At 42.9% G+C, this 504,912-nt stretch overlaps 5 protein-coding genes and 1 non-coding gene across 23 annotated transcripts in view; 3 read left to right on the top strand and 3 right to left on the bottom strand.

Annotated features, from left to right (window-relative positions):
- LOC115152367 (neuronal cell adhesion molecule) overlaps positions 1 to 29,751 on the top strand; it is a 117,423-nt gene extending 87,672 nt beyond the window's left edge. For 2 of the 12 annotated variants that reach the window (XM_029697163.1, XM_029697162.1), the window contains exons 3-32: positions 3,040 to 3,218; positions 3,839 to 3,856; positions 4,438 to 4,543; positions 4,776 to 4,969; positions 6,478 to 6,600; positions 6,911 to 7,081; positions 8,974 to 9,030; positions 11,258 to 11,369; positions 12,179 to 12,363; positions 12,782 to 12,913; positions 13,113 to 13,256; positions 13,393 to 13,504; positions 13,700 to 13,866; positions 14,737 to 14,884; positions 15,120 to 15,244; positions 15,506 to 15,535; positions 16,117 to 16,218; positions 16,666 to 16,863; positions 16,990 to 17,060; positions 17,182 to 17,407; positions 17,768 to 17,883; positions 17,973 to 18,177; positions 18,375 to 18,497; positions 19,034 to 19,210; positions 20,755 to 20,817; positions 21,218 to 21,346; positions 22,187 to 22,345; positions 23,334 to 23,465; positions 23,600 to 23,678; positions 27,133 to 29,751. In XM_029697163.1, coding sequence (XP_029553023.1) covers positions 3,134 to 3,218; positions 3,839 to 3,856; positions 4,438 to 4,543; positions 4,776 to 4,969; positions 6,478 to 6,600; positions 6,911 to 7,081; positions 8,974 to 9,030; positions 11,258 to 11,369; positions 12,179 to 12,363; positions 12,782 to 12,913; positions 13,113 to 13,256; positions 13,393 to 13,504; positions 13,700 to 13,866; positions 14,737 to 14,884; positions 15,120 to 15,244; positions 15,506 to 15,535; positions 16,117 to 16,218; positions 16,666 to 16,863; positions 16,990 to 17,060; positions 17,182 to 17,407; positions 17,768 to 17,883; positions 17,973 to 18,177; positions 18,375 to 18,497; positions 19,034 to 19,210; positions 20,755 to 20,817; positions 21,218 to 21,346; positions 22,187 to 22,345; positions 23,334 to 23,465; positions 23,600 to 23,678; positions 27,133 to 27,379 — 3,936 coding nt within the window. In that variant the 5' untranslated portion in view covers positions 3,040 to 3,133 and the 3' untranslated portion in view covers positions 27,380 to 29,751. The remainder of the gene's footprint in view (positions 1 to 3,039; positions 3,219 to 3,838; positions 3,857 to 4,437; positions 4,544 to 4,775; positions 4,970 to 6,477; positions 6,601 to 6,910; positions 7,082 to 8,973; positions 9,031 to 11,257; positions 11,370 to 12,178; positions 12,364 to 12,781; positions 12,914 to 13,112; positions 13,257 to 13,392; positions 13,505 to 13,699; positions 13,867 to 14,736; positions 14,885 to 15,119; positions 15,245 to 15,505; positions 15,536 to 16,116; positions 16,219 to 16,665; positions 16,864 to 16,989; positions 17,061 to 17,181; positions 17,408 to 17,767; positions 17,884 to 17,972; positions 18,178 to 18,374; positions 18,498 to 19,033; positions 19,211 to 20,754; positions 20,818 to 21,217; positions 21,347 to 22,186; positions 22,346 to 23,333; positions 23,466 to 23,599; positions 23,679 to 27,132) is intronic. The other 10 variants (XM_029697164.1, XM_029697165.1, XM_029697167.1 and 7 more) reach the window with 10 other exon arrangements.
- Positions 29,752 to 40,908: 11,157 nt separating this feature from the next.
- LOC115152366 (contactin-1a) lies at positions 40,909 to 166,929 on the top strand. Of its 3 annotated transcripts, none has more exons than XM_029697159.1 (25): positions 40,909 to 40,928; positions 110,513 to 110,650; positions 119,942 to 119,980; positions 128,061 to 128,187; positions 128,434 to 128,609; positions 129,248 to 129,343; positions 130,587 to 130,690; positions 130,989 to 131,091; positions 132,246 to 132,345; positions 132,553 to 132,734; positions 133,057 to 133,181; positions 134,267 to 134,384; positions 134,743 to 134,893; positions 135,841 to 135,968; positions 138,551 to 138,723; positions 142,729 to 142,852; positions 150,707 to 150,868; positions 154,901 to 155,050; positions 157,379 to 157,449; positions 158,331 to 158,565; positions 159,489 to 159,592; positions 159,842 to 160,031; positions 160,299 to 160,411; positions 164,212 to 164,368; positions 166,436 to 166,929. In XM_029697159.1, the coding sequence occupies exons 2-25, from the start codon at positions 110,593 to 110,595 to the stop codon at positions 166,558 to 166,560; spliced, it is 3,111 nt and encodes a 1,036-aa protein (XP_029553019.1). In that variant the 5' UTR covers positions 40,909 to 40,928; positions 110,513 to 110,592; the 3' UTR covers positions 166,561 to 166,929. The 3 variants fall into 3 exon arrangements, with proteins under 3 accessions (XP_029553019.1, XP_029553018.1, XP_029553021.1); XM_029697158.1 differs by lacking the exon at positions 40,909 to 40,928 and adding an exon at positions 109,187 to 109,261; XM_029697161.1 differs by lacking the exon at positions 40,909 to 40,928 and adding an exon at positions 109,187 to 109,261 and having other exon boundaries at positions 165,727 to 166,534.
- A 9,329-nt stretch (positions 166,930 to 176,258) lies between these two features.
- On the top strand, positions 176,259 to 392,089 carry LOC115152363 (PDZ domain-containing RING finger protein 4). Of its 3 annotated transcripts, XM_029697155.1 has the most exons (9): positions 176,259 to 177,209; positions 177,424 to 177,531; positions 329,855 to 330,123; positions 335,138 to 335,219; positions 359,274 to 359,372; positions 376,628 to 376,690; positions 378,912 to 379,013; positions 387,658 to 387,780; positions 388,793 to 392,089. In XM_029697155.1, exons 1-9 carry the CDS (start codon positions 176,856 to 176,858, stop codon positions 390,356 to 390,358), a joined length of 2,766 nt encoding a protein of 921 aa, XP_029553015.1. In that variant the 5' UTR covers positions 176,259 to 176,855; the 3' UTR covers positions 390,359 to 392,089. The 3 variants fall into 3 exon arrangements, with proteins under 3 accessions (XP_029553015.1, XP_029553016.1, XP_029553017.1); XM_029697156.1 differs by lacking the exons at positions 176,259 to 177,209; positions 177,424 to 177,531 and adding an exon at positions 279,815 to 280,118; XM_029697157.1 differs by lacking the exons at positions 176,259 to 177,209; positions 177,424 to 177,531 and adding an exon at positions 320,310 to 320,430.
- Positions 392,090 to 417,487: 25,398 nt separating this feature from the next.
- trnaa-ugc (transfer RNA alanine (anticodon UGC)) lies at positions 417,488 to 417,562 on the bottom strand. The gene has a single exon. It is a non-coding gene; the product is annotated as a tRNA-Ala (tRNA).
- A 60,300-nt stretch (positions 417,563 to 477,862) lies between these two features.
- Positions 477,863 to 493,824, bottom strand: LOC115152362 (glucoside xylosyltransferase 1). 3 transcript variants are annotated; one of them, XM_029697152.1, is made up of 8 exons: positions 493,452 to 493,823; positions 489,464 to 489,544; positions 484,877 to 485,066; positions 484,554 to 484,685; positions 484,044 to 484,295; positions 481,820 to 481,943; positions 481,365 to 481,537; positions 477,863 to 478,594 (listed from the first exon to the last, which is right to left on the bottom strand). In XM_029697152.1, the coding sequence occupies exons 1-8, from the start codon at positions 493,697 to 493,699 to the stop codon at positions 478,433 to 478,435; spliced, it is 1,362 nt and encodes a 453-aa protein (XP_029553012.1). In that variant the 5' UTR covers positions 493,700 to 493,823; the 3' UTR covers positions 477,863 to 478,432. The 3 variants fall into 3 exon arrangements, with proteins under 3 accessions (XP_029553012.1, XP_029553013.1, XP_029553014.1); XM_029697154.1 differs by lacking the exon at positions 477,863 to 478,594 and adding an exon at positions 478,943 to 479,490 and having other exon boundaries at positions 493,452 to 493,824; XM_029697153.1 differs by lacking the exon at positions 489,464 to 489,544 and having other exon boundaries at positions 493,452 to 493,822.
- A 2,327-nt stretch (positions 493,825 to 496,151) lies between these two features.
- LOC115152361 (YY1-associated factor 2) lies at positions 496,152 to 502,673 on the bottom strand. The gene is made up of 4 exons (XM_029697151.1): positions 502,516 to 502,673; positions 502,019 to 502,144; positions 501,154 to 501,306; positions 496,152 to 497,742 (listed from the first exon to the last, which is right to left on the bottom strand). Exons 1-4 carry the CDS (start codon positions 502,539 to 502,541, stop codon positions 497,499 to 497,501), a joined length of 549 nt encoding a protein of 182 aa, XP_029553011.1. The 5' UTR covers positions 502,542 to 502,673; the 3' UTR covers positions 496,152 to 497,498.
- Between the last annotated feature and the right edge of the window lie 2,239 nt (positions 502,674 to 504,912).

Below are 504,912 nucleotides of genomic sequence, written 5' to 3'. Positions count from 1 at the left end.
TTCCTTTATTGAGTAACACACCTATAAAATCCCAATTCAAATATCACAGGCTGAGATAACAGAGCAGAGCAGTTTTCTTTATTGTGCCTAGGCTGAGAAAGTAGCTGTGCCATTTTTATAGCTTTAGTGGGACACACACTGGGGCGCCTTAGGAGGAGGATGGCAAGAAGGCAGCAGGAGAAAAACAGGTCATACTCCATTTTCTGATTCACAAAAATGTCTCACTCTCTTCCTTAGAGCTGTGTGGTATTTCTACTGTTTGAGGGCAGGGTGTGCATACCAAGAGTATCTAGACTATTTCATGATTTGGGATACTGTTGCAACTGTTGAATTATGTAAGATGCAAGGATATTCTCTTTAAATAAAGCACTTCCTAATAGTGAGTGAATAACTTGCTATATTGTATTTACTTTGTCACCATGGCCTTTTTTGCCTTTACCTACCTCCATTAACTCACCTCATTTGCTCACATTGTATATAGACTTATTTTTCTACTGTATTATTGACTGTATGTTTGTTTTACTCCATGTGTAACTCTGTGTTGTTGTATGTGTCGAACTGCTTTGCTTTATCTTGGCCAGGTCGCAGTTGTAAATGAGAACTTGTTCTCAACTTGCCTACCCGGTTAAATAAAGGTGAAATAAATAAATAAATAAAAACTTTACCAAGCTTACGAAAGAGAAAGAGGCTGGTATTTAGAAGAATCCTTGATTGTCAGTCCAGGAACCTTCTCTCTCTCTTTCCTTTTTTCTTTCTTTCTCTCTCTCTTTCCTTTCTTTCTTTCTTTCTTTCCCGGGTGGATAGTGTCATAATTACATTGTTTAGCTGACTGGCAACAGCCGAACCCCTTCATACTGACACATGTGATTTTCAGCTCCATATCTTCATGTAACTTTACATTGAACTTAAAGACACAATCTGTAATTATTTTATTCAGGCAAACAGCAGCCCTGCCACTTTTTTTGCTATAAAGCTGAGGGACAGCTAATAGTTACAGCAGGACATATCGCAGATTGCCCCTTTAATATTATTCATCCCCAATCTATACTTAACAAAAATATAAACACAATATGTAAAGTGTTGGGCCCATGTTAAATGAGCTGAAATTGTCCATATTGTCACGACTTCCGCCGAAGTCGGCTCCTCTCCTTGTTCGGGCGGTGTTCGGCGGTCGACGTCACCGGCTTTCTAGCCATTGCCGCTACATTTTTCATGTATCCATTTGTTTTGTCTTATTCCCTGCACACCTGGTTTTCATTCCCCAATCACACTACATGTATTTATTCCTCTGTTCCCCCTCAAGTCTTTGTGTAAGATTGTTTGTGTGGTACATGTTTTTGTACGTACTAGGCTTGCGTGCATTTTCTCTCGTGTTATTTCACGAAGCCTGTTTGTATACATTTGATGGTTGTGATTGTTTTGCGCGTTTTACACTTTGCCTTGTTGGTTGGTGTCACGTCCTGACCCTAGTAAGATGTCATTTTCTATAGTAGAGTAGGGCAGGGCGTGACAGGGGGTGTTTTGGGTTGTTCTATGTTTTCTATTTCTATGTTTAAGTTCTAGTTTTTCTATTTCTATGTTGGGATTGTTTGGGGTTGATCTCTAATTGGAGGCAGCTGATCCTCATTGCCTCTGATTAGAGATCATATTTAAGTAGAGGTTTCACGTTTAATAAATATGTGGAACTACGAACACGCTGCATTTTGGTCCGCTCCTTCGAACAGCCGTGACAGCTGGAGGTTTTTTGGACGCAGCTGCGTCCGTCTGTATATTCTCTCCTGATGAAATAAAGTGTGCGCCTGTTCACAATTCTCTGCTAACCTGCACCTGACTTCAGCACAAGTACGCACACACCTGACACAAAAAGTTTATTTTTGTAAAATGTTATGCACAAATTTGTTTACATTCCTGGTAGTGAGAATGTATCATTTGCCAAGATGATTCATACACCTGATAGGTGGGGCATATCAAGAAGCTGATTAAACAGAATGATCATTACACAGGTGCACCTTGTGCTGGGGACGATAAAAGGCCACTCTAGAAAGTGCAGTTTTGTCACACAACACAATGCCACAAATGTCTCAAGTTTTGAGGAAGCGTGCAATTGACATACTTACTGCAGGAATGTGCACCAGAGCTATTGCCAGACTGTTGAATGTTAATTTCTCTACCATAAGCCACCTACAATTTTGTTTTAGAAAATTTGCCGGTATGTCCAACCGGCCTCACAACTGCAGACCAAGGGGAGGGGGGGTGAATTGAGACCAGCGGCTGCCGGTGTTCTGTGAGTGACTTAATTTCAGTCAGTCAGACAGACAGAAAGTGAGAAAAGAGGAGAGCAGAGAGTGCCTGTCCACTGGCAGGATGTCGTCTGAGGTTGATGGTTGATATAATCGATATGGCAGGTGCCTAATGGTACTGTCGTCATTGCAGTGACTATCTGAGCTAAATGAAGCCATATGGGCCATGTCGCTCCCAATTCCAGTGCACTACATCACAACGGCACACACACACATACACACACACACACATCTAGATCATAACGATAGCTCCCAGCCTCCCAGCCAATTCCATGTCCATCTGCATGGGAAGGGCCATCGATCCACAGTCACAGCAACAGCCATCTATATCTGTCTCTCTAGAGGGAATTGTGACTTTCTCATTCACATACTGATATAACTGTAATTCTGAAATGTGGCACAGTCTCATATTCATGATTGCTTTACAACAATTTCATTGCAATAATGTATGTTTCTGTATGTTCCCTCCCCCCTTCTATTTTTGTATCCATCCATCTCTCGCTCTCTGTATCTCTGCCTCTCTCTCTCTGTGTCTCTGTGTCTCTCATTCTGTCTCTCTCTCTCCCTCTCTGTCTCTCTCGGTGTCTCTGTCTTTCTCTGTTTCTCTCTGTCTCTGTCTCTCTCTCTCTCCCCCTCTCTGTCTCTCTCTGTGTCTCTGTCTTTCTCTGTTTCTCTCTGTCTCTCTCTCTGCAATTCTCTCTCTCCCCCTCTGCCACTCTCTCTCTCTCTCTCTCTCTAGTTGTGAATGTGCACGTGGCCGAGGCGTTCTGATTGAGGGGAGAGGTGGGACTTATCTCTGTCGGGGGGAGGACCTTTGCGTCAGGCAACCAGTCATGGAGAGAACGAGGGCGAGAGCAACAGTGTTCCTGATGCTGTTCCTGGGTAACCTCGGCAACGCTCTGGAGGTCCCACTAGACCGTAAGAACTATTAACACATCACAGTCAAGAGCATTCGTAACCTCGAAAGAGTCATCTCTTTGTAACTGTTGGCTCCCACTAGACCGTAAGAACTTAACACATCATAGTCTCTCTCTCTCTCTCTCTCTCTCTCTCGCTCTCTCTCTCTCTCTCTCTCTCCTTTGGCCTCACTCTTCCTTGCTGCTTCTCAAAGTCAAAGTTGTATTGATATGGGTACAGAGTCTGTAAGATGAGTCAGTAAGAGGTTGTGAGAATAATATTCTTTATTGATCCAAGGCTTTTGCAAATGTGGCTACTTGGTTTTCTAATGAACGCATAACTTGTTGCCTCATTACATTTGTATAACTTCGCTGAGTAAGAAGAGTAGGTTTTCTTGTCGTTTTAAGTACCTAGAGACCTATACCCACACCAAAGTCATAATGTGGAAAAATAACTACTGTATGTTGTGTGAGTAATGTTTGGAATCGTGTTGGAAGCTATGTAATGTCTGGAAAAGGTAACTAACCCTCCTTCTGTCCACCATGTTCTGAAAGGAAGTAACAGAGTGGGTTCTTTTTTCAACACTAATGTCTGGCTCTCTTTATTATCTCAAAAATGTATGCTGATTCTTGGGGGAAAAGCAAAAGTTCTGGAAGGATGTAAGTTAAGTTCCCCTGTCACCATGCCTGTGTGAATTCAGTGTGACCACAGAGACTGTGACTTGAGCACTTTGTGTTGTGAATTTGGGGATTTCTTGTATGGTTGCTATTGGTTTTGCGCTTTATCCGTGTGGATTTGAGTGGATTTGAGCATCGGTCTGACTTGCATGCAGTGCTCTTGTTGTTGTTGATTTGTTTGTTCCTTTTGTGTGGTGTGGTTTTGCTGTGTTTTCAGTAGGAAAACATCATGTCCCGTAAAACACATAAGGCATGATTCTTCATATCAGTTATTTTAAATAGTAAATCCGTCTTCTGTTCCTTTGGAGAGAAATACATTTAAAGAAAGATGATTATGAAGCAGAATATCCAGGACTGTACTTCAGTCCACTGCATGCTTTTATGTTCCCGTCATTCAACTGGTTATTTGATCTTAATGTTATGGTCAGCAATTTAGCCCGGTTCAATTTTAGTGTCGTAAGCCGGTCCAGCCCTGCTCGCTGTATGCTTGATCAATAACAGTTGAAAACTTAGTTATGCAGGGCAGGGATTGATTTGACTGTGTCCCTCTTTGCTTGCCGTAGTGCCGCAGCCACCAACCATAACCCACCAGTCTCCCAAGGATTACATCATCGACCCTCGGGAGAACATCGTCATCCACTGTGATGCCAAGGGGAAGCCGCATCCCAGGTACACACACACACACACATACGCATGTACACGTGCACACACACGCGCACGCACACACACACAAAGCCAATTGTTATACCGCTCGCACTTGTGTCAAATGGCAGAGTAGTTGGCTAAATCTCGAACAGATATATTGATTAGCCAATTTATTAGCTATATAAAATACTATGTGTTACAATGACAGTTAAAGTGATTTAGATGTTCACTAACATTGACATCAATCCACTTACAGCTTTTCGTGGACCAGGAACGGGACCCACTTTGACATTGACCAGGACCCCAAGGTCACAATGCGACCCCACTCTGGCACCCTGGTGGCGGACATCAGTGGAGAGAAGGTTGAGTCATATGAGGGGGTGTACCAGTGTACGGCCAGGAACGAACATGGGACTGCAGTATCAAACAATATCGTCATCAGACAGTCCAGTAAGCATCTCTAAGATGTGTTATCGCTTTCACCTTTTCGTTGTCATTTTCTGTCTTTCTCGCTCTTTCTGTCTCCCTCTCTCATTTTCTCTCTCCCTCTCTCTTTCTCTCACTGGGCCTCTCACCACTCTCTCTCCGATATCTCACCTCTCAGTCATCTCATATAACCTCATGTCTGTCTCACTCTATTCTCCACTGAGCTCATCTCTGACGTGTCTCTGATTTGTGACCATTCAATCTTTCTTCTCTCTTTTCTTGAAACGAATAAGATGTATTTTCCATCATCAATGCTCTCTTCATGGAAGGTAAAGGTTACATGTGGAAAGACAGCATGATAATAATTGTTACCTGGATATACCTATTTCACTTTTAGCTTGATGTGATTTAGTAGCTTGAACTCATTCCTTCCATGTAGCTAGAACTCATTCCTTCCATGTAGCTTGAACTCATTCCTTCCATGTAGCTAGAACTCATTCCTTCCATGTAGCTAGAACTCATTCCTTCCATGTAGCTAGAACTCATTCATTCCATGTAGCTAGAACTCATTCCTTCCATGTAGCTAGAACTCATTCCTTCCATGTAGCTAGAACTCATTCCTTCCATGTAGCTAGAACTCATTCCTTCCATGTAGCTTGAACTCATTCCTTCCATGTAGCTAGAACTCATTCCTTCCAAGTAGCTTGAGCTCATTCCTTCCATGTAGCTAGAACTCATTCATTCCATGTATGCTAGAACTCATTCATTCCATGTAGCTAGAACTCATTCCTTCCATGTAGCTAGAACTCATTCATTCCATGTAGCTAGAACTCATTCCTTCCATGTAGCTAGAACTCATTCCTTCCATATAGCTAGAACTCATTTCTTCCATGTAGCTAGAACTCATTTATTCCATGTAGCTAGAACTCATTCCTTCCAAGTAGCTAGAACTCATTCCTTCCATGTAGCTAGAACTCATTCATTCCATGTAGCTAGAACTCATTCCTTCCATGTAGCTAGAACTCATTCCTTCCATGTAGCTAGAACTCACTACTTCCATGTAGCTAGAACTCATTCCTTCCATGTAGCTAGAACTCATTCCTTCCATATAGCTAGAACTCATTTCTTCCATGTAGCTAGAACTCATTCATTCCATGTAGCTAGAACTCATTCCTTCCAAGTAGCTAGAACTCATTCATTCCAAGTAGATAGAACTCATTCCTTCCAAGTAGATAGAACTCATTCATTCCAAGTAGCTAGAACTCATTCCTTCCAAGTAGCTAGAACTCATTCCTTCCATGTAGCTAGAACTCATTCCTTCCATGTAGCTAGAACTCATTCATTCCATGTATGCTAGAACTCATTCCTTCCATGTAGCTAGAACTCACTACTTCCATGTCCCCTTATTCTCTAAGACCTTTTGGTGACATTCGATGACTGTAGAATCCACCTACTGGTACAGTATACCATGTTTTCCTCATGTGTATTTGGGCTATATAACTTATGAGGTGTGTTCCCCTCCACCTCTTCAGGGTCCCCCTTGTGGTCGAAGGAAAGAAACGAGCCGATCATCGTTCAGGAGGGCGTGTCTCTGGTGCTACAGTGCCGACCCCCTGCCGGCCTGCCCCCTCCCATCATCTTCTGGATGGACATCAGTAAGTTGCATGCTATTTGTTATGTCTAGGCCTGTTAGCTACGTACTGTACTTAGAGAAGGAGAAATACAAACACCCGAGTTTCTGAATGGGGAAATCTTAGATCGTCTGTACTGTTTCTTTCTGGGTTCTTGAAATTAAATAAGCTATTAACTAAAGTCTCAAAATTGTTGCTCACTGACATTCCTCCTAATTGCCACTCTTCCTCAGTCTCCCAGAGACCGACTCAGATCATTAGAATATCCCAGGCCTTAAACATGTCTCTCCCCCTTCCCTTTCGTCTTGAACCCATCTCTCCTCTCCTCCCCCAGACTTCCAGAGGCTGCCTCAGAGCAGCCGTGTGTCCCAGGCGTTGAACGGAGACCTGTACTTCTCCAACGTCCTGAAGGAGGACTCGAGGAACGACTACATCTGTTACGCCCGCTTCCCCCACACACAGACCATCCAGCAGAAACAACCCATCACCGTCACAGTGCTCAACCGTAAGTGTGTGCGTGTGCTCGTGTGTGCACGAGTGAATGCGAACATGTGCGTTCTAGCGTGTGGGTGTTAAAGTGCTTGCACGTTGAATGTGTGTGTCAGTTTTGTGTTAGGAGGGAAACTGTGTTTCCTATCTCTGATCCCAACCTCAGCGTCACCAGTAGTAGTCTAGTAGTCATTATGATGAAAAGACACATTGTAATATATCTTATAGGTTATTCTCTGCATTATGTGCAATGTAGCCCCACCACCAAGTTAACTGATTTTGTCAAGCCTCTGCTTTCGTGACTGTGCTGTGTAGTGTACACTCTCAACAACAAAAGGCCTTCTCATACAGTCTAGCATTTACCACTGACTGATTGTCATGATGCCAAATTGTCCAGACTGTACAGATTCACAGACAAGGTTTGATAACCAATATCTACATTAGAAGTCAGAAGTTTACATACACCTTAGCCAAATACATTTAAACTCGGTTTTTCACAATTGCTAACATTTAATCCTAGTAAAAATTCCCTGTCTTAGGTCAGTTAGGATCACCACTTCATTTTAAGAATGTGAAATGTCAGAATAATAGTAGAGAGAATGATTTATTTCAGCTTTTATTTCTTTCATCACATTCCCAGTGGGTCAGAAGTTTACATACACTCAATTAGTATTTGGTAGCATTGCCTTTAAATTGTTTAAGTTGGGTCCAACGTTTCGGGTAGCCTTCCACAAGCTTCCCACAATAAGTTGAGTGAATTTTGGCCCATTCCTCCTGACAGAGCTGGTGTAACTGAGTCAGGTTTGTAGGCCTCCTTGTTCGCACATGCTTTTTCAGTTCTGCCCACAAATGTTCTATAGTATTGAGGTCAGGGCTTTGTGATGGCCACTCCAATACCTTGACTTTGTTATCCTTAAGCCATTTTGCCACGACTTTGGAAGTATGCTTGGGTTCATTGTCCATTTGGAAGACCCATTTCCGACCAAGCTTTAACTTCCTGACTGATGTCTTGAGATGTTGCTTCAATATATCCACATAATTTTCCTACCTCATGATGCCATGTATTTTGTGAAGTGCACCAGTCCCTCCTGCAGCAAAGCACCCCCACAACATGATGCTGCCACCCCCGTGCTTCACGGCTGAGATGGTGTTCTTCGGCTTGCAAGCCTCACCAATTTTTGTGTCATTAGACCAGAGGACATTTCTCCAAAAAGTATGATCTTTGTCCCCATGTGCAGTTGCAAACCATAGTCCGGCTTTTTTATGGCAGTTTTGGTGCAGTGGCTTCTTCCTTGCTGAGCGGCCTTTAAAGTTATGTCGATATAGGACTCGTTTTACTGTGGGTATAGATACTTTTGTACCTGTTTCCTCCAGCATCTTCACAAGGTCCTTTGCTGTTGTTCTGGGATTGATTTGCACTTTTCGCACCAAAGTACGTTCATCTCTAGGAGACAGAACGAACGCGTCTCCTTCCTGAGCGGTATGACGGCTGCGTGGTCTCATGGTGCCATGACATCATTTTCTGGAATTTTCCAAGCTGTTTAAAGGCACAGTCAACTTAGTGTATGTAAACTTCTGACCCATTGGAAGTGAAATAATCTGTCTAAACAATTGTTGGAAAAATTAGTTGTGTCATGCACAGGGTAGATGTCCTAACCGACTTGCCAAACAAAATGTGTGGAGTGGTTGAAAAACTAGTTTTAGTGACTCCAACCTAAGTGTATGTAAACTTCTGACTTCAACTGTATACTTTTTATGTATGATCAGTATCCAGTATTTTGTTCCGTTCACACGGTTTGATTTTAGAATCAAGCATTTATGTTAATTTTGTCCAATCCCTTTCCTGCTTTTTTTATATCACTCGATTTCAACATGTGGCATGTTTGATTATTTCCTGTTGTGTTACAGTGGATGCAATCAATGAGACTGTTGCTGCTTTATACAATGAAACTGATTTTCTTAGTGGTGAGTTTTGGTACCCCCTAGTGGTCATCCTCCTCCCGTAGTAATCAACCGACTAGATACCAACCTCTAACATTACAGTAACCCCTTAACCTTTTCCCTAGTGATTTGTCCCAACGTTAGTAGGCAACCAATATTAGCAATCAAACACATAACGAGCATTAACCCTTTACCCTAGTGATACCCTTTCTCGTAGTAGTAAACCAATACTAGAACTCAAACCGCTAACATTCAACCCTTAAACGTGTCCCAACTTCTGATCCTGACTTTTCCAATGAAATAACATTTTGTGAGAGACTACATTCTTTTGTACAGCAACTATTTATTAACATGATTTCAAATGCTGAACCATTGCATGATTCCTTTGCCATCCTCGTACACAATGTGGCCAAAAGTATGTGGACAGCCCTTCAAATGACTGGATTCGGCTGTTTCAGCCACACCCGTTGCTGACAGGTGTATAAAATCGAGCACACCACCATGCAATCTCCATAGACAAACATTGACAGTAGAATGGCCCGTACTGAAATGCTCAGTGACTTTCAACATCGCACCGTCATTGGATGCCACCTTTCCGACAAGTCAGTTCGTCAAATTTCTGCCCTGCTAGAGCTGCACCAGTCAACTGTAAGTGCTGTTATTGTCAAGTGGAAACATCTAGGAGCGACAACAGCTCAGCTGCGAAGTGGTAGGCCACACAAGCTCACAGAATGGGACCACCTTGTGCTGAAGCGCGTAGCGTGTAATAATCTTCTGTCCTCGGTTGCAATTCTCATTACCGAGTTCCAAACTGCCTCTGGAAGCAACGGCAGCACAAGATCTGTTCGTCGGGAGCTTCATGAAATGGCCATGCGCAATGCTCTGGAGTCTGGAGCAGTGAAAACGCGTTCTCTGAAGGGATGAATCACACTTCACCGTCTGGTAGTCCGACGGACGAATCTGGGTTTAGCGGATGCCAGGAGAACGCTACCTGCCCCAATGCATAGTGCCAACTGTAAAGTTTGGTGGAGGAGGAATAATAGTCTGGGGTGGTTCTTCATGGTTTGGGCAAGGCCCCTTAGTTCCAGTGAAGGGAAATCTTAACGCTACAGCATACAATGACATTCTAGACGATTCTGTGCTTTCAACTTTGTGGCAACAGTTTGGGGAAGGCTGTTTCTGTTTCTTGTGGCTGAATGGAAGCAAGTCCCCACAGCAATGTTCCATCATCAAGTGGAAAGCCTTTCCAGAAGAGTGGAGACTGTTTAGCAACAAAGGTGGGACCAACTCCATATTAATGCCCATGATTTTGGAATGAGATGTTCAACGAGCAGGTGTCCACATAATTTTGGTCATGTAGTGTGTCTTGTAAATGGACAAATAACATTAAATATTTTATTCAGTAGACTACTTAAAAAAAAGAAGCTTTCTCTCTATTATAGTAATATATTGAATTAGAGCAAAGTAGATTGACAGCTTCCAAACTGTGAATGTTCTAACCACTACCAACACCACAGTTTGTTATTCTATTATTTTCACTCAGCCGACCTAATTCTTTCCTCCCAATCCACTTTTCAAACGCTCTTTCATTTCCTATCAGTTCATTTCTCATTGTTTGTAAAAGCATCACTTCCTGTGTGTCCGTCTGTCTGGTACCCTGAAGATACATGTCTTGTAGAGATGTAGTCAGTGATTTTGTCAGGAGGCTACATCAAAGCCAATCGGAGAGAGTCGATTCTCAAAGTAATGCTTGCGTGTACCTCAATTAATGTCTACATGTATCATCATTGCCACAATCACAAGCACCATTTGTTGAACTCATGAAATCATAACCACCAATAATCCTTTTAATTGTCCTCAAAGTATTTGTTATCCTTATCTTACACTACTATAAATGTTCTACAAATGTATACCGCCTATTAGTACCCCTCGACCAAAGAGCACCTTCACAGTAAGCGATGAAGGCAAGGATTCAATCCAACCCAGATTTAGCACCTGCACACAGCGATAGACTTTTCATTAAAGGCCATTTTCTTATATGCTTGCGGAGATCAGGTTCACTAAAAATCCTGCTCAAACAGGAATCACCTTTGAAAGTCAATTGCTGGGTTTGAGTGTGTGAGCCCTGACCTGGTCCTCCACAGTGGCTCAGCACTGACTGTGGTAGAAGAACCATAGAAATAGAATAGATAGAACAGTAGGAGTCTTGTTGTGACTAACTGTGTCTCTGACCCCTCCCCTGTGACTGCAGATGGCTCGGCGGAGGAGAGGAGACCCACCTTCCTGATTCCGTCTGGCTCCAGCAGCTCCAAGATGGTGCTGAGAGGACAGGTCCTGGAGTTGGAGTGTATCGCTGAGGGACTGTAAGGACACAGTGTCAACGAGAAAATGTCCATTTGTTTTACCTGTATTATGTTTTTAATATACCTCTATTATTAATGCATTATACCATTTTGCATGTGTGCTTATACACTGACTGTGCAAAACATTATGCTCTTGCCATGACATAGACTGACCTGGTGAATCCAGGTAAAAGCTATGATCCCTTATTGATGTCACTTGTTAAATCCACTTCAATCAGTGTAGATGAAAGGGAGGAGATAAGTAAAAGAAGGATCTTTAAGCCTCGAGACAGTTGAGATATGGATTGTGTATGTGTACCATTCAGAGGGTGAATGGGCAAGACAAAAGATTTATATGCCTTTGAACGGGGTATTGTTGTAGGTGCCAGGCGCACCGGTTTGTGTCAAGAACTGCAACGCTGCTGGGTTTTTCAGTTTCCCGTGTGTATCAAGAATGGTCTACCACCCAAAGGACATCCAGCCAACTTGACACAGCTGTGGGAAGCATTGGAGTCAACATGGCCCAGCATCCCTGTGGAACGCTTTCGACACCTTGTAGAAAGGGAAAGGGGGATAGCTAGTCAGTTGTACTACTGAATGCATTCAACTGAAATGTCTTCCGCATTTAACCCAACCCCGCTTAATCAGAGAGGTGCGGGGGGCTGCCTTAATTGACATCCACATCTTCGTAGAGTCCATGCCCCGACATATTGAGGCTGTTCTGAGGGCAAAAGGAGGGGAGAGAAGTTCACTGGAAACTTCTTATGTGTTCTCTATCTCTCTCTTTCTCCTCCCCCTCCCACCCACCCTCCCTCTCCTCCCCCCTCCAGACCCACTCCAGAGGTCTCATGGAGTAAGGTGAGCGGTGAGTTCCCTGCCAAGCGGACCTCCTTCCTGCACTTCCAGAAGACACTGCGTATTGTTGACGTGTCTGAGGCGGACGCCGGAGAGTACCGCTGCACCGCCCGCAACCGCCTGGCCTCCGTACACCACACCATCCGCGTCACCGTCAAAGGTTTGTCATGTGACTTAGCAGTTAGTGCCACTGACTGGCTGACACACATGTAGCCTATAGCAGAGTGGTCAGAATTCAACCCACTGCTCTTCTGACTTGCGGTCGTCCTACTTTTCCTGTCTGCTTTTCACTATGCTGTTCAATAACACCACAAAACAATGGTCAGTGATGAGCAGGGCTGAAATCGGTCGGGAACGCACGGCTGACTTGGTCTATCTGCCTTCTGGGTTTCTATGCTGTCTATCTATCTCCCATATAGATTTTTAAATGGGGTTATCTGGAGCAGGGGGTTCAGTCATTAACCGGTTGCCTGCCTTTCAATATTGTTCACTGTGCCATTGTTGCTGACCCTTTGGGATGTGAGGTAATCAATAACCCAACCATCGGCTTGCCTTGTGCTCCCCTGTTCCCCTCCCAGCGGCCCCGTACTGGATCAGTGCCCCCAGAAACCTGGTGCTGGCTCCCAGAGAGAGGGGTAATTTGATCTGCAGGGCCAGTGGTACCCCCAAACCCACCATCACCTGGGCCATGAACGGAATCCCCATAGAAAGTGAGTACTCAGTATTGATTGATTGATTGAGTGGCATTGCCTATGTCTCGTACAGTGTACTCACTGTGCACAGACACTAAAGTATATTTCCCCAAATACTTGCAGTTAAGTCACTGTATGTGCCAATGTGAGGTTTAGACAAGGTTCGTTTTCTAGGTTTATGATGAAACGTTTGACACTTGTTTTGATCCTTTGATAGATTCACCTAAGGACCCTAGTAGGAAGGTGGAGGGTGACACCATCATCTTCGAGGAAGTCCAGACTGGATCCAGTGCAGTCTATCAGTGCCATGCCTCCAATGAATATGGATATCTGCTGTCCAATGCCTTCGTCAACGTTCTCTGTGAGTCAACGCATGCTTCTGTCTCTGCATTGGATTGCATCATGAAGTGATCTACACTGCTTGAACTCAGTACTCAGCATTGTTGTCACATGGTTTATCATGAAGAATTGAAGTATAATCGTTGTTTTCTCTGTAGCTGAAACACCCAGAGTCCTGACTCCAGCTAACAAGGTCTACCAGGTGATCAGGAACAACCACGCCTTACTGGACTGTTCCTCCTTCGGCTCGCCCATCCCCAAAATAACATGGTGAGTTCATGACCCATTGAATTCTTAGAAGACTACGTCCAGATTTTCCACCCTTCTCTCAAAGTTTCCACTATTGTTAAATCCATGATGAGGAGGGGAGGGGTGGGGTGGGAGAAGGGTGGAGAATATCTGACGCAGTCAAAAGTGTTCCCAGCTTAGAAGCTCATAGCCTTTGGTTCCCCTATCCCCTGTCAGGTTTAAGGACAGCAGGTCCAGCACCCTGGACGGGGACCCCTACGTGCTGCATGAGAACGGGACTCTGGAGATACATGTGGCCCAGGCCCTCAACAGTGGGAAGTACACTTGTGTGGCCAGGAACTCTCTGGGCATCTCTGAGAACCACGTCTATCTTGAGGTCAAAGGTGAGAGCCTAGGTTCCCCCACAATACACTCTGTCTCTCTGTCTGTTTTATGCCTTTGTTATTTAGCTTTTTTGAAACAAACTTCCAAGAGTTGCTGAAAATATTTGTCATATCCTACTTACTCTACCTGACATCATTTCTGAAGGACGGTTACAATAAAGAATGCATAACAGCTGAACAAGCTTTGGTTCATCCTTTAGGGGAGAGTGGGGTAAGCTGAGCCCTGTTTTACATTCAGCATTACTTCGTCAAGGGAAATGTAGTATTCTTTCTAACATAGGTTATCTAAATATATTTTAGGATGTTGTGTTTCCCTGGAAATAATTAAAATTCATGTAAACATTTGTCCAAAAAAAGTGTTCTCTTGGTACAACTTAACCCGAGTATGGGGTAAATTGAGCCGCGGGACAGTGTAAGTTAAGACAATAATAACACAATTAATCATTTTAAGCATATTGGTTTAACTTACCCCAAAGCAAACATTTTGACTATATTAGCCCACAGTTACAAGGATGCACTTACATGCTCGGTTTAGGACCTCGTATTGAAGCTTATAGAGACCCCAACTGATGTATAGAACAATCTTGAATATCTACTTTGGTTCAAATACAAGCATAATGAAACCTGAACACAATACATTCATTTCACTTGGTGAAAATCCATTTTTTTTGGACTTAACTTGCTCACCACTTTTTCCATGTGGTTTCTTGGTTGACAGACTCCATGAAATGATGACCTCTTCCTAACTATTTTGTCAAATGATTCATTTTGGTTTATGGTTTCCGAGAAACAAGGGAGGCTCAACTTACCCCTTTGACTCAACTTACTCTGCTCTCCTTTACTGAGTTTCCTGACCCCTTCTCCCCTCAGAGCCCACGCGTATCCTGAAGCAGCCGGAGTACAAGGTGGTGCAGAGGAACAGGAACGTGGTGTTTGAGTGTAAAGTAAAACACGACCCCTCCCTCATCCCCACCATGACCTGGGTCAAAGACAACGGAGAACTACCCGACGACGAGAGGTCATTGGTCCTCAAACTCATTTTTCAACATAGAGCACCATGCAATTATATCTATGCTTCATATTATGTCTCCTCTTGTGACAGTGTTTTAGTTGATCCGTTATTCCATCAAGGCTAATCTTCCTGACTTCATACACGAAACGCACAAATCAACCCAAACAAAAGGGTTGTACCCTAACATAAGAGGACATAAGAGGAGACATTAAACTGACTGACATTGACTATGTCTTCCCAGGTTTGTGGTGGACTCTGACAGCCTGACCATAACCGACGTGACAGAGAATGATGCAGGAACTTACACCTGCATCATGGTCACTACTCTGGACCAGGACTCTGCTAGCGCTGAGCTCACTGTTGTCGGTATGTTCCCTCTCTCATACGAACAGCCTCCACATGCTATTGTGAATCCTTCCTTAAAGTACAAGTGTAACTGGGTTTTCACCTTCCTTGAAGTATCACAGCATTTCTGTTAAGAGTATGGGTTAGTGTTGTCGGGAAAAAAAGAACATTATTCTATCCTAAATGTGTAATAATACCTAGTGAGAGAGAAGGTGGTCTGTCTTATTGTACCATTAACCGCTGAACCCCTACTTCACTCCTACCTGCCCTCCTACCTGTCAGAGGCAGCTCCTACTCCAGCTGTAGTCTACGGTAAACCAGCATCACACACAAGCGGGTGCTTAAGCTATGCTTCCACGCTTGTGTGTGTGGGGGATCTGTCAGTCTGGTCTGCAAACTCAAGCATGCTCTGCTGCTCGCAGATGTGATCATCTATTCTGTTTGTTTGTAATATCACCAGCCCCTGGACTGATGGGCGGACGGAGGGACTGTCATTTTGATTTTAACCACCATGTTTTATGGCCTTTTGGATTTCGGTCTTACTGTCTGCGGTTTGCAGATTTTTTTGTTCTCCGCTATATGTCGAACGTTCATGCTGTTTTGCACGTGTTGAGTAGATACATGACCGACGTAGTACAATCCAAACGTCTAGGTTGTGAGTGTGAAGTAATTAGCGGTGCCTTTGAATGCTAAGATAATTGATCTCCCTCTCCATCCTGTCACACAGTGGGGTCCTTCCTTCATCTCCGTCCAGCTCGAGTGCGCATGCTGCTTTATCGTTATCCAAAACATTGAGTCTTGGCGTTGCCGTCGTGTCATTAAAGTGCTATTCCAATGCACTGTTCTAAACCCAGTTGATTTATCTCGTCATGTCTTGTGTGTTTCTTCTCCAGAACAACCAGACCCTCCTACTGACCTGGAGCTGACAGACCAGAAGCCCAGGAGTGTCCAGCTCACCTGGATACCCGGAGACGAACACAACAGCCCTATTTACAGTATGTGTGTGCGTGTGCGTGCGTGTCTGTGCATGACCTTAGTGACCTACTCTCAGAAGCTCTCAGAAGCTCTAAGCTGACTGTATCGTTATTATCCTGAGAGTGTACTATAGCTAGTTAAACTCAGTATGTGTTTAATGAGGTTAGCACCGCTCAGAGCACTTGCTAATTATGTTTGCACAGCACTACCCACGTCATATGTCTTTAACAATGGATTTCATGGGTTTTAAAAATGTGCAGGTTTGGGGATAGTATTTTCCAGGATGTTCTTGTTAATTATCCAGTATACGAGTGAGCTCAGAGAGATTAGGCCGATTTGCATTTGATTGTTAACTCTCCAAAGACGGGAGTTAGCAAATACATTTCAAGTACAATCTTATGGTTGGAGTGTAAAAAACATGGCTTGCGTTCTCTGCAATCGCTCACCACTTTTTCTACCCCCCCCAGTATTTTTGATCCAATACGCAGACTCTCTCCACCACCATGGCCACTGGCACAACCTGACCATGGTTCCGGGCGCTAAGACCACGGCCCACCTTAAGCTGTCTCCTTATGTCCACTACACCTTCCGAGTCCTGGCCCTCAATGACGTGGGCCTCTCCAACCCCTCATTGCCCTCCCGCATGTACAAGACCAACCCTTCAGGTACAGACTATAGGATTTACCTGCTTAATGTGGTTGATTGCATAATGTGTTGACTTACAGTATGTAGATTTGTGCATACTGTTGATTTTGGCATTTTGTTGAATTGGAATTTGTTTGTCCCATTAGCTCCTGATGAGAACCCCAGTGGAGTTGATGGCTTTGGAACGGAACACGACAACCTTGTAATCTCATGGAAGGTAAGCATCATTGTATGTGTAAGGGGGATGGTGCCTGTAGTACTCTTAGCCAAACTAATGAATTACCTCAGTATTCAGTAATTACAATGTGGTTAAAAACTTTCTCTCATCCTATCTGCAGCCAATGTCAGGCCACCAAGCCAACGGACCAGGCCTGCAGTATAAGGTGATGTGGAGACAGAAGGACGTGGACAAGGAGTGGACGTCAGTGACCGTGGCTAACGTCTCCAAGTTCATGGTCTCTGGCACGCCCACCTTCACACCCTACGAGGTCCAGGTTCAAGCCATCAACGACTACGGGATTGGACCTGAGCCGGCTGTGGTCACCGGACACTCCGGGGAGGACTGTGAGGAACACACAACTCAACTTTGCGTTTTAGGGAGACACTATGGGCCAGTTTCTTGGACACAGATTAAGCCTAGGATAGTCCTGGATTAAAAGCATGCTAAATAGATTTTTTTTTTTGCACTTGATTTTTAGTCCAGGGCTAGGCTTGATCTTGGAAAACCCACTCATTCAATATGTGTTTGCATGACTTGCCAGACTAAAAGTTGTCTAAAGAGACTACATGACTACAAGTATATCTCCCTTTTACCTGTACTGTGACTAGTTACTGTAACTAGACCAGTGGGTTTAATGAAGTCTCTCCATTGTGTCCTGCTCCCTCTAAACTGTGTTCCACTCCCTCTAACCTCTGCTTCCACAGTGCCGATGCAGGCACCAGACAATGTCCAGGTCCTAGTGTTGAACAGCAGTCTGGCTGAGGTGCACTGGGAGCCTGTCCCTCCTAAGACAGTACGGGGACGTCTTAAGGGATACAAGGTACATACACACACATACACACACACACACACACACACACAGCTCTGTATCATCCCCCATTGAAAGTATGTCATTTTGTGTCCTACCAGGTGTACTACTGGCGTGAGCGGAGCCTCCACAAACACAACCCCCACCATGTGGAGCAGCAGGTCCTGACCTTCAGTGGGAACAAGAGTCATGGCATGCTCCCAGGCCTGCAGCCCTACAGCCTCTACCTGTTCAACGTCAGGGTCTTCAACGGCAAGGGGGAGGGCCCCGCCAGCTCCAACCAGCAGTTCGAGACCCCTGAGGGAGGTAGGAGGAGCCAACATTCTGTTCTGTTCGTATAGAGGGTATCATGTCAAGGCCTATTCAGCTAAGGTTATGGGTCTGTTTTTAGGCTTTTATGCTACATACGAATTGCCATTTGCAGACAATAAACGTGCTGTTGTTTACTGTGTGTCTGTCAAACAACGCGCTGTTGTTTACTGTGTGCCTGTCATGCTCTACAGTCCCTGGGCGGCCATCTTTCCTGAGGATCACCAACCCTAACCTGGACTCTCTCACTCTGGAGTGGGGCCCTCCCTACGACCGCAACGGACGCCTCACCGGCTACACCCTGAAGTATCAGACAGGTAAGCTTACATAGCATTACTCTTCTACTTATGTTTCGGCTGTAGGAGGGTTAGGTCAGCGATCAAACAGTAGGCATCAAGAGCTCGAGGTTCTGCCAGAGCTTCGGCGGAGGGAGCACCTTTACTGGTTAGCAGTATCTTAGCCAGGGAGTACCTTTTCTATTTGTAGTTTGTAGTCCTGTCTGCTGTTCAGTATGCCCTCCTTTACATGTCTTGTTAGCACCATATGTATTCGGTATTATTGCGAGGTGTATGCACCAAGGGGTTGAGCCTGTGATAGCTAGAAACTACATCATCGAACAGAGAGAACCAACCCCACAGCTTGATGGATAATCTGATGTCACTTCCATCCACCTCTCTATCCCCCTCACCTTTCCACCCGTATTATCTTGCTACACCTCTGCCCTTGCCCCCTCTTTCACCTTTCCATCCCTCCCTCCCTCCCTCCATCCATCCATCCATCCACCTGCCCCTTCTTACTACAACTTTTCCCCCATCTTGCTACACCCCTGCCACATCCTCTTCCACCCTTCCAGTCAATATCTCCAACGAGCTGGGTCCGGTGGAGGAGCTGGCCCTGCCCGCCAACGAGACCTCCGTCACTCTCCTTAACCTCAAGTACAGCACGCGTTACAAGTTTTATTTCAATGCCAAAACAGGCCAGGGAGCAGGGCCTGTCGTTACAGAGGAAGCCGCCACTATCATGGACGAAGGTAAGTGTTAACGCGTTGATGATGGTCACAAGCAGAAAACAACCTGAGCTGTAGTCAGTTTCTATCGATGCATAGCCCATTCGAATGAGGATCACCTGTCAAGCGCTTTGAACGCTTCAAATCAACTCAGGAATGTCATCCCCCAAACATCTAGATTGTGTTTTTGTGTTTTATACTTAAGCAATAAGGCCTGGGGGGGGGGGGGGGGGTAATATGGCCAATATATCTAAGGGCTGTTGTTACGCATGACACAACGCGGAGTGCCTGGATACAGCCTTTAGCCGTGGTATATTGGCCATATACAAACCCCAAGGTTCCTTATTGCTATTATAAACTGGTCACCAACGTAATTAGAAGAGTAAAAATGTTTTGTCATACCCGTTGTATACGGCTTTCAGCCAATCAGCATTTGGGGCTCGAACCACCCAGTTTATAATTGTTTATAAAGCATGGTACTCTGTTTTGTACTGTAGGTCGTTGTTGTGGATGTTGTGGATGTACACATGATATTTCCTCAGTGTAGTAGTTGTAATAACAATAGCGTGTTCCAGTTGTACTTTGTTAAACACAGTTGGCTCATTCTCGACCCCTTGTGTACCTTCTATACTGATATTAAAGCACGTTCATTTGGACTTCTCTGAGACTCACTCACGGATACATCTAGGGACTTCAGGGGTCAGATCACCGACCTCTATGTCCACTTTCTCCCCTTTTTGTGTCCCTTTTCCCTCTCAAAGAGCTAATGCGTCAGCCCTGAGTCGATGTGGTTGTCAAAGTGCACACCCCTCATACTGATCTGAGCCTTTATTAACAGAGCATCTCTGAGAAGGAGGACCATGGACATTCCACATGGGAGATATGGGAAACTCATTGGGGGTCATAAAATGTATAGATGGGTAGGTGACACCTACAAGAGGGTGTTGACTAAAAAAGAGGGAAGAGTATAAGATTGTGAACTTTCTAAATGTATGCATTCAGCCGACGGCATCCTTGCTAATAAACACTTGAAACTTCTCTTGAGCTTTTGGTATCAATTCCTTATCGCAAAGAGGTTAAAATAGCATTTTTCTTTTTAACAAGACAAAACCACCAAAAAATGTGTCAGTCCCAATACTTTTGGAGCTCACTGTAGCTGGATAAAGACATTCAAATATGATGTGATGCATCTTTGGCTGCTGCAACACCTTTTGCCATACAAACAGACTCAAGACTCCTGAGAGTTTTGTGTTGTGTCTTATTTTCTAACTGCGTTATGGAGACTTTAGCTCTCCCCCTGCAACTGCTGATCTATGTCTATTTCTATGTCCGGCTGGTGCTGCCTGTCCCATGCATGACATTGTGCGTGTTTGAACCTTGCTCAAACTGATCCCCTCAAACATGCTGATTTTGTTTGCACTTCCGCTGCATGCCAATGGACCTGTGTAACCTCACTGCCGATCTTTGCCTGTGATTTGTGTTGTCTACCTCTGCCGGTGGTGTGTCTGTTGTGTGTCTTCGTCTGTGGTGCTGTGTGATGTTTCTTATTCCTCTCCATGTTGTTCCAGGGAACACCCAACCCTCACCTCCCGTAGCACGGTCTCCTCCGACACACCTCCTATTCCGCAAGGGTACAGCTGCTATAGACCTTGTCACATTCCTAGTCATGCTGTAGTACACCTTATTATTGCTTCTCTTCTGATTGGCGGTTCACAAGGGTTGATGTTATCATCCATTGTATTATAGAATGTGTATTACAAATGTTTAGGCTCTAGCGTTTTAATTTGATTGAAAGGCTCATAAACAACAGGTTATTGATCGACTTTAGAGTAATTGAAGCTGGAATGGAAAATCGAAGATTTGGATCTATAGACTATGTTGTGATATAGACGGATGTAAATATTGAATCGCAAGCTAACATTCTGCTATAGGTGAGTGCATAGATAGACGGCATCATCTGAAGGTGAACAGACTCCTAATTTTATTGAAGCTGAATTTAGCTTCATTGCTGTCTTCTTCTCTTGTGCTCAGTGCATCCAGCGGCTCCGGCGTTCGGGAACGTTAGCTCTTCCGTGGGAGAGGACGGAACGCTGATCAGTTGGGAATACTGGGGAGCGGAAAAAAATGTTTATGTAGAATATATAGTAGAGAACGATAACAGTAAGACATATTCCTCCATCACGTATACTTAAACATATAGGTGGCAAGAGACTCCTACTCAATGACTGACTGTTGCAGGTGTAGAAAAACTTGGCAGTTATGAGGCTGGCTGCTGTTACTTTGCCTCATGCCCAGATATGATAAAAAAACTGATTTCTGTGATTGGATAATAAAAATATCCTCCATGTGATTGGCCAGAATACAGAATATTGCCTTTAAACAGTTGGCACAAACCTATTCAATTGGTTCATAGTCAAAAGCAGCATAGACAGTCTCAAATAGTATTTCACGTTCAATGTCGATTGGACTCTAATTAGCTTTAGTTGTTTTTATTGACCAGCAGTGAGGGTAAAAGAACCACAGTGTGTGTAGTATGGCTCTCTCACACCTATACCTTGAAAATATTCTGAAAGTGAATTAACATGATGCGTCATTCCTATCAATTCAATCCCAATAATGTAGTTTCAGACGCTTTTCAGTTTCCTATTCAGAGTCACGCTGTAGTATTTAGTCTAGTAACCCAGTCGACTGAGACACATCTCACAAATGTTTGTAATCACCATACTTCATTCGTAGAACACCATGAAATAACATAATGCAAATGTACAGATGTAGTAATATCTAATATAGATACCATATGTGATGCTATATATATTACTCCACCTCTGCCTATAGCATTTCAATAGATACACAAGTAAAAACCATCTCTGCATGAACACCAATAGCCCATTCCAACGTATCAGTGTACGGCGTACGTATTAGGACATGAACACTTCTCGGCTGACTGCAATGGATGTCCTAATATGTACACCGTACATCTTTCGTCCTGCAACTCTCTAGGTGAAGAGGAGTGGCAGAAAGAGTATGTAAATGACTCTCGGGCCTATGTGCTGAAGGGCTTAAAGGAGGGCCTGTCCTATAGGGTGCGCGTGGTCGCCAAGGGTCACAACGGCCAAGCGGTGCTCCACCAATCAGAAGAGCTTTTGGTGGTGATTCCAGGTGAGGCAGCACGCGGTTGGCCGGTCGCCGCCCGGCCTCGCTTTGCCTTGCCCTGTGTTGTGTTGTAGAGATTGAGAAACGTGTGTGTATGCGGTAGCTTTGTTATTCTTCACTACTCAAGAATGACCTTGTTCGGTGCCTGTGGTATACAATCCAGCATTGTTTATTAACAGTGTATCTGTTGTTGAAGTTGTTCTTATGGAAACATACTGTAGGCATGTTCAGTAGAGATGTAGACTTGGTAGTTTCCTGACCTGCATGATGTTGTCCTGATCGCATATTTGTGTTGAAGTTAGGAACACAGTCTTGTTTCTGGAGAGACGTACAGTAAGACCATTCTCATATAGACGATGGAAACCATTCACATGATATAGAAGACTGATGTGTAACTGTCTAATAATCCACCTAATTCTCTCTCCTGCTGTGGTTAACATTTGGTTGTGTTTGTAATGTGTGTGTACTGTGTGTGTGTGTGGGGGGGGGGGGGGGGGGGGGGGGGTGCATGAGCAAGACTGAGAGGCAGAAAGAGAGAGAGAAGACGCGAATGTTGTTTGCGTCATGTACTGTAGAAGTCAAGCCGTTAACCGCCTTCAATACGCTCTGCATTCATGTGCCTGTAACTTCCACAGACGAGATGTTTAACACGACATCATTAACATACCAATTGTCTTTTGCAGTAACACTATGTAACCATTTCCAAACAATAAAATACTTACAAAGGGCTCTTTGGAAACCTATTTTCATACTATCATGTACTTATGTCTCCTCCACAACTTGTTGGTTCTTATCTCCTTTAGTAGCCGTGATTACAATAGAGGATGTCTGATAAACACTTAAGTTAAGACAACAAAACTTTGTTGTACATTAGATTTTCATTATACTCCAGTACAGGGACTAAAACGGTACTTGTATTTCCTTTCTCAATTAAAGCAACAAGCCAGTCATGAACAGTTTTCTGATATTCTCTTCCTTCCCTCTGCCCGACCAGCTATGGCAGCCCGACAGGTGGATATTGCTACTCAGGGCTGGTTCATCGGCCTGATGTGTGCCATCGCTCTCCTCATCCTCGTTCTCCTCATCATCTGCTTCATACAGAGAAACAAGGGAGGAAAATACCCAGGTGGGTACTTTTGGTTGACACATAAACACGCACGCATACACACGCGCACACACGCACACACGTTGTCAGCCTTCATATCCATCACCCATCTTGGGCCGTAGTAAACGACACATTTGATGAATCTCTTCCCCCAGTGAAAGAAAAGGAGGACGCGCACACGGACCCAGAGTTCCAGCCCATGAAAGAGGATGACTGTACTTTCGGGGAATACAGGTGAGAAACATGACTCTCCTGGAGTCTGTTGGGCTCCGATTCTACCCTGCCCCAAGCCCCCCCCCCCCCCCCTCCCAACCACCCCACCAAGCCCTTGCTCCCTCCCCAGACCTGGTTCCTGTCAGCAAGGCAGGCGCTCTGGCCTCCCCGTCCTAACAGCTGACCTCCACTTGACGCGGGACTACCACCGTTCTAACAGGGATTCTGGCATTGCAGACCTTTGGAGCTACACTGTAAAGCACAAGCCTCTTCTTATGGAAGAGGTTGGGTAAGGGACAGGGACGGGGAGGGATTCCTCTCCGCTTAGTGTATTGGTGGCTTGTGTGCCCGCCAGTCGCCAGATTGATATTGTAGTGTGTTTGACTGTGTTGCGTCATTCGATAAGCAGGATATACAGTATTATTCAGGTCTACGTTTTCGGGGTTTAGGTTTTTCGGGGACTTTTTAAAGCTTTCCCTAGAACAGTCAGGAATATTTTAGAAAAATAATTTTCAGTATTCCAAGCTGGCATGCATAGGTAGCTGCCCCACTAATTTCACATTTAGAACCAAATGAATACCTTGTAACAAATACATTGTGCATATAAATATACAGTAGCTTTTTGTATTATGGAATATACGTACATACTTAATAAATTAATATTCGGCATACATATGCATACTGTACAGTAAGTACACTCATCCCAGTTGATATAAGCTCTGACTAACTGCAGTAATCTAGTTATGCTTGCTATAGCGCCTTCTAACTGTTTTTTAGGCTGCTTGCTTTTCCAACCATGCACACAGATATTAAGAAAAATGAAGCACTTTACTTATTATGTATAGCGTTTTGGAAACATTATTTTGTACTGGTCCAGCTTTTTTCCAATTTATATGAAGTTTTTTTTCTTATATTTGATATTATTACTTTTTGTATCATGTATTTAAACATAAATATGTTCTATAATATACATTCTATCTATGCTGTAATACATAAATACACTACACCCCCAAAAGTATGTGGACACCTGCTCGTCGAACATCTCATTCCAAAATCATGGCCATTAATATGGAGTTGGTCCCCCCTTTGCTGCTATAACAGCCTCCACTCTTCTGGGAAGGCTTTCCACTAGATGTTGGAACATTGCTGCAGGGACTTACTTCCATTCAACCACAAGAGCATTAGTGAGGTCGAACACTGATGTTGGGTGATTAGGCCTGGCTCGCAGTCGGCGTTCCAATTCATCCCGAAGGGATTCGATGGGTTTGAGGTCAGGGCTCTTTGTAGGCCAGTCAAGTTCTTCCACACCGATCTCGACAAACAACTTCTGTATGGACCTCACTTTGTGCACAGGGGCATTGTCATGCTGAAACAGGAAAGGGCCTTCCCCAAGCTGTTGCCACAAAGTTGGAAGCACAGAATCATCTAGAATGTCATTGTATGCTGTAGTGTTAAGATTTCCCTTCACTGGAACTAAGGGGTCTAGCCTGAACCATTAAAAACAGCCCCAGACCATTATCCCTCCTCCACCAACATTTTATAAACCTGTCAGCAACAGGTGTGGCTGAAATAGCCTCATCCACTAATTTGAAGGGCTGTCCACATACTTTACACAGTGTATATGGAATTATGGATATATAATGTTGTGTGATGTGCATGGCGTGATGAAGATCCTATATAAAAACTCGCTGTAGGCAATAATGTCTTGAATGAAGTCACAGATATGTACAGTATGTCATCCAGTGTGACGCTATCAGCATGTTGGAGTTGAAAGGCCACGTTGGAGTGAAAGATGTTATGTCAAGTTTCAACAAGGCAAAAAGGCTATTCTTATTCTGTCCACATAACTCTTATCTAGTTTACGATCATAACATGAGAGACAATAAGCTACTAATAAGCTAAATCTGTCCGTTCAAATAGCAAGATAATAGACAAAATAACAGAGTGTATATTGTTGAAATAACAAGTATTAGACAATATCTCACAAGGCTAAATGTGTAATATAGAGTGCCTTTGTGAAAGGAAATCAAATGTTCCATCCGTGCCGTTATTCCAACCATGGAGCTTTATGTCAATAAATACTCATCTAACTCTACTAAGCTGTTCCGTTTGACTGCAGGCGTGCATCAATCCTGTGCTGTAACTGTGATGTAACTATTGACCTTGAACGCCAGTGTCGACACTTACAAGGGGGAAATGGGATGTTGAAGAAAGATACATACTGCTATGTTTGGATGGATGTGTGGGTGCTGTATGCTTAGACGCAGAAGGGAACAGTAAAACCCACATGAAAACACTGATGGGTTAGCAACCAGTGCAGGCTTGTCTCATCTGTGCTTGCTGCCTGATCACTTCCTCTGCACTCTGTTTATTGGGGCATGTAGGTCTCAGACAAGGTAATGAAGGGTACTGCAAGACTGGCATGAGAGGAGTGACCTAAGGGCTGTTATACAGTGATATCGTTCTGATAAACAGTACTTACTGCCACTTGGAGAAAAAGGCCTGCTGTAAAACCACCCCAGAGTTGCACCACTGTCCTTGTCTGTGCTATAAACTGTCATTAACTGTCATAAAGCCTACATAGTGGTGTCATAACTTATCATCATCATTGGTGTCCAATGCAGTGCTTTCAGTCGTTAATCTGTAGTAAGATTGCATCCTGATGACATTGGAGTCTTGTTAAGTCATGTTTTATTAGCTGACATAACCTGTTATGAATGGCTATAACAGGTGTAATAAAAGTGTGATAGCATTATAAAGGCTTTATGAAAGAGAGTCCACCTGCTATTCACTGTCATGAATCATCAACTGACATTGATTTGAATGTTGACTAACTAATGTTAATCCTCAAACAAAGCTTTCTTTGCAGTTTCTTCATTTGTTTGCAAAAGTGTGATTATTTGTTATTTATGCTTGGGGATGTTTGGCTGACAATTAATTAGCTTTTCATGTGATTTGTTTATTACATCTTTGGATTTTCAGTTTGTCATTGCAACTTTTGTTGGGGAGAAACGTTTATGTCTAGCAATACAGCAAATATGTATTATTTTCCACCTCATGTCATGGCTTCAGGGGAAATTTGGAATGGGTATGATTTTGCTTGTATTCCCCTGTTGCGTGATGAAAACCAACTAATCGCTCACATCATTTTTTTTTAGACTTGGGGCTAGATAAAAAAATTAAAAATGATACTGTTAACATTCACAGTCAGAAGTAGTGCCTTCTGAGTCCAAATTTCAACCCAATTCAGGATATAAACAAATATTTTCATAAGCTGTGAAATAATATATGTTTGAACTTTTCTTCTGGAATTAGACACATTTGAATCCAGGCTATCTTTCTTTCCAGCACTTGGGTAATGGTAGTAAAAGTAATTGGAAATACTTCAGTGCTCCATCTAAAAAAAAGGCCATACACTAAACTCCTTGTTTACGTCATTCTGTCATCATTTCACCTGCATGTCGTTTTCTCCTAGTGACACTGAGGACCATAAGCCGTTAAAAGGGAGCCGCACACCGTCTAACGGGACGGTGCACAGGGACAACAGTGACGACAGTTTAGTAGACTACGGCGGCGATGGTGGAGACGGCCAGTTCAACGAGGATGGGTCTTTTATTGGACAGTATAGCGGAAAGAGCTCCGCCAGGGACACTGCTGGGGGTCACGAAAGCTCTGAGGCCCCGTCCCCTGTTAATACCTCCGCTATGAACTCCTTTGTGTAGCCAGCTGGTTGATCAGTAGGTCAGCCAGGTGGAGGGGATAGGCAGCCAGGCCAGTAGGTGGTGCTGCAGTAAACTGAACTCCTTTGTAGCCAGCTGGTTAAACAGCCAGGCCCGTAGGTTTGTGTAGCCAGACATTTGGACATCCAAACCTGTAGTGGCTCTCCAGTGACTGTTCCATTCGCCATCTTCACAGGGCTGTTCCTCATGTCACCTTGTGGCTTATTGTCATCCCATGCCCCACCCATCCGCACACTACTGTCACAAACACATAGGAGACTTCTTAAGAGACACATAACAGACACGTGTGAGATTCTCTACACTAACGCAATGCTGCAGGACACTACTGGAGATTTGTACGTTATCATTTGGAAATCACTGAATTTGTGGAGGGATTGCGGAGACTGTTCCAACTGTTTTATTCTCTGTAGCCTATTGACTTAGTAGCGACACTCAGAACCAGACATCTTCCGGAAATGATGTACAAACATATATTAACACAAGTGAGTAGATTATTACATGGAAGGTATTGTCTATCTATCTTGAACTACTATGCGGCACACAGTTGAATTATTTGGGTTTGCCATATTGTTTTTCCGGTCAAAGCATTATCTTGATATTATTGTGTGTGTTAGAGGTACTTTTCCCTTCAGGGCAACCATAAGGAGGCATTAGTGTCTGTCGACATGGTGGTGAAGCGTGTTACTAAGTATATGAATATTATTCAATGTCTTTTTGCAAGACGGGGGCTGTTTGTACAGTATATACAGTTGCATTTACAGTGCAGGATTATGTCCAGTGAGCTCCTAAAAGTATTCTTCTGCCTGAATCTATAATTCCGACTCCAAGCAGGCTCAATCAAGCATGACTCAAGTTACATCAATCGCTGCATCCACGCACTCACCAGGGGATGCTGGTGTCACTTTAAATGGGAGGACAGGGTCATCGTAATGGCTCGAATTAAATTAACAGAACGGTATCAAACACCAGGAAGCCACCAGCCTCCACTGGTCCTCACATGTCACCCTTGTTTTGATCATTGCAAATGCTGAAGTGCTGCATGCTATCATGACATCATCATCATCATAACCTTTGACCTGCATGTGACCTTACTTCCTGTGGTTGCACATCACATGACCTGACAGTGACCTCATGGCGCTTCCTGTGAGACCCAAAGTGCATGTATTGACATCCAACTATTTTCTTTTGCTTTTCTTTAAAAATGTTGCATTTATTTGTGGTGCTGGGTGGCCTTCAGCATTACTGTGCCTTTTAATACAGAACTCTGATTCAGTTCAGTCTAGATTAATTCACAAAAAGACCGTTTTACCCAGAGTTCAGTGAGTGGAATGCCCATAAAGCAATAGTCATACTCTGAGGATGATGGGTTCAGCTAGGAAGGATGAAAGGATGGAGGACTCCATAAATTAAGGAATAATTCATATAGTCATCTTTTGAAAAGCTTCAAAATGCTTCTCCCTCAGATAAGCGGCTTAGGGTTGCCATATTGGACACGGTCAATGCTCGGTACATTTTTTCAAGGTTCGGGTCATCTACGAAGTGTTTGATCATGTTTTTGCGCTGTGTGTGCGTGCGTGTTGAGGGGATAATATTCATGCTAGTCACTTATACTAACTACATTTGATGGCCTTTGACGTGACAAGGATGGGATCGAGATTCTTTTTTTCTTAACTTGCATCAAGTTTTACGTTGTTGTTTTTTTTAATGAACATCATTTGTTGCATTTGTAAATATATACTCTAATTGACTGTACAGAAAACCACTGCAAGAGCAGCTTAAATGGATAGTTCACCCAAATGACAGAATTTGATCAACTATCCCTTTAAGAGCCTGAGAAGCAGAACTGTGCATGAGAAGGTTTGACTGGCTGAGAGAGCTGTGTTCAATATAGACTACTTCTATAGAATAAATATACATTTTTTTGTTTGTATTTGTTTTTTCTTTGCTGTGAACATTGTACATTATTGTAACTAACAGGACAAGAAGTTGCTCATGAGTTCACATTTGGATGGTTTTCATTTGTCAGCTATATAGTTGTTTGTTTCCCAAATGTCCCTATTTTGTACTAAATGAAACCCTGCGGTACTCTGAAAACTTTCAGATGTGATGGACTTTGAAGTGTAAGATAAGTACCCCTCGATGTACTGTATCATTCTGGTTTATGTCGGTTATATGAGCAGCGCAAGGTCTGCCAAACTCTTCCGCTTTGTGACCGCATTGAAAATGGTTTGGTGTTCTTATTCTAAAACAGTTTTTACTAACAATTTATTCCTATTTAAGTTTCTCCACGTAGTGAAATAATGAATTTCCAAGTAACTTGAAATATAATGAATGAATAAAGTATTATTATCTTCTTCGATGTCCATTCTATCTTTATTGTAGAACTTCATTCTGACTGTACTAATATTCGTCATGTTCTTAATTAAACAGCAATGCAATGGAAGCCAATGGAGCATTGCACATTCTATGATAAAACCAATCTTATGAAGGCATGATAAAGTAGGTGCTACACAATGGCTCCATAAATATTCTATTATATTACACTACGATAAAGTGTCATAGCAGCTGTATGTTTTGCTCCACAACAGACCAACTCCTTGGCAATGGGAATAAGCATCAATGAAGAGGACGATGATTTCACACCTTCACAGAACTGGGAGATAAGGTGTGTGTGTGTGTGTTGGTGAGGGGTTCATGCTGAATCTCTCGCTCTGGCTCTCTCATCACTTCTTTTCCCACTGCACTCTATGTATTGGGGGATGGAGGTCTGTGAGAGTGTGTGTGGGTGCAAAACCAGATTTTGGTATGAGACGAATGCTAAACACTTTGGGGTGCTTATTATACCTGGGATGTTTTTCGAGATGAAGGACCGCATGAGGGAACTTGGGTGAAATGAAAACACAAGTCAGTTTACAAGCCGCCTCAGGGCTAAGACACTCCCTGACAGGGACAGGAACAGGTAGGATTAGTTGCTCCAAAAACAAGCAGGTCACAGGGTAGCACAGTGTGAGACAACACCACCCTATGCTGCGAGCCAAAGGATGCAGGCAACTTATGCAATGCAGTGAAAGTATTAAGTCAACCGTAGAGTCTGAAGTATGCTGCTAGCCTCACAGCAAACTGGAGACAGTGGGAAAGGAATCGGGAGACCTAGTCAGTTGCACAACTGAATGGATTGAACCGAAATGTGTCTTCTGCACTTAACCCAACCCCTCTGAATCAGAGAGATGCGGGGGGCTGAGAGAGGAAGAGAGAGACAGGAAGAGGAGAGGAAGGGGAGAGAGAGAGGGCAAAGAGGAGGAGAGAGAGGGAGGAAGAGGGAGAGAAAGAGTCATACACAGACAGGGAGAGAGATAATGTGTGAGAATAGAGACAAGAGAGAATCCTGATGAAACAGAACAGTTCAGCCATATTTGTTGGTGTTCACTTGTTGACCCTTCCATTTCCACTATGGTCATGCACTGTATGTATGGGTGTAACTGGGAGCGAGCACACAGACCATCTGGTGTGCCATCACACACATACACACACAGTACACTGCACTGGTGTCAGGAAGCAAGAACGTCTGGTGGGGGGCTCTTGGACCAGTTCTCCATTTGGCAAGGACACTTTGCCTTCTGTTCACTTTGCCTTCTCTCTCTTTCTACTGCATGGTTAAATTCATTGGGCATAATTATTTCACGGATGCTTTCTCAGTAATTATAGCAGTTGATATAACAGCTATTCAAATCTTCCTGGATGCACAGAGAGAACTAAATGGATGCTCTCAAACGGGAAACTTTCCTCACCAGCAATTGGACCAGCAAGTATTATTTTGTAGATATAAATGAACGAAAACAATCATAGCTTTAACCCAGAAAGGTGGCTATTGTCCTCTAATCCTTATACAGTACCTTATAGATGGTAATTGCCATTTGTGGACTGCCATCTCATCATACAATACGTGGACGACAGATTTGTATTCTAGCCTTTACTGCCACCTAGTGATTAAAAGGCAATCATACGGATGAGAAAATAAACAGGATCATTACCGTCTCAATGTGAAATAAAAGAATGACCCAGTGGAGGCTGCTGAGGGGAGAACGGCTCATAATAATGTCCGGAACAGAGCAAATGGAATGGCATCAAACTCATGGAAGCCATGTTTTTTGATGTATTTGATAGCGTTCCACTGATTCCGCTCCAGTCATTACCACGAGCCCGTCCTCCCCAATTAAAGTGCCACCAACCTCCTGTGACTAGCACGGAAGTGTACATCCAAATTAAACTATTATTTGATTTGAAACATCTACACATTTTATTTCAACTTTCATTCAACAGATTTTCGTAGGATGGATAATGTTGTGTAAATAAAATCATGACATACTGAATGACTTTCTGGGAGCAGCAAAGGTAAGTGAACTGACATGAACCAATGTCAATATATTTACAATATAACAAAATAATTGGACATTATTCTACCACATGGTCATACACCACAACACAGTCCCATATGCTGTTGTTTTCTTTTTGGTCCTCGATTACATGGGCTTCCTGGTAAGAAGCTTAGTAATTCATTTTCATGGCAACATAATCATGTGTGTTTATTGGTGATCATTACCACCGAAACAGCAGCTGCCCTCTTTAAACCTACAACCCTTCCCTCCGTCCGTCTCCTTTCAGCCATCTCCCTTTCTCAATCCTCCAGCGTCGACTGCATAACCCCAACATTCCCCCTCCAACCCCCCCCCCCGTTTCCCGTCCATCTCTTCCCTATCCTAATCCTTCCTCTCTTCTACCCCAACCCCATCCCTACATCTTCATTCCCTTCCCCATCCCCTGTCCCACCCCTACCACTCCTTCCTATCCCCAACTCCCCCTCTTTTCCTCCCCCCTATCATCCCAATCCTCTGAGGACTGATCAGAGGTTCTGTGTCGACAGTATGTCTGCCATGACACCCATTAGCCATTCATTCCTGGCTGTTACAGCCTCCCCCCTGTCCATCCACCTGATTTACTGTTCCTGTTCAGATAGAAGCCTGTGGTATGCTCCATTCCTGGCTGTTACAGCCTCCCCCCTGTCCATCCACCTGATTTACTGTTCCTGTTCAGATAGAAGCCTGTGGTATGCTCCATGTCAGGCTGTTACTGCCTCCCCCCTGTCCATCCACCTGATTTACTGTTCCTGTTCAGATAGAAGCCTGTGGTATGCTCCATGTCAGGCTGTTACTGCCTCCCCCCTGTCCATCCACCTGATTTACTGTTCCTGTTCAGATAGAAGCCTGTGGTATGCTCCATGTCAGGCTGTTACTGCCTCCCCCCTGTCCATCCACCTGATTTACTGTTCCTGTTCAGATAGAAGCCTGTGGTATGCTCCATGTCAGGCTGTGGATTGCCTGCTTTTAACAGGAAGAAAAAGAGGAAGAATGAAGGGGAAAATATTTGCATAATCTGCCAATCTAAGAGGTCAATAATCTACTAAAGGAGATGTTTGATAAAATACCTGACATCTCTATTACTATTACTGACTTTTTTGTCCCCATGGGGAAATTTTGTTGCAGTGTCTTGTACACATTTAAAGTGGCGTTTAAATACAAAACAAAATTGACAATACAACTTTCATAACAGTTACATCCAATATTTTTTTTAAATATATATTAAATTTAAAAAATTTAAATAAAAAAAGACTAGCCTGCTGGCCTTACTGAGTGAATAGGAACATTAGGCCGAGATATTTAGGAGGGATATCACACCTGGCAAAAATGATTGTCTAGTTCTGTTTTTCCTGCTGAGGGGTGCCCTATACCTGCGCCCAGAGGGGAGTAGTTTTAAGTCCAGGTACAGGGGGTGGCTTGGGTCTAAAATGATTTTGTGAGCCTTACGGAGGGCCCTGACCTTAAAGATCTCATCCAGGCCTGTCTTTTTGACTCCAAGTACCTTGCTTGCTGTGGTAATAATCTTTCTCAACTTATTTCTCTGGCTGACAGTGGCATTGCCAAACCAACAAACAATACAAAATGTTAAAATATTCTCAATAAAAGAGTCAATATAGTACAGTCTACATTAAAAGATCCCAGCTTTTTGAGAAAGTACAGTCTCTGTTGGCTCTTTTTCAATGTAAGTGCTTTAATGGCATGGGAAACATATGTTAACATTGCCAAAGCAAGTGAAGAATAAATAAACATAAATATGGGTTGTATTTACAATGGTGTTTGTTCTTCACTGGTTGCCCTTTTCTTGTGGCAACAGGTCACAAATCTTGCTGCTGTGATGGCACACTGTGGTATTTCACCCAATAGATATGGGAGTTGAATAAAATTTGTTTATCTAAAAAGATATATATATTTCACCTTTATTTAACCAGGTAGGACAGTTGAGAACAAGTTCTCATTTACATCTGCGACCTGGCCAAGATAGAGCAAAGCAGTGCGACACAAACAACAGAGAATTACACATGGGATAAACAAACGTACAGTCAATAACACAATAGGAAAGTCTATGTACAGTGTGTGCAAATATAGTAAGATTAGGGAGGTAAGGCAATAAATAGGCCATAGTGGCGTAATAATTACGATTTAGCAATTAAACACTGGAGTGATAGATGTGCAGAAGATGAATGTGCAAGTAGAGATACTGGGGTGCAAAGGAGCAACAACAAAAAAATAAGAACATGAGGTAGTTGGGTGTGCTATTTACAGATGGGCTGTGTACAAGTGCAATGATCGGTAAACTGCTCTGACAGCTGACGCTTAAAGTTATTTAGGTAGACATGTCTCCAGCTTCAGTGATTTTTGCAATTCGCTCCAGTCATTGGCAGCAAAGAACTGGAAGGAAAGGCAGCCAATGCAGGAATTGGCTTTGGGGGTGACCAGTGAAATATACCTGCTGGAGCGCGTGCTACGAGTGGGTGCTCCTATGGTGACCAGTGAGCTGAGATAAGGCGGGGCTTTACCTAGCAAAGACTTATAGATGACCTGGAGCCAGTGGGTTTGGCGATGAATATGAAGCGAGGGCCAGCCAATGAGAGCATTCAGGTCGCAGTGGTGGGTAGTATATGGGGCTTTGGTGGCAAAACGGATGGCACTGTCATAGACTACAGTCGTGGCCAAAAGTTTTGAGAATGACACAAATATTAATTTTCACAGTCTGCTGCCTCAGTGTCTTTAACTATTTTTGTCAGATGTTACTATGGAATACTGAAGTATAATTACAAGCATTTCATAAGTGTCAAAGGCTTTCACTGACAATTACATGAAGTTGATGCAAAGAGTCAATATTTGCAGTGTTGACCCTTCTTTTTCAAGACCTCTGCAATCCGCCCTGGTGTGCTGTCAATTAACTTCTGGGCCACAACCTGACTGATGGCAGCTCATTCTTGCATAATCAATGCTTGGAGTTTGTCAGAATTTGTGGGGTTTTGTTTGTTCACCCACCTCTTGAGGATTGACCACAAGTTCTCAATGGGATCTGGGGAGCTTCCACTTAGTTATCACTTTTGCCTTATGGTAAGATGCTCCACAATGCTGGAAAATGCATTGTTTGTCACCAAACTGTTCCTGGATGGTTGGGAGAAGTTGCTCTCGGAGGATATGTTGGTACCATTCTTTATTCATGGCTGTGTTCTAAGGCAGAATTGTGAGTGTGCCCACTCCCTTGGCTGAGAAGCAACCCCACACATGAATGGTCTCAGGATGCTTTACAGTTGGCATGACACAGGACTGATGGTAGCGCTCACCTTGTCTTCTCCGGACAAGCTTTTTTCCGGATGCCCCAAACAATCGGAAAGGGGATTTATCAGAGAAAATGACTTTACCCCAGTCCTCAGCAGTCCAATCCCTGTACCTTTTGCGGAATATCAGTCTGTCCCTGATGTTTTTCCTGGAGAGAAGTGGCTTCTTTGCTGCCCTTCTTGACACCAAGCCATCCTCCAAAAGTCTTCACCTCACTGTGCGTGCAGATGCACTCACACCTGCCTGCTGCCATTCCTGAGCAAGCTCTGTACTGGTGGTGCCCCAATCCCGCAGCTGAATCAACTTTAGGAGACGGTCCTGGCGCTTGCTGGACTTTCTTGAGCGCCCTGAAGCCTTCTTCACAACAATTCAACCGCTCCCCTTGAAGTTCTTGATGATCCGATAAATGGTTGATTTAGGTGCAATCTTACTGGCAGCAATATCCTTGCCTGGGAAGCCCTTTTTGTGCAAAGCAATGATGACGGCACGTGTTTCCTTGCAGGTAACCATTATTAACAGAACAAAGATTCCGAGCGCCACCCTCCTTTTGAAGCTTCCAGTCTGCTTTTCGAACTCAATCAGCATGACAGAGTGATCTGCAGCCTTGTCCTCGTCAACACTCACACCTGTATTAACGAGAGAATCACTGACATGATGTCAGCGGGTCCTTTTGTGGCAGGGCTGAAATGCAGTGGAAATGTTTTTTTGGGATTCAGTTCATTTGCATAGCAAAGAGGGACTTTGCAATTAATTGCAATTCATCTGATCACTCTTCATAACATTTGGGAGTATATGCAAATTGCCATCATACAAACTGAGGCAGCAGACTTTGTGAAAATTAATATTTGTGTCATTCTCAAAACTTTTGGCCATGAGTCCAATTTGCTGAGTAGAGTGCTATTTTGTAAATGACATCGCCGAAGCCAAGGATCGGTAGGATAGTCAGTTTTACGAGGGTATGTTTGGCAGCATGAGTGAAGGATGCTTTGTTGCGAAATAGGAAGCCAATTCTAGATTTAATTTTGGATTGGAGATGCTTAATGTGAGTCTGGAAGGAGAGTTTACAGTCTAACCAGACACCTAGGTATATGTAGTTGTCCACATATTCAGTCAGAACCGTCCAGAGTAGTGATGCTAGACAGGCGGATGGGTGCGGTCAGCGATCGGTTGAAGAGCCTGCCTTTAGTTTTGCTTGCATTTAAGAGCAGTTGAAGGCCACGGAAGGAGTGTTGTATGGCATTGAAGCTTGTCTGGAGGTTTGTTAACACAGTGTCTAAAGATGGGCCAGAAGTATACAGAATGGTGTCATCTGCGTAGAAGTGGATCAGAGAATCACCAGCAGCAAGAGCGACATCATAGATGTATACAGAGAAAAGAGTCGGCCCGAGAATTGAACCCTGTGGCACCCCCATAGAGACTGCCAGAGGTCTGGATAACAGGCCCTCCGATTTGACACACTGAACTCTATCTGAGAAGTAGTTGGTGAACCAGGCGAGGCAGTCATTTGAGAAACCAAGGCTGTTGAGTCTGCCGATAAGAATGTGGTGACTGACAGAGTCGAAAGCCTTGGCCAGGTCGATGAATACGGCTGCACAGTATTGTCTCTTATTGATGGCGGTTATGATATAGTTTAGGACCTTGAGCGTGGCTGAGGTGCACCCATGACCAGCTCAAAAAACAGATTGCATAGCGGAGAAGGTACGGTGGGATTCGAAATGGTCGGTGATCTGTTTGTTAACTTGGCTTTCGAAGACTTTAGAAAAGGCAGGGTAGGATAGATATAGGACTGTAACAGTTTGGGTCTAGAGTGTCACCCCCTTTGAAGAGGGGGATGACTGCGGCAGCTTTCCAATCTTTAGGGATCTCAGACAATATGAAAGAGAGGTTGAACAGGCTAGTAATATGGGTTTCAATAATTGCAGCGGATAATTTTAGAAAGACAGGGTCCAGAATGTCTAGCCCAGCTGATTTGTAGGGTTCCAGATTTTGCCGCTCTTTCAGAACATCAGCTATCTGGATTTGGGTAAAGGAGAAATGGGGGTGGCTTGGGAAAGTTGCTGTGGGGGGTGCAGAGTTGTTGACCAGGGTAGTGGTAGCCAGGTGGAAAACATGGCCAGCCGTAGAACAATGCTTATTGAAATGCTCGATTATTGTAGATTTATCAGTGTTTACAGTGTTTCCTAGCCTCAGTGCAGTGGGCAGCTGTAAAGAGTTGCTCTTATTCTCCATGGACTTATTCTCCATAGACGAAGCCCAAAACAAACACGTGTATATATATATATATATACGTGCTTGTTTTGGGCTTCGTATATATATGAATATATATATAAATATATATATATATATATATATACACACACCTGTTTGTTTTGGGCTTCGTCCCCATCGTTTTCATGACATAAGTTTTATGGGTGGAGAAATATAAACCCCTATTATGTATTCCTGCGCCTGTCTCCTATCATTATACAGCGTGACACTAGATCATCGGCAAACAGTAGACATTTGACTTCAGATTCTAGTAGGGTGAAGCTGGGTGCTGCAGACTGTTCTAGTGCCCTCACCAATTCGTTGATATATATATGTTGAAGAGGGTGGATCTTAAGCTGCATCCCTGTCTCACCCCACGGCCCTGTGGAATGTAATGTGTGTGTTTGTTTTGCCAATTTTAACCGCACACTTGTTGTTTGTGTACATGGATTTCCTAATGCCATATGTTTTTCCCCCAACACCACTTTCAATCAATTTGTATAGCAGACTCTCATGCCAAATTGAGTCAAAAGCTTTTTTGAAATCAACAAAGCATGAGAAGGCTTTGCCTTTGTTTTGGTTTGTTTGTTTGTCAATTAGGTTGTGCAGGGTGAATACGTGGTCTGTCGTATGGTAATTTGGTAAAAAGACAATTTGACATTTGCTCAGTATATAGTTTTCACTGAGGAAATGTATGAGTCTGCTGTTAATGATAATGCAGAGGATTTTCCCAAGATTGCTGTTGACGCATATCCCATGGTAGTTATTGGGGTCAAATTTGTCTCCACTTTTGTGGATTGAGGTGATTAGTCCTTGGTTCCAAATATTGGGGAAGATGCCAGAGCTAAGGAGGATGTTAGTCTATGGATTCTTCAATTACATTGTGCTGATTTTTGACGTACTGTTCCTTCTTTTTCCGTAGTGTATTTCTGTATTGTTTTAGGCTCAAGTTTTCTGGGTCTCTATGTTTTTGGTTGGATAGATTTCTCAATTTCTTTCTTAGGTTTTTGCATTCTTCATCAAACCATTTGTAATTGATGATAATTTTTGGTTTTTGTTTGACATTTTTAGATTTGATAGGGAAGCTGAGAGGTCAAATATACTGTTTAGGTTTTCTACTGCCAAGTTTACACCTTCACTATTAAAGTGAAACGTTTTGTCCAGGAAGGGGTCCAAAAGGGATTTAATTAGTTTTTTTGGTAGATTTCCACACTACTTTCCTTCCATCTATAGATTTCTTAATATTACTCAGTTCCTTTGGCTTTGATGCCTCATGATATAGTTTTGCTTTGTTCAAGAAGACTGTGATTTTGCTGGGATCTGATAGGGGTGTCAGTGGGCTGACTGTGAACGCTCTGAGAGACTCTGGGTTGAGGTCAGTGATAAAGTAGTCTACAGTACTACTGCCAAGAGATGAGCTATAGGTGTACCTCTCTCTCTCTCTCTCCTTCTGTAGTGTGATCAAAGGTTGAGAGAGCGTCTGCTTCTGATGTGAAAAGTCTGGCCCTTTGTGTTCATATGTAAATGTGGCCTTTTCCACCACAGGCCTGAGAGACTGAGATGATAATTTTTTATGATTGCTCTGTGACATTTCCATATGGCTGACGAATGGTGAGCCAAGACACTCACATCTGTTAAGAGGCCAACTGTCTGACCCCTCAGAGTGTGTCCCCTCCTGCTGATCAACGATAGTATACCTAGAGTTTATAAAACTGAAATGGCACTACGTTAAGGGGTAATTTTACTATTTTTTGTTGTTGTTGATATCCACCGTTATTCGGCCTATTTCGCAAATAAGCCTCATAGCTATCCCACTGGCAAGCCAGTGTTTACTTCCTGGCAAAGTCTCAGCATCATGCAAAATGCTATGAAATGCCCCTTTAATGTGATGGTTTCCCCCTGCATCTCTATCTAATCGAAGGAGCTATTTCCTTGGGGGAGCTAGCTGATACAGTCAACAGAGGCTCTCACAACCCTAGGTCAGTGTACCACCAGTGTGTGTGTGTGTATGTGTGCGTGTGCGTGTGTGTGTTCACCACTGGGTGGGTGATACATAAAGTGAGAGTGCTTTTGTTCTAATAATCTGACACTAATGCCCTCTGTCTCCTCCCCTCCACCCGATATCCTTATGGCACCGTGGGGATTGTATCCCCGTCCTCACCTCCCACCAACCAGAACACACACACGAGCGCACACACGTCCCATGTGGATTTGGGTTTCAGGGATGGAGATACCTTGGGTTGAGTCCCAAAGGGGATCAGTAGAGGGTTAAATCACGACATCCCCCCTCTCCTCTTCAGACTCTTCACTCTTCTACGTCTCCCTCCCCCCTCTCTCTCTTTCTCTCACTCTCTCTGTCTCTCTCTCTGTCTCTCTTTCTCGCACTCTCTCTGTCTCTCACTCTCTCTCTCTGTCTCTGCCTCTCCACTTTCTTTACCACATATGTGACAATTACCTATTCTCTAGAAAGACAGTAGGGTGGTAGCTGTTTATGAGTCACCCTGGAGATTGATAGAAGACAATGCCATTCATATCCTACTGTATGTACACTGCCATGTTTCTCAGATGAATGACAGTTATTTGAAAGATTGACATACAAATCTTGGATTACTGGAAGCAAAATATCCTTGAGGACCTTATATTTTATTCAATGTACACAGTCCCTGGACATTTTTTGAGCATGTCATCATTGCTGATTGAAATGTTTTCACTGTAGGCCTAAGCATAAGCATTGGTACCAAAATATAATTGAGGGCCTTAAGTATCTTGTATACATTCACAGCAATGCAATGCTTGTAGACATGTTTTGAGGAGGTCATGTGGATTGGGATTTAACTTTTTAAAAATGACTAGTGACCTACTCTCTGTGAGCCTTGTTTGTCTCCGCTAATCTTGATTTGGAACAATGTGACAGTATGCATGACAACATGCGTGTCACCAAGGCCATTCACTTTACCTTTGGGCATAATGCATGATGGAGAAAATAAAAGCCTACATCTCTCTCATATCTCCAATCACGTAGACTGCTTCAGGCAATGTCGTTCTCACATTTTAAAATGTATAATGATGCCTACACACTGGGCGCACACTGGTTGAATCAACTTTATTTCCACGTAGTTTCAATAAAATTGGAATAGACGTTGGAATAGACGTGGAATAGACGTTGAATTGATGTCTGTGCCCAGTGGTATGCTATTCAATATTAAAATAGGCTACTGCATTTTCTCATTGAAGTACTGACATCATCCAGGTACAGTTCATGTTTAGGCAAAAATGAAAACGATACCATCACACTGCAGAATATGTCAAATAACACTTAGCTATGATCGATCCTCCGTTATGTGGTCAGATCTATTCTGTAATGAACACATCTTTTGGACTGGGTGGCTGCTCCGTGTCGCCCAATGAAAGTTCCGTACAGCGCCCTCTATAGCCATCCGTCCAATCGAAGAGGAAAAGGCAGAAACGTAGCTGCCTGTCAGTTTCTTCCCTGCTCCTAGTTCCTGTGCACCCGGCGATGATCCAGGCGTGAGTCGTGAATATACACGGACGGACGGATCGTTCAGCTATTGCAGGTAAGAAGATGAGCAGCTTCAGCGATTCTATGTATTTAAAAATAAATACAAAAATCCCCCATAGAAAAGCTATGTCTTTGCAGCACTGGGCAAAGCAAGGGGAATCAGTGTTGTTTACAATGATTGAGATGGGGGACGAAGTGATGGAGCCTACCGCAATGCAGAATCGTGTACAATTTAGACAAGTTTGTGCATCTTGCATTCTCGCTCTATTATTCCCGACCGCAAAAACGGAGACTATACAGATGATCTTGAATGGATGCTGTTTGCACATTGATATAAAACGTTATTCTGGGTGACTTTGGTGGCATGCGTTTTCCATGCACGGACAGACGAGACGGTGCGCTGGCTCCGTGGTCTTGAAGGGAGGAATAGTGTGATTGCATTTGATCCACATTACGGATGATTAGCTACACACCTGTGTGCGTTGTTAATGAATGACATTCATCAAACCTTAAACATATCAAATAGCCTACCGGTGTAGCTTATCTATCCCTATACGTTAGGATATGGTTATTATAGGCTAGGCAGCAGGATATCTCATGCTTCTCCTATTCTTTCCTAGTAATTGATTTAGAGACAGTCAGCGATTCACTGTAAACAGACCAATCCCTGCGTGATGAACATTTGATTTATTATGAATTATCCGCAGCAGAAAATATAGGTCGCTGGGTTCATTAGTTGGAGCCCCAACAGACGGCGACAGCATATCACAGCATCATCATCAGGAAATCACCTCAACCACTAGAATGTCAGCCAGGTTGTCAGCCAAGGTACCATGTCATGGGCGTGTCTCCTGCCTGGGTTTTCGCAGTATTTTTGCTACTGAAGACTACACTGACGGCCCGAGTCTGTACTATAATAGATGAGGTATAAACGATTCAATATGACAGATGCAATGGACATGCTGGACCGTTGGCCAAGAGCCAATTCAACCCAACGTATTCAGTTTCATAAATCTGACATGAACTGTCAGAAGGATTTCATGGGACGCTTGTCATTTTGATAGGTTTCTGAATCCTATAAACTGGACTGCTAATGCTAATGTAATGCATCTTCTGCTGTCCCGAGTCTGACCAAATTCTGACTTGGTGTATGAGGAATGATAAGGCTCCTCTGGGCTCTTGCTGCTGTATACCATAACAGACCTGTGTTGAAGTAGTATTTTTCTCTCGGATACTTCAGCTACTTGATTGAGCTTGCCTGGCACAATGGAAACAGTGTAATAGTCCCGAAAGTAAGTTAATATGATGTCAGTACATTTCTCCCTCGTTGCTTTGGAACAGTTTCAGCACAGTCAAAGCAGCCAGAGAAGCTATATGAGAAACACATTACATAACAGTCACTGGCCCTCCAAGACGTGTCTGGCTCTATCATGCATTTCAAATTTGCAGCCTCAGTGGAGTTGGAGCTGTCATTGGGTTTGGGGAGTCCTCTGTCAGTGTTTTTGTGACACAACTGAACCCAGAGATAGGTCCAGATAGGGCATCCTTTGAGAAAGGCTCACCAGCAGAAATGCCAGTAGCAAAGAAAAACATATTTCCTTCCATGTGCACCCGATCATGGGGCTCACTAAAACAACTTAGCTTTGTATGCCTGTAGTCCTATTTTCTCCACCACTTTTCTCTTTCCTTCCGAATTACATGGATGAAGCCCCCATGCAGAATCAGATTTGTGTGGCACATCACATCTATATGCATTTCGCTACACCTGCAATAACATCTGCTAAATATGTGTATGTGACCAATAACATTTGATTTGATTTATATCTGTGACATTATCATGGTGTCGGTGAACCTCTTGAGTAGAGGAGACCAAAATGCATTGGCTACACCAGTGGTTCCCAAACTTTTTATAGTCCCGTACCCCTTCAACCATTCAACCTCCGCTGTACCCCCTCTAGCACCAGGGTCAGCGTACCCCTTCAAACATTCAACCTCCAGCTGCGTACCTCCTCTAGCACCAGGGTCAGCGCACTCTCAGATGTTGTTTTCTGTCATCATTGTAAGCCTGCCACACACACACTATACAATACGTTTGTTAAACAAGAATGAGTGGCAGTTTTTGTCACAATTCTGCTCGTGGGAAGTGACAAGGAGCTCTTATAGGACCAGGGCACAAATAATAATAATAATATAATAATAATAATCAATAATTCTGCTCTTTATTTAACCATCTTACATATAAAACCTTATTTTTTTTGGAAAATTGCGAATATCTCACCACAGGTTAATGAGAAGGGTGTGCTTGAAAGGATCCACATAACTCCGCAATGTTGGGTTGTATTGGAGAGAGTCTCAGTCTTAAATCATTTTCCACACACAGTCTGTGCCTGTATTTAGTTTTCATGCTAGTGAGGGCCGAGAATCCACTCTCACATAGGTACGTGGTTGCGAAGGGCATCAGTGTCTTAACAGCGTAATCTGCCAAGGCAGGATACTCTGAGCACAGCCCAATCCAGAAATCTGGCAGTGGCTCCTGATTAAATTACATTTTCACAGAACCACTTGTTGCAATTTCGATGAGGCTCTCTTGTTCAGATATCGGTAAGTGGACTGGAGGCAGGGCATGAAAGGGATAACGAAGCCAGTTGTTTGTGTCATCCGTTTCTGGAAAGTACCTGCGTAATTGCGTACCCAACTCACTCAGGTGCTTCACTATATCTCATTTGACATTGTCCGTACACTTGAGTTCATTTGCACACAAAAAATCATACAATGATGGAAAGACCTGTGTGTTGTCCTTGTTAATTCAGACAGAAAAGAGCTCCAACTTCTTAATCATAGCCTCAATTTTGTCCCGCACATTGAATATAGTTGCGGAGAGTCCCTGTAATCCTAGATTCAGATCATTCAGGTGAGAAAAAACAATCACCCAGATAGGCCGGTCGTGTGAAAATTATGGTCAGTAAAGAAAACTTTAAGCTCGTCTCTCAATTAAAAATAACGTGTCAATACTTTGCCCCTTGATAACCAGCGCACTTCTGTATGTTGTAAAAGCGTTACATGGTCACTGCCCATATCGCTGCATAATGCAAAAAATACCCGAGAGTTCAGGGGCCTTGCTTTAACACGGTTAACCATTTTCACTGTAGTGTCCAAAACGTCTTTCAAGCTGTCAGGCATTCCCTTGGCAGCAAGAGCCTCTCGGTGGATCCTGCAGTGTACCCAAGTGGCGTCGGGAGCAACTGCTTGCACGCACGTTACCACTCCACTATGTCTCCCAGCAGCAGCTGCGTTTGGTTACATACAGAACGTTAGCGGAATTCCCGCGAGAGAGTAACGGTTAATGTGATTGGATGTTAATTATTTGACTAGGCTACCCGTATTTGACATTGTGTTGTTATTTCGCTGAAGACTAGATGGTTGAATTTTATCTTTGGCAGTGAAACGAGGCTACTCAGGCGAGAAAAAAAACTCACTCAAATGTATAGCCCCGTTGGAAGATATAAATGGACTGTTTGAAAATGTGAAGGAAAAAAAACTACAATAAATAAAAAATAAAACATTTTTTTTTTTTAAATGTATTTATTTATTTATTTTTAAATGTGAATGACATTTTTATTTGGTGTACCCCCGACGGCATGGCGCGTACCCCTGGGGATACGCATACCCCAGTTTGGGAATACCTGGGCTACACAATAGAGCTTGGCCCTGCTACAAAGTCTTGTCTATTATTCTGTCTTCTTGCCTATTAGGCATTATGCCAACCTCACAATTGCAACATCATCAAAACATGAACCATATGTGTATTTTCAGACTGCGATACTTTGAGTGTTGCTCTTTTTTTTGTTGGACTATTTCGGTTCAGAAATGTGGTCCTTTTTGTGTGATATTACTGAATTGGTACAGCTCCATAACAAATTGACTAACCCTCTTAGTCTTAAATCAGTGATTTAGAAAGCAGGGAAGTTGAATTCCTGGATGGCTGCCATTTGAGATTAAAGTCATTCCAAGGACGTTTTTGTGAGATTTGATTTGTCCCAAGATATCCCTCCCCAAATCCAAGCTTTCCAAAGACCCTAGGGAGTCAAAGCATTAGCTGGTCAGAGAACTCATATAGTCGGTTTTTGAGATTTGGGTTTGATAATGAAGGTACTCTGGGTCTGGGACTCAGAGTGACTGGCAGCCCTGGTATTTGACATCAGCAGGGGGTAGATTGTTAGGCAATGTTTATTTGGTCACGTGGAAAGCAATGTTGGCCACTCTCAAAGAAAGACATCTCCAGAATTTTAAGCCCATCTGAATGTTTTTCAAAATGAACACACTTACTCAAGAGACCAAGCATATAAGCAAACTCACACACTAGGCTTGGGTGGTATCCAGATTGTTACACCGGGATATACGGTAATACCGGCACTGAACGCAGGCGCCACTGTTTTCAAACCCCACTGATACTCTTTAATCTGAAAGTTAGCATTGTTAACAAGTACATGTAAAATCCCATAGAGAATGCTAACGAGCGCATTGCAAACATTTTGTACAGTTTGTGACCTAAACTGTATAAGTATACAAATAAATAACACCTTAATTGGGCTTGTGGTAATGGCTGGAGCAGAATAGGTGGAATGGTATCCATATTTCTATTTAGCTAGGCAAGTCAGTTAAGAACAAATTCTTATTTACAATGATGGCCTAGGAACAGGCCTTGTTCAGGGGCAGAACGACAGATTTTTACCTTGTCAGCTTGGGGATTCGATCTAGCAACCTTTTGGTTACTGGCCATACACCCTAACCACTAGGATACCTGCCGCCATGTTTGATACCATTCCATTTGCTCCATTGCAGCCATTATTATGAGCCATCCTCCCCTGCTACTCCCAGTGTGCTGCATGCAAAAAAATAATATTAGCCAGCAAGGTTCTTGATCCAGGAGGGGATTCTCTTCTAACCACTTAGCTAGATAGCTAACTAGCTACTAAATTAGCAAACTAAATGCACAACTGTGGAGCATTCAGCACATTTTAGACAGTTAAATTAATAGTTGTAAGATATCTAGCTGGCAAACATTTAGTTGTGAAGTCCGTACTGTAACTAGATCACCTGGTGCATTCTGCACAACAGTGAGTGACTCACAAGGCTCCGGTCTCTTGTCGCTGTGTGGTATTGAAAAACCATCCCAGTATACGGTATATACGGTATACCGCCCAAGCCTAACACACACACACACACACACACACACACACACACACACACACACACACACACACACACACACACACACACACACACACACACACACACACACACACACACACACACACACAGACAAACAGACCCCCACACACAGCTCTAAGCCTAAGTGCTGTAACGATGGGGCAAAAACCCTTTCCCCTTTCCTTATCCCGCTGACAAACATGTGACGCTCTTGTCTTGATGGTCTCTTCAGATTGCTCAGACATTTCACCAAACCTCCATCAATAAAGAGAGGACCACTAATGGTACCGCTAGCTGGCTAGCTTTGTGAGAGAGACATGACGTCTTCTTCTGTCTCTTCTTCTGTTTGCTCGGAGACAGACCCCTCCTCTGTTCAATCCAGAGGGGGAGAAAGGCCCTCAGTCCGTCCCTACTGCCTTCTCTGTGCTCTCTCTCTCATCTTTGTATGTGTTTAGTCCCTACTGCCATCTCTGTCAGTGCCGCAGGCCTGTCATTCTCTACGTCTGTGGGTTGTCCTTCTCGCTCATGTATCAGAAGGGTTGGTCTATTTAGTTATTTGTTCAAACCCAGAGAGAGAGAGAGAAATAAGGTCGTCAGTTAGTCCCCACTGCTATCTCTGTATGCGTATTGTCCCCACTGCCGATATGTACTGTATGGTAGTGATGTGCGGGTTGACTCATAACCCGTAGTCCCCGCGGTTATATCCGCAGGGCAGGGGGGTTTAGTATCATGAAATATTGTGTGGATGAAGGGTGGGCAGATTGAATAAAGAGAAAACAAGACCTTAAAAAAATCTATGAATGTATAATTCTTGTGCAATTTATATTTGTAGGATACATGGAAGTTTTTCTTTCATTATTTCAGGCTATCTGGCATTAGTGCGTAAGCTTATGGCCTAACTATATGTGTGCCAAATAGCCTACAAGCCAGTCTCCAAATGTTTTTGGGAATGGGCAGAAAAGTTAACGTCGATCCTCAGAGGCAAAAATGACAATATCGGCGTTTAATTCACTAAAAGAAAAGCTGTGAAATGGAGAGTTGAAACTAAAGAGAAGGGAGGGCCAGAAAAGTTATGTTTGGGAAATATTTGTTGAAGTGGTAAAAGAGGATGATAGCAGTGTTATGTGTGATGATTGTGAGGCGCTACACAAATTCGACAGCCACAAGACGGGGACTTAAAATAGGCCTATGGTACGTCAAGGGGAATGTAGCCTACTGTTCAGATTAGTTAAATGGAAACTGAAATCTGGACACTGACTGTAGGTTTATAACCTCTCACATATTGTAGCATTAATATTAACTCCTGCAGAATTAAGCATTTCATGCAGTAAAATTATACACCAAATGTAGGCTACATTTTGACTCAGGAACAGGAGTGGATAAATATGATTTCTTTCTTTCAGCATCTTGAGAGAATGTGAATGTCTGTAGAGGTGCTGTCTTTATCAGCATTATAAAGCTGATAGTATTTTAATCATATATAATATGCATCCAAGTCGAACAGAAATCTAATCAGAAACATGTTGGGTCGTTTTCACAGCTTTCTATTCAACCGGTCAAACTGTCATTTGAACATTTTGCAGAGAAAATCTTGCATTTTATCCCCGGTCCCTAAACGTCTTTGCTCCGTGAAAGAAGCATAGATGACAGAGAAAACTTGATCAATGTCAGAATGAATGTTTCAATCTAGTTATCTATCTATTACATTATTATGTTGAGCAAGGGTTTATTTAGTCTTCTATGGCAGCATATAGGCTAATGACAGAAGATAATCTGCATGTAGCCTATTTAATTACAGACAAGTTGACTAACAATTAGCCGACCAAAAAGTAAAAAATTATAAGCAGAGACATATCTAAATCCTGTGCTCGCTGTAAAAAAAAAATCTAGATTTGCAGGTTAGGGTAGAGGGCGGGCCTCTGATCTTCACTTTATCACATACAGTCAGGCGGGTTGCGGATGGGTTATTAGCAATTGCGGGTGGATGCGGGTAAACAAAACGCTGACCCACACACCACTACTGTATGTGCTACAGGCTTGTCATTCTCTCTCTGTATGGGTTCTCCTTAACCCCACTTTTCCTATCGCCACCCCCACAGGGAGGCCAAATGATGGTTTGCGGCTTTGAATTCAGATAACATTTTTGGTGGCACTTCTGTGTTGCCTAGTGCCTACCTGTGTCCAATGATTTCAGCTGCTTTAGTTTGTTGCTAGGGCTTAGAAGGGCTAGTTGTTATCTTTAAGGAATCACTTATTTTCAAGGCACTGAACTTGAAGAGGTAAATCGGTGCATTTAGTGTGTGTTTTAGTGTTTGTGTGGATGTGTGACTTCCAGCCCTGCAGCCTATAATGTGTCCACACCATCTTTATTTTCAGTATGATAGGTAACGTAGCCCTGCAGAGGAGTGGGACTATGATAGGTAACGTAGCCCTGCAGAGGAGTGGGACTATGATAGGTAACGTAGCCCTGCAGAGGAGTGGGACTATGATAGGTAACGTAGCCCTGCAGAGTGGGACTATGATAGGTAACGTAGCCCTGCAGAGTGGGACTATGATAGGTAACGTAGCCCTGCAGAGTGGGACTATGATAGGTAACATAGCCCTGCAGAGGAGTGGGACTATGATAGGTAACATAGCCCTGCAGAGGAGTGGGACTATGATAGGTAACGTAGCCCTGCAGAGAAGTGGGACTATGATAGGTAACGTAGCCCTGCAGAGGAGTGGGACTATGATAGGTAACGTAGCCCTGCAGAGTGGGACTATGATAGGTAACGTAGCCCTGCAGAGGAGTGGGACTATGATAGGTAACGTAGCCCTGCAGAGTGGGACTATGATAGGTAACATAGCCCTGCAGAGGAGTGGGACTATGATAGGTAACGTAGCCCTGCAGAGGAGTGGGACTATGATAGGTAACGCAGCCCTGCAGAGGAGTGGAACTATGATAGGTAACGCAGCCCTGCAGAGGAGTGGGACTATGATAGGTAACGCAGCCCTGCAGAGGAGTGGGACTATGATAGGTAACATAGCCCTGCAGAGGAGTGGGACTATGATAGGTAACTTAGCCCTGCAGAGGAGTGGGACTATGATAGGTAACTTAGCCCTGCAGAGGAGTGGGACTATGATAGGTAACATAGCCCTGCAGAGGAGTGGGACTATGATAGGTAACATAGCCCTGCAGAGGAGTGGGACTATGATAGGTAACGTAGCCCTGCAGAGGAGTGGGACTATGATAGGTAACGTAGCCCTGCAGAGGAGTGGGACTATGATAGGTAACGCAGTCCTGCAGAGGAGTGGGACTATGATAGGTAACGTAGCCCTGCAGAGGAGTGGGACTATGATAGGTAACGTAGCCCTGCAGAGGAGTGGGACTATGATAGGTAACGCAGCCCTGCAGAGGAGTGGAACTATGATAGGTAACGCAGCCCTGCAGAGGAGTGGGACTATGATAGGTAACGCAGCCCTGCAGAGGAGTGGGACTATGATAGGTAACATAGCCCTGCAGAGGAGTGGGACTATGATAGGTAACATAGCCCTGCAGAGGAGTGGGACTATGATAGGTAACTTAGCCCTGCAGAGGAGTGGGACTATGATAGGTAACTTAGCCCTGCAGAGGAGTGGGACTATGATAGGTAACGTAGCCCTGCAGAGGAGTGGGACTATGATAGGTAACATAGCCCTGCAGAGGAGTGGGACTATGATAGGTAACGTAGCCCTGCAGAGGAGTGGGACTATGATAGGTAACGTAGCCCTGCAGAGGAGTGGGACTATGATAGGTAACGCAGCCCTGCAGAGGAGTGGGACTATGATAGGTAACGTAGCCCTGCAGAGGAGTGGGACTATGATAGGTAACATAGCCCTGCAGAGGAGTGGGACTATGATAGGTAACGCAGCCCTGCAGAGGAGTGGGACTATGATAGGTAACGCAGCCCTGCAGAGTGGGACTATGATAGGTAACGTAGCCCTGCAGAGTGGGACTATGATAGGTAACATAGCCCTGCAGAGGAGTGGGACTATGATAGGTAACGTAGCCCTGCAGAGGAGTGGGACTATGATAGGTAACATAGCCCTGCAGAGGAGTGGGACTATGATAGGTAACGTAGCCCTGCAGAGGAGTGGGACTATGATAGGTAACGTAGCCCTGCAGAGGAGTGGGACTATGATAGGTAACGTAGCCCTGCAGAGGAGTGGGACTATGATAGGTAACGCAGCCCTGCAGAGGAGTGGGACTATGATAGGTAACGTAGCCCTGCAGAGGAGTGGGACTATGATAGGTAACATAGCCCTGCAGAGGAGTGGGACTATGATAGGTAACGCAGCCCTGCAGAGGAGTGGGACTATGATAGGTAACGCAGCCCTGCAGAGTGGGACTATGATAGGCAACGTAGCCCTGCAGAGTGGGACTATGATAGGTAACATAGCCCTGCAGAGGAGTGGGACTATGATAGGTAACGTAGCCCTGCAGAGGAGTGGGACTATGATAGGTAACATAGCCCTGCAGAGGAGTGGGACTATGATAGGTAACGTAGCCCTGCAGAGGAGTGGGACTATGATAGGTAACGTAGCCCTGCAGAGGAGTGGGACTATGATAGGTAACGTAGCCCTGCAGAGGAGTGGGATATAAAATACAACAGGAAAGGCGATCAGCTTTTTTTACGATATCAAAGTCCCATTGAAATGTATATTCTTCGTTCTCAATATCACAAGGCGGTTTGAAAGTGATATTTGTCATTTACTTGTTATAGACTGATATAGACTGACTTTATGTATAACAGTTTTTAGGTGAAATGACTTTATAAAGGAATAATGCATCACAATCAGAATGCCTGAGGAAGATTTGTTACAATGTCATGTAATTGTATGTCATGTGTCTTTTTGGCATTGAAGCTCGTAAAATGTGTGTGCGTGTGTGTGTGTGCGTTCCCCAGTCCTCATCAGTGTGATTCTGTTTGCTGATAAAGCGCTGCGACTTCCTCGGTCATATAGAGGTAGTCCCTCCAAGTTGTCTGTCTGCCAACGAGACGTCTCATTCTACATCAGATTGCCGCCTTTCATTAAGATAATGCTCCATTAGACAAAGAGGACCTTTGGGAAATTGACTCCATATCTGCCTCCATTGTCGCTTTCATAGGGTAAATAAGATGACATTGATAAATGTCAGATACGTCTGGTGCTGTATTGGCTGAACGTATTGGTACACACACACAAAAAAAAGGGTTCCAAAAGGGTTCTTCGGCTGTCCTCATAGGAGAACCCTTTTTGGTTCCATGTAGAACCCCTTTTGGTTCCATGTAGAACCCTTTTTGGTTCCAGGTAAAACTATTTTGGGTTCCATATAGAACACTTTGTGCAAAGGGTTTTACATGGAACCCAAAAGGGTTGTATCTGGAACATAAAGGGTTCTACATGGAAACAAAAGGGTTCTACCTGGAAACAAAAAAGGCTTCTTCAAAGGGTACCCCTGTTTTAGGTTCTAGTTAGTACCATTTTTTCTGAGAGTGTAGAGGGGTTGATGGTAACTGATAAATGTGTTTGTCTAGTAGGCCTATATCACTCATAGGACACATCCCCAAATGTCACCCTATTCCCTTTATAGTACACTACTTTTGACCAAGGGCCATAGGGATTTGGTCAAAAGTAGTGCACTGTTTAGGGAATAGGGGGGACATTTGGAACGCAGCCATATAGAAGTAGCGATGAAATCATGTTATAATTGATGACTCTATAGTCCATTCGAACCACCCCATTCAATACAATACAGTAAAAGAGCTTTGCTTTTCTATAACATCTTAATGCAAACATCAGATGATGATGATTGTTGGTGACTTCATACAGTATTTGGGTTTGTAACTGGCTGTTGGTTGTACAGTACTATGAGTTGGTAAAAGAGCATTGCTTTCCATAACATCTTCATGCGAACATCACCAGACTTGGACTGTTGGTTGTACAGTACTTTCTATTTGGGTTTGTAACTGGGTTAAATTTGACAGAGGATTGAACCTCTCTGATTCGTTGCTTGACTTCCTATGGAGATATTTTTAGCTTTAACAATACAAAGTACATCTTTGGGAAGTAGATCACAAAAGGTTCTGGTTCTCTCTCTCTCTCTCTCTCTCTCTCTCTCTCTCTCTCTCTCTCTCTCTCTCTCTCTCTCTCTCTCTCTCTCTCTCTCTCTCTCTCTCTCTCTCTCTCTCTCTCTCTCTCTCTCTCTCTCTCTCTCTCTCTCTCTCTCTCTCTCTCTCTCTCTCTCTCTCTCTCTCTCTCTCTCTCTCTCTCTCTCTCTCTCTCTCTCTCTCTCTCTCTCTCTATATATATATATATATATATATACTGCTCAAAAAAATAAAGGGAACACTTAAACAACACAATGTAACTCCAAGTCAATCACACTTCTGTGAAATCAAACTGTCCACTTAGGAAGCAACACTGATTGACAATAAATGTCACATGCTGTTGTGCAAATGGAATAGACAACAGGTGGAAATTATAGGCAATAAGCAAGACACCCCCAATAAAGCAGTGGTTCTGCAGGTGGAGACCACAGACCACTTCTCAGTTTCTATGCTTCCTGGCTGATGTTTTGGTCACTTTTGAATGCTGGCGGTGCTTTCACTCTAGTGGTAGCATGAGACGGTCTACAACCCACACAAGTGGCTCAGGTAGTGCAGCTCATCCAGGATGGCACATCAATGCGAGCTGTGGCAAGAAGGTTTGCTGTGTCTGTCAGCGTAGTGTCCAGAGCATGGAGGCGCTACCAGGAGACAGGCCAGTACATCAGAAGACGTGGAGGAGGTCGTAGGAGGGCAACAACCCAGCAGCAGGACCGCTACCTCCGCCTTTGTGCAAGGAGGAGCACTGCCAGAGCCCTGCAAAATGACCTCCAGCAGGCCACAAATGTGCATGTGTCTGCTCAAACGGTCAGAAACAGACTCCATGAGGGTGGTATGAGGGCCCGACGTCCACAGGTGGGGGTTGTGCTTACAGCCCAACACCGTGCAGGACGTTTGGCATTTGCCAGAGAACACCAAGATTGGCAAATTCGCCACTGGCGCCCTGTGCCCTTCACAGATGAAAGCAGGTTCACACTGAGCACGTGACAGACGTGACAGAGTCTGGAGACGCCGTGGAGAACGTTCTGCTGCCTGCAACATCCTCCAGCATGACCGGTTTGGCGGTGGGTCAGTCATGGTGTGGGGTGGCATTTCTTTGGGGGGCCGCACAGCCCTCCATGTGCTCGCCAGAGGTAGCCTGACTGCCATTAGGTACCGAGATGAGATCCTCAGACCCCTTGTGAGACCATATGCTGGTGCGGTTGGCCCTGGGTTCCTCCTAATGCAAGACAATGCTAGTCCTCATGTGGCTGGAGTGTGTCAGCAGTTCCTGCAAGAGGAAGGCATTGATGCTATGGACTGGCCGGCCCGCCCGTTCCCCAGACCTGAATCCAATTGCGCACATCTGGGACATCATGTCTCCCTCTATCCACCAACGCAGTAGCTATAAAAAGTGATTGAGTAGGCTGCATAGATTTCATGACTAGAAGCTCAAAAGACGAAAATGTCGTTTTTTTGGGGGGGGGGGGGTAAATTTAAATTTGCTATCATAAATGTTAGCAACACCTCCAGCAGGCTGTTAGCAACAGTCTCCAGACCTTAATCCCATAGAAAATCTGTGGAGGGAGCTGAAGGCTCGAGTTGCTAACAGCCTGCTGCCTGGCCTGCACCCTATTTCATTGTGGAGCTAGGGGAGTTAGAGCCCTGTCTATGTTCGTAGATAAGATGAGAGCACCCCTCCAGCTAGGATGGAGTCCGTCACTCCTCAACAGGCCAGGCTTGGTCCTGTTTGTGGGTGAGTCCCAGAAAGAGGGCCAATTATCTACAAATTCTATCTTTTGGGAGGGGCAGAAAACAGTTTTCAACCAGCGATTGAGTTGTGAGACTCTGCTGTAGAGCTCATCACTCCCCCTAACTGGGAGGGGGCCAGAGACAATTAATCGATGCCGACATCTTTCTAGCTGATTTACACGCTGAAGCTATGTTGCGCTTGGTGACCTCTGACTGTTTCATCCTAACATCGTTGGTGCCGACGTGGATAACAATATCTCTATACTCTCTACACTCGCCAGTTTTAGCTTTAGCCAGCACCGTCTTTAGATTAGCCTTAACGTCGGTAGCCCTGCCCCCTGGTAAACAGTGTATGATCGCTGGATGATTCTTTTTTAGTCTAATACTGCGAGCAATGGAGTTACATTTACATTTACATTTACGTCATTTAGCGGACGCTCTTATCCAGAGCGACTTACAGTAGTGAATGCATACATTTCATACATTTTTTTCATACATTTTTTTTTTTTTTTTTTCTGTGCTGGCCCCCCGTGGGAATCGAACCCACAACCCTGGTGTTGCAAACACCATGCTCTACCAACTGAGCTACAGGGAAGGCGTCACCAATGACTAGGGTTTTCAATTTGTCAGAGCTAATGGTGAGAGGCTTTGGCATCTCAGACCCCACAATGGGAGGAGCAGAGACCAGAGAAGTTTCGGCCTCCGACTCCGACTCGCTTAATGGGGAGTACCGGTTGAAAGTTTCTGTCGGCTGAATAAGCGACACCGGTTGAGCATTCCTACAGCGTTTCCCTCCAGAAGCCATGAGAAAGTTGTCCGGCTGCGGGGACCGTGCGAGGGGGTTTATACTAACATTACTATCTGTACTTACTGGTGGCACAGATGCTGTTTCATCCTTTCCTACACTGAAATTACCCTTGCCTAACGATTGCGTCTGAAGCTGGGCTTGCAGCACAGCTATCCTCGCCGTAAGGCGATCGTTCTCCTGTATATTATAAGTACAACGACTGCAATTAGAAGGCATCATGTTAATGTTACTTAGCTTCGGCTGTTTGAAGTCCTGACGAACCATGTCCAGATAAAACCTCCGGGGTGAAAAAGTTGAATGAAAAAAGTTGAGTGAGGGAAAAACTAAAAATATACGGTAATGAAAAAGTAAAAACCGTGAAGTAGTCAGGTAGCAAAGTAAGATCGGCAACAAAACGCACAGCAGCACGTAAACAAGTGCAAGTACAAGACAACCAAATGTTGTCACCTTCTCACCAAGCTGCTTGGCGATGGTCTTGTAGCCCATTCCAGCCTTGTGTAGGTCTACAATCTTGTCCCTGACATCCTTGGAGAGCTCTTTGGTCTTGGCCATGGTGGAGAGTTTGGAATCTGATTGATTGATTGCTTCTGTGGACAGGTGTCTTTTATACAGGTAACAAGCTGAGATTAGGAGCACTCCCTTTAAGAGTGTGCTCCTAATCTCAGCTCGTTACCTGTATAAAAGACACCTGGGAGCCAGAAATCTTTCTGATTGAGAGGGGGTCAAATACTTATTTCCCTCATTAAAATGCAAATCAATTTATAACATTTCTGACATGCGTTTTTCTGGATATTTTTGTTGTTATTCTGTCTCTCACTGTTCAAATAAACCTACCATTAAAATTATTGACTGATCCTTTCTTTGTCAGTGGGCAAACGTACAAAATCAGCAGGGGATCAAATACTTTTTCCCCCCCACTGTATGTATGTATATATATATATGTATATATATATATATATATATATATATATATATATATATATATATATATATATATATAAAAAGCGAAACATGGAAAATGAAACTTTAACTAACTTATAACTAAATAACTGTCATCTTCTCCATTACATCAGTACATCAACTACCATCATCATTACTACTACCACCACCACCATCATCATCATCATCATTAAACTGCTATCATTGCCATCACCCTACTACCCATTCCACTACTGTTTGGAATGATAATCACAACAATAATAGTAATAATAAGTAAGTTACTGTTTACTATGCACATGTTATTATCCAGTATCCTTCAGGCTATGGCAGTAAGTACATATTTGGCTGCAAGAGGAGCCATTGCTCCTTCACCCATGAGTATTTTAAGTTTTTCATCTGGGTTTAATAAGTTACATTTGGAATAAATGTAGTCATTTCTGTGGATAATGAATCTTTTGGTGAGGAATATTTCTCACAGTAAAGGAGAAAGTGCATCTCTGTCTCTACCTCCCCTGTCGTGCAGTGACCACATACACGCTCCTCTTTGGGTAGCCATGTCTTTTTATGTCTGCCGGTTTCTATTGCCAATCGGTGGTCACTCAGCCTGTACTTGGTAAGGATCTGTCTCTGCCAGGTGGTCACTCAGCCTGTACTTGGTAAGGATCTGTCTCTGCCAGGTGGTCACTCAGCCTGTACTTGGTAAGGATCTGTCTCTGCCAGGTGGTCACTCAGCCTGTACTTGGTAAGGATCTGTCTCTGCTTCGTATCTCTGACAGAGTAGAGATAATCAGCCAATTCATATTCTCTGTTTATGGCCAGATAGCAATTTAGTCGGCTTTGGGATTTTGTTTCATTTTTCCAATGTTGTAAATATGAGTCCTTTGATTGGTTCATAATTTTGTTTATTGGAAATATTTATTTTGAAGCAATGCTGGTGTCAGCTTGGTTGGTTAGGTCCAACACCAGCTGACTGAGAGGGCGCATTTCTGGGCTCAGCTCTTGGATTTGAAGTGCTTTAAATTGCAGACTTGAATTTAGATGTAGCCAACATTTTAATGATATTTTCTGTATTTTCATTACCATTGGAAAGCGGCCCAATTCTGCGCTACATGCATTAGTTGGTGTATTTCTCTTGACTTGTAGAATTTTCCAACAGAATTCTGCATGTAGGGCTTCAATTGGATGCTTGTCCCACATTTTAAAGTCCAGTTTATTGAGTGGCCCCCAAACCTCACTTCCGTAAAGAGCTATTGGTAGGATTACACTGTCAAATATTTTGTTCCAAATTCTAATTGGAATGTTGATTTTGAATAATTTCATTTTTATTGCGTACAATGCCCTGCAGGCTTTTTCATTGAGTGCATTCACACACACCAGGCTTGGCTCAACTATTTTCAATTTCCTTCTCTGACAACTTAAAAAACAATTCTGTTCTACAAATAGCTCATTATATTTTGGTCCCTATAGCCCGATGTTAAAGAGGTTATGCTCCATAACAATGATAAGAAGGAAAAGTGACTGCTCTGATAAAGTCAACAGGGTCAAGCTTTTTTTGTTGTATAATTTGTTGGTCAAGTTTAAGTCTCCTAATGTGGATGATATGGACATGTTAATTAACATCGTGCTTAAAGTGTTAAAGTGCCAGTTGACCCATGTGTATTAGCTTAGCATTTGACGGAGCAGAAAGATCACGTTACATTACACTGGCTGTGTGGGCTGTATTCTCAATGGGGAGCCTGGAACCATCTGTTTAGCTGGATATCATAGGCCTAGATTTAGTTTAATACATTGTCAAAACAGAATATATTTGGAAAATGTACATTTAGGTTATTTATATCAAAATGCACCAAATGCACAAAGAGTTACATAAATCCTGATGAGTAGTGGGACCTCAAATTGTTTCTGTTCTCATATATTGGCAGTCACAGTGTCACAAAAATGTTATAAACACAAGCAGATTATCTGTGGAATGTTGAATCCTGGTCTAAATATTATGCGGCTAACCAACCTAGGCAGAAATATGAACGGTTACTTTTCTCACACTTTTCTCACATAGGTTCTTCAGCTGATTAGTGGTTTGTGGGTTTGGCTGGATGGATGGTTAAATCCTTCTCTTTGGTATTGCCAACTCTATTCAAACACTAGTCACATCCCACTGGGCACAGACAGACATCAGTTTTTGCCCAGTGGGATACCTCATCTCTGCTGTTGAGATATGATAATTGATCCGGCCACCCACCCTACACCAGAGCCAATATCTGACATTGTTTTCGAGCTTAGAATGGCTCCTGGTGTGCGATCCTACTCTGAAAGGCTTTGTGAATACAGGCCCTGATGTGTTCCTGTAATGTTCTAGCCTATTTAGATAAACCCTAATCCCTCTTTACTAATTTGTCCTCATTATCATGTACACATGCATATTCAACAGTGCTTTCTATTCTCTTATTCGGAGATGGAACAGAGATACTTCCATTAAAATACTAAGTAATTAAATGAATAAAAAATCTGTCAGTTTAATCTAGAGATATCTGTTTTTTTGCATGGGCTGCGTCTCAATTAAATCAAATCAAAGTGTTTTTTTGTCACGTGCGCCGAATACAACAGGTGTAGACCTTACAGTGAAATGCTTACTTACAGGCCCTAACCAACAGCGCAATTAAAAAAAAGGTATTAGGTGAACAATAGATAAGTAAAGAAATAAAAAACAACAGTAAAAAGACAGTGAAAAATAACAGTAGCGAGGCTATATACAGGCACCGGTTAGTCGAGCTAATTGAGGTAGTATGCACATGTAGGTGTGGTTAAAGTGACTATGCATATATGATGAACAGAGAGTAGCAGTAGCATAAAAGAGGGGTTGGCGGGTGGCGCTACACAATGCAGATAGTCCGAGTAGCCAATGTGCGGGGGCACCAGTTAGTCGGGCTAATTGAGGTAGTATGTACATGAATGTATAGTTAAAGTGAGCATCATGATAAACAGAGAGTAGCAACAGCGTAAAAGAGGGGTTGGGGGGTCACAATACAAACAGTACGGGTAGCCATTTGATTACCTGTTCAGGAGTCTTATGGCTTAGTGGTAAAAGCTGTTGAGAAGCCTTTTGGTCCTAGACTTGGCACTCCGGTACCGCTTGCCAGTACTGCTGGGGTCTTTGCCAATTTTTAGGGCCTTCCTCTCACACCGCCTGATGTAGAGGTCCTGAATGGCAGGCAGCTTAGCCCCAGTGATGTACTGGGCTGTACGCACTACCCTCTGTAGTGCCTTGTGGTCGGAGGCCGAGCAGTTGCCGTACCAGGCAGTGATGCAACCAGTCAGGATGCTCTTGATGTTGCAGCTGTAGAACCTTTCGTGCCCTCTTCACGACTGTCTTGGTGTGTTTGGACCATTCTAGTTTGTTGGTGATGTGGACACCAAGGAACTTGAAGCTCTCAACCTGCTCCACTACAGCGCCGTCGATGAGAATGGGGGCGTGCTCGGTCCTCCTTTTCCTGTAATTCATAATCATCTCCTTAGTCTTGGTTATGTTGAGGGATAGGTTGTTATTCTGGCACCACCCGGCCAGGTCTCTGACCTCCTCCCTATAGGCTGGATTGTTGTTGTCGGTGAATAGGCCTACCACTATTGTGTCGTCTGCAAACTTAATGATGGTGTTGGAGTCATGCCTGGCCACGCAGTCGTGGGTGAACAGGGAGTACAGGAGGGGACTGAGCACGCACCCCTGAGGGGCTCCAGTGTTGAGGATCAGCGTGGCAGATGTGTTGCTACCTACCCTCACCACCTGGGGGCAGCCCGTCAGGAAGTCCAGGATCCAGTTGCAGACGGAGGTGCTTAGTCCCAGGATCTTTAGCTTAGTGATGAGCTTTGAGGGTACTATGGTGTTGAACGCTGCGCTGTAGTCAATGAATAGCATTCTCACGTAGGTGTTCCTTTTGTCTAGGTGGGAAAGGGCAGTGTGGAGTGCAGTAGAGATTGCATCATCTGTGGATCTGTTTGGGCGGTATGCAAATTGGAGTGGGTCCAGGGTTTCTGGGATAATGGTGTTGATATGAGCCATTTGCAGCCTTTCAAAGCACTTCATGGCTATGTGAGTGCTACGAGTCTGTAGTCATTTAGGCAGGTTGCCTTAGTGTTCTGGGGCACAGGGACTATGGTGGTTTGCTTGAAAAATGTTGGTATTACAGACTCAATCAGGGACATGTTCACAGTCATCCGGAACAGCTGATGCTCTCATGCATGCCTCAATGTTGCTTGCCCCGAAGCGAGCATAGAAATTATTTAGCTCGTCTGATAGGCTCGTGTCACTGGGCAGCTCACTGCTGTGCTTCCCTTTGTAGTCTGTAATAGTTTGCAAGCCCTGCCACATAAGACGAGCGTCAGCGCTTTGCCTGTTTGATGGTTCGTCGGAGGGCATAGCAGGATTTCTTATAAACTTCCGGGTTAGAGTCCCACACCTTGAAAGCGGCAGCTCTACCCTTTAGTTCAGTGTGAATGTTGCCTGTAATCCATGGCTTCTGGTTGGGGTATGTACGTACAGTCACTGTGGGGACAACATCCTCGATTGATAAAGCCAGTTACTGATGTGGTGTACTCCTCAATGCAATCGGAAGAATCCCGGAATATGTTCCAATCTGTGATAGCAAAACAGTCCTGTAGTTTAGCATCTGCTTCATCTGACCACTTTTTAATAGACTGGGTCACTGGTGCTTCCTGCTTTAATTTTTGCTTGTAAGCAGGAATCAGGAGGATAGAATTTTGGTCAGATTTACCAAATGGAGGGCGAGGTAGAGCTTTGTACGCATCTCTGTGTGTGGAGTACAGGTGATCTGGTTGCGCATTTAACATGTTGATAGAGATTAGGTAAAACTGTTTTCAGTTTCTCTGCATTAAAGTCTCCGGCCACTAGGAGCGCCGCCTCTGGGTGAGCAGTTTCCTGTTTGCTTATTTCCTTATAGAGCTGACTGACTGCGGTCTTAGTGCCAGCATCCATCTGTGGTGGTAAATAAACAGCCACGAAAAGTATAGATGAAAACTCACTTGGCAAAAAGCGTGGTCTCCAGTTTATTATAAGATACTTTACTTCAGGTGAGAAAAATCTAGAGACTTCCTTAGATTTCGTGCACCAGCTGTTGTTTACAAATATGCACAGCCTCCCCCCCCCCGTCTTACCGGAGTGTGCTGTTCTATCTAGCCGGTGCAGCGTATATCCTGCTAGCTGAATATCCGTGTCATCATTCAGCCACGATTCTGTGAAACATAAGATGTTACAGTTTTTGCTCTACACATCCTACACTTTCTCCATCATTTTTATCATCTAGCCTACCTACGTGTTTTTTGTCATTTCAGTTGTGTAAATTGTCCAAGACAAGTGTTAGGAACGAGCTGTGCCTGTACGGATAAGTGATGAATGCTCACAGGTGTGAGTGAGCGGCGAGGCAGTGGCAGATTGCAAAGCCGTGAGGCTGGACTGTACCATCTTGGCCTTGCGGGACAACTTGCATTTGTTTGAATCTTGAATCTGTGTTTGTTGAAGAGTAGGCATATTCGTAGTCTGGCCAACTAGTTTTCGTAACACCAGCCTAGGACAAAAGGCTTTATGGTAATGATATAGGTTTTTTCACCCTGCGTCTGAGTGACAGACGACAGGCCGGCCATACTGCATATTAACTAGAGCAGGGGTGTCAAATTAATTTTGCCATGATGTTGGGCGATTTGGTCTGGTTTGCTGTCGGCGTTCCAATTCATCCCAATGGTGTTCGATCGGGTGGAGGGCAGGGCTCTGTGCAGGCCAGTCAAGTTTTTCCACACCGATCTTGACAAACCATTTCTGTATGGACCTCGCTTTGTGCACATTGGCATTGTTGTGCTGAAACAGGAAAGGGCCTTCCCCAAACTGTTGCCACAAAGTTGTAAGCACAGAATCATCTAGAATATCATTGTATGCTGTAGCATTAAGATTACCCTACACTAGAACAAAGGGGCCTAGCCCGAACCATGAAAAACAGCTCCAGACCATTATTCTTCCTCATCAAACTTTACAGTTGGCACTATACATTGGGGCAGGGGGCGTTCTCCTGGCATCCGTCAAACCCAGATTTGTCTGTCAAACTGCAGGATGGTGAAGCATGTACAGCTCACCGTCCAATGGCGGTAAACTTTACAGCACTCCAGCCGACGTTTGGCATTGCGCGTGGTGATCTTAGGCTTGTGTGCAGCTGCTCGGCCATGGAAACCCATTTTATGAAGCTCCCGAAGAAAGTTATTGTGCTGATGTTGCTTCCAGAGGCAGTTTGGAACTCCGTAGTTAGTGAGTGTTGCAACCGAGGACAGACAACTTTTTACGCGCTACGAACTTCAGCGTTCAGTGGTCCCGTTCTGTGAGCTTGTATGGCCTACCACTTAGCAGATGTTGCTCCTAGACGTTTCCACTTCACAATAACAGCACTTCATTGTAAGGGGTGTCCACGTACTTTTGGTCAAGTAGTGTATGTATACAAGCTCTATTGTTGTGTGACCTCTTGCTTTTAGTAGGGGAGGGTCTGTGAGTTAGAGGCTGCAGATGGAAAGCTAATACTAAGGCCAGTTAGTAGCCAGGGAGGAAAAGGTGTGTGTGTGAGAGAGAGAGAGATAAAGACCTCCAGAATAGAGCGTGGCGGGAATACAGACTACAGAGGGACAGAGTAGTGCTCTTAGAGGAAGCTTCATTATACATTTAGAGTGTCCTGTTTTCCTTCTCTTAGATCGGACAGGTAAATCGTTTGTGGATCAATAGCTTCCCTTCCTGCTGGCTCCGGATGGAGTGAAGTGCATTTAAAACCCAGAAATCCCATTATCCCTGGCAAGGATGGGAAGCATAGCATTAACACAGCTCACTCGCATGCAGGGAGATGGGCCACAGCTAGCAAACAGACCTGGGTTCAAATGCTATTCAAAATCTTTCAGATACTGTCAACGTTTTCTTTAGGAAGGCGACACGTATACTCCCCTCTCCGGCCTATAGGTCATCAGGCTGCTGATTATCCCGCGCACCTGCACTTCATGACGCTCACCTGGACTCCATCACCTCCTTGATTATCTTCTCTAGATATGTCACTCCCCTTGGTTCTGTCCTCGGGTGTTATTGACTCTGTTTTCATGTCGGTGCGTTTGTGTTTCATGTTCATTGTTTATTTTATTTATTAAAACACTCACTCCCTGAACTTGCTTCCCGACTCTCAGCGCACTCGTTACAGCAGGCCTGGAGTGCCAGGTGGGCAGGGTTTGCACTTTTGGGACTTTTGTATTGATTCCATTGCAACAGACAAGCACATCCCCATTATTATCCCCATAATTCAATATACCTTGTTTGTTGTTCTACCATGGCAATGTGCCCCCTCCATCTCAAGCCGGCTGTATGTTATTAGATTCCCCATCTTAACACAATTACCTACATAAATATCCAGTCACATTTTTATCATGTCCATTGTTTGGAAAGGTTTGGATCGGTGTTTATACACCGTGTTATTCTGAAAACTTTCAGCATTCAATCCCGTTGTTCTTCAATGCGAAGTTGTTGTTGTGCTCAGTGGAATCGATCCGATGAAGGTCGGGATCACGTTGTGTACTACAGGCTATTATTTATTACTGTCATTTTTAATAACATAAGTCACGGCCAACACCGGGGCCGTTATTGATTAAACACTCATTTAGAATTCACTGTTGTTCCTTTAAATGAGTTCTGATGGTGATGGTGTACTGAGAATAAACAGAGAGACTGAGCGAGAGAGAGAGAGAAAAAGAAAGAGAGAGAGAAAAAGAGAGAGAGAGAGAGAGACTGAGCGAGAGAGAGAGAAAAAGAGAGAGAGAAAGCAAGTGAGGGAATGAGTGAGCGAAAGAAGACGAGGGCCAGAGCGAGAGGTAATGACTAAGGCGGAGAAGACAACAAAAACTTGAGCTCTGACTCGTTCCTTCCCTCTTTCCCTTCCAACAGTGTAACCATAAATTAAACCAGTCATCCAGCTCTTGTCCTGTGGCTGGTGTCACAGTGCTGAAGGCCTGTGCTGAAGGCCTGTGCTGTGCACTGTGCTGTGCTGCTTGCTGGCGCGTTTGTGAAATGCTTGTCTCTCTGCTGCCTGCTACTTCCTGTCCCTAGCTATGAGCCAGCACTGTGCTATGGGCCTATGCTGTACTGCATGGTGCGTTTGTGTAATGAGGTTGTCGACCTACGGGTCTGTGCTTCTGTGTTTGTGAAGCGATTGTCTTACTGCTTGCTGCTACTTGGTGTCCCAGGCCCCCAGGCCCCTTGGCAGAACCAAGTCTTTGAAAAGACCATCGATGTGGGCTGAATTAGCATTCCATGTAGGCGAGCCGCCGAAAACAGGTCGGGTTCCAGTTTCACACTACCTACCCTTAGAGTTTTCCACTGGACCCACCCAAAAGGGTCTGAGATGCCACCGCCACTCTCTTGCTGCATACGGAATGAGAAGAGACAAAAGGCTAAATAAGAGACCTTGTGTTAGCTCTCTTGACTAAATAGCACAGACATTTGTATGAATGTGGCCCCTGGCTGAAATCAGGCCAAGTCAGAACAAAACAACAACACATTAGCTGGAACAGGAATGGGCAGAAAAATACAGTCAGGTCCATAAATATTTGGACATTGACCAAGTTATTATTATTTTAGCTGTCTTCCTTAATATGTGGTCCCCCCCTTTTAAAATCGACCAGAAGTAATTGGACAATTGGCTGCTCAGCTGTTACATGGCCAGGTGGGTGTTATTCCCTCATTAGTTCATTTACAAGTAAGCAGATGAAAGGTCTAGAGTTGATTTCAAGTGTTGCATTTGCACTTGGAATCTGTTACTGTTAACTCTCAATATGAAGTCCAAAGAGCTGTCACTGCCAGTGAAGCAAGCCCTCATTAGGCTGAAAAATCAAATCAAACCCATCAGAGAGATAGCAAAAACATTAGGTGTGGCCAAATCAACTATTTGGTACATTCCTAAAAAGAAATAACACACTGGTGAGCTCAGGAACACCAAAAGGCACGGAAGACCACGGAAAAGAACTGTGGTGGATGACAGAATAATTCTTTCCCTGGTGAAGAAAAACCCCTTCACAACAGTTGGCCAGATCAAGAACATCCTCCAGGAGGTAGGTGTATCTGTGTGAAAGTCAACAGTCAAGAGAAGACTTCACCAGAGTAAATACAGAGGGTATACCACAAGATGTAAACCATTGGTAAGGCTCAAAAACATGAGGACCAGATTACAGTTTTCCAAACAACATCTTAAAAAGCCTGTACAGTTGTGAAACAACAACATGTGGTCAGATGAGACAAAGATCAACTTGTATCAGAATGAGGGGAAGAGAAGAGTATGGAGAAGGGGAGGAGCTGCTCATGATCCGAAGCATACCACCTCATCTGTGAAGCATGGTGGAGGTAGTGTTATGGTGTGGTCATGTATGGCTGCCAATGGAACTGGTTCCCTTGTATTTATTGATGATGTGACTGCTGACAAAAGCAGCAGGATGAATTATGAAGTGTTTAGGGCTATATTATCTGCTCAGATTCAGCCAAATGCTTCAAAACTCATTGGACGGTGCTTCACAGTGCAGATGGACAATGACCTGAAGCATACTGCGAAAGCAACCCAATACTTTTTACGGCAAAGAAGTGGAATGTTCTGCAATGGCCAAGTCAATCACCGGACCTGAATTTAATTGAGCATGCATTTCACTTGCTGAAGGCAAAACGGAAGGCAAAATGCCCCAAGAACAAGCAGGAACTGAAGACAGCTGCAGTAAAGGCCTGGCAGAGCATCACCAGGGAAGAAACCCAGCATCTGGTGATGTCTATGGGTTCCAGACTTCAGGCAGTCATTGACTGCAAAGGATTTGCAACCAAGTATTACAACTCACAATTTCATTTATGATCATGTTAGTTTGTCCAATTCATTTTAAGCCCCTAAAATTGGGGGGCTATGTGTAAAAATGTTTGTAATTCCTACACGGTTCATACAATAATTTTGATAAAACCCTAAAATGAAAGATGAAAGTCTACACTTATAGCAAATCTAGATTATTTCCTTTCAAATCCATTGGGTTAGCATACAGAGCCAAAATGATGCAAATTGTGTCACTGTCCAAATACTTATTGACCTGACTGTACATACTGTATCTCAACTTACTGTTGAGAGTCAGAATAGTAGAATACACAAGGTGCAATTTCGAAATTTGGTTGTGTATCAGCAGTTTTTCCTCTTGTTATGTCAGTCACTGATAGTCACTCACTTAGCTGATGTCAGCAAAAATGTTTTAGAAAACTTGCTTTAAAACTGCAACATTTTCTCTACGCCCCATGGCAAAATGTGTAGAATTGCACAAAATTAACACTTAAACAAACAAAATAAATCTCTCCTCTGTCCGATGAAAAACATGGTGTTCTCGAGGTGATGAGAGGTGTTGGGTTTGCGCCAGACATAGCATTTTCCTTGATGGCCAAAAAGCTCAATTTTCGTCTCATCTGACCAGAGTACCTTCTTCCATATGTTTGGGGAGTCTCCCACATGCCTTTTGGCGAATACCAAACATGTTTGCATATTTTTTTCTTTAAGCAATGGCTTTTTTCTGGCCACTCTTCCGTAAAGCCCAGTTCTGTGGAGTGTATAGCTTAAAGTGGTCCTTTGGACTGATTCTCCAATCTCCGCTGTGGAGCTTTGCAGCTCCTTCAGGGTTATCTTCAGTGTTATTGTTGCCTCTCTGATTAATGCCCTCCTTCCTGGTCCATGAGTTTTGGTGGGCAGCCCTCTCTTGGCAGGTTTGTTGTGGTGCCATATTCTTTCCATTTTTTTTATAATGGATTTAATGGCGCTCCGTGGGATGTTCAAAGTTTCAGATATTTTTTTAGAACACAAACCTGATCTGTACTTCTCCACAACTTTGTCCCTGACCTGTTTGGAGAGCTCCTTGGTCTTCATGGTGCTGCTTGCTTGGTGGTGCCCCTTGCTTAGTGGTGTTGCAGACTGTGAGGCCTTTCAGAACAGGTGTATATATACTGAGATCATGTGACAATTAAATAAAGTCCACCTGTTTGCAATCTAACTAATTATGTGATTTCTGAAGGTAATTGGTTGCACCAGATCTTATTTAGGGGCTTCATTGCAAAGGGGGTGAATACATATGCACGCACCACTTTTCCATTTTGTTAAAAAATAACAATAATTTGTTGACTTTCACTTCACCAATTTGGACTATTTTGTGTATGTCCATTGCATGAAATCCAAATAAAAATGTATTTAAATTAACGGTTGTAATGCAACAAAATAGGAAAAATGCCAAAGGGGCTGAATACTTTTGCAAGGCACCGTATGGCTGTTTTATGAAAATCTGGGAATATTTGGCCAAGGAAACCTTTCTGGTTGGTCTCAGTGAATGTAAAGCAGTTCGGAAGGGAGATCTTTTAAAACGGAATTGAGTGAAGTAGCAACACATATGTTAAATGACCAACTAATGAGCATGGAGGTCCTTACAAGTTTGACAAAACTTATACACTACCATTCAAAAGACATTTCCTTGTTTTCATTGAAAACATACATGAAATGAGTTGCAAAATGAATAGGAAATATAGTGAAGATGTAGACAAGTTTATAAATAATGAGTTTTAATTGACATAATAATTGTGTCCTTCAAACTTTGCTTTCGTCAAAGAATCTTCCATTTGCAGCAATTACAGCTTTGCAGACCTTTGGCATTCTAGTTGTCAATTTGTTGAGGTAATCTGAAGATATTTCACCCCATGCTTCCTGAAGCAACTCCCACAAGTTGGATTGGCTTGATGGGCACTTCTTACGTACCATACGGTCAAGCTGCTCCCACAACAGCTAAATAGGGTTGAGATCCGGTGACTGTGCTGGCCACTCCATTATAGACAGAATACCAGCTGACTGCTTCTTCCTTAAATAGTTCTTGCATAGTTTGGAGCTGTGCTTTGGGTCATTGTCCTGTTGTAGGAGGAAATTGTCTCCAATTAAGTGCCATCCAGAGGGTATGGCATGGCGTTGCAAAATGGAGTGATAGCCTTCCTTCTTCAATATCCCTTTTACCGTGTACAAATCTCCCACTTTACCACCACCAAAGCACCCCCAAACCATCACATTGCCTCCACCATGCTTGATAGATGGTATCAAGCACTCCTCCAGCATCTTTTAGTTTTTTCTGCGTCTCACAAATGTTCTTCTTTGTAATCCAAACACCTCAAACTTAGATTTGTCTGTCCATAACACTCTGTCCAGTGTCTGTGTTCTTTTGCCCATTTTAATAAAAAAAATTTATTGGCCAGTCTGAGATATGGCTTTTTCTTTGCAACTCTGCCTAGAAGGTCAGCATCCCGGAGTCGCCTCTTCACTGTTGACGTTGAGACTGGTGTTTTGTGGGTACTATTTAATGAAGCTGCCAGTTGACTTGTCAGGCGTCTGTTTCTCAATCTAGACACTCTAATGTACTTGTCCTCTTGCTCAATTATGCACCGGGGCCTCCCACTCCTCTTTCTATTCTGGTTAGAGGCAGTTTGCGCTGTTCTGTGAAGGGAGTAGTACACAGCGTTGTACAAGATCTTCAGTTTCTTGGCAATTTCTCGCATGGAATAGACTGACAAGTTTCAGAAGAAAGTCTTTGTTTCTAGCTATTTTGAGCATGTAATCGAACCCACAAATGCTGATGCTCCAGATACTCAACTAGTCTAAAGAAGGACAGTTTTACATAACATAACGTCATGATTTGTTGTCAAGGATGCTTATGAAACTACTATTTTTCATTTTCCGTGATCTGGAAAAAGTTAACAACTCAGCTGCCAGGACAAAATTCGAAACAACCCAGTTGGCTAGTTCAGTTATCTGTCAAGAAATGGGCGGGTGTAACTTGATCCTACTGCTACGATTGGATAGAGCGAGGCTGTAACTCTGCTCCCTTTCACATCTCTCTCCATCGCTCAAATAATTTGCTGGCTGCTGTTTACTACTATGTTAGCTAGCTCAATGGCAATGACATTTTCTACCAAGCCATAAATGTGCATAATATCTAACAAGGAGGGCGAGGGTAGGATTTTTTTATTTTTTTAATTACGACGATGCACATTCTGTCTGAATGACTCAAATCTGCCTACAGTTTGAGAACTGAGAACACATAAGCGCACGCTGATCTACAGCGTTCTTGGTTCATAAACATGCAGGCACGAGCCTTATTATTTAGGCATTTTAAAACCCTTCCCTCTTTCCCTATTATGGCAATCATCTAATCCAACTATCAACTGTCGATTTACAAATACGTTTGCAGCTGATCAGAGAAGCACAACAGTAAATAGCTAGCGTTACACCAAAGAGGTTTAGAAACTACCGAAAATGGTGCATGTTGAAAATGATAACCAGGTTACGTTAGCTAGCTATGTTGGCTATTTTCTCCTTTAATAATATCTTAGCACCATGTTTATCTAGACAGCTAGCTAGCGTAGGAACTAATATAGCTAGCCAGCTAACACCACAGATGAAAGGGTTAGTTATTGTAATCTTTGCTAACAGGTCACATAGCAATCTGCTTAGATAGCTAGCTTGCGTATTGCATACATGCCCAGGGCCGGCCACGTCAACACAAGCCTTATTATTGCCTTATCATTAGTGAATTAAACTAAACTAATATTTGCAACAGGAGTTCGATTTTGGTCAGTGTGTCAATTCATCCATTTCTCAATACTGTACCTTTCTGTTGGAGAATGAGCTAGCTTGCTGCTGCAGATTTTCCCAGCTATACATTCCTCGGCATTGTGCAGTGCTCGTGGCTCAGGCGGTGAGTGGCGGCTGACACAGCAGCCGTTTTTCTATGTAGAGGGACTATCAGCAAAGCTGATAAAGAAGGGCCGATAGCTGATAGACAAGAAAAGGCCAATATCGGCCCGATATATCGGCTCAAACGATTATTGGTCATTCTCTATCCCAGACCGTGAGCCACTGCAGCCCCTCATGATTAGTTGAGGTCAAAGTTGCCCATCCCTGAGCTAGAGTGATGCTTTCACATCTGGGCCAGGACTGGTCGGCTGTCTGATGTGATCTTACCCCATCATTGTGTAATGCTATAGCACACCCTCACAAATCGCTATTGATAAGACTACAGTACCTGAATGTTCCTGCCGCATCTGAGAAAAAAAGGGGGAAGAGAGAGAGAGAAATAGAGATTTGCCATATCACCATACAGTTCATCTGTGCCACCCTCATCGTTCAGACCGTTTGACTGCCGTTAATACGATGCAGTGCTTTGAACAAATTTCCTTGCTTTAGTTTTACCGACCGAAAATAACTTCTGTTAAATTCCGCTAATTCATGCTGCTATTCATACTACAGCTCGTATTAATTGAAAATGTTCTTAGCAACGAACGTTGTCTGGAGAGGAAGCAGCTAATATTACAGCCTTGCGACATCATTTCACATCTGCTTTGAGGAGCCCATTTTTTTCATGGTTTTCTTTCTTTTCTAAGATGCAACGATTGCATAACGATGAGTCAGACATAGTTCGGTTAAGTGAACTGTCATGGTGACATTGCGATGATTGTGTTTTCGATTGAGTTCAAGTGTGTGTGTTTGTGTTGGTGTTTGTGTGAGTGTGAGCGTGCGTGCGTGCGTGCGACGCGGCGCACTTCGCTCTGTCCGTCCTACTCACAGTATGGTCCTGCTGTGTGACTGTATGCAGCATGAGTGGAGCTGTGTGCGGGAGATAACAACCAGCAGGGTGGAGGGTTAAGATTCACCCGTCTCCCCCTTGTCTCCCCCTCGTCTGCCTCACCTCAATGCGAGCTCTCCTCCATTCACTGCCATTACACAGCTCTCATAGTCATTAATAACCAAGCCAGTCTGTGATACAGTTGCAGCTATGCATCACCATCCAGCACATTTTAGAGTGCTTTGGGAGGTGTCCGACACTCTGCCGTTATGCCTTCCCGTCACAAATTGTAATCGAAACAACATATTTTTCATCAATATGTATCAGTATGTAGCCTACAGTATGCACTGACTCACTGTACTGTGAGTTGCTTTGGATACAAGCGTCTGTTAGTGGAATATATTTATATTATTAATACATTATGTTTTTCAGAGCGGGGTATGATATGATGTTTCAGTAAGTTGGTCAGACACTGGATGGATTGATGTTGGTCTGTGATTCCGTGTTTTTCTTTGGTGGAGACGTGTGTGTGTGTCTGTTTTTGTGGTTGTGTTTATGCTTATGCGTGTGTGTGTGCTGGAGACTAGACCAGACTGTTGGTCTCCTCTGACATGATCTATTAATTTCCCAATGGCCCGTCTCTCTAATACCACAAAGCATCGGGACAGCATTGGGATAATCCTAATGGCAATATGGGGACCTGCACTTTTTCATATTATTGGATAGGATAGATAGAAAGAGGAAATAAGGGAGAGCGAGTGTGTTGAAACAGCAGTGGGGTGGATTCAAATCCATGCTGCAGCTGTACAGTGCATGTGTTTCAGCGGCAACGGCTTAGACAACTACACCCCTGCAGACCACAGGGACCTGGACTTTTGGCAAACAACTCATCACATGGATTCTCTTTTAATAGGTTTTGATGTGTTTGGCATCAATAGATCTTGAATGATCAAATGTTTTCCCCCAAACAGATGTGAACTAAATGATTATTTCACAGAACAGTGCACAATGTCTCTCTACCTTCTACTAATCTCTGTAACTACGATTAACAAGCCAAAACAGCATGACTTTCAGAAACTAAGCAAAATAACTTGAATAGCTACCATTCTTTGGGCACTCAACCGAAACCCCATCTATCTGTAGTGAAGCAGCATATTGTGTAACACATCCCTTACCCTACTTTAGCTTTGTTCTATTTAGCTGCAGGAATCAAGATGATGGCGATTGAACAAAGTGAGTGTGTCCCAAATGGCACCTTATTCCCTATATAGTGGACTACTTTTGACCAAAGCCCTATGGGCCCTGGTCAAAAGAAGTGCACCACAGTATACAGTGAATAGTGTGCCTTTTTGGATGCAGTCAGTGTACAACCAGCATGTTTGGTGCATTTCAGGCTGCGTAGGTTTTATTTGAGAAATGAGCCCATACTGTTAGCTGCTCCACTTGCAGGAACTAAACTGTTGGACGAATATACTGTTATATAAATTTGGAATCAGGATGTTAGAAAACTCCCACATTATAGTTTATCTTCAGTATGGTGAAAGGGAGTTATTTTTCATGTATTATAATACCTGCGCTTAAGATATATATTTCACATCAGCTTTTCAGATTTACAAGTTTCCTGTAAATCTGCCATATGATGTAGGTGATTGATTTGAGATTACTTCACCATGTATACACACTGTGTTGCTATTTAATCTATTATTATCACATTTCAGGGAAGACCCAGATGCAGAAGGTGTCAAAGTAGCAAAAGTTAATTACTAGAACAGGGGGCGGGCAAAACGACAGGTCAAGGGCAGGCAGAAGTCAGTAGTCCAGATCAGAGTTCAAAAGGTACAGAACGGCAGGCAGTCTCAGGGTCAGGGCAGGCAGAGGTCAATAATCCAGTGTGGTGGGACAAGGTACAGGACAGCAGGCAGGCTCAGGGCAGGCAGAATGGTCAAAACCGTGAAAAACTAGAAACCAGGAACTACAGACAAGACAGGCGCAAGGGGAAAACCACTGGTAGGCTTGACAAACAAAACAATCTGGCAACAGACAAACAGAGAACACAGGTATAAATACACAGGGGATAATGAGGGGAGATGGGAGACACCTGGTGGGGGGTGGAGACAATCACAAAGACAGGTGCAATAGATCAGGGTGTGACAATTATCACAGTACTTGTCTCTTCACATCTACCTTAAGACGTATTATTGCTGTGTGTGTCAGAACAGCGCTGTAGAGGGAGACAAGCAAATGAATATTTTTTTGGGAGGCATTTGTTCTAACAAGACACCTGCTTAGTATGGCGAGCCATGATGCCAACACTGTGACTGGGCCAGAAACAGCCAGCGGATGGTGACTCAGGCCTCAGAGCCCTGGGCCTAGTCAGAGCTCATTGCTCATTGCCAGTCTGGACACACACAGGTTTTAAAGAGGGAGTTGCATTGAGGCGATGTATCAGCAGTGGGAAGAATCAGCCCAAGAACAGGGCTCTGTCTCTTTTGCTTAAAGATATGCCCTCTCCTCGTCTCCTTCTGTTAATCTGCACTGATTGGGAAAGACTTGACAGTTGAAAACAATATGGTGGACACTCATCATGGAAATGTAATAGTACGGTGGCCATTTGATTAGTTGTTCAGCAGTCTTAGAAGCTGTGAAGGAGCCTTTGACTTACAATTTCAGTTTACTTCCTGTCTGAATTGCCTGTGTTGAAATGTAACTGACCCAAACCCTGATGCTGAAATGAGGAGGATTTGTGGTTCAAAGTCTCAAAGAAACAGGACAAGAAGAAGATTCTTATGGTGATGAGTCCACTTATACAGGTTGCCACTTCAGAGGGACCTGTCACGAACTCATACAGTAGTCAATACAATCACAAGGCTGCCTTTGTCTTGTTCACTCAAAGACTTGAGGAATACAGTTGCTCTTTCACCATTGTGTCCCAAAATAAAATACTGTAACAACAACCTCAGAAACAGAAATGTCTTTCCGGCCCCCCGAAAAACTAGGCCAAACAACTGAAAATCCACCAACTGGAACCTCTTAGGAGGGCTACAGAGGAGCTTGTTAGTACTGGAGATGGCCATTAGAATATCTATCACTGTTTTGGAGATGCTCATTAGAATATCTATCACTGTTTTGGAGATGCTCATTAGAATATCTATCACTGTTTTGGAGATGCTCATTAGAATATCTATCACTGTTTTGGAGATGGCCATTAGAATATCTATCACTGTTTTGGAGATGCTCATTAGAATATCTATCACTGTTTTGGAGATGCTCATTAGAATATCTATCACTGTTTTGGAGATGCTCATTAGAATATCTATCACTGTTTTGGAGATGCCCAGCCAGTGTGTGTGTGTGTGTGTGTGTGTGTGTGTGTGTGTGTGTGTGTGTGCGCGTGTGCGTGCATGCTCCCGGTCTGTCTTTGTGTGTTGTGTATTTCTTCTGTGTGCACAGGACAGGAAATCAACAACAGGATATCACAAAGTAGACAGAGAGCAAGGTTACCATCAGATCCAGACAACTGCATGTGTCAGAACCACTCTAAATAGCAGGAGGGTGAAGTCAGGCGCAGGAGACCGAGGTACGTGAAACACACGTTTAATGAGTAAGTCCACAATAGCCAAAAACAAGGCAGGGTAACAAAACTCCAAAACAACAGGAACAAAGAATCCTAGAAAGAGTCGGGACGCAGCAGAGCAAACCCTAATATCCAAAATGACAGCGGCAGAGGAAAACACAAATCCCCAACCTACTAAACGGACGACACGAAAATAATCCTGCACAAACCCCAACAAAAACAGACAGACTAAATACCCCACTAATGATCTAACACAAAACAGGTGCTGACCTAAACAGATATAACCAAATGACACAGAAACAGAGATCGGTGGCAGCTAGTAGGCCGGCGACGACGACCGCCGAGCGCCGCCCGACCGGGGAGAGGCGCCACCTTCTGTGGACGTTGTGACAGGATGAAACCAGACAGACAGGCTTAGAGCTTCTTAGGGATTATTACAGTAAACATAGTATGGCTACAAGACTATCATCAATCAATATTGTAAACTCAGTCATGCCTCTGCTGTGCATCACATTTACAGTACATGATTATAATGTAAACTTGAGTTATTGATTGATTTATTGACTGGTTTACTGTAGTCTCACACTTCACAGAGGAGTGTTCATCTTATTCAGTCTATATTATGGCTTACAGTATGTGTTTTATACCTGATGCTGAATCTGTCAAGATTCTAGGCTTTCCAATGGCTAGTGGTTTCGAGACAGCCATATCACAGAGACATCTCTATCCTCACTGTCTGAACGTGTCTTGTTGAGCTGTTTTGACTAGGCAGTGCCAGTCGCAGAGTTACATCTTCGGGTTTGCCTGCCATTGTCCAACACCTGTTATGTGTACTTGGGTGTACAGTATATTTCACATCAGTCTCCCATTCGACATGGAGTGCCTAGTAGTGGGAAGGGCCACTCTACTGCAGGGATAGAGTGGCTCTCCTCTTTAGCTGACAAGCATTTACTGCTCACACACTTAATGCACACACACACACACACACACATTCAAGTTGCTGCGTCTCCCAGCCTGACAAAGCACAAGAAACAAAGGCAATTTAGGCCTCGTTCGATGCGGGGTAGATAAGTGTTAGGCCTGGGTCGAACTGAGGAAATGTACAGATAGGATTTCAGCCATTTTGATCTACAGTCCTGTGTCTCTTCTATGGCCTGGTGCTCCGAGTGCCTTTCTCACCTGCTGGCATACTCAAGTAGATTTATTCTGATCAGATGGTTAAAATGAAGAGGAATAGGTCAGAGGAGAGATGTTGCTTTTCTTTTAAGAGATGAGGGAAAACGTTTTGCTTTAGTTTTTTTCTAGACCTATATATAGTAGTCAGTGTAGGTTACCTTCTCTTCAGTTCTCTCTCCCTGAGTTTGTGTGTGTGTGTGTGTGTGTGTGTCCATGCCTGTGTGTGTGTGTCTCCCAGATCTGTTATTATAATGTGGAGCAGTAGAAGGAACAAACGGGACCTGGGTCCAGGCTCTGACCTTGTTTGCTAATTAAGTGTCAAACCTATTTTTCCACTCGAAAAAAACGCTCATATCTTAGAGATCGCCAGAAGGCCCTTAGAGCCGCTCGTTACACAATCCTCTCAGCCTGACTGTGTGTGTGTGTGTGTGTGTATTCTTATCATCGGGCTAATTATATATGACCATATGAATGTTATTCCACAGACACCAATCCTCTAAACACGTTAGCTATTACATATCACAGTGCACTGCACACACAGGCTCTCAATGTTGTTTTAGTTTGTCTTTAGCCATATTTCCAGTTGTCCCGTTGCATTTATTGGTCAGCTTTACATTATTCACTGAGCATGAACATTGCCCTATTTAACAACCACTTCCCATGCTTCCCAGGACTGCATTTAACCATACACAACGAGGCCTAGTGTTTTTCTAACACCTCTTCTCCTGTACACCCTAGAAAAGGTATCACGGTGAAAAAAACCTGAACAGACCATTCTTTCCTATGATTTTATGGTACATTGACCAAGCTTTTACTTAAGCCGTTGTGCTTATTTCTGTGAGTTTCCCCCCAGAAATGGAGCACTATTGTTATGGGTAGGCTTTGACACAGATCAGTCAGTCTAATGACAACCCTGACCTTTATTTGGGGACCTCAGTCAAAGGAGAGACAGACAGACCACCACACACTGTTGATGTCCTCTGTAATGACCTCAGAGTAGCACATACAGGATATGACACAGACAACAGAGAGTTCAGGGCCAGTGGGAAGGAAACCAATGATGTAGTATACTGTATGTCCTCCGTTGCAGCTCTCCAGCTCTACCACGGGGGCCCAGTACGGGAAGAAAAAAAAATGTATGAAATGTATGCATTCACTACTGTAAGTCGCTCTGGATAAGAGCGTCTGCTAAATGACTAAAATGTAAATGTAAAATGTACCAGGGTAACCGGGCTTAGTAGAGGGATATCATCCTGGCCACACAGTCGGAAGTGTCTGTGTGAAGCACTCTGGGGTGTGTGTGTGTGTGTGTGTGTGTGTGTGTGTGTGTGTGTGTGTGTGTGTGTGTGTGTGTGTGTGTGAGGTAGGACGGCTGGTTCAATGTGTGTGTGTAGTGTCTGGTGAGGTGGGATGAGATGATAGAGGGCTAGTGGAGGGTAGGGAGCTGACTGGATGCCTCTCTCTGTGTCCGTGTGTGTCTGTTTTGTGTATGTTTGTGCTGCAGTACAACACCAGCCTGCAGGCTTGTGGCCTGTGCTCTGCAGAAGTGGTCTCATTATCAGATGCTCACAGTGGACCCGACCGGTCTGTCTCAAAACTGCAGTGCCTGTCACGACTTCCGCCGAAGTCGGCTCCTCTCCTTGTTCGGGCGGCGTTCGGCGATCGACGTCACTGGCTTTCTAGCCATCGCCGCTCCATTTTTCATGTATCCATTTGTTTTGTCTTATTCCCTGCACACCTGGTTTTCATTCCCCAATCAATCTACATGTATTTATTCCTCTGTTCCCCATCATGTCTTTGTAAAAGATTGTTTGTGTGTTACGTGTTGTACGCACTAGGCTATGCGTTTATTATTTTCCGTGTGTTTTCACAAAGCTTGTTTGTATTGCTATACATTCATGTTGTGTGACATTTGTGTGCGCTATACACTTTGCATTGCTGGCTGGAGGAGGTTTTTGACGCAGCTGCGTTCATCTGTATTTCTCTCCTGCCGTAATAAAGTGTGAGCCTGTTCACAATTCTCTGCTCTCCTGCACCTGACTTCACCACCAGTACGCACATGCCTGACAGAATCTTTCACCCACCATGGAGTCAGCAGGAGCAGGTACCCCTGCCAGAGGAGTCGAGGAGCGCGTCCAGGAACACTCGGCAATGCTACTTCATCTCGGTGCCATGATGGATCACGTTGTCCAGACCATGGACCGCTGGGAGAGACAGGAAGTGGCAGGGGTTCCTTTTACAACTGGACCTATACCTGGCCAGCTCCCTCAGGAAGGGAGAGAGTATCCGCCCTCGTCTCATGTCTCTCGGGGAGAGCTCTGGAGTGAGCAAACGCCGTGTGGGGAGAGGAAGACGCGGCGTAGGACCACTTCGAGGAGTTCACCTGCCGCTTCCGTGGAACGACTCTTCCATTTGAGGCAGGGGACGGGGAGCGCACAGGATTTCGCGCTGGAGTTCCGGACCTTGGCCGCCGGAGCAGGATGGAACGACAGGGCCCTCATCGACCACTATCGATGCAGCCTGCGTGAGGACGTCCGACAGGAGTTGGCCTGCAGGGATGCCACCACCACCTTTGACCAACTGGTGGATCTGTCCATCCGGTTGGATAACCTGCTGGTCATCCGTGGACGTCCTGAGAGGGCTCTGTCGGTTCCATCTCCCAGCACTCCCGCTCCGGTGCCCATGGAGTTGGGAGGGGCTGCGCGTAGGGAGGCTGGAGGAGGGGCCTTCCCGTGCACCATCTGTGGCCGCAGAGCCGGGTTGGTCTCTCTGGGAGTCGAGGTAGCAGGCAGGGCAATCTGGCATCACCCCAGGTGAGTCTGCACCACTCTCATCCAGAGTCCTCTGTTGTCCACCTGTTTGTACCTGTTTGTTTCCCTGATTTCTCCCCGCATTCCCAGCATAAGGCGCTCGTCGATTCAGGCGCAGCTGGGAATTTTATCGACAGAGCGTTAGCTCTTAGTTTAGGGATCCCCATTATTCCTGTAGATAAACCTTTCCCGGTTCACGCTCTGGATAGTCGACCATTAGGGTCCGGGCTAATCAGGGAAGCCACCATCTCCATGGCCATGGAGACGCAGGGGGGTCACGAGGAGAGAATCAGTCTCTTTCCATTGACTCTCCTGCGTTTCCTGTGGTACTAGGCCTTCCCTGGTTGGCTCGTCATAACCCCACCATTTCCTGGCAACAGGGGGCTCTTACGGGGTGGTCGCGAGAGTGCTCGGGGAGGTGTGTAGGGGTTTCCGTTGGTGCAACCACAGAGGAAAGTCCAGACCAGGTCTCCACCGTGCGCATTCCCCCAGAATAGGCCGATTTGGCTCTCGCCTTCTGTAAAAAGAAGGCGACTCAATTACCACCCCATCGACTGGTGGATTGTGCGATAAATCTCCTGGTAGACGCTGCACTTCCCAGGAGTCACGTGTATCCCCTGTCGCAAGCGGAGACGGTGGCTATGGAGACATATGTCTCCGAATCCCTGCGTCAGGGGTACATTCGGTCCTCGACTTCACCCGCCTCCTCGAGTTTATTTTTTGTGAAGAAGAAGGATGGAGGTCTGCACCTGTGCATTGACTATAGAGGTCTCAATCAAATCACGGTGAGGTACAGTTACCTACTTATCGCCACGGCGATTGAGTCAATGCACGGGGCGTGCTTCTTCACTAAACTGGATCTCAGGAGTGCGTACAATCTGGTGCGTATCCGGGAGGGAGACGAGTGGAAGACGGAGTTTAGTACCACCTCAGGGCATTATGAGTACCTCGTCATGCCGTACGGGTTGATGAATGCTCCATCAGTCTTCGTAGACGAGATTTTTAGGGACCTGCAGGGGCAGGGTGTAGTGGTGTATATCAATGACATTCTGATATACTCCGCTACACGCGCTGAGCATGTGTCCTTGGTGCGCAAGGTACTTGGACGACTATTGGAGCATGACCTGTACGTCAAGGCTGAGAAATGCCTGTTCTTTCAGCAGGCCGTCTCCTTCCTAGGGTATCGCATTTCCACATCAGGGGTGGAGATGGAGAGTGACCGCATAGCAGCCGTGTCTAATTGGCCGACTCCCACCATGGTAAAGGAGGTGCAGCGATTTATAGGGTTTGCCCATTACTACCAGAGATTTATCCGGGGTTTTGGCCAGGTGGCTGCTCCCATTACCTCACTGCTGAAGGGGGGTCCTGTACGTCTGCAGTGGTCGGTTGAGGCGGACAGGGCTTTTGGGCACCTAAGAGCTCTGTTTACCTCGGCTCCCGTGCTGGCCCATCCGGATCCCTCTTTGGCATTCATAGGTGGACGCGTCCGAGACTGGGATCGGAGCCGTGCTCTCTCAGCGCTTGGGAACGCCACCGAAGCTCCGCCCCTGTGCTTTCTTCTCGAAGAAGCTCAGTCCGGCGGAGCGGAACTATGATGTGGGGGACCGGGAGCTGTTGGCTGTGGTTAAGGCTTCGAAGGCGTGGCGACATTGGCTTGAGGGGGCTAAACACCCTTTCCTCATCTGGACTGATCACCGCAACCTGGAGTACATCCGGGCATCTAGGAGACTGAATCCTTGTCAGGCAAGGTGGGCCATGCTCTTTACCCGTTTTGTGTTTACCCTGTCCTACAGACCAGGTTCCCAGAATGTGAAGGCAGATGCACTGTCCCGGCTGTATGACACAGAGGAGCGGCCCATGGATCAGACTCCCATTCTCTCGGCCTCCTGCCTGGTATCGCCGGTCGTGTGGGAGCTGGACGCGGACATTGAGCAGGCGTTGCGTACAGAGTCCAGTGTCCCTTCGGGCGTCGGTACGTTCCGTCTGCTGTCCGTGACCAGTTGATCTAGTGGGCCCACACATCCGGGGATCGGTCGGACGGTGCTTCTGTCTGACTGGGAAGTTCTGGTGGCCCACCTTGGCTCGGGACGTGAGGGTTTATGTTTCCTCCTGCTCGGTGTGCGCCCAGTGTAAGGCTCCTAGACACCTGCCCAGAGGTAAGCTCCATCCCTTACCTGTTCCACAACGGCCATGGTCACACCTGTCGGTAGATTTTCTAACGGATCTTCCTCCCTCACAGGGAAACACCACGATCCTGGTCGTTTTTGATCGTTTCTCTAAGTCCTGTCGTCTCCTCCCTCAGCCCGGTCTCCCTATGGCCCTACAAACTGCGGAGGCCCTGTTTACACACGTCTTCTGGCACTACGGGGTGCCTGAGGATATAGTGTCTGATCGAGGTCCCCGTTTCACTTCGAGAGTCTGGACGGCGTTCATGGAACAGTTGGGGGTCTCGATCAGCCTCACCTCGGGTTTCCACCCTGAGAGTAATGGGCAGGTGGCGAGAGTGAACCAGGATGTGGGCAGGTTTCTCCTGGGGGAGTGGGTGGCATTTGTACCCTGGGCAGAGATGGCGCAGGACTCGCTCCGCCACTCCTCCACTAACCTCTCTCCCTTTCAGTGTGTATTGGGGTACCAGCCGGTTCTGGCACCGTGGCATCAGAGTCAGACCGAGGCTCCTGCTGTGGACGATTGGTTCAGACGCGCGGAGGAGACCTGAGAAGCCGCCCATGGTCACCTCCAGCAGGCCGCGCTGCGCCAAAAGACCAGCGCGGACCGTTAACGCAGTGAGACCCCGGTGTTCGCACCGGGGGACATGGCCTGGCTCTCGACCCGAAACCTGCCCTTCCGCCTGCCCTGCCGGAAGCTGGGCCCTAGGTTTGTGGGGCCATTCAAATTCCTGAGGAGAGTGAACGAGGTATGTTACAGGTTACAGCTTCCCCCCGATTACCATATTAACCCCTCGTTCCATGTGTCTCTCCTCAGGCCGGTGGTGGCTGGTCCACTCCAGGAGTCTGAGGTGCGGGAGGTTACTCCACCCCCTCTGGACATCGAGGGGGCCCCAGCTTACTCCGTCCGTTCCATCCTGGATTCGAGGCGTCGGGCGAGGGGCCTTCAGTACTTCGTGGAGTGGGAGGGGTACGTTCCGGAGGAGAGGTGCTGGGTTCCGGTGGCTGATGTATTGGACCCTGAACTGCTGCGTGAGTTCCACCATCGCCGGCCGGATCGCCCTGCGCCTCGTCCTCCAGGTCGTCCCCGAAGTCGGCTCCTCTCCTTGTTCGGGCGGCGTTCGGCAGTCGACGTCACTGGCTTTCTAGCCATCACCGCTCCATTTTTCATGTATCCATTTGTTTTGTCTTGCTGCCTGCACACCTGGTTTTCATTCCCCAATCAATCTACATGTATTTATTCCTCTGTTCCCCATCATGTCTTTGTGAAAGATTGTTTGTGTGTTACGTGTTGCACGCACTAGGCTATGCATTTATTTTTTCCCGTGGGTTTTCACAAAGCTTGTTTGTTTTGCTCTACATTCATATTGTGTGACATTTGTGCGCGCTATACACTTTGCATTGTTGGCTGGAGGTTTTTGACGCAGCTGCGTTCATCTGTATTTCTCTCCTGACGTAATAAAGTGTGCGCCTGTTCACAATCCTCTGCTCTCCTGCACCTGACTTCACCACCAGTACGCACACGCCTGACAGTGCTGCTCCGGAGAAGGGATGTGTCCGTAGGGGGTGTGTGTATGTGTCAGGGTTGTGCTCAATTCAGAATTGAATTGAATATGCCTCATAAATTCCAATTCAATTATTGAATTTGATACAGAATAGGATACAGAATTGCAATTGGAATTTGAATTAAAAGAAATATAATTGAATTTAGTCAAATTCAATTAAATTCAAATGCCTCTTCTATTCCATATTAAGTGTAGTCTATACAAATATACGTATTGTACATAAAACATCCCTTACCGAAGAAAAACTAGCTTCTGGCAGTTTTCCGCATATATTTTCACATGTAAATGAGTTTTAAATTATTCAGCTTATGATAATAAATCTAGACTGGGGACTTCATAATTAAAATACAGTTGTCTACTAGTTGTATTTTATTCCTTACTCGAGTGTATACGGCTTGGGTGGAAGAAAAGCAACATACATTTTGAGTTATTGAGTTCATATTATTTTTCCAAAATGAATTATTGTTAACTTACATCTCAAAGCCATGCATGCAAGAATTCTTGACCTGGTGCACACACATTTCTCTGTCCTCAGTGTGATTAAAGGCCTCAATCTGTATTTTTTGCCTTGTAACTGATTGCTTCCAGAATCAGAGAAGGAACACTATCAAGATGAGCTAGCTACTACTTTAAAGCAATGAGGATCTAATTGTTGCAAATAATGAATGTATGGGCTACATTTATGATGATAATAATACATGCATTTACTGACCTTATCAAGCTTGAAGATGATACACTAATTTATCACTCAAAAAAAGTGTTATGAGTGAGTGCACAAATAAAGTCTCTTCCAACACCACAGGTAAATATTGTTGCCACAGGTTTGCCGCAGATTCACCACTAGTGGCGAACATTTGCAAACTTCTGGCAACATTTTCTATTTAGTTTGCAGCAAATTTGCCACAACTTTGTCCTTATAATACATGTATATAAAATATTGATTATTTTTTATTTATTTTCAGGACAAACTCTTAAAATGAATGGTAAAAAAACCCAACTGTTATTATATTTCACGAATCACTTAAATTTGGTTTAATATGGGTAAAATACTACATTTCCCAAAATGCATTAGTTTAACCCTCAAGTTGACCCTAAAGCCTTCAAAACAAAGCCAAAGGTATGAAATGGGTGGTGGAAATATAATTGGCTATTCTAAGTACAAGGTTAAAAGAGTACATGAACATTGTTTCCAGAGAAAAGTTATATATTCTTTGATATCTGGAAGTATGATCAGTCAAGATTCAATTAAACTCTCATGTTCTATGGAATTTCTTTGAATTGCACTGCATTTAATGTATTTTTTTGTTTGTAGCCTCACCGATTTCGTGGTATCCAATTGGTAGTTACAGTCTTGTCTCATCACTGCAACTCCCGTACGGACTCGGAAGAGGCGAAGGTCGAGAGCCATGGGTCCTCCGAAACACAACCCAACCAAGCCGCACTGCTTCTTGACACAATGCCCACTTAACCCGGAAGCCAGCGGGACCAACGTGTCGGAGGAAACACCGTACACCTGGCGACCATGTCAGTGTGCACTGCGCCCGGCCCGCCACAGGAGTCACTAGTGCGCGATGGGACAAGGACATCCCTCCCCTAACCCGGACGGCGCTGGGCCAGTTGTGCGCCGCCCCATGGGTCTCCCGGTCGTGGCCGGCTGCGACAGAGCCTGAACTCGAACCTAGAATCTCTAGTGGAACAACTAGCACTGCGATGCAGTGCCTTAGACCACTGCGCCACACTGCATTAAATTCTACTTCCTGTCACTCAAATAAAAAAAATCTACATCCTGTGGGGTGTGGTCAACTCAATTTGGATTTCAACTCAGGAGTTGAATGGGAGTCAATTCCAAAATTCTGAATTGAGCACAACTCTGGTGTGTCGGTCTATGTTTCTCTGTAGTGGCAGTGTGTGTGTGTGTGTGTGTGTGTGTGTGTGTGTGTGTGTGTGTGTGTGTGTGTGTGTGTGTAACGAGGGGGGATAGCACACAGTCTGTCTCAGTGTTTTCTTCCGTCCCTCCCTCTGTGTGTGTGTATTTATGTAAGATAATTTTTACATTATGTTTGCTCTTGAGCTATTGATTCCACACTTAAATTATTTGGGGAATGCCTCATTAAATATGTATATGTTAGTGTTTTGTCTTATTTTTTTGTCTGTTTTATTAAAATTGTCATATGTATGAATAAGTATTATTCATGTACAATTAAGTAAATGCATCGTCTTATGTGCCCAGTAGCCCAGTATACCCTAGTTTGCTTTAGGGGGTGCATCCTTGTTCATTATCATATGTAGGTTATGTGTAAGTCTGCCTTACAGTGTATATGCACTCAGTGCATAGAATACAGAGCCATAGAGGGGTGATGTATTTTCAATCCAGGTTTAAAATGTCACCTGTAGAGAGCATTTTTGCACCTCCTGAGGGTCTAAAGGCGCTGCCACAGTATCACCATATGGGTTACATCCAAATTGGCACCCTATTCGCTATTGAGTGCACTACTTTTGAGCAAGGGCCCAAAGTAGTGCACTTCGGTGGTCTAGCGGGTTTGAATCCGGCCCAATGCTATTTCAGCACACTCTCCTCTACAAAATGATGGAGTTGATTGTGGACTTCAGGAGACAGCTTCAAGTTCCTCGGCGTACATGTCACTGACAATTTGAAATGACAGTGTGGCACCAGACAGTGTGGCACCTCAACCTCAGGAGGCTGAAGAAATGAAGACCCTCACAAACTTTTACAGATGCACCATTGAGAGCATCCTGTTGGCTGTATCACCGCCTGGTAGGGCAACTGCACCGTCCGCAACCGCAGGGCTCTCCAGAGGGTGGTGCAGTCTGCCGCATTGCATCACTGCATCCGGTGTCACAGGAAGGCCCCAAAAATTATCAAGGACCTCAGCCACGGCGTGTTCCCCCCGCTACCATCCAGAAGGCGAGGTCAGTACAGGTGAGCCAAAGCTGGGACCGAGAGACAGCTTCTATCTCTTCTATCAGTTTCAACTGTTCTGCCTGCGGCTATGGAACCCTGACCTGCTCACCGGACGTGCTACCTGTCCCAGACCTGCTGCTTTCCACTCTCTAGAGACAGCAGGAGCGGTAGAGATACTCTCAATCATTGGCTATGAAAAGCCAACTGACATTTACTCCTGAGTTGCTGACTTGTTGCACCCTCGACAACTGTGATTATTATTATTTGACCATGCTGGTCATTTATGAACATTTGAACATCTTGGCCATGTTCTGTTATAATCTCCACCCGGCACAGCCAGAAGAGGACTGGCCACCCCTCATACCCTGGCTCCTCTAGGTTTCTTCCTAGGTTCTGGCCTTTCTAGGGAGTTTTTCCTAGCCACCGTGCTTCTATACCTGCATTGCTTGCTGTTTGGGGTTTTAGGCTGGGTTTCTGTACAGCACTTTGAGATATCAGCTGATGTAAGAAGGGCTATATAAATACATTTGATTTGATTTGATATCTCGAGGCCATCAGACTGTTAAATAGCCACCAGTAGCTGGCCTCCGCCCTGTTATTCAACCCTGCACCTTAGAGGCAGCTTCCTATGTACACAGACATAGAACACTGGTCACTTTAATAATGTTTACATACCGTTTTACCCACTTCATACAGTATGTACAGTATATACTGTATTCTAGTCACGGCCAATCCTATTTAACTATTGCTGTACATATACTGTTCTTCAGATATACTACATATCTACATACTGGCCATAATGTCTATACATCCCATCATATACAGTATATATATCTATACGATGGCCTTGTTAAATACTTGTTTCTAATTGGCTTGAAGGGCATTCTAGAGTGTGTATTATTCCCCTATAACGCACGGTATATCAGCACGGTAGAATTCAATGGCTTTAGTTCATTCTTACATGTTCTATACTCCAGACTCCGATATTGCTCGCCCTAATATTTCTTTCTATATTTCTTCATTCCAATCTTTTACTTCTTTAGATTTGTGTGTATTGTTGTGTATTGTTAGATATTACTGCACTGTTGGAGCTAGGAACACAAGCATTTTGCTACACCCGCTAAATATGTGTATGCGACCAATACAATTTGATTTGATATATTTCACCTCTGTAAACATACAACAAGCAGTGCACTATATATGGAATAGGGTGCCATTTGGGACTCAGACATTATGTGTCGTACTGTAGTGACCTTTTATAATGAGTTTGTATGCGTGAATAAAGTGCTGTTATTTGATTAGCCATGTATGAATAGCAGCAGGCAGGGAAATGGTTCTCACTTGTGTCCCTTGGGATAGGCACATTTTCTATTCTCTTTCTGCTCCTTGAGAAATTCATGAGAAAGCGCCCACGTGTAAAAGAGGGATAGGGCACTTGTTTGGTTCCTACAGTAGGTCACATTAATGTTCACTCGAAGGACAAACTTAAATCCAAATCAACAAAAATGTACTGTGAATATTATTACCCATTCACTGTTGATGGTAATGATAAGCCTTTGAGGTACGACCCTGAATATGTTAATCTGGATTTCAGAGGTTTCCTTCTGTATAATAGTTCAGGTTTATTTTGTTTTTTTAATATTATTCAGAATATTATGAATGGGTGTTTCTTCTCTCCTTCCATGCAGAAACTAATCCAATTATAACCTCTAGCTTTAGAGTACTTTTTTAATAATGCACAGACAGCACTTTGGTAGAAGGGTTGACAGTCTCTGTTTGCACGCCGCCTTCTTTCACTGAAACCAGATGAACCCTGGTTCAACCTCTGAGATCGACATGGAGAAGATTCCTCTACGATTTGGCAGATTTAGCCCATCCTGGTGGGTTCTGTGTTGGTTAGGATGGATTTGGCTTAGCCCTGTACCATAATAACCACATTGTTGTTTACTGAGTGTTGTTGTTACTCTCTGGGAGTGCTACAATGCCTGTATACTGATGGGGTCATGGGGTATACGGCTAGGGTTGGCTGTGGTAGTATTGTTGTACTTGTATGCTAGCAGACAAACTGCACTCTTAAAAAGAAAGCGCTATCTCGAACCATATAGGGTTCTTGGGCTGTCCCAATAAGAGAATCCTGTGGAGATCCCTTTTTGGTTATCCAATGGGGACAGCCGAAGTAGCCTTTTGGATCCCTTTTTTCTAAGGGTGTTACGCAAAAAGAGACTAATACATATTTTGAATTGACATTGGTGTAGCTGGCGCCAGACTCTCATCAACTAAGCCACACAGGGCTGATGTACACGTATGGCACCAGACCGACTGTTTAGGAAGCAGAAGAGGCAGCTTTGAGCCCTACTGATCCCAGTGGTCAAATCTTGACAATCATGAGTAATTTTCCTGCTTTTGGCTTAGGCTCAATTCAAGCCTCTCTTGTCTGAGAGCTGAGGCCCAGCGTTTTATTATTAACAGCAACACAATTATCCAGGTTTCAATAAAAATTAACTACCTGTATACACTCTGATTAATTGACCTGATTGTCTTAAATACATAGATGTGGCAGGTAGCCTAGTGGTTAGAGTATTGGGCCAGTAACTGAAAGGTTGCCAGATCAAATCCCCGAGCTGACAAGGTAAAGAGCTGTCATTCTGCCCCTGAACAAGGCAGTTAACCCACTGTTCCTAGGCTGTCCTTGTAAATAAGAATTTGTTCTTAACTGATAAGCCTAGTTAAATAAAAAAAACTATTTTTTAAAATAGAGTCGATGTCCGTTCCCCCGTGGAAATACAATTAGACAAATACAAAAATCACCCTAAAAAATCTGCATCTGGGGTGGAAGGTGTCTGAGCTACAGCGATGTTTGTCAAACCATGGGACATCCCGAAAATCTGTCTCTAACCAGAATAGAAAGAGTGGGAGGCCCTGGTGCACAACTGAGCAAGAGGACAAGTACATTAGAGTGTCTAGTTTGAGAAACAGATGCCTCACAAGTCCTCAACTGGCAGCTTCATTAAATAGTACCCGCAAAACACCAGTCTCAACGTCAACAGTGAAGAGGCAATTCCGGGATGCTGGCCTTCTAGGTAGAGTTGCAAAGAAAAAGCCATCAACCCGGGGTTGCCTCTTCACTGTTGACGTTGAGACTGGTGTTTTGCGGGTACTTTTTGATGAAGCTGCCAGTTGAGGACTTGTGAGGCATCTGTTTCTCAAACTAGACACTAATGTACTTGTCCTCTTGCTCAGTTGTGCACCAGGGCCTCCCACTCCTCTTTCTATTCTGGTTAGAGCCAATTTGCACTGTTCTGTGAAGGGAGTAGTACACAGCGTTGTACGGGATCTTCAGTTTCTTGGCAATTTCTCGCATGGAATAGCCTTCATTTCTCAAAACAAGAATAGACTGACGAGTTTCAGAAGAAAGTTCTTTGTTTCTGGCCATTTTGAGCATGTAATCTAACCCACAAATGCTGATGCTCCAGATACTCAACTAGTCTAAAGAAGGACAGTTTTATTGCTTCTTTAATCAGAACAACAGTTTTCAGCTGTGCTAACATAATTGCAAAAGGGTTTTCTAATGATCAATTTGCCTTTCAAAATGATGACCTTGGATTAGCTAACACAACGTGCCATTGGAACACAGGAGTGATGGTTACTGATAATGGGCCTCTGTACGCCTATGTAAATACCCCATTAAATATCTGCCGTTTCCAGCTACAATAGTCATTTACAACATTAACAATGTCTACACAGTATTTCTGATCAATTTGATGTCATTTAAATTGGACAAAAAAGTAGCTTTTCTTTCAAAAACAAGGACATTTCTTAGTGACCCCAAACTTTTATATATGTATATATATATATATATATATATATGGATACATAATAATAATCCTGATCTTTCTTGTATTTCTCAGATATAGGACAGACACTTTAAAACACTATAAAACACTTTAAAACTTGGGCTAATAGTAAGGCCAAATATATCAAAAATGTTATCAAATTTTATTTTTATATATATTATTTTATACCTAAAGGGGTCCTAAAATTCAAAATCAAATTGCTCTATGATCCTTGCTATGACCATCTTAAAACAATTCCATATGTTAGCTTAGTAGAACCCCCCCCACTTCCCCCAGCTTAGACTCTTAAGGATTAATGGATGGAGGCAAGTGTTTGGGGCAATGTGGTTCCTGACCTGATAGTAACTTGACTTTATAGTTATATTTAGATATCCCCAGTATGCTTCCCCTTCACGTACAGACACACACACGCACATACACACTCCGCCAACCCCAAGTGGTAACAGTCAAGTCAGTTCAATCTGGTTGGATTTGGTTAGTCTACTTTAGAAAGAGAGATTGAAGAGGAAATGTCCAGTAGTCTTACCAAGAACCTCCAGGTGAGACACATAAGAGTGTAGAATGTTAGGCTCAGCATTTTCTGGGCATCTAAAATGAGGCTAAGGCAGCTTCCATACAAAATATACTGTCAATGTTATACGTCTACTGTAGCTGTATACATGACTACGTAACCTGATGTTTGATCAACTCTTGTGGTCAGATGAGTGGGGTTGATAGAGAACGTCGGACTCTTGGTTTCCCATTCAGTGTTTTCTCATGATCCTCTTGTATTCCTATCAGTGTGTGTGTGTGTGTGTGCGTGTGTGTGCGTGTGTGTTTGTGTGTGCGTGTATGTTTGTGCATGTGCGTGCCCCTGTGTGTGCATTTGTGTGTGGACTACAGCGAGGAAATGTGTTCAGTGGAAAGACTATAGTGCTGAGTCAGAAGACTGGAGTCAATCACATAGAGGAGAACAACCTCAGAGCTGTGTATGTGCATGCGTGGGTGTGTGTGTGCATGTGTGGGTGTGTGTGTGCGTGCATGTGGGGGTGTGTGTGCGTGCATGCCTGGGTGTGTGTTTGTGCGTGTGTGGGTGTGCGTGCGTGCGTGCGTGTGTGTGTGCGCGCAACATAAACTGCACACAACACAAACCCTATGCTCAGCTATTATGGTACTACAGTGTGTAATGGCCACTAATGGGAACCTGGCTAAATAACATGAGTGTTCACTATGTAGTCTCAGGGAACGCCCTTGACTCTCTTCTTGACCTCATTAGCTTTTCAAGTATGATATTTGGTGGACTAGAGATATTAGATATTAGTTGGTGGCTTTGACTGATGCACTTTTACTGAGTTGCATTTTCCTGTTCCCAAGAGAGACCAGTGAGATAACTGGTTACTTATTATTTTTTTGGGGGGGTAGATGACTAATGACAATACTGTGGTTAATTGACATACTTATACAATGCAACATGAATAACAAGCAATGATGTTTCTCTTCTCTCTCCAAACCATTGCAGGATAGTCTGTGTCACTGCGGTTCCTTCCTGACATTTTTGAAGGTTTCTGGAATGAGCTTAGATCAATTAAGGTTCCATTTCCTCTTCTCACTGTTTTGGCATGGTCGACAGGGCATAAATTGGCCAGTTAAGATGGATGATACGTCTGTGTGTGTGTGTGTGTGTTTGTGTGTGTGTGTGTGTGTGTGTGGTTGTTCAGTTAAAATGGATGCATATGGGACACACAGACAGAGAGAAACAACATGGTTTTCTGCATGATTACGCCGACCATGAAATCCTATAAATCCAATCAATCCCAAATCCCGCTTGTGTCTCTCTGGTCGCTCTTCCTATGTCTGTGTGTGCATGTGGCGTCTCAGAACACACGGCGAGTTCTTATCTTTAGACTGATTGCACTATTTATCACCATGGCAGAGTAATCTGGTAAGGTGTTACATCAAAAAAAAAAAATATATATATTCATTGCAAGGAGTAATGCATTCAGTACTGTAGTAATGCATTCAGTACTGTAGTAATGCATTCAGTACTGTAGTAATGCTAGTCTCGCTTGCCAGACTCATGGCACTCCAGACAAGGCGGCTACGTCGAAGAGACAAACCCCGTCCAATATCTACGTATCTATTGTCTTAACAAATCCTCGCCGCTCTTGCCCAGCACGTTGTCGTAAATGGTGACTGGATTATGTCCCCACTGGAGATCAAAGGCTACATCTAATTAGCTTGTTATTCCGGGCTACACCATCGTGTGTTCTATTTCACTTAAAGTCTATCTTCATCTAATATTTGTGAAATTAGAAACTTAATGGAGCTCATTCATGAATGAATAATCGAGCCAGCTTCACAGTTTCGTTTCCACCTTAAGTATCTTGCCGCTGAGAGTTGTAAGAGCAACTCAGAATAGGAAGTTCCACTTGGGGCACACTCTCCCGAAAGATAACTGGTATGGGATGAAGGGAATACTTTACCACTGAAGAAAACATGGCACCCCTGAATATGTTTGACAGACTATGTAGGTATTGAATTAGAACAACCCAGGGAGAAAGGCTTAATGGCAGTGCTTTAGTGACATACCCATATTCGTTCAATCATCTTTCACATCCTCATGTTTCAAATCACATTTTACTTGTCACCTACACATGTTTAGCAGATGTTATTGCGGGTGTTGCAAAATGCTTCAGTGTGGTAAGGATGTTCACAAGTTGCTGAGTCTTGTTCTTCCTGGGCAAAACAAGTTTTTTTTTTTATCATTCAAGTCTTACAACTCTTGGATTTATACTTGTACTCACATATCACCTTCAGTCAAAACAATGTCCCCGTGGGCTTGTGTCACAGCGAGCATGATGATGATGATGAGGAGGAGAAGGAGGAGGAAGAGGAGGAGGCAGAGGACAAATCGAAAAAGGTGCTTCTGCACTTGAGGTGCTGTCTCTCAAAGTCTCATGGTCTGGCCCCCAGCCAGGGGTATGACTATAGAGAGAGAATGTGTATATCTGTCTGAGAGTGAGGGAGACAGGAGGAGGGCTTAAGAGATTAGACCTTCCCATGTCCCCTGTCCCCTGTCCGCTGTGTGTGTATCTGCGTGCGTGTATGTGTGTGTGTGTGTGTGTGTATGTGTGTGTGTGTGTGCGTCTGCCTCTCCATCTGTGTGTGTGTGTGTGTGTAGCGACAACCCCTCGGCGAATCTACTCTCTGCGCTGCGGGGAGGCGCCTTCAATGGCAGCGTATTTGCATCGCTACCGTCCCGCTCCTCTCCGCCAGGGAATTAGGCTTTACTCCTCCGCCTCTCCAACTGAGAGCTTCTCTCCTCTGCTTGCCTCCATCCATCCACTGCTGCGCTCATTTGTGAGACAGACAATGGAGAGAAGGATTTATAGGACAGTTGGCAGGAAAGGCCCGTTTGAGAGGATGGTAGCGACACGGGCTGCTAAGTAGGTTCGTTTTCTCACAAACAAGCAAGAAACCACATGCTGTATGCACACACACGAACAAGCACGCTCACATATGAACGCACGCACACACACACACACACACACACACGACACAGTCCTCCTTCAAAAAGGAAAGAGGTGGCAACAGCAGATGGTTTTCCACTCTATTTTGTATCCTGGTTATTTTCAGGTTCAGGATAATGACTCAATATGATATTAAAGGTTATGGATATGGATATTCATCGCACCAATGAATGTCACCCCTCTGAAGGACTAAACATAATTAAGCAGAATGCTCGTGGCTTATTTTATTATTCTGTTAAAGCGTTTTCTCTGTGGTTGAGGCGAAGTTAATCTGTGGCCTAATGTTGAATTGATTCCCTTTAATCCAATAATGTAATGAATGGGGCTAGGCACTTGGAAGCCTCGACATAGATTCATCTGTTTATGGTTTGTCTCGGTTTAGCCGGCTAATGTAAATGGCATTGACGCCTCTCTGGGATTCATTGCACTGTAGTGTTCAATATCTTCATAGCATACTGAAGACCCCTCTTGGAAATATTACGTTCTTTCTATTCTAGACATGCATGATGCATTAAACTCCATTTTTGTAGTTTTGAAGTTCCTATTTCTTTACACTTTTTGTATTAGTCTTCGACATAACTCTTCCTGATCTCGGTCTGGGACTATGCACCTAAAGTATATCTGTCTGGAAGCACCGATCCAACTGTTGATGTGTCACTCTTAACTACTGATTACAGTTATTTGTGTTGGATGAACCCATAGTTACTAGTGAGTGTAGGGGTTAAGATGTCTATTGTGTTTTGGGCCTGATGCTTGTCACTGCTATCCTATACTGTTCTATGAAGACCTCTTAGCTGCTATCTTCTCAGACCGGATGTGTCATATAGTAATTGAGCTGTGTGTCTTTTTCCTCTGAGAGTTCAGTCCTCCTTTTGACATTTTACCTTAAGCTCATTAATCATGTTTGGGTTTATAATGGCAATCTTTCCATACCCCGATTCAATACCTCGATACAACACCTCAATACACATGGGTTACTGATCTGGAGTGTTTGTTTAGAAAATAGTACAGAGGAGTGCGTTTATGTGTTTGTGTGTGGGCGCATGCGTGTGTGCGTCCATGTGTGTTTGCGTCCGTGTGTGTGCACATGTGGGTACATGTGTGTGACTACTGGATTGAAAGTTCATCCCAGTTCACATTACAATTATCAGTGATTAGTCCTGTGGAAAAATGTACCGCACAGCCATTTACCCCCTGTCCGACATTAATAGACATGACTATGGAGTTACTTGTGAGTGGGAAGAGTAAGAACCAAGAGAAAGGTCAAGTGAATAAAGAAACATTCTATTGTTATTTACAATAACATTTACTCCAAAAATGGCACAGTACATTATTTGACACTAATTTCAATTGGGCACAAAATAATCTGAAACACAACCAAAACAAACAGCAAATGCATCCAACAAGTTTGTAGAGTCACAAGCTTGATTTAATCATTGGTTGCTAGGAATATGGGACCAAATATTAAACTTAAGGGAATTTGTCCCAATACTATTGGGTTCCCTAAAATGGGGGGACTATTTATAAAAAGTGCTGTAATTTCTAAACGGTTCACCCGATTTGGATTAAAAAAAAATACTCGCAAATAAAGCTGACAGTCTGCACTTTAACCTCAGTCATTGTTTCATTTCAGTACAGAGCCAAAACAACAAAACATTTGTCACTGTCCCAAGACATTTGGAGCTCACTGTATGTAAACAGTAGAGAATGTTCAAGTGAATAAAGAGCTGTGTCTCCATGGTGATGAGACAGTTAATACCATATACGAGATGAATCATGAATGGACCGTATATAGGTTTAAATTATTACCTCACTCCAGTCCAGTAACATCTTTAGCAGTGAAAAAATATATTATCATATACCAGAACTTGAAAGGCTTGATATCTGTCATTCGTGGAATAATAGAAAAAGCCTTAGTAATCTGATTAAAGATACATGTAAACACATGATATTGTAACGGGCGTCAAAAGCAGGGGACCAAAGCGCAGCGTGGATAGTGCTCATCTTCGTATTTTAATGGAAAAATGGAACACTTTGCAAATAAACAAAACGACGCCAAACAGTTCTGTCAGGAACAATGCTAAACAGAAATGAACTACCCACAAAACCCCAAAGGAAAACAGGCTGCCTAAGTATGACTCCTAATCAGCGACAACGATGTACAGCTGTCCCTGATTGAGAGCTATACCAGGCCAAAACAAAGAAATACAAAAGCATAGAAAAAAGGACATAGAATGCCCACCCAAATCACAACCTGACCAACCCTAGATAGAGACATAAAAAGGCTCTCTCAGGTCAGGGCGTGACAGTACCCCCACCCCAAAGGTGCGGACTCCGGCCGCAAAACCTGAACCTATAGGGGAGGGTCTGGGTGGGCATTTCTCCGTGGTGGCAGCTCAGGTGCGGGACGTAGACCCCGCTCCGCCGCCCCCGGACTGAGGGCCCTCGTGGCTGCGGGCCCCGGGCTGGGCGCCCTCGTGGCTGCGGGCCCCGGGCTGGGCGCCCTCGTGGCTGCGGGCCCCGGGCTGGGCGCCCTCGTGGCTGCGGGCCCCGGGCTGGCGGGCGACTCTGGCTGCGCCGGGCTGGCAGGACTTGCAGTAGGCCTGGCTCTGGGCGCAGGCACAGGACCCACCAGGCTGGGGAGACATTCAGGAGGCCTGGCTCTGGGAGCAGGCACAGGACTCACCAGGCTAGGGAGACCTACTGGAGGTCTGGTCCGTGGAGGAGGCATAGGATAGACCGGGCCGTGGGGGAGCACTGGAGGCTCCGGGCTGCCGGCCGTCTCCGCGGGCTCCGGGCTGCCGGCCGTCTCCGCGGGCTCCGGGCTGCCGGCCGTCTCCGCGGGCTCCGGGCTGCCGGCCGTCTCCGCGGGCTCCGGGCTGCCGGCCGTCTCTGCGGGCTCCGGGCTGTAATCTGTCGCCAGAAGCTCAGGATGGGGAACTGTCGCCGGAAGCTCAGGACGGGGAACTGTCGCCGGAAGCTCATGACGGGGAACTGTCGCCGGAAGCTCAGGACGGGGAACTGTCGCCGGAAGCTCAGGACGGGGGACTGTCGCCGGAAGCTCTGGACGGGGGACTGGCTTTGGAGACACCAGACTAGTAACCCACACCTTCAGGCTAGTGCGGGGAGCAGAAACAGGATGTACTGGAGAGAGAGTGCGAGAGGCAGGCACCTAAAAAGCACGGGTAGTTGACTCAGGCCTCACCCCTGGTCCAGCCAAACTACCCGTGTGCCCCCCCCCAAAAAAAATTGGGGGCTGCCTCTCGTTTTTCCCGGGTAGGCTTCGGTATCTATCGATCACCTGGCCCCAAGTCCAGTCTCTCCTCCCGAGCCACTCCTGATGGGAACAGGTGACCATTTCCTCCCGGGCACGCTGCTTGATCCAGTTGTGGTGGGTAGTTCTGTAACGGGCGTCAAAAGCAGGGGACCAAAGCGCAGCGCGGATAGTGCTCATCTTTGTATTTTAATGGAAAAATTGAACACTTTGCAAATAAACAAAACAACGCCAAACAGTTCTGTCAGGAACAATGCTAAACAGAAATTAACTACCCACAAAACCCCAATGGAAAACAGGCTGCCAAAGTATGACTCCCAATCAGCGACAACGATGTACAGCTGTCCCTGATTGAGAGCCATACCAGGCCAAAACAAAGAAATACAAAAGCATAGAAAAAAGGACATAGAATGCCCACCCAAATCACACCCTGACCAACCCTAGATAGAGACATAAAAAGACTCTCTCAGGTCAGGGCGTGACAGATATTCTAAACTTCAAGTCATGTCTTCACTGATAGATGGAGTATCTGATTTTCTCAATCTATTTCGAAATAGCATTGCTTAGTATTGCCCTTAGAGGAGTCTACATAATAGAACGGAAACTCCAACACACTGGTATTCTTGACGCTTCCATAAAGAGGAGTCTACAGCCATGACTTAGGGCGAAGCTACGGTAGTGCTGACTGTAGAGCATGCATAGGGCTATGGGATTTATGTATAGCCTAGACTAGCATTAAGCTTGAATGCTTGGCATGCATTGAAGGAATGGTTGTGCTGGTGTTACTGATATACAGGTCAGCAGGTGTGTGTAGCCTGTGTGACCCTAAAGGCATTAGGTTGACTGGGAGAGCAGGATAAATAGCTTACATTACATTAGCGTGACAAGTGGAGACTGAAGAGAGTGAGTGACACAGAGAACGAAGCATGACTGGGCTGTCTACGATGGGATTACGTCACGATACTACGCCTTCTGTTTGGGGCATTATTTTCAGTAGCCTAGTCAGTGGGATGTCTACCATACTGTGCCACAGGCTAGACCTAATAGTAGCCTAGTCAGTGAGATGTGTACCATACTGTGCCACAGGCTAGACCTAATAGTAGCCTAGTCAGTGAGATGTGTACCATACTGTGCTACAGGCTAGACCTAATAGTAGCCTAGTCAGTGAGATGTGTACCATACTGTGCCACAGGCTAGACCTAATAGTGGTCTAGTCAGTGAGATGTGTACCATACTGTGCCACAGGCTAGACCTAATAGTAGCCTAGTCAGTGGGATGTCTACCATACTGTGCCACAGGCTAGACCTAATAGTAGCCTAGTCAGTGAGATGTGTACCATACTGTGCCACAGGCTAGACCTAATAGTAGCCTAGTCTGTGGGATGTCTACCATACTGTGCCACAGGCTAGACCTAATAGTAGCCTAGTCAGTGAGATGTGTACCATACTGTGCCACAGGCTAGACCTAATAGTAGCCTAGTCAGTGAGATGTGTACCATACTGTGCTACAGGCTAGACCTAATAGTAGCCTAGTCAGTGAGATGTGTACCATACTGTGCCACAGGCTAGACCTAATAGTAGCCTAGTCAGTGAGATGTGTACCATACTGTGCCACAGGCTAGATCTAATAGTAGCCTAGTCAGTGGGATGTGTACCATACTGTGCCACAGGCTAGACCTAATAGTAGCCTAGTCAGTGAGATGTGTACCATACTGTGCCACAGGCTAGACCTAATAGTAGCCTAGTCAGTGAGATGTGTACCATACTGTGCCACAGGCTAGACCTAATAGTAGCCTAGTCAGTGAGATGTGTACCATACTGTGCCACAGGCTAGATCTAATAGTAGCCTAGTCAGTGGGATGTGTACCATACTGTGCCACAGGCTAGACCTAATAGTAGCCTAGTCAGTGAGATGTGTACCATACTGTGCCACAGGCTAGACCTAATAGTAGCCTAGTCAGTGAGATGTGTACCATACTGTGCCACAGGCTAGACCTAATAGTAGCCTAGTCAGTGAGATGTGTACCATACTGTGCCACAGGCTAGACCTAATAGTAGCCTAGTTTGTGAGATGTGTACCATACTGTGCCTTAGGCTAGTAATAGCCTACACTTGGTTTTATAAAGCAGCTGTTATGATTGTGCCAATGAAATCAATAATCAATCCAGTTCTTGACATTTTGTGTTTTAGGTTTATTACTTTATCTAGCATCATATTTCTTTGTCTTATCTGTCCCCTTACCAAACTATCACTGGTGCTACTGCAAAGTATTTTTGCAGGGATTGCTACTAGCGTTAGCGCAATGACATGCTAGCTGTTCCCATAGACTTCCATTTATTGAGCCAACGTCTATCCATTTAAAAGCGCGTCTCGGCAGAAATATTTATTTAAGTATAATTACATTATTTGTTGCGGTGGTGGCAATCATTTATTCAAATTAATATAGGGTAAACACCGGAGATGCTTCCCTATGCTACAGGATGGGAAGCAGTGTCGGGAAACAAGGGAAGCAATTTAAAGCCTCTAAGCAGTTATGTGGTTGAGGTCAGAAGTTACCTTCACCCCTACTGTAGCAAGGTTGAATTGGAGTGATGTAGATTATGGAGGCCACATTTTTATCAGCTGTTGCTCATTTTATATTCACAAGTCAATTATTTTTGATAATTAATTCATAGGGGAAGGCTATGATATGCAACACTGTACAGCACTGCTGTAGTACTTTCTCTGACACATTTTCAAATGTGGATAGTTGAATAGCAGTGATTCCACATAAACATACTTTGGCAGATGGTGTACACTACAGTAGGTACCTATTAGACAAAAAAATGGTTGAATAAACATTATTTCCACATCGACTTTTAACCTAAATCCAGTGATATATTGATTTATTTTTTATTTTTTAAATGTTGAATTCTACTGACTACTCAACCAAATGGAAATCCACACTAGTGGGTAAACACTGTGGGGAATGATTGACAGACCCTTCCGATCAAAAGAATTGAAGCATAAAGCTCTTACACCCAGACTACTGGTTTGTAAAACTCTGCAGCCTCACAACCATAGTGTTAGTATGCACAGCTTGACATCGTTTCCCTCCTTGCAATTCAGTCCAATCGATATACTGTATGTCTCCTTTCCTTTTTTCTCGTTATATATTTTCTGCAGCATTTGGACAAAATGTTCTCAGAATGACCACACAATAATGTTGCATATACTGGCCATTCTCAACTTCCTCTCATGTGTGAGGACCAACATACATTCTTGACAAACATGTACAATAGCGGTAGCAAGGGGACCACATTGAATACCCCACGTTTGTGGTCAGTTCATAAACCAAAAATGTCTCGCTATAAACTTTGACCCCAGTGGTCACCTACTCCCTTTCTGATTGAGACCCATCCTGTTTTAACCTCTTCTTGGTATCCTCTATCACAGGATTACTTTAAATTTGTCCTTGATCTCTCTCTCTCTCTCTCTCTCTCTCCCTCTCTCTCTCTCTCTCTCTCTCCTCCCTCTCTCTCTCTCTCTCTCTCTCACTCTCTCCCTCTCTCTCCTCTCCTCTCTCTCTCTCCCTCTCTCCTCTCTCTCTCTCTCTCTCTCTCTCTCTCTCTCTCTCTCCCTCTCTCTCTCTCTCTCTCTCTCTCTCTCTCTCTCTCCCTCTCTCTCTCTCTCTCTCTCTCTCTCTCTCTCTCTCTCTCTCTCTCTCTCTCATAGGGAAGAACATCTTGTTTGTGCAGTTTACCACTCATATATCCCCCCCCACCCTCCCACTCCTTGGCTCTGACTAGGCTGATGAGGGCTGATGTCCTCATAACCCATAAACTCTCCACCTCCCACCCTCTATTATGTGGCTTAGAGTAGACCAAGTGGAGTAAAAAAAGGGGGGGGGGGGTCGCTCTGCACCAACGGATGCCCGGGGGGTGGGGGGGTCAATGGTGGGGGTGGGGAGTCTTGTTAAACCATAGCTAATGTTATTGGTTACTGGGGTGTGAAAGTAAAAAAAATCTAAGAAGATTGAAATCCAGTTTTATGCTGCATAAGGATCCTTAAGTAATCTCAGGATTTCACGCCAGAAAGTCAAGATGACAAACCCAGCACGAAAATCGGACCACATGCAGTAATGTCGTGTCTGTGCCCGTGCGTGAGTCTGGTGGCAATGTTCAATGTGTGATTTATAGAGGATGAGAAATGGCCTTGAGGCCTGGCTGTCGCATCCCTGGCCCTCTGGCTGGTGATTTAGTGTGATAAGTGAGTTTCCTTCATCAGGTGCATTCAGGCTGGTACAATAGAGGAAATTGGAGCCTGAAGAGACCATATTACTACTGATTATTAGATTCACTACCCAGTCTGCTGCTCTTCTGCTGCTCCTCTGCTGACTCTTTGATTCTAGCGCGTACTGTGATACATACCCCAGGACACCTATCGTAGATAAAGAAAGCCAGGCGCTGGCACTCAGGTGTCTGCTTAAATCTGGAAATGAATTTGAGGGACCAACAACTATCCAGGCTGTAATAGGTCTATGTGAAATATATATTTGATAGATCTATTCTAGAATCTGCCTCTGCATATCCTCTCCTAGGTGCACTTTTTAAATTCATTCATGATTCATCACTTAATAATGCTATAAAAATGAGGATCCTGTTTGCGGTGTATGAGAGTCTCTGGGTTGTTGTGGGCCTGGAATGAATGATCAAACTGTATTCATGAACTGTCTCAGAGTAGGAGTGAAACGGATCCTAGATCAACAATCCTACTTTCTGTCTATTATTACAGGCCTAGGTCCCCAACAACAATGGCGTTCCGGACTAAAATTAGAGTTTGCATAGTTTTTATCCACGGTCACAAAAGGCCCCTGCAAAACACACAATTGCTCCCTTTCAAATGTGTTGCTAGGATACGAGCGCAGCGGAGACGATATTCCTCCGTGTTTTTCGTTTCTCCAGCTGCAAAGCTCAGACATTATGTTATGTTATGTGTGTGTTGGAACCAGTTCAGGGAACAGAACAGAAAAACGGAAGATTTTTTTTTTCTTGATGTGATCTATACTGTTCCGGAACAAAACTGTTATTTTACAAGCATGGCAAACAGTTCAGAGGGTTAAAAAGGAACAGAAAGGAACTGTATAAACCTTTACGTTTTTGTTGTTGGTTCGAACCAGTTCAGAAAATGTGTTTTGTTGGTCAGAACAGTGTAACGAAAAAAAAAAGAAGATGATTCTGCTCAGAACGAAACAATTAATTTTGGTTCCAACCCTTGCCGAAGATACTCTGACATTTCATACTAATAGGTCATTAACTCGTTAGCAATCCGGCATGGCTTGGATATAAATCGATTGTCTGATTAATTGTTGTTGTTGTTGATTTATGCTATTATTAGTCGATTTTCAAGTGTCAGCATTTCAAGTGCCCGTTTGGTACTGATAAAGTAGTCCTCTGAAAAGTGTCTATTTGATGCCTAGAAATCAGTATCTAATTCAACATTATTGATAACAATACAAATGCTTTTATTATCTGATGAACCAGCATGCAATCCATCGTTTTTAACCCCCTGGTCATGAATCCTGCCTAGTGCCTAGGGATGAGCATCATTACCTGAGCATGTCTGTCGCTATGGCAAACATCTCCAGGGAAACCAGGAAGATGCCGCTGCGCTGTTCTATTCTGCTGTTCCGCTGTCTGTAAGTAGCGCATTCTAGAGTGTTGCTGAAACAGCTGTTGCTTGTCATATTGTGTTTCCTTGGCGATGGGTTGATCATGTCACAGTACGCTCCAGGTAGTCTCTGACTCTGGGGGGCACATAGTGACTGAGTGTTCAGCGATGGCCCACTCAGCTAAAACAGCACTTAGGGAGGGTGGTTGCTAGTGACAACCATGGACCTGTCAATCATGGTGTTGTCGACCTGTTAGGGAAGACAGGGAGCTGGTCTCCTGCTGTGGTACCTAGAAGGCTGACATGATCAGTACTGTTGTTCAGGGCCAATGACATGAATAATGGAAAGGATACTAGTACTGTATGTACCCGAGTTGTCTTACTGGGCATGACTAGTGCTGTTCAATTGTAGGATATGACATGTAGTCAATTGATTCACTCATATGATCCCCAGCCCTTTGCCCCCGAGCCTCAATTTGTCGGGGCATAGACTCTACAAGGTGTCAAAAGTGTTCCACCGGGACGCTGGCCCATGTTGACTCTAATGATTCAGTTGTGTCAAGTAGGCTGGATGTCCTTTGGGTGGTGGACCATTTTTGATGCGCACAGGAAACTGTTGAGCTTGAAAAACCCAGCTTGCCCATTGACCCTCTGAATGGCACACATATACAATCCATGTCTCAATTGTTGCAAGGCTTAAAAATCCTTCTCCTCCCCTTCATCAATGTTATGACCATATTATAACAGGTTATGACAAGTTATGTCTGCTGTTATGACATTTTATGACATGGTTATGACCTTGTCATAATGTGTTATGGTGCTGGGTGTCAAGTAAAGTGTTACCATATGTGACTCACCACCTGGATTCGGTCTTATGTAGAAACATTTGAATTTCTGTTTTTTACATAGCTTAACGTAGATACTCAGAGCTACAAAATGGTATATAATACACTACATTTGAGGAAACAATGGGAAAGTAATTCTGATTTGAATGTTGATCAACTTGTAAACTCACTTTTGAGAACCCGTCTTTCAATGTTTTGGTACTGTCGTGGAAAATGGTCTTAAAAGTAACACTCTTTACAAGAACTTGTAAATTCAATATAGACTTTAATACAAAGTAACAAAGCCGAGCTGGTCCGCGGAACAACTGACTTTCCCCAGCCCCAGCTCTGCTTTTATCCACATACAATACATAGGTCCATCCTTTATGTAAATGAAGAAAAACCCTTTGTGCTTTCTGCCACCATTATCTTTCAATCCTATGGATAACGCCCACATCTGATGATAACGCCCATATCTGCTCTTATTTCTAACATAATGGTGGCCAAACTTTCCTCACGTGAACATAAAATTAATGCATGCATCACATGCATGCTCTCGGTTGTCTGTCCCATCTTCCTTTCACGTGTGTTTCTCTCTAAGTGCACCAGGTCCATATGTACTTAACTAGTTACCTATTTTCCTGTACTTTTCCAAGTGTACCCTAGGCCGTGTATGTTTAACATAGGTTCATTCACCTGACTGCACTTTGTCATGGCTCTGTAGTTAGGCCGCCTGGCCCTTACATGATCCCCAACGTCCTTGTTACCTTTACTTAAGGTTAGATATTAATCTTCTCTTCTCCTAGTTAATGTATCTATGTCTTTCCTTCATTCAGCACGTCTTTCTTTCTCCCACAGTACTACTATTGGAGATCCCTTCTTTGTCTACACCTATTCAGCATTGTTCACACCCTCTTAAGCCTTCGCCCCACCCATCTCCAGCTACTTCCAGACATCTAAGAGAAATAGAACAGCTCACTGAACATTACTAGCCCTATTGCTCTGTGGTTTCGCTTTCAGAGCGCACACTGGACGCTCTGGCCAATAAGTAGGGTTGTTCTGAAAGCTCTGACCTCACAACTACAGTCAAGCACCCAAGCTAACTGGCTAACATTGGCTAGCTAACGCTGCTTCCAGACACATAATGAGGGAACACCCCACTCTGACCATTTTACTCGGCCTAGCAGAGCTGGTTAGTCTTTTTTAATGTTATCCAGACCGTTGCGTTGGTGACTAACTGTGCTGTTGGCAACAATTGAATTACTCCTTGTTGCTGAACGTCACCGAACATACTCAACGGGTGTCGAGTGTTCAATAATGCATCGGTTATTCTGCCCTCTGGCACACTAAGATGAGAGTCTTTTCTTAAGAAATATAGCTAGATAGCTAGCTAGGTAAACAATGAATCCCAACGCATGACGTAACGTTAGTTAGCGAGCCAGCCAGCTAACGTTAGCTAGCTAGCTAACAGTACACTTTAACTTGAAATGAAAATACTTTGTCAAAATTAGAGTAGCGTTTTGTTAAGACATGTAACGTTAACTAGCTAAACAATGGACCATAATCACAACTCATGACGTTACTACCCTGCATGAATCTGCTGGTAGCTAACCGACTAGGTTCTATGACTATAACTAGTCAAGCAAATGTGTCTGAGATACGAAGAATAAGATCCTACACATAACGTTAGCTAGTGACACAGCCAGCTAATACCCAGCCAGTTAGCTAGGTAACAGCACACTTGAAATGAAACCACTTTCTGTCAAAAATTAGAAACGTCTAATATCTGAAAATCTTACCAGTATACATCATGGTTGGACGCGTCTCCTGTCTGATGCCATGCATGGTTGCCTTAGTTTGACAATGTAATCCAGACGGGTGTTTTCTCAATCTCCTTTAGCTATCCTACTCGAATTCCACTGATTTCAAAACTCGGTCCTCCAGAAAGTGGAGAGCATACACATAACGTTAGCTAGCGAGCCAACCATCTAACGTTAGCTAGCTAACAGTACATTTTAACTTGACATTAGGTTTATGCCGTTTTACCCCCCCAAAAAATTAAACAGCATTTGACACGTTTACCTAAACATACTGACCAGCTCCAATAGACAGACACGTTCTATATGGTAGACCAATCCAAACTAATCTACAGTGGCTTGCGAAAGTATTCACCCTCCTTGGCATTTTTCCTATTTTGTTGCCTTACAAACTGGAATTAAAATAGATTTTTTGGGGAGTTTGTATTTATTGTGAAACAAACAATAGAGCCACCTTTTGTAGCAATTACAGCTGCAAGTCTCTTGGGGTATGTCTCTATAAGCTTGGCACATCTAGCCACTGGGATTTTTTTCCCATTCTTCAAGGAAAAACCGCTCCAGCTCCTTCAAGTTGGATGGGATCCGCTGGTGTACAGCAATCTTTCAGTCATACCACAGATTCTCAATTGGAATGAGGTCTAGGTTTTGACTAGGCCATTCCAAGATATTTAAATGTTTCCCCTTAAACCACTTGAGTGTTGCTTTAGCAGTATGCTTAGGGTCATTTTTTATTTGATTTTTATTTCACCTTTATTTAACCAGGTAGGCCAGTTGAGAACAAGTTCTCATTTACAACTGCGACCTGGCCAAGATAAAGCAAAGAACTGTGACAAAAACAACAACACAGAGTTACACATAAACAAACATACAGTCAATAACACAAATTGTCATTGTCATTGTCCTGTTGGAAGGTGAATCTCCGTTCCAGTCTCAATCTCTGGAAAACTGGAACAGGTTTCTCTCAAGAATTTCTCTGTATTTAGTGCCATCCATCATTCCTTCAATTGTGACCAGTTTCCCCGTCCCTGCCAATGAAAAACATCCCCACAGCAAGCTGCTACCACCACCACGCTTCACTGTGGGGATGGTGTTCTCGGGTCGTTGAGAGGTGTTGGGTTTGCGCCAGACATAGCATTTTCCTTGATGGCCAAAAAGCTAGATTTTAGTCTCATCTGACCAGAGGACCTTCTTCCGTATGTTTGGGGAGTCTTCCACATGCCTTTTAGCGAACACCAAACGTGTTTGCCTATTTTCTTGTTTAAGCAATGGCTTTTTTTCTGGCCACTCTGTAAAGCCTAGCGTTGTGGAGCTTTGCAGCTCCTTCAGGGTTATCTTTGGTCTCTTTGTTGCCTCTCTGATTAATGCCCTCCTTGCCTGGTCCGTGAGTTTTGGTGGGCGGCCCTCTTTTGGCAGGTTTGTTGTGGTGCCATTTTCTTTCCATTTTTTTAATAGTGGATTTAATGGTGCTCCGTGGGATGTTCAAAGATTCTGATATTTTTTTATAACCCAACCTTGATCTGTACTTCTCCACAACTTTGTCCTTGACCTGTTTGGAGAGCTCCTTGGTCTTCATGGTGCCTCTTGCTTGGTGGTGCCCTGTGCTTAGTGGTGTTGCAGACTCTGGGGCCTTTCGGAACAGGTGTATACAGTTGAAGTCGAAAGTGTACATACACCTTAGCCAAATACATTTAAACTCAGTTTTTCCACAATTCCTGATATTTACTCCTAGTAAAGATTATCTGTCTTAGGTCAGTTAGGATCACCACTTTATTTTAAGAATGTGAAATGTCAGAATAATAGTAGAGAGAATGATTTATTTCAGCTTTTATTTCTTTCATCACGTTCCCAGGTGGTCAGAAGTTTATACACTCAATTAGTATTTGGTAGCATTGCCTTTACATTGTTTCACTTGGGTCAAACATTATGGGAAGCCTTCCACAAGCTTCCCACAATAAGTTGGGTAAATTTTGGCCCATTCCTCCTGACAGAGCTGGTGTAACTGAGTCAGGTTTATAAGCCTCCTTGCTCGCACACACTTTTTCAGTTCTGCCCACAACTTTTCTATAGGTTTTAGGTCAGTGCTTTGTGATGGCCACTCCAATACCTTGACTTTGTTGTCCTTAAGCCATTTTGCCATGACTTTGGAAGTATGCTTGGGGTCATTGTCCATTTGGAAGACCCATTTGCGACCAAGCTTTAACTTCCTGACCGATGTCTTGAGATGCTGCTTCAATATATCCACATCATTTTCCACCGTCATGATGCCATCTATTTTGTGAAGTGCACCAGTCCCTCCTGCAGCAAAGCACCCCTACAACATGCTGCCACCCCGTGCTTCATGGTTGGGATGGTGTTCTTCGGCTTGCAAGCCTCCCCCTTTTTCCTCCATACATAACGATGGTCACTATGGCCAAACAGTTCTATTTATGTTTCATCAGACCAGAGGACATTTCTCCAAAAAGTACAATCTTTGTCCCCATGTGCAGTTGCAAACCGTAGTCTGGCTTTTTTATGGCGGTTTTGGAGCAGTGGCTTCTTCCTTGCTGAGCGGCTTTTCAGGTTATGTCGACATAGGACTCGTTTTACTGTGGATATAGATACTTTTGTACCTGTTTCCTCCAGCATCTTCACAAGGTCTTTTGCTGTTGTTCTGGGACTGATTTGCACTTTTCGCACCAAAATACATTCATCTCTTGGAGACAAAACGCTTCTCCTTCCTGAGCGGTATGACGGCTGCGTGGTCCCATGGTGTTTATACTTGCATACTATTGTTTGTACAGATGAACGTGGTACCTTCAGGCATTTGGAAGTTGCTTCCCATGATGTCAAGCAAAGAGGCACTGAGTTTGAAGGTAGGCCTTGAAATACATCCACAGGTACACCTCCAATTGACTCAAATGATGCCAATTAGCATATCAGAAGCATATCAGAAGCCATGACATCATTTTCTGAAATTTTCCAAGCTGTTTAAAGGCACAGTCAACTTAGTGTTTGTAAACTTCTGACCCACTGGAATTGGGATACAGTGAATTATAAGTGAAATAATCTGTCTGTAAACAATTATTGGAAAAATGACTTGTGTCATGCACAAAGTAGATGTCCTAACCGACTGGCCAAAACTATAGCTTGTTAACAAGAAATGTGTGGAGTGGTTGAAGACGAGTTTTAATGATTCCAACCTTAGTGTATGTGATCTTCCGACTTCAACTGTATATACTGTGATCATGTGACACTTAGATTGCACACAGGTGGACTTTATTTAACTAATTATGTGACTTCTGAATGTAATTGGTTGCACCAGATCTTATTTAGGGGCTTCATAGCAAAGGGGGTGAATACAAATGCACACACCACTTTTCCATTTTTTTATTTTTTATTTTTTGAAATAAGTAGTTTTTTTCATTTTACTTGGCCAATTTGGACTATTTTGTGTATGTCCATTATATGAAATCCAAATAAAAATCCATTTAAATTACAGTTTGTAATGCAACAAGGGGGAGGCATACTTTTGCAAGGCACTGTATCGGCATGTCCAGCCCACTCATTTCCTCAGACAATCATGGTTAGCGGGAAGGTTGCTCGCTTTTTCTGTGGGAAAACCAACTAGGCTCATGATTTAACCCTTTCACGCGTGAGTTCCAAATATCTCTAACGGTCGCCCCAGCGTGAGTTTTTTTATGCACGTGATGTTCGAACGTTCTCTCCATTCCAGGATGTGATTGATACGTAACAGTGCATTTAATCCGCGCTGTCCTCAAACCAAAGCACGCAGACTGTTTTTATTTATAGGCTGTTTTCAAACTTCAATTTCAAATGATTTTCTAACAAGTTTTTATTTTCTAAGAACAGTTTGAATTTAGGTGTGTTCCGCCTCCTCATTCATTCACATAAAAATTGTCATTTTTTCTTTTGCGGACAATTAAATTTTTGGGACATTTCTGACCCGGACAAAATTCCCCAAGCACTTTCCAATTGTTTGTGCAGTTCACGTCTGCAGACATTTGCTAATCTCCCGTCAGAACAGGATCTGCACACGTGTTCACATTTTCCATCTGTTGCCCTCATTGTTTTCGTTACTAGTAATAACTTTGGAAATGTGTGCGTTTCTATCAAAGTAAATGCAGTATTACGTTGTAATTGTAGCGTACTGTATGTATGGAGCATAATAGATTTGTGTATATTCTTTATAACCGCGGACACGTGAGGTAACGTTACTCATTTTATAACCTTTATGTTATATTCAATCGTGCTTAGGTAGCTAGCTACATTCTTCTATTAGCTCTGTAAAACAATGCTAGTTGCGTCGGAGAAGTATTAGCTTGTGTTGTATTTTGAAGCTACCCTGGCCTTATGACTCCCTAGTGGCGCAGCGGTCAATGGCACTACACCTCAGAGCTACATCTCATCACTACAGACACCGTGGTTCAAATCCAGGCTGTATCACAACTGGCTGTGATTGGGAGTCCCATAGGGCAGCGCACAAAAGCGTTGTCCGAGTTTGGCCGGTGTAGGCCATCATAGGTAAATAATAATTTGTTGTTAAATGACTTGCCTAGTTAAATAAAATAAAACATATGACCATAGTTTGTTTATTTGGTCTATTCAGCATAGCTCTGTTCTGCCCTGCCTTGCCCCCTTGTGGAGCTCAAAAGTTAGTTTCTTACTGTTATAACTCAAATCTGTGATTTTGTCAATGCAATAAACTATTTTTATAGCAGTGTTTATTATGTTATTTGTAATATTGTTTTATTGCTATATCCTTATATTGTATTTTAATTAATAATTCCTCTTTATTCTGTACTTTCAGAAACCACAAACAGTATTTGCCAATATCATAACTGGAACTGGACATCTTTCCAGCTGAAGATTGAGGACAGCTTTTGTATGCTAACGTACACTCCTTAACAGTTTTACTGGATGAAAACACAGCAAGAAAACACATAGGCCAATATGTAATAGTCGTCTATTTTATTGAAGTATTGGTAGTTGGTTCAACAACAATTTGTTTTACTAGAGGACAAAAAAATTGAATATGCATAACCCATATTTAATATTCATGCAGTGACTGAATAACAACTGCATTTCCACCCCCACCTCTAAAGGCATAGTATCATGGCAGGTCACCTGTCAGGTCAGTCAGTCACTTATTGCTGCAGATGTGCTCAATAATGCTACAGCTTAGCTCACTAGCTACATACATAAACAACAACACTGAATGGCTCAGAGTGAGAGGGGACGTGATTGACTGCCGGCATGCGTCACTTGTATCAATAAATCACCATCAGAAAATGTTTTGTGTGGTAATTATTTGTGTATTTACTGTTTTATTCACATGTTTTCAATTCTAGGTGACAAATCATGCATTCCGATTCTTGCATAGATTGTAATGGGCACATATTATGTGTGTAAAATACTTATTTGAAGGTTATACTGATTATGAGCTAAATAATTCCAGCTATGTGTATGGAGCCATGTTTGTTGACATACAATGCATTCTTTGTTTCACGTAATCGTCTGACCAAAGATGTTATAACAAAATGAGGTGAGTAAGAGTTCACTCATTTTTTGAGGACTTCTGGAAATGAATGGTGGGATGTGAACGACGGTAGACACACCCCTTCAAGGTGCATACTATAAACAGACCGAACTCATGTTGTCTGTTATTATCTTCGGTTTCTGTAAGGAAAAAAATGCATGGCTGCGCGCTGAAACTAATCGTCGGATTACTTTCGATTTCTAGAAAGTGTTTTACTCAATTATTTTGATCAACGGTGAGCAAACCCGTGATGGGATTAATTGTACATAGTAATTGCTATTAGCTAATTCATAGTGTAGTTTATGTCAGCCGAGAGTTAGAAAATATGACCGAGAGTTAGAAAATATCACCGCTTGTGTTGCGTCAATCTTTCCTCAGCTCTAGGACAAATGTAGCCTACATTTTTCCGGTTAGGATGATTGTGTTATGCTATAGATACTTCTGTGAATATCTGAACATTGCATCCAAAAATAAACTGCTCACATTCTGGACATAACTTTGTAAGGACTGTGTTTGTGTAAATAGTTTCTGAAAAAGTGTGGCCAGCTGCGCGCTGAAACTAATTGTCGGATTACTTTCAATAATTGTACATAGTAATTGCTATTAGCTAATTCATGGTATAGTTTACGTAAGGACTGTTTGTGTAAATAGTTTCTGAAAAAAGTGTGGCCAGCTCAAATGTTGATTGTTGCGTCATTCGAAACTGGCCGTTCTAAATGAGCGTGAACACGGGGTGTGATCATACGCTTCAGGGACCACTGTAGAACGATCACACCCCGTGTGATGGTACGTGTGAAAGGGTTAACAATTTTATTCGTATGTACAGATGGCATATAATATTTGATATTAAGACACATGAAAGGTCACATGTTTGAGAAGGCATTTCTGCCAAAAAACGCATTTTCATTAAAGAAAAATTGTTAAGTTCAAACAGCTCTCATGTGAAGTCGTGACTTGCAACATACTCCTAGTTTCCTGAATCGGGTCACATATTTGCTCTTATCTTGAAATGTATTCGATTCACTGAAATAGCTTCTTCGCCTGATGCCAAAAAGGGCAAGAGTATTAATCTAATTGCACAGTAATATTCCTTTAAACTGTTCCTTCATGGCCATGCTCAGTAGTTTTATTTTCACTTCCCCCTGATTGGCCAATGAGAATTTCACACTGCTGGGTTAAGCTGCTTAATCAGAGCAATGTCACTGCAAGTTTGAACTGTTCAGCTCTCATGACATTTACCAAAAAATGATTGCCATCAGAATATCCATTATATTTAGGGGTTTAAGATGCCCATAAAAAAATGGCTGCCAAAGTTTATTAATACCTTCTGGTCCAAACTGCTGTTGGTTAATCCTTGATTTAATGAGGTGTCTTTGAAGAAAGTAATGGGCTACGTGATGCAATGTTACTGTCTTATTTTAGTGGTGCAATGTGTTGTTCCATTATTCTGCAATTTTCATCTCTCCACTCTCTGTCTCTCTTGCAGGAAAAGCAGCCTGTCCTGCTAATGTTTCATAATCAGCAGTGGTTCTAAGCATCACCTCGGGAGGTTCTACACAGAGCAACATGCTGCACCTCACTGTGCTCCTCCTCCTCCTCCTGTCCCTCACTCTCCCCTCCACTGGTGAGTTTCATATGGTAATCACACTCTAGGGATTTTCACACTACTGAGCCGTACTTGAGCCGAGCCAAACCAAGCGGTACTGCGCTGGCCTAGTTATGCAGTCACCGTAGTTGCTGGAACTTTACTGAAATTAAAAATATCAGCGCTAGCTAGGACAGTTTAGTTCGGGCCGGCACAGTAGTGTGAAGAAGGGCAACAGTCTCACCTTCAGTTTAACTGCAGGAGAAATAGAATGTGTCTGTCCATTGAATTGCTACTTTTTGGGATGCAGCCAAGGTCAAGCAGCTATCCACTGTATGTGCAGGCAGGGCTGAAAATGACCTGTCTGTGTTGTGTAACCCCAGACAAACCCTTTAGGAGTTTAGATTTCAATTCAGCTGAAGCAAAGAATGTGTTGTTTGGACTCTGGCGTTCTCACTACTTCCCAACACATATCCTTCAAACAGATCGGGATGGTGGAGATTACATTTGTTCATAGGAAGAGGTGTGTGAGTCATGCTTCGACTTCACCCGAAGGCAATGACAACAGGGTGTGTTTGTGTGTGTGTGTGCATGGCCCAGCGCATCGCACCACCACCCCATCACATTGTGCTGTATGCCTGCCTGATCCGGCCTCTTCTGAAACACAACAACAGACCAGCATGCATAAATGGGTCATCCCTATGGCCAAGGGACATCGCTTTGACATAGCCATTGAGAGCTTAATGTAATGCCGTTGTTGTAGTTACGTAAACTACGACATAGTCAAGACCGTGGAGAACGAAGTCAGCAGAGGGCTACTGTCTGTTTGGGTAGAGGTCTGATAATCGTTGTTGACCGTAGAAGTAGTCACTGGAAGGGACAAAGTCCATCACAGAACATTGATTTGCATAGGAATGTCCGTTCTAGTAATTCTATTTCTTTGCTGTTGACCAGCTGATTCTCCACCCTACTAAGGCTCTTATTGGACAATGTATGTCACTGTATGTCTCATGTCATGTTACATGATGTGACATCAAACTCAAGCCTGAAATATCTTTGCACAGTGAAACTGCAGCATCATTCTACAGTGTGCAGATTTCTATATTTCTTTCATCACATCAAACCCAAGCTGACCATGTTGAAGATGGGAGAGAAATCTCTCATCTCAGTGTGATTGTTTGAATGGCCCTAGTCTGTAGCCTTCAGTACACATCTGCTGTCAATGCCCAATCACTGTGATTGTCACATATTCTATAATGCACCAGAGACAGAAATGTATGGAGCAGTGTAAAGTCAAATCTCACTGCAAGCATAATTCGGTAAGCTTGCAATGTATAGCAATGTCACCTTTAACCCCTTGCTTCATACAGAAGGGGAGATACAGTAGATAGAAAGCCAGTGACCGTATGTACCGTATATAGATTGGGTGGTGAGAAGTTTAACTTGCTGCAATTTTAACCTTGCTGTTTTCTCTCAACAGTGATGGATAAATATGCTGAATAGAAGGAAACTCCAGCACACTGTTGATCTTAATATTTTTTATTTAACCTTTATTTAAACAGGCAAGTCAAATAAGAACAAATTCTTATTTCCAATGACGGCCTGGGAAGAGGCAAAAGGCCTCATTTGGGGACGGGGATAAAACATATTTTTTAAACTATGTAAAACAAAACAGACAACAGAGACAGAAGACACTGGCAACAGCAAACAAACAACAGCAAACAAACAGTGGATGTGTGTGTGTGTGTGTGTGTGTGTGTGTGTGTGTGTGTGTGTGTGTGCAGGAATGTGTGTGGTGTGTATAAAGTTAAACAACAAGCTTCCTTATATAAAGCAATGCAAACTAGTGACATCGGGTGAAAACTAGAAAAGGCTACAGTACAAGTCAAAAGTTTGGACACACTTACTCATTCAAGGATTTTTCTTTATTTTTATTATTTTCTACATTGTGGAATAATAGTGAAGACATCAAAACTATGAAATAACACATATGGAATCATGTAGTAACCAAAAAAGTGTTAAACAAATCAAAATATATTTTTTAGATTCTTTAAAGTAGCCACCCTTTGCCTTGATGACAGCTTTGCACACTCTTGGCATTATCTCAATTCTGTCAATCTATTTGTCCTTTGAACTCCTCCAGGGACACCAGGTCCTGGGGTTTTATGTTGGCTTTGAGGGAATTCCAAGACCAGGGGGCTGAGTAATGAAAGGACCTTTTTCTATGATCGGTAAAACTTTTTGGGACTGTTGGCATGAAACAAGATTGAGATCTGAGCTTGAATGTGTTTTCATTTTGAGGTAGAAAGGAGGATAGATAAAATTGAACATTTTCCTAAAATGGCCTTATAATGAAGAATGTGTCACTCTTCGAGCCTGCGGGTTGCTAGTGATGTCCACTCGACAGCACTGTAGAGATCACAATGGTGAGTTAGACGTCTCTGATTGGTGACAAAACAAAGGGCTGCATGATACACAGAGTAAAGAGCCGTCAGTGTAAAGCTTGAGGCTTGTGCATAAATAGTATTACCATAGTCCAACACAGAGAGAAAAGTACAACGAATCAACTATTTTCTGGCGGCAAAAGTAAACAAGCTTTGTGCCGGTAATAAAACCCAACACGCAGCTTGAGTTTCCTGACAAGGTTAAAATCAAATTGTATTTGTCACATGCGCCGAATACAGTGAAATGCTTTAAGAAGTTTTAAGAAAAAATAAGAAAAAGAAGTGTTAATTAAAAAATGGATTCTCTACATGGGTGGTGAAGCTCAACTTCTCATACACCCAAACTCCCAAATATTTTTACATTTTTACTTGCTCTATAGAATGTCCTTCCAAAGTAGTAATTCTATGTTTTTTAGGGTGTTTATTATTGGAAAATACAGTGCATTTTGTTTTAGAGGAATTCAGAGCAAACTTCAAATCATACCGATTCTATAGACATTTAAAGCTGTTTGAGCTTTTTCAGAAGCCAAAGTTAAACTGCTGACACTTGAATAGAGAACAGTGTCATCCACATAAAAATTTGCATGAGCTGTCTCAATATGTCTCCCAATGTTGTTGATATAGATAATAAACAGCAGGGGACCTAAAATGTATCCTTGAGGCACACCCAAACACAACTCTATAGTGTCCGACTTACAACCATCTGCCTTTGACAGGTAGTTCTCAAACCACTCCAGAGCTTGACAAGTAATCCCAATACACTTCCATTTCTGCACCAAGACAGTATGGTTGACAGTGTCAAATGCTTTTGACAAGTCTATGAATACAGATACACAATGCAGCTTATTATCCAGGGCACAGTGAATATCATTCAAAAACCTAAAAGTTGCTGTGACAGTGCTGTGGCTAGACTTGAAACCTGATTGAATACCACTCAAAATACTATTTTCCTGGAGGTAGACCTTAAACTGCTTATTGACTAAGGACTCCAATACCTTTGCCAGAACAGACAATTTAGATATGGGCCGATAGTTATTCAGTAGAGCGGGACCACCTCCTTTCAAAAGAGATAGCACAAATGCTGATTTACACAACTTGGGGATTTCATTACATTCTATGGTGAGGTTAAAGATGCATGTTAAAGGGGGAGCAATGATGTCTGCAGCTAATTTTAGTTGGCGGGGGTCTAGATCATCAGGGCCAGGGGATTTTTTTTGTTACATGAATTGCTTTCAGGGCTCTATGCACCTCTGAGACAGAATGGGGTGAGAATTTCACAGCGGGCTCATGTTAACCTTTAACCCTATCAACTAATCCATCCGCATAAAGAAAATCTGCCTGCATAAATTACCACCTGTGAGTCAACCAGCAGTTGTTTAGGGAGCTGTGCTTCTTTTTTACATTTAACATTTACATTTAAGTCATTTAGCAGACGCTCTTATCCAGAGCGACTTACACTCTAAACCTTTCACTACTTGCCAAATTTGGAAGGATTATTCTGATTATCAGCAGGAGATTTGAGATAGTGGTCTGCTTTCAGGTCATAGCCACACCCTGATTCTAAAGGCATTTAAAAGCCAACCAATCATCAGCTGAATCAGACCTTCTTGCTTTAGTTCATCTGAGAACCAAGGGTTGTCTCTGCACTTAATTCTGCATTATTTGAATGGACATGCTTGTTGCGTACTTCCTGGAATGCTTTATGGAAGTAAGAAAAAGCTAACTCAACATCAGGGATGAATTCAACTCTATTCCAGGCAATATTCAAAACATCATGTAAAACACCCTGAGTATCAAACTGCTTCCAGTTTCTTTTCATCATGATACATGGAGGTAGTTTAGGAATTTTACCATCCCTTACACAGGCATCAGCACAGGGATCACTTATATCAGTTATACCAGCAGCCTTAAAATGATGTGGAGTGTTGGTTGAAATAAGAGCAATCAAAGAGGATTTCAGAGGACACTTTGCATTCAATCTTGTTACATTGCTAACAATCTGAGTAAGATTATAGGTAATACATAGATTCTTGAGTTGATCAGAGCTGGATGTCAGCCAGTCTACGTTCAGGTCACCCATAAGCACAAATTCAGATTTGACATTGTAACCATCTGTCATGGTCGTCGTATGAAGGAGCGGACCAAAGCGCAGCGTGTGTATCGTTCCACATCTTTATTTATCTGTGAAACTATGCAATACATACAATAAATTAATAAACAAAAACAACAAAACGTGACGAAGAGGTGCACCATACACTAGCTCAAAATAATCTCCCACAAAACCTAGTGGGAAAAACAACAACTTAAATTTGATCCCCAATTAGAGACAACGATAACCAGCTGCCTCTAATTGGGAATCATACAAAAACCCCAACATAGAAAAAATAAACTAGAACCAACATAGAAATACATCAACTAGACAAAACCCCCAACATAGAAAAAAGAAACTAGAACCAACATTGAAATAAATAAACTAGACAAAACCCCCTGTCACGCCCTGACCTACTCTACCATAGAAAATAAAAGCTTTCTATGGTCAGGACGTGACACCATCAATGCCAATGTCTTTGTCAGCGCTATATTTTCTGAGGCAGGTTTCAGAAAACATAAATACATCTGGGTCTGCGGTTTTTATCCAAATATTCACAAAATCAAGTATTGCAACAAGACTTCTTACATTTATGTGCCATTCTGACTTTTTAATTTCGATTCACAAACAGTACTAGAACCATAGTCCAGAGCAGTGGTTCCCAAAATTGTATAATCCTGTAACCCTTCAAACATTCAACCTCCAGCTGCGTACCCCCTCTTGCACCACGGTCAGCGCACTCTCAAATGTTGTTTTTTTGCCATCATTGTCAGCCTGCCACACACACACTATACGATACATTTATTAAACATAAGAATGAGTGTGAGTTTTTGTCACAACTCGGCTCATGGGAAGTGACAAAGAGCTCTTATAGGACCAAATAATAATATAATAATAATCAATTATTCTGCTCTTTATTTAACCATCTTACATATCAAACTTTATTAGTTCATCAAAAATTGTGAATAACTCACCACAGGCTAATGAGAAGGGTGTGCTTGAAAGGATGCACATAACTGCAATGTTGGGTTTTATTGGAGAGAGTCTCAGTCTTAAATAATTTTCCACACACAGTCTGTGCCTGTATTTAGTTTTCATGCAAGTGAGGGCCGAGAATCCACTCTCACATAGGTACGTGGTTGCAAATCCAGTTGTTTGTGTCATCCGTTTCGGCAAAGTACCTGCGTAATTTCGCACCCAGCTCACCCAGGTGCTTCGCTATATCACATAAGACATTGTCCCTAAGCTTGAGTTCATTTCATAGCCTCAATTTTGTCCCGCACATTGATTATAGTTGCGGAGAGTCCCTGTAATCCTAGATTCAGATCATTCAGGCGAGAAAAAACATCACCCAGATAGGCCAGTTGTGTGAAAAACTCATCATAATGCAAGCGATCAGACAAGTGAAAATTATGGTGAGTAAAGAAAACTTTAAGCTCGTCTCTGAATTAAAAAAAAACATGTCAATACTTTGCCCCTTGATAACCAGCGCATCTCTGTATGTTGTAAAAGTGGTACATGGTCGCTGCCCATATCATTGCATAATGCATAAAATACTCAAGAGTTCAGGGGCCTTATTTTAACAAAGTTAACAATTTCCACTGTAGTGTCCAAAACATCTTTCAAGCTGTCACGCATTCCCTTGGCAGCAAGAGCCTCTCGATGGATCCTGCAGTGTACCCAAGTGGCGTTGGGAGCAACTGCTTGCATGCGTTACCACTCCACTATGTCTCCATGTCATGGCTTTTGCGCCATCAGTACACATCTTGACCACCAAAGTCCATTTGATGTCACAAAGCTGTCCAGTAATTTAAAAATATCCTCTCATGTTGTCCTGGTTTCCAGAAGAGGATGTCTTCCTTAATTGACCCCCCATAAACGTAACGGACATATACCAGGAGCTGTGCCAGGCCCGCCACGTCTGTTGGCTCATCCAGCTGTAACGCATATAATTCCTTGGCTTGTATGTGAAGCAGTAATTGTTTCAAAACATCTCCTGCCATGTCACTGATGTTTTGTTTCATGAAGACATTGTCTATATAGTTTTTTTGGCCTTTTCCCCCAGCAATGTCCCAGCCATATCCGCGGCAGCAGGAAGAATTAAGTCCTCCACAATAGTATGGGACTTGCCTGTCCTAGCCACTCGGTAGCTCACCATATAAGACACTTCTAGCCCCTTCTTATTAATGGTATCGGTTGCTTTTATACATGTCTTACTACTCGAAAATCATCTTTATTCTCGCTAAAAAAAGTCCTGTGGCTTATTTTTAAAATTGTCATGTTTCGTTTCTAAATGTCTGCGCAAGAGAGTTACGGTTAATGTGATTGGATGTTAATTATTTGACTAGGCTACCTGTATATGACATTGTGTTGTTATTTCATTGCATTGGCAGTGAAACGAGGCTACTCAGGCGAGAAAAAAACCTCACCCAAATGTATAGCCCCGTTGGAAGATATAAATGTACTGTTTGAAAATGTAAAGATAGTTTTAAATGTGAATCACATTTTTATTTGGCGTACCCCTGATGGCATTGCGCGTACCCCTGGGGAATACCTTGTCCAGAGGAACCAGAGTCTTTAACACAACATACACTATGTATACAAAAGTATGTGGACACCCCTTCAAATTGGTGGATTTGGCTATTTCAGCCACAACCGTTGCTGACACGGGTGTAAAATCGAGTGCCCAGCCATGCAATCTCCATAGACAAACATTAACAGTAGAATGGCCTTACTGAAGAGCTCAGTGATTTTCAATGCGGCTCAGCCGCGAAGTGGTAGGCCACACAAGCTCACAGACCGCCGAGGGCTGTTTTTCGGGAGCTTCATAAAATGGGTTTCCATGGCCGAGAAGCCGTACAAGACTAAGATCATCATGCGCAATGCCAAGCATCGGCTGGAGCTGTGTAAAGCTCGCCGCCATTGGATTCTGGAGTGGTGGAAACGCGTTCTCTGGAGTGATGAATCACCCCTCATCATCTTGCAGTCTGACGGACGAATCTGGGTTTGGCAGATGCCAGAAGAACGCTACCTGCCTGAATGCATAGTGCCAACTGTAAAGTTTGGCGGAGGAGGGATAATGGTCTTAGGCTGTTTTTAATGATTCGGGTTAGGCCCCTTAGTTCCAGTGAAGGGAAATCTTAACGTTACAACTTACAATGGCATTCTAGATGATTCTGTGCTTCCAACTTTGTGGCAACAGTTTGGGGAAGGCCCTTTCCTGTTTCAGCATGACAATGCCCCTGTGCACAAAGCGAGGTCCATACAGCAATGGTTTGAGATCGGTGTGGAAGAACTTGACTGGCCTGCACAGAGCCCTGACCTCAATGCCAACAAATACCTTTGGGATTAATTGGAACGCCAACTTTGAGCCAGGCCTAATCGCCTAACGTCAGTGCCCGACCTCATTAATGCTCTTGTGGCTGAATGGAAGCAAGTTCCCGCAGCAATGTTCCAACATATAGTGGAAAGCCTTCCCAAAAGAGTGGAGGCTGTTATAGCAACAAAGGGGGACAATAGCAACTGCAACATGTTCATTTACATCCTATCAATCAACATAACAAATAACCATAGAAACTTTTCTTAAGACTCAGATCTACAATATTATGCCTTAGAGTTTGCATACTAATCACAAATATGAATAAGCTACAATAGAATAAGCTACAATAAGATAACAATAAAGTTCAAGTAATACAAATCTAAATGCATACGAGTTCCAGAGTAAAAGTCCACAGGCTAAAGATAAAATTTGGATCAGCGATACCTGTGTGTGCAGGGTAGCCTAGTGGTTAGAGTGTTGAACTAGTAACCAAAAGGTCACAAGTTCAAAACTGCTGAGCTGACAAGGTACAAATCTGTTGTTCTGCTGCTGAACAAGGAAGTTAACCCACTGTTCCTAGGCCGTCATTGAAAATATGAATTTGTTCTAAACTGACTTGCCTAGTTAAATAAAGGTAAAAGAAATGCTTATAGGGGGCACAGGGGCTCAGATTTGTCCTATTTAATAAATATATACACTATACACAGTAAATATATTTTTTGTTGTTTCTCTTTAATACTACTAGTTACCAAGCAATTTTACAAAGTAGGCTTTAGGTTCCCAAGCTCCCAGCCTCATAACTAGCTACCAAGGAGCCATTTTAGGCTATTAATCAAGTTAGAGTAGCTATCTTAGCTAGCATGCCTACTGGCAAGGTTGGTAGACTTTAGAAAAGCAAGAAATAACTAAATGTATTGAATAATACTCACATTCCTTTCAATTGTTTACCCCGATTTTAGCAGCGATGCAAAAAGAAACACCAGTCAGGACGATACAGACAGCAGGAAAAAGTTGTTTCAGGTGTTTGAAAAATGCAAAATTGACCACCCATCCGCATGTACTTTGTGCCCCCTCAGATTTTTGGAAACATGTGTGCGGGTGTAATGTATGTGTGCGCATGTAAGTGTGTGCTGGAGCGGTGACCGAAGCTCGGGTGAGAATGGGCAAGTGGTGGGGGTACTTGTGCCAGGTTGGGTAGTCGGGAGCGGACCGAAAGGTGGGGGCCAAGCAGTGCAGCAAGCCATGGGAGTAGCTTGGGAATCACACCCGCTTGGGGAAGCTTGTGTCGGGAGGCTGGGTAGGAGAGGAGGCTTTTAACCAGACAGGTGCATGGTGGAGGAGCTTTCAGCAATGGCACTGGAGAGATTGTTATTCGTTTGCTTTCTCCAATATGCAAAAAGATGGAGGATCTGTAATGGATTTTCTAAATGAACATGCTGACCTGCCTTGTCTCCCCGTCTCTCTTGACTCTCTTCCAGATACATCTGTCTTCGGAGGGGAACCTGGTTTCTACGGAGGTAAGACTTGTTCTGGATAATCTGTTGTGTGTGGATAAAGTGGTGTGTGTGTGTGTGTGTGTGTGTGTTATCAGTTTGGAATAATGAGGAAATGTTGCAATGTCACCAAATCCAAGCAGAATCCAGAAACACACACAGCAATATGCAGATTGCTCAGTAAGTAGCCTACTTAAAAATCTGACAAGAGTTACTAGAAACCATGTTTGGAGGGGATCCCCCCCCCCCGCCCCCCCGCTGGTTATTAGCATGTGTACAGTGAGCATGACACACCAGACCCCAATTCATTTAGTGAATCTATGAGTGAACTAATACATATCTACATCAACAATTCATGTGAAAGACAGAACTGGAAGCACTTCAGACGTATCACCTCAGACGACACCTCAGACGTTATATGTGGCAGACTTCCGTCTCACCAGACAGACTGACAGCTTAGTTTCTCCTCAGCTGCATCCATTAAGTAATAACTATCACAAGGTTGTGATCTCTTGTGGACAGATGCGCTGTGTGGCTCAATAGGCTCTAATTACCTACCTGTGAATCAGTGGTGTCCAAAGTTTTTTTGCGGGGGGCAAGTTCTGCAAGTTCTGAGCAAGGTCTACCAAAGAAATCTAGCTAATATACTGTAGCTAATCTCATGCTATTTTACACATTTTGACATGACGCTGAGAGAAAATGTTGCTGTTTCAAGCAAATGTTCTGCAATTCTACTCATATTACCATGGGGCAGAGAAAAAAATGTACGGTGTTATAGCTAATCCAATGCTATTCTACACATTTGTCAATGAGGCTGAGAGAATTCCCAATTTTTAAAGGTAATTTCTTGCAATTGTACATATATTGCCGTGGGGCAGAGAGGAAAATGTGCAGCTACTGTATACAGCTAATTTCATTCCATTCAACATGTTTTGCAATGAGACAGAAACAAACACTAATTACTATCTCACAATTTTAACCATAACTGTTTATTAACGTGTAAAAATGTTATTGATGGTTAAAGTAATTGGCCCATTGTCAAATGCATCATTAAAAGTATTATTTGAAGTGAACCCGTTTTTGCCATATCAGACTGCAGAGCTCTTTATTGCAGAGTTGCGTGAATGAGGTGGTAAGTTTTCAATCGGCTGACACCTATCACGTGATTTGTGCAGGCTGAAATATGGTAGTTGGGATGGCATCGTGAACTTTTACGTTTGTAACGAGCGTCGTAACAAGCATTCATTGTTACACCTCTGTAATTACAGACTGCAATTACCACCAGTAACATCTTGCTATTACAGTGTAACTATGAATTATTACGATTAATTACAATACTTGTTACGGTGTAATTACATATGTAATTACACTGTAATAAGGCCCCCTTCAAATTAAGTGTTACCTTGTTTTCTCCATGCTGAACGTAACCGAAGAAAACGTACTGAAACAGGAAAACTCATTTTCATGTCCCATTGCAAAACGTGCTTACCCTACTGAAAATGGCCTTAAGGCCTTGAGGCCCTATGGAAAGTCCTTCATGATTCATTGAGGGCCTCCAAAGGCATCACAGGCAAGCTGCTCTCAAAGAGCATTTTGTTAGACACTTAACCCAAGTCCAGGAAGATGGAGAGTCGGAGAAAATTCTGATTGATCTTTGCTGTCCTTTTTATGGCCTGCAGTTGACTCGTTTGTCTGTTTTTAGACCTTTTGACTGTTTCCGGACGTTTTTAGACCGCTCTATTCCATTCGAAGACATGCCACAGCTTTACACTTCCCTCGTCCACTCAGATGGGGATGGTTTATTTCAGCAAAAGTTCATCACTGCAAGTTTGGCTGTACGGCATCGATATTAGCAAGGCGTCAGTTGTCAGGCAACTCCAAGTCCGAGGCCGTGGCCAAAACACTTTCCATCGCATTGATATTTGACCTGCAGTTGACTTGTACTTCTTTGGGACGTTATTAGACAGCTCTTTTCCATTTTAAAACACACCATTACCTGTGTGTCCCTCGTCCACTAGATTAGAACACAGCTATGTTTGTTCCAGCAAACTTAAATCATTGACAGTTTGTTTGGTCACTTCTGCAGCCAATAAGACATGAGAGTGTAGCTGGCAGGTGTTAAAAGAGGGACAGAACAAACTTTTGTAAGCGCTAACTAGGTTATTAGCATGACATATGCTTCCTACTGCATCTATCTTCAATGACTTGGAAAGACTTGTGTCCCTGCTTAATCTTAGTATTCTGTGCTCTGACAAACTAGTACACAAACCATCACTCCAGGATCTTCCAATGTATTTTTTTTATTTTTTATACTTGTAGCAAAAAATACAATGGAAGTATGTCTGTCTCATATAATGTAGCCCACAAACAATGGAAGTATGTCAAGGCCATTGGGCCTCAATACTCCCTAGTCCCCAGTTCTGGCCTCGCATCGACCCACAGGGTGGTGGTGGTTGAAACACTTTAGAACGTTATCGGCCTGTCAGCGTGAGTTAACAAACTGGCACTGACCGAGAGCGCGTCCAAAATGGCACCCTCTTCCCTATATAGTGCACTACTTTTGACCAGGGCCCTGTAAAGGTTATAGGGTGCCATTTGGGACTCTGCCTGGAAGTTCCCCTCTCATCGTTGTTGGCTGGTAAAGGACAGAGCCTAATGAAACGTTGTCTGGGGGTCAAGGTTAACGTTTACCGTGTCCATTCTGGGGATCCTTCCGCTGTCAGCAGATGATGATGATGATGCATGTGATGATCTGGTTAAATATCCTGACATTACGACGAGGATGAGGACCTTTAGGAAATGGTTTATTTGTCTGGCATTATGTTGCCATGGGAGCAGCGACGGGACTTGTAATAATACGGTTATCTAGATGTATTATGCTATTATAGATGGAATGCGGGATGTTTTTGAACGTCCGAGAGTTCATCAGGTTCATCAATTTGTAATTGAGAAAATGAAAGTTAATTAAGCAGAGGTTGGCCACGAAGAAAGAGCATCTTACATTATTGTAATGTATTATAGATTTTCTGTAACAATAATACAAATAAAAAAACATTATTATTTTTATTTTCTTCCTTTATGGAGAAAATAAAATGGGTGAATAACTAGAATTGACAGATTATGTGGAAATATGTTGGTTTCACGGCTTCCGTTTGGATAAAACGCATAGATAATAATACAGATCTTTATAGAAACAACACAAATGATTAACTGTTGAGCTGTAGGAAGCATTTCCATTAACTCTAGTCACGTTTGTTGTGCATTTGGAAAACGTAACACACACTAAGGTGACTCCTTGTCACAGAAACATGGGAGGCCTCCTGATTATCTACAGACAAGGTCAGGGACCTGCAATGGTTAATTTACTGTGTGCTGTCATAGTGTACAGGATATGCATAGATGGCACTATTTATATATTCCCCTCACCCACCACCATATTCCCCTCACTAACCAACCAGTGACAGTCAGTGAAGGGTAAATTGAAATGATTTTGTTAGAGGAGAACATATTGTGACAATGCACGCAGGGTGCGTTTTTATTCTCTCCTAGACATTATCTCTCTCTCTCACTCTTACTCTCTCTCTCTCGCTCGCTCTCTCTCTCACTCTCTCTCGCTCTTACTCTCTCTCGCTCGCTCTCACTCTCTCTCGCTCTTACTCTCTCACTCTCTCTCGCTCTTACTCTCTCTCTCTCGCTCGCTCGCTCTCACTCTCTCTCGCTCTTACTCTCTCTCGCTCGCTCGCTCTCTCTCTCACTCTCTCTCGCTCTTACTCTCTCTCTCTCTCGCTCGCTCTCTCTTGATCTCTCTCGCTCGCTCGCTCTCTCTCTCTCACTCTTACTCTCTCACTCTCTCTCGCTCTTACTCTCTCGCTCTCTCGCTCGCTCTCTCTCGATCTCTCTCTCTTGTCACAGCCTCTCCCGTTCTCTCTCTCTCATGGATGATAAGTGGCGTATCGACCGTGGGCGATCAAATTGGGTATGCTTTTGTGGATGTCACAGCAGGTGTGCAAGAATAAAGGACCAGTCTGCCTTCTTTGTAAGTGCGTCTGCGAATGTAGCAGCAGAGATGTGCAAGATTAAGGCCCCTGCATCTATGTAAACCCGAGGACATATTTATGTTATCTGCACTCTGTGTGGCGCTGTGCGAATGCATGCATAGCACGCTGCACGATCTAGGGCCTACAGTAGACAGGTTTCCATTGACCCAGGTTTAATCGACAGAAATCATTACGAAATGTGTGATGGAAACAGCAGATATAGGATAAATGTAATAAAGATCGACTAAATGTGTATCCGTTCGACAGAGGTGCATTTTTATTGTGTCTGACTGTCTTTATTGTGACAAATGATGATGCAAATTGTGTTTTTCGAATAAATGATTGCCAAATCATTTTTGAAGGTACGCGGGGTATGCGATGGTATCACTTAGGCATAACTATAATGCTCCACTCAACATTGTTATAATTATACATGCCTACTCCTTGAAAAATCTAAAACAACATTTGCAGGACAAGGATTGTCCTGACTTTCAAGAATGCCTGAATTGCTTCACCTTGCTTTTCTGGTCGAAAATTATTTCATATCTACAGTGCAAATTTTACTATGGCACGGACCGTGGCGATACATTGGCACATGTGGAATTATTAGAATATGGCAAATAGTATTCAATTATTGTATTCTATCCATGTTGGCGTTCGCAGCCTAACTGAGACATGAAGCAGATAGGTGGAAAGGCATACAGGCTGTCACCAATTTACTAATGCCCAATTTGCCTAAATGGAAACACTTCAACCACTCTCTCTCTCTCCCTCTCTCTGTACACATGCACCATACAGTAACGACCATGCGCATCTCTAGTACTGAATAGTATTCATATTAACGTATTCTTTGGGATGCAGTGACACCCAATGCGCTCTACAATAACACTTTCACAGTGAGGATTTGGCTAGCAACAAAGCTCTAGCCATGTTTCACTCACAGACCTGGCATGGTGAACACACCCACAGAATGCTGCAGTGGAGATGCCTTCGGGATACAGCACATATGTTCGCTGTCCCACTTGGACAACAACCAATTTCTTCATGTAATCAAACAAACACACAAACAAACAAATAGACTCCCAGATAAACAACTTTCTAGGAGTTAACTAGTGGAGCTTGGTGCTCGACTAGTTATGTCTGTATTATTTATTAATTACATTTACAAATAATATCATCGTATGCCTAAATGTGTGCAACACTATATAGCTCACATATCCATCGTAAAACAAAATCATTATCGAGTTTCCCTACAGGCTGGGAGACAATTGTGTGAGATACAAGGCATCGTGCACTGTCACAGTTCTCCACATTATTATAATGCTTAAATAAGTATCCAAATTCCTGCTGGCGAAAATGTTGCCTAATATATACCTAACTGATGAATAATAGATGTGTCATTTCATTAGAGGCTCTGATGCCAGGAAGGAAAGTAAGAATGAAAGGAGGAAAAGAAAAGCTTCAGACGAGACCAGGATCCTGGATCAGGAGAGAGCAGGTTTGTGTTGGTATTGTTCCAGTATAGGCCAGACAGTGTTGTTGAATCGAGTCCTGTTGTCTGGTAATAGTCCAGAGGATGGCTCTTCCCTTCACAGCCCAGGAGAGAATAGGGTGGGTGTGTGTGTGTGTGTGTGTGTGTGTGTGTCAGTGTGTTTGTCCATTGACTGCTGAGGACATGATTGCATACCCCAAAAAGCTTTACACCTCTTTAACGGAGTCACCCAGCCATTGCTACCACAGCCAAGTCATGCCAGAAGATGAGACAGAGAGGGGGATTAATACAGGGAGAGAGAATGTGTCTGAGACACTGAGAGACACACAGAACGAGAGGAGAGAGAGAAAGACAGAGGACAATATGGAAGTCTTTCGAGAGGGACTGTGAGAGGGAGAGAGAGGTGTACAAGAAGTAGGGAACAGAGAGATGACAGAGAGAAACAGTCCGTGTTTGAGCCAGGGAAAGAGAGAGCGAGAAAGAAAGAAAGAGGCCATTGATGTTTTTTTCGTTGAGAGAGCGATAGAGGCAGAGCAGCGAGACGGTCGAGGAAGAGAGAGAGGCATCAAGAAGCAATGAGAACTAGTGAGAGAGGAGAGAAAAATTCATGTGAGAGGGAAAGGGAGAGAGCATTAATACAGATGTGAGAGCATCAAGGTCCCTGGTATCTGCAGGCTGTGGGCTTTATGGGGTCTGTTTAACACTCCTCTCTACCATCTGTCACTTCACATGGTACAGTCAAGAAGTGGTGAACACACACACACACACACACACACACGACTTTACGATGACTAGCATTCCTTTCACTGGGCCAGACAGGCCTCTGTGTCCATTTCAGCTCTCTTCCATACGCTCACTGCTCTTCTCCTTTTCTCCTCTCTTCTTCCCTGAACACTGTTTCTCACTTAACGTGCCTTCGTGCCCTACTTATGGCACAGCATATGTAATTCTCTCTCTTTCTCTCAAGCAGCAGTCATTCCAAATGGTTGGAACTAGGCCATCAAGCTATGACGGTGTCAAGCACTTACACATTGTCCTTGTGTTGGAGTGTGTGAGCTTCATTCCTGTCCATTGCTATTGCTTTCGTACATTCTCTGAAGTATCTGATAAAATCATATTTTCTGAAGTCCAAGTTTCAACCTCTCTCTCGTTCTCATTCTCTGTCTCTCTCTCTTTCTCTCCCTCGCTCTCCCTCATTGTCTCTCTCTCTATATCTCTCTCACTGAGAATGAAGACTATAGTAGCAAATAAGGCACCTCAGGGGTTTGTGGTATATGGCCAATATACCGTTGTTATGCACGAAGCAACTCGGAGTGCCTAGATCCAGCCCTTAGCAGTGGTATATTGACCATATACCACAACCCCCTGGTGCCTTATTGCTATTATAAACTGGTTATCAACGTAATTAGAGCAGTAAACAAGTCGTTTTTTTTTTGTCATATTCGTGGTCTACTGTCTGATATACCACAGCTTTCAGCCAATCAGTATTCAGCGCTCAAAGACATACGTCTTTTTTCTGTCAGGATATTGTGAGAATATGAACCCTTTGTCCTGGGTGGCAGTTCGCGTGTAATTCTTAGATTTTCTAGGGGAATGAATCTTCACTGAATCTTTAGAGGCATTGCTTGCCTATGTAGGCAGATGAGATAAGTGCAGGATGTGTGTGTGTGTGTGTGTGTGTGTGTGTGTGTGTGTGCAGTGACAGTGACAGTGGCATAGAGGTGACAGATGTGCTCAGAGAGCGAGATCACACACACACACCTGAATGGACAGTCACGATCTGAGAGAATAATCAGCATCTCAGGAACATTTTGCCTCATTGGTTATTCATTGTCTTGTCTTGCATTGTGTTTCTCTTATTCATGGGAGCTCTGTGATGCGTGTGTTTTTTAATGACTAATTGGATCTAATTATCCAAGTGTGTGTGTGTGTGTGTGTGTGCGCGTGCGTGCAGGCATGCGTGGCGCGTATGTTTAGATTGTGTGTGTGCTCGCGCACGCACGAGATCTCGTTATCAATGTGTGCCGACACCGGTTTAAAGGCAGGTCGAATGACGCAAGGCATTTCCATCAAAGAGATCTCTGTGTTTAGCCCGCTAACTGCTTGTCTTGTCATCTCTGAGGATGATGGGTGGCATCTGAAAGGGTTTTGGGTTAAATGTTCATTTCCCATTTAAGATTTGGTATTAGCTTCCGACAATAATTGAACCAATGGGAGATGGCTCTGCGTATAGTAGGTTAGCCACCTGACGTCAGAAGATACTACAGTACTAAGAAATACCATGGGTACAGTAGGAGCCAGGTTGCTGGGAATGGAAAGACTTTACACCATGTTGTTCAAGCACTGCAAGAATGCAGTTAATCAATAACCAATGTTTTCTCCGTGAAAGAAAATCAACTCAAAATTCACATCACTTACTCACACGTCTTATCCCGAGACCCGTGTCTCAGTCGTTAGGCACTAAGCGAAAGAAACGGAACTGAAACAGACAGGTGGACAGGATTGTTCCTATCTGACCTACTAGTTCCTGATTCATTCAACCTATTTGTCTGTATGTGTGTCTCTTTCCTCTCAGACGATGCTACAGGTTACGGGCCAGTGTTTGAGGATCAGCCGGTCGAAACCATCTACCCCGAGGAGTCGCCCGAGGCCAAAATCACCATGAGCTGTCGAGCACGAGCCAACCCACCTGCCACATACCAGTAACATATGCTCTGCTCTCCTCTCTGCTCACCCCCTTAAATACCACACGCTGTGTGTGCTGTATGTCCCCCCCATCTCTCTGTCTCTCCCCAGCATGATGTCCTGCACAGGGCCAAGTCTGGAGGTCCTAATACATGGCTTTAAAGGACTTTAAAACATCCAGGCCTCATTCGCCGTGCAATTCTTCAAATGTGGAAAAATGCATTGTGATATATGTTTAAAATGAACTTGATCTTCTTCTACAGGTGGAGGTTGAACAGCCAGAACATAGACCTGGATGGTGACAACCATTACACCCTGGTCGGGGGCGACCTGGTCATCTCTAACCCCATCAAGAACAAACACGTTGGGAACTACTCCTGTGTGGCCACCAACGACTACGGCACCGTGGTCAGCCGAGAGGCTGGCGTCCAGTTTGGATGTGAGTGGATGGGACACCGGGGCGTGATCTGATCCACCGTTAGTTTTTTGCGTAACACATTATCATAGGCAGGAAGGACGGAGGGACGTTTTATGAACAGGGGCTACACTTTCATGCCTATATTAGTAGAGCTGTGATAGGGACTCGGGAGGGAGGCAGCAGCGCCACATTATAACAACTTTGGAAATGACATTTGAATGGTCAAACTTCATAGACTGTGGCACGAGACGGAATCACTTCTGCAGACTCAATAGTTAGTTCCCTCCCTTTGAAATAGGACAGTTGCAAATTATAAGCCTGCTAGCTAAAGTAATGCAGGTTCTGGTTTTAAAATGGTTTTGAGCTAGGAGGTTACAGGGTTTAAGAGTATTGGAGGAAAAGTGTTATTACGTAAATGAGGTGAGGGAGGCATTACAGTGGATTCTCCAGGCTTGTTAATGAATCTGAACACTCTGTCTTCCTCTTCTCTCGCCTCCTCCCCCATCACTCTCTCTCCCTCTTTCCCCCCCTCTCTCTCGCTCTCTCTCTCTCTCTCTCTCTTGCTTGCCCCCCTTTCTCTCTCTTTCTCTCTGTCTCACACTCACTCACTCACTCACTCACTCACTCACTCACTCACTCACTCACACTCTCTCCTCCAGACCTGGACTTCTTCTCGTCTGAGGAAAGAGAGGCGGTGCACGTGAAGGAGGGCCAGGGGGCAGTCCTGCTCTGCGCTCCTCCTCCACACTACCCACGTAAGTGCTAGCTAGGCTAACAGCTGCAGCTAATTCTCTGATGCTAGGCTATTTCTCCAGCTAAAACTAATACTACACACAGATTTTGTCTTAAGACGTGTCTTCAAAATGTATCGTAAAATGTCTTAAGATGTCTTGAAAAGATATATATATATATATATCTTGATTAAATTGTCTCAAGACATCTTGACTTAATGTCTCAAGATGTGTCGAGACATCTTAAGACAAAGTGTGATGGCTGGGGATGAATGCTATGGTGCTAGGTTAGCACTATGGTGCTAGTTTAACACTATGGTGCTAGGTTAACACTATGGTGCTAGGTTAACGCTATGGTGCTAGGTTAACTCTATGGTGCTAGGTTAACTCTATGGTCTGTAGCATTGCACGAATTACATGTGTCTCTATTCCAGTATTAAATCCAACAGTATGCTATGACTCAGATAGTCAAAACAGTGAAAATCAATGAAAGTGTGCCCCCTGCTGGTGACTGGCAGTACTCCTTCATGAGGCTGCTTCTGTTCTGACATATTGTAGGCTATATCCTCACGCTGTAGCCCTGAGCTTAGTTTTACACTTATAGTCTCAGTGTAGGGATGTGTGAGGCAAAATAAGCTGTTTTGAATGCTTTTTTAAATGTAATTTCATACAGTAGCTTTGTATTCTTCATCAAAGGTACTTTACACTAATCTGTTCAGGTTTTCCTCTCCGAGTCGGGCGTGTGTCTTGGCCCAATTTTGGTCTCCTTTATTTGTATATTTCTTAATTATTCATCTTCGTTAAACAAACCTATTTGGTATCAACCGGGAGCTCCACTAGAATTCTGTACAGCAGACATGCATAGTCATTGTTATGCAAATTATACAACAAAACCATTCTGTGAAATGATGGTAACGTACATATATTTCAGCTGCTGCCGCGGCTACTTAATTACAGTTCCTCAGTGATACTTGTCCTTTTCAACTCTTTTCATAGCGTCATGATGAACAGTTTGATATTAAAGCATCAAATGCTTCCGTTGTTCGCTTTCATTTTAAAGTACCGTTTGGGTCAGCATGATAGTGTGGTTTGGGTCAGCATGATAGTGTGGTTTGAAAATAGTATAAGAAGAAAAGAGCCAACTCCTCAGCCTTTCTCCTGGCTCGGCTCCATCCTGGCACTCCGCCGCTCCCCCATCTCCTCTGTCTTTGACTGACAGATTCAGGCTTGATCGCCAGGTTGAGGGTTGTGTGTCTTTTCTCCATAGACGAGCTGTCATTCCGCTGGATTCTGAATGAGTTCCCTATCTTCATCACGCTGGATAAACGTCGCTTTGTCTCCCAGACTACAGGGAACCTCTACATCTCTAAGGTGGATTTCAGAATGTGTCTTCGACTGTCTGCAATGACACCCTATCATTTCACCCTACCGTAGTTTTTTTTACACCCTATCTGGTCTAAGGTAGTGCACTATCATGGGAATAGGTTGCCATTTCTGACACAGCGTTTGAACTTTATTGAGCGATGCTCACAGTTTATATAAACTGAAGAAAGGCTGAATTTACAGCATAAAGATGTTCACATAAAAACACGCAGGTACAAACATGGGTTACATAATACAGGACATAAGATCAAATATGTTTACCTGAATTGTTTACGTCTCTCACCAGGTGGATTCATCAGACAGTGGCAACTACTCCTGCTTCGTCTCCAGTGCGTCCATCGCCAAGAGCGTCTTCAGCAAGTTCATCCCCCTCGTCCCCCTGGCTGAACGTTAGTTCCTGTTTTTCAGTTCCTGTCTTAACTGTCCTATATGTTGAGGTAGGAATCTATTCAGCAAAGATTCCTGTCCCATCGTATCTAATAGTATGCACGCACCATGACCTATAATAAAGCTGTCGTTACTGGACTATTTCAGTAATCACACAATTGCCCACTTTTTTGTTTGGTAGATATGAATCTGTTCAGTGAAGATGGGCAGCATACAGTATGTGAGATCATTATCAAGGTGTTGGATATCACACGATTGCCTACTATTTGTAGTTTGCTTAGGGCAGTAGAGTTGGTCCAGCTTGTGACCAGCGAACCACATATGAACATTGATAAAGAGAGGTCGGTAGCAGGCGAGAACCCAGACAGTCACCATCTCTGGAGTTGGAGTTTGAGATCACAGTTGAAGTGTTGAGAGAGAGCCTCGTGCTTGTGTTGTTTATGAACGTGGGAAAGGCTTGAGGAGAGAAATAATTGAGATAAAGATGAAGAGAAGGCCTCACTTTCCTCAAGAGTTCATAAATGATTACTTGTTTGTGATGTACTCTCAGTTGGTCCTCCTTGTTTGTTTGCTGAGTAATGCTAACGTTACCTAGTACCTACCTAGCAGATTTAAAAACACAAACTAGCATGTTCTTAGCCTGGTCCCAGATACGTTTGTACTCTCTTGGCAACACCTACGGTCATGTCATATTTGGCGATTACATGCATGACGATTACCCAAGGAGTTGTCCATAGCACAAACATAATAGGGAGCAAGCTAGCATGTCATGTTCTAGTTGAAAAGGTTGTAGGGGAGAACAGTAGTTTACCCGGCAACACTTCATGCTTTGTCATGCATATGTTTTATTATGACTACGTTACTACAACACGACACGGGCCTCTGGCTGTGTCATGGCCCATATTTAGCACTGTATTGGACACTCATCCTGAAGGGCAGACTGAGCTGGAAAAAGTGTGTGTGTGTGTGCTACAGCATAACTAGCGTATCCTACCTGACACAACCGTTTACAAGAAAGCGCCTCCAACTGTACACAGAGTTAAGTAACGTAACATCTTGTTGCTGGTCTAAGTTGTTCTGCCTCCTAGGGGGCGTTATGAATAAACAGGTGACTCACATCCAGTTTGTTTCTATTTCCTGTTTCTCCACCAACCAGGTCCAATCAGGAAATACCCCGCTGACATCAAAGTCAAGTTCCCAGACACTTACGCACTGGTGGGACAGAATGTCACAATAGAATGCTTCGCCCTGGGGAAGTAAGTATGGATAAAGCCAGTGCATTGCTTCAAGTACATATATTAGAGAATCACTTATACTAGCTATCCTAGCTCAGACTTAGAGTATGAAATAGTTTATTGTAATACAGCTGTACGTATAGATTCTAATGACAAGGCTATGGGATTATAGGTCTAAGCTCCTCTCCTCGCCGTTGTTCTCACTTCCTCATCCCTCACTCTCCACAGTCCCATCCCTCAGATCCGCTGGAAGAAGACGAACGGAGAGCTGCCGTCCAATCACGACGTCAGCATGGCGGGGGCCCACCTCCACCTGTACAATGTGCAGTATGAGGACGAGGGGACGTACGAGTGTGAGGCCCTCAACTCCAAAGGAAAGGACTGGCACAGGGCACGCGTCTTTGTAGAAGGTAGGGCTACTAATACGGTATATATTCTCCACCTTGGTAGTTGCAACTCATTAACTTGCAAATTGTTATGATTTAACACCTTTCCGGGCCTCATTTGAGTTGTGCAGGTAGCCTGGTGATTAAGAGCAGTGGTCCAATAACCAAAAGGTTGCTGGTTTGAATCCCTGAGCTAACTAGGTGAACGATCTGTTGATATGCTACTGTAAATTGCTCTGGATAAATGTACAATTTTCACATAGATCATGCACTGATGTTGAGCGTTGATCTCAAGTTAGGATTTGGGCCTCACACTGCCTGTTTTCAACATCTCACTCTGTTTCAGCATTCCCGGAGTGGACGGAGTCCATCAACAGTACAGAGAAGGACATCAGTAGTGACTACACCATGTCCTGTGTGGCTAGCGGCAAGCCCAAACCCCACGTGCAATGGCTCAAGAACAGCTATGCCGTAAGAGAACTTTCACATGCCCTTTTCACACTGCTGAGCCGAGCCGAACAGAGCCAAGCAGAGCTGTGCTGAGCTGGTCTGGTTAATCACCCACCATAGTTGCTGGTACCGTAATGGCAAATACCATATGAAGACAAAAAAATCTGAGCCAGCACGGTGTGGTTGGGGTTGGCAATGTGAATCAGGCAATAGTGCTAGGGCGGCGCACAATTGGCCCAGCGTCGTCCGGGTTTGGCCGAGGTAGGCCGTTATTGTAAATAAGAATTTGTTGACTTGCCTAGTTAAATAAAGGTTAAATAAAATAAAAAAAACGTATATACTTTTAAATAATGCTCCGTTAGCTATGGTGGATGCATAACAAGGGCAGTCAAGATTCAGGAGAAGGTACCTCTTGTTGTTTCTGAGAGGGTGCCAGCGTGGAGAGGAGGGGAAAGGAGAGGAGAGGAGAGGAGAAGGGAGAATAGGAATGAGGAAAGAGAGGCAAGTTGAGGGGTCTTGTGTAGCTCAGTTGGTAGAGTATGGCGCTTGCAACGCCAGGGTTGTTGGTTCGATTCCCACAGGGGACCAGTACAGAAATGTATTTAATCCCTACTGTAAGTTGCTTTGGATAAGAGTGTCTGCTAAAATGCAATGAGGAGAGGAAAAAGTTCTTGTTTCTGAGGGTGCCAGCCCAAAGAGGTTACATATCTAACTGTCACAAACACCAACCCCTGTCAGGAGGGAAGGCAAGAGGGCGGATTCAGATGCCACTGTGATACTTCATTATGTATTAATGATGGTTTCATTAAGTCAAATAAAGCCATTTTAATGCTAAAGGGATGCTATTTAATTCAACACTGCATCAATTGGTACACGTTATTCCTAGATTTCAGAAGCGTTTTGATGTTTCAACGTCAACATGGAGGTTTCACAAAAGTGAAATCTAGATGTCAGTAAATCGTCACTGTTATTTACTGTGGTGAAATCTCAATGTTGATATTGAAACATCCAAATGCTTTATTGTAAAATTACATTTTTGGATACCATGCAATATTGAAATGCTGAAGGATATAACTGTGACATATTTATTTATTCATTTTCTGCAGTACGATAAGCGTGATTTGAGGTTCAGTGGTCTGACGTTTAAGGACTCTGGGATGTACCAGTGTATAGCAGAGAATCGCCATGGAGTCATCTATGCTAACGCAGAGCTGCGAGTGATTGGTGAGTCAAAAGCTCAGATTCATTGTAATTGGCTCAGTCCAGAGATTAAAGGTCACCGCACTAGCTGACTAATTTGGACGAAATTAAAACATGAAGTTGCCTTGTCAGTTTTCATCGAGGCTACGTTACACATATAAACAAATAACATAGTCCAATAAAGCGACAGCATGCCCTTTTCAGCGGTGACTTGATCCAAAACACGTCCTAATTATGGTAATGTGGCATGAACAGAAGTGAATTGCTAACACACATGCTTCTCTCTCAGATTTTTTTCAATACTTTTTTTTAAACAGAAACATTTTAATGAATAAACCCTAGTGTAATGACTAAAATCTGTTTTCTCTGCGACCCTATGCAGCGTGTGCCCCTACGTTTGAGCACAACCCTGTGAAGTGGAGGATTCTGGGAGCTAAGAACGGCAGAGTGGTCATAGAGTGTAAACCTAAAGCAGCTCCCAAACCCTCGTTCTCCTGGAGCAAGGGCACTGAACTGCTCTTCAACTCTACCAGGTCAGCGTCTGGGTTGGGTCTGGTTAGGTCTGGGGTCGTACCTCATCTAAATGGTCATGATTATCAATCAAATTAGTTTTGCTTTTTGAGTCTCCTCAAAATTAGCCTTGTCTGACTGTGCTATAGTGTAGTGAACTTTTCTATTATTCTTTGGCATGCCATACTAGGGACGACCAGGCTACCTCACAATGTCTAGTCTTACTGTATGTATAGATATTTTGTATTACTCATTTCAAAAAGATCCTGAGTGTTAGGTTTGCACATTTAACAGGGTATGGGGATGCTTCTGTTTGTCATTGAGTACTGTGCTGTAGTCTGCGTTCCGCCACTGACTGACATTAAGCTTGCTCTAAAGCTCATCAGACAGGACAGAGAGAGCCTGCCTGTGTAAGATCCTGCCCTCCGCCCCTCTGCTCCTCAACCACTAAACAAGGCTAATCTGCCTTCACAAAGACCCACCACTCACCACAGGGGGTCGGACACTGGGGCTTCCTGTGCCTTAATCACTCTGAAACAAACTACCCAAATCACCATGGCCAAATAATCTCTGTCCCCTTCAAACTACCCAAATCGCCATAGCTGAATAATCTCTGTCTCTCTCAAACTACCCAAATCACTATAGCTGACTAATCTCTGTCTCTCTAAAACTACCCAAATCACTCTCAACCATCTACCACTAACTCACTATGGAGGAGTTATTTAATAACAGAGATGTCCAACATGACTGCCTGCCTACCATGTAGGTTCTGGAGGGTTTTTCCTGTCCATGTGAATGAGTGCTGAATAGAATGTTGCCTTACAGGATTTGCTCTTGTCATATGTGTATTGCCCTTGCCTATGTATTTTGTACACTCTGCGGATTTTGTAATCATCAGTATCAGATCTCTTGCAATGAAGTAGCTGTATCTGTGTTTTTGTAACACTCACATGTCGTGTGTTATCATCAGGGTGTTAATCTGGGAGGATGGTAGTCTGGAAATTCTGAACGTGACCGAAGCAGACGAGGGGCGTTACACCTGCTTTGCTGAGAACAATCGGGGCAAGGCCAACAGCACAGGCTCCCTCTCCATCACAGGCAAGCTACACACACACAATGCGCGCACGCACGCACACACACGCACACACACACACGAGCCTTGCACAATGGCAGTAGGTAGCACATGGGATATTATAGCGCGCATTTGTTTTGTAAGATGTTCCAATTACAAGCATGTACAGTATGTTGTGAGCTTCTGCTAACTGTACGGCTTGTCAATTATTATTGCTGAGTACATGTTATGGGAATTACACTGAACAAATATAGAAACGCAACATTGTCGGTCCCACGTTTCATGACCTCAAATAAAAGATCCTAGAGATGTTCCACATGCACAAAAAGCTCTTAAATGTTGTGCACAAATTTGTTTACATCCCTTAGAGTCAGCATTTCTCCTTTGACAAAATGATCCATCCACCTGACAGGTGTGGCATCAAGAAGCTGATTAAACAGCATGATCATTACACAGGTGCACTTTGTGCCGGAGACAATAAAAGGCCACTCTAAAATGTGCGGTTTTGTCACACAACACAATGTCACAGATGCTCAAGTTTTGAGGGAGTGGTGAATTGGCATGCTGACTGCATGAATGTCCACCAGAGCTGTTACCAGAGAATTTAATGTTAATTTCTCTACCATAAGACACCTCAAACGTTGTTTTAGAGAATTTGGCAGTATGTCCAACTGGCCTCACAACCGCAGACCACATGTATGGCATTGTGAGGGCGAGCGGATTGCTGATGTCAACGTTGTGAACAGAGTACCCCATGGTGACAGTGGGGTTATGGTACGGGCAGGCATAAGCTACGGACAACGAGCACAATTGCATTTTATCGATGGCAATTTGAATTCACAAAAATACTGTGATGAGATCATGAGGCCCATTGTGAGGCCCACTTTTTTTTTTAAGATATCTGTGACCAACAGATGCATCTGTATTCCCAGTCATGTGAAATCCATAGATTAGGGCCTAATGAATTTATTTCAATTGACTGATTTCCTCATATGAACTGTAACTCAGTAAAATCTTTGAAATTGTTGCATGTAGCGTTTATATTTTTGTTCAGTATATTAGCATAAGGAATAAGCTGTCCACCCACTCTGCCCAGAGTGGAAGAAAATACGCTTTGGTGATGAAATTTCACTTCCTTATATTATATAATACATTTTACCAATATAAATATGATTCTTCCTGTTCTGAATCATTCAGTGGGTTCTTTCTCTAAAATATAATTAACATTATATCTAAAAAGTCAGATTTCGTAACCTAATACATCCCATAATAAGCAACGAGCTCTGTTGACAAGAGCGGTGGCGCTTCTCACAGCGACTTTTGAGGATTTTCCATGATGTGGTGGTCACCTGCGAAGTTGTTTCCGCGGGTCGCAAAAAGCTCAAATAATGGGACACGAGCTGAATTCAACGTGAAAGGCTTTGAAAAGAAAAAGCTTGCGGTACGCTCAGCGCTCCGTTGACATTTCACAGAGATACGCTTGTTTTTCGGGGAGAGATCTCTGAAAAATAACAGGAATTTCGCATTAACGTGAAAAGCGTAGACTAATGTGAAAATACTACGTGTCTCAAAATCGATATCTATCTTACCTCTATTGTTTTAGAAATATGACGTGTTCAACGGTGAGCCTGTCAGTTTGCCTTAATTCTCACACAGCATACAGCTGACGCATTACTACTTTCCAGATTTTTGACCATTTTTTTTCCGCTGACCTCCATTGACTTAGTCACCCTAATCTTGGCCATCCTACGAGGGTAAAAAAGTCAATAATTTTAGAATGGATTATGATAGAGACATGAGGTTTGGATCATTGGTTTTCTTGGAGGAGTATCTACACAATTAGCATTTCCCATTGGTCAAAATATGCGTTTTTGATTGGAACCCCAATAAGGAATAACTCACAACATGGGAAATGCTACATGCTGACCACATCGAACCGTGTTGCATGCGCGAGCATTGCAAATAAATGTACACATTCATGTTATTCATCCAAACTGCTCGCGCGCATCAATGAGAACTTGGTTCTATTTTTGACGCTTGATGCGCTGCCAGTCCCGCCTCTCCCATCTCCTCATTGGTTGTTAGGAGCATATACCCACATGGGTGATTGAATCCCGCTAGCGGGACAACTTCCGGTAAAACTGGAGGACGCGCAATTCAAATAAATAATCATAAAAATTATAGATATTAAACATTTATGTACATACAAGTGTCTTATATCTGTTAAAAGCTTAAATTCTTGTTAATCTAACGGCACTGTCCGATTTACAGTAGGCTTTACAGCGAAAGATGTAGACCTGAAGGGCACTTACTGTGATCATATCTTACCCTTCACTGTCCTCTACTGGTCAGAGATGCTCACTACCACTTAACTCCATCCAGTTCACATCAATACATTTTTACAGTGTTAGACAAATTGCACATATTTCCCTAAGGCTTAAATATTAAACTAAAGTGGATTTTGGCGGATAATTGTACTGTAGAGTACATCCATTGCTGATCTTTCCACATTGTAGTCAGCACATTGTGGTCAGCACATTGTAGTCAGCGAAGCTCAGCACAATACTGCAAAGTTGACTACTTACCTCTTTAATTTGATTTTCCCCAGAGGCCACTAAGATCACGTTGGCTCCTTCCAACGCAGACGTGAAGGTGGGGGAGAGTACCCACATGCAGTGTGCCGCGTCACATGACTCCACGCTGGACATCACATTCGTCTGGACCCTGGACGCCCACGCCATCGACTTCGACCGGGAGGGATCCCACTATGAACGCAACCTGGTAAGAGAGTAGAAAGGCGGTGCCAGAAAACATAGGGTTGACAGTTCAAATCCCGGGTATGGTTGAAATATTAAGTTAGTATTACTCTGGTGTAGCTCTGTAGTACTCTGCTATAAGTCGTATCTCTGTAACACTGTATTACCACTGTACCTCTGTACTGTAATACCCATTTAGCATCAGTTACTAAAAGACCCATGGACAGCTGGTGGCAACAGCTGGTGGCATGTATCAGTTGAACTGCAGTTTCCTTATCAATGATGTGAGCCACTCTCTGCCCGTGCAGCCTTAGCAGTAAGCAGCAGCTAGCGTTCCTCATCTGTCATTCCACAGGATGTAGTATCTCCATATAACGATTGATGACCTTGCATAGCTGTGTACACGGCTTATTTTCCCTCTCATAAAATTACAGCATGCTCCAGTTGAATTTATTTATGTAGCATCAGAATAGTGTGACTCGCCTGGATAAAGGGTCAATGACATAAGTAGTGCTTCTTTGACCTTGGTTTGCTTCGTGCTGTGAGAGTGCAGTTCACATAACAAACTGTGAATGGCTACTGTAGATATTCTGCAGGCTTCTGTGTTCAAATATTCTGTCTATTCAATGTTCCCGTTGAGAATACTAAAGAAGCACCATGTTATATTCGGCAAACAAGGCAGAAGGGTGATAGCCCTCTGGTACAGCTCCCTGTAGTTCTCCTGATTGGATGTTCAGATCTCTGTATCCCACCTAGTTTCTTCCAAAGCCTATGTAGTGACGTGAGTCTGGCAAGCGGGACTCTATCCCTCAGGATTTGGAAAGTTGTTGTCACGTCCTGACCAATATAAGTTGTTCTTTTCTATGGTAGAGTGGTCAGGGCGTGACAGGGGGTGTTTTTGTGTTCGTTCTATGTTTTCTATTTCTATGTTTGAGTTTCTAGTTTATCTATTTCTATGTTGAGTTTTATTGGGTTGACCTTCAATTGGAGGCAGCTGGTCCTCGTTGCCTCTAATTGGAGGTCATATTTAGTAGGGGTGTTTTTTCCTGTTGTTTTTGTGGGTAGTTGTTTTCTGTTTTGTTCCTTGTACCTGACAGAACTGTTGACGGTCGTTTTGTTGTTAGTGTTTCATTAAAGTATAATATGAGCACTTCACACGCTGCGCCTTGGTCCCCTTTGTACGACCAACGTTACAGTTGTAGCCTTGTGTCACGGGTGTCGTAGAGTTTAGACCAAGACGCAGCGGGAAAATGTATACTCATCTTTTATTTAAGGACATAGAAGGAAAACCAAAATAAACAAGTATACAAAAAAAGCATGACGACAAAGAACAGGCCGGTAAGGCACAAAGCTATACACAGCAACAATCTCCCACAAAATCCCATGACAAAACACATACCTATTTATAGGACCTTCAATCAGAGGCAACGATAGACAGCTGCCTCCAACTGAAGTCACCAACACCAATTAACTAAACATAGAAATACAAACGACTAGACTGAACATAGAACTAAACTAACATAGAACAATAACCAAAACCCTGGACTAATAAATCAAATACCCCTCTACATAAACAACCACCCCGAACCATATAAACCAAATACCCCCTCTACATGAACACATACACAAACACACCCTGAACCACATAAAACAAATACCCCCTGCCACGTCCTGACCAAACTATAAGAACAAATAACCCCTTTTACTGGTCAGGACGTGACACCTTGTTACAATAGATACTATGTTAATGGATAATTGGAAGACGGGAAGGGGATTTTTTTTTTTGCCTAGCTGGAGCTCACGAGACATTTTACAACAGCCATAATATTTTCAAAAGATGGCCCACATGGTCAAATAAAACCCAGAATAATATGCCTGTATCGTGCTACAGAAATAAAACCCAGAATCCAATCAAATACAATTTTATTTGTCACATGTGCCAAATACAACAGGTGTAGACCTTAACGTGAAATGCTTACTTACATGCCCTTAACCAACAATGCAGTTCAAGAAATATAATTGATAAAATGTTTATTAAATAAACTAACGTTAAAAAAATCAAATCAATCAAAAAGTAACACAACAAATGTACATAACAATAACAAGGGGGGGTGGTTCAATGTAGATAGTCCGGGTGGCCATTTGATTAGTTGTTCAGCAGTCTTATGGCTTGGGGGTAGGAGCATTGTTGGCTTGTTAAGGAGTCTTATGGCTTGTTAAGGAGCATTTTGGTCCTAGACTTGGCGCTTGCCGTGCTGCAGCAGAGAGAACAGTCTATGACTTGGGTGACTGGAGTCTTTTACATTTTTTTGGGCCTTTCTCTGACACAGGTAGTATATAGTTCCTGGATGTCAGGAAGCTTGGCCCCAGTGATGTCCTGGGCCGTACGCACTACCCTCTGTAGCGCCTTACGGTCAGATGCTGAGCAGTTGCCATACCAGGCGGTGATGCAACCGGTCAGCATGCTCTCGATGGTGCAGCTGTAGAACTTTTCGAGGATCTGGGGACCCATGCCAAATCTTTTCAGTCTCCTGAGGGGGAAAAGGTGTTCTTGTGCCCTCTTCACATCTGTCTTGGTGTATTTGGACCATGATAGTTTGTTGGTGATGTGGACACCAACGAACTTGAAACTCTCGACCTGCTCCACTTCAGTGGTGTTCGGCCCTCCTTTTCCTGTAGTCCACGATCTGCTCGTTTGTCTTGCTCACATTGAGAGAGAGGTTGTTGTCCTGGCACCACACTGGCAGGTCTCTGACCTCCTCCCTATGGGCTGTCTCATCGTTGTCGGTGATCAGGCCTACCGCTGTTGTGTCGTCAGCAAACTTAATAATGGTGTTGGAGTCGTGCTTGGCCACGCAGTCGTGGGTGAACAGGGAGTACAGGAGGTGACTAAGCACGCACCCCTGAGGGGCCCCAGTGTTGAGGATCAGCGTGGCAGATGGGTTGTTGACTACTGTCACCACCTGGGGGCGAGAGATGGAGTGAAGTGTTTGGTTTTGGTTCCCACTCTGTTTTTGTTAGTGTCCTATGATTAAACAATGTAGACAGACGGACTGAGGGGGACAAACAGTATCTGTCTGTTCCCCAAACGTCACATCTCAGCCAGTGCCCCGTCACCGTGAATAAATTACTACACAATGAATTACTGTGGTTGGGCCCGTCAGGAAGTCCAGTATCCAGTTGCGGAGGGAGGTGTTTAGTCCCAGGGCCCTTAGCTTAGTGATGAGCTTTGTGGGCACTATGGTGTTGAACGCTGAGCTGTATTACTCTGGACGAATAATATACCTGTATTGTGATATATAAATAGAACCCAGAATAATATACCTATATTGTGATACATAAATAGAACCCAGAATAGTGTACCTGTATTGTGATATATAAATAGAACCAAGAATAATATACCTGTATTGTGATACATAAATAGAACCCAGAATAATATTCCTGTATTGTGATATATAAATACAATCCAGAATAATATTCCTGTATTGTGATATATAAATACAATCCAGAATAATATACCTGTATTGTGATACATAAATACAATCCAGAATAATATACCTGTATTGTGATACATAAATAGAACCCAGAATAATTTACCTGTATTGTGATATATAAATAGAACCCAGAATAATTTACCTGTATTGTGATATATAAATACAATCCAGAATAATATAACTGTATTGTGATACATAAATACAATCCAGAATAATGTACCTGTATTGTGATACATAAATAGAACCCAGAATAATATACCTGTTTTGTGATATATAAATAGAACCCAGAATAATATACCTGTATTGTGATACATAAATAGAACCCAGAATAATATACCTGTATTGTGATATATAAATACAACCCAGAATAATATACCTGTATTGTGATACATAAATAGTGTAGCTAAGTGTCTGTTCTAACTGAAATGACTAGAACTAAGAGGTTGTGTGTCTGCACAGAATGAAATAGACAATTATGTTACACTATTACTGGTATTACACTGCATCTCTGGATGTGTCCTGTTGTCCCTGTTCAGAATGGCGGTTCCAGTGGAGAGCTGCTCATTAAGAACACCCAGCTGAAGCACTCTGGACGTTACACCTGCACCGCCCAGACCCCTGTGGACAACGTCACCGCATCCGCCAATCTGGTGGTCAGAGGTACGTCACACATGCACGCACGCATGCACACACACACACACACACGAACACACACACACACACACATACACACACACACACATACACACACACACACACACGAACACACACACACACACACACGAACACACACACACGAACACACGCACACACACACACACACACACACGAACACGCACACACACACACGAACACACACACACACAGCACTAGAGTTGACAAGGTGGGAGGTAGGTAAGTGGGGTGCTAGACAGAGAGTGGTAGATGATTGACGCAACATTTTCCCACTCTCTGTGGAACCTGTAATTTGTCTCCATATCTGCTCTGTATATTAGTTCATTAAACAGATCTATTTTCTACAAGGTAAGAGGAGCTGCCCTCTGAAAACAAAGTAAATGACGAATTGAATGACAAGCTACAATAGCTGGCTTAAATAGCCCCTATAAACTAAACTCTTAACACAGAGGGGGTGTCATAAGTTTGCCTACAAAATGTGTATGTGTGCCTGCATACAGTACTTGCGTGAGTGGTTGTAAATCTAGCCAGAGTTAGGAGACCATGGCTGTTTTATGGGCTGATTTGTCAACTCTGTGGCTCTTTCAGAGCAGTGGAAAAACCACTGTAGGAGGATATGCCTTTTGTCTTGGAGCCTGGCCAACAACTGGAGAGGAGGCACATGTCATAGAGTCTCACACCATGGCATTTATAAACACACTAGTTTAATTATCTGTGCTACCCCGCCTCATCTGTCACGTCCTGACCATAGAAAGCTTTTTCTATGGTAGAGTAGGTCAGGGTGTGACTGGGGGGTTAGTCTAGTTTATTATTTCTATGTGGGGTCCTAGGTTTGTTTTTCTATGTTGGTGATTGTGTATGATTCCCAATTAGAGGCAGCTGGTAATCGTTGTCTCTAATTGGGGATCATACTTAAGTAGCATGTTTTCCACCTGTGGGTTATGGGATATTGTGTTTATGTGTAGTTGCATTGTCGTCACGTTTCGTTTATTCTTTATTGTTTTTGTATTTTGGTAAGTTTCACTTTCTTATAAAGATGTGGGACGCTACTCACGCTGCGCCTTGGTCCGTTTCTACAAACGTACGTGACAGCATCTGAGAATGTTCCAGCCACCAAGGTCCTAGGCTTGTGGTTACAGTTAGATCTTCGATGGGACATGCATGTCAACGCATCGTCCAAAAAAGTCTGAGGAGGTTTGGCAGTCCAAGACCTGAAAACTGTCTATGAGACATACATATATACATCCTGTGGTGGAGTATGCTGTTGCCGTGTGGCATTTCAACCTCACTGAGAAACAGAACCAGGCCTTAGAAAGAGTCCAGAGCTGGGCCGTCAAGATCATTCTAGGTTCTGGCTACACAACGTACTCAGCGGCCTGCCAAAACTTACAGATGAAACCATTGCAGCAGACGAGTGGAGCTGTGCCTGAAATTTGCTCTCAAGCTGCAAAGTTTGAGAGCGATACAGAAACACTACAGAAAAAGCCAAATATCATCATTAGTTAGGCTTTTAAACTGACACTAGATGGGGTAGATAATCACATTGAAATGTTTCTGCTTCTTATCATGTTTATGCTCTTCATATCTTATGTAAGCTGCACTGCAATTCCGTTTCCTTTACTGTAAACTGACAGAGTGCACCGTTGTGACACATACAGCATTTATGTATTTGTGTGAATAAAACCTATCTATCCGGAAAGGAAAGGTCAGGCCTTTTATGTGGCCTCCTCAAAGAGCTTGGTAAAGGAATGCTCCAGTGTTTGGGTTCTTTGGTATTCAAACAACTGAATCTCCTAAAGTATTTCCAAGGCATGACTTCTGCAATGCTGTATGCCCTAAAACAACCTTTCTCTCGGTGGACAAAGGGGCTCTTTAGAACGGACTAAGAACTTTAGCAGAGGAGCGATCCGGTGTGTGATGATTCTCATCGTGCTCTGGTGGGGATGCTATAGAGCAGGCGCTGACAGATGGGAAGGTGGTGTTTCCAGAATGCAGTGAAATAAAAACAAGGCAGAGACCCTGGCCTGCAGGCATGACCAATGGAGTGCCAAGAGGAAGGAGATGAAAGATGACCATGTATCAACTCTGACAATGAGGAAGTAGATCTATAGAAGGATTTTACCGGGGAAATATCCCACAGCAGCTGTATCTTATTATTATAGCTCTATGTGTCATGTGCAGCATCTGGATACATCTACATATCACAACAATGTATAATTGTTGTGGTTCAATGGGGGATTAAAAAACATGAGCTGGCGCACACCCAGAAAAAATGGTTTGTGTGGAGGTGCTGATTAACGGCGAATAAACTATAAACTATCAAAATAAAGAAAGTTCAATGGGGGAAAAACATTTAAAAAAGCAGCGCCTTTGAATTCTCTAATAGACTTTCCCCCATATGACATTCATTAAAAAAAAAAATCCTAGCTCTGAAGCGTATCATCCTGCACAGACCCTGGCCTACATTGGGACATGGATTCAGAGCTTGCTCTATTCACCAGTCCGCTTCCACACAACAATACAACAAACCTGAAAATTGACTTATTTGTGTAGAAGATGTTACTTATTACCTTCCTGTGAAATAACTCGGTCTACTTCAGAGTGGAGACAGAAGCTTAGCACACACACACACACACACACACACACGCACACACACTTGTACAATCCCCTATATGAATTAACGTCCTATATGATTTGCTCAAAATGTGTTTTGAGAACATTATACTGCCATCCACTTGGTATAAGTCTATAGTGAATCCCATTCCCAAATCTTAAATAAATGACCCGAGAATGCCACTGAACTATAGAGACATAAGTTTATTAAGTACGGTTTATAAATCAACAATAGACTAATTACATTTTTGGAGGACCAAAACATTCTGGTGGAAGAACAAAATGGTTTTCGTAAATCCAGAGCCTGTATAGATCATATCTTCTCGGTCTGTACAATAATTAGAAATAGATTACATGAAGAGAAGCCTACTTTTGCATGTTTCATTGATTTCCAGAAAGCTTTTGATTTTGTAAATAGGGATCTTTATCCTATAGTTTGTTAAAGACTGGGGTGGATGGGAAATGTTATCAAGCAATCCAGTCTCTTTACAAGGTACCAATTGCTTGTGAGCATGTTAATGAATATCGTACAGATTGGTTTCCCACACCCTCGGGTAGTAGTTGAAAAACTAGTTTTAATGACTCCAACCTAAGTGTATGTAAACTTCCGACTTCAACTGTATGTGTATATATGCAGTGTGTACAGTTGAAGTCGGAAGTTTACATACACTTAGGTTGGAATCATTAAAACCCGTGTTTCAACCACTCCACAAATTTCTTGTTAACAAACTATAGTTTTGGCAAGTCGGTTAAGACATCTACTTTGTGCATGACACAAGTAATTTTTCCAACAATTGTTTACAGACTGATTATTTCCCTTGTAATTCACTGTATCACAATTCCAGTGGGTCAGAAGTTTACATACACTAAGTTGACTGCCTTTAAACAGCTTGGAAAATTTAAGAAAATGATGTCATGGCTTTAGAAGCTTCTGATAGGCTAATTGACATAATTTGTGTCAACTGGAGGTGTACCTGTGGATTTATTTCAAGGCCCACCTTCAAACTCAGTGTCTCTTTGCTTGACATCATGGGAAAATCAAAACAAATCAGCCAAAACCTCAGAAATAAAATTGTAGACCTCCACAAGTCTGGTTCATCCTTGGGAGCAATTTCCAAATGCCTGAAGGTACCACATTCATCTGTACAAACAATAGGACGCAAGTGTAAACACCATGGGACCACTCAGCCGTCATACCGCTCAGGAAAGAGACGCGTTCTGTCTCCTAGAGATGAACGTACTTTGGTGCGAATAGTGTAAATCAATCCCAGAACAACAGCAAAGGACCTTGTGAAGATGCTGGAGGAAACAGGTACAAAAGTATCTATATCCACAGTAAAACGAGACCTATATCGACATAACCTGAAGAGCCGCTCAGCAAGGAAGAAGCCACTGCTCCAAAACCGCCATAAAAAAGCCAGACTACAGTTTGCAACTGCACATGGGGACAAAGATCGTACTTTTTGGAGAAATGTCCTCTGGTCTGATAAAACAAAAAGTGAACTGTTTGGCCATAATGCCCATCGTCATGTTTGGAGGAAAAAGGGAGAGGCTTGCAAGCCGAGAACACCATCCCAACCATGAAGCACGGGGGTGGCAGCATCATGTTGTGGGGGTGCTTTGCACCAGGAGGGACTGGTGCACTTCACAAAATAGATGGCGACATGAAGTATGAAAATTATGTGGATATATTGAAGCAACATCTCAAGACATCAGTCAGGAAGTTAAAGCTTAGTCGGAAATGGGTCTTCCAAATGGACAATTTTTATTTAATTAGGCAAGTCAGTTAAGAACAAATTCTTATTTTCAATGACAGCCTAGGAACAGTGGGTTAACTGCCTTGTTCAGGGGCAAAATAACAGATTTTTACCTTGTTAGCTCGGGGATTCAATCTTGCAACCTTTCGGTTACTAGTCCAGTGCTCTAACCACTAGGCTACCTGCCAACCCCAAGTGTTCTTCCAAAGTTGTGGCAAAATGGCTTAAGGACAACAAAGTCAAGGTATTGGAGTGGCCATCACAAAGCCCTGACCTTAATCCTATAGAAAATGTGTGGGCCTGAACTAAAAAAACGTGTGCGAGCAAGGAGGCCTACAAACCTGACTCAGTTACACCAGCTCTGTCAGGAGGAATGGTCCAAAATTCTCCCAACTTATTGTGGGAAGCTTGTGGAAGGCTACCCGAAACGTTTTACCCAAGTTAAACAATTTAAAGGCAATGCTACCAAATACTAATTGAGTGTATGTAAACTTCTGACCCACTGGGAATGTGATGAAAGAAAAATATGCTGAAATAAATCATTCTCTCTACTATTATTCTGACATTTCACATTCTTAAAATATTGTGGTGATCCTAACTGACTTAAGGCTTGTCTTCCCTGTGGCTCAGTTGGTAGATCATGGTGTTTGCAACGCCAGGGTTGTGGGTTTGATTCCCACAGGGGGCCAGTACAAAAAAAACAACAACAAAAATATGCATGAAATGAAATGTATGCACTCACTACTGTAAGTCGCTCTGGATAAGAGCGTCTGCTAAATGACTAAAATGTAAATGTGACAGGGAATTTTTACTAGGATTAAATGTCAGGAATTGTGAAAAACTGAGTTTAGATGTATTTGGCTAAGGTGTATGTAAACTTTCGACTTCAACCATATGTATGTAGATTATTTTACTGCTCTAGGGATGTAATTATTGTTTGGATGACCTTATTTACTATTATGTATTGATTTATATTTTATATATATATATATATTTATATTTATATAAATAAATAAATATTATATAAAAAAATTCACTCTTTATGTGATGCACAATGCAGAGAATGCCAAAAGAAGAATTATAATTTAATTACCATAGTGAATTATTGTAATGTTTGTTTATGTGTCAATTAATCCCATAAGGGATGGGTTGCCAAATGGCGATTTGACACGAAAATAAAATGTAATTAATTAATTAATTAATTGATTCATTCTACACACACACATCTCTCCCTCTCGCTGTCACTCTACAGTCCAACCGCCTTAGTTCTCTGGGTGGATTCTGTGACAGACACGAAGGTCCTGCTTGATTTTTGCGGCTGTCTGAGGCTGAGGCTGTGGGTGTGTGAGAGACAGAGAGACTCACCCCAACAGTCTGGGTTTTCTATTAGAGTCTTCTTCTCTCTCCTCCTCCAGGAAGACAGAACTAGAAAAACAGTGGATTAAAAAACTCTAGGCTCTCGGTCCATAGGCTCAGTTAATGAATGTCAATGGCCCTAAGCAAGGTATTCATCCTCAAGGCTAAAACTGATGTTAGTGGAATCGCCTGTTTTGATGTTAATTCATAATAGGCGTTGCAGTATAAGTACAACGTAGACTTAACAGGCAAGGAATCTTGCCAAGTCTGTACACCCATGAACAGGAGGGGAAAAGCAAAAGTTTCTTTTGTTTTACATTATACCTTACTATTCAGTATGGGCACATTTTCAGTACAGTGAGGGAAAAAGTATTTGATCCCTGCTGACTTTGTACGTTTGCCCACTGACAAAGAAATGATCAGTCTATAATTTTAATGGTAGATTAATTTGAACAGTGAGAGACAGAATAACAACAAAAAAATCCAGAAAAACACATATCAAAAATGTTATAAAATTATTTGCATTTTAATGAGGGAAATAAGTATTTGACCCCTCTGCAAAACATGACTTAGTACTTGGTGGCAAAACCCTTGTTGGCAATCACAGAGGTCAGACGTTTCTTGTAGTTGGCCACCAGGTTTGCACACATCTCAGGAGGGATTTTGTCCCACTCCTCTTTGCAGATCTTCTCCAAGTCATTAAGGTTTCGAGGCTGACGTTTGCCAACTCAAACCTTCAGCTCCCTCCACAGATTTTCTATGGGATTAAGGTCTGGAGACTGGCTAGGCCTGTCCAGGACCTTAATGTGGTTCTTCTTGAGCCACTCCTTTGTTGCCTTGGCCGTGTGTTTTGGGTCATTGTCATGCTGGAATACCCATCCACGACCCATTTTCAATGCCCTGACTGAGGGAAGGAGGTTCTCACCCAAGATTTGACGGTACATGGCCCTGTTCATCGTCCCTTTGATGCGGTGAAGTTGTCCTGTCCCCTTAGCAGAAAAATACCCCCAAAGCATCATTTTTCACCTCCATGTTTGACGGTGGGGATGGTGTTCTTGGGGTCATAGGCAGCATTCCTCCTCCTCCAAACACGTTGAGTTGATGCCAAAGAGCTCCATTTTGGTGTCATCTGACCACAATACTTTCACCCAGTTGTCCTCTGAATGATTCAGATGTTCATTGGCAAACTTCAGACGGGCATGTATATGTGCTTTCTTGAGCAGGGGGACCTTGCGGGCGCTGCAGGATTTCAGTCCTTCACGGCGTCGTGTGTTACCAATTGTTTCCTTGGTGACTATGGTCCCAGCTGCCTTGAGATCATTGACAAGAACCTCCCGTGTAGTTCTGGGCTGATTCCTCACCGTTCTCATGATCATTGCAACTCCACGAGGTGAGATCTTGCATGGAGCCCCAGGCCGAGGGAGATTGACAGTTCTTTTGTGTTTCTTCCATTTGCGAATAATCGCACCAACTGTTGTCACCTTCTCACCAAGCTGCTTGGCGATGGTCTTGTAGCCCATTCCAGCCTTGTATAGGTCTACAATCTTGTCCCTGATATCCTTGGAGAGCTCTTTGGTCTTGGCCATGTTGGAGAGTTTGGAATCTGATTGATTGATTGCTTCTGTGGACAGGTGTCTTTTATACAGGTAACAAACTGAGATTAGGAGCACTCCCTTTAAGCGTGTGCTCCTAATCTCAGCTCGTTACCTGTATAAAAGACACCTGGGAGACAGAAATCTTTCTGATTGAGAGGGGGTGAAATACTTATTTCCCTCATTATAATGCAAATCAATTGATAACATTTTTGACATGCGTTTTTCTGGATTTTTTTGTTGTTATTCTGTCTCTCACTGTTCAAATTAACCTACCATTAAAATGATAGACTGATCATTTCTTTGTCAGTGGGCAAACGTACAAAATCAGCAGGGGATCAAATACTTTTTTCCCTCACTGTATGTGTGCCTGATACTATGACATTCTTTGTTCTGACCTAGTATTTTCTGTAATAATAACCAATGATTATCTCTGTTTCTCCACCCAACTGCATGCTCCACCCCCTTCCCCCACTCACCCTCCCTCCCTCTCCCCCCTCTCTTCCTCTCCTTCTCTCCAGGTCCACCTGGGTCTCCAGGTGGGGTGCGTGTGGAGGAGATCAGGGATAAGAGTGTGCATCTGATCTGGAGCCGAGGTACAGACAACCACAGCCCCATCTCTAAATACACTATCCAGTGCCGGGACTCGTTCTCTCAGGAGGACTGGAGAGACGCCACCACATGTAAGTCAAATAAATAAAGGACATACAGTACCAGTCAAAAGTTTGGACCTACTCATTCCAGGGTTTTTCTTTATTTTTATTATTTTTTACATTGTAGAATAATAGTGAAGACATCAAAACTATGAAATAACACATATGGAATCATGTAGTAACCAAAAAAGTGTTAAACAAATATATATTTTTGATTCTTCAAAGTAGCCACATTTTACCTTGATGACAGCGCTGCATACTCTTGGCATTTTCTCAACCAGCTTCATGAGGTAGTCACCTGGAATGCATTTTAATTAACAGGTGTGCCTTGTTAAAAGTTCATTTGTGGAATTTCTTTCCTTCTTAATGCGTTTGAGCCAATCAGTTGTGTTGTGACATGGTAGGGGTGGTATACAGAAGATAGCCCTATTTGGTAAAAGACCAAGTCCATATTATGGCAAGAACAGCTCAAATAAGCAGAGAGAAACGGCAGTCAATCATTACTTCAAGACATGAAGGCCAGTCAATGCGGAAAATGTCAAGAACTTTGAAAGTTTCTTCAAGTGCAGTGGCAAAAACTATCAAGCGCTATGATGAAACTGGCTCTCATGAGGACCGACACAGGAAAGGAAGACCCAGAATTACCTCTGCTGCAGAGGATAAGTTCATTAGAATTAACTACGCCTCAGATTGCAGCCCAAATATATGCTTCACAGAGTTCAAGTAATCATTACTTCATTACTCCAGACACATCTCAACATCAACTGTTTAGAGGAGACTGCGTGAATCAGGCCTTCATGGCCGAGTTGCTGCAAAGAAACCACTACTAAAGGACACCAATAATAAGAACAGACTTGCTTGGGCCAAGAAACACGAGCAATGGACAATAGACCGGTGGAAATCTGTCCTTTGGTCTGATGGGTTAAAAAATTTGACATTTTTGGTTCCAACTGCCATGTCTTTGTGAGATGCAGAGTAGGCGAACAGATGATCTCCGCTTGTGTGGTTCCCACCGTGAAGCATGGAGGAGGGGGTGTGATGATGTGGGGGTGCTTTGCTGGTGACGGTGTCTGTCATTTATTTAGAATTCAAGGCACACTTAACCAGCATGGCTACCACAACATTCTGCAACGATAGGCCATCCCATCTGGTTTGTGCTTAGTGGGACTATCATTTGTTTTTCAACAGGACAATGACCCAACACACCTCCAGGCTGTGTTAGGGCTATTTGACCAAGAAGGAGAGTGATGGAGTGCTGCATCAAATGACCTGGCCTCCACAATCACCCGACCTCAACCCAATTGAGATAGTTTGGGATGAGTTGGACTGCAGAGTGAAGGAAAAACAGCCAACAAGTGTTCAACGTATGTGGGAACTCCTTCCAGACTGTAGGGGAAAGCATTCCAGGTGAAGCTGGTTGAGAGAATGCCAAGAGTTTGCAAAGCTGTCATCAAGGCAAAGGGTGGCTACTTTGAAGAATCTCAAATATAAAATATATTTTGATTTGTTTAATTATGGTTACTGAATGAATCCATATGTGTTATTTCATAGTTTTGATGTCTTAACTATTATTCTACAAAGTAGAAAATAGCAAAAATAAAGAAAAACCCTTGAATGTTTAGGTTTGTCCAAACTTTTGACTGGTACTGTACATCAAACTGTAGACTGGTCAAATAAGTACCCTAAATGCATAGGTCTGGTCTTGCAGTTTGTGCTGCCGCTTTCAGAACCCATACTAGTGTCTCCTCTCCAACCTTTTCTGTCTCTCTCCTACTGTCTATCGGTCCAATAAAATACTTTTTTTTTTGTTGCTCCATGAACACCAAAATCTGGTCAAATAAACTAACACTGAAGCGTAGACTGCTGTGGTGCCACTCTGACTGGCTAAGTGCCAGATACATACAGTGCTTTCGGGAAAGTATTCAGACCCCTTCACTTTTTCCACATTTTGTTACATTACAGCCTTCTAAATTGGATTAAATAAATTAAAAATCAATCTACACCCAATGCCCCATAATGACATAGCAAAAACTGTTTTTTAGAAGCGCCAGATACATAGCTATACATGGCAGGGGCGAAAATCTGATATCAACTTTGGAGGGGACAATTACATGAAATTTTCTCAAGAGCAATTCATGAGGGGGACACCAAAAGTAGTGCTGTAACACATAGCCTACATTGTAATATGGTAAATGTATATTGAGGAACCAAAGAAATAAGGTGTTTGCCGTACTCCTAACTACCGGTGCCCAAAACTACACAACTAATCACAACAGCAATACCATTGCCTTTAACAAATCTTAGTTCAGTCACCAGTTTAAGTTGAGAGTGGGGGTATCCATGGCATTTTCCAATTATGTTCCTATTTTACAAGTCAAAAAAATTGAGAACCTTTCATAATGTTGCCAAACAAAGACTCAACAAACTTACCTGAGACTCCCTGTCTCTGCCAGTCTGTCCCTGCATATCTGCCCCCAACTCTGCTGTCTGTGTGCCATCTGTTGCCTGCTCTGCCTAATGACATCATTGTGAAACATTTCCATTAGAATTTCATTTCTTTCTTATGAACATTTTATCAACTAGTCTTTGAGATATTAGGCTACTAGGGTTCTTACTATGCGTTTTGGTGTATTGAAAAATACTCTGATGTCCGTCTTTTATTTTTCTGCCATTTTTCTAGCTGGCTGGCTGGCTGGCTACACACACAGTGTGTAGGTTATTTACAGTAGGAGATGGGCTTCTATCATCTTCAATCATTCTATTTGGGCTTCGATCTAAAAGGTAGCTAGCAAATGTGAAACGGATTAAAATGACAAGAGTTGACAGCTGTATGAGTTCACCATTTACACAACATATGCTGCAACCTTTTGTAATTTTAATAGTTTGTTTCATATTGGCTGGCTTCCAACAATAGCTGAATTTGCAAAGCTAGCGAGCACCAATTCAGTTTCAGTGGTGTTTGCTATAATCTTTGCTACCCGGGTTAAATAAAGGTGAAATAAAATAAATAAATAAAAGTTCCCTTGCGACAATTTAGCTTTTGCAACGAGACCATTAAATATATTTAAGACAATGGTAGAAGAGAGTGTAGTTCTGTTCAGTTTGGATTTCAGTTTATCGCTAACCTTATCACAGGGACTTTGAAGCACTAACTTACATCATCTGCATGCTGATCTTGGAATAAATTGACGATAGATTCCATCTTTGACGACGCCACATAAATGGAATAGGTACTAGCTAGCTTAATAGTTAATATTTGCGCGCTAGCTCTGCATATTCAGCTAGTGTGTGTGCGCGATTGACTGGATTAACCTCACGTCAGTTACGTGCATTGAGTGCCTTTCAGACAGTAGATACGACCTCTCTGTTACCTAGCAAGCTAAGGAACTGGCAGTGGATCAAACCATTGTGAGGCAAAGGGTGGGGGGGTCTCAATCTTTTGAAACTTAAAAACGCGCTATTAAGTGTCTATAATCAGCACAAATGCTTTCATTGCGTATTATTAATATTATTTAAATTACATAGTTATGTTTCAGTGATATATTGGGGGGGACAAATCATATTTTTCCCAGGATGGGGGGGTCGTGTCCCCCCCGTCCCCCCCGGGATTTCCGCCCCTGATACATGGTGGAGCTCTTAAAGAAGCAAAACCTGCAGAGACCAAAACCACAAATGTTCTGAATGTATGGAATGTGTCCTCACAGGCACCATTTCATAAGTCCTAGGTCAGCATTTATATAAAATGCAAAATAAGATGAGCTAAACTCTTACAATGTTCTGTAAATGAGTACTTTGGTCAGTAGTCCAAGTGCTGGCAGCATTTATACACACTATGTTATGATTGTTTATCTGATACTTCTCTGAGGTGAAACTATGTGTTTCTATGTATCTCTGTCTTAGGATGCTTTTCAGTCATTCAGTTTTTATTGTTATTCTTTAGTTTTTTCTCCTCTTATGTTTGTTGTTTAGTAAATATTTAAGTTTTTCTTTGTTTTTTTCTGCTATGTGAACATTTCCATGTCTGAAATGTCCTGTGTAAATAAAGCTTGATTTGATTTGTAGCCCCTCCGGATGTGGAAGGCAATGCAGAGACAGCCACGGTGGTGGACTTGTTTCCCTGGACAGAGTATGAGTTCAGGGTGATAGCCACCAACACCCTGGGGACAGGAGACCCCAGCAGCCCCTCTCCCAAAGTCACCACGCTGGAAGCAGGTAAGTAGAACGGAGCTGGCACGGAACCGCCATCGCATCATGAGTAACCTTGCCTTAGATATGAAAACTTGTCTTGGCTACCAGAGCTAACGTCTAGGCCAGTAGTCACCAACCTTTCCTGAGCCAAGATCACTTTCTGAGTCCAAAAGCAAGCCAAGATCTACCATTCCAATTTTTTTTAACATGACAACAACAAAAAAGTAAGCCTATGCAACATTAACCTATTAAAAACAGTTATGTTTGTGCAGTAGGCTATAGGCCCAATACATTATGACTACATGTTGGCTATGCTTGAATTGCCCTGCCAGTGTTGTTCTTCTCAGACCATTTAAAAATTATATTTAAAAATGTTGGGTATATGGTTCTGGTAATTGTATTACTTGTGAGGCACAGCTCAGTGAGCATAATGATTTTCTAGAATTGATTTTACTGGACTGATGGCCTGCATCTGATGGTCAGTTTAGGCCGGTAGCCCTTTCCTGCAGTCAAATGACCGAGTGGCCTCATGGGCGGAATGTTATTCATATTTTTCATAATCAATAAACATGATTATTTTTTAAATGCTGAAAATCCGGGGGTTCTATGTCAAAAATCTTTGTTATATTTCAGTTTTCTGTGATGTCTATAAAGTGTAATACTGAATACATTTCAACTCTATATCTGACATGGTAAGTCCATAACCATGTGTGTCAGGTGAATACTTATGTTTCAAAGTAGATTTGTTTAAGACTACCAAGAAACACTCTGTGTGACCCTGATTTAGCCCACTGCAGTAAAAGGTTAAAAGTGTTGGGCCAGTAATGAAAGGTTGCTTGTTTAAATCCCAGAGCTGGCAAAGTGGAAAAATCGTTCGTTCTGCCCTTGAGCAAGGCAGTTAACCCCCAACAACAACTGAACTGGACGCTGATGACATCGATTAAGGCAGCTCTTAGGCAGCTCTTAAATGCGGAAGACACATTACATTTGAATGCATTCATTTGTGCAACTGACTAGGTATCCCCTTTCCCCAGTCTGAGGAGAGGGAGGTAGAGAGAGGCTGCCTCTCACCCGACTCACCGTCCCTCTGCTCGCTCTCTGCTGAGAAAAGGGGACACAGTCTTCCAGCTGATGGCGAAACTCAAGTCGCACTGCATTATTTCTGCCTCATGCACCAGTTCATGTTGTTACTCCTATGACCAGAAAAAGTTAAATATTCCTTGATATTAAAGAAGACACAAACCGCTAATAATACAGTAGCAACGCAAGCTTATTGAAACACATTGCTATACTCATTCATTACTGCTGCAGTGCTGGTTGTAGCGTGTGTGAAAGTAGGGAGAGCACGCAGTTTATGGCTTATAAAAGTGTTGAGCAAAGTGTTGACAGTGCTGAATAACAACTTAAACAAACTTACTTATAAAAACAGCAGCTCTTTGCTGTATTCATTGAGTAATTTTTTTAAAAGTTTTGAAATCTCACAGTATCAACTTTGCTATGCACGCAAGGCTTCTTTTTACAGCCCATGGTTCGAGGAAACTGTGCAGACACGGTGATCTGAGCTATCTGATTGGCCAGCGGTAGACCTATAGGTTCACTTGATTTGCTCTCTAGGACTGCCGGGTCGGGTATGCAGAGTTCTACCTTCAGACACATGAAATGGTTCAAAATCTGAACTCTTTGCCTTCCTGGCTCCAGAGCTTCTGAATCAACTGTACCTACTGCCAAGTGTGATAAATAAATCAAATATATATTTTTTAACATAAATGTTTGGTGATCGACTACGAATGCCTTGGAGATCCACCAGTCGATCACTATCAACCGGTTGGTGACCACTGGCCTAGGCTTTAGCTCAGCAGGAGATCTGGAGATCTGGTTTTGAACTGGAGATCTGGTTTTGAACCCCAGTCGGCCATATAAGCTAATTTAAGTTCAACATTGGAAAAAGTAGGCCTAGTGGAACCTTTCTACACACATGAGATAGGACTGAGCTTTAAGCAGAGCAGGGAAGAGCCGCAGCTTTCCACCCCCACAGTGTGGCATCGGTCCCATATGAACATTAAGGTGTTGCACTTGGCAGCATTAGTGACAGTGATATGGTATTTGCAAAGCCAATGCTGCGTCAGTACTGGTGCCAATGGAAGGGTACAGTATGTGTTGTTTGGCATTGTACTGTGTGGACAATGGCCCATATTCACAAAGTGTCTCAGAGTAGCAGTGCTGATCTAGGATCTAGTTTGACCTTTTAGATCATAATGAATATGATTAAATGGACAGGCTGGATCCTACTCTGATGTGCTTTGTGAATACTGGCCTGTGAATGTGAACTCAGATCTTGGCGTTTGCTTTTAGTTCCTGTGGTGGCTCCCTCAGACATCGGCGGCGGTGGCGGAACCAGCAGGGAGCTGACCATAACTTGGACGGTAGGTCTAGCCAATACTTTTTCCGGTCTCTGCCAGGGTGAACTATGACCACAAACTCAACTTCCCTCTTAAATCTGATCTGACAGCAGCCAGGAGCAAGCCAATGGAGTCAAGCATTAGCAGAAGTTTTGCACATGCAAAATACATTTCGTTTTTGCCTTTTTTCCCTCCTCTTTGCAAGGCAGTGCAACACAGCTATGAAAGTACGGTGGCTATATTCATGGAGGAAGAGGAAAGAAAACACATCACACCACAGCACATTCATAACAGTACGGTTTGACGGATAAAGACTGGTATCCAGAAGTGCTTTTGTATCGGTCTCTCACTCGTTTACACTCACAACACGATCGCCAGCAAATCTATCAGTGATAGATATCAAGCATTAGCTAGCCTCCGTTTCTCTGCTGCCCCCTTTGACAAATTCCTATTGCCCTCCTGGGCAAATTGCCTTTTCTTGCCAGAAGCCTGGCAGCATCAATCCTACAGCAGTTGGTCGATGCGATGAGGCTTGTGTTTTAAAGGTTAACTGTGTGTGTTTAGAGGTTAGCGGTGTCTGATGCATGTACGTCACGCAGCACATATGGTCTGATGGTGCCTGAGCCAAGCTAGGAGATGAGGCATGGGGAGAGGGTGTTGGTCTAATAATAAGACTGTCATAACTGTGGAATAAACACTCTGTCAGAAACACAGTGGTCATGTTAACTAGAATAGTATTATATATTATATAAACATGCTTTAGAGTGATGATAACCCCTTATTTTGGGTCTGGCCATTGCCTTGTCACTCAGCCTAACACTGTCTGCAAGGATGTCTTTCTTGCTGTGGATATTTCTGTTATTCTTAGTCTTTCAACTCTTATTTCCTATTCCGTCTACCTCCAGCCGGTGCAGCCGCAGTACTACTACGGACGTAACTTTGGCTACATCGTCGCCTTTAAGCCCCGGGATGGCTACGAGTGGAGGAAGGTGACCGTGGCAGACCCCGAGGCCAAACACTACGTCCACAAAGACTCATCCATCCTCGCCTCCACAGAGTTTGAGGTCAAAGTCAAGGCCTTCAACAGCAAAGGGGAAGGACCCTATAGTCTCATGGCTGTCATCTACTCTGCACAGGACGGTAAGCACAGATCTAGGATCATCTTACGCCCAACCGCAAGCAGAGGTGGGAAAACAGAAAAACTGACCCCGGATTATTGTACTCTGTCAGCAGCATAGAGAGAGCGGGGCTCTTCAGAACGCCACGCCTTCGTATCAACAGTTTCAATCTGTCAGTGTCAATTATTTATCAGCACGGTGACTTTTTAATGGAGTGGGATATACTTAATAACTAATCCCAAAGATGAATGTGAAGAATGGTACCCTTAGAATGTGAACCCTCCCTACCCTCCATCTCTCCCTACCTCTCTCCCTCCCTCCTTTCCCCGCCCTCATCAGAGTAGGATTACCGTGATCTTTGTGGTATGAACCAGAAAGCTGATTATTCGCCCCAAGGATGCCAAGCATTTAGCCCACTTATTAACTTCAGCTGACAGACAATCAAGATAGCCACTACGGAGAGATGCTCAGTTGCCGTGGTAACGCTGGTTGGGAGTGTAAAAGAGGGGAGAAGCGTTCAGTTAAGCCTGATGACGTGTAACGCTGAAGGTTTCTTGGTGCGGCGCCCTGCGTGAGATTTAAACATCAAAAGAAGGACAGCGCTCTGTCTTGGAGCGAATACTCTGAGAGTGTGCCATGGGTAGTAACTCAGAGGGAAGTGTTTGTTGGAGAGTAGAAAGAATGTGATGAGAGAGAGATTTCTGTCACTGAGCTTGTTCTAGGTAATGATTAGTGCCTGTTAACAGATGCCTCCTTACCAAGACTGAGGGAGGTCTGCATGAACAGGTCAGACTTGGTGCCAACATGAAGTTGTAAAGTGAAAGAAAAACTATATTCATAGAAAATTGATAGTTACTGTAGGTGGGTATATGGAGGAAATACTTTTACAGGGTCTCTCTCTCTGTCTTATAGTGTCTTAAATGATATATCTGTGTGTGCCACCAGTGCCATCTAAAGCCCCTACTAGTGTGGGGGCCAGGGCGCTGTCCGCCACTGAGGCCATCGTGTGGTGGCTTCCTGTCACCCAGCACACTGTAGAAGGCTACCAGGTCAGTACTGTGTCTGTGTCTATGAGGAGTAACATGACTGTTTATCAGATAGAAGTAGAAGCGACTTGTCTGCACCAACCCAGAGTCCTCCAAACAATGGACTAACCCTGAGTACCTTATTGTATTTGAACCAGTACAATCAACTAATAGTCATTACCATATTATTTTTTACCAGGAAGTATTTAGGCCCTAGAATATTATATTCAGTATATTGAGTCTCTGTGACCGTCTCCTTCTTCTCCTGTCCAGGTGCGGTACTGGAGGAAGGCGGAGGACAGTGAGACGTCCAGTCAGAGGGTAGTGGTGTCCAGCAGAGAGAACCAGACCAGGCTGGATAATATGAGGCCAGACTCCCACTACCTCATAGAGGTCAAGGCCTACAATGCAGCTGGATACGGACCCCCCAGCCAACACTTACAGATCTACACCAAGAAAGCCCGTGCGTATTTTTATCTCAGGGCTGGTTTCCTGGAAATAAAGGAAGACTACACTTAGACTAAAACATTTTTCAATGGAGTTTCTCTATTGAAAGTGTGTTAGTGGTGGACTAGGCTTAATCTGTGTCTGGGAGAATGGTCCTCAGCTAAATAATCGTCAGCATATTCTGAGTTATGTACCGGGGTGCAAAAGTGTGATCTCACTGATTCTGTTTGATTGTCACATGATCCTTACACTGTAGAACAATTTTTCTTCTGTTTTTCGCCAGCCCCAAGCCGGCCTCCTAAAATAATTAGTAAAAAGCTGAAAGGCACATCAGTGAATATCGCCTGGGAACATGTTGAACCCTTGGCCAACGAGTCAACAATAGATGGCTACAAGGTGGGTACAGTTTTACAAATGCATGGAAGCTTGTATTGTAGTAAAAATAAAAATAAAGGCCTGTACTTCAGATCAACACATGAACAATAGTCTCTATCCAGCATCTGTCACATACGCACATGAGACGTAACAGATTTCTTAAAGCTACAGCTTTCAAAACTCAACCAAGCTAGAAGGTCCACATTACTCGACACAACATACAGTTTACTCAAGTGCCTTTCTCATACACTGCAAAAAGTGAAATCTAAGCAAGCCTAAATATCTTATATTGACTGATACTTCACTTTTTACCAAGCTAAATTATCTAACATCATTGGCAGATAATTTTGCTTATTTTAACCTAAAAAAAGGCTTATTACAAGAAAGGGAACCTAAGTCTCCCACCCAGAAGATCTTAACACATACTATGCTCGCTTCGAAGCAAACAATACTGAGCCATCCAGGAAGACTCTCGCTGCTCCGGACGACCAGGTGCTTTCGCTCTCCGAGGCTGACTTAAGGAAAACTCAAAGGAGTGAATACTCACAAAGCTGCCAGCCCAGATGGCATCCCTGGCCGCATCCTCAGAGTGTGTTCTGACCAGCTGGCAGGCGTCTTCTCGGACAAATTCAACCTGTCCCAGGCTGTAGTGCCCACCTGCTTCAAGGACACCACCATCATCCCAGTGCCCAAGAAAAACAAGGTGTCATGCCCAAATCCACGGTAGATGCCAATTCCATCACTATTCACATGGCTGTAACACATCTAGGCAAGAGGAACACCTATGTGAGCATACTGATCATTGACTACAGTTTAGCATTCAACACTATTGTTCCCTCCAAGCTTGACCCTCTGCAACATAAAGTTTGCTGACGAAACCACGGTGGTAGGCCTCATAGCCAACCATGAAGAGTCGGCCTATAGAGAGGAGGTAAGTGGAATTGTGGTGCCAGGCCCACAACCTCTCCCTCAATGTCAGCAAAACAAAGGAGTTAATTGTTGACTTCAGGAAGCAGAGGAGGGAACATTCCCCGATCCACATCAACGGGACTGGAGTAGAGAGAGGGAGACGTTTTAAGTTCCTTGGCGTCCACATCACCGAGGACTTGACATGGACCAACAACACCACCATTCTTGTCAAGAGGGCGCAACAGTGTCTCTACTTCCTAAGGCTGTCAAATGAAGGTTGAAATTTGGCATGCCACCCCAGGTCCTCTCCTAATACTACCAGCTGCACCATTGAGAGCGTCCTGACCAGTTGCATCACGACCTGGTACGGGGAATTGCTCCATCCACGACCGAAAGGCCCTCCAACGGGTGAAGACGGTCCAGTACAACACCGGGACCGTGTTCCCACCCATCCAGGACATCTAGTCGAAACAGTATGGAAGGCCGGCAGCATCCTTACTGTCGAGCGGACGGTATTGGAGTATGAGGTCTGATGCCAACAGGCTCAGAGACCAACAGGCTCTATCTACAAGCGAGAGAGCTGGCAGAGAGCTGGCCCCTCTAGACTAGCCACCTGCACTGACCTGCACTGACTCTCTGTACCTTAGCACACATGCACTCATTCATTCATACACTCACATAGATATACAGTGGCAAGAAAAAGTATGTGAATCCTTGGTAATTACCTGGATTTCTTCATACAGTTGTCATCAAATTGGATCTGATCTTGATCCAAGTCACAACAATGGACAAACACAGTGTGCTAAAACTAATAACACACAACTTGTTGTATTTTTCTTGTCTATATTGAATACATAATTTAACCATTCACAGTGTAGGTTGGAACAAGTATGTGAACCCCTAGGCTAATGACTTCTCCAAAAGCTAATTGGAGTCAGGAGTCAGCTAACCTGGAGTCCAATCAATGAGACGAGATTGGAGATGTTGGTTAGAGATGCCCTGCCCTATAAAAAACGATCACAAAATTTGAGTTTGCTATTCACAAGAAGCATTGCCTGATGTGAACCATGCCTCGAACAAAAGAGATCTCAGAAAACCTAAGATTAAGAATTGTTGACTTGCATAAAGTTGGAAAGGGTTACAAATGTATCTCTAAAAGCCTTGATATTCATCAGTCCACGGTAAGACAAATTGTCTAAAAATTGAGAAAGTTCAGCACTGTTGCTACTCTCCCTTGGAGTGGCCGTCCTGCAAAGATGACTGCAAGAGCACAGCACAGAATGCTCAATGAGGTTAAGAAGGCTTCCCTGTGGCTCAGTTGGGTTTGATTCCCACAACCCTGGCGTACAAAAAAAAAAAGAAATGTATGCATTCACTACTGTAAGTCGCTCTGGATAAGAGCGTCTGCTAAATGACTAAAATGTAAAATGTAAGAATCCTGGAGTATCAGGTAAAGACTTATGGAAATCTCTGGAACATGCTAACATCTCTTTTGACAAATCTACAATACGTAAAACACTAAAGAAGAATGGTGTTCATGGGAGGACACCACGGAAGAAGCCACTGCTGTCCAAAAAAAACATTGCTGCACGTGTGAAGTTCGCAAAAGAGCACCTGGATGTTCCACAGCGCTACTGGCAAAATATTCTGTGGACAGATGAAACTAAAGTTGAGTTGTTTGGAAGGAACACACAACACTATGTGTGGAGAAAAAAGACACAGCACACAAACATCAAAACCTCATCCCAACTGTAAAGTATGGTGGAGGGAGCGTCATGGTTTGGGACTGCTCTGCTGCCTCAGGGCCTGGACAGCTTGCTATCATCGACAGAAAAATGAATTCCCAAGTTCATCAAGACATTTTGCAGGAGAATGTAAGGCTATCTGTCCTCCAATTGAAGCTCAACAGAAGTTGGGTGATGCAACAGGACAACGACCCAAAACACAGAAGTAAATCAACAACAGAATGGCTTCAACAGAAGAAAATGTGCCTTCTGGGGTGGCCCAGTCAGAGTTCTGACCTCAAGCCGATTGAGATGCTGTGGCATGACCTCAAGAGAACGGTTCACACCAGACATCCCAAGAATATTGCTGAACTGAAACAGTTTTGTAAAGAGGAATGGTCCAAAATTCCTCATGACCGTTGTGCAGGTCTGATCCGCAACTACAGAAAATGTTTGGTTGAGGTTATTGCTGCCAAAGGAGGGTCAACCAGTTATTAAACCCAAGGGTTCACATACTTTTTCCACCCTGCACTGTGAATGTTTAAGGTGTGTTCAATAAAAAGACATAAACCTATAATTGTTAGTGTGTTATTAGTTTAAGCAGACTGTGTTTGTCTATTGTTGTGACTTAGATGAAGATCAGATCAAATGTTATGACCAATTTATGCAGAAATCCAGGTAAATCAAAGGTTTCACATACTTTTTCTTGCCACTGTACACTCATAAACACACACACGCACACACACACACATACACACGCACACACACACTGATGCTACACACATCACAACTACTGCTACAAGATTGCTAAATACTTCACAATTTAAAACGCCCACCAATCCCCCTTCCCCAAAACACATTTAAATATTGGACTATAAATTGTGCCTTCCTGTATTAGACTAAAATGTTTATTCTATTCTACTGAGCCATTTACTTTATGTTCATATTCTTATCTTTTATTATTTATTATTGTTGTTGCATTGTCGAGAAGGAACCTGCAAGTAAGCATTTTGTTGGACAGTGTATACCATGTGTATTCCATACATAAAAGACAATTCATGGAATTATCAGTCAATATAAGATATTTAGGCTAGCTTATATTTCACTTTTTGCGGTGTAGTCACAGCTCCTTGCATATATGAACTGATCTGATATTCTCTCTGTGTCTGTGTGTTGGTCTCCATACAGGTCCTGTACAGGCAGGCCAGCAAATCCACTGGGATGCTGTTTACCACTGGGAAGCGGTATATAGACCTGCCCATGCACAAAGATGGGGACTACATAGTGGAGGTCAGGGCTTACAGCGAGGGAGGGGACGGGGCTGTGGCCCAAGTACGCATCTCAGGTAAAACATCAATCAAATATCAACATAATACATTTACAAAAATGTATGAAGACCCTTTTAGAGGCAGAAATTAAGATGACACAAAATGGAGGCTGATTGTGAGGAGGTGCTATAGATTAAGTAACAAACCGCCAACATAATAACACTTGAGTGAAGCACTGTAATCCATCTGAGGTTGAATCCCATATTTGGTGCGGTGGGGAGATATCACCATCTTATCCAAGGCAGCTGGCCCTCCATTTGTCAAACCCCCTACATTATAATCCCCCCGGAGCTCTGATTCCCAGGAGTCTGTGAAATCAAGCTGTCAGGTGGGCCTGGCCTCCATGATAACAGCTACCCAGGAGGGGGTTTCCCTCTTCCTCTTCTCACAAGACCCCCTCTACCCCTTGATCCATCTACCCCGCCATTCCTCCACCAGACTCTCAGCCAACCCTCCATTCTCCACCCCATCCACTCAGCCAGTCATTCAGTCAGCCAGTCATTCAGTCAGTCGGCCAGGCAGTCTGAAGTCAGTGGGCCATCACCAGGCTTTTGTGATGGACTTTAGACTAAAGCCTTTCCAACCATCTTATTCCTCTATAATAATATACACTATGAAAATGTCAGTGACAGCTCCTGTCCATGGGCCCCCTGGTTGACTGTGACAAATGACTCTGGCTTTCGGTGGCCATCTTTAAAACTGAAATAATCCTGCCCAGGAATCAGCTGTAGGCTACACAATGCACCCATCTGTACATACATTTGGAATTGTGATCAGCTCACCAATGGCTTCTCTACTGGAGTGAGCCCTCATGAATGTAGCATGTGTGGATTGAACAGAGGTGAACTCTCTATGACAATAAATGTTGTGTCAGCCAGCCATAACCGTCAGCCAGTAATTTACAGTACATGTCATCGATCTCCAAATTGGATGTGGCACTCACATTTTGCCACTGAAAAAAAAAACCTGACTCTGTCTTGCCATACAAATTCTAAATCCAATCTTTGGCTTATTGAGAACATGTCACACCATATTACACAGGTGGTAGGGAGAGGGGCCTCTCAGAGTGGTACACAGCATGATATCATAAATCCATGAAGGATGAAGAAAGTGGTCTAAACTTTGTCGCCAATTAACAACATAGGAGCATAAATTGCAGTGTGCACTCTTTTTACCATTTGCTAAACATATGATTTGATATCCACTACCTGCTCAAACACATTGGATGTGCGTATGTAATATTTTCCTATCATGAAACCATACACAGGATCCCTAACAGAACAGACCAAATATACACGGCTTGGTTGATAGGTTAGAACGTTACCCAAAATGTAATTGAAACGTCACCATTGTGCCTCGGTCTGTCTCCCTCCAGGCGGAGGAGTCATGGCTGCCAAGTCCCTCAACTTGGCCTCCCTGCTCCTGGTGGCTCTGCTCTGCCTGATGGGCCTCTGAATGTAGCGCCATCTTTATCTGTCTTCACGGGTCCAGCCCTGTGAAGGAGACTCTGTGAAGTTGACGCCTATCTATGACAACTTTGGTTTCCACAACCTTTGGTTTCACCCTGCAGGCCAAAAACCGGTGTTCCCCGTCTCGAGGAATAAGGCTCTGTTTGTGGAAAAAGACACAATACAACATTTGGACAAAGAAGATATCTGGGATCTCTCTTATTTTAAACCTACATTATCTTTGAAGGAGGAGCGTCTAAGGATGTCTTTCAACTTTTTCAATATGCCTTATATGTAAACGGTTACACTTATCTTTCACAATGCCATGACTTGCTCTTGACTGGGTGAGGTGTTAGTGCATAGGCACTGCACAACGATGGCAGGTAACTGTTTAAAAAAATATTGTGATACAGGCCTTTCTTGTTCATTCAAGAAGGTACAGTAGCTTCAAAGTGTGTGTTTCATTTGATGTATGGCATTATGGACAATTGTTACAACATAGCATTCCATATATACTGTATATATAAACTTAGCAGGTATTTTAGTTGTGAAGGATAAGTGTATGAGTTTATGAAAATGTCTTTATGTGTTTTAATTGCATTTCAGTGGCTTTTTCTTTCCCTTTTTCTTTTCCAGATGAATTACACCATCCCCTTACAGAGATACAGTCAAATCAAATCTCTACTCATGGTCCCCGACATCCTAAGATTTCTTATCAAACATCATCAGACAAAAGAGCAATTCATGTAATACTAATATAATATATGCAAGGAATATGGTTTTGCTGTTTAATAAGTACATATAGCCAGTACATATACTTTACTATTAACGCTGTAACTTCTTTGTTCAGAGAAACATTGATTTTATCTCCCAAAAACATGCTTATTTACAACTCATAACATTCTCTAAAATGAGTAGACCAGTTTACAAGTGTTTGCATGTAGACATTGTTATCAGAAAGAGTTCCCTGACAAAACAAGATCAACTTCTCAGCCAGAGTGATGCGAGCATTTTTAGCACATGTATATCTGTGTATGTAAAAGTTGAATGTATTGATAAACTGTGGGAACAAGAAATTAGCTTGAAAACATATCAGACGTGCAGTCCATAAAAATGATGCTGATTCATGATTTCGACTGGCTGAGAAAAGCTGCCTGTCTGTCTCTCTCGTCCCGACTCCCGACACGTTCATTACTATTGGACAGCTGGAGATCGAATTTGAATATTGAAACAATGTTGCAAATATCTGAGAGACAGACAGCAAGGTTTATAGAAATCTCCGCTGTTGAAAACTAAATGTTAGTCTTAAAGAAATGTGAGATAATGTCTAGATGCTTTTTATAGTGGAGATCAAGTTTATAAATTGTGACCGACCGGCTTAAATCGGTCTCATGCTGCAAAATTTGAAATTGTGTTTTGTACATTGGATAAAAGTGGAGACTCAGAGCTACAAAATGGTATATCATACACTGCATTTTGAAGAACAATGGGAAAGTAATTCTGCTTTGAAAGTTGATAAACTTGTAAACTCACTTTTGAGAAAATGGCCTTTGAATGTTTTGGTACCTACTGGAGAGCTCTCCTTTGTCTACACCCATTCAGCATTGTTCACACCCTCTTAAAATGGGTGGGGCTAAACAATGAACCATAATCCCAATCCATAGAGCACTAGCAATACAAAACTATTGTCATAGCTAGCTAAAGTTATCCAAATAGATTCAGTGTTAGCTAGTTAGCTTGCTAACATTAGGCTATAACTAGCAATGCGAAATGGCATTCTGATATAACATTAAAGTTACTACACACAGATCATAATCATAAACGTAACATAATATTAGCTAGCGAGCCTACCATCTAATGTCAGCTAGCTAGCTAACAGTCAGTTTTAACTTGCAATGAAAACAACTTTCTGACAAAATTAGAAACGTATAATATCTGAAACTATAGCTAGACTCTAACCCGTATACACGGATGAATACTTCATGGAAGACTCCAAACCCTTTCATTAAATAAGACATCCTGTGTTGTTTCCATTTTGTTTGGTACAGCTTGCTTGGTTCTATGTTGTGTCAAGTCACTCTGGTTCACACTGACCATGTGCAATGCCATAGGAATCATACGTTTTTGCTTCCACTCAAACTCTGACCATTTTACACGCCCTAGCAGAGCTGGTTAGGCTGTTTTCATGTTATGCAGAGCGTTGGTGACTAACTGTGCTCCAGGCATCAATTTAATTACGTTTTTTTACCAACATTTACTGACACCAGCCATATTCAACCGGCGTTATTCTGCACTCTGGCACACTCAGACAAGAGTGCTCTGAAACAGTTGTTGCAGTGACATTCTATTGAAATGGATACTTGCATAGTGGAGTCTTTTTGTTAAGTTTTACTACACAATAAATAAAATAAAAAAGCAGCGTTAGATATGATTACCTAGACATAATGACCAGCTCAAATTGACAGAAGCGTGCTATATGGCAGACCAATCCAAACTCATCTCTTGGCATGTCCAGCCCACTCATTATCTCAGCCAATCATGACTAGCGGGAAGGTTGCTGTCTTTTTAACCAACTGTTCGTAATTTAACAATTTTATTAAATATAGAGCCTTGCAAAAGTATTCATCCCCCTTGGCGTTTTCCTATTTTGCTGCATTACAACCTGTAATTTAAATGGATTTTTATTTGGATTTCATGTAATGGACGTACACAAAATAGTCCAAATTGGTGAAGTGAAATGAAAAAAATTACTTGTTTCAAAGAACTATAAAAAATAAAAAATGGAAAAGTGGTGCATGCATATGTATTCACCCCCTTTGCTATGAAGCCCCTAAATAAGATCTGGTGCAAACAATTACCTTCAGAAGTCACATAATTAGTTAAATAAAGTCCACCTGTGTGCAATCTAAGTGTCACATAATCTGTCACATGATCTCTGTATATATACACCTGTTCTGAAAGGCCCCAGAGTCTGCAACACCAAGTGGCACCATGAAGACCAAGGAGCTCTCCAAACAGGTCAGGGACAAAGTTGTGGAGAAGTACAGATAAGGGTTGAGTTATAAAAAAATATCCGAAACTTTGAACAGCCCACGGAGCACCATTAAATCCATTATTACATTTTTTTAAGAATATGGCACCACAACAAACCTGCCAAGACTCACAGACCAGGCAAGGAGGGCATTAATCTTAGAGGCAATAAAGAGACCAAAGGTAACCCTGAAGGAGCTGCAAAGCTCCACAGCTGAGATTGGAGTATCTGTCTATAGGGCCACTTTAAGCCGTACACTCCACAGAGCTGGGCTTTATGGAAGAGTGGCCAAAAAACATTGCTTATTTTTTTTCTTTAACCAACACGTTTGGTGTTCGCCAAAAGGCATGTGGGAGACTCCCCAAACATATGGAAGAAGGTACTCTGGTCAGATCAGACTAAAATTTAGCTTTTTGGCCATCAAGGAAAATGCTATGTCTGGCGCAAACCCAACACCTCTCATCAACCCGAGAACACCATCCCCACAGTGAAGCATGGTGGTGGCAGCATCATGCTATGGGGAAGTTTTTCATCGGCAGGGACTGGGAAACTGGTCAGAATTGAAGGAATGATGGATTGTGCTAAAAACAGGTAAATTCTTGAGGGAAACTTGTTTCAGTCTTCCAGAGATTTGAGACTGGAATGGAGGTTCACCTTCCAGCACGACAATGACCCTAAGCATACTGCTAAAGCAACACTCGAGTGGTTTAAGGGGAAACATTTAAATGACTTGGAATGGCCTAGTCAAAGCCCAGACCTCAATTCAATTGAGAATCTGTGCTATGACTTAAAGATTGCTGTACACCAGTGGAACCCATCCAACTTGAAGGAGCTGGAGCAGTTTTGCCTTGAAGAATGGGCAAAAATCCCAGTGGCTAGATGTGCCAAGCTTATAGAGACATACCCCAAGAGACTTGCAGCTGTAATTGCTGCAAAAGGTGGCTCTACAAAGTATTGACTTTGGGGGGGGTGAATAATTATGCATGCTCAAGTTTTCTGTTTTTTTTACTTATTTCTTGTTTGTTTCACAATAAAACACATTTTGTATCTTCAAAGTGGTAGGCATGTTGTGTAAATCAAATGATACAAGCCCCCCAAAAATCCATTTTAATTCGAGATTGTATGGCAACACAACAGGAAAAATGCCAGGGGGGTGAATACTTTGGCAAGCCACTGTATTTACAGATGGCATACAAGTTTGTTATTAAGGCACATGAAAGTTCACATGTTCGAGAAGGCATTTCTGCCAATGAACGCATTTTGATAAGTAAAAAAGTTTAAGTTCAAACAGCTCTCCTGTGAAGTAGTGACCCGCGACATACGCCTAGTTGCCTGACTAGGCTGATAAAACAGTGGATTGCGCAGTCAGATGGAACAGAGTAAATAGGCATTTTAACATCATAGATTTAGCTGGTGGTAACTTATTGAATAGACACCGGCTGAAATGCGGTTTTAACCAATCAGCATTCAGGATTAGACCCACCGGTTGTATAACATGACATAAACAATGTGTGACAGTGGTGTATTTGGTTTGCTTGTCAGGACATCTAACTCTCCTGTGACCGTCGCTTTGCCATAACATGTGTCCAGTGTTGTAAGCATGTACACTTGGAGGAACCATATAACTAAACTGAGTTTGGAATCATATAAATAGAATTATAGAATGGGTATTTTCCCTTCTAAGGATTCTATTTATATGGTTTGAATATCCCATGAAAGAGTACATTGAGCACAAAAAGGCTTTGTTTTGACTGTATCAGACCTTAGTGGTAGACTACATGCTGGTGCTTTGTAAAGAATGTTTCGCATTTTCTTTCGTCTTTTTAATGTCTCATATATTTCGTTTTTTTTAATGTTTCAGCCCTTTTTCATCAATGTTTCAAGTGTGAGTGTCACTGTCAACAGTGATGCAGTGACTCTCACTCAGTTCAGTAAGTAACCGTGTAATGTCTGTTTGAATGTTGAATGGCTATTTAAATGGTATTATGCGTAACACAACCTGCCTAGCTCCTATAACAGTTATACTAGTATTGTGTGTCATGGTCCATAAACTGGTGCAACTAAAGATAAACAACACAAACTTTCAATATCCATATCATAGTCCTCCAAAGCTCATACATTGGTCCTACTATGTTTGCAACGTTCATTTGTCTTTTTATTAACAACATGAGAGTTACATGTTATCAGAGATATATAGAGTATGCATTATCAATTGGTGTTGTTGTTCATCATTATGACTCGCCACTGGTTAAACAGTAGAGATGTTATTACTGTTATTTCCCGCAAGCAGTATAAAAATGCAGATTTTTTTTAAAATTCTCCCTGAATACATGTTCGGTGTGATGCTAGCCATGCTTTTACTAGCTCTGGTCCAGGGTGTTCAAGTGGCTTGCTAAGCAAGGCTCAAGCAGCGCCATGGACCAGAGCTATGCTTCTGCATACATTGTGACTCTATCAACAAAACACCTACCAAAGTGCTTTTCCCGTTTTCCCCTCATGCGACAAGTCATTGAAAGAGTTGCCAAATGCATGAATGCCTTGAACTTTGATATTTGGAAGGAAAGTTGCTATTACTACATCTTAACATGCATGACATTGGAAAGTAATTATAGGCCTATATGGTAAAGAAGCTCCATCCATACATTGCAATGACTCAACTCATCATACATACAGGCAACTTCCTATCAGCTTCATATGAACTCAACATGCCTTTGTGGCAAATAATAATAAACATTCATTCCATTATGAGTGACATCCCTTTATGTCAGAGACTGTGTGTTATGTGTACATACTGCACATTCTATAGATAAGCCTAACATGTGCATTAGCTGCCTCATCAAGCCAGTCATCTCAAGGGGAAGGTCTATGGAGGGCAGGATTGCAAATGTTTTGAAACTTTCCCAAAATTCCCAGCTTTTCCAGAAATCCCAAATGGAGGATTCCCAAAATTCCCAAGTTTTCCAGGAAATCCAGTTGGAGGATTCACCTGGGAATTTGGGAAAAACTTCTGGATTTTTTTCATCCTAATTGGGGGTTAAGGTCTTACAGAAAAAACCTAAACTGACTAAAAGAATCTCACTCATTCAAGTTCAGTAGGCCCTACTGGTCAGTCCTGCGGTCGGTCTCATGCATTACTGTAAGATGTGTTGGGCTTTGACGACATCCCCGTTCTTGATACAGCAGCAGTGTTTGGCTGTATGTTCAGTGCTGTATTCATACTGTACTGAATCTGAATCGCACATGTTGAGAGGGCTGAAACTGGACTCTCCAATTGGCTGGACATAAAAGGAACAATAAAAGTTTAGTTAACCATTCATTTAAGGTGACTTGTCTCTTTTATATATTGTCTTGAATGTCCATAGGCCGACCGAAGTACAGAATGTACAGTGAATAAATGAAGAAAAGACAAAACTCTATGTACACAAAACCAAAAAGTATCAGCTGAATAAACACAAGATCCTTGAAGAGCTAAATGAAATTCCAGAAAGCGGTGTTGTGCATTAATTAGGCCTATAGCAGCTGTTCCACAGCCTAAAACCACCTGGACTCCGGGGTAGTAAGTAGTTGGAAAGTTGCTAATTTGCTAAAGTTGTCCGTGATCAGATTTGAACACGCAACCTTTGGGTTGCTAGACGTTCAAGTTATACACACATCCATACACCCTGAACAAACACCCTCCTTTTGTTTTTGACTTAAGTAACCTTCTGTCTTGTGTAACCGTATCAAACATAACATATACTAATTTGATTGTCCCGGATTTACATGTATTATGTTACGTCTAGTCTATGAGACCAGGCTGCTAAAAAAGACTCCATTAGATTGAACTTGCCTTTTTTTTCTCCTCTGGACAATATAATTTGGTCCAATAACAGGGGTAAATTATACTCAAACCTCGCAACAGTTAAGTATCTCAAATATAAACATTGCATTGTGAACAGGAAGAATTTGTATGTATTTCCAGTAAATATGTAGGCCATGAGTATTAATATTTACCAATACAAAGACAATAATAAACGTATTTGAATGTTAGGCAAAGTGGACTTCCCCAATGGTGTCACAACAGTCAATAACAATGTGCACCTCTGGACGAGGATGACCTTTGGCAGAGCGCAGGAAAACAGCTGATCAGAACCTAGGTTGAAGATATGTTTCCTAATTCCTACTGAGTTGTAGAATGTGTTAGAAAAAAAGCTTTTTTGAAAAACAATTTCATTCCTAAATCTCCTAGTGGGGCCTTTACCACTGAGGGCTAGAGGTGGTTGACTCTAGAACTGCTGATGTACGGACTTTGCACCGAACGTTGGAATGCATTCGATTTTTAGCAATCATAAAGCTCTCTCTGCTCAAAGCAGTTCTTCCTCAGTAACATAGCCGTGGTAGACCTTTTTACCGGGGTTTTAGCTTTTTCAAATTTGTATTTAGGATATTGTCATGGAAAAGTAGGCCTATACGGTCTAATTGTGAGAACATGTAATTCCCGTGTTTCCTCTATATCAGTGGTCACCAACCTTTTCTGAGTCAAGATCACTTTCTGAGTCTGAATGCAAGCAGAGATTTACCGCTTTTAAACGTGACATAACGTAAGCCTGTGCAACATTAGCCAATTAAAAACAGTACTGTAGCAATGAGGTTTGTGCAGTAGGCTATAGGCCCAATACATTATGACTACATGTTGGCTATACTTGAATTGCCCTGCCAATGTTGTTCTTCTCAGACCATTTAGAAATTATATTTACAACGTTTTGGTATATGATTACCACAGTTAATATATCATGCGTTGTATGACTTTTGAGGTACAGCTGACTGAGCATAATATACAGCTCTGGAAAAAATTAAGAGACCACTGCAAAATGATCAGTTTCTCTGGTTTTACTATTTATAGGTATGTGTTTGGGTAAAATGAATATTTTTGTTTTATTCTATGAACTACTGACAACATTTCTCCCAACTTCCAAATAAAAATATTGTCATTTCAGCATTTATTTGCAGAAAATGACAACTTGTCAAAATATCAAAAAAGATGCAGTGTTGTCAGACCTCGAATAATGCAAAGAAAATACGTTCATATTCATTTTTAAACAAAACAATACTAATGTTTTAACTTAGGAAGAGTTCAGAAATCAATATTTGGTGGAATATCCCTGATTTTAAATCACAGCTTTCATGCGTCTTGGCATGCTCTCCACCAGTCTTTCACATTGATGTTGGGTGTCTTTATGCCACTCCTGGCGCAAAAATTCAAGCAGCTTGACTTTGTTTGATGGCTTGTGACCGTCCATCTTCCTCTTGATCACATTCCAGAGGTTTTCAATGGGGTTCAGGTCTGGAGATTGGGCTGGTCATGACAGGGTCTTGATCTGGTGGTCCTCCATCCACACCTTGATTGACCTGGCTGTGTGGCATGGAGCATTGTCCTACTGGAAAAACCAATCCTCAGAGTTGGGGAACATTGGCAGAGCACAAGGAAGCAAGTTTTCTTCCAGGACAACCTTGTACGTGGCTTGATTCATGTGTCCTTCACAAAGACATATCTGCCCAATTCAAGCCTTGCTGAAGCAACCCACGATCATCACTGATCCTCCACCAAATTTCACAGTGGGTGCGAGACACTGTGGCTTGTAGGCCTCTCCTTTAAGTTCCTTAGTGTCCAAATCACCAACAAACTATCATGGTCCAAACACGCCAAGACAGTCATGAAGAGGGCACGACAATGCCTATTCCCCCTGAGGAGACTGGAAAGATTTGGCATGGGTCCTCAGATCCTCAAAAAGCTATACAGCTGCACCATCGAGATCATCCTGACTGGTTGCATCACTGCCTGGTATGGCAACTTACCCCAAATTACCCCAAGTTACCTTATCATCTTCACTGCTAGGCATTCGTCCTCTCCAATGATTGACTATTTCTGTGATAACATCTCAGGTGAAAAATATCCCTTTTCATTGCCAGAGAGTAGAGCTGATTAGAGATCAGAGATAGTGTTACAACTCTGTTCTCCATTATAGATAACACCAGCTCTCTCAGGATACTATTTATTTTATGCCAGAACCAGAAACAGTCTGAGTTTTGTTTTCCAGTTTGTATCCAACAATGATTTCAGATAACAAAGTCAAAACTATGTATTTCCCCTTTGTTTGTGGGGATTAAGGTCACAGCCTATTTATCAGTTAGATTTAGATTAAAATTGAGATAAGGGAATCCATCCACACTTCCTGCTAATCAAAAGGGCTTCAATAGTTACTTCTACACACATGAACGTACAGAGGAAGATTATGGGAAAAAGAGGGAGATAACATTTCGCTGAATGTGTCTCACATCAATTGGCTTATCAGCCAGAACATATGGCTTCTCTGTGATAGGTGATAGGCCTCGTCCCAGGTGGTTTTGTTGTTTCGTTGTTCTTGTTGACATCATTTGTTGCTACATCGCCTAAGGTCCTAAGGGAAATCAACTTGTCAGATTTATAGATACCGCCTACTGAGTTTAATCTGTAAATTCCATCTGAAAGAATCAGAGTTCAAAAAGTATACCCACTGGGCAGACACTGGCTGAACCAATGTGGGATAGCAATTTAATTGACATCTGTCCCCAGTGGGTTTTTACTTCAATTGTGATGTAAAACAAACCTTGATTGTCTCACTAGAAAATTCATCTGTCTTGGTTTGATTTATTGACAAGGAGGATTTGTTAATGACTTTTTAAAAATGATTATTATTAATGAGGAGGACTATTCAGTTTTTCCTCACGGAACAGCTCGGTCTGGAATCAACATACTGTTTATGAAGTGTGACGTGGCACTAGACAGAGTAATACTGGAGGCTGTGTTTCACCAAGACTGTTGTCAGCAGTAAACACTATTAGTATGTCAGAGACATATGGCCTAGACGAGTGTATGTGTTCCTTCCAGCTAGGTGCAAACATCCCAGGGCTGAGAACTATTGGCTTTGTAAATCTACACCTGCCAGGCACCCGCGCTCTCTCTCTCTTAACCATGTCATACAACACACAGCCCGAGTGATGTCACTTTATTCTTGTGTACTCCATACCAGACACAGAGCCCTGAAACATGATGCTTTCTCTCTGAGAGGTGCCTGTACTCTGTCATGCTGGGTTAGACAGTTAGATGGTTGATGGACACTGGGCTGTAGGACACGGGATCAGGCTCACGTAGTGATCTCTACAAAGATATTATGTTACAGAGATTAGGCTGTAGAGAAGGAGTTCCCAAATTACCCGTTTTTGTGATGGTTAGTCATCATAGAGCATGCTACATTGCAGCCTATTTTGTAGAGCATGGAAAATAAATTCGAATACATAATTTATTCTTATTTTGAAAAAAAATGCATGATGTGAAAATGGAGGGAAAGGGTTTTGTTGCAGAAATCCAATAGTCTGAAAATCAATGACATCGTTGTATCATGTTATCTGAAGGCTTGAGTGACCTCTGGTGGTTCTATTGAAAACAATTCATGGAAATTACTGTGATGTCCTCTCTTTAAAATGTATTCAGTACTATTAGCATACCGCCAATGTTTTTGTTACTATTATGGATAGGGAACTTACCCATGACGCATATTTTCTTTCTCTCTCATCATATTGGGAATAGACAAGGGCGAGTAGACTAGTTAGTCTACAACTCCAGCAACAAGTGGGGGGTAAAAAGTTATCCAGTTCATTTACTGTTAGTAAGGGACGTCGACTTCGATGGGACGTAGGCACGGCAAACGTTGACACCGCATTTTCACCTGAAGCGCAACGTTTCTATTGCCTAGGCTGTTTTACATTGGGATTTTGATTTTACGCACAGTCTGTATAGCAACCGTCTGCAAATTCATCAGTTAATTCTACACCTGGTCAAACTTGTGCTAACTTTTTTATATTGCCACTGCAGAGAGGCTGTATATGATACTGATCAACCGGACTCTGGACCAGCGAGGAAGATAAATCTTGATGTGCGGCGCCAACTGACCAATTTGTGCAAGGACGGAGAAAGAAAGTAGCGGAGAGGTTTTGAAACCAAGCAAGATGGATAATGATTTGTGTATGGTAAAAGACGACTCCAACTTTGACCACAGCGACGTGGGTGTCTGTAAGAAAGGATGCAGACTTCTCTTGCAGACAGACATCGTCCAGGGAGACCATTGCTGTTTAGATGCGCTTCGTATGCTGAACGATGCGCTCCAGGAACGGAGTGTTACCTTGGAGCATGAAGCCCGGATGCAGCGGCTCAGGTGGGTCAGGAGAGAGCAGTCCCTACTGGCCCAGGTGTCATCCCTCCAAAGCGAAGCGCAGCTGAGTGCTCTGAGGTACCAGCGAAAGTTGCACCAATTCATGCTGAACATCAACAACATAGCCAAACAGGTTATTGGACATTACAAGGTGAGAACTTGTATCATATTAAACCCAACACCAAGTATTGCTTTCGATGTGATACAATTACATAATGTCAAGATAGGTATGCCTGCTGTATTTGAGATGGACACATTAGATGGCATCTATAACACTATATTCCATTATCCAGCAACACACACTATTAGGCAATAGCCTTTTTCTTTTTCTTTACTGCTCTTTTTTGTAATGATAATGTATACAGAGTGACTCAGGAGCTTCTGGAGTCTGCCTGTCCCAGCTATCTGAACAAGGTCCAACTGATGCACTGGACGGACTACAGGACCAGGAGGAGCATGGCCTGGTACCAGAGGTAAGCCACTGCAACATTCTAACTCTACTGATGATTACATCTTCTGTCATTTGACCTGAATGGCAAAACGTGGGCTTTTCCAGAGCACGTCATTTACTCATCGGGACTGAGGGGATTCAGTCAGTATTGATCATCAGACCTATTATATGTAGCATACTAACATTGCTTTGGCTTGCCCATGTCAGACAACCCTTTGTTCCAAAATTGACTTGCAGGGGGTCCCCCCCTACCTAAGTTGGAGAATTTGGATTTTTTTTCAAACACCTGAAACAGCTTTTTCCTTCCATCTAAATCCATAATCATTATGCCTAATTATATGTAGAAAATATGTATATTTCACTGCATATCTAATATACCTTTTGAGCTGTCTGTATCCTCTTGACTAGCGGTGAAATAAACTAAATATGGTTCTCTGCATCTCTGCTAAAATCTGGGTAACAGATTGAAAGGAATGGGTCTTATTTAGTTATTTCTTGCTTTTCTAAAGTCGACCAACCTTGCCAGCAGGCATGCCAGCTAAAGTATTTAGACAAGCTAGCTACTCTAACTTGACGTTTTTTTGTTGTTGTATTTGTGCTGATGCCAGCAATGGTTTGGATCCCTTTCAGATGGTTAAGCATTGCACTTGTACTACCATTACTGTATCTCATTTCCACCTTACAAAATGTTCATTTCGCCACCTTCTCATTTCATTTCTCAAAGTATTGCCATACAGGACTTCGCTGCTGTTGCTTGCCTTTCCCTGACATTTTTGCAACTGTTAATGATGATGATGTAGTGGTGGAGAGTCAACTCCAAAATATTTGATTCCTCGATTCCTTGCACACCGACTCCTGGTGTCGACTCCCATTTCTGAGCGTCAAGAGTCGATTCCTAAGATTCAGTATTTTTGTAACGTAGGAGATTGATTAGTTGCCGTAATTCTTACAACACAAAAACTTGGATCTTTCATAGCGAGGGACAGAGAGAGAGGGCAGGGGCACAGTGTAGGCAGGTCGGCTAGGCAGACAGTCAGAACAGTGCACTAGGCCTATCTATTGGGAATCAAAAGCTGTACCTCGGCCTGCCGAGTGGCACATGTGCCCGGGAGACCCATGAGGCGGTCAGCGTCATCTGGGTTAGGGGAGGGTTTGGCCGGCATGTCCTTGTCCCATCGCGCTTTAGCGACTCCTGTGGCAGGGCGGGCGCATGCACGCTGACACAGTCGCCAGTTGTATGGTGTTTCTTCTGACACATTGGTGCGGCTGGCTTCCGGGTTAAACAAGCAGTGTGTCAAGAAGCAGTGCGGCTTGGTAGGGTCGTGTTTCGGAGGACGCATGGCTCTCGACCTTTGCCTGTCCTGAGTCCGTACGGGAGTTGCAGCGATAGGACAAGACTGTAACTACCAATTGGGGAGAAAGAAGGTGTAAAATGTATAAAAGCCAAACATTTATTCTGTATCTCGCAGTAGAATGCTGTATCTCGCAATTTATTGGCTTGCAATGTCTCGCAACTTCAGTAAAGCAGGGCCTATCATCAATGAATAGGCTAGGATATTCTACACGCAACAGACCGAAGACTGAACTGAGACTGAACCGAAGACTAATTGTTATAAAACGGCTAGAAATGTAGCTCACTGTTTCAGTGTTGTTGTCAACGGGAAGAGATCGGTAGGTACTCCGTTAGCTTTTTCAAGTGGAAAGGGCCCATAGTTTAGAGTGTTGCTGACACTGTAATGGCATTCTGGAGAGGTGCCATTCACTAAAACAAAGTGAAACCTAAGGCACAATCAGGCCTTTTCACCTGGCTGTGAGTGATTCTACTGGAGATGTAGCTGGTCGCACTTCTCATTGATACCTTAGCCTGGAGTGAGGAAGGGAGAGAGGGAGAGAGAGAGGTTTGGAAGGAGGTAGAGAGTGGAGGGAGAGAGAAGAGGGAAGTATGGATGGAGGTAGGGTAGGGTAGGAGGAAGAGAGTGTTAGAGACTAAAGGAAGAAGAGAGAGACTGAAGGAGGGAGAGAGAGAGAGAGAGAGGGAGGGAGAGGGAGAGAAGGCCATTCTGATTAGGCCCAGAGCACAAAGATGACCGAAATAGTTGTGCTGTGACAAGAGAAAATATAGATTTATCACCTGCACTTTTGTGTCAGCTGATTTGATTTCCGTTTTTTTGGGGAGGAAGCGAGACTTGAGTCCAAACAAAAGATGATTGCTGATAAACAATAGGATTGTGGGTAGGATTTGTCTCCCCACAGCAAACTCAATGTCGTCTGCTATGTTTGTTTCTCCCTTGTTTCTCCTCAATCTCATCCAGTTAGTCTGCTGAGAGACATACAGTATCAGATCATCTTCACCTCTGTGTGTTGTGAGACACTGGTGTTTCATTGGTCACGTCCATTGGGGATGGACACTTCGATTGGCTGTCTTTCTGATGTCTATTCGGACCCTGGTTGCTTATCTAGACAGCTTAACTGTGTTGTCTGTCAGTTCCTTGCAGTCTGCTTCTGACAGACTATAGGTCGGCATTTAGGGGTGTTTTCTGTACCTGACATGCTCGGTTGCGGTGGTCAGTCGTCCAGAGTGAGCACGGTGTAACTGTTTACTCTAGCTCCTGGCCGTATTTCCTACTTCCTGTATCATTTGACTAATGCGCACAACTGACTTTTAGTGGAGCAGCTAAAACAAACTTCTTCATGGCTTTATTTAGATTGTAGTACTGCAGGGAAGGCCAAGATAATGGTGTTTTTATAGCTCTGTAGACCTGTATAAATACCTATATGTGAGATGTGGTTGGTTCATCAAGTCTTTTTTGTTTAAGAGATACCAAAAAGTATGCCTCAAGTATGTCTCAGTAGTTGATTATTCAGGTTGTGGTGTCTTTTAACATGCTGCTTTTGTGGGTTAACTGAAATCTTTCATCTGTTCAGTTTTTTCTTATAATTTAGGTTTATTGGAGCAATTAAATTCTTAATATTTCTTTCATAGTTAGATTGGCTAACCTTCTGTTATTCTAAAGCTTCGACGCTTGTGGCCTTCTCATTAAAATAAGTAGAGATTGAGATGATTTCTGGATATGGCTAAGGAGCTGGACCTCACCACCGAGGTCCTGAGAGGGTACTTGCTACACACACACACACACACACACACACACACACACACACACACACACACACACACACGGAGAGAGAGACACACACAGACACACACACACCGCCAGAAACACGCACTGTTGTGTTTGGCGATGTGTGTGTTGACTCTGTATCCAGTCTCCCTCCTCCGCGGAGCATAGTGTGTGTATGTGTGTGCGTGCGTGTGTTGACTCTTCTCGGCGGTGCAGTAGATCTAGAGGTGTGTTGTTTTAGGCAGAGGATGTGAACCAGGAAGCTGTTCCCCTAAAAGCCACCGGGGTCGTGAAGAGAGTTGTGCTGGGTAAAACTCTGGCTTTTTTGAAAGGCTCTTTAAAGCAGTTGTTGCTCTTTAAAGAGTTGTTAGTTAGTTTGAGCTGTGGATGGTTGGAGTATAGCTTATGTCCTGATCTTAGGTGAATCACACTAGTTGACCCCTAAGAACTATACTTTAAATCCACTTTGATGTACAATAAACTTTGCTGGTTCATCAACATGTGAGCATGTTTGTGTGCACATCTGTGTTGATTGTGTCTGTGATAGTGAACCTCAAAGCGCAACAGATTTGCTCTCAGACGAGTGACCCAGATTTCAGGTACTCTGAGGCCCGAGCGCCCTCCGCCCAATGACGGGAGCAATACACCATTATACCACTCACTCAAACAGCACGGGAGACCTCGGCGCTCTTCACACCGTAATGAGTGCAGCCTGGAGCCTGCCTCTCCACTGAACCTGGGTGGCGTAGAATAGATCAGAGCTCAACACCCATGGCTGCAGCATCTGGTAAAGAAGTCCAATAAACAGTTTAAAGCCATAACATATTGTAAGAAAGTAAAAAGAACCCAGGCTGTTGATGAGATGAACAGGTTGAGAAAATGCATTTTAAGAGACTTTTTTATAGGGCCAGGGAGACATTTTTTTTTTTTTTTTTACAGAAACACACACAGCTGTGTCCGATGATTTTACCCCTCTGTCACGAAAGGCTCTACCGCATAGAAGGGCTCTCGTGAGACTGAGTATTTAGCTCTCTGTATCTTTATGATGAGTAGATCGCTTTGTAAGTGACTTGATTCACCCACAAAATGGCGGCTGTGGTTGACTGTTTAAAAGCCCCAGACCCCCACCCTTCAAGTCTCACAGCTGGGGGCGGGGGGGGGTCTGTTAGTCATTGACCTGGTGGGTCTCTTACCGTCACAGAAACCTACACACGCTTACGTTATCCCGTGGCTTAATCTCCAGCTGTTACAGGACGATTAGGAAAGTCCTGATTCAGGACACATGCACGCACACAGCTGGCTGCTTATCATCAAGGCTCTGTACGCAGTGTGACATGAGTATGTAATCAGGGGCCGTATCCACATAAGGGTCTCAGAGTAGAACATTGGTCATAAGTGATAAGAATAGAGGCATTCTACTCTTACTCTTGTGGGTAAAAATAAAAGCAATGAAGCATGAAGCCTCTTTAGTCATATGAGCCCAACCTAGTAGACAGATATTTAGGAGACCTCCTGAGCTGTTCTAACCAGTTAAAAGTTACCAGCAGGTGTGTTGATTATAGAAAAAGGCAGCGAGTCAGTGGTATGCTTTGGAGTTGAAAGAATATTTGAATATTTCTATATAATGTAGACCTACAGTACGTGCTCCACTATCTCTTGTGCTTTTGCCAATGATTTCACACGAGGCATATTTTTCTTTCAATTATTTCATTAACCTACATCATGTCATTTCAAACTATCCCTAAATTGGGCATGCCTATAAGCTGGCAGCATCTTGGACCTATGTGTTTGATGATTAATGATAGACCTTTCAAACTTTTTATGGAACAATAATTGTAAGTAACTTGATGCCTACTGTGCCAAAAGCGAGTTATTGAACGGGAATGACAAGTTTGTTGATATAACAGTGATATTATCAAAATTACCATTCATTCTGTAATAGCCTATGCCTATTACATTATTCAAAATATCAGAATTTGTTCAAAAAGGCCAACATATTAGGCAAGAATTAAGAGTAGGGAAAGTGATCGTGTCATGCAAAAATTCTATCACAATTTTACCATTGCAACATTTTGATGTACAGTCACATTCACTGTGGTTTTCTGAAGCTCTTTAGACTTCACAGCTGGCAAAGCCTCATCGCGATTGGTTATTCCCCATCATTTGCAACAATGTCAATGAGCGTCATCACTAGCTTTACTTTGCGGTACCTCAAACTGCCTTAAGACAGGTTTTAACAGGATCCCTAGGACCTTTTCTGAGATGCTTTGTGGATATGAGCCTTAGGGCTAGATGTGGCCAGGTCTGCCTGCTGGGGAGTTTTGCCTGTGGGACAATTCTCTCCCGCAAACTAAGCCCTCCTGACCAGTGTCAGAACTGTTGAATTACATGAAATTTGGCAAAGTACCATCAAAAGAAATGTCTCCTTTGTACTGTATCATCATTTAGTTCAGCTCCAATCAGCAGCACCCAGTCTCAGACAGCCTCTCTGTTCAGACGGAGGATTAAATCCTAATAAGTGAGGGAAAAGGAAGCCGTTAGATGCAGAGCGACAGGTGTACAGTTAAAGCCTGTACAGTATAGTAAAGTACAGTACATTATGGATATGTTGAAGGGAGAGATAAGCCAAGGTAATATGCCAGGTGCACTGGGTATTAGTTCATCAAGCTTGACGTTGGGCACTGCACTGTACTCTTGCCAAGGGGAAAGCCAGAGGGAGAAAAAACAAGGGATCAAAAACAATACCCGCTTTCTACTTCATGTTGAAGGGTAGATAACCCTCCTCAAAAACCTCTTCAACACATCTGCTGAATTAAAAGACATGGAAACAACATCACACTTTGTTTTCATAGGCTTTCAGTTACCCTGGCACGGTATCAGAGGAAAAACTTAGAGAAAGGCTATCAGACTTCATCCAAGTCTGAGCAAGAGGGTTTTGAAGATGTCAGAACCTCTTGCGAGGCACACAGGTTAGGTTACTCTGTGTTTACTTTGAAGTGAAAGAGACTCCTCCTTATCTGTCTGACAAAGTGTTTCCTCGTCAGCTGCTTCAGTTCTCTCTCTTCGGGAAGTTTCATGCGACCCCGTCGAGAAAGACATGCGGTTTCAAACACACTCATCCCGCTCAAACAGACAGCTTCACAGACGTCTGCCTTGCCTTGCCTGAATTCCATAAATCCCTCCTAATGAATGTGCATAGCCCTATTATTTGTCCTTTGAAAGAATCCTTCTAGTCTTCTAGTCAAATCCCATTGTGAAGAGGAGAAAGACGTGAGTATGAACAATAACAGTGGGGGGGGGGATCTTATATGGGAGGTTTGACAGATCTTCATCGATGGTAAAATGCGTGCGGTTGCCTGTGCGTGAGTGTGGGCGATTCCTCAATCACAACTCACTACTGACAGCTCTGTGTTGTCTGGCCTTGTAGGAGGAAATGAACAGTGACAAGCTTTGTGTGTGTTCTTATTGGAATTTTATTAAACAGAATAGAGCTGCTTAATTTCATCCCCCCCCTCTTTAGTTTGACTGCAATAGAGAGGGGACAGGAGGTGTGATGGGTTTGATTTTAAATGAGGTACATTTGGTAGAGTCTGAGGGGATGGTTGAGATTCTAAATATTCACTCTGAGGAACCATGAGGTTACATCGTCTCATAGATAAACGCCATTGTCTTTTTGATCATAATTGTTGCAACACTCCTGTAAAGACAGGAGGAAGGAGGAAGACTACCTTTCACTGGCTATCAACCAGCTCCAAGTAGCTGATTAGTTGTCCGGGATTGGAAGAGACATTCATCAAGAAAATGCAATTGTCTTTTCAAATGTAACCTGTGGATCTCTTCTGGTAAAGTGTGTCCATCAGAGGAATTAGTATGATTGGTCCATCATGTGTGCATTTGTGTGTGTGCTAACATGCACAGTCAGTGTAGGCTATCCCACTGGGCACAGATGTCAATTCAACGTCTGTTCCACGTCGGTTCAATGTCATTTCATGGAAACAACGTTGATTCAACCAGTGTGCGCCCAGTAGGATGTGTTTGTCTGTATTTATTTTGTTATTCTGCATGTGCGGGCCTGAGTGTGTTTTCTCTCTGGACTGTCAGTGTTTCTCTACTCCATTTCTCCCTAATTGACCTCCACCATGTTTGTGTGCGTGTGTTTGTGTGTGTATGTGTGTGTGTGTATGTATTTGTGTGTGTATGTATTTGTGTATGTATGTATTTGTATGTGTATGTATTTGTGTGTGTATGTATTTGTGTGTGTATGTGTGTGTGTATGTATTTGTGTGTGTATGTTTGTGTGTATGTGTGTGTGTGTGTGTGTGTATGTGTGCTGAGTCATCATAGTGAGGTCAAAGCCTCTCTGTTGGTACCAGCCCTCTGCCAACAGACAGCTAGGCCAAACTCTGATTGGATCAGATAAGATAATAGCCAATCAGATCCAATCTATTTTATTGCGTCAATGCTGCCTCCAGCATTGAGATTATATTGTTCATTTAAGTGTGTGTAATGTGGTTCCTATTATATGTCATTTGTTTAGGTAATTGTTGTACCTGGAGCCAAGCCACTCTGTATGAATCTGTTTTGAATGCGGTAGGTAAGTGGGGTGGTAGGGTGACTACAGTCTTTCTCCAGCAGATGGCAGAATACACATTCTGTGTAGGGGAAAAACCCCAGTCAATGGAAGGTACAGGTGTTGGCAAATTTGGTATTGTGAGGCTGGCGATTGTAGAGAGGGAGACAGATAGCATTCTAGGATTTGAGTTGATATTGTGGATTGAATTGTTCTGGGACTGTCTGCAGATTTTACAGCTGGTAAATTTTTTCCATGTATATGTTTATTACTGGTTCAGCTCAAATATAAACTGATTGCATTCTATATGGCAGCACATGGAATGGTCTCTACTCTTTGCCAAACAGCTTAGGGTCTAGATATTGTGTGTTACGGTGTATGTGTTTTTTTTCTGTGTATGTCAATAGAATATATACAGGACTATTTAAAAATAGTGTATCTCCCCAAGGCTTCAAAGCCCATGTGAAGTGTACTGCTCAGCTTCCCTTCCCCTCTCATCTCCCGTCTTGAGTCATCTCAGCTGTGCTCTCGGTTCTATGCACTTCCAAGAGAGCCTCCGACTTACATAAAACTCTCTCAAAGATCACAGAACCATGCTACAAACCTGTCATGTTATAGTCTACACAGAAAGTGGCCAGTGATGTTCCCGAGCTGGGATTGGCTCGGTTCCCCCAAAATAACTGTTGCACAATGTTTGTTTTAAACAACATAGATTTTTCATTATAAACTGTATTGAACCAGTTGATTCCTAGTGGTGTAACTGCAATACAAGCTACCCCCTTACACTTTGAACAATTGGGAAAACGTCAAGACCCATTCCAGCCATTGTTTCCCCTTATTTGTTAGGCAGCAGTTGATTAAAGTTCCAATTGACTAGCACATTCCATGGCATTTCAGCAAGCCATGACACCCACTATCTCAGATTGTTCAGAAACTGTTTCCGTAGTTAGAAACGTATAGGATTGGCATTCCTGAAACATTATTTTGTTGAAATTTAAGTTTAAGTTTTAAGCTAATTGATTGCAACCAAATTGGCCATTTTAATTTATAGGATTCAGATAATATTCAGTAAATATAGTACCCAACACCCTATTTGGACCACATTTCTTCCTACTAATGAGAAAGACATGAGGAATCCCAACGGACACCCACGGATCCTCCACACCCCATGCCAATCCCACCCCAACAACGAGTATACAGTATCAGTTCTCTATGTTTGACAAGTAGTGGGAAGCTGCGGCTTGGAGTATTGCTTCTCAATACTATGTAATGTATTCCCTGTGAATCTGGATAGGTTTTTGTTCCCCTGTTCAGAGAAATCAGTAACTTTCATTATTTACCATAAAGTAGTGTGAAAGTACCAGGTTTTGACCACTATATGCCGCTGTTTCTACTATACCAACACACTCTTTTATCCATTTAGCTGCTTTCTTGTGTTTATTAAATAGATCACAACATTTCCTTTGCAACTTTGGGTAGAAAACCAATAGATTTGGCTCATAATGAAAATAAATTGTGTGGTCATCCTCACAATTCAAGCCAGTCTTCCATTAAACTAAATCAGTTGGTCCTTCTTTCATGCTTAATCAGTGTCCAGGAAACAGCTCCTTTGTGTGTGGTTTATTCCCTTAAAAAAGTTCTGGATTAGTTACTGTTAGACCATTCCTGGTGAACAAGCAAACTATTAGGCTACAGCACATCACAGCACATCAAAATCCCAAACTCACACTGTATACATTTAGCAATTTTATTGGATTGTGTTGGGTTTAATGATAATATCACTAATCACAATACATATAGAGCTGTTTCCTGATAATTTTATTGAAAAACATAAGACTGACATGCAATTCATTATTTAATTAGGGTTGTCAAAACATTTTAGTCGCTAGCCCATTTATCTATCAAAGTTTTGGACGTGTCGTGTAGGAAAGGTCTTCTGAGCACTTCGACTTCCCACCAAGGTAGAAATTGCATAGAAATGTATGTACTATTTAAGGAGAGTTGGGTTGAAGCATTACGTTGCTAAGAGAAGGATAAATGGAATTGCTTTTATGGAGGACTGGATTGAACTGAGGATGACCACACAATTTAATTTCATAATGAGCCAAATCTAAGGAAATGCTAAGTAAAATTGCTAAGGAAATGTTGTGATCTGTTTAATAAACACAAGAGATCAGCGAAATGAATAAAAAAGTGACAGTATAGCAATAACAGCGCCATTTAGTGGTCAAAGGTCGGTACTTTCACACTACTTTATCATAAATAATGCAGGCAACTTCAATTTCAAATTTCTCTGAACAGGGGGGAAAAATATCACCAGATTCACAGGGAATACATTATATAGTATGGAGAAGCAATACTCCAAGCCACACCTTCATCCTACTTGTCAAACATAGAGAACTGATACTGTGTACACTCACAGTTTATTAGGTACACCCATCTAGTACTGGGTCAGACCCCCACTTGCCTCCAGAACAGCCAGACTTCTTCGGGGCATTCTACAAGGTGGCAGAAACGTTCCACAGGGATGTTGGTCCATGCTGACACGATGGCATCCCGCAGTTGCTGCAGATTGGACGGTGGTACATTCATGATGTGAACAGCCTGTTCCATCTCATCCCAAAGATGCTCTATTAGGTTAAGGTCTGGGGACTGTGCAGGCCCTCAAGTAAACTAAACTCGCTGTCATGTTCCAGTTCCAGTTTTTACACTCCTCATTTGTCCAGTGTTGGTGATCGCATGCCCACTGGAGCCACTTCTTCTTGTTTTTAGCTGATAAAAGTGGAACCTGGTGTGGTTGTCCGCTGCAATAGCCCATCATCGATCAACAAGTTGTGCGTTCCCAGATGCCGTCCTGCACACTGCTGTTCTCCTGTGCCGTTATTTGTCTGTTTGTGGCCCGCCTGTTTGCTTGCACGATTCTTGCCATTCTCCTGCGACCTCTCTCATCAATGTTAGTTAGCGGTGTGCGCCAGTAGCGTTTCAAACGGTGACGTCATTCGCTCTGAGACCTTGAAGTCGTTGTTTCCCTTGCTCTGCAAGGGTCACAGCTTTTGTGGAGCGATAGGTAATGAAGCTTCATGTGTGACTGTTATTGATGTGTTCATAGGGTCCCTGGTTGAAGCCCATGTTAGTGCAAGGAGAGGGACGGATGAAACACTGTTACCATGACCAAGTTTACATGTGCACAGTATTCCGAATAGTTGCTTATATTCCACTTAAGGTATTATTCTGGATAAGCTGTTTACATGAGGCCTTTGATATTCTGCTCACGAGTGTCCATGAATAAACAGAATAGTAACTGAAATATGGACAGTGACTGTAGGCCTATAGCCGCTCACATGTAGAGTAATATAATATTAACTCCTGCAGAATTATGCATTTCTTGCAGCAAAATTATACAACAAATTTAAATTTTCTCTCGGGAACAGAAGTGGACAAATATGATTTATTTCTTTCAGCATCTTATCTTTGACACTGTTATGCAAGCAGACAGTATTTCAACCACATAAAATATGCACCCAAGATGAACTGAAGTCTTATCAGAAATGTGTTTCATCCTTTTCACAGCTTTTCATTTCCTTAATACCGATCAAACTGATGACATTTGGACATTTTGCACAGGAATAATCTTTCCACTGTTTTGGACTTATTGCGTTTTCTCCCCGGTCCCTAAACAAAAAACAGACAACTTTACCGGTGTTAACTAGATTACTAATGCGTTCATAAACTATCGATGTAATACACTATTCTGGTGAGCTTTTTTTTTCTAGGCCAGGGTAACAAGTTACTACTGTACGAGAGGAGAGAAGCTGCATGTATCTAACTATAGTTGACAAACAAATGGCTTACCAAATGTTGGAAATCCTAAGCAAAAACGTATCTAAATTAGGGGTTAAAGTAACCTAAGCCAGTAGAGCTAGGCTATACGGTCCAGTACGGTGTATCAGCAAAATAAACTATTATGGAATTATTATGGTGGATGGAACTGCGCAGGTATATAGCCTACTTTTTTAAGTTGTTTGTTTGACAATCGGATGAAAACATGATCACGCGACACCCATGAAAGGCGAAACTGAGCCCTGCACAGACTGCGAAAAAACCCCAACAGTAAACGGGATAAGGTGTTGACATGCCACAGTATCGCATCTAAGATCAGTATATCCCACGCATTTTATCCGGGTTTCTCATAAATAGGATACAAACGGTTTCGGTTTATTTTAAACAGGATATGATCTTTATATGTGTCAACTCAAAAACAGAATATTTGAGTATCACGAAAAATAACGGGATATTGGTGTGGATGTAAACAACATTGATGCTGTTGAACCGGATAACTCAGTTGGGCTCTGCCCAGCTGCTGGGTTGCTGTGGAGAAGGAGGAGGTCAAAGGTTAGGTTAGTGTGACCAGTGTGAAATGGCTAGCTACTTACTGGTGTACGTAAATAGCGTTTCAATCGCTGTCTTCACTTGTTCTGAGACCTTGAAGTAGTTGTTTCCCTTGTTCTGCAAGGACCATGGCTTTTGTTGTGCGATAGATAACGATGCTCCTTGGGAGGCAGTTGTTGATGTGTTCAGAGCATCGCTGGTTCAAGCCCAGGTTGTGGCAAGGAGAGAGACCGAAGCGAGACTGTTACATTTACTGGTTGTTGGGGTGGGATTGGCATGGGTTGTGGGAGGTCCGTGGATGGCTTTAGATTTTTTATTGGGGGGGGGGGATTCCTCATGTCTTACTCATTGGTAGGAAGTTTGGTCCAAATCAGATGTTGGGTACTATAGTTATTGAATATTATCTGAATCCTATAAATTAAAATGGCTTATTTGGGTGCAATCGATTAGCTTAGTTTCTCAGAGATGAAATTATATTTTCATAAAATTATGTTTCAGGAATGCTAATCGTATCTGTTGCTAACTACAGAAGCAATTTCAGAACGATCTGAGATGGTGATTGTCGAAATTCTCTTTATTGTGATTTTTGAGGTGGAACGACCCACTAGTTAGTTTTTTCCGGTTCAGACCTAATGAATCCCAGGGATTTGTCCATGATTGTCTTCCCTCATCACTCAGTGGCCATTGAGTGCTGTTGTGCTGCTGAATCAATATCCCTGGACTATCAAGGGTTGAACACTCATATTACTGATGAGAGTGATTTGCCTGTGTGTGTGTGTGTGGGGGGGGGGGGGGGGGGGGTTGTGTCTGTTTGTGTGTGTGCATGTAAGTGTGTGTTCCTATGCTCCGAAGTGTGAGGAATCAGTGGTTTTGTTCTGAGAATGTGTTGGCTTTCCCTCTAAAAGTTTTCCTCTTAACAAATTACAGAAATTATCGCAGCCCAGAGGAGAAGGGCATAAAATCAATGTTTAATACCGATCTGCGGGCGATCACGTTGAAGAAGTCTCCTGCTGCCGTGCGGAGCTTTAGCATTCATTGTTTGGCTCTCTGTAATTGGCACCGCTTATAGATAGATACATTACAGATGGAAAAGAAAATAAGCATTTCTTTCTTTTTTTTGCCCATTATATTTCTCTCCTTTGTTTAATCCATCTATAACAATGTTTTCTGCTGCACTAGTTGTTCAAATGGAGTCCCCTAGACAAGTGGCGATGGGTGTCAGTTGGGAGAATTGGTCCTTCTGTCTTGTTCACATTCAGCATAATTCAGAGGGAACCGATTATTTGCTATTCCCTTTGTCTTGCTCCAGTTTATTCTAACAGTATGTTGAGGAGGGCCTGTAATTAGTTTTATTTCCTAGACTGTTCTAGCATTTGATTTCTCTCTCTCACAGCTTTTTTCTCTCTTTCTATCCCTCACTCTCTTGCATTTTAAAGCCCTTTAATGCCCATCCTTCCTTCTGCTCTCCTTTTTAGTACCATTATCATCAACGTCATCATCAAATCAAATAACATTTTATTTGTCACACGCTTCGTAGACAACCGGTGTAGACAGTGAAATGCTTCCTTATGGGTCCTTCTCCAGCAATTCAGAGTTAAAGATAAGATTATTTTTTTAAACATAGAAATAATGACACGAGGAATAAATACACAGTGAATAATGAATACAAATAAAGAGTAAAAATAACATGGCTATATACTGGAAGTACGAGTACCGAGTCGATGTGCAGGGATACAAGGTAATTGAGGTAGATATGTACTGTGCATATACTGTAGGTAGGGGAAAAGTGACTAGGCTACAGGATAGATAATACACAGTATCAGCAGGGTGTGGGGTGAGTGTAAAAGTGTGTGTGTGTCTGTGTGTGTGTGTGTGTGTCATTGTAAGTATGTGTGAGTGTGTGGGTAGAGTCCAGTATGTGTGTCAGTGCAAGATAGTTAGTGCAAGAAAGGGTCAATGCAGGTAGTCCAGGTAGCCATTTGATTAGCTATTTAGCAGTCTTGTTTAGAAGTTTTATGGCTTGGGGGTAGAAGCTGTTCAGTAGAAGTGCAGTAGCAGAGAGAATAGTCTGTAACTTGGGTGGATGGAGTCGAATAATTTTTTGGGGGGCTTCCTCTGACACCGCCTGGTATAGAGGTCCTGGATGGCATGGAGCTCGGCCCCAGTGATGTACTGGGCCCCGGATGCACTACCCTCTGTAGTACCTTGCGTTTGGATGCCAAGCAGTTGCCATATCAAGCGGTGATGCAGCCAGTCAAGATGCTCTCGATGATGAAGCTCTAGAACTTTTTGAGGATTTTGAGGGCCCATGCCAAATCTTTTCAGCCTCCTGAGGGGGAAGAGGTGTTGTCATGCCCTCTTCACAACTGTGTTGGTGTGTTTGAACAATGACAGATCCTTAGTGATGTGGGCACCGAGGAACTTGAAGCTCTCGACCCGCTCCACTACAGCCTTGTTGATGTGAATAGGGGCGTCCTCGGCCCTCCGTTTCCCGTAGTCCATGATCAGCTCCTTTGTCTTACTGACGTTGAGGGAGAGGTTGTTGTCCTGGCAGGTCTCCTCCCTATGGGCTGTCTCATCGTTGTCGGTGATCAGGCCTACCAGCGTTGTGTCGTCGGCAAACTTAATGATGGTGTTGGAGTCGTGTGCGGCCATGCAGTCATGGGTGAACAGGAAGTACAGGAGGGGACTAAGCACGCACCCCCGAGGGGCCCCTGTGTTGAGGGTCAGCATGGCGGATGTGTTGTTGCCTACCCTCACCAACTGGGGTGGCATATCAGGAAGTCCAGGATCAAGTTGCAGAGGGAGGTGTTCAGTCCCAGGGACCTTAGCTTAGTGATGAGCTTCGAGTTCACTATGGTGTTGAACACTGAGCTGTAGTCAATGAACAGCATTCTCACGTAGGTGTTCCTTTTGTCGAAGTGGTAAAGGGCAGTTTGGAGTGCGATTGAGATCACATCATCTGTGGAAATGGAGTGGGTCCAGGGTGTCTGGGATGTTGGTGTTGATGTGAGCCATGACCAGCCTTTCAAAGAATTTCATAGCTACAGATGTGAGTGCTGTGGTATTACAGACTGGATCAGTGAGAGGTTGAAAATGTCAGTGAAGACACTTGCCAGCTGGTCAGCGTATGCTCTGACTATGCGTCCTGGTAATATGTCTGGCCCTGCGGCCTTGTGAATGTTAACCTGTTTAAAGGTCTTACTCATGATCACACAGTCCCCATGGAACAGCTGGTGTTCTCACGCGTGGTTCAGTGTTGCTTGCCTCGAGGTGAACATAGAAGGCATTTAGCTTGTCTGTTAGGCTCGTGTCACTGGGCAGCTCGTGGCTGGGTTTCCCTTTGTAATCTGTGATAGTTTGCAAGCCCTGCTACATCCGATGAGCATCAGAGCTGGTGTAGCAGGATTCAAGTTTAGTCCTGTATTTATGCTTTGCCTGTTTGATGGTACGTCAGAGGGCATAACGGGATTTCTTAGAAGCGTCCAGGTGAGTGTCCCACTCCTTGAAAGCGGCAGCTCTAAATCGAATGAGATTTTATTTGTCACATGCCCCGAATACAACTGGTGTAGACTTTACCATGAAATGCTTGCTTACGAGCCCTTCCCAACAATGCAGAGTTTAAAAATAAAATAGTAACACAAGAGGAATAAAATAAAATAAGCAAGAAGGAAGCAATATACAGGGAGTACCAGTACCTAAGCCTGCTACGGTGACCGTATTACCACCACACTGGCGGTCAAGAGTCATGACCGCAGTCAAATTCCACACAAAACACTGCAAGTTCTTTTTAAAGATCCTTACTGTCATTTTATTTTTTGTAATTTGAAATAGATTTCTAAGTCTTTTTGTAAATGATTGTAAAGCCCAATATGGATTGGGCTTTACAAAAAAAAGGTCTGAAGATTCAATATTGTTCAATATTGTTGGGGTCGAAGCATTTCGGCAACGTTTGATTCCCTGGATGACCAACATCATTTAGTCACAGTAACTAGGCTTCTCCAAGGTCTGATGCTGCTGCTGGTCATTAGTAGCCTACCAAACTTGCTAACTGCCTGCTACTCAGCACTCTATTGTCCCTCTAATCACTCTGACATCAATGCAAATATAATGGAAAATAATAATCAAACACTTCATGAACGCCCATGAGCTGATGTTGGGCAACATTTCTATAGGCTATGCTAATGCATGAGAAAAGGGTTTTAAAACGTTTCTATAGGCTAGGCCTACTATATTTATTTCTCAACTTTCCGAATATTAAGCAATTTGCTTTGTTTTACAACAGGAGTATAGCCTACCTGTCTGGCATGAAAATGAACCACGGGAAAAGCGGCCTCCGTACGCTATTTAAGTGCATAGATTACATGTTTACATTACAGGTTCCGAGACAGATGCATGATAATGGTCCTTTCTAAATCAAAACAAATTTGACACATATATTATTTAGATTAAATCAAGACTAGTCTGGTGGGTGACAATATTAGGGTATCACTTGTGAATGATATATTATCACTTGTGAATGATGCCCAGTTGTGTGCAGTAAGGCAAGAAACAGCGCATTTTTTCTTTTTGCGACTGTTTCAAATCATAGTTGCACACCTTATGTAGCCTAGCCCATAGGCCTATATGTTTTGATAAGGTTTGTATCACAACTAAAGTGGCCAAATAAAAGCACGTTAATCTGCTTTACAACCGGTGTAGAGCCTAACTGGCATACATAGGCGGTACGAGAGTTTAAAGCTTGGAGAAGATCATTTTCACCAAAAACATGCACCTTTCTAAGAAAGTATTACATGCAAGAATGTGTTTTCCCACACATTCACACTCATAGCCTACTGCCCTGTGCACATTTCTGCGCTGATAATGTGAAGAAATAGCCTAATAGTTGATCAACATTTTGAGCATCAGCCTCATTGCTTTAAAAAATATATGTTTTATACCAGTGGGATCTATCGCATCCCACAACTGTCCCAGACTATTTTGGGAATATTTAAAATAGGTCAACTTTTGCAATATGGGGGATTGACATAGGCTAGTGATTCTGCCGGCTTATCTTGTTGGCTGGCGAAAGTAAATGTGGATATCTTCTAACATCTTCAATATGTGCCTCAGAATTTGATAAGAAGGACCCGATCACGTGACGGGCATTGGCTAATAAGAATTAAGATAGCAATGAGAGAGCCATGTGACTGAGAGGTGCTTCGTAAGTATGCAGCTGGTAGAATTATAATTATTATATTCAGCCCAAGTGCACAGTGGCCACTGGTCGCAAAAATCATTGATTCTTTTAGAGGGCATTACGGCCACACAAGGGGGATGCTGCCGGGAAATTTGAGGCATTATCAAGTGCTTGTCCAATTGTGCATGAGAGACTGATGAAGTGGGTGCAGGCTGCGCAAGAAACAAAGCAGAGCTCATGCCTTTCATGCAACTTTAAAAAAAATTATCATTGGAGTCTCATCATGCAGCCTTAGAATGTATTAAAAACCTAAACATATAGCTCAACGTTTGTATCACAACTAAAGTTTAATAAATACCTAAATTAAGCATATAGGAGGACTTGTTTCTCTGTTAACTGCTCAACACAGAATAGCTGCATGTGCGCACTCCTTCAGAAATCATTTGTAGAAAATATCCTTTCTATTTTATTCAATGTTCAATTGTATTCTTCATACTATAAAATAATATAAAATGAAGCAAATCTTGTCTGCTAAATGAACTAGTGTAGCCCACAGCCATATGGCATAGCCAGATCAGGGCCTAACATAAGGACAACTCAGAGTATGCTATTATGTTCTTCTGAAATAGACTACATTTTCTTCATATCGTGTTTCTTAAGACCTGTCTAAAATAAATAATGGATTTATTGTGATGGTGTAGGCTATATTACATGGATTTATTAGACTTTTTAAAATATTGGTTTTCCAAAGGTCTGCATCAGTGGCTTGTAGGCTATGCGTGGAGGCCAGGAGATGCTAAATGTGTTTATGTTAATTAACGGTCAATTACCGTGAGACCGGCAGTTATTTGCTTGGCAGTCACCGGCTGACAAAATTGAATGACTGCCACAGCCCTAAGTACCAGATCAATGTGCAGAGGTACAAGGTATTAGAGGTTGATATGTACATGAAGGCAGGGTAAAGTGATTAGGCGTCAGGATAAATAATAATAACAGTAAAATTGAAGAACAGTCTTTAGTTCAGTGCGGATGTTGCCTGTATTCCATGGCTTCTGGTTGGGATATGTACATATGGTCACAGTGGGGACGACGTCATCGGTGCACTTATTAATCAAGCGGGTGAGTGATGTGGTAAACTCCTCAATGCCATCGGAACATATTCCAGTCTGTGCTGGCGAAACAGTCCTGTAGCTTAGCATCTGCTTCATCGGACCACTGGGCATGTCACTGGTACTTTCTGTTTGAGTTTTTCCTTGTAAGCAGGAATCAGGAGGATAGAGTTATGGTTCGATTTGCCGAATGGAGGGCGAGGGAGAGCTTTCTATGTGTCTCTGTGTGTGGAGTAAAGATCCTCTAGAGTTTTTTTCCCTCTAGTTGAAAAGGTGACATGCTGGTAGAAATGAGCTAAAACAGATTTCAGTTTTCCTGCATTAAAATCACCGGCCACTAGGAGCACTGCCTCAGAATGAGCATTTTCTTTTTGGTTTATTGCCCTATATAGCTCGGTTTGGGGTGGTAAATAGACGTCTATGAAAAATATTGATGAAAACTCTCTTGGTAAACAGTATGGTCTACAGCAGGGGTGGGCAATTCCAGTCCTTGAGGGCTTGATTGGTGTCAAAGTTTTGCCCCAGCCCCAGCTAACACACCTGACTCCAATAATCACCTAATCATGATCTTCAGTTCAGAGTGCAATTTGATTAATCAGCTGTGTTTGCTAGGGATAGAGAAAAAGTGTGACACCAGTCAGGCCCTTGAGGACTGGAGTTGCCCACCCCTGGTTTACAGCTTATCATGAGGTATTCTAACTCAGACGAGCAGAAGCTTGAGCAGTGGCCTGTATTCATGGGTGCCAAGGGAAACCAGCCCCCCCCCCCAGAAAACCCCCCAGAAAAACTCCCCCCATAAAATAAAGTTTATTTCATCTCTCTTTCTTTCATAATTTTCCTTAAATTCGTAAGATGCTGAATGTATCTCACCGGAGAAAGTATCTGAGTATCTATAGCATCGAATGCCATTGAAGAAAGCGAGCATTTGGCCTCCCTTGATAAAAAAATACAAATAATAATAGCCAGTCGTTGAATGTAACTAAGTGAGTTCAACTGTGAATGGCCCTGGCGCATCCAACAAAAGTGTCAAGGGAAGCCAGTTTGTATTTAGCTTCACACCAATCACATCACATCAAAAGCAAAACGTAATTTACAGAAAAACTTGAATTGTTGCATCTCATTGTATTGTTGTCCTCCAGTGGCTAGCTAGCTCGATAGAAAAAAATGTGCCCTTTCCTAAATTAGTCATGGATGGAGATTGGTTTTACCTAATTCTCTGTACTGGCCAATGATTATAACGGTGATTCAGATCGAACCATACACACACAGAGAGAGAGAGAAATCAGAATCATGGACAGCCACATCGTATTTAGCTTACGTTGGTTGGACTTAATTGTTTGTGGTATCTTTTAGTTGTCACTGTATTAAACTAAGCAGAGGTGATTTGATTATATTGAAATGTAAAACGAAACGGTGCTGAAATAGTGGAGGCTGTTTTCTTTGCGATTTGCGGTATTTCTCTTTGGTTCGAAATCAATAGTTGTTTAGTAGTCTAAAAACTTTGACTTGCTTGACCATGCTGTAGGCATGTTACTGTTTGTTACATGCAATATGCTTTGTGGACTTCACCGGACAGAGGTTGTTTTTGGGATGAAACAAAGGTGTGGTTGAATTTATTCTGCCACTGTCTACTTATTGTCTTGGCCTTAGGCCTATATATCATGGTCGCAAGTCATATACAGGTAATAGGAGCAAACAACGCAATTATCACAACACATAGTTTGTAATATGTTTTTTTTCTGACTTGGCCGCTACTGACCATATTATCGGAGAGCGCGCACCAGCTGCTGTTTTACGAGTTTACGAGACGCTGCCGTTCTGTCCTGCCGATGCGTAGAAAACCATGATGAAAAATCATCATCTGTAGCATGTGTACACAGAGAAACACCATAAATTCAATCTGTTTGCACTCTGCATAATGGAGCCGCATTAGAATGAGGGAATGAATAGTCAATCTAATGAATAATACAGGGCTCTCTCTCTCTCAGTTTGTATATGGGTGTTTGTGTGCTATGTAGGCTACTGTATGTGGATGCCAACGTGGATAATAACGCCTCCTCTCTCTATCATTGTTTGAGCCCCACAAGGAGAACCGAAGAGCCCGGTGCATTAGCCGCAGCGGCCAGGTGATAAATCAGTTGTCTCCGTCAGGGGGGGGGCTTGGCGCTACAGCTCCCCCCGGAGGTCTACCAGCACTGTGCCATACGTCAGGGGGCCAGGGTGGCAGGGCACATTGAGTGCAACCCCGAACACTGCCTGCTCTCCTGGGTTCCCTTTTAATTGCCACAAATGGGCGCAGATAACAAGTGCCATTATTTGTCTCTGGTGGGTCGGCGGTATGCAGCGGCCTCCTGTTGTTTTTTTGCCATGCAGAGATGTCAGGGTTCCCAAACGTAATTGGAGGTTCTATCAGGATTTTATGACTGTTTACTCTAGTGACGAATAGTAAGGCTGGGAAATAATGTCCTCATATTGGTGTGTGTGTGTGTGCGTGCGTGCGTGTGTGCGTGCGTATATTAAAGTCTATACAGGGCTCATCTGTAAAAAAAAAGACCTTGGTCTCAGCGTGACTTCCTGTCAAAGTAAAGGTCATAAATAAATATAAGTTTGCGTGTGTGTGTGTGCGTGTGTTCATGCGTGTGTGTGTGATGTGTATGAGTGTGATATTCTCATATGGAGCTTGCCTTTGCCATACAGACAGGTGGGGGGCTCAGGGCTCAGATACACCAAGTACTTAGCACCACTGAACAGAGTGCCAGCCTTAATTTGCACAAGGATTGTGCACCGATTGCAACAGCGGCAGGGCCCTAAAACACAGCGCGCTGAACGATAAATCGTCAGACGGACATTCTGTGCGATGTGTGCGAGCCTTAACTATCAGATACTCTACCACCAGCCATGCTGTTTACACTTCATTTATGCAGGAGGGCCGAAGCCTGCGGCTAAAGTGTTATCTGTTTGCTGGCCTAGGGCTCTATTCAATCTGCGCTGCAGAAAATTCCGCTTTACAGTGGCAATGTTCCCGCTTTAGCGGAGACTGCATTCACGGTAAACACTGCTTATGTCGCCTCAATCGGAAATTACCTTTACATTTCTATTGCCTAATCTGTAACGCTTCAGTTTTACATATTGAATAGAGTCCCTAGGGTACTTAGCACCTCTGAACAGAGTGCCGGAAGTAATTTGCGCGCTGAGTACGCACCGGCTTTACATGTAGAATCAAGTTTAAATGTTGGCAGTCAGATATCTACAGCTTTGCTGAACGATCGGCAGAACGATTTGTGCAAACCTTAACTATCAGATACTGTACCACCAGCCATGCTGTTTACACTTGATTTATGCGCCGAGGGCCAAAGCCTGGGGCTAGGGTGTTATTTGATCCCCATCTTCACACACTCAGATAGAGGACAATAGACTGGAGACTCACCCCTGCCACTGATGTGATGGATTGATACTGTCTTGGACAATTGCAGTCAATTGCAGTATTTTTGAAATGCATGTCCATACGTTGACGCCAGAGCCTGATGGGTAGAGGGCTTGTTTGGCCCTGAGGAGTGGAGGATGAGAGGAGGAGTCTGGGAGAGGTGGAGGAGGGGGTTGTTTGGAAGAGGAGGGAAGGAATGAACGGAGGAACACCTCTCTCAACCTGTACCTCCATCTTATCTTCAAACAGGCCGCCGTGTCGTCTGATTCTCTCCCGTGCACTGTGCGGTCCTTTCTTCTCATCTCTTAGAAGATCCAACTATCGATAAAATCCAATGGAACACTTAGGCCTTTCCATCAATGATTCAGTGTATATCTTTGTTTCTCTGTAGACTATCTAGATGTTTTTCAGCGTTTCTGTTGACCATGTCTGCTGTTTATGTAACTAAATTACATCCGCTTAATTGGGTTATGTTCATCCTATGAGAAGCTGTGTTATAAATGGGTGATATCCTTTCCATAATGGGGTGCTGTTTAATAACTTGCCTATAGCTTTCTATCTATTATCTGTAATAAGTGTAGCGTTCTCATTGCAATTGCACGTTCAAGAGCCTGCTGGGTAGAACTGCTCCACATGGAGGGAAATGTGCCCCACTTACTGAGCATTACACACACACACACACACACACACACACACACACACACACACACACACACACACACACACACACACACACACACACACACACACACACACACGTGCCATAAAGCGGGGAGAGTACAGACTGTTTGTGTGCCGCGCCATAACGTCAAGCAAATAATTTTTTTTCATTCACGCTCTGAATGTTCCTCATCCACTATGGAAGGAGACAATGAACGGTGAACAGGGCGGCTCTGATCTCTTCGTCCTCTCATCCTCAGCCCTGGCTGTGTAGGAGGAGAGGCGCTCTATCGCTTCTCGCAGCTTCTTTTAGGCTTCCTTCACTTTTGTCTCCTGCTTTTCCCTCCCTTTTGTGATGTTTCTCTCTCTTTTCTTTCTGTCATCTCCTCAGTGGTGAGCATTCACCAAAACATTCCCGCCGACCGCCAACCCTCCTCGGCTCCCATCCTCCTCTTCAGCAGCAGGGTACTGTTTGGGTTTCATGTTGTCACAGTGTAAATCATTCATTATTCATAACAATACATATACGCATGAGGCCTGAGACACACACACACACGGCTGGTAGGTGACAGGAGGTGACAGTCATGGACGTCCAAGGGTTGCCTGGATGTGTTGTCACAGGAGGCCCTCTGGTGTCATCAGGGGAACAACAGAGTGACAGCCCAGGGCTCTACAGGTACACGTCTGGCAGCGGAGGGGGAGGGGGACGGAGAGGGTGTGTGTGTGTGTGAGACTGTATGTCACAGTCTGCCTGTCTGTGGTCACACACAGCGCTGAGGCAGCACTGCACCTTTTCATATGTCTACTGCACTCATCATGTCACACCCAGGTCCCTGTTGCCCCACACAGTCACCACTCCTGATTAATCATTAAAGATAAGCATGTGGATAAGAGACCCATGTACAATTCAACATAACAGTGTTGCACAACACAATACCTGAAGGGGAAGCTCATTTCAACCTAACCTTCCTTGTCGGTCTGCCACGTGTGGCTTAAACAGCCATTGTGTTTCTTCATTGATACCTTTGTCTCTGTGTTCTCTGCCAGACAAAGAACCGCATAGTAAGTGTGACAGTGGCATATATTCCCTGGCATTTTGGGAACGTTTCATATGCACTGTAGACCGACTGCTGTTATCCTTGTGTATCGCTGACGGTCAGTCCTATAGGGGATCTCTGCTTGAGCCTCTGGGGCTATGAATGTAAAGTATGTGTTGTTCCCAAACGGCAGAAAGCAGTTCATACTGTACAGCATTACGGAACATTCTCTTTGGGATGAATTGATATGGCGTTCGTCTTACTAGCTTTCTTTTTTCTTTCTTTTAATTTCTCCAAGAACAAAATTGTAATTTTTTTTCTAACCTGAAGTCTTGCAATGGATTGTTTCTGTAGAAATACATTGGCAATCTGACACACATTTTGATTTGACATATCGCTTTTAGCTCTTAGCGGGGCAAAGGGCCTCGATGCTTGATTTTGAATATACTGTAGTGTTTGCATCATCCGGTCGTAGCATGCCGTTACCGTGGCAGTAATTGAAGGAGCGTTATCGTCAATGCAGTCAATGTGTTGAGGACCATTAGCAGGTCACCTGTTATGACATCATACCGCATTGTAAATGTCTTGTGCAGTTCCATCATGAGGCCATAAACATGCCGGCCCAGTCAGCAAAACTTCCGCCATTAAGATACGCTTAAATGTAATTATTTATTGATAGCTGTTTATGATTTATATGCGTGGTTGCACTCGTGAGGATTTTATTTCACAGCCTAGGTCTGGTGTGTGAGATTGGAGGTCCATGCAGGTTAACAGTCATCCAAAGAGTATTGTTGAAGAGACTGTAGGAAATGAGCGACTGGCTGTGGTGGAGTGTTGGGGGAAGGGTGAGGTTCGTTCAGAGGACGGAATATAAAGATGGAGGGTGTGTGAGAGACCAGTCTTACCGACCTTCTAGGTCAACATAGAGCTGATCACCAACTAATTAATACTATTGTAATGAATATGAAGTCAATACCAAGTATATCGATGGGTAACAAATGAAAGCAAAACACATCAATTCTCCAATCAATATCTTGTAGTTCAAATGCTATTAAGCTTGTTTTATATTCATCTTTCGAATCATTTCATGAAATATTTGCTTGTAGAACTAGATTTGGATTTCAGGATAACGCACATCTGGTCAGAATAGCTGCTCTCACAATTAAGGGATGATTTCATTGGCAGAGTAGTATTATATGGACCATTTTACATGATGGAGATTTGATGGAGCGCCCGTGAAATTCTCCTGCTTGACATTTGCTACGGACCCAGGATGATAAAGCCGTTGAACCGACACATTTTATGAAATGCATTTTTTGCTCACTTAACGTTTTATTAGACTACACAAAGTAAAGCCACTGATTGGCTCGCGTGGCACGTCCATGGCTGCATCCCAAATGGCACCTTCCCAGCTAACAATTCTAGGGAGAGAGAATGTTTTTGTGTCGTTACCCGTAATGTTCCCCTATTGTTTGAGGGTCCAGTTTTCCATTAGCTCGGGGAACATTCTATCTATGTTAGCAAAAATATTCGGAGAACCTTTTTGTTTTGGCATTAGAGTTAGGGGAACATGCACTTTGAAGTAAATTTCAGTTCTGTTAAAAGTACATTCAAGACAGTATCATTAAAATAGGTTAACATGCCCCACCTACTACACTGAATGAACTTAAATGGCTGAAATAAGTCAATCAAGACAATAATGAGAATAGTAAGATTAACTGATAAATGACACAGACTTGGTGCCAAGAAGAATGGTGAACCAAGAGGTCGTGAGTTCAAATCCCAGGTGAGGACTGTTGAATAATAAGTAGTGTAATCATCGACAACAAAGTGTGTCAAATATGTACGTTGAAAACACTATGTTAAAAGCATCGTGTGTGACTATTCCCAACCTTGCCAACAGACAAAGAACAGATCAGTGGTTCACTAATCTGGGCCTTGATTGGCTCGGCAACAGTGACAAGGCGTGATGTGTAATGAAAAATTACATTTTTGGGGAAAACATTCCTTTGGGACAATCAGGCGACATCATGACAACTGATGCACAGAAATGTTCGTGTAACGTTCCCATGAAACTTGTCTAGAACATTGATATCTCATATTCAGAGAGCATGGCAACCGTGTTCTATGTTCGGTGGGACGTTGATGGAATATTCTCCTAAATGAATGGTCTCTTGTAAACATTCCTTGCACATCACAGGAACATTCCTATGAAAAATGTAGTTAATGACCTAACGAGATTATTAAGGGAACGTTCTCTAAATTTGTGGGATGTTGCACTACTTTTTACCAGAGCCCTATGTTTAAAAAATATATATATTTATTTAACCAGGTAGGCTAGGTAGGCTAGTTGAGAACAAGTTCTCATTTACAACTGCAACCTGGCCAAGATAAAGTAAAGCAGTTCGGCACATACAACAACACAGAGTTACACATGGAATAAACAAACATACAGTCAATAATACAGTAGAAAAAGTCTATATACAGTGTGTGCAAACGAGGTAAGATAAGGGAGGAAAGGCAATAAATAGGCCATGGTGGCGAAGTAATTACAATATACCAATTAAACACTGGAGTGATAGATGTGCAGAAGATGAATGTGAAAGTAGGGATACTGGGGTGCAAAGGAGCAAGATAAATAAATAAATACAGTATGAGGATGAGGTGGTTGGATGGGCAATTTACAGATGGGCTATGTACAGGTGCAGTGATCTGTGAGCTGCTCTGACAGCTGGTGTTTAAAGCTAGTGAGGGAGATATGAGTCTCCAGCTTCAGTGATTTTTGCAGTTTGTTTCTGTCATTGGCAGCAGAAAACTGGAAGGAAAGGCGGCCAAAGGAAGAATTGGCTTTGTGTCACGTCCTGACCAGTAATAGGGGTTATTTGTTATTGTAGTTTGGTCAGGACGTGGCAGGGGGTATTTGTTTTATATGGTTTGGGGGTTATGTGTATGTAGAGGGGTATTGTATTTATGTGTTCCGGGGTTTTTGGTATATGTTCTGGTGTTGGTGTTCTAGGTTTTTCTAGTTTGTGTATTTTTTTTGTTGGCCTGGTGTGGCTCTCAATCAGGAACAGCTGTACATCGTTGTTCCTGATTGAGAGTCATATTTAGGGAGCTTGTTTTCACCTGTCTGATTGTGGGTAGTTGTTTTTGCATTGCTGATAGTCTAGCCTGCAAAACTGTTTACTGTCGTGTTTCTCTGTTTTCTTGTTTTTCCGTGTTCACGTTTATAATAAATATAATGATGAGCACGCAACCCGCTGCGCCTTGGTCTAATCACTACGACAGCCGTGACACTTTGGGGGTGACCAGTGAGATATACCTGCTGGAGCGCGTACTACGGGTGGGTGCTGCTATGGTGACCAGTGAGCTGAGATAAGGCGGGGCTTTACCTAGCAAAGACTTATAGATGACCTGGAGCCAGTGGGTTTGGCGACGAGAATGAAGCGAGGGCCAGCCAACGAGAGCGTACAGGTCGCAGTGGTGGGTAGTATATGCAGCTTTGGTGACAAAATGGATGGCACTGAGATAGACTGCATCCAATTTGTTGAGTAGAGTGTAGGATAGGATAAAGTAATCCTTCTAACCCCCCCCCCCTAAAAGATTTAGATGCACTATTGTAAAGTGGTTGTTCCACTGGATATCATAAGGTGAATGCACCAATTTGTAAGTCGCTCTGGATAAGAGCGTCTGCTAAATGACTTAAATGTAAATGTTGTAAATGACATCACCGAAGTCGAGGATGGGTAGGATGGTCAGTTTTACGAGTGTATGTTTGGCAGCATGAGTGAAGGATGATTTGTTGCGAAATAGGAAGCCGATTCTAGATTTAATTTTGGATTGGAGATGCTTAATGTGAGTCTGGAATAGAGGTCAACCAATTAATCGGAATGGCCGATTAATTAGGACCGATTTCAAGCTTTCATAACAATCGGTAATCGGTATTTTTGGCCACCGATTTGCCTATTTATATATATATATATATATATATATATATATATATATATATATATATTTTACACCTTTATTTAACTAGGCAAGTCAGATTAAGAACACATTCTTATTTTCAATGACGGCCTAGGAACGGGGGTTAACTGCCTTGTTCAGGGGGGATTCGGGGATTAGTTTTTGTAACCTTCTGGTTACTAGTCCAACGCTCTAACCACCCGGCTTACATTGCACTCCACGAGGAGCCTGCATGGCAGGCTGACTACCTGTTACGCGAGGGCAGCAAGAAGCCAAGGTAAGTTGCTAGCTAGCATTAAACTTATCTTATAAAAAACGATCAATCTTAACATAATCACTAGTTAACTACACATGGTTGATGATATTACTAGTTTATCTAACGTGTCCTGCATTGCATATAATCGATGCGGTGCCTGTTAATTTATCATTGAAACATAGCCTACTTCGCCAAACGGGTGTTGATTTAACAAGCACATTTGCGAAAAAAGCACTGTCATTGCACCAATGTACCTAACCATAAACATCAATGCCTTTCTTTAAAATCAATAAACAAGTATATATTTTTATACCTGCATATTTTGTTAATATTGCCTGCTAACATGAAATTGTGTCACATCTCTAGCGTTCATTGCACGCAGAGTCAGGGTATATGCAACAGTTTGGGCCGCCTGGCTCGTTGCGAACTAATTTGCCAGAATTTGACGTAATTATGACATAACATTGAAGGTTGGGCAATGTAACAGGAATATTTAGACTTAGGGATGCCACCCGTTAGATAAAATACGGAACGGTTCCGTATTTCACTGACAGGAAAAACGTTTTGTTTTCGAGATGATAGTTTCCGGATTCGACCATATTAATGACCTAAGGCTCGTATTTCTGTGTGTTATTATTGTAATGAAACAGGCAGGGAGCAGGTCTCGAACCCTCGACCTTCAAGCCTGAAGTCCGGCGCGCTATCGACTGTGCCGCAAAAGCATGCTCAAACGGCAGAGTCGATATCCGCGCTTATAAACCCAGGGTCGTTACACTACTCCCTCCTTTCAAAAAGCGCATCCACGCGCTAGCTTGCGACTCTACGTCTTACAGGAACGCGCTCACCGGCCAAGCACACGCACTGTCGTGGATGCAAGGTCCGATCACTTCCGACACCAATGTAATGAAACAGGCAGGGAGCAGGTCTCGAACCCTCGACCTTCAAGCCCGAGGTCCGGCGCGCTATCAACTGTGCCGCAAAAGCATGCTCAAACGGCAGAGTCGATATCCACGCTTATAAACCCAGGGTCGTTACATTATGTTATAATTAAGTCTATGATTTGATAGAGCAGTCTGACTGAGCGATGGTAGGCAGCAGCAGGCTCGTAAGCATTCATTCAAAACAGCACTTTCATGCGTCTTGCCAGCAGCCCTTCGCAATGCATTGCGCTGTTTATGACTTCAAGCCTATCAACTCCCAAGATGAGGCTGGTGTAACCGATGTGAAATGGCTAGCTAGTTAGTCGGGTGCGCGCTAATAGCGTTTCAAACGTCACTCGCTCTGAGACTTGGAGTGGTTGTTCCCCTTGCTCTGCATGGGTAACGCTGCTTCGAGGGTGGCTGTTGTCGATGTGTTCCTGGTTCAAGCCCAGGTAGGAGCGAGGAGAGGGACGGAAGCTGTACTGTTACACTGGCAATACTAAAGTGCCTATAAGAACATCCAATAGTCAAAGGTAAATTAAATACAAATCGTATAGAGAGAAATAGTCCTATAATTCCTATAATAACTACAACCTAAAACTTCTTACCTGGGAATATTGAAGACTCATGTTAAAAGGAACCACCAGCTTTCATATGTTCTCATGTTCTGAGCAAGGAAATTAAACAAACGTTAGCTTTTTTACATGGCACATATTGCACTTTTACTTTCTTCTCCAACACTTTGTTTTTGCATTATTTAAACCAAATTGAACGTTTCATTATTTATTTGAGGCTAAATTGATTTTATTGATGTATTATATTAAGTTAAAGTAAGTGTTCATTCAGTATTGTTGTAATTGTCATTATTACAAATACATTTTTTGTTAAAAATTGCCCGATTAATCGGTATCGGGATTTTGGTCCTCCAATAATCGGTATCGGCGTTGAAAAATCATAATCGGTCGACCTCTAGTCTGGAAGGAGAGTTTACAGTCTAGCCAGACACCTAGGTATTTGTAGTTGTCCACATATTCTAAGTCAGAACCGTCCAGAGTAGTCCTGGACGGGCGGGTGGGTGCGGGCAGCGATCGGTTGAAGAGCATGCATTTAGTTTGTGCCCTGCACTCTAAGAAAGAATTGTTCCAAAAGGGTTCTGTGGCTGTCCCCATTGGAGAAGACCCCTTTTTGGTTCCATGTAGAACCCTCTGTGGAAAGGGAACCCAAATGGGAACCTGGAACCAAAAGGTTTTACCTGGAACCAAAAGGGTTTCTTCATAGGGTTCTCCTACTTTATGCAGACAGCTGAAGAACCATTTTTGGTTATTCTTTTCTAAGACTGTGAGACTACTTTTGACCATACTGTATGCACTATAAGATATTGTTTGTGTATGCGTGTGTGCGACCGACAGGATTTGAACCTGGGTCTCCTGTGTGCCAGAAGTGTGTGTTATTTATCCCGGGAAACCAAAGCCTATGCCAATGCAAGTCTTCAATCGCTAAACTGCCAGATTATTCTTAACGAAACAGTTACCAACGATTTCACCTGACAATGAATCAATGCTCAGTGTTGCGGTAGAGAGCTTGGAGAAGTATTTATCGACTAATGTGAACATTTTAGAAAGGGGACAAAACCACAAATTTAGACAAAATACACACTTGTCTTTACGCATAGCCAGGCAACGGATTTAGAAAAGAAAGTAGACGAGAAAGTGCTTCAAACTCTGGCTGTAAGGCTTTTCACACTGTGTCAGATTTTTATGTCAACATCAATTGTATTGCAATGCTACGAAACTGGTACAATTTTTACGAACGGAAAAAATCTAACTTGGTGTGCAAGAGACTTTAAGAGGGGCCATTTAGTATGAAGAGAAATTCATCAGACAGGCTGGATTTTAGTTCATCACTTCCCGGGTGGCATCTCAATCTCAGCTCCAGCAGTGGACATACCCTCCTGGCAAAGGGAGGAGGTTGTCTGGCTTTGGAAGCTTCCTACTTGGACATGGAGGTGGGTAGATGAGACCGGGGCCTGGGAGAGGACTAGAGGTGTGGAGACCTGCTGGATCTTAGAGTTTGGGGAGGGATATGGACTCCATTTGAAGCAAATGGAGGAGATAGAATAACAAATACCCAAATCCTCTTCAGGGAGATATGATTATTGTTATTATATTTAATATTTAAGGCAAAAGGCAGACAGCCTTGCGTATTGCTACTGTAATTCCAGCAGGGAACAAAATGTGTTTACTACTACTAAAAAAGCCCTTATAGGTCTCAAAATAACAACTGAGAAATGACACACACACACAGGCTCTGACACTATACATGTTACTCCTCCTCCTCCCCCTAACACAGTGAGTCATTGCAGTCGTCAATAGTAGCAAGGAGACGAACTCTATCTTTTGTCACTTTTGGCCTACTGTCGACAGCTTGCTGCTATTACCAAGGTTAAATAAGCAATCGAATCAATCAAAACCCCATTTATCAGCAAGCGAAAGGGAGAGAAAAAAACCAATCTCCTCCTATTTGCAGACCTGTCATTTTTCACACGCTCCCCCTAACATACAGTAGCTATCATATCTTAACACAAACAATTTCTTATCTGACATCAAGAATAAATATATCTAGCAGAGACCTGGGGGGGGGGGGATCAGGAGGGGAGGGAGGGGGGGTGAGATAATTATAGGGGGATAGAGGGATACAGAGGTTTGGTCTGCCTAGTCCTAGGCAGATAAAGGAAGAGAGGTGGTGGTTAGACACAAGGCATCCGTCAGACACAGAGGTGGCAGAGAGTGAGGAACACACGCGCACACACACGTCAGCCCCTTCCCCTCGACCCTTCAGGGTGACGGATGGCTATGTCATTGACATGAAGATGTGAGGTGCTGTCATCACCAGCGGCCCCCGGATATCTCTGAGGGGACAGGAACTGATCAAAATTAATGGGTTTAGGTTGGGTTGGAAGGATAGGAAGTGGCACATGGGCAGTCGTTCCACCTTGATAGGCCAAGTATTCAGTCATAAGTGTGAGTCGAAATTCGGTTCTTTTATCGTCCCAAACATGAAATTGCTTTGCGGCATACAAAGAGCCTATAAGGGCACAGGGCGAGATCCAGATGCAGACACGAGAGGCAGATGGTTCAAGTCTCTGATATTTATTAGTATCCAAGGGCCAGGCAAGAGAATGGTCGTGGACAGGCAAAAAGATCATAACAAGGACAGAGTCCAGGATGTACAGTAGCAGGCAGGCTCGAGGTCAGGGCTGGAAGTATGGTCAGGCAGGCGGGTTCAGAGTCAGGGCAGGCAAGGGCCAAAACCGGGAGGACTAGCAAAAGAGAGATAAGAAAAAGTAGGCGCACGGGAAAAACACGCTGGTTGACGTGACAAGACAAGACGAACTGGCACAGCGAGACAGGAAACACAGGGATAAATACACCGGGGAAAATAAGCGACACCTGGAGGGGGTGGAGACAATCACAAGGACAGGTGAAACAGATCAGGGCGTGACAGAGCCAAGTATTCAGTCATAAGTGTGAGTCGAAGTTTGGTTCTTTTATCGTCCCAAACATGAAATTGGTTTGCGGCATACAAAGAGCACAGGAGAAAGCTAGCTACATTCCAGAGTAGCTCCCCGGCACATACAGTTGGAAGTTTACATAAAGTTTACATAAGTTGGAAGTTTACATACACTTAGGTTGGAGTCATTAAAACCACTTCACAAATGTCTTGTTAACAAACTATAGTTTTGCCAAGTCGGTTAGGACATCTACTTTGTGCATAACACACGTAATTTTTCCAACAAATGTTTACAGACAGATTATTTCACTTATAATTCACTGTATCACAATTCCAGTAGGTCAGAAGTTTACATACACTAAGTTGACTGTGCCTTTAAACATCTTGGAAAATTACAGAAAATGATGTCATCGCTTTAGAAGCTTCTGATATGCTAATTGACATCGTTTGAGTCAATTGGAGGTGTACCTGTGGATTTATTTCAAGGCCTACCTTCAAACTCAGTGCCTCTTTGCTTGACATCATGGGAAAATCAAAAGAAATCAGCCAAGACCTCAGAAAAAATATGTAGACCTCCACAAGTCTGGTTCATCCTTGGGAGCAATTTTCAAATGCCTGAAGGTACCACGTTCATCTGTACAAACAATAGTACGCAAGCAAAAACGACATGGGACCACGCAGCCGTCATACCGCTCAGGAAGGAGACGCGTTCTGTCTCCTAGTGACGAACGTACTTTGGTGCGAAAAGTGCAAATCAATCCCATAACAACAGCAAAGGACCTTGTGAAGATGCTGGAGGAAACAGGTACAAAAGTATCTATATCCATAGTAAAACGAATCCTATATTGACATAACCTGAAAGGCCGCTCAGCAAGGAAGAAGCCACTACTCCAAAACCACCATAAAAAAGCCAGACTATGGTTTACAACTGCACATGGGGACAAAGATCATACTTTTTGGAGAAATGTCCTCTGGTCCGATGAACAAAAATAAGAACTGTTTGGCCATAATGACCATTGTTATGTTTGGAGGAAAAAGGGGGAGGCTTGCAAGACAAAGAACACCATTCTAACTGTGAAGCACGGGGGTGGCAGCATCATGTTGTTGGGGTGCTTTGCTGCAGGAGGGACTGGTGCACTTCACAAAATAGATGGCTTCATGAGGAAGGAAAATTGCGTTTATATATTGAAGCAACATCTCAAGACATCAGTCAGGAAGTTAAAGCTTGGTTGCCAATGGGTCTTCCAAATGGACAATGACCCCAAGCATTCTTTCAAATTTGTGGCAAAACGACTTAAGAACAACAAAGTTAAGGTATTGGAGTGGCCATCACAAAGCCCTGACCTCAATCCTATTGAAAATTTGTGGGCAGAACTGAAAAAGCGTGTACGAGCAAGGAGGCCTACAAACCTGACTCAGTTACACCAGCTCTGTCAGGAGGAATGGGCCAAAATTCACCCACTTATTGTGGGAAGCTTGTAGAAGGCTACCCAAAACATTTGACCCAAGTTAAACAATTTAAAGGCAACGCTACCAAATACTAATTGAGTGTATGTAAACTTCTGACCCACTGGGAATGTGATGAAAGAAAAAGATGCTGAAATAAATCATTCTCTCTACTATTATTCTGACATTTCACATTCTTAAAATAAAGTGGTGATCCTAATTGACCTAAAACAGGTCATTTTTACGAGGATTAAATGTCAGGAATTGTGAAAAACTGAGTTTAAATGTATTTGGCTAAGGTGTATGTAAACTTCCGACTTCAACTGTATGTAACTATCCCACTGTAAATGTGTTGGAGCGCCTTGCTTGTATATATGTTTTTGCTACATTTACTCCATTTGTATTATTCTTAACTTACACCTGCTCTTATTATGCAATTTCACATTGTTGAGAGGGGATCCTGCCAGTAAGCATTTCATTGTACTGTGTACGATGTGTTGCCTGTACATATAAACTTGACTTGACTAGACTTTACGTCGTCATACCAACATACTGTCACCCAATCAGGAGGTCTCATTTGCAAAACCCCTATAAGTACTAGACTCCATCCACTCCACCCTCCACTCATGAATTCAATGGTTCGTACATTAGCGGTTTAGCGCAAGGTTATTCATCATCGTGCAGTTTTTTTTACGACCTCCTCTCTGTCTTCACTCATTTGTCTGGGAAATTAAAGAATGGAAAATAACGCAGTCGTGTGTTATTATTCTTTTTAATTATGCTATAGGGCGTCAGCGCCTGCCCATTTACCATCTGTAACACGGAGGGGTCTCAAATGGCACCCTTTTCCCTATAAAGTATATACAGTACCCTATTCTCTATGTTCCTTGGTCAAAAGTAGTGCACTTTATAGGGAATAAGGTACCATTTGAGACACACAGAATGTGTCTCATTAGGTTACTGTGCCGGGTTTCTTGTGCCGTAAGTCTAGATAGAGAGAGCTGCAGTAGGAACGCCTCACATGGCATAGTCTTAATGCACTGCCTAATTTAGATGGATGTGGTTTAATGACTTGCGTACGTCGGATAGCTCTAAACTTGGGGCACAGGGCAGTAATGATATGCAGAATTTAGAAAGAGAGAGGAGACCGTACCGCACTAATAAGGGTGCTATGTCCAAAGGTCACATTTAAAGCCCATATTTGTATTTCATGTGATTTCTGTAGCTGAGTCACTGACTATTCTCCTCTCTCTGTTAATGGGGGAATGGAGGTAATTGTGAGCGCTAATGGAGGTTCACTCTCCTGCTAGCTAGTTAGTGGTCCAGCGCACTTAATGGGCCAACAGGAAAGGAAATGAGGGTGTACTTAGCTGAGAAGGTGTAGAGCCTCAGTAGAGACACTGTTACTAGAAATCATTGGTTTTAAAGCCACAATCTGTATTTTCTTTCACACTTTTTTTTGCAATAAAGTTGAGGAAAGGGGCTGTAATTATTGCAGATTGTACCTAAGAGTTGCGTTTACACCCCCCAGCCCAACAAATGTTATATATGACGAAATCCATACTGCTGTTTGGAATTATGATCATGCCTATGTGTTTCCTGTCATGCAGCCCGTGCAGTCCTTACACTCTGAATATTTTGAGCACATCATGGGCTTTACGGATTGATTGAATTCATCCCCTCTGGTTGGATTGGCCTATTCTTGTTGATGCTATCTCCCCAAGTCCCCGCTAGTTAACGATGCACTAACATTAGGCACATGCTGCCGACCTGCTCCAGCTTCCTATTTGCTCTCTCCATCTCTCCCACTCTGTCCATCACTTTCACTCTCTCTCTTCTCTCTCTCTCTCTCTCTCTTCTCTCTCTCTCTCTCTCGTTATCTCTCGTTCTCTCATTCTCTCTCTCTCTCTCTCTCGTTATCTCTTGTTCTCTCATTCTCTCTCTCTCTCTCTCTCCTGTTCTGTTTTTCTCTCTCTCGCTATTCCTCTCTCTCCATCTCTATCTATCTATCTATCTATCTATCTATCTATCTATCTATCTATCTATCTATCTATCTATCTATCTATCTATCTATCTATCTATCTATCTATCTATCATCATCTATCATCTATCTATCAATGTATATATATATCTATCTTTCTTCCTCTCTCTCTCTCACTTCCTTGCTCTATCTCTCTCTCTTTCTTCTTCTCTCTCTTCCCTCTACAATTCCCGATGGACAATATCTCTACAGCAGGCTCTACTCAGACATCTACTATAAAATAGGATTAATTTAAATAGACAACCTTACAACCACCTGCAGAAAAATGGCGGCCCCCAAAACATACTCGCTACCTCAATACCTGCCTGTACAGTATGTGCTCTGACAGATTGGCCAGAGAGCATGTATGTCATTGGGCCTCAAGTACCACAAGAGATATAAGTGTGTCACATTTGCCGATCGTTAAGATCCCCGGGTCCAGGAAATAGCCCTCAGTCAGGCATTTATCTCAGGCTGCAGACCCACTGTACACCCTTCGCCATGGAAAGTCTTTGTTCGCCTCTCGGTGCTGCTGATGGAATCAATCCATTCATCCATTCCTTTTCCTTCCATGTCGTCTGGAATCAATGGAGAGATAAGAAAGAATGGTTCTGCCATCCCTCTCCGTTCTCCAACCTCATCGTCCTCCATCTTGGAATAACCATCAAGAGAAAGTCTGGGTCAAAAACAGCACCCTATTCCCTTTTGTAGAAGTGACTATATAATAATGAATCGGTGCCATTTGGGACATTGACAGAGAGAAGAAAGAGAAATCACCAGGCATCACTTTGCCGTGTTAGTGGACACATTATCTTTAAATAAAACAGTTCCCCTACTCAGTCTACTCATTAAAGGACCACTTGTCAAACTCGTACCACTTCATTTCCGGACCCATCAAATCATCTCCTCCTCTACCACTCTTCTAAACCTGTCTCCAATTAACTCTGATGTCAGTACTCAGGGTCTCATCCTGCTGCCTGACTGAGGTGAGCGTGATTATGCCATTATACTGCATTCCGCCATACATCCGCTGCCTGAAAAGGACAACAAGGTCTTATATATTCATTTACCCAGCACCTAACTGGTATTAGATGTGCGTGTGACAACTGCAATTCATTAACATACAGTAACTGACATGAGACTTATGGTATTTTGAGATGCGATGCTGTTATGTCTACGTCCTCTGGGAAATAACACTTCTCCTCTGCCATGGAAATGTCATTGGCTTATTTATGTGGATGCAGAGAAGGTCTGACATAGGTCTGACACAAATTCCCTAGGAATAGTTCCGGTGGTTTTGAAGCGAAGGCAAATGGAAGTCTCGTCATCTTATAGAATATCTGCTGTTGACCTGACATGACCTCCCTGAGGTTGTGACCCGCACGACAAACCTTCTGGGTCACAACTTCTTGCGGGTCACAATGCATCGTGCAAGTAACACGGCAACGTGGTGTGATACTAAAGGCCAGCATGAGTGGGAGAATCACATCACATCAAATCAAATCAAATCAAGTGGGAGTGGGAGAATCAATGTATCCGGATATGCAATGCGTTCAGGCCCATGAGATGTAACCCAGACGCGCATGTATTGTCGACGCGTACGCACACACACACGCGCGCACACAGTAATGTGGCCTAAATGATATATTTTCTCTATGCAGATAGGTGGCAGTATACCATATCCACTGTCCACCTATTCCAGTCCCCTATCTCCTCTGAGTGGGTGGGTTGGATCAGAGGCTGCATTATCATTAGATGGGGATTTGATTGCGGTGGGTTGTCATAGAGGAGACCTATCTGGGAGATAACAGGAGCGCGTGCGCAGTGTATGTGTGTGTGTGTGTGTATGTGTGCGCGTGTGATGTCGGTCTGTGGGTGGTGTGGGTGGATGGGTTGGGAAGGTCAGGCGATATGGAGTTGATTGCTTTGGATTGGTTGCCATGGTATGTTGGAAAGGACTCTGCATGGAGACCACATGTGGTAATATGCAGTTTGTTTTCCTCATGCTATGGTACTGTATATGGATGTATGAATGGATGGTTGGTTTGGAGCTCAAGGTGTGAGTTAGATTAGGATGCACTGGGTTGCCATGATATGCTACAGTATGTATGGCACTCCAGTCCTGATGTGATGGCAGTGTTATGTTTTCCTATTTTGAATTGGTCATTTCGCTTTGCCAATATTGGATGTTGGAGTAGTACTATAGAGTTAAATTCACTTATTTTCCTGATGATCAGGCTCTCTTGCTCTTTGCCTTCCTCAGTCTCTAAAATTCTTCCCATATTGCTCCTCTCTTTCTCTCCCCACTCTCTCTCACCCCCTATCTATCTCTCTCGCCTATATCTATCTATCTCTCTCTCATCTATATATCTATCTATCTATCTCTCTCTCACCTATATATCTATCTATCTATCTCTCTCTCACCTATATATCTATCTATCTATCTCTCTCTCACCTATATATCTATCTATCTATCTATCTCACCTATATATCTATCTATCTCTCTCACCTATATATCTATCTCTCTCTCTCACCTATATATCTATCTCTCTCTCACCTATATCTCTCTCTCTCTCACCTATATCTATCTCTCTCTCTCTCTCACCTATATCTCTCTCATCTATCTATCTATCTATCTATCTATCTATCTCTCTCACCTATATATATATCTATCTGACTCTCTCACCTATATATCTATCTATCTATCTCTCTCACCTATATATCTATCTCTCTCTCACCTATCTATCTATCTATCTATCTATCTATCTATCTATCTATCTATCTATCTATCTATCTATCTATCTATCTATCTATCTATCTATCTCTCTCACCTATATATCTATCTATCTATCTCTCTCACCTATATATCTATCTCTCTCTCACCTATCTATCTATCTATCTATCTATCTATCTATCTATCTATCTATCTATCTATCTATCTATCTATCTATCTATCTATCTCTCTCACCTATATATCTATCTATCTATCTCTCTCACCTATATATCTATCTATCTATCTCTCTCACCTATATATCTATCTATCTCTCTCTCTATCTCTCACCTATATATCTATCTCTCTCTCTCTCTCTCACCTATATCTCTCTCACCTATCTCTCTCTCTCTCACACCTATATATCTATCTCTCTTCCTATATCAGTTCAATTTCAGGGTCTTTATTGGCATAGGAACCATATGTTTACATTGCTATAGCAAGTGAAATAGATGATACACAAAAGTAAAATTAACAATAAACATTTACAGTGAACATTACACTCTCAAAAGTTCCAAAATAATATGACGTCTATAAATAGTGTTGTAATGATGTGCAAATGGTTATATTTCTCCCTCCCTCTCTGTGTTTACCTGTGGAGAACTTTCTCTCTGATTGTATCCCCTCCCGTTGGATGAGTGGGTTGATTACCCTGCCGTATCCCCTTCCACCCACTGTCTCCTGGGAAGAGGGTCAGAGGGGTTGGCAGAAAGAGAGAACGAGAGAGAAATGGAGAAACAGTGAGAGATAGAGAGAGAGAGGATCAGAAGGGTTGGCACTGAGACATCCCCTCTCTCCGTGTCACTGTGGCCCTTAATCAGACAGGAGCAGGATCACACTGTGGCTGGGTCTCCCTCCTCCTTGTCCAGGATAGCTAACCGCACGGACCCCACTCTCACTCATTACTGCAGAACCACCCAGGATAGGAATCAAATGGGTTAGTGCAGGGAGGAGGGAGAGGGAGAGTGAGAGAAGGAGAGAGAGGGAGACAGACAAACACAGAGGGAAAGAGAAAAACAAGAAGAGGCGTCAAGACCAAGGATGCGCGACAGAGAAAGACCGTGAGAGACTGAGGGAAACTGAGAGAATTGGAGAAAAATAGAAAGGCAGATGGTAGAATGAAAATGTGAGAGTAAGGCTAGGAAAAATCTGAATATTTCATACATCTTTTGAATAATATCACATTGTATTGATGTCCACTGTGAGAGTACGTACAGGCAACACACAATCGAAATTCAGCTGATTGCACTTCCCATCTCCACCAACGTCCCTGCCCCCGCTGGCATATGATAATTAAGTGATATCCCAGACAGATATATTACTGATGACATCAAACGCTGGGGCTTCATTTCCCCCATGTACAGTATGCATGAGCGGTGTCCGTTTGATTTCCTCTCTCTCTCTCCCTCTCTCTCTCTTTCTTTCTTTCTCTCTCTTTCTCTCTCTGATTTCCTTCCTCCTTTCCTCTCCCGACTGACTGACAAATAATCCTATCACAGTGGTTAGCCATAAAGCCCTTTATTAGCCAGCGGTGGGAGTAGCAGATAGCATTAGCATAAAAACAGGGCATCTTCATATCTCTCCTTGCAGTTAATTGATGTTAAACAGAGGTGATGTTGCTGCTAGACAGGGCCACAGAATTAAATAGATGAATTAATGAATCAATATATATGTATCTCTATAGACAGGGGGCTGGGCTGGGCTGTTGAGAGGGTGGAGTGGTCTTTGTTAATCTAGATTCTAGAACACCTTCAAGCTTCGTAGCTTTTCCTGCAGCCAAAGGACAAATCGCCCTCTAGTGGCTTCATGGGTGGAATGTTATTTTTCATAATTTCTTAATTAATAAACATTATTTCAAGGAACTGGCTGAAGATCCGATGTTTCTATGTCAAACAGTTTTGTTATATTTCAGTCTTCTGTGATGTATATTAAGTGTAATATTGAGATGCAATCAAAAAATGTAATACATTTCAACTCTATATCTGACATGGTACAGGTGTGTTCTTTTATTAAGTCCATAACCATGTGTGTGAGGTGTATCCTTTTGTTTCAAAGTAGATGTGTTTACGACTAGCAGTCAATTACAGACAGAGATGGTCTGGGTGGTAGGGCTACTAACCCAGTGCCATGGATCTGAGCATACAGTACAACCTGCCCTTTTTATGGATGGAAATAATGTAAGCTACTGTATACACTCTCTGCTTGGGAATAGGATACTTTGTATTCTGTCTGCTGTTGGGTGTCTGTTCCGCAATGCGTCAGCTCTCTGTACTTTTACTCACATCTTAAAGACTCTTTCAATGTTTGTTCTATGGCTTCGCCAACTGACTGGGGTCAAAGCCCACTTATTCAGGTATGGCTTTCCTAGTTTAGTGTATCCACACACGCAGCTCATTCAGGGTTGTTGATGCGTGTTTGATGTACATAATATGGTTGATAAACCACAAGAGGCATGTTTTATCACTGTGGAGGAGATCTGCAGGTCAGCAGGCTTATGTGTAAATAGACCTAATGGTGCACAAAATCAACATAAAGCAGGGACTATGCAGTATGCAGTATGCAGAATGCATGGTTCATCCTATAGATAGCTGTTAATGGATGTTTAAAGGGCTTTGTGAATGAGATACATGCAGTAAATCAGGTGATATAATCAGTCAGGGACATTGCCATGGTCTGTTTTGAAATTCTAAATATCCCTCATGTCACCCCAGCTGTCACACACGCACACACACACACACACACACACACACACACACACACACACACACACACACACACACACACACACACACACACACACACACACAGGTGTTTGTTTTACAATTCTTGTGTGGCCCAAACAATTGATTCCCATTCAAGATCCTATTTTCCCTAACCCCTAAGCCTAAAATAGCCTTTTTCCTTGTGGGGACCAGCAAAATGTCCCCACAATTTTCCTTGTTTTACTATCCTTGTGAGGACTTCTGGTCCCCACAAGAATAGCACAACCAAACACACACACACACACCGGGCCAGGCTATCAGTGGTGACCTTCCCATAGTCCTATAGCAGCTCCAGGAAGATGTGATACATGGACGAGAACTTTCTGTAAAAAGAAAAGCCATATTGATTCATGAACCAATAAATACAGACACAAGCGTTTTCTGCTCACCTCCGCCTTCCCCCATCCTCTCCTCTCTCCTTCCTTCTCTATGGAGGTGTTCCTGTTTTGTATTTTTGTTCCTCCCCCCTCCACTGTGTAAAATCTTGCAGCGCCAACAAAGTCAATGTCCTTATCAGTGTACCGGTCCCGGTGCCAGGTTTGATGGGAGAAACAAAGGGGGTCAGCGGGAAGGTGGGGGAGGGAAGGAGGGAGGGAGGTAGGAAATAGGGAGGAAGTGAGGTAGCGTGAGTAGGAAGCGAGCAGAGAGAGAGAAAGATAGAGAAATAGGTAGCGGGGTAGCAAGAATAGAGAAGGTAGCAGGGTAGCGAGAATAAAGAGAGAGCAGAGAGAGAGAGCAGCTGTGAATGATCTGAGAGACAAGGCCAGAAGGACCTTCTACGCCATGAAAAGGAACATAAAATTCGACATACCAATTAGGATCAGGCAGAAAATACTTGAGTCAGTTATGGAACCCTTTATGGTTGTGATGTCTGGGGTCCGCTCACCAACCAAGAATTCACAAAATGGCACAAACAGTAAATTGAGACTGCATACAGAATTCCGCAAAAAAGAATCCTCCAAATAATGCATGCAAAGCAGAATTAGACCGATACTCGTTAGTTATCAAAATCCAGAAAAGAGATGTTAAATTCTACAACCACCTAAAAGGAAACGATTCCCAAACCTTCCATAACAAAGCCATCACCTACAGAGAGATGAACCTGGAGAAGAGTCCCCTAAGCAAGCTGGTACTGGGGCTCTGTTCACAAACACAAACAGACCCCACAGAGCCCCAGGACAGCAACACAATTAGACCCGACCATATCATGAGAAAACAAAAAGATATTTACTTGACACATTGGAAAGAATTAACAAAAAAACAGAGCAAACTAGAATGCTATTGGCCCTGAATAGAGAGTAGACAGTGGCAGAATACCTGACCAATGTGACTGACCCAAACTTAAGGAAAGCTTTGATTATGTACAGACTCAGTGAGCATAGCCTTGCTATTGAGAGAGGCGCCGTAGACATTAAATCTGTGTCTCAAGAGAAGACCGGCTATGTGCACACTGCCCACAAAATGAGGTTGAAACTGAGTCGCTCTTCCGTGCCTCATGCCAAATGTATGACCATATCAGAGACACATATTACACAGACCCACAAAGAATTTGAAAAACAAAATCCAATTTTGATAAACTCACATATCTATTGGGTGAAATACCCCAGTGTGCCATCACAGCAGCAAGATGTGTGACCTGTTACCACAAGAAAAGGTCAACCAGTGAAGAACAAACACCATTGTAAATGCAACCCATATTTATGTTTATTTATTTTCTCTTTTGTACTTTAACTATTTGCACATCATTACAACACTGCACATAGCCATAATAGGACATGTGAAATGTCTCTATTCCTTTGGAACCTGAGTGAGTATAATGTTTACTGTTCATTTTCTATTGTTCTCTTCACTTTTGTTCTAATTCACTTGCTTTGGCAATGCAAACATGTTTCCCATGCCAATAAAGCCCTTTGAATTGAATTGAAAGAGAGTAGAGAGGGAAAGGGAGAGACAGAGAGGAGAGAGTGAGAGAGAGAGAGAGAGAGCGGGAGGCAGGGTAGGCAGGGGGTGAAAGCGCCCAACCCGGTTCCTTATCAACACATTAAACCATCAGCCGCCCGCTGCCAATCAGGCACCCGTAAAGTCAATGGCCCTAGCCTTGTGCTCTGGAGATAACCAGGCGACCTGCTAAAGGCCCCCTACCACACACACACACACACACAGCACACTCAAGGTATGTAAGTATCAAATACAACCATCCTGGAATGTAGTTATTTTCTCCTTGTGCCGTTTTTGAAGCTCCGCCTGCTTCCTTGTAAGAGATTGGAGAGAGGAGAACGAGAGGAGATATGGGGTTGATAATAACCTTGACACTATGACTATAGTGTAGGCTGTAGTGCTTAATATTGGTTTTGCTTGGTTCCCTGTGCTGTGTTGTTTATCCTTACTGTGCGGAGATCCCTTGAGAGGGTAAGCGTCCTTTTCGAGATAGTAGCCAGCTAGCACAAAAATAATGCCTCTACAGTTCTGTATAATAGGCTCAAATTTGAACTCTTTGCTATGCATCTTCATGAGCAAGAACATTTTGTGCCCAAATGACCCAATACCCATACTTACTGTATAATACCTCCAGCTAGTGGAGCCTTCAGCAAAAAGCAGTGTGAGAGCACAAAAAAATAATAATAAACCCACAAATTGTTCCTGTTTATTATGAGAACCCAGAATCTAAACCAACTCTGACTACTAGCATCCAGTTCTTCTCTAAATTGCCTGGCAGGCAGAGTAGGTGAGAGATTTAATACAACTTTGGCCCCTGGATATAAGATATTAATTTCTAGCATTGCTATTTCCCATCGTAATGGAATAAGCCCTCCACATGTCATACATCAGAATTGACATGTCATGGTGGCCTTTGAACCTCCACTAACAGGCTAGGATATGTGTTATGTATAGTACCTGTCACATTGATTATCAGGGGGTACTGGAGCGTGTGTGCTTGTGTGTGTGTATGTGTGTGTGGGTGTGTGTGTGTCACCCAATGCTCCTTGACAGTTTAAATAAGGGGCCTCCCTTCTGTCATGATCACAGTGCTGTAGTGTCCTTATGCTGCCCCCCCCCCCCCCCCGTTACATTGGCACCCCAACACACACACACACACACACACACACACACACACACACACACACACACACACACACACACACACACACACACAACACAGGTCTTCTGTACTGTATACAAGGTGGATAGGAGGAGGTGAAACGTGTGTCTTAAGTGTGTGCTCCACCAACCTTGATGTGTCCATGTGCTTCAGAACTCATTCTGGAACATAAGTGTGATAGACCTGACGTGTACTACAGTGTATTCTTCCTATTGATTTACCTGACGTTTATCTGGATGGCGAGGGTTTAAGAAAAGTGTATGTGTGTGTGTGTAAAGCATTGATCTTTTTGTCGTAATAAGAGGAGATAGAACATGTTGTTGTAGGTCACCTGTTTAGCTCTCACTGACTGCAGCTGATGTGATGAATTATACAACGGGTGGGTCTAATCCTGAATGCTGATTGGTTAAAACCGCATTCCAGCCGGTGTCTATTCCACAAGTTACCTCCGGCTAAATATATGACGTTAAAATGTCTATTTACTCTGTTCCATCTGACTGCACAATCCACTGTCTCATCAGCCCAGCCAGGCAATTTATAAACTTGATTTCCACTATAAGGATCATCTAGACATTATCTCACATTTCTTTTAGACTAACATTTAGTTTTCAACAGTGGAGATTTGTATAAACCTTGCTGACTGTTAAAATTCGATCTTCAGCTGTCCCATAATAATGAACGTGTCGGGAGTCTGGACGAGACAGACAGGCTGGCAGCGATTCTCCACCAGCCGAAATCATTAATCAGCTGGCATCCTTTTTATAGATATATACTGTACAAAGAATGTCCATTGAAAAAAGGTAAAATGAAACAAAGTGCAGCTAGTTTGCAGTTTTTCCAGCTTCAGTTTGAAGTGATTGTGTTAGCGGTGTTGTTGGCTAGTGCCTCTGAACAACAGTGCCCTGACGAGAGGGAACATTTTCTATGCCAGGCGAAATTGCGTATCATTAGCTCATTGTTACGGATGTATCCAAATAAATGTCATTAGTAAACAGCTTAAACAAATGCAAATGCAGCTACTTTGCTGTTATTCTGGCTGTACTTTTTGACATGACTGTAAGTGCCAATATATCCTCCAAACATCAGCTTCAAGGGCATTATCACTTACATTTTAGATTTTTTTTATTTAACCTTTATATAACTAGGCAAGTCAGTTAAGAACAAATTCTTATTTACAATGACGGCCTACCGGAGAACAGTGGGTTAACTGCCTTGTTCAGGGGCAGAACAACAGATTTTTACCATGTCAGCTCAGGGATTCAATCCAGCAACCTTTTGGTTACTGGCCCAACAGTCTAACCACTAGGCTACCTGCCGCCCCAAATGTATGCTGTGTTGAAAATGTTTGCTGAAATGGTCTTCTCTTTACACTGATGTCGTTTTAGACTGGTGATACTTTCTATAACAAATCATTACACTTTAAAACAATGGTCACCAACCGGCATTCCTAGTAAAGCGCCAGACATTTCTATAAAAAGACAACGATAAAGCCTTGCGTTCCTAATTTTTGTATTAGTTTCAGGCTGTTGGCGGTAGTTGCATCTGATTCAGCTTCCCTGCACGCTGGGTAGGTGAAGTGTTCCCATTTTGAACCATTTCTTGTGTCTGAAGATACAAACTCTGCCTTCCCGATGGGCCTGGAGAGCAAATGAAGTGCACTATAGGCTTACCGCTAGCCAATCGGATGGTTCAGATTACCGTGTCTGCAGTACGGTAGCAGGCGTAAAAGAAAGCTATAGCAACGTTGATACTGTGAGATTAAAACGTTTAAAACCATGACTAGAGAGAGACTGTCAACCAATACAGCAAAGAGCTGCTGTTTTTATGAGTGAGTTCATGTTTAAGTTCTTACTCTGCTCTGTCAACACTTTGTATTCAACACTTTTATAAGCCATAAAATGTGCTTTTTCCTACTTCCACTCAGCGCTACAACAAGCACTGCAACAGTAATGAATGATTAGGAAAATGTATCTATAGGCTTGCGTTGTTGTTATTATTAGCAGCTTGGGTCTTTTTTAATATAGAGGAATATTTCACTTTCTCTGTTCAAAGGAGTAACAACATGAATTTGTGAATGAGAAGAAATAATGAGGTGCAACTCGAGTTTCTCCATCATCTGGAAGACTGTGTCCCTTCCCTTTTTTATTGAAATGTATGATCACTCAGCTAATACAACAACTGATCTATTACCGGTGTGATCATATAGGCTACCTCAAATGGTCCGAACAACAATACATTGGCAGGGAAATTCAAGTAAAGACACAATGCATTGATAAGGTATTGGGCCTATAGCCTACTGCACAAACCTCATTGCTACAGAACTGTTTTTAATAGGTTAATGTTGCATAAGCTTACATTTTTTTAAGTCTGAGCGGTAGATCTCGGTTTGCATTTTGACTCAGATGGTGGTCTTGACTCAGAAAAGGTTGGTGACCACTGCTTTAAACATAGACTTAGAGCTGATAAAATTCAAGTCAAAATGTAAATCTTGTTCTTCAATGATATCACTTGACATTATCTCTAACTAGGTCCCTGTCACATTCCATGATTTTGGTTCTACTTTCAGGGCTTAAAAAGCTACTGGCCCTAAAAAACAACTTCTCATTTAGAAAACAGCCTATGGGGCATCGATATGAGTCAGAAACATTTATTCTTCTGTCAAATTTGACTACAAAGTATAAGTAGGATAATTTTAGTCATGAAGTCAGTTTCATCCAAAACAGAGTTTTGTGAGACTCGTGATCGTGACTGCATCACAAGGTAAATTAAGTTTGAGTTTGTTTTAATCCTGCCCACATGCCCACAGCTGGCGGCACACAAGTAACCATCAATTCGGAGTGCAGCTGCACGCGACCCGGTCATAATGCCCATGGTCAATTTCGACTTTGGATATCCCTATGGGGATAGTTTAGGACCGTCTGTAAATTACACAATGTACATGGGACAATATGTTAAAATTGCAATAGCTCAAAAAAAGCTTAAAAAACCTCAAACCATCTATAACTTGTAGAAATGAATATACAAATATTAAAAGCATTTAATGAGAAAACCAAAAGGTTTGCAACATGAAAATATTGTCTCATTTATATTGTGTAATACTTTATTGACGATGATAGGCTATCCAAAGTCAAAGCAATTTTGTCACGGTCGCACACCAGCCAGCTGAAGCTAATTGGTGAAATAATTGGGCTAACTCTTCCCACCTGCGAACACACACAAGAGACACCCACATCAAACCACACCGCAAAACCAACTCACGTTTGAATTCAGTAATGGCTGCTAGCATTTCTTAATGAACCAAATCTAAAATGAGGACAAATCAGAAAGTTCAGCCAGCCTTTAACTGAGAAACAGCAACAGGAAGTGAAGGAAAGGAAGGCAGCACCAGTGTATCAAATCACATTTTGCCTGCGTGTGAGAAATGAGATGTGCTATCTTTTTCAATCACATTTCAGCATAAAGGGATCTCTAATCTGTCCTCCCTCGCCACCCAAAAGCAGATAATGAATTTGCTTATCCTTTAAGATACTGACGTGACCTGTTTCCTTCCAATAGAAAAACATCCCATTTCTTTTCTTTGTGTCCTTCCCACACAATAATCTTGTCTGTAATTGATGCATTTATTCTGTTTTTGTTGAAACTCCCACTGTTTATGTTGAAAGTTGAAGGTAGTGTTTGTGTACCAAATGGCACCCTTATTCCCTATGTAGTGCACTACTTTTGACTGGTCAAAGGCAGTGCACTATATAGGAAATAGGGTGCCATTTGGGATGCAATCAGTATTATCGGGAGATGACATGAGATGATGAAGGGCCCTGTTCAGATGAGTGAGTTCAGCTGTATTCACAGCCTGCCAGGGTGGGCCGAGTCCTGTGTGTGTGTGTGTGTGTGTGTGTGTGTGTGTGTGTGTGTGTGTGTGTGTGTGTGTGTGTGTGTGTGCGTGTGTGAGGCTGAACCCAGCCTTATTCCCATTAGGTCTCATTGAACAGTTAGCTCCATGATGGATGGTGTATTAATGCATTGTGTGAGCCCCTTTTCTTTTGTCACTTTGCATTACCCAAATTAGGCTTTACAAATATCCCCATCCACCCACCCACCCACTAGTCATTTACCACTGGGCCAATAGGTGGTTAGGCAGATACGCCTGGCTAAAAGCATTTATTTGAGGGTGTGTAGTCGTGTGTGTGTATGTGTGTGTGTGTGTGTGTGTGTGTGTGTGTGTGTTGCTGGAGGTTAGAATAGGGGGTTTATTCACAGGAAGCTACATGACATCACTGCTACTGGACTTTGTCATCAGCTTTCCTTAATGACAAATTGGCTTACCATTACCCTTCCTTTCTCTCTCTCTCTCTTTCTCTCTCTTTCTTATTGTTCTTTTCTGATTTCCATAAGACCTGTATTAATTTGAAGGTCTGTTGAATCAATGTATCTAATGATTCCTTCTGTGGCACATCTGGAGTGTGTGGGTGTTAGTCTGCCTAACCCTGGGTCTGGGTGTGTAGGCACACACACACACACACGCACACACACACACACACACACACACACACACACACTAGGTCACCGTCATTAGACCTTCACAGGCATCTGCTGCTGGCGGAGAAGTGATGTGATCCTTCACCTTCTACATGACAGGCGCCCATTTAGCAGTACATTTATGCCACCCATGCCCTTTATCAGTGCGTGCTGGGAATGGGAGGGAGATGGAGAGAGGGTGTCTCGCGGCCTCCTTCCTTTGATTTGTGTCACTGCTTTTTACTCACCCAGACATGTTAATGACACGTTGTGCTTTTCAAATGACCTGATGGATGGCAGAATGATGCAGATCGTATGTGTATATTGCATTACATTAGAATACATTTGGCTAAGGTTCCCTGCTCTATCAACAATGAGCAACAATGAGCCAGCTGAATATTCTAGATTAATCCAATACCCAGTTGATGCTGATATCTGACTGCAGTTAATCCTCTCAGATCGTCCTTCTGGTTTATTGTATGCTCCTGGGCCTCTCCTTCTAATGGAAGGTGTCCCATTGCTGGTAGTTGGTGGTTAGAGGTAATGTCACGGTCGTCGTAAGGAGTGGACCAAAATGCAGCGGGTATATTAATCATCTTCTTTACTTTATTAACCTGTTGGGGATAGGGGGCTGTATTTGCATGGCCGGATAAAAAACGTACCCTATTTAATCTGGTCACTACTCCTGCCCAGTAACTAGAATATGCATATAATAGTTTGATTTGGATAGAAAACACCCTAAAGTTTCTAAAACTGTTTGAATGGTGTCTGTGAGTATAACAGAACTCATTTGGCAGGCCAAAACCTGAGAAGATTCCAAACAGGAAGCGCTCTCTCTGACCATTTCATGGCCTTCTTGATCATCTCTAACCAAAACAGGGGATCTCTGGCATAACGTGACATTTTCTAACACTCCCATAGGCTCTCAGAAGGCGCCAGAACGATGAATGGTGGCTTTGCAGGCCATGGCTGAAAAACATTAGCGCATTTGGATAGTGGTCGATCTGAGGACAATGAGACTGGAGGCGCGTGCACGAGCCGACACCATGTTTACTTTCTCTCTCTTTGAACGAAAACAACGACTCCCGGTCGGAATATTATCGCTTTTTTCCGAGAAAAATCGCATACAAATTGATTTTAAACAGCGTTTGACATGCTTCGAAGTACGGTAATGGAATATTTTGAATTTTTTTGTCACGAAACACGTCGGGCGCGTCACCCTTCTTTACCCTTCGGATAGTGTCTTGAACGCATGAACAAAACGCCGCTATTTTGATATAACTATGGATTATTTTGAACCAAACCAACATTTGTTATTGAAGTAGAAGTCCTGGGAGTGCATTCTGACGAAGAACAGCAAAGGTAATCCAATTTTTCTTATAGTAAATCTTAGTTTGGTGAGTGACACACTTGGTGGGTGTCAAAATAGCTAGCCAGTGATGCCGGGCTATCTACTCAGAATATTGCAAAATGTGCTTTCACCGAAAAGCTATTTTAAAACCGGACATAGCGATTGCATAAAGGAGTTCTGTATCTATAAATCTTAAAATAATTAATGTTTTTTGTAAACATTTATCGTGAGTAATTTTGTAAATTCACCGGAAGTTTGCGGTGGGAATGCTAGTCACATGCTAATGTAAAAAGCTGGTTTTTGATATAAATATGAACTTGATTGAACAAAACATGCATGTATTGTGTAACATAATGTCCTAGGTGTGTCATCTGATGAAGATCATCAAAGGTTAGTGCTGCATTTAGCTGTGGTTTTGGTTTTTGTGACATTATATGCTAGCTTTAAAAATTGGTGTCTGATTATTTCTGGCTGGGTACTCTGCTGACATAATCTAATGTTTTGCTTTCGTTGTAAAGCCTTTTTGAAATCGGACAGTGTGGTTAGATTAACGAGAGTCTTGTCTTTAAAATGGTGTAAAATAGTCATATGTTTGAGAAATTGAAGTAATAGCATTTCTAAGGTACTTGAAAATCGCGCCACGGGATTCCACTGGCTGTTGAGTAGGTGGGCAAGCGTCCCACTGGCCCAGAGAGGTTAAAGAGTCACTTAAAGACACAAACAAAGACACTTAAACAAAACAAATGACGAAAACAGTCCAGTAAGGTGCACAGACTATACTAGGAACAACCACCCACAAACACAAGTGAAAAACGAACACACTTAAATATGGCCTCCAATTAGAGACAATGACAACCAGCTGCCTCTAATTGGAGGTCATTGACAAAACTAACATAGAAATAGAAAAGCTAGATAAACACATAGAAATAGAAAATATAGAACATAAACCCAAACCCCAAAACACACACGGACACACACACCCCAAAACACACACAAAACACACACGGACGGAGAACTGTCGCCGGAAGCTCTGGACGGGGAACTGTCGCCGGAAGCTCTGGACGGGGAACTGTTGCCTGAAGCTCTGGACGGGGAACTGTTGCCGGAAGCTCTGGACGGGGAACTGTCGCCGGAAGGTCTGGACTGGGACTGCGCACTGAAGGCCTGATGCGTGGGGCTGGCTTAGGAGGCGCCAGACTAGTAACCCGCACCACAGGGCTAGTGCGAGGAGCAGGAACAGGACGTACTGGACTGGGCAGGCGCACTAGAGGCCTGATGCGTGGGGCTGGCTTTGGAGGCGCCAGACTAGTGACACACACCTCAGGGCTAGTGCGAGGAGCAGGAACAGGACGTACTGGACTGGGCAGGCGCACTAGAGGTCTGATGCGTAGGGCTGGCTTTGGAGGCGCCAGAACAGTAACACGCACCACAGGGCTAGTGCGAGGAGCAGAAACAGGATACACTGGGTCTTGAAGACGCACTGGGGGTCTGGAGCGCACAGCCTGCACAACCCATCCTGGCTGAGTTGTCACTGTAGCCCTGCACGGGCGGAGTGCTGGCACAGGGCGAACTGGGCTGTGCTGAGGAATGATGGCTGCCGTGCGTAGAGCAGGCGCAGGGTAGCCTGGGCCTAGGAGACGCACTGGTGGCCAGATATGCTGAGCAGGCATACTCCTTCTTGGCTGGATGCCCACTCTAGCACGGCACTTGCGGGGGGCTGGTATCGACCGCACCGGACTGTGCGTGCGGATGGGCGAGACCGTGCGCACTTCCGCATAGCACGGTGCTCTCCACGCCAAACCGCTCCCCATAATAAGCATGAGGAGTTGGCTCAGGTCTATTGCCTGACTTACCCCAACTCCCCGTGTGCCCCCCCAATTCTTTGGGGGGGGGGGGGCTGTCTCCTCACTTCCTGAAATGGAGAATATAATGCCTCATACCTCCGTCGTTCTGCCTTTGCTGCCTCCAATTCCTCCTTCGGTCGCCGGTACTCCCCAGCCTGCCTCCAGGATCCCTTTCCATCTAATATTTCCTCCCATGTCCACGACTCCAAGTAGCTCTCCTGCTGCTCCTTCCTCCGCTGCTTGGTCCTTCTTTGGTGGGTGGTTCTGTCACGGTCGTTGTAAGGAGTGGACCAAAATGCAGCGGGTATATTAATCATCTTCTTTACTTTATTAAAGAGAAGACACTTAACTTCACTAGGGTAGGGGGCAGTATTTTCACGGCCAGATGAAAAACGTACCCAAATTAAACGGCCTACTACTCGGGCCCAGGATCTGGAATATGCATAGTATTAGTAGATTTGGATAGAAAACACTCTGAAGTTTCTAAAACTGTTTGAATGATGTCTGTGAGTATAACAGAACTCATATGGCAGTCAAAATCCTGAGAAAAATCTAAGCAGGAAGTGAGAATTCTGGTGCTTGTAGTCCTTTCAAGTCATTGCCAATCGAACACACGGTGAGTTTGGGTTCATTTTGCACTTCCTAAGGCTTCCACTAGATGTCAACAGTCTTTAGAAAGTTGTTTGAAGCGTCTACGATGAACAGAGACCGAATGAGAAGCCTGGGAAATTTGTCACCCAGAGAATGACATCACTTCTTGGCGCGCATTCATGAGGATGGATCCTCCCGGTCCAAAACCTTTTTCAAGACACAGGAACCTTCCGGTTGAAATATTACTGAATTTTCACATTCTGAAGGCCCTAAAGATTGATGTTTTACAACGTTTGACATGTTTGAACAAACGTAAATACAACTTTTTTTAAACTTTTCGTCGTGACATCGTCCGCGCGCTTTCTACATTTGAAGTAGCTTACTGAACGCGCGAACAACAAGGAGTTATTTGGACATAAATTATGGACTTTATCGAACAAAACAACATTTGTTGTGGACCTGGGATTCCTGGAAGTGCCTTCTGATGAAGATCATCAAAGGTAAGGGAATATTTCTAATGCAAATTATGATTTTAGATGACTCCAAGATGGCGTCTATCTGTATAGCCTAGTGTATTTTTCTGAGCTCAGTACTCAGATTATTGCAAAGAGTGCTTTCCTCATGAAGCTTTTTTGAAATCTTTCATAGCGTTTGCATAAAGGAGATGTTCATCTATAATTCTTTGATACAGTTTAATTTTGTATCAACGTTTATGACAAGTATTTTTGTAAATTGTGGCGCTGATTCACCGGCAGTATTTGAGGGAAAATATTTTCTGAACGTCACGCGCCGATGTAAAATGCTGTTTTTAGATATAAATATGAACTTTATCGAACAAAAAAATACATGTATTGTATAACATAATGTCCTAGGAGTGTCATCTGATGAAGATTGTCAAAGGTTAATGCTTCATTTAGCTGTGTTTTGGGTATTTGTGATGCATGCTAGTTGCTTAGAAAATGGCTGTGTGGTTATTGTGTCGATGTACTCTCCTAACATAATCTAATGTTTTGCTTTCGCTGTAAAGCCTTTTGGAAATCGGACAACGTGGTTCGATTCAGGAGAAGTGTATCTATAAAATGGTGTAAAATAGTCCTATGTTTGAGAACTTTGAATTATGACATTTTGTGGTTTTAAATTTGACGCTCTGATTTCTCACTGGCTGTTGAATAGGGTGCCACATACCCGAGAGAGGTTAAACAAAACAAACGACGAAAACAGTCCAGTAAGGTGCACAGACTATACTAGGAACAACCACCCACAAACACAAGTGAAAAACGAACACACTTAAATATGGCCTCCAATTAGAGACAACGACAACCAGCTGCTTCTAATTGGAGGTCATTGGCAAAACTAACATAGAAATAGAAAAGCTAGATAAACACATAGAAATAGAAAATATAGAACATAAACCAAAAACCCCGAAACACACAAAACAAACATCCCCTGCCACGCCCTGACCAAAATACAATAACAAATAACCCCTTTTACTGGTCAGGACGTGACAGGTAAGAAGTGAGAGATCAGAGAGGCTGTCACCCCAGAAATGTGGGGGAATGTCCTCACAGAGGTTAGGGGTCAGAGGTCAGTGCCTGGAGGGTTTCTGATCCATCATAAGACCTCTGGATTTGTTCCACCTGGGTTATCCAGCCACTCAGAAAATGAAAGGATGCATATAGGACAGATGACCAGATGACATCCAGTTATCCATATAGAGAGAGACCGTTGTCCGCTGTTTTATTGTGTTTCTTTGGAAATGTCTGCGTTTCATCATCATTCAGCGATGGGCTGTAATGATGGGACAGAATTGCGGAGAAGATTGCATTATGTGAACAAAAACTATAGATCATTGCAGCTGGGTGGTGAAAAGTATCTGTGGATCCTTAGAGAGGATACTAGCTGACCTCTAACCTCTCCAGATGACCCTTGGCAGGCTGTTACCATAATGATACACACCATTTACCTACAACCCATCCACACAAGCATAAAAAAAAGAATGATTCAATGATTGGTAATGTCAACTGTCTCGCGTCAGGATTTAAGTGTGAAATTCTTCACCAGACGAGGAGTGAAATGAGTTCAACACACACGCACGCACACACACACACACACACCTGCTGACGAGACATCTTTACCTGCTATCTGTGGGGCGTAAAGTGGGGATTCAGAACAGATAGAGGACGTGACCATCGCTGCAACCCAAAGCTACCATTACCTGACACCCAGATAAATGAAGCTATCTGAGGGTATTATCAGAGCCAGCTGTGAGGGCTGGAGTACTGTATGCATTATACATGGGATGGGACAGTGTCAGGGAGGTGAGGGAAGCTCACGCTCACTACGCACTTGCACTCACTCACTCACTCACTCACTCACTCACACTCTCACACACACACACACACACACACACACACACACACATCTAAACACATTTATGAGTAAACAACAGTTAGGGTTTGTTTATAGTCTGTTTGACAGGTGTTCATTTTCAGCTTCTATGTATTAAGCACAAATTATCCTTTGTATGTTAATGCATTATGCATTGTTCTTCATAGTTAACTGTAGTGTTTTAATATGTTCATATAAAAGCTTTGCTCATATGAAAGCCTTTTCCTATTGTAACATAATGTTTATTTCACTATGAAACAGAACACATTTCAGAGGTGCTGCTGTTTTAGTCTGCCAGTTATTATAACAGCGTTTCTAGAACGTGTTAGAAATTGACACATTCTGCTCTTCAACTCCCCAGTCTGAGTGGCTCACTTTGAGAGCTCTCAACCTACAGTCCTGTTATAAACTATGGCGTGGAAACCTTGCAAGAGTGATATTCAAATCAGAACCTCTCTGAATGTTGTGTTTAAATTAAGACTAGAGTTATTGAGAGACATTGTAACTCTCTCACTTAAGGTGCTAGCCATTCAAATTCATGTAGATAGTGGCCAGGTTATCAGATAATGTATACGTTTATTCATGATTATGAACAGTCACTCCTCACAGGTTTATTAATGAGAGAGTATTAATTTGCTATTGCAATAGCGCGCCATCCACTTTAGATTCTGTACTTCACAGGTATTGTCACGTCTACCCCTGCTCCACCTCTCTGGCGCTCGTTGTCGCCAGTTTATTCATTATTACGCACACCTGCCACCATCGTTACGCGCACCTGTGCTTCACGAGACTCACCTGGACTCCATCACCTTCCTGATGACCTCCCCTATATCTGTCACTCCCTTTGGTTCTTTACCCAGGCGTTATTGTTTCTGTTTATACCTTTCGTGTCTGTTACTCTACTAGTGGTTCTTGTTTTGTTCCATGTTCGTTTATTTATTAAATTCACTCCCTGTACTTGGTTCCCGATTATTAGCGTACACGTTATAGGTATGTACTATATGCACTGATTGATTGAAATCAGTGAGTGTACCAGTAATAATACATACATTGATACCAGTAGTGAGAAATATTGTCACGTTCTGACCAGTAAAAGGGGTTATTTGTTATTGTAGTTTGGTCAGGATGTGGCAGGGGTGTGTTTGTTTTGTGTTGTCGGGTTTTTTGGGGTATTGTTCTATGTTTTGTATTTCTATGTTCATATTTCTAGTATGTGTATTTCTATGTTAGTTTTGGGAACGACCTCCAATTAGAAGCAGCTGGTTGTTGTTGCTTCTAATTGGAGGCCATATTTATATGGGTTTATTTTCTCTTGTGTTTGTGGGTGATTGTTCCATGTATAGTCAAGGATACCTTAACGCACGACAGTCCTGTTTCTTGTTTTGTTTTCAGTGTTCACGTATGAATAAAAATATAAGTATGGACACTTACCACGCTGCGTATTGGTCCGATATTTCTTACTCTTCACCAGAAGACGAAACGTACGACAAATATCTTATCATTGATGTTTTGCATTAAAGGCACTAGTAGTGTGCCTAATATAATTGTTCAATTCAGCAATATTTATCACACTTGCGGTACTCAAGCATGTTGGTAACTAATTACATTTTCGGTTTGAAGTATAGCCTATTATATTTAATAGTTTTCCGTCAAATGTCTCTACCTCTATTTTAGCCTTTACATGGTCCTTTGTTCCTTGAAACATGTGGGTTAACAGGCTTTAAATAAGGCCATTGACCAGCAATAAAACCTTGAAATGCCTCAAAAAACAAGATGGATGGCAATCCAATGGCAATGTATTTATTTGAGACTTTTACATGCCTCAATGGGTGGAGTGGCTGGCAATTGATAGACTATTGTACGAATGAAGTCTCTCAGAATTGCCCCACCAAAATACATAGTTTCATTCAATAAATCCAATCAGTCCATTCAAGTTTTAAAGAAAGCAGTGCAGCAAACTGAAGAAAAAATCTCCTTTAGAGTAAAATGTCAGCTGAAAGGTGGGAACGACAGGAGAAAAGGAAGTTTGTCTATGAGTACTGCATGTGCCATTTGAGTCGTTTACGTCTGTGTGTCTCTGGCTGGGGTCATGTGACATGCACACAGGCACGCACACAGTGGAACCGGGTTAAGCGTCACTAGCCTGATGGGGTCATGTGTAGTTTAAGGTAACCCTGTGGAGAGTGTTCCCTATGGAATGTTCTGCCCACTTCCCTGTGTCAATTAGCTGTTATTAACAGTCCAACGACCTGACCAATCAGGATAAGGAACCAATGAGGGATGCTTGGCGTTAACGTCCCTCGTGGTTCCTCACGGCAAGACCTCCATCCTCTCTAGTCACATGCACAGAAATATAATTGCCCAACATGGAACATTGACTTGAATGCGGATGTCCACTCTAGAAATGATGTCTCTATGGTCACACATGAGGCAATCTGCTGCATGATTCTTCTTCAACAAATACTTGGAGAGGATGTCTTTATGTAAAGATGCTGAAGATATTTTGATTGTTGAGAAGATCGTGTGGTTAATTCAAATCCCCATAGTGAAGATTGAACCACACAGCACATTTGGACCACGGGGCATATCCTTTGTTTCTGGAATTGTTCACTCACTCCCACCTCTTATGGCCATCCCAAAGAGACAGTAGTCATGCAATACATTTGCAGTTACTGCATGGTAAATGTATAATAAGAGCTATTGCTTTTCAGTGACGGGGGGGGGGGTCACCAATATCAAGCCCACGTCGAGACGTCATCAATAGTAAAAAAAAAAGGCCCTTCAAACCACCTACACGTACCCACCTTATGACCCGGACATCTTTATTGAGTCTACAATTATTATTTACAGTGACAATACACAGCTACACAGCGCTGGCTTTAAACAGTATCGATCGGGGGCGTGACAGAAAGGGCCTAGAAAATGACCGTCAAGAGAGGACCCAATCACTGGTAGAAGAAAGAAAAATGGTTCTGGCTTGCGTCCCAAATGGCACCCTATTCCCTACATAGTGCACTACTTTCGACCAGGGCCCATGAGTATAAGGTGCCATTTGGGACACAACCTCAGAATGGGCAGACAACTGTAATCATCTATATTAATCCCTCATAGCTGTGGCTGTTCCCAGAGAAAAAACACATCTGTCCATGTTGACTTATGGATCTCATAACACCACCACCGCCAGTATAGCAGGAGCTGGTAGAAGCTAGGAGCATTGAGCATGGTTGTAAAAGATCAACCAGGAGGAGCCAGTCTGGTAGGGTTGCATCTCAAATGGCACCCCATTCCCTATATGGTGCGCTACTCTTGACCAGGGCCCATAGGGGTCTGGTCATGGTCCCTGGTCAAAAGTAGTGCATTATACAGGGAATAGGGTGCCATTTGGGACTCAGGCTAGGTCGTGACCAAGGCAGTGCATCAAGAAGGATGGGACCTAGGGAGGGAGTGTGAAACCTCTCAACGATTCTCAATCCCCTAATGCGCTCGGGAAATCCAATTTCACATGGACGTAATTGAAATGTACTGTATTTTGGCACCACAATGACGAGTCGGCATAATTTATCGACCTCTCTGTCCCTCACACCTTTGCGGTCTCGTTCTTAACTTGTGTTAATAAATGAATATTTGGGGAAAAAGGGTGTTTTATGTCTTGCCATGAAATCAGTTGTTGAATATGCATTCGAGCTATGGATATTTTAATCACTGTTCACATGGTATGTCTAGTATTTTTCATGCAAAAACCTTTGGAGTATGATACAAATGAGTTTCAATTTCAATGAAAGGAATGACTTTCTATTTTAAGGATGGAATCAGCATTGGGGGAAACAGCGCAACTGTCCGCCCCTGCACCTTTGTTTCTTGTTTTTGTTTTGTGGATGAAACTGAGGTGGGGTGCGTCGAGCAGTGTGTAAAAAATGAATTGCAGTTGTAACATCCCAAACGAACGTGTCAGTTTCACCATTTTGGATTCCAGCTTTAATTACATCCAACATTTGTGGTTTATGTATTTTTGCCAATTGATATGATATGAATGTTTGGGATATTAGTGCCTTCAGAAATAATTAATACCCCTTGACCTATTCCATGTTTTGTTGTCTTACAGCCTGAATTCAAAATGGATTTTTAAAAAAATGCTCACCCATCTAAACACAATACCCCATAATGACAAAGTGAAAACATGTTTTTAGAAGTATTCACACCCCTGAGTCAATACTTTGAGGAAGCGCCTTTGTCTCTAAGAGCTTTCTACACCTGGATTGTGCAACATTTGTTCATTATTATTTTCAAAATTCTTAAAGCTCTGTCAAATTGTTTGTTGATCATTGCTAGATAACCATATTCAGGTCTTGTTGGTAAGCAACTCCTGTGTACATTTGGCCAATAGGATATTGTCCTGCTGAAATTGAATTAATCTCCCAATATCTTGTAGGAGGCAGACTGATTCAGGCTTTCCTATAGGATTTTGCCTGTGCTTAACTCCATTCCGTACGTTTTTTATCCTGAAAAACTCCCCAGTCCTTAACGACTACAAGCATACCCATAACATGATGCAGCAGCTTGAAAATATGGAGAGTGGTAATGTGTTGTATTGGATTTGCCCCAAACATAACACTTTGCATTCAGGACAAAAAGTGAATTGCTTTGCCACATTTTTTGCAGTACTACTTTGGTGGATTTTTGCCAACAGGATGCATGTTTTAGAATATTTTTATTCTGTACAGTCTTACTTCGTTTCACTCTGTCAATTCGGTTAGTATTGTGGAGTAACTACAATGTTTTTGATCCATCCTAAGTTTTCTATCACAGCCATTAAACTCTGTAATTGTTTTAAAATCACCATTAGGCTCATGGTGAAATCCCTGATCGGTTTCCTTGCTCTCCAGCAACTGAGTTAGGAAGGAAGCCTGTGTCTTTGTAGTCAATGGGTGTATTGATACGCCATCCAAAGTGTAATTAATAACTTCACCATGCTCAAAGGGATATTCAACATAGATCTACATAGATCATCTGTTGAGCTAAATCTCCATGGATCATAAGTTAAATGTAAAGGCAGCCGTAGGATCACCATTCACTCATTTCAACCGTATACATGCTATAGGAGCATACAGTGCATTCGGAAAGTATTCAGACCTTTTCCACATTTTGTTACGTTACTGCCTTATTCTAAAATGGATTAAATACATTTTTATCCTCATCAATCTACACACAATACCCCATAATTACAAAGCGAAAACAGGTTTTTAGAATTTTTTGTAGAAAACAGAAATACCATTTTATATAAGTATTCGGATCCTTTGCTATGAGAATCGAAATTGAGCTCATGTGCATCCTGTTTCCATTGATCGTCCTTGAGATGTTTCTACAATTTGATTGGAGTCCACCTGTGGTAAATTCAATTGATTGGACATGGTTTGGAAAGGCACACACCTGTGTATATGAGGTCCCACAGTTGACAGTGCATGCCAGAGCAAAAACCAAGCCATGAGGTCGAAGGAATTGTCCGTAGAGCTCAGAGACAGGATTGTGTCGAGGCACAAATCTGGGGAAGGGTACCAAAACATGTATGTAGGATTGAAGGTCCCCAAGAACACAGGGCCTCCATCATTCTTAAATGGAAGAAGTTTGGAACCACCAATATTCTTCCGAGAGCTGGCCGCTTGGCCAAACTGAGCAATCGGGGGAGAAGTGCCTTGGTCAGGGAGGTGACCAAGAATGCAATGGTCGCTCTGACAGAGCTCCAGAGTTCCTCTGTGGAGACGGGAGAAACTTCCATAAGGACAACCATCTCAGCAGCACTCCACCTGTAACGCGTGTCGTGTGTGGAGGACCAAGACTCAACAGGGAAGTGTATACTCATCTTCTCTTTTTAATATATAAGAAGGAGAAACAAAATAAACACGTATACAATTAACAGAAACGACACTAACAGTTCTGTCAGGTGACAAGCACAAAACAGAATACAACTACCCACAATCCACAATACAAACACACCCCTAATTATAGGACCTTCAATCAGAGGCAACGATAGACAGCTGCCTCCAACTGAAGGCCCCAACACCAATTAACTAAACATAGAAATACAAATGACTAGACAGAACATAGAAATAAACTAACATAGAACAATAACCAAAACCCTGGACTAATAAATCAAATACCCCTCTCTACATGGACACATACACACAACCACAATGAACCACATAAAACAAATACCCCCTGCCACGTCCTGACCAAACTAAAGACTAACAAATAACACCTTTACAGGTCAGAACGTGACACCACCAATCAGGCCTTTATGGTAGAGTGGCCAGCCACTCCTCAGTAAAAGGTACACGACAGCCCGCTTGGAGTTTGCCAAAAGGCACCTAAAGGATTCAGACCATGAGACACCAGATTCTCTGGTCTGATGAAACCAAGATTGAACTCTTTGGGCTGAAAGCCAAGCATCACATCTGGAGGAAACCTGGCACCATCCCTACAGTGAAGCATGGTGGTGGCAGCATCATGCTGTGGGGAATTTTTTCAGCGACAGGGACTGGGAGACTAGTCAGGATCGGAGCAAAGTATAGAGAGATCCTTGATGAAAACCTGCTCCAGAGCGCTCAGGACCTCAGCCTGGAGCGAAGGTTCACCTTCCAACAGGACAACGACCCCAAGCAAACAGCCAAAACAATGCAGGACAAGTCTCTGAATGTCCTTGAGTGGCCCGGCCAGAGCCCGGATTTGAACCCGATCAAACATCTCTAGAGAGACCTGAAAGTAGCTGTGCAGCGATGATCCCCATCCAACCTGACAGAGCTTGAGATGATCTGCAGAGAAGAATGGGAGAAACTCCCCAAATACAGCTTGTAGATCATACCCAAGAAGACTTGATGCTGTAATCGCTGCCGAAGGTGCTTCAACAAAGTACAGAGTAAAGGGTCTGAAAATTTATGTAAATGTAATATTTCCGTTTTTAGTTTTTATATACATTTGCGGAATTTTCTAAAAACCTGTTTTTGCTTTGACATTATGGAGTATTGTGTGTAGATTGATCATGGAAAAAAACAATTTAATCCATTTTACCTTTATTGAACTAGGCAAGTCAGTTAAGAACACATTTTTATTTTCAATGGCGGCCTAGGAACAGTGGGTTAACTGCCTTGTTCAGGGGCAGAACAACAGATTTTTTTACCTTGTCGGCTCGGGGATTCGATCTTACTGGTCCAACGCTCTAACCACTAGGCTACCTGCTGCCCCAGAATAAGGCTGTAACGTAATACAATTTTGAAAATGTCAAGGGGTCTGAATACTTGTATAAATGCACTGCATTTTCTCCCCAATCCCCTCACTACAGCCCACTGACACAGTTCAGATTTACAACTGCAAAAAATAATATGGATTTTGGGAAACTAGTGCTCCATGACAGCCCTGGTTTGATTCCATTTGTAACAGGGAGGAACAGTACAGTACATTACTGCAACACTTCTTTCTGAATCCTACTAGATTAACGAGTCAATGAAACATATTCCAAGAGCATGGTCGTTAAACTGTGATCAATCAAATTAGAGGTTGAGAGGCTTCAACAGGGTTATTATATATTCTAATACGGCCATTTCCACCGCATAATTGGACAGCTTAGTTAAGAAATATAACACAACGAAAACCACTTATAAAACCACTTGATGTGTGTGTGCGTGTGCTTGTGTTTGTGTGTTCGTGAAGAAATTTGCCTGTGATGTGTGTGAAGGCAGACCTTGTTTATTAAAAAATTGTTGAGCTTTATTCCAGCACTCGAACCTCATCGATGTTTTCACATTTTAACATTTGTATGTCTGATCTATTCGCATCCTTGTGATTAATTAGTGCTAAGCATGCGCTTATCAAGTATTACAACATTAGCTCTCCTTCTTCCTCAAACAAATGGAGAACCATCAACCCAGCGCATGTTTATTGAGGGAAGAGGAACAGGACAGTCTGACAGGCTGGTCCACGATGATGCTTAATCCTTAGGGTATGAAGGACCCAATGTGGTTGGTGCTGTATTTACTCAGGCAGTGAGCTGGCCATCCCTGTCTTTGATGACTTAACCTGAGGGTATAAAGGACCAGAGGAGGTGGTGCTGTTTTTACTCAGGCAGTGAGCTGGCCACCTATGTTGCTTGCTCTCAGTGTCCTCAAGACAGAGGGGAGCAGGGACTATCATTAACCTGACGATGAGGCCATTCTATTGTGTGTGATATGATGGTATGTTGCCTTGCTTTATTGGGTGGGGTGAGGTTACTCTCCTGGGCTGGGCATTTGATGTGTAAGGACAATAGCTTGCTTTGGTGTGTTTTTGTGTGTGTGTGTGCCTCTGGATATCCAGAGAGTGGGTAGGTGAGTGCACATAAAGGACAACAATGGCACACAGCTGACCTGGGCAGAAAATTGTTGCATTTTGTCATTTGAAAATTCCAACTTCTGAAATACTAGTTTATATAGAGTTTCAATAAAAAGGCAACTAATTTCATTGATTTTCAAACACAGGTTTCAGAAAACCAAATAATATTTTAAAGTATCTTGAATACCTCACAGGAAAAAAATCATAATATTTGAAGGGATTTGAATATATGCAAGTTATTTGAAACTAAACCAAAATAGTTATTTGATGGCTGCCAAATATTGGATGAAGAACCAAAAACTACAACAGTTAGTCGAATTAGTCTAAATATATGACCATTAGAATTATTTGGAGGGCTCTCAAATATCAAATCAAAGTTTATTTGTCACGTGCAACAGTGACAAATACAACAGTGAAATGCTTACTAACCGACAGTGCAATTTTTAAGTAAAATAATTGGTATTAGGTGAACAATAGATAAGTAAATATATATATATTTTTAAAACAGTACAAAGACAGTGAAAAAGAACAGTGGCGAGGCTTTATACAGTAGCGAGGCTATAACAGTGGCAAGGCTATATACAGTAGCGAGGCTATATACAGTAGTGAGGCTATATACAGTAGTGAGGTTATATACAGTAGCAAGGCTATAACAGTGGCGAGGCTATATACAGTAGTGAGGCTATATACAGTAGTGAGGCTATAACAGTGGCGAGGCTATATACAGTAGTGAGGCTATATACAGTAGTGAGGCTATAACAGTGGCGAGGCTATATACAGTAGCGAGGCTATATACAGTGGCGAGGCTATAACAGTGGCGAGGCTATATACAGTAGCGAGGCTATATACAGTGGCGAGACTATATACAGTAGTGAGGCTATATACAGTAGTGAGGCTATAACAGTGGCGAGGCTATATACAGTAGTGAGGCTATATACAGTAGTGAGGCTATAACAGTGGCGAGGCTATATACAGTAGCGAGGCTATATACAGTGGCGAGGCTATAACAGTGGCGAGGCTATATACAGTAGTGAGGTTATATACAGTAGCGAGGCTATAACAGTGGCGAGGCTATATACAGTAGCGAGGCTATATACAGTAGCGAGGCTATAACAGTGGCGAGGCTATATACAGTAGCGAGGCTATATACAGTATCAAATCAAATCAAATCAAATTTATTTATATAGCCCTTCGTACATCAGCTGAAATCTCAAAGTGCTGTACAGAAACCCAGCCTAAAACCCCAAACAGCAAGCAATGCATGTGAAAGAAGCACGGTGGCTGGGAAAAACTCCCTAGGAAAAACTCCTGAGAAAGGCCAAAAACCTAGGAAGAAACCTAGAGAGGAACCAGGCTATGAGGGGTGGCCAGTCCTCTTCTGGCTGTGCCGGGTGGATATTATAACAGAACATGGTCAAGATGTTAAAATGTTCGTAAATGACCAGCATGGTCAAATAATAATAATCATAGTAATTGTCGAGGGTGCAACAAGCACGTCCGGTGAACAGGTCAGGGTTCCGTAGCCGCAGGCAGAACAGTTGAAACTGGAGCAGCAGCATGGCCAGGTGGACTGGGGACAGCAAGGAGTCATCATGCCAGGTAGTCCTAGGGCTCAGGTCCTCCGAGAGAAAGAGAGAAAGAAAGAGAGAATTAGAGAGAGCATATTTACATTCACACAGGACACTGGATAAGACAAGAGAATACTCCAGATGTAACAGACTGACCCTAGCCCCCCGACACATAAACTACTGCAGCATAAATACTGGAGGCTGAGACAGGAGGGATCAGAAGACACTGTGGCCCCATCCGATGATACCCCCGGACAGGGCCAAACAGGCAGGATATAACCCCACCCACTTTGCCAAAGCACAGCCCCCACACCACTAGAGGGATATCTACAACCACCAACTTACCGTCCGAAGACAAGGCCGAGTATAGCCCACAAAGATGTCTGCCACGGCACAACCCAAGGGGGGGGCGCCAACCCAGACAGGAAGACCACGTCAGTGGCTCAACCTACTCAAGTGACGCACCCCTCCCATGGACGGCATGGAAGAACACCAGTAAGTCAGTGACTCAGCCCCTGTAAAAGGGTTAGAGGCAGAGAATCCCAGTGGGAAGAGGGGAACCGACAAGGCAGAGACAGCAAGGGCGGTTCGTTGCTCCAGCCTTTCCGTTCACCTTCACACTCCTGGGCCAGACTATACTTAATCATAGGACCTACTGAAGAGATAAGTCTTCAGTAAAGACTTAAAGGTTGAGACTGAGTCTGCGTCTCTCACATGGGTAGGCAGACCATTCCATAAAAATGGAGCTCTATAGGAGAAAGCCCTACCTCCAGCCGTTTGCTTAGAAATTCTAGGGACAATTAGGAGGCCTGCGTCTTGTGACCGTAGCGTACGTGTAGGTATGTACGGCAGGACCAAATCGGAAAGATAGGTAGGAGCAAGCCCATGTAATGCTTTGTAGGTTAGCAGTAAAACCTTGAAATCAGCCCTTGCCTTAACAGGAGGCCAGTGTAGGGAAGCTAGCACTGGAGTAATATGATCAAATTTTTTGGTTCTAGTCAGGATTCTAGCAGCCGTATTTAGCACTAACTGAAGTTTGTTTAGTGCTTTATCCGGGTAGCCGGAAAGTAGAGCATTGCAGTAGTCGAGCCTAGAAGTAACAAAAGCATGGATTAATTTTTCTGCGTCATTTTTGGACAGAAAGTTTCTGATTTTTGCAATGTTACGTAGATGGAAAAAAGCTGTCCTTGAAGCAGTCTTGATATGTTCTTCAAAAGAGAGATCAGGGTCCAGAGTAACGCCGAGGTCCTTCACAGTTTTATTTGAGACGACTGTACAACCATCCAGATTAATTGTCAGATTCAACAGAAGATCTCTTTGTTTCTTGGGACCTAGGACAAGCATCTCTGTTTTGTCCGAGTTTAAAAGTAGAAAATTTGCAGCCATCCACTTCCTTATGTCTGAAACACAGGCTTCTAGCGAGGGCAATTTTGGGGCTTCACCATGTTTCATTGAAATGTACAGCTGTGTGTCGTCCGCATAGCAGTGAAATTTAACATTATGTTTTCGAATGACATCCCCAAGAGGTAAAATATATAGTGAAAACAATAGTGGTCCTAGAACGGAACCTTGAGGAACACCGAAATTTACAATTGATTTGTCAGAGGACGAACCATTCACAGAGACAAACTGATATCTTTCCGACAGATAAGATCTAAACCAGGCCAGAACTTGTCCATGTAGACCAATTTGGGTTTCCAATCTCTCCAAAAGAATGTGGTGATCGATGGTATCAAAAGCGGCACTAAGATCTAGGAGCACGAGGACAGATGCAGAGCCTCGGTCTGACGTCATTAAAAGGTCATTTACCACCTTCACAAGTGCAGTCTCAGTGCTATGATGGGGTCTAAAACCAGACTGAAGCGTTTCGTATACATTGTTTGTCTTCAGGAAGGCAGTGAGTTGCTGCGCAACAACTTTTTCTAAAATTTTTGAGAGGAATGGAAGATTCGATATAGGCCGATAGTTTTTTATAATTTCTGGGTCAAGATTCGGCTTTTTCAAGAGAGGCTTTATTACTGCCATTTTTAGTGAGCTTGGTACACATCCGGTGGATAGAGAGCCGTTTATTATGTTCAACATAGGAGGGCCAAGCACAGGAAGCAGCTCTTTCAGTAGTTTAGTTGGAATAGGGTCCAGTATGCAGCTTGAGGGTTTGGAGGCCATGATTATTTTCATCATTGTGTCAAGAGATATAGTACTAAAACACTTTAGTATCTCCCTTGAGCCAGGGTCCTGGCAGAGTTGTGCAGACTCTGGACAATGAAGCCCTGGAGGAATACCCAGATTTAAAGATGAGTCCGTAATTTGCTTTCTAATGATCATGATCTTTTCCTCAAAAAAGTTCATAAATTTATTACTGCTGAAGTGAAAGCCATCCTCCATTTGCGAATGCTGCTTTTTAGTTAGCTTTGCGACAGTGTCAAAAAGAAATTTCGGATTGTTCTTATTTTCCTCAATTAAGTTGGAAAAATAGGATGATCGTGCAGCAGTGAGGGCTCTTCGATACTGCACGGTACTGTCTTTCCAAGCTAGTCGGAAGACTTCCAGTTTAGTGTGGCGCCATTTCCGTTCCAATTTTCTGGAAGCTTGCTTCAGAGCTCGTGTATTTTCTGTATACCAGGGAGCTAGTTTCTTATGACAGATGTTTTTAATTTTTAGGGGTGCAACTGCATCTAGGGTATTGCGCAAGGTTGAATTGAGTTCCTCGGTTAGGTGGTTAACTGATTCTTGTCCTCTGACGTCCTTGGGTAGGCAGAGGGAGTCTGGAAGGGCATCAAGGAATCTTTGGGTTGTCTGAGAATTTATAGCACGACTTTTAATCTTCCTTGGTTGGGGTCTGAGCAGATTATTTGTTGCAATTGTAAACGCAATAAAATGGTGGTCCGATAATCCAGGATTATGAGGAAAAACATTAAGATCCACAACATTTATTCCATGGGACAAAACTAGGTCCAGAGTATGACTGTGGCAGTGAGTAGGTCCAGAGACATGTTGGACAAAACCCACTGAGTCGATGATGGCTCCGAAAGCCTTTTGGAGTGGGTCTGTGGACTTTTCCATGTGAATGTTAAAGTCACCAAAAATTAGAATATTATCTGCTATGACTACAAGATCCGATAGGAATTCAGGGAACTCAGTAAGGAACACTGCATATGGCCCAGGAGGCCTGTAAACAGTAGCTATAAAAAGTGATTGAGTAGGCTGCATAGATTTCATGACTAGAAGCTCAAAAGACGAAAACGTCATTGTTTTTTTTTTTGTAAATTGAAATTTGCTATCGTAAATGTTAGCAACACCTCCGCCTTTGCCGGATGCACGGGGGGTTTGGTCACTAGTGTAACCAGGGGGTGAGGCCTCATTTAACACAGTAAATTCATCAGGCTTAAGCCATGTTTCAGTCAGGCCAATCACATCAAGATTATGATCAGTGATTAGTTCATTGACTATAACTGCCTTGGAAGTGAGGGATCTAACATTAAGTAACCCAATTTTGAGATGTGAAGTATCACAATCTCTTTCAATAATGGCAGGAATGGAGGAGGTCTTTATACTAGTAAGATTACTGAAGCGAACACCGCCATTTTTAATTTTGCCCAACCAAGATCGAGGCACAGACACGGTCTCAATGGGGAAAGCTGAGCTGACTACGCTAACTGTGCTAGTGGCAGACTCCACTAAGCTGGCAGGCTGGCTAACAGCCTGCTGCCTGGCCTGCACCCTATTTCATTGTGGAGCTAGAGGAGTTAGAGCCCTGTCTATGTTCGTAGATAAGATGAGAGCACCCCTCCAGCTAGGATGGAGTCCGTCACTCCTCAGCAGGCCAGGCTTGGTCCTGTTTGTGGGTGAATCCCACAAACAGTAGCGAGGCTATATACAGTAGCGAGGCTATAACAGTGGCAAGGCTATATACAGTAGCGAGGCTATAACAGTGGCGAGGCTATATACAGTAGCGAGGCTATATACAGTAGCGAGGCTATATACAGTAGCGAGGCTATAACAGTAGCGAGGCTATATACAGTAGCGAGGCTATAACAGTGGCAAGGCTATATACAGTAGCGAGGCTATAACAGTGGCAAGCCTATATACAGTAGAGAGGCTATATACAGTAGCAAGGCTATATACAGTAGCAAGGCTATATACAGTAGCGAGGCTATAACAGTGGCAAGGCTATATACAGTAGCGAGGCTATAACAGTAGCGAGGCTATATACAGTAGCGAGGCTATAACAGTGGCGAGGCTATATACAGTAGCGAGGCTATATACAGTAGCGAGGCTATAACAGTGGCAAGGCTATATACAGTAGAGAGGCTATATACAGTAGCGAGGCTATAACAGTGGCGAGGCTATATACAGTAGCGAGGCTATATACAGTAGCGAGGCTATAACAGTGGCAAGTCTATATACAGTAGCAAGGCTATATACAGTAGCGAGGCTATATACAGTAGAGGCTATATACAGGCACTGGTTAGTCAGGCTTATTGAGGTAGTATGTAAAGTTACTATCAATATTAGCCAATAGCCAAGAATTAAATACATGAGGGGCATGGACTCGCCTCAACATAAGACTAGACCACTTTTGTAGCTTAAAATGACAAAAATATATATTTTCATAATGAGTGAGACATAAGGTAATTAACACTTGACATGAAGTTCTTATACATGTGTAGTAACTGTGATTATTACAATAGCAATATTGTTGTTACATAGGACTTTGGAAATTGCTTTATAATTGCATAATAATGGAGTTATTACATAAGTGATATAAGGAACAGTCACTATTCTTCTTGTGTACAGTAGTTACACAGTGCTATGCAATTCAAATGCAATTGCCAAAGTATTTTGGAGCAACATGCTAATGAAATGTGCCTACACAGGCACAAGAACAATTTAATGTTAAGTGTTACTGAGAATGCTAACAGTAACAAAACATAGCTATTAAGTCTCGAACGGAAACTAATATCCCAAAATATACCTTGAATAAACTACAGCCCAAGGTAGGTGGAAAATTGTGTTAGTTTGTATTTTTGAGTAAACTATCCCTTTAAATATGTCATAGTGTGTGTGTTGGAAACAAGAACATTTACCCTCAGAAGAGCTACTACCCAAATATGATTTTCCATTTCGTTTTCAGCCCACAGCAAGAAGACACCAGAGCCTGGTGGATTGTAGCTCACCACCGCCAAGACTTGGTCTGGAATGTAATTACATGCTAGCATGGCTAGTGGCTAACGTTAGCCAACTTGAGATAGCTACCGAGCTAACATACGAACTTGGTAGCACAGAGTAGATTCTCCATATGACATTGAGAAATAGTGCATTGTGGGTAGTTTAGAAGCTATCCGGAAATAAGTTAATAAATATGTAAAAACCCCAAAACATAACTCTTTTTGTAGTTATAGGTAACCAGAATGTGACTACAACTAAGTTACTAAGTCTTTGACCACACTGTGTTGTTACTTTGGTGAGTAAAAACTCATGCTTCCTATCCTTTAATCAGGGTCAACTATTTGCCATTAACTCAATTAATTATTTTAACCGTTTGACAGCCCTAAATACAATACATTAAAAACAATTACAATAGTTAGTGACATTTTCTTCGATCAGAGCTTTAAACTCAGACAGCGTGTCACAATGGGTGGCTTGTGGATTCCGAAGAGTCAGGCGCAGAAGACAGAAAGATTCCGTTAATGAATTTAATAAAAATATCCACGCGGAAAATATGCAAGGTATGGAGTGCAAGGTGTGCAAAAGTAACGCACCACCTTTAAAAGAACGTAACTAGGGACGCAGCCCAAAAGGAATAGCGTAACTCCAAACATACAGAACCACATGAACAACACACCCTGACCAACGAACAATCCCGCACAAACAACAAACCTAACTAACCTAAATACCCCTCCCCACTAACAACTAACACAAAACAGGTGCGCAACTAACCTAGGCCTAACTAACAGAACGTGAAACATAAATTGATGGCAGCTAGTAGGCGGGCGACGACGACCGCCGAGCGCCGCGATGATCTCTCCTCCAGTTTGAAAGTCTTTTGTAGTTCGTTCCAGGAACAAGGAGCATTATAGGAGAAGGATTGTTTCCCCATTTCAGTCCTTGTCCTAGGAACTGTGAAAGAGAGCCCTGACTGAGAGCGGAGGCTGTAGGATTGTGAAGTTGTTGTTAGTTGAGAGCAAAGAAATTAAAATAAAATAAAAATATATCTAAAAAAAAAAGTTGAGAGCAAAGATACAGTATGTAGGGAGGAGTCCAAGCGCTGCCTTGTACAAAAATATGTACCAATGCTTAAACCTTCTGGTGGAAAGGGAGGACCACTTCACCATGTTGTATACTGTAGTTAACAGTGATGGGTATAGTGATGTGTGTGTGCACACGTGTGTGTGTGTGTGTGTGTGTGTGTGTGTGTGTGTGTGTGTGTGTGTGTGTGTGTTGCTGCTGCGACGGTAACATCTGGCACTGATGCTGATGGTGTGGTAAACCTTTAGGCCAGTTTCAGGTGATAGATGGCACCTCTCACTACCTACCTTTCAGCAGAGGCCCAGTTAGCCAACCAGCACAGACCTGCGGTATACTCCTTTATAAAGACTACCAAAGTTTTACTGGGGATAGGGAAGGGAGAAAGGTAGGGAAGGAGGGTGGAGGGTGTGGGGGGAGTGGGAGAGCTAAAGGGAGGGAGCAGAGATGGACTCACTCACTCCCTTTTCATAAATATGAGCATGTATACTTATCCCTCATGTGTTGATATGAAGATATGACACCCCTGCTGTACTGAATGGACATTGATTTATGTGATGTTGTCAAATATAACACTGAATATGAGTATAAGACACACTTAAAGGAAAATTCCACCCAAAAACTATCTTTTGGTATTTGTTTCATTTGTCCATTGTTGACATAGTCCCAAATTGTTTAGTGTGTCAGCACTCAAGTTTTCAAGATATGTAACTTTAAAAAAATTCAGAAATCATCCCTTTATCATGAATTGTGCATCATATGATGAGTGGCGCAGCGGTCTAAGGCACTGCATCGCACTGCTAGAGGCGTCACTACGGACCCAGGTTTGATCCCAGGCTGTATCACAACCGGCCGTGATCGGGAGTCCCATAGGTCGGCGCACAACTGGCCCAGTGTCATCCGGCTTAGCGGAGGGTTTGGCCGGGTTTTTTTTTTACTTGGCTCATCGTGCTCTAGCGACTCCTCGCGGCAGGCCGGGCGTCTGCAAATCAAATCAAATGTTATTGGTCACATACACATGGTTAGCAGATGTTAATGCAAGTGTAGCGAAATGCTTGTGCTTCTAGTTCTGACAGTGCAGTAATATCTAACAATTAAGTAATCTAACAATTGTAATCTAAGTAAGTAAGATTACAAGTAATCTAACAATTCCACAACAATTACCTAATACACACAAATGTAAGTAAAGGGATGGAATAAGAATATATACATATAAATATGTCGATGAGCGATGACAGAGCGGCATAGGTAAGATGCAATAGATGGTATAGAATACAGTATATACATATAGAATACAGTAAAAACATGAGATGAGTAATGCAAGATATGTAAACATTATTAATGTGGCCAATGATTTCAACTCTGTATGTAGACAGCAGCCTCTCTGTGTCAGTGATGGCTGTTTAACAGTCTGATGGCCTTGAGATAAAATCTGTTTTTCAGTCTCTCTCAGCTTTAATGCACCTGCACTGACCTCGCATTCTGGATGATAGCGGGGTGAACAGGCAGTGGCTCGGGTGGTTGTTGTCCTTGATGATCTTTTTGGCCTTCCTGTGACATCGGGTGCTGTAGTTGTCCTGGAGGGCAGGTAGTTTGTCCCCGGTGATGTGTTGTGCAGACCTCACTACCCTCTGGAGAGCCTTGCGGTTGTGAGCGATGCAGTTGCTGTACCAGGCGGCGATACAGCCCGACAGGATGCTCTCAATTGTGCATCTGTAAAAGTTTGTGAGGGTTTTGGGTGACAAGCCAAATTTCTTCACCCTCCTGAGGTTGAAGAGGCGCTGTTGCGCCTTCTTCACCACATTGTCTGTGTGAGTGGACCAATTCAGTTTGTCCGTGATGTGTACGCTGAGGAACTTAAAACTTTCCACTGCTGTCCCATCGATGTGGATAGGGAGATGCTCCCTCTGCTGTTTCTTGAAGTCCACGATCATCTCCTTTGTTTTGTTGCCGTTGAGTGAGAGGTTGTTTTCCTGACACCACACTCCGAGTGCCCTCACCTCCTGTCTCGGCGTTGTTGGTAATCAAGCCCACTACTGTTGTCTGCAAACTTGATGATTGAGTTGGAGGCGTGCATGGCCACGCAGTCATGGGTGAACAGGGAGTACAGGAGGGGGCTGAGCATGCACCCTTGAGAGGCCCCAGTGTTGAGGATCAGCGAAGTGGAGATGTTGTTTCCTACCTTCATCACCTGGGGGTGGCCCGTCAGAAAGTCCAGGACCCAATTGCACAGAGCGGGGTTCAGACCCAGGGCCTCAAGCTTAATGATGAGCTTGGAAGGTACTATGGTGTTGAACACTGAGCTGTAGTCGATGAACAGCATTCTGGATAAGAGCGTCTGCTAAATGACTAAAATGTAATTGTAAAAATGGGTGTGTAGGAATCAGGAGCAGGAGAGCAGAGCGCGTAAGCACACGGTAAACATATACCGAATAAATAAACAAAACCCCGTGGTGCAGGCACGCACCCCTTACAAGCAAATACACAACAAATAATCCCGCACAAAGCCTAGCCTGCAGCAGGGTGTATATAAACCCATCGAAATCAACTCAACTGAACACAGGTGTGAAAAACCAGACAGACACAAACGAAAAGGAAAATGGGATCGGTGGCAGCTAGTAGGCCAGCGACGACGACCGCCGAGCACCGCCCGAACAGGGAGAGGAGCCACCTTCGGTGGAAGTCGTGACAAGGGCAGTGTGCAGTGTGAGGGCGATTGCATCGTCTGTGGACCTATTGGGGCAGTATGCAAATTAAAGTGGGTCTAGGGTGGCAGGTAAGGTGGAGACTGACCTCGCTCGTTAGGTGAATGGTGTTTCCTCCGCCACATTGGCGCGGCTCGCTTCCGGGTTAAGCGGGCGGTAAGAAGCGCGGTTTGGCGGGTCAATGTTTCGGGGGACGCATGACTCGACCTTCGCCTCCCAAGCCCGTTGGGGAGTTGCAGCGATGAGACAAGATCGAAATTGGGGAGAAAAAGGAAGAAGAAAAAAAATCTAAATAACAGCATATGGGTGAACTATAGCATCAAACAGTTGCTGCCTTTCAAATGGTGCCTATGTAGTACTGAGTGCCTTTTCCAGACACTAAATCAACAACGACGTGAATGAAGGTTCTAGATAAACAACCATCACTCATTGCCAGATGAGTTATTTTAATTTGTGTACAGAAACAAGGCTGTGTTTTAGCTGACAGTTTTAGAAGGCTGCCAACCAGCTTATCGGCTGATTGATTCTATCGCCTTCAGATTCAGAACAACACAAACAAAACAATAATCATAAATCCATCTAATGTGGATGAAAGGGCATTTCTGATGTAGTCGAAATAAAGGAGAGCCAATCTGTGGGTGGGTGGGTGACTGGCAGATGGTAGCTGGTAGCCATAGAGACAAAGGAGGAAAAGTAGTCCCTGAGTCCGAAGAATAGAACACGTTAGTTTTGTGTTTCATCTCTCAGAGAGGTCTGATGGTGGGATTTTCTGAGCTATGACTGCTGTACACACCCACCCATCCGCACGCACGCACACCCACCCACCCACACAGACACACACGCACATTTTAATGGATGAAGCAGGATACTAGGAGGCTGGAATGGGGCTTGACAGAGTGCCTTGCTAAGGGCCGTGGTCGCTCTCCCAGTACCTGATCATAATTGATGGATGACTGTGGAACCCGGCACTGACAGGCTGGTTGCCTGGCCTTTACCCTCTGCCAGCTCAACCCTTACATGTGTGAAATAGCCAATTACTGACACGCCTATTGATAGTAATAGGCCAATGAGCAAATGGCTACTGTGGGACATCGGTTGCAGAGGTTGTAGCTATATGGAGGAGGCCTAAGATAAAGTTCTGCTTGAAACAGCTGCTGCCCTACCCACACATCCCCGACCTGGCTGAATACTATTGGGGAGGAAGAGAGAGAGGGTGTGCGTCGCAAATGGCACCCTATTCCCTTTATAGCGCACTGCTTTTGACAAGAGCTTTAGAAGGCCCTGGTCAAAAGTAGTGCACTATATATAGGAAATAGGGTGCCATTTGGGATGCAGGGTCAGGGATTTCTCTTTTTCCATAACCACAATGTCTCTCCTATCCGCTCGTCCTGTATTGACTTAAAGTTTATGATCCATGATACAATCACGTTATACAGGAGCTAATTTAAAGGAATAAATTCTCCTTTTAGAGCCTGCTAAATGGATAATGGAAACAGCAGCGCTCGTAGATTCTTGGGCAAGCATTAAATAGTTATTTCTGCCAGGAATGGAGCCCGGGCCCGCCATGGAGAGCGGGAGAGTGGGTCTGCGTTCAAAATGGCACCCTGTTTACTATATATTGCATTACTTTTGACCAGAGCCCCTATGGGCCCTGATCAAAAGTAGTGCACTATGTAGGGAATAGGGTGTCATTTGGTAAATGGCTGGGAGAGCTCATGCTAGCCAGCACATAGGATATTGGCAGAACGATCTATCTTTATAAGGGACAGTAGGACTGGGAATTGCCAGGGACCTCAAGATACGATATTATCATGATACTTAGGTGCCGATACGATATGCATTGCGATTCTCACAATTCTCACGATTCTAAGTGTATTGCGATTTGATTTTCCAAACATATTGCTCACTATATGTCTGCTGCAGAGAGACGAGAGAGAACGAGAAAATGTGTTTTGATCAATCAGGGAAATACGTGCTTAAAACTTGTTTGCTAACTATTTAAAAAGAAGATGAAGAACAAGCTATAGTATGAAAAATACTGGAGTTTTGCCGCAGGTTAGCTAACACTGCCTACAGTTTATTTGATCATTTTTTTCAGAAGGGGGAATCAGAGGAGGAGAGCGAGATGGGGGAGAGAGTGAGATGAGTGAGTGAGTGAGTGAGAGAGAGAGAGAGAGAGAGAGAGAGAGAGAGGGAGAGGGGGGTAGAGTGAAATGGAGAGAGAAGGGAAAATAGGGACAAGGAGAGAGAGGCGAGAGAGAGAGAGAGAGAGATAAAGAGGGGGAGAGAGAAAGAGGAAGAGTGAGAGAGAGAGAGAGAGAGAGAGAGAGGGGTTCTAATGAGTAGGTTGTGTTGTAAAGTATGGTAGACAGGGATGAGGAATGGGGGCCACTGACTCTGCCTCTGTAATTGGACAGGTTATTTTTACACAATGCAGGCGTCCCATACTGCTCAATACAGTGAAAAAAGTACAGTATTCATACCCCTTGACTTATTCCATATTTTGTTGTGCTACAGCCTGAATTCAAAATGGATTAAATGTATTGTTTTTCTCAACCATCTACACACAATACCCCATAATGACAAAGTGAAAACAGGTTTTTAGAATTCTTTGCAAATGTATTGAAAATAAAATAACGCTTTGTATTTAGGACATAGTTATTTTCTTCAAAATGTTTGCAGTTTTACTTTAGTGCCTTATTGCAAACAGCATGCATGTTTTAGAATATTTGTATTCTGTACAGGCTTCCTTCTTTTCACTCTGTCACTTAAGTTAGTATTGTGGAGTAACTACAATGTTATTGATCTGATCCATCCTCAGTTTTCTCCTATCACAAACATTAAACTCTCTAACTAATTTAAAGTCACTATTGGCCTCATGGTGAAATCCCTGAGTGGTTTCTTTCCTCTCCAGCAACTGAGTTAGGAAGGACACCTGTATCTTTGTAGTAACTGTGTGTATTGATATACCATCCAAAGTGTAATGAACTTTTTAGGTGCCCTTCTTTGCAAGGCATTGGAAAAACTCCCTGGTTTTTGTTCTTGAATCTGTGTTTTAAATGCACTGCTCGACTGAGGGACCTTACATATATTTGCATGTGTGGGTTAGAGAGATGAAGAAGTCATTCCAAAATCAATGTTTAGCACTCTTATTAAACACAGAGTGAGTTCATGAAAAGTATTATGTGACTTGTTAAGCACATTTTTACTCCTGAATGTATTTAGGCTTGCCATAACAAAGAGGTTGAATATTTATTGACTCAAGACATTTCAGCTTTTAATTTGTAATTAATTAGTACAAATGTTTGAAAACATAATTCTCCTTTGACATTATGGGGTATTGTGTGAAGGGCAGTGATACAAAATCTCAGTTTTAATCCATTTTAAATTCAGGCTGTAACACAACAAAATGTTGAAAAAGTCAAGGGGTGTGAATACTTTCTGAAGGGACTCTCTCTCTCCCTCTCAACTCTCTTCAGCCAGCTTCCCTAATCTCATTCCGATACTATTTTAATTACATGACTGATGCAGTGAAGCTTCTTATTTGGAAAGAATACATTGATTTGGCACAGCCTGCTCTTGATGTAGCCAGAGCCAAATCATTCCTTTCTAATTTAATTTTAGGTTGGCTCTCCACTCAAATTGGTGTGTCTATTGGATGCAAAGTGTACTCGGCATAGTGTGATGATGTGCACATTGTAGGTTTGCTAATTAACATCGTTCATTTAATAAAGGGAATTCATGAAATACCAAATGAATATCAACTTTGGTCACAGATTGGACACAGATCCTTGGACACAGATTGTACACTGTATTTTTCTCACAAGTTCATTGTTTGAACTCAGCTCTTAAAAATAGGACTTCAGAAAATATTTGTGTTAAATTGTTGCTGCTTTTGCACATCGTAGTCACTCATTCTTATTAAGCCAATCATCATCTTCCAACTCAACCGAATGGTGAGTGAGTGAGTGATATCTGTGGCCGGGCAGTGTTGTATCAGTGTGTGGTCAGTCAGTGGACCTCAGACACTGTTGTGTCAGTGTGTGGTCAGTCAGTGGACCTCAGACACTGTTGTGTCAGTGTGTGGTCAGTCAGTGGACCTCAGACACTGTTGTGTCAGTGTGTGGTCAGTCAGTGGACCTCAGACACTGTTGTGTCAGTGTGTGGTCAGTCAGTGGACCTCAGACACTGTTGTGTCAGTGTGTGGTCAGTCAGTGGACCTCGGGCAGTTTTGGGATCTACTTTAGATCCATCACGCAGGGTTTTGATTGGCAGGGGAAATGGGGCATGGGATTGGACAATGTCAGTGATGTGTGGGTGTGGGGGAGGGGTTGTGCATGGTGTGTGTGTGTGTCTGTACTTGCTTGTGCGCATGTGTGTGTCCCGACCTGCCTGCATGTGTGCGCGTGCATGAGTTTGTGCATCCACAATGTTCGTGCTTGTGTGTGTGGGTGTGTGTGTGTGTTCTGCTCCGTTCATTAGACAGGGGCAGAGCTGGTAAAATGCCCGCCTGACCTTCCCCTGACCCCTCCAACACAATTACACCTAAAGGCCTCCACTTTGGTTATTGATGCCTGTCCTCACTGACAGACCACAGCGGAGCAGCTCCACCCTCACCCGGTTACCTTACTTGCATCCCAAATGGCACCCTAATCCCTATGCAGTGCACAACTTTTGACCAGGACTCATAAGGATGGAAGATGGGAGTTATATGGATTGGCGCCATGGAGAGTGATTGACTGTCAATAGTTGATTGCACCGGGTTGATTGGATTATAAATAGGTTTTAGAATAGGGTGGAGGGATAAAACTGATACAGTAACAAACTGCATGCTATTGTACTTTCTTGTCAAATTGTCCAGAAATGTGCTTTGCATCGGTCAACTCAAATAGAACAACACACTCTGGAAATGTCTGAACCTCTTTCTCACGGTCTGAAACTCAAAAATGGGAGTGTGAGTGAAATGAACACCTGCGAGTTATACTGAAGCAATTTCTCTCTCGATACCAGTGAAGGGGAGAAGGGAGAGTAATGTGCTTAAGGGGTGTCATTTAGTGAACCTTACATTTCTAGTTAGATGGTCCTTTCCTCTACCTCTACCTACATTAATTGCGTACCTGCTGTGTGTGCATGTGTGTGTGTGTGTGTGTGTGTGTGTGTGCGTGCGTGCGTGTTGGCTTGGCACGTTGAATCACCCTGCTGTGTTGCAGCAGTTGGGATGTAATCCAGAGTTAGGACTAGGACTCAGAAGTTTGTCCTAAATTGCACCCTTTTCTCTATATAGCGCACTACTTTTGACTAGTACCAATTGGGTTTTGGTCAAAAAAAGTTCACTATGTAGGGAATAGGGTGCAATTTGGAACCCAGAGATCTGGGGAAGAAAACCTGCTGCTTTTTATTATCTTCTTATATTTTTCATTTTTTCCCACAGCAGGCTGGCAATAAGCCCACGTTCAGCCTATTGATTTTTTTCCACCTCCTCTTGTAAAATGAAACCTGCAATTGTTTTTTCCTCCTCTCACTTTGGAGGTTACAGCTTTCGGCAAACTTTATATAGTGTGATTTATATAACACTTCTATTCTCCTGTAGTTCAAAGGCCACCCATCAAAAATCTGTTGTTCCGTGAAACAAAACTGCAAAATTCAACAATATTGTGTATATAATGTTATGAACATGAACACTGTCTGATTCAAAACTTGTATCAAAGTTACAATATTTAGTATTTAATTGCCAAGGAACGTTCCGACGTTGCTATCTTTCACCTTGGTTACTTTTGTTGCATGCTGCCGCACAGAACACAATAGCTAATTGTGCATCCGGTGTTTGTCCTTGCATAAGCTCAAGCAACACATGTTACTGGTCCTTCACTGATCCAGATGAACTCCGAAATGAGGAAATATTCAGTCCCGTCAGCTACGTACTGTAAAGCGCTGTTCTGGCGTCTGAGAAAAATCAATTTAGCCCGTTTCAATAATAATGAAAAAATGGCGCCGGAGGTGATGAATGCCATTTTACGGGCTCCTAACTAACTGTGCTATTTTGTGTTTTTTTTACGGATTGTTTGTAACTTTGTAATGTTGCTGCTACCGTCTCTAATGACCGAAAAGAGCTTCTGGATATAAGAATAACCATATTTTTACCACCACAAACTGATGCTGGCACTGAGACCGCATTCAACGAGCTGTATAAGTCATAAGCAAAAAAGAAAATACTCATCCCGAAGCGGCGCTCCTAGTGGCCAGAGACTTTAATTCAGGTAAATTTAAATCCGTTTTATCTCATTTCTACCAGCATGTCACATGTGCAACCAGAGGGGAAAAAAACCTCTTTACTCCACACACAGAGACAAATACCAAGCTCTCCCTTGCCCTCCATTTGGCAAATCTGACCATAATTCTATCCTCCTGATTCCTGCTTATAAGCAAAAAGTAAAGCAGGAAGTATCAGTGACTTGCTCAATATGGAAGTGGTCAGATGACGCGGATGCTACGCTACAGGACTGTTTTGCTAGCACAGACTGGAATATGTTCCCGGGATTCATCCAATGGCATTGATGAGTATACCCCTTTAGTCACCGGCTTCATTAATAAGTACATCGATGACGTCGTCCCCACAGTGACAGTACTATGCCCTCAGACGAACCATCAAACAGGCATAGCGACAATACAGCACTAAGATTGAATCCTACTACACCGGCTCTGATGCTCGTCAGATGTAGCAGGGCTTGCAAACTATTATGGACTACAAAGGGAAACCCAGCCGTGATCTTCCCAGATGGGCTAAATGTCTTTTATGCTCGCTTTGAGGCAAGAAACACGCTCTCCATAGCCGATTTGAGCAAGACCTTTAAACAGGTCAACATTCACAAGGCCGTGGGGCCAGACGGATTACCAGGATGTGTACTCAGAGCAAGTGGCAAGTGTCTTCACTGACATTTTCATCCTCTCCCTGACCGAATCTGTAATACCTACATGTTTGAAGCTGACCACCATAGTCCCTGTGCCCAAGAAAGCGAAGGTAGCCTGCCTAAATGACTACCGCCCTGTAGCACTTAAGTCGGTAGCCATGAAGTGCCTTGAAAGGCTGGTCATGGCTCACATCAAAACCATCATCCCAGAAACCCTAGACCCACTTCAATTTGCATAACGCCCCAACAGATCCACAGATGACGCAATCTCAATCGCACTCCACACTGCCCTGTCCCACCTGGACAAAAGGAACATCTATGTGAAAATGATGTTCATTGACTACAGCTCAGCGTTTAACACCAACGTACCCACAAAGCTCACCACTAAGCTAAGGACCCTGGAACTAAACACCTCCCTCTGCAACTGAATCCTGGACTTCCTGACGGGCCGCACCCAGGTGGTAAAGGTAGGCAACAACACATCTTCCACCCTGATCCTCAACATGGGGGCCCATCAGGGGTACGTGCTTATTCCCCTCCTATACTCCCTGTTCACCCACGACTGCGTGGCCAAGCATGACTCCAACACCATCATTAAATTTGCGGATGACACAACAATGGTAGGCCTGATCACCGGCAACGATGAGAGCCTTTAGGGAGGAGGTCAGAGACCTGGCAGTGTGGTGCCAGGACAACAACCTCTCCCTCAACGTGAGCAAGACAAAGGAGCTGATTGTGGATGAGAGGAAAAGGAGGGCCTAACACGCCCCATTCACATCGATGGGACTGTAGTGGAATGAGTTGAGAGTTGAGAGTTCCTTGGTGTCCACATCACCAACAAACTACCATGGTCCAAACACACCAAGACAGTTGTGAAGAGAGCAAGACAACGCCTTTTTCTCACAAAGAAGACTGAAAAGATTTGACATGGGTCCCCAGATTGTCAGAAAGTTTGAGAGCATCCTGACCGGTTCCATCACTGCCTGGTATGGCAACTGCTCGGCCTGCGACCGCAAGTTACTACAGAGGGTCGTGCGAACAGCCCAGTATATCACTGGGGCCAAGCTTCCTGCCATCCAGGGCCTGTGTCAGCGGAAGGCCCAAAAAATTGTCAAAGACTCTAGTCACACAAATCATAGACTGTTCTCTCCGCTACCAAATGGATAACGGTACCGGAGCGCCAAGTCTAGGTCCAAAAGGCTCCTTAACAGCTTCTACCCCCAAACCATAAGACTGCTGAACAATTAACCAAATGGCCACCCGGACTACATTGACACACCCCCCCCCTTTGTTTTTACACTGCTGCTACTCGCTGTTTATTATCTATGCATAGTCACTTTACCCCTACCTACATGTACAAATGACCTTGACTAACCTGTACCCCCGCACATTAACTCGAACGGTACCCCCTGTATATAGCCTCATTATTGTTATTTTATTGTGTTACTTTTTATTTTATTTGTAGTTTATTTAGTAAATATTTTCTTAACTCTATTTCTGGAACTCCATTGTTGGTTAAGGGCTTGTAATTAAGCATTTCACGGTAAGGTCTACACCTGTTGTATTCGGCGAATCATACAAATAACATTTGATTTGACTGATTTGATTTCAACAGCTTCTTTCGTTACGGTCCGGAACATGTGTAACGATTGTAACCACGATGTAACATGGCAACAAAATGTTGCTTGCGAAAATTACCTAAAATACGCTATGATTTCGAAATGAATGCGCAACTTTTACGTTTTGAACCACACAGAGTTTATTCATAAAATGATCTCCATAATGATAGAGACTTTGCAGTTTTATTTCCTGGGTCACGGAATTCCTTTTCTGGTGGGTGCATGACCACAAACACACACACTCACACTACACAAACGCCACTACAAACCCAGCAACTCTAGGCTAACAAGTGGGAGATCCCTGTTAATGGGCTATTGTCGCTGATCACTGATAGAAGATCATACTGGCTGGACGCACTGAGACACACACACACACACACGTTGTCCCTGCTTACTGATGTAGGGCTATACAGCCATTGGAAAGTACTTCCGCCATGTGATTACTAAATTGTGGCTAATTAGCTCGATGGAAGAGGTCACTGGCAATGACAAAGTCAAGGGAGACACTGAATGATGAGAGTGTCATCTGGTACCCATAAAGTACGTGCTGGGAGGAAGCCCAGAGTAGCTGGGTTTGTAGTGGCCTTTAAAGGGGCAATCTGCAATATTTACAGCTGTTCAATGGTCATTTCGATTAACAATTCCATCCTTGATTTCATAGCTCTATGAATTTGTCAGTAGTCATATACTGTACCTCCAGCCCGATCCCTCAGATGTTATGTAGCAAACAAAGTGGTGGGGTTGCCGTTTGTTTGAAAAATGTATTACGGATTGTGCCTTTATTGGAGAGCTATTAAGAGCTATTAACAAGGACCAGACACAGGCAGAAATGCGCTAACTAGGAAAAAAGTTTGTTGACTTGTGGCTTGATTGAATCATATTTTGCGGCAAATGTGCAGTGATTGGTTGAAATTGTGAGCCCTATTTAGGTACAGCGGTTATTGGTCAGTTTAATGCAATATTGCGACGATTTGACCATTTTATGTGGAAATAGTACGGTGGTTGCTCAAATTTGCAAGCCCTTGCATAATATGCGTGGAATTGTTGATTTTGCGGAATCCTGGAGGGACTGGGATGATAATATCATGAATCAGCAATATGATACAATATGATCCAAGCAGAACTGATTAGATTCATATCAGACACGGAGACATGCTCTTCTGGATCACCACTATCAAACATCTGCTCGCTGCTTATCTAGCTGAGTTTGATTTATGTTCTACTAAAGACACAGTGCAGCAGAAAAATCGGAGAACAACGCATTGTGTTGCATCTAACCGAGCATAACCAAGAAACAAGGAGGCTTAATATGTACTTGCTTACGTACAGAATTTGCCCTCTGTGTGAGGTACACGTGTTTATCTGCAAACAATGGGCTACATACAGTGTTGTATCTAACAGAGCCAGTTCAAAATAACCAATAAGGCGTATGTAGAAGATAGGAAAGTACAACGTTTAGGAGCTTGTACAGTAATGGCCTTCTCTTAGAACTCTCTGCCTTAAACAGTACTGCAAATAATGTTGTAGCCTATCTGACAGAGCCTATTCAAAAGAACCAAGAATACTCCTGTGTACTTTGTTATTTGCAGAGTTCACCCTTTGTGTGAGGATTCTTGTACAGGAACAGCCGTACTCCCCTAGCTCTGCCTGAGCCTGTCGTCGGACACGGCTGACCTCTCTACACCAGAGCCGGGCAATTAGTCGAGAAAATGGCCGACACTAAATCTGCTTCGGGGAGGGCTTGGCAGGGCCACCTCGAGGTGAGCTCCACAACAAGGAATTAAACACACAGTATTAGCTGGCAGCAGTTTTATGATGTCAGGTGAATGGCCTCCAGGGTGTGGAAGGGACAAGGGTGCTGCTGTACAGTCTGCATACCGTAAAGGGATTGTAGTGGGTTATGTCGTAGTTATGTTGTTGTCTATATGATAAACAAATGCATTTTATAACTATTTTTTAAATGACTTGTCTTGAATGTCTGTTGCAACTGAAAGATTGGTCTGGGAGATTTTCATTGTATTCATTGGCAGCCCACCACTATTTGCAGCCTTCAATTCTACAGTGCCAAACTTCCTTTCTTACTCCGTCAAATGTAGCAGAAGGCTGAGAGACAGATTGCTGACACCAGTCCATAACTTCCCAATAAAAGTAATAAAAAAAGCTTCACTTTGACACTACTGTTTGGAATATTGCCAAACTTAATATAGTAAAGCTAACTGTACGCTTGGTATTCACCACAGGTCTCTACTGTCAATGAAGTGAGTGTAGAACAGACAGTAGTAGCACACAATAGAGGCCATTGTAAAATGCCGGACTGAATAATAATAATTGAGTATTGTTGTTGGGCCAAGGCAAATAAACACAAAATCACAGCTTTACAAAATGGTGGACTGGAGAGACTATTGTGGCAGTGCACAGCACAGTGATATAAAAAGCTATGCAAATGTAGCTTGCCTGGTGCACTTTGTATACAGCCTCTATTTATGCTTTCATCATATCAGACCCAAATCAGACTTAAGGAGCTTTGTTTATTTAGTCATTTATTTTGTATATCTTCCATTAATGTATAAAAACATTGGTTTTACTATTGGTTTTACTATCAGAGCTCACTGGGTGGTTGGCTTAATGATGTGGTTTGTGAGGACACTGTGGTTTGTGAGGACAGCGTGTGGTTTGTGAGGACAGCGTGTGGTTTGTGAGGACAGCGTGTGGTTTGTGAGGACAGCGTGTGGTTTGTGAGGACAGCGTGTGGTTTGTGAGGACAACGTGTGTTTCGTGAGGACAGTGTGTGGACAGTGTATGGTTTGTGAGGACCGGGAAGCAGAGGAAGCCCTCCAGTGAGCATAACGTCGCTACAGTGGAGGAGGGGTCATTAACGCATTGCCCCTTCCCTCATAACCATTGGCTGATTTGAAAATGATTGCTCACCTTTGGTTTAATCTGCCCTGTGCTCTGAGGCACAACCCATTCTCAGAAAGCCACAGGGTGATGGGGTGGTGGGGGTGTTCATTTATCTCTTGTGTAGCAGGGGAGGGGGCAGTCTCAGCGCCACCCTCTCACAGCAAGCACAGGAAAGCAAACAGGAAATACACACAACAGTGACCTGCACTGACCCTAAACCTTAAAAAAGATGGACTGCGGGATCTCTTCGGTGTTTTATGGTTTACCCCACAGACCTAAAGGACATCCATCGAGCCGGACATACAGTAACTGTTACCTTTGGTGTTCTGCCATAGTGCTCATTGTCAGATCCTCTGTAAGGTCGCCCTTGTGTGTTCGATTCACTGCGACGTATGATTAACAAAAGGTCTGGTTGATGGTTGAGGGTATTTGACCAGACAAAATACATATAGCGGTGGACGTGTGAGGACCTATGGTGGCCTTGTTCAGGGTCACACTAGAATGGTTCCCAGGACATCTAAGTGGTGTGTGTGTGTGTGTCCATCATCTCAGTTTGTGCCCACTTAGCAGCAGTATGGTGGCTTACTGGGCTACCATTAACCACTTATATATGGTGTTGCCTAGTCGGGCCTGCGCTGTGCCTCAAGCAGAACGAACAGGGAACTCATTTTGTAGATTGGTGCTGCAGAAACTAACGCTGTGTCAACAGTGCGGTTGCCTTGGCGACAGCGGAGGGGCAAGATAACCCATTTGAGAGAAATACTTGTAGACCCAAACGCTCCATCATCTGACATACAATAATTTGGTGTGGATAATAACTGGAAAATCAATGTTGTGTGTGTGTGTGCGTTGGAGGGACAGACAGTGGCGGCGAGGGGTAGGGCGGCAGCAGCGGGGTTTTGCTTATTTGTTTCCGTGTTTGGTGTCAAGGAACACACATCAGAGGCGTGCTGGCTCTACAGCGGCGCTTGACTCTTTAACGAGCTGTGTTACACTCCACAAGGCTAGACTCACTGTGCCTGTGTGTGGATGCACTGGACCCATATGAATGTTCTAACCCTAACCCTAACCACATCCCTAACCCTAGCTTCATGTCCACATCCCGGTTTAACCCACCCTTAGACTCAACCAGAACCCTAACCATAACTCTAGCTTAATGTCCACATCCTGGTTCAACGTCAACCCTAGCCACAACCCTAACCCTAGCCCTAACCTGAGCTCCAAATCTATTTCCTCCCCACCCCCATTGTTGGATACTGTATAAAACATAAATGTGATGTAGGCCTTATACAAGCATGGCAATCATTTGCTCTCTGTAAAAAGTTGCTTTCTATGTTACTACAAAATCTTGCATTCCATTATGTTATGCAATTGGTGCATGTGAAATATTAAACAAACCTTATTCTTTGATCAAGAAAGATCAGAATCTCCAAGATAGGCATGGCTGGGATGGCTTTGCTTTCATTTTGATTATAACAGTGAGCAAACCTATTCTTTGTTTGCAATCAAATGTTCCAATGGGTTGTAAGAAATGTTTTGCTGGACATTTATTTCAAGTTGATCTGAGAACCGTGTTTGTCTTTCTTAACAACTCACCAAAGAAACACATCGATCAATTTGTTCAGAGCACAAACAATGGGAAGGAGGGAGGAGAGAAGGGATGGAGGAGTGTGTGCATTTGTGAAATTGGATACTTGGAGTCAGTATTAGCATAGTAAAGCGATGGGATCATTTCAGCCCCCTTTCTCGCTGACCCCTGTGTCAAACAGCAATGCGGTTGTTTTGTGCTCAACATCAGACAATACTCTGACCTGTGAGTCTCATTCAATAACCTGATTCCTTATTCCTTATATAGCCATCGACCTACTCATACATGCTATCCACTTTCTCTCCAGTTCCCCACCACTTGTGTGATATTCACATAAAGAGCCCTTGAAATACCACCACTTAATTAAATGCAATTAAGTGCAAATTGATCCACAGTCTGTGTACAGCACCACTCGGAAATGCTGCCTGCTGATGTTGTATTTGTTTTGCCCGTTTCGATTGAAACATTACACACCAGACTCTAGCTATCTACTCCAGTCTCTTAAATTGGAGCGCCAACAACAGTAACATCCGACACAGCGTGCTAAATCTCATCTCTCTCTCCCTCTCTCTCGCTCTCTCTTGCACCCTCTCTCTCTCTCTCTCGCTCTCTCTCTCTGTCTCTGTCTCTCTCTCTCTTTGTCACAATACAAAAGGTGTCGTAGACCTTACCGTGAAATGCTTACAAGCCCTTAACCAACAATGCAGTTCAAGAAATAGAGTTAAGAAAATAAACTAAAGTAAAAATAATAATAAATAATAATAAATATATATATATATATATACACACATACATACATACATACATACATACATACATACATACACATACATACATACATACAGGGATATCGGTACCAAGTCAATGTGCGGGGTTTCAGGTTGGTCTAGGTAGTTTGTACATGTAGGTAGGGGTAAAGTGACTATACACAGATAATAAACAGCGAGTAACAGCAGTGTAAAAACATGCATTACCAGTACACGTCCTGGTAATCCGTCTGGTCCCGCGGTCTTGTGAATGTCGACCTGTTTAAAGGTCTTGCCCACCTCGGCTATGGAGAGCGTGTTTCTTGCCTCGAAGCGAGCATAAAAGACATTTAGCCCATCTGGGGAGATCGCGGCTGGGTTTCCATTTGCTCAAATCGGCTACTGAGAGCGTGATCACACAGTCGTCTGGAACAGCTGGTGCTCACATGCATGCTTCAGTGTTTCTTGCCTCGAAGCGAATATAAAAGGCATTTAGCCGTCTGGTAGGCCCGCGTCACTGGGCAGCTCACGGCTGGGCTGCCCTTTGTAGTCCGTAATAGTTTGCAAGCCCTGCCACATCGGACAAGCGTCAGAGCCGGTGTAGTAGGATTCAATTTAAGTCCTGTAATTACTCTTTACCTGTTGGATGGTTCGTCTGAGGGCATAGAGGGATTTCTTATGAGCGTTCGGATGAGTGTCCCGCTCCTTGAAAGCGGCAGCTCTAGCCTTTAGCTCGGTGCGGATGCTGCCTGAAATCCATGGATTCTGGTTGGGATATGTACGTACTGTCACTGTGGGGATGACGTCATCGATGCACTTATTGATGAAGCCGGTGACTGAGGTGGTATACTCCTGAATGTCATTGGATGAATCCCGGAACATATTCCAGTCTATGCTAGCAAAACAGTCCTGTAGCATAGCATCCGCATCATCTGACTACTTCTGTATTGAGCGAGTCACTGGTACTTCCTGCTTTCATTTTTTGCTTCTAAGCAGGAATCAGGGGTATTGAATTATGGTCAGATTTGCCAATTGGAGGGTGAGGGAGAGCTTTGTATGCGTCTCTGTGTGTGGGGTAAAGGTGGTCTAGAGTTTCGTTTTTTCTCTGGTTGTACATGTGACATGCTGGTAGAAATGAGGTAAAACGGATTTAAGCTTTGCTCTGGATGAGCATTTTCTTGTTTGCTTATGGCCTTATACAGCTCGTTAAGTGCGGTCTCGGTGCCAGCATCGGTTTGTGGTGGTAGATAAATGGCTACGAAAAATATAGACCAGACCTTCGTAGATCTTTTCATGAGGTACTTTTCATGAGGTACTCTAACTCAGGCGAGCAATACCTCGAGTCTTCCTTAATATTAGACATCACGCACCAGCTGTTATTGACAAATAGACACACACCACCACCCCTCGTCTTACCGGACATAGTTGTTCTGTCCTGCCGATGCACGAAAAATCCAGCCAACTGTATATTATCCGTGTCATTGTTCAGCCACGATTCTGTGAAACATAAGATATTACAGTTTTTAAATGTCCCGTTGGTAGGATAGACTCGAATGGAGCTCATCCAGTTTATTCTCCGGTGATTGCACATTGGCCAATAGAACAGATGGTAGAGGCGGGTTACCCACTCGCCAACGAATTCTCACAATGCACCCCAATCTCCGCCCCCTGTACCTCCGTCTTTTCTTCACAATAATGATGGGGATTTGGGCCTGGTCTCAGAGAAACAGTATATCCTTCGCACCGGACTCCTTTAAGAAATAATCTTCATCCAGTACGAGGTGAGTAATCTCTGTTCTGATGTCCAGAAGCTATTTTCGGTCATAAGTGACGGTGGCATTATTATGTACAAAATAAGTTACAAACAATGCGAAAAAACACACAAAATAGCACAGTTGGTTAGGAGCCCGTAATACGTCAGCCATCCTCTTCAGCGCCACTCTTTAGTTTTTTTCTGCTTTTGTTTTCATATCAGGGAGACGGTGAAAATAAGATTCCTGCCCCCTGAGTATGTGGGTATCATCATAATTCCCAACTAATCTCTATGTGGTGAAAACAAGGCGAGCCGATCCATCTACACTGCTGTTATTACTACCAGCAGATCTGGACCGCTTTCCTTCTGGAGCGATGTATTTTAGGTTGGAGGTTTTTGAAGCTTATCCTCATGCTTTCGCTGATGGCTTTTTCCCACCCTGCATCATAGCAAGGAGCAGTGAAGGGAAATGAATTTGTGTGTGTGTGTGTGTGTGTGTGTGTGTGTGTGTGTGTGTGTGTACTTGTCTGGCTCAAATAGTTCGGAAGAGCACAATGGACTATTCCATCACAACAGAAATTACGGAGTACACAAAAGTGGCCTGTTTCAGCACAGATGGGGAGAGAGACACAAATTGCTACCGCTGCCAACATCTGTCTAGACCCAAGGTTTTACATTTTCAATTTATCTTGGGTTCTGTGGAGACTTGTCTTGAGGAAGTGAAGTCTGTTCACTTTTTCATTTTGAAGTCCTCAGAATCAAGGTCATATCATATCGCCATAGGGATAGGTGCTCCACAATGCATTTCAGCTGATATTAGCACCTTAAATTTATAGAGAAAGAGATAGTAGTTTTAAGTACAAATGTATATGTCAAACTTTTATTGAATTTATTCCATGGACATGTAACTTTTATGAGTCAATCTTGCTACCTCAGGCTTGGAGAGGATACATAACAGGGTTTTCAAATTGTTTCCCACCCCAAGATCAGGGAGAAATGCCCCCTCTGTTGAAATCAATCTGGAGAGCTATTGAGATGACAGACATGCAGGCCGCTACTCCTCTCGGTTCTGCTGCCTGTGAAAATGAAGCCATACAAGTTCACTACATCTCATCTCAGCTGGCTGATTGGAGTTTTGGTGGTTTGTCTTGGCATAGTCCCCTAGTAAACAATATAAAGTGATATATTTGTTTTGTTTTAACGTTGCCACGTTTCTATATTTCAACTAATGATCTGGGCCCCTATTCACAAAAGGTAGTGGCGTCTCAGAGTAGGAGTATTGATATGAGATCAGTTTTGTCTTTTAGATTCTATAATGATATGGACTGGGACAACTTGATCCTAGATCAGAATGCTTTATGAAAACTGCTTTAAGTTGTAAAATGTTCCCTAAGTTCCAACACCCATGACATCCAGCTAGAGTCTCCTTTGTTTTGTGGTCAGCTACTGTACATTGATGACATTGGGACCAGACACGTTTCTCATTGAGGTGTCTCTGGTTGTATAGGTGATATTGCCCAAAAGGCCTTATGTGGGATATTTCTGTGGTTGTCTATGTGTTTGCTACCTGTAGTGCTATAATCAACATAACACTGAATGGTCGGACCTTTTCAGTGACCTCATTCTTTTTCCGTTCGTCCTTGTACGCACGCACGCACGCACACACACACACACCCCCACTTCCATCGTCCTCTGCGCTGATTGTTCTCCAATAGATCTGCTTTGCCTTTCTCTCTTCAGGAGGAGCAAAACTCACCATCTGGACTTTATTGACTGTATTGACGGCCGCTCAGCCGGGAGCGGACAGAGGGTGTGAAATCGATTTCTGGCCTGTTGTTGTACATGTTCTTTGTCTGACTGCCTGATGCTAGTTGTCAGTGAGACATTAACCTAATGTAGCAGGCATAAAATAAACGCCTGAGCGGGGTCCCCACATCTGGTTTTCAGGGGAAAAAAGGTTGAAGATACTGTATCCCTGAAAACCAGATGTTCCTACTGTCCCCCTGAGGGTTGTGAGACCTAGCCACCTTGAGCTTCACTTACCCCCAAAGGGAGCAGAGCGGTGTGTTTACTCACGGTGTTCTCTGTATGTTTGGGGCTCTTCATGGCTCACGAGGAAATGTTGACCCATGGACAAACTGTAATCCAAAATCATGTGAAGTGGAGAAATGAGTTTTAACCAAATGATGTTGGAATTCTTGCCTGACATGTTGCCATTTACTTATATGTTGTCTTTCTATCGACACATTCTTAATGGCATGAAATAACATGACAAGATGACTGTTTAATCAGATCGTTTACTTGAATTCAAGCTGGTATCAAATCATTGTCCATCCATTGAAATAGTAGAAAGACATTATAATTCAATGCATACTATTCTGTTCAAATGCTTAATGACAGTCAGATACATATAATCAGTGGTTTAACCCTTTTTGGTTCCAGGTAGAACCCTTTCCACAGATGATTCTGCACTACCTGATACCAAAAAGGGTTCTCCTATGGAGAAAGCGGAATAACCCTTTTTTTCTAAGAGTGTACAGGGTATGAATTAGATGGCCATTATGTTGACTGCCTGAAATACAAAATTATAAATGTTAACATGCAAGGCTGTGTATCCATGAGCTATTTATATCCATGGCCACGTTCCCACATAAATTAATGATTCAAGGCTTTTTAATTATTTATTGTCATTGAGAAACATGTTTTGGTTGGCTTCCCATGCACGATCTGGACACACACTGGCTTTGAAGCACCCACCTGTGTGTGTGTGTGTGTGTGTGTGTGTGTGTGTGTGTGTGTGTGTGTGTGTGTGTGTGTGTGTGTGTGTGTGTGTGTGTGTTGGAAGGAATACCATCAGGACTGTCACAGCTGGTAGTTGGTAGGGCTGTGTTGATGATTCATTCATAAATGAGAGTGCCATTTAATTAATCCTAAATCAGACCACGGTATGCCCCAGAAGAGAGACTGGTACACTGCTGTGACATCTGAGCCACACATATTACGTCTGAGGGCTCTCTGACACACGCACAGACGCGCACACGCACACACACACACACACACATACAGGTCACATTTGCGTCACATCTGAAAGCTCCATGGGATATTCAATTCATGTAAATTGAATTCCGTTCTTCAAAGCCAATACACCAAAGAGAAATACCTTCCACACAACTGATACATCAATGTCTTGTATAATAAACATGTTTTTTTTGTCGCAAGTCACTGGAGTATAGAGCAGACACGGCTTCTCAGAGAAACAAGGGGAGGACCATCCAACTCAGTGAATTTTAGAGAAAAAGAAATATATATATAAAAAAATGAATACATTTTTGATCAAACGATACTAAATATATTCACATCACCAAATAACTGATTAAAACACACTGTTTTGTAATGAAGGCCTACAGTAGCCTCAACAGCAATCTCTAGGGTAACACCATGGTGTAGCCTGGAGGACAGCTATTTTCCGTCCTCCTCCGTGTACATTGACTTCCTTACAAAACCTAAAAGGCTCATGGTTCTCACCCCTTCCATAGACTTACACAGTAATTATGACAACTTCCAGAGGACAGCCTCTAACCTATCAGAGCTCTTGCAGCATGAACTGACATGTTGTCCACCCAAATAAAGGATCAGAGAATTAATCTAGAACTAAAAGCATAAGCTCAGCTAGCGAGCACTGCAGTGCATAAAATGTGGTGAGTAGTTGACTCAGAGAGACAATATTTCATTAGTTAATTAATTAATTTATACATTTATAAAAAATTAAGGAGAAGCAGCAGAGAGAGAGAGAGAGAGAGATTGAGCAATTTTTTTTGTATTTTGTTTTCTTAGTTTACCTTTCACATTCTTAGCTAATGCAGCTGATTTAAGCTTTCAGTTTTCTTAATTTATTGCCACCGGGGCCTGCCAGTGTAACTGCGAAACTGACAGTTGGTTCCCCAACTGGTGGCTTGCGAGGCGAATTTGGCCCGGGGTGGTTTTATTTGTCACTCCATGTTTTCTGAGCATTGTCGGACAGCTCAAACTGATTTTAATTTGGAAAATCTGTTCCCAAGTATTCCCACACATAATAAAGAAATGTATACAAATGTAAGCAAGGTTTGAAATTATGTTTTAGTCAAATATTAGAAACTCAGCAAAAAAAGAAACAGGACTCTGTTAGGATCCTGTCTTTCAAAGATAATTCGTAAAACCCAAATAACTTCACAGATCTTCATTGTAAAGGGTTTAAACACTGTTTCCCATGCTTGTTCAATTAACCATAAACAATTAATGAACATGCACCTGTGGAACGGTCGTTAAGACACTAACAGCTTACAGACAGTAGGCAATTAAGGTCACAGTTTTGAAAACTTAGAACACTAAAGAGGCCTTTCTACTGACTCTGAAAAACACCAAACAGAAGATGCCCAGGTTCCCTGCTCATCTGCGTGAACGTGCCTTAGGCATGCTGTAAGGAGGCATGAGGACTGCAAATGTGGCCAGGGCAATAAATTGCAATGTCCATACTTGTGAGACGCCTAAGACAGCGCTACAGGGATGCAGGACGGACAGCTGATCGTCCTCGCAGTGGCAGACCACGTGTAACAACACCTGCACAGGATCGGTACATCCGAACATCACACCTGCGGGACAGGTACAGGATGGCAACAACAACTGCCCGAGGTACACCAGGAATGCACAATCCCTCCATCAGTGCACTTTGCCTATGGGCACAAACCCAGCATCGCTGGACCAGACAGGATTGGCAAAAAGTGCTCTTCACTGACGAGTCGCGGTTTTGTCTCACCAGGGGTGATGGTTGGATTTGCATTTATTGTTGAAGGAATGAGCTTTACACCAAGGCCTGTACTCTGGAGCGGGATCGATTTGGAGGTGGCGGGTCCATCGTGATCTGGAGCGGTGTGTCACAGCGTCATCGGATTAGCTTGCTTTCATTGCAGGCAATCTCAACGCTGTGCATTACAGCGAAGACATCCTTCTCCCTCATGTGGTACCCTTCCTGCAGGCTCATCTTGATATGACCCTCCAGGATGACAATGCCACCAGCCATACTGCTCGTTCTGTGCGTGATTTCCTGCAAGACAGGAATGTCAGTGTTCTGCCATGGCCAGCGAAGAGCCTGGATTTCAATCCCATTGAGCACGTCTGGGACCAGTTGGATCGGAGGGTGAGGGCTAGTGCCATTCCCCCCAGAAATGTCAGGGAACTTGCAGGTGCCTTGGTGGAAGAGTGGGGTAACATCTCACAGCAAGAACTGGCAAATCTGGTGCAGTCCATGAGGAGGAGATGCACTGCAGTACTTAATGCAACTGGTGGCCACACCAGATACTGACTGTTACTTTTGATTTTGGCCCCCAGTTGTTAAGGGACACATTATTTCATTTCTGTTAGTCACATGTCTGTGGAACTTGTTCAGTTTATGTCTCAGTTGTTGAATCTTTGTGTTCATACAAATATTTACACTTGTTAAGTTTGCTGAAAATAAACGCACTTGACAGTGAGAGGACGTTTCTTTTTTTTGCTGTTTATCTGTTTGGGATTCTTGCTGTAAATTTACAGTCTACAATTGATCTGTAATTATGTTCTGGCCCCCCGACCAGCCCAAAAAATTGGCCCACGGCTCCATCTAGTTGATCTACTGCGTGATTGTATACATGGATTGGATTGTGGGTTTACTAATGCGTTCGTTCTAGTTTGTTGACTATAATGTTAATATGGTTAGCAGTTATGGTATGAAGGTTTGGCTTGGAAAGGTTATTGCGCCTGGTTACAGACAGCTGTTGTGTTGTGCACTGAATTCCACAAGCTAAAGGAAGCTGCTATGAAAGTGCGGGTGATCAGGGGTGTATTCATTCCGCCGATTCTGTTGCAAAACATTTCTTAACCTTTCTGGCGCAGGCGTTCCGCTAGCGACCCACCTCGACATCTTCCGGTGAAATTGCAGAGCGCCAAATTCAAAATAGAGAAATAGTCATAATAAACATTCATAAAGAATACAAGTGTTATACATCGGCTTAAAAGATGAACTTCTTGTTAATCCAGCCGATTATCTGAGACAGCGCCCCGCTTACAAAAGCATACAAACATTTTACAACCAAGTAAAGGAATTACAAAAGTCCGAAATAACGATACAATTAATCACTTACCTTTGAAGATCTTCATATGGTTGCAGTCACAAGAGTCCCAGCTACACAATAAATGTTTGTTTTGTTCGATAAAGTCCCTCTTTATATCCCAAAAACTCAGTTTTGTTGGCACGTTTTGTTCAGTAATCCAGTGGCTCAAAGGTGGTCAAAACATGCAGACGAATACATCCTAATAGAACCGGTAACGTTTGTCGAAACATGTCAAACGATGTTTTTAATTAATCCTCAGGTTGTCAATTGTCTAAATAATCGATAATATTTCAACTCGGACAATAGCGTATTCAATAGAAAGGAAAAACAACGAAGGGCGCGCAATCGGTCACGCACGCAAACCAGCACTGCATGATTCTACAGTCCACTTACAGAAAGGTCTCCTTCTTAATTTTTCAGAAAACAAGCCTGAAACAATTTCTAAAAACTGTTGACATCTAGTGGAAGTCATAGGAACTGCAATCTTGGTCCTAACCCATTAGATACTCTATAGGCATTCAATTGAAAATACCCTCATCATAAAAATCCCACTTCCTGGATGGATTTTCCTCAGGTTTTTGCCTGCCATATCAGGTATGTTATATTCACAGACATTATTTTAACAATTTTGGAAACTTTAGAGTGTTTTCTATCCAAATCTACTAATTATATGCATATCCTAGCTTCTGGGCCTGAGTAACAGGCACTTCTCATCCAGATGTCGAAATACTGCCCACAAGCCATAAGAAGTTAGCAAACGGAACGAAATGGGGAGGGACCGACTGGAATTTGTCCAACAGAAACTCTTGTTTTAGATGCAAAACGAATGATTACAACCCAGATCAGCTAGATGCAGGCAAGAGTGTGCAAGGCGGTATTGAAGGGCACCTTCTGTCACCTTGATAACTCCAATTTGTCTCTCGACTTGTGCACCTATGTTATAAACTTTAATTCGTATGAGTTGTATCAACCTCATGATGGGTATAAGGCAAATTTCCAGTATTGTGGATTAGCCTAAACCTATCGATGTTACATTGAGCTAAGTGAATGGAATATAAATGACCATCATCCAATATTCTGTAATAGAAATAAGTCCATGCTCATAAAATCTTCCCTAATCTTAAACAGCACCGACCGCCACTGGCATAGAGATACTTGATATTCCTCACAGTAAGTGGCATAGAGAGACAGAACCAACCGTACGACCACTGTTCCTTATGAAATCTTCTCCTGCGATCACATAACACACTACTCATGTGTGTGTGTGTGTGTGTGTGTGTGTGTGTGTGTGTGTGTGTTTGTTTTGTTGTCAAGGTTACCAAAATCTTGAAGTGTTGTTTGGAAACAAACAAACGTCTACATCTATGTTGCATCTGCATGGAGTGCTCTTAGCAAGTGTGTGTGTGTGAGTGCGTGCGGCGTGCATATGTATGTGTGCGTGCATGAGGCGCACGTACGTATGCAAGCGTATGTGCCTTGCGTAATCCTCACATGTACGTGTGGCTCTCGGATCCTCCTCCCACTGCCCTTCTGACCCTGGTAATGACATGCTTTTAACATATTTAACCTGCGTACAGTCACAGCTGTGCTAAGTGTTGAGTTTAATCAAACTGATCTTATTGATCTCTGCATGTTGGAGTAGGACATTGTCCGGAAACTCAAGAGCTTTGGCTGTTTCTGGAGCTGAGAAGAGGAGAGGGCAAAATGGAGCCTCATATTGAGTAGCTTAGTCACTGAAAAATGTCAGGACATGCGTATCAGAAACGTGAGTGTGGGCGTTTGGTGTGTGTGTGTGTTTGCCTGTCTGCCTGTGTGTGTCCTGTAAATGTGTGTGAGAGTTTACACCTCACCCTTATGCCTGAATTATACACTTGGCTGAAGGTTGTACCTCAAGGTGTAAGGTGAGGCTCAAATAGCAGTTTGTCAGAAATGGAATTGAAGAAACCTCGAAATAGAAATAGGCCCATCACAGGAAAACGAATGGCTTTCCCATGCCCATGCAGGCATGCCCTATTAACTGGGACTGGGAACACGACGAAAGACCCTTTTTTCTAGTCGGGCAGGCAAAGTGCAGCCCTGTGATAAATGACTGCTGGACAGTGGACTGAGAGAAAGGACAAGGATGGAAACCAGACGGAAATACTGTTGTAAATCACTATCATGAGTAACTGCATACTAGCTAATTACAAAATGCAGATTCTAATTGTTATTTAGACATTGTAATGAAGATACACACAATTGTATTCACGTATGCAGACGATTTCTCGTAATTTATATTGTTTTAAGCAACACAAACACATATGGGACCATTCACCCCAGGACAGAAATACACTTTTGTGAGAATGTGTTTTAGCTAATGGTTTTTACTAAATGTTAGTATAATGTGCTGAACCTATCCGTAGGCAACACTTGAAATGCCATCTAATGTAGATTCAAAGTGCCAGAATGTAAAACCCAAAGCCATTAAACTAACACTGGAGAACTTGTATCATTCTTAATGTGCTCAATGCACATAATGCGCTCTTTATGGACGTCATCCTTCACTCGACACGTCCCATTGAGAGGTGGCCCGCTGACTGGTTGACCGCAGGCAGAGGTTACTGTACCGGCCTTGGGTTCAGGGCTACTGAGAAGGACCATTAGGCTGACCGATGTGCATCTTAACCTTAACGGGTCACTGACCACAGCATCAAAAAGTGTTGGACAACCAGAACTGGTTGTTTGAAAATACGATTTTGGCCGTTTGAAGCTAAACATTTGTGTTAGTACGGTTGTTATGTCAGCACAGTCTGAATGTAATGGAATCCTTCTAAGAGAGGAGACATACCAAACGTACTGGACGATAATCAACCACGGATGTGTTTTGGGCAAGTCTGTTGATTTGAATTTTTTCCCTAAAAGACACGCTGGAACACTCTGACCATACTACAGCCGACAGCTTATTTCATGTAGGGAAAGCGCTGACCTTTGGCAGAGGTTACTGTATCGGCCTGGGTTCAGGGTTGATGAGAGAGACCATTAGGCTGACCGATGGGTATCTTATCCTTAACAGGGATGCTGACCAAAACCCCCTTTTCTTCCCAATTTCGTGATATCCAGTCTTGTCCCATCGCTGCAACTCCCGTACTGACTCGGGAGAGGCGAAGATCGAGAGCCGTGTGTGCCGCACTGCTTCTTGACACAATGCCCACTTAACCCGGAAGCCAGCCGTACCAATGTGTCGGAGGAAACACTGTTACACCTGGCGACCGTGTCGGTGTGCCCGGCCCGCCACAGGTGTCGCAAGTGCGCGATGGGACAAGAACATCCCTGCCAGCCAAACCCTCCCCTAACCCGGACGATCCTGGGACAATTGGGCGCCGCCCCATGGATCTCCCGGTCGCAGCTGGCTGGACTCGAACCAGGATGGACTCGAACCAGGATCTCCAGTGGCACAGCTAGCTCTGCGATGCAGTGCCTTAGACCACTGCACTACTCGGGATGCCCGCTAAATAAAAAAAATATGAAAATATGTAAATCATTGTTTGAATATGTTGATAATCCGTTGTATAAAAGTGATAATGGCCTCGAAGCCGGTGTTTGGAGGATATATTGGCATGGTTAGCCAGCCCTCAATTTTGTCCCGTGCCTAACAACACCGTGCCAATATGTCTTCCAAACACCGGTTTCTCGTGCATTATCGCTTAAATATCCCAGCCTCTCTTCCTCTGCATTTCACATCCTCCTTACATCTCATTGTAACAGCTAGTGTGCACCCAGTTGCCGGTCCTCTCCTCCAAACGCAATATCATTGTATCCCCCTGCTCTGCTCTGCTCTCTCTCACTCTCTGGTCTTTCTTTTTCACAACAAGCCCTTTTGATGTCAAATTGACACTTTAGTGAACAGGTTTTCATGGATTTGGTATTGCCAGGCAACTGCAAAAAGGCTGCTGCTTGCACTGTCTATCTCTCTCTCTCTCTCTCTGCCTCTCTTTCTCTCTCAGTGTCTTCAGAATGAGGAGCGGATGGTATTGCTGGATTTCTGGATTGTGTTGTGGAGTTTGTGTGTGTGTGTGTGTGTGATTTGGAGGAACAAGGGGGATGGTTGGGTAGTATAGTATTAAGCGTGTATCCTAATGGTTATGCATGGTGATACAAACACAACATGCAACAATTTCAAAGATTTGACAGAGTTACAGTTCATACAAGGAAATGTGTCAATTTAAATAAATTCAATAGACCCTAATTTATGGATTTCAAATGATTGGGAATACAGATGCATCTGTTGTTCACAGATACCTTAAAAAAAGTAGGGAGTGGATCAGAAAACCAGTCAGTATCTGGTGTGACCACCATTTACTTCATACAGTGCGACATCTCCTTCGCATAGAGTTGATCAGGCTGTTGATTGTGGCCTGTGGAATGATGCCCCACTCCTCTTCAATGACTGTGCGAAGTTGCTGGATATTGGCGAGAACTGGAACACGTTGTTGTACACGTCGATCCAGAGCATCCCAAACATGCTCAATGGGTGACATGTCTGGTGAGTATGCAGGCCATTGAAGGACTGGGACATTTTCAGATTCCAGGAATTGTGTACAGATCCTTGCGACATGGGGCCGTGCATTATCATGCTGAAACATGAGGTGATGGCGGCGGATGAATGGCACAACAATGGGACTCAGGATCTCGTCACGGTATCTTGGTGCATTCAAATTGACATCGATATAATGCACTTGTGTTCATTGTCAGTAGCTTATGCCTGCCCATACCATAACCCCACATCCACCATGGGGCACTGTGTTCACAACGTTGACATCAGCAAACCGCTCGCCCACACGACGCATTGTGTTGTGTGACAAAACTGCACATTTTAGAGTGGCTTTTTATTGTCCCCAGCACAAGGTGCACCTGTGTACTGATCATGCCGTTTAATCAGCTTCTTGATATCCCACACCTGTCAGGTAGATGGATTATCTTGGCTAAGGAGAAATGTTCACTAACAGGGATTTTTTTATTTTATTGTGCATATGGAACATTTCTGGGATTTTTTATTTCAGCTCATGAAACATGGGACCAACACCAGCTTATGAAACATGTTACATTTATATATTTTTTCAGTGTAGGTAGCTATTTGGCAAGCATATTTGGCAAGCCTCCAGACAAAATTAAAGCCCAGAAAATCGCATTAGGGAGTCCCAGGGGGTGGGATGCACGGTAGCCAACAGATGATGAGCACTACTCATCTACTCTTATAGCCACACAAACACACACGCACTCACACACACTGACGGCTCCGAGGCCCAATTTATTAACAATTACTGCTCGTTAGACGAGCTTCCTGATAGCGGCAGGGCTACCGTGGCTGATACCCGCGCTAAGGTCTTTTGTCTTGTAATTATCGCAGTTTGAGAGAAACCAGCGATTTATCCATCTTCTTCTTTAAGTCTCTCCGGCCTCCCTTACTGACAATATGTTTTGGGGGTATTTCTCCGCCGGTAGCTATACCATACTATTTATTTGCTCAAGCATCCAATTGTGATATGTATCTAAAACAATAACATCATTTGATATTATTGTCATGTATTTACCCGCTTGTATACCATATAATTGATTTGTTCAATCCGGCTGTTTCTCCATTCCTTTTTATTGCAAAACAATCAGTGCCATCTATAACTGTTTCTGAGACCTGTGATCTATCATTTAACATATATATACATACTGTAACATGCAATTTATTTTATCACACAACCTTTTAATATATGCTGTTTATTTTTCGTAAAACAATGAGTGCCATCCACAACTGTTTCAGCGGCCTATAATCTGTCATTCATTGTGACTATAATCTGTCATTTAGTGTGACTATAATCTGTCATTTAGTGTGACTGTGTTGTCAGATGGTCGTGGCTTGTGCGATTTAGGTAAATATGCTGTGTGTTTTATGATGGCTGAGAAATATCCATTACACTGTTGACTGTCTTATCTCCACATTAGGCTCTGCTAACATAGAAATACACACTATTTTCACCCACACGGTGTGTGTACAGTACATATTGATCACATAGTGTCCAGAGCTCCATGAAGTCATTAAAGTTGTTAGCATTTAATTTGGAGTTTTGACCTTTCCTTTTATTACTGGGTTGTTCAAATAGGAAGCTTGTGGTCGAGTATTACACGGGCTACTCTGTGATCAGTTCAGTCTCTCTCTCTCCTCGTCGTCATCCTCCACTCTCTGTGTTCTAAGCGGCTCTCCCCCTCTCAATCGCTCTCTCTCCCCTTCTCTCTCTCCATGTCTCTCTTTCACCCTCACTCTCTCTCTTCCTTTCTCTCTATATATCCTTCTCTCTCTCCTCCTTTCTGCCTCCCTCTCTCCTCCGCTCTCTCTCTGTTGATGAGGCTACTCTCTATGATCAGTTCGTGAGAGCTCTCCTCTCACTCTCTCTCTCTGTATAATTCAGCGGGAATGCAGTGTTGCTCAGCCTCCTCCGAGGTGCTGCTCACACAAAGGAACCTCATTGTGTAAGTGTTCTTCGATCTTAATGAGCCAACACGCTGGGCACCACGACCCTCCTACCTCACCAGATCCCTCCCCCTGACCACACCCCCTCATGAATATGAACCCAGCCTACCTCCTTATTCATGAGCAGCTATCTGTGTAGACATGTGCACCAAGGCTAAGTGAACTGATAAGGAAAAGGGGGAGTGTCTTTCTCGGTGAGCGGGAGTCACAACTCCAGCGTGTAGTGTGTGAGTGTGTGAGAGACAGAGAGAGAGACAGAGAGAGAGAGAGAGAGAGAGAGAGAGAGAAAGGCACCGGTTGATGCTGAAACCGCTACCATTACTATCACAGCTGCTCCCTCTGCTGTATCCGTTACAGTGCTTTACATTAGAGCTTGCTTCTGTTCGACCACGCTGGAGCTTTGCATATCCTTGGCTCGGTGTGTATGAGGGTGTGCGTTTGCAAAGTGTGTCAATGTGTGGTGTGTGCGAGATGCCCACTACGGAGTGACTGATGAGAACGGGTGCACCGGTCTGGAGGGTGACCCCCTGTCCGTACGGTTCCACTGCTGCTGCTGTCGCTCGGGGACGATTGGACGCCCGGCGTTGCCACGACGATTAGAATGGGCTGCAATCTGTGCACTTTACAGAAACGAGAGGAACACTATAAGCTGCTGTATGAGATCGCACAGGTGAGTGGAGGATACCGACACCGCTGAGTCTCACTGTCACGGTCGCTGCCATTCAGTCAGTGTGTTTGTGTGTACGGTGTGTGTTCTGTGATGGTGTGTGATGTGCGCTGTCTATGATGAGCAGGCCCTAGGCGTAAGCGACGTAAGCGACCGCTTAGGGCCCCTTGCTTTAAAATTGCTACATTTTCTCTATGTCCCATCGCAAGATGTGTCTATTTCAGGAAATGAACTCTAAAACTTCCCCCATCAAGATGGAGGCACATAAAATGTTTTGGGCCCCCAAAAGGCTAGGGCCAGCCCTGATGGTGTTGCTGTGTGCAAAGCATCTCTGTGTATTGAAAAGAGGCATGGAGAGCTTCCTTCGAGCTTACCTGTTAGGAGAACAGGAGATATTTTAGCTGAGACAAATAATAATATGAATAACTTTATTTGTATAGCGATTTTCAATACACGTAACAAAGTGCTTCACATCATGAAAGAGAGTGAGAGATAAATACAGAGAGAGAAGAGAGACAGACTTGTGTGTTTCCAGCTATGGAGAGCTTTGACGATGAGTTCAGCACCTCGTCATAAGAGCGCTTTAGATATGTCAGAGTGGAGTGGAATCCATTCATTCAGTCAGAGAGCAGGTAGAACAGTCAGTCGTACTAAAAGCACACTTGAAGTGTTCAGACTGTTGCGATTAAACAGTTTGGTTATATTTATTGTCCAGTCTGTTTTGGGTTGTTAACAATTTGGTGTTGTGTCACACATTGAGGGGTGAAAAGCTGTTTGTTTGGGTACATGCTATTTGGGGTTTGAACAATTTGTGACTGGCTTGTACAAAGTGAGTCGTCTGTCTTTGTGTGATCGGTAGCAGATTGTTTAGGATTTAAGGGACTGTTTGAGTCTTTTGTGTTCATGCTAGGTTGTTTGGGGTTGGGAATGTTTAGAATTGTCCTTGTGTGGGAGTGCTTTGAGCATGTTTGAGTTTATAGTCAATTGGAAAACTGAATCTCATTTGGAAGACACCTATGTGTTTTCGTTCTCTTCAAGTTGTCTCAATCTCACTGAAGTTCAGCGCCTTAGGCAATTTACACTAGTACTTTACTCTTTCAGCTTTGGTCTTCAAGAAACAATGACTTGTTTACACTTTTTAACTCAGGCATGAAGCAGAAACAAGGAAGTATGTCTCACACCAAAGAGTTGATGGTCTAACTACCCATTGGATTACTACTAAGCTTTAGTAAGCATGACTCACATACTGTAACATTTTGATTACCGGTATGTGGATCTCGATATTTAAGCAGCTTTTAATTATGTGGCTCAGTGGTAAACGTGTGGTGTTAGTCTCCCTAATCTCCCTCAAACTCCCCCCATTCTCCCCTTATTTCCCGCCCAAGTCTCCCCCCTCCAGCCCTCATCTCACGACAGGCTAATAACGGAGGAGCTCAGCCTCAACCATTGAACTCACCCCCCCCCCCCAACATGCAGTGTCTTCACACAGCCCTCATTAGCTGATTTATAAAACCTTTCTGTGCATCAATTAGATGTGAAATGTCTCTCTTTACCCTTGTGGAGATAGGAGCGGAGAGCGAGGCGAGAGAGTAGGAGGATAAGGAGGTTGGTTAGGGGGAAAGCTGTGTTAACCGCTGCATGTCGTTTCTCAGCTCGTCCTGTGCAACTGGAGTCTGTGTCATATACTCAAGTGAGGGGCGTTGTCATAGTAATTAGCGTTGTAAGAATGAATGAAGGTGATGCTTGCGTCAGATAGTTTTAAGCGTCAGACAGTTTCTGTACTAGCACAAGTAATGCAGGAGCTATTTGGTAAATAATCGTTGTCTTTAAAGCAAAACCTAGTTGAAACTTTCAGAGGAAGGGGAAGACGGAGGAGGGAGTAGAGAAGAAAGGAGAGAACGAGATGGAGAGAGAGAGAGAGGCAGAGAGAGAAAATGAAAGAAAGAAAAACAGAGGAAGATTGTTGAAAAAAATGGGATAGAGAATCATGTAAACAGCTGAAGAGACAGGAAGGTATTGAGCAAGAAGAGTGTCAGAAGGAACAGCGTGAGAAGGAATGGAGGACTAGGTTAGCTGTTGCAGTGTGTGAGCTCTGTACGCAAGCCTCCCCTGTCATAACAAACGTATCCTCCTGACCACAAAGACACACTGACACACTTCCAACCCGCTGTGTTTGTCTGTGAGAGCTCCGCTGCACGGAGGACACACTCCCCCTCTCTCTGTCTCACGCTCTCTCTTGCTCTCTCTCTGGTTGGAGTGGCAACGCTTCATCTTCACATTCACACTACCTTTCTTGCTCTCTCGCTTTCACTCCCCCCCACACACACCCTCTCTCTCACACTCTCACTCTCTCTCTCTTTCTCTCTCTCTACATGCCACACAGAGAGCTGGAATCCTTTGTTATTATGCAGAGCATCTTCCCGGCGTGAGAGAGACCAGTCTTGCAGCAGGCTGATTTCAGGAGCAGGAGTCAGTCACAGTGGTTGGTCACCCTCACACCTCCCCTCTCCTCTCTTCACATTCAGAAACAATTGTGACACTATCCCTGCTGCACTGACCCCATGAGCTGTGGGAGCTGTATTCACTCTTACCTCTCTTTCACGCTCTCTGTTTGCTGCCCCTCTCCCCCTCTCTCTCTCTCTCCAGTTGCTATCTCTCTCCCTCTCCATTCTCTGCCCTCACTCTCTCTCCTCTCAGGGCTGCAGGTGTTTGACATGAGAATGCTCCCCTCTCTCATTTGACCTGAAAAGATACTGTATCTCATTGTGTTTAGGTAAAAAATAATGTCTCATTTGGAACAAAAATGTTTTTTTATTGGTTTTGCTCAATCTAATTGGGTGGGCCTGGCTCCCCGGGATGAAACGTTTTATTTATTATCGGCTCTGAACCTGACCGAAAGGCCACATCATTTATTTTATATTTCTTGTTCGTTCTTTCTCTCGCTTTCTCTTTTATTCTCTCTCTCTTCATCCTTTCTTTCTCTCCTCCACTGTAGTTAACCTCCCAGTGATTGTCCTGTTGGTGAAGACAGTGTTTCAGTGACAAGGATGAAACACATGTGAACCCTATTGGCATGCTTAACAGCTCTTACTTTCCTTCAAATGACACAGTAGGCTACCCAAACCTCCAAAAATACATTCTTCTAGACAATAGCATAGTTTCTTCGCTCTGTGAGCTCGTATAGATTTTTGAAAATCTCATTGTGTCATGTCTGCCCGCTGCTCAGACCCACTGATGTGTGGCTTTTTAGGGCTAATTAGCAGCACCACAGATGTTGATGAGTGGAGCAGCACATGGAGCAGAGTGGAGCTCAGAGACTAATGGCTATGATGGGGTTCCAGCAGTCTGCTATAGTAGTTTACAGTAAGCTTCCATTAGCTTAGATGAAAGTGTTTTCCATTGTGCTTTCTTGTTATGGTATATCCATGATTGGAGTGTACAAACTGAATTACCTTAGGATCAAAGTAAAGCATTAGTGTAGTAGTTTGGTCTCGGGGGATTGTGATTCCAATAGCTTGAGTGAATTGAGTGTAAAGTAATGTTAATATGTCACCACTAGGCTACACTAACAGACAGCTGTCACCGTTACTGACGGAATGACCAAAGTTATGAACGCCAGAGCTGAAATGTGTCTCTACCATTATAACACCTTCTCCGAGTTGATTGTTTGTCATTTTCCAATGGCCATTTCTTCCTACTTTCCAACGAATCCATTTAGAAGAAAGCAGAGCATGATGATGAGTTCTGAAAGATGTGAGTAGATAGGAGCAGAGTCGAGGTCTGCTGCGTTTGGGAATGAAATGGAAAACAGCTTTAAGTCAATGAGGCACAACCCCTCCTGATAACTGACCCTGATACAGTATATATGAAAAAAAAGGAAAGATGTTCACTCTACCCCAAATGCTTAAGGAAATAAATTGATTGTACGAGATTGTTCTTTGCATCCAGAAATTGGATCATGAAAAATACATTATGGATATGGTGTGTCGAGATGTTTGATGAGGAGCTGCTTAAGCAATGGATTGTAATGCTGCAGTTGTCTTCTTTAGATTTCTGAATGTCGAAATGAAGAACTTTTCAACCAATGTGTTGTAATGTTTAAGCTGTCTTGGCATTTAGGCGTCTGTGGTGCTTAGCGAGCGATTGAGTGGTGTCTCTGGGTGACAGAGCTGAAATGAGGCAGATCCGGAAACCATCTGAGCCTGGGTGAAAAGGTTGATTCCAAATAGTTCTATGATGTATGGAGTACAGGTTCTCTTCTGGGAAGAGGCAGGAGCGCTACTCGAGGACCACATGTGCTGCAGCCTGTGGACCAGGGTGACATTTCCCCATGACCCTGATCTGGGGTCAGTTTTGCATTTTCCCCACAAATGGTTAAGATCCTGTACCTAGGGGAAACTTCACCTCATAGCGTCCAGTGTTGCAGGATGCTCCATCGCTGCTCTGCTGCTGCTGTACAGCACCACCTCATATCATTTGCTTCATGAATGGTTGGTGGCTCACACAATGCAGGTCAAGAAGTCAAACATAAAAATGGAGTCTGGTATTTATTAGGATCCCCAATAGCCGCTGCAAAAGCATCAGCTACTCTTCTTGGGGTCCACATAAACATGACACAATACATAATTAGTCAAGGACGGATCTACATACATTTAAAAACGGCACACATAGCCTACATATCAGTACATACACAAAATATCTAATACATAGTGTTGTGTTCAGTAATACTGTGTCGTAGCTCAGTGGAGTATTGAATACTGTTGCTTTAAGGACGTATCAAGCACGTTGTGATCAAACGGAGGTGCGAGGGTTGGATGAGTGAGTTGTGTAAGAGTTGCTAACATGTTGAGCTGAAGTAAAAGATGTTCAGTGTAACTGCACAACAAGCCTCCGTGCATTTGTAACACATAATACAGTGCAAATCACAATACAAGATATATAAAATGGCTGTGTCTCTTCACAGTCCCCTTTGTGCAGTAAGGTGTTCTTTGATCTGTTTTTATTACTAGCTTGGGGTGGCAGAGAGTTATGTAGTCATGGCTCTATTTAATTCTGTGCACTTCCCAGCCTCTGTTTTGGACCCGGGGACTGTGAAGAGACCTCTGGTTGCTTGTGTTGTGTTGTTCGGATGAGTGTCATAGCTGTGTGCCAACTGCTTGAACAGACAGTTCGGTAGCTTCAACACGTCAATATTTTTTTAAATGTAACTTTTATTTAACTAGGCAAGTCAGTTAGGAACACAATGACAGCCTAGCCCGGCCAAACCCTCCCTTAACCCGGACGACGCTGGGCCAATTGTGCGCCGCCCTATGGGACTCCCGAACACAGCTGGTTGTGATACAGCCTGGGATCGAACCAGGGTCTGTAGTGATGCCTCTAGCACTGAGATGCAGTGCCTTAGACCGCTGCGCCACTCGGAAGCCCGAATATCTCACACAAAAACCAATAGTGATGCAGTGTTATCAATGTGTCTTGTGAGGGACTATTAGATGAAGAGAACCCCCTTTAAAAAGGGGTCAGACAGTGTGGGGAAATACTGTAGTTGGTGTGTTTGTGATGGTTTTCACTGGCACTATAAGGACTCTCCGTCACCCCACCTCCCTCCCTCCCTCCCTCTATCTCAAAACTGTTAGCTACAAATGTTCTCATCCATCTTCTTGTCCCATTACATTTTTTTTTGAATGATGTCCCTCAACCATTAAAATTGATAGGAGAGAACAAAGGGGGGGAGCAGGAGAAATGTGCAGCTTGATTGATCTTGTGTCCACCAGCCAGAGATTACACTGAAATATAATCTGGCCCTCCTTTTCTTTGTTCACCCATTTACCTGAGAATAACCCAGGCCCATATTTCTATCCCGTATATCCCGTCACCAGCCTAATGCTCTAAATGCAGTTCATCCTCCTGGTTTTAATCAGAATCCTGGTCTATCATTATCCACCTCCACCATGTTTGATTGGCGACACAAATGGATGTCTCTTCACATCGGAAGGAGTCTCTCTAATTCCCCCACTCTCTCTGGTTCGAGAACTGGCAGGAAATGAGATGTAATACATATGCTGTGTTGCGGAGTTGATCTTTATCCACTTTGCAGTACCAGTATCGCAATACTCGTTAGTATCGTGGCAAGGAAATCCTGTTCTTTAGGAAAACAGCCCTAATGTTGGAAACAAACATCATTATGTTGTCATCCAGAGTCACATGTATTTATTTTCCAAGCTGTCGCACAAATATTTTACATACAGCAGGTTTGTAAAGGACCGACAAGTTTGGTCTGCTTTGCGTTTTCATTTTTGGCAATGGAAAAATATTGAGATACGTCCCGGGCTAGAGTTGAACATTTTCCCGGTATTTTACGAATGTTTCATCCCTAGAATAAGTCACTTTTCTGCCCGGTAACCCGGCATTTCCCGCCAAAACCAGAAGTGTCATTCAAAAGCGTTATAAAGCATTATAAATGTCTGGATTTGATTAGAGCTTTGATCAGCATGACAATTCAAACCCGATGCTACCTGAGCCTGATGAGACATATTAAATAAATGTTATGAGCCCTTCATTAACGACATTTAATGAACCCATCCCCCCAAAGAAACCAAATGATTTTGCCGTTATCCAATACATATCGGCTACTGCACATAACGCATGACAGAAAAACATAGAAGTTGTATTGTAGCTAGCTATATGCTCTCTCAGGTAAACAAATGAAACAAGCTCCAGTAGGCTATTTGTTTTTTAACAAAGTTACAAGTATAGGCTAGCGAATTTGATTTTAATTTTGAAATATAATAGGGTCAATTTGTATAATTAGTAGGCTGACGCATATATACCTTTCATAATATTTCTCTCTTGTTGCTTCATTCCTTCCTCGCTTTCAACAGTTAAATGAAAAACGTTTCGTTGTCCTTATCCTTGTAATGATATACTTGAATGATATAGGACTAGAATTAGATGCAGAAGGCTTTCACTTCTCTTCACGAAGATTGAATGGTTATGGGTCTGAAAAAATAACTGCTATAGCCTACCACCATCACGTGTCCGCTCTTCTTTCACACTACCTGTGAGTTCTGTTGGCTGCTGTATTGAACATTCAGCAAAAAAGAGCTTGCATCCCTCTTCGAATAGTCTATTGGTATAAGAAATGCTAAAACAATTATGTCCAGCAAGCTATTCTAGTCTAGCTTTTCCTGCATGGGACTCCAAGAGAAAGGCCAGCGGGGGGGCACAGGTGTTTGCATATTGCACAAGAGACAGAGGATATCAATGGAGTTGATGGAGAAGGAGAGAAAGACTGCGAGAGAGTGCGCTCGCGTGCACTGATTTAAAGCAATGATATTCGAATGATAGGCTACTTTAAAACTCTGCAGCTGCAATTAAAACTATTATAATCTTTACAATTAAAAAACAAGGTGACCCCCGAAAGCCAGATGGAGATGGGTAAATTAGATGCACATTCGGTCCTCATATTACTGTAGCATAGACTATGCTGCAGGAAATGTAGGCCTACCTGTCACCAGAAAACAAGTGACCATGATGAGATGATATGTCTACATGCATAGTGAACTGCGGTCCATACTGAGATGGTCTGCCTGTCCATACTGAGATGGTCTGCCTGTCCCCACCCTGAGCGTTGATTCATCATGCAGAGGCCGTAGAGAAGCCATATTTAGACATTGCATATCATTTAACAGTTCCATATCACGCAAATGCTGTTCATATAAATAATGTATTATGATTTATCGGTTTCTCTCAGATATTTATGCCGGAAAAGGGAATGGTTTTGGGCGGTAAATCCCGGTAAATCTCAGTAATCGGGTTCCCACCATTCAACCGTAGTTGCACAGTTGTTTACAAACTAGGAATATTTACCTCTCCCTGTTCCCCGTCTCAGCCTGAAGCGTGTGGTATTATTCACACAGTAGTTCTCTGGTCTCTGCTAGAGGAGAGACTACTGCAGTGGATTACATAACCAAGAGCTCACACTGAATACAGAACCACAGAGCTCATACAGCATTCCCTTTAAAGTATTTGACATATATTTCACACAGCATTTGTAAATATACAGTGAATGTTCACCGAATGCAGTGGCAGAGCCATTCGTAGGATGATAATACAAATGATACTGTAGTACAATAGCTATACTAGATACAGTAGTTGTCTATAGCAGAAACAATATGTGTTTGTTGTCTACAATAAGCATGGGACGTTGAATCAATGCCAAGTTATTTGATATCAGTGATCTCGCCATGAAGGCCTCCAGTCCCCCTCTATATCGATCACAGTTTCAGGACATTCAGAGACAACGATCAGCAATACAATGCTGTTTTTATTCAACACTTTTAGAAATCATGAATCACGCTTCTCTACTTTGACTCGCACTCTCTCCCTCCCTCTGCATGACCATCTGTCCAGTGAAATATATACACTACCACTCAAAACTTAGAAATGTCCTTGTTTTTTGAAAGAAAAAGTTTGTTGACAATTTCTTGCATGGAATAGCCTTCATTTCTCAGAACAAGAATAGACTGACGAGTTTCAGAAGAATTCTGAGCCTGTAGAACCCACAAAATGCTGATACTTCAGATACTCAACTAGTCTAAAGGCCAGTTTTATTGCTTCTTTAATCAGAACAACAGGTTTCAGCTGTGCTAACATAATTAAAATGATAAACTTGGATTAGCTAACACAACGTGCCATTGGAACACAGGAGTGATGGTTACTGATAATGGGCCTTTGTACGCCTATGTAGATATTCCATAAACAAAATCAGCCGTTTCCAGCTACAATAGTCTTTTACAACATTAACAATGTCTACACTTTATTTCTGATCAATTTTATGTTATTTTAAATGGACCCAAAAAATTCTGTTCTTTCAAAAACAAAGACATTTCTAAGTGACCCTAAACTTTTGAATGGTAGTATTATATATATATATATTTCAATTTATGCTCCGATGTGCCAAGTAATAGGCTACAACAACTGACCTATTACCAGTGTTATCATATAGCCTGAGACTCGAGTTTTGAAATGTAAGGGTCTCTACATTATTTATAGTAAGGGGTAGGTCTACATGGAGAAAATTGGACCTCTCTTATTGTATATGAAAAAAGGCAAATGTATGAAACAATATTGATTTCCAGTCAATGTAAATAGACTATCATTTTGGGGAATTTTATTGAATTGGAAATATAACTTTGCCCTGTGCTTCTCCGCCCATGCGCTATAGTTAGGCCATATAGGTTATTTGTCATTTAACTGATATCACACAATACATTATAGGTGCACTTGATCTCCCGCTCCAAGCAAAGAATTGCACTAGGCTTGCATTTTGACTCATGAAGTGATCTCGACTAAGACAAGTCTGGTGACCACTGTTCTAGCTTATATAGGCTATGGGCTATTACGTGTATTAGCATATTGTTAGGCTATCATTTAAGTTCCTTTGTTGTTGGTGTTTAATATGTAGCATGTAACCTAATGCAAACCTGACATGCTTTGATTGGCTTCCGTGACAGTGATTAACACTAGAAAAGCCTGGCCTTGTTGAACCCCCTTGAGGCTAATGACGTGTCGTTTGAAAGTCAAAGTCTAATTAATACACGTCATATAGTTGAAGTCGGAGGTTTACACCTTAGCCAAATACATTTCAACTCAGTTTTTCACAATTCCTGACATTTAATCCTAGTAATAATTCCCTGTCTTAGGTCAGTTAGGATCACCACTTTATTTTAAGAATGTGAAATGTCAGAATAATAGTAGAGAGAATGATTTATTTCAGCTTTTATTTCTTTCATCACATTCCCAGTGGGTCAGAAGTTTACATACAGTCAATTAGTATTTGGTAGCATTGCCTTTAAATTGTTTACCTCCGGTCAAACGTTTTAAGTAGCCTTCCACAAGCTTCCCACAATAACTTGGGTGAATTTTGGCCCTTTCTTCTTGACAGAGCTGGTGTAACTGAGTCAGGTTTGTAGGCCTCGGTGCTTGCACACACTTTTTCAGTTCTGCCCACAAATGTTCTATAGGATTGAGGTCAGGGCTTAGTGATGGCCACTCCAATACTTTAACTTTGTTGTCCTTAAGCCATTTTGTCACAACTTTGGAAGTATGCTTGTGGTCATTGTCCATTTGGAAGACCCATTTGCGACCAAGCTTTAACTTCCTGACTGATATCTTGAGATGTTGCTTCAATATATCCACATAATTTTCCTCACAACATGATGCTGCCACCACTGTGCTTCACAGTTGGGAGGGTGTTCTTCGGCTTTTTATTTTTATTTATTTATTTCACCTTTATTTAACCAGGTAGGCAAGTTGAGAACAAGTTCTCATTTACAAATGCGACCTGGCCAAGATAAAGCAAAGCAGTTCGACAACATACAAAAACACAGAGTTACACATGGAGTAAAACAACATACAATCAATGATGCAGTAGAAAAAAATAAGACTATATACAAGCCTCCCCCTTTTTCCTCCAAACATAACGATGGTCATCATTGCCAAACAGTTCTATTTTTGTTTCATCAGACCAGAGGACATTTCTCCAAAATGTACAATCTTTGTCCCCATGTGCAGTTGCAAACCGTAGTCTGGCTTTTTTATGGCGGTTTTGGAGCAATGGCTTCTTCCTTGCTGAGCGGCCTTTCAGGTTATCTCAATATAGGACTCGTTTTACTGTGGATATAGATATTATTGTACCCGTTTCCTCCAGCATCTTCACAGGGTCCTTTGCTGTTGTTCTGGGATTGATTTGCACTTTTCGCACCAAAGTACGTTCATCTCTAGGAGACAGAGCGCGTCTCCTTCCTGAGCGGTATGATGGCTGCGTGGTCCCATGGTGTTTATACTTGCATACTATTGTTTGTACAGATGAACGTGGTACCTTCATGCATTTGGAAATTGCTCCCAAGGATGAACCAGACTTGTGGAGGTCTAGAATTTTTGGGGGCTGATTTGGCTGATTTCTTTTGATTTTCCCATGATGTCAAGCAAAGAGGCACTGAGTTTGAAGGTAGGCCTTGAAATACATCCACAGGTACACCTCCATCCAATTGACTCAAATTATGTCAATTAGCCTATCAGTAGCTTCTAAAACCATGGCATAATTTTTGGGAATTTTCCAAGCTGTTTAAAGGCACAGTCAACTTAGTGTATGTAAACTTCTGACCCACTGGAATTGTGATACAGTGAATTATAAGTGAAATAATTTGTCTGTAAACAATTGTTGGAAAAATTACTTGTGTCATGCACAAAGTAGATGTCCTAAACGACTTACCAAAACTATAGTTTGTTAACAAGACATTTGTGGAGTGGTTGAAACTAAGTGTATATGCCCTTGGAAGAAGAAGAATTTTTTTGAATTTCTTCGGTAACATTCAAAAAGATGTATTTCAAAGAACACAATTGCATTTTTTTTATTAGGCCCTTTATCTACTTCCCCAGAGTCAGATGAACTTGTGGACCCCATTTGTATGTCTCTATCTGTGTTAGAATACTCATACTAACCACACTATGTGTGATGTAAATTGAGTATATAGTATTATTATTGGTCATAGTATGGATATAGTTAGTATGCCAAAAGTTCCCGGATGTCGTACTACATTCACCCTCATTTACTGAATGAACTGTTTCGCTGCCAGAAAAGGCTCCGCTGATAACCAGGTGTAGCAGTGGTAAGGATTCACTCCATGGTGATGTAAAGAAAGCTCTGCTGTTGGTACGGCTTTATGTAGGCCCTAACAGTTTGTGGGCACCGTTTGTCACCGTTACAGTGCAATTAATGTATCGTTTAGTGTTGTTTAGTGTTGTGTAGTGGCTTTCCTGGCATGCATCCCACCTTCCCCCCCCATCAAGAAGTACATGCTAAAATCGCCACTGAGCATGGTAGCTGTTAATAGCTCATATGTTTGTTGTCTAGGATGAGCCTCTCCCCAGTGATAATGTAACTATAGATAACATGACTGTCTTATTTTGTCCTGCAACATGGCAAGGATTTCCTCTCTCCCCACTGACGTTGGTCCTGGCAAATTTACGGGGAGATATCAAGTCAATGGGGTTTATCAGTCACTCTACTAAATCTCATTCAGGAGGCGCGGGCAGGAGAGGAGGATTTAAGAGGGAGTTGATGAATTGACCTTTTCCTTTTCTGTCGCTTTCTTATCCCAATAAGAGCGGCGTTGACCTTTTCAGCCGTATATCAAATCCCCGAACCGCCCCTTCCACCATCTTCTCAGCCCCGCTGACCGAACGCGAGGGCTCTTCAAAATGAGTTGTATCCCCTCCACTCACTCGCCCTTCTCTCTCTCTCTCTCTCATCTATCTCTATGTGCAGGTAGCTTCAGTGTGTGGGCGTGTGTTGTGACATGTTTATCCGACCTGAGCTTTGATGAGGTCCAGGCCTGCTTGGGTGTTAAATGAACTGTTACAGAGCCTCCCGTCAATGGCAAATAGACTACTGGAACAGTAGCACACCTGGTAATTTGAATGCATACAAAACACAAGACAAAACAAACAAATCTTGATTTGAAACACCTGGCACGGATGTTTGAGGAGTGATTTCAGCACTACACACTATCTGATTAATCATTCAGGTGCCTCTCAAAGTTTCTATAGAACATTTTGTTGAAGTAAATAGCAAGGAGCACGTCGCAAACACTTTAGAGCAATGTTCATTTGTCTGGAAGTATCTTGACTTTACAAGGATGTACACAGCCGAGTATGTCCAGGGATGTAGCGAGGCAGTTTGGGTTGTCATGGGAACCTGCAATGAGTGGGTCTCATGTGGCTGTAGGTTCAATACTATTCAAAACATTTTAAGCACTTTGAGATTGCTTGTTTAAGCATTTGCTTGTGCCAACCTTGAGCGCCATATGGGAGTTGTTTGCACTTTGGGGGCTATCACATTGCTTCCTTTTTTCAAGCCAAGCTCAATAATATAGCACAGATACAAATATTTGAAGACTTAAAATCTGGTGGCTATTGGCTGGTGTGGCTATTGTTCAGTGTTCCATTTCATCAGGCTCTGGTTCGTCTGTCTAATGGCCATAATGAAGGATTGTTGTTAGTGTGAGACGAGGGTCCGCTCATTTATTCTCATTCCTGGGAGAGTGTGCTGAGATGCTGTAGCAATCAGCCTCTACTCACTGCCTGTTAATTCCCAGGCACAATTACAACCTGACTGGGTAATAGATGCTGCCTAGTGTGTGTGTGTGTGTGTGTGTGTGTGTGTGTGTGTGTATCGTTAGAATCCCCCCTAGAATGTTAGAATCCCACATTAATCTTTAATCAGCAATTAACCAATCAAGGCCACATTGCCGTGGAGAGATGTATACTGCAGTAAAGTGTCCCACTCTGATGTACACAGCGAGGCTATATACTGTATCTTGATAAGGCAAGCAGAGTGTCAGGCATCAGACCCAGATTTGTCATTGAGAGAGAAGGAGGTCAATGCTGGCTGTGGATAGATAAGACAGGGGCCTCTGGCCACGCAAGGTGACAGCTGCTCTTGTCTCCTCTCAGGCCCAGGGAGGGTGTGGGGGGAACTGAGCGAGGGCCGAAGGGCCTGGACACGAGGTGTCCATTGGAGGTGATCTAGACAGGGTGGGGTCAGTGAAAATAATCCCTTAAGAGCCCTTTTTCTTTCTCGTCATCTCTCTCTTCTTCACTAGCAGACGTTTAATGGTGACCCCAGACACTGGAGTCATTAACTGGTAGTTTGGGTACCTCTTAAGGAGTTACAATCGTGTCCTTTTGCTCTCAAGAAGCAGCTCCTCTCTCTCTCTCTCTCTTTCTTTCCAAGTCCCCACGCGAGGAAGACGGTTGTTCTGAGTCAGACGACAGGCCAGGTAGTGACAGAACACTGGATCTGATATACGTGGAGCCTGGAGCTCTATGGTTCTTGCCAGGCTGACGGGTGACAGCGGGTGATGGCAGGGGGAGGGAGTGCTGGAGGGGTGGAAAGCGATTAGGTTCATTTATACCATGGCAGCGCTTAGCATGGACGGTAGCACGTTCCACGCTGATCCAATGTAACACTAGAATGAGACCAAATGGCTTCCACGATTAGAAAGCAGAGGGAGGCAGGGGGAGACAGGGTTGGGGGGGTGAGAGGAGGGCATCTGCTCCACATTCACCCAGTGCCTTATAATTAGGTGATCCCAATTGGGAGCAAAGTATCTGTTCCACTGTGATTTTCAGGATAACAATTCTGTGTGTTTGGAAACACGGAAGCAGGTGGAGGGTATGGGCACGCCCGCCCAGCGATGCTAGACAATTAGTGAACTCAATAAAACATAAGCCATATTGAGACAGAAAAGAAAGCTGTGTTTAAAAACATAAAAAGACATCAGCCTCAGTGGAAAGTCACCATGACAATTGCGAATTGTCCCAAAACAGCGGTCAGCCAACCTGTTAAAAGACTTGCTGCATCTTTTACAGTATATTGGGTTCTCTCTGTTTGTCTCAGTCATATTCCCCTGTCCTCATATAGCATCAACATGTCACCACAGAACAGAGCAGAGGTTCCCAAAACCAGGGTTGGTCGGCCCTCTGGGGGTCCGCAAGACACCCCGTAGTGGTCTGCTGGGAGGCTTTCAACTTAAATCATGGTCTCATAATCCATCATGTCCACATTCATTTTGAAGTCCTACTGGTCCAACAATAGGTAAGAGTGCAATACAGTGAACGCGAGCATTTGCCCTCCTTTGCGAATGCAGATGGGCTGGGTACTGTACTGTGTTACTGTGTTCACCCACTAACGGAGCACGGTAATGCCCTCCCAGTTAGTTAATGGATTTAGAGACCAGTCTAGCTTAAAGGGACTGAAACACCATGTTGATTTTAATCGAATGTGAAATGAGCCCACCTGTTCACCCAGCAGGTCACACAGCAGTGGTTAATATACACATGTGGTATACTGCTTTAGGGGTTCAGCAGGCAGACGCTACCCAGGGTTACTCATATTGAAGAAAATAAGTTGCGTAAGCATCTAGTTCCAAGAATCTCACCTCGAGGTTTACGCGTACTGGGGACAACGTGTTACTTTGTGTTCCATCTATAAGTATTTTTCTTTAACTTTACAATTAGCTGCAGTACCTCAGTTTCTTGGCCCTCTGCTAGCTAGACATACAAACAAGCTCTTGTAGCTAAACATAATGCCACGTACTCCCAGTCAATGGGTCTGGTGTGAGAGAGGATAGCTCAGATGCTGTGGCTGTGGGGTATAGACAGTAAGCAGTATCTATCTCTCTGCCATAAGCTGACCTATATAACATTCACCTGGAGCCATCACTGAGGTGACGCCTCAAATATTGAGTGTCAGACACAAACAAGGGGAACACATAACTCCCTTAGTTATGGGACAGGAGCTCACTTCTAAACAAAGAACAGAAAACATTGATTTCTCCAAGCAGACTGAATATATTTCAGTGTTCAGGGCCTAAAATACAAATGTCTCCCTGGAGCTGGGGGGTTTCTGGTAGACAGCTGGAAAGGCATGATGTGATGGACTGGTAGGGTCTTCCTCTCTCTTTTTATATTGTTTCCTCTCTCTCGTTCTCCCTCTCTCTCACTCCCTCTGGCTTTCCTTTTCTCTCTCTCTCTCTCTCGCTCTTTTTTTTTGTCTCTCGAAAACACACGTGCTGGTTCTTGAGGGAGCTATTTGTTTGCTCCTCTTACAGCTTTTACACAGATCTGCCAGTGCTCTGAAGTATCTCAGCCCTCAGGTGAATGGACAAGTCCAAATCTAAGCCCCCATGCCTTGCTAAAAACAGATTCTCCTATTGAATAAACACAGACTCAAACATCCACACAGACTCTAAAAACAGACTTTCTCATATTGATTCTCTCTCTCTGCGTCTCCCTCGGGCTGTACTAGATTTGTACTAGTCCCACAGCAGCCGTCGAGGAAAGCCCTTCTTCAAAATCCACACACCTCTCCCAGCACACAGCAACTGACATATAGACAGACATATATAACAATGGGGATACTCTCTAACTTGTAGCCTGGGACTAGAGGCGTCACTACAGACCCCGGTTTGATTCCAGGCTGTATCACATCTGGCCGTGATTGGGAGTCCCATAGGGCAGCACATAATTGGCCCAGCGTTGTCCGGGTTTGGCCAGGATATGCCGTTATTGTAAATACGAATGTGTTCTTAACTGACGTGCCTAGTTAAATAAAGGTTGGTTATAATAGCCTCTCTCAATCCACCTCAGTGTTGGAGAACACAAATTCAGTTGTTCTGTCATGAAACACAAACCTGCACTTGAATCTGCTCTCAATGGACATAGCTCTGCTGGACGAAGCTCCTTACGAGCCCATAGGTCGGTCCGGAGTGTGTGAGTGGCGCCTTAAACCCCCCCCTCCCTAAATGTGCCTGTGCTACCACTACCACCATGGCAGACGATCCCCCTGGTGTTTGACAGGCAGCCCCGGGCGGTGGAGGGGAACTGACATGAGTGATGACACTCAGAGTGTTCGTGATGAGCTGGGAGACACAGCAGTGACACTAATGGACTCCCACTCAGTGTTCTCCTGGCACTGCACATGCTCTCTTTCCAACACACACACACACACACACATCTGCTGGTCAGAGCATTGGAACTGACCACAGAGAGCGATTCAAATTAGAGAACAACACGAACTACTGTATGGCACATGTAAACCTAGGATTGTAGCATCTCTATCAGTATAACCAGCGAGTATAAGAGATACTTTGGATGAATACTGTATGTGGAAGCGGTATGTGGAAGAGGCATTCAACTAGGTGAAATATGAAGCATGTCAGCTAGTGTTTCTCCCTGTGTTGAGTCTACGAGGGCTATGAAGGCTGAGAAGGCTGAAAGGCATGGTTGTGTGTGAGAGGAGCTCTGGTGTGTAGGAGGAGGTGCTGGCTGGTATACTGCAGCACTATGCTGCCTGCCTGCGGGGGAGAGAACAGAACATAGCCACGAGTTAGTTACCCCCCTGAAGTAGTAACTTTTACACACACACTCCAGTTACCGCCTGAGGTGCATCACTTCTCGACTGTGAGCTCCTTCTGACAGTGATTCTACTGCTAGAGGAATGTGCGCAGTGGGCTTGTGGAATGGCTTATCTCTAGATTAGAGGACTTCAAAACGGGATACATCTTAAATATTGATATTAATAAGATGATAGTTATGTCTAAGATTGAACGATTTAACAGAAACCTGTTTAACATTTTTGACTAATATACTTTCGGTACATCCAACATAATGAATAATTTACACTACTGATGACCATTTGGCTTATATTACTCTTTTTACGCATTGTCATCTGACTGAAAGTGACATTTCTTTAAAGATTTGCAGTTCAATTAGCTCGTAGGAGGCGTCTCTCGCTCCAGGTACTAACGCTATTGGATTTTCAAATAGATTTTACAGTTAGAATAAATTAATCCTTACGCTCTATGTGTGTCGACTTGCGACTCCACTGCATTGACTTCATCTGACAAAGACGTGGAGTTTTCTAAAAACTTTTGTGGCGATCTCGTTGGCAAATTGACTTGTTAAAAACGCCCGTGGAACTGTGTCAGTGTGGCTAGAGCCCAAATAATAAACACGTGCCATATCGAGCGAGCTAGCCTCACTGAAATCCAAACAATAAACACCGCACAGCCTCAAGCGCTAGCCAACCACAAACTTCCCACTCACATCGGCTATTATTAGCTGCAATACAATATCTAGTTACCAGTGTCCTGCTAGTCTCTCCGGTCTAGACTCTATTGTGGCAAGGACGGGGACTTTAGCGGTGACTGCTAGAATGCTAATGTGAGGCTGTATTCATGAAGCTTCTTATCGCTGCCTGCCTCCCTCGGGCCTGGCCATGCGAGCCGCCGTGTGTGTGTGTCAGCCACCCCATCAACCGCCTGCTCCTTATCAGAGGAGCTCCAGGGGGTGCCCAGTGACCTGTAGAGTGACACCGAGCACGCTGACTCACCCCTGGGCCTTTGAGTCTGCCTTCCCAGATGATCCCCCTGATCCCATGGGTTTCCTCCCTCAGCAACTCTCACTCTCTCACGCTCACTCTCTCACACATATATATACACACCCACCCTCCTCCCCACCCCACACATCACTAACAGAGCCAGTGCAAAGGTGAGTGTATGCACTGAGGATGGGGATAGAGAAGGATGGAGCCTCCACAGGAAGGCCACTACTGCATCCCAAATGGCACCCTATTCCCTGTATAGTGCACTGCCTTTACCCAGGGCTCAAAAGTAGTGCACCATGTAGGGAATAGGATGCCATTTGGGACACAACCCTTATGACTTTGGTACCACTATCGACTAGAGATCAGATTGGCAGCAGGAGGCTCTGTTCTGTTGACTCTGGCCTATTTCTCAAAATGTCACAAGCGATTGTTGAAACTGATATGTTAAAAGGTAGGTGTGAGGGAAAACAGGACGCTGGCTAGTCTTGTTGTATGTAGTGATAGGGGGAAAAATGGATACAGTTGCATATTATTTTGGGACAATATTATATCAATATTTGACTCTAAGTATTGATTTGTAAAAACTGTTGGTAGCGTTAGCTAGCGCCAGTCGGCTGTACCAGCGGCAAGTTTTTGATTTTTTTATAGTGAGCCAAAATGTTTTCAGCACTTATGTCCAAACTAGTTCTCATGCTTTCTCTCGTGTCGCTCTGCAGCAGATATACACAGATGTAGGATCTTCATTTGATCACTCTTTTGTTGCTGAGGATTTTCCTGCACAGCAGGACATGCTAACTTGTAGTGTATTCAAGGTTTAAAAAAAGGCTTCCAAAGTTTGAAATTTCCACTTTAAAATGTCAAACTTAATTTGGCCTAACAAAAAATGTATCAACCCCTACAAAAAAAATGTCCATCAATTATAGTCCACATGATAATTCACGTTTCCGGTTGCTGCAGGATTATTTTCCTGCTCAAATTAAAGGTCCTACATCTGCAGTGTTTGGAACATCAAATCGCAATATCGAATAACACTACATATAGAATCAAGAGAATCGCATATCATATTGGCACCTAAGTATCATAATAGTGACGTATCATGAGGTCCCTGGCAATTCCCAGCCCTAGTTTTATGGTGGAAATATGGGATGATTTGTGTCCTGTGTATTCCCATAGGTCTTCTCTTATTTCGCTAATGGAAAAAGTCAAGAAAATAGAAGAGGAACATCCTTGGCTGGTCGCTCACCATCCACTCGCAGCATAAGAACACAAACAAAAGTAAACCTTCCCTTTGGATAAAGACCCAAAAAATAAGTTGTGTGCCATTATCTTTTGAGCTGTGCTAAAATAAACACAGCTTAGTGCACATCCATAAGGTCACGTAGTCAAATGGTTGCAAAGGTGTTTGTGGGACATATGCAATAGAATAAGCAGTGCAAGTGGCATTGTTTGTAAGTGATATATTTGCTTGAGGCTACTAGTGGCTTAACAGAACCCACTTACAGAAGTCACAACATACAGTTTAAGTCAGGAAGTTTACATACATCTTAGCTAAATACATTTAAACTCAGTTTTTCACAATTCCTGACATTTAATGCTAGTAAAAATACCCTGTCTTAGGTCAGTTAGGATCACCTCTTGATTTTAAGAAATGTCAAAATAATAGTAGAAAGAATGATTTATTTCCACTTTTATTTCTTTCATCACATTCCCAGTGGGTCAGAAGTGTACATACACTCAATCAGTATTTGGTAGCATTGCCTTTAAATTGTTTAACTTAGGTAAAATGTTTTGAGTAGCCTTCCACAAGCTTCCCACAAAAGTGAATTTTGGCCCATTTCTCCTGACAGAGCTGGGGTAACTGAGTCAGGTTTGTAGGCCTCCTTGCTCACACACGCTTTTTCAGTTCTGCCCACAAATGTTCTATAGGATTGAGGTCAGGGCTTTGTGATGGCCACTCCAATACCTTGACTTTGTTGTCCTTAAGCCATTTTGCCAGAACTTTGGAAGTATGCTTGGGGTCATTGTCCATTTGGAAGACTCCTTTGCGACCAAGCTTTATCTTCCTGACTGATGTCTTGATGTTGCTTCAATATATCCACTTCATTTTCCATCCTCATGATACCATCTATTTTGTGAAGTGCACTAGTCCCTCCTGCAACAAAGCACCCCCACAACATGGTGCTGCCATCCCTGTGCTTCACGGTTGGGATGGTGTTCTTTGGCTTGCAAGCCTCACCCTTTTTCATCCACACATAGTGATGGTCATTATGGCAAAAAAGTTATATTTTTGTTTCATCAGACCAGAGGATATTTCTCCAAAAAGTACGATCTTTGTCCCCACGTGCAGTTGCAAACCGTAGTCTGGCTTTGGAGCAGTGGCTTCTTCCTTGCTGAGCGGCCTTTCAGGTTATGTCAATATAGGACTCGTTTTACTGTGGATATAGATACTTTTGTACCTGTTTCTTCCAGCATCTTCACAAGGGCCTTTGCTGTTGTTCTGGGATTGATTTGCACTTTTCGCACCAAACTACATTCATCTCTAGGAGACAGAACGCGTCTCCTTCCTGAGCGGTATGATGGCTCCCATGGTGTTTATACTTGCGTACTATTGTTTGTACAGATGAACGTGGTACCTTCAGGCGTTTGGAAATTGCTTCCAAGGATGAACCAGACTTGTGGAGGTCTACAATTTTTTTACTGAGGTCTTGGCTGATTTCTTTTGATTTTCCCATGATCTCAAGCAAAGAGGCACTGAGTTTGAAAGTAGGCTTGAAATACATTGACATTTGTGAAGTGGTTGAAAAATGAGTTTGTGACTCCAACCTCAGTGTATGTAAAAACTTGACTTCAACTGTAGATACTAGGTAGAAATAGAATAAGGGTGAGACTTATTGTATGGCGAGTGTGAGGGTCAGTAAGCTCCATCCCCTCTCAGTGAGGTGCGAAAAATAGGTTCCGCTCTCCTCACAAACACTCTGTTTAATTGGTCTGGAAGACGTCTCCTTGAGAATATGCTAATGAATGAATGAGGGTCCTTCTGTCTTGCCAAACACAGCTAATCAACTGAGGGGGCTGTGGATGCAGACTCACAACCTCCTGGGTGTGTCCCAGTCCCATGGCTCTTTGTTTTAGATCACGTTCAAAATAGAAAGCCAAGCCAAGCTGTTGGGTCTGGTGTCATTCCATACACCCAAACATGCACATGCACACATACCCACAAAAACACACAGTCATGCACAAACAATACACTCAGGCTGGATTTATGCTGCAGTATAAAAGAACGGCGATAGCCGTTTTGAAAGGATAAGTTGGACAGGCTCATGGCCACTGCTATTGATAATGAGTCTCTACCTGAGTCAAAGGAGCAGAAAGGTGTTTCTAAAGCCCTTTGATTCATGCTCATTTGAAGAGATGGATACTAACTACAAAGCAGTCTGCTTCCAGACATGGTATCCATCTTTTCACAACCATACCATGTCATTGTCCAGGTTTTCCATATGCACCGACTTATGAGTCATCTTTAACCTCTATGGGACCGGCGGGACGAATTCGTCCCACCTACGTAACAGCCAGTTGAATCCAGTGGCGCGATTTTTAAAACGTTTGAAATACTATTACTTCAATTTCTCAAACATCTGACTATTTTACAGCTATTTAAAGACAAGACTCTCGTTAATCTAACCACACTGTCCGATTTCAAAAAGGCTTTACAACGAAAGCAAAACATTAGATTATGTCAGGAGAGTGCCCAGCCAGAAATAATCAGACACCCATTTTTCAAGCTAGCATATAATGTCACAAAAACCCAAACCACAGCTAAATGCAGCACTAACCTTTTATGATCTTCATCAGATGACACACCTAGGACATTATGTTATACAATACATGCATGTCTGTTCAATCAAGTTCATATTTATATCAAAAACCAGCTTTTTACATTAGCATGTGACGTTCAGAAAAAGCATACCCCCGCAAACTTCCGGGGAATTTACTAACAATTTGCTAAATTACTCACGATAAACGTTCACAAAAAGCATAACAATTATAGATACATTACTCCTCTATGCACTCGATATGTCCGATTTTAAAATAGCTTTTCGGATGAAGCACATTTTGCAATATTCTAAGTACATAGCCCAGCCATCACGGGCTAGCTATTTAGACACCCGGCAAGTTTAGCCTTCATCAAAATCATATTTCCTATAAGAAAAATGGTCTTACCTTTCCTGTTCTTCGTCAGAATGCACTCCCAGGACTTCTACTTCAATAACAAATGTAGGTTTGGTCCCAAATAATCCATCGTTATATCCAAACAGCGGCGTTTTGTTCGTGCGTTCTAGACACTATCAGAATGCTAAATCACGTTCGTGCGCATGGCGCAGAACGTGACAAAAAAATTCTAAATATTCCATTACCGTACTTTCGAAGCATGTCAACCACTGTTTAAAATCAATTTTTATGCAATTTATCTCGTAGAAAAGCGATAATATTCCGACCGGGAATCTGCAATGAGCTAAACAGCCGAAGGAAAATACTCCACGGGGTCGAATCACGCACGCGCCTAATTCTATTGTCCTCTGATGCGACACTTGGAAAAGGCGATAATGTGTTTCAGCCTGAGGCTGCCTCGTCATCGTTCAGGTTTTTCCCGGGTTCTGAGAGCCTATTGGAGCCCTAGGAATTGTCACGTTACAGCTAAGATCCTTACTCTTCAATAAACAGAGACAAGAAGAACGACTCCTTGTCAGACAGGCCACTTCCTGCATGAAACCTTCTCAGGTTTTTGCCTGCCATAGGAGTTCTGTTATACTCACAGACACCATTCAAACAGTTTTAGAAACTTTAGGGTGTTTTCTATCCAAACCTGAACAATAATATGCATATTCTAGCTTCTGAGTTGGTGTAGGAGGCAGTTAAAAATGGGCACATATTTTTTCCAAAATTCTCAATGCTGCCCCCTAGCCCATAGAGGTTAAATGCCCAGTGCAGTCAAAAACATATTTCCACAGAATGAGGTTTGAATAAAACTGTGGCTCTTTGCTTAGAAGCAATTTGTTTATTTTTTACCATTTTAATTTAAAACAATCACAGTAAGGTACTTAGTTGTTACCCAGAAATGATTTGATATTGAGATAGTTTAGTCATGGAAAAAGCCAGCAACCTTCCCCCTTGCTATGATTGGCTGAGATAATGAGTGGTCTGGACATGCCGAGAGATGATTTCGGATTGGTCTGCCATGAAGCACGCTTGAAATCAGTGGAATTAGAGCATGATAGCTAAGGAGATGGATAACATTCTGATTTGATTGCAAATATGCAGACAGAGTCGAATAGAGAACACAGAAGGCTCTGTATTACATCTTCAAACTAAGGGAAACCATGGCATCCATGACAAAGAGGGAGACGTGTCCATCCATGTATACAGGTAAGAGAGTCTAGCTAGCAACATTTTCAGATATTACTCATTTCTAATGTTGTCAAAAAGTCATTTTCATTTCAAGTTAAAGTGTACTGTTAGCTAGCTAACGCTGGCTAGCTAGCTAACGTTACATGTATGATCTGTGTAGTAATATTATTCGTATTTCAGAGCCATTTGCATTGCTGGTTATAGCCTAATGTTTGGTAGCTAACATTGAACCTGGTTGGTTAGCTACCTGCAGATTCATGCAGGGTAGTAATGTTATGAGTTGGGATTATGGTTCATTGCTGAGCTAACTAGTTACATGTCTTAACAAAAGACTCCACTACGCAAGTAACTATTTCAGTAGAATGTTTATGATGTCACTGCAACAATTGTCAATAGCCAGAGTGAATTTACCAGCTATGTCTATCTACTCCGATTTCAGAGCACAGAATAACTGACAAATTTACAAATGCTCAACACCCGTTGAATATGGCTGGTGTCAGTAAACATTGGCAAAAAAGCATACTTAAAAATTGTTGCCAGCAGCACAGTTGCAGTTACCAACACTCTGGATAACATAAGAACAGCCTAACCAGCTCTGCTAGGGCGAGTAAAATGGTCAGAGTGAGATTCTCTCATTTGTGTCTAGAAGTAGCGAGCAAGCTAGCCAACGTTAGCCAGTTAGCTTGGGAGCTTGGGTGCTTGACTGCTGTTGTTAGGGTCAGAACGCTCAGATCAACCCTACTTTTTGGCCAGAGCGTCCAATGTGGGCTCTGCATGCTGAGAGTGAAGCGCACTGAATTTACGAATGGCCAATCTGACAACTCTCTGAGTTTACAAACGCCCAGAGCATACTCTGGCACTCCAGATTAAATTCCCGAACATACGTGTAGTATAAGCCAGCCTTTAGTCTTGAAATCTTTAGTTGTTTAGTACATAGCCTCACATGTGAATCCTTAAAGAGAAAGCTTAAAAGGGTGTGAACGATGCTGAATGGGTGTAGACAAAGAAGAGCTCTCCAGTAGGTACCAAAACATTGAAGGGCCATTTTCCAAAAGTGAGGTTGCAAGTTTATCAACTTTCAAAGCAGAATTACTTTCCCATTGATCTTCAATTGTAGTGTATGTTATACAATTTTCTAGCTCTGAGTCTCTACTTTTATCCAATGTAAAAAACACAATTTCAAATTTTGCTACATAAGACCGAATCGAGCCGGTTTGTCACATATGTCAGAAACATTTATTCTAGTGTCAAAATTGACTACAAAGTGCAAATAGGATAATGATGGTCATAAAGTCAGTCTCATCCAATACTGAGATTTGTGAGATGATAGGAAAAACATTTATGTCACGAAATGAAGGGTACCATAACAGTTTTCCTTGGGTTGGATTTATTGCAATCCTGCCCACAGCTGGCAGCACCCATGGTCGATTTGGTTTGACATTCGATATCCCTATGGGGCTAGTTAGGGACCATCAGTACAATGTACATGGGACAATAAAAGGTCAATAAGGCCAAATTTCAATGACTTAAAAACCTCAAACCAACTATATATTGTAAACATTAATATACAAATATTGAAAGCATTTAATGAGACAACTAAAAGATTTCTAATTTATTGACAGTCCATAACTAGCCCCATAGATAGGCTATCCAATGTCAAACCAAATTTGAACTAGCTAGCTAGCACTAGCTAGCCTAGGCGACTTCAAGACACAAGACCTAGAAGGGTGAGTAACTGTAACTGTGCACTGTTTTGACATAGTGAATACACAAATGCTTGCCACGTGCGAACACACACACAAGAGACACCATCATTCAACCACGCCCCCAAGACAACTCTTGTTTGGCTTTAGTCATGAACGCTGAATTTCTTAATGACCAAGCCGAAATATCAAATCAGGAAGTTCAGCCCCCCTTTAACTAACCAGGTTCATTAGATAGATACACTCACCGTCCATTTTTTTTTTTTAGGTACACCACCCAGTTCATGAAAATAGATCGCTCCTACAGACAGTGATTCACGTGGCCATGGCTTGCTATATAAAGCAGGCAGACAGGCATCGACGCATTCAGTTACTGGGCAAAACGAGTGACCCGAGTGACTTTGAGCATGGTATGATCATCAGTGCCAGGCGCGCCAGATCCAGTATCTCAGAAATGGCCGCCCTCCTGGGATTTTTTTGCACGACAGTGTCTACGGTTTACAGAGAATGGTGTGACAAACAAAAAAACATCCAGTCAGCGACAGGCCTGTGGTCAAAAATAGCTCATTGATGAGAGGTCGAAGGAGAATGGCAAGAATTGTGCAAGCTAACAGGCGGGCCACATACAGACAAATAAAGACAAATAACAGACAAATAACAGCAGTGGGCACGAGATTACTAAACTGGACAATTGAGGAGTGGAAAAACATTGCGTGGTCAGACGAATCCCGGTTACTCTTGCGTCATGCTGATGGCAGAGTCAGGATTTGGGGTAAGCAGCATGAGTCCATGGACCCATCCTGCATTGTGTCAACGATACAGGCTAGTGGCGGTGGTGTACCTCCGTACAATCTACAGCAACTGCACTATACCATCGCGTCCACATGTACCAACGTTCCTGTGGAACATTTTCGACTTGTAGAATCCATTCCCCAGAGAATTCAGGCTGTTCTGGAGGCAAAGGGGGGGGGGGGGTCTGACCTGGTACTAAATGGGTGTACCTAATAAACTGGCCGGTGAGTATAGATACTTAGATAGGTGCTCCACTCCAATTTGTCAGGGACTGTCTGCTATTGAAAACCGTCACTTGTAGGTATAGACGATCTTCTTTGTGGCTCCTCCACTGTGATTGAATTTGAGGGGCTTTGATCTTGAGGTGCGTATGGAGCCAACATAAGCGTGAAGAGAAGCACCTGTATTACTCACTCCTATGAATGAATGATGCAATGGTAATGTCATCCATATCAACTGTGGCAAAAATAGTCTTCACACCAGAATATACTGTATACTGACCAAAAATCTAAACATGCAACAATTTCAATGGTGTTACTGAGTTACAGTTCATATAAGGAAATCAGTCAATTGAAATAAATTCAGTAGGCCCTAATCTATGGATTTCACATGACTGGGCAGGGGGCGCAGCCAGGCCCAGCCAGGCCCAGCTAATCTGAATGATTTTTTCCCACAAAAGGGCTTTATTACAGACATAAATACTCCTCAGTGTCATCAGCTGTCCGGGTTGCTGGTCTCAGACGATCCCGCAGGTGAAGAAGTTATGGTTATGAGGCCGGTTGGGTGTACTGCCAAATTCTCTAAAATTACGTTGGAGGCGGCTTATGGTAGAGAAATTAACATTCAATTCTCTGGCAACAGCTCTGGTGGACATTCCTGCAGTCAGCATGTCAATTGCACGCTCCCTCAACTTGAGACATCTGTGGCATTGTGTTGTGTGACAAAACTGCACATTTTAGTGGTCTTTTATTGTCCCCACCACAAGAAGCACCTTTGTAATGATCATGCAGATTAATCAGCTTCTTGATATGTCACACCTGTCAGGTGGATGGATTAGCAAAGGAGAAATGCTCACTAACAGGGATGTAAACAAATGTGTGCACAACATTTGAGAGAAATAAGCTTTTTGTGTATATGGAACATTTCTGGGATATTTTGCCTTTTGGTAGGCCATCATTGTAAATAAAAATGTGTTCTTAACTCACTTGCCTAGTTAAATGAAGGTAAAAAATAAAAACATTAAATATATATTTCAGCTCATGAAACAATGGACCAACACTTTACATGTTGCGTTTATATTTTTGTTCAGTATATTAATGAAGTGATATCATTAGAGGGGAGAGATATGTAAAGGTCGTGATTAGGGTTGAATGGCGGGAATCCGTTTGCCAAGATTTACAGCCCAAAACCCTTTTCCCAGGATAAATAACTAAACCGGAAAATTATAATACATTATTTACATCAACAGCATGACGTGAAATGGAACTGTTAAGTTATATGCAATGTCTAGATCTTGCTTCTCTGTAGTCTTCTCACTGCTCTCTGCATGATCAATCTTCAATGCTCATGTTGGGGACAGGCAGACCATCTCAGTATGGAGCGCAGTTCACTATGCATGTAGACATATCATCTCATCATGGTAACTTGTTTTCTGGTGACAGGTAGGCCTACATTTGCTGCAGCATAGCCTATGCTACAGTAATATGAGGACCGAATGGGCGTCTAATTTACTCCATCTGGCTTTCGGGGGTCACCTTATTCTTTTATTGTAAAGATATACACTACCGGTCAAAGGTTTTAGAACACCTACTCATTCAAGGGTTTTTCTTAATTTTTTATATTTTCTACATTGTAGAATAATAGTGAAGACATCAAAACTATGAAATAACACATTTAGATTCATGTAGTAACCAAAAAAAAAAGTGTTCAACAAATCAAAATATATTTTATATTTGAGATTCTTCAAATAGCCACCCTTTGCCTTGATGACATCTTTGCACACTCTTGGCATTCTCTCAACCAGCTATACCTGGAATGCTTTCCCAACAGTCTTGAAGGAGTTCCCACATATGCTGAGCACTTGTTGGCTGCTTTTCCTTCACTCTGCGGTCCAACTCATCCCACTCTCCTTGGTCGAACAGCCCTTACACAGCCTGGAGGTGTGTTGGGTCATTGTCCTGTTGAAAAACAAATGATAGTCCCACTAAGCGCAAACCACATTGGATTGCGTATCACTGCAGAATGCGTTGGTAGCCATGCTGGTTAAGTGTGAATTGAATTCTAAATAAATCACTTAGTGTCACCAGCAAAGCACCCCCACACCATCACACCTCCTCCTCCATGCTTCACGGTGGGAACCACACATGCGGAGATCATCCGTTCACCTACTCTGCGTCTCACAAAGACATGGCAGTTGGAACCAAAAATCTCACATTTGGACTCATTATCCCAAAGGACAGATTTCCACCTGTCTAATGTCCATTGCTCGTGTTTCTTGGCCCAAGCAAGTCTCTTCTTCTTATTGGTGTCCTTTAGTAGTGGTTACTTTGCAGCAATTCGACCATGAAGGCCTGATTCACGTAGTCTCCTCTGAACAGTTGATGTTGAGATATGTCTGTTACTTAAACTCTGTGAAGCATTTATTTGGGCTGCAATCTGAGGTGCGGTTAACTCAAATGAACGTATCCTCTGCAGCAGAGTCTGGGTCTTCCTTTCTTGTGGCGGTCCTCATGAGAACCAGTTTCATCATAGTGCTTGATGGTTTTTGCGACTGTACTTGAAGCAACTTTCAAAGTTCTTGACATTTTCCGGATTGACTGACCTTCATGTCTTAAAGTAATGATGGACTATTGTTTCTCTTTGCTTATTTGAGCTGTTCTTGCCATAATATGGACTTGGTCTTTTACCAAATAGGGCTATCTTCTGTATACCACCCCTACCTTGTCACAACACAACTGATTGGCTCAAACGCATTAAGAAGTACAGAAATTCCATTTAACAAGGTTAATTGAATGCATTCCAGTTGACGACCTCATGAAGCTGGTTCAGAGAATGCCAAGAGTGTGAAAAAATGTCATCAAGGCAAAGGGTGGCTACTTTGAAGAATCTTAAATATATTGATTTTTTTAACACTTTTTTGGTTACTACATGATTCCATATGTGTTATTTCATAGTTTTGATGTTTAACTATTATTCTACAATGTAGAAAATAGCAACAAAAAAAAGAAAAGCTTTTGAATGAGTATGTGTGTCCCAAATGTTGACTGGTACTGTCTATATATTTTAGAATGCTTGACAAAAACAATGTTGGTTGACCAACAGCCTATCTACCAAAAATTCTTTATGTAGGACTCATAAAAATGTAATGTAACATTTTGATCTAATCAAATCCAGATATAAACCTATTGATATGCTTTATATGCTTCTGAATGACACTTCCGGTTTTATCTGGAAATACTGGGTTACCCAGGAGAAAAGTGATGTATTCTCAGGATGGAACATTTGTAAAATACCGTGGAAATATTCAGCCCTAGGTGTGACCTCAAGGAGTGTCTGCTTTTTATAGTGCTGTAGATATGCAGGATCTTCATTTGATCACTTTTTTGTTACTGGAGAGCAGGAAATGCCAATTTTTTTAGTTTTAAAAAGGATTCTAAAGTTGGTAATTTCATTACACTTAGAATGAACCTGGTGACATCAGTTTGCTATTCATTTATTTGTGGCTAATTCCATTAACTGCGGATACATACAATGCCTTCAGAAAGTATTCACATCCCTTGACATTTTCCACATTTTGTTGTGTTACAGCCTGAATTTAAAATGTATTAAATTGAGATTTTGTGTGACTGGCCTACACACAATGCCCCATAATGTTAAAGTGGAATTATGTTTTTCAAAATGTTTACAAATGAATAAAAAATGTAAAGCTGAAATGTCTTGAGTCAATAAGTATTCAACCACTTTGTTATGGTAAGCCTAAATAAGTTCAGGAGTAAAACTATGCTTAACAAGTCACATAAGGTGCATTGCATCTCCGAGCCTGTGAATCATATCCAATCTTCTCTTCACTTACTTTGTTTAATTGACTGGATAACCTGAAGAGGACAGCAGTGAGATGAGGGTAGGAGGAGAAAAGAGAAGATGTGAGTGGGGAGGAGAGGAGAGAGGGATGAGTAGAGCAAAGGAAAGGAATAGGGGATTAGACTCCAGAGAAAGACAGATTTTGCCTGGCTCCATCTCCACCCTAACTCTCTTCACTATGCAGAGAACGAATAAAAGCAAAGGGAATCTGCCTGTGAAGAAGATTGATTACATTTGTGATCATTCTTCAGAGATAATGTCCCCTCTTTTTAATCGTGTTCATTGCAATGTGTTCCCCAGTCTGTGCATGTTAAAGATTATCACAGGGGACTCCATCATTGTCTCATTGTAAATGCCGTCCTAATTGTGAACAGCTCGACTATTCATTGGGAGTTGGACGCTTGATCATTGATCTTGTTCACTCCTTTGATTCCGTCGTTTGGAAGTAAAGTGGCTCTGCAACATGCTGTTTTCTTCACATCAAGTTTAAAGGGATTCATTAACTACATTTTAAAATTATAATCAGATTACCAAATACAGGTATCGGCCATCCCCGACTCACTGTTGACATTCTGGGACTCTTTCAACTCCCCATTGCATCTATTGAAAAGTGGAGGAAGATGTGTTTGGACCAGCACAGTAGTTCAGTCCCTATATCCCCCTCAGCCTTTGCTCTGGAGCAGTTGTGATTTTAGCATGTAAATCCTGTTGGGACAAATCCCCCCAACATTTTTTTTTAGATGCATGCCAGCAAAGCCACTACACAACACAACACTAAACAATACATTAATTGCACTATAACGGTGACAAACGGTGCCCACAAAACGTTAGGGCCTACATAAAGCTGTCCCAACAGCAGAGCTTTCTTTCCCCATCATGGAGTGAATCCTCACCACTGCTACACCTGGCTATCAGCGGAACCTTGTCTGGCAGCGAAACAGTTCATTCAGCCTCATTTACTGCCTTTTAAAAAACATAGCTGATATGACTGATTTGCTTAAACAAATGTGGTTTCTACTGACAATTGAGATGTGCAAACTATGGCATAAGGGGACGACCAGCGGATATGAGGCAATCCGTGATTTCGATTAAGACATTAATGAGCGAGCTAGGACGGACGTAGTCAATATAACTATTTGTTCAGCACTTTTGAAATGTACAGCGACAGAATTCAGAAGATGGGCCATTCTTACAGTACTCTCCCTGTACACCAATTCAGAACCCTGAATGACGGGTCGCCACTGCTCTGTAGTGTCTAACTTGTTATTTACACATTGAACAAGTGAGAGCCTTCATTGCGCTGGCACTCTGACACGAAATCAGACCAAGACGATTTTCCTGTCACACACTCCACTTCCTCTCCCTCCCTCCTTCAGTCATTACCTGGACCTGAATTAAGATCAGGAGATGAGTTTTGAGCTCTGGGTCACACACACATACACACAGGGTCATGCCTGGACTGCCTGTGAATGGGGTATCAGAATCCTCTAGCCACTCTCTACCATCAGTATCATGGCCTATTGTTCTCTATGGCTTGGGCAGGATTGACCAGGGCTTTTGGCTGTCCGTTGGCTATCAGTTACTGATCTTTCCTCTTGTCATGTCTATGGTGGTTGTTGACATTGGCATTGTGAGGTGGCACTAACTGCACTAACCCTTTAGACCCCAATTGAATTCTAGAATGCTGCTGTAAATTACTGCGAATTTTCAAGATATAGCTAATTTTTGCAGACATAGCTCAAAAACAAAGAACAAATGACAATTACAAGTTAACTTAGTTTTAGAGCACAACCACAAATATCCAAAATGTGACCCGAGGACAATATTCAGAAAGTATTCATTGAATGCAACAAGTATTAGATAGAGACAGATAAAGAAGATGCAAAACACAACTGTTGATACAATAAAAGATTTGTCGGACAAATTCATATTTCACACTGTCACTTTAGTGCAAAGTGGCAGAGAAAATGTAGAGCAACCAAAGGAGGTTTCTACACATCTCCCACTCCGGATGCACACCACACACCCTCTCTTGCGCCCTTCAAACTTCACCTACTTTCAAATGAGTTACAACTCGGTCCACACTCCCTGGTGCCACACTCTTGGCTCCCCTCTTCCTGCCATTGTAGATTTATCACAAAGTGAATGCACAAGCTGCATTTTGAATGCCTTCAGGGACCAGAGCCTGCAGTTTCTGGGGAGGGGCCTTTGCAGGGTCCCCTCACGCAATGTACGCATTTATGATGGAATTGTTGAGCATCCCCCAAACACATACTTCCACCATTTTCTGCCTGTGTGTCCAATATTTGAATAGCTCCCCAGCTGGTCAAGATGGCCAACCCTGCCCATTTTCTTGTTGTAATCCATTACAACCTCTGGAACAGATAAGTTCCTACCACTTTTCAAAACAACTTCAAAACCCCTGCCACTGTAACTTTAGGTCCAGGCTGTGTGGTACAAGGGTGAATGGTGGGACTTAGGGCAGACACATGCCATGGAAATGTAGGCTCCCCTCTCGGGTGTGCTCTCCCCTCTTTCTCTTCATCCTCCTCTTTCTCTGCTTCCTCTTCTCCCTCTGCTTCCTCCTCCTCTCCTTCTACATGTTCCTCTCCCTCCACTCTCCTCCTCTTCACTCTCCTCTTCCCCTCTACTCTCCTCTCATTCACTGTCCTCTTCCTCTCTCCCTCCACTTTCCTCTTGCTCCACTCCTCCCTCCTCATCTTTATCCCTCCAATCATCTCCAACTCATCTTCCTCCCTGCCTTTTGCTGCTGAGCCCTGACTCTCCACATCACTTCCTTCACTTTCCCTGACCGAGAGGAACAACAAATAGGATAAAAGGAACATAATCTCTCTCTCCCCCTTTCACACTGTCTTTCTCTTCCTTCCTCTCTTTCTTTTTCTCAACCATACACATACTCTCTTCCTAATAACAGGTTTCCATGATACATTGTGTGATACAGTTACATGCCTCCCATTCCACACACACACACACTCTCTCTCTCTCTCTCTTCCAATCAACTCTTGCTTTCTTGCCTAACAGAGTAACTACAGAGTTCACCAATGTTAGCTGATTAGTTACGAAGCTGTAACAGGTTCCAAATGAATTGCATCGGTAGAAACGGGACAAAACAAGCCACTTGTTAGCTGGCCATGTAAACAAATACCCAACTCATCATATGAGCTCCACTGCGCGGGTATCTACTACCCTAGCCTATGAATATCTGCACCTAGCAAACATGACAAACCATAACCTGAGCCCAACAGATAAACACAAATGACTCTAGTCTTCATTTCGGTGGCTAGTTAGCTTGTTGTCTTTATGGCTAGCTAGTGAAAGTGACAGCTGAGGCTGACGCTTCTTGAGCGCAGCCCAAATGTATCGCTACACACACATTTTCTGGCCTGACATAGCTAGCTAGCTATAGCAAGAAGCTTGGGCCGTTTCCCTATAAATTATATCGGTAGAAATAAGACAAAACAACCAACTAGTTTGCTGACTACATACAGCTAAACACTGCCACTATTTCTATGAGACAGAGAGCAATCATTCGAGCTCCACCGCTGATGTGCTCACCTGTACCAACCAAGTTATCATGACATGACAAGACTTGCTAATCTGTGAGCTATTCCCCAAGTTTCACCGCGTCAAACATCGACAACCCCAAACATATATCTGCTGTTTACTTATTTCACTCACCGAAACATCATCGCTTTTCAAAGTGCAAGGACTTGTGCGAATCCGTATCACCAACCAACATTGATAAAGCCTCTTCACAGTGAAACGTCGTGTCTGCTTCGGTGCTGTCCTTTTGAGTAATGAAGTTAAAACAACTTTGAAAAGTTAAGAGACAGCATACCCTGTTTCCGGCTTCTGGTTGATGACAACAGCCACCCGAATATCACAACAGGTTGTTAGCAAGTTCATTTTGCGATATTGACACAGATATTATTAATAAAAACAAGGCCGTTCACGGCCACTATAGTAATTTAAAGAAAAGCCATTGACAGCCACTATGGGTTCTAAAGGGTGTTAAAACAGCGGCCTGAAGCACAAGACAACCACAATTGCATGCTGTATGTATATCGTGACGTATAGAGATCGGTATCGTGAGAATACTTATTTTTTCAAGTTTCAGCAGGTGGACGAGGATTGGAATCAAAGTTGATGTCTCCTTTCTTCCCCGAGACGGTTTCTGACAGTTTGTGCAATAATTCAGTTGAGCAAACCCACAGTTTCGTCAGTTGTCCGGTGGCTGGTCTCAGACGATTCCGCAGGTAAAGAAGCCAGATGTGGAGGTCCTAAGCTGGCGTGGTTACGCGTTGTCTGCGGTTGTGAGGCTGGTTGGACGTACTGCCAAATTCGCCAAAGCGATGTTGGAGGCAGCTTATGGTAGAGAAATTAACATTACATTCTCTGGCAACAGGTCTGGTGGACATTCCTGCAGTCAGCATGCCAATTGCATGCTCCCTCAAAACTTGAGACATCTGAGGCTTTGTGTTGTGTGACAAAACTGCACATTTTAGAGTGACCTTTTATTGTCCCCAGCACAAGGTGCACCTGTGTAATGATCATGCTTTTTATCAGCTTCTTGATATGCCACACCTGTCAGGTGGATGGGTTATCTTGGCAAAGGATTATGTGTGTGAGAGTGTGTTTGTTAGTATTAGGTGTTTGTGTGAGTCAGTGTGCACCACCTGGTCGATGGCTAGTGATGGCTGTAATAGAAGCGGTTTTTTAGTCTCTCCGTCTTGGCACTGATGCACCGGTGCTGACTCCGTCTGCTAGATGGTTCCCGAGTAAACAGTCTGTTGCCTGGGTGACTGAGGTCCTTAATGATCTTCCTGGCTTTCCTTTGACACCGAGTGCGGTAAATGTCCTGGAGGGCAGGCAGTGTAACCCCGATGATGGGCTGACCGCACCACCCTCTGGAGAGCCATGCTGTTGAGGGCGATGTAGTTGGCGTACCAGGCGGTGATGCATCCCGATAGAATGATCTCAATAGTGCATCTGTAGAAGTTTGTAAGGGGCTTAGGGGCCATGCCGAATTTCTTCAGCCACCTAAGTTTGTAGAGGTGCTTTTGTGCCTTCACTACGGTGTCGGTGTGGCGAGATCATTTAGGGTCCTCTGTGATGTGCACGCCGAGCGTTTCAAATCAAATCAAATTGTATTTGTCACATGCGCCGAACACAACAGGTGTAGACCTTACAGTGAAGTGCTTACTTACAAGCCCTTAACCAACAATGCAGTTCTAAGAAAATACCCCCCAAAAAGTAAGAGATAAGAATAACAAATAATTAAAGAGCAGCAGTAAATAACAGTAGCGGGGCTATGTACAGGGGGTACCGGTGCAGAGTCAATGTGCGGGGGCACCGGTGTCAAGGTAATTGATGTAATATGTACATGCAGGTAGAGTTATTAAAGTGACTATGTATAGATAATAACAGAGTAGCAGCAGCGTAGAGGGGGGGAGGTGCAAATAGTCTGGGTAGCCATTTGATTAGATGTTCAGGAGTCTTATGGCTTGGGGTAGAAGCTGTTTAGAAGCCTCTTGGACCTAGACTTGGCGCTCCGGTACCGCTTGCCGTGCAGAAGCAGAGAGAACAGTCTATGACTAGGGGTGGCTGGAGTCTTTGACAGTTTTTAGGGCCTTCCTCTGACACCGCCTGGTAAAGAGGTCCTGGATGGCAGGAAGCTTGGCCCCGGTGATGTACTGGGCCGTACGCACTACCCTCTGTAGTGACTTGCGGTCCACCCTATCCACTGCAGCCCCATTGATGAGGATGTCGGGGGGCGTGCTCCTTCTTCTGTCTCCTGTAGTCCACCATCAGCTCCTTCGGTTTGGTGACGTTGAGGGAGAGGTTCTTTTCCTGGCACCACTCCACCAGGGCTCTGACCTCCTCCCTGTGGGCTGTCTCATCATTGTTGGTAATCAGGCCTACCGTTGTCCTGTCATCAGCAAACTTGATGATTGAGTTGGAGTTGTGCGTGGCCACGCAGTCATGGGTGAACAGGGAGTACAGGATGGGGCTGACCACAAAGCCTTATGGGGCCCCTGTGTTGAGGATCAGTGTGAAGGAGCTATTGCATTCCCTCACCACCAAATGAGGTGAAAAGGAGACTGGAGTGCCACTTTAAGTATTACAATATAGAGGAAAATGCTTGTCACTACTAGATAGTATTTCTCTTTACTCCGTAAGAACATGTCGAAAAGAGGCAAGTCTGAGAAATAACTGATCCTAGTCTGGTATTCCCTTTCTCCCTCCAATACACAGGAACAGTAGTGCAGTTACAGGATTAATGTCTACCTCAGCGTCAATGAGTATTAGTTCTGTTTCCTTTGTTTCCACTATGCAATCAGCAACATTTAAACCCAGCAGGAGATGCATCTCCGAGCCCGTGAATCAGATCCAATCTTCTCTGTGCTCCCTTTGTTTCATTGACTGGGTAACCTGAAGAGGAGAGCGGTGAGGTGAGGGTAGGAGGAGAAGAGAGAAGAGGTGAGTTGGGAGGAGAGAAGAGTAGGAGAGAGGGATGAGTAGAGCTAAGGAAAGGAAAAGGGGATTAGACTAGAGTGACTTTAGAGAAAGACACAGATTTTGCCTGACTCCATCTCCACCCTAACTCTCTTCACTGTGCAGAGAACGAATAAAAGCAAAGGGAATCTGCCTGTGAAGAAGATTGATTACATTTGTGATCATTCTTCAGAGATAATGTCCCCTCTTTTTAATCGTTTTCATTGCAATGTGTTCCCCAGTCTGTGCATGTTAAAGATTATCACAGGGGACTCCATCATTGTCTCATTGTAAATGCCGTCCTAATTGTGAACAGCTCGACTATTCATTGGGAGTTGGACGCTTGATCATTGATCTTGTTCACTCCTTTGATTCCGTCGTTTGGAAGTAAAGTGGCTCTGCAACATGCTGTTTTCTTCACATCAAGTTTACAGGGATTCATTAACTACATTTTAAAATTATAATCAGATTACCAAATACAGGTATCGGTCATCCCCGACTCACTGTTGACATTCTGGGACTCTTTCAACTCCCCATTGTATCTATTGAAAAGTGGAGGAAGATGCGTTTGGACCAGCACAGTAGTTCAGTTCCTATATCCTCTTATTTACTCATTGAACAAGTGAGAGTCTTCTTTGCTCTGGAACTCTGACACTAAATCAGACCAAGATGGTTTTCCTATCACACACTCCACCTCCTCTCCCTCCCTCCTTCAGTCATTGCCTGTCCCTGAATTAAGATCAGGAGATGAGTTTGGAGCGCTGGTACACACACATACACACAGGGTCATCAAGGAGAACTACCACCCGAGCCACTGCCTGTTCACCCCGCTATCATCCAGAAGGCGAGGTCAGGACAGGTGCATCAAAGCTGGGACCGAGAGACTGAAAAACAGCTTCCATCTCAAGGCCATCAGACTGTTAAACAGCCATCACTAACACGGAGAGGCTGCTGCCTACGGACTTGAAATCATAAAAAAAAGTTTTTACTTAAAAAAAAAATGCACCTTTATTTAACTAGTTAAGAACAAATTCTTATTTACAATGACGGCCTATCGGGGAACAGTGGGTTAACTGCCTTGTTCAGGGGCAGAACGACAGATTTTGACCTTCTCAGCTCGGGGATTCAAGTGGACCTTTCGGTTACTGGCCCAACACTCTAACCACTGGGCTACCTCCGACTTTAATAAATGGATCACTAGTCACTTTAATAATGCCACTTTAATAATGTTTACATATCTTGCATAACTCATCTCATATGTACAGTATATAATGTATTTTATACCATCTATTGCATCCTGCCTATGCCGCTCTGTCATTGCTCATCCATATATTTATATTTATATGTATATATTCTTATTCCATTCCTTTACTTAGATTTGTGTGGATTAGGTAGTTGTTGTGGAATTGTTAGATTACATGTTAGATATTGCTGCACTGTCGGAACTAGAAGCACAAGCATTTCGCTACACTCGCAATAACATCTGCTAACCATGTGTATGTGACCAATAACATTTGATTTGATTTGGTCATGCCTGGACTGCCTGTGAATGGGGCATCAGAACCCTCTAGCCGCTGAGCTACCATCAGTAATCATGGCCTACTGTTCTCTATGGCGTGGGCAGGATTGACCAGGGCTGTTGGCTGTCAGTCCTCAGGGCAATCTGGTCTTTACTGCTTTTTCCTCTTGTCATGTCTATCGTGGTTGTTGACATTGACATTGTAAGGGGACACTAATTGTACTATGTGTAGAAAGGGGTTAAAACAGCAGCCTGAAGCACAGGATGACCACAATTGCATACCGTGAAGAGAGATCGGTATCGTGAGAATACTTCATTTTTCAGCAGGTGGACGAGGATTGGAAACAAAGTTGATGTTCTCTCTCTCTCTCTCTCTCTCTCTCTCTCTCTCTCTCTCTCTCTCTCTCTCTCTCTCTTTCCCCCCCCTTTGGTTCTACCATAAAGACAGAGTCCCTTAGCTCTCTGCTTCACACAGCTCCCAATTACCCACCTAACAGGCAGATCAATGGGCAACTGCAGGGGTCCTGAGTGACCCGTCAAACTCCCCCCGTTTATTATGTTGAATCTTAAAACTCACGTGCCACCCTTATGACCCCCTTCCTCATTACCCCCCTTCCCCCTCCCCTGTTCCTTGATGAGTGGTGGGCTGCAGCGGCAACCATGTGACAACAACAGAGACGAGGGGATGGGATGTGTGTGTGTGTGTGTGGTGGGGCTGGCGAGGAGTCGGACGAGACGTTGTTATGAGCTGCATTGCGTTGTGGCGTCTGGCATTATGTAAATAATGCTCGTCCCATGCTAATTGCCTCCAGTGTGTTGTGATGCGCTGCTTTAAGTGCCAAGAAGGAAGGAAGTGCATGTTAATAATGTTGAGGAAGGAAGCTTTAGAATCCTACCTGGTATGGTTTCTGAATGACATGCATGCGATTGGCATCCCGTTGCGACAGCAGGTGCTCTCTGTCTGCTACCTGGCTGTATGCTGTCCAAACATTGTCTTCACTCAGTGCGTTGGAAAGGGGAGAGAGTTAATTGGGCAACAATACAGATTTGAACGGAAACATGTTGGTGCCAATTGTTAACTGTGCCTTATACTGTACAAACACAGCTCTGGGAGTATAGCCTAAATCTCCCTTCAGTGTTGGAGAGGGAAGAGAGTTTCTGGGCAGTAGCACAGAATTGAACACAAACATGTTGGTGCCATCTTTTGCTACAGCAACATAGGACAACAACAATTTACTACGCAGGCCACTCCTTTCTTTTCTAATTTCTCCTCTCTTTTCCCCTCCCTCCTCTCTTTTCTCCTCCCTCCTCTCTTCGAAGATGCGGCATGAAGAGAAGAGGTGTTCCATGACAGTACCCTCTCCTCCTAGTTTTACACAGTCAGCAAATGGGTGCCACCATTACTTCCTTACATCGTTCTACACCAAGCTGCCTGGCTGTTTTGCTGATTTGTACAACATATAGCTACAGCCATTATCGCTCATCACCAAGGAGGCTGTATAGCCATTATTTAGTAATTTAGGCAAGTGGTGTAATTCTCTGTAATTTGACATCCTCACTATCTTTTAGATTAAAACTAATTTGAAGATAGTAAGACATGGCATTGAAAGCAGAGAAGTTAACTATGCATCTCTAAATCATTTTACACTATCTACATACTGTACGTGTGTCATTAACCTTGAAAAAGCTGACTAACATACACACCCACACACACACACTCTCCACAGATGCACTGTTTGGAATCCACAGCAGTAGAAATTCATAACTCAGCCGAAATAGCATAAGTGTAATTATGCTCCTCGTATTTGCCGGTAATCTGTTAGTGATGAAGATTAAATAGTTTATTGATCTAATTTCATGCTAAAGTGGCAATAAGCTGCTGAACATGGGAGATATTATGGCTGCATCCCAATTGGCACCCCATTTCCTATATAGTGCACTACTTTTGACTAGGGCACTATGTAGGAAATAGGGTGCCATTTGGGATGCAGTCTTTGTGCTTCAGATGCACCTCAGAAGCGTTAAGCCCAAGCAACAATACAATATCCAGTTACACCTATGTGGACTATAATTGAAAAAATGTGTTCTCAATGCTTAACGATCTTTCCTATGCATGACGTACTGTTAACTCGGCTGTGTGTGCCTGCATACTGTGTGGCTACTGTATGTGTTTGATTACATGTGATTTTTCTTGGGTAGGATGCTTATCTATCCAGACCCGGAGGCTGGTGCTCTTCAGGCTCTCTGTATTACATTAACCCAGCAGAAAATGACCCCGAAGCAGCCTGCCAGAGACTAGCAGTGGGCCTCCCTCCATCACCCCCAGCCTAGAGCAGAGGAGATATAATGGTTGGTTGTTGTGGATGGTTTCTTTATAAAGATCATTGCACAATCCATTCAAATTCAAGGGGCTGTCTTTGCCCATTGTTAAATGTAACGTCTTTGAAATTGAACATAGGTCAGGGCTGGAATAGATTGCCACGCTTTGTAATAGTTATCTTTGCATAGGAATTACTGCAACGTCTTCAAATTAGATAACACAAACCACTTGCTAAAAGACATGCTCCGGAACTTTGGCGACTAGTAAGTCTTTCTTAAACCTCTTACTTTGGGTCGAATGTGTCAATGTGTTGTTCATACATCCATAATCTATGAGCAGAATTACTATTTTACCTCAATTAGCCACGAAATCACTAGTTTAAAAGTGACTGTTCACTGGAAGCTGTGCAGCGCCGTTTTCTCTACATTTTCCCCTACGTCGGGGGGAAACACAACGAGGTTCAGCCCCTCGCTATTTGAGTGAAAGCCAGCAAGATGCACACGCAGCCGAGCGAGAGAAAGAGAGAGAGCAATGAAATGGTGCACATAAGTGACGCAATTTTTGGGGACCACTTTTGACCCGTTAGCGCTACTTTCAGAACTACCAGCTAAAACGTATTCAAAAGTACCGAAGAATCTATTTAAGGCCGCCCATGGATCACAGTGCAAGTGGACAACAGAAATGGGGATTTAGGGTACGAGGGTGTTATGCAACAAAGTGAGCATCACTCTATCGGTTATAAGGCTGAGTTTAGAGAGAGAAAATAGGTGGAATTGACCAAATGTTTCACGGACATAAAACTCCAGACAGAAAGACCAAGCGAGTAGTTATTTTAATGTGAAACACAGCCCGGGAGTCACTTATGCAGTGTATTTTGTGTTGGCTGACTCCCAAATAGAACCCTATTCCCCATATAGTGCACTACTTTTGACCAGGGCCCACTATATGGGGAATAGGGTGCACTATTTAGGGAATAGGGTGCCGTTTGGGACTTACCGTGGGCGAAGGGTTAAAGGAGGGATGTTAGTTGGTTCATGTTGAGATGTTGGGGTGGATTGTCAGATTTCCCCAGTGGGCTGCTGGTCTTTTTTTACTGCAGTTCCATGTCACTGGAGCAGCAAGGATAGTGGTTAGAGTTGTAGCTTGGGGAATCGCTCATAGAGTCTCTCGCTCTCTCTCTCGCTCTCTCTCGCTCTCTCTCTCTCTCTCTCTCTCTCTCTCTCTCTCTCTCTCTCTCGCTCTCTCTCGATTATGCAGTCATAACGTCTTAACTGTAGTGAACCGCAGCTCCTGTTTTACTTATTATTGAAATGAGACATTTTGGCGTTGCGATTAGGAATCCCAGCCTTGTTCTGCGCGCACACACACACACACACACACACACACTTCTTTCTTCGCCGAGATGGGGTAGAGAGCAGGGCAGCAGTCACATTCACTTGACAATCACAGGCCACAATAGGGAATTACCTCTGAGGAAACAGGAGGGGGAATTTTATGCCACTTCTCAATTGCTCCATTTTTCACCTGCATATTATAGCTCAAAGACGGCAGTTGACAGTGCGTTTGCTATTCATTAATGAACTTGGAGCATCACACAGTAGCTGGCAGCACTGAGGCTGAGTACCCTCCCTCCTCATTGTGTTGTGAATCCTATTGTTGTCTAGCCCAGTTGGGGAAAACTGTGGCTGACGTAATGCTGTTCACACACACACCATTTTTTCTATTAGCAATGCGTGACTTCAAGCCACTGTCCTGTGGTTGCAGTAGCCATATCTATGGAGCACAGCTGTACAGACCAAGGCTCCTTATCTTCCCTCTTCATCTTCTCTGGCGGGTGGGTAAACTCCTCCGTCCTCCATCCTGTACAGCTCCAGCTTTATCTGCTGTCTCCACACAGCTGGCCTTGTCCTATCGCTCTGGGGCCGTCTCACCTGTCCCCACAGGGGGTTGATGGAACAGCCGCGTAATCAACGGCTGTAAGCGCTATGCTCCAGAGGCTGAATGACCTACATGTTACTCTCGCTCTCTCTCTCCATCTCTTTCTCTCTCTCCGTCTGTCTGGGTGCCTGCATATGCTTAATAAAGCCCACAAGGCTGCCACTCAACCTGAACCAGTACGATAGAGGAGACATTTCACAGCAGAGATATGCATCTACTGCCCTGAAGAAATTAGTCTTTTCAATTCAATACACGTAATGGTAATCCTTTACCTGCATGTCAGTGATTCAAAAGACATAAAAAGGGCATTTAAAGTCTCTATAATTACAAATAGCATGTGCTCTATCTACTGCAGAAGAAAGCAGTCTTTTAGAAATGGACCTGCTTGTGATCCGATATACAAGAGAACCTCATCTAAACTATCTTAAATTACAAATAAAAACACTTCATTAACACACCGTGTGTGGCGCTGAGGCAGTTCAACTATGTATGTGGTTTATTGTAAACCATAAAAAGCTAATAGTATATTAGAGTCTATGGCCCCGAGCTGCTATTGCCTTTCACAGAGCAGAAGTACATCAATCACTCCAGTCCCTGTCAGTAATCCATGCTAGCTGAGAGGAGCTTTACGCCTGCTGCCGTTACCCACTGACTGAAACACTCTGGCACACAGCAACACACACACACACACACACACACACACACACACACAGAGAGGCATCAGACAGGGCTGAAGTTGACATCTTGGTGGATAAAGCCCTGTCTGCTTCCCCACCTGTCTGTCAGTAGAGTCTGCTCTGTCCTCTAGAGACTTAGCCTTTGGAGGGGGGGGGGTCTGCTAAGCTAACATATGGAATTGTTTTAAGATGGTCATACCATGGAACATTTAGCTATTTGATTTTTCATTTTGGGACCCCTGTACAGTAGGTATCAAATAAATATTTGATGAAACATTGAATTTGGCCTTAGCGCTATTACCCCATACCAACACATTGAGTAAGCCATTCATACATGGCAAAACAGATAGTCCAAAAATATAAACTAAAAGGATGTATGTTTTGAAGTGTCTCTCCTATATCTGTGAGGTATAAGAATGCTCAGGAAAGCTCTGACAAACACCGCTGTAGCTCTGCCACCTTCCAGCGCAGATGCGGAAGGCCGGCATCGGCGGATGTGGTGGATTGAGATGCAGCCCATGCAGAGAAACAGAAATCTCTAGCTTAAAGAGACGGATTTTGACGGGGATTTTTTTTATTATGCTAATTCTATTTCAGAGTGGGCGCGGATATTGACTTTGTGAAGATAATGATGGGGAGTCTGTGAGACAAAACACTGAGAGTGAAGCAGAGCCGACTAAGGAGGCAAAGCATCTAGTCGAAGCCTGTACTCTTCCTCCCTTGTACCTTCATTTGAGGTTTGATTCTAGATGGCTCTATGAGGGGAGATGAGATACTTTGCCTCTTCAGCTACGTTTCATAGAACCATGGGGCGAATATCTGTTTAAACATGTAAGTCTTCAACAAATGGCAGTGATTTGGTCTAAATCTTGCTTCCCTAAATCGCACCTATAAAATTTCAACAAAGTAATTGTTTGCTTTTATGGTTGGACAGGAAGTATTTTCGGGTTTTTTTCAGCACTCTCTGTCAATAGAGAGAGTGAGAGCGAAAACAGGTTTCATCTTGCCATTTCTCTCCAGTAAGCCAGTGCATCGCGTTTGTTGTGAGAGGCGATGGTCGTCCTCTCGTGGGCTTTGAAGGAAAACGCCGTTGTGTCTCCATCGGCAAACACAACACAGATCTGGCGCGCTCCATACATTCAATTGTCCAGCCCTTCATCCCTCCGTCCCTGCATCCCACGGTGTCCCTTTTTTCTCTCCAAGTCCATTGATATTTCAAATTGCCATTGGCCTTGGAAGCATACAGTCATTGCTATGAACCAACAAAGTTGCTGTCTGTTGCTACAGCTTATAACAATAATTCATATTGACTCTTTATGAATGAATGGAGCTGTTGTGGACATGTGGCGCTTCTTGGAGCTACGGTTTGAAACTATCAACACTAGAGTTCTGCTAAATAATTTGTTGCGAACAGCTTTTGTTTACCAGTGTGTGTTTGTGAATGAATATGGATTTGCATGCTTTGTATGCACGCTGGAGAGTAGAGGTTGACACACCTAGCTATCTCAAGATGAATGCACTAACTGGAGGTCGCTCTGGAATAAGAGCATCTGCTAAGTGACTCAAATGTAAATGTAGAGATTATGATAGTTGAACTGTGATGAAATCTGTGTAATGAAATCATAAAAGGCTGTATGAATATCTAACTATAGTTTCAAATTGAATAGATGGACAGATCCACACTAACCAGGGCAGTGAGTATAAACAGGAGATACAACTTGTACACTGACACACTCCACTGCGCAAAAACTGGTTGAATCAACGTTGTTGCCACGTCATTTCAACAACAAATATTAAATGTGGTGATGTTGAATCTTAGAGGAAAACTGTGATGAAATAAATAAAAAAAAATCACCCCACTTTTAACCTAAATCCAATGTCATGGTGAAATGTTTTGTTGATTTCATGTTGAATTCACGTTAGTTGACAACTCAACCAAATGTAAATCCTAAATTAATGTCTGTGCCCAGTGGGACAAACTGAGTTAGTTAATATTCAGTTTGTTGATTGGAGATTAATTGTTCCATCTGGACCATCCTGGTGAAAATCTACTAAAGAGAAAATCCCTCCATTCTCCTCTCTGGTGTTGACGTGTGTGTGTGTGTGTGTGTGTGTGTGTGTGTGTGTGTGTGTGTGTGTGTGTGTGTGTGTGTGTGTGTGTGTGTGTGTGTGTGTGTGTGTGTGTGTGTGTGTGTGTGTGTGTGTTTCCTTTGCTTCGATAGGGCTCTGGTCAAAAGTATTGCACTATATAGGGAATAGTGTGCTATTTGGAACGCAGTCGAGAGCCCAGGCAGGACAGACTGGACCAGAGACCAAAGGGAGAGCTGGTTGGTTGGAAATGTGATCAGTTTTCTCCAGGACTGTCATATGCCATCGGCATCCTCATTTATCTGGTGCAACTCCTTTGTTTCATTCTTCAGGCTGTGTTCTGTTCCAGGATTAGTTAGCTAGGCTCCTCAGACTGATAGAGAGACAGAGCGAGAGAGAGAGACAGAGCGAGAGAGAGAGGCAGAGAGAGAGAGAGAGACAGAGAGAGAGACAGAGCGAGACAGAGAGAGAGAGAGACTTGGTTCAGACCAAAATTAGCTACTATATGGGATAGCCTAATTATTCAAAGTCCTAGTTTTTTTAGCACACTATATGAGGTCTGTAGCAGTATATAGCAACTGCTGACTGGCCACAAAGAAAAGCACATTTTGGGGGGAAGAGAGTGTAGGAGAGAGGAGGGATGGTGGGAAGGAGGAAAGCGAGTGCTACGGTCTTCTACAGTCGTCGCACTGCTCCATGGGAGCTCTATGTGTTGACCCAGTTTATCTCTCAGGTGATTAATGCATCGTCACATCACACAAAGGTCACTCCAGATACCAGAGGAACGGACCACTTTATTTATCGCCTCCGGTTGTGGCTGGAAATGCGTTGTGTGTTTGTAGGACATTCTCTGATTAGAAGACCTGATCATGGAAAGAAGGTGAAAGCTCCCTCGGATACACCTGTCCTTAGAGATGAGGGAATGCAGACATCGGAGACAGACGTATCACTGACATACTGTGGTTCTGTGCAGCTCAGTTGGTGCAGTAGGAGCATGGCCAAGGTCGTGGGTTCAGTTACCCACTATGCTGTAGTCACTTTGGAGAGAAGTGTCCGCTACGTGGCACATCAAGATAAACCGTTGGTAGTGAGCCTGAGGTGTGTTGTTGCGTGTTCTACTGACTTGTAATGCAGATGAGAAAGTTATCTTTTCAAACTTTTCCAGTTTATCGTTTCATTCCAATGTATTCCACGAACGGTCTGCCCCGCAGGCAAAATGCTACAACTGAATGCCATAATTTGATTACAACTGCAGGAGAATTGTGCTGCGTGTACCGTTTTGGGAGAGGCTATCTAAATTATAATCTCTGTTTTCTGCCTTATACCAAAATACATTCTCTGAGGTATTTCGGCATGCTTACCTTTCCAGTCCAATTACTGGGCTAAATGAACCGGTGATTTTCTCCATAGATGCCAGCTGCAGTGTAAACGTTTTTTTCACTCTGACAGAAAACAGTTTACTCTGTTTGGTAGGCCTACTGTCTGACTCTCATGACGACGCATAGAGTCAGTGATGTAGAACTACTGGATCGTCAATGTGTATAACCGAGGGCTTTACTCAAACACTTGTTTCTCAAAGTCTTCTCTTGACTGATGTCGTCAGTTTATCCTATTGTTCTTGTACGCATTGTTTATTGAGTTTGTTTTATTAGGAATCAATAAGATGTCTGTGGTTGTGGTGATCAGCTTATTAGTCATGTTGCAATGGTCTCAGCACCGCTGCGGGGTAAAGTTTCCCCTAGGTACAGATATAGGATCAGTCTTAACCCAAACCAGTGTAGTGGGGAAATGTGTAACTAACCCAAGATCAGCCTCTATGTGCAACTTTACCCTACACCCTCAGCACCATAAGAATGTTACATTTACATTTAAGTCATTTAGCAGACGCTCTTATCCAGAGCGACTTACAAATTGGTGCATTCACCTTATGATATCCAGTGGAACAACCACTTTACAATAGTGCATCTAAATCTTTTAAGGGGGGGGGGGGGGGGGGGTAGAAGGATTACTTTATCCTATCCCAGGTATTCCTTAAAGAGGTGGGGTTTCAGGTGTCTCCGGAAGGTGGTGATTGACTCCGCTGTCCTGGCGTCGTGAGGGAGCTTGTTCCACCATTGGGGTGCCAGAGCAGCGAACAGTTTGGACTGGGCTGAGCGGGAACCGTGCTTCCTCAGAGGTAGGGGGGCCAGCAGGCCAGAGGTGGATGAACGCAGTGCCCTTGTTTGGGTGTAGGGCCTGATCAGAGCCTGAAGGTATGGAGGTGCCGTTCCCCTCACAGCTCCGTAGGCAAGCACCATGGTCTTGTAGCGGATGCGAGCTTCAACTGGAAGCCTGTGGAGAGAGCGGAGGAGCGGGGTGACGTGAGAGAACTTGGGAAGGTTGAACACCAGACGGGCTGCGGCATTCTGGATGAGTTGTAGGGGTTTAATGGCACAGGCAGGGAGCCCAGCCAACAGCGAGTTGCAGTAATCCAGACGGGAGATGACAAGTGCCTGGATTAGGACCTGCGTCGCTTCCTGTGTGAGGCAGGGTCATACTCTGCGAATGTTGTAGAGCATGAACCTACAGGATCGGGTCACCGCCTTGATGTTAGTGGAGAACGACAGGGTGTTGTCCAGGATCACGCCAAGGTTCTTAGCACTCTGGGAGGAGGACACAAGGGAGTTGTCAACCGTGATGGCGAGATCATGGAATGGGCAGTCCTTCCCCGGGAGGAAGAGCAGCTCCGTCTTGCCGAGGTTAGTTGGGTATCTACTGTGTTTCTAGGAACATGACATCAAGCCTGTTCAAGTGACTCAGGGAGTGGCCATTGGGGTACCCAGGTGCTATCCCTCTCATGTCATGTTTATGTCCACTGAACGGAACCTGCTTTAACCCACAAATCTCAACAACTCCCAAAAGATCCCCCTCAATTCCCAGCAACTCTTTGGCCCTTCTTTGGACACTGTGTTAACAAACCTCCAAATGAGCTTCAATGCCATACAACACTCCTTCCGTGGCCTCCAACTGCTCTTAAACGCTAGTAAAATGAAATGCACGCTCTTCAACCGATTGTTGCCCGCACCTGCCCGCCCGACTAGCATCACTACTCTGGACGGTTCTGACTAAGAATATGTGGACAACTATAAATACCTAGGTGTCTGGCTAGACTGTAAACTCTCTTCCAGACTCATATTAAGCATCTCCAATCCAAAAGGAAATCTAGAATTGGCTTCCTATTTTGCAACAAAGCCTCCTTCACTCATGCTGCCAAACATACCCTCGTAAAACTGACTATCCTACCGATCCTTGACTTCGGCGATGTCATTTACAAAATAGCCTCCAACAATCTACTCAGCAAATTGGATGCAGTCTGTCACAGTGCCATCCGTTATGTCTCCAAATCCCCATATACTACCTACCACTACGACCTGTGTGCTCTCGTTGGCCCTCGCTACATATTTGTCGCCAAACCCACTGGCTTCAGGTCATCTATAAGTCTTTGCTAGGTAAAGCTCCGCCTTATCTCAGCTCACTGGTGCGGCAGGGTAGCTTAGTGGTTAGAGTGTTGGACTAGTAACCAGAAAGTTGCAAGATCAAATCCCTGAGCTGACTAGTTAAAAATCTGTCATTCTCACCCTGAATAAAGCAGTTAACCCACTGTTCCTAGGCGTCATTGAAAATAAGAATTTGTTCTTTACTGACTTGCCAAGTTAAATATTGGAAAGACTGGTCACCTTAGCAACACCCACCCGTAGCACGGACTCCAGCATGTATATTTCACTGGTCTTCCCCAAAGCCAACACCTCCTTTGGCCGCTTTTCCTTCCAGTTTAAGAATCAGCTTTCAGAGCAGTTTACCGATCGCTGCAGCTGTACACAGCCCATCTGTAAATATCCCATCCAACCAACTACCTACCTCATCCCCATATTAGTTTTTGTTTTTCTGCTCTTTTGCACACCAGTGTTAATTGCTAAATTGTGATTACTTCGCCACTATGGCCTATTAATTGCCTTACCTCCTTAGTTCACTTGCACACAATGTATACAGCTTTTTCTATTGTGTTATTGATGTTTGTACGTTTGTTGATCCCATGTGTAACTCTGTGTTGTTGTTTTTGTCACACTGCTTTGCTTTATCTTGGCCAGGTCGCAGTTATAAATGAGAACTTGTTCTCAACTGGCCTACCTGGTTAAATAAAGGTGAAAATAAAAATAAAATAAATAAAACTCAGAAGAAAGACCTCACATACTGCAGGCAGCCCATTAACTCATAACCACTGACATCATCCATTCCCTAACAGTTTTCCTATTTCTTTCCCCTTATTGCTTATGTGAAATATTGAAATGAGATTGGCATGACGCACATAATAATCTAATAGACATAAATCCTCTTAGACATGGCTTTACACCAATGAGTCAATGGCTTTGGTCATCTAGTAATATGTTCTAATGACAAACAACACTTCTGGTATAATACCGCCCTGCTTATAGTGAGGTATTATCTGATTAACCACATGACAAAACTGACAAGCCAACTGCCTAATGGTTCTGTGTCTGACAAATCTCTCCTGTCCTCTGTAGCTTTTGTCTTTACATGACTTCAGTAAACAGTGTTACAGTAACTTTAACTCCCCCTGTTTTTTTACACGTGAGTGGGAAGGAAAAGCCCTACATCAACAGTAGTCACAAAGTGCTTTACAATAACTGTAATCTTTCAGTATCTTTACAGTAACTTTATTTCGAACTGTATTATCTCCTGTTCTGTACAGGTGAATGGAAAGGACCTCTCCAAGGCCAGTCATGACGAGGCAGTGGAGGCGTTCCGCTCTGCTAAGGACCCCATTGTGGTGCAGGTCCTCAGGAGGAACACTGCTGGCCGCGGCAGCCATGTTAGCTCCACTCAGGAAGTGGACGTGGTGGACGTGGTGGACATGTGCACGCAGACAGACATCACCTTCGAACATATCATGGCCCTGGCCAAGCTCCGAGCCACCACTCCTCCTGTGCCTGACATCTGCCCCTTTCTGCTGTCTGACAGGTAAGATCTGATCTGGGCCTTTATTCATAAAGCGTCTCAAAGTAGGAATGGTGATCTAGGATCAGGTCTCCCGTGTCCATGTTATCTTATTCTTTATGACAAAAAAGCTCAACGGATCCTAGATCAGCTCACATATGGCCCTTCTGTGTGACAGGTAGGCTAGCTCTGATCAGAGCGACTATAAATAAATAATGTACTACTTTACTAAGAAGACTACAAACATAAATCCACCTGTGATTGGATTTTATTGTTTATTCACACAGTACAATAACATTTCAAGGCTTGAAGCTTAATATCAATGCCAAAGAGACCAACCTCTTGTTGGCTGTCAGAAAATCCAGTCTTACAACATCTATACTCGAGGTAGACCCTCACAATTTAAAGGGTTTCATGTATCAACTGGGGGTTTCCTTGAAGAAAATAAAAAGGTTTCAGTCTTTTCTCTTTCCTTTTGTTTTTCTTCATATTGTATTCATCTCTAAGGGGAGGAAAACTAAGATCAAGATAAAGTTTAGCATGAAGAATGTCTGGATTTCTTCTTTAGGGACTGAGACAGTGAAATATAAGGGGGCTTCTCTACACGAAGCTGAGAAGTTAATTGCGACTCTGTGAACGAGGGATACAGTATATTAAGTTGATAATTAATTCCAACAACATCCCATGGACAATTCATTGTCTTGGATTGAAGTATCCAATGGCTCTTAAAGGTACATTACATTAACCAAGTATCCAATGTCAGGTGGAGAGTTGGAGTTACATGTAGCGCTGTTTCGGTGACTGTATTCCTGCCGCACCGGCGGTTACAAGTCATGAAGGCAGTCAAATTCCACGTGACCATTTAGTCACGGTAACTAGGGTTCTCCAAGCTCTGATCCTGGTGATGGTCATTAGTAGCCTACCAAACTTACTAACTGCCTGCTACTCAGCTCTCTATTGTCCCTTTAATCACTCTGACATCAATGCAAATGTGATGAAAAATCTAATCAAACACTTCATGAACGCATTTCTATAGGCTATGCTAATGCATGAGAAAACAGAGTGATGGCCTCTACTAAATATATGAGGATCCCATCAGCTTTCTACAGGCTAAGCCTACTATATTTATTTCTCAACATTCCTAATATTAAGCACATTGCTCATCTTTATAACAGGACTTAGCCTAGCTGGCTGGCATGAAAAATGAATCACGGGAAAAGCATCATCCATTCGCTATTTAAGTGCATAGATTACATGTATTCTTTCCCGCTGCCCCTGCGTCGCACTGGATTTTTTTAGGGTGCATTACGGCCACAAAGGGGATGCCGCCGTGAAGACAAGATTAAATCAAAAATAGGCTGATGGGTGACAATATTAGCTTATCACTTATATATTATCGCATGAGAATGATGCCCAGCATAAGAAACATACATTTTTTTGCGACTTTTTCGAATCATAGTCGCACACTTCATGTAGACTAGCCCATAGGCCTATATGTTTTGTTAAGGTTTGTATCACAACTAAAGTGGCCAAGAACCTTTTTAAAGTGAAGCACATTAATCCGCTTTACAAGGGATTTAGAGCCTAACAGGTACACATAAGCAGTGCATGAGTTTCAAGTTTGGGGAAGATCATTTTTGCCATAAAAATGCACCTTTATAATAAAAGCATTACATGTATAATCGCATTTGTGGTCACTTTTGATAATGGTGTTTTCCCGCTAATGGACATTCCCGCTTATATCCTACTGCCATGTGTGCATTGCTGTGATTATAATGTGAAGAAATGACCTAATAGTTTATCAACATTTTAAGCTAAATGTTCTGATCTGTTGTGTCAGCCACATTGCGTAAAAAATATTTTTGGGATGCTAGTGGTTGTATTAATTTCGGATCTATTGCATCCCACAACTGTCCCAGACTATGTTTGGAATATTTATTTCTCACTCCGAATAGAATAGGTCGACTTTTGTACTATGGGGGACAGTAGATTGACATAGGCTAGTGCTTTTGCTGTTCGTTAGGCCTAATCATCTTGTTGGCTGGTGAAAAGTAATTGTGGACAGTTCTTCCAATATCTTCAGTATGCATCTTGGAATTAGATAAGGACGCACGCAGTTGGATCCCCAATGTGTCTGTCTTCACTTGTAGCCTGTGATTAAGACACGATCATGTGATGTAGAGGGCGCAGCATTCAGGGAAAAGGGCACAACAAAGGCATGGATTTTTTTAATGGTGCATTATGGCCACAAAGGGGATGCCGCCGTTAAATTTGAGGCATTATCAAGCGCTTGTAAAATTTGTGAATGAGAGACTAATGAAGTGTGTGCAGCCTAAGCAAAAAAAATAAACTGAGCTCATGCCTTTCAAGCAACTTTTTTCAAATCATCATTAGAGTCACATCATGCAGCTTGTAGAACAACAAAAGATACATTAATAACTCAAAATTAACCATACAGGAATATCTATTTCATTGTTAACCGCTCAACACAGAATAACCGCATGTGCGCACACCCTCAAATTGTTAGAAGAAAATATTTATATTTTATTCAGCTTTGTTCAATTGTATTCTTCCTAGTAGGAAACAATATAAAATAATGCCACGGAATTCTTAGAAAAACTTGTCTGCTACATGAACTAGTGTAGCCCACAGCCATATGGCATAGCCAAAACAGGACCTAACTTAAGGATAACTCTGTATGCTATTCTGTTCTTCTGAAATAGACTACATTTTCTTCAGATCATGCTTCTTTAGACCTGCCTAAAATAAATAATGGATTTATTGTGGCTATATTACACAGATTTATTTTTATATATATATATATATATTTAAATGTAGATGTTCCAAAGGTCTGCAATAGTGTGGAAGCCAGGAGATGCTAAATGTGTTTATGTTAATTAACGGTCAATAACCGTGAGACCAACAGCTTTTTGCTTGACAATTACCGGCTGACAAAATTTTGTGACCGCCACAGCCCTAGTTACATGAAGAGCTTCGTCTTTAGAGATACATTTTTTTTATACTAGTCTGTAATAAAAGACTATCACATGTTTCAGAAAGAAACATGGTCTGTGTCAAATTGAGACTAACCATGTTCCGCTATGACCAATCTACATGTGTCACTGCTGAACATCAACCCACAACATGACCAGACCCAACCCTTTAAACCTGACGAGATCCAACCCTTTGTTCCTTCATAATATAAGATATTTTCTCCATAACTCAGTAGCACCACTACCCACAGGGCCTGCTTGTAATAATTGGTGCTGCTTGGCATAGCCATTTGGTTTCATGGAAGGTTTACAAGGTGATTAAACAGAATGGGCTAATAAAACCAGGCAATACAGTGCAACATTCATTCACAGCCTAGTTATAGCCCTGGGCTAGACTCCTAAATGTAATCAATGTGACCCATAAAAGAGACATTTTCTCCTCTTCATCTGCGATCAGGTGCAGACGCCAAGATTACGGCACATTTTATAGATACAACAAATGTTTGTTTCCCTGGGTTTTGAACATGGGCAGTAAAGCTGTGTAATTGTGTTCAATGTACACACACACACACAAACAAAACACACACGGCCAACAATGTTACGATGTGCTGCAATATTGTAGTGCCAGAGGATAAAACATTTTGATGTTTACAAGGCTCATTTTGTCACCAGAAGATTGTTTTGGGACAGAATAGCACGTGTTTGTATGTACTCACAGACGTAATGAAATGTAATTTATAATGGAAATAAATTCAATATGTTCAATGTTCAACAGTGTGCAAAAGTGAATGCTTCATGTCAAAAATAGTGTGTGTGGTATTTGATAGCACTTTCCATATACACTGTACAAAATTCATGGGACTTTGTCCAAAGTTTACTCAAGGAGGGAGGGAGAGAGGGGGAGAGAGAGGGAGGGAGAGAGAGAGAGAGAGAGAGAGAGAGAGAGAGAGAGATTTTGTAAGTGTAGGATAATTTAATTGAAATGCCTGGGTATGCAACAGCACGCAACATCATCCTAGACAGCACTGTCACTTCCAGTCAGTGTATGTAAGAGAGCGATTGCGTGAGAGAGAGAAACTCCCTCTCAGTAGCAGTGCATGGATAAAATCACTGGGGAAGCCAAGCCAGGAAAAAAGCCATATTACAACCTATGTTGTGATCAATGCGTTGTTTGACCTATAACCCATTTGTTCATACGCCACCGTGATATACAATAAGGCAATATTTTATTTACCTAGGCAAGTCAGTTAAGAACAAATTCTTATTTACAATGACGGCCAAACCCGGACCAATTGTGCGCCACCCTATGAGACTCCCAACCACGGCCGGTTGTGATACAGCCTGGATTTGAACCAGGGTGTCTGTAGTGACACCTCTAGCACTGAGATGCAGTGCCTTAGACCACTGAACCACTCAGGAGCCAGACAACAGTCACGCAGTGAATAAATTCAACCACACATACATCTGTTTCGTCACAAAACCAGAGAGAAACATTTGTCTGGTGAAGTCCACAAAGCATATATTGCATAACAAACAGTTACATGACCTACGACATGGTTAAGCAAGTTAACGCTTTTGACAGTTTACTAAACAACTACTGATGTAGAACCACAGAGAGTTACAGCAAGTCAGCACAGAGAAAACAGGTGACTACCTCATGAAGTTGATTGAGACAATGCCAAGAGTGTGCAAAGCTGTCATCAAGGCAAAGGGTGGCTACTTTGAAGAATCTAAAATACAGAATATATTTGGATTTGTTTAACACTTTCTTGATTACTACATAATTCCGTATGTGTTACTATAGTTTTAATGTCTTCACTATTATTGTACAATGTTAAAAAATAAATAAATAAGAAAAACCCTTGAATGACTAGGTGTGTCTAAACGTTTGACTGGTACTGTATATATACATTATTCTGGGGAAGCCTTCCCTTGGCATCCATGAATACATGCAACTGCTCCCTCTTAACTAATTTCGTTCTCTCGTTCTCTTTCTGTGTCCTTCCTATTTCTCTCTCTCCTTCTCTCTTTTTTTTTCCTGACAGCTGTCACTCTCTCCACACCATGGAACAGGATTACTATGAGGGGACAGCTGACGGAGGGAGGACAGAGGAGTTTGAGTATGAGGTAAGACTTGATTACACCTCCCGTCATAGTTGTGAACAACGTTTGACAAACAAACCCCCCCCCCCCCCCAAACACACACACCACATCTCATAACGGGGCTTTATCAATAAGGGAAGGGCTCAGTTATAATTGACTCCACAGCCCTGTCCCTGGGGGAATGTGGTGACAGATAGATGATAGGTCACACTACACACTACAGACAGCTCAGGATATCTACAGGACCTTTTACAGCCACAGCCGCTGCCAATAATGATGTCCTATGAGGTCTTCATGAGGGAATATTTGTAATATGTCATTGGTTATAACTCACTGAAAGTGTAGCAACCTCACACCCTTAACTTTGTCCTATTTGAGGCATCTGAGAAAAAAAAGGTATCTGTCCTGTAAAATACTGAGGGCTCTATTTTTGGCTGGCGTTAAGGCGGCGCTAGTGTCAAAGGTACGGTCTTTGGCAATTTCAACTTGTAAAAGCCAGCGCTCTGATATTTTCAATTTACCTGTCTTATGCCGTCTTGTTTGCCTTGAGGTGTGAGGGGTGGAAATATTTGACGCGTGTCCTTAAAAACATGCGACAACATGCCAATTTCAAATTTCTTAGAACGATTCACCATCCATGGGTTTATGGTAGGAACGTGCATGGCTCAAATGCAATGCAATTTTGTCTGCTATTTCTGGGAGGTGTAAATATGATCTGTAAGATAGTTCCATGATGTTTATAAAATATTACATTTGTAAGCAGTGTAACGGTGAGTGGACATTCTACATTTCTCTGTATATTGAATCTTTATCCAGCTCCTTTGAAAAGTGTGGATGTCCGTAAAACCCTCCATAGTCTAAAATGCCTTGTCTGTGTTATACGTCAGCAGGAAGCAGTTATGGTGCCTGTAACTGTATTTACACACAGCCATGGTTGGGGAGTAATGGATTGCATGTAATCTGTTACATGTAAGGGATTACAAAACAAAACGGTAACTGTAATCCGTTACAATACCAGCAAAAATATTGTAATCAGATTACAGATACTTTTGAAAAACTAGATCATTACTTAGAGGATTATTTTAAAATTCCTAAAGGATGTTGCGAAAAAAATGTTTTACACTTCTGTTTTCTCAATGACATTCAAATCAGCATTGAAAAAAGGTGCAAGTTTAAATTTGTTCCACCTGAGCGAGTCTGACCACAAGTCAGAGACTACAATGATGACACACCAAATGTTTTTGATGGATCACGGGAAAAGAGCAGAAATAGGCTTTTGTAGGCTACAGTCCAAGCCATGTCTTCCAATGGTGTGACTGCTGTTGACATCCAAAGATTATCCAACTTGAATAAACGCTTGGAGGTAAGGATGACAGCAGTGGTGTAGTCTACGGCCATACGGATATCACTTATTATTGATGTGAATTTCACTGCTGCTCTCTCATCACTATTTGCACCTTACAGATTGTGGTTGTTGTGGATGGCTGTTCACAAATCTAAATGTGTATTTGAAAACAATAATGGTTGAATTCAAGAAGTTTAAGCTGCCTATCAATCATTGTTTTTTAAACCAATGGACAGCCAGTGAAAAATGCACTCTTGCAACAGCTGCATAGTGCGGATCCCAGCCTCTGGAATAAAAGTGGGGCTTTAATTGCTCAATCTAATTTTTAAAAATCCATAGGCCTAATGGACACATGCTCAAACTCGCACACTTTTGATAGACTTAAAAGGGGAAATCTGTAGTTGCTTGATCCATTTATATTTATATATATTTATATATACACTGCTCAAAAAAATAAAAGGGAACACTTAAACAACACAATGTAACTCCAAGTCAATCACACTTCTGTGAAATCAAACTGTCCACTTAGGAAGCAACACCGATTGACAATAAATTTCACATGCTGTTGTGCAAATGGAATAGACAACAGGTGGAAATTATAGGCAATTAGCAAGACACCCCCAATAAAGGAGTGGTTCTACAGGTGGGGACCACAGACCACTTCTCAGTTCCTATGCTTCCTGGCTGATGTTTTGGTCCCTTTTGAATGCTGGCGGTGCTTTCACTCTAGTGGTAGCATGAGACGGAGTCTACAACCCACACAAGTGGCTCAGGTAGTGCAGCTCATCCAGGATGGCACATCAATGCGAGCTGTGGCAAGAAGGTTTGCTGTGTCTGTCAGCGTAGTGTCCAGAGCATGGAGGCGCTACCAGGAGACAGGCCAGTACATCAGGAGACGTGGAGGAGGCCGTAGGAGGGCAACAACCCAGCAGCAGGACCGCTACCTCCGCCTTTGTGCAAGGAGGAGCAGGAGAAGAACTGCCAGAGCCCTGCAAAATGACCTCCAGCAGGCCACAAATGTGCATGTGTCTGCTCAAACGGTCAGAAACAGACTCCATGAGGGTGGTATGAGGGCCCGACGTCCTCAGGTGGGGTTGTGCTTACAGCCCAACACCGTGCAGGACGTTTGGCATTTGCCAGAGAACACCAAGATTGGCAAATTCGCCACTGGCGCCCTGAAAGCAGGTTCACACTGAGCACGTGACAGACGTGACAGAGGCTGGAGACGCCGTGGAGAACGTTCTGCTGCCTGCAACATCCTCCAGCATGACCGGTTTGGCGGTGTGTCAGTCATGGTGTGGGGTGGCATTTCTTTGGGGGGCCGCACAGCCCTCCATGTGCTCGCCAGAGGTAGCCTGACTGCCATTAGGTACCGAGATGAGATCCTCAGACCCCTTATGAGACCATATGCTGGTGCGGTTGGCCCTGGGTTCCTCCTAATGCAAGACAATGCTAGACCTCATGTGGCTGGAGTGTGTCAGCAGTTCCTGCAAGAGGAAGGCATTGATGCTATGGACTGGCCCGCCCGTTCCCCAGACCTGAATCCTATTGAGCACATCTGGGACATCATGTCTCGCTCCATCCACCAACGCCACGTTGCACCACTGACTGTCCAGGAGTTGGCGGATGCTCTAGTCCAGGTCTGGGAGGAGATCCCTCAGGAGACCATCCGCCACCTCATCAGGAGCATGCCCAGGCGTTGTAGGGAGGTCATACAGGCACGTGGAGGCCACACACACTACTGAGCCTCATTTTGACTTGTTTTAAGGACATTACATCAAAGTTGGATCAGCCTGTAGTATGGTTTTCCACTTTAATTTTGAGTGTGACTCCAAATCCAGACCTCCATGGGTTGATAAATTGGATTTCCATTGATTATTTTTGTGTGATTTTGTTGTCAGCACATTCAACTATGTAAAGAAAAAAGTATTTAATAAGATTATTTCATTCATTCAGATCTAGGATGGGATGTGTTGTTTAAGTGTTCCCTTTATTTTTTTGAGCAGTATGTATATATATATATATATATATATTTTTTCAGACCCCTTGACTTTTTCCACATTTTGTTACATTACAGCCTTATCTAAAATTGATTAAATAAAAATAATTCCTCAGCAATCTACACCCAATACCCCATAATGACAAAGCGAAAACAGGCTTTTAGAAATTTTTGTAAAAATATTCAAATATTCCCTTTGCTATGAAACACGATGCATCCTGTTTCCATTGATCATCCTTGAGAATTTCTACAACTTGATTGGTGTCCACCTGTGGTAAATTCTATTGATTGGACACGATTTGGAAAGGTACACACCTGTCTATATAAAGGTCCCACAGTTGACAGTGCATGTCAGAGCAAAAACCAAGCCATGAGGTCGAAAGAATTGCCTGTATACCTCCGAGACAGGATTATGTCAAGGCACAGATCTGGGGAAGGGTACCAAAACATTCCTTTAGTATTGAAGGTCCCCAAGAATGCAGTGGCTCCATCATTCTTAAATGGAAGAAGTTTGGAACCACCAAGACTCTTCCTAGAGCTGGCCGCCCAGCCAAACTGAGCAATCGGGGGAGAAGGGCCTTGGTCAGGGAGGTGACAAAGAACCCAATGGTCACTCTGACAGACCTCTATAGTTCATCTGTGGCGATGGGAGAACCTTACGGAAGGACAACCATCTCTGCAGCATTCCACCAATCAGGCCTTTATTTACATTTACATTTTAGTCATTTAGCAGACGCTCTTATCCAGAGCGACTTACAGTAGTGAGTGCATACATTTCATAAATTTCATTTCATGCATTTTTTTTTTTTTTTTTTTGTACTGGTAGACATGGTAGAGTGGCAGAAACCACTCCTCAGTAAAAGGCACATGACCGCCCGCTTGGAGTTTGCCAAAAGGTACCTAAAGACTCTCAGACCATGAGAAACAAGATTGTCTGGTCTGATGAAACTATTTGTCCTGAATGCCAAGCGTCATGTCTTGGGTAACCCTGGCACCATCCCTACGGAGAAGCATGATGGTGGCAGCATCATGCTGTGGTGATGTTTTCAGAGGCAGGGACTGGGAGACTAGTGAGGATCGAGGCAAAGATGAACGGAGCAAAGTACAGAGAGATTCTTGATGAAAACCTGCTCCAGATAGCTCATGACCTCAGACTGGGGGTGAAGGTTCACATTCCAACAGGACAACGATCCTTAGCACACAGCCAAGACTTCGCAGGAGTGGCTTCGGGACTAGTCCCTGAATGTCTTTGAGTGCCCCAGCTAGAGCCCGGACTTGAACCCATCGAATATCTCTGGAGAGACTTGAAAATAGCTGTGCAGCAACGCTCCCTATCCAACCTGACAGAGCTTTAGAGGATCTGCAGAGAAAAATGGGAGGAACTCCACAAATACAGGTGTGCCAAGCTTTTAGTGTCATACCCAAGAAGACTCAAGGCTGTAATTGCTGCCAAAAGGGCATCAACAAAGTACTGAAAAAAACGATTTAATCATTTTTAGAATAAGGCTGTAACGTAATTTTTTTGGGGGAAAAGTCAAGGGGTCTGAATACTTTCCGAATCCATTAATTCTTGAAGATTATAAACTGGGTGGTTCAAGCCCTGAATGCTGATTGGCTGACAGCCAAGGTATATCAGACCGTAAACCACAGGTATGACAAAACATTTATTTTTACTGCTCTAATTACATTGGTAACCAGTTTATAATAGCAACAGCAATACCACACCTCCTCAGGCCTTATTGCTTAAGTATAAGTTATAAATGCCTCATGAGCTTAGTTCAACTGTCACACTCCATGAGAACCCAAAATATAAGCTATATCTTTTTATATCATGCATGGTCAGTCCTTGCGTCCAAAGCTCTGTCTATTAATCTGAGAGTGGTTACATTTCTCCATGCCCATTCCTCAGCTTTTTACCAAAACAGAGGCGGGGTGTCTGTTTTGTTATTGTTTAATCTGTGGATCTACCCTTTAAACAGCTGCATATTATCAAGATATCGAAGTGTCACCAACAAAAAGGTAAACAGTAGGCCTATAGCAAATGCAGCATATGGCATTCATTTTTCACATGTAAATAGTACTTTTCAGCAGTGCTCAAAGCATGCCCTTCCATGAGCGCAGGATTTATTTTCAACTCGAATCAATGAGCCCAATCAGTCCTCCATGACAACAAAATCATTAAAAATCAGGTAAAACAATTTGGCTAATCTAAACTTCCATATTTCCAAGTCATATTCTTGAAGATCAAGGGGTAGTACATTTATTGGAATGACTGGAATTTGCATAGACTTTGTTTTTAATGTAAAAATATAATTTAGTCATATTATTATATGTAGTAGAAAGCGAAGCCTACATAACCAACCCATAAAGTAAAATTTAACATCCATATATGGCCAGCTATGTAAACTTTAGCATTGATTTATCCTGCAATAGATGTCGTTCAATTGGTAACATACATTTTTCGAATGCCTCTTAAAGGGAAAGTCATCTAAAAGTAACAGAATGTAATCAGATTACATTACTGAGTTTGGGAAATCCAAAATTACGTTACCGATTACAATTTTGGACAGGTAACTAGTAACTGTAACGGATTACATTTAGAAAGTAACCTACCCAACCCTGCACATAGCCTATTTAAAACAAGTTGTTGTTTTGTTTTTATTATAATTATACACTGTCTTTTTAGGCCTTATCAATAGCCTAGTGAATGTAATCTTGCTTATTGACTACGTTTGGCATGTCCATGTCCAGACTACAATTAACAGTAGGCCTAGTCCCTATATCAGTGTGAATGCTATAGCCTATGTTTAACAATGTTTTTCCATATTAAAGCAACTAGAACAATGGGAACTGTAAATATGTTAAAACAAATTGAGCAAATATGGGGCAGGCTATTTAAAGGGATACTTCAGGATTTTGGCAATGACGTTTTTAAAGGACGTTGCTAACTAGCGTCAGCGCAATTACTAACTAGCGTTAGTACAATGACTGGAAGTGTATGTTAACTGCTAGCATGCTAGTAGATACAATAGACTTCCAGTCATTGTGCTAACGCTAGTTAGCATTGGCTCGCATTGAAGCATTGAAGCAACCACATATTTAGCCAAGGAGCACATTCTGATTGGCCAGTGAGGGGCCAAGCCTCAACTCACCTACAACTTATTTATTCATCAAAACCCTGCCCTTTCCCGGTTGTGAAAATTGCTCAAATATTTTGGACTCATCCGTGAACCTATAACACTACCGCGAGCGCTAAGAATTACCACTGCGTTAGGTTTGTTCAAATAAAGCCCTGAGCGTAAAAAGCTTCTGTTTTTTTCTCCATAAATACAGCAAGGTGTCAAGTCAAACCAATCCTCCTCTTCTGTCTTTGTTTGTGCTGAACTAACCCACAGGTGCATGGGCAGATTCCTGGGTTAGTTTGACAGATGATGATTTAAGCCTATAATTTAGACACACACACAGATACACACACGCACACAGACACTGATCTAGATGCAGATGAGACAGGAGGCGATGATAAACTGGCTTCACGTCGACACTTGGCTGTCTCAATCCACCAGGCCCCCACTCCTCCTCTCATCTTCCTCCTGTACTAATATTCTTTATTCCACATCATTGAAGACCAGGTAAACTGTGCTGCCAGTCTGGCTTTGCTTTGAGTGATGTATGATGATTACATTTTCTCTTTTGTTTCATTTGATATTGTTTCGAAAGCTTCCTTCCTTCCACTCACTGAGCTCGAGTTATTTCTCACCCTTCTCCTCTAAAGTGATTTGCTCATCCACTTGTGTCGCCTCTGCTTCAGCCTTGGCATTAGAGGCAACGCAAGTATAATATATTAAGCCTCTTTTCTTTATGCCTCATTTCTATTAACAAATCCTATTATATTGTGTGTGCTTTGCAGCCTGCCTGCACCCTTTTTTATTTTATGCTTTGGGAGCAGGTATATTCCACGCTAACCCACCTTCACTTAACGCACGTCAATAGTTCACAGCTGAATGCCTCTATTTCAGAGTGAGGTTTATTCCTTCATTTATCAAAATGAGAGAGAGATTTCTGAAATTACCTCAGTCTGATGAAAAATCATAACGTGGGCACCCTGCCATTACATCACAGCGGAAATATAATACAGTTAATGAAATGTTGGCTCACCGTTTCATCAAGCAAGGCTGTTGATGATTTCCTTTAGTACAATGGCTTGAGTAGTGAGAGACAAAAAGATTCATTATTAAAAACTCTTGTGCAGTATGTCTGTCTTGTTTAGCCTCCATGTTTTCTTTACACTGTATACAATCTGTATACTGTTTATAACCCAAGATAAGGACTTAATGGGAACAGGTGATGCCTTCTCAGAGAGTGGACATCTTAAAATTGTGCTACTTTTAAAATGTAATCTAAAAAGGGATTACATTGATTTTTTCCCCACCTGCCAATCTATACAACTTACTCCACATTTTCAGAATGAAAGAAAATAATAAATTAATAACTATAGGTCTGGGTCAAATCCAATACAACACAACATCGAGGGAAACTCTCTGTATTTTCAAGTATTGTGGTTGCAGCATGATGTTAGAGGAAAACTCACCCTAGAAATCTGAAGCGGGACAATTACAAAAAATAAATACACCGGAGTGGCTTTCCTGTAGATGTTGAGTGTTCCTGAGTGGTCCAGTCTCAATCCTGACTTAAATTGGTTTGTAAATCAGAGACAAGGTTTGAATATTGACCCAGTCTGAAATACGTATATGTTTTAAGCAGGCCCCCCCATAGTCCCTGTGCCCAAGAACGCCAAGGTAACCTGTCTAAATGACTATCACCCCATAGCACTCACATCTGTAGCCACGAAATGCTCTGAAAGGCTGTTCATGGCTCACATCAACACCATCATCTCAGACACCCTGGACCCACTCCAATTCGCATACCGCCCCAACAGATCCACAAATTACGCAATCTCTGTTTCACTCCACACTGCCCTCTCACCCCTGGACAAGAGGAACACCTACATAAGAATGCTGTTCCTTGACTACAACTCAGCGTTCAACGCCATAGTAACCACAAACCTAATCACTAGGCTCAGGACCCTGGGACTGAGCACCTCCCTCTGCAACTGGATCCTAGACTTCCTGAAGAGCCGGTGGTGAGGGTAGGCAACAACACATCCACCTCGCTGACCCTCAACATGGGGGCCCCTCAGGGGTGCGTGCTTAGTACCCTCCTGTACTCCCTGTTCACCCACAACTGTATGGCCGTGCAAGACTCAAACATCATCATTAAGTTTGCTGACGACACGACGGTGGTAGGCCAGATCACCAACAACGATGAGACCGCCTATAGTGAGGAGGTCAGTGACCTGGCAGTGTGGTGAGGGGACACCAACATCTCCCTCAACGTCAGGAAGACAATGTAGCTGATCATGGACCGCCCACATCAATGGGGCTATAGTGGAGCGGGTCGAGAGCTTGAAGTTCCTTCGTGTCCACATCACTAAGGAATTAACATGGTCTACACACCAACACGGTAGTAAAGGCACGACAATATCTCTTCCCCCTCAGGAGTCTGAAAATATTTGGCATGGACCCTCATATCCTCCAAAGTTCTGATTGTATAGGTAGGCCTGATACAATATACACGGTAGACCATAGGGCCATTTCTTCACCAGATGTATTAGGCTATATCTTAAGCTTTTAGCAGGAAAGTGTTTTGCCGCGTTCCTCTCCAGTATGAGAGGAGCACTTCGTCATCTTCCCTCTCATTCTCCCTGATAGGAGAGGAGCTCTCCCCTCTCTGCTCTGCCTGTACCGGTGGCAGCCATCCACAGACAACTTTTTCAATTACTGGTAATCAAAGGCAGTGATTATTATGACAGCATCCAATGCAGCCTGACGGTGGGCGGCAGTCCCTTCTAATCACGCCATCGCAGTCATTAATTTACTGTCAGGCCATCGTCCCCCGTCCCCGCTCTGCAGCCGCTACATCGCAATCTCCCGCCTGAGAGGCTGAGAGCTCGCCCGGAAAATGGAAAAACGGAAAGGAAAAGAGGGAGAGAGAGGGAACACAGAGTGTATGTGATGGATCAGGAGAAGGGGCCCTTTGCCTTATCAAGGATTTACACACCAGTGTGTGTGTGTGGGGGGGGGGGAAACATTTGAGAAAGAAAACAGGGCTGCCAGAACACTTCTCATTCCACACACACACTCCACAATGTTTTATCCAACTTCTTCTAATCACGTCTATCTGTTTTTCCTGTTTATTTAGCCACGGGTCCTCTCCACTCTACCACCACATAGTCATTAATTATACTAAGTTGTTCCGGCTTTTTCCACTCAACGAGATGGGGAAAGACGTTAAAACATCACACACTTTCACTTGTGCCTTCGGTATCATTTGATCATTTGTGTGGTATATTTTTTGCGAGATGTCTTCGAGACAACCCCATGGATAAGGCAGATATTTGACATCAAAAACTCTTCCTATTGAACATCCATCACGTCATCTAGACATTCCCCTAGATTTTCATATACTGTTTTTCGAGGATATTTTACAGGGGGAAAAAAAGTCTATTACATATTAATTCCTCTCATTTACATTGACACCACACAGAATCTCTGTTTCCTTCGTGACTCCTTTATTGCGTCATGAAACCCTCAGTAGTCTCAGTCACTGTGTCTAACGCTTCCAATGATGATGTCAAACGATACACCATTAGTAGTAGTTATAATATCACTGGTTGACTGATATTTTTATTTTCCTTTTCATATCTCTTTAGCTGTAAATCCTTTCATCCCTTTTCCTTTCATATCCTCTTTCATTCAGTGATGGGGATTTTTAAGTTGTCATAGGTTGCATCCCAAAAGGCAATCATTTCACTATATAGTGATTTGCTTTTGCCCAGGGCCTATTGGGAATAGGGTGCTATTTGGGACACATTCATTTCAATAAGGAACAGTCAGTCAGAGATCTGAGGTGTCAGCAGGTGGAGTCTGTCAAAAGAAATGAAGACCAGAGAGCTCTGACAATAGATACTGAGTATACAAAACAAGCTAAACACCTTCTTTGCGTGCTTTGAAGGTAACACAGTGCCACCGACGTGGCCCGCTCCCAAGGACTGTGGGCTCTCCTTCTCCGTGGCAGACGTGAGTAAGACATTTAAACGTGTTAACCCTCGCAAGGCTGCCGGCCCAGACGACATCCCTAGCCGCGTCCTCAAAGCACTTGATGATGACAGAAGTGAGTGCTACGGAGCAATAGTCATTTAGTTCAAGTACCTTTGCTTTCTTGGGTACAGGAACAATTGTGGACATATTCAATCTCTCCCTATCCCAGTCTGCTGTCTCCACTTGCTTCAAGATGTCCACCATTGTTCCTGTACCCAAGAAAGCAAAGGTAGTGGAACTAAATGACTATCGCCCCGTAGCACTCACTTCTGTCATCATCAAGTGCTTTGAGAGGCTAGTTAAATCACCTCTACCTTGCCTGACACCCTAGACCCACTTCAATTTGCTTACCCCAATAGATCCACAGACGATGGAATCACCATCGCACTGCACACTGCCCTATCCCATCTAGACAAGAGGAATACTTATGTAAGAATGCTGTTCATTGACTATAGCTCAGCATCCACCACTGAGCCCCGCCCTGTGCAACTGGGTCCTGGACTTCCTGACGGGCTAACCCCAGGTGGTGAAGGTAGGAAACAACTCCTCCGCTACGTTGATCATCAACACAGGGGCCCCACAAGGGTGTGTGCTCAGCCCCCTTCTGTTCTCCCTGTACCCCCATGACTGCTTGGCCACGCATGCCTCCAACTCAATCATCAACTTTGCAGACAACACAACAGTTGTAGGCCTGATTACCAACAATGAGACAGCCTACAGAGAGGTGGTGAGGGCCCTGGCGGAGTGGTGCCAGGAAAATAACCTCTCCCTCAACGTCAACAAAACAAAGGAGCTGATCATGGAGAAGGCACGCAGCAGAGGGAGCACGACCCTATCCACATCGACGGGACCGCGGTGGAGAAGGTGAAAATCTTCACGTTCCTCCGCATAGACATCATCGACGATCTGAAATGGTCCACCCACACAGACAGTGTGATTTATTCAGGAGGCTGAATAAATATATCACCGCCTGGTACATCAACTGCACTGCTCGCAACCGAAGGTTAATAATGGAACTCTGGTCACTTTAATAATGTAGACATACCGCTTTACTCATTCCATATGTATGTACTGTATTCTATTCTACTGTATTTTAGTCAACGCCACTCCGACATTGCTCGTCCTAATATTTATATATTTCTTAACTCCATTATTTTACTTTTAGATTTGTGTGTATTGTTGTGAATTGTTAGATACTACTGCACTGTTGGAGCTAGGAACACAAACATTTCACTACACCTGCAATAACATCTGCTAAATATGTGTATGTGACCAATACATTTCCCCTAACGTTAACCCTAACCATGACCCTAACTTCAACCCTAACTAAGTCTGTGCTGGTCATGAAATTTTGGCAGCTGGTTAATGCAAAAGACTGACAGTGTCACGGTAATTGCCCACTAATTTGCATAAACATGTTTAGCATCTCCAGGCATCCACACATACTAGCCGCTGAGCCGCACCTTTGGAACATCTACAGTAGAAGTCGGAAGTTTACATACACTTAGGTTGGAGTCATTAATACTCGTTTTTCAACCACTCCACAAATTTCTTGCTAACAAACTATAGTTTTGGCAAGTCGGTTAAGACATGTACTTTGTGAATGACACAAGTAATTTTCTCAACAATTGTTTACAGACAGATTATTTCACTTATAAATCACTGTGTCCCAATTCCAGTGGGTCAGAAGTTTACATACACTAAGTTGACTGTGCCTTTAAACAGCTTGGAAAACATTTGACCCAAGTTAAACAATTTAAAGGCAATGAAACCAAATACTAATTGAGTGTATGTAAACTTATTTTAGGTAGGTTTAAAGAAACATTATGATATTAAGAAAATGGATTTCAGAAGAACAGAATATAAGTTGGCCTATTGTACGTTATCTGTCTATGCATCATACCATAGGGTGTAGGCTTAGCAGACAAGATACGCTTAAGTCCCATGCCATTATTTTATGCAACATGCAACAATTTAAACATTTTTACTGAGTTACAGTTCATATAAGGAAATCAGTCAATTGAAATACATTCATTAGGCCCTAATCTATGGATTTCAAATGACTGGGAATACAGATATGCATCTGTTGGTCACAGATACATAGGGGCGTGGATCAGGAAACCAGTCAGTATCTGGTGTGACCACCATTTGCTCATGCAGCACAACACATCTCCTTCACATAGAGTTGATCAGGCTGTTGATTGTGGCCCATGGAATGTTGTCCCACTCCTCTTCAATGGCTGTGCGAATTTGCTGTATATTGGTGGGAACTGGAACACGCTGTCGTACACGTCGATCCAGAGCATCCCAAATGGGCGACGTCTGGTGAGTATGCAGGCCATGGAAGAACTGTGGCATTTTCAGCTTCCAGGAATTGTATACAGATCCTTGCGACATGGGGCAGTGCATTATTATGCTGAAACATGAGGTGATGGCGACAGATGAATGGCATGACAATAGGCCTCAGGATCTCTTCACGATATCTCTGTGCATTCAAATTTCCATCAATAAAATGAAATTGTGTTTGTTGTCCGTAGCTTATGTCTACCCATACCATAACCCCACTGCCACCATGGGGCAATTCGTTCATAACGTTGACATCAGCAAACCACTCGCCCATACGGCACCATGCACGCTGTCTGCCATCTGCCCGGTACAGTTCATACTGGGATTCATCCATGAAGAATAGACTTCTCCAGTGTGCCAGCATTTGCCCACTGAAGTCGGTTACGACGCCGACCTGCAGTCAGGTCAAGACCCTGGTTAGGACGATGAGCACGCAGATGCACACGCTGGTCACTCTTTCTACCGTCATACTATTCTAAATGTAATCTTGTCTTTACAAAATAAAATTAGTTTTGCACACTGTATGCACTCGAATAGCGAATGGAGGCCACTTTCCGGCTGGTTCGTAGGTTATTCCGGTTATTTCACTCCACACATCAACCACTGTTTGAGGAGCATGCAGCCTCTAGCTGTGTGACAGATCAAAACTCTGTATGCCATAGGCTCTCCAACCCTGGTACTGTAGCTACCCAGTTCTTAATTTGGGAACCAAGTGAAATCTGTTCAGGAACATAGATAGTATGTTTTCACAACTAAACATATTTCATTAAACTGTTGACAGCCCCTCTCTCTGCATGCTCGAGAAAGGAATGAAAGAGAGTTGAGGAGATGGAAATGCATGGTGGTAAGATATGCTGTAGCTAAAAGGTAATGTGTCAGCCTAATAATTCAAAATCAAATACAAATGCACTATAATTGTAGGCTAACTCTGAATTTGTTTAATTTTGGAGTATACAGAAGGCTAGACCATTTAGGTCAGTTTTTCTGCCATGCATGATATGTGGTAGGCTATGTATTGTATAACGGCACAATCAATATTTTAATTCATGTTTATTTTGCGCTTGGCTCACATATATGTCACGTTGTGCGAAGGATCGGGAGACAGGCGCAGGAATGCGTAATAAGGGGTTTTATTGACCCAAATTACAGCGTGCCATGTAAAGGCACGGGGACAAAGACCAAAGAAACACGTATACAAAACACAGGGTAGAAACCCAAACAAAAGAGCGAGGAGTACCTCGAATAAATATACGGGGCGAGACCCGTAATACATACATGGGACGAGACCTGAAAACACAACGCACAATGATACACCACGGGACGAGACCCGTAATCATATATGCGCATCCCAAATGGCAAAAAAGCCAAAACAACACAGCACAGGTACTCACAGACACAACGGACATTGGAACAATAATCGACAGGCCAATAGAGAACAAAGGGCACATTTATACCAATACAATCAATGGGAAATAGGAACCAGGTGTGCGTAATTAGACAGTTCAGTGCCTAGAGGCCGGTGACGTAGACCTCCGAAACTGGTTCACGGAATGAGCAACAGTACCGGAGGGATCGGTGACAATATAGGCCTATTCGTATGCATAAGCTCTAATATGCATATGAGTGTTTTGAATGAATCAACACCTTAGAGAGCGCTGTCCATTTTCATTGTGTTTGGCTTTGAAACAACATCCACAACGACCAAGTTTTCCACTCAGTTTCAACCTGTTGTTGAACTTCTTTCTTCAAAGTGATCAATGATGACGAGTTTTTGATGGGATTTTCCATTGCATTTGCATTGATGTCAGAGTGGTTAGAGGGACAATAGAGCCCTGAGAACCAGGTCATTAGCGACATGATGATCGTTAGCGAGTTGGGTACTACTAAAGCATGTCCTGAGTGTGTAAGAGGTGATTACTGTAACTTAGCGGTCACATGGAATTTTAATGTGGTCATGACTCATGACTGCTGGTGTGGCGGTAATACATTCACAGAAAAGACCTAACCCTAACCCCTAGCCTAGCTAATTTTAGCTACCTAGCTAACTTTAGCCACAACAAATTGGAATTTGTAACACAGTATCATACATATTGCAAATTCTTAACATTTTTGTAACAGATCATACGAAATGGATGATGGACATCCATAAATTAATACATACCATATGAAATGGAGTAGGACAGATTTACATTTACTATGTTACGTTTACCCCTGAGTCCAGGTTGATTAGTGTTGCAGCATGTCTCTCTTTCTAAAACTATCACCCGAAATTGTTGCAAAACCTATTACTAGCCTGTTCAACCTCTCTTTCGTATCGTCTAAGATCCCCAAAGATTGGAAAGCTGCCGCGGTCATCCCCCTCTTCAAAGGGGGAAACACTCTAGACCCAAACTGCTACAGACCTATATCTATCCTACCCTGCCTTTCTAAGGTCTTCGAAAGCCAAGTTAACAAACAGATCACCGACCATTTCGAATCTCACCGTACCTTCTCCGCTATGCAATCTGGTTTCCGAGCTGGTCATGGGTGCACCTCAGCTACGCTCAAGATCCTAAACGATATCATAACCTCCATCGATAAGAGACAATACTGTGCAGCTGTTTTAAGAGACCTGGCCAAGGCTTTCGACTCTGTCAATCACCACATTCTTATTGGCAGACTCAACAGCCATGGTTTCTCAAATGACTGCCTAGCCTGGTTCACCAACTACTTCTCAGACAGTGTTCAGTGTGTCAAATCGGAGGGCCTGTTGTCCGTACCTCTATGCAGTCTCTATGGGGGTGCCACAGGGTTCAATTCTCGGGCGGACTCTGTATACTTCTGGCCCTTCTTTGGACACTGTGTTAACTAACCTCCAGACAAGCTTCAATGCCATACAACTCTCCTTCCGTGGCCTCCAACTGCTCTTAAATGCAAGTAAAACTAAATGCATGCTCTTCAACCGATCGCTACCAGCACCTGCCCACCCATCCAGCATCACTACTCTGGACGGTTCTGACTTAGAATATGTGGACATCTACAAATACATAGGTGTCAGGTTAGACTGTAAACTCTCCTTCCAGACTCACATTAAGCATCTCCAATCCAAAATGAAATCTAGAATCGGCTTCCTATTTCGCAACAAAGCATCCTTCACTCATGCTGCCAAACATACCCTCGTAAAACTGACTATCCTTGACTTTGGCGCTGTCATTTACAAAACAGCATCCAACACTCTACTCAGCAAATTGGATGCAGTCTATCACAGTGCCATCCGTTTTGTCACCAAAGCCCCATATAATACCCACCACTGCGACCTGTATGCTCTCGTTGGTTGGCCCTCGCTTCATATTCGTCGTCAAACCCAATGGCTCCAGGTCATCTATAAGTCTTTGCTAGGTAAAGCCCCGCCTTATCTCAGCTCACTGGTCACCATAGCAGCATCCACCCGTAGCACGCACTACAGCGGGTATATTTCACTGGTCAACCCCAAAGCCAATTCCTCATTCGGCCGCCTTTCCTTCCAGTTCTCTGCTGCCAATGACTGGAACGAACTGCAAAAATCACTGAAGCTGGAGACTCATATCTCCCTCACTAACTTTAAGCACCAGCTGTCAGAGCAGCTCACAGATCACTGCATCTGTACAAAGCCCATCTGTAAATAGCCCATCCAACTACCTCATTCCCATACTGTTATTTATTTTATTTATATTTTGCTACTTTGCACCCCAGTATCTCTGCTTGCACATTAATCTTCTGCGTCTATCACTCCAGTGTTTAATTGCTAAATTGTAATTATTTCGCCACTACGGCCTATTTATTTCCTTACCTCCCTTATCTTACTTCATTTGCACACACTGAATATAGACTTTTTTTTCTATTGTGTTATTGACTGTATGTTTGTTTATTCCATGTGTAAATCTGTGTTGTTGTTTGTGTCGCACTGCTTTGCTTTATCTTGGCCAGGTCGCAGTTGTAAATGAGAACTTGTTCTCAACTAGCCTACCTGGTTAAATAAATATTTTTTTTAAATGTCAATGGACATCGGGTCTCTTTGATGGTCTGTCACAGTGGGAAGGCTGGGGATAAAGGGGGAGGAGGAGGGGGAGAGCCTTGGGGGAGTCAGTGGCTAGAAGGGGATGGGGGCATATACAGTATGGCCAGGATGGAGCAGGGGAGGATGGAAAGGAGGCGGAGGGCTGTGATGGGAGAGGAAATGGGGTGGACGGGGGCTGTGGTAGATTAGGAAGCCTTAGGGAGAGAGTGTCTCAATGAGGGGACATACAGTATTGCTGGAGTGGAGAGGCACCAGGTGGCTGTCTGTGGCAGCTCTATTTGCTCCCACTTTCCGCTCTCTCCTCTTCCAGCCTTTGGTCTCTGATCCCCCTCTTCTCCCCTCCTCCCAAAGTGTCTGACACGTGTAACCAACCAACCTACAGATGTCACGGAGAAAATGAATCTCTCAATTTCTTTTATTTCTTCTTCCCAAACCTATTTGAGCCCCCTTTGCCCCTTTGCCCCTTTTCTACACACACACACACACGCACACACACACACGCACACACACAACCACACACATGCAAGCACACACGCACACATACACAATGTCTAGAGGAGTCTGTGGTGCGCTAATGAAGGCCTTGTGGAGAGGCCATTTCACACTCGATTCCCTTCAACACCCCTGACGTGTTATAACATTGGGACACAACCAGCTGGACTATTTGTTGTTTTTCTAGTAGTATGTGTTGTTGGTACTGTAGCCTACCCTACTGTATGTGTGTAATGTATTTTGAAAGTGATGATTGAGATGTAATTTCCTTCCGTTATCAATGTCCTGCTGTTTATGTACATTAGGTCCAGAAATAGCTGTTCATCTAAAAGTGTATGGTATACAAGGCCAATTGTGTTTTGTTTCATATGATTATATGGTATTGATATGATTGATATGGCTTTGGCCCCCTTTCATGCAAGAAGTTCCCAAAATGTTAGGTTGTTAGAACAGTCTAGTGGGAGCATTGTGGGGACGTCACAAAATACATTTTCACAAACTCTAGAACTGTCCAGTTGTGCTGACATTCAGATCATGTTTGTATCAGGGTGCACAAAGCATTCCTTTGATGTTGCAAGAATGTTGACAGAACAGCCTTTATTAGTTCTTTAACCTCTCTGGGCCAGTGGGACGCTTGCGTCCCACCTACTCAACAGCCAGTGTAATCCCGTGGCGCGATATTCAAATACCTTAGAAATGCTATTACTTCAATTTCTCAAACATATGACTATTTTACACCATTTTAAAGACAAGACTCTCGTTAATCTAACCACACTGTCCGATTTCAAAAAGGCTTTACAACGAAAGCAAAACATTAGATTATGTCAGCAGAGTACCCAGCCAGAAATAATCAGACACCCATTTTTCAAGCTAGCATATAATGTCACAAAAACCAAAACCACAGCTAAATGCAGCACTAACCTTTGATGATCTTCATCAGATGACAATCCTAGGACATTATGTTATACAATACATGCATGTTTTGTTCAATCAAGTTCATATTTATATCAAAAACCAGCTTTTTACATTAGCATGTGACTAGCATGTGACTAGCATTCCCACCGAACACTTCCGGTGAATTTACTAAATTACTCACGATAAACGTTCACAAAAAACATAATTATTTTAAGAATTATAGATACAGAACTCCTTTATGCACTCGCTATGTCCGATTTTAAAATAGCTTTTCAGTGAAAGCACATTTTGCAATATTCTGAGTAGATAGCCCGGCCATCACAGGCTAGCTATTTTGATACCCACCAAGTGTGGTACTCACCAAACTCCGATTTTTATTAGAAAAGTTTGATTACCTTTGCTGTTCTTTGTCAGAATGCACTCTCAGGACTTCTACTTCAATAACAAATGTTGGTTTGGTTCCAAATAATCCATAGTTATATCCAAATAGCGGCGTTTTGTTCGTGCGTTCAAGACACTATCCGAAGGGTAAAGAAGTGTGACGCGCCCGACGTGTTTCGTGACAAAAAATGTCTAAATATTCCATTACCGTACTTCGAAGCATGTCAAACGCTGTTTAAAATCCATTTTTATGCCATTTTTCTCGTAAAAAAGCGATAATATTCCGACCGGGAGTCGTTGTTTTTGTTCAAAGAGAGAGAAAGTAAACATGGTGTCGGCTCGTGCACGCGCCTCCAGTCTCATTGTCCTCAGATCGACCACTTACAAAATGCGCTACTGTTTTTCAGCCAGGGCCTGCAAAGCCACCATTCATTGTTCTGGCGCCTTCTGAGAGCCTATGGGAGCGTTAGAAAATGTCACGTCATGCCAGAGATCCCCTGTTTTGGTTAGAGATGATCAAGAAGGCCAAGAAAAAGTCAGAGAGAGCGCTTCCTGTTTGGAATCTTCTCAGGTTTTGGCCTGCCAAATGAGTTCTGTTATACTCACAGACACCATTCAAACAGTTTTAGAAACTTTAGGGTATTTTCTATCCAAATCAAACAATTATATGCATATTCTAGTTACTGGGCAGGAGTAGTAACCAGATTAAATCGTGCAAATACTGCCCCCTATTCCCAACAGGTTAAAGGTTCCCAGAACATTTAATTAGGTTGCCCATCAATGGAATATTATGTTAATCCTAAAACAAATATCCTATGAATGTCATAAATATCACACGCCCCCGTAAAGAAAATGAGAATTAAAAACAGGTTCAGCCCCTGGTTCGAGGGTGATCTTGTTGAGTTACTCCACCTCAAGAATTGCATTTGGCAAAAGGCTCAGCACACGCATACTCAAGCTGACTGGCTATCGTTCAGGGAAATGAGAAATAAGTGCACTCAGGCTATCCGGAAGGCCAAAGTTAGTTACTTTAAGGAGCAGTTCTCCCTCTGTGGGTCTAACCCCAAGAAGTTCTGGAGAAACAGTTAAAGACCTGGAGAATAAACCCTCCTCCTCACAGCTGCCCATGTCCCTTAATGTTGATGTGGTTGTTACTGACAAGAAGCACATGGCTGAGCTCTTTAATTACCACTTCATTAAGTCAGGATTCCTATTTGACTCAGCCATGCCTCCTTGCCCGTCCAACATTTCCTCATCTCCCACCCCTTCTAATACGATTATCCCCGATGCTTCTCCCTCTTTTTCCCCTGTACCGCAACAAAGTTTCTCCCTGCAGGCAGTCACTGAGTCTGAGGTGCTAAAGGAGCTCCTTAAACTTCACCCCAAAACACATCTAGGTCAGATGGTTTAGACCCTTTCTTCTTTAAGGTTGCTGCCCCTATCATTGCCAAGCCTGTCTCTCCTTTCTCCGGAGGTTCCCATTGCTTGGAAGGCAGCCACAGTTCATCCTATATTTAAAGGGGGAGATCAAGCTGATCCTAACTGTTATAGGCCTATTTCTATTTTGCTCTGTTTATCAAAAGTGTTGGGAAAACTTGTCAATAATCAACTGACTGGCTTTCTTGATGTCTATGGCATTCTCTCTGGTATGCAATCTGGTTTTCGCTCAGGTTATAGATGTGTCACTGCAACCTTAAAGGTCCTCAGTGATGTCACCATTGCCCTTGATTCTAAGCAATGTTGTGCTGCTATTTTTATTTACTTTGCCAAAGCTTTTGATATGGTAGACCATTCCATTCTTGTGGGCCAGCTAAGGAGTATTGATGTCTCTGATGGGTCTTTGGCCTGGTTTGCTAACTACCTCTCTCAAAGAGTGCAGTGTATAAAGTCTGAAAATCTGCTGTCACAGCCACTGCCTGTCACCAAGGGAGTACCCCAAGGCTCAATCCTAGGTTCCACGCTCTTCTCAATTTACATCAACAACATAGCTCAGGCAGTAGGAAGCTCTCTCATCCATTTATATGCAGATGGTAGTCTTATACTTAGCTGGCCCCTCCCCGGATTTTGTGTTAAATGCTCTACAACAAAGCTTTCTTAGTGTCCAACAAGCTTTCTCTACCCTTAACCTTGTTTTCAACACCTCCAAAACAAAGGTCATGTGGTTTGGTAAGAAGAATACCCCTCTTCCCACAGGTGTTATTACTACCTCTGAGGGTTTAGAGCTTGAAGTAGTCACCTCATACAAGTACTTTGGAGTATGGCTAGACGGTGCACTGTCCTTCTCTCAGCACATGGCTGCAGGCTAAAGTTAAATCTAGACTTGGTTTCCTCTATCGTAATCGCTCCTCTTTCACCCCGTCTGCCAAACTAACCCTGATTCCGATGACCATCCTACCCATGCTAGATTACGGAGACATAATTTATAGATCGGCAGGTAAGGGTGCTCTCGAGCGGTAGATGTTCTTTACCATTCGGCCATCAGATTTGCCACCAATGCTCCTTATAGGACACATCCCTGCACTCTATACTCCTCTGTAAACTGCTCATCTCTGTATACCAATCGCAAGATCCACTGGTTGATGCTTATTTATAAAACCCTCTCAGGCCTCACTCCCCCTATCTGAGATATCTACTGTAGCCCTCATCCTCCACATACAACACCCGTTCCGCCAGTCACATTCTGTTAAAGGTCCCGAAAGACCACACATCCCAGGGTCGCTCCTCTTTTCAGTTTGCTGCAGCTAGCGACTGGAACGAGCTGCAACAAACACTCAAACTGGACAGTTTCTCAATCTTTTCATTCAAAGACTCAATCATGGACACTCTTACTGACAGTTGTGGCTGCTTTGTGTGATGTTTTGTTGTCTCTACCTTCTTGACCTTGGTGCTGTTGACTGTGGCCAATAATGTTTGTACCATGTTTTGTGCTGCTACCATGTTGTGCTGCTGCCATGTTGTGTTGCTACCATGTTGTCATGTTGTGTTGCTACCATGTGTCACGTCCTGACCAGTAAAGGGGTTATTTGTTCTTATAGTTTGGTCAGGACGTGGCAGGGAGTATTTGTTTTATGTGGTTCAGGGTGTGTTTGTGTATGTGTTCATGTAGAGGGGGTATTTGGTTTATATGGTTCGGGGTGGTTGTGTATGTAGAGGGGTATTTGATTTATTAGTCCAGGGTTTTGGTTATTGTTCTATGTTAGTTTATTTCTATGTTCAGTCTGGTCGTTTGTATTTCTATGTTTAGCTATTGGTGTTGGGGCCTTCAGTTGGAGGCAGCTGTCTATCGTTGCCTCTGATTGAAGGTCCTATAAATAGGAATGTGTTTGTCATGGGATTTTGTGGGAGATTGTTTCTTGTTTAGCTGTGTGCCTGACGAGACTGTCTAGTTCGTTTGTTTTTTGTATACGTTGTTTGTGTTTTCCTTCTTCACTAATAAAAAGAAGATGAGTATACATTTTCCCGCTGCGTTTTGGTCTACACCCTACGACACCCGTGACACCAGGCTGTGTTGTCATGTGTTGCTGCCTAGCTATGTTGTTGTCTTAGGTCTCTCGTTATGTAGTGTTGTGTTGTCTCTTTTGTTGTGATGTGTGTTTTGTCCTATATTTATATTGTATTTATGAAAATGTTTTAAATCCCGTCCCCGCAGAGGCCTTTTTCCTTTTGGTAGGCCGTCATTGTAAATAAGAATTTGTTCTTAACTGACTTGCCTGGTTAAATAAAGGTTAAATAAATAAAATTAAAACAGACTTATTTGGAAATTGTGGAACATTGTAGGAATGTTCTGTGCAAACTCTTAAAGATTTCCAGAACATTTTATTACGTTTTGGGAGTCTGGGATGTTACAAGAATATTCTTGTCAACATTCTTACAACATTAAAGGAATGCCCTGTGCATCCTAACTTAAACATTGTATGAATGTCATGACAACTGAACATATTTTGTGCTTTTGGAACATATGTCTTGTAATGTGTCCACACGGTTACCACAACCTAATTACATGTTTTGGGAACCTTTAAATAACTCAGAAAGGCTGTTCTGTCAACATTCTTGCATCATCAAATGAATGTGTTGTGCAACATGATACAAACATTCTCTGAATGTCTGCACAACTAGACAGTTCTAGTGTTTTATGAACCTATCTCTTGTCATATCCCAACAATGTTCCCACAACCTAAAGAAATGTTTTAGGAACTTTTAAAGAACATAAAAAATGTTCTTCTAGCATCAGGTGAATGTTTTTTCATTGTAAGATATACATTGTATAATCATCTGCACAACTGGATAGTTCGTCTTTTGTGATGTCCCCACAATGATCCCACCATACTGTTTCGACAAACATTTGGGAACCTTTAAAGAACAGACAAAATGTGTTGTCGGAACATTCCTACAACATCAGGCAAATGTTTTATACAATCAACAGCATGACTAGACAATTTTTGTGTTATGAGAACATTTGCCGCAACCTAACAATTGTTCTGTGAACTTTCACAGAACCAATTTTGGTTTTCTGGAAACATTATTAAAAAACAAAATGTGGAAAAAAACTAAAACATTTTGTTATCAAAAACATTCTTTGAATGTTTTGGGGATGTTCTCATCCTAATGTTTGATAAAACCAGAACTTAATGGGAATATTAGCTAATGTTCTGGGAATGTTCCTGGTTTGTGGGTTGTCTCTCCATGAGGACTCTTCAGAGATGAGGAATACTTCAGTGGCGGGTCGTGCAACTATGAATATATTCACTACATTAGCATAATTATATGAGTTTATTTACCAACTAATAATCTAATATTAGGCTGTAACTGCTCGGTAAAAACACTTGAGAGCTTCTGACAGTTATCAAAGACATGACTGATCAAGCCGTTCACTGAACGTTTAGAGAACAGCTTTAATCAAACGCACTCAAACAGTTAAGACAAGCGCCTCTACCCAGCCAAAGTCAATATGCAGTTTGATAACAAGTAGGGTATGATGTATGTGGCTACAGCTTCAATAACTGCATTTTTTATACATTGATGTACTTGGCACACCTACAACTTAATTTTTATGTGGTCACTGTTGCTCTTTTGTATCTAATTATGCTATTGAATGTAATGGATTGCATTCATTAGGACTCATGGCACTTTATATTGCATCTGCATCTCTCAATATAAATCTCAATATACTTTTGAAGCCAAGGTCAAACTCTCAAAAGCAACATGTGGATGTTGATGTTGTCTCAAAGTAGACTAATATTTTTTTCCCCAAAAAAATGTGCAATCTCTCAATTTATTGCCACCGTATCTGCTCTAATGACACAACACAGGTGTCATTAGAGAACAGCCAGGAGAACAGCCAGGAGAAGCTGGTTAGTGTTGTTATCCATGTGCGGTTTGTTGACCTCCGTTCTCTGTATGCCTGCAGGAGGTGGAGCTGTGTCGACTGAACAGTCAGGAGAAGCTGGGCCTGACGTTGTGCTACAGGACAGACGAGGAGGAGGACATGGCTATCTATGTCAGTGAGGTGAGACAGCAGGAGTGGGACTGAGGGTAGCTAGGGAACTGCTGCTGTTCTTCTTCTCGTTCTTCTTCTTCTTCTCTCTCTCCATCCTTACAGTTTTCACTTTAGAAAACGTTATTATATGCGCCACACTTATTCAGAAATCGGTATTTTTGAAGCTCTCACTTCACCTACACGTCTAATGTCACAACACTCAGCAGTGTACAAATGCTTTCCTTTCCTCAGAGTTCTTGAACAAACACCAAAATAACAGCTACTATTTATAGTTGTTGATAAAAGAAAATGTAAATAACCTTGATAAAAAATGTATGCATGCATTTCCACCAGTCCTGTGTGTTTATCGGTTCTTTGAGGTTTCATGTGCATTTTATGTAAAATAGGTTAACATAATTGTACTACCATATTACTATGGACTACAATCACTGTGGATCATAGTAAATACAGTGCATTCCCGAAAGTATTCAGAACCCATTACTTTTCCACATTTTGTTACGTTACAGCCTTATTCTAAAAACTATTCAATTGTTTTTTTCCCCTCATCAATCTACACACAATACCCCATAATGACAAAGCAAAAACAGGTTTCTAGAAAAGTTTGCAAATGTATATATATATATATATATATATATACACATACATACATACATACATACATACATACATACATATATATATATATATATATATATATATATATATATATATATATATATATATATATATAAAAGACATTTACATAAGTATTCAGACCCTTTACTCAGTACTTTGTTGAAGCACCTTTGGCAGTGATTACAGCCTTGAGTCTTCTTGGGTATGACACTACAAGTTTGGCACACCTGTATTTGGGAAGTTTCTTCCATTCTTCTCTGCAGATCCTCTCAAGCTCTGTCAGGTTGGAGGGGGAGCGTTGCTGCACAGCTATCTTTAGGTCTCTCCAGAGATTTTCGATCAAGTTCAAGTCCGTGTTCTGCTTAGGCCACTCAAGTCATTCAGAGATTTGTGCTGAAGCCACTCCTGCGTTGTCTTGGCTGTGTACTTCGGGTCGTTGTCCTGTTGGAAGGTGAACCTTCGCCCCAGTCTGAGGTCCTGAGTGCTCTGGAGCAGGTTTTCATCAAGAATCTCTCTTTACTTTGCTCTGTTCATCTTTCCCTCAAACGTGACTAGTCTCCCAGTCCCTGCTGCTGAAAAACATCCCACACCGCATGATGCTGCCTCAACCATTCTTCACCATAGGGAAGATGCCAGGTTTCCTCTAGACGTGACGCTTGGCATTCAGGCCAAAGATTTCAATCTTTGTTTCAATAGACCAGAGAATCTTGTTTCTCATGGTCAGAGAGTCCTTTAGGTGCCTTTTGGCAAACTCCAAGCGGGTTGTAATGTACTGAGGAGTGGCTTCCATCTGGCCGCAACCATAAAGGCCTGATTGGTGGAGTGCTGCAAAGATGGTTGTCCTTCTGGAAGGTTCTCCCATCTCTACAGAGGACCTCTGGAGCTCTGTCAGAGTGACCATCGGGTTCTTGGTCACCTCCATGACTAAGACCCTTCTCGTCCAATTGCTCAGTTTGTCCGGGCGGCCAGCTCTAGGAAGAGTCTTGGTGGTTCCAAACTTCTCCCATTTAAAAATGGTGGAGGCCACTGTCTTCTTGGGGAACTTCGACGCTGCAGAATTTTTTCGGTAGCCTTCCCCAGATCTGTGCCTCGACACAATCCTGTCTCAGAGCTCTAAAGACAATTCCTTCGACCTCATGGCTTGGTTTTTGCTCAGACATGCACTGTCAACTGTGGGACCTTATATAGACAGGTGTGTGCCTTTCCAAATCATGTCCAATCAATTTAATTTATCACAGGTGGACTCCAATCAAGTTGTAGAAACATTTCAGGGATGATCAATGGAAACAGGATGCACCTGAGCTCAATTTTTTCTTTATTTTTTAATACATTTGCAAACATTTCTAAAAACCTGTGGTGTATGTGTTTAGATTGATGAGGGGGAAAAAGTATTTAATGCATTTTAGAATAAGGCTGTAACATAACAAATTGTGGAAAAATTCAAGTGGTATGAATACTTTCCGAATGAACTGTAAATACACTGATATAACTGTGAAAAGAATACAGCATTCTAGACTTTCAGGACTAAATCAGTTGAGACGTTAATATGATTCTTCTGTGTCTTCTTTTACAGAGCTTAGTTAATATTGAATATGTAGAGAGTCTGTAATTTAATATGATTACACAGACTAAAAATACATGAATCTTGGACTGGCACTTCATAATTTTTATATTTGCAATAATATAGATTAAACCAACTCATAATAAAAAGGCACTATAGTCTTTCTTTGAGTGTAAATCCCTGTTCTACAAATATAACTGACATGTTTTGCAAGCTGAGGTTACACTATTTGTGCCCACAGTCAAGGCTTTTTTCTCTGTTTCTCCCACTTATTGGCAGCACTTACAAACACTGTCCTCTCCTCCATTCTGTCTAACTTACACTCTCTCTCTCTCTCTCTCTCTCTCTCTCTCTCTGTCTCTCTCTCTCTCTCTCTCTCTCTCTCTCTCTCTCTCTCTCTCTCTCTCTCTCTCTCTCTCTCTCTCTCTCTCTCATTGGTTTGAAGTTAGCTCAGACCCGCAAGGTATATGCAGCTGAACATGAGTTGAATACAGATCGCTGTAGTCATTGGGCTGCTTCTCCTCTCAAGTGTTCAGTCTATAAAAAGTCAAACCAAGGAGAGCGTGCTGCATTCAGATGAGCTTCTACTGAATGTCACTCTCTATTTCAGCTGTGTTTGAGATACTGAATTGTGTTTCTGATCTCACATAAATACCAATGAACTATACAGTATCATGCATACTATTTGGCAAAGCACAACCTGTAGTGTATAAAAGGACATTTTATATCACACTTTGTGTAGTATGACATTGCTTAAAAATGGTTTGAGAATAAGCTATGAAGTGTTTATGAAGTCTTTATGAATGCTCTATAAAGCCTTTATGTTGTAGGGTCCTGCTTTAAATGGCGTGCAGCTTATAAAGGCTTCATAAAGCCTTCATAAACACTACATAAATGTGTTATGAATCAATGTAACCGAATGTCCTGCTTTATAAAAGGTTCATAAATGTGGCTTAACTGTGTGACATAACCACCAATGTCAAATCTGACATAACCCACTATGTAAAATATGACTTTTTTTTATTTAACTAGGCAAGTCAGTTAAGGACAAATTCTTATTTACAATGACGGCCTCCCATTTTTATCTTGTCAGCTCGGGAATTCGATCTAGTAACCTTTCTGTTACTGGCCCAAGGCTCTAACCATTAGGCTACCTGCCGCCCCATAAACCTGGGCTTTATAAAGGGTGGCATAAGCACCTCTTAATAAAGGCCTTATAAATCAGATTAAATGAAGGCTTCACAAAGCATTTATAACCCTGTCGTGCATCCAGGATATTGGGTTCGATTCCAGGGACCACCCAATATGTAAAAATGTATTCACGCCTGACTATAAGTCGCTTCGGATAAAATCGTTGGCAAAATTGTATATATTATATTACACTAAAACATTGCTAGGATGGCCCAACCTCTTTCCCTCCTGGGTGCATATAGTCAATATTGGACCTGACCTCAACTTCCCCCAAAATGCTGTGTTGCAGGATGACACACATTCTAAAGTTCAGTCATGCACAGCTAAAAAAACATTGGTAGAGCCTTTTAAAAATCAGTTTACATTTTTTGCCTACTGTTTTTTTTTTCTCCCAAATTCCATTTTCTTGGTTTTTGTTTTTCCAGGTTTTGGATGTCTCCATTTGTTCTGGTTTACTCCAGTTTTTTTTACACTTTTTTTAAATAGAAAACAACTAAATTGGATTTTGAGTGTTCACAACAATGTTTAAACCAAATCAGGGGATGACGTACATTTTTTGTGTAGTTGCCCTTTAATTAATTCAGTGAGCATGCACTGTACTTTTCTTTGGTTAGCGGGTTTACTGTAGTGCAAGGCACACGTGATGTGATTTGGCTGCCAATGGAATGGGTGGAGTAAAAGTCCAAGAATCCAAGATGGCGTAGCAGTCAGGCGTCTTTGTCCTCATCTTGTCGTGTCCCGTGTATATATATTTTTATATATTTTTTCTTTGCATATATTTTTTTACATTTTTCTTAACCTCAACCTCAACATACTCCCCTGCAACCCGCCTCACTCAATGTGGTATGGATCTGCTATTTTCTTTACTTTAGAACCGGAACCCCCAACATAAGCTAGCCAGCTAACTAGCTACTAGCTAGTAGTCAGCTAGCCACTGCTAGCGGTCATCAGCTAACCTTTAGCCTGGACAACTCCTGCCAGTCTGCACAGCGCGATTCAACCCAGAGCATATCGGACTTCTTCTTCTCCATATCTCCGGATTCCTACCGCAAGCTCTGAACCTTTTCACCTGGATCATCGCAGCTAGCTAGCTGCTATCCGAGTGGCTACTCCTGGCTAACGTCTCTGTCCCGAAGCAAGCACCAATTAGCCTGGAGCTAGCCTATGCTAGGCCCATCTCCCGGCAAGCTGAAGAGGTCCATCAGCAACTCCTTGGGCTACAATACCTATTTTGCTAATTGGCCTGGACCCCTTTTACTGTCGATACAGAGCCCCGCCAACTCATCACGACTGGACTACCGACGTAACTCGTAATTTCACTGTAGAGCCTCCAGCCCTCCTCAATATGCCTTAACTAACCCTTTTGTTCTACTTCCCACACGCGGTGACCTCACCTGGTTTAAATGGTGTCTCTAGAGACAATACCTCTCTCATCGTCACTCAATGCCTAGGTTTACCTCCACTGTATTCACATCCTACCATACCTTTGTCTGTACATTATTCCTTGAATCTATTCTACCGCGCCCAGAAACCTGCTCCTTTTACTCTCTGTTCCGAACGTACTAGACGACCAGTTCTTATAGCCTTTAGCTGTACCCTTATCCTAATCCTCCTATATTCCTCTGGTGATGTAGAGGTTAATCCAGGCCCTGCAGCCCCCAGCACCACTCCCATTCCCCAGGCGCTCTCATTTGTTGACTTCTGTAACTGTAAAAGCCTTGGTTTCATGCATGTTAACATTAGAAGCCTCCTCCCTAAGTTTGTTTTATTCACTGCTTTAGCAGACTCTGCCAACCCGGATGTCTTAGCCATGTCTGAATCCTGGCTTAGGAAGGCCACCAAAACCCCTGAAATTTCCATCCCTAACTATAACATTTTCCGACAAGATAGAACTGCCAAAGGGGGCGGAGTTTCAATCTGCTGCAGAGATAGCCTGCAGAGTTCTGTCTTACTATCCAGGTCTGTGCCCAAACAATTTGAGCTTCTACTTTTAAAAATCCACCTTTCCAGAAAAAAGTCTCTCACCGTTGCCGCTGGCTATAGACCACCTTCTGCCCCCAGCTGTGCCCTGGACACCATATGTGAATTGATTGCTCCCCATCTATCTTCAGAGCTCGTGCTGTTAGGTGACCTAAACCGGGACATGCTTAACACCCCGGCCATCCTACAATCTAAGCTTGATGCCCTCAATCTCACACAAATTATCAATGAACCCACCCGGTACAACCCCAAATCCGTAAACATGGGCACCCTCATAGATACCATCCTAACCAACCTGCCCTCCAAATACACCTCTGCTGTCTTCAACCAGGATCTCAGCGATCACTGCCTCATTGCCTGCATGTGTAATGGGTCTGTGGTCAAACGACCACTCCTCATCACTGTCAAACGCTCCCTAAAACACTTCAGCGAGCAGGCCTTTCTAATTGACCTGGCCCGGGTATCCTGGAAGGATATTGACCTCATTCCGTAAGTAGAGGATGCCTGGTTATTCTGTAACAGTGCTTTTCTCACCATCTTAAATAAGCATGCCCCATTCAAAAAATGTTGAACTAGGAACGGATATAGCCTTTGTTTACTCCAGACCTGACTGCCCTTGACCAGCACAAAAACATCCTGTGGCGTACTGCATTAGCATCGAATAGCCCCTGCGATATGCAACTTTTCAGGGAAGTCAGGAACCAATATACTCAGTCAGTTAGGAAAGCAAAGGCTAGCTTTTTAAAACAGAAATTTGCATCCTGTAGCACAAACTCCAAAAAGTTCTGGTACACTGTAAAGTCCATGGAGAACAAGAACACCTCCTCCCAGCTGCCCACTGCAATGAGGCTAGGAAACACTGTCACCACTGATAAATCCACGATAATTGAGAATTTCAATAAGCATTTTTCTATGGCTGGCCATGTTTTCCACCTGGCTACCTCTACCCCGGTCAACAGCCCTGCACCCCCCACAGCAACTTGCCCAAGCCTCCCCCATTTCTCCTTCACCCAAATCCAGATAGCAGATGTTCTGAAAGAGCTGCAAAATCTGGACCCCTACAAATCAGCAGTACTAGATAATCTGGACCCTCTCTTCCTAAAATTATCACCCGAAATTGTTGCAACCCCTATTAGAGATCCCCACAGATTGGAAAGCTGCCGCGGTCATCCCCCTCTTCAAAGAGGGAGACACTCTAGACCCAAACTGCTACAGACCTATATCTATCCTACCCTGCCTTTCTAAGGTCTTCGAAAGCCAAGTTAACAAACAGATCACTGACCATTTCGAATCCACGGTACATTCTCCGCTATACAATCTGGTTTCCGAGCTGGTCATGGGTGCACCTCAGCCACGCTCAAGGTCCTAAACGATATCATAACCGCCATCGATAAGAGACAATACTGTGCAGCTGTATTGATTGACCTGGGAAAATCTAAAGAAATCAGCCTTGTGAAAGTATTGTAGGGAATACTCAGTAGGGTCTGTAGAATGTGTCACGCCTGCTCCCGCTCTTCCCCCCTGATGCTCGAGGTCGACAGGCTGCCCTGCATTACGCACTCCTGCCACCATCATTTACGCACACCTGCCTTCCCTCGTCACGCGCTTCAGCGATATTGGACTCACCTGGACTCACTCAATCACCTGTTTATTACCTCCCCTATATTTGTCATTTCCCTAGCTCTGTTCCCTGCTGCTGCATTGTTTGTCATATGTCTGTGTTACCCGTGTGCTGACGCTGCTCCTGTCTTGTTCTATGTCTGTTCCCGAATAAATGTCTGACTCCCCGTACCTGCTCTCCTGTCCGGCGTTGACTATATGCAGTGGTGTAAAAAGTACTCAATTGTCATACTTGAGTAAAAGTAAAGATACCTTAACAGAAAATGACAAGTAAAAGTGAAAGTCACCCAGTAAAATACTACTTGAGTAAAAGTCTAATAGTATTTGGTTTTAAATAAACTTAAGTACCAAAAGTAAATGGAATTGCTGTCACGTCCTGACCCTAGTAAGATGTAATTTTCTATAGTAGAGTAGGTCAGGGTGTGACAGGGGGGTGTTTTGGGTTGTTCTGTTTTCTATTTCTATGTTTTAGTTCTATTTTTTCTATTTCTATGTTGGGATTGTTTGGGTTGATCTCTAATTGGAGGCAGCTGATCCTCGTCGCCTCTGATTGGATATCATATTTAAGTAGGGGTTTTTCTTCCTGGGTTTTGTGGGTAGTTGTTTTCTGTTTAGTGTATGTCACCTGATGGAACTGTTGTCGGTCGTTTTGTTGTTTTGTTAAAAAGTATATTCATAAAAGTAAATATGAGCACTCTACACGCTGCGCCTTGGTCCCCTTTATACGACCCACGTTATAATTGCTCAAATGTACTGACAGTTGAAGTCGGAAGTTTACGTGCACCTTAGCCAAATACATTTAAACTCAGTTTTCCACAATTCCTGACATTTAATCCAAGTAAAAATTCCCTGTCTTAGGTCAGTTAGGATCACCACTTTATTTTAAGAATATGAAATGTCAGAATAATAGTAGAGAGAATGATTTATTTCAGCTTTTATTTCTTTCATCACATTCCCAGTGGGTCAGAAGTTTACATACACTCAATTAGTATTTGGTAGCATTGCCTTTAAATTGTTTAACTTGGGTCAAATGTTTCGGGTAGCCTTCCACAAGCTTCCCACAATAATTTGGGTGAATTTTGGCCCATTCCTCCTGACAAAGCTGGTGTAACTGAGTCAGGTTTGTAGGCCTCCACACACGCTTTTTCAGTTCTGCCCACAAATTTTCTGTAGGATTGAGGTCAGGGCTTTGTGATGGCCACTCCAATACCTTGACTTTGTTGTGTTTAAGCCATTTTTCCAGAACTTTGGAAGTATGCTTGGGGTCATTGTCCATTTGGAAGACCCATTTGCGACCAAGCTTTAACTTCCTGACTGATGTCTTGAGATGTTGCTTCAATATATCCACATAATTTTCCTACCTTATGATGCCATCTATTTTGTGAAGTGCACCAGTCCCTCCTGCAGCAAAGCACCCCCACAACATGATGCTGCCACCCCCGTACTTCACGGTTGGGATGGTGTTCTTCGGCTTGCAAGCATCCCCCTTTTTCCTCCAAACATAACGATGGGCGTTATTACCAAAAAGTTATATTTTTGTTTCATCACACCAGAGGACATTTCTCCAAAAAGTACAATCTTTGTCCCCATGTGCAGTTGCAAACCGTAGTCTGGCTTTTTTTATGGCGGTTTTGGAGAAGTGGCTTCTTCCTTGCTGAGCGGCCTTTCAGGTTATGTCATTATATGACTCGTTTTACTGTGGATATAGATACTTTTGTACCTGTTTCCTCCAGCATCTTCACAAGGTCCTTTGTTGTTGTTCTGGGATTGATATTCACTTTTCGCACCAAAGTACGTTCATCTCTAGGAGACAGAGCGCGTCTCCTGCCTGAGCGGTATGATGGCTGCGTGGTCCCATGGTGTTTGTACTTGCGTACTATTGTTTGTACAGATGAACGTGGTACCTTCAGGCGTTGGAAATTGCTCCCAAGGATGAACCAGACTTGTGAAGGTCTACAATTTTTTTTCTGAGGTTTTGGCTGATTTCTTTTGATTTTCCCATGATGTCAAGCAAAGAGGCACTGAGTTTGAAGGTAGGCCTTGAAATACATCCACAGGTACACCTCCAATTGACTCAAATGATGTCAATTAGCCTATCAGAAGCTTCTCAAGCCATGACATAATTTTCTGGAATTTTCCAAGCTGTTTAAAGGCACAGTCAACTTAGTGTACAAGCATTTCGCTACACTTGCATTAACATCTGCTAACCATGGGTATGTGACCAATAAAATTTGATTTGATTTGTAAACTTCTGACCCACTGGAATTGTGATACAGTGAATTATAAGTGAAATAATCTGTCTGTAAACAATTATTGGAACAATTACTTGTGTCATGCACAAAGTAGATGTCCTAACCGACTTGCCAAAACTATAGTTTGTTAACAAGAAATTTGTGGAGTGGTTGAAAAACGAGTTTTAATGACTCCAACCTAAGTGTATGTAAACTTCCGACTTCAACTGTATATAGGCTTGAAATCACTGGCCACTTTAATAAATGGAACACTAGTCACTTTAATAATGTTTACATATCTTGCATTACTCATCTCATATGTAAATACTGTATCTATACTATTCCACTGTATCTTAGTCTATGCTGCTCTGACATTTCTCATCCATATATTTATATATTCTTAATTACATTCCTTTACTTAGATTTGTGTGTAATCGGTATATGTTGTGAAATTGTTAGATATTTCTTGTTAGATATTACTGCACTGTCGGAGCTAGAAACACAAGAATTTCGCTACACCCGCAATATCTGCTAAACACGTGTATGTGACCAATACGATTTTTTTATGTCATTTTTGACATTGGTGATTGTCACACAGTTGCCACATTTATGAACCCTTTATAAAGCATGACATACGGTTATAGATGCCTTGCAACAAATGTATGTAGTGCTTTTGAAGGCATTATGAAGGCTTCATGAAGCTTTTATATGTTGAAAGTCATTTACAGCGGGACCAGTTGTAGTGTGTTCATTGTGGAATCAATATTAGTTATCAGCGTCATTATAAAACACAATGACAACTGGAATTGTGTGATCACGCTCTCCGTAGCCGATGTCAGTAAGACCTTTAAACAGGTCAACATTCACAAGGCCGCAGGGCCAGACGGATTACCAGGACGTGTACTCCGATCATGCGCTGACCAACTGGCAAGTGTATTCACTGACATTTTCAACCTCTCCCTGTCTGAGTCTGTAATACCAACATGTTTGAAGCAGACCACCATGTCTCTGTGCCCAAGAACACTAAGGTAACCTGCCTAAATGACTACCCACCCGTAGCACCCACGTCTGTAGCCATGAAATGCTTTGAAAGGCTGGTAATGGCTCACATCAACACCATTATCCCAGAAACCCTAGACCCACTCCAATTTGCATACCACACCAACAGATCCACAGATGATGCAATCTCTAGTGCCATTTCACACCTGGACAAAAGGAACATCTATGTGAGAATGCTATTCATTGACTATAGCTCAGCGTTCAACACCTTAGTGCCCTCAAAGCTCATCACTAATTGAAGGACCCTGGGACTAAACACCTCCCACTGCAACTGGATCCTGGACTTCCTGATGGGCCGCCCCCAGGTGGTAAGGGTAGGTAACAACACATCCGCCACACTGATCCTCAACACGGGGGCCACTCAGGGGTGCGTGCTCAGTCCCCTCCTTTACTCCCTGTTCACTCATGACTGCACGGCCAGGCACGACTCCAACACCATCATTAAGTTTGCTGATGACACAACAGTGGTAGGCCTGATCATCGACCACCGTGTGGTGCAAGGACAACAACCTCTTTCTCAACGTGATCAAAACAAAGGAGATGATTGTGGACTACAGGATAAGGAGGACCAAGCACACCCCCATTCTCATTGACGGGGCTACAGTGGAGCAGGTTGAAAGCTTCAAGTTCCTTGGCGTCCATATCACCAACAAACTAACATGGTCCAAGCACACCAAGACAGTCGTGAAAAGGACACGACAAAACCTATTCCCCCTCAGGAGACTGAAAACGTTTGGCATGGGTCCTCAGATCCTCAAAAGGTTTTACGCTGCACCATTGAGAGCATTCTGACGGGTTGCATCACTGCTTGGTATGGTAACTGCTCGGCCTCCGACCGCAAGTTACTACAGAGGGTAGTGCGTACGGCCCAGTACATCGCCGGGGCCAAGCTTCCTGCCATCCAGGACCTCTATACCCAGCATTGTCAGAGGAAGGCCCTAAAAATTGTCAAAGACTCCAGCCACCCTATTCATAGACTGTTCTCTCTGCTACCGCACGGCAAGCGGTACCGGAGCGCCAAGTCTAGGTCCAAGAGGCTCCTAAATAGCTTCTACCCCGAAGCTATAAGACTCCTGAACAGCTGATCAAATGGCAACCCAGACTGTTTGCATAACATTTGATTTGAATTTATTTTCTTACTAGAATAATATGTGTTAGTTAAACACACTCTGAACACTATAAACCTACAGTTCTGTGTAATACACTATCACTATAGATTTGCCTATAGATTAGTTTCATTATATATTGCATCTATTACAACACCCTCAGGCAAAATACAAGCTAAACTTCCATGAGAGTTCAGGTTCTTCAAATCAAATTGTATTTGTCACATGCGCTGAATACAACAGGTGTATATACCTTATCGTGAAATGCTTACTTACAAGTTCTTAACCAACAATGCAGTTCAAGAAATAGAGTTAAGAAAATATTTACTAAATAAACTAAAGTAAAAAAATCTAAAAGTAACAAGAAAATTACATAGCAATAACGTGGCTATATACAGGGGGTCCCAGTAGCGAGTCAATGTGCGGGGGTACAGTCATTTGTAAAGTGACTATGCATAGATAATAAACAGCGAGTAGCAGCAGTGTATAAACAAATCGGGGGGGACACTTGTAAATAGTCCGGGTGGCCATTTGATTAATTGTTCAGCAGTCTTTTGGCTTGGGTTGGAAGCTGTTAAGGAGCCTTTTGGTCCTAGACTTGGCACTCCGGTAACGCTTGTGGTAGCACAGAGAATAGTCTATGACATGGGTGACTGTATATAGTATATAGGTCCTGGATGTCAGGAAGCTTTATCCCAGTGATGTAGTGGGCCATACGCACTACCCTCTGTAGCGCATTACGGTCAGATGCCGAGCAGTTGCCATACCAGGCAGTGATGCAACCAGGCAGGATGCTCTCGATGGTGCAGCTGTCAAACTTTTTGAGGATCTGGGGACCCATGACAAATCTTTTCAGTCTCCCGAGGGAGAAAAGGTGTTGTTGTGCCCTCTTCACAACCGTCTTGGTGTGTTTTAACCATGATAGTTTGTTGGTGATGTGGACACAAAGGAACTTGAAACTCAACCCATTCCACTTCAGTCCCGTCGATGTTAATGGGAGCCTGTTTGGCCCTCCTTTTCTTATAGTCCACGATCAGCTTCTTTGTCTTGCTCACATTGAGGGAGGGGTTGTTGTCCTGGCACCACACAGCCAGGTCTCTGACCTCCTCCCTATAGGCTGTCTCATTGTTGTCGGTGATCAGGCCTACCACTTTTGTGTTGTCAGCAAACTTAATGATGGTGTTGGAGTCGTGCTTGGCCATGCAGTTGTGGGTGAACAGGGAGTACAGGATGGGATTAAGCACACACCCCTGAGAGGCCTCAGTGTTGAGGATCAGCGTGGCAGATGTGTTGTTGCCTACCCTTACCACCTGGGGGCAGCCAGTCAGGAAGTCCAGGATCCAGTTGCAGTGGGAGGTGTTTAGTCCCAGGGTCCTTAGCTTAGTGATAAGCTTTGTGGGCACTATGGAATTGAACGCTGAGCTGTAGTCAATGAACAGCATTCTCACATACTTTAGGTGTTCCTTTTGTCCAGGTGGGAAAGGGCAGTGTGGAGTGCGATTGAGATTGCGTCATCTGTGGATCTGTTGGGGCGGTATGTCATTTGGAGCGTGTCTACGGTTTCCAGCATGATGGTGTTGATGTGAGCCATGACCAGCCTTTCAAAGCACTTCATGGCTACCGACATGAGTGCTACGGGGTGGTAATAATTTAGGCAGGTTACCTTTGCTTTCTTGGTCACAGGAAATATGGCAGTCTGTTTGAAACATGTTGGTATTACAGACTCAGTCAGGGAGCGGTTGTAAATATCAGTAAAAACACTTGCCCATTGGTCTGCGCATGCTTTGAGTACACGTCCTGCTAATCCGTCTGGCCCCACGGCTTTGTGAACCTTTGTTGACCTGTTTAAAGGTCTTGCTCACATCGGCTACGGAGAACGTGATCACAAAGTCGGAACAGCTGGTGCGCTCTTGCATGTTTCAGAGTTGCTTGCCTCGAAGTGAGCATAAAAGGCATTTTGCTCGTCTGGTAGGCTCGCGTCACTGGGCAGTTTGCTGCTGGGTTTCCCTTTGTAGTCCGTAATAGTTTTCAAGCCCTGTCACATCCGACGAGTGTCAGAGCCGGTGTAGTAGGATTCAATCTTTGTCCTGTATTGACCATTTGCCTGTTTGATGGTTCGTTGGAGGACACAGCAAGATTTCTTATAAGCATCCGGATTAATGTCCCGCTCCTTGAAAGCGGCAGCTCTAGGCTTTAGCTCGGTGCGGATGTTGTATGTACGTATGTTCACTGTGGGGACGACGTCGTCGATGCACTTATTAATGAAGCCGGTGACTGAGGTGGTATACTCCTCAATGCCATTGGATGAATCCCGGAACATATTCCAGTCTGTGCTAGCAAAACAGTACTTTAGTGTAGCATCCGCATCATCTGACCACTTCCATATTGAGCGATTCACTGGTACTTCCTGCTTTAGGTTTTGCTTGTAAGCAGGAATTAGGAGGATAGAGTTCTGGTCAGATTTGCCAAATGGAGGGCAAGAGAGAGCTTTGTATGCGTCTCTGTGTGTGGTGTAAAGGTGGTCTAGAGTTTTTTTACCTCTGGTTGCACAGAAATTAGCTAAAAAAAATTTTTGTTTGACTGCATTAAAGTCCCCGGCCACTAGGAGCGCCGCTTATGGATGAGTATTTTCTTGTTTACTTTTGGCCTTACACAGCTTGTTGAGTGTGGTTTTAGTGGCAGCATCGGTTTGTGGTGGTAAATAGACGGCCACGAATAATATAGACTGTGTGGCTTACAGTTTACAGCATGAGGTATTTTACCTATTCTACCTCAGGCGAGCAATACCTCGAGACTTCTTTAATATCAGACATCGCGCACCAGCAGTTATTGACAAATAGACACGCAACCCTGCCCCACGTTGTCACGCCCTGACCTGAGAGAGCCGTTTTTCTCTGTTTGGTTAGGGGGTGGGCATTCTGTGTCTATGTTGTCTTTTTCTTTGATTGGCCGAGTATGGTTTCCAATCAGAGGCAGCTGTCATTCGTTGTCTCTGATTGGGAATCATACTTAGGCAGCCCTTTTTTCCCACAGTCAGTTGTGGGATCTTGTCTTTGTGTTGCATGTGTTTGCACACCTAGCTTTTCGTTCGTTGTATTGTTTATTGGTTTTGCTGGTTCACATTTAAATAAATATGATGAACCCAACTCACACTGCGCCTTGTTCTACTCCTAACGACGAACGTCACACACGTCTTACCAGACATACCTGCTCTGTCCTGCCGATGCACGGAGAAGCCAGCCAGGCCTATATTATCCGTGTCGTTGTTTAGCCATGTCTCGGTGAAACATAAGATATTAAACATTTTTATGTCTCATTGGTAGGATAGTCTTAACCGTAGATTGTCCAGTTTGTTTTCCAATGATTGCACGTTGGCCAATTATACAGAGGGTAGTGGTGGTTGACCTACTCATCGGTGAATACTTACAAGGCACATCGCCCTCCTCCCCCTTTTTCTACGTCTTTTCTTCACGCGAATGACAGGGATTTGGGTCTTGTCTCGACAAAGCAGTATATCCTTTGTGTTGGACTCATTAAATAAAAAAATCTTTGTCCAGTTCCAGGTGAGTAATCGCTGTTCTGATGTCCAGAAGCTCTTTTCAGTCATAAGAGACGGTAGCAGCAACATTATGTACAAAACAAGTTACAAACATTGCAAAAAAAACGAAGAAAATAGCACAGTTGGTTAAGAGCCCGTGAAACGGCAGCCATCCCCTGCGGCACCATTATCATTCTGGGTATCACTCCACATGTTGTGACAGTGGATGAATCGCAAAAGTCCTTTCCTCCGTTCCTCGGGTCCTTTCTACTCCTCTCCTTAAAACATTTTCAAGAGGGACGAAAGGAGAGAAGACGTGACACGAGAAATCAAGGACAGGCCGGAGCTGAGAGCAGAGTCCCTCCCCATCCCCAGTAACCTCAGAGCAGCCCTTTTTAAGGAACGGTCCTTTGTGACACACATACACACACACACCGGACCATCATGAAGATGGAACATTCAGGCTGGCCCAGCCATCTCAGGAGATCCCGTCTGATTGGATAGAGTAAAACAAATGGCCCAGACGGCAGTAATTGATTGGCCGTTGAAAGAGTGGCCTGCCCTCTTCGCTCAGTATCATTAGTCAGGGAGAATCATGGGAAGGAAGAGGCATGGATGGGCCTTGTATGGATACTATGTCTCTCTGTGTCTGGTATGTTACATCTACCAATCACAACAGGAGGGATGGAGGGTGCAGGTTAGCCCAACAGGGAAATCAACAGATAAAGAAGCAGAGTACACACACACACACACGCACAAACACACATATTCCCTGATTGTGATACTTTATTGTACTTTCCCCAGACACATGTCCTGACAGGTTTGTAGCTCTGTTCATTTAGCTGCTTCAGCAGTAGGGTAAAGTGGCCTTGATACCTGGACTGGACAGATGCTATAACACATTCTGACACCTAAGGCCTTCCTCTGGCAGCAGGTGCTTCAAACAATCACCAGATGGGGTTGAAAGAGGTCCTTTGTCTAGAAGTGTTGTATAACAGTTGTTACTTCAAACCTACAGAGGTGTTCTAGAATTATATTGGGGACTAAATGATTATTGGATGTCATAAAAAAATTTGACATTGCTTTTATAGGTCAGTGGTCTCTGTAAAGTTGTATAGGTACACTACATGACCAAAAGTTTGTGAACACCTGCTCGTCGAAAATCTCATTCCAAAATCACGGGCATTAATATGGAGTTGGTCACCCCTTTGCTGCTATAACAGCCTCCACTCTTCTGAGAAGGCTTTCCACTAGATGTAGGAATATTGTTGCGGGGACTTGCTTCCATTCAGCCACAAGAGCATTAGTGAGGTCGGGCACTGATGTTGGGCGATTAGGCCTGGCTCGCAGTCGGCGTTCCAATTAATCTCAAAGGTGTTCAATGGGGTTGCAGTCAGGGCTCTGTGCTGGCCAGTCAAGTTCTTCCACACAGATCTCGACAAGTGATTTCTGTATGGACCTCACTTTGTGCACGGGGGCATTGTCATGCTGAAACAGGAAAGGACCTTCCCCAAGCTGTTGCCACAAAGTTGGAAGCACAGAATTGTCTAGAATGTGATTGCATGCTGAAGCGTTAAGATTTCCCTTTACTGGAACTAAGGGGCCTAGCTCGAACCATGAAAAACCGCCTCAGACCATTATTCCTCCTGCACCAAACTTTAGAGTTGGCACTATGTATTCGGACTGGTAGTGTTCTCCTGGCATCCGCCAAACTCAAATTTGTCCGTCGGACTGCCAGATGGTGAAGCGTGACGCATTGCGTATGGTGATCTTAGGTTTGTGTGCGGCTGCTCGGCCATGGAAACCCGTTTCATGAAGCTGCCGACAAACAGTTATTGTGCTGACGTTGCTTCCAGAGTCAGTTTGTAACTCGAGGATAGATTATATTTACGTGCTACGCGTTTTAGCACTCGGCGGTCCCGTTCTGTGAGCTTGTGTGGCCTACCACCTCGACGTTGCGCCGCTGTTGCTCCTAGGCGTTACCACTTCACAAGAACAGCACTTACAGTTGGCCGGGGCAGCTCTAGCAGAGCAGAAATTTGACAAACTGACTTGTTAGAAAGGTGGCATCCTATGACGGTGCCACTTTGAAAGTCCGTGAGCTTTTCAGTCAGGCCATTCTATTGCCAATGTTTGTCTATGGAGATTGCATAGCTATGTGATCGATTTTATACACCTGTCAGCAATGAGTGTGGTTGAAATTGCAGAATCCAATAATTTGAAGGGGTGTCCATATACTTTTGTATATATAGTGTATTTTCAAAAGGTTATATATTTTGTGATGTTGAGATATTTTGGCAAACTTCCAAAAGGCAATTTTGTGTTCCCTTTGAGCATTGATTCAAACAGTCTCTCCCCATCAGGTTGGGCCAAACAGCATCGCTGCAAGGGACGGACGCATCAGAGAAGGAGACCACATTTTACAGGTAGGAAACTATTTATTTCTATCTTGACCCTCAGCCCCTCTTTTCTCTCTCTCGTTTTCTCTTGCTCGCTCTCTCTCTCCTCTCTCTCTCTCTCTCTCTTGTCTCCTCTCTCTCTCTCATTTCTCATCAGAGGTGACATAAACACTTTTTTATTTCACCTCCCTCTGCCATTGTCTCCCAACACAAGAACCCATTCATTTTTAATGGCGCCATAGTAAGAGAGAAACTCACCCCCTCTGTGACGGTTAGCGGGGAGGAAATGTCCCTCTGGCTGTTTTAGTTACCGACTCAGCATCCGACTGGGCTTTTTAACAGCCGTAAGAGCAGTTTAAGGATGCACCGTGCTCCAGATATACCCCCCACCTGCTTCTGGGTAACACACTCACACAGCCACAAGAATGCACACACACACACACCAGATCTCTTCCCTTTCTACACACACGCACACGCACACCCCTGAGTTAGACTGAGAGGCTCTCCATGTTATTACCCCTCAGCTCCATCCCTGGGCCAGGGAGGGTCGGTGGACCCTGGAGGCTACTAGTACCCCCTCCAAAAGACAGTCTTCTGGTGGGGTTAGAGACACAAACAGCAGAGTCAGTGGAGCTGTATGGACCATTATGGTGTTATTGGAGAGGGAGGGGGGTTGTGAGCTTTGCTCTCTTGTAGGGTGAAGGGTGGAAAAGGGGGATGTTTTAAGGTGTAATCGAGTGCAGGATCCTAGAGAGGTTGGTGTTTTGGGAGGTAGGGATAAAGTAAGGTCATATATTTGGGGAGAGGCAGATTGAGGGCTTCGTGGAGAGAGAGGGATAGTCATGTTTTGGGAGGTTAAGGTTGTATAGGCTTATGTTTTTGAAGTCATGTTTAAAAATCCAAATCTGAGCGGTAGATCTCAGAATGGGATCTCGGCTCGGGGAAGATTGGTGATCACTGGTATTAAGTGTAAGTGTTCTGTAGAGACTGAGAGCAGTAATGGTTTTGGGAGGCAGAGGCACAAGGTTGTTACAGTAATGTGAGTGAGAGTGCTGGAGAGAGTGGAGAAATGCTTTTGAGGAGAATGGCAGTAGACGGTAATGTCTTTTAGAGAGTGGTCTGTTTTCAGTCAGAGTGAACTCTCAGAACAACAGAGTGATGTGTTTCTGAATAAGGTTTAATGAGTCCGAGAGAGAGAGCGAGAGAGGGAGAGAGAGACAGACAGACAGAACAGACAGACAGAACAGACAGAACAGACAGACAGACAGACAGACAGACAGACAGACAGACAGACAGACAGACAGACAGACAGACAGACAGACAGACAGACAGACAGACAGACAGACAGACAGACAGACAGACAGACAGACAGACAGACAGACAGACAGACAGACAGAGACAGTGCAGTCATGAGAGGAAGAAAGCGTAGGGTAAGCACAGTTTTTTTTTTTGCACGGTTTGGTGAGAGATAATGTACGGCCGGGGCTAGCTGCTTCCCTAATTGTCTGCCGCGTGGCGCCTTGTCCATGAGTGTGCACGTGTCTTTCGTGCGGTGCAGGTCATAATGCGTTGTGTGATTGTATTGAGCTACGAGGCAAAGCGAGGGGTTCGGGTTAGTGGTTGTGATCCATGCCTCCACCCCAAGCACCCCTTTACTATTATCCCATGCTGACAGGGCCATTACTCTGGTCAGAGGAAGACGGATGCCCCCCTGGCACGGCTCAGTTAATTGTGTGGGGCGTCTGTATGTATGAATGTGTGTTGCTTTCAGGAGCAGAGCATTTCTAGTGCAGACGATCGGTCCATAGACCACTGTCCCATTCACGATCAATCCAGCCAGCCTGACCTGCTATGAAATACTGATTGGACACATAGGGTGCAGATCCACAGGAAGGAGGAGACTGTCTTGTGTTGCAGTGCCTTTAGCTGTCTGCCAGCTGGGATCTTTCTACAGTGTTCGACTGAGATAAAAAAAAGAAAACAAAAAGGAAAGTGGCCCTTCCCTTTGTGTGTGTGTTCTAGCGTGTGTATGTGCGCGTGTCAGTTATAACAGGACAGTGTGTGATATACTGTATATTGTGACTCCTGCCTCCACTTCAGGTTGCAACTGCTCTCTCTCTCTCTCTCTCTCTCTCTCTCTCTCTCTCTCTCTCTCTCTCTCTCTCTCTCTCTCTCTCTCTCTCTCTCTACACGGCAGTGTCTCTCCAGTGTGTTTGTGTATGAATAACAGTGTGTGTTGTTTCCACAGATCAATGGTCAGGATGTGCAGGACAGAGAGGAGGCTGTAGCTGTGCTCTCCAGTGAAGACACAAGGAACATCGTACTGCTGGTCGCCAGGCCCGAGATACAGGTGAGCTCTCACACGTGCACGCACATACACACACACACTCACACACACACTACTGTAGGAACATCGTGCTGGTCGCCAGACCTGAGATACAGTTGAGCTTACATCCACTGATGGAGTTGAAGGGATTGTTTTCATTTTTTTTTTTACCCCAATCCTAATAGTTTACTAATCCGGAGAAATGTATTGTAAACTATTCCTTTAACGGTAAGCACAGGTCCATACTGTAGGTCCATAGGATCAATACACCAGTCATTAGAGGTCTTTTTATTCATGACATCCTGAGTTAACATACGTAACACCCAAAAACACAGCCCTAAGGCTGAAAATATACCACTTATGTTTCTTAGATGAAACATTGCAAGGCTGCTACATGTCCCTGTATAAACACCACCTCTCATCATGTGTTATTTTTATATAGTGCCGGCCGCTGTAATTGACTTCCAACAGTACGCCATAAAAACTAATGGCATGCTAATATGCAGTGAGTTCAGGCCCAAGGCCATGGCGAACGGTGTGTGTGCGTGCGCAGTGCGTGCGTAGGGCTGTGGCGGTCATGAAGTTTTTGTCAGCTGGTAACTGTCAAGTGAATAACTCCAGGTCTCACAGTAATTGACCGTTACTTAACATAAACTTGTTTAGCATCTCTGGGCTTCCACGCATAGCCTACAAGCCACTGAGGCAGGCCTTTGAAACGTCTCCATTTTAAGAAGTCGGATAATGTCACGTCCTGGCCAGTATAAGGGTTAATTGTTATTGTAGTTTGGTCAGGACGTGGCAGTGGGTATATGTTTTATGTGGTTCGGGGTGGTGTTTTGGTAGAAGGGCGTTTGATTTAGTATTTCCGGGTTTTTGGTTTATGGTCTATGTTTATGTATTTCTATGTGTAGTCTAGTGAGTGTGTTTCTATGGTTGGTTAATTGGGGTTGGGACTCTCAATTGAAGGCAGGTGTTGTCTATTTGCCTTTGATTGAGAGTCCTATATATTAGGGTGTGTTTGTCATTTGTGGGAGATTGTTCCGTGTATAGCGTCAAGCCTTACAGGACTGTTTATTGTTGGTGTGTTTCTTTTTGTATACGTGTTTTTTTTGGGTTTGCCTTCTTTCCTTATAATAAAGAAGATGAGTATACATTTCCCTGCTGGGTTTTGGTCTCATCACTACGACAACCGTGACAGATAAATGTATTTAATATAGCCTACACCATCACTAAAAATCCATTGTTTATTTGATTTGATTTCTAACACATTCTAAGGCAGCATGATGTGACTCAAAGGATGATTTGAAAAAAGTTGCATGGAAGGCATGTGCTCTGCTCTGTTTCTTACGCAGGCTGCACACGCTTCATTAGTCTGTCGTTCACAATTTGACAAGCACTTGATAATATTCTCACCCATCAGACTATTCTCAATTTAATTTGGTCTTCACATATAGCCTACTAATATACTGTATGTGTGTAATAATATTTTATTTAAAAAAACATGTTATCCGTAGCCTGCAGTCAAATAGCGAATGGAGGAAGCGCTTCCTGTGCCAGGTAGGCTACACCGGTTGTAAAGTGGATTAAAGTGCTTCATTTTTTGAATTTAGAATTAAGAATTTAACAATAACAGCATGAGAAAGCTGGGGTCCTCTTTTAAATACTGTAGTGGCCAGTCAAAACTCTGTTTTCACATGCGATTGCGCAATGACTAGGCTTGTAAGAACATATGTTTCACTAGGCTCTGCAGGCTATGGGCTCTCCAACCCTGTTCCAGGGATCCTAAGCCTATAGGCTACGTTTAGAGTGATTTGGCCACTTTAGTTGTGCTACAAACCTTATCAAAACATATAGGCCTATGGGCTAGGCTACATGATGCTTGTGACTATGATTTAAAAAAGTCGCAAAACAATGCAAACGCTGTTTTTTGCCGTAGACAGCACATGCTGGGCATCATTCATGATAAACCCATCAGACTAGTGCTTGGCATTATGGCCAAAATATCATATCACAATATACAAATTAAAAAAATACAGTGTAGTGATATTTGACGGTATTTTATGTTTTTGATTAATAAAAGTTATATATATGCTTTATGAGTAGTTCATGACCCTAGGGTGGCAACACATAAATAAGTGATTTCAATAGGGCTTTCTACATTCTGACTGTTTTATACTGTTCAATCCAACTTCAAACAAAAATAATTTTCATAATTTTATACAATTTCTGTAGTTCCGGGAATTGTGTCATCATTTCCACACTGTGCCATGCATTCATCGACCTGGCCAAGGCTTTCGACTCTGTCAATCACCGTATTCTTATTGGCAGACTCAATAGCCTTGGTTTCTCAAATGACTGCCTCGCCTGGTTCACCAACTACTTCTCAGACAGAGTTCAGTGTGTAAAATTGGAGGGCCTGTTGTGCCTGTTGTCCGGACCTCTGGCAGTCTCTATGGGGGTGCCACAGGGTTCAATTCTCGGGCCGACTCTTTTCTCTGTATATATCAACGATGTCGCTCTTGCTGCGGGTGATTCCCTGATCCACCTCTACGCAGACGACACCATTCTGTATACATCTGGCCCTTCTTTGGACACTGTGTTAACTAACCTCCAAATGAGCTTCAATGCTATACAACACTCCTTCTGTGGCCTCCAACTGCTCTTAAATGCTAGCAAAACCAAATGCATGCTTTTCAACTGTTCGCTGCCCGCACCCGCCTGCCCGACTAGCATCACTACTCTGGATGGTTCTGACCTAGAATATGTGGACAACTACAAATACCTAGGTGTCTGGCTAGACTATAAACTCTCCTTCCAGACTCATATCAAACATCTCCAATCCAAAATCAAATCTAGAATCGGCTTTCTATTTCGCAACAAAGCCTCCTTCACTCATGCCGCCAAACTTACTCTAGTAAAACTGACTATCCTACCGATCCACGACTTCGGCGATGTCATCTACAAAATAGCTTCCAATACTCTACTCAGCAAATTGGATGCAGTCTATCACAGTGCCATTGTTACCAAAGCGCCTTATACCACCCACCACTGCGACCTGCATGCTCTAGTCGGCTGGCCCTCGCTACATATTTGTCGCCAGACCCACTGGCTCCAGGTCATCTATAAGTCTATGCTAGGTAAAGCTCCACCTTATCTCAGCTCACTGGTCACGATAACAACACCCACCCGTAGCACGCGCTCCAGCAGGTATATCTCACTGGTCATCCCCAAAGCCAACACCTCCTTTGGCCACCTTTCCTTCCAGTTCTCTGCTGCCAGTGACTGGAACGAATTGCAAAAGTCGCTGAAGCTGGAGACTTACATTTCCCTCACTAACTTTAAACATCAGCTATCTGAGCAGCTAACCGATCGCTGCAGCTGTACATAGTCCATCTGTAAATAGCCCACCCAATCTACCTACCTCATCCCCATATTATTTTTATTTACTTTGCTGCTTTTTTGCACACCAGTATTTCTACTTGCACATCATCATCTGCTCATCATCATCTGCTCATCTATCACTCCAGTGTTAATCTGCAAAATTGTAATTACTTGCTACTATGGCCTATTTATTGCCTTACCTCCTCATGCCATTTGCACACACTGTATATATACTTTATTTTTCTTCTATTGTGTTATTGACTGTACACGTGTTTATTCCATGTGTAACTCTGTGTTGTTGTTTCTGTCACACTGCTTTGCTTTATCTTGGCCAGGTCGCAGTTGTAAATGAGAACCTACCTGGTTAAATAAAGGTGAAAAAAAAATACAAAAAATACTGGTCCCCTGTGGCAGTCAAACCCACAACCCTGGCATTGGAAGCACAATGCTCTACCAACTGAGCTACACAGGACTATTCTAATTTCATAGTTGTAATATAGTGGGCAGCACCTTGAATGTTTATGACAATGAATGAAAAAGCCAAGGAGGAATTATTGACAGGGTTCGAACCAAAGTGTTGATCCATGTTTCCAGGGGACCCTAATTAGATGTTACATCCCATGTTGTTTTCTTATCTCATGTATCTAGCCAGCTAGCAAAAATATTCATGTTTCACCTATTCATCTCTCATTTAAGATACCGTTGCACAAACAATATGCTTATCTAGGCCTACACCAGCACTGTTACCAGGCTATATTACAGGGGTTCCCAAACCTTTTGTCCCACAAGCGCATTTTGATATCTGAAAACCCAAACCATGTGAAAAGAATTAGGATGTAATTAACAGCCAATGTTTATCTTTTAATTTGGGTCTATGGCAGTCATTGCAAATTAGTCTAACATAATGTATCTTCTCTAACCAACACTTATGAGATGGGTGTGCTTGATGCATGTCGCGTCAGAGCTTCTCAAAGTCAGGGGGCTTGGTCATGCGCACCTCATCTCTGCGGTCACACCGTACCTTGATCGATATTTGGTTTTAATGCAGACAAGATCACTGAATCCAGCTTCACACAGATATGAGCTGGCGAAGGGTATGATGAATTTTATGGTGATTTCAAGACAACTGGGAAGTCTGAAAAATACAAGGTCAAATCATGACGTCGGTGATCTTCAGGTCAGAATGTCGGAGCTCTAGAAAGAGACATGAGTTCCCCAGTCAGATCTCATTTTTTCCCAGTTGTCTTGAACGCACTGAAGTCGGAAGTAGGAGATTTCAGAATTCCCAGTTCCGAGTTCCCAGTTGTTTTGAACAGAGCATTAATGCTCAGAGGGAGACGGCAGGGTATTCCCTTTGAGTCTAAGAATCAAAACTCCTCCGTAGTGACCCGTGAATACATTCGTTCACATGACAGCTCAATCAGCTGTTCGATTTCACTTACCGGCATGTCAACTGAGCCAGGATCACAGTCAGTAGGTCACAAAGTGCTCTTCCAAGCGTTGGAGGTGAGCAGTCATCACTGGTGTGGGACAGTTACTGATGCTGTTTTCTGTTAGAAACATGCACAGCCGAGGGATGGGGGCATGGTTGACTTTTGAAAGACTCTCCAATAACAGTTCTCTGTTATACAACGTTTTTGTATTTCCCCTGCATGCTTGAGTTCAGTTCTTTCAGTTTCCCAAATATGTCTGTTACATAGGCAAGGAGGCACATTTTCTTTTCATTACACAGAAAGTCAACCAATTCTGATTTTTTTTTACATCCATTTTACATTCAAAGTTACCTGCTGCAGTATATCTCTGTGTTCTGTGCTCAGCTCTTTTGCAGCCAGTTGGTCTCGGTGTATCATACAATGTGTCCATATGGCAGAGGGAGACACATTCATAAATAGAGTGCAGAGGCCTGCCCACCGTCCCGCTTTAGATGGAGCCCCATCGATGCAAAAGCCCACCATTCAATCTCATGGAATGGGATTTTCTTCATTATAGCCACGCAGCGCACTGAACATCCCCTGTGCCCTTTCATGCTCGGGAATCGTGAGATTGAACAATGTGTGGCTCACCACCCGGATTCGGTCTTACGTAGCAAAATTTTTTACATTGGATAAAAGTAGAGACTCAGCGCTACAAATGGTATTTCATACACTGTATTTTTTAGGAACAATGGGAAAGTAATTCTGCTTTGAAAGTTGATAAACTTGCAACCTCACTTTTGGAAAAAGTGGTATCTAGTGAAGAATCTACACCCATTCACCATTGTTCTTAAGCTTTAGCCCCACCAATCTCGTTTCGCTCTCGGAGCATTCAGAGCGCACACTTGACGCTCTGGCCGATGATTTTTTTACCTCTGGATAACATGAAAACAGCCTAACCAGCTCTGCTGGCAACAATTTCATTACGCTTTTTTGACAACGTTTACTGACACTGGCCATATTCAACAGGTGTTGTACACTTTAGCTTAAGACATGTAGCTAGCTAGGTAAACAACATGTAAGATCACACACGACATGTAACGTTAGCTAACGAGCCAGTCAGCTAACGTTAGCTAGTTAAACAACAATGAACACAGTGCCAAATCAAGTCGTTACTACCCTGCATGAATATGCTAGAAGCTAACCAACCAGGTTCAACGTTGGCTAGCTAATATTAGGCTCTAACTAGAAAAGCAAACAGCTCTGGGATAGGAATAATAACATCAGCTAGGGAGCCAGCCAGGTAACGTTAGGTAGCTAGCTAACAGTACACTTTAGCTTGAAATGATCCACTTTCCGTCAAAATTAGAAACGTGTAATATCTTAAAATGTAGCTAGCTAACGCTAGACTATCTTTCCTGTATACATCATCATCATGCATGATGGACGAGTCTCACTGTCACGAATGCCATGCCATTGTTGCCCTTAGTTTGAAGATGTAATCCGGAGACAGCTGTTTTCTCCATCTCTTTAGCTGTCATACTCTAATTCCACTGATTTAAAAACTCGTTCCTCCAGAAAGTGGAGAGCAACACGTATGCAGCTCCACTACACGATACATTTTAAAAAAGCCGCGTTCGACAGGATTACCAACACAGACTGACCAGCTCAAATAGACAGAAGCCTTCTATATGGCAAACCAATTCGAACTCCTCTCTCGGCATATCCAGCACACTCATTATCTCAGCCAATCATGGCTAGTAGGAAGGTTGTTGACTTTTTCTGTGGCTTAACCAACAAGGGTCGTAATTTAACAATTTTATTTGTATTTACAGATGGCATTCAAGTTTCTTATTAAAGGCACATGAAAGTTCACATGTTCGAGAAAAGCATTTCTGCAAAAAAAAAACATGTTGATAAAAACGTTTATTTTTCGTTCAAACAGCTCTCCTGTGAAGTCGTGACTTGTGACATACGCCTAGTTTTCTGAATCGGGTTACATATGTCCTCGTGAATAGCATCCCCCGACATGTATAGCAAACAAAAATCAGTTTCCTCTTGATTGCTATCAATAGCATAAATTCTTTGTTTAACTGACAAAGAGTATTGATGTGAGTTTCTGTGCCTCTTCCTCCCCACACATTGTTTTTACCATATCAGTTGTAGCCAGTAATATCTCTGCAATAGTGTTTGGTTTCATAGCGTAGTCTAGCCATTCACAGTATCCTAGCCATTCACTGTGGGAGTGATTGAAGTGCAACAGTAAAGTGCAGCTTTTTCCCATGGTCCAAGGGTGCTCTCTGATTGAATTTTATCTTTTAGATTAAAATTATTTTCATTTTTAAAGTTATATAAATATATATATATATATATATGCAGTTGAAGTCGGAAGATTACATACACCTTAGCCAAGCACATTTAAACTCAGTTTTTCACAATTCCTGACATTTAATCCTAGTAAAAATTCCCTGTTTTAGGTCAGTTAGGATCACCACTTTATTTTAAGAATGTGAAATGTCAGAATAATAATAGAGAGAATTATTTATTTCAGCTTTTATTACTTTCATCACATTCCCAGTGGGTCAGAAGTTTACATAGACTCAATTAGTATTTGGTACCATTGCTTTTAAATTGTTTAACTTGGGTCAAACATTTCGGGTAGCCTTCCACAAGCTTCCCATAATAGGTTGGGTGAAATTTGGCCCATTCCTCCTGACAGAGCTGGTGTAACTGAGTCAGGTTTGTAGGCCTCCTTGCTCGCACATGCTTTTTCAGTTCTGCCCACACATTTTCTGTAGGATTGAGGTCAGGGCTTTGTTATGGCCACTCCAATACCTTGACTTTGTTGTCCTTAAGCCATTTTGCCTCAACTTTGGAAATATGCTTGGTGTCATTGTCCTTCTGGAAGACCCATTTGCGACTAAGCTTTGACTTCCTGACTGATGTCTTGAGATGTTGCTTCAATATATCCCCATCATTTTCATACCTCATGATGCCATCTATTTTGTGAAGTGCACCAGTCCCTCCTGCAACAAAGCACCCCCACAACATGATGCTGCCACCCCCGTGCTTCACGGTTGGGATGGTGTTCTTCAGCTTGCAAGCCTCCCCCTTTTTCCTCCAAACATAACGATGGTCATTATGGACAAACAGTTCTATTTTTGTTTCATCAGCTTTGTGCATGTCACAAGTAATTTTTCCAACACTTGTTTACAGACAGACTATTTCACTTATAATTCAATGTATCACAATTCCAATGGGTCAGAAGTTTACATACATCAGCGGCATCAGAGCGCAGTTCTGGAAAAGCCTAGTTACCGTGACTCAACGGTCACATGGCTCGTGACTACTGGTGTGGCGATAATTCGGTCACCGTAACAGCCCTATGCGTGCGTGCGCACTTATGGGTATGAGCCACTAAGTACGGCAGATGAGCAATGAGCCATAATAGACTCTCTACCTTCCCCTTTTGGTAATTAAATACGCCTCTCATAATACATCTAAAGTCTTGGCTGTGATATGGATCCCATTTGGTTTGAGACAAGCAGACAAAGAGCTGATGAATGACATTGAGGAACCAGATCAGAGGTCAAGATCCTCTGTTCATTGAAATATATTGACTTCATCTATATGTAAGGTCAGACAGGGATACTTGATGGGGACGTTGTTAATGATCTATCAACAGTTTTATAATGCTTTCAGCTATTGCAACACAAAAACTCCATGACGTGTGTCTTATTGTGGATCTCGATTGGCCAGTTGGTTTAAGCCAGGGCTTCTCATATTCTGGTTTTAATCCTTCTCTCTCTTTTCTCTCCATCTTTATTTCACTCTCCCTTGCTCTATCCCCCCCATCTCTCCCTTTCTATCTCTAGCTAGAGGAGGCGTGGTTGGATGATGAACACAGTGAGTTCCTGGAGCAGTTGAAGATGGAGATGTTGGAGGAGCAGCAGAGAGAAGAGATGGAGCTGGAAGCACTACAGGAGGAACAGGAGCAGGTGAGACCCACAGGGACAGACCAAAGGGTTTATTCTCTCATTTTGTATACAGAGCTTTTACCTGAGGAACAGGTAAGGTCCCACAACCATAGAGTCAAACATAGGGTCAAACCAAAGAGTAGACCATGGAAACCAACAATCTCAGAGTGTATACTTAAGGCATAATGCTGCTACATGAAATGCTGCTACATGAAAAGACTGACTGTATGACGGTCATTACTGGTTATAAGAGAAAGGCTGTTGTAGCTTGAGATAATCAGTAATGTTAGGTGGAGCGGATGAGATTATACCAAACTGTGTATTGAGGTTCTTTCAAATCTGATGGCAATATCTAATAATATAGTTTGAAAGCTGTATTAATATGGAAGAGGGTGGGGAGGATTTTGAACCCCAAAGATTGGTGACCACAATTTAAAATCTTAGGTTTTGTTTTTGAGATTAGCAAATATGTAAATGTGTAGATAGGGAAGTTCAAAAGACTGCAAAGCATGGGGAAGAAACAACAATTCCCAGCGTAGCAGAGTAGTGGTACAGAACTCCACAAGAATGGAGGGAATCCCAGTGGAGAACCCAAAGCACTGACTTTTTCAAAACTATTTCAGACTTCAGAAATTTCAGAAACTGCCAAATAGTTACGAATATCATTTCCTTTGTTCTAAAATTCCCAGTTTCCACAGAGTTGTACACAAGAGACCTATGCACTTCAAGTTGTTTTTTTTACAGATATTTTTTTACAGACACAGTAGTATGTTAATTTTATCACACTGTTGGCACAGATAGTTTTCCTGCAGTCAACTCTGGACCTCGAAGTCAGTTTCACTGCTTTTTAAAATCTAATCAAGGACCAATTTAGACCTGGCACACCAGGTGTGTACAATTAATTATCAGGTAGAACAGAAAACCAGAAGGCTTCGGACCTCGTAGGCTGTAGGGTAAGAGTTGAATACTCCTGATGTAGACCGTCTTTTAGCTTTTTTTACTGAAACACTTGTGATATACATTTTTCTTTCAGCCCAGAGGAACAGAAGAGGATGACATCACTGCCACCTGTTCCTCCCTAACTCAGGACAAGGACAGTGAACTGGGGATGTCTGACCACAATGCCCTTCTAACCCACATCCAGAGACGACTGTCCCAGTGCCTGAGGGATAGACAGGACACTGGACATCATCGTCTGGATGAAGAAGAGGAGGAAGAGGAGTTGGAGGTGGAGGAGGGTGACCGCTTCCAGCAGCTCCTGGAGCTGAAGTGTCAGATCCGTAACAGCGGGGAGTACGACCTGTTCTACAGCAGACACAGCACCATCGAGTGTAGTCTGGGAGAGCCGGCTGGCGGTGTGCAGCATGAGCTCCGCATGCTCAACGAGGAGCTCTGCAGCATTGAGCTTGAGTGCCAGAACATCATGCAGGCCCACAAGCTCCGCAAGGGACCGGGGGGGACCCAGAGAGACCAGGTGCAGCAGGTGTCTCCCATAACCGGCCGCCCCGTACCCAAGGACCAAAGCTTCCTCCGAGGCAGCAGGGACTCGCCCAGCAGGGGCAAGCTGGCTGACATCAACGAGCGCCAAGAGAAACCGGAGAAGTCAGACAAGGACAGCTCGAGCGCCTACAACACGGCGGAGAGCTCGCGCAGCACGCCGCTGGCCATGGACCGCTCCCCCGAGCACTCCCTCCAGAGGAGGATGGTCACCATCACCAACCAGAGGAACCTCCACAGCAGCCTGGCAAGCCTTCATGCCACAGCCAGCCCCAGTCCTAGCCCCAGCCCAACACAACGGTCGCTCCACCGAGCCCCCATCCCAGGCAAGGCCAGTAGCCCCGACCACAGCCCCAACCGCTATGAGTCGGACCAGACTGCCCTGGCAGACGATGAAAGGAGTGGGAACGGGAAAGTGAAGCCTCAGCATCCTCCCAGGGCTTCCCAGATCCCTTACCTCTCCCCGTCCCGTAGCTCCCAGCATAGGCAGCCCAACACCAACATCCCGGCACACGCCCACCACTACCAGAGCTACATGCAGCTGATCCAGCAGCGCTCGGCTGTGGAGTACGCTCAGAGCCAGCTCAGCCTGCTCAGCGTGGTCAAGGAGCCCCAGTTGATCCCCACCAACGAGCCCAAGATGGAGTGGAAGGTCAAGATCCGTTCAGATGGCACGCGCTACATCACAAAGAGACCCATCAGGGACAAGATCCTGCGGGAACGCGCCCTCAAGATCAAGGAGGAGCGCAGCGGCGGGATGACCACGGACGACGACGCTATGTCTGAGATGAAGATGGGGCGGTACTGGAGTAAAGAGGAGAGGAAGCAGCATCTGGTCAGGGCTAAAGAACAGCGGAGGAGACGGGAGTTCATGCAGCGGAGTAGGCTGGAAAGCCTGAGGGAGAGTCCTCAGAGCAGCAGCGAAGGACGCAAGGAGGTCAGCATCATCGAACTGAGCCACAGGAAGATGATGAAGAAGCGCAACAAGAAGATCCTGGACAACTGGATGACCATTCAGGAACTGATGACTCATGGGGCCAAAACCCCTGATGACCCCAGGGCCAAAGTACATAACGCCTTCCTGTCGGTCACCACTGTATAATATACAACTAACACAATCTACAGCAGTGTTTCTCAACCTTATTCATACCAGGGCCAGCAAGCTATGGTTCTTACCTTCTTGGAAGGCAGCTTACATTAAAAGTGACTAAAATGAGAACTGACTAAAATGAGTTTCAGTTATTAAACATCAAAGGGACCGGTCAGCAACATCCCAGGGACTGTTCCTGGCCCTTAGACCAGAGGTTGAGAAATACTGATCTAGCTACAGTACCCCATGTGGTATAATATACTTGCCTCGTTCAATGTGGCATTTTTATGAGGACGATAGGAATATTTTTCACAACTTTGTTACCCGAACAAATAGCATTTTGTAAAGAATTTTAACCAATGTCAATTTTGTTTATATTTTTTTCATCTGTTTTTCATGATGTCACCCTCTTCCAGATCCAGAAGCACTTTTGTATGAGATTACTGTGCAATTATCTTTCTTAGTTCCTAGTGTTCTTAGTTCACCCTGTGAAAATGTTCAATTATTTTCATATTTCTGTTCTGTTATGCAGTGATTCAAACCCATGCAGATCAGGATACTTGGACTCCCTCAGGGGAAGACATGTTGAATTGAATGTACAGTACAGAAATGTATTGTAATCCTACTTCTTGCCGGTCTAGATTTGATAAACCAGCCATTAGATTTATCGTTCAGGACTTTCTACAAATGTCACAGATACATTCAGAACTTACGGCAAATTCCACACATGCACATACGACTTCAACTACAACCACTGATTTACCAAATATAATGACACATTCCTTCAAAACAAGATGGTGAAGTGGCATTTGATAAAGATAACTTGGACTGAATGCATACATCTTCTACCTGCATATTCTAAGGGAACCAATGTTGAGATAGATAGATACATTAGCTAAGGACTGGACTACCTGACCAATACCGTTTACAGTATGGATCATCTAAGCTTTTAAAGCCAAGATTGTATCACCATTCCAAAACAAAGGACCATTTGCAGTTTCCTTTGCAATCATTTTAGTTGCAAAGGATTATTTTATTCCAAGAGGCTATGAAGACAAGCTGTGATATGTTGCAGCCAACAATTACTCTGCAATGCATCAGGAGTTCTTCCAATGTAATACTGGTAAACCCTTTTTCATAAGATTTTGCATATTTATGTTTACATAATCCTTTATTTTCCACACATTAGGTATTGTACAATGTTAACGTTTCTCAACAAAAGCCTTAAACAGTTTCCAATTAGATTCATGTAACTTTGTTGTGGCAAGAAATTTGTTATGAGCTGTCTATAGTTCTCTGTTGCAGCTCAAAATTGTTCAAACTTGAGCTCAGGCTTCATTTCATGTTTTAACAATGCCGGCTCATTTCAGTGCCCACACATACTCTGTATGCTTGTACTTAACTAGTTATGGATTGGATGATTGCCAGTGAGCAGGACTCATAACTTGGCAGTACATTTTCCAATTGTGAAATCAGGTTTTACATATGTATAACTGCATACTTTTCAGTCTGGTTCTGTGTACAGTAGAATACATACTTGTTTCAAACACATCATTTTCAGTTTAAATATTGTAAATGTGAACTTTCAAACCAACTCCTGTATTTGTTTCAAGTCAATGTCAATGGTCTTATTTCAAGTAATATGTAGTTGGCACACTTGTAGCCAGGTAAATGTGTGGTATAATTGTGATCATTGAAAAATGACATGAGAATAAATTATAGTTTTTTTTCTTCTTTATGGAACGTTTGCAGTAATGTTTTGACTGTGTCCTTCACTCTGGTTTTCTATTCACAACACATCACAGTGCTTGGAAGCCAATTATGTGTGAAATGACTGTTAAAGTGTAGGGTTTCAAACAGCAACAGTATATGTGATTGAGCTCTAACAAGCAGAAAATCCAGACTTTAGACTTTAAAATTGCTTTTAGTTTTCTTGGTTAACTCAAATTGAAACGTTATGTCACATTCATAAATTAAGTTGAGAATCTTCAAGCATCATTATCTCTTGCAGTTTTACTGAGATATTCAGTTTATAATGAAAATAGAGTATCTTCATGCATCTTGCATTTCTTGGGAAGTCATTGTCAAGAGATTATTTCACATGAGAACAGTCTGACAAATTGTTTTTGGAAAAGAACAGGCTTGTTCATTGGACTCATTTACACCTCAAATTCCTCCCCTGAAATAGATCTCTCCTTTTGTTTAATATTAACAATTAAAAAAATCACCTTCCACTCAGATGGCTCAGAGTGCATTAAAATATATCAACCACTAAATCATTTCAATGGCCTGTCATGAAGTATAAGGGGAACGCATTGGGATACTCCAACATTCCTCAAATTATCTTTCGATATGAACCGTTTGTCGTCTATGGTTGAAATTGAAGTGTCACGCATACTCGCCTCAAGACTTACTTTATACTCATGGGTTTTGCAGTTAATTGAAACCCTCTATCGTTTTTAGAGACTGAGCTATCCATATTGGTACAATAAAGACATAAGTCTCCCCTGAAGTTAAATGACTGTCTAGAGGAAAGGAGTTTCATTTACTCACAAGCATATAAGTCTAAACTCTCCCTTATTTCTCTACGGACATTTACCCTGACACTCGTTTTTCTTCCCTCCTTCCATTACTTTCTTCATTAGTGGCACTTGTCCTGGGCATATACGTCTTCCTGTTGACACTTTCTCAACACGTGTCACTAATATCGAAGACTTGAACCAAGAAGATTACCAATTAATAAACATTGCGTTCTTACAAAAAAAAAGACAGCAATAGTGCACAGCCTTGTCTATCAACTCTAACAGGCTACATGTTTCTCTTTCCAGGTGATCAACAAACAAAAGGACAACACAGAAACCAGCTATTCTCTGAACACTATTCAGAGAATAGCTGGTTTCTGTATTACAGTTCTACCAAGTATTCATACCACTGACAGATTTTTATAAAAGGTGTTTTGACTGCAACTATATCAATTGTAATTAGATATTCAATAAATAAATGTGCTTCTCATAAACAGTTTTGCAAAACATTGTCTGGTCGTTTATGGTAATACGCAAGGCTTTTGATAAAGTGACGGAGGACATAGGACAACCATCACATTTCCTCGACCTTCTCCTTGACGCACGCAGTGTGGAGGAGTAATATGTAGTTGGCACACTTGTAGCCAGGTAAACTTGTGGTATAATTGTGATCATTGAAAAATGACATGAGAAAAAAACTTCTTTTTTTTCTAAATGGAACGTTTGCAGTAATGTTTTGACTGTGTCCTTCACTCTGGTTTTCTATTCACAACACATCACAGTGCTTGGAAGCCAATTATGTGTGAAATGACTGTTAAAGTATAGGGTTTCAAACAGCAACAGTATATGTGATGGAAGTGCGGAGGAGAAGCACTTCACAGTTCTAGGTTTACCACCTTCCTTGAAGCGTAGGCTATCAAAAGTATTTAAACACAAACACAGAGGTTTTGCATCAGTATAACCTGGCTGAAGGTACTTTAATCAGCACAGGACCTTGCTGGCATTTTACCTGACCAGAGTGAAGTTGCATAGAAGTAGGCCTACACCAATAGAACACAAGAATAAGCAACCTGAAACCTGAAACCAAGTATTTACAGGGTTTTCATTACCCAGAATGCAATTAACCAATAGGAAGAAGACTTGTCTATAAAGGAACAATTAACATTAAACTGGCTGGAATTCCAGTCGACAGATCTTCAGCTCATCAACATACCTCCATTACAATATTCATATCAATAAATGTGCTTACCATGCTTTAAGCATAAATACACATAGGGCTTCCAACATGAACTTCCCCCCGGAAATGATCAACTTTAGCTATACCCATACTACTGATTAACCCAGGCGCTTTGGAAAACGCACCCTCTGTCCATTGACCATAAAACCCAAATCAGGAAATGAACAAAACCCTCTTCGATCAACAAGGAAATAACAAGGTAAGCATGTACATTTATTTTGATTAGCGTACACATTTTAATTAATAAACTTGATCACGTTGTAGTTGTAACCTCTGATCGACGAAAACGTGAACATAAAGAGCTATATACTGGTTTTGCATGCCCGAACTAATTGTCGGCATGCGACCACAACTCTAATAGGCTAGATCTTTATCTTTCCAGGTGATTAACAATCAAAAGGACAACGCTATCCATACATAAATATTCAATACATGTTCTTCTCTTAAACAGTTTCGTGAACATTGTGTGTTTACTATAGTAATAGGCAAGGCTTTAGATAAAGTGACGGTGGACATAGGACCACCATTATAACGCCCAATACACTGCTTCATTAGTACACTAGTAGTACACTAGCCACAGTATGATGCTGAGCTGAGAGCACATCACACCATCACATTCAGGGTGACTTTGAGATGAAGTCTGTCCTCCCTCATAATGAATACCGGCCATTCCAACCCACACCGGTCCGTCCGGGCACACACACAAAAACCATTTACACAATGACTGAACGTTAAGCTCCAGACCCTGGATTGAAATTTACACTCCCTCGCACCGACCCTAAAGCCCATTTCCCATTCCCCATCTCTCATTTGTTAATTCACATTGTCTATACAGACAGAGACCATTAAAATGCCATCGAAACACCACTGAAAAGCCGTGTTGGTTGCACCAACTGGCAAGGGCCGCCGAAATCAGTCCTTTGGAAACCTGCTAATTAACTTCATGGGCGAAGAAGCCCCCTGAAAGACCCGGTCCGCATTCTAAATGGCACCCTATCCCTATGAAGTGCACTACTATTGACCAAAGCTCTGGTCAAAAGGAGTGCACTATAAAGGGAATAGGGTGCCCTTTGGGACGTACTAACATTCAGGTGTAATTAAAACTTGAGTCTAGTGACAGCACTGGCATTTGTCAGAGCCCATCCAGCGGTTCAAATACCAGAAATGTCAAACAGATAGCAGCGCCACCGACACGGCCTCACTGCCATCTCCTCAGCTATAATACATACACACACACGGACTGGGAATGAAATTAGGCTCTGGTATTTCAGCCAGACCGGCCCTAGCCACACTGCTTTATAGATAATGATGTCCTGAGTTCATGTTAATATTTTCATGTCGTATTTGAAACTTGTGCAAATGAATGAATTCTAGTGAGTTGAATAGGCCTACATTTAGCTAATGAATGTTGTAGCCTAAATAGACACCATACAGTATTGCAAATAAGTGCCTGATATGTATTTTATTTTCAGTTTTTACTGGTCATTTTGGCAACTTCAGTAGGAATATAGGCTGGCTCACTGATGGCAGGTTTGACTTTGAACTTAACCAGGCCAGCCCATCGAAGTAGGGGGGCTGTTCCCACTGCAAAGGCCCAATAGAGAAAGCTGATCGATTATGTCAACAGAGAAAAAGGTATAGCCTAGGCTACAAAAAAAACATATTAAAAAGAACAGGCCAAATAAACAATATCATTTTTTCAATTTCGACCAGCCCACTCACCTGAAAAATTGTCCAGCCCATCTGGAATCTGCCATATTTGCCAGATGGCCAATCCAGCCCTACTTGGCACACAGCCTCCTGGATCTATCATGAATGATTGCTGATAACCTTTAGGATTACCTGAAGAGAAAAAACAACAAATTCCCCCTCATTATCCTATGGAGAAAGACTTGGATTTCTAGATGTTGATGCAGATCCTGACATGTGAGACAATAGGATAGACCAGAGGTATTCAACTCTTACCCTATGACAGGCATATTCAACTCTTTCCCTACAAGGTCCAAAGCCTGCTGGTTTTCTGTTCTACCTGACAATTAATAAGGTAGAAGGTCTAAATCAATCCCTGATTAGATAAGAACAATGAAAAATGCAGTGGAACTGTCTTTGAGGTCCAGAGTTGAGTTTGAGGGGGATAGATAATTTGCTCTGTAGTGTTTCCCAGGCATACCTGGGTTAAAAAAAAACAGACAAGCAAGTTCAGGGCATCTGATAATCCCCAGGCTAAGGACAAATCTCAAATATTCAGTTTTATACAGAGCCATCACTGAATGGAATTATTTACCAACTGACATTTCTCAGGCAAAAATGAAATTCACCTTCAATAAAATATAAAAAATAAATAAAAGATGAACCATGTGACTGGAACAGTCAGGTATTTTTAATTGTTTGTAATGTCTTCTTGTTAAATGTTTGAAATCATTTCAAATACTTTATCTGTGCTGGATTGACCAATAGAAAGTGTCAAACTGCAAAGCCCACCCATCTGGCACTCTAGGCGGGCTTTAGCAAACGCTCAAAGTGTTTGAAAGATTTCAAATAGTATTTAAACCCAGGTCTGCTTCACGCGGCCTCACTCCGGGTAAGACTATACTGGGACGAATGAGGCATGTAACCAGCTGGTAATTTGTCGCAGATGATGCGCCTATTGATGTCACTTTGAAAAATGTATGGCCGGTTTGATGTGTGATATCATAGCTGTAGTATCATGGTAATGGGAATTCTACTGTGCCAGATGTACCGTGGTAGTGGCGCCTATCTATAGAGCAGTGGGCTCCAACAACGTTCCTGAAGCGCTACCCTCCAGAGGTTTTCGCTCCAACCGCAGTTGTGACTAACCCGGTTCATTTTATCAAACCAGCTAATTATTAGAATCAGGTGTGGTAGATTATGGTTGGAGTGAAAATCTACAGGACGGTAGCTCTCCGGGAACAGGGTTTGAGACACCTGCCATAGAGGCTGTGTATGATGGGCTAGAGAGCCGTTTTGCTGAACCAGCTGCTCTAAATAGCAGTCTTAATCAAGCAACCGGCACACCATTGTGCGCCAATTGCTCGATAGAGGATTTGGAATATGTGAAGTCTTGTATAATAAAGAGGTCTAATTCTACTGTATTTAAATCACAGCAGTAGGATGGTTTTATTAATCGCAGCAGCAACATTAATCATATTATGCGGTAGAATATGGGTGGTCTTTTATGGCGTTGTCACGACTTTCGCCGAAGTTGGTCCCTCTCCTTGTTCGGCGGTCGACGTCACCGGTCTTCTAGCCATCGCCGATCCACTTTTCATTTTCCATTTGTTTTGTCTTTGTTTTCTACACACCTGGTTTCTATTCCCCAATTAGATGTTCATTATTTAACCCTCTGTTTCCCACATGTTAGTGTGCGTGTTTATTGATTGTTCATGTCGGTACTTGTCGGCTGGTTATGTTTGCCGGGTTATGTATTTACGCCTGTTATTTTCGAGTGACCGGTATTTCTCCGCACCTTGAGTATTGTCTGTATACTGGTGCTGTCGTGGAATGAAATACCTTGTACACTCATTTCTGCTCTCCTGCGCCCGATTCACCGCACCAGTTACCCACCGCCTGACAGGCGTCTGGAAAGTCTCTCAGTGTAAGCAGAGATGGGGTATATCCAACGGTCAAGAACTAGACTGTTTCAGTTGTTGGACAACAAACAGCAACACCCATCTCACCAACCTTCCTTAAGATGATCATGTTAACGCCTGTATAGAAATGTATCCCATGTCCTATATTACCTCTTTTGCTTACCTCATGTACACACATTATCCAGCTGTACACACACTGTAACCACAGGAGGTTGGTGGCACCTTAATTGGGGAGGATGGGCTCGTGGTAATGGCTGGAGCAGAATTGGTGGAATGGTATCAAATACAACAAACACATGGTTTCCATGGTTTCCATGTGTTTGCTGCCATTCCATTTACTCCGTTCCAGTCATTATTGTGAGCCATTTCCCCCTCAGCAGCCTCCACTGACTGTAACAGTTGTCAATACTGAGTATTGAACAACTGCTAGCCACTAGCCAGTGTGTTGCATTAAGGTCATTCAAGAAGTTCAGTTACAGTTCTCTGGGCATTGGTTTTGTCTATTTCCGATGTGATGGTCTGGGATCCCGCCAAGAAGACTATCATAACTTTTTAAACTCACAAACTGTTTCAGAAATAATTGTTCTGTTACTGTTGTTCTTATGATTCATTATTGGTAGAACGCTGTTATCCTTTTTTGTAATATTCAGCTTCTTATTTTTTTTACATTTTTTTTTGCTCTCAATGCTTCATGTGGCATTTGTTGTTTTGATTTCACCCTGAACGAACGAAAGCGTTAAGACTCCAATTAGGGAGAAACATGTAAATATTTTAGAATGTAATTAAGGTCGTAATTACAATGAATTATTTATAAAATGTGTTGAACCTCCATTCCAAAGTGCAGTGGTAAAAAATATCGCCCATGTATTATTTATTTGGATTTTAATTAGAATACTTAGTTACCTTGAATACGTGCATTTTGTGAAAAGTTTAAGGTTGCTCCAAATGTCAATTGTATTAATGTGTCTAGAGTGTCCAAAGGATGTGAGACCAACAAGTACCAGTAAAAAGGTCCAGTATTTCATCTCCATTTACATTATTATAGAATACTAGTCAAAGCATGGCGCATTAAGTTGCTGGACATAGTGTACCCTACTCATGACATGCCTTAATGAAGACAGCAAATATAATGTCTGCATACTGATGCAATTTAATGCTGAGAATCTGTACAATATAAACCACTGTTATTCTCACAGCGGAAATCAAATAATCAACATGCTTGGTAGACAAGTTGTTCACGTACATACTTCTTTGCGCTCTCTGTATTTGTCTCCTATATTCATTTCACTGACATTCTTGTAAAGTTTGCTTATTTCCTTATTCATGAGATCTAGGTCAGAGTCCACGAATGCATCCCGAATGGCACTCTATCCCTTACATAGTGCACTACTTTTGATCAGAGCCCTGTGGGCACCTAAGAATAGGGTGCCATTTGGGACACGATCCATGTCCAATAAGAACAAGCAGTCTCATTCCGCCTGCATCTGCCTCACTGAACACTGGAATTAATAAATTATGTCTGTCACTGACACTGATACCCTGTGTGCACATAGGGTTGGTTTTACATTTATTGCACAGTGTAAACACTGTCTACCCTTCCTCATTATATCGTTGGCAGTATCATAGTCAGTGCTGAGTGAACTGAGTGAGTTCCATTTCATTAGTCATAGCGGGTTAGTCTATAATTGTTTTAGGTTGCGTCCCAGATGGCACTCTATTCCCTGCATACACAAAGGTGCTATCTAAAACCTTAAAGGGTTCTTCGGCTGAACCTTTTTGGAACCCTTTTTTTCTAAGAGTGTAGTGAACTCCTTTTTGACCAGAGCCCTATGGGGAATAGGGAGCCATTTGGGACGAAGACTTAGGGGTCTATCCGATCTGTATCGCCGAAGCGTTACAGATTGCACAATAGAAATTGAAAGGTAATTTCCGATTGAACCGGCATATGCAGTGTTTACCGTGAATGCAGTCTCTAGCGCTAACGTGGGAACATTTCAATCACACTGGATCTAGACTTGCACGGTCATAATTGCCTCGTTCATGCTTCCTAATGAAATCTAGCAAGAGCAGTGAGTCTGTGTCTGTTTGTGTGTGTGTGTGTGTGTGTGTGTGTGTGCGTCTGTGTACTAAAGCTGTTGCTTTTTCAGGTGCATTGATTTTGAGCTGATGATACAAACACCTGTGCTATGTAAGGAGAATCTAGCCAGGTGTCCTGGGTTCTGAAAGCTCAGCAGCTCACATCACAGGCCTGAGATACCAAACACCCCTAGGGGATGATACTTCTGAAATGTATAGGGTACTATAGTTCACTAAAAAGTGCTCTTGGTCACCTTGGTACACATCCTGTGTTCATTTTGTTTATTTTCCATCTTTTACACTACTAAGAAGGGTAGGACCAAAATAATAGTGCATTTGTCCATGTGAAAGTTGTCATTTCTCTGCCTGAGAGAAAAATGAACTGTGAAAGACCGAAGTTCTAGTAATTTGCAATTACCGATGAAACGAAAGCTGTGAAAATGAGAACTTGGTTCAAATAATTGTTACGTCAACCTGTAGCCCTAAGGCGGTTAGTGTCACTTCAATAACCTCTCAAGTGGAAAGAATGAATTTCCTCACAATAACAGCCAAACTAAACGTTGCTTCAAGGATTCTCCCAATCCTAAGGGAGCGTACGGTGGCTGTATCTTGACACCATAATAGCACCGTTTTGGCTAGGTAGGTACTCATATCTCTGCACTAACGTACTATCAGTTTTTGACTTTCAGTCAATAAACATGGGATACTCATGCCCACAACCACATTTCTATTATGTCATGCACACAAATCATTCGCTTTCAAGTCCTTTCAAGTCTTGTATTAGACCAAAAGAGAACTGAATTCCTCTGATGAGCTCTTTGGCTATTATCTTTCAATCCCTCTTTGTCTTTCTTCTCTTTCTCTCGCCCTCTCTTAGTTTTCTTAAAGTGAATAGACCGAGGTGAGCTGTACCACACAGCCTGTACGTGCAAGGATGATGGTTGAACAACAGAATGATGAACAGAATGCAGAGCTGGAAAGTAGGACGACCCAGTCCACTGAACACAGTGACTACAGAACATGGGCTGCCTGAGTCCCAAATGGCACCCTATTCTTTATGTCGTGCACTACTTCAGACCAGGGCCGAAGGTAGCAGTGGAGAAAGCAGTGCAATACATAGGGAAGAGGGTGCCATTTTGGGACTCAGGCCTGGACACGTTCTCTGATGACCTTGAAGATTTTATGGCCATTATTCTTTATTAGGTGACAGATCTCTGACTCTGTTCATTTTTATGATTCATAGCCACTGGTTTCACAGGGTCCTACAGACCATTAGGGTCGATCAAGCCAGTGGAAAAAATTGCCTGGTTAAACCAGACTGAATACTGTGCTCCTCATGAAACAATGTTGATCACAGCGTTCAGTCTGGTTCAGCCAGGCTAGGGATATAAGGCCCAATACAGAATAGCTATACAAGTACTGTATTTGTTTATAGAATAAGGCTGGTTTTTCTTTTATTCCATTGAGCTTATTTTATTATTATTTTTATTATTCGTATTATGTTGCATTGTTGACAGGGAACTTGCAAGTAAGATTTTAATTGCACTGTGTACCACAAATAAACTTGAGTTGACCCCAATTATTTAAAAAAGGAATAGTTTCACCGTATTAAAACGAGAGTTCAGTCCACAGAACAGGGTTGACCTCAAAATGAGGGCAAGTGTTTTTTTCTTCCTTAAAACGAATCACTAATCACAATTACGCACAATTTCTACTTAAAATATCAGGGACATAAAAGGGACTCATTTTGTGGAACGATCCTGTTACAAACACACGCTATAACTTTGTGTCCTTCCTTCGTATCTCGCTAATGGTGTAGAATCTATATTCAAAAAGTAGAGCAGTTAAGAATCTCCCTCTCCCTCGCAGAGAGTAGCATGCACCACAAATCTAAACACACTAAGGCCTACATCTGCACACAGGCTATACATCACTGTCATAACAATCATCCTCATTTCTGTATTTTCATACGGTAACGCCACGCGCCACCGGTCCACACGTGGTATAATGTTTGTCTCCTGCAGATTGCAATAACTGTCAGTAGACATTCATCAACGTAGATGTGTAAACGTGACTTTCCAGGTAATTGTGTTCATTTGTTAGTAAACTAGGTGAAGGAGACAAGTTCTACCGCTAACTTTGACAACTCAAGACTCTTGTTATCTGTTGTTCACCAATGCCATCGTAGATATGTTTCCGTTTCTGCTATGAGGAGTTGTGTTTACGTTTTTTGGGGGGGACAAAATAACGTGCTCATCACAATTTGAAACTGGAAGGCATGCGTCTCGACAAACATGCAAATGAAATGGATATCATAGATGCAAAAATGTAAAATCGAATCTAGAATCTGCGGCGTTGCTTTGCAGCTTTTGGTGCTGTATGTTTTATGCAGCAGAAAGATAATTAGCTTGTCTATGATACCCTTGAGCACTGTATTCCTCAGGTGTGCCCTCTACTCCCAATCTACCTAAGGACACGAACACAGACACAGAAAGAACAAAGGAATCTCATAAAGTATGTAAAGTTATGAACATTATATTCTAGAATGAAGGGTTAGTATTGAAATCTGCTTATGGAAGCAACATAGCATTATTTACAATCCAAGCACTAAGCAGGCAGTGGATTTGTCCTACGATGACAAAAGGACAGAATAGGATTATTGTCATTAGCCTAAGTGCAAGTGATTTCATTTGGGTGAGCATTATCAGGGCAGCAATCTGATATTGAGAGGGTGGAAAGCTAGAGAGATGGAGGGATGGGAGAAGAGGCAGGAAACATCTGGAAAGGGCAGATGTTTATCTGTTTACTGGCATTCGAGGATTAGCTGTGGGTGGGCTGCTTTGCTTTGGTATGGTGGCATTATAGGGAGGTGAGTGAAGGCTTGCCTCCAGCACCCAGTGTAGTTACGCCGCAAACATGTCCACGTTAAACTGGAACGACATTCTCAGTAGCGGCTTTGAAGTTTCGAACCCTCATTGGTTTGAATGGTGTCAGCAATTTTTGATCTTGCATTATTTTTAACTTAACAACATGAATTGGGGTATTTGCAAACCACGCCCGCAAATCTTCGAAAGAGCCCCTTCCTGTACATTATGACATAACTGGTCTTGGTGTGGGCTAGCCTGTGCTGGGCTTGGTGTGGGCTAGCCCATGTTGGGCTGGTGTGGGCTAGCCTGTGTTGGAGTGGTGTAGGCTAGCCCGTGTTTAGCTGATGTAGGCATGTTGTGTGCTAGCCCGTGCAGCGCGAACCCATGTTTGGCTGGTGTGGGCTTGATATGAGCTTGGTGTGGGCTAGCCATATGGATAAGGTAGCCAATGTCAATCAGCCAGACGGAGAGTATATGTTCCCAGAATGTAGCTACGGTATGTCAAATGTGTAATTCTGTCAGAACAAAAGGCCTGGTAGTCATATCAGTGAAAGAAGGAAGTGACAGATAAAAACAAAAACAATGAAGGCGCTGAGAATGTCTGGCTTTTATAAGGCTAGTGATCTCTCTTAGTTTAACATTTAGACAAACACTATAGACAACACATTTAGACATCATGTCAAAGGGCGAAGTCAAAGTGCAAGCCAGCTACAATACGTCCATTGTCCATCTATAGTTACCACTTCCTGATAACGCACCACCTAGAACAAAATGTCAAGAAGAAAGACTTGCTGTGGCATCAAGCGGAGCTTTTTACACATCTTTCAACGGCTGTCACATAAGAGAGCGCTGGAGAGACACAGCGTCCTAACAAAGCAGCGGTAGTTACCAGGCAGCATTTAAAATGTGACATTGTCTTTTTCAAGAACTTCTAAAAAGTGGATGCTCAGGTTCAATGTCAAGAGGTTAGACCATATCAAAGATGCCATCCATAACAATAGCAACGACCCCTTACGTGTTAGTGATTCCTCTTAGACCTTGTTTCACCTTGTTTGTCAAATATATACAGCTTGTTTGCCACCAACGGTTATCTTATTCTGTGTCATGTTTGACATTGTTTGACATCAAACTATCGACTTGGTTATATGAGAGAGAGACGGGGGGGAGACGTTAAAATCCTTAGAGTAAAAATCCATGTCCATGCATTATCCTTAATGAAGTTGTATTATTTCCATCTTCTGGTCTGTCTCAGCTTTACAGAGATTATTTAACACAGAACCCCTAAGAAACAATTATATTTCAAGAGAGATGGAAGACCTTAATGCTGGTGTATATAGCCTGCAGACAAAACCCAAATGAGAGGTGCCATCGTCGCAGACTTCACGACACAGTTTGTCTTTGTCTATCACTGTCATTTCTTAGAGCAGCATCCTATTATTATAGAAGGAATGATGCACTCTGCACAGAACCATGCGTATGAATGGCACTCCTCTCCAATATTCCCTCTCTTTCATCCCCCTTCTCTCTATCTCTCTCATGCGTACACACACTCTGCTTACCCACATACAAAGGGGTCCTGTAAAAGGAAAGGGCAGGCATAATGTAAATTAGATTCCATTCAACAAAGGGAGGAAGCAGAATGGGTGGGTTAATATTTCTTCTTTTAATAAGAAACGGACCGGGACCTGAATCAACTGATAGACGTTCATCCCATGCTGTGCTGCCAGAAGAAAGATGCAAATAACTGCTTCATCAAAGAAGACAATACCACATCCTTTTCCCACAGGTCAACTTCAGGGTCCTAAAACTTATATTGGGAGCAATATATCACCCATTATATTAGGCATGAACTGCCTGTTCCCTTTCAGACCTTGATAATAAATAATAATAATATACGCCATTTAGCAGATGCTTTTATCCAATATTGCCGTTGCAAGCGCCGTGCTTCACCAACTGAGAGACACATATGACGTTCTGCTGTTTAATGCCGCTGCTCATAAGATTATATGGTACTTTTTAATGAGGGCATCACTCGTAAATGGCATCAATTTACTCGTTAACTTTTCTGCAAGGGTGGGACATTTTGATCAGGATTGTTTATATTATATGGTGCTAACCATGCTGGTGCATGCAATGCCTATGTTTATTTAAAGAGTATGAACACATAACCTGGACGTTATGTAATGACCTTCATACAGTTTACAGCAGTGGTCAGCAAACCAATTGATCGCGATCGACTGGTCGATCTTCAAGGTATTCCAAATCGATCACAAAACATTTCAGCAGAAAAGCCAACGATAGAAGTTTGCGCTGCTTTTTTTGATTTGTGTTACGCTGTTGTGTTAGGTGCACTTTATGCAGAAGCCATGCGGACCGGACCGGGAGATCTGTGGCTAAATCTAGTGCGGCTACTGAGCTGGCCAACCGGATACCACAAATCACCGTGCCTACAGCTTCCAAGACCTAAGCCACAGCAAAGTTTGATACTAGCCTACGTGAGATTTCGTAACGTTTAAAACCATGACCAGTACGAGACTGTCAAAGAATACAGCAAAGAGCTGTTGTTTTTATGAGTGACTTCAGTGCTTTTATTTAGCACAGTCAACAGTTTTTATTCAACACTATTAGAAAACATCAAACGCATTTCTCCCTACTTCTAATCGCCTTGCCGCTGCAATGGATGAGTAGTCATGTGTATCAATAGGCCTGCGTTTTTATTATTATTAGCAGTTCGTCGTGTATATTTTAATTTAGAGGAATATTTCACTTTCTCTGGTCACAGGAACAACATGAATTTGAGCATGACTGAGGCGGATACGGTACGACTCCATTTTCGCCATCAGGTGGAAGACATTGTCCCCTCTCTCTGGTCAGTCTCAACTGAGGAAAGGAAGGAAAGAGTAGGGACCATGAGAGGCGGACCGTCTGCTGCTCTCTCCCTCTTTCCGCTTAGACTAATGCCATGTTCAAAACAACTGGGAACTCGGAAATCTCCCACTTCTGACTTCAGTGCGTTGTTGAAGACAACCGGGACTCTGAAAAAAAGTAGATCCGACTGGGAATAATAGTTTTGAACGGTCATCCAACTCGGATTTCCAAGTTAGAAACTCTGGTATCTTTCTAGACTTTCCGACCTGAAGATCACTGACGTTATGATTTAACCTAGTTTTTTCCCCAGAGTTCTTAGTTGTCTTAAAAGCACCGTGACCATCAGATGCAGGTAGCTTACAAATCAGTCCAGTAAAATAATAAAGCTACTTAGTGCATATTATTTAAATTTATGCTCAGCTATTTTTTGTTTCAATATACACTGAACAGAAATATAAACACAACATGCAACAAATTCAAAGATTTTACAGAGTCACGGTTCGTATAAGAAAATCAATCAATTTAAATAAATTCATTAGGCCCTAATCTATGGGATTTCACATGACTGGGAATACAGATATGCATCTGTTGGTCACAGATATCTTACAAAAAGGTAGTGGCGTGGATCAGAAAACCAGTCAGTATCTGGTGTGACCACCATTTGCCTCATGCAGCGCAACACATCTCCTTCACATAGAGTTGATTAGGCTGCTGATTGTGCTTGTGGAATATTGTCCCACTCCTCTTCAATGGCTATACAAAGTTGCTAGATATTGGTGGTAACTGGAACACGCTGTCATACATGTCGATCCAGAGCATTCCAAACATGCTCAATCTGTAACATGTCTGGTGAGTGAGTATGCAGGCCATGAAACTACTGGGACATTTTCAGCTCCGGGAATTGTGTACAGATACTTGTGACATAGGGCCGTGCATTATCCTGCTGAAACATGAGGTGATGGCGGCGGATGAATGGCACGACAATGGGCCTCAGGATCTCGTCACGGTATCTCTGTGCTTTCAAATGGCCATTGATAAAATGCAATTGCGTTCGTTGTCCGTAGCTTATGCCTGCCCATAAGATAACCCCACCGCCATCATGGTGCACTCTGTTCACAACGTTGACATCAGCAAACCCCTCGTCCACACAACACCATACATGCTGTCTGCTATCTGCACGCTACAGTTGAAACCAGGATTCATCAGTTAAGAGCACACTTCTCCAGCGTTCCAGTGGCCATCGAAGGTAAGCATTTTCCCACTGAAGTTGGTTACGACGCCAAACTGCAGTCAGGTCAAGACCCTGGTTAGGATGACGAGCAAGCAGATGAGCTTCCCGGTTTCTGACAGTTTGTGCAGAAATTCTTTGGCTGTGCAAACCCACAGTTTTATCAGCTGGCCAGGTGGCTTGTCTCAGACGATCCCGCAGGTGAAGAAGCCGGATGTGGTGGTCCTGGGCTGGTGTGGTTACAAGTGGTCTACGGTTGTGAGGCAAGATGGACGAACTGCCAAATTCTCTAAAACGACATTGGAGGCAGCTTATGGTAGAGAAATTAACATTAAATGATCTGGCAACAGCTCCTGCAGATAGCATGTCAATTGCACGCTTCCTCAAAACTTGAGACATCTGTGGCATTGTGTTCTGTGACAAAACTGCACATTTTAAAATGACCTTTTATTGTCCCCCACACAAGGTGCACCTGTGTAATGATCATGCTGTTTAATCCGCTTCTTGATATACCACACCTGTCAGGTGGATGGATTATCTTGGAAAAGGAGAAATGCTCACTAACAGGGATGTAAACAAATTTGTGCAGAACATTTGAAGGAAATAAGCTTTTTGTGCGTATGGAACATTTCTGGGATCTTTCATTTCAGCTCATGAAACTTGGGACCAACACTTTACATGTTGCATTTATAGTTTTTGTTCAGTGTAATATGGTCTGAGAAGAACGATATTGGCAGGCCAGGCATATAGCCAATATGCTGTGATAATGTATTAGTCCTACTGCACAAACCTCATTCCTACGTAACTGTTTTTATTAGGTTAATGTTTAAAATAAAATGTGAGCTGTAGATCTAGGCATGCTTTTTGACTGCGAAGTGATCACCACTCAGAAAAGGTTGGTGACCACTGCCTTACACTGTCAAGTGTAAATACATTTGTTTCAAATATCAAAGTATCAAATATACCAATATACTAATATAACCTATGTTATACCTTTCATATCTATAATACAGCTCGTGTTATCATTATCTTTCCAGAGATGTTTGAATCATTCTCGTCCTGTTAATGTAAAAGTTTTTCTGAGCCACCGCTCTGCCTGAAACTTGCCCTCTCTTTCTCTCTGCTCCCTCTCTTTATCTCTTTGCCCTCTCTCTCTCTCTCTGACCCATTTGATGCCAGTCAATCTGTACTCTCTTAAACTCCCTCCTCTGGGCTCCTCTGGGCTCACTGCTAACTCGTTTTGTCCGCGAGACCTTGATCAAATCTCCAGCCATTTAGTTTCCTCATTAAATATGACGGCTCCTCTTGATCCTCAGCTTTCTGAAGAGATAAAAGGAGGGGTTCTTTTTCGGCAAGCTGCCTCTGATCTTCACACACAGGTAGAGAGAGGGAAACCTTTCCGACATGTTGATAAGAATAAACGTAAATCGGTGTCAGCGGTAAACTTCCTGGAATTCTTCCAAGAGAAGTATTCCTCGACCAGCTTAGATGAAGGTAATTTAGCAGGAAAACTGTTATTTTTGTTGTTGATTGCATTGCTTTATCTTAGTAACGTGTAAACAAACCTCTTGTTGCAGTTTGATGTCATTATAGTGGAGATTTCTGTGCCCTCTTTGTTAAAGTTTCGTTCACATTCAGTCACAAGTGTCAGTATCCATTCCATAGACTTCCATACAGAACCAATTCCTCATGCCTCGATGGCAATTGGATTTCAAATTTGAATAATCCAAATATGTAAACTGTCAAAAACATGTTGTGGACAAGGCATGACAGATTGATAACACATCGGTTGGAATCATCCAAACCAGGTTATGAAAAAATACTGAATTTGAATGTAAATGTATGTAAATAGGTAATAACACTTCAAGAACTATCGGAGTGAAACGGATATAATAAGATGGACAATAAAAGGTGTGATAAGATCTATGGAGAAGGAAGGAGACATTATGTTATTGAGGCTCTCTGGGGGAACCCAAGCGTATACAAGCAGTTGACTCCCACCTCTCAACCAGTCTTTTCTAGCATAAATGTTGGCAATTGGGGCTCCATCCATGAAGCGAAAGTCCACTCATGGATGACATGAATCTGCCTTGATGTGTGCACTCCAGATTACCATACATACTATCATATTTTAAGATGTTACAATTAGAAATCTGTATTTTCTCTCATTGTGTTAGATATTAATTCACGGAATCAAAAAGCATCACGATCATCCTCATCTAAGACCAGGAAGTCCATCCAGGTTTTCCCTATTTTTAGAGTCAACGGGGACAAACATAGACATACATTCAAATATATATTCATACATATATTCATTCAGTGCTTGTATACATTAGGGACAACAGCTGTATAATCTTAGTTGAGATCTAATGAAGAACTCATATTATATTGGACTGTTCCTATTACACATTGATGCTCCCTGTGCGGTATTATAATACTTCTAAACCTCCTACACCATTCCCATTTGCGGTATGTTGTATTGCTGCCCAGGATGCCACAACACCGTGTGGGGGTTAGTCTAGGCTAATGAAATGCATCCAGCAAAATAAAAGTAATGAATCCTATTTCCCAGTGTGACAATCTGAACATGAGGGGTGATATAGGACAGCCCTGGCCTATCTCCATATCTGCATCCCAAATGGCACCTTAATCCCTATGTAGTGCACTACTTTCGAATGGCACCCTATGGTCCGTGGTCAAAAGAAGTGCGCTCAAATAGAGAATAGGGTGCCATTTGGGACACAGGCCTCGCTGCACGGTGACCTTCTGCTACACTGAGGTTGTGTATGACATGGCTATACATCACGAAGCAGTCAGGAGCTATTTGCATGTGGCCTCTCCGCTACTCCAACACATGGGTATGCATCCCAAATGGCATCCCCTGGTCAAAAGTAGTGCACTATATAGAGGATAGGGTGCCATTTGGGCTGCAGGTATGGTGATGTGTTAACTGCAACCGCTAACTCAAAAAAATGGCTTACACATTTCAGCTGGCTGTCGCGTACTATTAACATTACCACCACAGCCTCAGAGAATGGAACGTTTATTTTTTTTTTTTTTTCAGCCGTGGTGTCTATTTCCACCGGTTAGGATAGGGACGGGGTTGTCAAACACAGCTCATCCCCCAAGGGAGCAGAAAACAAACATGTTAACACTGCTCCTCCTGTCCTCTGTGACACCTTTTGGGGTTTCTCTTAAACACTGGCGTGCTATGTTTGTCTGCGAGAGACATTCTTCAAGATTAAACAGGGTCAGATACTCTCAGCTGGAGCTCCCCGTCTGTTTTGGGGACGCAGGGGAGACAGCGAGTGCTGTCATGTCGCTCCGAAAATCCAAACACATTTGGAGCTAAACGAGCAAAGCTTGCAAATGATATTCGCCTGCCCATCCAGTTGTGTTTGATCCTATGTTACTGTCAACCTGAATAACAGTGCTTGTCATAATAATCAGGGTCCTGCTGTTTTTGGTGTATCTCGGGAGGCTGGCTACTGTGTTTGAGTTGTGCCCTTAGCTTTTTACCGATACTAGTAATGTATTTATTTATTGCCTTTTATTTAACCAGGTAAGTTACAATAATGAGCTTACCAGGAGGGATGATGGTGAACTATCATTTTGGGTTAAAAGCCAAATCTGTGGCTCAGTATTCTCATTTGGCCCACTTGTACTTGGGAAGTCAATCAAGCATACTGAAGTGAAATCATTGAAAACATAAAAGTCTCCTCATTGACTGTCCTTTACACACAGAATACCACGAAGAGCCATTCTCAACCTTCAATTACTGTACGGTCTTCCCCTGGCTTCTCGCGTGATAGGCTATCATCTTGCCATGTCTGGAAAATGAAAGGAACAGGGTTTCGGTGACAAACACGGTTCAGCGTTTGGTTCAAAATATAGAAAAATCGGTTCAGATGGGGAAGAACGTCAAATGCAGAAAGTAATATAGGTCATTGTATCTCCACATCAATAGTTATGTTTCCCCTCTCTCCATAGGGGGTTTTCTCGCTCATTATCTGGTGAAATAGATCCTGGCACATGCCTACCATACACAACACAGTTTTGTCTATACTTTATAAAGTCAAGCACGTCATGAAAAGAAAAGATTCCTTCTTGTGGCTCTTTGATGGAAGGACATAAAATATGAATTTCACAACAGCTGCCTGCATTGGCCCTCTTTGGTATTTGGCGTGGGTTGCTTCCCTGTCTGTCTGTCGGTCTTCTAATAATCTTCCTGGGTTGGTCTCATTTGTGACACACACGCACACTCACACACATCCCTGTCGAGGTGTCTGTGTAATCTCCTTCATTATTAATCTCACACAGCGGAAATGTCATGTCGTCGTCTCGGCTCCGGCAGCCTCCTCCACGGCATCATTTAATTCTTGTTTACCATCTTCCTCTTTTGGCCTGGTTAAGCTGCCGCACAGCACACGCTTTCCCCTAAAGAATAGTATTTTCATTCTGTCAGGAGATAGAGGAAAATTTGCATTGAGATCTACAGGCTTCCCTCTACCAGACATTCCTCTCATCATTCCCCTAATGGATCACAACACGCTTTGTGTGTGTGTGTGTGTGTGTGTGTGTGTGTGTGTGTGTGTACAGTACAGTACAGAAGCAACCCTTGAGAAAATCCACTAAGCTGATTTTTCTCTCTTGCCCTACTTCCCTACTGACCCTCTGTATCTGTGTTTTGTCCTGTCAATCAGGCCCTTTAATGTGATATCACAGGGATTTCAAAGAAAAATGTAATGACATTTTATTTTTCACATGGTTCGCAAACAGTGAAATGCTTACTTATGGGCCCTTCCCAACAATGCAGAAAGAAAAAAAGAGAAATAATAGAAAAATAATAACACAAGGCATAAATACACAATGAGTAAAGATAACTTGGCTATATACAGTGAACAGGGAACCAATATAGAGTCGATGTGCAGGGTTACGAGGTAATTGAGTTAGATATGTATGTACATATAGGTAGGGATAAAGTGACGAGGCAACAGGATAGATAATAAACAGTAACAGCAGCGTATGTGATGACTCAAAAGAGTTAGTACAAAAAAGGTCAATGCAGATACAGGGCATTCGGAAATTATTCAGACCCCTTGACTTTTTCAACAACAAAAAAATACTTTACAGCCTTATTCTAAAATGGATTAAAGTGTTTTTTCCCCCCTCAACAAACTACACACAATATCCCGTAATGACAAAACAAAAACACGTTTTTAGAAATGTTAGCAAAAAAAACTGGAAATATCACATTTACATAAGTATTCAGACCCTTTACTCAGTATTTAGTTGAAGCACCTTTGGCAGCGATTCCAGCCTCGAGTCTTCTTGGGTATGATGCTACAAGCTTGGCACACCTGTATTTTGGGAGTTTCTCCCATTCTTCTCTGAAGATCCTCTAAAGCTCTGTCAGGTTGGATGGGGAGCGTCACTGCACAATATTTTTTTTTAGGTCTCTCCAGAGATGTTCGATCGGGTTCAAGTCTGAGCTCTGGCTGGGCCCCTCAAGGACATTCAGAAACTTGTCCCAAAACCACTCCTGCGTTGTATTGGCTGTGTGCTTAGGGTCATTGTCCTGTTGTAAGGTGAACCTTCGCCCCAGTCTGAGGTCCTGAGCACTCTGGGGCAGATTTTCATCAAGGATCTCTCTGTACTTTACTCCATTCATCTTTCCCTCGATCCTGACTAGTCTCCCCAGTCCCTGCCACTGAAAAACATCCCCACAGCATGATGTTGCTACCACCATGCTTCACCGTAGGGATGGTGTCAGGTTTCCTCCAGATGTGACACTTGGCATTCAGACCAAGAGTTCAATCTTGGTTTCATCAGACCAGAGAATCTTGTCTCTCACGATCTGAGAGTCCTTACCTTTTTGCAACTCCAAGCGGGCTGTCGTGCCTTTTACTGAGGAGTGGCATCCATCTGGCTACGCTACCATAAAGGCCTGATTGGTGGAGTGCTGAAGTAATGGTTGTCCTTCTGGAAGGTTCTCAAATCTCCACAGAGGAACTCTGGAGCTCTGTTAGAGTGATCATCGGGTTCTTGGTCACCTCCCTGACCAAGGCCCTTCTCCCCCGATTGCTCAGTTTGGACGGGCGGCCAGGTTAAGGAAGAGTCTTGGTGGTTCCAAACTTCTCCCATTTAAGAATGATGGAGGTCACTGTGTTCTTGGGGACCTTCAATGCTGCAGACATTTTTTGGTAACTTTCCTCAGATCTGTGGCTCGACAAAATCCTGTCTCAGAGCTCTACTGACAATTCCTTTGACCTCATGGCTTGATTTTTGCTCTGACATGCACTGTCAACTGTGAGGCCTTATATGAACAGGTGTGTGCCTTTCCAAATCATGTCCAATCAATTGAATTTACCACAGCCAGCTCCAATCAAGTTGTAGAAACATCTCAAGGATGATCAATGGAAACAGGATGCACCTGAGCTCAATTTCAAGTCTCATAGCAAAGGGTCTGAATACTTATGTAAATACGTTTTTTATTTTTAATACACTGCTCAAAAAAATAAAGGGAACACTTAAACAACACAATGTAACTCCAAGTCAATCACACTTCTGTGAAATCAAACTGTCCACTTAGGAAGCAACACTGATTGACAATAAATGTCACATGCTGTTGTGCAAATGGAATAGACAACAGGTGGAAATTATAGGCAATTAGCAAGACACCCCCAATAAAGGAGTGGTTCTACAGGTGGGGACCACAGACCACTTCTCAGTTCCTATGCTTCCTGGCTGATGTTTTGGTCACTTTTGAATGCTGGCGGTGCTTTCACTCTAGTGGTAGCATGAGACGGAGTCTACAACCCACACAAGTGGCTCAGGTAGTGCAGCTCATCCAGGATGGCACATCAATGCGAGCTGTGTCAAGAAGGTTTGCTGTGTCTGTCAGCGTAGTGTCCAGAGCATGGAGGCGCTACCAGGAGACAGGCCAGTACATCAGGAGACGTGGAGGAGGCCGTAGGAGGGCAACAACCCAGCAGCAGAACCGCTACCTCCGCCTTTGTGCAAGGAGGAGCAGGAGGATCACTGCCAGAGCCCTGTAAAATGACCTCCAGCAGGCCACAAATGTGCATGTGTCTGCTCAAACGGTCAGAAACAGACTCCATGAGGGTGGTATGAGGGCCCGACGTCCACAGGTGGGGGTTGTGCTTGTAGCCCAACACCGTGCAGGACGTTTGGCATTTGCCAAAGAACACCAAGATTGGCAAATTCGCCACTGGCACCCTGTGCTCTTCACAGATGAAAGCAGGTTCACACTGAGCACGTGACAGACGTGACAGAGTCTGGAGACGCCGTGGAGAACGTTTTGCTGCCTGCAACATCCTCCAGCATGACCGGTTTGGCGGTGGGTCAGTCATGGTGTGGGGTGGCATTTCTTTGGGGGGCCGCACAGCCCTCCATGTGCTCGCCAGAGGTAGCCTGACTGCCATTAGGTACCGAGATGAGATCCTCAGACCCCTTGTGAGACCATATGCTGGTGCGGTTGGCCCTGGGTTCCTCCTAATGCAAGACAATGCTAGACCTCATGTGGCTGGAGTGTGTCAGCAGTTCCTGCAAGAGGAAGGCATTGATGCTATGGACTGGCCCGCCCGTTCCCCAGACCTGAATCCAATTGAGCACATCTGGGACATCATGTCTCGCTCCATCCACCAACGCCACGTTGCACCACAGACTGTCCAGGAGTTGGCGGATGCTTTAGTCCAGGTCTGGGAGGAGATCCCTCAGGAGACCATCCGCCACCTCATCAAGAGCATGCCCAGGCGTTGTAGGGCGGTCATACAGGCACGTGGAGGCCACACACACTACTGAGCCTCATTTTGACTTGTTTTAAGGACATTACATCAAAGTTGGATCAGCCTGTAGTGTGGTTTTCCACTTTAATTTTGAGTGTGACTCCAAATCCAGACCTCCATGGGTTGATATATTGGATTTCCATTGATTATTTTTGTGTGATTTTGCTGTCAGCACATTCAACTATGTAAAGAAAAAAGTATTTAATGAGATTATTTCATTCATTCAGATCTAGGATGTGTTATTTTAGTGTTCCCTTCATTTTTTTAGCAGTATACATTTGCAAAAATGTCTAAAAACTGTTTTTGATTTGTCAATATGCGGTATTATGTGTAGATTGCTGAGGAAAAATAATAATGCAATCCATTTTAGAATAAGGCTGTAATGTAACAAAATGTGGAAAAAGGGAAGGGGTCTGAATACTTTCCAAATGCATTGTAGTCCGGTTAGCTATTTGGTTAATAATTTAACTAACTATTTAGCAGTCTTATGGTTTGGGGGTAGAAGCTGTTCAAGGTCCTGTTGGTTCCAGACTTGGTGCATCGGTACCGCTTGCCATGTGACAGCAGATAGAATAGTCTATGACTTGGGTGGCTGAAGTCTGACAGGTTTTAGGGCCTTCCTCTGTCACAGCCTGGTATAGAGGTCCTGGATTGCAGGGAGCTCGGCCCCAGTGATGTATTGGCCCGTGCGCACTACCATCTGTAGCCACCATGCGGTCGGATGTCAAGCAGTTGCCATACCAAGCGGTGATGCAGCCAGTCATGATGCTCTCAGTCAAGATACTCTCAACGGTGCAGCTGTAAAACTTTCTGAGGATCTGAGGGCCCATGACAAAACTTTTCAACCGCCTGAGGGGGAGGTTGAAAAGAGGCATTGTTGTGCCCTCTTCACGACTGTGTTTGTGTGTGTGGACCATGATACATTCTTAGTGATGTGGACACCGAGGAACTTGAAGCTTTCGACGTGCTGCACTACAGCCCCGTCGATGTAGATGGGGGCATGCTCGGCCCTCCATTTCCTGTAGTCTACGATCAGCTCATTTGTCTTGCTGATATTGAGGGAGAGGTTGTTGCCCTGGCACCACGCTGCCAGGTATCTGACCTCCTCCCTGTAGGCGCTGTCATTGTCATTGATGATCAGGCCTATCACTGTTGTGTAGTCGGCAAAGTTAATGATGTTGTTGGAGTCATGCACAGCCTCACAATCGTGGGTGAACAAGTAGTATAGGAGGGGACTAAGCACGCACACCTGAAGGGCCCCCATGTTGAGGGTCAGCATGGCGCATGTGTTGTTGCCTACCCTCACCACCTGGGGTTGTTTTTTCAAAGCATTTAATGGCTACAGATGTGAGTGCTACAGGGCTATAGTCATTTAGACAGGTTACCTTGGTGTTCTTGGGCACAGGGTGTCACGATCGTCGTATGAAGGAGACCAAGGAGAGGCGTGCGTATCGTTCCACATCTTTATTATTATGTGAAACTATGCAAGACATACAAATAAACTATAAACAAAAACAACAAACCGTGACGAAGAGGTGCAACATACACTAACTCTAAATAATCTCCCACAAACACTAGTGGGAAAAACAACTACTTAAATATGATCCCCAATTAAAGACAACGATGACCAGCTGCCTCTAATTGGGAATCATACGAAAACCCCAACATAGAAAAAAGAACCTAGAACACAATATAGAAAAATTAAACTAGACACAACCCCCCAGTCAAGCCCTGACCTACTCTACCATAGAAAAATACGAGCTCTCTATGGTCAGGATGTGACAGTATCCCCCCCAAAGGTGCAGACTCTGGCCGCAAAACCTGAAACCAAAAGGGAGGGTTGGGGGGGTGTCTAGTGTTGGTGGCGGCTGAGGTGCAGGACAAAGAACCTTCTCATCCTGCGGATCCTCCTGCATCGGAGGCAGTTCTGGTGCGGGACGAAGAACCCCCTTCATCCTGATGACCCTCCTGCATAGGAGGCGGCTATGGTGCAGGACGATGAACCCTCTCATCCTGCGAATCCGCCATCATCGGTGGAAGCTCTGGACCGCCGACTGTCGCTGGAGGCTCTGGACCGCAGACCATCGCTGGAGACTCCGGACTGTGGGCCTTCTCAGGAGGCTCCGGACTGTGGGCCTTCTCAGGAGGTTCCGGAATGTGGGCCTTCTCAGGAGGTTCCGGACTGTGGGCCTTCTCAGGAGGTTCCGGACTGTGGGCCTTCTCAGGAGGTTCCGGACTGTGGGCCTTCTCAGGAGGTTCCGGACTGTGGGCCTTCTCAGGAGGTTCCGGACTGTGGGCCTTCTCAGGAGGTTCAGGGCTGTGGGCCGTCTCAGGAGGTTCCGGACTGTGGACCGTCTCAGGAGGCTCCGGGCTACAGACCATCTCAGGAGGTTCCGGACTGCGGACCGTTGTTGGAGGTTCCGGACTGTGAAACGTCGCCGGAAGCTCTGGACTGGGAACTGTCGCCGGAAGCTCTGGACTGGGAACTGTCGCCGGAAGCTCTGGACTGGGAACTGTTGCCAGAAGCTCTGGACTGGGAACTGTCGCCGGAAGCTCTGGACTGGGGACTGTCGCCGGAAGCTCTGGACTGGAGACTGTCGCCGGACTGGGCAGGTGCACTGGAGGCCTAGTGCATGGAGCCGGGACAGGTTTACCAGACTGGTGACACGCACTTCAGGGCGAGGGCGAGGAGCAGGCACAGGACGTACTAGACTGGGGAGGCGCACTCGAGGCCTGATGCGTGGGACCGGTACAGGTGGCACCGGACTAGTGACACGCACCGCAGGGAGAGTGCGAGGAGGAGGCATTTTTACATTTACATTTTAGTCATTTAGCAGACGCTCTTATCCAGAGCGACTTACAGTAGTGAATGCATACATTTCATACAATTTCATACATTTCATACTTATTTTTTTTTCTGTGCTGGCCCCCCGTGGGAATCGAACCCACAACCCTGGCGTTGCAAACACCATGCTCTACCAACTGAGCTACAGGGAGGCACAGGACATACCTGACTGGGAACACACACTTCAGGGAGAGTGCGGGGAGCAGGCACAGGACGTATCTGACTGAGGACACGCACTTCAGAGAGAGTGCGGGGAGCAGGCACAGGACATACTGGGCTGTGGAGGTGCACTGGAAACCTGATGCGTAGAACCGGTGCAGGATATACTGGACCGTGAAGGCGCACGGGAGGTCTGGAGCGTAGAGCTGGCACAACCCGTCCTGGCTGAATGCTCACTTTAGCCCGGCAAGTGCGGGGCGCAGGCACAGGACGCACTGGGCTGTGAAGGCGCACTGGCAACACAGTGCGTAGAGCTGGTGCAGGATATCCTGGACCGAGGAGACGCACTGGAGACCAGGAGCGCTGGACCGGCACAACCCGTCCTGGCTGAATGCTCACTTTAGCCCGGCAAATGCGGGGAGCTGGCAACGAGCGCACCGGGCTATGAATGCGCACTGGAGATACGGTGCGCATCACCGCATAACACAGTGCCTGTCTGGTCACACGCTCCCCACGGTAAGCACGGGGAGTTGGCTCAGGTCCAAACCCTGACTCCGCCAATCTCCCCGTGTGCCCCCCCCCAAAAAAAAAATTGGGAGCTGTCTCTCGGGCTTCCGTCGTTGCCGTGCTAATTCATCGTATTGGCGCCGTTCCTCTCTCGCTGTCTTCGCCTGCTTCCATGGCAGGGTCTTGTCCCCTGCCATTACCTCCTCCCATGTCCAGGATGTCCTCCACTCCCTTTTCTTCCTAGCCCAGGATCCCTGCTCCTCCTGGGCACGCTGCTTGGTCCTTTGGTGGTGGGAGTTTCTGTCACGATCGTCGTATGAAGGAGACCAAGGCGCAGCGTGTGTATCGCTCCACATCTTTATTATTATGTGAAACTATGCAAGACATACAAATAAACTATAAACAAAAACAACAAACCGTGACGAAGAGGTGCAACATACACTAACTCTAAATAATCTCCCACAAACACTAGTGGGAAAAACAACTACTTAAATATGATCCCCAATTAGAGACAACGATGACCAGCTGCCTCTAATTGGGAATCATACGAAAACCCCAACATAGAAAAAAGAACCTAGAACACAACATAGAAAAATGTAACTAGACACAACCCCCCAGTCACGCCCTGACCTACTCTACCATAGAAAAATACGAGGTCTCTATGGTCAGGACGTGACACAGGGACTATGGCGGTCTGCTTGAAACATCTAGATATTAACAACTGAGCCAGGGAGAGGTTGAAAATGTAATTGAAGACATGCTCTGTGCATGCGTCCTGGTAATATTTCTGGCCCTGTGGCCTTGTGAATGTTAATCTGTTTAAAGGTCTCCATCGGCCATGGAGAGTGTGATCACAGTCGTTTGGACAGCTGGTGCTCTCATGCATGGTTCAGTGTTGGTGGCCTCGAAACGAGCCTAGAAGGTAGTTAGCTTATCTGGTAGGCTTGTGTCATTGTACAGCGTACAGCTGGGTTTCACTTTGTAATCCGTGGTAGTTTGCATCCCTACCACATCCGACTAGCATCAGAGCCGGTGGAGTAGGATTCGATCTTAATCCTGTATTGATGCTTTGCCTGTTTGATGGTTTGTCAGAGGGCGTAGCAGGATTTCTTTTAAGCATCCGGATGAAAGCGACAGCTGTAGCCTTTACCTCAGTGCAGATGTTGCCTGTAATCCATGGCTTCTGGTTGGGATATGTACGTATTGTCACTGTAGGGACGATGACGTCAATGCACTTATAAATGAAGCAGGTGACAGATGTGGTACACTCCTCAATGTCATCTGATGAATCCCGGAACATATTCCAGTCTGTCTTAGCGAAATAGTCCTGCAGCTTAGCATCCGCTTCATTGAATCACTTTCGTAATGAGCGTGTCACTGGTACTTCATGTTTGAGTTTTTGCTTGTAAGCAGGAATCAGAAGAATAGAGTTATGATCAGATTTGCCAAATGGAGGGCAAGGGAGAGCTTTGTATGTGTCTCTGTGTGCGGAGTAATGATGATCTAGAGTTTTTTCGCCTCCAGTTGCACAGGTGATATGCTGGCAGTGGTGTAAAGTACTATCTAAGTAGTTTTTTGGGCTATCTGTACTTTACTTTACTATTCATATTTGTTACGCCTTTTGCTTTTACTTCACTACATTCCTAAAGAATATAATGTGCTTTTTACTATATTTTCCTTGACACCCAAATGTACTCATTACACTTTGAATGCTTTGAATGCTTAGCAGGACAGGAAAATGGTCCAATTCACACACTTAACAAGTGAACATCCCTGATCATCCCTACTGCCTCTGATCTGGCAGACTCACTAAACACACATGCTTTGTTTATAAATTATTGGAGAGTGCCCCTGGCTATTCGTAAACAAATAAGAAAACTGTTCCGTCTGGTTTGCTTAATATAAGGAATTTAAATGATTTACACTTTTACTTTTGATACTCCAGTATATTTTGGCAATTACATTTACTTACTTAAGTATATTTGGAACCAAATACTTTTAGACTTTTACTCAAGTAGTATTTTACTGGGTGACTTTCTTTTTTTATAACTAGCCCAAGATAGGCCAGAGCCTGTCACTTACAATGGGAGCAAATTAATCAGTGGGCAGAGCCAAGCACGAGCTGGTGAGATCCTATTGGCGCGTTCTAGTATTTATTTGCATATTTCCATTAGGGAACACCTACACTGTGAAGTGCACGTGTGCAATAACTCAATTCACCCATGCACTCTAATTTTTAAAAACTTTGGCAAAGAGTAAAGTCTACAAAACGTAGTCCACTCTGTTACAGATTCTAGTTTTGGAAACAGAAAACTGTATGGAGATTGAATGTTTAAATCGAAATGTGTAGAATGTTTCCAAAATCCGTCTCAATCCATCTTCTCCCACTGCCGACCACTGGGCTTCCTATCATCACCATATTTGGTAGTGAGTGGAAACGCCAACCGGATGCTTCACATTTATACATCCGGTGAAACATCTGGCTCATTGTTCTTTAACAGCTGCTATTCCCTCCAGCGCCATCATTATTTTTTACCTGGTTTCTACCTGGACTGGTCAGCAATGGTGTTGGCTGCAGGTCTGAGATGTTGGGGGGGATGTCTGAAGCTGTGTCTGTGGATGAGGCAGAGAAAGAAGCAGAGGCAGTGGCTGTGGTGGTGGCTGTGTCTCTGCCTTTGTGTCTATGGCAGAGGTTGTAGCATGTTCCATCGGGGATCTGGGTGGGCTGTTCTGTGGACCTGTAATTCGGCACATGCCAGCTGTGCTGTACGCTGCTCCTGTGTTTACTCTGTTTACTGACAGGGCCCTCTGCAGCTGGGGCACAGGGACAGGGAACGGCACCAGTCAGAATTATACATGTGACTACACAGCTCTGCAAACAACCTGGAGACAGATGGAGCCTGCTGGAATACATGAATTGGGTTCTTTCACTGCTACACTGGGTAGCACTTTGCCCTTTGTTCCTTTGTTCACCTTGAGGCAAAATACTTTGGGTAAGACTTTCCATGACGCCCATAATAGTACATTTAATGCATTTTTTTAAAAACATATGAGGGCATGAATGTGTGAAAGTTAGCCTCAGGTAAATGGGCCTCTTCAGAAGATAAATGATTGAAAGCATGAGGACGGAAGTGTAAACTTAGTTCTCTCTCATAATTGACAGTGTAGATCATGTGTCAAACTCATTCCACGGAGGGCCGAGTGCCTTCGCCCCTCCCTTGTACTTAATGGATGAGGTCACTGATTAGTAAAGAACTCCCCTCACCTGGTTGTATAGTTCTTAATTGAAAACAAAAAAACAAAAACCTGCAGACACTAGGCTCGCACTGGATAAGAGCGTCTGCTAAATGACGTAAATGTAAATGTAAATGGAATGAGTTTGACAGCCCTGGTGTAGATAATACTTTAGACATAATATATTCCTCTGCTGGTGAAAACTGGAAAACACCCATCACTCAACGCCACATCCACTGACTAACAAGTAAACATTTATTTACATCAGGGATAAATTATTCCCTTTCATTACGGTTTTACAATATGTATTTCTGACACCTTTTCCACCGCATCAGCCTCTGCGTTGTTACATTAAAGCACATCGAGACCAATGTGTGTTTTTACTCACAAAAGTGCCTTTATGTACCATTTATAACAAGTTCCTCAATAGATCTCCTGTTCGGCGGTCTGTCTGAGTGATGCGCAGCCAGTGTTAGTACAGTGTGTAAGGCCCATTACAACCTCATTATCCCATTAACAATCTCTCTGAACTGGATTTACCAACTGGAAAAAGAAAGAGAAATATTAAAACTCTCATGAATAGGCCTACATGTTCCACTAATTTAAGTGACTGTCAGACAGCCAAAATATACACTCTGAATAAGGAATAAGCAGGGAGAGATGAAGAAAAGTAAAGCATGTGGCAAATAATGAGCCCATTGTGAGCCTATTGAAATTCCGACGAGACATGAGCTTTCATTTGTTGTCAGCTGAGGCCCAGTGAAGGAGAATGAGGCAGGATCCAGAGATATCATCATTTCATTCAACCAGTGTATTCTTATTCAGAAAACCTCAGGAGGGGAAGAAAGGATACGTACATGTGTCGGAGGAGGGAAATTACAGAAGCCTCGTCCAGAGAAAGTGACGAGAATAAACCATATTGGTATTTTCTGTCAAATTACATTTATACCACAATAAGATAGATACAGTGCCTTCATAAAGTATTCACACTCCTTGACTTTTTCCGCATTTTGTTGTGTTACAGCCAGAATTTAAAAAATGATTAAATTTAGATTTTGTGTCACTGCCCTACACACAACACCCACAACATCAAAGTATAGTATATATATTTTTATTTACATTTTTTACTGATGAACTAAAAATGAAAAGCTGAACTGTCTTGAGTCAATAAGTAGTCAAATCCTTTGTCATAGCAACCCTAAATAAGTTCAGGAGTAAAAATGTGCTTAACAGGACACATAATAAGTTGCATGGACTCACTCTGTGTGCAATAACATAGTTTATCATGATTTTTGAATGACTACCTCATGTCTGTACTCCACACATACAATTATCTGTAAGGTCCCTCAGTCGAGCAGTGGAAACACAGATTCAACCACAAAGACCAGGGAGGTTTTCCAATGCTTCGCAAAGAGCACCTATTGATAGATGGATAAAAATAAAACAGACAATGAATATCCCTTTGAGCATGGTAAAGTTATTAATTACACTTTGGATGGTGTATCAATACACCCAGTCACTACAAATATTCAGACGGCCTTCCTAACTCAGCTGCCGGAGGGGATGAAGCCAATAGTATCTTTTAAACTGTTTCAGAGTTTAATGACTGTTATAGGAAAAAACATTGTAGTTACTCCATAATACTAATCTAAATGACAGAGTGAAAAGAAGGAAGCCTGTACAGAATAAAAGCATTCCAAAACATGCATCCTGTTTGCAAAAAGGCACTGAAGTAAAACTGCAAAAAATGTGGCAAAGAAATTATCTTTATGTCCTGAATACTTTGGGGCAAATCCAACACAACACATCACTGAGTACCACTCTTCATATTTTCAAGCATGGTGGTGGCGGCATCATGTTATGGGTATGCTTGTAATTAGCGGCAAGGAATAGAGAGGGTTTTTTTTAGGATAAAAATAAACGGAATAGAGCTAAGCACAGGCAGGATCCTAGATGAAAACCTGGTTCAGTCTGCTTTCCAAAAGACAAATTCACCTTTCAGCAGGACAATAACATAAAACAAAAGGCCAAATATACACTGGAGTTTCTTACAAACACATGGAATGTTCCTGAGTGGCCTAGTTACAGTTTTGACTTAAATCAGCTTGAAAATCTATGGCAAGACTTGAAAATGGCGGTCTAGCAATGATTAACAATCAACTTGACAGAGCTTGAAGAATTTTAAAAAGAGTAATGTGCAAATATTGTACAATCCAGGTGTGGAAAGCTCTTAGAGACTTACCCAGAAAGACTCACAGCTGTAATCGCTGCTAATGGTGATTCTAACATGTAATGACTCAGGGGTGTGAATACTTATGTAAATGTGAATTTTTATTTACAGGGTATTGTGTGTAGATGGGTGAGAAAAAAAATCGAATCCATTTTGAATTCAGCTGTAACACAATAAAATGTGGAATAAGTGAAGGGGTATGAATCCTTTCTGAAGGCACTGTATTACCTGTGACTGAAATGGTTTACTATGTTTTAATTAAGATACAAGTTATTCCATGTGATTCATGTGTGTTGGTGTTTACATTTCACAGCAATATCAACAACACCCTTCAAAATGTTAAGCACATTTTTTTTTTATTTTTATGTTGACGCATTTAATGAATTAGTCTTAGATTCAGTTGGGTTTGCTCATACATAAGCCAAGCCCTAAGCTCTGGAGAGAGGGGTTACTGATGATCTCACAGAGCCTCACAGATGGTCTGTTGCTCCCCTCAATCACCATGAAGCCATAAGACGTGAGTTGCTAATGAAAATGAATGGCTGAGTCCACTCGCCCTGATTGACCAACCGTTTCTCATCAATAGTTATAATCAAGGAGCAAAACCTCCAGGAAGAAGGCCAGAATGGAATGAAGGCCCCATGGTGCCAGCAGAATACAGCAGGCCGAGCTAAACTACAATAAAATATTGAATACAGGGGTGGAATTAAGAAAAGGTAATTTTCCTAAGTGATGCAATTGAATAAGCGATGTGATTGGAAGGTAAAAACCACCTGGGAACACACCAATGTAAAATCCTAGAATTCACCAAAATGATTCTCTCTCTAACATGTTCTGAAGACACAATGAAAGTCAAGGAGCTGCACCACACAGTAAAAAATAGGATGGCAGTTGCAACCCCACTGGAATAAACTCATCAACATCAGACAGACGATATGACTCAGAGGAGACCTTTGATTTTTTTAAAGATTTTCCATTTTTATTCTCACCAACACTCCTTTTGATTGTGTGGAATAACAAAAATATACATCTGCACTAACGTACAGTAACACTTCTATTGCAATGAGATACCTAGCACTAAAACACATTTGATCCATGAGAGAACACTGGAATATACATTTCCTGAAGCCTTTTGAAGCTAAAAGTGTGCAATTAAGTACAGAACATCCAGCTATGTAGGTTGAGTCTTTGGAGAATACTCCATACATTTCATGCCTATAAGCCTGCGGCATTCCCCACTATTGTCTCTCTTTCCTTGTGAGATAGTCTAAAAGCCAGTAGAAATGTAGGTATTACCATGAATACAATCATCCACTTTGACATGAACCTAACAGAAAAACACCAAAGAAGTCCATTCATGTGTCAGTGTAAAGAGGTATAATCTAAATGCAAATGGTGAATTATCATCCATCCTCGTTTTAGGTTGAGTCCCAAATGGCACCGTGTTCCGTAGAAAGTTATCGACTAGAGCCCTATGGGGCAATACATAGGGAATAGTGTGCCATGTGGGTTGCTAGTGCTGTCCTTTGGTACTATTCCTTTCAGCATAATAGCTTGCATGTTGTTATTAGGCATTGGGAATGAGATAATGATGAGCCATAATCAAATAGTATAAATTGCATTACATCCACCAAGCCTGTTATTATTGTCACTTAGTGCCTCTGGGGTTGGTGGGACTGGGAGGTAGGATCATCCTGTCGTGTCTGGCTTGAATATAGGTGAAGTCTGGGAATGAACGAAGCCGTTGACTCTGCTTACGTCCCAAATGGCACTCAATTCCATACATAGGGCTCCGGTCAAAAGTAGTGCACTATGGGCCCTGGTCAAAAGTAGTGCACCATATAGGGAATAGGGTGCCACGTGGGATGTAGCCACTGTCAACACTGTGACCATGTTCTTGTTTGATTGGACTGATCAGTCCTGTGATTTTATTAAAGTCCTTCACTGAAAAACAAATTCTAGTTGTTTCAACAAATTATTATGAAGTAACTGGTTGCACAGGCTTTCTTTTTTTATGGCTTACTCAACATTTCTGTCAAAGTGTTACTTGAACTTAACATTTTAATTTAAGTTGGCCCAAATTTAGCTCCAACTTGAAAGGTTAGGCAAAAATTCTGTCAACTTAAAATGATGTGTTGGCTGAAATTGTCTAATATGTTCATTCAACTAGAAATGACTATTTGGGCATTGTTTTACACACACAAAAAAGGTGTTGGAACTAGTTACACACACACACACGGTGCTTTTGTTTTCAACTTACATATTTGACACATGTTGACATACATGATTACATTGTTCTAGGGTTTTCTGTATAGTTGTCTAATGTTGGTGGGGCATAATACTCTTTTTCATTTTACTCCTTAATCACAATGATAAATAAAAGTACACTCAAGTAAAACTATTTTAACAGAGCTGAGCTGAGTGCAAAGTGAAGCAAAAGAGGGTCAAATCAGTCATTGACACAGACATGGTGGCGTAGCAGAAAGATGGCTATGCCCTGAACCAGATTATTTTGTGTCCAATAGAAATGAATGGTAAATAGGGTATTGTGTCATTTTAGAGTAACTGTTACTGTAAATAAGGATAGAATATGTTTCTAAACACTTCTACGTGAATGTGGATGCTACCACGATTACAGATCACCCTGAATGAATCACGAATAATGAGTGAGAACGTTAGATGCACAAATATCATACCGCCCAAATAATTCTAACCTCCCGTTATTGTTTTTCTTTTCTTTGTTTTTCTTTAACCTTTGTTTAACTAGGCAAGTCAGTTAAGAACAAATTCTTATTTACAATGACGGCCTACCGGAGGAACAGTAGGTTAACTGCCTTGTTCAGGGGCAGAACGACAGATTTTTTACCTTCTCAGCTCAGGGATTAGAAACCAGCATTCTTTAGGTTTAGGTTACTAGCCCAACGCTCTAACCACTAGGCTACCTGCCACCATTGTAATGGAGAGGTTACCATGTCTTGGGGGTATGATATTTGCTTATCTGTAACGTTCCCACTCATTATAATTCCTTATAATTCAATTCATTCAGGATTATCTGACAGTCTGCACTTGTCATTGTTTGATTTTAAATCCACATTTTTGGAATATAGAGCCAAAAGAAGATAAAATGCTTCACTGTCCCAATAATTAAGGAGGACACTGTATAAAGACAAGTTGAGCAAACACATCATTTTAAGTTGACTGAGCTTTTCTCAAGTTGAAGCTAAGTCTGGGCCAACTAAACATGTTCAATTCAGTTAACACTTTGATCGAAAAGTTCAGTTCATTAAAAAAGGCTGTGGAACCAGTTACTTAAAAGTGCAATATGGAGAACACGCTCCCCCATTTCCTGGCTGCTAAAATTCCAATAGTTTGCCTAATTTAAGTTTGCGAGACAAAACAAGCACTCAGAGTGTAGAGAATCATAGTACCATCTAAACCGTTGTGAAATATCTTTACAACCAAAAATATTGTATTTCAGCTGTTTCAAGACGTACATTTTTAAGCTACTTTGCCCCTTAGGGCATCTGTATGTAGTTGATATCCACCAAGCAGCAGAGCAGAGCCCATGTGGGAGGATGATCATGTACCACAGTTCCCATAATCCCATTGGTGATGTAAAAGTTCAGAACTAGCGGCTGGCCCAGTTATCAAAGTGCCTGAAAACTTCACTACTGTTCTGATTTAACTTGTTCTTGACAGGAACAGGAATTCATGTTCAGTACAGACTGGTCATGGAAGTACACAATTAGTTAGAGACAAAACTTCCCTTCACGTGATAATTTACATACCATCAGAGATCCTTAGCCACAGAGACCAGTCAGGTTCACTTTTAATCCGTTTTTTATCCAAAAAAACCTCAAGATCTCTGCTAAGAGCCGGTAGGGTTTTAATGACAATACCCCTGTGCTAAAATGTAAGGCATTTACCAAAGTCAGAGTGCCTTTCATAATGATCAAAGTGCTCTTAAAAAAAAGGGTCCTTGAAGAGTAGATCTTTTTTTCAAGTTGAGAGAGGTAAGAAAAATGATAATTATCAGTTATTTTAAGGGTTCCAACATCCATTAGTTGGTCCTATCGCATAGTAGAAATACCGATGAGAGAAATGGTTTTCTGACATTGTTATGGGCCTTGTGCTTATTTTCAATAAGTGCTACATTTTCCCCAAAGTCAATATATATTCCACTTTCTTCTCTCAAGCAGTATTTTGCCCCACATAAGAATTTAACCAATATAACATTCTGCGTAACAATGCCTTGAGTGGATCCAAAACACACTATATGTTGTAGAGCTATTAGGAGATTGGCTGAATACAGTTCTTCTAAGATAATATAGAATTTGAATTGAACATTTCCTTTTCTGAGTATCATTCTCAGAATTACCTTATTGAGGCGGCAAGCTGGGAACGTGTTTGTGCCTAAGATAATGTATGTGTGATTGGGGAAAAAAGGTGTACCTTAATAGGATAGGACTAATCCACACCAACATACTGTATATATTGTACAGTAGCCCCTCAATTCTTAGGGTGCTGATTCTGGGCATTGTTTCTCGGTGTTGGAGTGCTGATATAGGATATAGCTTTATGAATACAGGCCCTGGTCTCAGGATTGCTCTTGGTTGGATCAGGCTTGCTCTTTACAGAGCCTAGCACTCAGACAGCAAATTGGCCAATGTTGATTTTTCAATGTAACATTTGGAGTGTTGATTCAGGAGTTCAATTCACTCTGTAAGAGTGAAAATAACACTCAATGGTGTAAAACAACCTCCACTGTTGGTGTTAATAACCAGAGTTATTGTTTTATAAACAGCAAATCATCCAGTGTTAACTCAACACTGAGTGTTACATTTAACACTCGTCCAGTGTCTATACAGGAATTTACAAACTGCTTAGTGTAAAGGCTTATTTGCATATTTCCCAGAGTGCCTTGCCTTTCGAGTGAATTGTAGAGTTTCCACCCATGACTGTATTTGTTAGTGACAGAGACATGGTCGTTGCATTCATCCATTTTCAGCTCTTTCAGCTTTCATCAAGTGAGATCTTAAGCAAATACATTTTCTATTAAATATGTTATAATTTCACAAGGCCTTATTCTGAGTGCCTAACTTTACCCTAATACAGTGGCCTTAAACTCGTGGTTTACAGGCCACATATGGCCTGCAAGTCATATTAAGCTAGTTTGAAACAGTATGTGTAATTCCAATCAGAATCTTTCCAGAGTGGGGATAACAAACATTTTACATTTGTATTCACCCACAACATGCATTCAGAATGACTGCCGGGTTGAGAAGACTGGTGTGAACACTATCCGCTCTCAGGAGCGCACTAAACAATGCACTGTGGTTCGCTCAAAAAGGGTGGTCTCGGTCCTATTCAATTCATACCATGGTGTGGTTCACTGCAGGTGAGAACGCAGTCCGGTCCAAACACAGGAAAAGAACCAGTCACACATTATTATTGGTTGTTTGACTGTGAGCATTTGATGAAACGCACAAAGCATCATATCATTTGAGATCTCTAAAACTTCCTGTGAGTAGCAGCACATTTATTAGCGCATGTTGTTGGAATACCAAAGCAATATGAATATGAAGATTGGGACACACAAGTGATGCTTCATGATAATAGTAAAGGGATTTAATGTGCAAATTCTGGTCCAATAAACAAATGACTTGCATGGACACATGGTTTTGTTTAGGAATTTATTTTGTTTGACATTTGGAAATGTGAAACCAACCGGACAAAATGAAAAAAATACAATGCAACAACATCAAACTCTGATTTGAACTATAGCTCAGAACTGTGTGTAAAACAACCCAAAATTTTGAGATTAACTAAACCATCTAAACTGGAACAACAATGTCAGTAACGGGTGCAATAAGTAACATATGGATTAGTTTAGAAAAATGTATGTTATTTATATTTGAGCAGCATAAGTTGAATTAATAAATCAATGTACATGCAAAAACATAGATATTGAAACAAACAATTCGAAAAATCAATCTGCAATAGAGCATGCTGGGAAATATAATGATGGGCGTGGTTTTGGTTTAACACTGGTTATTAACACCAGGGATCTTTGTTAATGTAACACCTGAATCTACACTAGAAGTGTTACATTGAAAAATCTACACTAAGTAACACGGGCAACTTTGCTGTGCCATCAAGACCATGCCCATCATTTTCATATTTTCCAGCATGCTCTACTGTAAATAGATATTTTAGAATTTTTAATATCTGTGTTTTTGCATGTACAGTGGCAAGAAAAAGTAAGTAGCTAACAACTAAGTCTTCAATAAAACTCCCAAGGCGTGACTTTTCTTGAATGAATATTGAAAACGTTTATGTTGTGAAACTGCAAAATACAGAATATACTTTAGTATTCAATTATATTCAAATCGACATACTGTAGCTGTACATTATACATTTCAAGTTGAAGTTGCATGAAAATACAAAACACGTGCCGAGGGTACCATGTATCTGGCATGACGTCAAAACATGTAGCTAATTGTTACTCATATGGTAATTGGCTAACTCCTTTCATTACTCTAATAATGTACAACCATCTCTGTAGAATAACAAAACATATTACACTAGAAACAGTAACAAAACTTCAGTATTGCATGTTTTACAATTCGTTTGCATGACGCACGAGCAAAGTAATACAGCTGACGGCATACATGAAAAGCATTGTAATTTGTGTGAGTAAATGCAACCAACATTGATATGTAAGCAACTCTATCAATAACAAGATTACAAACCAATATTTTCCCAGGCTGAAGCGTGACAAGAAATAGCTACACTGAAAGACCTGCACCGTAGCGTTGTTTTCAGCTGCTTCTATGCGTGCAGAACGAATTCTTTACTTCCTGTTTGCGTACAGTCTAAGTACCAGAAAGCTCCACTAGGGGGAAAATAACACCATGGAACACAATGAAAATCCATCTTAACCATTGTAATAAAATGATTTGTCTAACAGGATGGCAGCACAGTAAGTGAACCCTTTGGAATTACCTGGATTTCTGCAAATTTGATCTGATCTTCATCTCTTCATCTCAATCACAACAATAGACAAACAGTGCACTTAAACTAATAACACACAAATTATTGTATTTTTCTCGTCTATATTGAATACATCATTTAAACATTCACAGTGTAGGTTGGAAAAAGAATGTGAACCCCTAGGCTAATGACTTCTTCAAAAGCTAATTGGAGTCAGGAGTCAGCTAACCTGCAGATGTTGGTTAGAGCTGCCTGGCCCTATAAAAAACGATCGCAAAATTTGAGTTTGCTATTCACAAGAAGCATTGCCTGATGTGAACCATGCCTCAAACAAAAGAGATCTCAGAAGACCTAAGATTAAGAATTGTTGACTTGTATAAAGCTGGAAAGGGTTACAAAAGTATCTCTAAAAGCCTTGATGTTCATCAGTCCACAGTAAGACAAATTGTCTATAAATGGAGAAAGTTCTGCACTGTTGCTACTCTCCCTAGGAGTGGCCGTCCTGCAAAGACGACTGCAAGAGCACAGGGCGGGAATGCTCAATGAGGTTAAGAAGAATTCTAAAAACTTACAGAAATCTCTGGAACATGCTAACATCTCTGTTGACGAGTCTACGATACGTAAAACCCTTAACAAGAATGGTGTTCATGGGAGGACACCACGGAAGAAGCCACTGCTGTCCCAAAAAAAAACTGTCACGTCCTGACCATGGTAAGCTGTTATTTTCTATGGTAGAGTAGGTCAGGGCGTGACAGGGGGGTTTATTCTGTGTTCTATTTCTACGTTCTTAGGTTCTAGTTTTTGTATTTCTATGTTGGTTTGTTTGGGATGATCTCCAATGAGAGGCAGCTGGTCCTTGTTGTCTCTAATTGGAGATCATACTTAAGTAGGGGTTTTTCTTCCTGGGTTTTGTGGGTGATTATTTTTGAGTAGTGTTTGTTTCTCCTCTGCATCACGGTTTGTTGTTTTGTCTATTCAGTTATTTGATGTATTGCATAGTTTCACAGAGTAAATAAAAATGTGGAACTACACACACGCTGCACCTTGGTCCTCTCCTTTTGACAGCCTTGACAAAAACATTGCGGCATGTCTGAAGTTTGCAAAAGTGAACCTGGATGTTCCATAGCGCTACTGGCAAAATATACCTTGGACAGATGAAACTACAGTTGAGTTGTTTGAAAGGAACACACAACACTGTGTGGAGAAAAAAAGGCACACCACACCAACATCAAAACTTTGTGACATCGGCTGATGTAAAAAGGGCTTTATAAATACATTTTATTGATTAAATTTGATTGATCCCAACTGTAAAGTATGGTGGAGGGAGCATCATGGTTTGAGGCTGCTTTGCTGCCTCAGAGCCTGGGCAGCTTGCTATCATCGACAGAAAAATGAATTCCCAAGTTTATCAAAAAATGTTGCAGGAGAATGTTAGGCTATCTGTCCACCAATTGAAGCTCAACAGAAGTTGGCTGATGCAACAGGACAAAGACCCAAAACACAGAAGTAAATCAACAACAGAATGGCTTCAACAGAAGAAAATACAGTGGCTTGCGAAGGTAATTACCCCTCTTGGCATTTTTCCTATTTTGTTGCCTTACAACCTGGAATTAAAATTGATTTTGGGGGGGTTTATGTCATTTGATTTACACAACATGCCTACCACTTTGAAGATGCAAAATATGTTTTATTGCAAAACAAACAAGAAATAAGACAAAACAAAAACAGAACTTGAGTGTGCATAACTATTCATCCCCCCCAAAGTCAATAGTTTGTAGAGCCACCTTTTGCAGCAATTACAGCTGCAAGTCTCTTGGGGTATGTCTCTATGAGCTTGGCACATCTAGCCTCTGGGATTTTTGCCCATTCTTCAAGGCAAAACTGCTCCAGCGGTACACAGCAATCTTTAAGTCATACCACAGATTCTCAGTTGGATTGAGGTCTGGGCTTTGACTAGGCTATTCCAAACCATTTAAATGTCTCCCCTTAAACCACTTGAGTATTGCTTTAGCAGTATGCTTAGGGTCATTGTCCTGCTGGAAGGTGAAGACAACATCCCCACAGCATGATGCTGCCACCACCATGCTTCGCTGTGGGGATGGTATTCTCGGGGTGATGAGAGATGTTGGGTTTGCGCCAGACATAGCGTTTTCCTTGATGGCCAAAAAGCTCAATTTTAGTCTCATCCGACTAGAGTACCTTCTTCCATATGTTTGGGGAGTCTCCCACATGCCTTTTGGTGAACACCAAACGTATTTGCTTATTTTTTTCTTTAAGCAATGTTTTTTTCTGGCCACTCTTCCGTAAAGCCCAGCTCTGTGGAGTGTACGGCTTAAAGTGGTCCCATGGACAGATACTCCAATCTCTGATGTGGAGCTTTGCAGCTCCTTCAGGGTTGTCTTTGGTCTCTTTGTTGCCTCTCTGATTAATGCCCTCCTTGCCTGGTCCATAACTTTTGTTGGGCGGCCCTCTCTTGGCAGGTTTGTTGTGGTGCCATATTCTTTAAATTTTTTAATAATGGATTTAATGGTGCTCCGTGGAATGTTCAAAGTTTCTGATATTTTTTTATAACCCAACCCTGATCTGTACTTCTCAACAACTTTGTCCCAGACCTGTTTGGAGCGCTTCTTGGTCTTCATGGTGCCGCTTAGTGGTGTTGCAGACTCTGGGGCCTTTCAGAACAGGTGTATATATACTGAGATCATGTGACACTTATATTGCACACAGGTGGGCTTTATTTAACTAATTATGTGACTTCTGAAGGTAATTGGTTGCACCAGATCTTATTTAGGGGCTTCGTAGCAATGGGTGTGAATACATATGCACGCACCACTTTCCATTTATTTAAAAAAATATATATTTTTCATTTCACTTCACCAAATTTGGACTATTATGTGCATGTCCATTACATGAAATCCAAATAAAAATCCATTTAAACTACAGGTTGTAATCAACAAAATAGGAAAAACTCCAAGGGGGATGAATACTTTTACAAGGCATTGTATGCCTTCTGGAGTGGCCCAGTCTGATCCTGACCTCAACCCGATTGAGGTGCTGTGGCATGACCTCAAGAGAGCAGTTCACACCAGACATCCCAAGAATATTGGTTATTTCTTCCAAAAGGATGGTCAACCAGTTATTAAATCCAAGGGTTCACATACTTTTTCCACCCTGCACTGTGAATGTTTACACAGTGTGTTCAATAAAGACATGAAAATGTATAATTGTTTGTGTTTTATTAGTTTAAGCAGACTGTGTTTGTCCATTGTTGGGACCTAGATGAAGATCAGATCAAATTTGATTACCAATTTATGCAGATATCCAGGTATTTCCAAAGGTTTCAAAAACTTTTTCTTGCCACTGTACATTGATAACATATATTTTTCTAAACTTATCCAACCAGTTAGTTAGATTTACTGCACCATTACTGAAATGGTTGTTCCAGTTTAGCTTAGGAAATTGGATAGGAAGACTAAGCTTGACAATCATTCTGAATGCAGGTTGCGGGTGAATACCAATGTTACAAATGTTGTATATCCTAAATCTGTCTGGATTCCAATAGGTATAGGTAGTGATGTTAGATACCGGAGCTCCGAGGCAGGAGTCGAAATCGCTAAGCAGCTAACTTTCAAAGCGGTTTGCTGATGTGTGTATGACTTTATCAGAAGTACGTCATCAATGATATCTCAAAGCCTTGTTTGATCATGTGCTTTTTCAAACCGTGTGTTGCAAAATGAGATCCCACTGATTTCGGCATGGTTCCGGTGCTTTCTTTGATTCCAAGCTCCTTTCAAACTCTGACCTCTACTGGACACTGTACTTACAAATATAGTTAGGTGAAACTACATGTTCGAAATCCTTACTGGTAGTTTAGCAGGTCGAGTAAGGAACTATGGAACATTCAGGGATGGGTATGAGGTTGAATCCCATTGAAGACACAATCATTTGAAAATAGTTCTGTGAAACCACACTTTCTGCACTCCTGTTCAAATAATTCGTTTTATTTTGTATTGTATAAGCTTCTGTCTTAAGCATCCTAATTAATGACAGATTCCGTTTTTGAAAAATAGTAAACTTGAAGGCAAAAATATGTAAGGATGATGCAAACATGGTATTCCAACTGATTATAAATTTAAAGTCAACGACTTACCATTGCGCCACAGAGTTTTGATGAAACAGTGGAGAGAAAAAAAAACTCTCATAATCACACGCTGCTATTTATTGCTGACCAGCAAATGCCACTAATGTGCATTGTGAGCAGATAATTAAGCGCCGAGTAATGAACCGGTTTTAGGCACAATTTGGTGAAAGCGCCAAAGCCTTCAGAAAGCCTTGGTTTCCCTTCACTACCAATAGGAATTACATATCACTTTGCAAGCCAGCATAATGTGACTTGCAGGCCTAATGTGGCCTGTAAACCAGGAGTTTCCTGACACCACTGCGTTAAGGTAAAAGTAGACCATCAAAGTAAGGCCTTATGATAAATGTATTGTATTTTCAGAGTTCATTTCAGTGATAGCATTTGCCTAGGTACTTACTTGGTTAAATCCACAGACCTTTAAGATGAAAGAATTTAATAACCAGGTCTCTGTCACTCACAAATACAGCCATGGGTGGTAAGTCTACAATTAACTCTAAAAGAAAGGGCACCCTGGGAAATATGCAAATTAGGCTTTACATCATACATTGTTAAAACAAGACCCTAAAATGATTTATTGCAACACTACAGGTGTTATTTACAGTACTGTAACACTACAGCATCAGCACTAAGCAAAGTGAGTTCCGTTTACTTTAAATCAAGTGTTATGTTTTACACTGCAGGTGTTGCGTATTACTCTACAGTAGAGCTATGCAAACACCACAATCGTGTTAACTTGAACACTTTAAGAGTTGAATGGGGAACACTGCAACATAGTTAAACACTTTTATGTGTTATGTTAACACCAGTACAGTGGGACTCATATGTTCACTGAAAATATTGTACATTTTACACTTCCCGAGTTAAATGTACACCATTGATTTGCCTGTGCAGTGATCAACTTGCATCTTGTCTATCTGGTGGACAACTTTAAAAGACATAAATGTAAGATGTCAGCTATGTCTGGTACCTTATTTTAAATCTACCGACTCAGAACTATGTTAGCTAAGCTTAGAACTAGCATTTAACCCTTTGGTAAGCTGCTGGTCTGTGGACAAAAAGATAACTTTAATGATCACATACTGTTGCGCTGAACAAAAATAGCATGGATAAGATGTTGGGTGTGCAGTGTGTCTATGACGTTGTATATAAGACTTCCTGGTAAGATGAAAGAGTTGGCTTCCTACTGGGAATGCTTTTTCTGCACATTTTTGGGTGTCCAGTGGAGAATTGGGTTAGGGGATTTGGGAATGGGAATTGGGCGGGGAAAGCCGCTTTGGTTAAGATGCTGAGGAGAGGAGACATGGGATAAGTGGTGCGATTGGGAGGTCCAGAGGTACAGACCACCTAGTGAAAGAGATGACATTGTGAATTGGTGTGTTTGGCAGATATTGGGACAACCAGTAACGCTTAACTCTCAATTATACAATTTTAAGATGTTTAAGGGAGTTTTTTTTGTTAGCGCTTTCAAGGTTTTACCAAAAACATCAATACTGTACAATGAGAGATTATGTTTTTGGTGATAATGTGTTATTTGGGAGCATATCGGTAAAACCTTTGAATATGATTTCATCAGGTTTTTACTTTATTTTAATGCATGCAAAAATGCCCAGAACCTTGTTCCCTTAACTGCATAATATATGTATTTTATTAGTACTTAAACACCTGCCTGGTGGTATACATCCTTCCTTTAAATGATCTAGAACTATAAATATTAATATGTCTGCCCCGGGTCGGGGAGGGAATAAGAAAGAGGAGGGAAATCGGAGAGTGGGTGGCTGATGTGGTTCAATGTTGAATTGAATCCAATCTGAAAATAAAAAGATTATAAATATATCTTGCAAAAATAAAAGTTGTAACTCACACTTTGCAAAAGTATTGTATCTAATAACAATTCGTTTTTTGAGTTGGATCAAAATCAAATCAAAGTTTATTTGTCACAGAAGAAGAAACAAGAGAAGAAATAACAGAACGAAGCAATATCAGACCGAGCAATGTCAGAGTCCGGGATATACAGTGTCTTCGGAAAGTATTCAGACCCCTTGACTTTTTCCACATTTTGATACGTTACAGCCTTATTCTAAAACTGATTAAATAAAAATAAATCCTCAGCAAATCTACACACAATACCCCATAATGACAAAGTGAGAACAGGTTTTTTGATATCTTTGCACTTCTTAAAAATAAAAAAGATACCTTATTTACACAGGTATTCAGACCCTTTGCTATGAGACTAGAAATGGAGCTCAGATGCATCCTGTTTCCATTGATCATCCTTGAGATGTTTCTACAACTTGATTGGAGTCCACCTGTGGTAAATTCAACTGATTGGTCCTGATTTGAAAAGGCACACGTCTTTCTATATAAGGTCCCACAGTTGACAGTGCATGTCAGAGCAAAAACCAAGCCATGAGGTTGAAGGAATTGTCCGTAGAGCCCCGAGACAGAATTGTATCGAGGCATAGATCTGGGGAAGGGTACCCAGATCTATGAAACCAAAATTAAACCAAAATTGAACTCTTTGGCCTGAATGCCAAGTGTCACGTCTGGAGGTGGCGCTCCCAGTGGCCGGGGGACTTTACTGCAGGGAAACTTAAATCAGTTTTACCTCATTTCTATCAGCATGTTAAACGTGCAACCAGAGGGAAAACAATTCTAGATCACTTTTACTGCACACACAGATGCGTACAAAGCTCTCCCTTGCTCTCCATTTGGCAAATCTGACCATAATTCTATCCTCATGATTCCTTCTGACAAGTGAAAATTAAAGCAGGAAGCACCAGTGACTCGGTCTATAAAAAAGTGGTCAGATGAAGCAGATGCTAAACTACAGGACTGTTTTGCTAGCACAGACTGGAATTTGTTCCCGGGATTCTTCCGATGGCATTGAGGAGTACACCACATCAGTCGCTGGTTTTATCAATAAGTGCATCGAGGTCGTCATCCCCACAGTGACCGTACGTACATACCCCAACCAAAAGCCATGTATTACAGGCAACATTCGCAATGAGCTAAAGGGTAGAGCTGCCGCTTTCAAGAAGCGGGACTCTAACCTGGAAGCTTATAAGAAATCCCGCTATGCCCTCCAACAAACCATCAAACAGGCAAAGCGTCAATACAGGACTAAGATTAAATCGGACAACACCGGCTCCAACACTCGTCGGATGTGGCAGGGCTTGCAAACTATTACAGACTACAAAGGGAAGCACAGCCGAGAGCTGCCCAGTGACACGAGCCTTCCAGATGAACTAAATAACTTCTACGCTCGCCCCCATAGACCACCATAGTCCCTGTGCCCAAGAACATTAAGGTAAACTGCCTAAATGACTACCGAACTGCAGCACTCACATCTGTAGGCATGAAGTGCTTTGAAAGGCTGGTCATGGCTCACAACATCATTATCCCAGAAACCCTAGACCCACTCCAATTTGCATACCGCACCAACAAATCCACAGATGATGCAATCTCTATTGCACTCCACACTGCCCTTTCACACCTGGACAAAAGGAACACTTATGTGAGAATGCTATTCATTGACTACAGCTCAGCGTTCAACACCATAGTGCCCTCAAAGCTTCTCACTAAGCTAAGGGCCCTGGGACTAAACACCTCCCTCCGCAACTGGATCCTAGACTTCCTGATGGCCCGCCCCCAGGTGGTAAGGGTAGGTAACAACACATCTGCCACGCTGATCCTCAACACGGTGGCCCCTCCGGGGTGCGTGCTCAGTCCCCTCCTGTACTCTCTGTTCACCCAAGACTGCATGTCCAAGCCTGACTCCAACACCATCAGTAAGTTTGCTGATGACACAACAGTGGTAGGCCTGATCACCGAACAATGATGAGACAGCCTATAGGGAGGAGGTCAGAGGCCTGACCATGTGTTGCAAGGACAACAACCTCTCCCTCAACATGATCAAGACAAAGGAGATGATTGTGGACTACAGGAAATGGAGGACCGAGCACACCCCTATTGATGGGGCTGTAGTGGAGCAGGTTGAGAGCTTCAAGTTCCTTGGCACACCAAGACAGTCGTGAAGAGGGCACGACAAAACCTATTCCCCCTTTTCAGGAGACTGAAAAGATTTGGCATGGGTCCTCAAGATTTTACAGCTGCACCATTGAAAGCATCCTGACGGATTTCATCACCGCCTGGTATGGCAACTGCTCGGCCTCCAACCGCAAGGCACTACAGAGTGTAGTGCGTACGGCCCAGTACATCGCCGGGGCCAAGCTTCCTGCCATCCAGGACCTCTATACCAGGCGGTGTCAGAGGAAGGCTCTAAAAATTGTAAGGTCTACACCTGTTGTATTCGGCGCATGTGACAAATACAATTTGATTTCATGAAACCTGGCACCATCCCTACGGTGAAGCATGGTGGTGGCAGTATCATGCTGTGGGGATGTTTCAGCGGCAGGGACTGGGAGACTAGTCATGACCGAGGCAAAGATGAACGGAGCAAAGTACAGAAATATCCTTGATGAAAACCTGCTCCAGAGCACTCAGGACCTCAGACTGGGGCGTAGGTTCACCTTCCAACAGGACAACGACCCTAAGCACACAGCCAAGACAATGCATGAGTGGCTTTCACCGGACGTGCTTGTTGCACCCTCGACAACTACTATGATTATTATTATTTGACCATGCTGGTTATTTATGAACATTTTAACATCTTGACCATGTTCTGTTATAATATCCACCCGGCACAGCCAGAAGAGGACTGGCCACCCCTCATAGCCTGGTTCCTCTCTAGGTTTCTTCCTAGGTTTTGGCCTTTCTAGGGAGTTTTTCCTAGGGAGTTTTTCCTAGCCACCGTGCTTCTTTCACATGCATTGCTTGCTGTTTGGGGTTTTAGGCTGGGTTTCTGTACAGCACTTTGAGATATCAGCTGATGTACCAAGGGCTATATAAATACATTTGATTTGATTTGCTTTGGGACAAGTCTTTGAATGTCCTTGAGTGGCCCAGCCAGAGCCCGGAGAGACCTAACATCTCTGGAGAGACCTGAAAATAGCTGTGCAGCAATGCTCCCTATCCAACCTGAGGATCTGCAGAGAAGAATAGGAGAAACTCCCCAAATACAGGTGTGCCAAGCTTGTAGCGTCATACCCAAGAAGACCCGATTCTGTAATCGCTGCCAAAGGTGCTTCAACAAAGTACTGAATAAAGGGTCTGAATACTTATGTAAATGTGATATTTCTGTTTTTTTCTAAAAACCTATTTTTGCTTTGTCATTATGGTGTGTAGGTTAATGAGGGGGAAAACAATTTCAGAGTAAGGCTGTAACTTAACAAAATGTGGAAAAAGTCAAGGGGTCTGAATACTTTCCGAATGCACTGTAAATATGTGGTGTGCATAGACAGTATGGACAATACATACTGTAAGTAGGAAAAAGGTATGTAACGCAATAGTTATATAGCATGAGCTATTTTGAGAATACCGTATAAAGTGAGTAATCAAAGTTTAATCCTTCAAAGATCAACCTACATTTAAAAATAACAATGTTGCAGGAATGGTAATCTTATCTGTTCCCAACAATAGAAATGACTTCAGAACAATAAACATTATTAAAGTGACCAGTGTTCAATGACTATGTATATAGGGCAGCAGTCTAAGCTGCAGGGTAGAGCACTGGGTGTTAGCCGGCTAGTGATAGTGTCTAAGGTGCAGGGCAGGGTACCAGCTTTGATGCACCTATATTTTCTCCACCTGCTAGATGGTAGCAGGATGATTAGGCTGTGGCTCAGGTGGCTGATGTCCTTGATGATCTTCATGGCCTTCCTGTGACCTTCGCTTTCTTGGGTACAGGAACAATGGTGAACATCTTGAAGCAAGTGGGGATAACAGACTGGGATAGGGAGAGATTGAATATGTCCGTAAACATTCCAGTCAGATGGTCTGCATATGCTCTGAGGACGCAGCTTGGGATGTTGTCTGGGCCAGCAGCCTTGAGGGTTAACACGCTTGAATGTCTTACGTTGGCCACGGAGATCGGGAGGACACAGTTCTCATAAACGGCGGGGCCCAATTTGGCGGCTCAGTGTTGTTTTCCTCGAAGCGGGCAAAGGAATTTAGCTTGTGCGGGAGTGAGGAGTTGGTGTGCGCGACGTGGCCATCTTTTCCTTTATTATCAGTGATTGTTTGGAGTCCCTGCCACATGCGTCTCCAGTTTGTTCCTGTACTGTTGTTTTTGCCTCTGATTGCCTTGCGGAAGTCAAAGCTGGTCTGTTTGTACACGTCCATGTTCCCAGTCACCTTGCCGTGGTTAAATGCGATGGCTTGTGCTTTCAGTTTTGCGTGAATGCTGCCATCTATCCACGGTTTTTGGTTTGGGTAAGTTGTAATCATCACAGTAGGAACAACATCCTCTATGCACTTCCTGATGAACCCAGTCACTGACTCAATGTATACGTCGATACTATTCCAAAAGACAACCCGGAACATTTCCCAGTCCGCGTGATCAAAACAATCCTGAAGCATGAATTCCAATTGGTCAGATCAACGTTGAACAGTCCTCACTACCTATAGGCGGTGGATTCATGCTTATAAAAGTGTTCCTAAAGATTTATACAAGTTAATTACTTTCAAATCAATAAGAGACTTTAACCTTTTGTGACCTCCAAGTTGTTGATTCCATTTAAGACCAACTCCAGGGAATAAAACCTACTCATAAAGAGGAAGAGTAATTATTTTCTTAATAAAGAAGGAAATTGATTTCTTAAGTCACCATTAAATGGAACTAATGTAAATAAATTACTTATAGCAGGACATTTCAATGTGTTTTTCAAGACTACATCGACAGTCATTACTTGACTGATGTATTGAGTTGGCTCACTTCCTGTATCTCTGACCTTTCTACACCCACTCAAACAAACGTAGAATTGAATTTGTTGAGAAAACCACAACTGCATTACAGAAAAATGTCCTATGACAGAAGTTGTGTCTTAAGTTGCTGTTATAAAGGCATTATGAATGCATAAACAGGGGGACTACAGTACCCAAAAAATGAAGGCATTGTATGGTAAGGTACTAAATTCTAAATTCTGTCAAAGGAGGATTAAATGTTTTCATCACAGAACAAAGATTAGAAGGTAGCTTGATAATAAATTATTCGGATTGTTTAATGCCAAGTCTTGTGATATTAGATTGTGAATTACTCTTCATGCTGGAAGGGAAAAGCTCAAGAGGTAATTATTATTAATCCTAATTAATCAGTTGGAGGTACAGAACAAATTAATGTGATTTTGGAGAAGAGGCACCATGCAGCATCAGGGCCAATATTCATAAAGAGTCTCAGAGTAGTAGGAGTGCTGATCTAGGATCAGGTCCCCACTGTCCATATAATCCTGTTCATTATGATCTAAATGGCAAAAAATGAATCTAGATCAGCAGTCCTACTCTGAGATACTTTATGAATATGAGCCCAGACTTTTGGTCAACGTGAAAAGGTTTCTTTGCCGAGGCTCTTTTCTGCTGCTACTCTTCCTACCAACTCCCTTTAGTAATAATTATTTTGGACGCACTTGTAAGTGAGATTATAGTTAATAATTTAAGGTCTGGGCAGTTAGCAAAACAAATCAGAAAACATCAACAGGTCAAACGCTGAATATGATTTTTACTTGTTAGGTCAAGTTTTGCTATTCAATAAAACACCTTTTTGATATAATATAAACCAAGCATAGGTATACATTATTTCCACAATATGCACTTCCGTTGAGTCAATTCCAATAAATAGCCAATAGGGGAAAGGCAAGGCAATAAAGTATAAATTCCATGTAGGCATACTATATAATTAGTTGGGTTATTGATTTGACTTACATGCTTATTTTCAGGTGTCACTCATTCCACTCCAAATGTATCGGCCAGGCAGCTTACTCAAGCATAGAAACTCTGTACTTGGCAACTCTGTCACGAGTCAAGTTCATGTGCATAGCATGACTTCATGGTAAACAAAATCAGCCAAAGTGTGACATGCACAAGCAGTGGGAATTACAAACCTGATGATGTGTGCCGTCGCTCAAAACCAAACCGTCATGATCTCCAGGCTCCAAAATATTGGATTTGGAAGATTTGTGCTATCCTATGCTAGGCCTATATGTTCTGTTGTACTCTGTCTGGAGATTTCCCCAGTACAGGGGTTTAACGACTAAACGAGGCATTGCGGTAAAGTCACTGCGTGTGTGGTCCTGGTAGTGGCTCTGTCTAAATCTAAATGAATGGTTGTCAACATAACGGTTGGTGTTTGTTTACACGCCAACAGCCATTCAAACGCCATTGTTACGTAGCCCAGACACTTTTGGCAAACGGTCATCTTTTGGCATGACAGTCGCTCTGTCTAACTCAGAGGTTGTCAAAATAGAACTTGTTTTTTTGTTAATGTTGTTTGTTTAATTGTAGCCCAGTGTACAGACTGAGGGTGCTCTGAACTCCACTGAACGGCTGAGGCAATGATGGAGCGATCCAGCGATTGATTAAATAATCAATGTTATTGAAACGTGGCTGTCTAGTTTATGCAGCTCTTTACAATTAATTAGCCTCTGCTGTGCTCTTGAAATATGACGATGGGGTAGTCCATTTTTCATCGCTCCAAAACTTTATGGTTATATCATTAAAATGTATTCTGAAGGGGATCTAATTAACACACATTTGCAAGTACATTTTAAGAAAAATCATATGGGCACACAAACAAAAGAGGCACTGTATCGGTATGCATTTATTTGGCGAGGAAGGAATAAACTTTAGCGGCAGAGAAAATATGCTATGTAAGTCTAATAATAATAATAATAATTTATTCAATTTAAATAGCGTTTTTCATAAATAATCTAAAAGTTCAGTATCTGGTTTATTGTGTGCTATTGATGCTGAGAATGTTGCATTTCTGCATTTCATTGCCTTCCCATGTTTTCAACTAAAATAGCCTATGGGCTGAAAAGCTGAAGATAACTATTTCAGTAAAGAACACATTGATAAAACAGGATCTACCTTGAGTATTGCAGTCTAGTCTAGCAACCTAGTGCAGAGTGGGGTTCTCTCTTTGTGCATTTCATGTTTAATAGGCACTCTCCCCAGATAACCTACAGTACATTCCAGAAGTCTGTTTGTCTAAAATATCAGTTGTCTTTTGTTAGGGATTTTTCCAAATGTATCCTCCACACTCCTATCCCCAATGGAGCATCAAAGTCTGAGAGACGAAACACTAAAGACCTCATGGCTTGCGGGCATCTTTACAGGAATAACTATTTCCTTTCAAATCTTCAATTGCTTGTAACACTTTCTGGTTAAACTATTGTAAAGAGGGGCTTTTGAGGAGGAAGTCAGAAGTGTAAGTGTTGTACTTTACGCCGTGAGGTGTTAGTCATTGATGATCACCAAACTAACTGGCCAGGGAGGGGAGAAAGGATTCTCTTGGATCAAAACATCTGCTGCCAAAGATGCAGATCAGTATTGGTTCCTCATGGGACCTTGTCTGAGCACAAAGAAACTCATGTCCCATTGCCGGTGCTCTACAGTTTTGAAATGATACATCATTTAAGAGCACTAAAAGTGTTGTTTTTGCTTCGCTTATTTTATGTGCCTCCTCCACTAGATAGGAGTCATAAACATGATATAGAGCAGAAACAAACCAAAACATTGAGCCAGAATACATGAGCCGCAGCCTCGACAGCAGGCAAAACAATGTACTATACAGTAGCTTCAGGTAGGTGGGGAGTTGAGCTATTCGCTTACCACTCTTCTCCCAACGGAGAACTGTAATACATCCGCTGTTCTCGTCTCTCAGTGAAGTCCCCAGTGACAACAAGACTGTAAAGCTGAGAAAACCCTTTCATTTTTACCCAACAACTACACAGTCTGAGACATCAGCACACGCAACCAGACAGAGCGAGAGCATTACAGCAGACAGCGCTTGCTATTCTTTGTCATCGAAAATACAATTGGGGGAAAAAAAATCAGCGTCGCAAAGAACTGCGAGAGATTTGTCGACATATTGTGACGTAGAATCAACATTGGAAAACACAGCCATCAATCAGTACTGTTTTCATCTCATTTCAACCAAACGCTGTAAACGTCATCATGTGTAAAAATGTCAACTGAAACACATCGATTTACCCTGACTAACAGGTTGTTACGTAAAATGACGTTGAATTTTAGCCGTATTTGACTTTGTTTCAATGTTGATAGTAAAAATGGTATATTTTCAGAGTACATCGTTTCAACGTCATGCTATCAACCTAAATAAGAGGTGTATTAAAATAAAATATGAAGCCACGGTCCAGTGTTTTCTGCCTGAATAGTGTCTCCTATTGGTGTATGAGGGGTAATGCACTTCAGTGAGAACAAGTCCACCATCCAGATGCCTACCTCTGCGGTACCCTGCTTAACTTTGGAAACATGCTGTGTATCATGTCAACACATTTAGACACTGACCAGCTTCCATACTAATTTCCATAGACTACGTAAATAACATTAAATACACTACATGACCAAAAGTATGTGGACACCTGCTCGTCGAACATCTCATTCCAAATTCATGGGCATTAATATGGAGTTTGTCCTACCTTTGCTCCTATAACAGCCTCCACTCCTCTGGGAAGGCTTTCCCCTTTCCACTAGATGTTGCAACATTGCCGCGGGGTCTTGCATCCATTCAGCCAAAAGAGCATTAGTGAGGTCGAGCATTGACGTTGAGTGATTAGGCCTGGCTCACAGTCGGCGTTCGAATTCATCCCAAAGGTGTTCGATGGGGTTGAGGTCAGGGCTCTGTGCAGGCCAGTCAAGTTCTTCCACACCTGTCTCGACAAACGATTTCTGTATGGACCTCACTTTGTGCACAGGGGCATTGTCATGCTGAAACAGGAAAGGGGCTTCCCCAAACTGTTTCCACAAAGTAGGAAGCACAGATTCATCTAGAATGTCATTGTATGCTGTAGCATTAAGATTTCCCTTCACTGGAACTAAGGGGCCTAGCCCGAACCATGAAAAACAGCCCAGACCATTATTGCTCCTCCACCAAACTTTACAGTTGCCACTATGTATTGGGGCAGGTAGAGTTCTCCTGGCATCCGCCAAACCCAGATGACAGTGCCAAGTTGAAAGTCACTGAGCTCTTCAGTAAGGCCATTCTACTGCCAATGTTTATCTTTGGAGATTGCATGGTTGTGTGCTCGATTTTAAACTCCCGTCAGTAACGGTGTGGCTGAAATAGCTGAATATACTAATTTGAAGGGGTGTCCACATACTTTTGTATATATAGTGTAGCTGAAAGGACCTAACTAACATTTCTTACACAAGCTGTATATGAAAGTAAATTCGGCAGGAGATTGGGATTATGTAGGCTACATTGACATGTGATTTTCCCAACAAAGGAAACCATAATTTCAATGTGTAGCTAGGTATACTATCAATTATCCATGGTTGATTGGATCTTTGGAAGTTTAGAAGTAGTTACCTTCAGCCCTAGAAATAGGATACGAAATTCATGATATTAATAATACACTTTTACCTTTGGATAGTCTTTTTTATGTTATTAATATTATTCATAATATGTAGTAGAGTATATATTCTATCCAAGCAGAACATACATCTCCTTCAAATGTTGTCATTTGTTTGCATTCACAGTTCAATATCTAGTTTGTCTACAAATGAATGATTGATATGTTGGATTCACGTCTCCATCTCAACCCAAAATCTAGGTTATAGAATTGCAAGAAATGAACTTTACTAAATAAAGTTTACTAAATAAACTTGACTAAATAAAGTTTGATTTGATTTAGTCTTATTCAACTTAGATTTTTGGTTACAATGGAGATGTGAATTTGACATAATATCTTGTAGATTAAATTTGAAATCAACCAACCATCTTTCATATACAAGACAATATCCAAAGCTAAAAGTGTGTTATTAGTATCATGAATTTGGCATCATATTTATAGGGCTAAAAGGTACAGTAACTACTTCTAAACTTCCAAAGATTCAATCAACCATGGTCGAATGATAGCATACCTAGCTTCACGTTGAAATGATGGTGTCCTTTGGGCAAATCAGATGCCAATGTAGCCTACATAAACCCAAACTCACTCCAAATTAACATGACGCTTCTGTAAGAAAGGTTAGGTGGTCCTTTCAACTATTCAATGTTATTTATGTAGTCTACACAAATGAGTATGGAAGCTGATAAATGTCAAATTTGTTGAAGTGATAGCTCAGCTGAAAAATGAACACATTGTTTCCATAGCTAAGCAGGGTACACACAACAAAAGGTTTCCATTGTGGTTATAGGCTACAACCAAGGTTTCCATTGTGGTTATAGGCTACAACCAAGGTTTCCATTGTGGTTATAGGCTACAACCAAGGTTTCCATTGTGGTTTTAGGCTACAACCAAGGTTTCCATTGTGGTTTTAGGCTACAACCAAGGTTTCCATTGTGGTTATAGGCTACAACCAAGGTTTCCATTGTGGTTATAGGCTACAACCAAGGTTTCCATTGTGGTTATAGGCTACAACCAAGGTTTCCATTGTGGTTATAGGCTACAACCAAGGTTTCCATTGTGGTTATAGGCTACAACCAAGGTTTCCATTGTGGTTATAGGCTACAACCAAGGTTTCCATTGTGGTTTTAGGCTACAACCAAGGTTTCCACTGTGGTTTTAGGCTACAACCAAGGTTTCCATTGTGGTTATAGGCTACAACCAAGGTTTCCATTGTGGTTTTAGGCTACAACCAAGGTTTCCATTGTGGTTTTAGGCTACAACCAAGGTTTCCATTGTGGTTATAGGCTACAACCAAGGTTTCCATTGTGGTTATAGGCTACAACCAAGGTTTCCATTGTGGTTATAGGCTACAACCAAGGTTTCCATTGTGGTTATAGGCTACAACCAAGGTTTCCATTGTGGTTATAGGCTACAACCAAGGTTTCCATTGTGGTTTTAGGCTACAACCAAGGTTTCCATTGTGGTTATAGGCTACAACCAAGGTTTCCATTGTGGTTATAGGCTACAACCAAGGTTTCCATTGTGGTTATCAAATCAAACTTTATTTGTGACGTGCGCCAAATACAACAAGTGTAGACCTTACCGTGAAATGCTTACTTAACCAACAGTGCAGTTCAAGAAGAGTTAAGAAAATATTGACCAAATAAACTAAAGTAAAAAATAATAAAAGTAACACAGTAACGAGGTTATATACAGGGGGTACTGGTACCGAGTCATTGTGCGGGGGTACAAGTTAGTTGAGGTCATTTGTACATGTAGGTAGGGGTGAAGTGACTATGCGTGGATAATAAACAGCGAGTAGCAGCAGTGTACAAAACAAATCAATGTCAATGTAAAAGTCTGGTGGCCATTTGATGAATTGTTCAGCAGTCTTATGGCTTGGGGGTAGAAGATGTTAAGGAGCTTTTTGGTCCTAGACTTGGTGCTCCGGTACCTCTTGCCGTGCAGTAGCAGAGAAAACAGTCTTTGACTTGGGTGACTGGAGTCTCTGACAATTTTATGGGCTTTCCACTGACTGCCTATTATATAGGTCCTGGATTGTAGGAAGCTTGGCCCCAGTGATGCACTAGGCCGTACGCACTACCCTCTGTAGCGCCTTACGATCGGATGCCGAGCAGATGCCATACCAGGCGGTGATGCAACCAGTCAGGATGCTCTCGATGGTGCAGCTATAGAACTTTTTGAGGATCTGGGGACCCATGACAAATCTTTTCAGTCTCCTGAGGAGGAAAAGGTTTTGTCGTGCCGTCTTCACGACTGTCTTGGTGTGTTTGGACCGTGATAGTTCGTTGGTGATGTGGACACAAAGGAACTGAAAACTCTCGACCCGCTCCCCTATAGCCCCGTTGATGTTAATAGGGGCCTGTTCGGCCCGCCTTTTCCTGTAGTCCACGATCAGCTCCTTTGTCTTGCTCACGTTGGGGGAGAGGTTGTTGTCCTGGCACCACACTGCCAGTTCTCTGGCCTCCTCCCTATAGGCTGTCACATCGTTGTCGGTGATCAGGCCTACCACTTTTGTGTCATCAGCCAACCTAATGATGGTGTTGGAGTCGTGTTTTTTGCCATGCAGTCGTGGGTGAACAGGGAGTACAGAAGGGGACTAAGTACACACCCCGGAGGGCCCCTGCGTTGAGGATCAGCGTGGCAGACGTGTTGTTGCCTACTCTTACCACCTGGGGGCGGCCCGTCAGGAAGTCCAGGATCCAGTTGCAGACGGGGGTGTTTAGTCCCAGGGTCCTTAGCTTAGTGATGAGCTTTGTGGGCACTATGGTGTTGAACGCTGAGCTATAGTCAATGAATAGCATTCTCACATAGGTTTTCCTTTTGTCCAGGTGAGAAAGGGCAGTGTGGAGTGCGATTGAGATTGCATCATCTGTGGATCTGTTGGGAATTGGAGTGGGTCGAGGGTATCCGGGAGGATGCTGTTGATGTGAGCCATGACCAGCCTTTCAAAGCACTTCATGGCTACCGATGTGAGTGCTACTGGGTGGTAATCATTTAGGCAGGTTACCTTCACTTCCTTGGGCCCAGGGACTATGGTGGTCTGCTTGAAACATGTAGGTATTACAGACTCAGTCAGGGAGAGGTTGAAAATGTCAGTGAAGACACTTGCCAGTTGGTCCGCGCATGCTTTGAGTACACGTCCTGGTAATCCATCTGGCCCCGTGGCTTGGTGAATGTTGACCTGTTTAAAAGGTCTTGCTCACATCGGTTACCGAGAGCGTTATCACACAGTCATCCAGAACAGCTGGTGCTCTCGTGCATGCTTCAGTGTTGGTTATAGGCTACAACCAAGGTGTCCATTGTGGTTATAGGCTACAACCAAGGTGTCCATTGTGGTTATAGGCTACAACCAAGGTTTCCATTGTGGTTATAGGCTACAACCAAGGTTTCCATTGTGGTTATAGGCTACAACCAAGGTGTCCATTGTGGTTATAGGCTACAACCAAGGTGTCCATTGTGGTTATAGGCTACAACCAAGGTGTCCATTATGGTTATAGGCTACAACCAAGGTGTCCATTGTGGTTATAGGCTACAACCAAGGTGTCCATTGTGGTTATAGGCTACAACCAAGGTTTCCATTGTGGTTATAGGCTACAACCAAGGTTTCCATTGTGGTTATAGGCTACAACCAAGGTGTCCATTATGGTTATAGGCTACAACCAAGGTTTCCATTGTGGTGCTCCAATTAAACTGAAGTACTTGAGGAAAGGAAAGAATTTAGATTCAGTAAAGACACTTTTGACCACAGATATAGGTCTGATTTAACACATTTTATAGTGAAGAATCACAAAATGGTTGCATGTATCTCATTACTAAAGGCTCTAAATGTTGAGGAATAAAATTTATAAGTGGGGGTCACCAGCTTAGGGTCCCATTGACCCTAAGTTACATCACATGTAGCTCAATGTGTCCCTCCTCAACTGACAATTTAACTGGTACACTGAAATGACCGCTAATTATTGCCATCAGTTTGTCTTCCCATGTATAGTTCTGAGCCTATTTATTTTTTACTGTCCTGTAGTAGCAACATTAGAGAGAGCTAGGATTTCACATGGAACTAAACCTCTGATAAGTGACAGTCATTATCTAATGCTCTCCTTCTATCAGCTCTGTACCACTCAACCTGACCGCTGGGAGTTACACCTTTAATCCTGCTGATAGAGAGAAGAATCACACTCCATCCCCTTTAACTTCACACTCAAATCAGACATATCCCCTTTAAACTGTTCCCGAAGCACTTTCATAAGCCTGCTGTACAGCTGCCGATTAAACTGGGCATTGAACTTTACAGCTATGCCATGATACCCTTGTAACTGCCAGGTTCTATAATCATGGTGAGGGAGGGAGCTACTTTCCCTAAAATGTTAATTGATTTCGAAGATTTGTCTGGAGTCATGATAAACTCTATGCTAAATGGTTTGGTGTATGACTATGAGGAGGGAGGACATGGTGGTTTTAATTTGATTTGAATGTGAAGAACATTAAGTCGATGGCTCTGTTGAGTTACTCTATTTCCTTTTGCCATCCCCATTTCTAAATTAAATTAAGAGGATGAACACCATCGATGAGGGCTATTCAAACTGGAAACAAATTCCAAATGATGCTTTTCTGACTTTCATCTGTGATGCTTGAAATGCTCTCCTGTTCATTAGGGGGTCTTTGACCAGACAGCGTGAGTAGGACTGGAAACTAAAGGACGATCAACTGTTGCTGCATTGTAATGCGTAATTAGGGAATGTGTATTAACTTTACAAACATGCACACCGCTTCTGGAATCCTGATTAGCGCAACATGTCTGTCGAAACCAATCTTCAAAACAAACACACGCAAGTTGAACATTTTTCTTCAATTTGCCACAAAATGAAAAACAGTTTTGTGCTGAAACAGCACAGAGAGGTCAGGCAGCAATTTAAACTCTTGTGAATACCCTTCTCAGTGAGAATAATGAGATGAGAGTGGCCCCAACATTATAATTGGTTTTCCTTTGGCAGCCATCAGTGTCCCCATGACGATGCTATCTGTCAACAGGTATCACATCTCACTCCGTCTTATAGATCCTTCAACTCTTCAAAAGATCACATCTCTTTACTTCAAAACATGGTTCTCCCAGACTACAGAGCCTTATACACTGCTCAAAAAAATAAAGGGAACACTTAAACAACACAATGTAACTCCAAGTCAATCACACTTCTGTGAAATCAAACTGTCCACTTAGGAAGCAACACTGATTGACAATAAATTTAACATGCTGTTGTGCAAATGGAATAGACAACAGGTGGAAATTATAGGCAATTAGCAAGACACCCCCAATAAAGGAGTGGTTCTGCAGGTGGGGACCACAGACCACTTCTCAGTTCCTATGCTTCCTGGCTGATGTTTTGGTCACTTTTGAATGCTGGCGGTGCTTTCACTCTAGTGGTAGCATGAGACGGAGTCTACAACCCACACAAGTGGCTCAGGTAGTGCAGCTCATCCAGGATGGCACATCAATGCGAGCTGTGGCAAGAAGGTTTGCTGTGTCTGTCAGCGTAGTGTCCAGAGCATGGAGGCGCTACCAGGAGACAGGCCAGTACATCAGGAGACGTGGAGGAGGCCATAGGAGGGCAGCAACCCAGCAGCAGGACCGCTACCTCTGCCTTTGTGCAAGGAGGAGCAGGAGGAGAACTGCCAGAGCCCTGCAAAATGACCTCCAGCAGGCCACAAATGTGCATGTGTCTGCTCAAACGGTCAGAAACAGACTCCATGAGGGTGGTATGAGGGCCCGACATCCTCAGGTGGGGGTTGTGCTTACAGCCCAACACCGTGCAGGACGTTTGGCATTTGCCAGAGAACACCAAGATTGGCAAATTCGCCACTGGCGCCCTGTGCTCTTCAGATGAAAGCAGGTTCACACTGAGCACGTGACAGAGTCTGGAGACACCGTGGAGAATGTTCTGCTGCCTGCAACATCCTCCAGCATGACCGGTTTGGCGTGGGTCAGTCATGGTGTGGGGTGGCATTTCTTTGGGGGGCCGCACAGCCCTCCATGTGCTCGCCAGAGGTAGCCTGACTGCCATTAGGTACCGAGATGAGATCCTCAGACCCCTTGTGAGACCATATGCTGGTGCGGTTGGCCCTGGGTTCCTCCTAATGCAAGCCAATGCTAGACCTCATGTGGCTGGAGTGTGTCAGCAGTTCCTGCAAGAGGAAGGCATTGATGCTATGGACTGGCCCACCCGTTCCCCAGACCTGAATCCAATTGAGCACATCTGGGACATCATGTCTCGCTCCATCCACCAACGCCACGTTGCACCACAGACTGTCCAGGAGTTGGCGGATGCTTTAGTCCAGGTCTGGAAGGAGATCCCTCAGGAGACCATCCGCCACCTCATCAGGAGCATGCCCAGGTGTTGTAGGGAGGTCATACAGGCACGTGGAGGCCACACACACTACTGAGCCTCATTTTGACTTGTTTTAAGGACATTACATCAAAGTTGGATCAGCCTGTAGTGTGGTTTTCCACTTTAATTTTGAGTGTGACTCCAAATCCAGACCTCCATGGGTTGATAAATTGGATTTCCATTGATTATTTTTGTGTGATTTTGTTGTCAGCACATTCAACTATGTAAAGAAAAAAGTATTTAATAAGATTATTTATTTCATTCAGATCTAGGATGTGTTGTTTAAGTGTTCCCTTTATTTTTTTGAGCAGTATATTTAGATATCAATATATTATTTGTCTATGCCGGACTACATTCCTTAGGACTGTGTAATTTGAGCAAGATCTACATAAGATGTCAGGACTGGGGATTTGGTTTACTTACAGATCAAAGTTCAGCTAGACTAAAGGAGGCTATAAGGAGATCTCCTCTGAAGTGCGGAGGGACCTTTAATCAACTTCATTGAAATGACGTGGAAACAACGTTGATTCAACCAGTGTGTGCCAAGTGGGATGTAGGTCTTCTCACATACGAAATGTGTAGCTTCACATGTCCTTTAATAACTGTTTGAGGACATCAATCATAAGATCTTAAAAAGGTCAGCTGTTTATTTCCACTTATTCCATTTTCACCAGTTTTGTGAAAATAGAGAGGAGTTTTTTGACTTTGTGTTTAAACTCAGGATAATTCAATTATGAGATCTTGGTAACAAACATTTTTCATAGTGTTTATTAGGGATGCACGATATATCGGTGAGCATAACGAAATCGGACGATATCAGCTAAAAATGCCAACATCGGAATCATGTCTAGTTTAACAGCGATGTGCAAAACCAATGTCAAAGCTGACGTGCATACGTGTATAACGTAGTGACGCCACGAAAAATACAGTGCTACACAAAACAAAAGCAGAAAAATACTAAGCGCACACTTCCAACTTCTTGTTGGAAAGGTGGCATCCTATGATGGTGCAACGTTGAAAATGGGACTGGCTGAAATAGACAAATCCACTCATTTGAAGGGGTGTCCACATACTTTTGTATATATAATGTATTATACCTGAGCTTTAAAGAAATACTGCTTGAGATATTGCAAAGTAGCTCAAAGATCATTTGACTTCAGACCAGGAGCATGGATGGATCCTTCAAAGGTTGATTAAATACCCTAGCGTTATGAACACTGAATTGTCTGGTGAAGTCATGCATGACTTAACGCTTTACCCTAACGCACAATCCATGAATAAAAATGAGGATAGGTAAAGAAGCATCAGAAATGTCCTTGAAAGCAGTTGAGATATTAAGTGAAAAGAGGTGCATCAGCATCTCTATAGAGAATCTATGAATGACAATTTTGTAAAGTCAGAAGGTCCATGTTTTAATCCAGTTTATGGATTGATGAGAACTGGATGGATGAGACTGGAGGACAATTAGGTCAACATTTATAAAAGGAGTCAGGTATTTGTTGTATTCCTTGTTTATGTTCCTGGATAAAATGGTTTTCAAGGAAAACAGTGGGCAAAACGGTTTGTCCAACCTGGAAAGCTTTGGATTGGCTAATTCCGGCCGACAGTGATTTGTGCCAGCGCAGTGGCGTGTATTCATGGATGCCATGGGAAGCCAGGCTTCCCAAATATTTGACTAATAAAAGTATTTAAATGTGTTTTCATAATTTTCCGTCAATTCGCAAGTGGCTGAAACTCACCGGAGAAATCATCAGAGCGAGTAGGCAAAGCTGTCATCAAGGCAAAGGGTGGCTACTTTGAAGAATCTCAAATATATTTAGATTTGTTTAACAGTTTGTTACTATAGGATTCCATATGTGTTATTTCATAGTTTTGATGTCTTCATTCTACAATGTAAAAAATAGTAAAAATAAAGAAAACCCCCGGAATGAGTAGGTATGTCCAAACTTTTGACTGGTACTGTGTGTGTGTGTGTGTGTGTGTGTGTGTGTGTGTGTGTGTGTGTGTGTGTGTGTGTCTGTACATACAGTTGAAGTCGGAAGTTTACATACACTTTAGCCAAATACATTTAAACTCCGTTTTTCACAATTCCTGACATTTAATCCTAGTAAAAATTCCCTGTTTTAGGTCAGTTAGGATCACCACCTTATTTTAAGATTGTGAAATGTCAGAATAATAGTAGAGAATGATTCATTTCAGCTTTTATTTCTTTCATCACATTCCCAGTGGGTCAGAAGTTTACATGCACTCAATTAGTATTTGGTAGCATTGCCTATGAATTGTTTAACTTGGGTCAAACATTTCCGGTAGCCTTCCACAAGCTTCCCACAATAAGTTGGGTCAATTTTGGCCCACTCCTCCTGACAGAGCTGGTGTAACGGAGTCAGGTTTGTAGGTCTCCTTGCTCACACATGCTTTTCCAGTTCTGCCCACAGATTTTCTATGGGATTGAGGTCAGGGCTTTGTGATGGCCACTCCAATACCTTGACTTTGTTGTCCTAAAGCCATTTTGTCACAGCTTCGGAAGTATGCTTGGTGTCATTGTCCATTTGGAAGACTCATTTGCGTCCAAGCTTTAACTTCCTGACTGATATCTTGAGATGTTGCTTCAATATATCCCCCATAATTTTCATACCTCATGATGCCATCTATTTTGTGAAGTGCACCAGTCCCTCCTGCAACATGATGCTGCCACCCCCCGTGCTTCACGGTTGGGATGGTGTTCTTCGGCTTGCAAGCCTCCCCCCTTTTTCCTCCAAACATAACAATGGTCATTATGGCCAAACAGTTCTATTTTTGTTTCATCAGACCAAAGGACATTTCTCCAAAAAGTACGATCTTTGTCCCCATGTGCAGTTGCAAACGGTAGTCTGGGTTTTTTATGGCGGTTTTGGAGCAATGGCTTCTTCCTTGCTCAGCGGCCTTTCAGGTTATGTCGATATAGGCCTCGTTTTACTGTGGATTTCGATACTTTTGTACCTAGGTCAAACTTTTGTACCTCCAGCATCTTCACAATGTCCTTTGCTGTTGTTCTGAGATTGATTTGCACTTTTCACACCAAAGTACGTTCATCTCTAGCAGACAGAACGCGTCTCCCTCCTGAACGGTATGACGCCTGCGTGGTCACATGGTGTTTATATTTGCGTACTATTGTTTGTACAGATGAACATGGTACCTTTAGGTGTTTCGAAATTGCTCCAAAGGATGAACCAGACTTGTGGAGGTCTACAAATTTTTTTTTAGGTCTTGGCTGATTTCTTTTGATTTTCCCATGATGTCAAGCAAAGAGCCACTGAGTTTGAAGGTAGTCCTTGAAATACATCCCCAGGTACACCTCCAATTGACTCAAATGATGTCAATTAGCCTATCAGAAGCTTCTAAAGCCATGACATCATTTTCTGGAATTTTCCAAGCTGTTTAAAGGCACAGTCAACTTAGTGTATGTAAACTTCTGACCCACTGGAATTGTGATAAGTAAAACAATCTGTCTGGAAACAATTGTTGGAAAAATTACTTGTGTCATGCACAAAGTAGATGTCGTAACCGACTTGCCAAAACTATAGTTTGTTAACAAGAAATGTGAAGTGGTTGAAAACCGAGTTTTAATTTAATTTATTTTACCAGGTAAGTTAACTGAGAATACATTCTCATTTACAGCAACGACCTGGGGAATGGTTTCAGGGGAGAGGAGGGGGATGAATGAGCCAATTGTAAGCTGGGGATGATTAGGTGGCCGTTATGGTATGAGGGCCAGATTGGGAATTTAGCCAGGACACCGGGGTTAACACCCCTACTCTTACGATAAGTGCAATGGGATCTTTAATGACCTCAGAGTGTCAGGACACCCGTTTAACGTCCCATCCGAAAGACAGCATCCTACACAGAGCAGTGTCCCCAATCACTGCCCTGGGGAATTGGGATATTTTTTAGACCAGAGGAAAGAGTGCCTCCTACTGGCCCTCCAACACCACTTCCAGAAGCATCTGGTCTCCCATCCAGGGACTGACCAGGACCAACCCTACTTAGCTTCAGAAGCAAGCCAGCAGTGGGATGCAGGGTGGTATGCTGCTGGCAATGACTCCAACCTAAGTGTATGTTAACTTCCGACTTCAACTATATACACTGCTCAAAAAAATAAAGGGAACACTTAAACAACACAATGTAACTCCAAGTCAATCACACTTCTGTGAAATCAAACTGTCCACTTAGGAAGCAACACTGATTGACAATACATTTCACATGCTGTTGTGCAAATGGAATAGACAGCAGGTGGAAATTATAGGCAATTAGCAAGACACCCCCAATAAAGGAGTGGTTCTGCAGGTGGGGACCACAGACCACTTCTCAGTTCCTATGCTTCCTGGCTGATGTTTTGGTCACTTTTGAATGCTGGCGGTGCTTTCACTCTAGTGGTAGCATGAGACGGAGTCTACAACCCACACAAGTGGCTCAGGTAGTGCAGCTCATCCAGGATGGCACATCAATGCGAGCTGTGGCAAGAAGGTTTGCTGTGTCTGTCAGCGTAGTGTCCAGAGGATGGAGGCGCTACCAGGAGAAAGGCCAGTACATCAGGAGACGTGGAGGAGGTCGTAGGAGGGCAACAACCCAGGAGCAGGACCGCTACCTCTGCCTTTGTGCAAGGAGGAGCAGGAGGAGCACTGCCAGAGCCCTAGAAAATGACCAGCAGCAGGCCACAAATGTGCATGTGTCTGCTCAAACGATCAGAAACAGACTCCATGAGGGTGGTATGAGGGCCCGACGTCCACAGGTTGGGGTTGTGCTTACAGCCCAATACCGTGCAGGACGTTTGGCATTTGCCAGAGAACACCAAGATTGGCAATTTCGCCACTGGCGCCCTGTGCTCTTCACAGATGAAAGCAGGTTCACACTGAGCACGTGACAGACGTGACAGAGTCTGGAGACGCCGTGGAGAACGTTCTGCTGCCTGCAACATCCTCCAGCATGACCGGTTTGGCGGTGGGTCAGTCATGGTGTGGGGTGGCATTTCTTTGGGGGGCCGCACAGCCCTCCATGTGCTCGCCAGAGGTAGCCTGACTGCCATTAGGTACCGAGATGAGATCCTCAGACCCCTTGTGAGACCATATGCTGGTGCGGTTGGCCCTGGGTTCCTCCTAATGCAAGACAATGCTAGACCTCATGTGGCTGGAGTGTGTCAGCAGTTCCTGCAAGAGGAAGGCATTGATGCTATGGACCGGCCCGCCCGTTCCCCAGACCTGAATCCAATTGAGCACATCTGGGACATCAAGTCTCGCTCCATCCACCAATGCCACGTTGCACCACAGACTGTCCAGGAGTTGGCGGATGCTTTAGTCCAGGTCTGGGAGGAGATCCCTCAGGAGACCATCCGCCACCTCATCAGGAGCATGCCCAGGTGTTGTAGGGAGGTCATACAGGCACGTGGAGGCCACACACACTACTGAGCCTCATTTTGACTTGTTTTAAGGACATTACATCAAAGTTGGATCAGCCTGTAGTGTGGTTTTCCACTTTAATTTTGAGTGTGACTCCAAATCCAGACCTCCATGGGTTGATAAATTGGATTTCCATTGATTATTTTTGTGTGATTTTGTTGTCAGCACATTCAACTATGTAAAGAAAAAAGTATTTAATAAGATTATTTATTTCATTCAGATCTAGGATGTGTTGTTTAAGTGTTCCCTTTATTTTTTTGAGCAGTATATAAACTTTCCAAAAAAAGAAAACGTCCTCGCACTGTCAACTGCGTTTATTTTCAGCAAAATTAACATGTGTAAATATTTGTATGAACGTAAGATTCAACAACTGAGACAAACTGAACAAGTTCCACAGACATCTGACTAACAGAAATGGAATAATGTGTCCCTGAACAAAGGGGGGGTCAAAATCAAAAGTAACAGTCAATGCAGCTGGTGGCCACACCAGATACTAAGTACTGCAGTGCATCTCCTCCTCATGGACTGCACCAAATTTGTCAGTTCTTGCTGTGAGATGTTACCCCACGCTTCCACCAAGGCACCTGCAAGTTCCCGGACATTTCTGGGTGGAATGGCCCTAGCCCTCACCCTCCAATCCAACAAGTCCCAGACATGCTCAATGGGATTGACATCCGGGCTCTTCGCTGGCCATGACAGAACACTGACATTCCTGTCTTGCATGAAATCATGTACAGAACGAGCAGTATGGCTGGTGGCAATGTCATGCTGGAAGGTCATGTCAGAATGAGCCTGCAGGAAGGGTACCACGAGGGAGGAGGTTGTCTTCCCTGTAACGCACAGTGTTGAGATTGCCTGCAATGACAACAAGCTCAGTCCGATGATGCTGTGACACACCGCCCCAGACCATGACGGACCCTCCACCTCCAAATCAATCCCGCTCCAGAGTACAGGCCTCGGTGTAACGCTCATTCCTTCGACGATAAATGCAAATCCGACCATCACCCCTGGTGAGACAAAACCACGACTTGTCAGTGAAGACCACTTTTTGCCAGTCCTGTCTGGTCCAGCGACAGTGGGTTTGTGCTCATAGGCGACGTTGGTGCCGGTGATGTCTGGTGAGGACCTGCCTTACAACAGGCCTACAAGCCCTCAGTACAGCATCTTTCTTTCGGTGTTTTTCAGAGTCAGTAGAAAGGCCTCTTTAGTGTCCTAAATTTTCATAACTGTGACCTTAGTTGCCTACCGTCTGTAAGCTGTTAGTGTCTTAACGACCGTTCCACAGGTGCAAGTTCATTAATTGTTTATGGCTCATTGAACAAGCATGGGAAATCATGTTTAAACCCTTTACAATAAAGATCTGTGAAGTTATTTGGCTTTTACGAATTGTCTTTGAAAAACAGGATCCTGAAAAAGGGACTTTTTTTATGAGTTTATATCTCTCTCTCATATATATGAGAGAGAGATATAAACTCATAAAAAAAGTCCCTTTTTCAGGATCCTGTTTTCAAAGACAATTCGTAAAAGCCAAATAACTTCACAGATCTTTATTGTAAAGGGTTTAAACATGATTTCCCATGCTTGTTCAATGAGCCATAAACAATTAATGAACTTGCATATATATATGAGAGAGATATAAACTCATAAAAAAAAGTCCCTTTTTCAGGATCCTGTTTTTCAAAGACAACATAAACATACATACTACATACATACTACATACATACATACATACATTACATACATACATACATACTACATACATACATACATAACATACATACATACATACATACATACATACATACATACATACGATGGATGTATAGACATTATTATCCCATGTGGCTCAGTTGATAGAGCATGGTGTTTGCAACGCCAGGGTTGTGGGTTCGATTCCCACGGGGTCCAGTATGGAAAAAAAAATATAATTCTGAAATGTATGCATTCACTACTGTAAGTCGCTCTGGATAAGAGCGTCGCTAAATGACTAAAATGTAAAAAATGTAAAAATTGACAGTATATGGATAGAATATGTAGTATATCTGAAGATACATACTGTAGGATAGATAGTATATGTACAGCAATAGTTAAATAGGATGGCCTTGACTACAACACAGTTTGTACATATGAAATGGGGGGGGGGGGGGGAAAACTATGTAAACATTATTCAAGTGACCAGTGGTCCACCAGATGTATGTACTTGAGACGATTCTTTTAAAATCGCACACAGAAAAAGTTAAGTATGAGTTAGCTGCTAATGGCAGCATGCAGTACCCTGGTCGGCCTTCAAATTGAGTTACTCAATGACAGAGGGCAGCTAGCTTGCCAAGTCACTTCCTGGAGTAGCTCAATCTGAGCATGTTATGTCTCCATGAGAGGCCATCTTAACCTACTTCATTTGGCTTCTATGTACTATTGAGTCTTCACATAGGAATGCATGGTGTCACGTGATCAATGTCCATTCATATATGCAGTCATTGCGTAGACCACAGGACCCCGGGAGACTGTAAAGAGTTCATCCAGCGCCTTGCCTGTTTCCTGTACAGAGCCCGAGAACAGCTCTCTCTCTGTGTGTGTGTGTGTGTGTGTGTCTCTGCCTATTGTAGAGGATGCCATGCCACCCGGTAGACTGCCATAATGACTGTGGGGTGATTATGCTACCAGTTCAGGAGGTCAGCTACAGAGCACTGCAGGGGTTTCACTGAAATCACTTAAATGGTCTCGGACTCTCTGTTCCTCCAGCCATAATAGAACAAGCAGATGGCATTCATTAGGTCACACAGTAAAAACAGTTTTCAACGGTACAGGAAAACAGTTTTATATACGACGATTAACGTAAAATATTGAGAAAAATATCTTGAAATAAGATAAATCACTGGTATTAAGCCTTTTTAGGTTAAAATAAGCAAAATGATCTGCCAGTGACGTTAGATAATTTAGCTTGGTACGGAAAAACAAGAAAAAATCTAGTTAAGTGAATCGTCACTCAATCAGATATTTACACTTGCTTAGATTTCACTTTCTGCAGTGTACTGACCTCACTCACAGCGACCACCACTCATGCATCCCGAAATGTCTCATTTTAATGTAAATATTGTTCTAGGTATCCAGGAGATTGTCCTATCGGAGCATCGGAGATGAGTATTGAGGCCAATCCATCATGTTCAGACAGCTGTCAGGCTCACAGGAAAAACAATTAAAGGTTCCCCTTACAGGTCGAGCTCCACGGATAGTCAATGAAGCAACAGTTGGTTGAGTGCGTCCTAAATGGCACCCTATTGCCTATGTAGTACACTACTTTTGACCAGAGCCCTATGGGCACTGGTCAAAAGTAGTGCCCAATATAGGCAATAGGGTGCCATTTGGAAAGCAGTGTCTGTGTGCGGTGCTGTGAACAATGGATTCATTAAGAGTTGCCAGGGACGAAGGAGAGGGATGGATGTGTGGTAGACTAGACACAATTAAAATGACCTATATGAGAAGGTTAGGGACTCACGGGACTATGTTGGAAGAGCAGGGAGATATTGAGCTGTATCTAATATGTTTACAATTTGGATTGGCAAAACAAATATGGTGAAGGTGGTATGCTGGATTTACCTTCCTATCTCCACACATAATAGACACGAAAGAGTGTCTCAGAATTGATGAAATCATTATATGGTAAGGAACCTGTGTGCTCAGATAATAGGGAGAGTCTCCACTCTAGGTAGCCCATGTCTGCACTGGCCAGTCATAGTCCAGTCTGGCTTGCCCATGGTCAGACATAGGGAGAGGGTCTTTCTGGCTTGAGGGAGAGTGTTCACATTCATGGTCCAGACCTATAAGATTCTACACTCTGGCTAGCCATATAGTCTACACTCTGGCTAGCCATATAGTCTACACTCTGGCTAGCCATATAGTCTACACTCTGGCTAGCCATATAGTCTACACTCTGGCATGCCCATGGTGAATCTTCACTCCTGGTCAGCCCAACCACAGCACCCATCATAAAAAGCCACCAGCCGCCATGTTTGGCTAAAAATGGCGAGCAAACTAAACAGGCATGTGGGCCAAAACTTCAACAGCTCAAAACACAGATACACATGGTCACATGTACGCATGCAGTACACACACACACACACACACACACACACACACACACACACACACACACACACACACACATTCTGTAAAATCACAGTGCTATAGCCTAATAAACCCAGTTGGCATTTTGACAAGTCAATGCAATTTTATCTCCTTCTGTTGCCAACTCTGCCAGACACTGGGGTATAAAACACATCAGGTTATCTGTAGCATGTGAGAGGCATACATCACACACAGTCATCTCAAGTTATTCATATATTTGCGTTGTATTTCAGTACAAGCCTACAATGACAATGCAATCAAGACAGTAGCAAGTATTGAATCATGGAGCATATTGTTCTCTAACAGCACTTGACAAGCCATTGATTCCAGTCAATAGTCTCTACCCCACAGGCTCTGGGACTGGGGGTGGCTTATTGACAAGCCACTTCGTCAGTAAAAAAAAAAGGTCAATTGAAGTGATTGATAACCTCTTACGTGTGGTAATAGACAGCGCATTACTTGGTGCATTCTGTATGATGAATCAGGCTGACATGTGGTACAATTGGACCATAAAACCCAAAGTGTGAGAGTGCAGTTATGTCCCCAATGGCACGCTATTCCCTATATAGTGTGCTGCTTTTGACCCGGGCCCATTGGGCTGCGGTCAAAAGTAGTGCACTATATAGGGTATAGAGCAGGGGTACTCAAGTACAATTTGAGAAGGTCCGGTAACACAAACTTCCTAGGTGGCAAAGGTCGGGATGGATATTGTCATTTATCGTCGTAGTAACAAAGGCCTACCTTGCAACCCCAAACTGTTCACACCCTCTTGTTTTGCTGTTTTAAAGCTAATTACCTGCAATTCCACAACATTTTCCATGTCTTGTGTGTGTTTAAATGATACCAGGGGCCAACCAAAGCAAGGGAGAGAGACTGCTGCCCCCAGGTAGCCCATGGATAGATTATTTGTTGCTGTTGAACAATTTGTCATTAATCTATCCCACCAATGTTCTTTCAGGAATAAATTAATAGAACTTGCACATTGATGAAAACATTGAATGCAAGGACTCCAGTCGATAGGTGACAACTTGTGTTAAGTGAAAAAGACTGGCCATTAACCCTTATGAAGAACAATTGAACACGCCAGGACAAGAGGTGAGGTAAAACTAAACTCAATACAAATACAACATCCACTCCATTTTAAATAACATACAAAGATGGGTAGGGGATGTGAATGGGCAGGGGATCCCTGTTTTGTTCACAAACCAGTGCTCATGGTGAGATGAGATCTGCACGGCCTCCATGCTTGTCACTGAACTGGCCATTTCATCTCATTTGCATTATGCATATTTCACACATTTCCTTACTTACTGTAGCAGATTCCCAGATCAACATTACAGAAGAATAAGCCATGCATAGCTAATGCTTAACGGGAAATAACCGATATGTCCTAAATGGCTACTATTTCCTATGTAATGCTCTACTTTTGACCAGGGCCCAGTTTCCCAAAAGCATCTTATGGCTAAGATCCTCATTAGAACCTTCGTAGGAGCATCATTAAATCTTGGAGCGGTTTCCAAAAACCATCCTTACTAAAGTCGCACTTGAAAACGCTCGTTATTTACCGAATGCCTCAGACCACTAGAACAGCTACAGTGCCTTCAGAAAGTATTCACACCCTTTGACTTGAACATTTTTGTTGCGTTACAGCCTGAATTCAAAATGCGAAAACATGTTCTTAGAAATGTTAGCAAATTTATTGAAAATGAAATACAGAAATCTCATTTACATAAGTATTCACACCCCTTTGCTATGACACTCCAAATTGAGCTCAGGTGCATCCAATTTCCTTTTATCATCTTTGAGATGTCACTACAACTTCAACTGAGTCCACCTGTGACCAATTCAATTGTTTGGACATGATTTAGAAAAACACACACAAATAAAGAGTTGCACACTGTCTAAACTCCCAGTCATTTATTGGGTAAACCGCCACCATTTCGGCATCACTGTGCCTTCTTCTGCTCTATACCATAAAGTCCAAGGAACTGTCCGTAGATCTCCGAGATTGGGATGAGGCATGCAGTTGAAGTCGGAAGTTTTACATACACCGTAGACAAATACATTTCAACTCAGTTTTTCACAATTCCTGACATTTCGATCCTAGTAAAAATTACCTGTCATAGGTCAGTTAGGATCACCACTTTATTTTAAGAATGTGAAATGTCAGAATAATAGTAGAGAGAATGGTTTATTTCAGCTTTTATTTCTTTCATCACATTCCCAGTGGGTCAGAAGTTTACATACACTCAATTAGTATTTGGTAGCATTGCCTTTAAATTGTTTAACTGGGGTCAAACGTTTTGAGTAGCCTTCCACAAGCTTCCCACAATAAGTTGGGTGAATTTTGGCCCATTTTTCTTGACAGAGCTGGTGTAACTGAGCCAGGTTTGTAGGCCTCCTTGCTCGCACACACTTTTTCTGTTCTGCCCACAAATTGTCTATAGGATTGAGGTCAGGGCTTTGTGATGGCCACTCCAATACCTTGACTTTGTTGTTCTTAAGCCATTTTGCCACAACTTTGGAAGTATGCTTGGGGTCATTGTCCATTTGGAAGACCCATTTGCGACCAAGATTTAACTTCCTGACTGTTGTCTTGATGTTGCTTCAATATATCCCCCATAATTTTCATACCTCATGATGCCATCTATTTTGTGAAGTGCACCAGTCCCTCCGGCAGCAAAGCACCCCAACAACATGATGCTGCCACCCTGTGCTTCACGGTTGGGATGGTGTTCATCAGCTTGCAAGCCTCCCCCTTTTTCCTCCAAACATAACAATGGTCCCTATGGCCAAACAGTTCTATTTTTGTTTCATCAAACCAGAGGACATTTCTCCAAAAAGAACGATCTTTGTCCCCACGTGCAGTTGCAAACCGTAGTCTGGCTTTTTTATGACGGTTTTTGAGCAGTGGCTTCTTCCTTGCTGAGCGGCATCTTAACAAGGTCTTTTGCTGTTGTTCTGAGATTGATTTGCACTTTTCGCACCAAAGTACGTTCATCTCTAGGAGACAGAGCGCGTCTCCTTCCTGAGCGGTATGATGACTGCGTCGTCCCATGGTGTTTATACTTCCGTACTATTGTTTGTACAGATGAATGTGGTACCTTCAGGCATTTGGAAATTGCTCCCAAGGACAAACCAGACTTGGAGGTCTACACATTTGTTTTCTGAGGTCACCCCCAATTGACTCAAATGATGTCAATTAGCCTATCAGAAGCTTCTAAAGCCATGACATTTTCTGGAATTTTCCAAGCTGTTTAAAGGCACAGTCAACTTAGTGTATGTAAACTTCTGACCCACTGGAATTGTGATACAGTGAATTATTAGTGAAATAATCTGTAAACAATTGTTGGAAAAATTACTTGTGTCATGCACAAAGTAGATGTCCTAACCGACTTAGTTTGTTAACAATACATTTGTGGAGTGGTTGAAAAACGAGTTTTAATGACTCCAACCTAAGTGTATGTAAACCTCCGACCTCAACTGTATATCTGGGGAAGGGTATAAAACAACATTTCTAGAATGTTTAACGTATCTAAGAGCACAGTGATCTCCATCATTGGGAAATTGAACAAAATTCGGAACCACCGAGACTCTGCCTAGAGCTGGCCGTCCGACCAAAGTGAGCAACCGGGCAAGAAGGACCTTGGTCAGGGAGGTGACCAAGAACCCAATGACCACTCTGACAGAACTGCAGAGTTTCTTGGCTGAGATGGGAGAACCTGCCAAAAGGACAACAATCTGGGCTTTATGGGAGAGTGGCAAGATGGAAGCCACTCTTGAGAAAAAGGCACATGACAGCACGTCTAGAGTTTGCAAAAAGGCACGTGAAAGTCTCAGATCATAAGGCAAAATATTAGGTGGTCTGATGAGACAAAAATGCAACATTTGGACTGAATGCAAAGCGCTATGTCTTCAGAAAACCAGGCACAGCTCATCACCCATCTAATGCCATCCCTACCGTGAAGCATGGTGGTGGCAGCATCATGCTATGGGGATGCTTTTCAGCGGCATGGACTGGGAGACTGGTACGTATAGAGGGAACAATGAATGAAGCCAAATACAGGCAAATACTTAATGAGAACCTGTTTCAGAGTACAAACGACAGACTAGGACAAAGATTTACATTCCAACAGGACAATGAACCCAAGCATACAGCCAAAGCAACATTGGAATGGCTTCAGAACAAGAATGCCAAAGCCCAGACTTGAATCCCATTGAAAATCTGTGGAAAGACTAAGATTTTTGTTCACCATCGCTCCCCATTTAACTTAGCCCCCTATTAGTCAATGCCCGTGCCCCCGTGGAAATATAATTAGCATAATGAAAGAATCCCCATCAAAATCAGTTTGTTTAATAACCTCTTGAAGATAGGACCGTTGATCTCAATTTCTGCCTAAAATGACATACCCAAATCTAACTGCCTGTAGCTCAGGGACTGAAGCAAGGATTCGCATATTCTTCAAACTATTTGAAAGGAAACACTTTGAAGTTTGTGGATATGTGAAATTAATGTATGATAACATAACAATAGATCTGGTAAAAGATTTTAAAAAATCCGCGTTAGATTTTTATTGCATCATCTTTGAAATGCAAAAAAAGGCCATTGAGATGGGAAGCTGGGGGTAATTTAGATTATGTCCACAAGAGGGCAACAGTGTGTGTGCAAAGCTTCAGACTGATACATTCAAGAATGCGAGAGCTACATAATATTTTGTATGAAGTCTCCCAGGTGTCCCTCACAAGTTTTCCCAAATGTACCCAAGTGGCCGAATTGGTCAATCGATACATTTTCAAGTACATAACTACAGAGAACATACAAAATAATAAAATGTCAGTTTACACACTCCCAGGAATGCCATACATGACGGATCATTAGCTTCCCTACATAAAAGGTACTAACCTTCACACCTCTAGATGGCTGGTCAGACTGGAGGAACCCGTTCCGACGTTTGAATGAGTGGGGGTTGGAGGACTTGAAAGTAGTCTCTTTGGAGCTCCCAGATGTCATCTGTCTCTATGACTATTGAGGATTTTTTTTTTTAATTCAGTTAGAACAAGTTTACTTTTTACTTATTTTATTTCATCTTTATTTTAGGAGGGGATGAGCCCTGCATCAGTACATCAAATATCTATAAACATACAGTACCAGTCAAAAGTTTGGACACACCGACTCATTCAAAGGTTTTTCTTTATTTTTACTATTTTTGACATTGTACAATAAAGGCGAAGACATCAAAACTATGAAATAAGACATATGGAATCATGTAGTAACCAAAAAAGTGTTAAACAAATCAGATTCTTCAAAGTATCCACCCTTTGCCTTAATGACAGCTTTGCACACTTCGTCATTCTCTCAACCAGCTTCACCTGGAATGCTTTTCCAACAGTCTTGAAGGAGTTCCCACATATGCTGAGCACTTGTTGGCTGCTTTTCCTTCACTCTGCAGTCCAACTTACCCAAAACCATCTCAATTGGGTTGAGGTCAGGTGATTGTGGAGGCCAGGTCATCTGATGCAGCACTCCATTACTCTCCTTCTTGGTCAAATAGCTCTTAACACACCTCCAGGCTAGTCCAGGTGTTGAGTCATTGTCCTGTTGAAAATCAAATGATAGTCCCACTAAGCACAAACCAGATGGAATGGCGTATCGCTGAAGAATGCTGTGGTAGTCATGCTGGTTAAGTGTGCCTTGAATTCTAAATAAGTGTGTGTGTCATCAGCAAAGCATCCCCACACCATCACACCACCTCCTCCATGCTTCACAGTGGGAACCACACATGCGGAGATCATCCGTTCACCTACTCTGCATCTCAAAGACACGGCAGTTGGAACTAAAAATCTCAAATTCGGATTCATTAGACCAAAGGACAGATTTCAACCGCTCCAATGTCCATTTCTCGTGTTTCTTGGCCCAAGCAAGTTTCTTCATCTTACTGGTTTCCTTTAGTAGTGGTTTCTTTGCGGCAATTCGAAAATGAAGGCCTGATTCACGCAGTCTCCTCTGAACAGTTGATGTTGAGATGTGTCTGTTACTTGAACTCTGTGAAGCGAACCACTGCTTAACGCAAACATCCCTGCGTCCTGTCGATTTTCAATTGAGAAGTATAATGTCTTATGCAGAGCTCCAGCAGAACAGCCGTTTCTCCTACAAAGGGCGATCACATACCCTTGGAAAGCCCAGCTCATTAGCTATCTAGCTAGCTACGTTTCAAAACATTGGACCAAGACACTGTCAATCAAGTGAACAACGCTCGTCTCATTGGTGCGTAATGATAGCTGACCTTCATGGGCTAATTGACGTGATGTGTATCCAATATGTAACGTAGAATAATGAAACAAGGTTTGGTTGCCTTCTAGAGTGTCTGCATAGAAACTGAACTTGACCTGGTAAAACAAGGTTTAGCAGATTAGATTTCATAAATTGTTTTGTTGCAAATTGAAAGAGTCGGATTGTGTTAGGATATAAAAATAGATTTTATGAAACAAAACTACGCAACATTTTATCTCTGGGACCCAGAGATAAAATGTTTACAATGCCATTCTAGTCAAATATCGCATATTAGCAGCAACTGTCCAGATTTTGGGACACTGATCCAGTAAAGATTTTAAGCTAGGCGGCCTTCCGCATCTGCCGTGGAAGGGGGCCGTGCTACAGCGGTGTTTGTCAGACCATGAGACATCACGAAAAATGGTCTTCTAACGAAAAGGTCTGTGGCATCCGAAAGGTTTGGCCTACAAAGTAATATGACCACTCTATGGAAAGGTGAGACTCTCACGAACACGTCAGCTTTGCTCTAGGATGGCCACAAGACTAGTCTGAAGGTAGCCCAGTACCAGTCTAAAAAAATTAAATGTGTATATAAGTGCCCAAATTTTTTTCTTCTTCTTTTTTTTATTTTTTAAATGGGTCAAACAAATTCTCTCTCTCAGATATAGGACAGACACTTTAAAACAAATTTATTTGGTGTATTTTTTGACTGTGTTTCTATGGGCTAATAAGCAGTAAGGTCAAATTCAATGTTTCAAATCATTTTTCTATATATTTTTTTTTTAGACCTAAAGGGGTCCTAAAATTTAAACTCAAATAGCTAAATGATCCTTGGTATGACCATCTTAATAACAATTCCATATGTTAGTTTAGTAGAAACCCCCCCTCCTGGCTTAGACTCAGAGCTTGAGAAAAGCTGCAAGGAAGAAAATCCCTGAATACAGATGTGAAAAGCTGATACAGACATACCCAAGAGAACTCAAAAGCTCTATTCGCCGCCAAAGGTGCTTTATAAAGTATTGACTCAGGAGTGTGAATACTTATGTAAATGAGACATTTCTGTATTTCATTTTTAATACATTTGCAAAAATGTATAAAAACATTTTCACTTCGTCATTATGAGGTATTTTGTGTAGATGGGGGGGGGGGGAATAAATATTTGGTCAATTTTGAATCCACAAAATACCTCATAATGACGAAGTGAAAATGTTTTTATACATATACAACTCAATACTAGGAAGCTGTTCCTAACGTTTGATATACTCAGTGTATTTGAATAATATTAAAATAAATGTATTGTTGAATCAATTGAGATCTATTTAGCTAATTGCAGGCTAGCGTACTGTAATTTTTGCCTCAACACATTTCATTATGTTTAAAGTGTGCATTGCTGTGCCAAATCTGTGACTATTACTGGGTTAGCTTTGGAATAAGCCGCCTCAATATAGGTGGTAATATCTCTAGGAGCTGATCCATCGTCAGTATTGTGTAATAATTATAATGTTAAAAGGTAAGATTTGAATGGAGAAAGTTGAGCTGACAGCAGCGATATCTTTCTTTCGATCTTATCAGTATGCTCCAACGACACACTTAGTGAACGTTATCTATGCATGGTGTTTTGGGAAACGCACTAAGCTTATTAAGTTCCATCGCTATCGGGAAACCGGGCCCAGGGCTATTGTCAAAAGTAGTGCTCTACATAGGAAATAGTTAGCCATTTGGGACGCAACCCATGCATAGCTAATGTACAATGGTAAATTATATTAATTGTTCTAAGCCCTGACATATCAGCACAATTATACCTGTCTCAGCAGCGCTATAGTAATGTATTATTGATCAAACGTCTGGCTCTTCAAAAAATATCCTACTTCGCCTGGAGCAAGAAGGAAAGAAGGGAAAGAGGGAGACGGATGTGCTGCGGAGAAAACAAATGTCCTCTTCCCAGGCCTGGCTGTGACAAAGTTTCTGTGTTTCCTCATCTCCAGTTTGTCACTTCAGCTAGTTGACACCGCAACAAGACACATGGCTGGCAGGGAGCTCTCTCTCTCAGCTAACAAGACTCCTAGAAAGAAAAGTGTTGTTGGGTAGATGTGGGAAGGTGTTTTCACATTACAGAAGCCTTGCTCTATTTGACTCTCAAAGATAAAAAATAAAATAAAAAAACTGACATTACCGAATTACATCCAACATTTCATCAACACTTTCTTGACCTTACTATTTGATCCTAAAAGATTCAAAGATCCTTTCAGTCTTTTCTTGTAAAGGTAAAGGTAAAATGAACAACAGTCATTGTTGTGTACCCAATTGGTAACTAATAGCATGCATGAGGATTCATTATTATATCCTTCTGATAGATTCTGGGCGGCAGGTAGCCTAGTGATTAGAGCGTTGGGCAAGTAACCGAAAGGTTGCTAGATCGAATCCCGAAGCTGACAAGGTAAAAATCTGTCGTTCTGCCACTGAACAAGGCAGTTAAACCCACTGTTCCTAGGCAGTCTTTGTAAATAATAATTTGTTCTTAACTGACTTGTCTAGTTAAATATAAATAGAGATCCCATACAACTGCAAATGATAGCTATAGGTTATTATATACCAGCTGACATTGAGGCCCCAGTATACTTACCACCCCTGTGTTAGGCCATTTACTGCATACTGACTTAATGTCTAGGATTTTAAAGTGCTATTGAGCAGAAGGGAGGCAGGCAGGGGGCGGACCACAACGTGTCGTCTCTGGGCAATTGTGCCTCATTGGCAAAAGCGGGCATAAGTTATCCATACCCAACAATCCAGTAAGTCGTGACGAACTAATTTACAAAACTCTGTTTTGGAAGAGACTGACATTACAATCAAAATGATCCTATTTACACTTTGTAGTCAATTATGACACTAGAATTCATGTTTCAGGAATCATATCGATGCAACAGTCTTTTTAAAACCAGAGAAGTTGGTTCTAAAGGGGCAGTTGACCTTTAAACCCTTTATACTGGTACTCGTATACGGGATGAAGACTGCAGATTTGGGCACTGATAAGCGCCTAAAATTGGAACGTACTGGATATACATGACGTCAGAGCTCTGGCTCTGCATTTCAAAGCGGCAGTAATTGGAAAACTCTTCCACATTTGTTATTGTCTTGAGTGAGGAAAATGCTGTAAATGAAGAAGACTCACTATATTTTGAGAGATGAAACTTTGAGGACTATAATAAATACCGCTTTGATGTCATACAAGCAAGCCAAACACCCGTAAGTCTTTAAACATAAATTATCTTTTTCATATTCACATAATTTTTCCCACAGTTGTGTCAAGTTGGCTGGATGTCCTTTGGCTGGTGGACCATTCTTGATGCACACGGGAAACCTTTCAGCATGAAAAACCCAGCAGCGAGCAGTTTGTGACACAAACTGGTGCGCCTGACACCTACTACCACACCCCATTCAAAGGCACTAAAACTTTTGTCTTGCCCATTCACCTTCTGAATGGCACACACACACACACACACACACACACACACACAATCCAGGTCTCAATTGTCTGAAGGCTTAAAAACCTTGTTTAACCCGTCGCCTCCCCTTCATCTACACTGATTGACATCAACAAGGGATCATAGCTTACACCTGGTAAGAAAAAGTATATGTGAACCCTTTGGAATTACCTGGAGTTCTGCATAAATTGGTCATCAAATTTGATCTGATCTTCATCTAAGTCACAACAATAGACAAACGGTGTGCTTAAACTAATAACACACAACTTAGTGGATTTTTCTCGTCTATATTGAATACATCATTTAAACATTCACAGTGTAGGTTGGAAAAAGTATGTGACCCCCTACGCTAATGACTTCTCCAAAAGCTAATTGGAGTCAGCTAATCTGGAGTCCAATCAACGACACAAGATTGGAGATGTTGGTAAAAGCTGCATTGCCCAATAAAATAAAAAAAACTCAACATTTGAGAGTTTGCTATTCACAAGAAGCATTGCCTGATGTGAACCATGTCTCGAACAAAAGAGAGCTCAGAAGACCGAAGATTACCAATTGTTGACTTGCATAAAGCTGGAAAGTGTAACAAAAGTATCGCTAAAAACCTTGATGATCATCAGTCCACGGTAAGACCTCCGATAAATCCACTATAATTGAGAATTTCAATAAGCATTTTTCTACGGCTGGCCATGCTTTCCACCTGGCTACCCCTACCGCGGTCAACAGCACTGCAACCCCCACAGCTACTCGCCCAAGCCTTCCCCATTTCTCCTTCTCCCAAATCCAGTCAGCTGATGTTCTGAAAGAGCTGCAAAATCTGGACCCCTACAAATCAGCCGGGCTAGACAATCTGGACCCTTTCTTTCTAAAATTATCTGCCGAAATTGTTGCAACCCCTATTACTAGCCTGTTCAACCTCTCTTTCGTGTTGTCTGAGATTCCAAAATATTGGAAAGCAGCTGCCAAAATATTGGAAAGCAGCTGATAAGAAACAATACTGTGCTGCCGTATTCATTGACCTGGCCAAGGCTTTCGACTCTGTCAATCACCGCATTCTTATCGGCAGACTCAATAGCCTTGGTTTCTCAAATGATTGCCTCGCCTGGTTCACCAACTACTTCTCTGATAGAGTTCAATGTGTCAAATCAGATGGCCTGTTGTCCGGGCCTCTGGTAGTCTCTATAGGGGTGCCACAGGGTTCAATTCTCGGGCCAACTCTTTTCTCTGTATACATCAATGATGTCGCTCTTGCTGCTGGTGAGTCTCTGATCCACCTCTACGCAGACGACACCATTCTGTATACTTCTGGCCCTTCTTTCGACACTGTGTTAACAACCCTCCAGACGAGCTTCAATGCCATACAACTCTCCTTCCGTGGCCTCCAACTGCTCTTAAATACTAGTAAAACTAAATGCATGCTCTTCAACCGATAGCTGCCCGTACATGCCCGCCCGTCCAGCATCACTACTCTGGACGGTTCTGACTTAGAATATGTGGACAACTACAAATACCTAGGTGTCTGGTAAGACTGTAAGCTCTCCTTCCAGACTCACATCAAACATCTCCAATCCAAAGTTAAATCTAGAATTGGCTTCCTATTTCACGACAAAGCATCCTTCACTCATGCTGCCAAACACACCCTCGTAAAACTGACCATCCTACCAATCCTCGACTTCGGCGATGTCATTTACAAAATAGCCTCCAATACCCTACTCAATAAACTGGATGCAGTCTATCACAGTGCCATCCGTTTTGTCACCAAAGCCCCATGTACTACCCACCACTGCGATCTGTACGCTCTCGTTGGCTAGCCCTCGCTTCCTACTCGTCGCCAAACCCACTGGCTCCAAGTTATCTACAAGACCCTGCTAGGTAAAGTCCCCCCTTATCTCAGCTCACTGGTCACCATAGCAGCACCCACCTGTAGCACGCGCTCCAGCAGGTATATCTATCTGGTCACCCCCACAGCCAATTCCTCCTTTGGCCGTCTCTCCTTCCAGTTCTCTGCTGCCAATGACTGGAACGAACTACAAAAATCTCTGAAACTGGAAACACTTATCTCCCTCACTAGCTTTAAGTACCAGCTGTCAGAGCAGTTCACAGATCACTGCACCTGTACATAGCCCATCTATTATTTAGCCCAAACAACTACCTCTTCCCCTACTGCATTTATTTATTTATCTCCTTTACACCCCATTATTTCTACTTTGCACTTTCTTCCACTACAAATCTACCATTCCAGTGTTTTACTTGCTATATTGTATTTACTTTGCCACCATGGCCTTTTTTGCCTTTACCTCCTGTATTAAAAAAAGACAAACTGCGTATAAATGGAGAAAGTTCAGCACTGTTGCTACTCTCCCGAGAGCACAGCGCAGAATGCTCAATGAGGTTAAGAAGAATTCTAGAGTGTCAGCTAAAGACTTACAGAAATCTCTGGAACATGCTAACATCTCTGTTGACGAGTGTACGATACGCAAAACAAGAATGTTGTTCATGGGAGGACACCACGAAAGAACCCATTGCTGTCCAAAAAAAACATTGCTGCACGTCTGTAGTTCGCAAAAGAGCACCTGGATGTTCCACAGCGCTACTGGCAAAATATTCTGTGGACAGATTAAACTAAAGTTGAGTTGTTTGGAAGGAATACACAGCACTATGTGTGGAGAAAAAAAGCACAGCATAGCAACAACAAAACCTCATCCCAACTGTAAAGTATGGTGGAGGGAGTGTCATGGTTTGGGGCTGCTTTTCTGCCTCAGGGCCTGGACAGCTTGCTATTGTCGACGGAAAAATTAATTCCCAAGTTTATCAAGACATTTTGCTGGAGAATGTAAGGCTATCTGTCCTCCAATTGAAGCTCAACAGAAGTTGGGTGATGCACAAGGACAATGACCCACAACAGAACGGCTTCAACAGAAGAAAATACACCTTCTGGAGTGGCCCAGTCTGATCCTGACCTCAACCCGATTGAGATGCTGTGGCATGACCTTAAGAGAGCAGTTCACGCCAGACATCCCAAGAATATTGCTGAACTGAAACAGTTTTGTTAAGAGGAATGGTCCAAAATTCCTCATGACCGTTGTGCAGGTCTGATCCGCAACTACAGAAAATGTTTGCTTGAGGTTATTGCTGCCAAAGGAGGGTCAACCAGTTATTAAACCCAAGGGTTCACATACTTTTTCCACCCTGCACTGTGAATGTTTAAGGTGTGTTCAATAAAAAGACATAAACCTATAATTGTTAGTGTGTTATTAGTTTAAGCAGACTGTGTTTGTCTATTGTTGTGACTTAAATGATCAGATCAAGTTACATGACCAATTTTTGCAGAAATCCAGGTAATTCCAAAGGTTTCACATACTTTTTCTTGCCACTGTATACACTCCATATAATGACTGTAGCCTATACACATGATATCAACTTTGAGGTAGACTTAATTAACAAAAATACCATGTCTATACCATGATTACATAGGCCATATTCATAACTAATTATCTCCTTCCATTTCTCTTAGTCTGTTTGCGAAACTCCAAGACTACTACTACAAAAATACACTACTTTCATGCTTAATTCCACCAACACTGTTCTGTCGATTGTAGCCTTTTATATATGAAATATTGCACATTTACTGTAGGTCAAGCAGCACAGCCAAGTTCACAACAAGGTGTAATATTTAAGTGTAATATTTATTATAAACAATATATGGCTATAACATCACAATGAACAAACTTGTTTTACCATAGATTTGATATACTCAAAACATTTCATACACTGTCAGATTTTAACATTGATATTTTAAGACATAATCCATGATTTGTACAATCAATAGTGCAAAATCTGTTTTTAGCATTAGTTAAATGGAGGGAAAGAGTGACAAATCACTTCTTAATACAGTTTGGTTGTGTTAAGTCAATGTACAATTGGAGAAAATGTATGTTATTTAAAATGTATTCAATACATATTAAAGGTATTTTCAGTTGATTGTATGTTTGCTTGTTTAGTACCTATTAAGTACCTATTAAGTACCTATAGGATCTATAAAATTCACGTGAATCCAGAAACATGAATTAAGTTATAATGAAGTACAGTGCGTACTTTTCAGGTACAGCATAAACCTGTGGGATAAGTTCAATGCACAGAGCATAACAACCTATCACATGTAAACTTTAGCTAAAACCAAACATGTTATGATTAAATCTCTTCAGTAAACCTTCATTCCTAATTCCACACAAATATTGATTAATGGTTATTATAGAATTATATCTATGTTTACATGGAGACTATGGACATATTCTCGGATCATTTACTCAGTAGTTATAATCATTATCGAGTTATAATATGGCAGACATTAAAAGTGCATACTGTTGATAGATGTAATCTCATTTACAGTTCATTCGTAAGGTATTCAGACCCCTTCCCCTTTTTGTTACATTACAGCCTTATTCTAAAATTGAATGAATACATTTTTTCTTCAATCTACACACAATACCCCATAATGACAAGGCGAAAACAGGTTTTTAGAAATGTGCATCCTGTTTCCGTTGATCATCCTTTCTGATGTTTCTACAACTTGATTGGAGTCCACCTGTGATATATTCAACTGACTGGACATGATTTGGAAAGGCACACACCAGTCTATTTAAAAGGTCCCACAGTTAACAGTGCATGACAGAGCAAAAACCAAGGGTACCAAAAAATGTCTGCAGCATTGAAGGTCCCCAAGAATACAACGGCCTCACACATTCTTAAATGGAAGAAGTTTGGAACCCCCGAGACTCTTCTGGCCAAACTGAGCAATCGGGGGAGAAGGGCCTTGGTCAGGGAGGTGACCAAGAACCCAATGGTCACTGACAGAGCTCCAGAGTTCCTCTTCGGAGATGGTAGAAACTTCCCGAAGGATAACCATCTTCGCAGGAATCCACCAATCAGGCCTTAATGGTAGAGTGGCCAGACGGAAGCCACTCCTCTGTAAAAAGCACATGACAGCCCACTTGGGGTTTACCAAAAGGCACCTAAAGGACTCTCAGACAATGAGAAACAAGATTCTCAGGTCTGATGAAACCAAGACTAAACTCTTCAGCCTGACTCCCAAGCATCACATCTGGAGGAAACCTGGCACCATCCCTACGGTGAAGCATGGTGGTGGCAGCATCATGCTGTGGGGATGTTTTTCAGCGGCAGGGACTGGGAGACTGGTCAGGATCAAGGGAAAGATGAGCAGAGAAAAGTACAGAGAGATCACTGATGAAAACCTGCTCCAGAGCGCTCAGGTCCTCAGACTGGGGAAAAGATTCACCTTCCAACAGGACAACGACCCTAAGAACACAGCCAAGACAAGGCAAGAGTGGTTTTGGGACAAGTTTCTGAATGTTCTTGAGTGGCCCAGCCAGAGTCCGGACTTGAACCCGATCAAACATCTCTGGAGAGACCTGAAAATATCTGTGCAGTGATGCTCCCCATCCAACCTGACAGAGCTTGAAAGGATCTGCAGAGAAGAATGGGAGAAACTCCCCAAATACAGGTGTGCCAAGCTTTTATTTAGTGTCATACCCAAGAAGTCAAAGCTGTAATCGCTGCCAAAGGTGCTTCAAGAAAGTACTGAATACTTATGTAAATGTGATATTTCAGTTTTGATTTTTGTATATATTTGCCAAAAAAAATCTAAAAACCTGCTCTCTCATTATGGGGTATTGTGTGTAGATTGATGAGGGGGAAAAAACAATTTAATCCATTTTAGAATAAGGCTGTAACGTAACAAAATGTGAAAAAAGTCAAGGTTTCTGAATACTTTCCGAATGCACTGTATAACACCAATATTGATATCCTCAGATTCTAACCTCAAAACACTTCCCTTTAGCGTTTGTTTACAATCAACTTTTGTACAAATGAAACTGTGTTCATGGAATAGTTACGACAAACTTTAACCGATGTGTTGTCATTCTTCATGACACTGCAGATTTATATTTAAATCTAATTGATATAATATTAACATATACTTTAAATAAAATATATACTTTTTGATCATGCGGGGCATATAAAGAACCGTGATGGGTTCTCTTCCTTGAATACTTCTGAAGATTACAATGTGATTGTCAGACTGACATTCTCAGCACAGGTGAAAAATCATACAGCAACCTGATATTGAACTACCATTTTGCAGTCAGATGATAGAAATGTCCAATTCTGTAGAGGGCAAAGTGATTTAATTTCAGTGCTTTCCCACACATATTGACTGCAGTTACCTAACCTGATGATTATCATGTTCACAGGACAACTTTTTGAGGAACAACGGTTCCACAGGAAAACAGACAATGTATTACACTGATCATCTTCCCCTGGAAATTGTCTTTGGAGCAGTGTTGATGCACCGGTAGCCGTTGCCCATTTGTAAACAGATGACGGATTCATCTAACTTGGGCATGGACGGTTGAGGGAAGAGCGTGGGCTAAATCCCGCCCGGGATCATATACACATGTCAGTAATGTATGCCCTCCCTGTACTCCTGGGGGCATAGTTTAGAGGTGTGCAACAGAGTGTCAGTCAGCCATTGATGGTAGAGGAGAGTGGTAGTCTAGTGGTATACATCACCTTCCCTCTATGGTTTCCTGTTGAAGTATGCTGATGCTCTGTTTTAACCTCTTAGTAAACATGTGGCTGGCTCTTCCACAGTAGGTGTGTTTGGTCTCCTGAAGATTTGCCTCCAGGGGGAGGAGTAGGGACTGGACTAGGTTGTCTCCAAATGTGTACTGTGGAGGAAAAAGACATATGATTACATGTCAGTGCAGGAGTTTGGTCTAGTGGTAGCACCTCTGCGGTCAACTCTGGACGACCACAAATTGCCCCAAAAGATCAGGCTTTCGACCCTTGCTTCTGTTACTCTCATCGCGGTATCTCCACCTCATCTCTCCCTCCGCTCTTAGGACACTGGGATTAAGAAACTGTGCAGCATTATGGAAAACTATGGACAAAGCACTCAAGAGTTGGCGGTTGTTTGGTTTTGTCATGTAAATGCCACAACCAAACACAAATGTCCAAGACTCTCAGTCACTGCAGACCCAATCTCTTCAGCCATATCCATGAATAAAGAATAAAGCTTTTTTTACATTCCGTGGGTGAGCCGCACTTTTACAGCAGGCACAGTAAAGAGGAAATTACCTTTTTACGAGGGCTCATTGGAACCCAGTTTGGCTAAGCATTAGGTCACTCAAAGGATGCACACACACTTGCTTTATCATCTATCATACACAACAGCAGGCCATAAAGCAGCATTAACTGTCTCCTATTGATTTTTATGTGGATGCTGTTTGTTGGTGATGGTAGTCTTCTTGGTGTGTGTGTGTGTGTGTTGTGTTGATTGTCCACAACATCCCATCATTGTGTCTCAACATAGCATCATCAGCACTAACCTTTTTACAACTCTTCTGTGGGCTTGGCTCATATCAGTAATGGTGAGCCCGGGTTTATTGCCAAGTAGCCTCAGTGCAAGCTGGGATAGGTCGTCTAGGGAGAGACACTGACTGAGTTCTTTGTGAGCTGAGAATGAGAGTGTTCTCCAGAAATGCCTGCTACAGTATGGGCTTCAGGCCTGCTGTCCTCAAAGGACTGGGAGGGGAGGGAATGGGGGGAGCAGGGAGAGGGGAAACTGAAAGAGGTGTAAAGGAAGAGAATGAAAGACAGAGCAGCAGCAAAGGAAGAACTGGTAAGAGCTTCTTCCAAATGCTCAACAGACGCAACACAAGCTGTTGAAAGGCTGGTTAAATACTAAACACAGCTTCACTGTAAGAAAACGGAGAAATCATTCTCAACCTAAAGAGCACTATTGGCTATTAGTTTTAACACACAGCATGTTTCACTATCGAACCATTTCCTTCTCAGTTGTTTGTGAGTGGACTCTGGGTTAGAATACACCTGGGTATCCCTGCTGTAGGAGTGTGTGTATGCTCTTTTGTGTGTGTATGTGTTCATGTATTATTATAATCAATTAGAAATCACATGGAGCTGATTTGCTGGTGTTTTTAACATTCTTTTATGTCATTTTGTTTTTGCTCAGAAAACTTTGGGGCTAAATAATAATAAATAAAAAAATATATATATATATGAAATAAAAATAAAAATCACCCATGGGCCGCCAGTTAGGGAACCCTGCTCTAAAAATTCCAGTAATAGGAGTGATCGGTGGGTGGACGCAGGTCTGGGCAGTAGGTAGGGATTAGCCTGGCTTTGGGAGACCTGAGGCAGAATTACAGAGAAGTTAAAGGGACTATCAATTTAGCATTTTCATCTGGATGGATGGATGGAAGTCCACCAAATAAAAAGCAATGGCCTGGAGTGCCCTGATGATGGAATTGAGCAAATGTTAGAGGATAGGTTGCTTTAAAAGGTCCAATGCAGCAGTTTTTAATCTCAATATCAAATCATTTTTGGGTAACAATTAAAGTACCTTGCTGTGATTCTTATTTTTGATCATTTTAATGAAAACAAACAAAAATAGCTTATTAGAAGCGATACCTCAAGTTAGAATTTTGCTAGGACTGTCTGGGAGTGGTTTGAGTGTGGAGGGGAAAACTGAAAACCAGGCAGGCCAAAACTCTATCGCACCAAATCAGGATGAAATTTCAGGCAGTCTTTTCAAACAGCTCTTACACAAAAAAGGCATTATTAACTTTCCCAATTTCACAGTAGTATTTCAACCTCAGTGTGGAAATGTATATAAGACATAGGAAAATCATGTTTGACTGCACTGGACCTAGAAGACAGAAAGACAGGAGAGGAAATGTTAACTCCCACACTAAGGGTATTTGACAAACAGCCTGACTGATCTTAACTCTGTGCGTTACAGGGAAGACATCCTCCTCCCTCATGTGGTACCCTACCAGCAGGCTCATTCTGACATGAGCCTCCAACATGACAATGCCACCAGCCATACTGCTCATTCTGTGAGTGATTTCCTGCAAGACAGGAATGTCAGTGTTCTGCCATGGCCAGCAAAGAGCTCAGATCTCAATCCCATTCAGCACGTCTGGGACCTGTTGGATCGGAGGGTGAGGGCTAGGGCCATTCCCCCCAGAAATGCCCAGGAACTTGCAAGTGCCTTGGTGGAAGAATGGGGTAACATCTCACAGCAAGAACTGGCAAATCTGGTGCAGTCCATGAGGAGGAGATGCACTGCAGTACTTAATGCAGCTGGTGGCCACACCAGATACTGACTGTTACTTAGATTTTGACCCCCCCCCTTTGTTCAGGGACACATTATTCCATTTCTGTTAGTCACATGTCTGTGGAACTTGTTCAGTTTGTGTCGGTCTCAGTTGTTGAATCTTATGTTCATACAAATATTTACACGTTAAGTTTGCTGAAAATAAACGCAGTTGACAGGGAGATTAAGTTAATTTTTTTGCTGAGTTCAGGTAAATGCATCAGGAAGCACATCCTCCCTCAGTTCTGATGTTCTTTACTTCAATATCTCCCCCCCCGTCTGAATTCCCAGGCTACAGGCATAGTTGATGATGTGGTTACCTTCTGGATGGCTTCATAGACGGCCCGGAACGCTGGCTGCTTGTCGTCATGGTAAACGCCTCGGTTTCCGTGGAGAATGAAGACGCCCTCTTGTTCGGCTTCGAGACAGTTGCTGCCGTAGATACAGTGGTCTGGACGGTAGTTCCATTGGCACGGGAACACATACAGGCTCTCTGCACAAGGAAATACAGGAGGGAGAGAGTTAGCTGAGGATTTCTGTTACACCATTACGAGAGTTGTATACTTACAGAAAACAGTTATTCCTCTAGACAAAGAAAATAGTTTCAACAATAAAGCAATGTGTCTGTTTGGATCATGTTCACTTGAATTAAACTAAATAAAAAGATCAGAAACATGGAAGTACTATCTGAACCCGTCCAATAAGAAATGCACATTTTTGTTTTGGTTGCACAACGGTTTTTGAGGTGGTGGGACCTAATGAAGGTGAGTTTCACCTGGGTTATGATGGAATATGATGTTGAGTAGGTCCTGGTCTCCCCAGGTGATGTTGAGTTTATATTTCTGGAGAAGTGGCATCAGCAGCTCCACCCATTTGAGGGGGACTGACGTCATGTCATTCTGTTACGACAAGTCATAGTAAAGAAACAAAAAATGTTAAATGACAGTGTGAACCACATTCATTCTTACATGGGTAATGTGACACAATATAAATGGAAAACTAAAAACAGCCAAACTCCTGACACCAAACAATTAACAAATTGTTTCATCCTTTGTGTCTAAGGCATGGCGATATGTTTAATACAGTACACCAATGTTTCTCTAACTTGGTCCTCAGGACCCCAAGCGGTGCACATTTTGGTTCTTGCCCTAACCCTACAGAGCTCATTCAAAGCTTGACGATTAGCTGATAAGGGTGCCGAAGACCGAGTTTGGGAAACCCTGCAGTACAAAGTTGGTGAGCCACAGCTGGTGAGCTACGCAGAAGAATGGCAACAGTGACCTCCTCTGGTCAATACTGGGGGTGCAGAAGACTTACAGAAAATGCCTTAGCCAACATTACAAATTGAAGAACACAACTATGATCATTTACAAATGACAGTACCAGTCAAAAGTTTAGACACACCTACTCATTGAAGAGTTTATTTGTACTATTTTCTACGTTGTAGAATAGTAGTGAAGACATCAAAACTATGAAATAACACATATGGAATCAGGTAGTAACAAAAAAAAAAAAGTGTTAAACAAATGTTAGATTCTTCAAAGTAGCCACCCTCTGCCTTGATGACAGTTTTGCACACTCTTGGCATTCTCTCAACCAGCTTCACCTGGAATCAGTCTTGACGGAGTTCCCACATATGTTGAGCACTTGTAGGATGCGTTTCCTCTGCGGTCCAACTCATCCCAAACCATCTCATTTAGGTTGAGGTCGGGTGATTGTGGAGGCTAGGTCATCTGATGCAGCACTCCATCACTCTCCTCCTTGATCAAATAGCCCTTACACATCCTGGAGGTGTATTGGGTCATTGTCCTGTTAAAAAAAACAAATGATAGTCCCACTAAGCGCAAACCAGATGGGATGGCTTATCGCTGCAGAATGCTGAGGTAGCCATGCTGGTTAAATGTGCCTTGAATTCTAAATAAAAGCACTGATAGTGTCACCAGCAAAGTACCCACACACCATCACACTTCCTTTTACGGTGGGAACCACACATGCGGAGATCATCCGTTCACCTACTCTGCGACACAGTGGTTAAAACCAAAAATCTCAAATCAGACCATCCACCGGTCTAATGTCTATTGCTCGTGTTTCTTGGCCCAAGCAAGTCTCTTCTTCTTCTTGGTGTCGTTTAGTAGTGGTTTCTTTGCAGCAATTTAACCACGAAGGCCTGATTCACACAGTCTCCTCTTAACAGTTGATGTTGAGATGTGTTACTTGAACTCTGAAGCATTTATTTTGTCTGCAATTTCTGAGGCTGGTAACTCTAATGAACTTATCCTCTGCAGCAGAGGTAACTCTGGATCTTCCTTTCCTGTGGCTGTCCTCATGAGAGCCAGTTTCATCATAGCGCTTGATGGTTTTTGCGACAGCACTTTTTATTTTGCGATCTGAAATTTTCCAGATTGACTGACCTTCATGTCTTAAAGTAATGATGGATTGTCATTTCTCTGCTTATTTGAGCTGTTCTTGCCGTAATATGGACTTGGTCTTTTACCAAATAAGGCTATCTTCTGTATACTATCCCTACCTTGTCACAACACAAATGATTGGCTCAAACGCATTAAAGGAAAGAAATTCCAAAGATTAACTTTTAACTTTTGAAATGCATTCCAGGTGAGTACCTCATGAAGCTGGTTGAGAGAATGCCAAGAGTGTGCTAAGCTGTCATCAAGGCAAAGGGTGGCTACTTTGAAGAATCTGATTTGTTTAACACTTTTTTGGTTACTACATGATTCCATGTGTTAATTTCATAGTTTTGATGTCTTCACTCTTATTCTACAACGTAGAAAAAAGTTAAAATAAAGAAATCCATTGAATGAGTAGGTGTGTCCAAACTTTTGACTGCTACTGTACCTTCAACAGTTGGGACTTTTCTAGACTCAAAATGCTTTTACAGAACATACCAACAAATATGCTGAGAAAGTTCAAAAGATCCCGACACCTCTTCTCAAGCATATACACCAACACACAAAGATGCTCATTCTCACTGACACAATCACCTTGAAGTATTTCTCCCTTATCCGGGTCATGTTCATGAGCATGACCCCAGAGTTGACCCCGGTCTTTCCATAGTAAGGGTGCCGTGCGAAGCGGTTGTACCAGGCAATGCGTGGCTCCTCATGCTCAGGGGCCATGGCTGCCAGATGGGTGGAGTTGAAGAATGAGAGCAGGGACCAGATCTCCTCTACAGGCTGAAGGAACAAGATATCGGTGTCCACGTATAGCAGAGAGTCTACGTCTTTTAGGATCAACTGGAGAGGAGACAAAAAGGTTAGAATGCCCAAGAACATAGTCAAACATCACACACATTACTCTGACAGCACGCCATGTGCCAGATTCCCTGAACCAGATTTCAAATGGAGAATCTTCAATGAAAGTTGTTTAGGTCCAGGAATGGGCTTAATCTGGGTCCAATATCTCATAAACAAACGTGTATTGTTCTCAGCAAACTGAACAGTTTTATTTTATTTTTTTATTATGGCCAGTCTCATCAAACCCTGAGGACTCACCGGTAGGAAAAGCCTTTGAGAAGCACAGGGTTTGAAGAGTTTCTTCCACTCCTTGGCGTTCTCACTGGGGAAGGTGATGGGGTATGTGGTGTAGTTAAACTTGGTCTGGAAGACACTGGGCCACAAGTCCAGCTGAAGGAAAATACACAGGCAACAGACACAAGTGAACAGGTTTGCTTTGACAGCGACAACCACACACTAGCACAGGTACAGATATCTAGTTCAACAGTTTCTTTCTTCTAGTTCCATCCTCTTAACTGCTTGGGCCATATCACTTAGTACCAATATTCATCCTGCCACTAATTCCTGTTCTCCATACTTACAGACTCTCCAAAGCTGCCATGCAGATGGTCCTCTGCGAAAATGTGAAAGTGTAGCGGTTTGGCGCTGAAGAGGAGAGCAGACTTTAACATGGTGAGAGTCTCCTCTAATCTGGGACCACAGGCCACCACAGCCAGATGGATCCGCTCATCTCTAGTGGCCTCCTGGACGCTGGCGGAGGCTGGCTTCTCCCTGAGATAGTAAGAGATAAGAAAAGGGAGGAGGGCAGCATCTTAGGGCACGTTGGAAGAAGGGCACCACTTGCACAGTCCCCGTCATGGATTTAAAAGCATTGGATTGGGGTAAGTATTGGATGGTGGGAATTCCCAACATTGTTAAATTGACTCCAAGGCCATTGAATGTATTAAACTTTTGAGCTCTATGAACTTTATCCAACTTGTTACTGGGCCCACCCATACTCTGGACCTGGGGGCTATCTATTGACATATAGTTGAGGTTATATAGTTGAGGTTTCTTTATCTGATCACCACTGTGTATTTTTTACTACCTTGCTGCACATAGCACAGGTTAATACTGAACGCATTATTAAGAAACACTCTTACCCCTGAAGTTGCTACAGATTTTATTGAGTGTATGAACAATACTCCATCACCTATTGTGCCTTCCTCTTGTGATGATTTAGTTGATAACTTTAATAGCAAATTAAAAGGGCTACCATTGATGCCATAGATCCATTAAAGTTGAAAAGGACCTCATCCAAATGGAGAGCCCCTTGGATGAGTGAGGAAACTAATCAATTAAAAAGAGAAATTGCAGAAAGGCAGAGCGGAACTTGAGAAAATCCAAGTTGCAGGTCCTTTATGATATTTCAAGAGAGAAACTTGGCATATTTAACAAGGCAATTATAAATGCCAGACAAGCTCATTTTTCTAACTTGGATCACTATAAAAATCTGAATAATTTGAGAGTGCTCCTCGACCATTGACGGCCTGATAGGTTTGCCGGGGTACAATTTATGTGGACTTCCCTCATCTAAATGTGATGAGTTTGCAGCATATTTCAGAGATAAGATAAGAACCAACATTAGGCTGGGTATCATTCAAGCAAGACCTGATGAGAAGTATGATGATATGTGCCCTAGCCTACCATGCAAAGCCACTATGGATTTATTTTCCCTGGTTGACACAGACATGCTCAGGAAAGTGATATCACAACTTAAGCCTTGTACCTGCCTTCCCGATCCTATCCCCACCACCTTCATCAAAACTGTTTTTAATTGTATATCTGAAGAAGTGCAAGCTATTGTTAAAATCACTCAAAACTGCAATGGTGAAACCCCTTCTGAAGCAAAGTAATCTAGATTTTTTGGGGGGGCAATCTCCAACCTTCCATTCTTAAGCAAAATTCTGGAGAAATAATGCAAAATTCTGGAGAAATTGTTGTTCAAACAAAACATTTGTTTAAGTGGCAACATTTTTTTTTTTTTTACATTTGTCCACACCACAGCACAGACAACCTTAGTTAAAGTTGCATTCGACACTGTTGACCATGATGTCCTTCTGGACAGACTGGAGAGGTGGGTTGGCCTCTCCGGTCCAGTTCTAAATTAGTTTAGGATGTATTTAACCGGTCGAGAGTTTGTCAAACTTTGGTGAACATAACTTAGAGAAACTACATATTACATGTGGCATTCCACAAGGTTCGATTTTGGGTCTATATATATATATAAATAAATAAATAAAACCTCTTGGCAGCGTTATCAGAAAGCACAGCATTGATTTTCACTGCTACGCAGACGATACACAGCTTTACATTTCTGTGTCACCAGAGGATTTTAGCTCCACGGAAAAATAAGACTGTATTGGGGATTTAAATACTTGGATGGCTCGCAACTTCCTTCAGCTAAATCAAGACAAGACCGAGGTACTTGTTGTTCGAGCCAAAGCAATGAGAGAGAATCTAGCTGCAAATTTTAATTCACAGACCATAAAAAGATAAAACACCAGGCAAAACACCTAGGTGTTACTTTAGATTCTGAACAAAATTTTGAATCACACATCAGGAATGTGACCAAAATAGCTTTTTAACCGCCTGAGGAACTTTGCCAAGGTGCGGCCGTTTCTCTCTCAGGCTGATACAGAAACTCATCCATGCGTTTATTATAAACAGGCTTGACTACTGTAATGCTCTCCTGTCTGGCCTACCCAGGAAAGCCGTTGGTCAACTGAAAAACATACAGAATGCTGCAGCACGGGTACTGACCAAGACCAGACTAAGAACACATTACACCGGTTTTAAGGTCTCTGCATTGGCCGCCTGTGAGTTTTTGAATTAAGAGGGTCTTCTATTGGTTTTTAAATCAATCCACGATTGTGTACCCCAATACAGGTCAGACATGCTTTTAAGTTATGTACCCAGTGGGTGCCTCAGGTCATCTGGCACCTGTCTTTTAACTATCCCAAAGCCTAGGACCAAGAGGCATGGAGAGGCAGCCTTTAGGAATTATGCACCCAGCCTCTGGAATAGCCTGCCAGAGAACCTGTGGGAGGCTGAAACTGTAGACATAATTAAAACGGATCTTAAAACACATTTCTAGCTTTAATTTTCCAGATTTTTAGTTCTCTTTTGTTTATCTTATGTTTGTTGTGTAGTAAATATTTCAGCTTTTATTTTTGTATTTGTATTCATTTTTATCTGTAAAGCACATTGCGTTGCATTCCATGTCGAAAACGTGCTGTATAAATAAAGCTTGATTTGATTTTGTATGCTATCTTGCAAACTACTAAATGGTCACTGTTTGTCACCCCGTTGACCATAGGAGTTGGCATACTGAGACCAGAGCCCGGTTTCCCAAAAGCATCGTTCATCGTTAGAACCTTTGTAGGAGCATCGTTTAATCTCAACAACTGAAGCAATTATCAGCAGACAAAAAAAATGTATCACTAAAAACAGAGATTACCCAAGAATAAATATTTGATATTGTTAAAACATTTGCACGGAAAAAAATACCAGGAATGGATGGCTTTCCCATAGAATTCCATCAAAGAGCAAGTTTCAGTTTAATACAGTATGCAATATATATATATATATATATAGATCAATCAATAATGGCTGTTGATGCCATTATTGAATGTCCTTTTCTACTAAAAACTTTGGAAGCTTTCAACTTTCCAGATGAAATAACACATTTAAAAAAATATATTGTATAAAATGTCCTAAAGCTAAAATGTACACAAACAATATCTGATTAAATTGCTTTACAAAGAGGCAGAAGACTGATGTCCCCTCACCCCCCTCCTGTTTGCACTGGCAATTCTACCGCATTCAGAAAGAATTAAACAGGACCCAAAACGTAACAGGTATCAGTACTGGTTAACATGAATATAAACTTAACTGTTCTGCAGATGATCTCCAGATATACCTGACCAGTATTGAAATCTCAATACCCCCCTTGCTAAAATTATTTTCAGAATACTGAAAAATCTCAGGATATAAAATGAATGTGGGAAAAAAACGAAATAATGGAAATAGGAAAAATAACTCAATCTACAGCAATCCTTTAAGTGGACCACAACAAATATTTAATACTTAGGATTATTAATATGTGACAAACAAATATATAAAGAAAACTTTATTCTAAACTCTGCAAAAAAAGCAATGTTCCTTTTCAGGACCCTGTCTTTCAAAGATAATTCGTAAAAGCCAAATAACTTCACATATCTTCATTGTAAAGGGTTTAAACACTGTTTCCCATGCTTGATCAATGAACAATAAACAATGAATGAACATGCACCCGTGGAAAGGTCGTTAAGACACTAACAGCTTACAGACGGTAGGCAATTAAGGTCATAGTTATGAAAACTTAGAACACTAAAGAGGCCTTTCTACTGACTCTGAAAAACACCAAACGGAAGATGCCCAGGGTCCCTGCTCATCTGCTTGAACATGCCTTAGGCATGCTGCAAGGAGGCATGAGGACTGCAGATGTGGCCAGGGCAATAAATTGCAATGTCCGTACTGCGAGACGCCTAAGACAGCGCTACAGGGAGACAGGACGGACAGTGGCAGACCACGTGTAACAACATAGAATCGGTACATTCGAACATCACACCTGCGGGACAGGTAGGCAACAACTGCCCGAGTTACACCAGGAATGCACAATCACTCCATCAGTGTTCAGACTGTCCGCAATAGGCTGAGACAGGCTGGACTGAGGGCTTGTAGGCCTGTTGTATGGCAGGTCCTCACCAGACATCACCGGCAACAACGTCGCCTATGGGCATAAACCCACCATCGCTGGACCAGACAGGACTGGCAAAAAGTGCTCATCACTGACAAGTTGTGGTTTTGTCTCACCAGGGGTTATGGTCGGATTCGCGTTTATCGTTGAAGGAATGAGCGTTACACTGAGGCCTGTACTCTGGAGCGGGATCGATTTGGAGGTGGAAGGTCCGTCATTTCTGGGCAGGAGTAATAACCAGATTAAATCGGGTACATTTTTTATCCGGCCGTGAAAATACTGCCCCCTATCCATAACAGGTTTTAACATAATTGTCCATTTAAACAACTTTAGACAATTTATTAATTACTACATTTTTCTAACAGACAGTTAATCCAGAGATTCTTACCTTTGCCTCGATTTGGCAGTCTCGTCCAGATCATCATAGCCCTGGTGAGTGACGTGAAGCTTGAGACAGGCATTTGTAGTTCTGTATGATAGCCACATTAGCGTTTCAATTTTCGGGGTAAATACAGGCAAATATATTTATTAAAAAAAGTCACATTGTCAGAGAGATTTGCACGGTTTTCAAAACATCACGCCAGGGTAAAACGAAACACAGCCCTTATTTGAAGTGTTTCTAAAATCCACAATGGATCAAATGAATGGTGGACGTTTATTATTTTTTTTAACCATTTATGTGTTTGACCTCTAGGTTCCATGGGTATTATGACTCCTACTGTTGTAGACTACACTACAGGGCCAGGTTTCCCGATAGCAATGGAATTTACAATTGTTTTAATGATAAAACAATACAGCATCGTAATAACAACGGCCGAAAATGACACACCCGTTTCCCAAAATATAGGCTAAATAGCTCGGTGTAGCCGTTAAATGACTTATGGCTTTACAATACAGTTTTCCCATCAAGGGAAGAAATGTTCTGTAGCCTATTATGCATTCATGGTTTTGTATTATTATGTTTGCCATGAACCCTGTTTTCTCCTGCTATTTTGTATGCAATGTTTGATTTAGTAAATTCTGTATTTCTTTAGTGTGCAAACTGAGCAAGAATGAATAAAGCCAAATTAAATCGCTCGTTCCCTCGTTGCTATAGAAAATATCAATGTTACCTAAAAATAAAATATGATGACAATGGTTTTCGCAATTGCTGAACAAATCACTGTAGTCTAACGGCAGGCAGGAATTGGGCTTCAAGTAGGCCTACAGATATTCTACAATTAAATATTAAAACATCAAGTACCAAGTCAAGCAGCATTGGCATAGACCTAATATGGTAACCTTTAGGTTATTGGTTAGGCTACAGTGAAATCTGTGAGCTTTTAGATAGTTGTAGTCTATAGGCCTAATAGATATAAATATTGAAGCAGCTCAGATGTAGTCTAATCTCTTAATGCTAGAGTTTAGGGTCACTTAGAAATGTCATTGTTTTTTAAAGAAAAGCACATTTTTTGTCCATTAAAATAACATCAAATTGATCAGAAATACAGTGTAGACATAGTTAATGTTGTAAATGACAATTGTAGCTGGAAATTGCAATTTTTTTTATGGAATATCTACATAGGCGTACAGAGGCCCATTATCAGCAACCATCACTCCTGTGTTTCAATGGCACGTTGTGTTAGCTAATCCAAGTTTATCATTTTAAAAGGCTAATTGATCATTAGAAAACCCTTTCGCAAATATGTTTGAACAGGTGAAAACTGTTGTTCTGATTAAAGAAGCAATAAAACTGGCCTTGTATAGACTAGTTGAGTATCTGGAGCATCAACATTTGTGGGTTCGATTACAGGCTCAAAGTGGCCAGAAACAAAGAACTTCTTCTGAACTCATTCTATTCTTGTTCTGTGAAATGAAGGCTATCCCATGCGACAAACTGCCAAGAAAATGAAGATCTCGTACAACGCTATGTACTACTCCCTTCACAGAACAGTGCAAACTGGCTCTAACCAGAATAGAAAGAGTGGGGTGCACAACTGAGCAAGAGGACAAGTACATTAGAGTGTCTAGTCTGAGAAACAGACGCCTCACAAGTCCTCAACTGGCAGATACGTGAAATAGTACCCGCAAAAGACCAGTCTCAACGTCAACAGTGCAGAGGCGACTCCGGGATGCTGGCCATCTTGGTAGAGTTCCTCTGTCCAGTGTCTGAGTTCTTTTGCCCATTTTAATCTTTTTTTTTGGTCAGTCTGAGATATGGCTTTTTCTTTGCAACTCTGCCTAGAAGGCTAGCATCCCGGAGTCGCCTCTTCACTGTTGACGTTGAGACTGGTGTTTTGCGGGTACTATTTAATGAAGCTGCCAGTTGAGGACTTGTGAGGCGTCTGTTTCTCAAACTCGACACCAATGTACTTGTCCTCTTGCTCAGTTGTGCACCGGGGCCTCCCACTCCTCTTTTCTAACGATGTCTTAGCCTTAAGATGCTTTTGGGAAACCGGGTCCAGGTTGCAGGGGGGTGTATTCATGGACGCCAAGGGAAGCCAGGCTTCCCCAAAACATATACCAAGAAAAAAAGAATAAAACATAATTCATCTTTCAAATGTGTTTCATAACTTTCCTTTCATTCGCAAGAGGCTGAATGTATCTCACCGGAGAAAGCGTCAGAGCGAGCGAAACAGTGCCCCTCTGTGTAGCCAATCTATCTGATGCTGTCTGGTCAAAAAGAGTAGGACATTGTTGCAGCATGTAGGTTTGAATGCAAGGGAAGCCAGCGAACATTTGGCCTCCCTTGATACAATTTTTTTTAAGTATAAAATAATAGTCAATCAGCGTTGAGCTAAACTGTGTGTGCTCAACTGTGAATGGTGTCGAGGGAAGACAGTTTGGATTTGGCTTCACACCAATCCCATCTAGAGCAAAATGTTATTTACAGAAAAAAACTAGAATTGTTGCATCTCGTTGTGTTGTTGTTGTCCTCCGGTGGCTAGCTAGCTAAAATAGGCCCTTTCCTAAACTAGCTGGCTCATTGTTGCCCATGAAAGGAAGTTAGGCTACCTGGATAAAATACTTGCTCGCTAGCCTATGACAACAAAAACTAAAAGCGTACTGTATGATGAAGTCATATACCGTTTAGTCAACATGAAAGAGGAAGGCATTGGCGTTTCTCATGATTCCCACGAACAACTGCAGCCCTTCATGAGTTTTGAATTTTTGTAGCCCATCCCTGCTCTACAAGTAGGGCGAGTCAAAATGTTTTTCTACTTGCACAAACACACACAAATCAGAACCATAGACAGCCAAATCATATTTAGCTTACATTGATTGGACTACATTGTTTTTGGTATCTTTTAGTTTTAGACTAAGCATCGGTGATTTGATGACGTTGAAACGGTGCGGCTCCTGTTTTCTTTGCGATTTGCAGTTACTCTTCGTGTTTCTAACTCAACAGTTGTTTAGTAGTCCAAAAATGTTGCAAACATTAACTTGCTGTAGGTAACCTAACTGTTTGTTACATGCAATATGGTTTATGGACTTCACCGGACAGAGCTCGCTCACCGGTTTTGTTATGAAACAACATTTATTCTGCCACTGTCTTCTTATTGTCTCGGCCTTAGGCCTGTATATCACGGTTGCAAGGCATGTGAACTAACAGGTTATAGAGCAAACACCACAACTAGGTTGTAACATGGCTTTTTTTTCCTGGCTTGGCTTCCCCAGTGATTTTACCCACGCAGTTACTGCCAGATTTAAAAATGAGTAAAGTGGCCACTGTCTGCCTTTCAAGGGGTTGCCCCAGCCAAGTATACATAGGTCCCAATAATCAGTTCATTCCACAAACATCAGGAGGCAGTTTACAATTGGGATTCCAGTTAAGACACTGACAATGCCTTACACAAGACAGAACAAGTTGAATGCCTTTTGGTTCCACGGTGATTGAATCCTGATGGGGTAGATTAGAGAGCTACTTTATTATCTAGCCAACTGCTTGAGTTTCTCTAATATTTGTATTAATAGATACCTAACTAGTTAAGTACCTGTCTTCTTGAACTAAGCAGGACATCTCTAGATAGGTAACGTTAGCTCACACGGGGAAAAAAACTAATTGCAATGTGGATAATTGTGAATTAGCAGGTTAATGGATTTCTAGCAGGGAATGATTATCAACATCCTCCCCATGGCATTATGACTTTGGTAACCCATTGTTAGTTAACCCACTAGATCTGTGGTTGTACATCGTCATCCTTACGGTACGGGGCAATGTTTTATCTGTAAAGTCAACAGATTAGCTGGTTAGCCAACGTTAGCTAGTAATCCTGCTAGCGAAGAGTTGTGGCTAGTATTTTACAAGTGTGGCTACCTTTAGCGTGTTAGCTAGTGACTTGGCTGACTTCTGTAGCCAACTAACTACCTAGTTAGCTAATTAATTGTTATTTTACCTGGTCTTGTCATGTTCTTGATGGTCAAAAAGGCTTGGCACTCCTCCACCTTTCCTGACTATGTGCCCAGTGTCTTGGGCCCCAAATTGGGGTTGCCTGCCACTGGATTTTTTTGTTCTTCTGTCGGTCCATCCGTCTTCGTATTGCGACTCAAAAGACGAGGCTACTGGTAGTTGATTAAAAACATACAGCACCGAAAAGACAGCAAAGACCATGCACAGTAGAAGTGCATGAAGGTAACATCGCATTTTGCGAGAAAAAAAAATGCACTTAACCGCACTACCGTAACATTCTTTCAGATATGGATTTACATTGACTAACTAGCGTTGTGTTTACGTCAACTTTGAGCTCCACCTTCTGTCAAGAAACCAAAGCACAGGGGTGTATTCATTACGTCTTGCAAAGGGAATCGTTTACAGTTTAAGAACCAAACGGAAGCAAACGGGACAAAACGGAGGGACTTACCTGCATTTGTCCAATAGAAACTCGTCTTCGTTGTATCGTTTTCTGTTTGGAGTAAACCGTTTCTATTGCAAACGTTTTGCTACAGAATAAGCGTGATGAATACACCCCTAATTACTGTTCCAGATGTTATTTCATTTACATTTACGTCATTTAGCAGACGCTCTTATCCAGATCGACTTACAAATTGGTGCATTCACCTTATGATATCCATTTCATAAACTACACGGTCAAAAGTATGTGGACACCGTCTCATAGAACATCTCATTCCAAAATCATGGGCATGAATATGGAGTTGGTCCCCCCTTTGCTCCTATAACAGCCTTCACTTTTTTTGGAAGGCTTTCCACTAGATGTTGGAAGATTGCTGTCGGGATGTTCAGCCACAAGAGCATTAGTGTGGTCGGGCATTGATGTTGGGCGATTTGGCCCGACACGCAGTCGGCGTTCCAATTCATCCCAAAGTTGTTTCCACGAAGTTGGAAGCACAGAATCGTCTAGAATGTCATTGTATGCTGTAGCATTTAAGATTTCCCTTCACTGGACCTAAGGAGCCTAGCCCGAACTATGAAAACCAGCCCCAGACCATAATTCCTCCTCCACCAATCTTTACAGTTGGCACTATGCAGTCGGGCAGGTAGCATTCTCCTGGCATCCGCCAAACCTAGATTTGTCCATCGTACTGCCAGTTGGCGAAGCATGATTCATCACTCCAGAAAACGTGTTTCTACTGCTCCAGAGTCCAATGGCGGTGAGCTTTACACAACTCCACCCGACGCTTGGCATTGAGCACGGTGATCTTAGGCTTGTGTGTGGCTGCTCGGACATGGAAACCCATTTCTTGAAGCTCCTGACATACAGTTCTTGTGCTGACTTTGCTTCCTGGGGCAGTTTGGACTCAGTAGTGAGTGTTGAAACCCAAGGACAGTCAATTTTTACACACTTCAGCACTCAGTGGGCCCGTTCTGTGAGCTTGTGTGGCACACCTCCTTGTGGTGAGCAGTTGTTGCTCCTAGACATTTCCACTTCACAATAGCAGCACTTACAGTTGACCAGGGCAGACATTTAAAAGTCACTGAGCTCTTCAGTACGGGCCATTCTACTGCCAATGTTTGTCTATGGAGATTGCAGGGCTGTGTGCTCGACTTTATACACCCATCAGCAACGGGTGTGGCTGAAATAGCCGAGTCCACTCATTTGACGGGGTGTCCAAATACACAAAAAAAAAAGTATGGCCAAAAGTATGTGTATCTGGGTGTCTGGAAAGCACCCATTGGCTTGCAGGACAAGTTGAACTATGATCAATTAGCTTCCTACTAGATACTAGCTAGCTAAATACCTTAGTAATTAGATATGAAGGAAAGAGATTAGGAAATATTAGCCTTACAAACATCTGCAATACAATACCGCCTCATGTATACCAGTGTACACATTTCTAACATACATGAACTAAAATGTATTTATTATATATATATATATATATTTTTTTTTGTACATTTTATTTTACCCCCTTTTTCGATCTTGTCTCATTGCTGCAATTCCAACAGGCTTGGGAGAGGCATGCGTCCTCTGAAACATGACCCGCCAAACCGCTCTTCTTAATAACCTGGCCGCTTAACCCGGAAGCATCAATGTGTCAGAGAAAACACTGTTCACCTAACAACGAAGTCAGCCTGCAGGCACCCAGCCCACCACAAGGAGTCGCTAGAGCGCGATGAGCCAAGTAAAGCCCCCCGGCCAAACCCTCCCCTAACCCAGACAGCGCTGGGCTAATTTTGCGCCGCCCTATGGGACTCCCGGTCAAGGCCGGTTGTGACACAGCCTGGGATCGAACACGGGTCTGTAGTGACGCCTCAAGCACGGCGACGCAGTGAATCAGACCGCTGCGCCACTCAGGAGGCCCAGAAAGACCTATTTCTAACAAAATTCCCAAACATGTCAAGTTATCCAGACTCTAGCAGATACAGTACTTGTAAATAGGTTATAAAAATGAATATCCCAAATACAGTCTCCTGTGTGAGGAGCTTGGGCTGCATTTAAATAGGCAGCCCAATTCCGATGTTTCTTCCAAAAATATTTTTTACATCAGATCTTTTTCAGAGCTGATCTGATTGGTTAAAAGACCAATTCATGGGAAAAAAATATCAGAAATTGGTTACCCATGTAAACGCAGCCATAAAAGTCTATGGTGAAGACCCATCTGCCATCCACTGAGCACAAATGGAGGAAACTCAAGTCTGACTGATGAACCTATCAGTTTAGTTTTATTTCATATTTTCAATATAAACCACTGTTGGATGACAGCATGCTTGACTCTACAAACTTGTGGAAGAGAAGCATACTTCATAACAATATTCTCAATTGTGAATCAAACATTAAATAGTAACGCAATAATTGAGATGCTCATTGATGTACATATGACAACATGGCTGGTTATAACCAGTAACATAAAGCAGTGATATGATTCAGTAACATGTGCGGTAAAATTTTGGCCAAACTGAAATGCTTTATAAAACAATGGGCCTGTTTCCCAGACACAGATTCAGCCTACTGTTGGACTAAGAAGAATGTTCAATGGAGATTCTCCATTCAAAGTGATTAGTCAAGGACTACTCTGTATCTGGGAAACTGGTCCAATATCTTCTCATTAATTAATGCACACCATATGCCAGCAGGTGCAATCTGCTGCTAACAAAATGAATCTTTGTCAATCTACAATCAAGAGATGGACCACTCGCTTCACATTTATTCTCTCATAATTAGGGTTGTTGCCAATTTTGGTAACTTTGCCAAAATTCCCAGGTTTTCCAGTTCTCAGTTGGAGGAATCCTGAATTTCCAACTTATTCTGAGTCGGGGAATCATCCAGGTGATTTCTGGAAAACCTATGGATTGTGGGTAAGTTAGCAGAATTTTGCAACCCTACTCATAATGCATATTCGTATTCCTCTGTAGCTAAAGCACTTTTACTCTGCAATAGTCCACATCGGTAAGAGACAGAAACCAACCAACCACTAAGTGTGTGATGAGGGATGACACTGAGGTGTTGTAAGTAAATACCATCAGATCCCATGGAATCACTCAGCTAGCTGTGCATGCAAGGCAGGGTTCATTCAACACAGTCAAGACCCAGCTTCAGTTCAGTTCACTCAGGCCATGGTCGTTTTCATTAGGGCACACCATAACAAAATGTTTTAAAACGTTGTGCAACAGAAAACAAACATGATCGTTTCTTATTTATTGGATAAGTCCAGGTATTACCTTCCAGTTTCAGTCAATTTTCTTCTGCTTGCTGCCTAATGAACATGACCCAGATATTGGCTGAAACCAATTAGTTGATGATACACAGCGTCCTCCCAGCACCAGCCTCATAATACATACGTTTTATTTTATTATTATACAATGTGTGCATGTTGAAATGTTGGGTTGGCGTGTGGGGTGATGGATATGGGGGAGACATAAGGGTGTATGTAGCGTTGGGTGTAATCTTGCATGCCAGACTTGTACGCAATATTCAGAGACACACTTGTCTGGTTCCACAAGACTATGTTAGGTGAGGAGGGAGGAAATGGGAGAGGGAGGGAGATTAGTGACTCTCGCTGTTAACTGAGGACCCCTCCCCCCGCGGCGAGGACGACCGGGACACCCCCCTTTCAGTGTTGTCAGAACTGGTGTTGCCACTCTGGCTGTGCTGGTCTGCCGAGGCGGCACTGGAAGGAGTGGAGGCGGGCTTGGTTTTCTCCTTAAAGTCTGTGATTATGACCGTCAGGTCACCCACCGTTACCTCTAGGTGTTGGGCACTGCTCCGGTCCACGTTTTTTAACCTGGGCCTGGGATGGGGACAGAGAAGTATGGGTGGATATATAGTAGGTATCATAAGTGTTCATCCCCTTGGATTTATTCACATTTTACTGTTTTACAAAGTGGGATTGGAATGTATTTAATTGTAATTTGTCAAAGATTACACAAAATACTCAAAATATTAAAAGACATCTTCCTAATATTGAGTTGCGCGCACGCACCCCCTACATGTAAAATCTAAGCCCGGGAACGATACTAGTATTTCACTATTGTTTCCATGACAAAAATGAATACATGAAGCAGACCAAACTTGGGTGGGTCCTTTAAAACCCTGCTGTAAGATAGTGAGCTATAGCTTAGAAAATAAATAAATGTGACTCTGGATGACAACATAATGAGGTTTGTTTCCAACATTAGGGCTGTTTTCTTAAAGAAGTTTGGCCTTAGTAAAATCGGTGCACAAATTACAAAATCAGAGGTTAGACACACGCTATTGGTGTGTCTAACACGGAACCCAAACTGGCTGCGCGCGTGCGCCATCGTGCATACATTTATTTTGTCCCCCTACACCAAACGCGATCACGACACGCAGGTTAAAATATCAAAACAAACTCTGAACCAATTACATTAATTTGGGGACAGGTCAAAAAGCATTAAACATGTATGGCAATTTAGCTAGTTACCTTGCACTTGCTGTTGCTAGCTAATTTGTCCTGGGATATAAACATTGAGTTGTTATTTTACCTGAAATGCACAAGGTCCCCTACTCCAACAATTAATCCACAAATAAAATGGCCAACCGAATCATTTCTAGTCATCTCTCCTCCTTCCAGGCTTTTTCATCTTTGAACTTATATGGTGATCGGCATCTACACTTTCATAGTATTACCACGACAACCGGCAAACCAGTTTGTCTTTCAATCACCCACGTGGTTATAACCAATGAGGAGATGGAAGAGGCAGGACTTTCAGCGTGATCTGCGTCAGAAATAAAAAGGAGTTCTGTTTTAGCCCTTGGCATCGCAGACGCTCGTTGGCGCACGCGAGCAGTGTGGGTGCAATAATTGAATAACATGGATTTCTACATTTATTTTGCGACGCTCGCGCACACGACGTGTCCGGTCTGGTCAGCACGTGAGCCCTAAATCTAAGACATTTTCACATTCTTCATGCTCTGCCAAGGTGTTGGTGATCATAGCTAGACAGCAATTTTTAAGTCTTGACATTGATGTTATAGCAGATTTAAGTCAAAACTGAGCAGTCTCCTTCCTGTCCTGCAGCTCAGTTCGATTGTATCTTTGATTTGTCTGGGTGGTTTAATACATCATCCACCCTTAAATTCAGTGTCTGATTTGTTATTGTTACCCATCTACCAATCACTGCCCTTCTTTGAGGCTTTTGAATAGTTCCCTGGTCTTTGTAGTTTAATCTTTGCTTGAAATGCAATACTAGACTGAGGGACCTTACAGATGTACACTACCGTTCAAAAGTTTGGGGTCACTTAGAAATGTATTTTTTTTAAAGAAAAGCACGTTTTCGATCCATTAAAATAACATCAAATAGATCAGAAATACAGTGTAGACATTAGTCATTTACAACATTAACATTGTAGCTGAAACTGCTGATTTTTTTATGGAATCTCTACATACGTGTACAAAGGCCCATTATCAGCAACCATCACTCCTGTGTTCCAAAGGCACGTTGTGTTAGCCAATCCAAGGTTATCATTTAAAAAAAGGCTAATTGATCATTAGAAAACCCTTCTGCAATTATGTTAGCACAGCTGAAAACTGTTGTTCTGATTAAAGAAGCAAAACGGGCCTTCTTTAGACTAGTTGAGTATCTGGGAGCATCAACATTTGTGGGTTCGATTACAGGCTCAAAATGGCCAGAAACAAAGAACTTTCTTCTGAACTCATCAGTCTATTCTTGTTCTGAGAAATGAAGGCTATCCCATGCGAGAAATTGCCAAGTAACTAAGGATCTCGTACAGACGCCTCACAAGTCCTCAACTGGCAGCTTCATTAAATAGTACACGCAAAACACTAGTCTCAACGTCAACAGTGAAGAGGCGACTCTGGGATGCTGGCCTTCTAGGCGGAGTCCCTCTGTCTGATGTCTGTTCTTTTGCCCATCTTTTTTTATTGGCCAGTCTGAGATATGGCTTTTTCTTTGCAACTCTGCCTAGATCTCAGACTGGCCAATAAAAAGAAAAGATTAAAATGGCCAAAAGAACACAGACACTGGACAGAGGAACTCTGCCTATAGAAGGCCAGCATCCTGAAGTTGCCTCTTCACTGTTGACATTGAGACTGGTGTTTTGTGGGTACTATTTAATGAAGCTGCCAGCTGAGGACTTGTGATGCATCTGTTTCTCAAACTAGACACTGAAATGTACTTGTTCTCTTGCTCAGTTGTGCACTGGGGCCTCCCACTACTCTTTCTATTCCGGTTAGAGCCAGTTTGCGCTGTTCTGTGAAGGGAGTAGTACACAGCGTTGTATGAGATCTTCATTTTCTTGGCAATTTCTCGCATGGAATAGCCTTCATTTCTCAGAACAAGAATAGACTGACGAGTTTCATTAGAAAGTACTTTGTTTCTGGCCATTTTGAGCTTTTAATCAAACCCACTGATGCTGCAGATACTCATCTAGTCTACAGAAGGACAGTTTTATTGCTTCTTTAATCAGAACAACAGTTTTCAGCTGTGCTAACAGAATTGCAAAAGGGTTTTCTAATGATCAATTAGCCTTTTAAAATGATGACCTTGGATTAGCTAACACAACGTGCCATTGGAACACAGGAGTGATGGCTGCGGATAATGGGCCACTGTACGCCTATGAAGATAATCCATAAAAGAATCTGCCGTTTCCAGCTACAATAGTCATTTACAACATGAACAATGTCTACACTGTATTTCTGATCAATTTCCTGTTATTTTAAATGGACAAAAAAAAAGTGCTTTTCTTTAAAAAAAAACAAGGACATTTCCAAACTTTTGAACAGTAGTATATGTATCGGGATGTCATTTGTTTAATCCTGATCTAATTTAGGCTTGCCAAAACAAAGAGGGTGAATACTTAAGCAAAGTCTATATTTCTGTTATAAAAATATTTTTTTTTGTGAATGTTCTTTTCACTTCAACATTAGTGTATCTTGTGTAGATCAATAAATAAAAAATGTAATCTATTTCAATCCCACTTTGTAACACAAAATGTGAAAAAATACAAAGGGGGTGTATACTGATACCCACTGTATATTGTCATTAATAGCACAGGATGAGAGTCAATAGTATGGCTAGTAGGATACTAGGAGGGGGTCACTTGGAACCTGTAAATGATTTTGATAGAATGTAATAATCATAATAAAATGAGATGATTCAGATGTTCTCCAACCTTCATAGTATCTTCGAATATGTTGTTCCAACAGTTCCCTCCTTACCTCATCTTCTTGTGGCTGTTCTTTTTCTGTGTTGGTTCCTTTTCACTCTTCTCTTTCTCCGATTTCTCCTTCTTCTCTTTTTTGGGTTGTGTGGGTGAAGCAAACTGTGCAGTGACTTGCTGGGCAACCATTTGGGAGACAGGGCGAGGCTTCCTAGAAACAGATTAGTGATTATTAATATTAGATATTAGGCCATGAGCAGTAGGTACATACATATATGCACTGCATATTTATGCACACTGAAAATATACAGGGGTCCTGTGACTTGTATTTCTAGTGTATGATGAATTGTATGTATGGGGGGGGGGAACTATCATAAGGAAGCACACTGCACATAGATAAATGCTGCATAGCGACAACATATTGAGGGTACAGGAATGCATACACCTGACATTTGTGCTCAGTGGGTTAAGTTCTGTGCACGGCTCCGGACATCTTCAGAAATGTTCATTTAGAAGGGTTCAAACTTGTTGTTTTATCCCTTTATTGATAAAAACAACACATTTGACACAATCTGTCAGACGAACTACACCATAGAATCTGTAAAATAATGCCCCCATAATAGAAATGGCTCACTCAAAATAACCACTTGAATTTAGGCTACAATTACAATGATTTATGAATAATCTGCACGATAGGTTTACATCCAAAAGTCAAACTGTCTGGACATCATCACTAGTTACCACAGCCACAAAGTTATAAACCCCGCCTATTTCTGAAATGTATGTTCTAAAATGTGATTTTAAACCTAATCTCAACCACACTGCTAACCTTAAATAACGGCCAAAAAGCAAATGTTTATTTTCATAAATTGTTACGATATAGACAATTTAGACTTGTGGCATCTAGTGGAAACCCTTCTTACCGTGTTGACGTTCCCTTTCTGACATCGCACATCATACACTTGAAAGCTTCGGCGGTGTTCCTGAAAGTACATACGCTACAGTCCCAGTAGGCATCGTCAGAAGAGGGCTTGGGTTGCCGCTTCGGCCTTCAAACACAACAACAACAACAAAACACACACACACACACACACACACACACACACACACACACACACACACACACACACACACACACACGATAAGGGGAGCGTCACTGTCAGCATAGCCATTTTAGGTAACAGTCATTGATGTGTATTTGTACAAAAACACAACAATACAAATTACTCTTATTTGAGCCGTATGGTCAGATTTACGAGGTAAAACTCTATTTGACACACGGTGGCCCCGGCATAAAAGAGTCAGTCAGCCGCCATGAAGCTACAATGTAGCTAGCGCTACGCATCCATTGGTCGCACCCTATGTTTACAAGTGTTCATCACATTTTCTGGCAATTTTCTAGATAAATATGTACTTTTACCTTGTGGGGCTCTTCTTGTCTCCCATCGTATGAAACCTTTATTTGTTTGAACTCAATATAGATTAATTTGACGGGGAAATTACCAACGCCGCTCTCTGCTGTCGTAGAACGCCAGTGGAAGGATGATGATCACGTGGCAACGCCTACCCAATCACTCTCTTTAGGCACTCAACGTACCCCTCGCCGCTGCACACTAAACGTCCCGGTCCCGCCCATCACACGTTTTTATTGGTTGAGGTGCATTCGCATTACCCACGCTCGACACAACGTAACATGTTTGTGCAGCGTTCAAAAAAACGGGGAAGTCAGAAATCTCTGATTTCCGAATTCAAATCGTTGAAGACATCTGGGAACTTGGGAAAAAACAGTTGCGACTGCGAAAATTCGTTTCAAATGGTCATCCAACTCGGAATTCCAACTCCGGACCTCGGGCCTCTTTTTCGAGCTCCAACCTGAAAATCACAGAAGTCATAATTTGACCTCGTATTTTTCAAAGTTCCCAGTTATCTTGAACGCGCCATGAGTTATGTACTTAGCTAAATATGCATTTCGAACGTATAATTACAATTCCATATATTTTTAAACACTTTTAAAAGTTTCATAAAATAAGAAAAAAAGTATCAGCTTGACAAAAAAAATATGGTAGTTTGCCACACTAGCTAGCTAATTAACAGTCTAACATTACATTACAGGTTTACAGAATAACGTATAACAATACAAACTATTGTTTTCTAATCTATTTTGGGGTAAATCATTTTTGTTGACTGTAAAAACTTTTATGCATGCTTTTCACACGTTGAAAATGTTTGTTTACTCCGTTGCCATGGTCACCGGTGATCATCGTCCTCCGTGTGGAGTTTGCGGTTCGCCTTCAAAATAAAAGTCCCCAATTGAAAGCGTCGCAAACCGACACATGGAGCGTATTCATGCCATATTTGGACTAGAAAATGTTAAACAAGTTTGGAATGTTGTTACATATTTTTTAATAATTAAATACAGTAATGAATTAGTTTGACAATGGGCAGTCTTCTGTCATTGGCTGTTTGGGAACTGACGGCAACATTGTATTGACACTTACAATGAGTCTGAACAAAATGTATGGAGATTATTCTTTTAATTTCTTCAAAACAGCAAAACTATTTACTGGGATTGCGTAGGATACCATAAATAGCAAGAGACTAAACAAACAAGAAATGTGTGTGTCAGTGAGTGAGTGAGTGAGTGAGTGAGTGAGTGAGTGAGTGAGTGAGTGAGTGAGTGAGTGAGTGAGTTAGTGAGTGAGTGAGTTAGTGAGTGAGACTGTGTGTGACATGACAGTGTTCCTGATGTGGCCTTACTTTAAAAAGCACATGCTGTCCTTTACTTGGTTTTGTGACAGCAACCCTCCAAATGACTCCTGAGTCTTGCGTCTTCTGTAGACACTTTTTAAATTGACTTACTCCTTCATTACGTACATTAAAATGATCAACAACAATATTTGTATTAACTACAACTAAAACATTGTACAACTAAAAGTACAACTAAAACATTCAGCATTCCATTAATCAGTTGGTGTGTGCAACTGTGTGTGTGGGGGGGATACGAACCCATAGGTGTGCGGATGAGGGTTTGCTTTTTGACGGTACCAAAGATGTTTATAAATAACCCAAGACAGTTCATCGGTGTCATTCGCAGTAGGAGCAAATAAAGCATACTGGGCAGAACAAGAGAGGAGGTGGGTAAAGCCAAGCACAAGCTAGCGAGGTACTATTTGGGCTTTTTAGCATGTATTTGCCACTATAATTGAGAATTTCAATAAGCATTTCTCTATGGCTGGCCATGCTTTCCACCTGGCAACCCCTACCCCGGTCAACTGCCCGGCACCCTCCACAGCAACCCGCCCAAGCCCCCACCATTTCTCCTTCACCCAAATCCAGATAGCTGATGTTCTGAAAGAGCTGCAAATTCTGGACCCCTACAAATCACCCGGGCTAAGCAATCTGGACCCTCTCTTTCTAAAATTATCTGTCGAAATTGTTGCAACCCCTATTACTAGCCTGTTGAACCTCTCTTTCGTATCGTCTGAGAATCCCAAAGATTGGAAAGCTGCCGCGGTCATCCCCCTCTTCAAAGGGGGTGACACTACAGACCTATATCTAGCCTACCCTGTCTTTCTAAGGTCTTGGAAAGCCAAGATAACAAACAGATTACCGACCATTTCGAATCCCACCGTACCTTCTCCGCTATGCAATCTGGTTTCAAAGCTGGTCATGGGTGCACCTCAGCCACGCTCAAGGTCCTAAACGACATCATAACCGCCATCGATAAGAGACATTACTGTGCAGCCGTATTCATCGACCTGGCCAAGGCTTTCGACTCTGTCAATCACCACATTCTTATTGGCAGACTCGACAGCCT

The sequence above is a fragment of the Salmo trutta genome, chromosome 17 (genome assembly GCF_901001165.1).
Source record: "Salmo trutta chromosome 17, fSalTru1.1, whole genome shotgun sequence".
Taxonomy (NCBI): Eukaryota; Metazoa; Chordata; class Actinopteri; order Salmoniformes; family Salmonidae; genus Salmo; species Salmo trutta.
Note: the sequence above shows the minus strand (reverse complement) of the source record. Positions and strands in the feature narration are given on the sequence as shown.

Coding starts and splice junctions, on each gene's coding strand:
- LOC115152361 (XM_029697151.1), bottom strand. CDS start 502,541: ATGGGAGACAAGAAGAGCCCCACAAG. Junction 501,307..502,018: donor AGAAAGGGAACGTCAACACG/GTAAGAAGGGTT, acceptor ATCTGTTTCTAG/GAAGCCTCGCCCTGTCTCCC. Junction 497,743..501,153: donor AACAGCCACAAGAAGATGAG/GTAAGGAGGGAA, acceptor TCCCCATCCCAG/GCCCAGGTTAAAAAACGTGG.
- LOC115152366 (XM_029697159.1), top strand. CDS start 110,593: ATGCTGCACCTCACTGTGCTCCTCCTCCTCCTCCTGTCCCTCACTCTC. Junction 133,182..134,266: donor GGCTCAAGAACAGCTATGCC/GTAAGAGAACTT, acceptor CATTTTCTGCAG/TACGATAAGCGTGATTTGAG. Junction 134,894..135,840: donor CTGCTCTTCAACTCTACCAG/GTCAGCGTCTGG, acceptor TGTTATCATCAG/GGTGTTAATCTGGGAGGATG.
- LOC115152362 (XM_029697152.1), bottom strand. CDS start 493,699: ATGCGATGTTACCTTCATGCACTTCTACTGTGCATGGTCTTTGCTGTC. Junction 485,067..489,463: donor ACTGCCAAATCGAGGCAAAG/GTAAGAATCTCT, acceptor TTACTATCTCAG/GGAGAAGCCAGCCTCCGCCA. Junction 484,296..484,553: donor CTCAAAGGCTTTTCCTACCG/GTGAGTCCTCAG, acceptor TCTCCTCTCCAG/TTGATCCTAAAAGACGTAGA.
- LOC115152363 (XM_029697155.1), top strand. CDS start 176,856: ATGGATAATGATTTGTGTATGGTAAAAGACGACTCCAACTTTGACCAC. Junction 359,373..376,627: donor TGGCTATCTATGTCAGTGAG/GTGAGACAGCAG, acceptor TCTCCCCATCAG/GTTGGGCCAAACAGCATCGC. Junction 376,691..378,911: donor AAGGAGACCACATTTTACAG/GTAGGAAACTAT, acceptor TTGTTTCCACAG/ATCAATGGTCAGGATGTGCA.